Genomic DNA, 511,839 nt, shown 5'->3' on the forward strand with positions numbered 1-511,839 from the left:
AAAAAATAAATCTTAAAAAAAAAAAAAAGACCTAACCTCATTCGGTTTGGCCACACCATAACTGAAAATAGCATCTTTAAGAGGTCCTTTTTACAGTGGGTTCCACAGGAATGTGGATTAAGACTATGATGATTGTATTTTTCCTAAGTTCCATAACTCAATCTACCGCAGTAAGTATTGTTTAATAGGTGGTACATGAACATGGTACAAAATTCAAAGGAAATAAAAGGTAATAAACGATGAAGATTAATTCTCACTACTGTTTCTTTTAGCTGAAATAGAAACACACAAATGGTCACATAATATAAATACTTTTTATCTATTTGAAATATTTTTCCATTATATCCTGAAAGTAATAATAAATCAGGTAATTTACTGTCTCTTTAATGATTGCAGATTATGCTGGGGTATAAATGTATGTTAATTTACTTAATCAGTTCTTTATTGATAGACATTTAAGTTGCTGTTAATCTTTTACTGATTAAGCAAAGGGAATTTTGATATAAGTCGGTTTTGCTTTTCAGGTACAGAGCAATAGGTACAGATTGAACCAATTTCAATCATTCCTAATTGTTACTCAAAAAGAAAATTGGGTTTTTGTTATTTAGATGGTAATATAAAGAAAACTTTTGGTGTGACTTTCACAATGGAAGTGGTTTATTCTGGCTAAAGATTTGTGCTTTTCTTCAGGCCATAAGTGAGAATAGTTACATTTGGAAAGTAGGTCCATTAACATATGCTTTCTGGTTTCTTACTAGAAAATTTGAGGTATTTATAACAGCTATTGATTCATCCCACGTGGATTTTGGATTAGAAAAAGAGCTTACTTGTTTGAGATGTCTAATTCTGTTTTTCTCTAATCCACAAAATTTATTTTCTCTTTCTACTTTAACCTGTAAAATAGACTCTGATTTTTGTTACTAATACTTTTCGAGATCAAACAGGTTTGAGCTGCCCATGAGCCAAGACAAGTTAGCTGGAGGCCTGGTCCAGATTATTCAGGGTCTTTTGGTGCATTCAATTCATTATCTCTTGCTGCCGTTTACCACAAACGGAGCAGATTCCTTTACCTCAGTTTCTGTGGGTCAGGAGTCTGGGTGCTGGTCAGCTGGGGCCAGGGGCCAGGGGTCGGGAGGCCCGCGGTCCTCGCTGCTTCGAGCATTGCAGCAGTGGGACTCAGGGCCCTGCACTTGCCAGCAGCAACCACTAGAGGGCGCCCTCAGGTCCTTGCCACGTGGCTGTTCAAATTTTCCAGGCTAACAGGAGTGTGTCTCACTGAGCTTCACCTTCTTTTAGGTGGTAATCTCCCTTTTCCCCTCCCAGGATCACCCCCCTCTTGATACTATGTTCATTGGTCCTGTCTGCACTCAAGGGGCATGTCCAGCAGGGAGGAGGGATCTTGGGGGTCATCCCAGGATTCTGTCTACCACAGTTGCAGAGAGCTATAATGTTTTTTCTGCATGAAGAATTAGTAATAAGGTAATAATAAATCCCTTTTTATATGAGACTGGACCTCAGTTCCAGCAAACGAGCAATTCTACCTGCCCCTCCTGAGTAGCCATTTGCTGCCATAACACAAATGTTAACCTTGTAGTAGTAAGCTCCCTTATGAACAGAGGCATCTGTTTCTCTCCTTCAACCCTAAAACTGCACGCTTTCCCCCCTACAAGCCAAATATCTCAGTTAATGGTTCTCTAAATTCTGTTGTGGGAAGTGGGTGTGGCTCCAGCAGTTGGGTGCCACCTACTACATGGGAGGTCCTGGGTTCGATTCTCTCGGGTTCGGTTCCCATGCCTCCTAAAGAAGTTGAACAGAGACAGCATGCAACAAGCAGACAGCGAGCCCAAACAGTGGGGTAGGGGGAGAAAGAAAGAAATCTAAAAAAAAAATTCTGTGTCCAACAGTGGGAAGAAAGAGCCTCAGATGCTCCTTTCGCAGACATCAGTGTATAATTATTTGAAACTCTTAACTCTCCCTGATACGGGGGTTAGGAAAACTAGTTTTGAGGGCTAGTGTGGAGGAAGCCCTTGCTGTCCTTAATCTGTGCAGTCCCACCTCTGAACTTGAACGTACAGCTCTGTGTGAGCCAGCACTGCCAAAGGGAAGGGGCACACGGTCACGGTGCTCGAGGGAGGCCTGGGGAAGGTGGTGGTTGTGGAAATTCAGCGTGAGGTGGGGCAGTGCCAGGGAGGAAGGGAAGAAAGCCCCCTTGTCTCTCTCGTCTGACTCAAGATGGAGGAGGGTTTTAGAAGGGGGGTGTTGGAAGATGCAGACAGAAGAAAGTAATAAGCCTCCAAAAATAGTTGTGGAGGCCACGTTTTAAACCTTTTGCCTGTTGGAACACCATTGGAGTCACTCCATACCCCATCCTGCATCTGGTGAAGGGCATTCTGAAGGACAACTTCTGTTCTCAGGGACTAGACACCTGTCCCAGGGGATGGGGTGGCACAGGTGAACTGTGACATCCTGGAGTCTTGGAGATTTTAGCGTGGGGTACCTGGTGGAATGTACTGTGCTGCTTTGTACACACTCGGAACAGACCGGCTTTGGCCTTATTGATTGTCCAGGCAGCTGGCCCCCTGCCTGCTCCCTCCACTGGTAGCCCTCTGTTGTGGGGTTGAAACTCTACTGACTTCTGCCCTAGGGAAGCCCCACGTTCCAGCGCTGGATCCATTAGTCCACCTGGCCGGGCGGCTCAGGAGGTGGAATGGTCCACTTGCGTGTGATTCCAGAGTGACCTTGGGAAAGTGGTGTCTTCTTTCAAATTCCATTCCTATGTTGGTTAGGAAGAGTAAATGAAAAAAAAATGTGAGAAAGAACGTTGGAAACTTACTATGGTACTGCACTTCTTAGATGCATGTTATTTTTCAATATCTCAGAAATCAAAGATGAATAATACTTGTCAATTTTGTTTCTTACTGTAGCATGAAATTGGGGTGCATCTCACAAGTGATGGTGGTGGTTATTAGATCAATGAGCTACCACGTGTTACAGGTCAGGGATTGACAGGAAAACTTTGAACCTCTCCCAAAGATTCCCTTTAGAGTGACATGTGGGAGCCAACCTTGGCCTGTCAAGGCCTTCCTGCTGGACGCCCACCTTTCGTTTTGTCTTGGAGTGAAAGCTTGCTCTGCTTCCTCTCCATCCAAAATAGCAATTCCTTTCAGCCAGAGTCCTGCTTTCCTAGCTTTAAAGAATCTTCAGCCACTGTCGGGCTGGGATGTTGGTATTGGTAGGAAATGAACAGAAGCATCCCTTCTCCATGGCTCCTGCTGCACTGGGAGCTGGGAGCCTGGACTAACGCCATTCTGAGCCTTCTGCCCCAGCTGGCTCTGTCTCAGGACTCTCCCTCCCACCGTCACCCAAGGCTTTCCTTGTGGTTCCGAGGCACAGGAAACCCTGTGCCCAGCCCTCCATGCCTTCCTTCTGTCTTGGGTGAAAGGTGTGGAAAGATCCTTTTGGCCTGAAACAGCCTCACATGACGCTTTTCACATTGCCCTGACACCTGTCTTTGCTGGCAGCTTCTCCCAGCTCCAACCCCTGCTTTCCACAGGGTGAGTTCCCCAGGTGTGGTGTGTGAATCGCTGATGTTCAGTGAGGCGATTTTAAGGGGCACTTGGACACACATTTCCATTGTAATAGTTCATTCGACATCAGACTTTCAGCACAAGCTTTCAACCACCAGCAACAACGGGTAGAAACATCTTTAGTCCCAGTGTGGGTCCCAGGTCCTGGTTCTGGTGAAGCAGAGTATCCCTCGTGTGCATGCCGGGGCATGTATGTCTGGCCCAATCTGTTTGGCCCGAGGGACTTGCCGCCCCAGAGCGTGCCCTGCCTATGGAGTACAACGGGAGAGCAGTCAAGTCGTGGCTTCCTGGGCAAGGGGTGTGTGTGCAGCGCCTGGGACTTGAGGAAACTGTTTCCTAGGATAAAGGAGATACTTCATGGTGTAAACTGGGGAATACCTAGGGCCACACACACAGGGAAGAGAGAAGACAACGCATATGCGCAGATAGGGTCAGTGAACCCCTAGGCTTGGCTGCGATCTATTCTCTAAACTCATCTGGGTAAGGCTGACGGAGAGCACTTGCACAGGTCAGTCTGCCAAGACTTGTTAGCTCCTGGCCTTCAAGCAAACCTGTGCCATAATGCTGCCTGGATAAGCTAAAGAGCAGCAGACATCTGCGAAGCAGCTACCCTATGCTGACCGTGCAGGGTCCAGGCCTGTGCGTAATTACCCAGATAGGCGTGGACGTCTGCTGTAATTGTTTTCAGTTGGAGAAAATTTCAACCTACAGAGAAGTTACAAAATTACAATAAGTTCTCATCTAACTGTCACACACACTGACCCATTACTAACATTTTGTTGTATTTGCTTTATGTGTAATTTTCTCTATAATAAACATTTTTTAAAAGATTTGTTTATCTCCCTTCCCCTCCTCCATCCTGCTATTTTTGCTGTCTTTGTCCATTCACTATGAGATCTTCTGTATCTATTTCTCTTTTTGTCTTCTCATTTTTTTCTCCTCAAGGATTCACCAGGATTTAATCCTGGAGACCTCTGATGTGGAAAGAGGTTCCCTGTCAGCTGCGCCACCTCAGTTCCTGGTCTCTGCTGCACTTCACCTTGACTCTCCCCTTTGTCTCTCTTTGTTGCGTCATCATCTTGCTGCGTGACTTACCTGTGCAGGCACTGGCTCACCATGCGGGCACTGGCTCAAGACGCAGGCATGCTTCCTCTTCTTCTTTTTCACCAGGAGGCCCCAAGGGTTGAAGCTGGGTCCTCCCATATGGTAGGTGGAGACCTTTTCACTTGAGCCACATCTGCTTCCCTATATTATACATTTAATATATAACATCTTTTTTTTTCCTCATTCATTTGAGTGTAAGTTGCAGTATGTTCGTTCCCTTCAGCCCTAAATACTTTCTGTTGTCCCATATCATCCTTTAAAGAGTGATTTCCCCACCCCAAAATCCAGTTCAGTGGCATATTGTGCATTTATTTATGTCTCTGTGGGCTCTTTTATTTTATTTTTAAAAATACTTCATCCTTTTTCACCTCCTGACCCCTTCGTAAGTTCCAAGCATATTCAAAGAGCAGGTTCTTTTTTAAAGATTTATTTCTCTCCCCTTCCTGCCCCACCCCGCCCCTTTATCTGTTCTGTGTCCATTCACTGTGTTTTTTTAATGTTTTTTTAAAAAGATTTATTTATTTATTTCTCTCCCCTTCCCCCCCCACCCTGGTTGTCTGTTCTCTGTGTCTATTTGCTGCATCTTCTTTGTCTGCTTCTGTTGTTGTCAGCAGCACGGGAATCTGTTTCTTTATGTTGTGTCATTTTGTGTCAGCTCACCGTGTGTGCGGCACCATTCCTGGGCAGGCTGCACTTTCTTTCACGCTGGGCGGCTCTCCTTGCGCGGCACACTCCTTGCGTGGCACACTCCTTGCGTGTAGGGCTCCCCTACGCAGGGGACTACCTTGCGTGGCATGGCACTTGCACATGAGCCAGCTCCACATGGGTCAAGGAGGCCCGGGGTTTGAACCGCGGACCTCCCATGTGGTAGATGGACGCCCTAACCACTGGGCCAAGTCCGCTGCTGCACTGTGTGTTCTTATGTCTCCGCTTGCATTCTCGGAAGCACCAGGAATCTGTGTCTCTTCTTTTTGTGTCATCTTGCTGCGTCAGCTCTCCGTGTGTGCAGCACCACTCCTGGGCAGGCTGCACTTTTTTCACACAGGGTGGCTGTCCTTGCGGGGCGCAGTCCTTGTGTGTGGCACAGCACTCCTTGCGTGCAGCAGCCCTGCGTGTGGGCCAGCTCACCACACAGGCCAGCACCCTCTGGGTTTGAACCCTGGACCTCCTATATGGTAGGCGGGCGCTCTACCAGTTCAACCACATCCACTTCCCTAGGAGCAGGTTCTTAGTTGAGGTTCAACTGAAATGTACAAAAAGAAGACTAGAAAAATATTTTTTAGTGTGTGGGGTATGGATTTGTATTGCACTCATGTAGAAAAAATAAGGAGTGGAAGGATGGAGAGAGAAATACATCAAAATGTTAATAGCTAACCTTTGTGGGCTTATTTATTTTTAAAAATGGAATGTGTCACAAATTTGCATGTCATCCTTGCGCAGGGGCCATGCTAATCTATCATTCCAGTTCTAGTGTATGTGCCACCAAAGAGAGCACATTTATTTATTTATTTATTTAAAAAGATTTATTTTTCCCTTTCCCCTCCTACCACCCTGCTGTTTTTGCTGTCTGTGGTGTCTTGTCTTCTCATTTTTTTTCCTCTAGGATTCACCAGGATTCAGTCCTGGAGGCCTCTGATGTGGAAAGAGTTTCCCTGTCAATTGTGCCATTTCAGTTCCTGGTTTCTGTTGCATTTCGCCTTGACTCTTCCCTTGTCTCTCTTTTGATGTGTCATCATCTTTCTGCGTGAATCACTTGTGTGAGCTCTGGCTCACTCCATGGGCACTGGTTCATCACGCAGGCACTCAAGTGGGCACTGGCTCACCACGTGGGCATGCTTTCACTTCTTTTTTACCAGGAGGGCCCAGGGCTTGATCCCGGGTCCTCCCATATAGTAGGCAGAAGCTTTATCACATGAGCCACATTTGCTTCCCACATTTTTTTTAAGACTTCTTTTATTTACCTCCCCCTCTCTATCCATTTGCTGTGTGCCCTCTGTGTCTGCTCATCTATTCTTTAAGAGGCACCAGGAACTGAACCTGGGACCTCCCATGCGGGAGAGAGGTGCACAATTGCTTGAGCCACCTCTGCTCCCTGCTTTGTTGTCTCTCTCTTTGTGTTTCCTCTTTGTGTCTCCTTGTTGCCTCATCTTGTTGCATTGCTTGCCATGCCAGGCCGTTATGCCAGCTTGCTGTCTTGCTCATCTTCTCCAGGAGACATTGAACAAAACCTGGGACCTCCCATGTGGTACATAGCTCAATAGCTTGAGCCATGTCCTCCGCCCTCCTTTATTTATTTATTTATTTATCTATTTCTTTATTTTTTACTTAGCTCTTCCCTCCTCCCATTGCCTGCACTTGCTGTCTGCTCTCTGTGTCCATTTGCTGCACGTTCTTCTGTGTCTGCTTGTCTTCTCTTCAGGAGGCACCAGGAACCAATCTTGGACCTCCAATGTGGGAGAGAGGTACCTAATAACCGTGAGCCACCTCAGCTCCCTGGTTTGTTGTGTCTCTCATTGTCTTTTCCTCTACGTCTCTTTTTGGTTGCGTCATCTTGTTGCATTAGTTCGCCGCAGGCCAGCTCTCAATGGTGCGGGCCAGCTTCGCCTTTACCAGGAGGCCCCCAGAACTGAACCCAGGGTCCGCCATATGGTAGACGGGAGCCCAATTGCTTGAGCCACATCCACTTCCCTTCCTTTATTTTTAAAGAGTGTAAGCCTGTTGTTTTTTATACAATATCCATCCATGTGGGTTTTGCATTTCATTTTCTAGTTCCTTTCCTTTTAGGACAAGAAATGATGGTATTTTCCATGAATGGTCATGGAAAGTTTCCTGTTAAAATAAATTTATTTAAATCTAAAACGAGTCAATTTAAAGGGGTCACAAGGATATGGCAAAAAGCCTGGCCTTGGAGAGTCCAGATCTGCTGCGTCCTGAATGCCATCATTTCTTGGTCCCTGGGGCTGGGGGTCCTGGGCAGGCCACAGCCCAACTCAGGCCTTGGGCTTATGAGTCGAGGATGCTCATGCCACTGGCTTCCACTTGCCTTCCAAGTGTGACACGTTCCTTTTCTTTCCGCCATATCCCCGGAGCGGGGTTTTCCTCTGTTGGCTACTCTTGCCTCAATTCTCCACATTTCCAAGTTGTGTGTAAGTTCTCACTCCCCTTGAAGCCTCACCTCTGCTGAGCGGGCTAATCCTCTAATGCGGAGTGTCTTGAACAGAATCCTGCTTCTTTCCTGATGGCCTTTCTTGAACAGTTTGTGTTCAGTGTTTGGCAATGTGCATGTCTTACTTCTCCAACCAGGCTCCAGGGAGCAGGACAGCAGAAACCTGCTCTCATCCTTCAGTCTCCAAAGCATGGCGCGCCCAGCCTTGCACTCTGACGTCCCTTCCCACTGCCTCTCGGGCCTGCAATGTCACTCGCCTGGGCCACTGCACTGGCCCCTTCGCTGGTCCCCGCACCGGGCTTTCCCTTGACTGCTCTTAGCATCACTTTTCTGTAACTTGATTCAGTCACCCTTCATGCCTACCCGATCCCAAATACACATTTAAAACCTTTCCTTGCCAACAGGGGTTGTTTTCATATTAGGGGCACAGTCCCTTCAGGGTCCTCAAACATGTAGCAAGGTAACTGTGTTCTGTAAGAATCTTTGAATTTTACATTTTGATTTTAATGACAATTGTCAAGCGATTTTTAATGTAAGCTTATATTGGCTTATCTGGAGCATTACTTTATAAATGACCCTGTCATGTGTTTTCAGCATTTGCATTTCTGTTTGGTTTGCTTTGGTGCCAAGGTAACACCCAAAATAACAGGGTTTAAACTGCACACAGTGTTTCTCACTGCCTGTAGGTGTGTGTGTGCCTGCGTGTGTGTTTTCAGCACCGAGAAGAACTAGGCCGTGGATGAATCACACTCCTCCCTCTATGCTCTACCTCATGCTCCCCTCTCCAGCCTCAAGTCCACCCCTCCCTATCCATGTGGACCTGAGCCACGGCTGCCTCACTGCCCCCTCCACCCCACTGGAGCCCTCTCACCCCTCCACTCAGCTCCACGTCCTGTCCTCTAGGCAGCCTTCCCCAGAGATGAGCATCTCTGTAGTTTGTGGAGTGCCCGCAATGACAGCACTTGTCCCCATGATGCCTTGAGGGGCCACCTGTCTCCCCAGTGGACCATGAGCCCCCAAAGGACAGGACTGTGCTCCCCACTTCTTTGTACTGCCAGCACCTAGCACTGCCTGGCCACAGCAGATGCCGTGTGCTCGCTTGGCAGGAGCTGGCGGGTCTGGTGCTCTGAGTGATAGTCTAGCTTCCTGTCATGTACACAGTAGGTGCTCAGTGAACATTTCCTCATTTCTCTGCTCATGACTGTCAAATACGAGTGCAATTTTCTTCCTTGATGGGCAAATGTTTGGCAAAAAAAAAAATCAGAACTGTCACGATAACAAAGAAGTATTACTGGCATTTTATTTTGCAGTTTTCCTTAAGTTTTGCCTCACTGTATATCATCGAAAATATTTGTCAAAATATACTGTGTAAGTTGCTTGCGGGCTATGCTGGACATGTTGAAGCGTTCCTTGAATTATTTTCCCAGTGTAGGCTCCGCTTGGTACCTTTTTTTTGTGCTGTGATTATACTTACTCCACAGTATTTTTCATTAAAAAAACAGCTCAGTGCGCTGTCTCCTGCCAGCCCTGCTCTAGGGCTGCCAAGGGGAACTACCCCTGGGCACTCTTGTGGTTGACTCTCTAGGATGCTTGTGGTCCCTGGGGCTGCGGGGCAAATAAATTGGCTTGAACTTGACCCCTTCCTCTCTCCCCTGTGCTTGTTTGTGTATGATAAACTTTCCGAAGCTGTTTGAAAAGCAAATGTTTGAATTGTGCCTCCTTATTTGATCAACCTTTGGTGCTCGTAGGCACTATTGGACAAGAGGGGGGTGTGGGGAGACCTCGGAGGTTCTCACTTCAGGGGGCGCCCTGGCTTTACGCCGGGACCGTCTCCTGCTACTGCTTCGGCAGAGGCTGTCTTTTCTAGGGAGAAGTTAATTTAATGTGCGTTTTTTCTTTTCGCTGGTAGAACGTCGCGTCGTCTCTACTGAGGATAGCAAAGAAGGGCAGTGTGGCCCTCAGGGATTTTCTTGTCTAAGGTCTCGTGCTTGAATGAGGTGAGAGTGGCAGCCTTTTTGTACAAATAACGGGTTTTACTCTAATGGAAGTCATACATACTCAAGGCAGAAAACTCGGAAGATCCAGAAATCACAAGCCACCCTCAGGTGGCTGCTGGCAGCACTCTCTCGCAGTGCCCTGCACAGGTTTTCTCTGCACATATATGGCTCTTTTACCAGTGCCGGTGACTGTTTCTTTCACTCATCGATTGAGTAGAGCCATCTCACCATGTCAATGTTCATTCTTTTTTTTTTAAAGATTTATTTTTTATTTGTTTCTCTCCCCTCCCCGCCCCAGCTGTCTGTTCTCTGTGTCCATTTGCTGCATGTTCTTTTGTCCGCTTCTGTTGTTGTCAGTGGCATGGGAATCTGTGTTTCTTTTTTTTGTTTGTTTTTTTTTTAAGATTTTATTTATTTATTAATTTAATTCCCCTGCACCACCACCCCCCCTCCCCGGTTGTCTGTTCTCTGTGTCTATTTGCTGCGTCTTGTTTCTTTGTCCACTTCTGTTGTCACCAGCGGCACGGGAAGTGTGGGCGGCGCCATTCCTGGGCAGGCTGCACTTTCTTTCGCGCTGGGCGGCTTTCCTCACGGGCGCACTCCTTGCGCGTGGGGCTCCCCTACGCGGGGGACACCCCTGCGTGGCACAGCACTCCTTGCGCGCATCAGCACTGCACGTGGGCCAGCTCCACACGGGTCAAGGGGGCCCGGGGTTTGAACCGCGAACCTCCCATGTGGTAGATGGATGCCCTAACCACTGGGCCAAGTCCGCTTCCCAACGTTTATTCTTTTGCCATATGGAGATACCACCTTTTTCCTTGTCCAATTTAGATTGGTTCTGGTTTTTAATTGTTATAATTATTCTTAGATAAACATCTTCAATCATGCATCTTTGCTGGCATCTCTTTTATAATTTCCTGAGCCTGAGTTCTGAGAATGCAAATTCCTGGATCAAAAGGAATGTTATTTATTTATTTTAACCAAAATGAGAATGGAATGACTTTAAAATAAATATCATGCAGGTACAAAATTAAAACACAGTCTAAAATTTCACAATCTAGAAGCAACTTGTGTTGGTAGCCAGGTGAGTCTCCTTTAAATTTCAGGATCAGGTTAGGTGTGTTGGGGAGCAGTGGTTAACCCAGGCTCGGCAGTTAGACCGCCTGGGTTCTAATTCCCCCTCCATCGCTTGCCAGGGACTCTCTTTGTCTCGGTTTCCTCATCTTCAAAATGAGAGTAAAAGCACCCACCCCGTAAGATAGTAATAAAGATTAGCCGAATTAATAGGGTAGAGAACTTAAAATAGCTCCTGGCACGTAGCAAGCACCATATAAGTATTTGCTATGGCCATGCTATTATCTTATTTTTCATTTAATAAGTCACTCTATATCAATCAATATGGATCTGATTGTTCACTAATATAATTGAGGTGAAATTCAGATAACAAAATTAATCACTTTAGATTGAACAGTTTAGTGGCATTTAGTACATTCACAGGGTTGTGCAACTACCACTTTTATCTAGGTCCAAGACTTTTCCATCACTCCAAAGGAAAAGCCCTGGCCCATCAAGTAGTTTCTCCCCATTCTTCCTTCCAATTATTCTTTTTAATGGCTGTATAGTATTCCATGGTAAGACTGTGCCTACAGTTCTTGTCTCGTGACTAGTTATGAGTCCAGTTACTTCCTTGTGATAAATTCCCAGAGCTGGGATTGGGATGGACATACTTTTAAAGGCTTTTGGATAGACCTATTACTAAATTGAATCTGCTAAATAGTATTACTAAACAGCATCTTCCTGCTTGGAAGTAAAACAGCTGTTTTACCAGTACTGTGTCTAAAAGATGGTTGTGGTTTGCGGGTGGCATCATCTTGTCACGTGGGCATAAATGGAATTGTGGGACCAACTGGGAACATAGACTTTATTGTTCAACTTAAGTGGCTGAGACCCACCCCCCAGCTGCTACAAGGAGTTGCCCCCATTGAAGGCCAAAATGTGGGTCAGCAACCCAGAATTCCAAAATGGTCTTGTCACAGTCCCCATGTCTGCCGGTCTTTTACTTTTTTTTAATTTTTAAAGATTTATTTTTTATGTATTTCTCTCCCCTTCCCCCAGTTATCTCTTGTGTCCATTTGCTGTGTGTTCTTCTGTGACTGCTTCTATCCTTACCAGTGGCATCGGGAATCTGTGTTTCTTTTTGTTGCGTCATCTTGTTGTGTCAGCTCTCCATGTGCGCGGCACCATTCCTGGCCAGGTTGCACTTTCTTTCACGCTGGGTGGCTCTCCTTATGGGGCGCACTCCTTGCGCGTGGTGCTTCCCTATGCGGGGGACACCCCTGCGTGGCAGGGCACTCCTTGCGCACATCAGCACTGTGCATGGGCCAGCTCCACATGGGGCAAGGAGGTGTGGGGTTTGAACCGCGGACCTCCCATGTGGTAGGTGGATGCCCTATCCATTGGGCCAAGTCCACTTCCCTGCCTGTCGTTTATAGAACATATAATACAGGGGCTTGTTGGGTGCAAAGATGGAAATATTTAGTTTATTGTTTTTTTATTGTTTTGTCTTAATTTTCCCTACCTCTGATGTTTTAATTGACAAAGTAAAGTAATTGATAAAGTAAACTTACAAATGGTAAAAAAGGTTTTGTGTGAATGTCAGTCTCCTACCTCCCCCAGACCTTAATCTTCCTCCCAGAGGTGACCACATTTTTGTATTCTTCTAGAAATGTTCTATGCCTATACAAATATACAGCTATGTCCTTGTTTTTCCAGGAATAAGCGTTTACTCATACACTGTTCTGTACCTTGCATTTTTCACTTAACGACGCAAAGTGGTTCTCACTTTTCTTAACCTGCCAGAACACTCTTTGGCGCTACCAACCCGCAGTTGTGCATGAGTGGGCGACTAAGTGAGTGAACGGAAAGCTTCTCGTGATGTGTCACAGGCAATTATTTTCCGCCCAGCTGCCAAACGTCTCCAGCAAAGTCCTGCAAGCGGGAAAGGAGCACAGTTATTTCTACCCTACTGTCCATCGCTTAATTCAAGCCACACCCGCAGCCAAACTTGGTGGGACTTGGCTTTTCAAAATCGAGTTTGGCAGCTTTTGATGAGCCCCGGATCCCTGAGGTGAGCTATTCTCCTTTCCTGGCCTCCTCTTCTCCACGTTCAGAACGAGAAATTCCTCAGAGGGCGGGACGTGCCCGGTGCTCCCTTGCCGTGCTCCTGTCCCGGCTGCTGATTCTGTCTCCACCACAGGCAGCAGTGTCCTTCACCAAGGAGACCAGGCTCCACCAGAACACGGGGCCCTGACCTCACGGAGTTCACAGGCAGTGACAGGGACCGGGGGAGCCACCGCGGCACAGAGGGAGGGGGAGGGCGAGGGCGGGGGCCCGGCTTCTGGGAGCCGGCCTTCGTGGCCACACTCGTCCTTCTCACCCTGGAACCAACAGGCTTCACGCAGGACAATAGTCTTCCTTGTGAGATGGTGCAGCTCCTGGTTACATGTGCTAGAAACGTTGCCGGGGGCTTCTGAGCCCCTTTCACTTCATCCTCACCATTGCCCTCTGAAGTGGGTATGTTTTCTCATTTCACACCCCTGCCAGCAGAGCTGAGGTTTGAACCCAGGTCTGTGATGCCAAACGCCATTGTTTAGCCCCTGTGCCAAGAGCAGAGAGACCCTGCAAGGGTGGGCCCACTAATCCATTGGTTTTGTGACCCCAGGTAAACCCCTTCTCTTTGGGCCTCAGTTTTCCCATTGGAGCAACTTGGGTAGGATTATGTGATCTCTAAGACTTTCCCAGCTCTGCGTGGTAGAATTCTGGAACATGTGAGCTAGTTTGGTGGATGGTTCTATCTGCTGGAGAAGTGTGGCATATTCAAAGGGCCAGTTACAGAGGTGTGGGACCCCCGAGGATGTGAGGCACTCAGGGGCTAGGAACTGGGAAACTCTTACTGCCCTGGGGCTGGAGGGACACGGAGAGGGAAAGAGGTAACGGGCTCGGTGAGAGCTGTGCCCTGCGTGGAGAGAGGTCGCCTCTGCTGGAACCTCTGGGCTGCCAGTGCCCTCCCACCTGACCCTGCAGCTGTTCCCACATCAGACCACCTAGGAATGGCAGCTGGGCCCTTGGAAACATGGAGTGGGGGACCGGTGAGCAAGGGACCTCTTTCCTCTGGCCCTTTGGAGCCTCCTGCTGGCAGAGTCAAAGGGCAAGGGTGCTGCACGTCGGGCGCACAGAGCAGGGGTTGTGCACAGGCCACTGTGACCCAGCACAGGCTTGCCCGGCTGGAGGCCTGCCCTGGGCAGACGAGCACCCTGGCACCCAGAGGTGCTTGCTGCGCAGTGACCCAGCGTTCAGGCGCCCGCATCCAGGCTGTCCCTTTCTGAACAAGCAGAGGCGCGGGCAGGCTCAGCCCTCCTTTGGATGGTTTGATGTCTCTGAATCACAGTTCAACCTTTCCTGGCCTCCTTTCCTTGGTGATGGATTGGGCCGAATGACTACTGCATCTGGAACTTCCCTAGAAATAAATGTCCTCGCTCATCGAGAATTTACCCGAGGCTCCCAATTCTAGGGAGAAGAGGATTCTGCGCCACGCCAAGCAGAAAAGGTTGGTAGAGGAGGGAAGAGAACTGCTGTGCCGGCATTTTGGCATTGGAGGGACATGGTGCTGGTTTCCCCGAGCTGTCGCTTCCTCGTCCCGACCTGGCCCGCCCGCCTTTCCCCTTCCGCTCACCCTACCCGTGAGCCGGGCCCTGCCTCGTGATCCATCTGGAAGTGGCTCCAGGGCTGCCCCGGCCTCTGCTCTGCATTCACCTCAGAGTGGCAGCTGGACAGTTGGGAAATCAGCATTTTCCTTTGCCTTGTTAGTCAACAACATTCCAGTGTTCCCCAGTGTGCCAGGGGCACCCTGGAAGCCAGCGCAGGAGACTTACCAGGGGTGCCCTCCTGCCTCTGTAGGGCGGGGACAGGTTGTCCAGACTTCCTAGAGGCTTTCAAAACATTCTTCTGCTTTGACCCACAATTTCCACTTGAGGTTCATCTCTTCAGGAAATGAACAATTTGAAATGCAAAAATTTGTCTGCAGATCCTCATCAGTCATAGGATTTGTGAGGGTCAGAAACCCAAGGCAGAAAAAAAAAATAAAAAAAAATTAAAAATCATGTTTGGGACTCGCGTTTGAGAGAGAAAGCTCCCAAGTCCAGCCGGCCGTCAATAAATGATTTTTCCTTCTCAAAATAAAAAAAAAAAAAAAGAAACCCAAGGCAGGGAAACGGACTTGGCCCAGTGGTTAGGGTGTCCTTCTACCACATGGGAGGTCCGCGGTTCAAACCCCGCGCCTCCTTGACCCGTGTGGAGCTGGTACACACGCAGTGCTGATACGCGCAAGGAGTGCCGTGCCACGGAGGGGTGTCCCCACGTAGGGGAGCCCCACGCACAAGGAGTGCGCCCTGTAAGGAGAACCGCCCAGCATGAAAGAAAGTGCAGCCTGTGCAGGAATGGCGCCACACACACTTCCTGTGCCGCTGATGACAACAGAAGCGGACAAAGAAACAAGATGCAGCAAATAGACACAGAGAACAGACAACCGGGGCGGGGGGGGGGGGAGGAGGAATTAAATAAATAAATAAATCTTAAAAAAAAAAGAAACCCAAGGCAAACAGACTCAAGCAAGCAAGCACAGGAATGTATTAATGTATTAGTTCACGTGACCAAAAGCCGGGGAGGATCTGACTTCGGGCACAGATGGATCGAGGCCTCGCGAGCTACTGTTTCCTGTCTTTGTGGTGGCGGCTTTCATCGTAGCTACCAGTAACCCCAGCGGACAAGAGAAGGCGGCTTCTGTGCAGGAGACCCACAGATGGCCTAGAACTGGCTCACGCTCATTCTTGACCCGATCCCGAGGCCAGAGGGACGGAATGAGCCGACTGGCCAGCCCTGGTGCACGGACCTCGCTGTCTGTGAGGCAGGAGGGGCTCCCTGAGGATACTCGGGGTGTTCGAGCCAAAAAAAGAGTGAATGCTGCCAGGCAAAGCCTGCCGGCGCCCATGCCTTCCTCAGGCAGCGCATAAAGTGGAAAGCCAAACACACGGAAGAATAGCTTAAATTGTGGCTTATTTGGTAAGATAAATACTATGCTTACATTGTGGCTCATTCAAAAAGTGGAATATTACTCAGCCATTAAAACACACGGTAGAATTATATTCACTGAGAAAATGTAATGATAGGATTTATGTTAGAATGCTCGGTGGAGAAACAGGTTACAAAAGCACACCTGCAGTCTACTTTTGGCTGCGTAAAATATATTTATGCTTTGTAAAATGCTGTAAGAAAATATACAGAAATATTCACAGTAATTATCTCATAGCTGTATGGGTGAACCTCCTTCTGTAATCTTTTTCCTTTTTAGAAAGTTGAAGTACCCGTTAAACATATGCCTAAGAAGCAAACATTAACTCTTAAAATTGGAGCTGTAAAATGACTTCCACTTGACCAGCATGTGGAAATTGCAGCTGGGGAGTGAGGGGGAGAGCAGAGGGGAGAAGCAAGCCCGGTGTTAAGCCTGAGAACTCTAAGTGAGCCTTGGCCAGTTGGAAACGACCTGTGGGAGGTAGGTTGGTGCAGGGGAGACTCTTAGTTCCCTTGGCAGGCAGCCTCTTAATGGACTTCGCCCATCGTTCAGTTAGTCAGTGGATAGTGTACCCATGTACATCTGGGCATCTGTCTGTCCCTTCCAGGAGCCTGTGAATCCCTGGGAGACTGGAGCCTAGTCCAGCCTCCCCTGCAGTCCCTGGCACCCTGTCTGCACTTGCCAAGTGCTGAGAAAAAACAAAGCAGCCCAACAGGAGTCCAGATCACCCGGAAACAGGCTGGCTTGGTGTCTTAGACCTCTGCTTTCCCCTCTTCGGGATGCAGAAAGAGCAATGGACTTACTAAGCTGTTCAAAGCAGATACTAGGAAGTGGACTTGGGCCAGTGGATAGGGCATCCACCTACCACATGGGAGGTCTGCAGTTAAAACCCCAGGCCTCCTTGACCCATGTGATGAGCTGGTCCATGTGCAGTGCTGATGCGTGCAAGGAGTGCTGTGCCACGCACGGGTGTCCCCGCATAGGGGAGCCCCACGTGCAAGGAGGGCGCCCCGTAAGGAGAGCCGCCCAGCACGAAAGAAATTGCAACCTGCCCAAGAATGGCGCTGCACACAGACACAAGATGATGCAGCAAAAAAGAAACAGCAATTCCTGGTGCCACTGATAAGGATAGAAGCGGTCACAGAAGAACACACAGAGAATGGACACAGAGAGCAGACAACTGGGGGGAAGGGGAAAGGGAGAGAAATTTTTAAAAAAACAAAACACAAAGCAGATACCATAGAACGTGTTGGCTTAAACAATAGGAATTTATTAGCTTATGGTTTGAGGCTGTGAAAATGTCCAAATCAAGGCATCATCAAGGTGGTGCTTTCTTCCCAGAGACCAGCTGCCAGCGATCCTTGGCTCCTCTGCCACGTGGAGGCTTCTGCTGGTCTCTCCCTTCTCTCCTGGGTTTTGCTGATTTCAGCTTCTTGTTGCTGTGGCTTTCTGTCTCTCTCTATTCATTCCATTTATAAAGGACTCCAGTAAGAGACGGAAGACCCACCTGAAAGGAGGTGGGTCACAGCGTACCCTAAGTAGCCTCATCAAAATTCCTACTTACAATGGGTCCATACCCACAGGAATGGGTTAAACTTAAAAAGCATGTCTTTCTGGGGTTCTTACAGCTTTGAGCCACCACATTTGGAGACTGAAAATAAAGGAGGAAATTTAGCAATTTACTTAGAGGATTAGGAACCTGACTCTCAGGGTAACAAAGCAGTGGAGGAAGTGGATTTGGCTCAGCTGATAGAGCATCCACCTACCAAATAGGAGGTCCAGGGTTCAAACCTAGGGCCTTCTGGCCCATGTGATGAGCTGGCCCATGTGCAGTGCTGATGCGCGCAAGGAGTGCTGTGCCACGCAGGGGTGTCATCCCACGTAGGGAGCCCCACGCGCGAGGAGTGCGCCCCGTAAGGAGAGCAGCCCCGCGTGAAAAAAAAAGGTGCAGCCTGCCCAGGAGTGGCCCTGCAACAGGGAGAGCTGACGCAGCAAGATGATGCAACAAAAAAGAGACACAGATTCTCGGTGCCACTGACAAGAATACAGGTGAACACAGAAGAACACACAGCAAATGGACACAGAGAGCAGACAACGGGGGGGTGGGGGGGGTGGGGGGGAGGGAGGGGAGAGAAATAAAAAAAATAAATCTTAAAAAAAACAATAAAGCAGTGTGAATAACTCTTTGGGGCCAGCAGCATCTGGGGCTGTGACAGGCCACTGCTCACTGGGCACTCGCCTTGTACAGTGTGGCTTACTTGTGTGATCTCATCTCTGTTCTCAGACCCATTTTACAAATGAGCAGCCTGATGCACAGCAGGGTCAAGTACCTGGCCAAGGCCACATGGCTGGTCAGTGGACTGCTGCTTTTGGGCACAGATATGCTGGCCTTACAGCCCTTGGTCCTAGCTTCTAGGCTCTCCGGTCTCTCTGAGGGAAGGGAGGAGACTTAGAACCTGTCCCAGCTCAGACCTCCCTGAGAGGAAGGGACCCTCGTCACCAGGCTCTGTTGGCATCTGGCCCTAGGCTCTGTGCAAGACCAGGTCATTTCTAGTTTTGAGGCTTTCCATGTGTTAAAAAGTGACGCTGGGAGTGGAGGTGGCTCAAGTGACGGTGCCTCCCTCCGACATGGGAAGTCCCGGGTTTCGTTCCCAGTGCCTCCTTTAAAAAAAGAAGACAAACAGAAAGCAGATAATGCATGCAAACAACGGAGGGGGGTGGCGCGGTAAATAAAATAAATCTTAAAAAAAAATTGATGCAGCATCAAAACAAATGCCCACCATTGTTATCTATTTAATAGAACAGAGTTAATTAGCTTATGCCTCAACACATACACAACAGTGCAATTTAGCTGTGCCAGGGTAATGAGCATATTTATTTTAAAATATTAATTTATAGGTCACTGACTGAGGCAGTATGATAATGTGACACGTGTGTCAGGGTGGAGACTTTCCATCGTGTTCCTGTGGCTTGTGCACAACAGTATTTGGAGGCAAGGTCAGAGGTACACATCTAGGTTTTTGTCGCAGTGAACCGGAAGAGCGGTCCTACGGGTTCCCCGCACCCTGTGTCGCCACAGTCCGGGCTGGAGAGGGCCCCAGGAGGCCGTGCCAGCAGGGTCACCCTGCACCTGCACGCCACCACCTGTGCGGAGGTCTTGCCAGCCAGGAGACTTCCTGAGAATTTCCAGCCACCAGAAGGGGGCAGACTCTGTCTTCTGAAGCTAGGACACAATGGATCGGGCAGGGCCTGGTGGGGGAGGGGGAAGCAGAGGGCCAGCGGCCGCCCCTTCCCAGGGACAAGCTTGGCCCAGTAGGCTGGGACTGGTTCCCCGAAAGCCTCAGGTGGGGCTCTGGCCCAAAGGAGTCCCAAGTCGTCACCCAGCAGGGTGCAACCAGAACAAGCTTGGGGGCTGCCTGTCTGGCTGGGTGGGTGGGGGCTGGCGGCTTGGCTTTTCCTGGACTGTGTGCTTACTTGGGCGGCTGCAGGGGCTGGTGGGGATGATGGCTGATGCTCTTCCAAGCACCTTGGCTTGGCCTCAGAGAAACCCTTTAGGCCTCAGAACCACACCCCCTCCCCCAAGCCATCCAACTGCCCTGTGGAAAACACAGGTGCAAATGTCTGCAAGGCCCTAGCACATATAAAGAACTTTTACTCCCAGGTGGGAGCATTGGGAGATGGGGTCCCCACAGCCAGCCCGCTGCTCCACTGCCACCACCACCTGTGCAAGGTGGCAGGTGGATGCAAGGGGCCGGGCAATGTGCTGGGAATTTTGCTCGTGGAGGAAGCTCGCTGCCTCCCAGCAGTAGTAGAGGCTCTGTGGGCCCGTCAGCCAGCCTTTGACCCTTTGGTCCTGCTGCATAAACCCAGTCCTTGGTGAGTTCCCTGAGACCAGCTGAGCAGATCCTCGGATGGTTCAAACCAAGAGCTGGGCGTGTGGCCACAAGGGGGTATCTACCCAGATGAAGGCGAGCTCCGGTTTGGGCCTCTGAAGGGCATTTGAGTTCTGGGGATGAAGACGGATTTTCATGGCAGAGTTTTAAAAAGCCTCACCAACTTAGACTCCCCTGCAGCGATGCAGGGATGCACGGATGGGTCTCACTCTGCCATCCGGGCATGGGCAGCTGTGGGGCGGCAGAGGAGCTTCTGAGTTGGCTGGTGTTTTTCACATCCACACTGCACACACTGCCTGAGTGGTGTGAACAGAATCCTGGCCCCAAGTCCTCAGCGAGTGAACAGTCATGCCCATGGACCTCCCTGCCTCCACACTGGCCTCCATTAGCCCAGCCTCCACCTGGCAGCAGAATCCCTGCTGTCACAGTGACGGCCGTGCTTGGAGGGAAATTCATAGCTTTGTGTGTCAATATTAAAAAAGAAGAAAGGTCTCAAATCAATCTAACTTTTACTTCTTGATGATGAAGTAGAGAAATAAAGCAAAGTAAACCGAAACTAGCAGAAGAAAGGAGATAAATGCAAATAGAGAATAGAAAAACAACTGGGAATAAACAAACCAAAATGTTACTTCTTTGAAAAATCAATAACATTGATAAACTTTTAGCTAGACTGGCAAAGAAAAGAAAGAAAAAAGATGCAAATAACTAAGTCAGAAAGGAAAAGGGCGATATCACTACTGACCTTACAGAAATAAAAAGGACTGTAAAGGTGTTATGAACAATTCTATCCCAATAAACTAGATAATCTGGAAGAAATGGGAAAATCCCTAGAAACATGTAAATTACCCAGATTGACTCAAGAAGAAATAGAAAACAACAAACCTATAATAAGTAAAGATTGAATCAATAACCCAAAACCTTACAAGACCAGATAACTTCATTGGTGAATTCTACCAAGAATTTAAAGAATGAATACCAGTCCTTTTCAAACTCTACCAAAAAATTCAAGAGGAGGGTATACTTCCTAACTCATTCAATGAGGTGAACATTACCCTGATACCAAAGCCAGGTAAACACATCAAGAAAAGAAAATAACATGCCAATTCCCTTATGAATATAGATGAAAAAATCCTTTACAAAATACTAGCAAACCGAATCCAATGGCATATTAAAGAGATTGTACACCATGACCAAGTGGGATTCATACGGTGACTTAACATGTGAAAATCAATCGATATAATACAGTAGATAAATAGAAGGAAAACAACCCACATGCTTAAGTCAATAGATGCAGAAAAGACATTTGACAAAATCCAGCACTCTTCCTTGATTTAAGGGAAAAAAAAAAAAAGCAACTCAGAAAGGTAGGAATAGAAGGGAACTTTCCCAACATGATAGAGGCTCACAGCTAACATTATATTCAATGTTGAAAGACTTAAAGCTGTCCCCCTCAGATCAGGAACAAGACAAGGATGCCCGTTTTCACCACTGCTATTCAATTTTGTACTAGAAGTTGTTTCCAGAGCAATTAGGCAAGAAAAAGAAATAAAAGGTATACAAATTGGAAAGGAAGAAATAAAACTATTTGCGGGGAGCCGATGTGGCTCAGTGGTTGAGCACCAGTTTCCCAGAGATGAGGCTCCAGGTTCAAACCCAGCCCCGGTACCTCCAAAAAAACCCAGAAACCAAACCAAACAAAATTATTTGCAGACAACATGATCTTACATGTAGAAAACCCAGGAGTGGCGCCGCACACATGGAGAGCTGACACAAGATGACGCAACAAAAAAAAACATAGATTCCCAGTGCTGCTGATAAGGATAGCAGTGGTCACAGAAGAACACACAGCGAATGGACACAGAGAGCAGACAACGGGGCGGGGTGGGGAAGGTGGGGGGAAGGGGAGAGAAATGAATAAAAAATAAAATTTTTTTTTTAAGGTTTTTATTTATTTATTTTTTTAATTCCCCCCCTCCCCCGGTTGTCTGTTCTGTGTGTCTATTCTCTGTGTCTCTTGTTTCTTTGTCTGCTTCTGTTGTCATCAACAGCACGGGAAGTGTGGGCGGCACCATTCCTGGGCAGGCTGCACTTTCTTTCGCGCTGGGCGGCTCTCCTTATGGGGCGCACTCCTTGCGTGTGGGGCTCCCCTACATGGGGGACACCCCTGCGTGGCAGGCATGCCTTGCACGCATCAGCACTGCGCGTGGGCCAGCTCCACACGGGTCAAGGAGGCCTGGGGTTTGAGCCGTGGACCTCCCATGTGATAGACGGATGCCCTAACCACTGGGCCAAGTCTGCTTCCCCCAGATGATTTTTTACCAGGGTGCTAAGTATGTACAGTAGGGAAAAAATAGTCTCTTCAACAAATGGTATTGGGAAAACTGGATATCCACATGCAGAAGATTATTAGATCCGTTACTCATCATATACAAAAATCCTCTTAAAAGATTAATCTAGGGACTGACTAATACAGTGAACTCAGAGGTGGACGAGAATTTTGGTGAGCAGTACAAATGCAAGAATGTCTTTCTGTGAACTGGAACAGATGTACATCACTATTGCAGGTGGTGGAAGGTGGAGAAGCATGGGAAAAACTGTGGACTATAGTTAACAGCAATACTGTAATATTCTTGCATCAATGCCAACGATGTACTGTGTTAATAATAGGGGGCTATGGAAAAAATATACCAAAAGGACCATAGCTAGTGGTTATAGTCTGATGACATTATCTCATAATCTGTAACAAATGTTCTGCAGCAATGGGCTGTATTGGTGAAGGAGTGTTATATGGGAATTCTACACATGTGCATGATTGTTTTGTAAGTTCACAACTTCTGTAATAAAAATATATGTATTTTTAAAAATCCACTCAAGATGGCTCAGTGGTTGAGCATCTACTTCACATGTATGAGGTCCTGGGTTCAAAACCTGGTACCTCCTTAAAAAAATGCACTCAAAATGGATTAAGGACCTAAATGTAAGAGCTAGAACTATAAAACTCTGAGAAGATAACCTGGCTGCTGATTGAGCTGGACGTCCTGTGCAGAATGCTTGGTCCGATGGCAGGGGCACAGTAGTCGTTGAGTAGGTGACCCCACCTCATACCTCGGTGGAACTGCTGCTGCGCCCCAGGCGTAGTACTGAGCATTCTGCATTACCATATCCCATTCAATCAGCCTTTCCGAGATGAGGAACCTGACCAGTGCAGCCACCAAGCAGAGCTCAGGCTGAATCCCAGCCCCCGTCCCATCCCTCGGCCAGTGTTCCTTGCAGGGGACAAGCTGTGGCACCAGGTCTGGTGGCCCTGGCAGAGCTGGTGAGAGACAGGGCAGCCCTGGCCAGCGCTGCTCAAAGTGCTGCACTTTGTAAGAAGCCTCGCTCTTCACCACTGGCTTTGCATGTGTGAGGAGCAGAGGCTGCAGCAGGTAGTTAGCTACTCCATGGGACCTGAGAATGAAGGGAAACTGAGTCCTGATGATGTCATTTGAGCTCTAAGCTGCCTAGGGCCACTTGGTAGAATCTGATCATGAAACCAGTACAGAGTGGAGTGGAAAAGTGGAGAAAAATGAGCTGTGCATCTGAGCCTTGAATCTGGCAATGCTCAAGGTCAGTTATACTCTGGATGTTTCACATTGGGGCCAATATACTCACTTCAACCCCCCCCCAATAAACCAGCTGGAAATAGGTAAGAAAAAAAAAAGAAGATAACCTAAGGGCATATCTTTATGACTTGGTCTTTGCCAATGGATTCTTAGATATGACACCAAAAGCACAAGTAGCAAAAGAAACAATAGATAAATTTGATTTCATCAAAATCGAAACCTTGTGCTTTGAAGGAAATTATCAAGAAAGTGAAAAAACAACCTACAGAATAGGAGAAAATAGTTGCAAACCATATATTGGATAAGGTTTTAATATCCAGAATATATAAAGAACTTTTACAATGTAGTAACAAAGACAAACAACCCAATTAAAAAATGGACAAAGAACTTGAATAGACATTTCTCTAAAGATATGCAAAAGACTAATAAACATATAAAAGATGTTCACCATCATTAGCCATTAGGGAAATGCAAATTAAAACCATAATGAGATACTACTTCACACCCACAAGAATGGCTATTATTAAAACAAAACAAAACAAAACAAAACCAGAAAATAAGTGTTGGAGAGGATGTGGAGGAATTGGAACTCCAATGCACTATTAGTGGGAATGTAAAATGTGCAGCCACTATGGAAAACAATATGGTGTTTCCTAAAAAAGTTAAATGTAGAATTACCATTTGACCTGGCAATATGACTTCTAGGTTTATATCCAAAGAGTGTGAAAATAGAGTCACAAATGGATACTTGTATACCAAAGTTTATAGCAGCATTATCCACAGTAGCCAAAACCTGGAAACAAGGCAAATGTCCATCAATGAATGAAAGGATAAACAAAATGTTATACATATCCACAATGGAATATTACTGGCCATTAGAAAAAATGAAGTTATGGGACATGCTGCAAATGGAAGAACCTTGAAAATATTATGTCAGTGAATCAAGCAAGACACATAAAGACAAAAATTGTATGTTTTCACTTATAAGAGATGACTAGAAATAACAAATTCACAGAAATTGAAAACAGATTAGAGAATGCTGGGGGAGGGGGAAGGGGATGTGGAGCAAGGGGATTAGGAAGAGTTTATAATTTTTTTTTAAGAGCATATATCCAGAACATAAAGAGAACTCTAAATGTTTTTTGTTAAATCTCAAACAGAAATGCTTACATATGTGCACAAAACAATATATACAAGTATGTTTAGAGTGGCATTATTTAAAACAGCTCCCAAGTTGAAACAGTCCAAATGTCCATTTAAGAAAAGCACAGAAAACAAAAGTTATGATAAAATGGGGTTTCAGGATAAGGGAGGCAGAGAATTGGAGTGCTGTAGAGAAAGGAAAGTGCAGGGAAAGAGAATGGTGACTGCCCACGTTTGGTACTTAACTCCTGATGCCTTGCATTGCATGTGGGTAAGAGCCGACATAAAGAAAGAAATGTGAGATTATGAGAAATGGTCAACAGGAAGGAAACTCCAGACATTTCTCCTCTGAATCATACCTATTCTGAGAGAATCCTCACACGTTAAGTGAAGATAAGGGTTAGGATTCAGTCCCATGTGAGTCAGTTTAAATTCTGAAATGGCCATTTAATAGTTGTGTGATAGTTGTCTGCTTAAACCTATCATGTTTCCATAGCCTCACCTGGTAAGGAGGGGGAAATGCCTATGTTAAATACTTAGGTTTTCTTTCTTTCAGTTTGCTTGTTTTCTTTAAATTATTAAATGGCACAAAATATATATGAGCATTCATTTGAACGATACTGTACAATTTTGCATTTAGCTTGATTAAGACTTCTGCGGATTTCACACTCCATACTTAGAAATATAAGCCAAGTTAAAGAGAAACATGCAACATAATTACAGTGGGGTGTGTGTGATTGTGAACCTAAGGTGCTGATTTTAAAAGTCTCCCTTCCTTGAACTATGTTTGGTTCAATTTTAGGATGGGAAAGATTGGTTTGTAGGTACCAATGACTATTTGGGGATAGAATAAACAAATACACTCGTCAGGAAAAAATAAATTTAACATAGTAATAAGTATAACTAAGTATTCATCTCTTTTATATATATTATCTTGATTATACAAGCGCAATAACCAAAAATAAGGAACACAAAATAAAAAGGAGGAGGGGGGGGAGGGGAGGGGAGGGGAAGGAGAAGCCTCGCTGCCGCCCAGCACAAGTGCTGTCCTCTTAACTCCTGTTTAAAGTCTGTCAGGGCCCTTAGGGTCTCAGGACAAACTCCCAGCCTTCCCCGCACCTCCCGGAGGGCCCCCCCCCACTCTCCCCCACCTAGGAGCCGGGCCCTGACCCTGGGCCTGCCTCTGGGCTCTGCTCTGCTGCTCTGGCCAACCCCTCCTTCAAGGGTCCTCTCACACGTGACTGCACCGCCACGTCCCCCTGCTCTGTGTGGCCACAGATGTCACCGCTCGTGTGGGTCACCACTGGTCTCAGGCTTCCCCACGCATAGTAGGTGCTCCACTCACATGTCTCACTTGATACAGGAAGGAAGCAATGAGGGGCCACGGAGTGTGGCTCCCTCAAAGGGAGGCCTCCTCTGAGGGCGGGGCTTGGCATCTGAGCCGTATCTGAGCCCTCTCCCTCTGCCCCTTCCTTCCCTGGAGAATACCCGACACCCAGGTCACCTTCTTCATACACTGCAGATCTAGGGTCTTCTGCATGGCTTGAGCTCATCTGGCTGCCGGGGCCCACCCAGGCCAGAGCAGACACGGACATAGCCAGGGCTTTGCTTCTCCCGGCCCACCCACCCGACCCTCCTTCACTCCTCCCCCAAGCCCACCTTCCTGCCAAAGTAGAGTCCCCAGCCCCCCCATTCCCATGCACTGCCGCAGCTCCCACTGCTAGCCTCTTCCAGAATGCCCTGGCCAGAGGGAAAGCTGTCCCGTCTCCTGGACAGGGCCGGGGTCCTCTCGTCAGGCAAGACCGTGGTCCCTCTCAAGTGCTCTGGCCCCATACACACTGGTTCTTTTTTTTTTTTTAAAGATTTATTTATTTATTTAATTTCCCCCCCTCCCCTGGTTGTCTGTTCTTGGTGTCTATTTGCTGCGTCTTGTTTCTTTGTCCGCTTCTGTTGTCGTCAGCGGCACGGGAAGTGTGGGCAGCGCCATTCCTGGGCAGGCTGCTCTTTCTTTTCACGCTGGGTGGCTTTCCTCACGGGCGCACTCCTTGCGCGTGGGGCTCCCCCACGCGGGGGACACCCTTGCGTGGCACGGCACTCCTTGCGCGCATCAGCACTGCGCATGGCCAGCTCCACACGGGTCAAGGAGGCCCGGGGTTTGAACCGCGGACCTCCCATATGGTAGACGGACGCCCTAACCACTGGGCCAAAGTCCGTTTCCCCACACTGGTTCTTTGAGCCACTCTGACCCCAGGGACACCAAGAGGAATAAATGTAGTCCCTGCTTCTTGAATCTTGCGCTTAGCCTGGGGTCTTCATCCCTTTCTGTAGTCGAGAAAAACTTTAGAATAGATTAGGTTTTTGCAGCTCATGGGAAGGGATTAAAGGACTTGAAGCATTTCTAAACCAGAAAGACTGTCACTGGGAGTCTACCTTTCTCTTGTCTGTCCAGGGAGGCCTTAGGTGGTAGGACAGAGGGGTGGTAGCCTGGGGTGGCTGCCAGAGCTAACGGGGATCAGTCGCAGAACGCAGCAGGAAGGTGGGTGCTTTGTCCTGGCACCCACCAGCTCCTCTGGGACCCTGCACAAACTCTTAAGTCAGGGTTGCAGATCAAATGGCTACAGGGGTGGTGGCCATGCAGATGAGTCCTGAGCACTGAATGGGGACAGTGGGGCCCTGGGGAGTGAGAACTCCTAATGAAGGTTGGAGGTTCCCACTCCAGCCCAATGGTGCCGGGTAGGAAAATGAGTTGTCAGAATTGCCACATGTAACGATTTTTTTTTCCCCCAAGAAATTTAAAATAAAAATCTGGATTGTTATAGGAAATTGACCAGTTTAAATGTTGCTCAATAATAAACTGTTGGAGCAGATGTGGCTGAAGAAGTTGAGAGCCCATCTATGACATGGGAGGTCCTGGGTTCAGTTTTCATGCCTGCTAAAGAAAAAACAAACCAACAATGAGCAGACAAAGAGCAAAAAACCAAAACCAAACAAACAAAAAAACCCTAGCAGCCAAAGAGTGCAAACAACAATCAAAAACAACAAGCAAACAGACAAGGGAGCCATTGGGGGGGGGGGGGGGGCAGGAATAATAAACTTTTAAACTTGTAAAATAAGATATCCAAATAGGAAAAGAAGTAAAACTCTCACGATTTGTGGATGACTTGATCCTATATTTAGAAAACTATGAGATGTCTATGACAAAGCTACTTGAGTTAATAAATGAGTTCAGCAAAGTGGCAGGATACAAGATCAACATGCAAAAATCAGTAATGGTTCTGTACACTGGTATTGAAATCCGAGGAGGAAATCAGGGGGAAAATTCCATCTATAATAATTCAAATACCTAGGAATCAATTTAACCAAAGAAGTACAGGACCTATGTGCCGAAAACTTCAAAACATTGCTAAAATAAATCAATGAAGACCTAAACAAATGGAAAGACATTCCATGTTCATGGATTTGGAAGACTAAATATGATATGAAGGTGTCAATCCTACCCAAACTGATTTATAGATTCAATGCAATACCAATCAAAATTCCAACAGCCTACTTCACAGAAATAGAAAAGGCAATTACCAAATTCATTTGGAAAGGAAAGAGAGCCTGAATTGCCAAAAGTATTCTAAAAAACAAGAGTGACATGGGAGGAATTTCACTGCCTGACCTTGAATTGTATTACAAAGCTACACTGGTCAAAACAGCGTGGTACTGGCATAAAGATAGACACATTGTTCAGTGGAATAGAATTGAAAATCCAGAAATAACCTCTCACCTCTATGGTCAACTGGTTTTAGACAAACCTACTGAGTCCATGTTAATGGGACAAAACAGTCTCTTCAACAAATGGTGCTGGGAGAACTGGATATCTATAACCAAAAGAATGAAAGAGGACCTCTATCTCACTCCTGATACAAGGATCAACTCAAAATGGATCAAAGACCTAAATATAAAAGCCAGGACCATAAAACTACTAGAAGAAAATGTAATGTAGGGAAATATCTTAAAGACTTTGTGGTAGGTGGTGTTTTCTTGGACCTTACACCCAAAGCACATGCAACAAAAGAAAAAATATATAAATGGGACCTCCTCACAATTAAACACTTTTGCATCTTACAGGACTTTGTCAAAAGGTTGAAATGGCAGCCAACTCAATGGGAGAAAATATTTGGAAATCACATCCAAAAAGGGTTTAATAACCATGATATATAAAAAGATGTTACAACTCAACAATGAAAAGACAAATCACCCAATTAAAAAATGGGCAAAAGACTTAAACAGACAATTGTCCAAAGAAGAAATACAAGTGTCAAAAAAAACCAACAACACATGAAGAAATGTTCAACATCACTAATAACTAGGGAAATGCAAATCAAAACTACAATGAGGGCAGTGGACTTGGCCCAGTGGTTAGGGCGTCCGTCTACCACATGGGAGGTTCGCGGTTCAAACCCCGGGCCTCCTTGACCCGTGTGGAGCTGGCCCATGTGCAGTGCTGATGCACGCAAGGAGTGCCGTGCCACACAGGGGTGTCCCCCGCGTAGGGGAGCCCCACACACAAGGAGTGCGCCCCATAAGGAGAGCCGCCCAGCGCGAAAGAAAGTGCAGCCTGCCCAGGAATGGTGCCGCACACACAGAGAGCTGACACAACAAGATGATGCAACAAAAAGAAAAACAGATTCCCGTGCCGCTGACAACAACAGAAGGAGACAAAGAACACGCAGCAAATAGACACAGAGAACAGACAACTGGGGGGGGGGGGGAGGAGAAATAAATAAATAAATAAATCTTTAAAAACAAAAAACTACAATGAAATATCATTTCACTCCTATCAGAATGGCCACTATTAAAAAGACAGAGAACTTCAAGTGTTGGAAAGAATGTGGAGAGATAGGAACACTTATTCCCTGTGGGTGGGAATGCAGAATGTATAGCCACTGTGGAGGACTGTTTGGCAGTTCCTAAAGAAGTTGAATATAGACTTGCCACATGACCCTGCAATACCACTACTGGGTATAGACCCAGAAGAACTGAGAGCAGTGACATGAACACACATCTGCACATCTATGTTCATAGTGGAGATATTCATGATTGCCAAAAGTTGGAAACAACCCAGGTGTCCATCAACTGATGAATGAATAAACAAACTGTGGTATAGTCACATGATGGAATATTATACAGTTGCAAGTACAAATGAAGCCATAAAGCATATGACAACATGGATGAATCTGGAGGACATGTTGAGTGAAGCAAGCCAGACACAAAATGACAAATACTGTATGACTGCTTTACTATGAACTAAATATTGTGTAACATATTGTATGATTCCATTTATATAAAATGTAAATATAAATCAATTTATAAAGTTGAAATTTGGTTAGTGGTTATGTAGGGCTAGGTAAGACATGCTAAGGGATGTGGAGTTTTTCTATTTCGGAGTAATGAAATAATTCTAATTTTTTTGTGTGATGATGAATGTACAATATTTTGTGATTATACTAAGAACTATTGATTATACACTTGAGATAGATCATATGGTATATGAATATATAATATCTCAATAAAACGGCTTAATAAATAAATAAATAGTTGTGGAGGAATAGCCAGAAATAGCAGCTAGGTACAGCAGGGGAAACATACATTGAGAGGTGAAGACTTTTCTTGTTTGTCTGTTTTTTTTGTTTATTATTATTATTATTGAAATAATGAAAATGCTCTAATAATGATTGAAGTGATAAATGCACAGCTATATGATTATACCAAATACCACTGATTGTATACTTTGGATGAATTGTATGCTTTATTAATATGTATCAATAAAATTTATTATTATTATTTTTTAAAGGCAGATGTGACCTCTCTACACATGCCTCTTCTGTCACTTTTACTGAACCTGTGATTGGCACTGGGGTTGGTGTATGCTCAGGAGACTTGAATCTCTGGACTGTCCATGTGCCAGCTGGGCCCTGAGCCTCAGCAGAGTTGTAACACCTACTCTTCAGTTTATTGGACTTACCCAGGTCAGCCGAGGGGAAGGTGAGAATGGTCAACCACCACACCAGGAAACCGAGAGTGTCTACAACTATAAGCAGGAGAATTGCATCCGTCAGCCATGTGGGATCTAAGTCCCCTCTTGATTTAGAGGTGGAGTGGACCTTGCCGTCCCAGGGTCCATAAAATGGAAGAATAGATGGATTGGAGTGGACTTGCTGCTATTCTACTACAGAACTCTTGTGGCTCTAGCAATGGAAGAAATTGTATCATTGATGTGGAGACGGTGGCCAGAGGAGTTGCTGAGGGCAGGGAGAGGAAGGAAGAGATGTGATATGGGGGCATTTTCGGGACTTGGAATTGTCCTGAATGATATTGCAGGGGTAGATGCAGGACACTGTATATCCTGCCATAACCCTCTGGGTGGACTGGGGGAGAGTGTGAACTACAGTGTAAACTGTGGTCCCTGTGGTGAGGCAGCGCTCCAGGGTGTATTCGCCAAATGCAGTGAATGTGCCTCACTGATGGAAGGGGATGTTGATGTGGGGGAGCGGGGTGGGGTAGGGAGTGGGGCACATGGGAACCTCTTAATGTTTTTTAATGTAACGTTTTGTGTGATCTATTTATCTTTTTAAAGAAAAGACAATAAAAAAAGGAAAAAAAAGGATAAGACAGAAACATTTTAATAAAACTATCAAAGGTAAGCAGATATACATAAATTTTAACAGGATAATAATACATTTCTTTGGGTTTCCCCATCCCCAGTCTCCACACTCGGGTCCTCCGGCGCTCATCTCCTTCTCTGGCCAGCCAGTTTCAAGGGCCCACCCCCCCAGGACAGACGTTTGTTCCTGGTTTGTTCTCTAATGTACCCGTAGTGCCCAGAACAGTGCCTGGCACATAACAGACCCTCCCCAAGTATTTGTTGAAGGAACCAGCGAATTCCTCCCAGAGCCCGTCTCCCTTGGCACCCACAGTCCCTCCCCGTGGACGGCGCTGGGTCCAGGCGGGCGCCGGACAACCAGGAGCGGTCCTAGCATGACCTCGCTGGCTGAGGTGACCTGCGCCTGCAGACCCCGGCTCGGGGGCTGCTGGGTGCGCACCGCGGCTCCTTCCCTCGGGCCTTGGCTCTCCTTCAGCCGCGCGTCTCCTGGAAAAGCTCTGGGCCACGCATCGCCACCCCGCGTCCTGCTGGAATCCAGGGCTGCGCACGATGGCCGGGCAGGGGCGGGAGTAGCAGGCCGGGCCTGTGGCTGATAAAGAGATCACTGAGCAGCCGGCTCGTATCGCGTGTCATCTGAAAGGAAAATCAATTTTAAACATCAGATAAAAGATGACAGGCATTTTAAGAATATATTTTACAAGCAATGCACAGAGCTGGCAGGCGGGCGGAGGACTCTGCTGAGCCGGCTCGGTGAGGTCTGCGTGGACCCTCTTAGCCCCAGATGCCCAGACTTGGGGGCGCCTGCAGGCCAGGCTGCTGGCAGAGGGGAAGGGCCAGAAGGGGCCTCACACGCAGGGAGCCGAGGCGCCGCGCCTGGAAGCCCTTAGTCTGAGAGCAGAGGCCGAGGCTGGAACTGGCCCGGGGGCCCTTGGGCCAGGCACTCAGCTTCTCTGGGATGCCACCTCCTCTTCTCTGCAACCGGGGTGACCCCAGCCACCCACAGGGAGGCTTAAAAGTAGCCGAGGAAGGGAGGGTTGAAACACCTGGAAAACAAATCAATTTATTTTTGAAAATGCTTAAGCATAAGAATTTGCAACATAAAATTCCGCTTTTTAACCACTTCCAAGTATACAATTCGGTTTCACTAGGCTTTTTTTAAAAAAAACACCTCTTTGTTTTAAAATAATTCCAAACTTATAGGACCGTTGCAAAAATAATACAAACCCCACACAGAGAATGGATCTATTTATTTTTTAAACAGTAAAACACTCACGTGAGGAAAATATCTGAACAGTACAAAAGGCTCCAAGATGCAGAGGCAGATCCCCCGCGGCCCTGGCCTCCTGTTTCTCCTTTCCTCTCGCTGGAGCAACCCCTCTCTCCGGGTTCTCGAGCGTGTGCCTCTGGAGGTGTGCCCTGTGCCCACACTTCCGCCTGCCCTCCCTTCTGGACCTTCTCACTTCAGCTCCACCTTGGAAGCATCTCCCTGTCAGAACGTGGAGCGTGCCTCCTCCAGGTGAATGGCTGTCAGCGCGTCTGCATGGCTCAGGCAGCTGTGGTGGTTCCTGGGAGGAAGTTCTTCGGGGAGTGGAAAGCACCCCCTAAATTAAGGTGTTATGCCGGGACCTGCAGAAACAGGGCTCTTAGCCTGGAAAGGCTTTGTTTTTGTCCTTGACGGAGCCAAAATGAAGAGTAGGGGAAAGACAGGGACCCAGAGCCAACAGGCTCTGCTGGCTTTGTTTATGAGTGTTCTTCAGCTGAAACCTTATTCTGCATCTGTCCACGGTGTGAGCTGCACCCCAGAGTGAATTTTACAGACACCCAGCCCAACCTTGAAGGAACATCCATGAGGACTTTGCCATCACCCTGAATGAAGAAACTTCTGGATTCCCAAGGATCCACACGGGAAAGGTTGTGGGGAGGGGCTCCTGGACCCCAAAGGGGTTGCAAAGGATCTTCTTTCCTTTGCAACCTCTAAGATGTCAGAGATACCTGGGGAGCATGCCAGTTCAGAAGAACTCCCCCAGGGGCTCTGACCACCCCCTTCTTCTGGAACAGACACTGCCCCCCAAGCCACAGACCCTACCAACCAGGCCAGGCTGTTCCCGGCTCTTTCTAGAGGCCCTGCCTCTTCTGCAGATGATGGCACTGGAGTGTCCTTCTACCTAAAGGAGACCTGCTCACGCACAGGGGGGTGGCCTTATGCCTGCGCCTTCTTGAACAAACCTCAACAGAGCCCAACTCAAGGTCACAACACAAGAGCCCTCGCCACCGGGGACTGAGGAGAGCTGGAGGAAGAGTCTGACATGGTGTCCAGTTCCCACTAAGGAGCAGTGGAGGTCTCATGAGCTAAGACCAATATTTGACGGGCTTATAGACTATCTAAGTTAGAGTCACATAATCACAATATCCCAATAGATATATTTTCTCATTTCACCCAGGGAAGTTGGTAGAGCAGGTATAATTTCCATTTGGCAGATGGGAATTGAGTCTCCGAGATGCGGTGGATGCTTGTCTCCTAGCCAGCCTGCCCCCCCATACAAACACACACCCTTCAGCAGCCCCCTCGTGCTTGTCCTTCCCTCTCCCAGGGCCTGCTCTTCCCCCCAGGGCAAGCGGACCACTCCACTGCCCAAGGGGTGATTCTTGACTCATCAAGCTATGGTGCTTTCTCCTTCTTACCAGAGATTTGGCATGGAAACAAAATGCAATGCTGTCTGAGAAGTCTGCTGGTGGCTGGTGGGGACGTTTTCCTTACTATGATAAAAGGATCCAAACCAGGAATCTCCATCACCCAGCCACCCCCCCCAACCCCCCCTTTTTTTTTGCTTCTGGTCACTGTTGACCACATATAACTCCAGGAACTGCAGCTGCCATCTTGGAGCTATGAGGAGAATCAACCTAAGGTACAAGCGAACATGCTGAGGATGTGTATCAGTTATCTATTGCCACAATAGTGCTGCATAACAAATAACCTCAAAACTTCAGAGACATTCAGTAAGAAGCATTTATTGTTCACATAACTGGAATCAGATGATCTCAGCTGGCTCAGCATTGCCCCACATGTCTGTCATCTTGCAAGAAATTCTCAGGGCAAAGGCAGAGGTGGAAGGGATAAGGCCAGAGGGCATGCCCATTTCCAGTCTCTGCCTGCATGCATGTGTTAACATCTCATAGGGCTGAGCATGTTGCCTGGATGAGCCCAGTGTCTAGGGGGTGGGCACTGCAAAAGGCATGGGTGGAGGGGTGTGCAAAGAATGGGGCCTTTGTTGAAATCCATCACTGATAGCAGGGCAGAAACAGAAAAGGAATCTGCTCCTTGATGATGTTGTTGAGTTGCTGAATTAACCAAGCCTGGAGCTGCCCTACCTTGGGGTCTCTGGTTATTTAGGAAAGAAAATCTGTTCTCATTGATTAAGCCATTTTGAGTTAGGTCTGTAACTTGCAGCCCAAACCAATAACAAGCTCAAAGTCACACAGCAAGTGTGAGGCTGAGACTCGGGCAGGACCCTCGGAGGTCTGGGCCTTTTCCAAGCCTGGGTGCCGGAGGCCGTTTATGTTTCAGAGGATGGGAGCTGAGCCCCCTGCCCTGGAGCTGCAGGTCCCAGGGAGCTTTGTCATGCACAGGTCCCGCAGGGAACGGAGAGAGAAATGCAGGTTCTAGGAGAGAGAAATGCGGTTCTGTAGCCTAGGCAGGGCAGCCCTTCGGAAGCGTGGCTCACAGCCCCACGCGTGAGAGGAAGGTGGTGGGCCCGTTTCCTCGAGGGGACTGAATGCCACATTAGGAAGGGGTCCACTCAATGGCTTCTGTTCCAGGCTCTGGGGATACTAGATATGTACGTGCTTCCCCCCAGCAATCCTCTTTCCATTCTTAGCAAACCTGGAATGTCAAGAGTCACTTGGTGTTCCTACCAAAGACAGTGGCTTAGCTGGGTCTCCTGTTTACAGAGGACCCAGAAGGGTCCCAGAGGGTCCAAAACCAGCTTTAGTTTCCTTCCCTTCAACCCATTCTGTGGAATTTGCTTGCAAAGGGTAAATCTAATGGGTTGGATTTTTTCCTTCCCTCCCTGGGCTCTGCAAGGTAGAAGCGGTCCTGGGCAGTCACACTGTGGAAGAGGGTATGTAAGCTGGGATTAGGATCAGCTGCATATAACAGAAAACCTCAAAATAATAATGGCTTGAAAAGGTAAAGTTTATTTCTCTCTTGTAAAACAAATCCAGATGTAGACAGCTCAGGGTAGGAGGCCAGCTCTGCCACTATCAGTGACCCAGACTCCTTTTTTCCTGCCCCACCAGCCTCCGCATCTGTTTCTATCCTCGAGGCCCAAGATGGTTGCCAGAGCTCCAGCCACCATGACCAGACCTACAGGAAGGTAGAAAGGCAAAAGAGCAAAAAGCAGCTCCTCCCAGCTGTGTATTTTGTCCTGTATTTGCCAGCCAAAGGGGAGCTAATGCAAAGTACAAGAAATCTGTTGGCTTTTATAAAGGGTATTTATTTGGAGTAAAATTTTTTTTCTTTTTTTTTTAATTGACTTTGTAATAATATTACATTAAAAATATATATGTGAGGTCCCATTCAACCCCACCCCCCCACCCCCCCTCTCCCCCCCCCCCAACAACACTCGTTCCCATCATCATGACACAGCCATTGGATTTGGTAAGTACATCTTTGGGCACCTCTGCACCTCATAGACAATGGTTCACATCATGGCCCATACTCTCCTCCATTCCATCCAGTGGGCCCTGTGAGGATTTACAATGTCCGGTGATTACCTCTGAAGCACCATCCAGGGCAGCTCCATGTCCCAAAGACGCCTCCACCTCTCATCTCTTCCTGCCTTTCCCCATACCCATCGTCCACCATGTCCACTTTTCCCAATCCAATGCCACCTCTTCTATGTGGACATTGGATTGGTTGTGTCCATTGCACCTCTATGTCAAGAGGAGGCTCAGATTCCACATGGATGCTGGATGCAATCCTCCCATTTTCAGTTGTAATCACTCTAGGCTCCATGGTGTGGTGGTTGTCCTTCTTCAACTCCATCTTAGCTGAGTGTGGTAAGTCCAATAGATCAGATTGTAGGTGTTGGAGTCTGTTGAGGCTCAGGACCTGGCTATCACATTGTCAGTCCAGAGATTCAAATCCCCTAAATATATCTTAAACCCCAACATTAACTGCACCTCCAGCACATTAGCATGAATATTTGGAGTAAAATTTTACAGTCACAAGGCCCTAAGGAGTCCAACTCAAGGTTGCTTTCTCACCCCAAGTCATTTGCCAAGTGTTGAGGCAAGATGGCGGGTGATGCCTGCGAGGGTTCAGCCTTCCTCTTTCTCTTAAGACTCCATGGGCCCAGCTTCTTCCAATCTTACCTCTAGACTCTGGAGGGCTCATTTCTTTCTGGCTCAGCTGCTCTGGTCTCTTCACAAGGTCAGCTGTAAAGTATCAGGTGAATGGCTCATCGCTCTCCCTGGGGCTGCAGTATCAAAGCTCTCCCCTCTGTCCTATCTATGGAGCTCTCTTCCTCTGTGTATTTCTTCTGTGCATCTACTTCTGTGTATCTCCTTGATTGAGTGTCCCTTTACATAGCTCACGAAGGGGTCAGGGACTCAAACTTAGTCACCCTAATGATGTGGTTGAATCAAAGCCCTAATCTTAATGTAATTTAATCAAAGGCATCTCAGCTGAACCTAATACAATCAAAGGGTATCACGCCCAGAGGAACAGACAGTTTACAAACATAATTGATATCTCTTTTTGGAATTTGTAAATAGTATCAAACTGCCACAGTTCCCTTTAAACATCCTTCCCAAAAGTCCCACCTAAAAGTTATGTTCACTTCTTGGTTGAGATGTAGTCCTTAGCTGCGAGAGAAGCTGAAAAATGTCTCTTATGCCAGGAAACAATATGATTAGCTAAAAATCAGTGTTTGATAACTTCAAAGTGAAAGGAGGAATGGATGTTGGGCTAGGTAAAGGGGACCATCTGCCACAGGAGGGTCCAACCTGCGTGCTAGGTCCTGCATATTTATTGGGCACCTAGTGTATGCCAGGCACAAGGCTGGGCTGCACAGAGACAAATAAGACAAAGAGCCACCTCTCAGAGAGAGCCGGCAGGCTGAAGTGGACGGCGGTCCCAGATGAGCTCTCTCCTGTGGTTATGGGCTGTTTGGGCGACACCGTGTTTAAAACACATGAGCCAACCTTGGAATTTAGGAGAATTCGCGTGTAATCTGGGCTTTTGGAGGCTCTCAAGACACATGAAGCTCTGGCAATACCAGGCTTGCATTTTTCCTCCTGGAGGCAATTGTCTGGAGACAAGGCCGCCCCTCTGGAAGGACCCTCTCCCGTTCCCCACAGCCCCCCACCATGCTCTGGCCCCTCACACTCCCGGGATTGCCTGCACGGCCACGCAGGGAACTGGGGCTTATGACTCTGCTCTCGAGACAGGACCCTGGTGGCCTGCTGGGCAGGCTCCGATGTCTCTGATTATGCCAAAACCCCCCTCGGAGAAGTGGACTCGCTCGAACTTGTGCCTTCTGGAGGAAAATGACTCTGGTTATAAGAAAGCAAACTGAACCCTTTACATGCCTTTCAGAAGTCCTGCGCTCTTTCCTCATAGAGACACTGAAGATGCAAAAATACATTTTTTCAACTTGTTTCTTTGGGGAAGTGTTTCTGGCAAGTGGAGAGACAGGGAGGGCTGACGGAGGCAGGCGTCTCTCTCCCTAACAGGCGACCCCCGTGTCAGGCCGGAGGCGCCCCCACCCCCCTCACCCGAGCGCCAGCAGCTGTCAGAAGCTCCTCCAAATTCAGCAGGGACCCCAGCTCCCTGCTGGGCTCACCTCAGAGAAGAGGCCCCCTCATTAGCGCTCGGCTGCTTCTTCACATGCTGCCCCCAGAAACCTTTCTCCCCAGCCCAGGGCTGGCGAGAGCTTGCTGGAACCACCTTCCGTCTCGCTTCAGAGTGCCTGCCTGGCTGAGAACCCCAGAGCCCTTGCGGGCGCCCCGCATCGTGACCCATTCTGGGTGGCCTCCCCGCCTGCCCAGCCCAAGGGCGTCTTGCAGCTATAAATTGAGTAAATTGAAAATGTTACTGAGGGTTGGAGATAAAAGAGAGAGCTGGGTGTCTCCATGAATAAAACATGGGAGGGCGGCCGTTTCTTGGAAAAATAGCGAGAATAAATTGCAGCGGATCAATTTTATCTAATTTCTTGGCCCAGCTTCTGACATGCAAATGAATGTGCTCATAATTTATGAGTGCGCCGTGGAGACTCCCAGAGGGAAGGGAGGCCTGGTTTCTGGAGGAGGGAAGGGGGGGCAAGGCCGAGGATTTAGCCAAAGTCCACTGGGCCATTCCTCCTTAAAACCTAAAGATTTAAAAGCCCTCCCAGGGCAGGCAAAAGCCAGGCCAGAGTAAATTCTGGATTCACGGGCCTGTCTTTGGGGCCGTTTCCTCCGGGCACCCACAGCAGACACGCGGCCTTCGCTCAGCCGCTTCTCCTCCCCGACCCCCTCTACAGCTGCCAGGGCCCTCCCTGATATTGGTTTCCCGCCTAAATCGTCCCCATAGGTCTGAACTCACCCTGCCTTCCCACGCGCCGGCCGCTGGCCCGGGCCTGCCGACAGGTGTGTGTTCTCTGGCTCGAGCCATCACTAAGACGCCCAAAGGAGTGCGCCCTTCCTGAGGTCAGAAAACCGAGGCTCAGACGGATTGTCGCTCCCCCACCGGGACCCCACCCTGAACTCCCTGACACATGCCTGGCCCCGGGGGGCCGCTGGGCCTGCGCCTGCCACCAAAGGCCGCATTTCAGGCTCCGACGCCTCTCCCGGCGAATCTGTCCGCGCAGTCGGAGAACTGCTGGCAGGAAAAAAGAGAGAAGACCACGCACGTCCTGTACGGGCAGTCCTCCTCTCCAGGCCACCTCCGCAGGACCCGGGAGTGAGCCCCGTTTCTAAACATTGTCATTATCTTCCGAAGAGCGCGGCCGCACTACATGATCATTTTTGAATGTATGGAAGTGTCTGTCATTTGCTTGATGCCCCACATTTAAAATACACCATACTCTTTGAAACCCAGTTTGGGCATTTCTCCACTGGTTTTATCCTATCTAGAGACTCAAAATTGACAGTGGCAGAAGTCTTGAGGTGCAGCCTCTCCCCTAATCAAACTCCTCTGTGTCCCCCAAGGACTCTCTGGGACCCGGACCAAACGTCCCCTGCTCTGTGCCTCAGTTTTCCTCCCAGCACTAAAGTTCTGGGATTCTCAGATTTTCACTGCTGCCATGGAGATGTACAAAGAGTGATGGAAGGGGGAAACAGATGTGACTCAAGCAGTCGGGTGCCCGCCAACCACACTGGTGGTCTTGGGTTTGGTTCCCAGTGCTGCCTGAAGAAGATGAGCTGATGCGATGGGCTGGCATGGTGGGCTGACACAACGAGCTGATGCAATGAGATGGCTCAAAAAAGAGACACAACAAGGAAACACATCGAGAGACACAAGCAGGGAGCAGAGGTGGCTCAAGCCATTGGGTGCCTCCCTCCCATATGGGAGGTCCCAGGTTCAGTTCCTGGTGCCTCCTAAAAGATGAGCGTATAACAAGCAGACAGTGAGTGCAGACAACCAGGTGGTGGTGGTGAGGAGAAATAAATTTAAAAAATAAAATATATTTTTAAAGAGTGATGAAGGGGGGGTACCTTCTGGAGGCACCCTAGGAAGGGGCTGGGGCTCACCTCAAGCCAGCCCAGCTGATGACACCCCTGCCCCAGCAGTCTCTCTCCCCAGGGTCTTCATCGTCCCTGCACTGGTGGGCGTGCAAGTCATTCTATATATAGATGACCCTGGACCAGCCTGGAGTTCTAAAGTCAGGCTATGCCAGCAGGCGTTTGGGGAGTCTCTGAGCCAACCTCAGGGGACAGCTGTGCCACTGACCCTCCCCTCTGCTGTATCTCACTCTCAGAATCCCCTTCCCGGTGCCCCTCCCCTCTGAGGGCTTCTTTAGGCCAGACACCTGGAAAAGTCACTTTTCATTCATAAATATTTATTGAGCACCTACTATGTGCAGGCACTGGGGGTACAGTGGTGATTGGGTTAGGCTTCGGCCCTCATGGCGCTTACTCCCTAGGGGACCCCAAATCTCCTGCTCTTTCTAGATGACTCTTCTATCCTATATGCTCATCTCTTGGAATGTTTTCAGAATGCTCTGCTAAGAGGACCTATTCCTTGAAAGCAGAAATGGGATTTTTCTTTTCAAATCCATTCCTTGGGGGGGAAGTCTTCAAAGCAAATTCATGTCATTTCCCATCATATTAATAACGTTTTATGTGCAATTACAAACAATGAACTGTGAGCGTTAATTGGACAGACTGGGAGAGTTTCTGTTTTTAAGTCACCAACTATTTTAAAACCCCCAAACCCTCCCAGGTCACAAGAAACTGGCCCGAGGAGATGAGCTTCCTTAGGGTGGCTCCTCACTCCCACAGATGCCCATGCTTCTTCTCGGATTCTCCGCGAAAGGTGGCTGCTCCACCCAGGGGAGCTGTAGGGCCCTGCTCCAGAGACGAGGCAGCAGGCTTCCCGATTCTCCAAGCACGCGTGTGTGTGTGAATAATGGCTTTCCACCCTGTCTACCTGTCTCACACAGAGTACATCTGCATCCAACCATCCAACCATGAGCCAGCAGCTGGCCATCATCCATCCGCCCATCCATCCATCTGACCTTCCGACCAAAGTTTGTTGAGTGCCTACTTTGTGCCAAACTCTGGGGATACAGCAGTGAACAAAAAAGACAAAATCTCGCCCTTCCTGGAGCTGACATTTTAGAGAAAGACAATAAAAACAACAAACAAGAACATGACACAATACATTAGAATGTCATAAGAGCTCTGGAGAGAAGCAGTCAGGGATGGGGGATGGGGCTGAGAGAAGCAAGGTGGGTGCGGGGAGCTGCAAGGTAAGAGCCGGCATCCCTGAGAACGTGGCATTTGAGCAAAGATTCGAAGGAGCTGGAAGCCAGTCATGAGGATGTTTGGAATGAGAATGTCCCAGGCAGAGGGAAGACAGCATGTGCAAAGGCCCTGAGACAGCCTGGCCAGCCCTCTTCCCCATTGTCATCAGTTTGACTTTGACTCTGAGAGAAATAGGAAGCCTTTGAGGGGTTCTGAGCAGAGAAGCGATGAGCTCCAGTCCACTTTTTAAGGACCACTCCGGCCGCTGTGTTGAGAATAGAGCTGCACGTCCAGTGGTGTAGCCCCCAAGCACGCGGAGCTGTAGAGCGCTTGAAATGTGGCTAGTCCACTGAGATAACTGGATGCTGAAAACTTACCATGGAAAAAAGAACCTAAAGAGCAGTTTAAAAACAGTGATTACGTGTTGAAATGATAATATTTTGGGCATATTTGCTTGAATAAAAACATATTCTTAAATTAATTTTTCCTGTTTCTTTTTACTTTAAAAAAACGTGGCCACCGGAAAATTTAGCATTACGCAGGCGGCGTCCGTGCAGTTTCGCTTGGACAGCACTGCCCCGGATGGTTCAGCAGGAGCAGGGGACCAGGTAGGAGCCAGGGGCCGAGGAGGAGCAGGTGCATTCTCGGTGCATCTGTGAAGCCGAGTCCCACAAACCGGGTGCCCTCAACAACTCACAGCTCAAGGCCTCGAGTCTGACGTCCAGGTGTGGGCAGGGCCCTGCTCCCTGTGACAGCTGAGGGCAGAGCCGTCCTGGCCTCTGCCAGCTTCTGGCGCTTGCCACCATCCTCGCAGCAGCGGCGCTCCGGTCTGCCTCTGGCGTCACATGGCCTGCTCCCTGCACTCTGTCTGTGCCTCCTCTCCCCTTCTTAGAAGGACACCGGTGACGCTGGAGTAAGGGCCCACTCTATCCCAGTATGGCCTCATTTTAACTTACTGCTTCCATCCGTGATGACCCTATTTCCAAACAAGGCCTTCAGGTGGAACTGAGCTCTACCTGTGCCCCAGGGTCGAGGTCCGGGGAAGGCGGGGGGTCCACCAGGGGGACAGTGTAAGCCCAGGTCTTGAGGGACAGGTGACTAAATCCTGGGCCTTTAGTTCTTTTTTTTTTTAAGATTTATTTTATTTATTTATCCCCATCCCCGTGTTGTTTGCACTCGCTGTCTACTCTCTGCGTCTCCTCATTGTCTGCTTGTCTTCTTTTTAGGAGGCACTGGGAACCAAACCCAGGACCTCCTATGTGGGAGGAAGGCACTCAATCGCTTGAGCCACCTCTGCTCTCTGCTTGTTGTATCTCTCATGTTTCCTCATTGAGTCTCCTTGTTGTGTCATCTCATTGTGTCATCTTGTTGCATCAGCTCACCGTGCCACCCCATTGTGTCAGCTTGCTGTCTTGCTCGTCTTCTTTAGGAGGCACTGGGAACCGAACCTGGGACCTCCCATGTGGTAGGTGGGTGCCCAACTGCTTGACCCACATTTGCTTCCCCCTCTAGTTCTTCATCCATAAGGAGGCAGTGTGGGAGCAGATGTACCTCACTGGTTGAGTGCCTGCTTCCCATGTACGAGGTCTCGGGTTCAATTCTCAGTACCTCCTAAGACAGAGAGGATGCAGTGGGACCCCAATTGCACAGACCCCAGGCCTGGCTCTGAGTAGGTATGCATTTGACGGGGCCCCTGTCATTATTATAGAGAGGGGGAGGGCAAGCAGGGAGGAGTAGAAGCTGGGCACGCTGGCTGCTTCTCCCTTGTCTGCCCTCTGAAGGGCTCAGACCAGGGTGTCGGCTCAGTCTGCCCAAGGCAGGCGCTGCCCTGGCCTCCAAGGGCCTGCCACGACTGTCGCTGCCATGGTGGGACAGAGATGGTGTGGCAGAGAGGGGAGTCCTGCAGCATCTTCCCACATCGGAGCAGAGGGGACCTCCCAAGACTCAGGGGGAGTAGGACCCAGCCAAGGAGGAAGCCCAGCAGATCATGTGGGGGCTGCAGGCAATGGAGAGGCCGGGGGGGAAGCCACACTGGACTCTGGGCACTGCTTTTTTGGTCTCTGTCCCCTCCTACCCCTTGGCCCACGGTAGATCCTGAAGCAAAATCAGTGGCACTGAACAAGCAAGGCAGCCGTGGGGACTCCGTAGGAAAATACCTATTCAATGCGCAGCAGCAAGAGCACTGGGCCGGCATACTGACCGCGGCTACGGTTGATTGAGTTATGTGTAACTCACGTCTGTCCACTTCTGTCCACCCATCGCTCCCAGGCCCTGGCCTTCATCATCTCCCACCCAGACTCCCGCACTAGCCTCCTCCCTTTCACTCTTGGCCCTTCAGCCCTTTCTTTGCACAGCAGCCAAGGGGAGCTTCTAAAAATGCAAATCCGATTATGCCCGTCACCCTTGCTAAAATCTTCTAAAGGCTTCCCTTGCAACCAGAATAAAATTTTACAAGGCACTGCATGATCTGGCCCCGTGTCCCTTGCCAACTTCGTGTCGTAGCACTTTTGTCCTCTATGCCTTCTTTCTTTTCTTGAAACTCCTCAAGCCAATTTCTGCCTCAGGGCCTTTGCACTTGTAGCCCGTCTAGAATGCTGTTTCCTCAGATCTTTGCCTGGGCGGCTTCTCATCACCTATCTCAGCACAAATGTCTCCTCCTCAAAAAGGACTCCCTCCATCCCCTTAACTGAAGACATCCTAAGTCACAGAAGCAAAGTAAGTTATAGAAATAGAACACATCGCCCTCTCCATTTTTCTTGTTTGTGTGTTTGGGCGCCTGTGTGTGTGTCTCCGCACCGGAGGGGGAGCTTCGTGAGGCGTTGTCCACCGCGTCCCCTGCTCTGTCCGCTGTGTCCACTCCCGGGCCGGGAGGATCGCAGGTCCTCGGTGCAGGTGGCCGCCTGGCGGGAAGGAGCGCTCGTCGCGGGCGCTCGGCCGATCTCCCTGGATCCTCGTAAGACCCGGGCGGACGCGGCCGTCGTCCCCGGCCGTGCTGCACCGCGGTGCTGAGGGTTGGCGGCGGCGCCGCCTGCCTCCTGGGCTCACGATCGCTGTGACGCTGTGGCGCGAGCCGGTTCCTGCCCGGCTTGGACAGGGACGCGCTGCGGGCCGGGGGCGGGCTGCTCCTTGGAGCCCCAGCGGGCCCACGGCGGCGCCGGCCGAGTCCGCCGGGGCGCGCGCTCCACCGGGGCCAGCAGCGCCCCCTGGGGGCGGCTTGCGGCTAGGACCGCCGTCCTGGAGCAGGACCTCCTGAACCGCCCTGCTTGTGACTGCGTCGTAAAAACTCAGCTCTATCTTATACGTTCCTTTAGTTTGCTTCTTAATTCAGGCTAGACATGATCGGTGCACTTCGCTTTAGGGTGGTGAAAGGGGTATTACTGAGTGTGTGCTGTAGAGAGGGGCCTTCTGTCATCTATGGTGGTAGAAGTCAGAACAGGGGTTACCTCGGGAGGGGCCGCGAGAAGCAGCCGCGCGAGGCACCTGCGGGGGCTGGAGCGGTCCCAGGCCCGGGCCTGGGCGGCAGCGCACGCACGTGCGCAAAAAGCCCTCAAGCCGCACGCGGAAGATGAGGCCACGTCACTGTGTGTAAGTCATGCTTCAAGTTTTAAAGAAATTAAGTGAGATAATATGTGTGAAACAAGGAAAGTAAATAACCCAAAAAGAGGACCTTGGGAGGGGAGCCAGCGGGCTGAGGGCCTCCGCCTGAGCCTGGGGGTCCTCATGGACTAGTCGCCGTGGCATGGGGACCTGACTCCTTTAGAAAGGGGACATGCAGCCTCGGAGGGCTCTGGCCCCCGCCAGGGCTCACGGGGAACCGAGACTTGTACTCGGGTCAGTCTGACCCCAGAGCCCTAGCTCTTCAGCCTCGTGTTTCCCAAGTAGAAAGGCGAGGAGGGAGAGAAGACAGCACCTTCATGATCTGCTGACGCTTCCCCACCTTCAAAGGCCGGCTCCACAAAGGTCTGGTCTTCTACTCAGACTTCTTTATTATCCTAGATAGAGATCTGGCCTAACCTTCAGATACCACATTCCCAGAAGATGCTTTCACATGAAAGCAAGAAAGACAGCAGTCAGACCCAAGAAAGCACTTCCTGACAACAGGAGATGAAATACGGTGCAGGAAGTTTAGATGTGGTCGAGCTGGAAAGCAAGGCCTGGACCCAGTGAAGGCGGAGGTCTCTGGGGCCCGGAGTCTGATTCTCCATGAGCTCCCCACTCCTGGGACCCGCCTCGGAAAAAGTGAGACAGGTGGTGGGCTGGCCGGGCCTTCGGCCTCCCAGGACCCTTGTCCCTGTGCTCCTCCGAGCAGCGGCAGGAGCCCAGGAGGCTCAGTGCGCACCTGGGGAGAGAGCGAGCATTGACGAACTTTTCCGAGCAGCTTTTCGGTGGCCTGAGGCTTCCTCTGACGACCCGGCCTGCTGCGTCTCTGGGTACCTCCTCTCGTGGGTGCAGGGCCCTGGGGAGGGGCTGCTGGGTGATTGGAGCCGGGGACTCCCAAGCGAACCACTCGCCCCTCAGGGTACCTTCCCAGGAGGTCCCCTGACCCTGGAGCCTCACTTTCCAGAACCTCCCCCAGGGGTCCATCCCCTCCTGGGCTGGGGCCTTGGCTGCTGAGCCTAGGCCACCAAGGCCCAGGGGACCAGGAGAAGCCTCCAGAAACCCTGGGGATCCGGCGCTCCCAGGGCCCGGTTGCCAGGCCCCCCACTCCGTGACTGCCGCTGAACTCCCTGGGCTCCTGCAGGGTGGGGCCTCCCCTGGGGCCTGTGAGAGGCTTGGGTGGAAAATGAAATATTCGAGTGGTGAAAGGACCAGCATGCAGGTGCCTCCTTAACACCTGCTTCGTCATTTGAATTTCCAGCAGAAGGGAGGCTGCTCTCCCAGGGGACACTGGTGCAAGGGAAGCAGTGCTTAGCCTGTCTCGTCCCCCTCATCTTGGTGGTTGCACTGATTTACGTGCTCAGCACATACTTAACTGAGCACCAGCTCTGTGCCAGGCACGTGTAAGGGGCCGGGGGTACAGTGCTGAAGGAGATAGACGGTGTCTCTGAGCTCAAGTTGCTGACAGCAGGAAACTGATAAATAAACAAGCCAATAAAACATTTTCCAGTCGTGATGGGGGCCGTGGTGACCGGCAAACGGGATGATCTGACAAAGCTTTGGGGCAGGGATCTCAAACAGGGCAACCAGGGAAGGCCTCTCTGAGGAGGGGGCGTTTCTATGGAAGCCTATGGGTGAGAAAGAACCCAGGCAGGGGGATTGCAAGGGCGGCGACCACACTGGTGAGTGGCGGTCAGGAGGCGTCGGGCGGTGAGGCCTGCGGGCTCCGACCTGCTGGGCCCGGCTGGCTGCTGGCGCAGGTTGGCAGGAATTCTGATGGTCAGAAAAGCTACGTTTGGAGAAAGTCGTTCTGCGGGCTCCAAGGGCATCGGATGGGAGGGGAGAGGGGGTTGGGGGAGCCGTGAGGGAGGAGGCAGGTTGGAAGGACGCCCTGGGAACCCTGAGGTCCCTTAGGTGGGTGGCACAAGGCATGGGCTTCCGCTTCAGTCTTTAGGTGATAAAAGGGAGGCATTTGATTTACCATCTGTGGCCTTCTGTAGGTTAGATGGGGGCGAGCTGGTTGGGGAAAAATGGTCTGTCCGCTTTCTGGAACGTGGAGAGTGAGATGGGTCGGGAGCTGTGAGTTACCCCTGGCCGAGAAGGTGAGGAGCAAAGGGGCTCGGGAGGCCGGTTCTCCTCTTGGAAGGGTGCAGTGCAACGAGTGGTGGAAGCCTGCTGCCCCATCGTGAGCCTCGCTGGCCGTGCTCCTCTCTGACAGGCACACTTGGGGGACAGCTTGAGAGCCTCACAGGATGATCGTCTCTCTTTGCCAGTGGGCAAGAAATCCCTGGTTGTGAATTCGAGAGAGAAAATCCCAGGTTAGGTCTGGTGAGAGGCAGAGGAAAGAGGTTTAGAAAAGGTGGAGGTTGGAGTTGTCCTGAATGATACTGCAGGGACAGATGCAGGACATTATGTATCCTGCCATAACCCACTGAATGGACTGGGAGAGAGTGAGAACCACAATGTAAACTATAATCCATGCAGTGTAGCAGTGCTTCAAATGTACTCAACAAATGCAATGAATGTGCCACACTAATGAAAGGAGTTGTCGATGTGGGAGGAGTAGGGGTGTGGGGAGTGGGGTATACGGGAATCACTTATATATATATTTTTTACATCATTTTTTAAAAAGATTTATTTATTTCTCTCCCCTCCCCCACCATTGTCTGCTCTCTGTGTCCATTCGCTGTGTGTTCTTCTGCGTCTGCTTGCATTATCCGGCAGCAATGGGAAACTGCATCTCTTTTTTGTGGCGTCATCTCGCTGCGTCAGGTCTCCATGTGTGCGGCACCACTCCTGGGCGGGCTGCATTTTTTCACGCAGGGTGGCTCTCCTTGCAGGGTGCACACCTTGCATGTGGGGCTCCCCTACACAGGGGCCCTTGTGTGGCATGGCACTCCTTGCGGGCAGTAGCACTGCACGTGGGCCAGCTCACCACGTGGGTCAGGAGGCCCTGGGGATCGAACCCTGGACCCTCTGTATGGCAGATGGACGCTCTATCAGTTGAGCCACGTCTGCTTCCCTTCTTATACTTTTTAATGTAACATTTTGTGTGACCTATGTATCTTTTAAAAAAAAAGAAAAGGTGGAAGACAGGCTGAAGCTTCAAGTTCCCAAAGGCTCCAGAAAAGTAGGGTTAGAAACACGAGAGCGGCTGCGGAGCCCACACATTTGCTTAGAGGTCCTGAGCCTCAGCGGCCTCTTTCACGAGACCTGTTGATTCTCCCGGGCTGGGAATTCCAAGGCAACGTGGAGCCGGGAGCCGGGGGAAGCCGCAGCGTCCTGGCGGGGACCACAGGGCCCAGGGTAGTGTCCGGGAAGAGTGCGGACCAGCCGAGAGCGAGGCTCGCCTGGGCCTGGGTCTCCACGCTGACACGGAAGAACGGTCCAACCTTGAGCAGGTGCCTGAGCTTAGGTCCCCCAGGCCAGGTGTATCTGCAGGTGATCTCAGGAAGCACGGGCAGGTGGGGAGGGGAGGCAGGGATAGGCAAGAGGCCAAGGAAGAGTATGTTGCCATGGGCAACCAGGGCTGGGACAAACTCCCCGAGGGGAGGGGACAGGGGCGCATACACCCTGACCCTCGTCCTCAGGGCTTGAGGCCCTGGTAGGGTGCTGGTCCCGCAGTAAGCGCCCTGCCTGTGACCAGAAAATCCCTCAGGCAAAGGACAGAGGTGCTTGGACGCTGGAGGTGAGGTCCAGGGAGCACCCGCAGTGTCTGCTCCAGCAAGTGGCTTAGCCCGAGCCTCCGTTGCTTCCTCCGTAAAACTGGGGTGATAAAAGGAGCCTGTTTGAAAAAAATAAGCAAGACCCCCTGCTTCATAGGGTGAGCGTGTGGTTTAATCAGATGATGCTTATAAGGCACTTGATTCAGAACTGGGCACAGAGCATGTGCCCCACGTCCGGGCGCGGCATGCGTTGCTTGATGGATATTTATTGGGTGCCTCCGGGTGCCAGGCCTGGGGCCACGGGATAGGGATACAGCGGTGAACCACGGCAGCTTGGCTGGCATCTGCGGATCTTAGAGTCTCCCAAGGAAGACCATTGAATCAGTAATGACAAGTGTGACAGGGTCACAGAAGAACAAGCTGGGGGAGGGAGCATGGAAGTCCCAACAAGGTGTCCACAAAGCCTTAGGAAGGCACCAGGTTGGAGAACCCTGTCTCGCCATCAATCCAACATGGCCAGTTTCTTTGGGTGAGGATTAGGAGATATTTTGGGACTTTGTTTAGGGACCAAGTGGTAAGAAAAATATCCATCATGAGACACTGGATTTCTCCCCAGTGCAGGGAGGTGATTCCACTGTGAGAGAAACAAGGGCCTGAGACCGGCAGAGGGGAGAGGGGCTGGTGCTTCCCAGTTCTGCCCGACTCCTGGAGAATGGCGGTGCGATCAGCCGTGCCACGAACATGCTTACTTCCCTCTCTTTCTTCCTCCACCCGTCAAGTCACAAAGGGCCGGCCTTATGCGTTCCCCGATATAGGGTGGGGGTCCCTGAGTGCTCATCACCGTGAGCACGCCCGCCCCACGGCCTCCGCGGTGAGCACGCCCGCCGCCCGCCCCCAGCCTCTGCCTTGTTGGCCTGAGAGCTTTCTGGCCCTGGCGCCCGCTCTGTCCATGCACCAGGCAGGCCGGCAGCTCCCAGCCAGCCTCGAGCCCCGAAGGTGGACTCACTCTGCAGTGCGGCGCACGCTGCCTCCCAAGCTCCCCGCATCGCTGCGCTCGGGTTGCCCATGAGCGCCCCCGCACGGTAGCACGTTCTTCGAGGACCGTCTCCCTTCGCCGCCTCACTTCTCCCCCCTACTTAGTGGTGCAATCTGCGTCTGGCCCTGGCACCCTCATCTTGGGGTCCCCTTCTGGGGGAGCGGAAACAACTTCTAACTGAGCGCAGAGCAGCCGACTTGGCTTTCCTTCTTGGTCCCGTCTGGCTCCCCTCACCACAGACCCCCACTCCACCAGCCTCTCCAAGACAAGTCAGGTTTGCTCTCCATCTCTGCAAGCCTTTCGGCATGCTGTCCCCCCCGGGAATGCCCGTCCCCCCTGGCTCCTCCTGCCACCTTCATAGGTGCACCCCCAGAAGCCTTGCTGACACCTTGCCCAGTGGCCCGTCACTTTTCCTCTAAGCTTACCTGACGGGTTCCCAAACTCCCTTCGTCACAATTTTTGTCACAGATGTACGCAGGGTGTACTATTACTTACGAGCTGTTTTAATTTAAATCAACTTTTAAATTGGCTCACTTTTTAAACTCAGCTATGTCCTAAGCAATAAGACCCGTGAAAGCAAGTGATGGCTGGTATACTTGGTTTCAAGTTTTAATACCCATTAAAATAACCGTAAAACTCACACAGTAAAATTTAGAGGTGTGTCTGTGGCCTCCTGAAATGACGAGGTACACATGGCACTCGGGGGAATGCAGAGATCACACACTGCACTGCCCTTGCAGGACAAAATCAAGCTTGATCCATCCCTTAGTCTCCAGGCCTAGCCTTACAGATGCTCAAAATTGTTGGCTGAGTGGCCCAAAGGTTTAGATCTGAGGGTCCAGAGATGAGTCCTCCAGCTGGAAAAAGCAGGGCTGTGCTCCTTCGACAATCCAGCCCAACCCAGGAACCAGCACATCCAGATCAACTCCTCGGGGTTCGGCCCGGGGCCGTGGATCCTGCTGTCACTGTCCGTGCTCTGCCCAAGCCCTCAGCCTGCCCTCAGCGCACGCCAGCAAATTTCAACCACCAGCCCCTGCATTCTTGGCCTGAGGGCTTTCTCTGGGCGCTGGAGCCCCTTGGCCATCCCCACAGCAGACTGGAAACAGTCCCTTGAAATAGCTCTTAACCTATGAGGAAGAGACCTGGTCCATAAATACCCCAGCTCCCTCCCTCCTCGGGTGAGAAAGCTCTGGAGTGCGGGTGCCACACTGGCTCCACCGCTGCCCGCAGGGTAGAGCTCCACTTCTCAGTGGAAGCTGGCTAACAACTCACCCTTTACCGGAACCCTGCCCTCCCCTGTCTCACTTCTCTTCCCCCCATTGGCACTTCCCGGGACTGCCCAAGAAAACGACTTGCACTGGAATCCCTGCTTTTAGAGGATCCCAAATGAAGACACTGGAAAACATTAAATTTCAGCTTATTTCCCATTTCCTTTTTTTTAATTGTCTTTTTAAAAAAAAAATACATAGATAACAAAAAATGTTACATTAAAAAATGTAAGAGGGAAGCAGATATGGCTCAACTGATAGAGCATCCGCCTACCACATAGGAGGTCCAGGGTTTGGTACCCAGGGCCTCCTGACCCATGTGGTGAGCTGGCCCACGTGCAGTGCTGCCACGCACAAGGAGTGCCATGCCATGCAAGGAGAGCCGCCCCACATGAAAAACGCAGCCTGCTTAGGAGTGGCACCACACACATGGAGAGATGATGCAGCTAGATGACGCAACCAACAAGAGACACATCCTGGTGCCATCTCACAAGAATGCAAGCGGACACAGAAGAACACACAGCAAAAAGACACAGAGGGGAGAGAAAAAAATAAATAAATCTTAAAAAAAAAAATATATATATATATATATATATATATACCCTCCCCTCCCACTCCTCCCACATCAACAACTTCTTTCATCATTACGGTACATTCATTGCATTTGGTGAATACATTTTGGAACACTGCTGCACAGCATAGATTAGAGTTTACATTGTAGTTTACATTCTCCCCCAATTCATTCAGTAGGTTGTGGGAGGATGTATAATGTCCAGCAGCTGTCCCTGCAGTATCATTTAGACAACTCCAAGTCCTGAAAGTGCCCCCACATCACATCTCTTCTTCCCTCTCCCTGCCCTCAGCAACTACTGTGGCCACTGTCTCCACATCAATGACACAATTTCTTCCATTGCTAGAGTCACGATTGTTCTATAGTACAGTATAAATTGTTCTATAGTAGAGTGGACCAGTAAGTCCATTCTAATCCATATTTTATTCCTCCATCCTGTGGACCCTGGGATGGTGATGTCCACTCCACCCCTAAACTGAGAGGGGCTTAGATCACCCATGGTTGATGGATGCAATTCTCCAATTTCCTCTTGACAGCTTTCAATATAGCAATTTGGGGTGGGGGTCGGGGTGGGGGAAGGAAGGACCAAAAACTGTCTTGCATTGCAAAGGCCTGTTTTCCACAGGGGTTATTCCAATTGGAGAGAGCTTCTCAAAGAAGCATTGTGATTAACATATGAAATCCTTACTTCTGATATTATTAAATTTGTTATGCTTATACAGTGCAGAGTGCATTGAAAAGGCAAATTAAAATGTTATGTGTTAATAAGCTTGGATTAAATGGGGCTTTGAGAAGCTGGGGAAGTGAAGCGGGACCCACATGGATGCGATGTAGGGTTTTTAAGGAGCTTGTCCCTCTCCTTGAAGCTGCCACCACTGAAATTGCCCGAGTAGACAGGGGACCTTGAGAGCAACCCCCAGTCTGAAAGCACAGATTTGTGAGTGTGTCTCTGTCAAGTGGATATTTGGGGGGGTGGTTCCTCTATGTTTCAGTCCCCCTACAGGAGCTTGGCGAGAGAAAGGGGGAAATCAATCAAAGTTTTGAAAGGAACGGGGGTGAGGGGAGCCCGCCCTTGGTGGAATAAGCCCAAGGAGCCGGAGCTGCGGGCACCAGCATCTCCCTCTACCACCAGCTCTCGGCGCTTGTTTTCCCGAGCTTGGAGAACCTGAGCGACTAGTCATGGTCCTGGCTGGAGTTGTGCCCTTCCTGATCCATGAGAAGCGTCACATGGAAACCCTCAGCCAGGGGGACTCTGGGCAGAAGTCGGAAGACCGGGGGGCTGCTCTCCCACCAAGGCCACGCAAGGCCGCCCGGCCACGCCCAGGGCTTCATCTCAGCCCTCGTCCCCTGTCCTTTGCCATTTAAAGCTCTCCTTCTTGTGGGCCCACCCAGACACTGCCTTCTTCCCGGGTCTCTTACCTCTGACGGCTTCTCTTCAGATCCCCCCTCTTTGCACCTCTCCACTTGGCCCCTTCCTCAGCCCTCTACTCTTTTTTATTAAAAAATTTTATTTTCAAATAATTTCAAACTTACATGGAAGTTACAGAAATAATACAAAACCATAATAATATGTAAAACTCTGATATACCACTTATCCAGATACCCAGATTTACCAAGTTTTAACATTTGGCCACATTGTTATATTATCTATCTCCTTGTCTGTTTTCTAAACATTTCAGAGTAGGTTGCACACACCATGCTCCTTGAACACTTAATACTTCCATGTACATTTCCTAAGGACAAGGATGTTCACTTATGTAACCTCATTAAGTACCATTAGGGGAGCCCCACGCGCAAGGCGTGCGCCCTGTAAGGAGAGCCGCCCAGAGCGAAAGAAAGTGCAGCCTGCCCAGGAATGGCGCCGCCCACACGGAGAGCTGACACAGCAAGATGACGCAACAAAAAGAAACGCAGATTCCAGGTGCTGCTGATAAGGATAGAAGCAGTCACAGAAGAACACACAGCGAATGGACACAGAAAGCAGACAACTGGGGGGGAGGGGAGGAAAATAAATAAAAAATAAAATCTTTAGGGAAAAAAAATCTACAAACTCTTCTTGGGTGACTTTTTCTACTCCCGAAGTTTCTTCTTTTCCCTCCTCCTCTGCTGGTAATTCCAGATCTCCCTCCTCCATCTGGGTATTCCTCCCAAACTTTTATGCTCAGTGCAGGGTGCTCACCTCCATCCAGATGTTCTCCAGAATTCCCCAGCTTGGCATTCCCCAAATGGAAATGACCCTTCTTCCCCTATGACAGCTCCCTCACTTTGTTCTCCTTTATCCTAGTATCCCCATTAGGAAACAGGGAACCACCCTTGATGCTGTATTAGTTATCTATTGCTGTGTAACAAATTAGCCTGAAAGTTGGTGGCATTAAGCACAATAAAGGCTTATTTTTTCTCATAGTATCTGTGGGTCAGAAATCCAGGAGTGGCTCAGCTGTGGCTCTGGCTCAGGCTCTCATGAGGTTGTGTCAGGTTTTGTGGGGCTGTGGTCACCTGTGGGCTTGGCGGGGGCTGGAGGACCCACTTCCAAGGTGCCTTAGTCATAAGGCTGCGGGCAGGAGGCCTCAGTTCCTCCCTACGTGGCCCTCTCCAGAAGGCTGCTCGAGTGTCCTCAGGACACAGCAACTGGCTTCCCCAGAGCGAGTGACCCGAGGGAGAGCAAGGAAGAAGTTGTCAGGCCCTTTATGATCTAGATATGCACTGTCATTTCCATCACAGTCTCTCCTTTCAGTGTGAGCCACCGAGTCTAGCCCCCGTTCAAGTGGGAGGGAAATTTACGGACTTATTTTAAAAGCACCAAAGATTCTTTCCTGCTGCATCTGTCCTTCCCACATCTGTCTAGCCTCAAATCCCCTTGGTTCACATGATTTTTTTTTTTTTAGCATTGTTAATTTTGTGTTTTAGCATGATTTAAAAAAAAATTACAGAGGTTATACAAGGTTCATTGTGAAAGTTTAGAAAAGACAGGAAATTAGAAAGCAGGGAAAAATACCTCTAATCCCACTCCCTAGATCATCTATATTACCTTTGGGCTATTTCTATGCAGGCTCTTTTCTTCGCAGAGTTGTATCCACCAGCTGGGAGAAGGAGTGGTGAGGGATGGGCAAGCACTAGGGCAGCGGGAGGGGCCCACCAGGAGCCGGCTGGGGCTTTCAGCTGGGGGCCGGCCCCTGTCAGAGCCACGGGGAGGCAGGGAGGGAGGCGGAGGCCTCTCCCCCCTCCCGCCCTGAGCGCCTCAGGCTCCTCCCGTGGGCTGCCCCTCGGGAAACCGGAGGACCCGGGAGCCCAGGTGGCAGGGGCTGTGGTGATCAGACTCAGGTTTGGAGGGAGGAGACGGGGAAGAGCATATGGAGACAGGCAAAGAGAGAGTACCTAGCACAGTATTTAAGTACATTTTAAATAAACCAGGCTTATATTTTTATATGGCTTTGAATTCTTTTCGTTATTAACCTATAAAATTATGCATATTAGAATTTTTCCAAGTCGCTAAAATTCTTCAAAACCATGCTCCTTAATGGCTGTGGAACATTCCGTGGACTGACGCCACTGACGTTCCCTCTTCCCGACGTCGTGACCCTCATCTTAGCCCTGCTCATCTCTCCCTCTTTGGCTCTGCCCCATCCAATCCATTCTCTCCCACTTTCTGTTTTGAGACCCAAATCTCGTCATGTTTCCTTCCTGCTTAAGACCCCTTGGTGGCTCCCCACCGTTCTTGGAACGCGTTGCAGACTCTTCCACGTGGTCTTCAGGCCTTGGCTGCTCCTCTCCAGATGCACCTCCAGCTCCTCCCCATGGCACTATGTGGTCCCACCGCACCGGTCTCTGCTGACAGGAGGCAGTGTAGGGTGGTGGTTAGTGCCTGGTCCTTGGCACCAGGCTGCCTGGGCTCAAGTCTCAGCTCTCCTACATGCCAGCTCTGTTACTTTCTAAATTCCCCAATCTGGAAAACAGCAGTAATGCTATGCCTTGGGGCAGCAGAGGAGGCTGAGAGAGTAACACATGAGGAGGGTTTGGAATGGAATATGATATTGTTATCACTGTTTCCTGAACACACCATCACATTTCTAAACCAGGGGCCTCCATCAAGAGCCAGCGTCTGTGGCCCCTTCATTTGAATCAGGGTGGCTTGTGACTGCTTCTGCCAACAGAATACACTGGAAAGGCTCTTTCATAGTTTGTAACAAATGTTTCACAACAATGCATGGTGTTGGTGGTGGGGAGATGTATGGGCCACCTGTATGATGATATGAATGTTTATTTTGTAAGTTCACAGCTTCTACTATACACTTGTTGTTTAGGTATGGGCATGTATGTATTATATACTTCAAGTAAAATTTTATTTTTTAAAAAGAGAGAGACTATCTGAGATTATCCTGGAGGGCCTAAAGTAACCGCAAGGGCCTTTCAGGTGGAAGGGGGCGGCAGACGATGAGGTCTGTTGACTGAAGCTGCAAAGTGTGGGAATTTGTTACAGCAGCAATAGGACGCTAACACAGGACCCTTGACCCAGCCTTCCAGTGGAATGTCTGAGCCCTGGGAGGGCAGCCAGGGGCTCTGGCGTGTCCAGGGACAGTTGGGCCCGGCCAAGCCTATCAGAGGATGTGGACCCCTGGACAGAGTGTACCTGTCCCCCCCGGGGCTCAGCCTGGGCTGTGGCTGAGATGTCCCCAAGGTCACAGTGAGGCGGCGGGCCCTGGGCCTCCAAGGCATCTGGGTTGAGCAAACCATCCCCGAATTCTTTTTTGGGTTCAGGGTGGACACAAGAGGCAGGCTTCTCTACCAACAGAGCCTGACGCAAGTCCGAGGATGGATGCCGGGTGCAGGGGCCTGTGGGCCCTGGTCAGCCAGGCAGTGGATGCTCCAGAAATAGAGAAGATCAAAGGCCCTGGGGAGGGGGTGGGGGAGCAGATGTGGCTTAATTGACTGGGCTCCTGCTCCCCACATGGGAGGTCCCCGGTGTGGTTCCTGGTGCCTCCTGGAGAAAGCAAGCTGGTGCGACAGGCAGGCACGGCTGACGCAACAAGATGACGCAACAGAAGGACAAGAAGAAAGGCAAAGGGAGACACAAAGCAGGGAGCTGAGGTGGCTCAGGTGACTGAGCGTATCACCCACGTGGGAGGTCCTAGGTTCAGGTCCTGGTGCCTCCTACAGAGAAGATGAGCAGATGCGCAGAGCAGACAGCAAATGAACACAGAGCGCAGGCAGCAACCGCAAACAACGGGGGGGTGGTAAAAAACAAAACAAAGCACCCACAAAGGCCCTGGGGAAGGAGCGGGCTCTGCGCCCTGGCATTCCAGGCAGACGGCGGCCAGCTCCCAGGCCTGCGGTGAGGAAGGAGGCCGGGCGCCTGCAGGTCAGGAAGGAGCTGGGTGTGGCTGACAGAGGCGACGACGCTGAGGGGAGAAGAGCTCAGGCGATGGGTGAGAGGCCCCCGCTGGTGAAGAACGGGATTGGAGGGGGTCAGGAGAGCACCCAGGAGGCTCTGGGGTAACAGCCGCGGTGGGGGGCACTGGGGTGGGGGGGTAACAGCTGCGGTGGCGGGCACTGGGGTGGTGGCAGCGCAGCTGGGGAGGAGGGACCATCTTTGGGAGAACGGGGGCAGCTGACAGCTAGGAAGCCCCTCTTCCCAGGGTGAGCCCAGGCCCAGGTTGCAGCTTGAGGATTTGCCCCCTGGGAGCTCTAAGGCCCGCACGGTGGCCGGCAGGGCCCCGGGGCAGGGCTCAGCCGCATTCTAGGGCTGGCCAACCCGAGCCAGGTGCCAGGCAGAAAGAAGCCAGATGCTGGAGCCCTGAGTCCCTGCCTGCGCGTAAGGGGCCTCTTCATCCCCGCTCACTGTGTCCTTGAAGGCAGAATTCCTGCACGGGGTGTAAGAAAGCCTTGCTGAGAAAGCAGGCGCCAGAGGAGCGCCCGCTCTCGGTCCCTGCGGCCCGGAGGAGGGGTGAGGGGCGAGCCAGGCAGTCCCTGGCCCAGGCGCCCTCTCTCGCCCTGGAGACGAGGCCTCGGTGGAGGCAGGGGGAGGCCATCCCAGCTGGGCTGGGCCCTGGGCCCCCGCACGAGGGGCTGAGTGTGAAAGGCGGGGAGGGGCAGGGGAGTGTGGCGACTCCCAGGGCGTGGGGGATGGGCTTCTGTCATCCTCAGACGCAGCCTTGCGGCCCGGGCAGGGCTGGGCGAGCTGACAGCGGGCCTGCAGGGCCACAGGGCCCCTGGGCAGTCACAGGTGGTGGCAGGCTTCTGACCCACGCTGCCGCCTCTCCTCCAGCCCATTCCTCTCTGCCCTGCTGTGGCACCAGGCAACCACCATCCGAGAAATACAGCAGCAAACACGTCCTGTGAGCTCCCCTGGGCCAGGCCGGGTCCCTGCATCATCTCTTAATCCTCCTTCACCCTGGAAGGTAGGGGCCAGGGGCCTTACTGCATCAGCCTGGCTCTGCCACCTGCCAGCTGTGTGATCTTGGGTAAATTACCTTGCCTCTCTGGGCCTCAATTTCCTTATCTGTCCACTCAAGCCAGTAGTTCTATCATCCTAGGATGGTTTTAAGAAATGGTTGAAAATACCGAAACGGTTTAGAAGGGTTCCTGGAACACAGTGCTAAATCGTGGCTGGTGTTATTCTTATGTTCCAGGTGTGGAAAGGGAGGTTCTGAGAGGTTCAGTAACTTCCTAAGGTCACACAGCTAACCAGTGGTGGGTGGGATTCAAACCTAGAGCAGGCCGACCCCAGCTCTCTCAAGAGCTCAGCTGCCCCTGCCTTCCTGCGCGCAGCGGGCACCCCTGTGACTCAGCCTGCCGCGGTGCCTGTCCTGCCTCCCCGAGCCTGTCTTTGGAGCTTATCTCTTGGGCTGCGGGGTTCCGGCTCTGAGCCCAGGCCTCCTACACCTTTGGAACGAGGCTCACGTTGCCCTCGGCCTGCGGGGGCGCTGGGCTCTCCCCGCCCTCCCTGTCCTCCGGCTCTCCCTGCGGGCGCTGTACAGTGGGCAGCGCAGGACGGTGAGGTCTAGAGGAAGGCTGGCCTGGTGAACGCAGCAGAAGGAGGCGGTCCCCTTCTCCGACGCCCAGGCCCCCTCCTGTTTGGGCCCGCGCTCCCGGGAGGCGGCCGGAGTCCCTGTGGTCTGCTGTCCCAGCACCCCCAAATGCCACCATGCCACTCCTTCTGCCGTGGCAACTGCCTGGCGCTCTGCCAAGCTCTCTGTGCACTTAGGGACCCCCTTTACCCCCCCATGAAGGGGAGGGCAATGAGGGCAACGTTGGGGGGGGCATGGCCATCCCCAGAGAGACTTGTGTCCAGAAACCCACGAGGTGCTCTTTTTTTTAAATTTTTTTCTCTCCCCTTCTCCCCACCCGTTGTCTGCTCTCTGTGTCCATTTGTTGTGTGTTCTTTTGTGTCCATTTGCATTTTTGTCAGCGGCACTGGGAATCTGTGTCTCTTTTTGTTGCATGCCATCTTGCTGCGTCAGCTCTCCGGGTGTGCAGCGCCATTCCAGGGCAGGCTGCTCCTCTCCTCATGCGGGGCGGCTCTCCTTACGGGGCGCACTCCTTGCGCTTGGGGCTCCCCTACGCGGGGGACACCCCTGGGTGGCACGGCACTCCTTGTGGGCATCAGCACTGCTCATAGGCCAGCTCCACGTGGGTCAAGGAGGCCCGGGGTTTGAACCCTGGACCTCCCATATGGTAGACAGATACTCTGTCTGTTGAGCCAAATCCACTTCCTGCACGAGGTGCTCTTGGTCTCACCTCTCCACCTGGGAAGGGGCCATCCAGCCCAACTTCCTCTGCCTGCCCTAATTCTAACCTGTGCTTCTGAGTAGGCAGCTGAAGGTAGAAGTGAGAAAGTCCAGTGAATCCAGCTTGTTTGGGGGCCCCCTGGTCGACCCTCCACCCGCAAGGCCCACGTGGTGGGCACATGGTTCCCCCGACTGCAGCCCGAGTCGGCTGGCGTGCTCCGGGGTGTGCCACATTGGCCTTGGACACCCCGAGCTGCTAGGCCTTTCTGGTTTGGGAAGGTAGCCAGGGGCCAAAAAAGGCTAAACACTCCCGGCCTGACTTCCTGCCAGTGTCCCACGGGGGTCTCAGTGCCACTAAGCCTGACCCAGCACGGTGGCCTCTTGCCCGGGCAGCTCAGCTGTGACAGCCTCCTCACGGGGCTCGCCTCTTCTCCACTCCGCGGCCTGCCTCTGTTGGTCCTTTCTCCTTAACCTTACTTCTTAACCTGCCCTGCGGCCTGCCCACCTGGTTCCTACCCGTCTACCTACGCCCTATTGACTGCCTCCCAAAACGCGCCGTCCTCTTGTGGCCCTGTAGGCTTTGGCGTATCCTTTCAACCTGAAACCTTTTCCCCATCTCCCTACCCCTTCCCCCATGCCCAGTCTGCTGGGCCCACCTGAGTACCCCAGTGTCTGGGCAGGCTGGACCCCTCGATGACAGATGGCACATGAGACGTCCAAGTTCAGTTCCTAAGGGAGGAGACCCCTGCCTAGTCCTTCATTCTAAGGGGCTGAGAGCATGAGTCTGACTGACTGTCTTCACTTGGGCATCTGTTCCTCTGGGTTTGCCCACACTCCTGCCCCCTAAAGGCTCCTTCTACAAGTGGATTTCCTTCCAGTCCATAATGCATCCACCTGCCATTATCCAGGATATTTAAAGCATCTATGTGAGGGTTGACTCATTGATGGAGCCTCCTGGTGCTTGAGTTATACATTGTCCTCCCACAAGATTCTGGAACCGGAAACTCTGGGCACCTGGCAGTGGGGTGGCATTGGACAGGGGCGGGCCGAGGGCTTGCTGGGAGCGGGGCCTCCAGGGCTGGCATACGGGCACACCACTTCTGCTTCCTTGGGGTAGTTCTCCACATGCAGGCAGGCCTTGTCTTAAAATGATTCCAGCCCCCTGGCACCAAGGGATTACTACCAAGCACCGGGTGGTGATGCAACTGGAAAAAGACCTTGAATAAAAGGGAGAAATCGTCAAGGCAGATGAGTTTATATGGCTAAGAGACTTCAGATTGAGTCGGGAGGTCATCAGAGAGGTAACGCTTATGCGGAGAGGTAACGCTTATGCGCGTCTCAGCAGAATCTCATAGGTAGCCAGATTAGATACTACCTCAAATAGTGGGGCTCCTGAGGGCTACAGAGCACCCAGGTCCTACAGCCATGTAGATAGCCATGTAGATAGCTCCAGAGTTTGGTACCTTGCTTGTGGGCCCTACTTTGTTTTTTTGTTTGTTTTTAAAGATTTTATTTTATTTATTTCTCTCCCCTTCCCCCGCCCACCCCGGTTGTCTGTTCTCTGTGTCCATTTGCTGTATGTTCTTTTTGTCCGCTTCTGCTGTTGTCAGTGGCACGGGAATCTGTGTTTCTTTTTGTTGTGTCATCTTGTTCTGTAGCTCTCCGTGTGTGCAGCGCCATTCCTGGGCAGGCTGCACTTTCTTTCGTGCTGGGCAGCTCTCCTTACGGGGCGCACTCCTTGCACATTGGGCTCCCATACGCGGGGGACACCCCTGCATGGCACGGCACTCCTTGCGCGCATCAGCACTGCGCGTGGGCCAGCTCCACACGGGTCAAGGAGGCCCGGGTTTTGAACCACAGACCTCCTATGTGGTAGATGGATGCCCTAACCCTGGGCCAAGTCCACTTCCCTATGGGCCCTACTTTGTAGTTTGTGCTCCCTAGTGCGACATAGTTGGACTCAGATGTGACTTCTCTACACATGCCTCTTCTTGTATTTATAATATAGGTTCTTTTATTGAACCTATAGTTGGCGCTTGAGTTGATAGGTGTACGCCCAAGAGGCTTGAATCTCTGGGCTGTCCATGTGCCAGCTGGGCCCTGAATCTCAATAGAGTTGCAGCACCTACTCTCCAGTTCATTGACTAACCAAGTCAACTAACAAGGAGATGAGGATGGACAACCACCACACCAAGGAACTGAGAGAGTCTACAACTGCAAGCAGGAGAGTCCCATCCAGCAGCCATGTGGGATCAAAGCTCCCTCTCAATTAGAGGTTGAGTGGGCATCACCATCCCAGAATCCTCAGGACTGGGGAATAAAATATGGACTAGGGTGGACTTACTGTTATTGTACTATAGACTCTTTGTGGTTCTAGTAATGGAAGAAATTATATCATCGATGTAGAGACAGTGGCCACTGGAGTTGTTGAAGGCAGGGAGAGGGAAAAAGAGGTGTGATATGGGGGCATTTCTGGGACTTGGAATTGCCCTGAAGGCCTTTACAAAGACAGATACAGGACATTATATATCCTGCCATAACCTACAGAAGGAATGGGAGAGAATGTAAGCTACCATATAAACTAAAGTCCATGCTTCGTGACAAAGCTTCAATATGTGTTCATCAATTGCAATGAATGTACCACACTAATGAAAGAAGTTGTTAATGTGGAAAAAGTGGGAGGTGTGGGGAGTGGGGCATATGGGAATCCCCTATATATTTTTTAATGTAACATTTTATGTAATCTATGTATCTTTTAGAAATCAATAAAAAATATATATTAAAAAAAAGATTCCATTGCAGCCACGTGGGATCAGGGATCTGCATGGAGCTGGATGCTGGGAGACCTGGGCTCTTTCAAGTCCAGCTTCTGTCCCTTGAACCTGACCTGTGGGTATCTGGCCAAACCTCTGCCCTCTCTGTCCTCAGTGTCCCCATGTGTACAATGAGCAGGGTCATAAAGGGAACATAAGGAAGTGGGATGGAGCAGGGGCCCTGCTGCCGTGTGGCAGCACATTATCTGACTCTCCAAATGTTGAAAAAAAGGTCAGACACCCAGATTTGGGTGTGAAATTTCCTGATTTTATTAACCTGCTAGCTGCAAATTTAAAAATGTATGAAACACTGTAGGGCCCAAAGGCAACATGCCATGAGCCCAGGGACCATTGTGCACAAACTTTGCACTAGAAAATCTCTGACATTTAGTGCTGTGGTTATCATCCTGGCTACACGGTGGAATCACCTGGGGATAAGTAAAAGCGGACACTCTTGGCCCTCCCCAAAGATTCTGATTTAGCTCTTGGGGGTGGAGCATCTTGGTGATAAATGAGGCACCATCTGCAGGTCTGAATGCTGGCTATGCTGTCAGTCGTTGGGCAACTCCAAGAGATCCAAGCAATGGGGCTTATGGGTGTGGCAGGGAGGAATCCCAGTAAAGGGCTCCGCCCATAAAAGGTACTCAGGGAATTAAGGGTGGAAAGCATTTGGCAAGGAGCAGATGTGGCTTAAGCAGTTGAGCACCTGCCTCTCACATGGAAGGTCCCAGGTTCCTGGTGTCTCTTAAAGAAGACAAACAACGACCAGACATTGAGCAGAAACACATAGACAATGAGCAAAAAAACACAAAGAACAAACAACAAGCAGACAATGAGCAAAAAACAAAGGGCAAACAATGAGTAGAAAATGAGCAAAAGAAAAAATGAGGAGGGAGCAGATGTGGCTCCAACAGTTGAGCACCTGCCTCCCACATGGGAAGTCCTGGGTTGGGTTCCTGGTTCTCCTAAAGAAAAAACAAAAACAGACAATGAGAGACAGAGGAGGGGGCCATCTGGGGGGGGTGGGGAGTGGTGAGCAGTTGGCAGCTTGGACTTAGTAGCTTGGAAAACAAGCCCTTTGACTTCCAGGTCTGAGGCGCAGGAAGCACCTGGGCTTGGGGCTAGAGGGCCTGAGTTCAGGTCCCAGCTCTGCCTCTGAGCCTCAGTGGTGCATTCTTTCTTTAGCCATATATTGGCTAGGGCTTTCTTTTCATAGCAAATGCTAAAAATTCACCCCAAATTTTGTTTGTGTGTTTGTGAGGGGGTGTTGACTGACTCCACTCAAAGCTCATGTGCACTGAATAATGACATTGCCGAACGGGTATAAGTGGCCCTGTATGACTGATGAGAAAACTGAGGTTCAGGTAGGGTGATCCCACTCCCGTCCCCACTCCCAGGTTCCCACAGTCTGGGACGAGCAGAGGCAGCTTTGGAGCCCAGCACTCAAGTGTATCTGACTCCCAAGATCAGGGTGGGGGATACCCGCAGGGTCGGGCAGACAGGGCAAGGAGAGCGCAGGGCGAGGTTTGCAGGTGCGGTGTGCGGGGAGTGACAGGGGGCCCTAAAGAGCCCAGGTTCCAGCTAAAGGGACTCACATTTAAAAAAGAATTAGACACAAATATGCTGGCCAATGAGCACCCGTGGGACCCCAGTTTGCGACCCTTTGTAGCCCCAACTAAACCTGCCTGAAGTGTTCCCGTCGAGTTCTCCCACCCCCGCGGGGAGTGAGCAAGGCACTTCCAGGCGGGCGGACTCACCGCCCGGGGCCGGCGCCAGGGGTCGCCCGACCCTGCCGCGCTAACCCTTGATCCCCGGGTTCCCCGCGCCTCCGGCCTCCCTGCGCGGCAAAGGCGCCTCGGGGACAGGTCTCCGGGCAACCCGTCCTGGGAACCACCCTGGACCGCCCTTCCCGCCCCAGGCCGGCCAAGTCGCACCCTGACCTCTCCCCTCCCCCAGCCCCGGCCCCTGCTGGGCCCCTGTCCCCCTCCCGCCTCCCCGCGCTGGCCCCTCGACCCTCTGATCTCACCCAGCCCCCCGCCGCCCGGTCCTCCCCCCGCACCGCCAGCTGGGCGGCTCCTCGGCGGGGGGCCGGGCCTCGGAGCCCCCGCCCCCTTCCCCCCGCGGCCCCCACCCATCCTCGCCCCGGCGCCCTGCTTGCAGCGCGGGGGCTCTCCGCCCACCCCTCCTCTTCCCACCTCTACCTCCCCCACCTCCCTCCCGCTGCGGCGGCTTCCTCCCCCCCCCTTCCCAACCCCGTGGCTCTGGAATTCCTGGTGGAACCAGCTCCCCGGGCCTGGTCTCCAGCCGGGTGTGCAGGGCCGGGGTGCGGCCGAGGGCGCGAGCGCCTGGCGAGCCCGTGGGTGAGCGTGGGAGCTCGCGGGCGGCCGCGGCTGGGCCCGGCGTCTGGGGTGTTTGAACGTACACGTGTGCGTTTCAGCACCCAACTGTGTGTATAAACCGGTGGATAATTTTTTGTGCACACACGCTCAGTGAGCCCTTGGGGAAACTTTTCTGAAAATCTTGGGCTGGCAGTTTAAATAGAAGAAGGCTTTGTTTAATGCCAGAAGCCTATCCCCCACGCTCTGGGAGTTGCAAACACTCACCTGCTTCCACCCCCACCCGGCTTCAAGATCTGGAGGCAGAGGCTTTCTGTGCGGGCTTTGAAGGCGGGGGTGGGGGCGGGTTACTGAGGTTTCCCTTCTCTGGGGAAAAGGCTCTTTTCGGAGTCGGTCCCTCAACTCCCACTGCCTTCGCATCCCTCTACTCACCAAAGGATTTCTCGGGCCCCACAAGCTCCTCAGTTTCTTTCTCTCTCCCTGGGCTGTTTAACTTTGAATCTTTCCCCCTCTCAAGTATCTGGGAGCGTTGAAAAGATGCCAGCATCGTTCTGGCTGCCGGCTGCCGGGTTCAAGTTGAAATGTGGCCAGCCTGTGGGGCGCTGAGGGGCAGGGAGGCGGCAGGGGTGGGTGGGGGAGGGGAGGGACACCGGGGTATCTTCACCTTGAGTTGGCTGCTTTAAATGGGAGTTGTTGTACATTCTGTCTGGCACATAGTAGATGCTAAACAATGAAAGCTGTTCATTATTTTGTTGGGTTTTTGCAGAAGGCAGTATAGAATCCTGTGTGAGAACATACATTTTGGCTTCGGTGTTCAAATTCCGACCCAAGAATTTTCTATTGGTTTAATCTTGGGTAAATTATTTCACCTCTCTCTGTGTATCTCTTCCCTTCTCTCCAAAGTGGGACCAATAGCGGTACACACCTCCCAGAATTATGAAGGTGATTAAGTGAGTTAATTTACATAAGCGCAAGGACAGTATCCGGCACACATAAGGGCTATGGAGGTTTTAGTTTTTATTATCCTTCTAGAACAGGGGTCAGCACTGCTTGTGTTTATATGACCCTCAAGCTGAAAATGGCATATACATTTTAAAGAGGTTTGGAAAAAACACACAAACAAAAAGAAACAGTATTTTGGGACATGTGAACATCATATGAAATGGAAATGTCAGTGTTCATATGTCCATAAAGTTTAATAAGAATACGGTCACGCTTACTTGTTTCTGTCTTATCTGTGGCTGCTTTAGCTCTACAAAGGCAGAGACTGAAAAGCCAAACATGTTTGCTGTCTGTCCCTTTAGAAGAACTTTGCTGAGCCCTGCCTGAGATGGCAGTGCCAAGACTGCATGCTCTTTTGCCTCTTTGGTCTTTAGTGTATCCCCAGAGCCTAGAACAGTGCCTGGAACAAAATAGGCGCCCAGTTACTATTTGTTGCAAGGAGGAGTTTGGTCCCAGGCAGTTAGGGGGTGGGGACTGAGGCTTCAGCGTTCCTGAGCTTGGTATGGAGTCCATAGTGATTCCAGCAGATGTTCCTTTGGAGATGAGAAGGGCAGTCTGCTCCCCCACTTCCGGGGGACCCAGGAATCAGATCAGCTGCCTGAAAGCTGCTGCCATTAGCCAGACACTCACTTGGTTGTGTCGGCTCCTTTCTAAACAGCCACATGAGCAGGCCCCGCAGGAGAGACAACCTGGGGTCATCTTTGGGTGGGGGGGGCTCCATTCCTTCCCTCGCACTCTAGCTGACTCTCAGCAGGAAAGAGTTTGAGAAAGGATCTGGATTTCCCTGGGCAGGCACTCCTCCTTTGGCACAGGGGTTATGGCGGATGGGAAAAGAGGGGAGCAGAGACTCTTGCCTTGATGGGATTCTGCTCGGCTTTGCCAGGGGACCCGTCAGAGACTCTGCTGAAAGGTTCTTGTGACATTTGGCCCGGCGAAATAGACAGATACCTGCAGCGTGAGGGCGTGCATGACACCTCCAGTTGACTGGGTCTGAGGGTGCGGAAGGGAGAGTTCCCAGGTTGGCAGGGCTCCTTCCTTCAGCATTTGTCGAAGTCCCCAGGCTTGGGGCTAGGTGCTGGTGATATGGCTAGGAATAAGCGACGCTCCCTGCCAGCGGAACTCAGAACCTCCTGGAACATAAATAACCATGACAAATTCGAGATAAGTGCGTGGTCAAAGGGCTCCTGTGGATTGACAGTGCCCTCCAAATGCGCTAAGGAGACGACCAGGCATCTCTCACTGCCAAGAAGTCCAGTATGATTGGTGGTCCAGAAAAATGCAAACTAGAGCCACACCAATGCCACTTTATGCCCATCAGACCAGGAAAAAAAAAAAAAGGATGATGTCATTTCTTCCTTCTGGTGGCTATTGGGGGCTTGGAGGGACTCATACATAGTGACAGAATATGAATTGTTATAGCTTTTGGGGGAAAAGGAATTTGGCAATATATCAAACTGTAAAGAAAAAACAACAAACAACCCCTCCCCGCAACAACATATCCTTTGTCCAGCTGCCACACTTGAGATTCCATCTTGAGACCTAAGAATAAATATAAAAGGGTATTTATTAAAATGTTTTTATTTTAAGATTTTATTTTTATTTATTTATTTCTCTTCCCTCCTGCCCCCCCCCCCATCCTGGATGTCTGTTCTCTGTGTCTATTTGCTGCGTCTTCTTTGTCTGCTTCTGTTGTCAGCAGCACGGGAATCTGTGTTTCTTTTTTTTTTTTTTTTGGTTGCTGTCATCTTGTTGCGTCATCTCTCAGTGTGTGCAGCACCATTCCTGGGCAGGCTGCACTTTCTTTCGTGCTGGGCGGCTCTCCTTACGGGGCAGGGCACTCCTTGCGCGCATCAGCACTGCGCATGGGCCAGCTCCACACGGGTCAAGGAGGCCCGGGGTTTGAACCACGGACCTCCCATGTGGTAGACGGATGCCCTAACCACTGGGCCAAGTCCTACACCTAAAATGTTTTTTGAAGTGACTAAAAACTTGTAAAAATTTAAGCCCATTGGTAGATGAAAGGTTAAATTGTAATATATCCACACCTGTGATATTATGTGACCATGAAAAAGAATGAGCTCCTGCTAATCCCGGTGCCCTGGAGCGTTTCCCTGATCCCTGGTCAAGTGAGGAGGATTGGGGGTGGGAGGGGGGACAAAGTTCCAGGGCCTACACCATAATGCACTCTTTAACACTAATTCCAGCCACCCCCTCTCATATACGTACTTTTTGTTTGAAAATGACCATATGGGCACAAAGAATTCTTATGAAAGGCTACACAGCAGGCTGCCAGTCTTGGAAGTGGGTATGGGAAAAGGGCAGATAATTAAGGGGGGAAATAATGTAGTCTAAAAATATATATATAATTCAATGTCTTATGTAGGATACTATTGTAAATCTGTGAAAGCAAAATTTGCACGTAGATAACGGAACGCCAGTGACATGGACAAAGGAAAACATAGCTTGAATCATGGGTGAGTCTACCAGTATTTTCCTTTTTGATTTCTGCAGTTTCAATATAGTGTTTCTTACACCCTGTTTAAAAAACGAGAGAGAGAAAAATCATTATCCCCAACTGCAAAATGGGAAATGAATTCTGCCTGTGGGTGGGACAGGAGGTTCTTGGAAGACAGATAAGATATCATTTATTATTGGGAAATTTTCGCTAAAGTTTGAGCTGGTCAGGGCATGAGATCAACGGCCCTCTCTGCCCCCACCCAGCTCCTATTTCAGGGAGAGTAAAACGAGGACACTGGTACTCCGATTTGCATGTCAGCATCTGTCCTGTTCCAGACTTGCCCTGGACATTGGGGGCAGAGTCGTGAATACGATAGTCAAGGTCCCTGTGAGACTTTAAAAGTCTGGCTTAAACAAAAGAGGTGTGGGTCCAGCTTCAGGCATGAGTGGATCCAGGAACTCAGATGAGGTCACGCCAGGGACATGGTCTCTCCGTCACTCCGCCTTGCTCCCCTGCGCCGCTCATGGCTTCGTGTGACGTTCCGCACAGTGGCAAGATGGCTGCCATTAGCGCCCGCCGAGCCGCCAGGGACCAGGTCGGTGAGCGACAGCCAGCCTGAAACCTCTATCTTGACCACCCTGCTTGGACCAACCTCCACCACGGCCTGTCTGCCAAGAGCTTTTTTGACTCTCACCCCCCTTCCTTGAAGGCTCCCCATTCCTTTCTGCATCCACTGTTCCAAGGAAAGCACCCGAAAAGTAGGAGAAGCAAGGCCAGGGGAGAGGAAGAGGCTGTTTTTGGCCTTGGACATGTCACTTCTTGGGCCTCAGATTGTACTCCTGGAATGAGACTGTTGCTGCCTCCACTGCCTGTTCCAAGTGCTCTTCAGGATCTGGTATTTCAGAGGTGCCAGCACCTAAACACTGGAAGCTTCTGCTCCCAGCCCTGCTGGTCACCCAGGGTGACCCTGCTGCCCTTACAGCAACATTTTAAAGTGGAGGGGCTTAGGTCTAATTGGATGGGGGAGGAAGGACTGCCTAGGAGATCTGGCTTGAAACGACATTTTAGTAAGATTGGGAAGACATCATTTGTCCCTATTAAGAAAAGGCCCTTCTGCCTAAACAAATGTGGTTAAGATTTTAACATCTATTGGGAGCACAGGGGTATGTTATATTATTTTTTAACATATTTTAGATCTTTCCGAACTAAAATTTGAAACGAAAGAATTTAGAGGGTTGATGGAGATTTGGAGGAAGGATACCCACCCCCCCTCAACCTGATAGAATTATCTGCTGGGCTTAGATACCATATGTTATCTTTATCTCTCTCTTTCTGTGTCTACCTAAACATCCATCCCTCTAAAATCAATACATCCACGCAAAGTGCTTCAGGCAAGGTGCAGAAATCTAAATTAACTGGCTGGGAAAGGGGAAATCTCTGACTGCTGGGAGAATGGCCTTGATTTCAATCCTGGCTCCCTCCCTTACAGGCTGTGTGACCTGGGATGAGTGAGGCACCCTCTCTGAGCCTCAGTTTCCTCATCTGTAGAACGAAGCCAGCAACAATCTTGTGGGCATCAGCTCAGACGAAGTGCGAGGAGTGCCCCAGGCTCTGAGGCTGGGCCCCTGGTTGGCGGGCGAGAGGAGGCACTGGGGAGAAGGTGCGCAGAGCGGGCTGCTCCCGCCCCCCAGGCTGAGGAGGGCGTGGTCTGCACCTCGCGTCCCTTTGCCAGTTTGTATTGAAGTCCTTGCGGGGTTCGGAGGGCAACGGCTGGGAAGCTTTGTTTTCCGGCCTGTTGGCTTTTGGAGAGCCGGTCGGCGCCCCAGGGGAGCGTGTCCCCGCGGGCCTCGGGGGGAGAGCCTGGGCGGTGGTCCCGACGGGGCGCGGGGCGCGGCGGAACAAAGAAAACCCGCAAAACACTGCGCGTTGGTCCTCGGACCCAGCCCGCCTACCGCACCCCCGCCCCGATCCCCGTGCCCGCAGGCCCCGCCCCTGGCTCCTTGCCTTTAGGGGTCCCGTCGGGGGGCTGGGGGAAGGGGTGGAGGGACCCCGGGAAAGGGCCCCTGGACAAGGCCTCCCTCTTCGTCAAGCACCACCCTTGCCTTGCTGGCCCCGCGGGCAGCCCACGAGGAACCCGTGGCACTTCAGAGACTGAGGCAGACCTGCCATGCCAGGGGGTCGCCAGCTGGCGGCCCACGGGCCCAACCCCACGTGAAGGCGTAATTAAAACCCTTCAGATCTTATAACGTGGTCAGCATTTGAAGAAACAGGCAAAGAGGGCTGCTGAGTGGCTTCCTGCCTCTCTCTGCACGTGAACAAGCCCCGTGGATCCCCCGGGCATGTCCAGCCTCCTCGCCATTCTGTCTGGTTGCTTTGCTCTGTCGACAGCTTAGTTGGTGACCCCTGCTCTCCTTCTACCAGAACTGAGGAGTCAGGGCACGCTCTGTGTGAAGCGGGCGTAGACACCCCACAGATCAGCTACCTTACTCGCCGTGCCTGGGGGGCCCACCAGGGAAGGGGCCCTTCTACCTCGCTCCAGCTGGACCCCTGCTTCTGGCCCTGTGCCTGTCCCATGGGAGGTACCCAATAAATACTTGTTGGTGGAAAGCAATGAATCCTTACATTACAAATAATAGGACGTAACTTTAAAGTGCACATTATTCCAAAGCTTTTATATATTGGCTCCTTCCATCCTCAGCGACCCATAGGTCTTGCCATAGCCCCATTTTCACAGATGAGGAAACTGAGGCATAGAGAAATGAAATGATCTCCCCAGGGGGAGCAGAGGAGCCGAGAGCACCAAGCAGTCTGCTTTTAGATCACCCAATGTAAGGAACACCATCACCCCTCACCCAGCAACCTCAGGATACTGAGGTCCCTCACCTGTACCCCAATATTTCCTTTTTCCCTGATGTGGGAATTGGGATTGTTGGCTTCAAGGGCTACTTCTGCCATGGGTTGGTGAGGTGACCTTGGGCAAGTCGGGCCCCTTTCTCTCCCCCTTGCCCTTGACATCAGTTTCAAAGTTGGACTAGATCCGCTTTAGGGTCCTTCCAGGTCTAAAATCCCGTTTATTTTCTGCCCTTGACAAACAAGCCCTCCAGGAGTCCATGGCTTGGCCCGGATAGCAGCAGCTCCACTCCCAGGGGCAGGAGGAGATTTGGAGTGCTGGCAGAAACTTCCCAAATCCTCCCCTCCCTCCTGCTGTGGCCTTGGCTCTGGGCTGGGGCTCCAGGGCCTCTCCCAGTGGGTGCCGGAGGCGGGAACCGCCTTTGTCTGCCGCAGGAGGCCAGCCAGGCGGCTGCGGCTATAACCGGCCCCTGCCCAGGCCTGGGAGATGGTTTTTTTTTCTCTCTCTCTCTTCTGTGTATTGCAGCTGGGACCGTTTATAATAGGGGAGAAAAAAAAAGGAGAGAGAGAGAGACAGAGAAAGAGAGAGAGAGAATGACCAGGCCAGCCGGCTGGAAAATAAAGAGACTTAAAAAGAAAAGGGCCAGGCCTGTTCTTCTCCCGTGGAGGCTTTGGTTAGGCCGAAAGTTTTAGTTCCTTTCTGAAAGGCATTTGGGCTTTTGAAGTCCCCTGCGGGAGCTCCCTCTGGCCCCTGGGAAGCCCTGGCATGTCCCAATGTGCATGGCTAGGACGGGCCTGGCCGCTCAGCAAAGGCAGCAGCAGGCCCTGGGAAACACAGCAGGGGCCTGCACCCCACCCCTGCCCACTCCCATCCCAGTGGGCTCAGGCCCCACCACCTCCCTTGGTGGCCTTTTGCCTGAATCTTATCTGTTCCCTCTGGCTTTGAACCCCTCGCCTGGTGCTAGCTGGGCTGGAAGGTGGGAATGAACCCAGACCTACTTTTTTACTTAGAGAACCAGAGAGATTTCACCGGTGGGGAGACTGAGGCAGAGAGGGGGTTTGCCCGAGACCATCCAGGGAACCTAAATTTGTTGAGTGCTTTGCCTCTAAATATTAGCTGTAGCTGTTAACTGAGCACTTATAATACAGAAGGCCCCAGCTGATGAATCCCAGCAAATGGCAGGTAAGAGGCGAGTGTGCCCCAAGGCACCTTCTGGGAAGCTGCCTGACCAGCTTTCTTTTGCTTTAGCGAGTTGGGATCCTTGCAGATGAGCTTGACTCCTTGTCAATGCACCTCTCAGCTGGGCCACAGCCGTTCCGTTAATGAAGAACAATGACCGTCACAGAGCACCTACCAGGTTCTCGGTGCTGTGTGCTAAGCATGCTGCAGCCTTAGCTCGTTAGTCCTGCCCAGAGCATACTGGGGGCGGCGGGGTCTCTGGTGCTTTTCCTGTTGCTCACAACCACCCTACTCCATTGTCATTAGGTTCTTCAATTTATCAGTGAGCTTGGCTTGCTCAAGGCCACGTGGTTGGTACATGGTAAGGCTGGGATTTGACCCTAGGCGTGTCTGATGGGAAAGGCTGAGCCTTTACATGCTCCAGGCCTCTGTGCTTTGTGATGGCCTGGTCTGTCTTCTTCTCCTGGCACCGCCACTCACTGGGCGTGACATCTCCTGTTGCTGACCCCCAAAGTTCTGGGCATATGTGGGGCCCTGGGTGGGGAATGGGGAGCGGTGCAGACTCAGCCGAGGCGAGCCACTTCCCTCCTTCCTGCTCGGTTGGTGCTCGGACTTGGCGTGCTGATGCCCTTCTGGAATTTCTGTGACCTTGGGTACCTCTTAAGTTCTTTCCTTGTTGGGGTGGTGGGTGGTACATGCACAGGAAACAACCCAATATCAGATTTTTTTTTTCTTTTGGCAAAATGATCTCAGCCACTTTGGTCCTGTACACTGTTGAGGCCTTTCTGGTGGATAACAGTGGTCATGAAAGAAGGTTGGCGGTGGGGAGCCGAGGTGGCTCAAGCCGTGGAACACCTCTCTTCCACATGGGAGGACCTGGGTTCAGTTTCCGGTGCCTCCTAAAAACACAATGAACACACAACAGACAGACACAGAGAGCAGACATTTGTGAGCATGAACGATGCGGGGAGAGTTGGGGGGGAAATAAAAATAAATCATTAACAAAAAAGAGGCTGGAGGTGGGTGGAGGTTTGCTGCTCCCTACCAGGTGATAGTGTAGAAAAGGTAAGTCTCTGATTGAGTTCTGCCACCATATTGATAATTATTAAGTAGCAAAGCTGGACCGCCTCAAGGACAAAACAGCTCCTAACCCAGTTCTTTCAGCTCATGAAGTCCCAGCTCTCTGTCCTTTCAGGTTATCTGACCTCCCCCCAGTGTGAAAGGTGCACTGCAGGCAAACCCTGTCACATCCTGGGCTGGGATCTTTGTCCTGACCAGGCAGTCAGAAATCCAAACAGTGGCTGGACACAGGACCCTTTGGGGATCAAACTGGTGGGGTGTGCCCTAATGGTACAGGTTATACCAAACTCAATGGTTTTGGGTTTTTTTTCAGGTACTGGGGCTGGGGATTGAAACTGGGACCCTGTACATGGGAAGCAGGTGCTCAACCACTTGAGCTACATCTGTTCCCCATCACTGGATTTTCATTCCACGTTCATGCAGGATCTCCAGAACATGTTTCCTAAGCCATACTTTGAATGCCTTTAATTTAAACAATGAAAGCCCATTTCTAAATCATCACATTTAAAAAAAAAAATTTATTGAGACATATTCACACACCATACAACCTATCCAAATGACTTTTCGTATAATCACAGAGTTGTGCATTTGTCACCTTCATCACATTTTTTGATATCCAGTTTGCTAATTAGCTAAACCTTGGCGGTCAGTGGTGCCAAGCCATGGCTGAAGGACTTGTGGCCCATTCTGGAGGGAGCCTTTGCCTGATACAGCCGCTGGAGGATGCAGGCTGGGGGCATCTTATCTGACCACTTCCCATTAAAGCTTTAAAACAACTGAGCACAGCATCACATCCATTATCCTGAGTTTTGGATTACAGGTGTCATAAAAGTATTTTAATGGAACAAAGAATAAGTGACCTGGAGTCAGGCTACCCCAGGCTTGAATGTGCTACACAGTGGGGGCAGCCCGAGGTGGCCCTGGTGGAGGTCCTGGGGCCAGGGGCAGGAGTTGCAGGTTTTCGGAGAGTTGGAGTCCACCACGACCCTGCCACCAAGCAGGTTTCCTTGCTGCCTTGTGGGTGTTCCCTGCAAAGATTGCTGACGCTTGAAGAATTAAAAAATTATAATAGCGATAGTAAAACCGAAATGGCTTTCCCAGCTGAGCAGGAACTGGAGAAGATGAGGAGGTTCCCACACCCGACTTATTGTTCTTGGCATCAGGCTCCCACGGCCCCTGAGAGGCAGATGTCTGGGCCCACTGCTGGACTCTTCGAGTTGTAGCTATGGGGGGCAGTGGGGACCTATGGGGGAAGTTCAGGAGCATCTGCACGGATTTCCCTCTGAGAAAGTCCAGGCTGAGTACTGAGAGCAGAGGAAAGGGCTTTCTCTTGCATCTTGCCTTACTCTGTTCTGAATCCTCAGAGGCTCTAAGACCCAGCCCTGGGAGAGGAGCCCTCAGGGCTGCAGATTCAGGTGAAGAGGCGGGGAAGGCCTGGACCCTGCTTCAGTGGGAGGCCACTGGCTACGGCTCCCGGGTTTCAGGCCACGGGGGCTCTTCCCAGTGTCTCCTGACATGTTCAACCAGAGGAGCCTTCCTTCCTTAGCACCCGTCTGGGACAGGGTGCCCAGGGAAACTAGGATTCCGTGAATTGATGTATCATGAACATAAAACAAAAATGCAAAAGAGGAAAAGGAAAAATAAAATTCACGGGCACACAAGTCTTCTCAGTAGACCTAAAGCCGGTAGAAAGTTCTAAAAGGCAGGATCATGTCTGTCAGGTTCAAAGAAAGGTGTAGGGAAGGAAGGACTTGTCATTGGAAGGAGGGTGTTTGCAGTTGGGTGATTTGCATCTCTCTGGGAATATGGTTGACCTTGGCCAGCGGTGAAGGTGAGAGAGGAAGTGAGGAAAGCGAAGGCCTGAGAGCAGCTGTCAGGCCTTGAGGGCGGCAGATGAGTAGCGCTATTAGCATGAAAGTCTCAGGATGATCCCATGAGATCCCGGCTTTCTGCGTTCCCGTTTTGCGGATGAGGAAATGCCGACACAGAATCCCTTGCCCAAGGTTCTCAAGGTAGGCTATGAGGGAGTCTGGACTGGAAGCCAGATGCACTTGGTTCCTCAGCCTGGCTGGGATCGCTTCCTTTGGCTCTTTGCTCTGAGCTGTGACGACTTCCCCTTGGAATCACTCAGCTCCTTTCCACCCCAGGCCCTTTGCATTCACTGTTCACCCTGTCTGCAACTGTTCTGTCCTCTCCCTGTACTCCCTCCTCTTCCACCTTCAGGTTCTCAGCCCGATTACCACTGGGACTCACTGTTTTATGGACTCACTCATGCTATATTTTTCCTTGTCAGATCATTCAAAACCATAATCAATAATTATTTGGGATGCCATTTATTAAGAGTCAGCCTTCTTCACTAGAGAGCAAGTTCCAGCAGGGTGGGACTGAGGTCCTTCTTGCTCATTGTTGGACCTTCAGTGCTTGGCACACAGAAGGCACACAGTCCATACATATGTGTTGGATAAATAAATGAGCAGAAGAACAAACTCGTTTCCTGGGGCTTAATCTTCCCTTCCCCAAATGACTGTTGTTTTTTTTTGAGATTTAATTAATTTCTCCCCACTCCCTCATTGTTTGAATTTGCTGTGTCTGTTGTATGCTGGTCTTTGTTCTTTAGGAGACTCCAGGAATGGAACCTGGGACCTCCCATGAGGGAGGGAGGTGCCTAATCACTTGAGCCACCTCTGCTCCCTGCTTTGTTGTATCACTCATTATGTTTTCCTCCATGTGTCTCTTGTTGCGTCACCTTGTTGTTTCCGCTCACTGTCTTGTCTTTTTTAGGAGGCACCAGGAACTGAACCCAGACCTCCCATGTGGTAGGCAGGAGCTCAGTCACCTGAGCCACATCCTCTTCCCTGACTGCTTCTTATAAGCCAACGCAAACTGTCCCCAGGATAGAGTGTGACTGCTGAATAATAAAACTGTAAACAGAAATCACTAATTCTAGATTGTATATATTCACCTGACTGTTGTCATTTAAAGTGTGTGTGTGTGTATGTGGAGGAGGAGGTCACTTGGCCACTTACTGCAAAGCATGTATTGAACAACTCTTCGATTCTTTTCAGGGCTACCTGTTTGAAAACCCAAAAGGAATCCTACATCATTCAACTTTATCATCTCACTTTCTGTGGCCCACCCCAGATTGTTTTGGAAGATGTCGGCCTCATTCTGGAAGCCCCAGAAAGAAGTCTCAGGGAATATGTCCTTCAGGATCCTTCAGAAACAATTAAGGAGAGGCAGCATTTTGGGGGAGTCATCCCCTCCTCTAGTCACATTATGACTTTGAAGGAAGATGCCCATTTGGGTGAGCAAGGTCTTATTTGTATTAAAAAATACATAGACTTTTAATTCCCCTTGCACTGATGATGCCGGCTCCCTAAGTTCACAAAGGGTTTCCCCACCACTCCTGCCAGCAGGAAGCAGGGCCACAAGCCTGTCTGCTTTGCAGAGTGGCAGACAGGCACCAGGGGAGCTTTCTCACAGAGGACCTGTGCCCACCTCTGGGTCCCCGGTGGCGGGGAGGCAGGTGGAGTATAACATGCCACCTGCAAACGACCTCTTTTTGGTCCAAGGTCGCCAGGCTGGTGAGAGGCAAGGCTCAGGCGCCCTGGCCACCAGCCCCGCCATCACCCATGGGACCCTGGCTGTGCGAGCTCAGCCTGGGGCACTACTGGCTTTTGGCTGCTCTGGAATTTTCCTTAAAACAACATTTTTCTGGAAGGAGTTAAAAATGAATCAAGCTTCAGAGAAAGCGGCCAGGCCGGCTGGCCGAATCGGGGCGAGGTGGAGCTCCCTCTGCACCCGACCGACGGAACGCTGAGCCCAGAGAAGCAGCCCGACCTTGCGGGGGAGGGGCGCGCGCCGCGCCGCGCCACTGCGTGATGCTCCGCGTGGGAACGTGTCCCCGAAAGTTTGCGGGCTTCCCTGGGACCCCGGCTCTTGTGGATTCGTTAGGAATACGCCCTTGCTCGCCCCCCATCCGGTTACCCACTCAGGCCTCCAGGCTTCTGCGGTTTCCTGAGGGTGGGAAAGGCCCCCTCCTTCCCTCCACACACACACCTCCCCACCTCATTCCTTTTGTCCCCCCCCCTCTTTCTCTCTTGGCTCCCGACGGGGCAGAATCCGCAGTCTCCAGCCCCCCAGAGAGCCTGGGCAGGCGAGCCGGGGCTGTCCTCCGCCCCCTCCCCCTAGGAGAGGCAGCCCGCGGCGGGGGCACCCTGGGGCCGAGGCCAATCGCCCCCCTCCCCCAGCGTGTGCCATCTGCCGCCTGTCAGCCTCTCTCAGCGGGCCTCGATCCCAGGCGCCGGCGGGGGTGGGGGGAGCGGCGGCTCCGGCCCCTCCTTCCTGGCTCCTTCCCAGGCGCCTCGCGGCCTCTGCCCTCGCCTTGGCCCTCGCCACCCCCTTTCCACCTGACCCCGGCCATCCCCGGGCTGCGGGAGGCCGCTCTCATTTCCTCCGCGGAGGCCGAGATGCTGGACTCTCTCCGGCGCACAAGCTGCGGAGGGCGGTGACCCGCGGGCGGTGGCGGTGGTGGCAACCCTAACCGGAGCGGGGGGGTGGGGAGGGGGCGGCCCTCGGGGCCCGAGGCCGTTTAGGGAACGTCACTGTCCCGGCTCCGGTCCCTCCAGGGATCCTCACTCTTTGTCTCCTGGAGTCAGGGTGTCGGCCTCGGCGTCGCGTTTTGCGGGTCGCCCGCATCCGGCCGCATAGACGCGCACATGCCCCCCGCCCCGGCCTCGGGTCTTTCTTCGCACCCGCGGGCCCGCGCTCCCTGGGCGCGGGCGCACGGGGGTGGCATCTACCTCGGCAGTCAGCTCAGCACGGGGCCGGAGCCCGGAATCCCCAAGAGGCGAGCAGGGCCCGGCGGGACCGCGAAACGAGCCGAGGGGGGCGCGGGCCCTGCTGGCGTGCGGGCCGGGAACGGCGGGGCGCGGGCGTCCTGCCTGGAGCGGGCGCCGCTGCCCGGCCGGCCCCCGCGCTGCTCTCGGCGGGCAGCGGGTTTTTCCGTGAAAGGTTGCCCTGGGTTACTCGTCTCCGAGGGGATACATCCCTCCCCACTCCAAGTGGCAACTTATCGATCCGCGAGATTGATAACCCCCAGCGCCGCGCCGCGCACCCGCTTCACTCTCCCGGCTCTGGGGCTCGCCTGGCCGAGGTGGCGCCACTCGCCCGGGAGGGGGGCGATGTTGGGGCCTCTCCTCCACCCTAGACCTGGCCGCCTGCAGCTGGCGGAGGAGGGGGAGGCTTCAAAGGAGCGGTGTAGGGGAGACGCCTGGGGAAGACTTTTCCTAAGTCTGAGCCCTTTCTGGGCAGGCTCCAAAACCAACGTCTCAATTGATTGCAGAGCTGCAGGGACGAGAGGCGCCCCCTGGTGGCTGGGGCAAACTTTGTGGAAAGTAGGAACGAGTGTATTTTGACAACCGCGAAGGGAGCGGGTGCTCCAACAGAGTTTTGAGAGTAAGGGTAGTCGTAGCTAGAGAGCGCGCAGCCAGGCGCCGAAACCCAGCAAACGCGGGAGTGAGGACGCACGGGGTTAGCCCAGGGATGGAGTTTGCGGATATAGGGCAGGGATTCAAACGTCACCTTCAAACACGAAACAAGGGGGTCAAGACCAAGAGGGAAAAGCCGGGTTTGGGGGATACTTCTTGTGCGTGGGGCACAAACCGCGGGGGTGGCAGTGCAGGGCAGTTCACCCCAGTTTGCCCCCTCCCTCACTTTTTACAGTTTGTGATGCAAATGCAGTTTGACGAGCTTGAACTCTGCGGGTTGATAGCGCGCGGGGCCCAGTGTTCGTTCATTCCTCCCGCCTACGGTGCCGCCAGCGCCCGAGCCCGGGCCCCGCGTGCGGGTGCGGTGCCCGTGCCCACGCCCGCGCCGTGACTGCCGCCGCCGCCGTCGCCGCCGCGGTCCGGGTTTTGCGGGCGGCCGGAGCTGTATTTCCAGCGCTGTCCATCGCTCGGTGCTGTTGGCCCTCTCTCCGTCTGATCCGAGCCGGAGCAGTGCGGGGCGCCCCACGGGATCAGAGCGCTCCCCCGCCGGGACTCCGCTCCTCACATCCTCCTGCTGGGACCCGGCTACATTTCCAGCCAAGCCTGGCTTTATTATGTGTCTCTGCAGTGCAGCCCCAGCAGCCGGATCGGGAGGAGGAGAGCCAGCGACCACAAAGAAGACAGGAGCGCGAGGGAGGCTGGCGGGCGGGCCGGCGCCGGCTGGAGCGCGGAGGAGCCGGGGCGCAGCCGCCGCCGCCGCCGCCGCCGCCGCTGCCCGGGAGGACGGGAGCCCGGCCGCCACCGCCGCCTGCTCGTCCTCCTCCGCCGCCGCCACCGCCGCGGCCGCCACCTCCCCCCTTCCCGAGTCCCTGGCCCATGGAGGCAGCTAGCGGGGCCGGCGACTTGGCACCGGCCTGGGGATCGGCTGCGCGCTGCGCGCTGAGCACCGCAGCCCGAGGGCAGGCAGCGGCGGCCCGGCTCACGGGCTGAGCGATGCCCCGGGTACGGGCGCGCTTGCCCGCAGCCGCCTGAGCGCCCCCGCGCGCCCCTTCCTCCTCCGGGGGGCCGGCGCCGGACCGAGCCGAGAGCCAGAGAAGGGGGCGTGAGCCAGGGGCCCCGAGCCGCGGCTTCCGAACCACTGCGGCCGTCTCGAGCCCCCCCTCCTCAAGTAGGCTGAGTTGAGGGACCCCCCCCTTCTCCATCCATCATCATCTCCAAACCAGGCGTTTGGGCATTTTTGAGCCATTAATATTTATTATTATTATTTTTTTGTGCGGCAGGGGGTAATTTGAAGGCTTTTTTTTTCCTCCTCGGGGAGTAACTGAGATCCCGCGCTCCCGACCGCCTCCTGGTCTCCTCCCCTCCTGAGACCCCCTCGACTCCAGCCCCGTCCCCCTCCTCAGATGGGTTCATTGTGAGCTCCGCACCGGGCTGCGTGGCCGGACGCCTGCAAACTTTGCACAAAAATCCGGCAAGGGGCGGAGGAGGAGAAGGAGGAGGAGGGCGAGGGTGGCGGTGGGGTGGGGAGGGAGGGAGGGGGCCGCAGGGGCCGGGGGCTGGCGGGGGGTGGGGAGGAGGAGGGGGCGGCTTTTTTTTTTTTTTTTTTTTTGCATAACTCGGCTCGGCCGAGTGGCCTCCGGACTCCCCGCGCCGCTGGGACCGCCGCTGGGACCGGGAGCCCCCGGCTGCCGCATTGCAACAGGCAGGGCCCCGGCGCGCCCCCCGGGCCTCCCCCCGCCCCCGAGTGGCCTCGGCGGGCCCGGGCCGCCCCCCCCAGGGAGCCCGCCCCGGACCTGCGATCAGCTCCCCGCAGCCGCCGACCCGGCTGCAAAAAAAAAAGTTTCCGCGAGGCCGGCGGAGGAGAAGGGGGAGAAGGGCTGCCCGGAGCGGCGGGGGGCGGCGGGGGGAGCCGGCCGCGGAGGGCGACGGAGCGCCCGGAGCCCCGGACATGTCCAGGCGGAAGCAGGCGAAGCCGCGCTCGGTGAAAGGTGAGCGAGGAGGCCCGGCGGAGGCGCGAGCGAGCGAGGAGGGAGGGAGCGAGGGAGGAGGGACCGGCGGGCGGGCGGGCGGCCGGGGACCGGCGCGAGCGAGCCGAGAGGAGGAGGAGGAGGCGGCGGCGGAGGAGGCGGAGGCGGAGGAGGAGGAAGAGCAGGGGGAGGAGGCAGCCGGGAGCAGGCGGCGCCGGGCGCAGGGGCACGCCGCGGACACCCTGCCCACCGACCCTCGCGGAGCCCGGCGCCGCCGCCCGGGGGGACTGGCCCTGGGGGCGCCGCCGAGGGGCCTTCGCCGCTCCCTCCGCGCGGGGCCCCGGCCCGCGTGGCCAATCAAGGGGTGCGGGCCCGACTTGGCGGGGATTGCGAATCTCGGCGGCGGGAGGAAGGAAGAGGCGGCGACGACGGCGCCGGGAGGCCGGCAGCTCCGAGGCCGCCCCTCGCTGGGCCCCGGGCCTCGCCGGCCTGCCCCGGCCCGCGCCTCGGGCGCCCGGGGGTGCCGAGGGCGGCAGGCGCTGGCCGCGCGCGTCCGGGGCGCAGTGCCCCCGCCCCGGCGGCCGGCCGCCCCCTCCCCGCCCCCGGCCCAGGCCGCGCTCCCGGCCCGGGCCCCCGCACTTCCTGCCTCCTCCACCGAGGCCAGCCCGGCCGGAGCCTCCGTCAGGAGTTCATTGTCTGCGCCGCGCCGCCGGGCCGCGGGTCCTCCGGGGAGCGCGGCGACCCGTGCGCGCCCCTCCCCGGAGGGCGCCCCCCTAGCCGACCCGGGGCACCCCCACCCTCGACACCCGGGCCGGCTTCCTGTGCCGGGTCCCCGGGGTGCGCACGTTTGTGGAGAGATGTATACGCACGAACACACCCCCGGTCTCTTGCTTTGCTTCCTATTTCTAGTGTGGGTCCCCAGCTCGAGGGGGCCCCTGGAGAGCAGAGGCCCCGGGGAGAGGCCGCGCGCTGGCGCCTGGGGCCCTCCCCAGCGCTTCTCTCCCCACCGGCTGGCCTCTCCAGGCCGTGCCTGCTGCTTTGTCCCCGTTCCAGCCCCTCGGGTGGGTGGGTGCCCGGTCGCGCTGGGAGATGGATACAGAAGGGACAGGATGAGAGCCGCGGCGTCTCAGGAGCCAAAAGTCCCGAGGCGGTTGTCCTCTCCCAACTCCCCTGATGACCCCTGGCCTGAGCCCAGTTCTGCTCTGAAAAGTTCATTTCCTGAAGGCCTGCGCGGGAAGGCGCTGGGGCCCCGCTCCCTTCCTGCCAGCCTTGCTCCCTGGCTGGAATGGTGGGGACTGAATCCGGCGGGGAGGGCCGACCGGCACCAGCCACTTCTCTCCTTCGGGCGTCTCGGGAGCGCCCGGGGCAGCAGCGAGCCCTCCCTGTCCTACTAGAAGCAGACCAACTCAGCCCAAACTCTCAGCGACCCGGTCGCTCCCGCGCCTTTTTTTTTCACTGGAGAAGCCTGTCTTGTTCCCCTCAGCCTGGCGAGTATCCCAGCCTGGGAGAGCCTGGCCTGCTCCAGGCAGCTGGGGTCCGGAGGGTGCGCTGGTGGAGGGGATCAAGAAACCAGTAGAGAGAAGACCCCGCCAAGGAGACAGGGAAGATGGGTGGATGGTGGCCCTGCTGGATTGGAGGACTCTGGGGCTTGAAATAATATTTGATTTCTTTCCTCTTTGCCTGGCTCACGGCTCACTCCTTCAAGAGCCACTTCAGGCAGCCCAAGAAGAAAATGTGGCATTGGAATCTCTGGTTGGAAAACCATGTTATTTAAGTCGGGGAGTGGATTTTGAGTGAAATCAACTTACAGGAGCAGATTTTTCATAAAGGAAGAGGCCAAGCTTGCCCACCTATACCCCCCACCCACACCCCCACACCACTTGTTTTAGGCGGCGAGGCCCAGAAAGCAAAGGTAGGGCAGTTTGTAGTCAACAGATGCGTGGGCGTTTCACAGTTGCTGGGACTGAGTTCTACAGCCACTCTGCGCAGCTCTGAGAACTACTCCAGGACTGGTCTTCAGCTTTTCGTGAAATGAGCCTTGACGTGGTTTTCAACGCGTGTCTCTCTCTCTCTCTGTGTGTGTGTGTGTCGGCATGACAAGTCCAGCTTATTGATGCGGGAAAGGCAACGAAGGGGGTAGACCTGGGAAGTGAAGGCGCTTTGAGAAGTGGTGTTGGCTATGAACTGCACAAACTCCTTCTGCCCTGGGAGTCCATGACCTCCCCATGGTTACCCCCGCAGCTCTTTGCAATTTCCAAAAGCAGCCACGACTCTTGTCTCTCACCATTTTGCCATTTATTCCGTTTACTGGGGTGAGTAGGGTGGAGACGTGGCCACTTATCAAGCGAGGAATTAAGAGAGCAGATAATTTGAATAGATAAGAGTTACAGCAGGTGATGGATTTATTGCCTTTCAAGAACTCTCCCCTCCCTTCTCCCCAGCAATATTAAAAAGTGTGTGCTTGAGTGTGGACAGCTCCACACCAAGTGTTTAAAACCACCAGGTCTTCACCTTTAAAGATGCTTGAAGGTGCTTCTTAAGGAACAGCCGTGTCTTTCCCGTTTTACTTTATTTCGCCTCCACTGCTGTGTGTCAGGGCTAATGTAGAGGCATTGTGGACTTCCAGGGCCCCGTGCATTCTGCTGTGAAAGTCGCTTGACTAATTCGTAATTGATCTCGGAAATGTGAGAGCCCATAGCAGGAAGGAAAGACAGAAATATAACAGTTTCTAATGGATGCTCAGAAAGTTATTTGAAAGCACAGGCATCTCTGCTTTGAAAATCAAACAGGCCTCCGAGGGGGTCTCACTTCCCACTCATGGACACAGCCTCCCTTCTGGAGTGGGGTCACTTAGCCCCTCGTGATGTTTGTCCTTTAGAAAATCCGGCTCGCAGGGAGGGCCCCCAGCACAGAGGAAAGGCGGCCGGGGCAGTGGGGCACAGGGGAAAATAGCCTCATTGGTTTTCAAAAGCCTTGTGATTTTGTTAAAAAAAAAAAAAAAAGAAAAAGCACCCATCAATTTACAAAAGTCACATTTTCTGACTGATTTTCCCTCCTTACACTCTTCTCCCTTTTTTTGTTTCCTCGTGGTGTGGTGTGGCAGTGGCCGTGATTCGTTCCCTTTGATAATTTTGGCCTCATTCTCCCGGGCTGCTCTTGTCCGGCCTCACTGATGTTGTTTCGGCTGATGCTATCAGGTGGTCTGGTAACGATTACCTTGGTACTTCCGTGCTGCCACACAGCGTTAAGGCGACCTGCCTCCCTTCGCTGACACCACCTTAGAGCCACTCAGCAGCCAGTTAGCTTCTACAGAAAATTAATCCATCCTTTTTCTCAGCCTCGGCGTAAAACTTTTGGAAAATACGTAATGCCGCTGATTTTCTCTATCCAGCCACTGCCTGTTAATTACAGTTCTTAATATTAATTAGCACTCAGACTGTGTCTGTGCACTGCCACCCCAACAGCCGAATGACCCCCGATGACGCCTCCTCTCTCCCTTCCCTATCTTCGTCTTCCACTCCTGTTAGTCTGACGCCCCTCAAATGTCCATCTTAGGAATTTGGTGGTCTAGGGACTTGGGAGCAGTGTAGTTCGCCACTGCTCGTGTTTCCATGGAAATAATTGAGATGTAATAAATAGAGGCGTTCTGAGGTTACAGGTTTCTTGATTCAGCTGAGACCACATACAAGTGTAAATTGTCGAGATTTGTTTGGCTAAATGTACATGATCTTGTAGGAAGGGCAAAACAAATCCTTTTTAGGTTCTTTAGCTTTCTAGGTGGATCTGGGCAGCTAACATTTAATTCTAATACTTAACGCCCCTCCCTAACCCCAGTGAAGTCTCTGATCCCCAGCTTTGGAAGGGCCTTTTCATTCTAGAAAACATCCTTAATGTCTAATAATTGCGGTTTAGATTCTTACACCTGTTTCCTTGCAAAAACTTAATAAGCAATAAAATAAGATAACTATGTGCCGCTGGCAGGAGAATCTGCTAAACGTTTAACCATAAGGTGCCTAGTGTGCATTAATAATGAGAGGTGCAAAATGCCGGTGACTTTACAGTCATAAAGTAATTCAGTAGAACCAGCCAGCCTTGGCAATGTTGTGGCATGCTACAGCGTGTTAACAGAGGGGGAGGAGGGGAAACTAGAAAAGGAGGAAACTGGAGTGCAGCTTCTTTGAGTACAGTGATCCTTGCTGGAGACGAAAGGTTGGGGATCTGGTTCAATCTAATAGAAAGTTGCAATAATTGCTATATCGGTAGCCAACTCTTAAGCTGGTGGCTGTGGAATTCTTCCCCTGATGTAGGATTTAATAGTCTGGCAATTAGATGCATTGATTTCTCTTAACTGTTCATTTGGATGTGTAAACGAAAGGAATCCACGGAGGCTGATGGGGCAGACATGCTTCCTGGCTCTTCGAAAAAGGCTGACTTAGGTGGCGGTGGTGGGAGAAGATGATATTTTCAAGGCAGAATTGGGGCCAGTTCCCCCTTCTTTTAAAACGTGTGTCCATTTTGCAGTGAAATGAGCCATACCTGTTCAAGTACTGTTTAAAAATAAGCCGTGGTGTCCAGTTATGTCTGAAAAGCAACAATGTCCTTTATCTGCTGCAGATGTTTATAGAGCGACATCCCTGTCTTTGAGTGACTGGATGCACTTGCATATTTTTGGCAGATGGTCTGTGGGGCACCAAAGGGACAAGTCATAAAACTCCTTGGGCTCAGACTTCCAGAAGGACCTCCTGCTGGAAGTCCAGTGAGTTCTCTCTCCCTCTTCTTTTCAAAAGTAGTCTGAGGCTTGGGGCTACCTAGTCTGGTATCTTTGTCAAGTCCTGAAACGGCGTAGGGACATGGGATCTTGGGCCCGTGGCACCCAGGACTGTGGTGGCTTGGAAAGTGTGCGGATACTTGGAAAACTCTTGCTTTCCTTTCACCTTCTGCTTCTGGATTCACAGCCTTCTGGCATGCGGGCATCCCGCACTGTTTTGATAGCGAGTAAGCAGAGGCCGGCTGGTTTTCCCGATGGCTCCACCTTGCTGCCAAGGCGGGTGGGTGGGTCTAGTTAGCCCTTTGTTTGGCAGAAGTTAAGATGGACTTGCCTTCTTTGAACTTGGCTGAAACAAGCCCAGCCTTGTCCGTGGTACACTTCGCAAAGAATAGTATCTTCTCTTTGAAAATGTTTGCTGTAGATATCAGGGTTCCTTCAGATCTGTGCATCTAGGGTGATTACAACAGAAGAGTACCTTAAAAGCCGTTTATGGGTTCCCTGTTACCGTGGGTAGCTGGGGAAAATCCCATCTACGTCTTGGTTGGTGCTTTTGACAGTTTCTGCAAATTCCTGTCAGTTTGCTAGGGCATATTATACATAAACATGTTAGTTGATAATCGGGGTAGTATTGCATCCAAAATGGATTAATTAAACCCTGATGGGTTATATTCTGCTTGACGATTTCAAAACTGGCTGCCCATTCCCCACAGCCTCCTGTGGAAGAGGTGAGGATGGAAACTTTTGATTCAAGCCCACCTGCTGGGGTCGGTGGCTGCCAATGATTGGGGTTGTACACTCAGTAAATAAAAATACTTTACCTCTTTCAAGGAGCACCAATTAGCTGATTGCTCCGCGTGGCTGTCTTTAAGGAGAATGCTGTTTTACCTATCTTCTTGTACAAAGGTTTGATTTTTAATGTCTTGTGAAAAGGATTCTCTTTGTCTTGATTGATGTCAGGAATAAAAGCATGATGGTAATATCCCTTTGAAAGCTATTGTATCGTCAGCCCTGGCTGACAGCGGGAGGGCCTCCCAGTGTTATAGATTAGTGCTGTGAAAACACTGACATTTTCTTTGTTACGTTGCTGTTGTTCTACTTGCAAAGTCAATTACACAATGTCGGGAGCGCAGTTACCCGGTTGACTTTGGAAGTAGCGGTGTCTTTCATTCTCCTCTTAAAGGTATAATTTTCCTTTGTTGTGGTTGTGGTTGTTGTTGTTGTTTTAACCTGCCTCTCTCTGGTTTGCGCCTCCCTCTAGCCCCTTCCCCGCCCAAGAGGCTGAACTGTTACCCAGGCAAACACACTCTGGTTTCAATTGTGACAAGTCAAATTCAAAGATTGCCACATCATTATCTTTGAATGCTTCTGTTCCTTCACATTTCCGTGGCTTCTTATTGATAGAGTGTCTACAGCAGCCAAGACATGTAAAAAACCCATCAAAAGCGATTACAGTGTTGATAATCTCTTATCAAGTGCACTGTTTTCTGGATTTGGGGTCTTTGAGATTGGCAAATTCAGTTTTTTTTTTTCCCTTTTCTTTTTTTCTGAGTCTGTACACCGGTGTTGAACCAGGCCGCAGGGCTGCTGGGGGACCCTGGCAAACAAGTTGTTTATTATAGAAGCTTTATGAGCATTTAGATCACAGAGGCTGGGACTGAGTTTTGGACTTAGAATCCTGGATGGCATTTTGTCAGGGCTAGAAAGGGTCTCCTTGTTGGGGCTGCATATCCATCCTTCTCCCACTGCAGGTGGCAAATGGGAATGATGAGGCGATCTTAGACGGATGGCACGTTGCGCTCGGGAGTGACTTGCATTCCCAGGCTGTGCGTGAAGTCCTGCTCTCCCCAAAGGGGAGGACCCTTGAAATGTCCAGTGCCGAAAATGGCCAGCGTGGATGTTTCTGATTTATTTCCAGCACCCTTCCCTATCCCCCTCAGCCTCCATCCCTCCTTCTCCACAAAGAGAAAACCCTAAATTCCTTAGTTCTCTGATCTCGGTCACCGAAATGGCAGTTACCCGAGAGTGGCTGCTCTCTGATGGAACGCAGTGCGAGGATACGCTGCTGCCCCGGCCGTGGCTAACGGGGACCCATCAGGAAACCCTGTCTGAGGCCACTAATTGTAGGCCCCCGACGTTACTATTACGAGCCACCAGACAAGAGCCTGGGTTCGCCAGCAATTTGTCAGGACTAATTTTGTTTTTCTCCAATAATTGAAAATTAATGTCTTGAAGTGAAAGCAGATGTTCATGTCATCTTCTGAATTGGGATATAAAATGGGGCTCTGTAGATGTGCTCACTAATTTAACTACAATTTCCCTCTTGTAGATAATGGGGTATTGGGGCTGATGTCGCTGGAGGACCAGGAGTTAGGGCCTAAGAGAGAGAGAGAGAGGGAGAGAGAGGGAGAGAGACAGAGAGAGACAGAGAGAGAGAGGAAGGGAGAAAGAGAGCAAGGGGAGAAGCCGTGCTCTCTGAAATGGACGTGGCAAAGTACTGGGAATGGGGGGTGATAGGAGAGCTCATTTTGGAGAGAGAACAGGTCAACAAAAGTTTTTGCTTGGGCTCTGAAACTTTGAGGAGAAGTCATTGTTTCAAATACTCACTTGCCCATGAAGTGTTTATTCTGACAAGTCAAGGCACTGCATGGAAATGTCAGGGGAGTCTGGGAAAGGGACAGAGTGGATTGGCATAGATCATTGACAGTCCCCTTTGCTACCGTGGCCCCCTAGGGAACAGCTGCTGAAAACTGCAGATTCTGGGGCCCTGATGCTGGTGATGCTGTGCCAGCCGGCCTGGGCTGGGACTCGGAACGCTTCCTTTTTAATCAGCACCCAGGGGGCGGTGGGTTGGGGGGTCTGTGGTCACCATCCTTGGAAGGGGCCATCCAGTTCACAGCCTCCATTCTCCAGGTAGAAATGAGTCACAGGGGCTCAGAAGGTGGAGTGACCCTCTTCAGGGCTGGTGGTTCTTCTCTCCACCCAAATGACTCTTGCTTTAGGGTGAGTAGTGAGACAGATATGCCCAAGGCCAGGGCAGGGCTGAGAGTGGGGCCCCAGCAGGGCTGGGGCGGGGGGGTGGGGTGGCTGTGGGCAGGGGCAGAAGGAGGGCACAGGAGTTGTGGAGTGACCTGTGTTCCTTCTTGGTGTTAGAGCGGATGTTCTCTCTCCTTGGGACCACTGCCCTTTGGAAGGCTTAGACTGTCTGGACGTGAGTGGGCCCACGGCCCTGGCAGAGCCGGTCCTCTGTGGCCACCACCCCGAGTCCGGCTTGTCTGTGAGGGGGACAGGGGAGGAGCAGCTCTTTTGGAATGGCCACGGGTCATTGTTCTCCTGTCCTGGGCGCTGCCCACCTCTCACCCTGATGCCTGGGCATTGCAAACTCTTACCTTGTTGGCTTCCTCCTTGGAGGTGTCAGACAACTTTTTCTCCCCCGGTTTCCCTGTAATTGAAATTTGCCCTTTCGTTACCTGGGCATGAATTATTTTTTTGCAGCATGGTGGTTCTCCATCCTGCTGTGAGGTTTATTTCTTCTGTTGGTCCTAATTAAATAAAACATACTGCTCACCTAAGTCTTGATGCACTGAATTTCACCTGCCTGGAGGCAGAGGGACGGCCATCTGGGCTTAGTGAGGGAGCAGGGCACGGCGGTGAGGGAGCCGGGGTGCCGTGTGGGGTCTCCGTCTTCTGGGTGGGGGGACCAGCAGGTGTGTACTTCCTTGGCCTGGAGCCACAAGACCCGAGAGCCCCAAGATACAGCGTAGTTCTGCCCCCACCCCCCTGGGGCTGCAGGTTTGAACTTGGGGAGAGGAGGAGCAATCTCCACCTCCAGAGGGTCCCCAGGGAAAGGGTGAGGCTCCCGGGGGTGGGGGAGGATGGAAAGAGGGGGCAGGCGGCTGTCGCCTGGGGTGGAGGCCGCACGCAGCTGCGGTTCCCTGGGGAGCAGCGAGCAGTGCACACGTTCTCGGCACCCAGGTCAGCCTGAGTGGGTGCCCTGTGCCCTGTGCCCCTCGGGTGGCGAGAACTCAGGCCGTTATTACTTTTTGCCTTTGAGCCTCTCCAGTTCCTGAAAACCCCAGCTTATACAGGAACTTTCGAGGTCGCTCTCTTCAGGCTTCTTTGGGGGCGTTTGTGGCCTCTGTGTTTCATCCAGGCTGGACTGGCGCACTTCCACCTTTGGGGTTCAGTGGTAAACCTGTGCATCTTTAGCTTGAATTGCACAAGTTCTTCTTTCTGTTAAGCTGCGGCCTGCCTCCCGTGATTTAGGCGCCTTGGTCCTGGTTTCGCCTCCTGGGGCCGCAGAATAAGTCAAGTGCCCGTCCCCAGGGCAGGCCCGGCTTTCCCTCCTCACTCAGGGAGGGCCTCGTGGCATGGGGTGTGGTGAGCCTTGGGGGCCTCGAGGACCCCCAAGGCTCAGTCATAGCTGACCTTGACCTGGGCTTCGGGGCCCTTGTTCTTGTATTTAAAAAGGATTTTTTAAGTGGATGCATGCATGTGTAGTTGTCGGGTTGGAGGAAATGTGCGCTGTGAGTTTAGGCAAGACACTTCCCTCTTTGGGCCTCAGTATCCCTGTCTGTGAAGTGGGGTGGAACTTTCTAACCCTCTGCATGAGCTACGTGTCTTTGGTGGTCTAGGATTTTCATTCCTGGACCAGAAGAAGGGGGAAAACACAAGAGGTGTTGACTTTAAAATAACACAGGTCTAGAAAGACACTGTTAGGTACTTTCAGTTTACTTCTTTTTTAAAAAAGATTTATTTTTTATTTATTCCTCCCCTCCCCCGCCCCCGCTGTCTGCTTTCTGTGTCCATTTGCTGTATGTTCTGTGACCGCTTCTATCCTTATCAGTGGCACCGGGGATCTGTTTCTTTTGGTTGTGTCATCTTGTTGTGTCCACTCTCCGTGTGTGCAGCGCCATTCCTGGGCAGGCTGCACTTTTTTCACGCTGGGTGGCTTTCCTTACGGGCCACACTCCTTGTGCTTGGGGCTCCCCTACATGGGGGACACCCCTGCGTGGCACGGTACTCCTTGTGCGCATCAGCACTGCGCATGGGCCAGCTCCACACGGGTCAGGATGCCCTGGGTTTGTACCCTGGACCTTTCATGTGGTAGGCGACGCTCTGTCAGTTGAGCCAAATCTGCTTCTCTAATTTACTTCTTAAAGCGACTGATCCAGAGCGTGGAGAAGTCTGAAGGGCAGCTCTAGGGACATCTGCAGCCAGTCAACCAGCAGCTCCCTTCCTCCTCTAGCCCTTTTGAGGGTGGGCCGAGAATCAGATCAGGAAAGTGTCAAGGGCTTGACAGTGACATCTTTTCACCTGTCTGAGGGTCACCCTGCGGGTGCTCTGGGGTGAGCCCGTTATATCCCAAGCTCTTTTGCTGCAGCGCTGTTGGTGCAGTTTCTCTGGGTGCTTCTCTAATCCAGGGACAGTCTGGGCAGAGACTGACGGGCTGTACCCGTGGTGCCTGCCCAGAGCCACCAGAGGGACAGGTCGGATCCCAGGGAGGGCACGTGGAAGGCCGGCCGTGACCAAGCACCTGCCTGTGCCGGGCCCTGCGTTCAGCTCTCCCCATGTGTTGCTGCTTCTCCTTCTCACAGATGCACAAACTGAGGCACATACCTGCCTTGCCCAAGGTCACGCAGCTGGATTTAAGCAGAGGACTCGTCTAGCTCCAGAGTCTGAGCCAAAAACTAGTTCCCTTATTTATCATGGCCAGAAGGGGCCAGGAAAGGTAACAGAGAAATGCCAGGGGGCTGGAAAAGTCTTTCGGACTCTGGCTGGTGGGCTTGGGGGCCAAGAGTAAAGGTCCAGGAACCAGCTCTGTCCTGCTCCCACCCCTCTGTGTAATGCCACCTTTGGGGTGCCCATGCTCCCTGGTGGCACTGCACCCCTTCCCAGCCGCTAACCATGGCTCTCTTTGTCCTCAGATCTTTTCTTTGGTGCATTTACACAAAACATATCTATATATACCCATATGTGTGCATTTTTTAACATAAATAAAATCACATACTGCTTAACTGCGCCTTCCATGATTTGCTGTATTCATGTAGCAGTGGTTTTCCAATCGTGGTTGCACATTAGTATCATTTTAGGCACTTAAAAAAATAACACGGCCTGGGCCCCACCACAGACTCAGTAATCCAGAATCATTGAGGTTGGAGCCCCAGAATCAGGTTCTTTTTTTTTTTTAAGTATGAAAAAGTATATTTTTAAAAAGTTTCAAAAGAAATTTTTAAAGATGAGAATGTGTAGCCAGGGTTGAGAACCACTAGTCCAGGAAATAACGTGATGCAAGTGTTATAGCTCTACCCCACTTTATTTATTTATTATTTTTTTAAGATTTATTTTATTTATTTCTCTCCCCTTCCCCCTGTTGTCTGCTCTCTGTGTCCATTTGCTGTGTGTTCTTCTGTGTCCACTTGCATTCTTGTCATGTGGCATCAGGAAACTGTGCCACTTTTTTTTGTTGTGTCATCTTGCTACATCAGCTCTCCCTGTGTGTGGTGTCACTCCTGAGCAGGCCGCGCTTTTTTCATGCGGGGCTGCTCTCCTTGCGGGGCGCACTTCTTGCGTTTGGGGCACCCCTATGTGGGGGACGCCCCTTGCATAGCATGGCACTCGTGTGCAGGAGCACTGTGCGTGGGCCAGCTCACCACACGGGTCAAGGAGGTCCTGGGTATCGAACCCTGGATCCTCCATATGGTAGGCGGATGCTCTGTCAGTTGAGCAACAACCGCTTCCCTCTACCCCACTTTCATAGCCAGAAGGAGCTCTACAGAATGGATGTGTCAGAGTTTATTTATAATCCCTTACTGTAGACATTTAGTTGCTTCCACTTTTCCTCTGTCATAAACAATGCTGTAATGAACATCCTCCTTTATAAATCCTTATGATACCATAGGGCTTAGGCTAGATTCGTAGGACGTGACTTGTTGGTTCAAAGAGTACTTGCTTGAAAAATCCAATTTTGCCAAATTCCCCTCCATGAAGGCTGTCCAGTTTACCCTTCAAAAATGCCAGGTGAATGTCTTATTGATCTTCAGCCTCACCCACGCTCAAGGTTTTCTTCCTCCCTCTCTCCCTGCCTCCCTCCCTCTTTTCCTTCCTTTCTTCTTGCCAATCTGGCAGGCAAGAACTAGCTCATTGTTTTAATTTGCACTTCCCTGATGACTAGTGATGGTCACCATTTTTCTTAGGTTTATAGATAATTTTTATTTCTTCTTCTGGATTTGGACCTCTGGAGCTGGAGTGTTTCTCTCTTTAGTGAGTCCTTTAGTCATGTCTCTTTTTCTGTGTTCCATCTATCCATCCATCCGGCTCCCTTCCTCCAAATCCTTTTTTTAAAAACTTTATTTTGTACATTTAGTAATGGAAAATATAAACAATTAAAAACTGAAAAGAAAACACAGTTGAATCAAAACATACATACATTTCTCAATGAAATGTACTAAATACCTATTACTTTTTTTGGGAATCATACAATATGTTCACACAATGTAAAAATCCTGAGAGACTCTTAGGCTGGGCCCCAAGTGGGATGCAGAAATGAACTAAGTGGAGGCCATGCCCTAGGAGGGTGGTAAGACCCTGAACACAGGACCAGACAGCAGAGCCCAAAGTAGAGGTGGACGTGAGGCTGGTGGAGGGGTTGGGGGAATTCCTTATGATGGGGGAATCAGACCCAGCCTGGTAGTGGAGGTAGCGTTTGATGTGGGCTCTGAAGGATGGAATCACCACACCCAGAGCTGCAAATGTTTACTGAGCCTTGCTCAGTGCAGGCCCTGACCAGGCGGCAGCTCCTTGAACCTTCACCACAGCCCTTCCTGGTTTACAGGTAAGGAAACCGAAGCAGAAGGGGGCTAGATAACTCTCCTTACCTAACTCTTTAGGGCTAGGAAGGCACGCCAGGGAGAGCAGTCCTGGGACTTGGTGCCAGAAGGAGCAGGTGCGCCGTGGGTCGGCCACCTGGGGAGGGACAAGTATTGGTGAAATTATTCAGAATAATTCAGAATGCAGAGGAGGAGAAAATGCGTGGAAAAAGCTGAGCTTTTAATCTGTCCCCTTCTTGGGGGTCCCTGCCCCTCTGGGAGATGACAGGTTTTGAATGAGGCTTTTCCATCCCTCCTCATGTCCATCCCCCGACCCCTGCCCCAGAGGACAGGTGAGGGGGCTGTGTGGGAGGGTAGAGGCCCCAGAATGGGGGTCTGTGTGCGTGTCTGTGGGGTGTGAGTGTGGGCATCTGTGGGCATGTGTGTGCACATGTGCATGTGTGTACTCGCTGGTGCGTGTGTGTATCTCTGTGTGTTTGTGTCTGCGTGCATGTTGCATGTGTGTGCGTGTGCGAGGGGCCCATGCGCCCAGCCTCCGGGGGGGACCAGACTCCTGTCTTTTGCTTGCCTGGCTTAGACCATCAGTTCAGGGGCAGCGAGTGGCGGTGGGAGACTGCTCGTTAATTCACTTTATCTCCATCCATCTATACCTTTGGAGCACCTACTGTGTGCTGGGCATGCTGCTGGGCCCTGCATGAAGAAAGAAGCCCTTTCTCCTTTCTAGGGTTCATATTACCATTTAGAAAACCACGGTTTTGGGGGTGGGTCATGAATTTATATTGGCGTTTCATAAAATGCATTCCAGGATTTTGCTGGTGTTCCACCAAAAGAATACAAAATGTGTTCTCTTGCCAAGTGTATTTGGCAAAGACTGGGTTAAATAGAATTAAAAGTTTTAAAAACCTTCAGGGCTCCTCAGAGCCTTTGAAATGCTAACGTGGGACTCTCCAGGAGATGTTAATAGTTTGTAGAGATTTCCAAACTTATTTGAGCACTTGTCTTGGAATCTTGCTATCTGGGGCACGGTGTGGGTTAGTAGGCTTTTAAGGCCTCACTGTCATCACCTGATGTTCCTTGGTTCATTTGCTCGTGTAGTCACCACGGTGAACAGGCAGACTGGGCCCTGCCCGTGTGGATGTTTGTTCTGCAGCACGGAGCGGTCACGTCATTTCTGCTGAGGACAGAGGTCCTGGGATGGGCAGGGAGTGGTGGGGAGACCGTCCAGGCAGGACCATCCTGGAGGTGACACTTAAGCCTGGATGGTGAGAGCGTGCCCCTAGGGGGAGGTAGGGCCTTTGGGGTTGGTGGTTTTGAAAGGTTGTGGGGGTGAGGGAGGTGTGGGGGTGTGGGAGTGAGGGAGGTGGGGGGTGAGGGAGGTGGGTGAGCGAGGAGGGGGGTGAGGGAGGAGGGAGGTGAGGGAGGTGGAGTGAGGGTGGTGGGGGGTGAGGGAGGTGGGGGTGGGGAGTGAGGGAGGTGGGTGAGGGAGGTGGGGGTGAGGGAGGTAGAGTGAGGGAGGTGGGGGGTAAGGGAGGTGGGGGGTGGGGAGTGAGGGAGGTGGAGTGAGGGAGGTGGGGGGTGAGGGAGGTAGAGTGAGGGAGGTGGGGGTGAGGGAGGTGGGTGAGGGGGGTGGGGGGTGAGGGAGGTGGGTGAGGGAGGTGGGTGAGGGAGGTGGGAGGTGAGGGAGGCGGGTGAGGGAGGTGGGGGGTGAGGGAGGCGGGTGAGGGAGGTGGGGGGTGAGGGAGGCGGGTGAGGGGGGTGGGGGGTGAGGGAGGTGGGGGGTGAGGGAGGCGGGTGAGGGAGGTGGGGGGTGAGGGAGGTGGGTGAGGGAGGTGGGGGGTGGGGCGTGAGGGAGGTGGGGGACCTTCCCTGGGCCTCTGCTTCCCAGGCTGGGAGAACCCCTCTGGCCAGTCCTCCGTGTCTTTGGCAGTGAGCAGTTTAGAGGGGCTGTCTGGGGCAGGGGCAGCTTCCTGCTCTGGAGCCAGTGACGCCCGCCTCTACCTGCCCCCTACCCTGCCGCCCCCACCTGGGAACTTCGCAGCTCTATCCATGCAGCCCTTTTTTTTTGTTTTGTTTTGTTTGTTTATTTTTTTTTGTCTTTATTCATTTTTTTAATATTACATTCAAAAAATATGAGGTCCCCATATACCCCCCACCCCCTCACCCCACTACACCCCCATAGCAACATTCTCCACCATCATCATGAGACATTCATTGTATTTGGTGAATACCTCTCTGAGCATTGTTGCACCTCATGGTCAATGGTCCACATCATAGCCCACACTCTCCCACATTCCACCCAGTGGGCCATGGGAGGTCCATGCAGCCCTTAACAAAAGATCAGGAAGGTGTCGGCTGCGGTGTCTCCCCAGCCTGTTGTGAGCCCAGCGCCACCAGCGCCACCCCCATCTTATAGATGGGGAAGAAGAGGCCAGGAGGCCCGGCAGCCAGCCAGTTCCCTCAGAGGCCGAGCCCAGAACCCAGCCCTTTCCCAAGCCTGGGCCCTACCCGAGGTGGGTGGGAGGAAGCCCCTGGGAGTGGGGGAGAGCAGAGAGGAGGAGGGAGGTGGGAGTTGAGTCCCTAAGGTCCTTCTGGAGCCTGTCTGCAGAGTCCAGGATGATTTGGGTCCTGGGGGATCAGAGGGGGACCAGGATGGGAGGAGTGGGACCAGGAAATGGTGGGGCAGGGGACAGGCTCAGGGGTGGGAGAGGGGATGAAGCAGGGGAAGGGGGAAAGAGTGGGGGAAAGGGTGAGGGTGGGTAGGCAGTTGGGTGGGAGGCCACGGAGAGAGGGGGCGGGGGAGGAGTGGGGAGGGTCAGGTGCTTGGGAACGTGGCCCCTACCTGGGTCTGGCTCTGGGACCAGCCCGGGGCTCCTTGGTTGTGGCAGTCACTCAGGCCCAGTGTTAGGCACGAAGCGGCTGCAGCGGGGAGCTGGCTGGGAAGGCGCAGGCTTGCGCGGCCCAGTGGCCCGGGCTGCTTCTCACTGTGGGCCACCCCGCCCCTTGGAGTCCGTGGCCCAGTCAGCGTTCCCAGGACGCCGAGTCCCAGGCCCAGGGCTTGGGGAGGGGGCGCGGAGCTGGGTGCCAGCGGTGGGTGTGCTGCCGTCCAGCTGGGTCCAGCTGGCGAGATGTGCGCCTGGTGGGGTGGGGAGAGCCCTCTGGGGACCGGAGAGCTGACTGGCCTTTAGTTTTGCAGCGGGGCTGGGGGAGGGCTGGTGACAGCGCCTTGTAATACTAAAGTAAATGGATGGGGTGCTTCCTCCATGCTGGGGACTGTGAGCCCTTCACATTCATTCATTCAAGCATCACACAACCCTATCAAGAAGGTACTGTGGGTATCCCCTTTTGAGAGGAAGAAACTGAGGCACAGGGAGGTTAAGAAAAGATCCGTTGCCCACGGTTCCACAGCTAGCGCTAGACTAGATTTAGTGTGGCACTTGGACCCAGAGCCCGCTGGCCACAGCCCTCCTTGCTGGGCCCTGAAGTCATCCAGGGGAGCCTGTCTGTGGCAAGTGGACGTGGCACGTGGGCGCCATTCATTGACTGGGTGGACAGAGTGCTTGGGTCAGTGCTGGGTTCCAGTGACAGTGAAACAGTCTGGGTCCCTGCCTTCAGGGAACATCAGTGTAGTTGGCGGTGGAGTAGAGAGACAATAAACAGGAAACAGTTACACGGATATGTAATTTTCATTAAGAAATTGCTCTGGCCTTGTCGGACCGGGCAGGCCGTCGGGGAGGGCATTTGGGAGGAGCTGACGTTTGCACACCCAGAGGCGGGGGCGGTCTCTCTGGTTCTGGACTCCTTCTCCAGGCTGCCTCCCTTGCCTTGGGCCCTGCCCTCTGTGGGGAGGGAGGGGGGGAGGAGCAAGGCCACATCCCTGCCTGAGGACCTGATGGGACAAAATCCTGGGAAATTAGGAGCTTGTATGTCTGGAGGGACAGGAACAAGCAGCGGTGGGGTCTCCTGGGAGGAGCGGCTGAAGGAAGAGGAGGGTAGGCAGTGGAAGAGGTGGTGGGGTGTGGGTGGCCTGCTGGGGTGGACCCCTGGGGCCACAGGGGGTGCCTACTCAGGCCTGGAGCTGAGAAGACTCCTGAGGTGTGCACAGCCTCTGCGCACCCTGTCCTCAGGACTCACTGGCATCTCCGGGTCCCGAGGGAGTAGGGCGGGAGAGCCCCTCGCCTGCCAGGTGAGGCAGGGAGGCTCAGGGACGCCCAGGGCCCCGCCTGGCCCACAGCCTGTTTGTAGCAGAGCTGGTGTCTAGCTGGTGTCATTGCCAAGGTCCCGTGTCCTGTGAACAGGGGCCCTGACCCCGCCTGGAGCTTCCTCCGCAGTGCTGTTAGGGTGAAGCTTGTCACTGTCACCCAAGTCCCTGAACCTGACTTTTTTTTTTCCCCACGTTTTTTATTATTTAAAAGATACTTCGATTACGTAAATGTTACAAATAATATATAGGAGATTCCCATATGTCCTGCTTCCCACATTGCCAACATTTTCCCACATTAGCAACATCTTTCATCAGTGTGGTACATTCACTGCAATTGATAAACACATTTTGGAGCATGGCCACGAAGCATGGATTAGAGTTTACGTTGTAGTTTGCACTCTCTCACGTTTGACTCTGTGGGTTATGGCTGGATATATAATGGCCTGTAATGTCATTCAGATGATTCCCAAGTCCTGAAATTGCCCCCCCATCATACCTGTTTTTCCCTCTCCCTCACCCCAGAATATCCATGGGTCATTGTCTCTACAGCAGTGGTATTTCTTCCATTGCTAGATCCACAAGCCTATAGTAGAGCACTCGTAAGTTTACTTTAGTCCATAGTTCATTCCCCAGTCCTGAGGACTCTGGGATGGTGATGCCCACTCCACCATTAATTGAGGGGGCTTCGAGTCCGTACCGCCGAGGGCTGGGACTCTTGCTTGCAGTTGTAAGCACTCTTGGTTCCGTGCTATGTTGTTTGTCCGTCGTCTCCCCGTTAGTTGTCCTGGGTGAACCTGGCTTTGCAGAACTGGTCCCGTCCTCTGGAGCTCCAGCCAGGCCAGTGAGACAACAGCTGCCCATGTGAGTCTGCTGGGTCCTCAGTTCACTCGGAATTGGGCATCCGAATGGCATTTCTCCTCAATTTGCGGGCTCCTTTGACTCAAATGCCCATCGCTCAGGCTCTCCCCAGGGCGTGTGGAGGCCTGTCACTGGCCTTGAGGCCTGAGCTCCACTCCTGAGTTGCTTCCTTCCTTGGACGTGCTGGGCGAGGAGGGCCTGGCCACGAACCTCTCTGTGCATCACGTCCTGCCTTCCTTTTGTGAGGAGTCTGCTCTTGGGGCAGCTGGAGGGGAGAAGGACATTTATTGATGATATAGGTGAGGTGCACTGTGTGCCGGGTGTGTGCTGAGCGCTTTATAGACATTTTCTCGTGAGTCCCCTTGGCAGCCCCGTGGGGTCCTTTCTGTCGTGCCATCCTGCGGGAGGAACCTGGGAGGGTCAGCCCGAGGCCCACTGTCACCCCCCTTTCCAGGCTGCCTGGCTCCCAGGTGACTGCTAACCGGGCGCCCTGGCCCTGCCCTGCCCGCCCGGCCCCTCCCTGGGAGCTCAGGCCAGGCTGGGAGACAGACCCATAAACAGTTACAAACTCGGACGCTGACCACACCAGTTCCCCCAGAGGACCCAGCCCATGGCCAAGGCCACGTACACCCGCACACGCGCCTGCGCGCACATGCACCCCACCCTGCTCCTCTGGCTCCTTTGGGGGAGAAGCAGCTTGGACAGGGGGAGTTGGGAGGGTGGGTCCACGGACATTCGGGGTGGGTGGGTGGGTGGGCCTGTACCTGCTTCCTGGTTTTTTTGGAAACTGCATACCCAGCAAGGAAGCCAGCCTCTCCATTCGGCTTGGAGTAGGGTGGGAGGTGCTAGCTGCATGAGGGTGGGGAGTCCTCCCTTTGCAGTGCTCCCCCCTAGGGCCCCAGGAGTCCAGCTGGCTCAGCCCAGGAATTCTGGACGTGGCGGTGCGGGGTGGGTGGCCTCAGTGAGGGGTTTAGGGCAGGGCCCTAGTCTCAGACCTCCACCCGAACCGTCCCCCGGGCCCAAGGTTGGGGCTGGGAGGTCGAATCCCCTTCCCCATCGGCTTTGTCCCCAGAGTCGAGCTCTGACCTCTGGGTGCGTGTGGGCCCCGGGTCTCCAGCCTGCCCTGCGCTGGCACCCGCTCTGGCTAGCGAGGCCCAGGGAGTAGCGGTTCCCCTTCCATTCCTCCAGAAATTTCACTCCCCGGGCACTGGACCCTCTGCATTCTCCACCCTCCATCCCCCTCCTTCCCTGGCTTCCTGGAACCCGGGGACCCTGGAGGTTTCTGGACCATATCGAGTTGCCTGGGTGGTTGCTTCCTTTTTTTTTGGGCCATGCCGGGTGGGGGAGCTGGGAGAGCAGCCGATGATTGGGCCAGGGCCAGCCAGGGGTGGAGGCAGGCAGCCGCCTGAGTGGACTTGTGGCCCCCAGCCCCCGGGCTCTAAAGGGCCTGGGGCCTCACCTCCCCTGCCGTTTGGCATTCCTGGACCTCCCCGCCTTTCATTCTGCACCAGCTCCCCAAGATGCATCTGGGATGTGTGGGGCCTGCTCTAGCCACGCTCCCTGGTGACCCGTGGCCCTGTCTGGGGCCTGGCTTGGCTTGGCACTGTCACAGCCCTACTGATCCTGGGCCCAGGCTGGGGGCGGCTGGACTTCTGCTTCCCACCTTCTTCCAAACCCCTGCTGGACATCTGGGCCCCAGCTGGGCCCCCCTCCAGCTCGGAGCCAGAGGGCTGGGGGCTGTCTGAGACTGCTCCAGGCAGCCCCCCTGGCTGGGCCAGAGTGGTCTGGGGGCTCTAGAAGAGGCTGAGGAGCTGCAGGGGGGGAAGGGACCCACAGGCGGGGGAGTGGGAGGAAGGGAAGGACACTCTGGGGACTGGAGCCAGGCTTGGCCTCCCCAGGAGTTAATTCTGGGGTGAATTTGAGGAGCCCCTCAAGTCCTTGGCTGCTTCCTCTGCTATGCCCTGACCCCCTGAGGCCCACCGCACACATGGTTTTGCTTTTCCCTGTCATTGTCCCCTGGTCCCCTCCCCTTGGGCGCCTTCTCTGGCTCCCTGGGCCCCTCCCCCAGCCCTCCTGGGCCCCCTCCTTCCTCCTTGACCCACTTTAGTCCCCTGTTGCTGGGGGAGGGGGATCGCGCAGCCGGCGGCTCTGATCCTGCCTGCCTCCCCCAGCCTCCCATGGGGCGGGCTCTGGATGGAGCCAGCAGGCCGAGCCTGCGGGGCCCCAGGGACTGGCACACGGCGTGCTCGAGTGGCAGCCTCCCTGCCCCCTCCGTGGACAGACAGTTCTGGACAGCTGCCCCTGCCCGGGCCCCTGGGAGGCCCTGCCAGGGCAGGCTCCGGTTTCCCCCAGCCCCAGGGAGCAGTGGCTCCAGAGGTCTGCCCTCCCTCCACTGCCTCCCCCTGATTCCTCTTCCCGGAGGGGCCAGGGGCCGGCCAGGCCCCCACCCATTCTTCCCCTAAATCTCTGCTGGGGAGCCTGGAACTGGGGTCAAGTCCTGTGTCTGCTGTTAACCTCCTGTGTGACTCAGGGAAAGCTGCCAGCCCTCTCTGGGCCTTATCTGTACAACCAGGATTTTGGATCAGATGATACTAGTTAACCTTTGTTGAGTGTTGACTCTGTTCTCAGGAGTTGGCCGAGCACTTCACATGTCTGGGCTCATTGCATTGTCACCACAGTGTGGTGAAGCAGGCCTTTCTAACCTCTAGTTTAAAGGGAGGCCATTGAGGCTCAGAAAGGTGGAACCTCTTGGTTGAGGTCGCGCAGGAGCCCCTCATTGAGCCCAGGGCAGCCTGATGAGATGACAGTCCTGTTAATTTTTCAGGGACCACTCCGTGGCCCTTTGAGGATTGATATCCCCCTCTGGGGGTTCCTGCCTCTGTTTGCTCCTGCTCAGGTGTTGCCTGGGCCCCTAAGCCTGTCCCCTCCACCCTGCTCTAGGACAGGTTGGAAGACCAAGGCCGCAGCTGGCCCCCAGGTCAGGGGAACCCCGGTGGTCCAGGCCCTGGGGTGAGCGCCACTTGGGGCGCAGGAGGGGCCTGGCTTCCAGTGCTGCCCCCTGCCTGCAATTCCGGATGGCCTCCCAGCCTGCCCAGCCCCACTGGACCCCTGCACGTTCTCGCCTTCTCCTCCCCACCCCCAAAACAAACGTAAAAAACAGGCTGGGGTGGCCCTGGGGGGCTGAGCAAATTTGGGAATCCATGCTTCCCTAATCTCCGCCTTTTCTGTCTTTTCCTCCTTTCGTCTTGACATCTGCCTGTCCTCTGGGAGCCTCTTCATTTCTCCATCATTGTCTTGCTGAATAGAGGAGGGGGTGGGAGGTGGTAGGGGGCTCTGGGAGCGAAGTCAGGACATCTTTTCTTATTTGCCTAATTTCCTCACTCAAATGTGTCTTGTGATTAAACATTTTCTTAGCGCGCTTGGTCAGGGCCAGCCGGAGTTTCTTTTCATAAACATTGGCAAGTGAATTTAGCAGCCCTGTTTGTATTAGCTGGAGGTTTCATTTGCATAGTGATTGTTCTTATGAAACAAAATAATCGCCTGCAGTTTATGAAACTGTATCAATGCTGAGGTCTGGAGCCGGCCCTTGCGCAGGCCTTTCCTCTCGCACGTAAATCCATCCTGTTTGGGGAAGAAAGTCAGGCCCCAGGAAGAGCCGGGCTGAGGGTTTGCTCTGCTGGGAGGTGTTCCCCAGTCCTGGGCTGCGGGTGTCGCCTGGTGGGTGGAGCTGTGGGGAGGAGGCACTGCGCCTGCCCGGACCCCGCTCCAGCCTGGCCGAGACCTGAGCTCCTGCATGCTGCTCTTCGGGTCTTTCAGAGGAAGGGTTGCTAGCCTGTGGCCTCAGGGCAGGCGTCGCCCCCAGACTGGGTTGTAATGGGTTTTAAAAAAAATCAAATTGTTTACCATTTTTAAAAAGCTGGAGATGTCACAGAAAAATTCAGGTTTCTTGCTTTTCCTAGCAAACGGGCAGATCGGGGAAGGCCTCCCCATCCCCGTCCATCCCAGTCACTCATTCACGCCCCTGCCCGGCCCCTGAGGATTTGGGGTCCTGCCTGCAGCGGGCCCCTCTGTTCACTTGGGGGCCTGCAGGCTTGAAGCCCAGGGAGCCGCGACACCCCCTGGTCTGCCCCTGTCTGCGCGTCCCCACCCCTTCCCGGTTCCCGGCTCAGGCCCTGCCTGTTGGAGGATCTTCCGCCGGGCCCCCCGAGGCTGTGGGTTCGAAGCTCTCCTGATGTCCGGGTTGGCTGGGGACAGAGGTCTGAAAACTGAGTCACATTGGAAGATCACCCCCTTTATTCCCATGAGCTTGCCTCTGCTCAGAGCATTCCTAGGCTCCTTAGCAGCAACCTTTAGAGCTGCTGCTGCCAGAAGACAGGCGTTTCCTGACCTCAGGTGTCTCCTGGGTTTTCTTTTCCTTTTTTTTTTTTTTAAGATTTATCTATTTATTTATTTATTACTCTCCCCTTCACCCCTCATCCCGGTTGTCTGTTCTCTGTGTCTATTTGCTGCATCTTCTCTTCTTTGTCCCCGTCTGTTGTCAGCGGCACGGGAATCTGTTTTTCTTTTTGTTGTGTCATCTTGCTGTGTCAGCTCTCCGTGTGGGCGGTGCCATTCCTGGGCAGGCTGCACTTTCTTTCGCACTGGGCGGCTCTCCTTATGGGGTGCACTCCTTGTGCGTGGGGCTCCCCTATGCGGGGGACACCCCTGTGTGGCATGGCACTCCTTGCGTGCATCAGCACTGCGCATGGGCCAGCTCCACACGGGTCAAGGAGGCCCGGGGTTTGAACCGCGGACCTCCCATGTGGTAGACGGACTCCCTAACCACTGGGCTAAGTCCGCCGCCTCTCCTGAGTTTTCAAACCCAAGAGCATTGCCCAGCGGGCGTGGCCCCGAATGACTTTTTTTTTCATAAGAATTTTTTTTTAGGAGGATTGGAGCTGGGGCCTTGCACGTGCAAAGCAGGCACTCGGCCACTGAGGCTATACCTGCTCCCGGCCCCGAATGACTTCTTAGCTGATTCTAAAAACGTTTTAGATTTACTCATGTTGTGTGGGCTCCAAATAATAGCGGGACAGGGCTGAGTTGGGTTCTGAGCTGAGCACTGGTCCTGCCCCACACCCTCACACACCCGGCCTCGGCAGCTGGAGCCCTCACAGGTTCCGTGCTTTTCTGGAGACTTCACTTTGTGGGCGGCAAAGTCAGGAGCAACAAAGTAAGCGGGTGCAGCGGCTCTGCACCGGCAGCTCTCCCGCTGCTGGCGCAGGGTCCCCCAGGGTGCTGGTCCTCGTGCCTCCTGGTCTGCAGCCTTCCAGCCCAGGGCTCTGTGCTCACCACAGCCCTCAGGACAGTGAGATCACCCCCATTTCATAGACGAGGAAACTGAGGCTCTGAGGCCCCAGGTCACACAGAATGGAAGAGCTGGGGTGGGAACTCTAGCACCCAGGCTCCTAACCAAGGCTCTAAGCTCTCAGTTGTCCCCCACCCCTGCCATAAAATAGGGAGAACAGCCCCTCTTCCCTGGGGTGTTGCAAAGGTATAACAGCCCCTCTTCCCTGGGGTGTTGCAAAGGTATAACAAAGAAAGCTTCCACCATGGCCTCTGGCTCCTGCTCATTACAGCAGGAATGTAGTTTTCACATTTGAAGTTTCCTTAACTCATTATTACTGGACAGTGTGATTAAGCAGGGCCCCCTTTCCCTTTCTTTCCTCTCCCTGCAGATGGACCATTTCACTGCTTGGGGCAAGATTTCCCCCTAAAGTTCTTAAATTGTGAAGCTCACCTGGGGAGAAGGTTGCATCTTGGACTGGTTGGGGGCTTCTCCTGTCAGGCAGCAGGTCAACAAGAAATCTAAAGCATTTTCTGGGAAGAGGAAGAGCAAGCAGCCAGGCTGGACGTTCAGTTTTGGTGGAATCATCTGGCTGACATGGGATGCTGCAGAAGATAAGATGTGCATACCTAGCTCAAAACTGTTTAATCATAAGGGGATCTATCGCGTAGGTCAAGGAGTCTGGAGGGAGAGCAGCTGCAGGAGAGTTGGTTCAGCAGCCCAGCGCTATCAGCAGGGACCCAGGCACGTTTAGGCTCTGTCCTACTCAGCACATTTGCCCTCTGACGTCTCTCCTCATGGTGGAGAAATTGCTACTGTGGTGCCAAACATCACACCCTCTGCATGTCAGTGTTCAAGATCGGGAGACTCTCTCGCACAGGCCTGTCTTTGGAAGGAAGGCTATCTCGATGCCCCCCACAATCCTCTCCTTGTGTCTCACTGATGGGAATGGCTTCACCCCATGTATCCAAAACCATCACAGGCTGGGATGTGGAACATCCCTCCCTGGGGCTCAGCAGAGTTCCACCTTCCCTTGGAATTAGTGGCTTGGGGGCTATCCAAACAAAATTTGAGTAGAGTCGCCATGTGAGCAGTGGGAGGCACCCGGCTTACATGTTTGGGGACAGGGAGGCTCTTGGAGGCCTGTGGAGGGAGAGTGGTGATGTCTCTGTCCATGTGAGTGACTGGATCTCCTCCTTGGACTCGGGGCATCCATCCCACCCCCCGATCCCACAGTCCCTCTTTTGCTCACCTCATGCCTTAGGACATTGCCTCTCCTTCCTTTGCACAACACTCTTGCCCCTTTCCTTGCCTGGCTGGCTCCTTCACCTCCTTCTGGACTCCGATTCCTTGTCACTTTCAGTGTCAACAGGCCTTTCCTGACCTCCTTTCCCCCACTGTGGGTCCACTGCTGTTAGTGGCTCTATTTTTAAAAAATTTTTATTTAATTTACTCCATGTTATTCTCAGTAGGAATTTTTGAGGTGTTCACTTGCTTATCGACTTCACTCCTCCCTGGACTCTCAGCTCTATGAGGACCGGGTCCAGGTTTGTCGCATCCGCTCCTGTGTCCCCAGGCTTCAGAAGAAGGGCGGAGAAGGAGGGATTCAGAAAGCACCTGCTACTACCCACCAGCCCCTTCCTAAATTCCTGGTCTTCCCTCTGCTTCTCTTTCCCTCTTCCCAGGAACCCCAAATTCTTTCTTGGTGCTCTCTGCTCTTTGAGAAAGAAAACAGAGACAAATGTCTGCATGATCCTAGGAAACTTTTCTATTTCTAGTGGCTGGATTGCTAGATCCAAGGGCCAGTTCTGCAGAAAAATCCTGGGGGGCACCTTCTGTGTCCTGAGGTTGGGCACACCCTGGAGAGCGTGCTGGGGACGGGCCGAGGATGGAAGTCCTGCTTCGGCCTGTCTGGCTGATTGGGCCAGTGGCTGAAGCCAGGGGGCATCAGAACCATGTCTGGACCTGACCTTTGCTCACACGGGGACACCTGAGGACAGTTCTCTTTCACTGGGAGGAAATCCCATCCCCATGGACAGCAAGGTTGGTCCATCTCAGGGGTCTCCAGCCCATGCCACTCCTGGGAAAGCACTCAGTCTTGTTATTGTCAAAGAGTAAGGCTGGCACAGGGGCCAGCTGGTTATTCTAGATAACTCAGAACTGGAGAGACTTGGCTGTGGTTCTTTCAAGTTTAAAAATAAATAATCTGAATAATTTTTGACAAATTCCTTGACCAGAATAGTCAGATTGACCATCGACAGGGGGTCCGGTGAAGTGGATTTGGGGACCATGCCATGTTCCTGGTGTGGCACCGGGGAATGAGAGGAGAGGGCAAGCCCCGGTCGGGCTTGGCAACATTAAGGGCAGTGGGAAGCGGGTAATAGGGCTTTGGGCTGGAAGGCAGGTGGGTCTGATCAGGGAGGATCTTGAAGGCCACAAGGCCCTCCTCCCTCATTTGGGGCCAAGGAGAGCCAAAATCCAGCTCTGAACTGGAGCTCAGCTCAGTTCAGAAGGCTGAGGTCTTTCTGTCAGGGTAGAAAAAGGACCTTGCCGTGTCTGCAGACCTCTTCTCCATAGCTGGTTGCACGACAAATTATGGCTTTTCTGCATGTGCGCGGGCGGGACTGCAGCGTGTATACACGGATTCCACCCAGGCGAGCTCGGAGCACGGCCCCCACCCCAGGGACCCTTTGGCGAGTGAATGTGCTGGCTGCGGTATGAGTCTAATGAGCAAAGTGTTAGGTGTTGGGGCTGTGGGTTCCCCAACAGGGCTCAGGGCTCAGTCTCCCCATCTCCCCCAAAGTGGAGCTATTTAAGCTGGCGGAGGCTTTTCTAGGCCCCTGCTGTTTCTTTTAGGGATCTTGCTTATGTTGCCTTTTCTTCTTCAGTGGGAAGTGTCGGTGTGAGTAATTATATATATTTTCCCAAACTCGAACTATGCTTCATTTAAACTTCTATAAACATTTCTGTATAATTCTAATTAACTGCTCGCATAAAGCCATCAGAAAGTTACACGGGGAAACGCTCATTTGCCAGACTGTTGCCCAAATGCCAAGGAAAATATTATGTTCTTCCAACAAATGGACTATTCATATAGCTGTTACCAAGATAAACAGGAGATATTTGAGGACAAGCAGGACTTTAAGCAGTGATGGCTGAGACTCTTGTAAGTCATGTTCACTGGGGTGTTTGGCAGGGTGGGTGGCTTGATTGAGTGATAAGTGTTCTTCAGGAAAAATGCCCTGGACTTGGAATATGGGGTCAGGGCTGTGAAGATGGCTGGCATTTGTTAATGCCAGCGGGCAGGAGGCCACTCTGAATTAGTGAAAAGTCTCAATCAGAGAACCATCAACGACAAGGCTGGACATGTATTTCTTATATGTTCCTTCAGCATTTTGTATTAGGGTTACTAAGTATGGGAAGAAAGAGACTCTCAGGGTTGCTTTAGGGAAGGGGTAAGAACGATGTAAAGTTCAGTCATCCATTCATCCAGTCATTTCTGAACCCTTGTCATATCCAGAGTAGGGCTCGGGTGCAGCATTGAGTGAACGTCCGCAGTCCCTATTCTTGCAGGCTGATGTTCTGACTGGGAAAGAGACTGTATAGGTAAGTAATGTGTATAGTGTGCCAGGGATAAAGGACTAAGGGAGGCAGTGAATGGCAAGGGGTGTGGAGAGCTGGGGGATGGCGGGGAAGTGGGATTTTAGATTAAATCAAGGAAGGCCTCTGTGAAGAGGTGACATTTGAGTAAAGACGTGATGGAGGGGATGAAGTAAGCCATGTGAGTCTCCAGGGAGAGACCACTCCAGGCAGTGGAGCAGCAAGTGCCAAGGCCCAGAGTGGAAGTACCTGGCATGTTTGGAGAATGGTGAGGAGGCCAGCGTGGCTGGAGCTGAACAGGAGAGGGGAGGGGCGGCTGATGGGGGGGGGGCGGGTTTAAGCAACTCTTCTATTACACGTAAGAAGATGCTTTTGAGCTGTTCGGCAGTTGTGGTCTTTTTTATTTCCTTTTCTGTACAGAAAGACTAGGACTTAAAAATTTTGCAATTCGTTCTTAATTGCAAAAGGTGAGAATAATACGTAAAAATATAGAGAACATAAAAGCACCCCAAACTTGCCCCTGAGAGGACCACTTAGTTACATCTGAGCATCCATCCTTTTATTTTATCTTCTTCCTTAAGCTTTCTTTCTTCCCGTCCTTGTCAAAAGTAATAGAGGAATGCTTAGTCAAGCCTCCCCTTGAGTCAAGACTAATTTTGGGAGCAAAGAAAAGGAGGTTTTGTGGTATCCTTAAAAAACTTGAAGTTGAAGTCCAGGTTGTTTTGTTAAGTTATTGGCAGCTGAAAAAATCTGTTGAAAAGCGAGCCTCTTGAGAGCTGATGTCTTTGTGTAGACGGTACTCATTGTGGTGTGGACAAAATCAGGGTGGTGTGGACAGTGTTCCAGCGGCACAGACAGTGTTCAGGTTCTAGCGGCATAGACAGTATTCCAGGTGGCATGGACAGTATTCAGGTGGTGTAGACCATGTTCAGATGCCTTAGTGTTCCAGGTGGCATAGACAAAGTTCAGGTGGTGTGGACAGCATCCAGGTGGTGTGGACAGCATTCCGGGCGGCGTGGACAGGTCCTGGGTGGTGTAGACAACACCACTGGTGTGGTTCCGGCCGGTGTGGGTCAACATTCCACGCAGTGCGGACCCCCCAGTGTTGTGCGGACCACCTTCAGTGGCAACAGCGAACGTTTACTGAGCCCCTGCTGTGTCCCGGGCTCCGGACCCATGTCGTCCTCCTCCGGTTCTCTCAGCACCCCTTCGCTGCGAGCTGGGTGCTGGTGCGGTTTCCGTGGTTGACCGCACTGAGGTTAGCGGCCTCCTCAATGTCACGCTGACCACAGGGGCCTCCCACATTCAGATCCAGGTCTGGGCAGGGTGGCAGGTTTCAGGCGCCTGGGGCTGTCCAGCCAGACTCATCCCCCTTCCCCTTCATTGGCCGGCCTCTGCTGCTGCGTTGCCCGACTGTTTTGAGGTGCTTCTCTGATGTGCTATTGGGAAAGGTAACGTGGAAGCTTCTCTCTGAGCCCTTGGGCTGGCTCGACAGGAACGGATGTAGTCTCACCCCTGGCATGCGGCAGCCCCTTTTTAATAAGCAGCAGTTATTAGTAGTTCTTCTGAAACCTTGTCACTTAGAAAAGGGACATCTGGAAATTCGGTGTCTCATTCTAACAGGGCTGGGGTGGCCTAGACCTGATGTTAAGGTCTGCTTTTAGTGGCTTCATTCATTCACTCCCTCACTCATTCATACGGAGGTGTGATTTTCCAGGAAGGAGATTCCCCTGGTCTCAAATTTCCGGAGGCACCCGGTACATTCTAGATTCCAATTAGCTTAATTGCTTCATATTAGACTTCTTAGAAAAGATTTTTTTTTCCTTCTGAGAAGCTTCCAGGAATTTCTCCCCCACTGTATTCCTTCTTGCTCCTTTTCCAAGCTTGTCTCCTTCAACTTTCTTCCTCCAGTACTGGCCTACTTCTCGGTCCAGGTGGTCCTGGCACTATTGCATCAGTGCGCAGCTGAGCAGCGAAAGCAAGGTGAAGAAGGCAGCAGGGGAAAAGTGTACATATAAGTGTGTATATATAATTTTTAACGAAAATAACAAATTCCGTAGTGTGTGTTTCAGTGAGGGAACTGGACATGAAATCTACCCACACTGAGTTCTGACCCTGTCCCTCTTCCTTTCGCCATCAGCAGCAGATTTTTTAAAAGTATTTTTCAACAACCAAAGGAAACAGTTACATCCTGATTGACACACAGGATGTGGAGCAGCATTCTTGCTGTTAAGTGATCAGGATTTCAGCCAAGGGAATATAATGAAATCCACATAAAAATTTATTTACCTAATGAAAATCCTGGAGTAATGCATAAGTGGTTCTCTGATAATAAAATGCAAATCTAAAACTATAACCAGGAGGACAATAATCTTCATTAAACGCATTGTCTGGAGGAAGCCCATGACATCTACTTAACAGTGATTTGATTTGTTTAGTAATTTCCACCTAATATTTAAACTTTATTTCGAGCCTTAAAATCCCGCCCACAAGTTTCTCTCCCATCAGAGAAGAGGGCAGTGGGTGGCTGAAGGGGGCCTGCGCGACAGGCTCTCAGGGCACCCGGGGACCGTGTTCTTGCCCAGCTGCCCAGTGGCCATGGGAGAGGTGGGGTGCAGGAAGGGAAGCAAGGGGTCCTGTTTCCCTCTCCACTGGAGATTCAGAGAATCTCTTGGGTTTGACGTCTTGGAAGTGACCTGCCCGGTCTATCCCAGGAGCTGGGGTGCAGCCCAGGTCTCCAGCTCTGCTCCGGTACCCGCCTCCCTGATTTGGGTGACCTCCTCCATCCCTTGGGTGCTGCACCTCCCTCAAGGGGTGATTCTGCCTGTAGGGCTGAGGGGCTGGAAATTCCAAATAAAGCAGCTGACACGCAGTTGGTGTGTGTTTGTGTAAAGTTCTCCCATCAAACATAAGGACGGCCTCAAAAATTTACAATCACCTGCTCACCGTCTTCTCCTCCTTTTTCTTATCTTTTTTTTCTTCTCCCCAATAGTTACAACTTATTTTTTTCCTTTGGAATATTGCAGAACATTTTGAAAATGTATTAAAATGAAAAGATCACAAAAGTCACCCGTCATCTCAATCAAGGATCTCCTTCTGAAGGCAGCAGAGGGCTGTGGTCAGGTTCAGAGGCCGGTCCGTCTGCTCGTGCTCCAACCTCCAGCTCGGTCGCTGTGCACCCTTGGGCAATGGCCTCATTCTCTCTGAGCCTCAGTTTCCTCACCTGGAATGGCACCGACACCCTTTTTTGTTTCTGAGCGGCAGTGAAGATTAAACAAGATAATGGGTGTAAAGTGCTCAGCAGCGCGCCTGGCACCTAGTCAGCCAGACTTTGATGAACGGGTGCTGCTTTGTTGTACGAGAAAAGATGCTTCTGCATGGAGGCTGGTGAAATGGAGACGTCTGCGGTTACCCAGGCTGTCCTGCCAGCTCTGATGCCACGTGTTTCCATCCAAGAGCTGGTTCTGGTTACACCTGGCCCATTAGCTGCACTCTGGTCAGCTCTTGGAGCCTCTCAAGTTCAAGGTCGATCACAGGCTTTGCCCCCACGCAGGTCTCTTGGTTTTGTCCAGAGTCATTAGTCGCCAGGGTGGCCTGATGAGAGAGTGGGGTGATTCAACCCCATTGCCCACTCCCAGGGCCCTGGGTCACAGTCCAGGGCAAGGCCTGGCTGGCCCCTCCAGAGGACTAGAGAATCCGTTTAGGGGTCTGGAAAAGCAGAGTTGAGTCCTGCCTCTGCCACCAGACTCATGGGCAAGTCGTTTAACCCACTTGGGCCTCAGTTTCCTCATCTGTTAAGTGGGCTAGCAGTGTAGCTCATCTCAGCTGATTGCTCTGAGGATGCCCTGAGCCTGAGCTGGCTTGCTGTGCAGTAAGCCATCCTGTTAGGTTTCTCCCAGGAGGGATCCCAGCCTGGAAAAGAAGAAAGGCGTGGATGGGTGAGAAGAGCAGGGAGCAGGGGAGACATTGGGCTGTGGGGTGGGGGCAGAGGAGGTAGGGAGGTGGACGGTGTGGAGGCACTCAGCTCTCACCAACTGCGGGGGTCCCTGCTGACCCAGTGGGGGTGTCTGGCAATGGGACATGCATTTGCAGGAGGGAGGGTCTGGAAGCAGGGTCCTCTTGGCCCAGACTTACTGGCCCTCAAAAATTCCCGAAGGGGGTCATTTAGGCAAACAATCTGACCTTTCGGCCAATGTGCAAACCACGATGTATCAGGAGTTGTGCCCCTCTCCCGTTTCTGACCACGTTCTTGTTGAAATCAATTTATCAGCGAGCCAGCCTGGGGATGCTGGAGCCTGCCCACCTTCCTCTACATCTTTCTGCTTTCCAGGCTCTTCTTCCTGGTAGGACAAGAGATGTGGAGCTGATTGCTTTCCTCCATGGAATCCTCTCTGGGGGAAGGAAAAAAAAAACCATCCAGAGGCCTTTTGGCGGGGGTGCCCGGCAGCCCTGCGGCCTTTGAGCACAGCCTGCGAGGGGCTGGGGCTGGGGGTGGGGGTGGGTTCTAATACCCAGAGGCCTGTGGACCCCGCGTGACCGCCTTCCCTGGGCCCACAAAAGGGTCTGAGTGACAGCCAGACGCTGCCTTCGCACACCCAGGAGCAGGGGCAGGGGGAGGGAAGGAGCGAGAGCACGGCAGGGGCAGGGGAGGGGGCTGCCGGGCAGGGACGAAGGCCGAAACAAAGGAAGAGAGAAAATCCCCTCTTGCTCCAACCTGTGGTTTAAAGAAAAATGTGGTTTGCTACCCCACAATGCCTTGGAGCAATACTCTCAGTTTATCTGATGAAAAAACCAGGCCCTTTCAGGGGGCGGCTGCACCTCCAGCCCAGGTATGCTACCTTGCTCAGTCCGTGCACTCTTCTGGGCTGGCAAGCTGCCCCCACCCAGGCATGGAGTCATTCTGAAACAAGCGGAATCCAAGGCAGTTGTCTGCTGCCAAATTGGGAACAAACATTTTTCTTTCTGAATTTAAATAATTGCATTGCCTCCCCAGCCCTGGTTCTCTTCTAAAAGCGGCCCCAAATGACATTTGGCAGGCTAACGATGGTCTGGTTTTCTCCCGCTCAGCCCTGTGGGGCTTTCTTAGACTATTTTTCTCAATGTCTGGGTAGCTGGCTTTTAAACCAGTTCTTTTTTTTTTTTTTTTTTTTTTGCTCAGGTCTCAAATTTTATTAAATTTAAATTTTATTCCATTTCAGGCTATAAAATCTCCAAAAGTGGCTTTGAAAGTGAACAGGGTTTGGCATGCTGGAAATAGGTTACCTCCAATGCAAATAAAAGAGTCTAGCTTCCGAGGAGAACAAGGCTCCAAGGGTTGAGGAAATGCACCGCGTGGTTAGAGACCGTGGCACAGAAATGGTCAGAGACCAATTTAAAAGCACGTATATTTTAAATGAAACATTGTGTGGACATATGGAACCAATAGCTTTGCCAAAAGCTCAATTCTGTGCATCAGGTCTTAAGACTAAACTTCAGTCTGACTACCCAAGGTGATTTTTAGCAGACAAATGAAAGCTCTTTTTTGCTTTCTGGTCTAAGGGGAATCTTAATACATTTTTAAATTATTTGGCATTTTGAATTAATTTTCTTAGAATGAAACGAGATTCTTAAATTGGGATCTTGTAGGGAAAAGACAGCCAGGTAATTAGCGAGCTGATCTCCTTTTCTGACACACAGATGCGAGGAGGGGAGTTGTATTCCAACCAAGGTGCACACAAAATCTATTTTAGAGCGCAAATTTCAAAGTAAGCAACACCATCTGTTCTTTAATTATTTCTCCTTAAGAAAAAAAGGTCGCTAAATTTATTTGGGTTACTTAGTTGGAAAGAAATGTCTTCAAGACACTAAGAACCAGAGCTATTAAAGGCAGAACTGTTAGCTCTTGATTGCTAGGTATCCAGGAACTCAAAATAATAAAGGTGGTTAGAATTGACTTTTCCAGTGTAGCTTCCTCTCTGTTAAGCATGGCGCAGCCACCCAGCTCCTGGGGGGAGTCCTCTCCTGCTCATATTTGGGGGCAGGGGCTTTATGCTTTAGCAGGACAGTCAAGGGAGGGGAAATTGAAGCTTCATCTTTCTCCATCGTTTGATGGGGTTCTGTATGCTTTGTGGGGTGGCCTTTCATGAAGTGAGAGGGCAGTTTGCTTCTGATATTTGGAATATCTGTAACGTTGAACAGTTGGGCTGGGAGTGGTCTACTTAGGATTGATCCCTACACCTTCCAGAGCCCTTGCCATCCATCCATCCACCCACCCATTCATTCAACAAATATTTATGGAGGCCATCCCTTACTATGAGCTGGTCACAGTATTAGGCTCTGCCCTCATGGAGCTTACAGTCTTATGGAAGAGACAGTGGTCCTCAAATACTCGCACAGATGAGCCTATGATTACTAACAGTGACGTGTACTCCAGTGTCTAAACCAGCACTGTCCAGTAGAACTTGCTGTGAGGATGGAAATGATCCATATTTGTGATGTCCAAAGTGGCAGCCACTAGACACTTGTGGCAACCGAGCCCTTGAAATGTGGCTAGTATGACTGAGGAACTACGTTTGAAGTCTTGCTGAATGTTAATGAGTTTTTAAATAGCTGACTGAGGTTGGTGGCAGTGTATTTGACAGCTCGGAAGCTCTTTGTTCCTTGGCCAGCAGACCTGCCGCAGCACCAACACTTGGGAACTTGTCAGAAAAGCAAATTCTTAGACCCTCGCCCAGACCTCCTGAGTGAGGGTCTCTGTAGGTGGAACAAAGGAATCTTGAGTTGTAACAGCCCCTCCCTGGGATTCTTCTGCAGCCCTGCTCTAGAAGAAAGGGCTCCAGCGTGAGGTGATGGTGGGACTCAGTTTGAGGGCGAGGCATGGAGGACTGAAGGTGTTAGATTTCAAATTCACAGAAGGCTTCTCGGAGAAAGGCTGAGGGTGCTGAAGGATGAGATGGTGGGCCTGGCTTGGGAGTGGGGCATTGGTGGTGGTGGTTGGTGGCTAGCTCAGCACACCCAGTGGTGGGAAGGGGTATGGCACATCTGATGAACTCAAAACAGGACAGTATGGTGGAATAGAGAGAAGGGGGATTTGTGAACTGAGGCTAGACAGGGCAGCTGATGGAAGACCTGGTACTGCCAGCTGTGTCATCCTAGACTCGTGTCTTAACCTCTCTGGGCCTTGTGTTCTTCGTTGATAAATTGGGGATAACCACTCTTTGCTACTCATAGTCAAAGGCCAGAATGAATGAAAACTTCATAGAGGGAAGCGGATGTGGCTCAAGTGATAGGGCTTCTGCTTACCCTATGGGAGGACCCAGGTTCAATCCCTGAGGTCTCCTGGTGAAAAAGAAGAGGAAGCATGTTTGCACGGCGATCCAGTGCCCGCGTGGTGAGCTGAGTGCCCGCGTGGTGAGCCAGTGCCCACGCAAGTGAGTCACGCAGCAAGATGATGATGCAACAAAAGAGAGAGGAAGGGGAAAGAGTCAAGGCGAAGTGCAGCAAAAACCAGAAAGTGAGGTGGTGCAGCTGACAGGGAACCTATCTCCACATCAGAGGTCCCCAGGATTGAATCCCAGTGAATCCTAGAGGAGAAAAAGTGAGAAGAGAAGACCAAAAAGAAATAGATACAGAAGATCACACAGTGAACAGACAGAGACAGCAAAAACAGCAGGGAGAGGGAGGAGGAAAATAAATAAATACATCTTAAAAAGAAACTTAATAGAATGTTAATAAGGGGGATTGTAAATGTGGGGAAATGGTTAGAATTGATGGTAGCACATTACAGTGGGTATAATCAACACTGCTGACTTACAAATGTGATTGTAGCTGAAAGGGGTAGTCTAGGGAGGTTAATGTCAATTGATAGACAGCTAGACGATAATCTAGGGACTGCGTAACAGTGATGCCCCCGCATAGGGGTGCCTCACATGCAAGGAGTCGTCCCTGCGCAAGGAGAGCCTCCCTGCACAAAACCACCCAGGAGTGGCACTGTACACATGGAGAGCTGACACAGCAAGATGATGCAACAAAAAGAAACCCAGATTCCCAGTGCTGCCTGATGAGAATACAAGTGGACACAGAAGAACACACAGTGATTGGACACAGAGAGCAGACAATGCGGGGGTTGGGGAGGAATAAATAAAAAAACAACAACAAAAAGCAGTGCAAATATGAGAATATTCTTTCATGAACTATAACAAATATATAGTACTAATACGTGGTGTTAATAGGCTGTGGGAAAAATACAGGAAATACAAGCTATGGACTATAGATAGCAGTAATATCATGATGTTGTTCTTTCATCATTTGTAACAAATGTGTCACAACAATGTAAGGTGTTGGTGGTGGGGTGATGTATAGGAATCCTGTATGGTATGCAGGACTATTTTGTTCACAGTTTCTCAAATAAAAAGAGAAAATTTAATAGATGGAAAAGAAAAAAACACAATTTTTACATGTAAGTAACTCATCTGTAATAAAGCATCTTATCTAAAAAAACAGTCCTAAGGAAAGCACAGTCACTGGGATGAGTGGGTGGCCTGACACACTTGTTTCTTATCTAGTTTCCTTTGTTCTCTAACTGTCCCTTTCCCATTTCTCCTACCTCCAGGGTTTCTGCACTGCCTGAGAATCCCACTGAGCACCTCTAGCCAGCTCTTCTCATCAGGCAGGGCTATCCTCTCCTGGTGGCTCTGTGGCCTGAGCCTTGGGTGAGGGGCTGGGAGCTGGGTTCCAGTTCCAGCCCTGCACTGACTTCCTGCGAAACCCTCTCCGGGCCTCAGCCTCTCTTTTATTGGGTTCGTAATCACAGAGAACCCTTCCAGGGCCCTTATCTGGAAACCCAGGATGGGCCAAGAGAGTGGACTTCTCCAAGTGTGATTTAAAATCAGATGTAACCAAATGCCTTTTGGGGAAAGGCTTCCTAGTAATTTTAGCAGCATCTTTTCTGTTGTCTAGACATAAGATCAGCATTGTAAGGAAAAGTGTTGAGATAAACCTTCCCCTGTCTTCCTCTGCCCTCCCCTCCCTACCGCCAGGACTCCCTGTATGCCCCCCCCCAGAAGGTCAGGTGGCCAGAGCCTCTGCCGAGCACGAGCTATTTGGCAGCCGGAAACTTTGTCCCTGGAAGATGCCAGACTTATTTTGAGATGGCAAAGGTGGCAGATCTTTCCCTTTGGAATGACACCAAGGGTCTGATCTCAGCCTTGGGTGGTGTTTTGGAGGGACATTAGCAGCTTCTCATCTAAAATAGACGTGGCCCTTTGCTTCACTTCTCAGAAGGCTGTGTTGTCAGCTGTGCCTCCAGTACCTGATTGTGCCTGGAATATAAGTTAGTTATTGCTGCTTTTATCAGGATGATTACTTTCTGATTTTCTAGGACTGAAATGTGGCCCAGGCCTCTCTTCACTAGACAAAAGACATTCACAATAAACTCCTTGAATTCCTCTTGTGTAAAGAACATCCAGGGAGATGTTGGGCTCAAAGGAATGAATCACTAATGGGGGGATTTTCCCCACCTGGGTAACACACAGATTTGTAGAGAAAGATAGCTTCCAAGCACCTCGCACGTCCTTTGGACTCAATACCAAGATGATCTATGCTGAAAGACTGGGACTGGGAGCCCTGTGACTGAATCATTTTCTTTGGTGGTTGTGCAGGATTAAATTTGTTTAGAATTAGAAGGTAACACTTAAGAATCAGGAAATTCCAGATTTCTAGCTCTTCTTAAAGTAATCAGAAGATCTGGCTAGCAGTGGCTCTGGTTCCTGTGCAGCAAGGACTGGCTGATTCTGCCTGTTGACACAAGGGCATGTGTGCTGTAGAGTGCCGTAGTCCCCACTACTCCCTGTTGCTGCCCAACCCCAGCCCTTTTGCATTACCTGACTGGCCCTGGAGGCTGCATACATTGCCAGTATCAAGGATCAAGTAACCTATGGTGATGATTCCTTGTGTGAGAATCTGCCCTGGGGCTCCTGGTCCAATACTGCTTCCTGCTAGCTGTGTGGCTTTGTCCCAGTCACATGGCCTCTCTGTCCCTCAGCTTCCTCATCTATCCATGGGGACATTAGACTGAATCAGTGGTTTCCCACTGTATCCAGATGAACCAGCCAGGGCAAGAGCTGGGGCTCTGGGCCCTGATCTTCCTCTTTTCTTTATGAATTAGGGTTGTGCATAGATTTCTTTGGAAAAGTAAGGGGGCTCTAAGCTTAGCAAAGTGCTGAATAATTCCTGGAGAACTTCCAGTGCTGACCCCATCTCTAGATGTGTCTTTGTTCAGCCTTTGCCTGCCCAGGGGGCTTTTATTTCATTTCAGAGGAGTGGTTGGGAGTATAAAGGAGGGAAGGGCTAGTAATACTCTTACTCTTACTAATATGATGTACAAGCATTTAGCCTCCCACCAAGATAGGTGCTCTTTCCCCCATTATAGATGAAGAGATTGAGGTTCTGAGAGGTTGAGAAAGTTGCCAAAGCTAACCAGTAGGGGAGCCCTGCTGTGAGGCTGGGTTTGTTTGAATCCAGACCCTGAGGTCCTAGCCAGCGTGCTACCCTGCCTGAGGTGCCTGGGGAGGGGGCATCTTGACAGCCACAGGTAGGAAAGGGAACCCGAGGAGGAGGCCAGCGCTCTGTGGTGCTTCTAGGAGCCCCCCCCCCCCACCCCCAGCCCTCTTGCTGGCCATCCACACAGCCAGGCAGTGCCCCCTCCAGGCCCTACTCCCCTGGCCTTGCTCTATCAGAGACCCCTTTTGGCCCAACTCCTGGGGTGCTTGTGGAACTAAGCCCTGCAAGCTGAAAATCTTGGTGGTGGTTTTGTTTTTTTAAATTTAATTAACTTTTATTTTTATTAGAGAAGTTGTGGGTTTACAGAACAATCGTGCCTAAAATACAACGTTCCCATATACCTCCCTTTTAGTAACACCTTGCCTTGGTGTGGAAGATTGGTTACAAATGATAGCACGTTTTAATAATTTTATGATATAATTAATTGTATGATTAACTGTAGCCCATGATTTAACTTAAGGTTTTCTCGGGTGTAGTTCCATGGATTAAAAAACTTTTTTTTTTCTATGATCACATATACAATCCAACATTTCCCCTTTTAATTAATGACAATGGTGGCTTAAAAAACTTTTCACATCAGAGAGATCGTGTAGCCACGCCAGTGAATTTGGTTGGTTGGGGGGAATGTGCAGCTCTCAGGACGGAGCTTCCTGTCTGAGCCCCAGGTAGCCCACCTGAGCCATGGAATGGCATCCCGTCCCCTCGCCTCCCAGATCTAGCGCCTCGTCGGGAAGGGTGGGTGCCCTTCACCCAAGGCTCCGGCTCAGTGAGCGCGCGCGAGCCCTCCTGGCAGCCCCGCGGGAAGGCATTTCCATGCGCCGGTTGTGCAGGTGCAGCTTGGCAAGGTCGTGGGTCGCGGGCCCTGTCTGCAGCCCGGGGCCTTCTCTCTCCCCGGCGCCCGCTCCTCGTGGCACCGGGGCTGGGGGAGCTGGTGGGGGACCCTGCTCTCAGTCGCTGGTGGCTGCAAGCCCAGCCTTGGACGCAGCCTTACGCCTTCCCTCCGGTTGTTGCTTCCTGGGTCCTCTGGTGTTTCCAGGAGGAAGAAATGGGACTTCAGCAAATCCTGCAAATACCCCCGAGTCGATGAGCTGTTTGTTTTCTTCAGTGTCTTCTGGGGAAGGCCATGTGGGTGGCCACCCCCGGACTGAGAACATTTGCGCAGGTGACAGCATACGGATCCCTGGCCCCGCCTAGGGAGCTCCTGGTTTTCAGGGTGCGTTTCGGGGTGGGGGTGGAAGGCAGATGACGCGGGACCATCCCCGTGGCCTCGGCTGTTGTGCTGGTTTCCTGGCAGTCGGGGTTCAAGGGCTGCACCTGACAGAAATGGACCCTGGTCTCCTGAAGTCAAAGGGGACTTTAGTGGGAGGAAAAGAGAGAGCTGAAGGGGGGAAACTGAGGGCCCCGGGTGGCTCTGGAGGCCAGGAGAGCAAGAACAAAGGGATTCTTTTCTCCTGGGAACTGCTGGTGGGGTGAAAGAGCCTCACCTCCTCCATCTCCTGAATTGCTCTGTTCAGGAATCGACCTCTGGGGACTTCAGCATGTAGACTGGGTCAGGATGAGGGCGGGGCGTTTTAATGGGCAGTCCCCCGAGGTCGCCCACAGTCCTTTTTTTTTTTTTTTAAGATTTATTTAATTTATTTCTAACCCCCTCATTGTTTGCACTCACTGTCTGTTCTCTGTGTTCATTGTAAGCTCTCTGTGCCTGCTTGTCTTCTTTTTAAGAGACACCAGGAACCGAATCCAGGATCTCCCATGTGGGAGGGAGGTGCCCAATTGCTTGAGCCACCTCTGCTCCCTGATTGCTATGTCTCTCATTGTGTTTCCTCATTGTGCCTCTTCGTTGCATCATCTCATTGCGTCAGATCACTGTCTTGCTCATCTTCTTTAGGAGGCATCAGGAACCGAACCTGGGACCTCCCATGTGGTAGGTGGGGCACACAACTGCTTGAGCCACATCCACTCCCTGCCCACAGTCCTTTGAGCACAGTCAAAGGTAGGACAGTTAACACCTAGTGGACAGGTACACCTGCCTGATGGTTACGCTGCCCTGCTGGGCTGTCTTCCCATCCCGGAAGAGTTCAGCAGCCCACGGTTGGGTACAGGGTGGACTGGGGGTGAAATGGGCTGTTGCCCAGTAGGCCAGCTTTGGGCTGTGGGGTTGGATTTGCCATGTTGGATTCACGTAGAGCATCAAGGTGGGAAGTGTCCTTGGGGGAGGCGGGTCCAACCTCTTTCCTGTACCTCCAGGGAGATGGGAGCCCAGGGAGGGCACGAGCTCCCCACAGCTCCCCCAGCCTGGCAGGGGCCAGGACCAGGGAATGAACTCCCTGAGCTGGGTCTTCACAGCGGCAGGAGATGACTGGACAACGCCGTGTCCCGTGTGTGGCCTGTGTGCCTCTGCTGGTGCAGCAGGTGGTTTGATGGGGAACACATAAAAATTAAAAAAAAATTGCTCATGAATGTACAAGGTGCAAAATTTAAAATCCCCCCTCCTCCCAGAGGCCACTGCTATTACCCGTTTCTTGTGGCTCTTTCCAGAGAAGTTCTATGTAGGTCCAAACATTTGAAAAACGTATATATTTTCTCTCCCTCCCCACCGACAAATGGATCCACATCATACATTCCCTTTGTGTTTTTTCACTTCCCAAGCTATGTTAGAGAAGATTCCAAGTCAGTTAATTTAGTGCTGCTTCTGTAGTTTTTAAGTTAATTTTTTGTCATTGGAGTTTCGCATAAGTGTGGACGAGTCTGCCAATCACGTGTGTTCAGCTCGGTGAATTTTCCTAAGTGGGACTCAAGAAACCACATGGCCAGGTCTCCAGAGCCTGCCACCCCCTGCGCCCAGCCCAGGGGTAACTGCTGCTCTCACATGGATGTTTTGTATCTGTGTTGGATACCTGTGTGTTTATTTTAATGTGTATTTGGAAAAAAAAAAACCAACAAAAACCATGACCAGCACATCCAACTTGAGATTTCCCGGATCTTGTTGCTCGAGATGAGAAGTGTGTGCTGGGCCCAGGACTTGGGACTTTGGAGGGGCAGATTTGCCTGGGGTTCCTGATTCCAGGAACGATTTTGGGTGAACCTGGGGTTCCCTACGGGAACCTCCTCCTGCTGCTGTCCCCAGTCCCGGGCCCCCCATTTACTGTACACACGCAGCTGCCATGCCTCCGAGACCGTCACATCTGGAGTGAACGCTCCCGTATGACAGGTGGGGAAAGTGGAAGGGACACGGCTCAACCCGCGGTGTCCTCGTGTGTCCTCATCCATACCAGGACCGTTGGCTCTGCCCTCCCACCCTTTCACCCCAACCTGGTCCCTGGGTGCTGTATCCTGGGCCCATGGGGAGCCTGCCTGGGAGCCTGGGACCCTCTGGCCCCATGGCTTGGCGGGTGGGTTTAGGGTCTGGGGGACCGGGTTTGCATCTTGGCTTTGCCGCTTGCTGGCTGTGTGACCATGGTGAGTGTCTTCCCGTCTCTGAGTGTGGGATTCCTCTTTGTGAGGTGGGGGTGCTTACCTGACCCCCCTTCCTGCCTCCGGGTTGCTGAGGCCGCTCTGGCCCCTCTGGGTGTTGAGCCCACCGCCCAGCTTGGGGGTGCATGCTCAGTTAGCAGCCACGGTGGTCGCAGCTTTGATTCCTGTACCACCGAGATCGCCTCTCTGCTCCGGGCAGGACAGGAGGGGCGAGCGGGGACCGAGGCCGGCTGCTCTGCCCCTGTGGCATCCGTCCCAAATGAGCAAATGGCTCTCAGCGGGGCGTGGGGAACAGAATCTCCTGGCTGGCGGTGGCTGGCCTGCCGAGGGCAGCTGCCCGTTCCCAGATCTGGGTTCCAGGCTGGGTGGCTGAGGCGGGCGGGTCAGGCGGCCGGGCAGCTGACAGAGCCTCCCTGGGGGCTCCGCGGCCAGCTGCAGCCCCGGAGTGGAGCAGAGGGCCAGACTTTAACCCGTTCTGCTCCTGCTGGGGAGAGCTGCTCTTCCAGGCCCTTTTCGTTCAATGGCCTCAGTGTGCCCCGAGTCCCTTGTCAAGCCGGGAGCCCCCAGCAGGCAGTGCGAGGACTGTGTCTAGATTGTGAGAAGATGGCCTGGGCCTGCGGAAACATTAGCATGGTGCACAGAAGCATTCAGATTTCTGGCCTCCTTGGAACAAAGGGAAGATCTGGCCCTGCTGGGTAGACTCCTGCGTGGCAGCGTGGGCTGGGCTGGGCGGGGGGAGGTCGTTTCCCCAGCCCGCCAATCGCCCCTCTCTTCCTTTGCTCATTTCGGGTTCCTGCCTGGGTCCCCTGCGGGACATTGAGAGAAGCCAGTCAATGTGCACTCCTCTTACTTCCTCCCCATCTGAACCTTGAAGCATGTCTGGGGTCTCTCAAGCTCTGCTTGTTGCCTTTTTATGATGGGAGCTTCACTACCTCCTGGGCAGACCTTCCCTCATAACTCTGCTGATAGAATCCCATCCGTTCCTGCGAAATCTCCGCATAATGACTTCCCCTCGGTCTCAGTTTCACTCCTTGAGGCCACACAGCAAGCTCAGACCTGCTCAGGGGGCCCCTGAGCGTGCCACTCGGGGCCAGACAGCTTCAGTTCCTTTGCTTTTCCTACGAAGAAGTGGTTTCAAGAACCCCCATTATCCCAGTGCCCCTCCTTGGCCACGCCCAGAGGGACTGTGACCTTGGAGCTGAGCTTCCCGGCGCTGCCCGGCCTGCTCTGGGAGCCTGAGACCATTCGGGCACGCCTGCTGGCCCACTTCTGTTAAAGAAGGAAAACGTGAATGTATGGAGTGTGCTCCGTGAGGCCCACCACCCAGTAATACCCGGCCTGCCCCCAGGTGGGACGTTATGGGTCAGTTTATTTTTCTCTGTGTGCCCATCTCTATTAACGTTTCCCCCCCTCCACAATCAGGGATTTTAAAAAGGCCAAAAGGCAAAGGTTTTTTTGACGAATTCATTAACAGCTGGTGGCAGGTGCCTAGCAGGGAGGAACAGAGGTCCTGCCTCAGGGGTGCTCATAGCCTGGGGCTTCTGGTGTGCACGGGTGACTCCGCTGAGCTGGGCACCCAGGGGGGATGGTGGGAGCCCAGGGATGTGGATGGGGGGACTTGCCCACCCAGAGACCTGAGGAGGCCCCTTGGGTGGCTCGGTCAAGTGGGCCTCCCAAGGGAGTGGGTATAGGTGATGGAGCAGCAGGGGCGTGAGCTGGGCCTGCGGGCGTGGAGCCTCAGGAGGCTGAGCGGGCACCTGGGGAGAGCACCGGGTGGTGGCAGGCCCAGGCCCTGGAGGGTTTAGGTCGTTCTGAAGGGCGAGCAAAGCAGCGAGAGTGACAGTGGTCATCACAGTGTCCGTGTGGGTCAGGAGCCACGTTAATCACACTGTAGCTGTGTGACCTTGGACAAGTCACTGACAGTTCTCAAGTCTCGGTTTTTCTCATCTGTGAAAAAGGATGGGGTGGCCGAGAGGGTTAGAGAGCTAATGCCCAAAGGGTGCTTAGCCCGGGACGGCGAAGGCTGGGGCTGTGGTCTCTCTGATGGGGCCTTCGGTGCGCTCGCTGGGTGCTTTAAGCCTATGAGCTCTCCTCGGGGGCTCACACCCTCCTGGGGAGGGGCGTGCTGTTACATAAGCCCCCATTTCGCAGATGCAGGCACTGAGCCAGAGGTGCGGGACCGAGGTCCAGGCCTGCTGGGCTCCGCGCTGACCACCTGCCTCCCAGAGGGTTGGGGTGGGGGAGCTGTGCCTGGTCCCCAAGCCTTTTTCCTGGGCTTTACTGCATAAGGAAGGGCTGCAGGGCTGGGGGTTGTTAAGCAGGGGGTGGGGGGAGTCCCAGCCCGGGTGGGGTGGACTCCTCCCTGCAGGAACTGGACACAGCCTGGGCAGGTAAGTTGGAGTCCTGCCCTTGGCTTCTGCCGGAGGCTTCCGGGGCTGCAGCGGCTGGTGGGGGCAGTGGGCAGCTGGACTGGCTGCAGAGTGAATTGCTCGTGCTTGGTCTGCAGAGGGGTGGAAGTGGCCGCTGCCCACCTCTACAGCGAGGACATGTCAGCTGCACTGGGCTTCTCGGGCCTGCCTGTGGGAGCACGTGGTCAGGGGTGCCCAGCTTGCCGGGGCATTCACAAGTCTGGGGGGGCCCCGGGGCCTGAGCACAGAGCACTGGATGGGAGTCCGGGCTGGGCTGGATGCCGCCACGTGACCCTGGCAGGCACGTCACCTCCCTGCACCCCCGGGCCTCACTTTTCTCCTCTGTGGTGTGTGGTCCCTGGTGTGGCCCATCCTGACCCCACATGTTTCAGGATTAGAGGAGATTTTTCTGGGTGTGACGGTGGGTCGAGAGTAGCAGAGCTCCACTCAGATGCCAGTGGCTTTGTTTCCTGAGGGCCGTCGTTAGCTGAGACCACCCCTGCCCCCGGTGGGCATCATTTATCCAGCTCTTCCTGGGCACCGGGCGCCATGCTCTGCTTGCCGCGTGGTCTCGTGGCCTCCTCGTGGTGCCTCTGGGGGCCATGTTCCTGTGACCCCATTTGACCTGGGAGAGAACTGAGGCCTGGAGAGGGAATACCTGCTGGTGAGTGGGGAGCCCAGGCCCCTCGATCCTGACCCCTGTGCCTCCGAGGCCTCGAGGGCCAAATCTCATGAACTTTCCTCGCAGAAGCATGGAAAAGAGGGGAAACCGAGGCATGCCTGGCCAGAGATTGGGGTGTGCCTGGGCAGTCCTGGGACCTGGAGCTGAGCTTCGTGGTGCTCTAGGCCCCTCCCTGCCCATCTTCTTTGGGGCAACGAGGTGGCTAAGTGTAGGAAGGTGCATGCCAGAGGCCTCCCCCACTTCCAGACTGTGTCCCCAGCAACCGGGCCCCTGGAACATCCTGCCACGTGGTCCCAAGTTGTGGACTGAGCCTTCGGGGTGCATACCCCAAGGTCGGAGGAGCGGGCAGCGGGTGCTGTTTGCAGGGAGTGGGGCGTGGGCAGAGCTTTTCTATGTGGGTGCCCCACTCGGCGAGAGAAGGAGCTGGGGACGCAGACTGGGGGCCCACAAATGTTGGCCACCGGTCCGGCCGAAGGGGCCGGATCCTGCCAGCCGTCACTTGTCACCCTGGGTGGACACCCGTGTCCCAGCCTCCTGGTGTCCTTGTCCTTAGAGGTGTGCTGCAGATGTCATGAGGCTTGGCGGAGTCACCAAAAATAGTCCAGAGGAGCAGGGAGCATGAATGTTTTTTCCTGGCCGTGTACACCCACCCAGAGGTCTGGGAGGCAGGGAGGCACTGCACAAGGTGAAGAGCAGCACTGCTGGATTTGCAGCTGCAGAACGGAGACTGGGGCCTCGGGAGCCTAGCTTGCAGTCACTCCTTTCCCTGGGGGTTCTGGGGTCAGGAGGGCCTGGGTGTGAATTCTGGTTCTGCTACCCACCAGCTACAAGACCTTGTCACTTACAACCTCTCTGAGGCTGCTCTGCCTGGTCCAGAGGGTTAGACGAGCTTGTGCCCACGAGGGTGTTGGCACAGGCGGATGCCTGGGGCGTGTGCCATGGTGGCAGCGTCTGCTGCTTTGCAACCGTGCACCAAGCAGCCCTTCCGGAGGCCCCGAGCGCCGCCCCTGCCAGCACTGGGCCAGATGTGTTTTCTCGGATGGCGTCGGGGGAACTTTTCTGTGTGGGTGTCCTCGCATGTTGTGTGGGCTGCTCTGTTTTGATCGAGGGGAGCCAAACTGATTTTCCTGGCCCATCTCTCCACCATCCAAAGCAGAAGTTAAGTAAACACAGCCAAGTATTATCACAGGACGCGAGGAAAATCAACTCGGTCCCCACGGGCAGCCCACATCTGGCAACTGTTGGGCCTTCAGGATTCTGGGATGAGAGAGATGTGGTTGGGAGGGGAAGGGCTTGGTGTACCCCCTACCCAGGGATGTGCCTTCTTCCAGGGCTCTGTGCCAGCCTCGGGAAGCTGTGGGGGCTGCAGGCGTCCTGCCTTCGGCTTCATCCCATCTGCCCAGAGCTTTTCAAGAGAGGCCTTGGTTTTGGAGGGGCGTGGCGTTTGCTCTGGAAGTGCAGCCTGTGATTCGGGCTTGTGCTGGGGAGGCCCCAGGGCAGGGCCCTGCTGCAGGAGGCGGCTGGGTGCATTTGGGAAGCAGCTGTGCTCGGCATGATTTCCCGTCCCTTCGCTAAAGGCCACAGTGGGTAGATGAGCCACATCCTGGGGCGCCCTTTGCCTCTTGCAGCTCTGTGGTTGGTGCATCCCCTCCCACCTGGCCGTCCTCTGCCCGGCCCTGTTCTTGGCCTCTGACACTCAGCCCTCACTGAACTGGAATGTCCCAGAGTTCCATCTACAGCAACCAAGGTGCACGTTTTGTTGGGAGGAAGTAAAGAGGTGCGTCCTCCACCTCTCCTCTGCTCCTTCCCCGTTCCTTTGTTTATTAGAGCCTGCTCTGCACATCCCCTGCCCATGCTCCCTGCAAAATGTGCCACTCCGCTGAGGGCCTGTGGCAGTTCAGGTTTGGACAGTCAGTTTTTTTCCCTTAACCTTATCAATTTTACTGTCTCTTAGGAAAAGTTACCTCCTACGTTTATTCTAATATCTACTAGAAAAATTGTTACTAGCACCCCAATGTGTGATGTCACGTGTAGTGCTGCTTAAAAGGAGGCCAGAAGAGAAGGTCTTTGAGTAAAGAGGGAGTTGGTTTAAGGAGGGCTGCGGCTCCTGGCGAGTGCTCCCCGCCCAGCCCCTGGCCGTCCTCCGGTCGCCTGTTGGGGGGCAGCGGAGACACCCTGTCCCCCTGGGCAGCATGGGCCAGGTGGGCTGCCTGCCATCCTCAGAGGTCCCGGGAAGGCTTGGGGGGCGCCTTGGGGTGTTGTCAGGCGGGTGTGGGTGAGGCCTGCCTTGGAGGGGCCTGCTGCCAGCTGGAGCCGCTGGGGGCCCTGGAGGCCGGTCCACCTGCGTCCTGTCCACAGTGGGCGGGAGACGGGGGCCGATGAGAGGGCCCCCTCCCAAATCAGACTTAGTCGGAGGACCTACTTCTTCAAGTATTATGATCGCCCGGGAACAGCCATGTGGAATTGCAGAATGTTGGGGAACGGTCGTCCCGGGGCCTTCCCGTGGCAGGCTTGGGGCTTTTAATATGAAGAAAGAGATGGAGGGCTGGTCTGTGCGTCCAAAACCAGATGAGCACACACCCCAATCAGTTTCCAATAAGAGACCCAGTTTCCTCTTTGCTTGTGTTTAAAATGAACCACATGTATAACACGGCACTGACATTTATTTATAATATGTTAGTGCAGAGGATAAGTTGTTAAGGGGTCATAAAAAATATTAGTTTTTACTTTATGGTGCTTTTCTCCAAATGAAAGTGGAAACAATGGAAAAGAGAGTGGGATTCCGGTCTCCCCACCGTCCTTTCTGCCTGAAGCAGAAAGGAAGCTCTAGGTGGTGGGTGGCGGTGCTGGCCCCTGCTTTCCTGAGCGAGGGGCCCTGCCCCGGGCCCACCCCGGGATGCCTCGCACCTGCACGTGGAGTGCTGCCGTGGTCCCCGTGGGTAGGGGGCTTCTGCGTCGCCCTCGGAGAGCTGGTGCGTGGGAACCCCGCGCTGCCCCTGAAATGGGCCGCAGACCCCCGTTCCTAGACTGCACGTTGCTGGTTAACGAGCCCGTGCAGGGCGAGCGTATGAAATGAAATATCCTCACACGAACGAGGCAGGGTGACCCTGGGGGACAGCCTGGGGGGCCGGGGCCCTGGAAGTGTTAGGGCCAAGGCAGGCGGTTCCCCAGAAAGGGAATTTTCTGGAAACATGCCGACTCTGGGTGGCATTTGCTGAGGCCATCAACACAGGACTCCTCCAGCTCTGCTCCCCGTAGGCAGGACTGTACTTGTTATTTCACTTTTTCTTAAAAAGGAGGGGGTGTTTCATTACCTGGAAACCGCAGAGAGGGAGTATCCTTCCGGGGTCACACAGCAAGCAAGGGGGAGGGTTTGCGATGACCCTGGGCACCCCGACACTGACCTCGACAGGACCGCGCCCTCTGGACAGGTAGGAGAAGAGGGGTCCATGAACCCCGACCTTCGCCATCAGCATGGCTTCTCCAGGAAGGTGCTGCCTGGGACGCTCCGTCGTGGCACCCTTCGTTCAGCCCTGGCCGAGGCACGGGTTGGCGTCACACGAAGTGCCTGAGCTTTGGAGACCCGTAGGCCTGGCTTCCAATCTGGGCTCTACCTCTCATTGCTTGTGTTACTTGGCCCACTTAAAAAAATTCACTTAGGTCCTGGTTTCCACATCTGTAGAGTGGAGACTGTCATGCAACCCCTTTTTATGGCTATTGGGAGGATTAAATGCCAATGTGATGAAGTGTGCGATGTGGGTAGCTGACTGCACTCACGAACGATAAGTGATTGCTGTTACTAGGTGTTACTGACGTGTGCAGTCCTTTGCCGAGTGAGCTGGAAGTTGGGAGAAAGAGGATATCTGGAGTGTCTCCCTCCAGGCACTGAGAGGAGCGTTGGTGGGGGGGGAGGCAACATACTATGCTGTGGGATGATAGTTTCCGTTTGTCAGGCACCTGAGGATTGGGCTCTGAACCAGGTATTTTGTAAACACCGTCTCATTTTATCTTCAGAGTTATACTTTGCAGGGCTGCTATGCACAGAGAGGTTCCTTAACTTGCCCAGGTCATACAGCAAACCTTGGGCTGTTAGGATGAGAGCTTGAGACATCTGGCTTTGACCACGCCCTGCTGCAGGTGTGGGTCGACGTCAGCCCAGGGTTGAGGTGGTCAGGGAGAGCTTCGTGGAGGAGGTGAGCCTGAGCTTGGGAGGGGTGCTTTCGCTCAGCAGAGCTGGAGGGCCCTGCAGAGCAGGGGTGGGGCGGTGGGCAGCCTGGTGCTCGGGTTGACCCCGTGGGCTTGGACGAGCTGCTTTAAGCCCTGGGCCTGTGTCCAGGCTTCCCGCAGGCATTCTGAGATGGGGCTGGGCTGGGTGGGTCTGTATCAGATTTCCCCTGGTTTATATATTTCTCTACTTAGCCAAATGCAATTTGATTTGATTTTCCTGAATTTCATCTTTGAGCAGGAAACATTTTGCTTACTCTCAAAAAGAGCCCTGCAGACTTTTTGGTCTACAGTTGTCCTTCCTAAACTGGGATTGCATGTTAGTGTAAAAGGGCATCAGGCCCTTAACTGTGGTTAAAGTAGAAACTTCTTCCAGCTCCGGGCTGGTTCCCCTACCCCTGAGCCTGACCTTCTCCAGGCCGTGCCTGGGGACACAAGGACCTACCTCTAAGCTCTGGGCTGTGGGTGGTGTCCAGGGGCCTACCTTTCACCTTCCCTAGCTCCCGCCCCGCCTTTACATCTTCACTCTAGGTGCTTACTGTTTCCTCTTGTTTCTGTCTTGCCCTGAGGTTGGGATTCATTTCGCCTCCTCCATCAGACTGTCGTGCATTGATCGAGTGATTCATTCATTTACTCAGCTCCTACCATAGGCCAGCTCCCGAGGGGCACAGCAGTGAATGTTCGGTCCTTGTCATTTGTGAAGTTCACAGTCTAGTGGTTGAAGATCAAAGCCCAAGTCCCTTTTCTCCTCTCTCTCGTAGTACCTAGCCTGGAGTTCTAGGTAACCTGGAGGTGCTCAATCAATGCATATTCATGGAGAAAAAGGGCAAATACACGTTGCAGTATGCTTGAAAGCCTGAAAATGGGCATATTCTTTGTCCAAGCCATCCCACTTCAGACACTAATCCGTAGGAAAATCCTTGAACAGGCTTGTAGCCGAGTATGATGTGTGAGGATGTGTTTGGCAATGTGGTTTCTTGTATAATAGAGAAGAATTGTAAGTAACCTAAGCAACCAGCAGCAGGGGATTGGTTACTTGCATTCTGGCACCCCTACAGCAGGGCACAAGCCACCGTTAATCACGATATGTTCAGTCTAAGCTTTTTATTGTGAAAAGATGTTCACTATATATTGTTGAGTTAGAAAAGTAGGTTCCAGAACAGTATATGCTTCCACCGTTAACTTTTTGGAAAGTTCTAACAATGTATGTACGTATGGAGAAAGCTGGATGGTTAGGCTATGAGAGATTTTAGTTTCTTAAGTTTATATTCACATGTATTTTCCAATTTTCTACATTGCACATGGATTTCTACATTGTATGTGGACGTCATAAACTTTTATAAAGGATGCTTAGTCTAGGAAACAATAAAAAAGGGACAATGGAGTGGATTCTGTTTCTGAGATGCCTGGGACCTGGGGGCAAAGCCTGGGCGTGGGGTGGGGAGAACGGGAGGGGCAGCGAGAGGTGGCGTGTCCGTGGCTTCCAGCAGAGCTCCAGCCCCTCTAGCCCCTGGTGCCCCAGCCTCACGCCCCTCCCCTCGCAGCTCGCCCTGCCCGTGGTGTGGCCGCATCACCCAGGGGTGCGCAGGCGGTGCCGGGCTTCCCAGCGCCTCGTCCAGGGACATCCTGCTTGAGGCTTGAAACCGGCGGTGGTTGGAGTATTTACACTGCAGAAATTGGCAAGGCTACAAACCAGAACCTTTTTTCTCCCTGAGAGCCGCCTGTCCAACATCTGCCAGCACCCCACTGTCCCAGGGGGTTTCCTGTGTCGCCCCGAGGAGCCCCTGTGCTTGCGGAGACCCGAGAGGGTGAATTCCCCTCTTCTTAGGTTCCCCTGGAGCTGGACCAGGGAGGACTCAAGGAACCGCCAGTAAATTTGGATCATTGGAGAGAGAGAGAGAGAGAGAGAGAGAGAGAGAGAGACCAGTGTCGTGATGACCGACCCTGCCCAACCGGGAGCAGAGCTCCTGCTAGCTGGAGGCTGAAACAGAAGGGTTAAGAATTTCAGTCCCAGCGCCACTTGGTCCCTGGCCTTTGGTGGATTCCTTAGCTTCAGCTTCCTATCTGTAGAGTGGGATTAATAATTGGATTGGTCTCGTACGGTTGTTTAGGCCAGGGGTTCTCCAACTTTAGTGTGCCGCAGAATCCCTGGGAGGAGCTTCTGACATCCCTGCCGAGGTTCTGGATTTCCTGTGCCTGGGGTGCGGCCCGAGGCTCTGCGGATCTGACCGGCTCCCTGGTGCTCTGCAGATCTGGGGACCACACTCAGAAAAGCACCGTTTGGGGCAATTGGGCCAGCATGACATGCTGATGCTAGAGCTTGGTGTTGAGGGAGGGCTCTGGAACTCCTAGCTGCGTAATCGTGGGGGGTGCTGTCTCAGAGACTCCAGGGCCTGGGAGCCAGGCTGGCTGGGTTCCAGAGCGCCTTTGTCACCTACTCTGTGCCCCGGGTGAGGCGTTTCCCCATCTGTGAAATGGGCCAGTAAAAGCAGCGGAGGAAACATCTGCAAAAAGCCCTTTGGAAAAGCCTCAGGAATGGCAGGCCCGACACCGGATGATGGAGGCGTGGGGGGGGGCTGGGGAGTTGAAGGAGGACGGGAGGGGCCCCCGGTGCATGGGGTGGCTGCGGTGCGCGCTCGCACCAGTCCCCGGGGGCCGCCGAGTCACCCAGGCTTGGCTCCTCTTCCGACAGAGCTGCACGGGGCTCCGTGCAAAGAAGAAAAAAAATATTGTTTTCCTTCACTGGGGTGCCTGGCCTTTGCCATGTTGTCTTTGTGTCTTCTGAGTTCCTGACTCTTTTTTCCACTGAAGTTGACACATCAGGTGGCTTTGCGCTTGTCAGTTTCCTCCCCCCCCCATGCCCACGGCTGGGCAGGACCCGGGCAGAGCCAGGGTGAGTAGCTGGGCGACCACGGCTGCCCTGCTCCTTCCTTCCTTTATCTCAGAGCCAAAGCCAGGCTTGGAAGCGGCTAGCTCTGGCCTCGTGAGCCCCGGGTTGGCTTCTGGACAAAGGCTGTGGGTCCCCTGGGGCTCCGTTTCCTCATCAGAAAAGTGGGGGTTTTAAGGACGCCTCTGAGGGGGCTGGGGGGACTAAGGGGGATCCGGGAGGTGGGCGACCCAGCACGGGCGCAGCGCTTCCTCGGGCTCAGCGAGGCTGGTTTTCCCCGGGGAAGCTCCTTGCCATGGCCTGGATCTGCTTGACTTGGACACACCCAAGAAGTGTGTGTGCGTTTGTGTGTGTGTTTGTGTGTGCTTGTGCACAGGTGCTTGAAGGGAAGGGACGCTCTGTGGACCAGGGCGGAGGGCTGCCTCCATGCTCAGTGAGAAGTGTGCTGTAATCAACTGGTCATGCCTACCTCGGAGCAGTGGGGGAGCTGGGGCAGGTGTGCCTGGTGGATTCTATCCCTGGCCTAGAGAAAAAATCATTTTTCTGGTATTTAAAAAAACATTATCCTGTTTTACATGTCACCATCATCTTAATTAGGGAAGAGTGGAGGAGAGGAATCAAATTTCTGCAAAGTTGCCCAACACCCGGTTTTTGCTCAGATTGGCTGCTTCTGCAGATGCCTCCCCGTCCTTCTCTTTTGCCTTGTGTTTAGGGAATGTGGGGTGCTGGCGGGCGGATGGAGTGGTGAAAGGGAGAGGAGCTGGCAGAGAAGCCGAGCCTCTTGGCTGTGAACTCTGTGGTGCCCGATTTATGGACAACATCCCTGCAGCGGGGGTGGGGTTGGTGACGGCAAGGCAGTGATGACAAAGGATCTGTGGCCCTGGCTGGGACCCTTTCGGGGTCTGGTGCGAATCTCAACGGGAACCTCGGTTTCACCCAGCCCTCTTGTCTTTACAGGCAGGGCAAAACCTCAGCCGCTAGCTAGGACTGCAGCTGGAGGAGACAGCTGAGGGGGTCATCCTGTGACCCAGCAGCCAGCCAGGAACTGGGCTAGGGGAGACAGCTGAGGTGGGTCATCCGCTAAGTAGGGAAGCAGTTTCCACAGCAGCCTGCGGAGGACTCATCTCAGTAACTTGGGCCCACGTCAGTGGCGTGTTTACCTTGAGCTTTAGGAATATCATCTCTTTTAGTCCTTGCGACGCTATAGTGAGATCGATACTGATGTCACCCCCAATTCATAGATGAGGAGACAGAAGGTCAGAGAGGATCAAGTGTGTTGCCCACAATCAAGGCCTGAGGTGGCAGAGCTGGGGGGTGAATCTGGGCAGCCCTATTTCAGGGTCCAGCTGTTAGCCCCTAACAAATAACTGCTTTTTTCCCAGATACTCTCTGGGTAATTATTTTTTAATTTTTATTTTATCCTCCCCCCGCCCCTCCCCTTTGTTTTTGTGCTCACTGTCTGCTCGCTGTGTCCATTCACTGTGCTCTTCCAGTTCTGCTTGCCTCTTTCTTCTCACCTTTCTCTTTAGGGAACTGATTCTGGGACCTCCTTTGTGGGAGGGAGGCACTCAACTGCTTGAGCTACGTCATCTTCCTGGTCTGCTGTGTCTCTCGCTGTCTCTCCTCTGCGTCTCCCTTTGTTGTGTCATCTTGCTGAGGCAGCTCTATGTGGCATGGGCAGTCAGCTCTCCACGGCACGGGCCAGCTTGCCTTCACCAGGAGGCCCTGGGAATCGATCCCGGGGCCTCCCATGTGGTAGATGGGAGCGCACTTGCTTGAGCCACATCTGCTTCCCAGGATAATTATTTACTGTATAGTTGACCAGCCGAGTTGGGTAACTCCTGGAAGGGTCCCTGTAAGAGTGGAATCAGGTTGCTTTTGGACTTGGTGGATGATTACTGGCCGTCTCTCTGTTCTCCCTATTTTATAGGAGAGCCAGGCAAGGCGAGAAAGGCCCACAATGGCTTTCCGTGCTGCTGCCGGCGGTTGATCAAGGAATAATTTATGAAGAGTTTCCAGTAGCATTGTGTCTTTCTTGGATGCCTGTTGCAAAGTCAGTGTTTAAGGGGAAAGTCAAGTGTTGCCAAAATTGTCCCTGAGTCTCTACCTTGGAGACCACCCACTCACCATCTCTTCGTAAGTCTATACAGCAGGTTGTCCTCCTGCGTTGGAAGATACTGCTGTGTGTGTGTGTGCGCTAATCAGGTAGAAGGCTTCTGGTGAGGGGCCAGCTGGTCTGAAAAATCAGTTTCTTTCACTACTAGCCTCCTCCTCCCCAGGGCAAGGTGCTCAGATAACGGGGGCTGTGGACAGAGGTGGCACAGAGCCGCGGGTTTCTTCTCTGCTCCTCCCAGGCCAGGTGCTGCCAAGGGAAATGGCAGGTGACCCTACCTGGGCTGTTTCGTCGTGATGTTTTTCTCCTTTCAGCAAGTAGGCACATGAATCATGGGAATTATGACCGGTTTTGTGAGACGACCCCGTCACGAGCTCCGGCCCCTGTGAGGGACTGAGCCTGGTCTTGGGGGGAGCAGCTCTGGGGTCAGGGGTGCTTTCAGCTCTCACTGTCGAGAGCCTTTACTTTTCCACACTGACCCCCTCCAGTCCCTTCTGCCTGGAGCCCATCCCCGCCTGCGAGGAGCCTGGGAGGGGTGGCCTGGCGGCGGGGTTTGTTGGTGCCTGGCGCTGGTCATTTTGCCCTGAGGCCTGGTCACGAGGCATGCCATCCTGTATGACACATTGGTGGGAATTAGGAAAAGGTCAGTGGTGTCTTCACGCAAAGGAAAAGGTGCCCCTTCCTGTGGGTGCAGCCTTGGACCAGGACACACTGCTTGGGGGGCAGAATGCGGCTGGATTTCAGTTCCCTCTCACCGCCTCTGCTGGGCTTCTTGTGCAGTGCGCAGCCTGCACAGCCATACACGACCCCCTCCCTGCCACAGGACTAGGTCAGGGGCAGTGAAGCACCATTTCTTCCTTGCCAAGTGGAGTCTCGGCTCTCAGTTTCCTCCTCACCTTCGTTGGCCCTGGCCCGAGGTGACTGAGATGGTTTCCCTGAGGCTGAGCTGAAGAGACGCAGTCACGAGCCCCTTGCCTGGCTCACCACCTTGGCTGGGACGGCGTGGGTCCAGCATGCCCCTGTGGGTAGGACGAGCCCTGTGGCAAAGCCCAAGCCAGCACAGCAGGGGAGGCCCTGCAAGAGCATGGAGATACCAGCCCGAGGCGGGGCTGAGAAAACTCAGCTGAGAGAACTCCCCCAGCGAAAGCTGGCAGCCCAGGGGTTTTTAAACCTTTTTTTGCGTTCTGGATCTTCTTGATAAAAACCATGGATCCTTTTCTGGGAAAATGCCCATCGGCACACGTGCCTGGTGGCTCACGTGCAGGGCAGGCCCTTCTGGGGTCCCTGGGGGCCAGGCTGGGTGGCGGCCCTGGTGTGGTTTTGGGAGGCAAGGGGCCTTGCCTGCTCTGGCCTGGCCTTGCCCACAGCCCCCTCTGGCCCAGGCACTCATTCATTCACTCCTGGCACTGCCTGCCCGAGGACTTGTCTCCGAGCCTCTCTGCTTCTGGCTGGCACCTTGTCTGCAAGCCCAGGTCCTGCCTGACCTTGCCGAGCCCGAGTGGGCCCCAGCCAGCCTCTAGTTCAGCTGCTTGGCTCCTGCCTCCCAGCCCAGCCCCTGGCTCTCCTTTCTGTTCCTCTCCCCAGCTCTGTCTCCTCTGCCCCTTTGAGGCACTGGGGAGTCGCATGGGGAGGGGGACGCTGGGTGCCTGAATTCCAGAGGCCCATTGCACAAGGCTTTGAGTCTCAGTGGGATCTCATCGATGAGGGCAAGGCCCATCCTGGTGCACAGGGGGTGAGTTAAGCCAGGGGTTGGGGTCACTTAGAGGTTGCCACAATTTCGGGAGACGGGATCCGGTGGGGACCACAGCCTTTATACTCCCATGGGGCAATCAGGCTTCTACACAGCTTGCGATCCCAGAGCTGAGAGAGAACCTGCAGCCCTAGTAGAGCCTCAGAAGCCTTCTTAACACACTCCCAGGAACCATGGTTAATACTCAGGCTGATCCTCCAGTCCCTTCCTTTCAATTATGGAGGGGCTGATCCTCCAGTCCCTTCCTTTCAATTATGGAGGGTTCCAGCTTCTGTGTGGTACTAGAGGTACCCAGGACTTCAGAGAAGACCACAACCCTTTCTCCTCGCGACTTGCCCTGGGTGTGCCTTGGTTGCCCATTTTCCAAGGGTTGCCCCTTGCACGTCGCTCCCCAGGTGACACAGCTCGGGGGAAGTCTCTGTGCCTGGGCTTCCTGCCTGCGCCCTGTGCCCTGGCCCACTGTGGGCACACCGCCTGGCCCTGTGGGCGGAGGAGTCTTAACAGGGGACCATGGCCCTGCCCACGGGCATGTCAGCCCAGGCAGGGGCCTTGTGTTTGGCCATTGCGTGGGGGAGAACAACTCCCTGCTCCGCCCCCGTAACTGGATTGCCCGGCCAGCGTTTTTGGCTTAGTGCACACCTGCCCCCAGATGCAAACGGCAGGAGTGGGCAGCCCGTGAGCACAGTTACCTGCCCCTCCAGGAGTTGGCGTGAGTGTAGCAGGTTGAGGCAGTGGGGTGACGGTGGTGTGCAGGGGACGGGCATGTGTCTGTGGCTGCGTCACCCATGGGCAGGCTCCTTGGGCTGTCCTCTTAGAAAGGCTTGCTTTTTGGTTCATAAAAACTTTGCAGGGTGCCAGCTAATGGGTTTGCACTGAGCTAGGCACTAGGCTGCAGCAGGAAAGGAGACAGTGAACAAGATGCTTGACAAGGAGGCAGGGAAAGACCAGGTAATAGGTAGAGAGCTAAGGGCCATGGGTTAAGACCGTGGTGGTCTAAGCTGAGGTGCTGGCTCGCCTCACAGACTCACACCCAGGGGCTGTGGACTGGGGCTTAGGAGGGGCCAGAGCAGCTGCCCGCCTGTGTGACCTTGGGCCGCTTACAGGGCCCCTCTGAGCCTCCCATCGACATGGATGCCCACACAGGTGCTTGGCAGATGGTGCCTGCAGTCCACGGCGGGGCCCCAAGGGCAATCCGGAGTTTGTGGGGCCCGGAGTTCCAGCAATTTGGGGAAAAGAAATATACAATGCCCACAGCCAGTCCAAGGTCACTGAGAGGAGAAGAAGTGGGACGGAAGGGACTTTGGAGTGGAAAGACTGTGGTCTAAGGAGGTAGCAGGTCTTACCTTTGCAAAGATTACCGGGGTCCACACATGTGAGGGGCCCTGAAGTGGGAGCTTCATTACCTGGTGAATCTGCCCATATACCCCCTCCCCACATGGACACGCTCCCCTGTGCCTTCTTCCCATGCAACATGCTCCCCCATGCCCTCTCCCCTTGCAGACACGCTCGCCCTGTGTCCCCTCCCTGTGCCCACATGTGCCCACCCTCCAAAGGAGTGGATGTCTCTGAGTTCCCCAGGAGACTGGCCTCAGTGAGGCCAATTATCTTATAAAAATGTTAGAGGAGGAGTTTGAGGAAGTCCTAGAAAGCCCCTGTCTCTCTTGGTGGGCTAGGCCACCTGTTTTGCATATTATGGCTACTAGCCACTGGGCTGATGGGATTTCTCTGATATGCTCACCTGTGGTGTTCATTGTGCACCTGAAGCAGAATTCTATTTTAGGGATGGCTGGGATGCTCCGCCGTTGGAGGCTTGGACCTCCAGCAAGTGCCTGATCCAGCTGTGGTGAGCCCTCCTGTCTGTGTGCCTGCCATCCCTGTGGTCAGTCCTTTGTTGAAGAGACCTGAGAGCTTCATGATAGTGGTGGTGGTGGTGATGGAGATGGTGGTGGTGATGATGGTGGTGGTGATGATGGTGGTGGTGGTGGTGGTGGTGATGGTAGTAGTGGTGGTGATGGTGATGGTAGTAGTGGTGGTGATGGTGATGGTAGTGCTGATGGTGGTGGCAGTGGTGATGGTAGTGGCGGTGGTGATGGTGGTGGTGGTGATAATGGTGGTAGTGGTGATGATGGTGGTGGTGATGATGCTTGGTGGTGGTGATGGTGATGGTAGTAGTGGTGATGGTGGTGGTGGTGGTGATGGTGATGATGATGGTGGTAGTGGTGATGATGATGGTGGTGATGGTGATGGTGATGGTGGTAGTGGTGATGGTGATGGTGGCGGTGGTGGTGGTGATGATGATGGTGGTGATGGTAATGGTGATAGTGGTGATGATGGTGGTGGTGGTGATGTGATGGTGATGGTGGTGGTGGTGGTGGTGGTGATGATGATCGTGGTGGTGGTGATGGTGATGGTGATAGTGGTGATGATGGTGGTAGTGGTGGTGGTGGTGATGATGATGGTGATGGTGGTGGTGGTGGTGGTGGTGATGATGATGGTGATGGTGGTGGTGGTGGTGGTGGTGATGGTGATGGTGGTGGTGGTGGTGATGATGGTGGTGGTGGTGGTGGTGGTGATGATGGTGGAGGTGGAGGTGGTGGTGATGATGGTGGTAGTGGTGGTGATGATGATGGTGGTGATGGTGATAGTGGTGATGATGGTGGTGGTGGTGATGTGATGGTGATGGTGGTGGTGGTGGTGGTGATGGTGATGGTGGTAGTGGTGATACTGATGATGATGATGGTGGTTGGTGATAGCAGTGGTGATGATTGTGATGGTGGTGAGGGTGGTGGTGGAGGAAGCAGCAGCATTACTTTTTCTCACCCAGAATATATAAAGTTTATGTTTATACCTCCAAAAATGAGGATGTGGTCCAGGGGATGGGGTAACAGTGGAGGGAATGTCAGTGGTCCTTGGGAAAGGCCTTCCTGCTTAAGTCACAGGTGAGCTGGTCCTGGGCCCCACTGTGCTGGGATGTAGCTCCAGGATTTCTGGAGTGATGTTTGCCAGGCAACTGCCTTGACCTGCGCTCCTCCTCTCCCACCTCTGCTGAGCCCAGGGACAGTGTCGAATCTTCCCAAGGGCTCCCAAATGGCCGATGTCTTCACATTCTCCTCCTGTGATGGCTGAGGCCGGATCTTTGCAAGGGAAAGACTTGGCGTCTTGGGGACATCATCAAGTTCAGTGACTTGGGGGGTCACACTTCTCAACCAGATGGCATTGAGTGGGCCCATGTGTGGGGACTGTTTGTCCTGGTGCTGGGTAACATGAAAGACAAAAGGAGAATGAGGGTCACACTGAATGTCCCAGTGCCCATGGCCAGCAAAGTGTCAGGCCACATAGACCTTTCTGAAGGCACCCAACAAAGACAGCAAAGTTCTATAAGAGAAATATGTATAGAAAGTAAGTACAAGATTTAACAGGACAGGTCCTGATTTTCCAGGATTGCGATGATGGCCGTTAATCGCTGCTCCTTGTGTGCACGGCTCGCCTCTGGTGGTTTGAAGCATCATCTGCCTGCGTTTCGGGGGCTCTGGTTGGAATCATCTCAGCGAGTAATGTCAGTTTTGTCTGACTCGAGGTCCTGAATCATATTTACAAAGCTGCGTATTTGAAAACTCACCCCAGCTGTAATGAGCTGCGTAAAACAATAGCTTCGGTCCTAGCTTAAATGTCTCTGCTTTTCATTGTCTTAATTCAGAGCTTGACTCTCAGGAAGCAAACTTGGAAAAGAGAGAGCACTGCTTCAGCATTCCTTGGCCTGCTGCTCACGGATGCGAATGTTCTCTCTTGGGCGCTCTCTTTCTGACGGTTAAAAGAAAACATGTTCCGTGATGCTTGGGGTGGGATGGGGGTGGAGAAGGTTTTGGTGCCTCGTAGAGTGAGACTTGTCTGTTCCTGGAACTGTTCCAGTTGTGCCGCCAAACCCACCTGAGTGCTCAGGCCACCGTCCTAGCAGATGACAACCCGCACTTACCCTGGGGAGGGGGGGACAGGTCACAGTACTGTGTAGACCCAGGCTCCACCCCAGTTAGTCCGCTCAACTGCCGACAGCTCAGGTGCCATCGTTATTACACTTTTTTTTTTATTGTTGTTGTTGCTTCACAATCTTTTTTTTTTTAATATATTTTAAATTTATTTTTTAAAGATACATAGATCACACAAAATGTTACATTAAAAAATATAGGCGGTTCCCTTATGCCGCACTCCCCACACCTCCCACTTTTCCCACATCAACAGCCTCTTTCATTGGTGTGCTACATCCATTGCATTTGATGAGTACATTTTGGAGCACTGCCGTATAGCATAGATTATGGTTTACATTGTAGTTTACACTCTCTCCCAGTCCATTCAGTGGGTTATGGAAGGATATATAATGTCCTGCATCTATCCCTGCAATATAATTCAGGACAACTCCAAGTCCCCAAAATGCCCCCATGTCACATCTCCTTTTCCCACTCCTTGCCGTCAGCAACACCTGTGGTCACTTTCGAGAGGCAAAACCTGAAGCCCAGAGGTCAGATCATTTGCCCAAGGTCACCCAGCTCCTTTGGTCGAGTAGCCGGGGCTGCAACCCAGGTTTTGCCACAAGCCAGCCCGTGGCTTCTCTGGCTGGCTGCCCAGGTGGCTGTGTCCCTACCTGCCGTGGGCGTGGCAGGGTGAGTCACTGCTTTCCAGGATTCTGCCCATCATCCCCAGTTGCCCCGTCCCTGAGGCAGTCTTGGGTTTGGGTCCATATTTCAGGAACTCTTTCCAGGTGTGTGCCCTCACTGAGAGGCCTTTGATAGGATCTAACTCAGTGACGCCCGACAGGTACCTGGCCTGGCCCACTGTGCACCCGGGCAGTGACAGACAGTGCCGTGTCGATAGCTCCAAGAGCGTTGGGGTTCTGTGGTGGCTTCAGTCTGTACACATTTAGCACTTGAGAGCCCGTTAAAGCTGAAAAAATACTGTGTCTGCACATTTTTGGCTTAAACAAAGTTCCATTTTACAAAGTCCCTAACCCAGCTTTAATATTATTACGTGCCCCCGTCTGGGATTAATTCCAGGACAAGGGCTTTATTGTGCAGCATGGCGTTTCTCCCATGTTCTCATAGTGCGTGGCCTCCTCTGGCCTGGGCTCACATGCCAGGGGACCGGGTGATGGGGCACCCCCTCCCCACCCCACCTCGCGCTGCAGGGGGGGAGGGGGGTTGGGTTGCCTGGTGCCACCGACCCATGCAGGGCAGTGCTCAAATCCTCTGCCCATGGGAGAGGGGGCCTCGGCATGTCGAACTTCTCCAACCTTTGAGAGCAGCCTTGTTTGTTTCTTGGAACAACGGAGAACACCTTCACGTCTCTGTGGTGGTCTGTGGGTACTTGGGAGGAAGATGAAGTCTGCAGGATTAAGGCGAGCTCTGAGCCTTCGCTTAGGTCCACAAGTGGCAAAGGGCTTCATCTCAAGTGGAAACTTTGATTATAGGTCGTGGTGGCCTGCAGTGCTGTGTAGAGATAGAGTCTATGCTGTTTCCTGGCTTGGGCCAATGCTGTGATTGATTAGTCATGTCTGCCAGGGGCACAGGGAGGGAGAAACAGAGATAATGGCACGTAATTGCTCTTGATGTTTTAGTCTGATCATTTTACGTCTCTGTGAAACCAAAAGGCCCCTCTGCAGGCTTTTAACCCTTCTCCCCTGAACATGGGTATTAGAAGGACTCTCCCCCAAATGCTCCTCCCTCCCTGTCCTGTGGGCCCCCCTCCCCCAATTATTTATGTGTACAACTTCAAAACTCACAGGTCCCATCTCTGCTCTCTCTTTCAGTCGAAGAGGGGGAGGCCTCGGACTTCTCGCTGGCCTGGGATTCCTCCGTGACAGCATCAGGTAAATGCCTGGGGGCTGGTGGGAGGGTTTCTTGGCATCCTGGGGGGCTGGCCCAGGAACGCTGAAAGCCCCCCAGCTGGTATGGAAACCATAGTCTTCATGTCCCGTTCCTGTCTCCAGGCCAGACTCCTCTGTGCACCATGATTTTTATATCAATTCCATATGGTCGATCGACTCCAGTACGTATGGAGACGAACGTGCCCTGTCTCCTGAGGGCCTTGCTCCCTTCCTGTGGGCTCCTTCACGTGAGCCTCAACTCCCCCCGCTCACGATGGGGAGCTCCTGCAGTGGGCAAGCTGCTCCTTCATTCCCATCTAACTTCCTAAACAGCCACTTCTAATAGGACGTCGAAACTCCAACCTAAATCAGAACTCTTCCGTATTTCCCCCCTGGGAGGGGCTGCATCGTACTCCAAGGCCAGCCGGAGGAGGTAATGGGGAAGCTCAGTCATCTGGGTTGTCTGGGCACTGGGGAACTTGGCTTTCAACTCAGTTCTGCTCTTGCATAAGCTCCTTCTCTTCTCTGTGCCTCTGTTTCCCCCAGATGTAAAAAGAAGTGGATGAATGAAGTTTTCCCAAGTGCAAAGTTGTGTAATTTGGAGCTGCCCATGGAGTTTAGGATTGGGACTGACTTTGGGGTGCCTGGGGGCTCCCGAATGGGGCACAGCTCTCCTGTCGCCCCTCATCCAGGCAGAGCCTCTCTTGGCTGTGGTGCCCCTGGCCGGATGCTTGATTCTGTCAGGCAGTGCAGGGCTCTCCTTTCCTGTCCCCCTCCCCAGCTTTGTGCCAGGCCAGGCCCAGGACCCTCCCAGCTGGCTCTGGATTCATGGTGGGGCTGGAGCCACTCCAGGCCTCTAGAATCTTAAGGCTCCAGCAGAGCTAGGAGGGCCTCAGTCCAATGTGGTTCTAGGCATTACGTATGTGGACAAGAATCATTACAATGGTTATATATGCATGCTAGATAAAAATACAGTCAACACATCTAATTTGTGGTTTTTAAAGGCATTATGATTTGAGATGAGGCTGAATGCATTTGAGTGAGAGAAACAAGGTGTTGGAGGACCTTTAAGGAGTGGTATGTTACTACTTAGACTCAGCAAATATCATGAAGATGGTTCACAACTGACTGAAATGTGGGCAGTGCTGGTGTAGATTGACCAGAAGGTGAGTGGGAGCCGGTATTGGAACCCATGTCCCTGACTCCTGGTCCAGTGCTCTTTCCAGCAGGATCTGGAGGCTCCTTAAAAAGTCAGAAGGAAACTGGTTGACCAGGCGTGGGCACTGTGCTGTCTGCAAGTGCGCTGGCCCTGGTGACAGGGCTTCCTCCACAGACTGGGAGCAGGGCAAATTTGAGGGATTGTCATGGAGGATGGAGGAAGGGGCAACGTGGCCCCTGTCCTCGCTCCCTCTGGTGTGGGGGAGATGTGGTGCTCATGGCTGGGGGGACACGGTGACGATAAAGCTCTCCTTCTCAGAGATCTGAACTTCTCGACAGATGCGGGTGGACATGCTCAGAGAGGAGGTCTGCGCAGAAGCCAGGCAGCTGCCCAGGCTTGCCGCCAGCCTTTGAAGAGGGACCCCCACAATACCTCCAAACCCCTGAGCTGGGAACATGCCCAGCCCAGACCCTGCAGTTTTGGCTGCACAAAGTGGACATCCCAGCTGCTCTCCCAGTGGCGCCGGAGGCAGTGGGGACAGGGAGGGCGCCAGCAGTGGCCGTGGTGGATCGAGAGCCCTGGGCAGGGGGAGCAGGTGCCCGGGACTGTGTACCGCTCAGCTGGTGGTCTGCTGGGGCACCGGGGGAACACCTCCCCAGGCAGGAAGCAGACGCCCATTCTGCAGAAGGCAGGGGCCGTTTCAAAGGCCCAGGGTGCCCCGTCGGTGCTGCTGTTCTGTGATTGCATAGCAGGATGGCCAGACTTGGGGCCTCTCGGCGGCACCTGGAGCGTTGGAGGTCGAGGGATTTGCCCATTTCCAGCCAAGAACCCGCGGCCGGTTGTGCATGGGTTTCAACTGTGGCAGGTTGGAGAAGACCCTGGCATATGCACACACATGTGCAAGAAGTGCATGACTCCCTGTGAGTTCCCCCAGGCCCCCTGTGGTACCAGTCAGCTCTGGCTTACCTGCTTGGAGAAGGAGTGAGGGCAAAGCCTCCCGGGCAGTGGCTGGTCCACAGACAGGCAATGGAGTGTTTCGTTTCCTTTGGCCCATTTCTAATGATTTTTAAGTGTGTGCATGTGATACATTTTCCTTCCCGATTCTGCTTTACTTGTATTCACAGAGCAGGGGGCACGGGAGGTGGCTCAAATCCTGCGGGCAGGATGAAGTCAGCCTGGGGGCAGCCCTGGACGTGGGTGATGGCTACACTTACTGGGCACTTACTTAGCTGTGCCAGGCCAGCAGCACCCATGCTCCCTGTAACCTGTCACTGAAGCCTCAGGACAACCACTCAAGGGGTGCTGTTTCCAGCCACAGCTCCAGAATTCCTCTGTGGGTTGGTTTAGGGGCATCCATCTGACAGACGATGGGGTCCAAGGTCTGGCTGAAGCTGCTTTTGTAGAACCCCTTTCATTAAACTGAGAAAATGTCGTTTGGCCGCATCAGTGCATGGGAGCAAGTGCCAAGAAAGATTATGGGGGACTAGAATCTCTCCTAGCCACTCTTGGCATCGCTTCTGACAATTACTGTCCTCGCTTGGCGGGCGAGGGAAGGAGGCTTGGAGGGGACGGTGGTTTCTCTGTGGTCCCCCCTCTAAGAGCTCTGGAGCAGGGGCTCGAACCTGAGTCCTCCGGATGCCAGAGCCTGTGGTTTATCCACTGCCCTACCTGGAGAGACGGAGAGCTGAGGGGAGAGCTGATGGCGGGGCAATGGGGGGCGTGGGAAGGCAGAATGAAAACGCATTTTGCTCACCAGGACTAAAGGTGGGCCACGGAAGGCTTGTGGCCCACCAGGCTGAGGTGGGCAGAGGGGCGGAGAGCATCTCTCCAGGCCCTGTGGGGAGCTGTAAGGCATGGGGCAGCCCCCTTCTGCGACCGCCTTCCTGTCCCTGGTGCAGGCTGCTCGTTGTCCTCCCCCCGCCCCCACTGGCCCTGGCCCCACGCTGCATGATGGAGGACTCCAATAAAGAGGAAGAACCCGCGGCGTGCTTCGGCGCTCGCCCCTGGCCTCCCCCAGCCTCCTCTGCCGGCGGGACCCCTGTGGCCGCCCCCAGGAACAGCCTGGCCCGCTCCGTCCACGTCCTGGAGCCTGACAATGATGGAGAGCCCAGGCAGGAAGGGGGCAAATGATCAGCTCACAGCAATATTCTCCCGCCTGGCAAGGGGGCACAGGGCGGGGGAGACGGGGCCCACTCTCGCCTCTTGGCTGATAATTGCAGGGCTCCTGAAGGCAGCGCCCGTGGGAGGAGCACCGGATTCGGAGTCAGGATGCAGGGTGCCTAGGAGGCGTGGGAATTGAAACAGGCCACTTCCCATTGGATCTGTTTTTTCTTATCCCTGAGAGGGAGTGGGGTGGGGGTGGGAGGTGACGCATATGTTAGAGTGAGACAGTGCAAGCCAGAGAACCTCTAAACCTGGTTCTAGCCACATTGCCTTTGAGCGTCCCTCAAACACGGGCTGCTTTGCGTGTGGTTTCAGGGGCTGTCATGGCTTAGCCCCAACCCGTCTTCTCGCCACCTTCCTAGGCCGTAGGTATGAACTCCTTATAAATGTGAGGATGTTGCACACGTGAGAGCCCGACCAGGGGTCAGAGCTCCAGGGCCCACCTGAGCCAGGCTGGCGGCACAGCTGTGTCAGGGGGTCGGGGGCTGAGGTACCTGCAGGACCCAGGCCCAGTGGGAGGGCCACTGCCCTCGGCTCCAGGCACCTGCGCCCTGGGGCCCCCTGGACCCAGGATGGCCAGATCTTCTGAGTTTTCACAAGAGGAGCCAGAAAGCTGGATTTCCTTAGGAAATCATTAGATTTCTAAAATAGCAACTCATATTTTTTTAAACAGCTTTATTGAGATATTATTCAGAATTTGCCCGTTTAAGCGTGCAGTTTAATGGGTGTTCGTATATTCCGTTGATGCATTGGTGCAGCCATCACCAGTTCACTTTTAGAACCTCGTCATGACCTCAAAGACAGACCCTGGGCCCTACAGTTTGCACCCCCTCTCCCTCATTTCCTGCCCTAGCCCTAAACTACCACTAATCTACTGTTCAGTCTAGACTTGCCTATCCTGGACTTTTAATATAGCTGGAATCATACAGTGTGTAGTGTTTTGTGTTTGGCTTCTTAGCAAATTGCTTTCAGAGTTCATCTGTGCAGTCGCTTGTGTAAGAACATCGTTCATTTTTATGTACACAGATACTACATTTTGTTTGTCCATTCATCCATCGATAGGCGCTTGGGTTGTTTCTACCTTTTGGCTATTTTGAATAATGCTGCCATGAACACTGGTGTACAAATATCTGCTCAAATTCCTGTTTTCAATTCTTTTGGGTGTATACGTAAGAGCTGAATTGCTGGGTCATATAGTGATTCTTGCTTAACTTATTGAGGAACTGCCAAACTATTTTTCACAGCAGCTGCACTGTTATGTCAAAAAAACTTTATTTTGAAATAATTTCAAACTCACAGGACAATTAAAAAATAATACAAATCCAACTCAGAGAACTCCGATATGACCATCCCCCAGATAGCTTGATCTAACAATTTTTATTGTTTTGCCACATTTGCCTTATTATTCTGTCTATGCACCTATATTTCTATTTTATAAACATTTGAGAGCAAGTTGCATACAGCATGTTCCTTGAACACTTACCACTTCCATGACTGCACCTTTCAAAATTCCTACCGATGATGCATGAGATTTCCAATTTCTCCATATCCTTGCTAGCACTTGTTATTTTCCTTTTCTTTCTTTCTTTCTTTTTTTTTAATATCCTAGTCGTCTTGGTGGGTATGAAGTGGTAATTCATTGTGTTAAAATAACACCATTCGGGCCAAGCAGAGTCCATCTGCCGGCTGTTTTTGGCCTAGCCATCGATGGTGAGGTTGCTAAATGTGACTTTAAATAGCCAGAAATAGCTGCTGTGTACAGCAGGGGAAACAGAGAGAGTGCGAGGTTTGTCTGTCTGTTTTTGTTTATTATTATTTTTGAAATAGTGAAATAATGAAGACGCTCTAATAATGATTGAAGTGATGAATGCACTACTATGTGATTATACCAAATACCATTGATTATACACTTTGGATGAACTGCATGCTTTGTGAATACATATCAATAAAATTGATTTGTTTAAAAAAAGGAGGGGCTTGGTGTCCCCTGGCCCCACCCTCCCTCCCATTGCTCCTCCCTGCCCCACCCCCAGCCTGGTCCCATGAGGGCGCCCACCTCCCCTGCCGTCTTCTGGCCCTTCTCTCAGGCCCTTTGGAATAACAACTCTAGGTGCAGGCGCCTGGAGGCAGGAGCCTGACTCTGAGCTGTCCCAATGTGGCCTTTCCCGAAGCAGCTGCTTCAAGTTGACTGAGCGCGGCCCCCTCCCCTGGTGTGTGTCTGAGCTGCAAGCTGAATGCCTCGCCTTGACTGGCCACCTAGTCACCGGCTCATGGGAATCTCCCGCCTCCCCGAGTCAAGGACAGAGGTTACCCCAGACAGACAGCTCCCTTCCAAGGTGGCTGCCCTGCGAAGAAGAGCTGGGGGCGCACTGACACCGAGGTCGGGAGTGGGGAGCGGGTGCCTGGAGATGCCTGCGTAGATGGTTTGAGAGGAGTCCTTGATAGTCATCAGCTGTGCGATGGCCCAGCAGCCCACAAGCCTCTGACCTCTAGGTGCTGCCCTGGGACCAGAATTTGAGACATCGTCCTCCTCCCTTTTAGGCTTCCCTCTAGGGGCCAGGCTTCCGGCTCCTTGCTTTTTCATGCTGGAGCATTTAAGCAGCAGACAGCTCCGTGGGTGGGTGCTGTTAAGTCCCCTCTGCTACAGACCTAGGTGCAGACATGCCAGTGACTCTCTGAAGTCCCATAGCCCGGAAGTGGCAGAGCCGGAATTTGAACCCAGGCCGCCTGGCTCTGAAGCTCAGGTGTGAATTTAGCACCTGCACTGTGACATGGCAGGCTGGCCTGTGAGGATGTTGTTTAGAGGGGACTCAGAGGCTTGGCAAGGGGTCAGATCCAGGCTCCGTGTCCCTCCCGGGCAGGGTGGACCTGCCTCACTGCAGCCAGCCTTCTGTTTCGCTGTCCGGAAGGAGAGGAGGTGTGTGTTTTGAAGGCCTTGCAAATACTTCTGTCTTCAAAGGCCAGGCTGCCTCATGGCCCTTTTTTATGACCATGCCTGGGTGCTGGGCATGGGGGCAGCTTGGGGGTGCTGGGGGGCTGGGATTAGGGCTGCAGGCTCTGGGGGCTGCTCGGGTGGGAGGTCAGAGCTGGCGTGTGGGCATCTCGTGTTCTGGAGGCCCCTTGGGGACAGCGTGCAGGGAAGCCTTCAGTTTTTCTCTTATTCTGGTTCTGGGTGGGAAGAGGGGTTGAGAGAGGGGTCAGGGTGCAGCCCCCACTCTCCCAGCAGAGGGGACAGCTTCCTCACCCCCTGCAGCCCTTCTCTCCTCAGTTTTGACTAGTGGAGTGGACAGAAATGTCCGGAAGGCTGGATCTTTTGCATTAGGGAGTTTCGCCTCCTCCGAGCTGCCCAGCCTGCGCTCCTGGACTGCTGCCTCTCTCTCTCTCCCCTCCCTACTCGTGCTTGTTCGAGCAAGTATTTATTATTTCAACTACTTCAAAAAGTGCCACCCCCAACCTTGCATTTGTACATCTGGCTCTTCCCATGTCTCTCGGTCCCTGTCCTAGCTCCGTCGTCTGTGTATAAACAAACCTTCCCCATAGGTGGAGGCCCAGCGAAAATATGACAGCGGATTCCGCTGGAGCCCAGAGAGCCTTGAGCTTCGTGTATCTCCACGGCCCGCGGGTCTTTGCACCTCCACGGCTGCCCTCGAGGCTGTCCAGTGGACGGCGCTCATTGTCCTATGGCCCCTGCCTTGGTGGACATTTGACCTGCCTTTCATTTTTGGCTCTTGTAGATAATACCAGGATGAACACCTGCACAGGTGGCCTTTGTCTCCTTTGCGGTTTTTCTTTGGGGCTCCAGCACCTTTTAACTTTTCCTTTTAATCCTTAAATTCTAGGCTGGAGAGAACCCCTTCCTCCGCCCTCTCCCCACAGGATGACCTTGAATTCTTTCCTGAGGGACCGTCCCACACGGGGTCATCAGTGAGGACGGCCGGGCCTCTGTCCCCGTAATTCCGGCGTGGGGTCACGCTGCTGTGACCGGCGATTCAAGTCCCCCAGGCAGCGCCGGCTGGCTCGGCTGGGGCTTTCCACCTTTTGTGCTCGGGCCGCCAACCCAGCCATCTTCTCGATGAGGACCAGGGGACATTTTAAAAGGAGCAGAAAAGTCTCGCTAAATAGATGTAGAATTTCCCAGCATTTTAAAGACGTATGAAATGCATTTTTATGTGGGGCCAGCTGGGGAGTTTCTCATTAGCTCGGCTGGGGAGTCTGCGGGGAGTTGAGCTAAGTGGAGCCAGGCAGGCTGGGTAGGAAGACGTGGTGGTCCGAGCTCACCGGGGGAGCGTGGCAAGCATGCGCCGGCCGGGCTGCTCCCCGACCCTCGCCAGGCCGGCCCGGGCTCTGCCTTTGTTAGAGCTGCTTCTCCCCGGCACAGGAGGCCTTGGAAACCTTCAGGTTTCGACTGAGCTGAGAGGTGCGAGCTGAGAGCCGAGAGGTGGTCGCTCCGTTACCATGGCAAGCAGTGCACGAGGTAGGGCATCCGTGCCCATGGCGCTGCAGCCCTCCCTCAGACCTCGGGGGCCCCGGGGCCTCTGCCCGCCTCTCACCTGGCGGTGCCGCATCCGGGGCCGTGCGGGGGACTGGGACCGCTCTCCGAGGCGGTGTGCTGTGTCCTGCCCGCCCTCTCCCTCTGGCTCTGGACCAGCCTCGGGGACTCCTGCTGGGCTGCCCCCCTTGCTCACGTCCCCTCTGACTCGTCTGCTGGGCACACGTGTGTGCCCCAGCCTGAGCGTGCATGTGTGTGCTCAGTTGCTCCAGCGTGCCCCTGGGTGTGTGTGAATGAACATGTGAGGGGCACCTTCTTCTGATTTCTTTTGTCCTCGCCTGTCAGCGTGACACCCGGCTGATGACTTCTCGTCCCTGGACTTGGGCTTGTCTCACTGACCTTGGGCCCTCTGGGTGGCCTTGGGTGGGGCTCTCCGCGTGCCAGCGTCCCGCCTCCCTGGCCTGATGCTGGTGGGGGCTGCCCGCTGCCCGCAAGGCCGCTGCCCTGCCGCTCGCTGGTGCTGCCGGGCATTTCCGGGGACATCAGCCAGGAGGACTCCGCTACGGGGAGGGGCTGGTCTGCTGTCTCTAAAGCTTGGGTGCTCCCTGAGGACAGCAGGGAGTCGCCTCGGTGGTGTTGGCCCCTCCCTCAGGCCCCGCGACATGGGAACCAGGAGACCTTTTGGTGTCCGTAGCTGGGTGGCTGGGGAGGAGGCCGTGGCCTCCTCGTGCACTTGGGGAGGTCGTTGCCCGCCGTGCTCTCCCCGTGTTGTCCACCTTGGTGCTCCGGGGTGGTCTGCACCACTGCTGCTCAAGAGTCACTGCGGCAAGTTTGGGATCTTGTTAGGAGGCAGATTCTGGCTCAGCAGTTCTGGGTGGGGCCTGTGATTCTGCATTTCTAAGCTCCCGGGTGCTGTGGATGCTGCCCAGCGGCGCTGAGGCCTCCTGCCTGTCCCCCTTGGCCTCTGCTTTTGCTCGGCCCCCTGGCTATGGAGCCCCTTCTTGTGCTCTGGAGCCCACAGGATGCCTCCTCCAGGAAGATCGCCACCGCTGCGTTACAATGTTCCTTCTGTTTGGCTCCAGTTCCCATGCTGCTCCACACACTCCATGGGAGAAGTGACCAGGTCTGATTTCTTGTGTCCCCAGGGCCCAGCCCTGCCCATATGCCAAGCTGGAGAATGTCCCCTCTGCCCCTTCATGTGCATTTGCCCTTGGCAGACCAGGGCCAGAATTTTGTTTACTTTGTTAAGAGCAAGAACTGGGTGGGAGGCCACTTATTAGCTACTTATTAGCTAGCTGTGTGACCATGAGTGAGTTACTGCACCTCTCTGTGCTCCCATTTCCTCAACTGTAAAAGGGGGCAATGAAAGTCGTACTTCCTGGGCCATCGTGATCGCTCCACGCGAGCTACCACATGGAGTGCTTAGCTCCTGGGCGGGGGGGGGGGCACTGTGCACTTTGATTCATGTTATTGATAACTCATCAAGGCCTGATTGGAGCCTAGCTGTGCGCATGGATCTTGGTGGCGACAGAGAAGGTCCAGATGAGCCCCTCCCTATCTTCAAAGCTCCCCTCCTCTCTTCCTTCTTTGACTGGCAAGCTCTGGTCATTGCCAGGGTGGGCAGGGCAATCTCATCTTCACACTGGCGCAGGCCTGGGGTGGAACGGAACCTCAGAGGCCCACCCTCCCTCGTGCAGATGCTAGTTGGTGGATGGGGAAGGGTGAGGTGGGGTGGGACTTGGGGGGAGGGGCAGAGCTGGCTCTGAAGGCAGGGGCCCTGGGGCTGTCATGGGATCAGGCCCCCCTGGGCGGAGCTGGGCGCAGGCTGCCTGGCCCGCCCAGCCATGGTCAGTGCCCGGGAGGAAATGGCCAAGGTGGGTCAGGCTGTGCTGGGTGGCTGGTGCCGCCTTCTTGGGTGGACACTGCAGGCTCCCAGGTTGGGGATGGTCGGTATATCAGCCAGTGTGGCCTCCCACAGGGGTTTGGCTGTCATCATCTCAGCTGACATTATCTTAAAGTTCCTCAGGTTTGTGCATGCACACACACACACACACACACACACACACACACACACACACCATGTGCGTGTTAGGCCGAACCTGGGTCACTGATGCCTGCCTGGCTTCAAAAATCTTTATTTTGCCCATGCTGAGAATTCTTTTTTCCTTTGCTGTGGTTGGTTGCTTTAACTGATGGCTGCTGGCCTTGCTTGGTAGTAGTCAGCCCATTAGAGTGAAACTGGTAAATACAATCTGTTTGGCCATGTTATTCTCTTTCTCAGGACTAAAGGCTTTGCAAGTGCTCAAGCTTTGAGGAAGCAGGGGCAGGGCCTGCTTTGCTCATTGTTGTGTCCTCAGCAATTAGCACGGTAATAAAAATAACAGGAACAGCCACCCACCTCCTAGGGGGCATTCTCTTGGTGCCTGGCTGGGGTGGGGTGAGCACCTCACATGCAGGTTACCTCATTTGACTCTCAGGCACAGGCGGTGGGTGGGATTGCCATTTCCGTTTCACAGACGAGCGGCTTGGGCTCTGAGAGGTTCAGAGGCGGTGCAGTGCTGCACACTAGCTGGGGGCAGAGCGGTGCAGCGATGCGCGCCAGCTGGGGGCAGAGCAGGGATCGGAACCTAGGTGGGCTTGGTCTGCGTCGAGGGCCCCTTTCTTTAGTTGCTAATTCACAGTGCCAGGCACACAGTGGAGCCCTAATGATAAATATGTGTGGAATTAAGTGCACTAGGACGTGCTCAGGGCCCTGACGGGCCCATTACCGTGACACAGCATGCGCCAGAGGCTGGCAGGGGCTGCGTAGGAGTGAGCAGGTCCTGGTGGGCATAGCCCAAGGATGGAGCTCATTGGTGATGTGCAAACTCACAAGTCATTGTGCATGCATATGTGCACGCAACATGTGCACACAAAATAAGCACACATACAGACGTAACACATATACATACAACATACACCCACACACAAGTACCAGCCACACACCACATGTTTACACGTATGTGCACACAGCACAATTCACATATATGTAGCCGCTGCACAATACACATGTGTACACACCCACATACATGTACCTTCTGCACAATGCAGACACATACATAGATGCACACACTCAGGCACTTGCAAATGTACAGATACAACTGCACATAATGCAGATATAAGTATAACATGCGCACATACACACTGCACATGCACACCCATTTGCACCCCTGTGCATATGCAAGCCATGCACACACACGCACACATACACGCCTGCTTCTGCACACCCTGAGGATTGCAAATGGGCAGAAAAGCCAGCTGCATTGCTTCAGGGATGCCTGTCTCCCAGGCTTGGGCAGAGCTCCCCACAGCTAAGCAGGCCTACAGGAGGTCCAGGAAGTCTCCTTGCTCTCCAATTTCTTTTGTCGGTTTCTTTGTCCTTCAGGGCCCGGGACATTCTTTCCAGCTGAAGCTTCACCCCCTGCTGTGCTCCCAGTTGCTGGGTGGACCGAGTGCAGACCTAGAGCCCGTGGCCCCTGCGTCTGTTTGCCTGCCTGGCCTGCTCTGACCCGCATGTGCTCCCACCCCCAACTTGGACATGACTTCATTTTCCACCCCACACCTGCCACTTTAAGAGCCCAGGGGCCTGGTGGGCCTGTCCCCAGGGCCCGGGCTGGGGAAGACTGGACAGCTGCGGGTTCGGGGGAAGCTTTGTTAGCTCCCAGCCGCCTCTTGGAGACAGTGCTGGGGAAACAGAAACAAAGGCCGACAACGGCCTCCTTCCCTCCCCGGGCGGCCCGGAGCAGGGCCTGCAGGGGCGGCCTCTGGGGGCCCCTGTTATTTCCTGTGCTGGCTGCGGGGCTCCCGGCCAGCCGCGCACGGGCAGGAAGCGCGCGGGGCAGGGCATCTCCGCCACGCTTGGCTGGCCCGGCCTTCGGAGGCCAGGGTCGCCACTTCTGCCAGCAAGGACCAGTGGGGTGCCCCTGCTCGGCCAGGGCCCACTGTCCCCGCCGACCCCTCCCTGCCGCAGACCCCACGTCTGTGCCGGAGGGTCCTGGCTTCTGCGGCCCAGCCTCTGCATCTGGTCTCCCCCGGTTGGCCCAACTCTTTGTGGCCTGCCCAGAGCCGAGGACAAGGCCGGGCAGGGAGCATTCAATCACATATTAGTTAATTAACTTGGGAGAGTATTAGAGCTAAGCTGAGATTTAGCATCAAGGTTAGGGTTCGGTTCAGAATTGAAGTTAGGGTTCTGTTTACCAAGCCCTACCGACCTCAAAGACCGGAGTTAAGAGCGCGGGTTTTGAAACAAACAGACCTTTGTTCCAGCCCAGGATTCACCACCAGTCCGTTTATTAGATAATTGTCCAGGTGTCTCTTCTGTGCCATGCCAGGCCAAAGGGATGCAGTGGTGTCCTTGCCCTCCAGGACCAACCTCTAGAGTGGGGAGGCAGGTTGTGAACGGGGGGACGCACATGGCAACACTGATTAGCTCATTAGCTGTGGGAATGGGCTTGACCAAGTTCTTGCCCCTCCCTGATCTGTAAAGGGGGGCCACCAAAGCCCCTCCCTCGTGGCATCAGGAAGGGTAAGTGAGGGAGCTGCCACGGCACAGCACAGCACCTGGCACATGGCTAGCTCCCACTGAATGGATGTGTGATTATCGCAGGATGTCACTGTCCCCGCATCAGTGGGCTGCCATAGTGGGTGAAAGAACTGAATACGTCTGAGCCTAAGATGAGGGTCAGCTGAGCTTCCTGGCAGCCTAGGCCAAAAGAGAAAGTAGAATGATGGGTGGCATTTGATTGAAGTAGTTGGGATGGACAGACATTTTTCTCAGGCCCTAACTGCTGAGGAAATGTGGTGCAGATCCTCATTAATCATTGAGGAAAGACTAGGCGCTATCTCAGTAACAATTTGGCACATGGTACAGAAACGTCTTTCCTAGAGTTCTTTCATCAATCGACCCTGGAAAAACGCTGAGGATGTAAGTGCACACCCCAGGCACGGAGTTAAGCGTGGTGCAGTCTGGAGGGAGCTGGGCCAAGATCAGGGCTGCCTCAACTGGGCTGTGTCCTGGGGGTGGCGGAAGCTGCTCAGATATACTTCCCGCATGCCTGGTTAAATGCAATTAAATGGGTTTCTTTGGAGCAGGATCTGGAAGGGCCCTTGATGTGCCACTGCACACTTGTGAGTCTGGGGAGAGTGCTTCGAATTTACTTGACCTCGGAAATCCTCCCCCCTTTTCCGAGGATCTCTTACCCCGCCTCATGTGTTATCAGAGCACGGTTTTGTCTATATCCTTGTCATGAGCTCAGTGGCTCTGAGGACCCCTTGTTGAGGTGTCTGGCTGTGGCTTGCGCCCACCCCTTGCTCACTTTGTATGGGATAATCGTCTCACTTATTTCTACCGACTGGGTTGATCCAGCTTCTGAGAGGGGTGCAGTTGGGGAAACTGAGGCTTGGAGAAGCTAAGAGGTTCTGAAAGGTTAAGAGGGCTCAGGGCTGGGGCTCCTAATTCAGGGCCTTCTGTAGACAGGCATGCCTAAATGCACACTTACACACACACACACAAACACACTCCCACCTGCCCACTCTTTTCCTACTGACATGAAGAGTCCGTGCCTGACACAGGAAGTCCTGCCAGAACCTCCTTGCCCTCTCGCCACTCCCCTCCTTGTCTCAGGGTCAGCACTGTGGTCCGGGGGGCACCCCCTGCAGTTTCAGGGTGGGTCTTTCCAGTGGGTGGGACTTGACCTGCAGGCTTGAAGGACGGAAGAAATGCCTTCCTGAAATGTGGAGGGAGAAAGAAGACAGGGCCCAGCCTGGGATTCCAGCCAGAGCCCCGGTCTCCTGCCCCCGCAGCCTGGGGGCCGGGCCCCGTCCCTGGAGAAGGCCATGGCCCAGGGGGCTGCAGCCACACGCCATGAGGTTGCTTGGGGCCCCAGGGATTCCGGCCACGTGCCTATATGTATCTGTGCAGAGACGGAGGATTGGCCTCTTGGTAAGGGGAGGGGTCAGGATTTGAACTCTGCTCTCTGTCCCCTGTGCTCGTGTGCTCGCTTCTCTGTCACCTCTTCTCCCTCTGGAGCTCTCTCCACAGGCTCATTGGATCTCGGTGGCTCCTGGAGGTGGCGCTTTGTAGCTGTCACTCTCATTTCCCATATGCAGAAATCCAGCCTCAGGGAGGTGAGGAGTCTTACCCCGTGTCCCTGAGCTAGTTGGTGGCAGAGTTGAGTTGCGGCTCAGGCCATCCAAAGTTCCCTGCCCCAGGACCGTGATGAGGCATATGTGCATATTTGCACATCATTAGCTCATTTAAGGTCTCCAGTTCATGTGTATACATTTGCCAACGTAAAGGCAGTTTGGAGCGCTGGCCCCTGCAGGCAACGCGGGCTGCCCCGTGTGGGTGAGAAGCTGCTGCCGCTGCCTCGGCTGCTGCATCTGTGCGGTCCCGCTGGTGTGGCTTGGGGATTTAAGATGTGTCTTTCCGCCCCATGCATCCTGATGTATGAGCTGGGCGCCTCACAGATGCTATTGCCGCGGACGCACCCAGGCCATGCCAGCTTGGCCGGTGGAGGAATTTTCAGGAGGGACTTTGACTCGCCATTTTTGCCCCACAGTCTGACTTTCAGGCCGGCTGTGGCACCGCCCCCTCCCCCGGCTGGGATCTGCCCCCCCCTCCCCCGGCTGGGACCTGCCCCCCAGGTCTGTGCAGGGTGCCTTGGCCTGGGGTAGGGCGGGGGCGTCCAACGGGAGTCGTTTTGGCCTCCAGTCCCGGCCTGGGCCCTCTGGGAGATGCCTGCTCTGGCCTTGGCGCGGCGTGCCCACACGGTGCATCTGTCGGGGGGGTTTGCTGTCTGCTCCTCTGCGTCGCTGTCCAGAGACGCCCCAGCTGGCCAAGCTCCCGTGCCCCTGGGGGACCTTGGGGGGCTCCGAGGATTCAGGGCTGCCTTGGCCTCCTGCTCCTGCGGGGAGGGGCTCTTTACGCCTTCCAGGGCAGGGTGGGGCGGCTGGGTGTTTGGGGGAATTTGGGGAGTGATCAGGTGCGGGAGTGCTAGAGGGGGCCCAGCTCCTGGCCGTCCAGGGCCGGGCCAGCCTTGGGAGGTCGTGGGGCAGCCCTGCAGGGCTCACGGTGCAAGAGTCCAGACTGGTGTGGGGGCCGCCCAAGGCCCCTGGTGGGCTCCTCCTCCTCCATGCCAAGGCACGGGCTCCCCCGCTCTGGAATACCTCTCCCTGTGGCAAGAGGCGAGGCCAGGGAGAGGACGGAGGGACGTGCACCTAGGTGAGGAGGTGAGCAGGTTTATTCGGGGGTAGATCCAACAGGGTTTGTTGTTGACCGGGACGTTAGGCATGAATGAGAAAAGGCACAGCCCGGCCACTCGCTGAGATGGGAGCATCGAGGAGGAGGATTTGGGCACTGATGGGGTGGGGGCGCAGGGGCCTGGTGGCTTGAGGCGCTGGTTAGATATTGGACTGAGTGTGTGGTCTGGTGTTCTGGGGAGAGGACGGGACCAGAGACGCGTGTGGCCGTTGTGTGTGTGGCGCTGGAGATGTGCATGGGCACCACGCGTGTGGCGGTGGCGACACGTGTGGACATCGCCTGTGTGGCACTGGAGGTGCGAGTGGGCATCACGCGTGTGGCACGGAGATGCGTGCTCGGGCGTCCAGCGAGGTGCTGGAGACATGCGTGGATGTCGCACGGGTAGCACCGATGCCTGAAGCTGGGGACGCCTGCAGCCAGCAGGGCAGCAGGTGCAGGCAGAGACCAGGAGGAGCTGAGGTCGGGACCCAGGGCCACGTCAGCACTGGAGGTCGGGAGGAGCAGGAGAGATCGTGGAGACCGACAGGGTCGGGGAGGCAGGAGGATAGCCGGGCGGGGGAGGGGGGTCCTTCGGGAAGGAGGGGGTCGTGGCGGGCCCGACGCCTTCCAGAGCAGGGCCTGTGCCTCGTGTCGATGTGGCCAGGCCACCCGAGCTTGGCAACGGGGAGGAAGGCCGGCCTGGCGCCGTCACGCTTGGCAGGAGCCGGATCTGCTACAACAGCCTTTGCTCGAAACGAAACCGTTCTGGGGCGAGAAGAGATGGGGTTCAGGGGTTAATGAAATGAACTCGCGTCTATCGACGGGCCCGTCTGGGGGTATCTGCGCCGGGCCCCCCCTTCGCCGCTGCCGCTCGGGAAAGCGCCGCGGCTGGACCGCGGCCCTGTCGGGGGGCGGCAGGCCGTGCGCCGCGGCGTCCAGCTGCGCGCGAGCCCTCAGCGCTGAAATTGCCAGGGCTGGCGCGGTCCTGAGGCCGCCCGCGGAAGTGGGCCAGCCGCACCTCCGTACAGGATTAAAGGGATGTGTAATGGATTAAAGATCAAAAATGTTAATTAAGAAATGGTCTTTTCTAATAAGATGCCTTCAAGGGCACGGGCCTGAGAAGGAGGGGACTTCTCATTTTGGCAACATGGTTTCTGTTGTAATGAAATTGGTTCGCAGACAGCGGGGAGGACCTGACGTAAGCCTCGTTTTAAAGACGTCTCGGTCCAAATTAATTAGCAGGAAGAAGCGGAGGGCTGAGAGTGAGGCTGGCAGGCAGTGTGCGGTGGCCCTGCAGGAAGGCCGCGTGGGGGTGGTGGGGTTCCGTCTGTGTCCTGGCACTGGCTGGGATGCTCTCCTGCATTCTGTTCATCAGCCTCCGTGGGTCTGAGCATGCTTCTGGGGGCCTGTGGAGAGTGGGGAGTGAGGTCTGATTTTCCCAGGGGCTGAGGACTGAGGCCTAACTCGATGGGAGCTTGCTGTGTGACTTTTGGCTGCTCAGTGCCCCTCTCTGATCATTCCTCTAGTTTTCTTTTTCATCCATTGTGAGTGTACGGTGAAACCTTCCTTGCCTGCCTCCCTGGGCTGCTGGATCAAATACAGTCTTAGATGCAAGGGCCTTGAAAGCTCAGAACCCTGCACATGAATGAATGAGGTTGCTTGGGGCTGGTTGGACCTTTGGGGACCTAGTCCAGCCTCTTGGGTGGGAAGAGAGCGGAGGTGCCCTGGCCTGCTCTGCGCCTGCTTTCCCAGGCTTGCCTTGTTCCCCGGCCCCAGTTAGTTCCCCAGATCGTTTAACTGTTTAGTACAGACAGCACAGCCACTGGGTAAGAATGGAGCTCTGGGGTGTGCCAGGTCATGGGTTTGAATCCCAGCTTTGCCTCCTGTCTGTGACCTTAGCTTAGTTACTTGACTTCTCTGAGCCCTAATTTCTGCATCTGTAAAACGGGGCGGTGGACCTTGCTTCTAGCCCTGTTCTGAAGGACGGAGGGAGATAAGGCGCTGAAGAGCACGTGATGGTGGTGGCTTTTTTTTTTCCTTTATCATCTCATTTTTTTAAAACTCTATTTTAAAAGAAGTTTTAGATTCCAGAAAAGTTACCTTGAAAATATAGGGGGTTCCTTTATACCCCACCCCCTCCCCCAGTCACTTTCCCCTATAAACAACACCTTTCATCAATGTGGTCCATTTGTTACACTTGATGAACACATTCTGAAGCAGTGCTGCTGACTGTGGTCTGTAGTTTACATTATGGTTTACACTTTGTCCTGTACAATTTGATCGGTTTTGACGAAATGCGCAATGGCCTGTATCCATCACTGCCGTATCATGCAGAACAGCCCGACGTCCCCCGAATGCCCTGTGTTACCACTCTTCCTACACTGAGATGCCGAGGGACCTGTCCGTTCCAGACGGGTCCACGGTTGGGGGCTGGCTGCCTCCCCTCGCCTCCGGCCTGCCGCCGTTTGAGTTTCCTGGACCCTCCAGGTGCCGAAACCTCCTTTTACAAGAAGCAAGGGAGGGGCAGTCATTCGGAGCCCGGGACTCTGGGGGTCCCAAGGCTTGAAGGAATTCGGATGAGCACGTCCGAAGGAGGCCTCTTGGTGGCTCCAGGATCGGGCTCGCCTTATCTGGCGGAAGCTTGTGTCTTTTCCTGCCCGCCACAAATCTCGGTTTCTCTGGGTGTGACGCTGGGAGCAAGCAGGAGAAGAAAGGAGGGTTTCACCATCGTTTTCCTCTCCGCCTGCAGAGTCCACTCCCTGCTGCCCCTCGCTCCCACCTCAGCCCCCCTGTGACTGGGAAGCTGTTTTAAAGCTCTGTCTGCGGGTGGGATGAGAAGGAATCTGTGGGTCACGGTATGGCAAGAGGCGTGCCGTGCTGGGGCGTGGCTCTCAGGTTCGCCCTATGCTGGCAGAGGCCAGTCCTCCAGCTGTCCCCAGTCCTCCCGCTTTCCCCAGTCCTCCAGCTTTCCCCACGCGCGTTCTTGCTCTGGCCCAAGAGAAGTACAGCCGGTTTCCTTCCTGCCACAGTCGGGTGATCGTTGGCAAGCGGGATCTCTGTGCCTGGTGGAAGTGGGAATGTTTCAAAATGCAAACCAGGGAAGCGGACTTGGCCCAGTGGTTAGGGTGTCCATCTACCACAAGGGAGGTCTGCGGTTCAAACCCCGGGCCTCCTTGACCCATGTGGAGCTGGCCCACGCACAGTGCTGATGTGCACAAGGAGTGCCCTGCCACGCAGGGGTGTCCCTGCATAGGGGAGCTCCACGCGCAAGGAGTGCGCCCATAAAGAGAGCCGCCCAGTGTGAAAGAAAGTGCAGCCTGCCCAGGAATGGTGCTGCACACACGGAGAGCTGACACAACAAGATGACGCAACCAAAAGAAACACAGATTCCCGTGCCGCTGACAACAACAGAAGTGGACAAAGAAAACATGCAGCAAAATAGACACAGAAAACAGACAACCTGGGGCGGGGGTAGGTGAGAGAAATAAATAAATAAATAAATCTTTAAACAAACAAACAAAAAACTCAAACCAGCAACAGGACAAACGATGGGACAGAAAAATGGGCTGAGCTCGTTTGTGGTTTCCTGCCTTTGCTTAGATGGGGTTGGGACAGGGAAGGAGAGGGTTGGAACTGACCTTCAAGAAAGCGAAAGTGAAAAGCAAAGCAAGGTTGTAGCAAAGGAACGACCCCTGTCACACCCTCTGTGAGATGAATCTCGCAGACGCAATGCTGGGTGAGAGAAGCCGCACCCAGGAGAGAACATTCCGTGTGGAGGGCCCATGAGGGCGCCTGTGGGGTCTGGAAACGTCCTGTCTCAATCTGAGCGCACACGTGTATAAAAACTCGCCACCCTGTGCACTTTGGATTTGCACCCTTTTCTGTGTGCAAGTGAAACCTCAGTGAAAAAGGGAAATGAAAAGAAACACTTAAAACATGTTCATTTCAGAGTCGTGGAGGTTGTGGGCTCTTAGCAAAATTTAACCTAAATTATGGGAATAATGTATTCCAAGCCCAACTATTCTGGGTTGCTTCGGCCGGACCAGCTTTTCAGAGATGTGGGCTCGAGGATGAGAAGCCGCCCCCAGGGTCCTGGGAGGACCTGGAGAACGGCCTTTTGACGCCCGGGTGGTCCCCAGTGATGATGGCGTGGGCAGGGGTCTGCTGGGCCTTTGCTCTTCCCTGTCACACTTGGAGAGGAAGACACAGACTTCTTGTGCTGGGAGGTTCTACAATGGGACCCAGGACACGCATCTTTTGTCCTTACCCCTGGCCTGGCCTGCGGGGGCTCGCTTGCCCCCGGGGGCCTCGGTCCCCTCCCCTGGACACAGGGAGGATGATTCCCACCTCCCGGGGTCATGTGGCCTTTGGAGGGACCTGCCCACAGGGCCCCCGTGGGCCTTCCCCAGCCAGGAGTGGAGGGGAGATGCGGGGAGCGGCCCGTGTCGCTCTGGGGCGCCTGGGGGCCTGCTCACCCCTCCCAGGGCGGGCTTTTGAGTCACGAGTGTACCCCAGCAGAACGGGCAGTTGTGAAGGTGGAGCTCCTCCAGATTACCGGGTGTCTCCAAAGCCTGTGGCTCTCAACCCCTGGCGGAGCTGGTTTTCACTGTGAATTTGTTCATTCATTCATTCTCTCATTAAACCTTATTGGAACACGTTGCAGGGTGATCAGAGGCGAATTGTGTTTGAAATTCATCCATCAGTGGACGGGGAGGGAGTTACTGTTTTCTCAGCACCTGCTGTGTGCCGGGCTGGGGCACGGGGTTTTGTTTTGGATGCCTGTCACTGCATTTTATCCTCACCACTACCCTCTCCCACTTTTCAAGTGAGGAACTGGGGCTCAGGTGGGCTTACGGCTTGCTACTCAAAGTCGGTCCCTGGACCAGCTTCCTCCTCCTCTCCTGGGAGCCCGTTGGCCCTGTGGAATCTGAGACCCCTCTCCCCAGACCTGCTGAATCAGAGCCCACGTTGGTGCAAGCTCGCAGGGGGTACGTGTGCACGTGAAAACCTAAGCACCCCCCAGAGGTGAGGCGGGACAGGCTGGGGCACACACTCAGGGTTGCAGTGTGCCCTCGCTGCTCGTCGTTGTGCCAATCAAGCTGGAGGGAAGCCCAGGGGTGTGCCCGGTGCTCATGCTTTCACGTGGAAACCCTCCACATGGGGCGGGCATGGTTGTTATCTGCTCCCTTTCACTGCTGAAGAAACTGAGGCTCAGAGAGGGTAAGTTACTTGTCCCAGGTCACACTGTATTAGGGAGGCTAAGAGCTTTCTCACGTGGGTTTGTGTTGAAGGAGGTGCAACTAGCCTGATGCGGGGAACTTGGGGAGAAAATCCTTGGCAGGAGCAGCAGAGGGTGGATGGGTCTGGAGGGAAATCAGCAGGCTGGGGAGACCCCTGGGCACCTCCTGAGATGTGCTTTCCCACCTCCTGTGGGGAGACTTGTCTTGCTTTTCCTCCAAGAGGCAGCTCCAGGGCCTCTCCCACAGCCCATGGCCCCCTGCAGGCTCGTGTGGCCCCTGCTTACTTTCCTGCATTCTCTCTCATCGCATGGCCCGGCAGTTTCTTGGGGTTTATCTCTCTGCCCCTCACTAGGGGAGCCAGGTCCTTGAAGGCAGCACCTTTGGCTTTTTCATTCGTTCTTTGTAAAACTCTTGGGGGCTTTGAGTGCGCAGGGGCCTGGCTTAGGCACTGGTTGTTCCAGGCTGAGGAAGGCAGGCGCGGCTCCCGATCCCCAGGGCTGCAGTTCAGAGAGGGAAGCTCTGTGAACAGGAGGTTCCGAGGGCGGTGCTCTCGCTCCTTCATTCCTTCATTCATTCATTTGGTACGTGCGAGGCACCAGGCTACAGTATACGAACATCAGAAGTGAGCCTGGCCTCACGGAGCTCCCAGCGCCGTGGGGGGGTCCACAGCTGGAACTCTCTTTACACACCCGGGGCAGCGGAGGACCGGCCAAGGGCAGGGTGCCTCAGAGCCTGGGGCGCGTCCGGGTGACGGAGCCGCCTCCGGGAGGAAGGCCTGACATCGGAAGGCGCTCTCGGAGCTACGGGAAAGCTCGGGACCTGCAGCTCATTCCAGACCAACCACACTTCCAGAGGTGGGGGCTGTCAACCCTCATTGAACGCCGTGGTTAGAAACAAGTTTTGGAGTGTGACAGATGTGTAGGTCTTTGCAGAAGTGCATTTCCGTGCTTTTCAGAAACAACCATCACCCAGTGAAGCATCTTCCTGATCCAGAACCTTCTGGAGCCGTGCGGTGTGGGCAGGCTCCCCTGGGCGCCCCCCCAGGCTGGGCATTGAACCCTCCCCACCTGGTCTGTAGCTCCACTCTGCCCTGCCTTGGGGTCACTCTCCCCACTATATGCTGGCCCTCTGGTTGCTTGATAGGTCACGCTTCCCTTTATTATTTTTTAAGTCACCTTATTGTAAAATGAAATACACGGGAAACCCCACAAACAAATGTACAGCATAGAAAATTCTTATAGTGTGACGCCACTGAAACTGCTCGCATGTCCTAGGGCTTTGCCAGCCACCCCTGACGCCCTGTGCCAGAAGGTCTCTTCCTCCACCCACAAGTAACCACTTTCATGGTGATCACCTCTTGCATCTCTCCAAAGTGATGTCGTCCAAGCGTGCATCCTCGCCGATCGAGTTCAGTCTTTAAGGAGAATGAGGGAGTAGCTGTTCTTGAAAAGGTGATTATTTTAAAGATCCTTTAAAGTAAGTCTCTGATCTGGGGGCCCCCCATGTTCGGGCTGCTGGGTGAACTGCTTTCCACTCTTGGCAGGTGAAGGTGGGGCAAGAAGGCTGTTCTAGTGGCTTCCTGATAGCAGACGCCCACGGGGCTGGATGAGAAGCTGGACAAGTGAGTGTGGGCCTCGCAGTGGACGGGGGAAGGGGAGCAGAGCCTTGGACGTGGGTGATGCCGGTTGGATGGATGGACACTGTGGAGAGGAGAGGCTGGTGGACGGCTCTCAGGGAGGAGTTGGGGGAGAGGGAGGAGCTCAGCCCCATTCTTTCTTTGACAGTGTCATTTATATAATAACTTATTCCTTCTTGGTCCTTTTTGGTAATCTCATACCTGCTGTGGCAGGTAAAACTGAGCTTGCCGGCAGGGCTGTCTAGGGTGTGTGGAGCCCTGGCTTCGAGGCCAGCCTTCTTCGGTGTCGACGGTGAGGGGGCGATTTAGAGGCAGGTGGTCATGGGTCTGGCTTGGTTTGGGTTCCCGAGAGTCCCAGTATACGGGCAGAGATGTCTTGAATGGTAGAAGTTATGGGCAGTCGGGCTCTATAGGAGAGGGCCACGAGGGACTTAAAGTGCTGGGTAATTAAATAGTGATAAACTTCGGCAGGGGCTGTGCAAGCTCCAGTTAGCGGGAGCTTCTCAGGACCTGAAACTTATTTCAGGCCTGTGAGAAAGCCCTCCTCTTAGCAGGAGCTGGTAGCCGGTCTCCTTGCTCACTGCCCAGGCGTTTGTGAAGCCCCGGGGAGCCGACCTTCTCACCTTCTTTGGGGTAGGGACGGTGGCCGTGGCCATATGGATGCATCCCAGTGGGCTCCCTTTGCTAGAAATTTATCAACTCCCAAGGGAGGGAAAATAGAAGGAGAATGCAGGAGATGTTAATGTAGCACATTATTAAGTTGAGTGACTGCGACGCGTCACAAACCTTTGGAACCCCCGACGTAATATTGGAAGTCAAGAAAAAGATGGTTTTTGAGGCAGGAAATTCACGGCCTTAATTATTTGTAAACATTTGGTCAAAGCCCGTTATGTTTTTGGCATTGAGGATACAGATGTCCTGGCCACAGTCCCCTCCTTGAGAGAGGCTACACAGTCTAACGGGAAAGAAAGACAAAGAAACCACCGCCGTTCCTAAGATGAACGAAACACCCAAGCACAAGTTGAGTGCTTTATCGTGTATGGGTAGGGTGGGCTGGGAACGCTCACCTCCTGGCCTCGGGAGCCTAGCACTGCGCAGTGTTTAGGCGGCTGCCATCTTTTCACAGGATGGAAGCTTGTGAAAATACTTTAGAAGAAAACCTGAGTAATGATCCAGCCACAGGACAGTAGGTTCTGGGGCCTCTTACGCCTGCCCCCACCCCCACTGGGAGTTGCCTGATGTTTCCAGTCCCCTCTGCCCCCGCCCCACCTTGCACCTGCCTCCCTACCTGGAAGTGTGCCAGCCCGTCTCCTCTACCTGGTCGGAGCTGGGCTGCACAGGGAGGGCCCTGGAGTCCCTTCTACCTTGAGGCTTCTCTCGCCTGTGCCTACGGGAAGGACAGGGAACCCTTGAGCCAGGCCTGGGTGTGAAGCTGACTCTGGAGGAGGGCGACAGCCCACGGGGGTCCTGCGTGCCACGCCTGCCGCGCCGTGCTTTGGGCAGCCGTGGGCCAAGGGGGAGCTTGTGGATTCTGTATGTCTCATTCCCCAAGGCTGTCTTCAACAGACTTGGCTGCCCTGTTGCCTTGAATCTAAGTGGCATATTTTGGCACAGACCTAACATTTCTGAAATTGGGAAGCATTTTAGTGTCCATGTAGATGCTTAATGAAATGTCCTTTCCTCCACCCCAAAAGCTGTGATTAAGTTGGAGGTGTGCCGTGCATTTGGTGCCTCTTAGACCAGCGTCCGCGGCAGTTGGTGGTGGTCTGGGTGGCGGCTGCAGGTCCCTTCGGGGAACTAGGTCATAAGCACTGGGATTTCTGGGATTGGTGCGATCGTGGAAGCGGCATCTGGGCCTCTTTTCCCGGAGGAGGTGGTCAGTCCTGCCAGCAAGGCCCCTCTGAAATCTTTGGGCATCTGCAACCTTCCAGTTGCCTCTGTGGGCTCTGACCTGCTCTTGCTTTAATGCCACGTTTACCTCTCCTTTCTTGTCACACACCTTCCAGGGCTCCCATTTCTTCTACCTCAAACCCAAACTTGGGCAGGCTTCCAGCCCGACCCTTCTGTCTGAATTTCTGCCCCAGCTGGCCACTCTCCTCACCGGCTCACAGCCACCAGTCCCTTTCTGACCATTGTCATCTCCCCCAAGACAGGGCTGTTTCCCACTCCACTGTGGATCCCTCCGAGTGCAGGGACAGGGCCTGGGTGGCGGCAGGACGTCCGGTCACGCTTGCTGGCCAAGGAGTTGACGGCACTCAGCTCAGAGTTGAAATCTTCCAGGGTTAAGCACTGTTAGAGGAGAGGCCTGAACTCTAAGAATGGCTAATTATTATTGTTATTATTATTTTTAAACCGACTACAATTTGCCGAGGGTGCGTAAGGAAACGAGGCACAAAAGAGCACACCCTATAAACGAGGGTTAATTAGAAGTCTTCCCGATAGCTGGTGCTTCATCAGCACCAGAACAGCATGTAAATAAATCTAATTTCCCTCCAACTCCACTCGTCACAAGCTTAATTACAGCAGCCACAATGTGTGCGCGTGTGTGTTTTTTTCATTAGCGAAAGAGGGTCATTATTAGCCATGTCTGGTAAGAATTATTCTGAAGAGCCTGCTTCCACCCTCGATAGGTGTCCTCAGAGAGCAGAGAGGAACTTTCCGTGTGAACTAAAGAGTTTCCAATTAAGGTGGTTTGGAGGAAGCAGGAAGCGGCAACGCAAATTAGAAAAAGATTACAGAAAGGGAAAAAGCAGGCGAGCGGAAGGGTTCTGGGAGGCTTGGTTAATTACTGTGCAAAGGAAGGTTTCCTTTTGGGGGCTGGGACACCCCCCCCTCCCAAATCTTGGGGCTATAAAGACGTCTTTTGCCTTCTGGCTCCAGAGAGCTGAAAATGAGGCGTGGACTTGGGGGCTGGGAGTGGGGGTGGGGGTCGGGACAGGGTCTGACCACTGCCACCCTCTTTTCCGGTGTTTTTTTGCAGCTCCCTTCCCCACCTGCCTAGGGGAGGGCAGGGGAGCTCTGTCACCCACTGCTGACTGTCCATGCCGTGAGCAGTGAGCTGTCTGAGAGTGAGGGCCATGTATTGTTCTAGAAATAAATAGCTGAAAAGCCCAGTCAGAAATTAGTTAACACAAAGGAAGCCGAACCCTACAGGCCAAGTTCCAATTGTCTGCAGGAAGTGGCGTGCCCAGGGGGCCTTTGAGGGAGGATTTAAGTCCATTCCGCCTGGCACTTACTCGTGAGTCCTGTTGGCCAAAAAGTTTTTCGTTTCCTTCCGCCCCCCTGCGCCCCCGCCCACAGTGGTGGCGTTCTTTAGTAAGCAGTGTCAGAGGCGGCACTTGGGGTGCTAACGCGGCTCCAGGGGGCCAAAAACCCAGGTGACTGCGGGAGCTTGGCGCGCATGCGCTTCAGCTGCACAGACAAGGTCTGTCCTTGTCCGTCCGGCGGCTGCGGCAGAGGCTGGCTGCCGGGGCACTGGGCAGAAGGCAATTCCCGGTGGCCCTCCAAGTCAGAGAGAAGCTGGCGGCTTTGCTTCATCCAGGCCCCTCGCAACGCTTGGACACCTCCAGGGGTGGGAGGCTTCTCTTATCCCAAAGCCGCCTGGGCCCTTGCAGCCACCTTGACCAGCGGCTTTGCTGAGCATGCACTAAGGGCTCGTGATTTCTCCATTAAACCAACAGCACTGAGCGCCTTCTCTGGGCAGATGCTGTGTTGGCATTAGGGATCAACCAACGACCAAGGTCCTCCTCTGCCCTCCTGGCTCTTAGAGGACTCACTGCCCTACTCAGAACTCGCCAGAGGCTTCCTGCTTAGCATGAAACCCGAACTCCACGCCCTGCGTTCGTAAATCCTGACCCTCGACAGGATGGGCTGCTGAGTGGCCACCAGACCCGAGCAGGGTGGGGGAGGACACCAGTGTGGTTCCCTTGGGGTGCCGTGGTTGGGGGGGTGCACGGAAGCCAGGCGGTGCTCAGCCACACTGGCCGGATTCTTGGACTCCTTGGTTAACGCGTTGGAGGTAGGGGAGGCATCGCGGCGTGGGCAGCCCACTCTGTCCAGCCTTCTCCACGAGCTTGATTTGGAGAGGATCGGGCTGACACTCGACCAGGGAGAGCCCCGTGGGGTCCTTCACCGCCTGCCTGGGTGACACTTTAATCCTTCCTTCCAGGCTAAGGCTCAGTGGTTCAGGGGTTCAAAAACGGTGGCTCCAGCGCCGCTGCCTGGAAGGCTCCAGACTCCTTGCCCTGTGCAGTTGTGTGTTGCTGTCGTCCCATGGTTATTTTGGTGATCGTACTTTCTCTCCTGATGCTCGGAATGCCAACATTTAATCTCAGATCAATCAGAGAACTTGCCTGCTCCTGGTAAGGGGCATTTGAACCCAGGTCTGACCTCACAGCCTGGGCCCCAGGCCTGGGCACTTTGCGTGGAGCCGGGCACATCGTGCTAATCGGCGCCATAGTGCTTGATGATGCCAGTAAGATTGTCGTTTTTGCTGCTGTTAGCATTTCCAAGCCTGCGGTCATTTAGTTATTCATGTGTTGGTCGACCAACCTTATTGTTTTTCCTTTTGAAAATTCTTTTCTTGTGGTAGCATATGTAACATAGTATTTCCCATTTACCAGGGTTAAGTCTAGTTCAGCGGTGTTAGTCACATTAGCCGTGTCGTGCGGCCATCACCACCATCCAGGAACCACCTAAACACGACGCTGTGTCCGTTAGGCCATGATGCCCCATGCCCCACCCTGGAACTGGGGCTCCCTCCAGGTGTCCTGAGGCAGGTGGCCCCTCAACCTGCAGTCTGCCTTCTCTTTTTGAATTTCCTTTGCCCATAGGATATTATCAAGATGAATTATATAAAATACGGAGGGTCTCTGTCAATCCTTCATTTATGAATGATCACCTCTGATTGACCTTGAGCCTGGATTTTCCACGTTTGCTTTAAATCAAGATATCTGCACCTACTGCCAGCTCCTTTTGAGGGCGCTGGGCTCTGATCAGGATTTGATAGCGTGTCCTGGGTCTTCTCAGCTCCTCCTCTCCTGGATTGCGCCTCAGCCCATGGACCTTTCCGTTCTCCAAATGGACGGGATTCTCTATCACTGTAGGTTCGTTCGGCTTCGCCTTCCCCGCTCACCCCTTGAGCTCCGTGCTGGCCTCAGGCCGCCTCAGCCAGGCCTTCCTGACCTCCCTGCCAGAAGCTGGCCTCTCCCTGGGCTCTCCCTGTCCCCGTCGCGTCTTCTGCTTTTTTTCCTTGTTCAGAGTGCTGAACCCTCACAGAAACGATTTTACTTCTCTCTTGATGGATCTGCCCAGTAGCAGGTGAGCTCCCTGAGGGAGCCCCCGTTCTCTGCCACATCTGAGCACAGTCCCTGGCCCATCCTGGGGTCTCAGAAATATTTTTTGAACGAATAGATGGAGGCGCAGTGGCGTCTTACCTGCCGCTGCCTCCCTCGTGGAGGAGGCCCGCCCTGGAGGCCTTGCCTGCCTCCTTGTCCAGCACTTGCAGCCTTGGATTCAGCGCGTGCAGCTGGCAGGGAGAGGAAGGGGTCTCCCCCAGGAGCCGCTTCCCAGAAGCATGCAGCTCACTTCCCCCACCTGGCCTCTCCCAAGGACAGAAGAATCCGAGGGCTTCTTGGAAACTCTCCTGCCTTGGCCCCTGGAGGATGGGAGTGTTTCGCAGCTGGTGACAACCAGGAAGCATCCCTATTTTGCGCCCAGGAGGGGAAACCCTCCTTTGCTGTTTGATGGGAGGAGAAAGACGAGAGGAAGTCTCCAGCTGAGAATTCCCAGAATGGGGATTTCCTACACTTTTCCCAGGATGGGTGGATGTGAGGAAGAGGCCCTGACGTGATGGCTGAGTGTGCACGCAATTGTGCACCTGCGAGTGACACCGGAGCCGGGCCTGGAGGGCCACCGCACGCCCCGCTGGGTCATTGGCCGAGGGCACCTTTCTCTTTAAGACTCTCCTGGACATGGGCTTTGTCTTCTGCTGCCCGGATGGGAAGGGCAGGGCAGGGTGGGAAGAGAGGAAGGCCGAGCGCTGGGGAAGCTTTGCCCACCTGCGACCTGACTCCCTGCTGATGCATGAGGCAAGCCCTGCCCTTTTTCTCTGTCACCTGACCCAGGTACTGGGCTTGTTAAAATACAGAATTCCAGGGCCCACCTCCCGGGAGAGCCCGGGGGAGAAGAGGTGGTCGTCTGCGTGTGAACGGTGCTCCCTCCAGGTGTGCGGAGGCAGGTGGTCCTTGGAGAGCACCTCCGGGAACCCAGCCTGGGAGAGTCTCCTCAACCCGGAGACCCCAGGGTGAACCCATTTGCAGAGCCAGGAAACCTTTTCTAAGAGAAAAAAATCCTCCTCCCTCGGTGATTCCTTCCTGGGTGGGGCCTGGGTGATTCCTTCCTGGGTGGGGCCTGGGTGATTCCTTCCTGGGTGGGGCCTGTTCACATTGAACGATGAGCTGCGATTTTCCACCCGGTGAAGCTTTAAAGGCAGATTCTCAAGAGGTCCCTGGAAGAGATGGCCACAGTGCAGGGCTGAGTGGAACCGAGCGCTTTGGCTCGGCACGTGGCCTGGGAGCCCGTGCTTGTCAGCTTAGTCTGTAAATGTAGAAGGGGCCCACGTGCCACTTACTCTTCCCCGGGTCCCAGCGGGCATCTTGGGGTGATGAGTTTTCAGGTGATTTTGCTTTTTCCTTTATACTCTTCTGGATGACTTCTACCTGAGTCTCTGCCATCCTTGTAATCAGAAACAACAGGAGTACAGAAGCAATCGGGGAGAGAGCCGGGTGGGTCGGCAGCTCCAGGCCCGGGGCCAGGGTATACGGGCGCCTGCCGGAAGTACGGGCAAGGCCCCTGCCTGTGCGTGTCTGGGCTGGCCCGGGGCTTTCCTGCAGCTCTGTCCAGGGTCCCTGTGCCCTGCTCGGTGGATGTCCCCGAGGCCCTGTCTATGGCAGGTGCTGGCTGGACGCCTTCTGGGGAGGCACCTTGGCTTGGCCTCCCCTCTGTGGAAGCTCAGGGCTCTCCCTGTGGGAAAACTCTGGCCATGGCTTTGGGGTTTGCCCCTTTCTGCACTGATCAGGTGGTCCCCAGCAAAGCCCAGAGCCTGGCATCCTGTGGAAGCACATCCGCATTCCGAGGCAGCTCCGACCCGCTCCGTGGGGGTCCTCCCTCTCTGGGCCTCAGTTTCTCCATCTGTAATGGAGGCTGGCAATAGTCCCTGTCTCCTAGGGCAGGGGTTGCTGCGGGTGCCCATCAAGATGCCTTCCCTTTCCCTCCTTCCTGCGCAGAAAGGCTTGACTGGAAAGATTTCCCTCGGGTGTTTTGATCCCTGCCTACGCCCACATTTGTCTGTCGCAGTGATAATCTGACATCTCGGGTGCCATTTCTTAGCAGCCACCTCTGTTTGGTCAGCCCGGCCATCAGACGCTGTCCTCTGGAGAGAGGTTGGGTAATTTTTTCCGTTTGATGTGCACTCAGGGAAGAGAGCCAAGGATGAATTTTAGGCAGTACCTGGCTCCTCCTTAAATTAGACTGTTTTCCATTCTCATCTCCCCAAAGGTGGTGTTCCAGACACAGCCGTGACTCACAATCTTGGTTTACCCACAGGAGGGTCAGAAAACTGGTGAGAAGTCGGAGTTGGAGGATTGAGTTTTTTTTTTTAAAGGTATGAAGGTGGAAAATCTGCATTTGCTTGAGAATGAGGCTTAGTGTGGTCCAGCAAGGAGGCCTAGGGGATCTGCTTTCGGGAATGACACGGGCGGCATTAATTCATCTCCGTCTCTCTATAAAGGCTCATTCGTTCATTCCTTCAGCAAACGTGTATTGTGCACCTGCCCTGTGCCAGGCCCGGTGCTTGGAGCTGGGCAGGCTTCAATGCTACTGCTACAGCAGGCACCTCCCCGTCTCCTTTGCTCCTACAGGACAGGGATGGGGAGTGTGTGGTGGTGGGATTGACAGGCGTGAGTTCTAAGCCTGGCTCTGCCGCTAACCTGTCGTGTGGCCTGGGCACAAGGTCTTGGGCCTTAGATGCTGAAAAGCTGTGGACCAGATTGACTGCTTTCCTCGTGTGCCTTCTCTGTCTGAAATCCTACGCTTCCTCCATGATTCTCCAATTCATTCACCATCCGTTCTTTTTAAACCTTTTATCATTTAAAAACTTTCAGTGGCTCAGCACATTTTTTTTTCTTTTTTTTAAAAAATAGGGAATATTCAGATATACAAAAAAGAATAATGCCCACCCAGCATGTGCCCGTCAGCTTAAGGAACACAACCACCCACACCCAGTGCAGCTCCTGGTTGCCCGCATCTCCCTCCTCCCAGGGTTTGGCATTTATCATTTCCTTGTATGTCTTTCTCCCTTGAAATATGTATGAAATACTATTTGTTGGCATTTACATGTTTTAAAACATGTATATATAAGTATTGCCATATTTTTACCTTTAGCAGCTTGCTTTTTTGGGTTTGGAAGATTAATTCATGTTGATATGTGTGGCTCTGGCTCATTAATTTTAATTGAGGCTTGGTGTCCACTGTGTAAATGCACCACAATTTAGCTATTGATCTCCTGTTCACGGAAATTGAGATGCTTTCTAATTTTTTTGGCTGTTGCAAATAGTTCCGTGATGGGTATTCTTGCTGTGAACTCTCATGGCCAAGAATATTCTGCACATAAACCTCAGCGTGGAATGCCCAGGTCAAAGGGTATAGCTTAACCCCCCCCTGGTCCCCTCTCTCCACTCTCCTCTGTCATTTCAGGGCACTTATCAGGAGTGTGTCTTTCCCAGTGGTTCTGGAAAATGTCTCAGGATTGTGTCTTGGTGGCCCCACTTGGGCCAGCAAGCCTGTGCCTGGGTCATGGGTCTTCCCTGGATCTTGGAGTGGGGCCACCCCCCGGTGAGCTTCAAATTGGGGATTGGGCCAGGATGGTGCCGAGGAGGGCCAGGAAGCTGTGGCTGCAGGGGGAGCCTATGCCGGGCACTGCCTGGGGTAGATTGGTCCCCATGGTGGGAGGAAGCAGCTCTTTTGCCCTCTGAGCTTTCTTAGGAAGCCCCCACAGCAGCGGGTGAGTGGATGCTTTTGTAGATTTAGGAGCACAGCCCAAGGCTGGGGTCTTCAGCTTGTCCTCTTTCGAATGGGCCTCTGGGGGTCTAAGCAGATTCCCTGCGGTGTCCGTGGGACCCATTGAACCCAGGAAGATACTCTCCCCTGCCCCACGCTCTCTCCCCGCCCCCGGACGCCAGGCTCCTCCAAGTGCTCCCCAACCGTCCTGCCATTTTACAGACAGCAGGGCCAAGGCTCAGCGCGGGAGGGCGGGCGTTGCCCCTTCTTGGTCTCCAGTCATTCAGCTCATCGAGGGACCTGCGACAGAACCTTGGCGTAGGATGTTGCTACAGATGGGGAAACTGAGACTCAAGCGGGGGATGCGTTGGCTCAGGCTCGTGATCTTTACGGATAGGCATCTCCTGAGACCCCATCAGTGCTACCTCCGCCTAGTCCTCATTTCAGGCATTGCTGGGCCCCAGACGGAGCTGGCGCTGCTGCCCGGACCCCAGGGCTACCTACGGTGTGGTGAGGATCTAGTCCACTGGGTCCCTTCCCCCTCGCTCCATCCTCGCAGGCTCCCCACAGAAAGTCCTTCCCTGTCTTTGATGCAAATTCTTGCACTTTCCTGATAACATTCTGGGCTCTTCTTAACACAAGGGGGTCAGCAGCGAGGCAGCGCGGCAATTTATAATTCTTGAAAATTCTGTTTGGTGACACGAGTTAGCATTTAATAGACACCCCGCCACCTCCTCTCTCCCTATTGTGACAAGCTCCTGGCAGATTCCTTTTGAGACTCGGGGTAATTGCACCACGCTGCGGACGGGGAGACCATGTCGCGCTCGAGTGCGTCTCAGAAACGTCTCCACAATAGACAGTCAGGTGTGAGTTTGCTTGGCTTCAAGGTAATGATTTAAACTTAATTTGACCCTTGATGAGGGAGCGCGTGTTTCGGGTAGGACGCAGCCTTTGAGTTTGGGCTTGCCTGCCATGCCTTCAGTGGTAACACAAATAATTCCTTCATAACAAGTGCCTTTCAGAAGATGTGTGCTGCTGACAGCTAATATAGAATTATTGCCCCTGAATGCATTTCTGTAATTACTTCCCAGAGATCTGTCTTTGTGTTAGAAGACATTTCACACTTTAGTAACATAAGTGTTTGGGGAGAGCACGAGCAATAATTATGAACAGTCTTTCCGTGAAAATAAACCTAAAAAAATTATAAAAGCTAATGCTAAAATTGGTTAGAGTCAGGGAGGAATTTCATTTGAATTTGATTCATGTCTATTTATTCCAAGTATAATAACCCTTCCTGGACGGAACCTTTTTTTTTCTTTTCTTTTTTTTTTTAAACCAAAGCAATAATGATGCAAAGAGCCCGCTTTTTAATTTTTGAGCAATACAGAAACTAAAAACTGATTAAAAGTGACAAGTTGCTTGAGACTGAATAAAGAAGCGTAATCTCGGAGCCCTGATAGGAGACATTTGCGGTAATGGGAAATGAAATGATTCACAGTGTGATCAATAAAAAATTAGCAGCATTTAATAAAAGGTTTCTGCTGCATGTTGACTAAAGAACATCGCGAGCAGTTTGAAATGGGAGTTAAGTGACGGCTGGAGGATGAGCCTGGGCGGCGCGTGCGAGCATATAGATCACACGGTATTGGCCCCACGTGGAGGACGCGGCTGGGCCCTGGGGTGGGCCTGGAACCCGCCTTAGCGGCTGCCCACTTGACCTTTGATCTGTGGTTAATCCCCCAGGCTCTGTCCCAGGCTCCTAATGCATCTCTGCGAGTCCAAGGCCACCTCCGAGGCCACCGAGCAGGCCCCAGTGCTGTGCCCACTTCAGTCCACCCCCCGGGGAGGGCGCTCCCAGGCGGGGGGGGTGCCGCAGTGCCTGGGCTCCTGGCTCTGTTTCTGGAGACATCCTGGAATGCCTCACTGCCCACCCGTGGGACTCCAGACGTCCGCTGGGGCCTGGAGGGAAATCCAGAAAGCCAGCGGACCTAAGCAAGGGACAGGGTTGAGCAGTGGAGACGCACCCGTGGGCTCCCGAAGCCGCGTGCTGCTTGGGTGCGTCCTTGAGGTGGGCTCCCCCCACACTGCCTGCCGGGGGTGCCGGGGCGAGGGATCAACCGGAGCCTGCTTCCAGAGAGCCAAGGGTGTCACCATTCGGCGTCTCCCTCAGTAGAGAAACGTGGTGAAACCGCTCCGTCAGGCACGCTCCCTTTCCTCCAGGCGCCACTTCAGTATTCCCCGGAACGCGGCGCGCACCAGGCTGTCTCCATGCCCAGCAGTTTGTTAATTTTTAAAGGCTTTACACAGCCTCTCCAGTGAGGCTGGCGGGAGAGGGGGCTCTCAGCCCCCCAGGCCCCCGAAGGGGCTGGACCAGGAGAGCTGGGCTTGCAGGGTCAATTGGGGGAGCTGGGGGGACACTGGCCTCTGGGTTCCTGGATGGAGCCTTGGTGGGGGGCTGCTGGGTACCAAGGGTGCCTCCTGGGCCAGCGGGCAGGACCCCGGGGGCTCTCCCTGACTGTGTCCTGGCCACCTCAGCCCTCTCCAGAAACACAGACCCTCCGTGAAAAGATGTCCAAGTATTAGGGCAGGGAGGGCCCTTCTGGGCTGCCTCATTCACCCGTTCATTCACCACATATTTCTAGAGCACCTGCTGTGTGCCAAGCTCTGTGTTGGGTGCTGGGTCCTGGGGAGAGTGGGGCAGAGGTGGGGAAGCAGGGCAAGCACTGCTGCTGGTGACCGTGCCCATGGCCCAGGGGTCATCAGGTTTCCCCACAAGTAAGAGCAAAATACCTGCTTTGATTACAGCTGCAAGAGGAATGCAAAGGAGAGGGGCCCAGCAGTACTGAGAGCGTGTATGGGGGGCCTGGCCCCATGGGGGGATGCTGAACTGAGTTGATCCTGGAAGAAGGAGCCAGTCAGGTAAACTTGTGCAGACTTTTAAAGAGTTACAGGGAAGTGGATATGGCTCAAGTGATTGAGCTCCCGCATATCATATGGGAGGTCCTGGGTTCAGTTCCTGGTGCCTCCTGAAGAAGAAGAGCAAGACAGCAAGCTGATGCGACGGGCTGGTGCAGCAGGCTGATGCAGCAAGCTGATGCAACAAGAGACACAAGGAGGAAAACATAATGAGAGATCAACAAAGCAGAGAGTGGAAGTGGCTCAAGGGATTTAGGTGCTTCTTTCCCACATGGGAGGTCCTAGGTTTAGTTCCTGTTGCTTCTTAAAAAAGAAGACCAGCACACAGCAAACAGACACAGCAAATGCAAACAACAAGGGGTGGGAAGAAATAAATAACTAAAAATAAATCTTTAAAAAAAAAAGAGTTATAGCTGAAGTCTTTCTGCAGAAGCTATATGGGGTGCCGGGGTCTAAAGCAGAAAGAAGCAGCTCATCCTTAGCGTAGAGGTAGCTTGTCCACCGTCCACTTTCAGGCCTGCCCTGGGCACAGCACTGCGTCACTAAGGAGCGCCGTTCTAAATACTGCTGCTGCAGAGTCCACCCCTCAGGTCACAGAGGGAGCAGCCGAGGCCCAGATTTGCCTGGGTCCTCCAGCGAATGGGACGTGGCCCTGGAGCTCTGGGCTCCCCACCTGCACCATCTGTGTTCACCTTTGACCCCGAGCCATGTGCCCTTAGTCTGGCCACTGCTTCTGACTTTGGGGACAGACCCCTCCCCCTGCCCCTTTGCTTCTGCCCAAGGGGCTCCTCTTACATGGCAGTGATTTGCACCCCAACATCCTGGCCTTGAGTTCCGCTTCAGGACCTGGAGTAATTAGGAGCGCCGGGCCAGAGCGCTGGCCACAGATTAGCAGGATTTATCGAGCTCCCCAGGCTGCCCGGCCATCCTCCCGCCCTCGCCTTATGCCGGCCTTGCTCCTCCATCTCCTCCTTCCCAGCAGCCGTCAGAGACAAAGCCCGACAGCGAGGAGAGGGCAGGCTGGTCGCAGCCTCAGGAGGTCACGAGGAGGTAACAGCATACAATTTTCATGGTTCCAGGGTGGTTTTGTCCGACTGTTCTTCATTACCGCACGCGGCGAGATCGGTTTTATTAAGATTGGAAGGCTTGGAGGAGCGACACCGTTAACTACTTGCCGGAAAACATAATTCCTTTTTCTTTTGGGTAGGGGTGTTCGTGATTGCTTTTCCTCCCACTTGCTTCCCGCTCCGCCCCCGCTCCCTGCACCCTCCTTCCCTCCCTGCTCCTTCCCCATCAGGGTGGAGAGCTGCGTCCAGGCAAGCCGTAGATTGGGGGATGCGGCCTCCTCTTTTTGCCTTTTGGGGGAGGGTAGAATCAGTCATTCATTCGTTCCTTTATTCATTTGCTCAATCAGTCATTCATTCAGCAGACTTTAAGGAATGCCCATAAAGGGCAAGGGGCTTGTGACAGAACGTAGCTTCCCCAGGGGGGGAACTTTGTTTTGTCCTTTGCTGCACCTGCAGCACCTAGAATAGTACGCGCTCAGCAAGTGTTGATTGAATGACTGAAGATGGGCTGTCTTTGTGTCAGAGGTGGCTCCAGCCTTTGGGGCATTTACAGCCCATCAGGGCTTAGGGTGGCAGTGACCCTGAGCAAAGTCACATGGGGGGTGGTCCCTGTAGGGGGCTCCCACAACCTGAGCAGGAGGTGATCTCCGTATTTTCCAGGTAAGGAAACGGAGGCACGGAAGTGTCAGTGATGTGCCCAAGCTCACACAGGAATGGACTTGAACCCAGCTCCTCCGTCTCTGTAGAAGAGACACTTTGACCACTGCCCAGCCAACCTCCCTGACCGGCGAGGAAGCAGCGCCTCACCCCGGGCTGGAGGGGGCTGGGCAGCTCGTGCTGGGCAGCCCCCAGCTACACTGATTGGCTCACACTGAGTTTCTTAAAAGTTGAATCAACGTTAAGAAATATAGATATTGCATATAAAAAATGAAATAATAATAATAAGGAAAAAACCAGCTGATCTGGTTGCCCTGGGCCATGCTTTTCTACCACATAAGGGAGTTGATCAGGGCCCGCCCCCTTGGGGGGTTCTCTGCCCCCCACAATCACCTGAAACCCTGTCCAGCCCCTTCCATTCTTTTGTATCATCTGAGGGCATTGGAGGGGTGAGTTTTGGTCGGTTTGTCATCCGAATGACACAGCAGGCTGTTTTATCCGTTCGAGCCTCAGTTTCCCTAAGAGGTCCTAGTCCATGTCAGCAGCCAGGCCAGGTCCACCTGAGGAGCTTGTGTGCTGCAGCCAAGGCCAGGGTCAGTGTGTCTGACTGACATGGCTTTGAAATTCCATCCACGGAGCCATGTCCACTGACAAGAGGCCAACAGCCCCCTCTGTCCCAGACAGCCAGGCGCAAGTTGCTTCTTCACTGAAGAAGCAGAACTCGGACAGCAAATTATGTGTTAAAATATTTGCCGACAGCTCTGCTGCCAAGGGGATCCTTCGGGCTGAGTGTTAAATGTTACCCCGCTGCCATGCACTGCAAATATTTTAAACCCGAAGGTAAATAATGGTCGCCTCATGGAATTCGGGGCCAGCGGCGGATGGCACCGGCGGAGTGCTCAATCGGGGTTGGCGGCCGGCTCCTGGCCCAGCCCCGGCCCAGCCCCTCCTGTCCACCCAGCCCCGACACTTCCCCGTCCCACTAGCCCCGGCATGCGTGAGAGCGCGTTGGTGGAGACGGGTGCCTGTCTGCAGGCAGGGTGGGAGCACACGCCAAGCGGAGGCCGGGGCCGAGTGGAGGGGCTTAGCCTGGGCTCTGCGTGCCTCCTCCTGCTTTTGCCCTTGGGAACGTGCTGCTAGTGAAACCGCTGGTGAGAAACGTTCGGGCTGCTAGGATGGGAGCTATGCTTTCTACTTAGAGAAACCCGCTTTGCTCCAGGCTAAGCACTTTGGGAAGGGTGGGCACCTTTCCTGGAAGCTGTTGTTGTCAGGAGCCCCCCGATACAATCAGGGGGGAGGGCAAAGGGAAAGTGGGCTTGGAAGCCGTGGAGTAAGCATGATTTTATTGTCTCCCGGGAGTTGGCACAGGCCTGGCACCTGGAGAGCGGTCAGAGATCCCGCTGCTGTGCAGAGGAGGTCCGAGGGCTTGTATCTTACTTACCACCACTCAGCCTGGAGGGGAGCGGTCAGACCTGAACTCAGGCCTTCTCTCCGTCTAGGGGTTTTGTGTGCGTGTGCACATTTTTGTGCCTTCCAAGGGGGCACGTGCCTGACATTCCTTGTACTTCCACACCCCCGGGAGCATTCTCGACCTCTTGCTGGAAAAGTCCTTGTGGAGAGGACGCCTCCAACTCTTGTCTGGATCTTGGTGCGGCCCGTTTGGGCTGAGTGATAACGAGGCAACAACAAGACAGTAACGATAGCTACTGTTTTCTCGGGTTTTTTATGGGCCTGCTGTCAAGGTTTGCATGTAATACCTCCTTTGAACAATTTAACTTAATCAAACGAGACTGCGTCGGTAGGTGGCCCGGCCAAGGTCCTCCAGCTGCTCGTGGGGCAGGGTGGACTTGAGCCGGGCAGACAGACTCCACAGCCTGTGGTTCTTTTCTGTTCTTTCTGTCATCCCAACAGTCCCAGTCCCTGGGACGTGAGTCCAGCAGTCGGCTGCTTATTGTGTCATTACTTAATAATCGTCTGTATTTCAACAACTTGGTTCCGCCAGCCCCCCTGGACTCTCCGGCACGGCATCCCCGATGCTTCCTGAATAATTGGGTTCCCTGGTCAAGCCCTGGACGTGCCTGGAATGCATCGTCCGGTGGTTCTGATCTCCGCCGAGGTGGATGGCGTGCTCTCCCGTCCAAGTCTGTCTGGGAGGAGAAATAAGAGCAGAAACTTCCCTGGGCTCCCCGGCCCCCCTGCAGCTGCCGCCGCTGCCTCCCCTGCACCTTCTGTCACACCTGGGCCCATCCCTCCTCTTTTTTTTTTTTTAAAAGATTTATTTATTTATTTAATTTCCCCCCCTCCCCTGGTTGTCTGTTCTCTGTGTCTATTTGCTGCCGTCTTGTTTCTTTGTCCGCTTCTGTGGTCATCAGCGGCACGGGAAGTGTGGGCGGCGCCATTCCTGGGCAGGCTGCACTTTCTCTCGTGCTGGGTGGCTCTCCTTATGGGGTGCACTTCTTGCGCGTGGGGCTCCCCTACGCGGGGGACACCCCTGCATGGCACGGCACACCTTGCGCGCATCAGCACTGCGCGTGGGCCAGCTCCACACGGGTCAAGGAGGCCCAGGGTTTGAACCGCGGACCTCCCATGTGGTAGGCGGATGCCCTAACCACTGGGCCAAGTCCGTTTCCCCACCCCTCCTCTTGCTGCTTGGCCTCCCCTTGGCTTCTCCACCCCACGAGGCTCCTGGATGTCCTCCCATGTATGTGGTACCTAGCCTCCCATCCACAGTCGTCCAGGTAGCCTCACCTCCGCCTCGCCAGGAGGGGCAGGCCGGTGCTTAGTGAGACCCAGGAGCATCAGCGCCCGGGTGGAGAGATGACTTGCTCAAGGTCACTCAAGGGGGCAGGGCACTGGAATCAAGACTGGAACCCTGGTCCCTGCTGTTTCCAGCCATCCCATCCCTTTGCCATCCGTTAGTCCCCCTGTTCGCTCACTCACCTGTCACGTGCCTGTGAATCCTCTTTCCCGATCCAGGCTCGGTGTGGGCTGAGGCCCCTGAAGCACCCCGTGTGCTGTAGCAGGAGTCCTGGGCCTGGTACCTGGTAGACGCTCAGCCAGGGTTGGGGGAACGGATGAGTGGGTGTGATGCTTGGCACCGGGTCCTCTCCCTCAAGCCCATCGAACTCGGCCCTCGTTTCCGGCGGATGGAGGCAGCTCCCGGCCTCTCGCTTCCACCGTGTGGACACTCAGCTCTGGGACCTTCAGAAGCAGGATCCCCCCGTGGTTCCTGGGGGGTTCTCAGGATGTCCAGGGCTCTAGCTGCCTAGCTGCTTCCCAGGTACCTCCCAGGAAGGCGCGATTCTCTCTGCCCTGCGTGCTGGCCGGGGTGTGGGCCGAGGCCGCTCACTGGTGTTCTGAGCCTCTCTTGCTGGCACGGGGGAGGCCCCGGCAGCCCCGACTCACACACTGGAGGAGCCTGGCCCAGGAGGTAGGCGATGTCCTGTTCCCAGACCCAGCAGCCTTGCTCTGGCCCTAGGGCTTCTCCTCTTTCCCTGTTTCCTGGCCCTGGACTCGGCCAGCTGTCCCCTGCCCAGCCCTTTTGTAGATGTCCCCTTTTTCCCCTCCCCCAGTGTCTAAGAGTGGAGTTCGAGAGTTGGAAGACCTAGGTTCGAATCCAGGCTCTGCCCTTCCTCGTGTGACCTCCTGTGAGGCCTCTGAGCCGTGGATCCCCCTCCAACCCACACCTGCAAGGTGGGGTATCCACGGTCCCTGCAGCAGAAGATTCTCCTGAGCATGGAAACGGCCCGGCATGGCTCAGTCTTGCTCAGCATCCCCCAGGTGCAGGGCAGGCCAGCTGCCTCCTCCTTCCTGCCCAGCCTCTGCTGCCCCTGCCTCGAGGAGGCTGGGCCTCCCCTCTTCCCTAGCATTCCCTGCAGCACATTCCTACCTCCAGTCCTGCTGCCCTGCTCCGACTGTCATCTGAATGGAAGCCCCTTCCCAGGGGCAGTGGTACAGCGGGCTGGTGAGGCTGGGGCTGGGGAAATGCACTGCTTTCTAGTGAAAAACAATGAAGGCTTTTGTTACTGACTCTCTCTGCTCACAGCAAGCTCCCTTACACCCATATCTTGGGCTCGGAGATTCTGGGGTACAGTGGGTGTGTTGTAGTGGGGTTTACTGGCGTGGGCGTGTCCTCTGCCTCCTGATTTGGGGAAGACGCTGGAAGATCAGCGTGGCCCCATCATCCCTGAGGTTGACCCATTTGAGATTGCCAGTATTTGACTCCTTTGACCTACAAAACTGGCAGCGTCATATGGTTCAACCTAATACTTATCATCAGACAATGAATGACCTTGGAACCACCCTAAAGGTGTGGATATTCAGAGATCTGCTTCTCTGAAGCCAATTCTTTCATTCATTCATTTATTGAGCCCTATTGTCCCAGGGCCCAGGGAGATGGTACTGAGCAAAACCAAATATGGTCCTTGCCTTCATGAGCTTCCAGTCTGGTGGGGGATGTTCTAGTTCTTATTGCCCAAAGCTTCATGGTGTGCAGCAGCAATGATTATTTTCCATGGTTCCGTGGGCTGACTGGGCTCAGTTGGGATCTCTCATGCAGTTGCGGTCAGATGCTGGTTGGGGCTGTGGCCATCCACAGGCCCACTGGGCTGGATGTCCATGGTGGCTCACTCCCATGGGTGCTGGCCACTGGGAGCTCAGCTGGGGCCAACTCTCCATGTGGCTTGGGCTTCTCGTGGTCCAGTAGTTGGGTTCCAAGGGGGAACGTCCCAAGAGACCAGGAGGTGCAGGTGGAAGCTGAGCCTTCTGACCCAGCCTCTGAAGTCCCAGAACATCATTTCCGCCATATTCTATTGGTCCAGCAAGCCACCAAAGCCAGCCCAGAGGGGAACTGTGGAGGGGAATCGACCCCTCTTCTTGATGGATTTGGAATGTGCAAGGTCTCCATACAGAAAAGCAGGTGGGATGGGAGGGATTGTTACCGCCGTCTTTGGAAAATACATCCTGGCATAGGGGACAGAGAGCAAATAAATGAGGCCACAAAAGCAGGACGCACGCCGTGTTCTCTGAAGGCCAGGGAGGGAGCCAGGGACGAAGGGTGGGGACCCTAAATGCCTCGGGGGCTGAGCCTGCCGGCTGGGCCCTGTGAGGTGGGTGAAGCGTTAAGGGGAACACCTTCCTGGCAGGAGAACAGGGCGGGAAGCCCTTGGGGGCGAAGTTGGCAGTTCATGGAATTGGAAGAAGGTCTGTGTAGCGCTAGAGGTGAGTGAGGTCAGAGAGGGCGGCCAAGGCCGTGCGGACCTTGTGAGTGGCAGCATGGACCCACGTATGCCTTTGAAGGGGTGTACAGATTCCAAGTTGTTTTCATTGAGTCTGTGCTGTGGGGAGACTGGCACACAGTGGTTGAGAACGTTGGAGTCAGCCTTATCTGAGCTTGACGCATGGCCCTGCCTTCTCTGGGTGACCTTTCTTAGGCTTCGTCACCTCTCGCTGTGGGATGGGGGAGTGATGATGCCCCCCATAAGGCTCCCTGGTTGGGAGGTTATGTGTGAGAGGAGGTCAGGAGGTGCCTGGTATACAGCAAGTGCTCAATAAACAGTGCCAACTGCTCTTGCTGGGCGCCTGGGCAAAAGGATGGAAGAGCGGCGATGGGCAAGCAGCTGTGTTGTGAGTTGTCCAGGGCAGAGCATGCAGGTGGCGATGGAGGGAGCTTTTGTCCCTGGACGGAGAGGCCAATCCGGTTGCCCACCCCCAGGCCCGGGCTGCCAGGCAGAGGTCCGAGAGCTGATGTCCTTTCACTTGGAGCTTCAAGCTGCTCCATACACCCCCAGGAGGGCTGGAGAAAGGAGCCAGCAGCCCTATTTTGGGAAGTCCTGGCCAGCCCAGAGGCCTCAGCAGAAGACAGAGCCAGCCCTGCCTCCTCCCCAGCCTGCTGGCTTTGCTCCTCGGGCCCTTCGGTCATTGAGGGCCCTGTGGGTCAGGACAGGTCAGGCCCAGGCCGCACGCCAGTTGCCTGGAGGGGCGCCTGAAACAGGCGTGGGTGCTCCCTCGGGCCACTTCCGCGGGGCCTGGGGTGGGCCCTGGAGAGAGGAGACCCTGGACTGTGCTCCAGGAAGACCGGTGCCCTCCACGCTCTGTTTTCAGAGCTCGACCTCGGGGTCTCGGAGTGCTGAGGGCTTGGGGGTTCCCGGCCAGGCCTGGGGGAGGGGCGTGCTGCTTTTCCCTGCCTGGGTGAGGCCTCGGAGCCTCAGCTTTCCCATCTGCAAGTGGAAAAATAACACCATTTGCTCCAACTTTTAATTGTGAGCCTCAAGTACTGCTGGGGCACGAAAATTCCTCGTACAGTGCAAAGAGCTGCCTGCGACGGAGGGATTCCTGTCCCAGATGTCGTGATTCTATTGAAGCAGCACGGGGGACCTTGGGGACTGGGGATTCGGGGCAGCTCTGCTCCCCAGAACTTCTTTAGGCCACTTGGTCTCTTCTCCTGGCTTCATCTTCCCGCGGGCAGGCTGGCCGGTTTGTGCGGACTCCCACGTGACCCCAGATGGGAAGGCCCGCGCCGCGGCCTGCCCTGAGCTTCCAGCCACGGCCCCTGCCCTCCTGTCCTCCCACCCCCGCCCCTCACCCCTCCTCTCTCTGGACAGCCACCCTGCCTTCCCATTAGTAGACAGCGGCAGGGGAGGTGACAGTTCCTTAAAACAGATTTATACTCTTGGATGACTTTATGGGTTTTTGCCTTATAAAAACCCGAGAGTTGACATTCTGATTTATCTACTCCCGAGTCAACAGGATGTACCAGACTTAAAGAGATCAAATGCACTGTAATGTTTGTGGTTCCAGTTGTGGATTAGATGAGCTATTATGGAAAGTGCTGCCAAGTAAATATGGCAAAAAATAACAGGGGAATAATTTAAATATGTCTATTAAATTGTGTGTTAAGTAAAATAGCACGAGAGTGGTGCTGAAAGTAACTTATTATCTGGAGAGCTGGTATAGTAGATAAAGTTGGAATTACCGTTCTTTCTTCCCTCTAAAGAACATTTTTTTTTTATTAAGGGAAGAGACTGCAACCTGGAATTTCAGAGGAGGGCATGTGACTGTGTAACCGTGGTTGTGTGATGACTTATAATATTGAAGTCTCCAAATGATATTTCTCTTTTCTTTGCTTTCTATCTTGCCCTCGCCACCGAGGCAGATCAGATTTCCTGAGATAAATATGGTGCCTGGCTTTTAATGGGATTTCTGTATTGCTGGGAGTTGGCATGTTCTGATAATAAAAGAACCTAAAAACTGTACATCCCTTAATTGGTAAGAAGAGAGATGTTTTGATGGGCCACAAATGGAAACATTGATTTTTACTGCCTCCGCGCAGCTCCAAGCGGCATGTCATGCGATGTCCCTGTCTCGGAAGGCGGCCGCTGGCTTTCCAATGAGCTGATTTGTGATCCCAGTTTCTTGGTGTCGGGTGCTTGGAAGTGCATGTTCTGTGTGGATGGGAGAAATAGAGCCCTTATAACATTATCTATTTCTAAATTGAAATATTTATAGGACTGTGGTTTCCACCTTGAATCAAATGCATTCTTAGCTTCGTTTCTTTCTTTCTTGCTCTGGTACCAGCCCTTGGGGGTTTGCAGGTTGTATGCTGAAGCCTTTTTCTGTAACTGCAATGTTACATACACACACTTTTGCATATGAATAAATGTTTGCTTAAATGTTTTTAGATGTAACAGAGCTCTCTTTCTTTGATTTTTAAATCAGTGATGCTAGTTTCTGGACTGATAGATCCATTTTCCCAGACAGAATGTGGGAATACACAACATGCACTTTGATTTTCCAGTCCAAGAGTCTCTGTATTTTAATGGACGAGTTTAACCCACTGACATTTATTAGGATTGCTGATATATTCTGTGTATTATATTTACAGTGCTTTTCTTGCACTTTGATTTACAAGTGCTTGATGTGCCCCATTAATCTTTAAGATTGAGGCTGCATTCCATTTCCCACAGATGTGCAGGAAAGCACACGGGACAGGGTGTCAGGATATTGAGTTAAGCATCTGTAGAGTGCTGGGGATGTAGCTCCCCCTGGCTGGATGCCAAGTGCCTTCTCTGCAACATGGGACAAGCTCTGTCCCTTTCTATGAGCAGGGGGGCCAAGACCGCATGCTCTCTTGAGCCCCCTTAGCGCTAGCATGTGTGTGAAAGTGAAATGGGGGCATGGCTGTGTCATCGTGGCTTGGAAGGAGTAAAGAACCCTACCTAGATGCAAGACTTCCCATCATGGTCATTAACTCACTTTTCTGTACAGACTAGGTGCTTGGCACAGTGCTGAGCAGAGTGGAGGTATTTGAAAGAAGCTGGTGGAAGGATTCCAGGGTCCTTTTTCACACTCTGGGCTGATACCGGGTTCAGAGTGAAGGCTCATGTGCTTTTTAAGCTCATGATTTGGCCTTTCACAGACCTTCAAGCACATGTGCTTCCTTTATCCCAGAATCCTGACATCTTTGCGAAGAACCAAGCTGACATCACCACGTCGGGAGTCTTGTGTGGAAGGTGAATGTGACTGAGATCTCCCAGCTCTAAATTCAAAGACTTTGTGGAAAAGCCAATAGTTTTGGTGCATTAGTATCATTGGAAAAACGGATGGAGGCTTGGGAGATACGTGGACCAGAGTTTGGTTTTTAGGAGACTTGGTGCTAAGACATTTCTCCTCCCTCGTGGGCCATGACCCTCAGTGTCCATGCACGGAAGGAAGGTGACAGGAAATCCCCCTCAAAGATTTGCACTGAGAATTAAAGAATCTAGTTGAGAATTATGGCACTGCATGCCGTAAGAAAATATATATTAATATACCAAGAGGTGTCAGGGATAATGGACCCTGGGAGGTAGAGTAATTAAATGTATCTTAACAAATGCTGGGCAGTTCTTTAAAAACCCTTTTCTGAGACCCCATCAGCTGACACGGACTGTATTCTTTCTGTTGGCAGGAGGCCTAGAAGGAGAGCCGGAGTGTGATCGGAAAGCCGGCCGTGCGCTGGAAGACAGGAACAGCGTGACAAGTCAAGAGGAGAGAAATGAGGACGATGAAGACATGGAGGATGAGTCAATTTACACCTGCGATCACTGTCAGCAGGACTTCGAGTCTCTGGCGGACCTGACGGACCACCGGGCCCACCGCTGTCCTGGAGGTAATGCTAAATAGTGCCGGGATATTCTGACAGGTGGTTACACGGATAATTGGACATAGCAACAGCTTGAAGCCTCGAGTGAGATTAAAGAATTAATAATGTAATTTTACAGTTAATGTCATTTTATTGTGGTGTCTTGGGTACCCAGTAGCTGCTTGTTAAATAAAATTAAAGAAATAAAGGCATACGGCTTTCCAACAAGGCAGAGGCTCCCGGTCCTGCCACCCACCTAACGAGCCGTAGTATGTAAGCTGTAGTGGGTGGGCTTGTACCCCGGATTTCTGGAAGGCGTTTTGGAAACCCAGCAATTAAGAGGTTGTTAGCACAAAGTTAAACGCTTAAGTGTGGAAAGATGTGTGAAGGAGTGAGCTCAGAGGCAGGGTTTGTGATGGGACAGGGGAGTTTCAGAGGCCCAAGGAGAGTGCTTGAGTAGGAGGCGAAGAGTGGCTGGGGAGCTGAAGTGCTGGCTAGACTGCCTGTAGCCCTAATCTGCATTTCCTCAGTGTCTCTGAGTGCCTCCTTAAATAGCAGGAGCAATTTAAGACTTCATGAATCATGAGTGTGTCTGGGGTTTGTGGGGCACAGTGGGATGGCTTGGGTGGGCCATGCTTATTTTCTGGGATGTGGCTACCATGCTTGAAAAAGAGGGGTAGATGCATTTCCAGTTCTGAGATTCGTAGACAGGGAGTTCCAAGTTTACACAGCCATCCCAAGACATCCTTCTCCATGATGGTTGTTGATAAAATCCTTTGGATGCTAGTTTGTGGTGAGAGGGACTAAAATTTCAGACCATCGTTTTAAAGGAGACCTGTAATCTGTTAAAGTTAGCTCCTGTTTTGGGGGAAATTTTCTGGAAGGAAGTAGGTTGAGACTCAAAGCTCTCGCTCTTCCTGCCCCTCATGCCCCCTTGGAAGTTAGAAACCTAAGCATTTGTGGGAATGGCTATGACTTTCCCTTTAGTGACATCCATGCCTGACCAGCTCTGGCTAGACCAAGTCTTCTTTCTCGAACTCTGAGGGAGACATCAGAAAGATACCAAGAGGACTTTTCTTGTGGTTTTGAACTATTTGGGACTCAGTGATTAAGATTCTAGTCATTTAGAATTTGTAGTATTAATATTTCAACCAGAGGCAGAGGCCATGGTTCATTTGTAATTCTATAGTTAGAATCAGAAGGATCTCATGGGACAACTTTTCCAGTCCTCTTGTTTCCCAGAGGGAAATACTAAGGCTTCAAGATAGAAAGGTGAGTGGTTGACCCAGTGGTCCCACCACACTTTGGGGCCTGAGCCAGGAAACCTTTTTAGGACAGGGGCAGCTGACCCTCATTCCACTTGGGAGAAGAATAGACACTGGTCTATTTCTTGATTTAGCCAAGAATTGAGGTAGAATCTTAACTGTTAGAGGAAAAAAAAATGTCATTGCTTTAAAAACAAATCAGTAAACTGGGCTTCTTATGAAAAGCTAATCTCTTTATTTTCTCAATGCAAACCATGCCACTCTCGTCTACTTGCTAAAGCAGGGCTGCCCAGGACCTCCGTGCAGTGCTTTGTTGTGTCTCTGAGGCACTTGGAATGCGATCACTTCCCACCGTAACTTGAGCCACCCTTGCCTCCAGATCTTCAGAATCAAGGAGACTTTCATGCCTTTCAGACACACTTTTGAGAATGGTAGCAAAAGTCAATGTTTCTAGGTAGAGAAGGAAAAATGGGAAACGAGATTTCCAAGTTTGGGGACTGCCTGTGGGACTCGGTGTGGGAAATGAGAAACGGTGGCTAACTGTGCTCGGGGCCTGGGTAGGCCTTGTCCAGGGGTGGGCTCTTCTCACCAGCTTGGACGTGGGCTGGAGTTCCAGGCAGCCCCATTTGTGGGGTCTCCGCTATCCTGCTCAAGGCTGATGGTATCCTCCAGGCCTCCTGCCTGGCTTCTAAGAGGACCCCGCTAACGACTTCCATGGGGACAAAGGAGCCGCGAGGACCCCCAAATCCTGGAGCATTGGAAGGGAGCCAGAAATTCCTTGAAAGAGTACAGGCAACAGCCTTGCCTAACTGGCATCCCTGAGAAATTCCTTACCTCCCATAAAGGTGTATCCCGGCCTGGGAGAGTTTTCCTGACATAGGGGAGACTTAGGAGGAGTTCTTTTCTCCCAGGTCTTAGGTTCTGAGGGCTGTCCAGTGGCAGGATGAACTCCTGGGGCTTGTGTACGTATTATTCAAAGCAATCCCATTAGGACCTCTCCACACCCTTCCATGGTGCATTGATTTTCAAACTGTGTCCCAGAGGTGTCTCTTGGACTCTCGTGTGTGTTTGTGTGTTTGTGTGTGAGGATTGGGGCCTGTTAGCCTGAGGGGGCTCAGACGCCCACCCCAACCCGACCTAGTCACCTTAAAAAGTCTGTTTTATACACTGGGCTTTGGCATAGGATGATTGAAAATTGGGGTGTGCTCTAAGACACCGATGCCATGATTTGCTAGCAGGCCCTTCTGTCCAGGTTTTTATGGGTCTGCTTGACAGAAGTCACCAACAGGTAAGAGGCGCTGGGGACGCTGTAGGTGGACACTGCTACCTTCCAGGAACATGCGCTTTGGAGGAAACAATGGCTCCTTGACGGCCACTCAAGGAGCGATTCGGAGAGGGCCCAGGCTAGCTGGGTGGGCTGCGGTGCTTGGCAGGCGTGTTCTAAGGAACACGCGCCTCTGGTGTAGGGGATAGCTTTGCCAGCCGGAGGGGCCCTCCCTGCTGGTGTGAGCGTGTGGCCTGAGGGCAGGGCGTCTTTTCTGCCCCTCCTACTGGCTGTCGCTGCTGGAACGTGGAGGCAGCTCTTCCCTCCCGAAGCAGGTGTGTCCTGGAGAGGTCAGCCCGTCCTGCGCGTGTGGCCCGTCCACATGGGTCGGTGTTTGGAAGGGGCTGTGTGGTGGGGTGTGGTGGGATGCGATCATGTGAGGGATGATCTGGAATGTGGTTCTTCTTGAGAACTGCCTTTGCAGAGTGACCCCTTGGCTCCTTCTGGGTCTTCCTGTGGCACTTGGGGCGGGAAGCATTCCTTGCTCCAGCAGAATCCGGGAGAGCAGTGCCCCAAGTCTGTGAAACTATCCTCAGAGCACACGCCGCCTTCCACTGATATTTCTGCTTAGCGTGTTTGTGCTGTTTTTCTCTGATCTTCTTGAGCTTCCGTGTCACACTTTTGACTTCCATGAACCCAACGAAGTGAGCCTTTCTGGAAACTTGTCAGCGTGAGGACTGGGGACTTTCTGAGGTGGAGGACCTCGTGCCAGGGTGGTGGCAATGGTATTTGCCCTTGTGCCCACCCTGGGATACCAGGGCCTCTCTGCACTGAAGTGGGGGGCTTGGGAAGGCCCCTTCCCCACTGCTTCTCTGCAGGAGTGGCAGTCCTGGGCCCAGGAGAAGCTGCTGAAACACAGACTTGAATAACTCAGATGACCCCATCAAGTCCCGGTCATCTCCCTCCCTCTCATTTGCGACCAATGTCAAACCCACTGGGCATTAAGCTTCGGCATCTGTGTGACACAAAACGAAACAAACAAGAGCCCAGCCAACCCACTCTGTTGATTCTCACGCCCCAGCACCATTTGGTTGGTCTTGGTCTCCCTCCAGCCCCTGTCCAGGGGTAACAAATGACAACTGTCTATGTGCCTGGAGTCGCGAGCATATATTGATTTGTATTCTGTGTTTGCCACTTAGCATTTTCTGAATGGATTCCCATGTTATTGTATGGCTTCCGTTCTCATATTTTTGGAACCCTCCTTCTTTTAAACAGTAGTACTCAAGGGCATAAAAGTTGGGTTGCAGTACTGTGTCCAGATACTATAAAAATAATACATTTATACTTACCTGGCAGGAGAGGTTGGTTTTTCCAGGGCGAGGCTTATCCCTTAGCACTCTGGATGTGCTGACCCCTGCGATTTCCGCAAATATGGGAAACTCTACTGCAATATTTGTGATAGTAGGTACTGCATTTGGACTCTCCCTTAAAAAATTACATTTAGACCAATCTTCCAGTAGAGCAGGATTTTTTCAGTGAGGCAGAGAAGGGCTGGCTTGCCAGGCCTGATGGACCTGTCCATTCCGAACAGAGGCATTTCTTGTAGGCACTAAGTTGGGAAATGGTCAGAGGATAGCTGGTGGCTGCCTGAATTTTTGGTTATAGGTAGAAGTCCCGTTAATTCAGGTCCCACTGACTCAGTAGTGCCAGAACAGGGAAGGAGCGGAAACTTTTGCCTTGACACGATTTGCGAAGTGTTGGCCAAGCCAATTTGGGTTCTGTGAGTGGTCGCAGGGTGTGTTTTCCATCATCTTCTAGGAGTTGGGAGGACCATGCCTACTTTAGAAAATATCTCCAGAAACTGCCTGGGGCCGCATGGAAGCAGGTACAAGAGTTTTGATGAACCAATGGACCACATGAATTTTTGATGTGCTTCCCGAGGTCAGTCACCTGGGGGCCTTTGGTCCAGATTCAGATTTCTGCTTCCTGGTACACAGCCCACCTTTTGCTGCTCTCTGTGATTTAGGCTGACCATGGATGTGGCCAGATGAATGAGGCTGGCTGCTTCCTAACACACTGCTGTGTGTTTTGACCGGTCTCCCCAGCACGCCCCCGTGTGCCAGCGGCGGGCTGTCTGCAGAGCTTATGTGGTGTGGGTGGGTCCAAGGGCTGGAGCCCTGATGGCTTGTGAAGGTCCCTGAGCTCTTCCAGTGTGGCTTGGCTTTTCAGTCTAAGTGGGGGGAGGCAGGTGAGTCCCTGTGGAAAGACTGCGTTTTCCAGCTTGAGCTCTGGCACTTGCTCCGTGGAGGGAAGGTTTTGCCCTCAGGACCCGGGGGGAGCAAGTGTTCATTTCTTCCCTTCGGTAGCCGTTCCCTGGTCTCCAGCTGGGCTCCTCACAGGGTACAGAGGTGCAGAGCGGGACCAGCCGCCCGTGAGGGCGTTGCAGCCTGATGCTGGCCACGGTTGCCAGGCAGGTCCTCCCTTCTCCACGCCGTGGTGTGTGCCGCAGCCCTGGTCCACTTTGTGCATTGAGCTTTGGCTGCGTCTCAGGTGCTCTGGGGTCCTCTGCCCAGAACCCGCCCCTCATGGCCCTCTGCTCCCCCACGGACTCCACGGCGCGCATCAGCTCCTGTAGATTTTCTGGGTATTATTTTTATCATGGCCGTTGTCCACCTGAGCTCCATGAGGTCAAGAGCCACGTTGCTTCCTACATATCCTAGTCCAGTGTGTACTTGTTGATTGAGTGAATGTGCCCCGTTTTAGACATTGGACAACTGAGGCTCAGAGCACTAGGTCACAGAGCTTGCGAGTAAAGCAGCGGAGCCTAGGGGTCCGAACAGTTTGTGCTGAGAAGGTGGTTGGGGCCTGTGAACAATTTCCAACTCAGCTCCAGGCAGGACCAGCTTTTATGAATGCTCAGCCTAAAAAAACAGAGAGAGGGAGATCTGTTCAAATAGCAACAAAAAATGTGTTCCCTGCAGATGAGTTTTGCTATCCACCCTGCCACCACCTCCTTGCACAGATTGGGTCCAAGGAACGTTTCCTTCGGTAAGGCAGACCTTCTTTTTCTGGCAGAGGTGGGAGGCTGCCATGGGAAGAGCCGGGTGGGGAGTTAATTACACCCTGGTTTGTTCAGCTGTGGCTGGAGTGGCCCGTGAGCCCCAGTGACAGGGCCGGGCGGCGTGCAGGTGGCAGCTTGGCCATCCTTACTCTTCCTGCCGCTCACCTTTGTCTGCCAGCTCAGGCCCCTTTCGCACTCGACAGCATGGTGGGGGCCTCCCTGCCTTGTTGGCTTGGGGTGCCCCTTTTGCTGGCTCCAGTTGGGCAATGCAAAGCGGGGCCCTGCCCAGCCACGGGGTGCTGAGCTGCCCATGCACAGGTGCGTGACAGGAGCTCCCTCTGCCCATGTGGGGCACAGCCCTTGTCACCGGGTGCCAAAGGCCTGGAGGCCTGACACAGATAATACCCCCACCAAGGGTTGTCCGGCACGCACACGGCATCCAGATAGGAAACATGGAGCAAGAGATGGCCCCAACTGTGCCAGTCATGGAAGGCGTAAAAACCAGGGAACAAACCCAGGAAGGCGCATGCAAGTGTAGGAGGAAGACAACAGAATAAAATGCTGGAGGACACAGAAGAGAAGAAATATGTGAGGAGGCAGACCTTAGTTTTGGGAGGAAAGATTTATTGTCGGACATTCACCTACTGACCTCGCCAATAAAAGTAACAATAGGACTTGTTTAGAAATGGACAAGGAAAAATAAGCATGCAAGGACAGGAAGGAAAATTCTAAAAATGAGGAATAAGGAGCTGGAGACAGTCACCATAGCAGATTTAAAACATATCCTGAAGCTGCAGGAATTAGAGTGGAGTGGGACTGTGCAGGAAGAGACAGACGGGCCAGTGGAATGGAAAAGATGGACCAGAAACGGACACGTACTGCTGGAAACTTAGGCTAGGAGAAAAGCGTCACTGTACATCGGTGGAGGACAGGTGAATTACTCAGTGACTGGGGTTGAGATGAAGGGGTAACCATAGTGAAAAAAAGGAATTGCATCCCTCCCTCCCACCTAATGTCAAAATAAATCCCAAATGGATCAGAAGTCCAAACATAAAAAGCAAAAACTTAAAAATATGAAAAGAAAACATAGGCGAGTTATTTATTTATTTATTGAGTCATTTCAGAGCGGGGAAGGCCTTTCTAAATATAACCCCAAGTCCAGAAGCCATAAAACAAAAGACTGAAACATTCTACTGCATCCAAGTAAAAAACTTCTGCATTGCAAAAAGCACAATAAATCACGCCCAGAGACACAGAGCACAGACAAAAAGCTGTTTTTCTTAATGTGTGAGAAGCCCTGCAAACACTAAGAAAATGACCAATAAATCAACATAAAAATGCGGCGAAGGCCGGGCTGATGCTTGACCGGGCTGATGCTTGACCGGCCTGCATGAGATGCCTGCCCTGCTCAAGGCCAGGGCCCGCTCTGACTGGCTGGCAGCATGCTGCTCACTCGAGATTTTGAATGTCTCTCATGTGCAAAGAACAGAATGGGACAAGAAAAAAGAATAAAAGTGAGATCTCAAACATATAAGAAGATTGAAACCCCCCTTTTATAATAAGAGTGCTGTCAATTTATGCCACAAGGAGATCCATCGTGCTTAAAAATATTTTATTTTGAAATAATTTCAAAGTTACAGGACAGAGAACTCCAACATATCCTCATGCCCCCAGATAAGTGGATCCATCCACTTTAGTGTTTTGCCACATTTGCCTTATTATTCTGTCAATCCATCTGTCTATTCATTGATTTAACTGTCTGTCCATCAACCTATTTTCTGCACATTTGAGTGTGGGCTGTATATGTCATTTTCTTTCTACACTTAATACTTCCATGTACGTTTCCTAAAAACAAGGATATGTGCTGCCTTCAGTGCAGTTATCAAGTTCAAGAAATTTAACATTGAAATAAAGCTTAGAGTCTATATTCCAATTTTTTTCATATGCTCCAACAATGTCCTTTTTAGCCTTTCCTCCTCACTTATTAGATCCTATCCAGGATCAGGTGTTGCATTTAATTGTCATGCGATACCATTTTTAATCCACCAGGTTGGCAGAGATCAAGAAGTTTGCCAACCCACTGTGCTGGGGGTGGGGGTGTGCATTCCTTGAGGTCAAGGTTTGGGGTCTCATTCCTCCCTCTCTCCCCAGGGCAGTCTTGGCGGTGCCTGTGCCTACGTACAGTAGGTGCTCAATTGTAACATTTGCTGATGTTTTCTCCAAGGAGGCTAGAGCCTCTCTTAAGGGAAAGAGGTGACCACAATAAGGTAGTAAATGTCTTTCAGAGAGACAGCAAAAATAAAAGTTCTGTGCACTGTGCTGGGCACACAGGAGGTTTTCAGTGAAAGTGTGTTGACGTGGAAGGGGTAGTTTAGAGAAGAATGAGACGGTTCATTCATTCAACACTGTTTATGAAGCATATACGACACGCAGGGATCCTTCTGGGCTTGTGGGAGACTGGCACTGTTTACTTAAATGAAAGGTAACTCAGAAGGTGTTCATTGCACAATGGAATGCTTTGACTTGTAAGGTGAAGTCTTGTAGGTGGTGTTTAAATAGTCATTTTCCCTTGTGCATTTAAAATGTCGTCAATTTTCCAGATCTGTCGCTCACAGCAACCTGGGGAAGATGCTGACTGTGTGTGTGTCTGCTTATGGGCTGCCGCTGGCGGCGGGAAGTGGATGAGCAGGGTCGGTGACACCCAGCCCATGTCTGCCTGGCCGAGGCCGGTGTTGACCCCTTCCCTGCAGTGCCTGATCTCTGCCCTCCGTGGTCCCCAGGGGCAGGCACCTGGGAAGCCAGCCTGCTGCGATGAGACCATGGTTCTTGGGTCTGGACTTGGGCCCCTGTGCCCTGGGCTCCTGGCGGTGGTGTGGAGGGAAGTGGTTTTTCAGATGCTGTGCTGTTGTTCACCACCTGTGACGCCTGCAGGCTGCAGAATTTACCCCTTGACTCGATTAGTAGAGCAAACACCGCTGGCACGTATTTGGGCCTGTACGTCTGTCCAAAACTGGGAAACACATCTCACAATATAGAAGGCAGGGATCAGAGTGGGACGAATCCACATTTCTTTCGATTTCCATGGGAAAAATGTGTCTGGCGGCATGGCTTGAGGTTTCTGAGAATGCACCCAAGTGAGGGGAAATTTTTACTTCTTTCCCACCAGCTAGCTCCCAGCTGGATGATTTTCTGAATCAGTGTGCTTCCCAGGTTGACCAGGCATGGGCCAGAGTGGAAGCCAGGTATGGTGCTTGATTTCACTGGTGTCTTCTGCTGCCAGCGCTGCCGGGCTGAGCTCTTGGAGACTGCTCTGGAGAGGAAATGGTTGGGGCGGCTCCCCCAGGCTGGGTCCTGGTTTCTCTTACCTTTCCCGGGAGCGGCCACAGCTCCCATTGGCTTACTGTTTTGGGGACCCTGGAAGCTCATGGAGCAGGACCTCAAGGTCCCAGGAGGGAGATGAAAACCCCGGGTTCTTCTTCAAGCTGGCTGCCCATGTGCTCCTGGTATGTGCTTGGGACATACCAGGAACCTGCTCTCGTCCATTTCAAGTCGGAAGTGAGAGGGCACATGTGACGCCAGCAGGTCTTAATGCCACACCTACTGTGTTCTGGAGCCAGTGTGTTTTAGGGTATTGGGGGTGTGGACGGTGTGTGTTTCCTGTTTTCAGGGAATGTCTAATCTTGTTGGAAGATGAAGCTGCCAACTTGGTTTTGGTTGCCTGACACATAGTAGGTCCTCAGTTAATTTGCTATCTACGTAGAGACTCAGCTCAAATTGGCAAGCTGAAAAAGGGGAGTCATTGGCTCAAGGAATTGAGAGGTGCAGCAATCAGGCTGGCTGCAAGCATGGCTCTCAAGGGCCTCCAAGGACACTGCCCTCAGTCTGTCTCCTTAAAGCCCATCACCACCCGTGCAGCCACTTGTGCAGGGGCAGAGGTATCTCCAGCTCCTCAGGCCTCCCCCCTCCTGACTCAGTGGCACTGAAAACAAGAGCAGCCTCTTTCTGATTCCAAGGAGAGGTCCTGAGGTTGACCCCTAGTAGACCAGCCAGGACCAAGCCCTACCCCAAAGCCATTGACCATGCATATCAGCTAGGCTTGGGGTGGGGGGCACCAGGAGCACCTCCATCTATACCACTAGGACTGAGACTTGGGAAAGGGACTCCCCAAGGTGGTGGCCAAAAAACACAGTGAATATTAAGGTGTAATACAGTTTAATTGAATGCCAGATTGTGGACTGTTGATGATCAGTTTGCTTTTGATGGTCGCTAGTCATCTCATCTTCGAATTTTTGGGGGAGGTGGAGTCCTCAAGTCATCCAGCTCGGGAAGCAGACTTGGCCCAGTGGTTAGGGCATCCATCTACCACATGGGAGGTCCGCAGTTCAAACCCCGGGCTTCCTTGACTCATGTGGAGGTGGCCCATGCGCAGTGCTGATGCATGCAAGGAGTGCCGGGCCACGCAGGGGTGTCCCTGCGTAGGGGAGCGCCCCATAAGGAGAACCGCCCAGCGTGAAAGAAAGTGTAGCCTGCCCAGGAATGGTGCCACATACATGGAGAGCTGACACAACAAAAAGAAACACGGATTCCTGTGCCGCTGACAACAACTGAAGCGGACAAAGAACATGCAGCAAATAGAAACAGAGAACAGACAACTGGGCCGGTGGGGGGAAGGGGAGAGAAATAAATACATAAATCTTAAAAAAAAAAAGTCATCCAGCTCAGTGGTTTCCAACTTGATTCTCAAACTTTTGTTGGCCTGCAGAACCGTTCTTTCAAACACAGCCAGTGCGTAAAGCAGATTAACGAAGAGAGGTTCTGGTAAAAGGGTTTGGGAGAGTCTGGGCTCCAACTTGCCTATGATTCCCTCATCAGTCGTCTGGGGCAGCTCTAGGCAGCTCTGCAGAAGGCCACTTGATCCAAGAGGATCATTCCCCATGAGGGTCGTACAGGGAGAGGGGTTTAACGAGTGTCCCACCTGGAGGGACAGCTGATAATTCCCAGGAGGCAACGAAGCTCCCAGGGTGGGCAGAGGACTGGTGCAGGCTGTCGGGCACCCCTAAATTCCCTGTAGGATGGGGCATCTGAGGTGCTTCTGCCTGGCTCAGTGGTTTTGGCTGGGGTGTCCTATACCTTCGTTTGCCGCCTTCAAGGTCACCAACCTCACAAATCTTGGCCCATTGGAATCGGTCCTTTCTTTGGTTTGCTCCTTATGAAGTAGTGACTTTGACTTTGCACCCCACCTTGGGTGTCCCATAGAAGCTGGTCCGTCTTTCCTCAAACCTCTGCCTCTTGGTTGTCCTGCAGGGCTGGAGCTCTGGGAGGGGAGGTGTCCAGCCGTGGTGGGTATCCACCGGCTGCCTGGCCTTCGAGACTTGTGTCCAGGCCCTGGGCCAGGCTGGCGAGAGGTTGTGTAGCCACTGAGTTAGGGGCCCCAAGGTCCTCATGGCTCGGGTGCTCAGATGGTATTGAAAGGTGGCTTCTGGAATCAGTCTCCTGTGCTGTAACACTCCAGCCACCTTCCTACAAAAACAAAAGCCATTACCAAAAGTCGGGCACATGCAGCTAAAGTATTTCGATTGCAATAACAACATGTATCTCCCTGCTCCCCCAAACTATCAGCGCATAGCTATAAAACCTCAGTGTCGCCAAGCAAACTCAGGGTCAGTCCCGTTGAGCCTGTATCAAGAGCTGCAGCTTTAACTTCCCCATCAGGCTCTATTCGTTCATGAGCCCAGCTTTCTGGTCCCTTCTTGTCCCCTTTATCACCCCTAGTCAGGCAAAACAAAGGCCATGGCCCTTCAGAGAGGGCCTTTTCTCCTGGAGCTGCTGGTGTGATTCTAGGTTCTGTTGGATATAAAGATCTGAAAATTGTGCTCCCTGAGTAATCAATCTCCGCTACTTCCAACTGGAGGTTTGAAATAGCTTTGAGAAATGCCTTTAGGGGAAGACAAGAAAAGCCTCTGGCTGGAATCCTGACCGGGTTTGGGGCAAAAGAGGCAAATAGAGGGAGCTGTTCTACCAAAGTCCTTTATTGTAGCTGAAAAACGATTGATGGCCTATTGTCATGTCCCATTGTCTCCAACTCCAGCCACCCAAAGGAACAAAGCTAACTATAGATCAGAGGAAAATATGTTTCTCAGAACCACAGCATCCCCTGGCATTTCTTCCTTCCATCCTTCGGTCATTCATGCGTGCATGCATGCATTTATAGAATCACTTTTGAAGCACCTGTTCTGTGGTAGGGACTGTTCCAGGCACGGGGGGAGATAATACTGGCTGGTGCTGCCCAGGAAGATGCAGCTGTCTGTTGGACAGGGAGGAGCAGAGGGCCTCCAGCTGACTCCTGTGTAGTTGTGTCGTTCCTCCTGTGCTGGAGCTGAGGACCCGCCAAGGGAGGGAAGACTGAGAGGCCACTCCCTGTCACAAGGGTTAGTGTGCTCTTAGCCTGCGTCAGCCGCAGCAGAATGAAGGAGGCGATTGTCTTGTTCCACATGATGCTGGAGAAACTGCAGCTGGAGAGAGAGGTTCAGGTCAAGAGAGAAGGGAGGCCTCAAAGTCCTGCTTGCACATTGGGAAGTTATGATACTCGGCGGCCAGTGCCAGAACACCAAGTATCCTTAAGTCAAGAAGATTTGTTGGCTTACGTAGCTAGAAGTCCTCCGTCTAGACTAGCTTCAGGCATGGCTTAATCCAGGGACTTGGGTCAAGGCCTCGGGACCCCGACTTCCTGCATCTCCCGGTCCTGCTGCCCTCTGTCTCGACTTCTTGTGTCAGGCCAGGCCAAGGGCTCTGAATGGCAGGCCCTGCGATGTTCCCCGGCCTTCAGAGTGCTGGTGGCAGGCAGGGACAACCCAAAGCGGGACGGAGCAGGGGCCGATCTCCTCAGGAGCAGCAGAGATCCCGGAGGAGACCAACCGAGCCCAGGGACAGGGGAGAGATCAGCGAGATGGTCAGCCGGCCCCACCAGCTGGTTCGGCAGGTGTCTGCTCTGGGGATGGTGATGGCACAGCTCTCGGGGTGGGTCTTTTTACTACTGCCTCTGGAACAGGGGTATTCGTGGAGGGGGAGGCCCAGTGGAAGCTGTGGGTATGGAAGGGCCCAGCCACTGTGGGGACCATGGTGCCAGAGCCGTGGGGGTGGGTTGTGAATACCCCGATCCCTCTCCATTCATCTTGGTACTCCCAGGGGCCGAACTAGGATTCTAAAAGCTCCAGGGAGACCCATCCTTGCTGGACGAGTAAGAAACCAGCTCCCGGTGGTGGTAATCTTTAAAAGCCTGGAGATGGATGATGTGATGGGGTGTGCTATTGGGGGGGGGGGGGTTGGCATGGGTCAATTTTTCAGGTTCCTCCAAGCCTTGAGAGCCTGTGATTGGCATCCCTAAAATGACACCCTAACAGAAAAATAAAGAACATCCCCAAACAAAATGAGAAACCAACCACATTTGTCTCCTGCTGACTGAGGCGTGCGGCTCCAGGAGGGAACCAGCAGGGGCTCAGCCTCACACGCAGGTTCCATCTTCCTGGGGCCCCGAGGCGCGCTGACCCCTGCACACCCCGGCCAGCCTTACAGTTAGGGAGGGAGAGGAGGAAAAGCCACTTGCCGTGCCGCGGCCAAGGCTTGGGCAACGGCGGGGGTTTCAGAACGGGAAAAGAGCAAGGAAATTGGAAATTTAAGCCTGGCACTGGTCTAAAAGAAAGCTCAACTATAGGTTGAGTGGTTTTGTTTTTTTTGGCAGTGTTTTTAAACACTCCATGTGCCAGCTTGGGGAACAATGTCCAGGGGATTAGAAAATGCCTCATTTTGTGTTAAACCGTTCTATGTTGGAGTTGACTGGCTAGGATTTGGCCGCCTTCGGAACTGACATCGTTGTTTTGGGGGCATCATTATTTTTGCCTGAGCCTGGTGGGGGGACGGTGACAGGTTTGGGGAGCAGAGACCCCTCCCCACCTCCACATCCTGAGATGCTGGGGTCTCGGCCTCGCCAAGGGGTTGGCAGAGTATGTTGGCCCTGCCAACGGACAGGGTGACGAGACCAGATCTGCTGGAGTGGGTCAGCCTCTTTGAGGGCAGGTCAGGGCCACATTGGTGGGCGAGGGGCTAGTGGCAGGGAGACTGGGGAGGGGGACAACTGCCATCTGCCTGTGGCCGCCCAGCCCCTTACCAGCCCTGCTGTCGGCCATTCTCTGGGCAGCAGACAGAGAGACCTTTGGACCATTTATACTTGACTGTGGCCATCTCTCACCGCCCTTGGAACAATGTAGCCTCCCAACCGGCCCTGCCTCTCTTGGCCTCTCTTCCTCCTGGACCTTGGACAGGCTATGCTCCTTCCCACCACCGCAGGGCCTTTGCACTTCCTCTCCCCTCCAACTCGATGTTTTTAAGGTTTTGCTTTTGGGTCTCAGCTCTGATAGTCCTCCCTGACCACCCCCTACTCCCAACTAAAGTCACTTTATCCAATCATCCAATTTGATTTCTTTCTTGGCGGTTGTGGATGAGATGATCTTGTCGATTTGCTTTTGTATTACTGTCAGTCTCCACTAGGAGGGGGCCTCTGGGGAGGAGCATCCTGCTCTGCTTTCTCATGTCTGCACCTGTCCTGGCCCATGGCAGCTGCTCAGGAAACATTTACTGAGCCATTTGTTGGAAGTGGCCTGGGCCGCGCTGAGTTTCAGGGTTCCTGGGACTGAGGTTTGAGGGCAACAAAGTCGTGGCAATGAAGAGACCTGGAGCAGGATTTGAGAAATGATCTCAAATGATCAGTCTCGTGGGCTGGCCGTATGTATCTTTTCCTTTGCAAAAATCTGCCAGCGCTGGTTTATTTCCCCATTGGAAGAAGGAGTGGCAATGCCAGAGTGAGGAGAACAGCTTTTGTCCCTGATACCTGCATGGCTGGATGGCAGAGGGCTGGGGTGGGGGTCCCCGATGGTGTCTGTGTGTTACCTGGGGGGAGGGTGGGAGGAGTGGGTTATTAAAAGGCTTTGCTCTTTGAACACCTTCTCTAAATTCCTTTTTCCATCTAACATGGATTTCACTGATCCTGTATTTTGTTCTGCTTCCTCCAATGTCTTTTTTTCATGCCTGAAAGCACTATTTATTTGTCTTTAAAAAAAGAAGATACATAGATCACACGAAATGTTACATTAAACAATGTCTCTTTTATCACAGTGTTAACCACCATCTTGGCAACAGATTTACTTAAAAATTGTTTAAAGAATACCCCCTTAGCCAGGGTCCCAGCGGAAAACAGATGGCACGCTCAAACAGGGTAACTGAGGAACATGTAATAAAGGGTCTACTTCCAGAGGTGGGCAGAGTGGAAGCAGCTTGGGGACATTGAGCAACACCAGAGAGCTGCTGGGGCACGGGGAGAAGCCCTGGCCAGAGGTGCCGCAGCAGAGGGCTGCCCGAGCTAGCTGGGGCCTGTGGGAAGGGTACACAGCAAACCTCTGCCAACCTGCCGGGGAGGGGACCAGAGAAGAAATACCCCACTGTCTCTCTCCTCTCACCTTCCACTTTCTGCCGGTGCCTCCCACTGGGTAAAGCCACCAGGAAGCCAGGAGCTGGGGGCGGCTGTGTGTGAGGGTCCTAAATGCAGGGTGAAGGGTGCACAGGAAATCTGGAGGGGCCAAAGGAAAACGTCCAGGGTTAACGCCCAGGCTCCCTGGGCCAAATGGAGCCCTGCCGAGGCGCTCCTGCTCAGAAATCACAGGGTGGGGTTTACACGGACTTGCGGAAGGGGAAGCAAGGTCCTTTCTCTTGGAGTGTGTGTGGGGGTGCTTTCGGCTTTCCCTTTTCCTGGGACTACACAGCCAGAGATTTGGTCTTGCACGGTAATGCCACAGATTATGGGAAGAGAGGAGTGAGTTTGTTAGGCATGAGGCCTGGCCCCTGGCAGGTATCGATGTTGAAATCACAGCCTATGCTGCCCAAACTTTGCATAAATGGAGAATCGCGTAGGTTATCATTCTGGTGAATGCCATTTACTGCTTAACTACTGGAGAAATTGGCAAGGGAGGGCACTCTGTGGCTATCCCCGCCCTGCCTCCCCCCCAGCGTCTTTTCCATTTACGGCTTCACCGGGATAACGGCAGCGGAGAAGTCAAGGAAAAGCAGGAAGGTCAAGGATGCCTCGGCGGTGCCTCTTTGTTCATTATGAATTTGTATGGCACGTGCTTTCCATTCGCTGATATGCGGCTCCCGGGACCCCCAGAGGCTGAGACGAGGAAACCTGTGCCCTGAGCACCAAAGCTATTTTTATTTGTGCGCCGGGCGAGGTGTGCGGCTGCTGGGGGCCAGGTTCGGCTCTCTTCCCGACACACAGAATTGGATATGAAGGAGGAATTAGACGCTTGAGTCCGAGAAGATCACTTGTGAAGGATGCAATCGCTCAGGATGGCACCAGGACTTTTCCAACTACTCTGCAGTGGGTAGCGAGAGTAGACGAAAGAGCTGTTTTGGGGGACAACCCAAGGCCCCTTAGTAGCCCTGTTATGTCAGTGTGTGAGTAGATTGTGAATTGCTTGTTTCCCCAAATCAGATTCTTTTCCTGCTGTTTCTTTTTTTCCAGTGACACTTTGCCCGCTGGATGCTCCCTAACTGCATCCCCTCCTCTTCAGAAAGCTTTGCAGCATCCTGCCCACTCGGTCCCCTGAGCCCCACCCTGGCTTGTCACCGTGGGAGGTCAGAATTTCTTCTGTGACTCATGCAGCTGGTCCAATGTCATCAGCCTTGCTTCACCTTTAAGTGAGCACCCAATGAGGGGTCGAGTCATTCTCTATTTTTAAAAAATTAGATATGAAATATCACAGCAACATGCACATATATTCTATTTGTGAAAATTGGAAACACTGCAGATAAGGGTAGAGTTAAGGCTCAAGGCACCTTCTTCCTGCTTCCCTCCCCTGGTTAATTGCCTTTACCAGATTGGCTTGCACGTGTAAAGACTTCTCCAGCACCTTTTGTCATACCATATTTCATCAGTTCTAAGATGTGCTAACATCTCTGAAGTCGAGATGCATCTTACAATTAGTGGCTTGTCATGGTTTCATTGACAGTGTTTGTTTTCTTTTTTAGTGGTACATAAAATAACGGTGTGCTTTACAATCCATGGTGTCTTAGATTTGATGAGGTATGGTATATGTGTATCCATAGAAACAATGTATTGATTTTTGATTAAAAAATAAGTGATACCATATTGGATCTATCATTCTGCAGCTTGCTTTTTTTTTCACTCAATACTATGCCTTGGAGAGTTTTCCATGTTGGTAGATAGATCTTCTTTATTCTTTATTATCTGCTGCATGGCGTTGCATAGCATGGATGTATGGTTGATGCAGCTGTCCCCTGGTAATGGACATTTAGGTCATTTCCAGTTGTTTGCTGTAGTAAACATTCTTATACATATCTCTCTAGAAGCACTTTTTTATGGTTGATGTGGAGAAGGGGCATTGCTGGGCCCAGCCTTTCTTCCATCCCCCCCTTTTTTTTTTTAAGTTTCTCTATGATTTATTTATATATTTTTGGATTTATTTATTTATTTATTTCTCTCCCTCTTGCCCCCCCCACCGCCCCAGTTGTTTGTTCTCTATTTGCTGCGTGTTCTTTTTTGTCCGCTTCTGTTGTCAGCGGCAGGGGAATGTGAGTCTCTTTTTGTTGCGTCATCTTGTTGTGTCAGCTCTCTGTGTGTGCGGTGCCGTTCTTGGGCAGGGTGAACTTCTTTTGTGCTGGGGGGCTCGCCTTACAGGGCGCACTCCTTGCGCGTGGGGCTCCCCTATGCGGGGGACACCACTGTGTGTCAGGGCACTTCTTGCGTGCATTAGCACTGCGTGTGGGCCAGCTCCACATGGGTCAAGGAGGCCCGGGGTTTGAACCGGAGACCTCCCAGGTGGTAGATGGATGCCCTAAACACTGGGCCAAGTCTGCTTCCCTCTTCCATCCCTTTCTGTTCCATTCCATTCCATTTTATTCCACCCCATCCACCCACATCCATTTCATCCCATCCCATCCCATCCCATCCCATCCCATCCCATCCCATCCCATCCCATCCCATCCCTTCTCATCCAATCTCCTCCCATCCCATCCACCACCAACCAACTCATCCTATCTCTTCCCTTCCCTTCCTGTTCCATTCCATCCACTCCCATCCATCTCATTCCATCCCATCCCATTCCATCTCATCCCATCCAATCCATCTCCATCTATCCCATCCATCTCATCCCATCCCATCCATCCCCATCTAGCCCATCCATCTCATCCCATCCCATCCCACTCTCCTCATCCCACATCCCGCCCATGTCATGTCATCCCATCTCTTGTCATGTCATGCTATAGCATCTAATTCTACTCCATCCTGTCCATTCACATCCCATTACATTCCATCCCATTGCATCCCACCCACTTTATCCCACTCCGCTCCATAGCTGTTCTCCCAGTTCTTACTTTGTACCAGATACTGTGCCTGGATCAGTTTGGGTGTCTTGAATGAGCCATAAAAGGTCAGTGCCTTCTTCCCTAGAAGCTTGTGATCTAGCTGGAAGAGAAGAAATGAAGTGAGACTTAAAACCACAGAGAGCCGCCCCCAAGTAGAGCCTGGGGGTGGGATAGCTTTGGTGCTGTTCCAAGGATAGTGTTTCAGTCCTCATTTCTTACTCATTCCCAACCCAGGGACCTTTGAGGCTTACATTTGTCTCCTAACTGTGTCCAAATTTTCTCTGCTTATAGGGACTCCAGTCGTTTTGGATTAAGGCCCACCTGGATTCAGTTTGCCCTGCCTCAACTAATAGTATCTTTGAAGATCCTATTTACAAAGGAGTTCACAACCACAGGAGTGGGTAGGAACATGTTTTTGGAAGGGATGTGATTCAATCCATTACAAAGTTTGGTGGGAGCTGGGGTTTTCTAGGGGCAAAGCTGGATCATCTGACATCTCGCTTCTTAAGATAATGCATTATTTGCTTTACACTTTTGGCTTACTGTTGCCCAGCAGACACATGCTACTCAAGGCAGAATGGGCTGGTCCGTTTTCAGCTGACAGATTTATGCTAGAGTTTTCGACAGTGGGGTGGCATTTAGAGTAGGATCATTCTTTATTCTGAGGGAATGTCCCTTGCTTTTCAGGGCATTTAGCAGCCCTGGCCTTGCCCACTAGATGCCAGTAGCAACCTCCCTGATCATTGTAGCACCTGAGAAAACACCCCTTGAAGGTTAAGAACCAGTGAGCTGGATACAGCCCTGGTTGAGGGCTGGGACCATAGCCTGGTCTCCATATGCCCAGGGGCTGGCACAGAGTAGGACCTTGACAAATGTGTGCTGCATGAAAGAAGGGAGCTTTGGTAGGCACAAAGTGGGGTGCAATTACAAATGACCCTCTTTGAAGGAACAGTCCTGTCTGTCCCTGTGGCCCCCAGCATGGCGACACCTGCCTGGTACAGCATCACCCTGACTTCGAGGGATCTTTGGGGAGTTGTGGGGGAGACAAGACACAGGAAGTGATGGAGCCTTCCGAAGCCTGGCTCCTCTGCCTCCTCAGCTTTCCCCCAGCCCCCATAGAATGCTACCAAGCATTTGGGTTTTTTGGATGTCTGTCTTTTCTGGATTGAGCTGCTGGAGGATAAGGCCTATCTTGTTCACCTTTGCATCTTCAGGGTCTGCCATGTACTAGGTGTCTTGTAAATGTTTGCTTAAAAGAAGTATTCACATTCACAAGGGGGTTCTTTTTGGTTCATTGAAGAGTGGGTTTGTAATGTGAACTGCTCCCCCCAACCCCCAACTCGTTCATGCAGTTATTAGTCCATTCATTCATTCAGCAGGTATTTCTTGAGCACCTGCTATGTCCCAGGCCCTATGCTAAGGCAAGGCAGGCTGGTGAGCAAGGCAGACATTGTCCCCACAGGAGAGGTCTGGTGTGCTGCGGGAGCAGACTCGAACCCAAGAATCACGCAAACTACGAGAACATTCCAGGGAGGGAGAAGTGCTGAGAGGGGCCCCTGCCACTCAGGGAGGGCTTCTTGGAGGTGGTGAAGTTGGAGCTGAGATCTGAACCCTATTGCATCCAAGTGAGTACTTAGTGTACCAGCAAAGCTGGGGTATTCCCACTTGAGAAAGGATTTCTTTGGCAAGAATTTAATTTTTGGTCTTTTTTTTTTTTTTAAGCATGAGGGACTGCCTATGAGAAACTTTTTGTTGTTGTTAAGGCTTCTTTACCCTTCTAGTTGAGTGTTTTTTCCATTTTGAATTATGTGAGCATGGGGCATACACTTCTGTGGGTGTAGGGTCTCTGGAAGTCTTATGTGGGCCCTGGATCTGGAATGAGTGTCAGGAGATAAGTAGACGAAGGCCCTGGAGAAGAGGAAAGAGCATGTGCGAAGGTCCTGGGGAAGCGGAGGTGGTATGGCATGTTGAACGCCAGCAGGTCAGTGTGGTGAGCTGAGGGCATGGGAGCAGGACAAGTGGCCTTTTGGGGTCAGATCATACAACCCTTGAGTGCTGTTGGAGGGAGTGGGAGATGGGAGCCATGGGAAGGGTTGAGCTGAGATGTGTGTTTTGAGAGAAGATCACTCTGGCTGCTGTGTGAAAAATAGATTTGCCTGTGGGGATTATTCTGGGGGGTTGTATATGGGATTTTCTTCGGGGGCCTGCACTCTTGTGGCCAGGTGCTCCCTGCCCTGTGCGGCTGAAGGTGTCCTGTGTCATTGGTGCCCGAGGCTGTGACCCCACTCTGGTCCAAATGTCTGAATGTTCATCCTTTTCTGGGCCAGGCAGACCTAGCCTTCAGGAGGCAGATGGACTCAGAGACCTTCGGGTGATGTTTAGATTCCTGAGTCACTGCACATCTCACCGGAGTGACCTATTTTTATTCCACCTTGCTTTTGTATTTTTTATGAATGGAGATAAAAAATGTGGCTGGGCCATTTGCTTTAATTTCCTTCTGACACCTGGACTCTGGGTTTGGTGGCAGCTGTCCCGCCGGCGGCTAGAAGTTGTCCTCCAGGCGGAAGAGTGGCCCCGTCTCCATCCACACCTGGCTCTGTTGGGAGCGACGGGGCAGCTGAGGCCACGTGCTCTGGCCCTAAGGGAGCCAGCCCCTTTCTTTGTCCCACTAATGTCCTTTTGGGCCTTTGGGCCTCCATTATTAGATCCTGTCCAGAATCACGTATTGTATTTTATTGTCATTGCCTCTTTATTCTTTTTTTAAAAATTGTGGATCTCATGTATAACATAAACTTTCCCATCTCAACCACTCGCAAGCATACTGTTCAGTGGGGTTAATCACATTTATGATGCTGTGCTATGCTCATCACCAACCATTTAGCAGAAGTTTCTCATCCCACCAAACAGAAACCCTGCACACATTATGCATTAATTCCCCATTCCCCCTGTCCCCACCCTCCCACCCCTGGTAACCTGTACTTCACTTTCTGTCTGTGTGTATTTACATATTCTAGCTATTTCACACAAGTGGAATCATACAAAATCTTGAGTCTGATTTATTTCACTCACATGAGGTCTTCAGATTTTATCCACGTTGCATGCACCCGAACTTCATTCCTTTTCAAGGCCAAGTAATATTCCATTGTATGCACAGGACCACATTTTGTTTATCCATTCATCTACTTATTGGTAACTTGGGTGGTTTCCACTTTTTGGCTACTGTGAATAATGCTGTGATGAACACTGGCATACAAGAATCCGAATCCTGCTTTCAATCTCTTTGGAAGTGGGATTGCTGGGTCATATGGCAGCTCCATGTTTAACTTTCTGAGGAGCTGCCAATCAGTTTTCCCACAGTGGCTGCACCATTTTACATTCCCACCAACAATATACTAAGATTCCTATTTCTCTGCATCCTTACCAGCATTTCTTTTCTTTTTATTTATTTTTATTATTGTCTTTTTAAAAAAAAGATTAGATCACACAAAATGTTACATTAAACAACATAAGAGGTTCCCATATACCCCACTCCATACCCCACCCCTGCTCCTCCCACATCAACATCCCCTTTCATCAGTAAGGCACACTCATTGCATTTGGTGAATATACCCTGGAGCACTGCCACACTGCATGGACCATAGTTTACATTTTAATTCACTCTCCCCCAGTCCATCCAGTGGGTTATGGCAGGATATACAGTGTCCTGCATCTGTCCCTGCAGTATCATTCAGGACAACTCCGAGTCCTGAAAATGCCCCATATCACATCTCTTCCTCCCTCTCCCTGCCCTCAGCAACTCTCTTGGCCACTGTCTCCACAACAATGATACAATTACTTCCACTGCTAGGTCACAATATTTCTATAGCAGAATACCAGCAAGTATACTCCAATCCTCCATCTTGTGGGCCCTGGGATGGCGATGTTCACTCCACCTCTGAATCGAGAAGGGGCTTAGATCCCACATGGCTGATGGATGGGATTCTCATGCTTGCAGTTGTAGACACTCTTGGTTCCCTGGTGTGGTGGTTGACCATTTTCACCTCCCCATCAGCTGACCTGAGTAAGTCCAATGAACCGGAGAGTAGGTGTTGCAACACTGCTGAGGCTCAGGGCCCAGTTGGCACATGGACAGTCCAAAGATTCAAGTCTCCTGAGCATACACAAAACCCCAGCACCAACCACAGGTTCAGTAAAAGTGACAGAAGAGGCATGTGTAGAGAGGTCACATCTGAGTCCAACTTCATCACATTAAAGAGCACAAATTACAAAATAGGGTCCACTGGCAAGGCACTGAACTCTAGAGCCATCTGTCATGACCATAGAACCTGTGTGTCTCCATAGCCCTCAGGAGCACATTACCTGGGGTTGTATCTACTTTGGCTGTCTCTGGGGTCCTGCTGAGACATGTGTAAGTGTGACCCCTCTGATGATCTCCTGACTCATTTTGAAGTCTCTTAGCCATATAAACTCATTGGTCTTGACCATTTCCCTCTTTTATTCAAGGTCTTTTTCTAGTTGCATCACCAGCTGGTGATGGTAGTAATTCCTTGGTGCCAGGGAGGCTCATCCCTGGGAGTCATGTCCCACCCTGGTGGGTAGGTAATGCATTTACATGCTGAGTTTGGCTTAGAGAGTGACCACATTTGAGCAACATGGAGGCTCTCAGGAGGTAACACTTAGGCACCCTGCAGCTCTAGACCTAGTTGAAATTTATTTTTTAATAATAGCCATTCTAGTGGGTGTGAGATGGTATCTCATAGTGAGTCCCTTTAGAACGTGGGATGGGAGGTTCAGGGCCCATATTCAGGGTTGGTTTCAGTGTGTCCGTCTGCTTGGCCAGGCACTTGTGGAATTGCCTGGCATGGAGGTATCACCTAGAAGGTTCCATCTCATCTGGGACTCCAGCCCCGCCTGGTTTATTAAGGGTGCTCTTGTTAGATGCAACCAGTTCTTCCAAAGCAAATCAGGGACTCACATTTGATGGGGCTGGTGACAGGTCAGATCCTCTAAGGGCCATCAACCTCCAATTCCTGAGACCAAAACCCACTCTTTACCTTGGCTCCCCTAGGGCCATTTTTTGTCAGGTCTGGCCTTAGTTTCCAGCTGTCTTGCCATTCCCACTATCCTAGAAGCTGCCTGCCGTGTGTTTGCCCATGCCGTTCCCTCTGCCAGGAATGCCACCTCCAGGTTGCTTTGCTGGCAAAGCCATGCTCATTCCTCCAGGCCCCCGAAGCTCTTTTTCTGGGGCTCCCAGGAGCACTTTGTTCACTCCCCTGGTTTTCAAGGTACATTTTTCTTGTTTTGTACTTGTTACCTAAATTCACTGTAGAAGATCTATTAAATAAAGACAAGCCAAAAGAAGAAAATAAAACCCAGCCATAATCTCACTCTCCAGACTGTACCAATGCAATCATTTTGGTGTTGGCCTTCTAGATTCTTGTTTTGCAGTCTACTTTTTTTCCCCCCACTTACCTATAGATTATAAGCAGCTTGTCTTAGTGTTAAATATTGTTCTCAAGACTAATATTAATTGGCTGTATATTTATGGTATTCCATTGTATGGCTGTGTTTGGTTTTTATTACAATCTACGATAGACTGGACCTCATCCCCGGACACACAAGAGTTCACCCACGGTGGACCTTTTGAAGGGTTGGGACTTTGACCTTCTCTCTTGGTTGCCTAGGACCTGGCATTTGTACTGGAGGACCCATGGGAAGTGTCTGCTGCCTGAATGTCTCCACCTACATTTTCATCTCTCTCCTCAGTAGCAAGAGCTGGGCCTCTAGCGTCTTCTTCCCCTCCAAGTCCCCTCCCACTGACTCCTAGAAAGGAGACTCCTCCAGCCCATTCTATGATGGTTTGACCTTTAGAAGTCAAATCCAAAGGCGTGGGCAGCAAGGAGCCTGGAGGGGTTGGGTGGGAAGGCCAGCAGGGAACTGGGTGGTGCTGGGTGGCCAAGGGGCTGCTGCTGGTGAACAGGAGAACCTCCAGTGGGGAGTCTTTGCGTCTGACTCCAGGCTCTGGTGACCATGGTTGAAGACCTGTAGGTCAGCCCAGGCCACGCTGTTGCCTTTGGGTGCCTGGTGTGTCTGCTCTGACTGTTTCCGTGGGCCGTGGACTCATGTGCTGTGTGTGATGAGACACAAACCTTGGTCCTTCTCCCTTCTGACCTATTGGAACATAGGGGAAGCCTTACTTTATGCATGGGTACATGCTTTAAATGAAGGGGTATCCCACACCTGTTGTGTGTCAGGCTCTGCCCTCATGGAGCTCATATTTTGGGGGTGAGGATATAGGGTGACCAGTCGTCCCAGTTTGCCTGGGCCTGAAGGCAGTCCTGGAATGTGGGGTTTTCAGTTTTCAGTTTTGACTGGGTGAGCTGGTCATCCTCTGTCATTCTGCCATCCAAAAGGAGACAAGGGCCAGGGGCCAGAACCCTGAAGGCAGGGCTGATGGGCACAGGGGAGTGGGGTGGGGGGGCAGGGACACTGCAGGATCTCACACTACATGCCTGGCACACTTAGTGGGAGCTTTACTTGGGATTGTGTCATTCCAGATGGGGCGAGACCCTGGAAAGGGCTTTTACCAAAGAAGACCCCCCTCCCTTCCTTCTCAGTTCTTTGCCCTCCTCACTCCCCCCATCCCACCTCCCCCCATGACCTCCCTCCCAGCATAGCACAGCCAGGGAGCGGGGGCAAGGGTAGCCTTCTGAAAAGCGCACCCCTAGGGTCTGGGTCCAGAAGCCAGAAGCCTAGAGTTTCACCCTCTAGGAGGAAAGCCTCCTCTTTGTAGAAGAGGGTTCTCCAAAGTCCACCTTGAAGGGGAGACTCCCCTTTCATACTTGGCCTGAGGTTGCTTTGATTCCAACCTAACTCTTGTGCCCATGGCCATGGGCTTACCGTTCCTCCATTTCTCCATTCACTTCTTCACTCAACACCTGGTTACTGACCGTATGCTACATGCCAGGTGCTGTGCTGGGTCCCAACAGGCAATGCTTTGAGCACAGGGGCTGGCAGATGGAGACCCCTTGCCGACGGGCTCCTGGGCTTCAGAGCTTTCCCGCCCAGGGCTGCAGATGGGAAGGAAGCCATTAAGTCAGCAGAGACTTGGTCCTTCCTTCCTGGCCTCCCCCAGGGCTGACACCTCTGGGGACGCCCCTGCTGGCCACCTCTCTGGGCCTTTGTCTGCCCAGGTCTGGGAGGGGCCCTGGGAGAATGGAATCTTGCACCCTTCTTTTGGAAAAGCCGTTTGTCCATTGAAATGCGGTTTACTACTAGAAGGAGGAAAAGGTCACCGGGGTGATGATGGGTTTCTGGGACATGCAGTCTAGCTCCAAAGTCAATTTCCAGTGTGGAGAGAAAGTCCTCGGGAAACGTAGGGCTGGACTGGCCACGCTGTCCCCGCCCTGCCGACCTCCGCCCCCTCCCCTCTAAATGCTGTTGTACCTCTGTAGAAATGATTTTGATTCCTTCAAGTGCTTTAAAAACATTCAATAAAAGAAAACCCAAGCTGACAACGTAATAGATAGTGCAGTTCAAAGCAAATAAATCCAAAGAGGAAGATGGGGTTCCTTGGGTAGATTTCTTTGTGTGTTGCAGCGGCCATGACATGGTGAGGCAGATCACCCTCTCATCCTGGGGGACACGCGGGGAAGTCCTTCAGGCAAAGGCAGAGGCGCCGTGTTGGCGTGTGCGTGTGCATGTGTGTATGTGTGTTCCTATCAACACGTGTACACATTTGTCAAATTACATCTGCTTTTACCGTTAAAATTTTATGAACATGGGCATATGGTGCATTATCCTGCCCAGAATGTGTGCGAGCGTGTGCGCACATACGCACAGGCAGACCTGCTTGGCACTCCTTCGTGCACACACCAGTCTTTAGCCCACGGACTGCGACACAGAGGAGTGCCTCGGGGCGCGCGGGGCTCTGCGTGAGCCTGGCCTCCCCAGGGCCCCCCGGCTGGCCCTTGGCCCACCAGGCCACGAATGCATTTCCATCCGTCTCCAGCCCCCATCACCTAGGCAGCTAATTCCTCTGAGCCCCTCTGCCTTATTAAAGTCACAGATCACTTTCCCCAGCCGCACGCTGTCAGGCCCAGGGTGCCTGAGTTCACACCCTCTCCCCGCCCTCCGGCCTCTCCTTCGGGCCAGGGGTGGAGGTGAGGGTCATGCCCCCCCCCACCCCGCCGCCGCCCTGCCCCCTCCTGGGTTGGATGGGCGCGCCGCCTCGCCATGATCAGCGAGGTGGCCTCGAGATGCCTCCAGAAAAGCCCTTGGCAGGGAGACGAGGGCCGTCAAGCTGCGCCGCGCAGACCAGCCTCCGAGGCGAGGACCGGGCCGGCCCACTCGGCGCGGCTCCTCGGCGGAGGGGTGCCAGGCTGGGTTCGGGTGCGGAGAACACTCGTGGCGTCCCCGGCCGCGTCGGCCTCCCCTCTTCTGAAATATGGATGGCGCCGGTTGCAGCGTTCGGAGACTCGCTGGCAGCGCCGGGCGTCTCCAAAGGCCCGCCTTGTGCATGCACCTAAACACTTCACTGAGCAATCTGTCAACATGTCAGCAACACATGTTTTGTAAAAAGCTTCCAGTGGGAGTAATGACTCCCACCAGGACTTCCAAAATGCTTTGAATTCAGCAGATTTCTATTGCGGGCATCCCCTGGGGTGCCTTTTACAATGCCTACATTTCAGAAATTTGAGCCACAGACCCCTGGGGGTTTCCTTTCATAATGCCTCAAAATGTAGGGTTATATTGTTGGAAGTCCCCATGGGGTCTTTATTAATACCTGAATTCTGAGGAACTGGAAATTACACAGGGCACTGCAGGGGCCCAGATCCACACCAGGAAGAAGAGAAAAACTCTGTGGGGAGATTTTTTTTCTTCATGCAAGAGTGAAAGAGAAGAATTTGCTAAAGGACAAAATTGAGTGTGTTTGAGCTTCCTTCATTTAATCTGCCTTCTAGAACGCTACAGTAAAATCTGCAATGGGGAAGGGGGGAAATGACTTTTCTATTTTTAAATCTCGCTTTGATATTTTAGGGGCCCAGAGTAGGTTCTCTTTAAACACCCAGGTTGAGGGGTATTGTTTAAAAATAAATTTGCTTTTTGGTAATTGAAAACACCTCTGCCGTGCCCCTCTCCCGGGTCTCCCCTCATCCTGAGAGCTGCTAAACTCCTGTAGCATGCTCCTGGCTCATTATCATTAACCGTTTAGGGGGGTTGGAGATCCTGGCCCGCTTGCTCCCTCCCATCTCCTCTGTGCACTGAAGATGAGAAAATCAACCTTGGAGATTGTCCAATCCCCCGTGCCAACTGGTTTCAAACCCCTGCTCTCAGTCGGGGCCATCAGAGTAGGAAATACCAAGCTTGCCTACTACTTTTCCTGCAAGCATTTTGCTATTAAAGACTTGCAAAGTCAGAAGGGGGTGTCCTCCTGTCCCTTGCCACACGTGTGTGCACGCACACCCCCCCTTGTGACTTGCTCCAGCCTCCGTCATCTGCACGCTCACCTTGGAGCCTATTGTTTTTTTAAGTTACAGGACTTGAACATGTTAAGCCTTAGGGTTAATTTAGCTGCCTTTCTTCCCTTCCAAATCTGGCACTCGCCGGCTTGCTGAAAAGAGGTCTCTCCTTCTCTCCGTTTGTATTAGTCTCATAGCCTGGGACAAGAAAATAACATTGAAAGATCCAACTCGCAGCAGCCAAGGCCCAGAAATTCTAAGTTGCTGATAAGACCCTCCCTTCCCGCTCCTCCCGCCCCCTCCCTTCTCTTTCCTCCCTCCTCCTCCTTTCTGCCAGAGTGACTGGATCCCACAGGGGACGCGGGAACTCACATTCGCCCCCCTTCGGTAAAACTCCCAGACGGTGCTCAACCATCTGTGGTCCCGGGGGCCCAGCTGAGGGGGGCCGAGGAGGAGGGGGTTTGCCCATCAGGAGCTGGTTGGGTCAGATACTCCAAGAGGCACTCTGCACCCACCCTGAGCGGGCTGATTAATTAAGCGATTGCATCATTGATTCAAGGTTTGCGATTTGGTGCCAGGGCGCTAGCTGTCGCATTCCTGAGCTCAGCTTCCCTCCCCTGGGCCGGCAGTTGTGGGAGCCCTTTCTTTCTTGGATCCGTGTTTTCCTCTTCAGTGCCAACCTGGATACTCCGTGAGGAGCAGAATTGCCCCCCACCCGAGCCCCCGCCCCTCCCCCAGGCAGCCAGGAAACCCTGGTGGCTCTGTCCTGCCTGCGTGGGGCAGTGGCCTGGGCCCACAGTCAGGAGAAGGCCCCAGGGGATGTTTCTTCTCCCAGCAGGCCCCCTGGGCTTCAGCAGGGGCTCAGGATTGAGAAGGCAGGGAGCCCTGTGGTGCTGATTTGACATTTTTAGCTGAAGACCTTTGTTCAGACCAATTTCCAAGTAGCTTTGGGTTGGAATGCTTTCTGCTTTTTTTCTTTTTTTCCCTCTTTCTTTTTCTTCTTTTTAAAATCCTGGGCCTGATTTTCCTTTTTCTTTCAAAGCAGTGAGATAGAATCTGAACCTGGGAATCCCATTCTTGCCACCTCTTTCCCCAAGCCACCCTCTCCCGCTTGGCCGGGGGCGGGCGAAGAATTTCCCAGCAGCCTCGGGGCTCAGACCAGACCATCCTCAGCCTTGACACCCTGTCCCCCTCGGTCCTCCGAGGGCTGCTGACTCCCCAGGCCTGCTGCCTGGTCTGTGAGCTGCTGCGGGGTGGTGGGAGCTGCTATTTTCCTGCCCGCTTCCACGGCCCTCATTTGGGAGAAGAGGCCAAGTCCGCCTGGTTTCTCTATCTACCAAAGCCTCTGACCTCAGGGCCGAGAGTGGTGAAGGAAGAAAATTAAACCCACTTCCCAAGAATATAGACTTTCCAGGGGAGAGCTGAGCCATGTGGCAAGAACCTCCGAAAATTGCATTTAATGCGGTTCCCCCCCAAATATAAAAACAACCAAGCGTCAAACAATAGAAATTCCTTCTCGTGAGGCTCAAAGTAAACAGTGCAGATACTACCTTTGGGAGAGAGATGACAAACTTAGAGTCTTTAGAAAATAGATCCTATTTGCCAAAATAGATGGCGAACCTCCTTCCAGCACTAAAATCCATGTGGTTCCAGAAAGGAAAGGGAGGGGCTAGGAGAGTAGTTTTTGAGCCCCGAACAGATGTCCAGGGAGAGGAGGCCAGACGCCCTCCTCGGCGTGGCGATTTTATTTTTTCCCCCAGATCTATCTGCTTTAGCCACATTTATTTATTTATTTCCAAAGGGCTATTTTTGGTGTCTGCCTGGACTCCTTTGTAGCAAAGCCCCCTTTTCTAGAATTTCCTTTCCTTTATTAGAGTTACAGCTCAGCTTTGTGCGGCCCCCCGGGGGAGCCGGCCAGCCGCTGGCAATTTCTCTCAGACACCCAATTACCCCCTGACGTCAGCGCCGCCTCGCCCGCTCCCCTGGGTGCCCGCATTTTTTCCTTTGTAACACTAATAGCTGACTAGCTAAGTGCCTGTCGGTTCCTTGGCAGAGGAGTTGATTGTGTTTTCGGCTGGATACTAAATCCAAAAACTATGTAAAAATGTCAATAGGTGAGCGCACATTGATTTTGGTTAGTCACAGTGATATTTGAGCCCCTTTGGGGACTCTGTCTGGGGAAGTATTTTACAAGAAAGATAATATAACAGAAAATTACTGGAGCTCCGTGGGTCTCTGGTGGGTTTCTTAGGGGCCTGCTAAATTGCTGTAGAATCAACAAATGCTTTATTAATCTAAATTTGTGGTTTTGTTCTTTATTCCTTTCAGAAGGTTGGGGTTTTAATGATGCAGGCGGCTCCGGGGGCGAGGCCGGGCGGCGCGGCCCGGACTTTGGCTGACGAGCCGGGGTACCCTGGCTGGGTAATGAACTCCCGGAGGATGCTGGGAGCAGGGCGGCTGTGTTCCCAGCCGGCTTCCTGGGGAATGTGGAGCAGGTGCCGGGCCCACCGCTTGCCAGGCCGAGGTCTGTGTGAGCAGATAAAGTGAAGGGCTGAGGGCCCGGAACAGCTGTGCCGGGCCAGGCTGACTGGGAGAGGCTGATAAGGGCCCAGGAGGAGCCCAGCGGACGGCGTGGCACCGCCAGAAATCTGACGGGGTATCATGACTGGCAAAGAAAGTTAAACACCGCTGGTTCCGGGGGATGGTTGGGGGACCTGCGGAGAAAGATAATGGTAATTGATGGAATCAAAGTCGCAGCACAGCCGTTATTTTTTTCTTGGCAATTAATTCCCCCTCTCCCCGATTTCTAGCCCCCTGGCATTCTTAGAGCCCAGGATGGCTCACGGGCAGCCTGCGTGCTCAGATAATCAGCCCGGGCCCTCCTTGCTTTGTGTGGGGGCGCGGTAACGTGGGGGGTGGAGGGGATGCATCCAAGGAAAGACACAATTAGAGACCAGGTTTTAAAAAAATATATTACAAACAAACAAGTCGGAGAAGAAAACCCCACTGAAAAGTTAAGGATGTGTCACTCCGGGAGCTCATCTGATCTGGCTCTGGAAGGGAAGGAGGAAAAATCGATGTCTTTGTAAGAGGGCCGGGCGCTGCGTTTCCTGGCGGGGCAGGACAATGTGGAGCCGGGCCAGGCCGGGCACGCGCGCACCCCCCACGCCAAGCACGCTGCTGGGGAGACAGCGCCGATCGTGGGGCCGCAGTTTACAGCGTGTGCAGATGCCCCTGGCTCTACTGCGAGTGCTCCCCAGCCCCCTCTCCCTTTTGTCCCTTGAAAGGCGTCCCTTCCAACAATGGGCCGGCCAGGCCTGTCCCTGGCCCTGCGGGCTCCTGCCGCCCGCCCGCTCCATAGGTGAGGCTTTCAGCCGGCCTTTTGTTGAGTCGGGGACAATGTGCACACGCTGGGACACACCTGCTTGCCGGAACTCGCGCGAACGCGTCACTTCTGCACACGCACCCACTCTCGCCGCCTGGTGCCCGCCCGCTGGTGCCTGAGTGGACCGCCTTGTGCCCCGGAGTGCCCCCCTCCCGTGCCAGCACCAGGATTTGTAGCAAATAAAACACTCCAAAAAATTTCCCCTGAGTCTTTTGAAATTAAAATCAGTGCACAGTAAAACCGCGTGTCAGTCCGTCGTGCGAGGAGCAGGCCTCCAGGTAGCGGGGAAGCAAGTAGAGGAAGCCGTGGGGAGCAGCCTTCTGGCTGGTTCTACCTGGGGCCCCGGGTACTTCTGGATCCTGCTTGGCAGGTGGAATTGGTATTTAGGAAAGGCGTCCTCCTATTGAAAGGGGGTGCTAGCTGGGATCAGCCCGGGATTCATGCCTCTTTTCTAAGTGCTCGGCCCCCTCCCACACACTTCCTGGCCTTCCCTCTCTCCGGGAGCCCCTCGGTTCCCAGCTCGATTCTGGGTAGGTGAGATCAAGCCTGGTGACAGAGGGACCCCGGCACTGAACTGAGCAGCTTCTGATTTTATTCTGACCGCCTGTTGTGTCCACGCCACCCCGCCCGGGTGAGGAGCTGAGATCAGCCTTCCTGGGCGTGGAAAACGCGCCAAGGCTGGAGGGCAGAGCGGACCCCTCCCGGTCCTGCCTCCTCCGCCACGACGGACTGTACATTCCTGTAGCAGCGTGCGGGCCGGCTCCTCCTCGGCTTTGTCCCCTCAGCCAGGGTGGGAGGGAGGCGAGTTTGGGAAAGAGCCCCCCCAGGGCTTCTGAGCCATCAAAGCTGGGCCGGCCCGCCCACCAGCCCCCCAGTCCCCCTCCTGAATGGGTCCGCAGGCCGGCAGCTGTTTTGGGGGCCTGGAGAGGAGGAAGGGGCTGGTCCTTTGTCCCTCCAGGAGGCTTCCCAGAGGCCTGGGCCTGCGTGGCGGGCAGCCACATTAACCTTCCACCCTGGGGGGCGAGTCCTGGCCTGAGGTCAGCCACATAATGAGGCCGGGTCTCCCACCACAAAGGCCCAGTCAGGCTGCACAATGGGGGTGGGGGGCGGCCGGTGGGGGCGGGTAGGTGCCCCCACAGCCGGGCCTCTGCGACCCAGGGTTTCCTCCCAGTCTGCCCCATGCTGGGCACTTCAAAGGGGCCAGGCCAGCCAGGCAGGCCTGGGCCTCCTGCTCCAAAGACGCCGGGTGGAAAAGCACCTTGAGCCCATGGCCGGCAGAGTCAGGGGTTTGGAATCTGGCGCCATGGGGAGCCCCTGGTACGGGCCTTTCTCTGGCAGCCTTGCTTCACTTTCTTTGTTTGGAGCTAGAGCTTAGTATGGCCCAATTATTTAAATAAGAGCCTTCTAGCTCTTTGTACCAATGATGGCGATGATGATGATGATGATGATGATAACATCCCTGGTATGAGGACGTGTGTCCCCCAAATCAGAGCGTGTTCTAAGCCTAGTCTCAATGTTTCAGTGACTTTTCTACCTGCCCAGCAGGCTGGCAAGCAAGTTCGAGGGGCAGGAGGGAGGGAAGAAGCAGCTTCTGGGGCACAGAGCCGCTCTTCTCTCTTCATTGTCTCCCTAAATTCTCGCAGTGACAGTAAGGGGTGGGCGTTCTGTTCCCATTTTACAGATGAGGCCACTGGGACGCCGAGATGGGGTCACATGATTTCTAAGGGCCATCTCCTCCAGCCCCATCGTGTGCAGACTCATAACTCTCTTCACGTTGCCGAATGTCCCTGTGCCTCAGTTTCCTCGTCTGTACAATGGACGATGGTGCTGTTGGGAAGACGCACTGAAATAACACGTGGCGCATGCCCGGCATGCAATACGCGACGGCTTTGTCCTTCTTTACTACTGTTGTCTGGGCTGGACTCCAGCCCGGCTCCTCCAGGCTCCAAAGCCAGTGTCCTTTCTGCTTCATGGCCAAGAAAATAATCGGAAAGAGAGCAGAGGGATGAGCGTCCCACTTGCGTGTTGTAGAGCTGGGGAGCGGAGACCAGGGAGGCAAGGGTGGTGGGCGGTGGATCTGGGCAGAGCTGCCTCTGAGGACCCCCTCTCCTGTCTTTGGAGGTGGAGGGTATGCAGGTGGTGGGTGTATATTGCTGGCCTGTGTTGAATGCAGACTCATTCTCTTCACTTGAACCATATATATATATTTTTAAAGATTTTATTTATTTATTTCTCCCCCCTCCCTCCCTTGTCTGTTTTCTGTGTCCATTTGCTGTGTGTTTTTCTGTGTCTGCTTGTATTCTCATTAGATGGCTCTGGGAACCAATCCTGGGACCTTCCGGAGTGGGGGAGAGGAGATCATTCTCTTGCACCACCTCAGCTCCCTGATCTGCTGCATCTCATTATCTCTCCTCTGTGTCTCTTTCTGTTGTGTCATCTTGCTGTGCCGGCTCTCTGCGTGGGCCAGCACTCCTCCGCAGGGCAGCATTCCTGCATGGGGCAGCACTCTGCGTGGGCCAGCTCACCACACAGGCCGGCTCGCTTTCACCAGGAGGCCCTGGGTATTGAACCCTGGACCTCTTATATGGTAGACAGAAGACCAATTGCTTGAGCCACATCTGCTTCCCCGTGAACCATATTTCGTATCTTAGAAATGCTCCTGAGATTTTCCAGGGCCCTACCTGCCCTAAGAAGCTCTTAGGAGAAACCAAATTTGGCTGCCTGTCCCCCGTGCCCTCACTGTGGGTCCCTGGCTTGGGTGAAGGAGGGCAGGGCCCGCTGGGGTGCTGTGTGTGGAGGGTCTGCTGCAGGAAAGGAGAGTGCAGATGTCAAGAGAGGGAATGAAAAGGCATGCCCCCATGGTGCCTTGGTGCCCTGGCAGCTCCATTCACCATCCCTGCTCACAGGAGAGCAGAGGCGGGATGTTTTTACAATGTGAATAAAAAAAGCTTGCAGTGCTTTGAGAAGTGACCGGAAGTACGAAATCGTGTGTAGTTTTCCGAATCAAATCCCTCTGAAACTTCCCCTGGCTATTAGGATTTCATGGAGCCTTCTCCATAATCATTTAGTGAAATGAAGATTCATGTTTTATTTGGCTTGTTCATTCGTTCTTGCACTCATCAGGAATTTTTTTGGGAACCTGCTCTGTGCCACGCCCTGTGCTCTGGACTTGGTGATACTGAATTGAGGAAGGAACAGTCTCTGACTGCCAGGAGCTTAGGTCTCCCTTCCTCCCTTCTTACCCCTGCTTTCTTTCCATTCACCAAAATGTATTAAGCAGGGGAGCAGATGCGGCTCAAGCAGCTGAGTGCCTGCCTCCCACATGGGAGGTCCTGGGTTTGGTTCCTGTTGCCTCCTAAAGAAGACAAACAAACAGTGGGCAGACAATGAGCAGACATCATGCAAAAATAACGAGCAGATAATGAGCAAACAACAAGCAAAAGCAAACCAGCAGGGAGCCGAGATGGCTCAAGCAGCTGAGTGCCCAGTTCCCATATGGGAGGTCCTGGGTTTGGTTCTTGGTGCCTCCTAAAGAAAAAACAGACAACAAGCAGACAATGAACAACAACAACAAAAAACATATTAAGCGTGCTCCGAGGGGCCCATAGAAATGAACAAGGTATGGGGGACACCGTGTAAGACAAAGACTGAGGAGGAGTGGTGAGGATGCTGGCACAGGAGTTTTCCTGAGACCCTGGCTTTTGCCAATTGTGTGAACCTGACCAAATCACTGGCCAGCTCTGAGTCCTCATTTACAGAATGATGGTGTTGACCTGAACTGTGACATTGGCTAACAAACTTTCAGTTGCAAAGGATAGGGGCGCAACTGAAACTGGCTTTTGCAGTAAAGCCTCAGGCGTGGCTGGATCCAGGGTCTCAAATAAAGTTGTCAGGGGTCCAGCTTCCATATTCTTTTGTCTCTGTTTTTCCTCTGTGTTGGTTTCCTTCTCAGCCAGGCTCTTCCTAAGAGCCCAATGTCCTCCTCCCTTAAAGAGCCTCTCTTTCTTGCAGTGCAGTAAGGCCTCAGGATTTCCTCTGATTAGCACAGATTGGTCTTGTCTCCTCCCTGAACGAATCACTGTGGCTGGGGGCTGCAGTGCTGTTAGGCCGGGCCTGAAGCAGGTGCTACCCTTGGGTCCTGGGGTAGCTGAATGGCATGGTCTGAGAGTGGGGAAGCGGACAGGCTGCGGTTACAGAGGTGGGGATGGATGCCAGATAGGCTAAAAGGCCTGGCACATTCTGCCGGTCTTCTGTGGTCATCCTCAAACCTCCCTTGTGACTAGCACAGGCTCTGCAGCCCAGCTGCCAGGGTTCTGCCTCTTACTGTGTGGTGATGGGCAAGTTACTTAATCCTCTGTGCCTCAGTTTTCACATCTGTGAAATGGGTTACTGGGAACAGTAAATAGGTTAATTCACATCAAGTGCTGAGAGCAGGCTTGGCATAACTTAGCATTTAAATAAAGGTGAGCTATTATTGCTACTGTTATTATTTTCATTAGTTCACTCATTTATTCAACGACTCTTACTCAGACAAACTAGCGAATACAATGTTGCCTGCCCTTATGGAACTCACACGGGGATTCGGCAATTACTTTTTCACCTGCAATGGGTCAGGCATGGGGCTAGGATAAGCTCAGGACTTAGCGTGTGTAAAGCAGCCATGGTCCTGCCTTCCTGGATGTAGACAAGGTACCTTTACTGATGTTTCTTACCAAAACAGCGGGACAATATTATAGGAAGGTGGCATAGAAAGAATAGATGCAGAAGTGTTTTAAGGGCCTAGACGTGGCTTTTTTATCTGGTACGTCCGTTAGCTGGTGGGTTAGCCTCCCGGCCAGGAGCTGTCCACCCCAGGAGTTCAGCCTTCCCCGGACCCCTCCCGGTGTCCCCTCTCGAGTCTTCCCTGCCTGTGTCTGGACCCCTTGGCTGCTGTGGGGCTCGGCTGCGTCTGCCCTGGGGTGGGGGTGGGGTGCTGGTCGTGCTTGGGGCTAGTGCTGGCCCTTGGCGATGCTGGTTCCACCCCCTGCTCTTCTGCAGCTTCTGGCAGTAGGACAGATAGCCTATACTGGGCCAAGATTCACCAGGAGGCTACTGATCTGCCCACACAATGCCATCCCTTCTTATCTCTTCCTTTATTACTTCCAAGGGCTCTCATAGGAATGCCCTTTAGGGCTCCTTTATTTTTACATATGAGGAAACTGAGGCCCAGGGATGTTGAGTGACTTGTCCAAAGTTACCTGGCTGGGCAGTGGCAGGGCCTGGAGGCAAACAGGTTCTTGGCCACTAAGATGACCTGACCTGGAGCGCATATGTTTGCGGAGACTCAGGTGCCCACCCATGGGAGTGGCATAGAAGGTGGCTGGTTTTCTTTCCAGAAATGAGACATCTCCAAGCCAGACATTGCCAAGAGGGCAGGGGTGCTGGTAGACCAGATGCCTCTGCATTTGTGTCCCTGAGTGTATCTTTGCGGGTGGACCTGACCCCTTTCTGAAGGGCCCAACCTGACTTGCCCCAGCCTGGCCGCATCACATACCCCCTTCCCATGAAGGAAGAGTGCCCCCCTCCTGGCAACCCGAGGCCCCGAGTCAGTAGTCTGGGGCCTGCGAGGTGCTCGTGACTCAAGTCGAGCCACTGGCTGTGGAAGGAGCTCGCCCCCTCCTCTTCTCACATGCTCGCCAGGGCCTGGCCAGACAGGAGTCGGCTCGCAGGACTTCTTTAAGTGCTGGCAGGCCTCCTGGCCCCGCGCTGGAGCTCTGGCCTCCTCCCCTTACTTGCGCCTGTTCCACCCCCAGCCTGCTGTCTGGAGCACTGAGACGTCCTCTGCTACGGGAGGAAGGAACCAGGGCCAGCCTCTGGCCTCCTTGCCTCACTGCCTCCATCGCCCGCCCGACTCCCCGGAACCCCCTTGGTGGCTGGCAGGGCTTCCTTCGGGCTGTGCTCCCTGAGCCCCTTCTGGGGCGTGGCGAGGCTTCTAGCAGACGCTGTCTGCAGCTCTGTTTTGGGCAGGAATAAATTCATTTACTTAGGACATGGAATTAAAACCTGACAGTACCTCATTGCTGCCTCCTCCAGAGCCTCTCTGGTCTGCCCCCTTTCCCCAAAGGTACTTATTATTGTTGTTGTTGTTTTTGCTATGATGATTGATCAGGACAGAAGATTTAAGGAATCTTTGGGGGATGATGGCTATGTGTTAAAAAAAAGCTGATGATTTGGTTCTTTTTTTTCTTTAAGATTTATTTATTTATTCCCCCAACCCCCTGCTGCTTGTGCTCACTGTCTGCTCTCTGTGACCATTTGCTGCACATTTTTCTATGTCCGCTTGTCTTCTCTTCTTGTCTTCTCTTTAGGAGGTGCCAGGAACTGATCCTGGGACCTTCTGACGTGGGAGAGAGGCACTCAATTGCTTGAGCCACCTCAGCTCCCTGGTTTGTTGTGGCTCTCATTGTCCTTTTCCTCTGTGTCTCTTTTTCCCTTGTGTCATCTTGTTGTGTTAGCATTCTACGTGGGCCAGCTCTCTGCATGGTCCAGCTTGCCTTGACCAGGAGGCCCCGGAAATTGAACCCGGTACCCCCCATATGGTAGATGGGAGCCCAATCGCTTGAGCCACATCTGCTTCCCTGATTTGGTTCTTGACAGTCGGTTTTCAAATTCTTTCTCTGCCCATAGTGTGTGACCTACTTGTGAACCTCAGTTTCCCCTTTGTCCATGGAGCTACCAATGCCTCCCTTAGATGGTGATTGGGGATTAGGGGGGGACTGAGTGTGAAGGGCCAGCACACAGTCTTATGCCCTGGGGTGGTTCTCTCTGGCCTGGTGTTGGGGTGGTGGGGGCATGAGAGGGGACCCTCCCAGGTGCGTGGGGGGGCAGATGCTGCTGAGCTGTCGTGAGGCAGAGTTGGGGCCCCTCTGGGGCTCGTGGGGTCCATGAACAGGGTGGTGCTGGGTTTTCATGTCTGGGAAGGAACAGCCCTCCCAGCCACTCCTCAGAGCCTGGCCGCCTCTGGCGCCGCCCCAGCCCATCACTGCCCCTTGTCAAGTTGGGTGGAGGATGTGGCCGTGGGACGCTGGCCCCTGGGACCCACATGCCCCAGTGGAGGCTGCTCGTGGTAGCTGTCGGCTCGTCCTGGGGATTCTGGAGTGGAGCGAGGGGGGCGACGTCTGCTTGTCCATCTCAGGGCACTGGAGGGACCCCTGAAAACCACAGGGCCCTCTTCCTGGGCAGGTGGGCAGTGGGCTTTGACTACTGCTGGGAAAGTTCTCGGGAAAGCTCCTTGTCCTTGCCCATGAACAGATCTCCATCGTCCTGTACCCACACCTCCAGGTGCTCACCTGGTGCCTGTGCCCACAGCCAGGGCTGCTCGAGGTCTCTGGGGACTGGCTCCGGAGGCCAGATAGGTGGAGAGCTGGGGGTCATTTCCTGATTCACCCTACAACTTCCGCCTTGTGTTCGGCGCCTGACCATCCACACTGCTGCCGCCACTGGCTAAGAATTTGTAAGGTTTCTTCCTTTAGTCATGAATCAGTCACTTATCATTTGAATAACACAAGTATACCCCATTTTTTGTGTATACGTTGTAAGAGCAGTGGTGTTTTAAATACATAGAATTTTGAATGCACTTCTCTTTTGGTCACCTTGTCTTGTCATTTTTTCCTTTATAAAACATTCCTGGAGTCTTATATATCAGGCAGGCTCGAGCCTCCTTCTTCCTTTGGGGGGGGTCCCTCCCAGCCCACCTGTAACCTTCCCCAACCTTGCCGGACTTCTCCCAGGTGTCTTTTTCTTGAAATGATCTTCCTGGCTCCTCCCCTCGATACAAAAGGCCCAAGGACGTGTCCAGAGTAAGTTATTTGTAATGCATTTTTTAAATCCATATTGCGATATTAGCCATGACTGCTGTGTAGCAGAAGGGGGAGTTTGTGTTTGAAGTTTAATCCAGCTTCTACTTAAGCTCAGTCCCTGGGCAACCCTTTTTTCTGCCGCTGAGTGCAAACAGCCGGTCCTCAGGTTTGATCTGCTGCCCCACGGAGCCCTGCCCAATGTGAATTTGAAGAGTTTTCTCTCCCCGCTCCATCCCCCCAACTAGGGAGACTTGTTAAAAAAAAAGTCGCATGGTCTGCCGCGTTCTCTTCCACAGTGGGCCCCGGGTCGCTGTCGCTCGCGGGATGGGGGCCGGCGCAGAACCCCCCAGGCTCCAGCCTTTCGAGGGGGCGCCGCGTCCGTTCCGTGGGGTCTCCGAGGAGCCCCTTTCAGCTCTGTCTGCCGGTGGAAGGCAAGCCCTGGGGAGTCCGGGAGTCCTATCTGGCACGCGGGAGGCAGAAAAAAAGGAGGGAAAAAAGGGAGGGAAATGAAAGGCGTGAGTTTGTCGGGAACTGGTGCTGGCGGTGGAAACAGGAGACGCAGCAGGATGGAACCCGGTGGCCTTCAAAACTTTTCTTCTCCCCTTGCGCCACATGACTCGGAGGAGGCAGGCAGTAATTAAAGGCCCCCCTGGCTCCTCATTTTCTGTGCCCAGGCCTTTGATCTGGCTCATGTTGGGCGGCTATTTTCATTGTTCCTGCCTTTCTTTCATTCTTTTTTTGTTGGCAGAAATGATGATCTTTGATTCCAGAGTCGGAGGTGGGCAGGAGAGTGTTACCGGCCTTACATAATGCATCTTTCACATCTTATTTTTAAACGCAGACAGGATTCGGGGTGGGCAGAGGCTGGGCTTGATTTGAACCCAGGCGCGGGAGGAGGCGGGCCCTGGGGGGCTGGCTTGGGGGTGGGTGGGGACAGGGTAGTCCCGGGCAACTGAATGAAAATTACTAGAGGAGGCTTTCTCGCCCGTCCACCCCTTTCTAAATATAACCTGGAGGGAGCTTTTCCTAATTGTTCCCTTCTGGCGAAAAATGTGCTGCGAGTGAGCAGGCCAGGCGGGGCTCAGCCTGCTGGGCCAGGCTTCTCTGGGCGCCCTGGGAAGCTGGCCACTGTTTATTAGTGGATGTTAATAAACTCTTGGGACAAGGCCCAGGAGGTGCTGGAGGAAGCGGTTGCTCAGGTAGCCGGGACAGAACGGAGGCGCCTGGCCCGACAGGGAAGCAGGGGGCAGGGGTGGTCGACAACCCATCCCCTTCTCCTCTCCCCCATAGTGTCCTCGTCCCCTCTCCCCCATGTGTCTCTGCCCTGCAAACTCGGGCTGCCTCCCAGCAGTGGACCCTGGGTGGGTGGGGGTGTCCAGGGATGAGCAGGCGGGCTCCACGAGGCATGTGTGTGGCTAATGCAGGGAGTGCCAACCCGGACGCTGGTGGGCCACGGCGAGGCTGCGCCCAGCCCAGAGCACGTGCCCTGCCCAAGGCCCGGCAGCTTCTCAGTTCCAGTTGAGGGGCGCCTTGCTGGAAGCTGGACCCAATGTGGCCCAAGCTTCCAGATTTTCAAGAGGAGCCAGAATTTGGGATCTTTATGTGAAGTCTCTCAGAGGAGAAGAGAAGGAAGAAGGGGCTTTCTTGGTCAAGAAGACGGAGGTGGTATAGGCAGGGAGGTGGGGAACCCTCAGCCTGGCGCTGGTGGCTAGCTCCTTGTGACTGCCGGGCCGGAGGGGTGGGGGGCCTCTGTGCGGGGCAGGCTTAGGAGGTCTGCGGTTTGAGAGTGGCCAGCTTGTGGGTCACTGCAGAACTCTGGGCTGGAAGGAGTCTGCCCATGATGGCTTAGCCGTGTGCCACCTCTGCCGTAATGGCTTAGCTGCGTGCCGCCTCTGCCCAGATGGCTTAGCCGCGTGCCATCTCTGCCATGACGGCTTAGCCGTGTGCCGCCTCTGCCGTGACGGCTTAGCCGTGTGCCGCCTCTGCCGTGACGGCTTAGCCGTGTGCCACCTCTGCCGTGACGGCTTAACTGCGTGCCTCCTCTGCCGTGATGGCTTAGCCTCGTGCCACCTCTGCGGAGTGCCTGGTGCTCATGAGGGCGGGAACCCATCCTGCCACCTTGGTGACAAGGGTGCCCTTAAGAACTGCCTTGCCCTTTGGGCCGGCTAATGGTGCCCTTCTGGGAGGGTTGGGGGTCCTGCCCACATACCCCAGGCTCAAGTACCAGGGTTTTCAGGCACTGAATTCTTCTGCAGATGTTTATTGAGCACCTACTGCATGCCAGGCTCTTTGCTGGGAGTGTCATGGTGAGCCAGGCAGGCCTGGACTCTGGCCTCATAGAGCAGCAATCATCACATAACCATGAATATCATCACAGGAGGTAGGTGTTCCGAAGGAAACGTGTGCGGCACGAGAGTAGCAAAGCCCTCGTTGAAGAACTGGGGTGGAAAATCAGAGTTGTATGGCGACTAGGAATAATGGGATGATTGGGGGCTGAGAAGGGTTCAGAGAACCCAGGAGGGTGTTTGGGCAGTTGGAGACTGTCAGCAGGCAGTGTTGGGTGCGCAGCGAGTAGGGGTACACCATGGAGAGCAGCGGGGCCAGCCCTACTTAGGGGGCCCCATGGAGCATTTGGTCTGTTCCAGAGCACTGGGGGCCACTGGGAGAAGAGCTCACACCGGCCCCTTGAGGAGGATGGCCAGGCAGGGGTGCTGAGGTGACAGTGCGGGTGGCGTTGGTGGAGATGGTGGACAGAGGCTCCCTTCGAGAGCCGTGAGGGATGGCAAAATGGGCAGGACTGATGGGTTGAGCACTGGCAAGGGAGTGTTGGTGTGAGGATGGCTGCTTGGACATTGGGTATTCAGAAAGGTCATTCCTGAAGTGGGGAGGCCTAGGGGAGGGGCAGGCTTTTGGGGATGGAGAGAGCCTTCCCCTTTTTCTACAATATGGGACCGGGGGGCCTGGGATGAGTTGGTGAGGACAGTCGGCCCAAGTCTAAGGAGCTAAAACCTGGTTGCTGCTCGGCCCTCCCTAGACTATGCAGCAGGAGGGCAGGGAGCTGTCCTGCTTTGTCCCCAGATGAACCCACCTAGCCTGTGCCTGGCACACAGTAGGTGCCCAATTCGGGTCTGTTGAGGGGCCCTGCTCCGTGAGGTTGCAGAGCAGCTAGTCATATTGGGGTGGGGGCTGCTTACCCTTGGAACATTTGCCCTGGACCTAGTGCTTCTCCAGCTCTATGGGCCTGGCTGTCCCTGGAGGGAGGCCTGCCTGCTGGCCCTCGAGCTGGTGGGCCTGGCTGGGCCACCTGCTGCCCTCTGGCTGCAGCACCAGGTGGAGGTGGCCTGATTCGTGTTCTCTGCTTCCTTGTAAATCCTCATGGCTGGCCTGGCTGGGCCCTCTGAGCCTAGGAATGGCCGGTGGACAGCACTGATGCTTCCTGGACCCCTGCCTTTCCGGACTGTGTAGGGGAGTGGAATGTTTATCCCGACTGCACACAAGTCTGCTCAGTCTGGCCACCTCATTGTCTGTCAGGTGCCCTTCATTCATGACCTATCACTAGCCCTTTCTGCAGGAGAGAATGCAAAGCCCTGGGGTGAGGTTCACTCTTCAAGACCTTGGCATCTCGTACCTTAAATACCACGATGTAAAGTTAGTACCTTAAGTTAGATAATAAAGGGATAACAGAGAGAAGAAAAGAAAGGTATTTGTTTTGTAGATGTATACCCACAAACCTTCATAACAAAGTAACCGAGAAATGCTGGAAACCATCACAGCCCTTGTTCCACCACTGATCCTGAGGTCGTAGCTGGAAGTTACAACTAGCATCTTCTACATGCTTTCCCAATTTCCTTTCTCCTCAGCACGCAGCTCAGCTGATCGTGGTTCTTCGCCTGGTGGGGTGACCCAAACCTTCCTTCCTGAAGGGTCTGGGCATTTAGAATCCTTGCCGGGATTGGTTGCTGCCTTTTTCCATAGACTTTCATAGCAGGGCATGGTTCTGAGATGTTCTATGTCCCTCTAGCCCAGGGATGCTCACATACCTGCTTCTTGTCATCACAGCCTGATTTGCCCATTTGTCCTGGGTACACCTTGGGCTGATGGGAGACGCTTAGCAGGGTTCAGGGTCTGGCTGGGGGGACCTCTGTGTCCCACCCGAGTCTCCTGGGAAGATGGTGGCTCCCAGATGGGTTCAGTGCTCTTCCTAAGACTGATTTCCACTCACGGGTCAGTGCATCTCCCCTATATTTGCACTTTAGAGTCAAGGAGGCTGACGTCCTGGGGACACTCTTGTTTCCATCAGCTCCTCCCGTGGGGGTGGGGAGAACCCAGGTCACCCTTCCTTCATCCTCATCCTGAGGTCAGGCTCTCAAGGGAGACCTGCCTAGGTCTGGGCTAGCAGTGGGGAGGCATATGCAGCACTCGCAGGGTTGGCATTCTGGCCTGCAGCCCGGGGTCTTTTCATCCCTGTCCTATGTCTCCCACCACCCAGACCTTTGGGTGAATTCATGGCCTGAGCGTTCTTGTGATGGTTTATAAATATCCCTTTAACTTGCCCCAGGCCCGTTAGAGGATCTAAAAATTGCAGATATCTGTTATCGTTTTATCGCCTGTTAATGTAGTAGCTGAATTTTAAGGAAAACAACTTCATAACCTGAACACCCTAGTTTCGTCTTTATACCTTTTCTTTCATTCTTGGCACACATGTGGGTTTGCAGGATATAATCAGAGGGTATCTGACGTGGGCACTTTTTTGCCCAATGAGTTTGGGCCTTGACCTTCCCACCCGGTCCATGGTCCCTACTGCTGCTCTTACTGACCGCGGGAGGTCCAGCAAGGGAGATGGTCCTAGTATAACGAGCCCGGCGCGTTGGAGTTTCTCTAGACACCGCTCTTGTTCTCGGTTTCTTTTTGGACCCCAGGGCTCCCACAGGGGCTGCTCTCAAAGTGCCTTGTGGCAGAGCAGAAAGCAAAAATAGCACAGAATTGGGAGTCTGGAGAACTGAGTTCTAGCCCGGGGTCTCCACTTAAGTGTCTGTGAATGAACTTGGCCTTTTATCCTGAGGCATCAGTTTCTGTGTCTACAAGATGCAGTTGATCTCATCTATGACTGGGATTCCAAAAGATGCAGTTGATCTCATCTATGACTGGGATTCCAAAATTGCCCCAGCAGGGATTTTGCACTTATTCGGTGTCATTTTCTGAGTCTCACCTGTGTCTGCCCCGAGATGGAAGCCCCATGAGGGGGTGCGCGTGCCTTGGCCTCAGCCAGCACTGATGCCCAGTGCCAGGCCCTAGGGGGGCTCGGTAATCACTCTCACGTGAAGGTCAGACTGCAGAGTTAGCGGCAGATGCCACACAGCACTGTCCCGCCCACAGCTTCGGTTTGTTTGGGGCTCTCAGATCCCCAGGGGGACCGTGCACCTCCTCGGGCCTGCAGGCTGAGACCCGGTCCGACCCTGTGGAAAAGCTGCCGGGTATTCCCTTAGCCCTGAGGCTCTGCTGCTCGGGCTCGGATGCCCAGGTGAGAGTGGGGTGCTCAGAGTGGGTGGGGGGTGAGGGAGGTGGCGGCACTCCTAGGTGCACGCTGTGCTGAGGTCTGGCACCCGCTCAGCCCTGCCCACACAGGTGCGTCACAGGTGTAATAACTGTCACCGCGGCATAACAACCGCGGTTTCTGCGGAGTGTGCCAAGGGCAGTATCCCAGTCCCACACCACAACCGCCCTGCAGGCGGATACCGCTGTTCACGTTTGACAGGCAAGGAAATTGAGGCGCAGGCAGGTTAGGTACCTTTGCCAAGGACCCCCAGCCAGGAAGTGACGGGACTAGGATTTGAACCTGGGCAGCCACCCTCAGAGCTCCTGGACCCCAGGCTGACCCTAAGGTGCCCCACAAGTTGTCCTCCCTCCTCTCCTCCATCTCTCTCTCGCTCTCCTGCCCGGCTGTTAGAGGCTCCATTCCGGCCAGGCACAAGGCTCCCTGGAGCCCCGGACTGGGGCCGTGGCTACAAAGGGAGGTGAATTCTCAGGCCCCTCCTTGTTGCTCTAGACCCTAGAGTTGCAAATATGGGCTGGGGGCGGGGTGGGGGTGGAGCGGGCCGCCTTTGGGTCTCCCACTGGGTCTGAGCCTGCTGTGAACACCTTGAGGCCCCCCGGCACCCCCCAGAGGTGGGGTGGGATTCCATAGGTAGCTCCCTAAGCTCACAGCAAGCCACAGCACCCTCACCCACTCCTTTCTCTGGGTGGTTGAAAGAGGGGCCCAAAGGAGTGGAGTGGAAAAGGGGGGTTGAGAGAAAAAGGGACAGGGTGAGTGAAATGACAGAAGAGCCGCTCTGAAGGGGAAGGGAGAAGGAGATGGGGTGAAGGGAAGGCAGAGAGGTCGATGGAAGAGAGAAAAAGGGACAGGGTGAGTGAAATGACAGAAGAGCCACTCTGAAGGGGAAGGGAGAAGGAGATGGGGTGAAGGGAAGGCAGAGAGGTCGATGGAAGAGAAGCAGAGAAAAGATGGAGAAGGGGGAGAAGGGGTGGTGACTGGAGGAAGAGAGGAAGGTGGATACGGGGAGGCTGAGACAGGAAAGGAGGGCAAAGAGGCAGCGATGGGCAAGGGGGGGCGGTGCTAGGTACAGGAAGGGTTTTGATTGTGTTAGAACAAGTAAGGGGCAGAGATGGGCGAATGAAGGGTTTTGGTCCCTGCAGCTCCCGGAGCCCCCGGCAGGCAGGGGAGCTGCGGTGGGGAGTGGGGTCAGGCATGCCGTGGGCTTCCCTCACTGGCCGTAACTTTGAAGTCCCTGACATTTGTGGTGAAATGATCCGGCCTGAGGTCTCTTTGCCTCTGCTCTGTCGCAGGCACCTGTCATTTCATCTCCCAGCCCCGTACTTCCAGAGCCAAGGTTTGTAAATCTGCCCCATGTGCCTCGTGAAGTCTATTCCTGGCGTGAACTTGACAGTGTTAATACACATGAGTTTTTTTCTCCCCTGTCCCCATCCCCAAAGCACTTGATTACCCAAGCTTTCCTGCTCAGGGGGCAAGAAAGCTGCCAAAAAGAGAACCTGTGTTTCATTTTCCATTATACTTGAGAACGTCTCAGTCTGGATGCTGGTGGTTTTTATTTCTGCCACATTCTAGCAGCTCAGGATAAAGGGAGCGCTTTACCTTCGTCATGTTCCCCAACTCCCCCATCCCCGCCCGCCCTTTCTCTCTTCCCCTCCTCTTGAGACCAGTTCCCCAAGCGGTTCTTGGCCTTTGCTCACCTGAGGCCTGCATTCCTGACCCTCAAATTCAGGGAAATTTTTTGTCTCTTCACCGTTGTCCCAATTTGGGGATTCCACAGAGCCGAGGGACGCAGGATGAGCCAAGCACATTTCTCTTCCCGCTGGCTGTCATCAACACGGGCACGTCTGGCATCCAGGGTGGGCCTGGTGGCTCCTGACCATGGACCGCTGTGAGCACTGGGCCCAGACAGAGACTGGTTGGACTCTAGTCTGGGGCTGGTATTCAAACCACCTGTAGGTGTCACCGAACATTTTTATGGGAATTGCTTTTTGTGTCTCACACTAGATCATCTTAATGCTTCTTTTCCTTCCTCCCTCCCTCCCTCCCTTCCTTCCTTCCTTCCTTCTTTCATTTACTCACTTATCCATTCATTTATTCAATAAATAGAGATTGCAGTCCTCAAACTGTGTGCCAAGGCACCCTGTAGAACCACAGTTAACTTGCAGGGACTCTGTGGGATGCTTTACATCTTCTAGAGAAAGACAGCAGTAGACAACATCTGTGAGACACACATGAACCACTAACTGCAGGTGGTTCACATTTTCAACATTAGATCACTCTATATTCCTTTTTTTAATTTTTAATTTTTTATTTGACATAACTTCAAACCTATAGGACAGTTGCAAAAATATACAGAACCCATAGAGAACTCCAAAATACCCCTCACCCAGATCCTCAGATCCCCCAACTTTTAATGTTTTGCCACATTTGCCATATCATTCTAAATATCTATCTATCTATCTATCTATCTATCTATCTATCTATCTATCTATCTATCTATCTATCTACCTATCTATCTAATCTAAGTATTTGAGAATAGGTTGTATACATTATGCTCCTTGATCACTTAGTATTTCCGTGTACATTTCCTAAGAACCAGGATAACCACTTTATATATAAAGATCAAGAACTTTACATTAATATAAAACTTACAGACTATATTTCAATATTTTTATACGTTCGAATAATGTCCTCTTGAGTCTTTTCTCTGTCATTATTTGATCTAGCCCAGGACCATATATTGTCTCTTTAATCACTTTTTTAAAAAAATTGTGGAAACATATAATACAACAAATGTCTCTTCTCAAACACTTCCGAGCAGACCATTCAGGGGGAATTATTCACATTTCTGATACTGCAGTACCCTCACCACCATCCTACCAGAATGTTCCCATCACCCCCAAACAGAAGCCCTACATCCGTTATGCATTATTGCCCCATTCTTTCTCCATGCCCCCACCCCTTGTAACCTGTACTCATTCAGTCCCTATGAATGTGCATATTCTAGCTATTTCACAAAAGTGGAATCATACAAACCTGTCCCTTTGTGTCTTATTTCACTCAGAATGATGTTTCAAGGTTCATTCAGGTAGCAGCATGTATCAGAAGTTCATTACCTTTTAAAACTGAGTAACATCCATTGTATGTATAAACTGCATTTTGTTTACCCACCATTTGTGAATAATGTTGTTATGAACATTGGCGTCAAATAGCTGTTTGAGTTCCTGCTTTCAGTTCTTTTGGATAAATACCTAGAAGTGGAATTGCCAGGTCATATGGTAGTTCTATGATTAACTTTTTTGAAGAATTATCAAACTGTTTTCTAAAGTGGCTGCACCAGTTTTACATTCCCTCCAACAATGTTCCCATTTCTCCACATACTCACAAGCACATATTTTCTTTTTCTTTCTTTCTTTTTTTTTTTTTTAAAAAACAATAGCTATTTCTAGAGGGTGTGAGGTGGTAGCTAGTGGCAATCTATTTGCGTTTCCCTAATGACTAATGATATTAAGCATCTTTTCATGTGCTTATTGGTCACTGCATGTCTTCTTGGGAAGATATTCAGTCCTTTGCCCATTTTAATATTGGGTTATTTGTTTTTTGCTCTTGAGTTGTAGGAGTTCTTTATATATTCTGGATATTAAAAATCCTTATCAGATATGTGGTTTCCAAATATTTTCTCCCATTATATCAGTTGCCTTTTCACTCTTGATGATGGCCTTTGATGCACAAAAGTTTTAAATTTTGATTAAGTCTAATTTAGCTATGTTTTTTCTTTTGTTGCTGGCACTTTTGGCATAAATTCTAAGACTCCATTGCTTCATTCAAGGTTCTGAAGATATTTCACTCTGTTTTATTGAAAGAATTATATAGGTTTAGTTCTTGTAGTTAGGTCATTGACCCACTTTGAGTTAATTTTTGTCTGTGGTGTGAGGTAGGTGAATATTTTCATTCTTTTCATCTGTATATCCAGTTTTCCCACCAGCATTTGTTGAAGATGCTTTTCTCCACCATTATGGACTAAGCTCCCTTGTCAGAAATCACTTGGCCATAGATGTGTGGGGTTATTTCTGTGCTCTCAATTCTATTCCATTGGTCCATGCTTTAGTTTCCCAACTCCTAAAACAATTGCCCTACAATGCATTGGCTTAAACAATGGGAATTTAATGGGGTGTGTATGTGTGGAAGTTCTGGGTTCAGCAATTGTGACAAATATACCACATTACTGAAGGATGTTGCTGATGTGGGAAAATGTGGGAGGGCTAAGGAGCAGGGCATAGTGGAAATCCCTGTATTTTTTGTGTAACATTTATGTAATCTAAGTTTCTTTAAAAAAAAAAGTATATTTTAAAAAAGAAGTTCTGGGGACTATCTGCTGAATTTGCAACCCCATCCCATCCCTAACTAGCTGGGTAACAATCGACACATTTTTTAACCTTTTTCTGCCATGGTTAAGAAGTGGAGGTAATAATACTATCTACTTCTTAGGGTTGTTGTGAGGATTAAATGAGTTCATATATGTAAAAACATTGCCTGCCATATAGCAAGCATTTACAAAATGTTTTATTGTGATTTAACCTGCAAAGATTAGGTGACTTACATTTCTTTCTTTCTTTACTAGTCAAGTTTCTAACATTGCCCCTATTTTGATATTTTGGCTTTTAATCTTCTTTTGAAGAGGTAGTTTTGTACCATGTTCTAAAGCTTAGAATCTGTAGTCCAATACATCTGGAGTCAACTCCGTAAGTTACTAGTTCTGTGATTTAGGACAATTTTTGCATCTCATAGACCTCAGAGTTTCCATTTGTAAAACGGAGTTCAGGAGCAGTAGCATCTTCCTCCTTGGGATGTGGTGGGTTTAGGATTATTGTAAAACTGTCTTTTTGCTTTGCAGAGGGTTATACCAATATTAACTCTCAAAAGCAATATTGGAGAATGCTGTTTTCATTAAATTTATAGGCAAAAAATAGATTTTCCCTTTATTTTAAATTTAAATTTAGTGAAGGTTTTTAAAAAAAGCACTTGATCTAGGTTCCTTGCTGCTAAAACAAATACTGTACAGTGGGTTGGCTTGAACAATGGGATTTCTTGGCTCTCAGTTTGGAGGCTTGGAGAAATCCAAAGGTGAGGCATCTGTAAGGCACTGCTTTCTCCCTGCAGGCCGTGCATACTGGGGCTGGCTGCAGGTGGTGGTTGGTCCTTGGATCTTCTGTCACATGGCAGTGCACATGGCGTTGTCTTCTCCTTTCTCTTCTGAGTTCTGTTGGTTTCCAGCTTCTGGCTGCTCCCAGCAACTTCTCTCTGGTGGCCTTCTCTCTAAGGAGTCCAGTAACAGGATTAAGACCCACCCTGATTCATCTGGGCCACACCTGAACTGAAGTAACCTCCTCAAAAGGGCCTGTCTATAGAGGTGCAATGGACACAACCAATCCAATGTCCACATAGAAGAGGTGGCATTGGATTGGGAAAAGTGGACATGGTGGCTGATGGGTATGGGGAAAGGCAGGCAGAGATGAGAGGTGGAGGCGTCTTTGGGACATGGAGCTGCCCTGGATGGTGCTTCAGAGGCAATCACCGGACATTGTAAATCCTCACAGGGCCCACTGGATGGAATGGAGGAGAGTATGGGCCATGATGTGGACGATTGACTATGAGGTGCAGAGGTGCCCAAAGATGTACTTACCAAATCCAATGGATGTGTCATGATGATGGGAACGAGTGTTGCTGGGGGGGGGGGGGGGGGAGAGGTGGGGTGGGGGGGTGGGGTTGAATGGGACCTCACATATATATTTTTAATGTAATATTATTACAAAGTCAATTAAAAAAAAAAAAAAAAGGGCCTGTCTAAAATGGGTCCCTTCCCTTAGGAAGGGATTAAGATTAAGATTTTGTTTCTCTGGGGTTACATAGCGTCAAGCCATCATAGCCTACATGTCTGTCCTTGTGCCAGTACTGTGTTGTTTTGATTACTGTAGCTGTGTAGTAAGTTTTGCAAATGGGAAGTGTGAATCCTCTGACCTTGTTCTTTTTCAAGTTGGTTTTGGCTATTTGGGATCCATTGCCCTTCCATTTGAATTGGTTTATTAGCTTTTCCTTTCTGTGAAGAAGACTGTTGGAATTTTGATTGGGATTTTGTTAAATCTATAAATCATTTTTTTTTTAAAGATATATTTATTTATTTCTCTCCCCTCCTCCCCCACCCTGGTTGTTTGTTCTCTGTGTCTATTTGCTGCGTCTTCTTTGTCCGCTTCTGTTGTCAGCGGCATGGGAATCTGTGTTTCTTTTTGTTGCGTCATCTTGTTGTGTCAGCTCTCCGTGTGTGCCGAACCGTTCCTGGGCAGGCTGCACTTTCTTTTGCGCTGGGCAGCTCTCCTTACGGGGCGCACTCCTTGCACGTGGGGCTCCCCTATGGGGGAACATCCCCATGTGGCAGGGCACTCCTTGCGCGCATCAGCGCTGCTCAGGGGCCAGCTCCACACGGGTCAAGAAAGGCTGGGGGTTTGAACCACGGACCTCCCATGTGGTAGACGGACGCCCTAACCACTGGGCCAAGTCCGCCACCCCTATAAATCACTTTGGGTAATGATACTAAGTCTTCCAATCCAAGAACACAGAATATCTTTCCCTTTGTTTAGGTGATTTTTTTTTTTTTGAATTTCTTTCAGTAGTGATTTGTAGCTTCCTGTGTATAAGTCCTTTACATATTTGGTTAAGTTTATTCCTAGATATTTTATTCTCTTAGTTGCTATTGTAAATGGAGTTGTCTTCTTGATTACCTTTTTGGATTGTTCATTGCCAGTGTATAGAAACACTACTGTTTTTTGTGTGTTGCTCTTGTACCCTGTCACTTTGATGAATTCATTGATTAGGTTTAATAGCTTTCTTGTAGATTTTTCTGGATTTTGTAGACTGTCATCTGCTGATAAGTTTTATTTCTTCCCTTCCAATGTGAGTGCCTTTTATTTCTTTTTCTTGCCTAGTTGTTGTGGCTAGCTCTTTCAGTACAGTGTTGAATAATAATGGTGACAATGGGCATCCTTGTCTTGTTTCTAATCTTAGTAAGAAAGCTTTCAGTCTTTTCACCATTGAGGATGATGTTTAGCTATGGGTTTTTCATATATGCCCTTCATCATGTTGAGGAAGTTCCCTTCTATTCCTATTTTTCTGAGTGTTTTTAATCAAGAAATTATGCTGGATATTGCCATATGCCTTTTCTGCATCAATTGAGGTGGTCATGTTTCTTTCTCTTTCACTCTGTTAGTATGGTGTGTTACGTTGTTTGATTTCCTTCTGGTGAGCCACTCTTGCAAGCCTGGAATAGATCCTGCTTGACCATGGTGTATAATCCTTTTGATGTGCAGTTGGATGCTATATTCCTATTGATGATATCATAACCTTACAAAATTGGGCTTTTGGTGGTTGTGGTGGATGCAAAGCAAGCACTATAAGCAAATCAGTATGGGGAAAGAAATGAGGGTGGCGCTGTCCAGTCTGGTCCTAAGACTTGAGAAATGCAGGCGAGACATCAGTAAGTAATTGTGGTCATTTAAGAACGAAATTGAAATACTACTTTTTCTTTGAATTTATGTATTTTATGTTTTCAAGCAGCCACTAATTTGCTATGGTATCATCACTTATAACTTGTTTGAGCCTAACTACTTAATCCCTGGAACTGCTAGGTACTTCTTTTGGGCGCCCTGCTCTGGGTGAAGGGGAGGCAGTAGGAGGAAGATAAAGCCCCGGTCCTCTTGGAGCTGACAGTCTGCTTGGGAGCTAGGCAATAAGTAGGTGCAAGAGTAATTCTATGACGTGGAAGGTGGCCAGGAAAGAGGGAAAACAGAGCAGGGTGAGGGATGTCTTGGCTCTCTTTTGTGCTGAGCCCACGTTCCCTCTCCGTGTTCCCTGTGTCATCAGGCCCCAATGCCAGAAACCTGATGGTCATCCTTTCTCCTTCTTGCTCTCCTCCTCACCCTTCAGCTGGCTAGCGAGGCCTGTCCATTTTGCTGTCTGCCGGGTCTCAAGGTGGTCTGCTGCCCCCACCTCCCAGCTTCCGCTGAGTCCAAGCCCCTGGGTGTGTCTGTACCCCGGAATGACCTCCTAACATGTCCCCCACACCCACCCCTCTGGGGACAGGCGGCTTGACAAATGCTTCAGTTGTCATTATCACCCAGAAATGCTAACGTGCAGGGTCAGCAAAGCCCCTGGACCCCTGGCCGAGGTGGGCCGGGCCCACGGGCAAAGGTTTTGCCTGGACGCTGCCTGGAGGCAGGGGTTTCTGTCGTGACGTGGACGGGGCCGAGGGTTCTGCCTCTTAGCAGGAGCAGTCCTGGGTCTTGCAGAGCCACAGGTGTGGTCAGGGCTGCCGCCCACCCACTCCCGCATCCCACCTGTGTCCGCAGTGGCCAAGTTGCCGGACTTCCTGTTTGAAGGGGGGTGTGAGTCCCCTTTCCTTAGGCCGCCTCCTGCATTTCCCACTCCTGGTGACTGGAGCTGACCTCGACCACCTGCAGGTGCTCTGAAATGAGGGTCGGCAGGCTGAAGGTGGACGTGCGGAGGACCTGAGAGGCAGCCTCGTGCGGCCAGCTTGGGAGCTGGCCTCGCAGGGCTGACCACTTGTCCCAGGTCAAACCACTCGTCGGACCCCTGCACCCTGGGCTCCAAGCCCAGGTGCACCCCTGCGGCCCCCGGCCCTTCCCACCACCCTTGCCGCTGCCACCACATCCCCGCGCCGGGCTATCCTGCTTCGTGTATACACGAAGATCAGAGACCCTGCGGATCTGGAGAAAAGGCAGATCCTGATGCAGCAGGGCCGGCCTGGGATTCCTAACGAAGTCCGAGGTGGCGCGAGGGTTGCTGGGCCAGGGCCACACTTTAGAGGCCCTCTAAGTCCGCCTTCTCCATCCTTTGCTTTTTCTAAACACCCGGTCCCACGCCTTTGGCTTCCTGCAGAGTCTCACCAGTCCCGCCCTGTGAGCTAGCTCCCCCTATCTCCCCAAATGAAAACCCTTGCCCTCCATCCAGGGCTTGAAGCAGCTGACATTCTCGGATGAGAATGCACACGTTCATGGTTTCTACCAGAAGGTGGTCTCGGTGGACCTGAAGGGCGTGGGACACGCTGGCCGGGAGCAGGCTGCCCCGAAGGCACTTTTATCGACTGGTGTCGCCGTCTGGGGGAAGGCCAGGTGTCTGTCTTAGGCCCAGGATGTCTGGGCCTTGGTCGACTGCTGGACACCTCTCGGCCTCCCTTCTGGGAGCCTGAGCCCAGGAGAGCGATTGCTTTCCATGCAAGCACAGCCGTCTCGTGCCAGCTTCTTGTTCTTGTGGATTTCCTGATTTGGGAATGTGAGTTTTCTGGTCACATGCACATGCGTATACCTCATGTGCACACGTGTGCATGTTTACCTATCTCAGTCAGTGCTGGCCAGAGCTCTGCAGAGTAGGTGCGGGGCAGGAGGACATCCCCGTGGCGCTCCCAGCCCACCTGAGCTCCCTCTTCCCTGGGGAGTTCAGTTTGTTCTGTTGATTACACAAAATTGGGTTTGTGTGCCAGGGCTTTTTGTTTCTTCGCTGCCTCATTGATCTATTGATTCATTCGCTTAGTCATTCAGTCCCTCATGCAGCAAGTGGTTATTTACTAAGCATGGCTTATGTTCTGAGCTGGGGGGCCCAAGTAGCCAGAGAGACTTCCGGGAGGAGGAGCACCGTGGCTGGAGCGCACGCACGTGCGTGCATATGGTGCCTGGGCGAAGGCGTGTGTGTGAATGTATGTGCCTGTGTGAGCATGCATGCCTCGTGTGTGCGTGTGGGTACGTGTACTGGTGCACAGGTGTGTGTGCACGTGGGGTCACGCAAGCCAGGCCTGGGTGCCTGGACCAGCTTGGGAAGCCTCACCGGCTGGTGTTGCTCCCCACTTGGGGAAGAGAAGCTGCCGTTTGGTCGAGCAGATTTTGTAGCTTGGCTCCACGTGCCTGTGAGCACTTGGTTGTGTTTTAATTAACTAGAACATTTGCCTGGAAATGAGCAGCGGCAGCAGCAGGCACAGAGGCAGCTGGAGGTGGCGGGGTGAGGGTAGGGTGCTGAGTTCCAAGGTGCCCAGTCCCGGCTGGTGACTTCTGGGATGGTGGGGTGGCAGGCAGTCCCCGGTGCTGCCCGTTGCCCCAGCGGGGAGGGAAAGGGGCTGAATTCTCTGGAATTCTCAGGGCTCCTCCCCACCTACTCAAAGATGGAGAGGTTAATGGTTCCAGCCCGTGGGTGGGCCGTGCCACTTCTGAAGGCCATCCAGGATGGACTTTGGATGGCCCCTGTGCTGCTTCCATCCTCCCCGCTCGCCAGGGAGAGGCTTCCATCAGCAGAAGAGACCAGAAGTCAGTTCTGATGTCTGGGAGGTTTAGGGTGGGTCCTGCCTGCAGGTAGAGGTGGGGCTGAGATGACCTTTGGATTTGGGGTGAGCTCTGGGAGGGGCTGGCCAGTCGAGGGACATAGCTGGCTCATGCCCCCTCGCCAGTCCTGAGCTCTGAGCAGACTTCCCTGGTGATCGCAGGGCGTGGAGGGGCTTTGGTGTCCATTCCCTGGTTTTACAGATGGGGCGGGGCACATGAGACCCGGGGCGGGGGGCCTGCCCGGTGTCTCACTGCAAACTGAGAAAGGAACCCCCGTTCTGCCTGTCCAGGAGCCTTCCCCTGAGACAAGTGGTGAGCCCAAGCCTGGCCAAATCACTTCGTCATGGGCACCATGGCTCACCTCTCCCTTCCTGTACAGATGGCCCTTAGTTCCTTTAGGTCCATTCATTCTCCTATCTCACCTGAGTCACATCCGATGCTGAAGCATGAGCCATGCAGGACTGACTGTCCTCTCTCTTTCCCCAGCTTAGCATGTGTCACCCAAATGGGGGCCTCCCTACATGTTTGTTGCTTGAATGAATCAGTGGATGAGGAAACAGGCACAGAGAGGTTAAATGCTGTCTCCGGGGTCACACAGCATGTTAGTAGACCAGTTGGAAATGCTGAGTTAGTTTCCAACACACTTCACAACTCTGGTGATACTGGTGTGTTGGAATGTACCACATCCTATCAGGGGCACATGAACACACACATACCCACTCACCTTCCGCCTTGATCAGTCTAATTTTCTACTTACTGTCTGGAGAGATGGGGCGAGGCGTTGGTAGTAAGTGGGAGGGAAGGGGCTAGAACGGAGTCCTCTCACCTTCCTAAGACGAACTGGCCACCGGGAGCCTGCAGGTGCTGAGGTTGCTGGAGAAAATCCCACTCCAGCGCTAGGCTTTCCTGCAGCTCTCCCCGGCCCCGTCCAGCCTGTTCCAAGGTGTCGAGCCCTCCCACTGCGCCCACCGCAGCCCACCCCTCAGCACCTCCAGGGCAGGGAGGGGTGCAGGAGCAACCCCACCGGGCCTTTGGCCTCTCCTCTTTGTCTCACATCACCCCAAATAACCCTGCCTGATGGCTCCTCCTCAATCGCAGCTTTGCGGAGTCTCCCTCCCATCTGGTTGGTGGTCAAGGGCAAGGGGCTTGGGGCCGACCTGCCTGCGTGCATGTCCAGACTCTGCCCCTCACGGGGGTCCTTTTGGGACTCCAGCAGAGGGACGGCTCCTGGCCCAGCAGCCCTCGCATACCTGGGACTTCACCTCTCAGAACTTCCCTTTCCTTACCTGTGAGTGAAGTAAGGCACAGCGGCTGCAACGTCCTCCACCTCGGGCCTGGAAGAGCGACTCTTGTTGAAGACGGAGGCTCGGCTGCCACTCGCCTAGCATGCGCTGTGGCTCCTGCACGCAGGCCGGGGCGCTGGCGTGCGGAGGGGCCGATGGGAGCGTGAACAGCTGGGCGGCCCAGCCGTCCTGTGCTCATCTCACACCCTTCCTGGGTTGGCGTGAGAGTGGGGGAATCCCGGGCACCATTCTTGGGGCTATTTCTCTGCCTTTCTGCTAAACACACAGCTACGTTCACATCCATCGAAGGTACACATGGTGGAGCTCCCATCGTATCTCTATTATCCACCCCTACCTGGAGCCGTCTGTGTGTCTACCCATCCACTGGACTCATTGCCATTCTCATGATGCCATCTGCCTTTCCATGCCTTTGCCCTTACGGTTTCCTCTGCCCAGAATGCCCGCTCTATATCTCTCCTCCCTGGCCATTTTAATTCTTTCCAGAAATAAAGACCCAGCCCAAGGCCCCCCTTACCTTTGGTGGTACCTCTTACCACCCAGCCAGAACTGAACTCTCTGGGCCTGGCTGGGGTCCTTTGGGACCTCAGCCTCCTCAGGGAGGCAGCAGGCTCCTGGGGGCAAGGCCTTGGGATTCTCCCTCTTGGGCCTGTGTAGCACCCAGCACCCCGGAAGCCCACTTTGGATTGAGTGTGGATTTAGCGCATGACTGGATTCAGACCTGCGGCCCAGGTCGGAAGGAAAGTTTGTGTGCTTGTGCATGTGTTTGTACATGGGTGCACGGACCTGCCCCTGCGTGTGTATCTGCGCACCCATGGGTATGTGCACTCACTGGTGTGTTTTGTCACATCAGCCTGGTGCTCCCGTCTAATTGGGTTTGCAAAGAAAGGCGCCTGGCTTTAACTTTTAATTAGAGATCCGGGCAGTGAAAGAGCGGGCCAGCTGCAGCTGGAGGTTCTGCTCAATGCTGGAGATCTTCTTAACAAGCACCTGCCGTCCAGGGCAGCCTCTGCGAGAGCTGGACACTGCCTCTTGTGCTGGTGGGAGTGTCTTAATGCCTCTGAAATTATCGTGTAATTATTTGGGAATGGAGCATCAGGATCTTGCCTATCCAGCAATCTTTCCCAATGCTTGAAAAAAAATTGCTGTTGAAGAGAAGCTGTAGATGGCCTGGGGTGTACCCAAGGACCTGGGAGCCAATGTCCTTTAGAAGGGCTGGGGTCCCTGCTGTTCAAGGGCCCTTTCAAAGGCTTCTGGGAGTCCCACTGGAAGCTTTGGCCTCTGTCAACGGGATTACCTGTAGCTGTTTTGCCGGGGCTGGAGATGTGCTTAGCATATTTGTTGTAGGTAATCTGTGCAGTCTGTGTCAGGTGCAGAGTAATTACCTGGACACCAAGGTGGGGTGGGGAGCCTCACGTGCCGGTGGAAACCTGCCCTGGGACTCCTGGGCTCCTGCAAGGGCCTGGGCAGGGGTGGGGATGCTCTAAGGTCTGATACCACCTCCAGGCGCCTCGTGGTGGGTGCCCTGGCAGAGCGGGCTGCAGCTGGTCACAGGCACGTTGGCAGATGCCTCTGTCTTTTTTGTTTTTGGGGTAGCTTTCAAATTGCTGCTTACTGCTTGGGCCAATACAGGAATCCTCTCATGGGGGTGAGAGTGCAGACTCTTGAGCCGGCTGCCACGATCCCTTTCCCGGCTCCACCAAACAGGCCCTGAGACTGCGGGGAAATGGCTTCTTAACTTCTTTGTGCCTCCGTTTCCTCCTCTGGAAAGTGGAACTAGAAACGGTACTTACCCCATTGGGTCCCTGGGAGGCAAAAGAGATATTTCAGACCCGTAATTCTCAATTTCTGAATTTCTGACAGCCTGAAGCCTGGAAAGATTTTTGTTTTTGTTTTTGGTAACTCATTTGACAACAAAACTTGAGCTGAGCCAATGTGAAGCTACTTTTAGTCTTTACTCACTCACTTGGGTAGAAACCTCTTTCACTACAGCAATATCAATATCCTTAATGGTCCCTGGGATGTCCCCAAATACTCGGGTAAGGCCCTGTTGTTACCTTTTTAAAACCCAAAAAGTTCTGAATTCTGGAGCCCATCGGGCTGCAGGGTTTGGGTGAGGGGCTGTGGACCAGCTCGTGTCAGGCGCGTCTTCCCCAGAATTAATGCCCCGGCGCCGCTCGGTGGCCCTGGCACTAACCCACCGAGCCGGGCACTGTGGCCGATTCCTTCGTCCTTGCTCTCACTCTCGGCCTTCTGGGAAGGGGCCTCGCTCACCTTTATGCCATCCTGGCACGACCACCTGCCCGGGTGCCTGCACACTGGGGCCGTTTCTCCTTGGTGGGACAGGAGACCCCTGTCACAGGTTGACCTGCATGGGGGACTGTGAGGAAGGACCAAGGCTTGGCCTGGCCCTGGGGTCAGCCACAGTATCCCACGCCCTTGGTTTGTTGCCGTCTCGGCCTGCCTGCTACCAGGACCAGAGGGACCCCCCTCACACCCTGTCCCCAGTTGTCGCACCTGCTCTCCGGGAGCTGCCCATCTCGAGTTGGAGGGACGATGGCCGGGTGCACGCTGGTGCCGCTTCCCCATGCCCCCTGCGCGGCCGGGCGCAGTTAACGAGGGAGGCTCAGGCTTCCGAGTTGTGGGGGTCCCATTGGGGTGTGCATCCGCATCTGCTGGGAAAGAAGGACCCTCCCTTTATTCATAAATTTATTTTTACTCCTGGATAAGACATCTCTTGAGATGCTTGCTCCCCAGTGTTTCTGACATGACTCCCTGAGGAACCAGCATTTCTCATTGGGGGCAGTGTCTCTGCGGTGTCCTCAAGGCACAATGCCACTCACAAGCTTTTTTGTTGTTGTTTTTAAATATATTTTTAAAAGACACATAGATTAAATAAAATACTACATAAAAAATTTAGGGGATTCCCATATGCCCCACTCCCCACACCTCCCACTTTTTCCACATTAACAGCTTCTTTCATTAGTGTGGTACATTCATTGCAATTGCTGAACACATTTTGGAATATTTCCACCCAGCATGCATTATGGTCTACACTGCAGTTTACACTCTCTCCCACTCCATTCTGTAGGTTATGGCAGGATATATAATGTCCTATATCTGTCTTTGCAGTGTCATTCAGGACAATTCCAAGTCCCAAAAATGCCCCTTATTATATCCCTTTTCCCTCTCCCTGCCTTCAGCAACTCCAGTGGTCACTGTCTCCACTTCAATGATATAATTTCTTCCATTCCTAGAATCACAATAAGCCTATCGTAGAATTCTAGTAAGTCCACTCTAGTTCATATTTTATTCCCCAATCCTGAGGATTCTGGGATGGCGATGCCCACTCCACCTCTAATTGAGAAGGGTCTTTGATCCCACATGGCTGATGGATGGGACTCTCCTGCTTGCAGTTGTAGACTCTCTTGGTTTCTTGGTGTGGTGGTTGTCCATCCTCACCTCCTTGTTAGTTGTCCTGGGTGAGTCCCATCAACTAGAGAGTAGATGCTGCAACTCTGCTGAGGCTCAGGTCCCAGCTGGCACATGGACAGCCCAGAGATTCAAGTCTCTTGGACATATGCCAACTCCAGTGCCAACCATAGGTCCAATAAAAGGGACAGAAGAGACATGTGTAGAGAGGTCACATCTGAGTCCAACTCTGTCACACTCAGGAAAACAAACTCCAAGTAGGGCCCGTTGGCAAGCCACCAAACTCTGGAGGTATCTGCCATGACCCTAGGACCTGGGTGTCTCCATAGCCCTCGGGAGCCCCACTATTTGAGGTCATATCTACTTTGACTGTGAGATCCGGCTGAGCCGTGCCTAAACGTTACCTCTCTGATGACCTCCAACTCATTTTGAAGTCTCTTAGCCATGTAAACTCATTTGTCTTGACCATTTTCCCCTTTTATTCAAGGTCTTTTTCCAGTTGCATTACCAGCCAGTGCTTGATAATAATACCTTGGTGCCAGGGAGGCTCATCCCTCGCTCTAGCAAGCTTTTTAAAATTTTATTTATTTATTTATTTTTTCTTGGAGAAGTGAGCTTACAAAAAAAAAATCATGCATAATGTGCAGAGTTCCCATGAATCACCCCTCCACGAACACCTTACTTTGTTGTGGAACATTCATTGCAGGTTATGAAAGGACAGGATCAAGACTATTGCCATTAACTATGGTCCATAGTGTACACTTGGTATATTTTTTCTGCACCCCCTGTTATTAACACTGTGTAGGGAAGCAGACTTGGCTCGATGGATAGAGCGTTTGCCTACCACATGGGAGGTCCAGGGTTCAAACCCAGGGCCTACTTGACCTGTGTGGAGTTGGCCCACGCACAGGGCTGATGCACGCAAGGAGTGCCGTGCCACGCGGGGGTGTCCCCCTCATAGGAGAGCCCCACGCACAAGGAGTGCACCCCATAAGGAGAGCCGCCCAGCGTGAAAGAAAGTCCAGCCTGCTCAGGAGTGGTGCCGCCCACACGGAGAGCTGATGCAGCAAGATGACGCAACGAAAAAGAGACACAGATTCCCGGTGCTGCTAAGAATAGAAGCGGACACAGAAGAACACAGAGCGAATGGACACAGAGAACAGACAACTGAGGTGGGGAGGGGAAGGGGAGAGAAATAAATAAAAATAAATCTTTAAAAAAACCAAAAAAACAAAAAACACCATGTGTTAGTATGTGCATTTGTTCTAGTTCATGAGAGTATTCTCACATTTGCACTGTTAAGCACAGTCCACCTTCCACCACGTGGTTCACTGCTATACAGTCCCATGCCTGCACTCCAAACTTTTTAAGGACTCGCCCCGGCCCCGCTCCAAAGAGGATGCTTTAAACACCTTCCCTCAAGCTGGTGATGTCTGCTAGCTGAACTTTATCTCTCTGTTTGGGTTGTAAAACCCAACAATTAAGAAAATCCCTGCTTCAGAAAATCCCTGCTTATCCTGCATTGGCTCAGAATGAGGTGGTGCATGTTTTGCTGAGGGTTCACAGCTTTTTTTTGTGTGGGGTAGCTGGAACACTTGGGGAAACTGAGTCTTAGACAAGGTGTACCCTCGTTGGAGATCACGGGGCAGGGGAGGGAGCCAGGATGGAATGCTGGGCTCCTTGTCCTCGGCATACCTGGGCTCTGGGGCCATCTCCTGTTGCCGAGTCAGCCGGGCGTGGGGAGACCCCAGTACCTGGGAGAGGAGCAGACCCACCCCCTCCCCTTCCTGGGCTGTGGCCCTGAGGGGTCTGGCTGCCTGGGCTTGGGCCGCCGAGATGCACTTCACTGTCTTTGGAAGGACCCATGCTTTTTCTGGCTGTCACCGCTGGGGTCTGTGCTGATCTCCTGCAGAAATAAGTTGCCTGTGGGTGGGGCAATGCCACATTCACCTAGTGATGACACCTGCCATGTGGCCAGGCCCTCCATGCGGTGGAGGAAGGGGACTGAGCTGTCTGCGGCTCCCTGTTGAGCTTCACTGAACGGGACAGTGTGGCCGGAGCAGCCACCGCCTGCCTTTGGGGACTCCGGGGGCGCGTCCAGCTCCCAGCCCGAGCCTCTCGCAGCTTGGCTGGGGCAGTGCCTGCCTCGGCTGCCTTCTCCTCGTGTGGCCACTGTCCCGACTCTGGGAACGGGCCAGTTGTGCCTGTCCTAGGCTTCTCCTCCCCTTCCCGTTCCAGGTGTCCCCCGGTAAATCCCACATGTGGTAGCGGCACTCTACAGTTTACAACGCATTTTCACAGCCATTCTTCTCCTCTGAACGCCACTGCGGCCCTCGGGGGTCAGCAGAGCCAAATGACTGGAAACGGGCTCAGAGCAAGCAGGAGGGAGACTTGCTCAGGAACCCCAGGCAGGGAGAAGGGTGGCTAGACCCACCCCCAGCCGGTGTTGGCTTCCGTGTGGGGGCACGGGAGCAGGGGGCGCACCGTCAGCTCTTGAGTGTTTGTGTGTGTGTGTGTGGTTCTCTTCTGAACCCTGACGGTTAAAGGGTGACCCTGGGGCCCTCCCAGCGTTCCTGGTTCGACTGTTTCCAGACCCCGTTAGATGGGGTCTGTACCCCGCCGGGGTCTGCCTGGCCAGCCAGCGTGCTCTGGGCTGCCCTGCCGGGCTCCGCCCAGGATTGGCGAGGGGAGTCTGAGGGGGTACCTGTCCTGCTGCTCTGAAAGGAGAAGAGCACCCCCGAAGATGGGGCAGATGGGAGGCCAGTCTTTGCTCCCCCCACCCCATTCCCTTTATTAAGGGATCCCTTTTCTTTTTTCTTTTTTTTTCATGCAGGCACTGAGCCAAACGCTTCCCAGACATTATCGCCTTCAGTCCTCGAGCCACGGAGGGAGGCATCCATGGTTACCATCTCGATTTTACAGTTGAGATTTGTGGCTCAGAGAGGGGAGGTCCCTCCCCCAAGGTCACACAGCATGTATGTGGCTGTGCTAAGATTCAGACCTAAGGCAACGCTTTTCACCTCCACTGCCCATCTTCTTTCCTTTCTGTGTAGCATCTCAGCCCCCTGGGGGACCTGGTGCTCGATGGGCTGGTGGAGCCTGCGGGATGGGGGACGGGGTTCCGCGGCCTCGGAGGGTCAGCAGAGGACCTCTTTCTCCAGGACCAGCTGCCCAGACTGAGGCTGCCTCACGTGGCTCTGGCCTTCCTGCCACTTGCCTGTGCCTTGGCCTCCATGGGCGCTGGGGATCCATCAGGGCCCTGCCAAGCAAATGGAGAGGTGGCCAGCGGGGCTGCTGGCCAGAACCTGGACCCTGCCTGGGTCAGGCGTACGTCCACCCAGCAGGTCTCAGGAGGAGCTGCCGGGCGAGGGCAGGGCGAGGAGGGTGGGCGTCCCCTCCACGGGCTGGTCTTTGAACACTCGTCTCCCCCCGGAGCTAGCCCCCGCCACTTCTGGACTTGAGTTTCCAAGCCTGCGAGGTGAGAAGAGGGCCCTTCCCTCCCCTCCTGGCAGGAGGACGTGGAATGGCAAGGACTTGGGGCCTCTGGGTGGGAGCCTGTTCTCTGGCTCCGGTTGGGAGGGCCGAGGCTCCGGGAAGTTCTCTTCTGCCCCCCACCCCCCACCCCGGGAGCAGAACTTCTCCTTTTCCGAAGGCAAGTTGCAGTTTGGAGAGGAGGCCTGGCAGAACCCCGCTGCCTGGGGAGGGCAGCCCCTGCAGCCTGGAGCCTCTGCCACCGGCCCCCCTTACTGCCAGGGGCTCCCGCTTCCTTTTCCGTGCTGTGGGGATGACCGCTGTGCTCACCCCAGAGTGTTGCTGTGAAAATCCACATCGGGGATGCGGAGGGCTTGCCCAGTGTGGTCCAGCCCCGGGCGGGAAGCCTTCTGAGGTTCCCACCGTTCTGGTCGGCTAATCTTCACACTCTGTTTAATTTATTTTATTGCTTTCTTTCCCCTTCCCTTTCTCTGGGGATTAGAGCAGGGTAAGAAATTGAAAAGTGTAAAACAGACTTGGTTGTGTCACGAACTACTGTTTGTCCTCTCTTTGGGCCTCCACATCCACATGTCCAAAGATAAACAGCGGCAAACGTTTGTGCAGGTGATTCTGTGTTGGGGGCAGCTCTGGGTGTGCTCTAAGTTAACCAGGACGATTGTTGTTTCCCATTTAGCAAATGAGGCAGTGGAGGCTCAGAGCAAGTAGGTGGAGGAGCTGGATTTGAACCCAGGCCGCCTGACTCCAGGTTTCACACGCTTCTTTTCCCGGGGGACCCCGATGCTAGCTAGCTCTGGGCTGAAACGCACAGCTGCAGGCTTGCTGGTTTGGAGGCCGAGCTCACCCGGCCCGGGGACAGGCCCTGGCTCGGGCTGCCTCAGAACACCCTGCTCCCCCACCCTGACCTTTCCTTCGCCTGCCTCCCAAACCCCCTCTCCTGGCCGCGCGCTCCCTCTCCTTGATTGCCCTAATGTCTTAGCCCAGGTGGCAAGTTGCATGGAGAAGCTACTCCTGGGAAATAAGAGTCCTTGCTAGCAGCCTGGGCCTCAGGTGTGTGCACAGCGGTCCCCCCGGGGGGCCGGTGAGCTGGGCCCCCCACCCCCAGCTCTTCGGCAGGAACCGGAGGAGCCGTGGGCAGCGTGTTCGCGCGGACCTGTGTGTGGTTTGTGTGTAACTGTGTGTGCACCTGTCTATGTAAGCTGTGTGTGACTTCGTCGTACGTGACTGAGACCATGACTGTGTGTGCGCACCTGGGTGCGTCACCGTGGTTTGTGTCTGTGTGTCTGTCTCCACATGTGTTGGTGGTGATGGGGAAGGGGAGGTGTCAGCAGGCAAACGGCGGAGGCGTGGAGCTTGGGAGCGGGGCCCCAGGCCCGTAGGGTGGGGGCTCGAGGCAGCTCCTTTGCTGGTTCAAACCCTCTTTGTAGAACGGAGTTACCCGCCTGTTTAGATAATTAGAACAAAGGCCAAAAGAACAATTCCTTTCAAAGCGACAAAACTGGGAGGCAGGGGCCCCCAGGATGGGGGGGGGGTGTTCTGTCTCCCCAGCCCTCTGTGGCCTTCGCTGCGTTTTGATCGTGCTATTTAGAAAATCCCTTTGTTGTAGGATAAACTGACATTGGCCTGCCCATTTCTGCTGTGAAGTTTGCTGTGTTCCAGGGCCCACTCGGGACAGCCCGGCCATTAGGAGCTGATTAAATGAGCTAATTTTAATTTGTTCCGTGGTTACAGATGCAAAGACCTTTCCGTGCCCTTTTCTTGAGGCTTTATTTATTTATTAAAAATTTTTTTTTCTTTCTAAAAAGAAAAAGACCTTCGGGTCTCCCTTCTCCCTTCCCATCCCCCCTTCAAAATAAACATGTGAGAACAGTTTTTAACAAGAACTTCAGCCGGGAGGAGTCCCTGCCGGGCCGCTGGTGGCTCTCTGCCCCTGAGCTGCAGGCGGAGTGGCCAGTCCTGGGCCACCCACGTGGCCGGGCGGCAGGAGCCAGACGGGACTCGATGGGACGGCGGCGATTTCAAGCTCACCTCCACTCGTGCCCCTGCTCCGTCCGTCCCTGCCGCCCTCCCTGGCTCCCTGCCAATCCCCCTGCCGCTCTCAGCCCAGGGCCCACTCCTCACAGGGTGCCTCCTTGCGCCCCACCCCAGCCTTGTTCTCCCTCGCCCTCACGGACTTACTTACAGCGCCTGGGACGTCTGTCTCCCTCGCTGGGCTGTGAGCTCCCGAGGGCCAGGAGTGTGTCCTTTGTTCGCCTCCCACCCCCAGTGGCAAAGTCCCTGCAGCACTAAGCATGTCACAAATCTTTCTCCAACAACCGAATGAATGAATGAATGAATGAACGGGTGGTGACTCCACTACCCACTGAGTTCTTGATGTCAGGACACTGGGGTTCCCCAGTCCCGGGCCGTCGGTGCTGCTGTGTGGTCCTGGGCATAGCCCCCTCCCGTCTCTGGGCCGTGCTTCCTCTCCTGGGAAATGGGGTCTCAGGATTGCCTTGTGGGTGTGGGGTGTGGGTTCAGCCTGGAGGGTCAGCCTTCCAGGACAAACGTCCCAGGGGCGCGGAGCCCTGCTTGCCCGGCCTGGCCTGGCCCCCAGGATGCCACACCGGCCTAGTTCTGCTGGGATCAGAGGGAGGAAAATTGTGCGGTTAGTTGGCTTTTTACAGCACTTACGGGCAAGCTGGCCTGGGGAATCTAACGGGCCCCCAAGGAAGGGTGCTCGGAGCACAGGAAAGGAGGATTGTGTGGTTGCAGCCCATTTCCATCCTCTCGCTGCCTGGCCCCCTCCCTGCTGGTCTCCCCTATCATCCTGACACCTTTTTTCTCTCCCTTTTGGGCCCGGAGGCTTTGGGAGCAGCGGGGCCAGCGGGGTCCCCCCACCCCCCAGCTGTGCGGCCGCTGTGGCCGGCCGGTTTCCGAGGCCTGGTTTCCATTTGCCGAGTGCCTTTCCTCAGACGGCACCCCACCCACCCCACCCAGGAGCCTCGGAGGGCCTGTCCCCCGCCCTGTCCTGGCAGGGGGACCACGCTCTCTCTGTGGTCCTTGCGCCACCCCCTGACCTCAGGGACAGGCCTTGGAGCCGCGCCTGCCCCAGGCACGGCGCCCCAGAGCTCGGGGTCAACATCTGGCCGCGGGGCTCCCGCTGTGGCCTCCCCCCCGTCCTCTCCCTCCCCAATCGCTCCTTTTCCCACCCCTTTCCCCCCCACCCCAGGCGCTTCCTCTCCCCACTAGCCGGATTCCCGCCAGGCAGCGGCGGAGCAGCGCGGCCTGCCCATCCTTTCCCGGCGGAGGAGAGGGTGGGGATGCGCCCCGTGGCTGAGGTCACCCGTGGGGCAGTGGGAGGCACCTCTGCAGCCCGCAGCCTGCCCTGCCACTGGGCATCGCGGCCCGGGGCTCGGGCTCCAGTCCCCGTCGGGCCTGCAGACCTGCCTTGGGACCCCCGGGCGAGCAGGGGGCAGAGGTAAGCTGAGAGGCGGGCTGGCGACCAGGGGGTGAGCCCGCTGCCTTGGCCAGGCTGGGGAGGGGGAAATGACTAAAACAGGCCGGTGCCTGCACGGGGCGCCAGCGCTCGGGGAGGCTCCCTGCTTGTGCTGGGGCAGTGTTTGCGCGGCGCAGAGCCCAATCAGGACGGGAGCTTTTCCTGGAGTGGGGAGGAAGAGCAAGGGGTGCAGTCGAGAGAGGCCCTCGGAGGTGGGTTCTCCGAGCTGCCCTGGGCCCTGCAGGGTGGGTCCGGGGGCTCTTCGGGGAGCACCCCGATTTCTGGGCCTGGCACTGCTTTCTTGCCCTGCCCTTCACTCAGCACCCCGTCCTGCTCCGCCTCCCGTGGGGAGGCCCAGCTTGCCCCGCGATGGGCTAAGCATCCTCCCAGCTGGGGCCCCCACCCCGAGTGCTCTCTCACTCGCCCCCGGGTCCCTTGGCTCCCACCTGTCCTGCTGTCGGTCCCATTTCCTGCACGTGGTTTCTGCTGCTGGCTGGGAGGCCCTGCGCCCTGGCTTCTGGGACCGACTTTGCCCCCCATAAAGCCTGCATGGCCTCGAGAGGTCCCGTCCCCTGGACTGTCACCTCCAGATGACGATATTCCCCGAGCAGCTCCTCGGGGCCCCGCGGGGGTGGGGGTGGGGCGGGGTGGGGTGCGTTGGCGCTTCAGGGGTTTCTCGTGGCTGGCCACCGGGTCTCCTCGGGAAGGGACTGGGGAGTTTCTTTCTGTTTATGTCGTAACCAGGCTACCGAGATAGCAAACTTCGGTTTGCAATTACACAGCAATTCAGAAGCAAATTGATAGGATAACGTGTTATTATTGGCTACTGGGCTAATAGCTATTTTGGCAGGAGTACCAATCCCGCGTGGCGTTGCTGGCGCGGGGGTGAGAATGGTGCGACGGGGGTAGAGAGGAAGGGCGGGTGTGTCCTGCACAGAGTGGCAGGCCCGGGGGGACCCCAGCGGGTCTCCCTCCCCTGGCAGTGCCTGCTTGGAGGATGCCCAGTCGGGATTAGCAGTCGCTGAAACTGAGACCAGAGAGGGTGAGAGATCAGCCTCAGGTCACACAGTAAGTTGATGCTGGGGTTTTGATTTTCCATCCCTGTGGGAATACAGCTGCTTCTGTGATCTCTGAAGGATGGGGGCAAATGCCTTCACCCTCTGAGCAGCACGCTGGCATGTCAGCAAAATGGAGATTTGGAATGCACCCAAGTCACCAGCTCCAGCTTCTGGCTTTTGCACCTCCGCTCTGCCTGCCTGGAGAGCTCCTCTTCCAGGCCCCTCCTTGCCTTGCCCCTCGCTTGCTTCAGGTCTCTGCTCAAGCATCACCTGCCACCCCTCCAGAGAGCAGCACCCACCCTCCCAGTCCTTTCCCTCCACCCCTTACCTGGCTCCACGTTTCTTCACTGCAGCCCCGGCATCCTACTTCTTTGTCCATTGGTTTAGAGTGTAAGCCATCTGAGGGCAAGGGCTTTGTTTTCTTCTCTCCATAACCCCAGAACCTAGAGCAGGGCTGGCGCAGTTGATGGCCAGAAGGAATCTAAGTGGATATGTCATTTTCCAAAACGGCTGCCAGGTAGAGGTGCCTGGATAGGTCCGTCTCCTCTTGGAGGCTGATTGGAGTCGGGGGTCCTGTGAGTCCCACCCACGTAGGGCTCCCGGTGACATCCTTCCCCCTTGCATGATGAAGTGCTTGGTGTGTGGGGGCGGTTTAAGCACTGGTGGGCGTTGGACTGGTCCCCTAAAGGCCCTTCCACATTTAGGCTCTGTTACAAGATGGTATGGTCGGCTTTCTTATCTCACACGTTGGTGGTTCCTACTGCAGACCCCAGAATGGTGTATAGAGCTGGTGAATCGAGGATGTGCACGAGAGGGGGACATGTGGGGTGGGGGCATGGGTCAGCACGGGCAGGAGGCCTGCAGCGAACCCGGGGTCTCCCCAGCAGCCTCTGCTTTCGCCACCACTGATCTGGAAACAACAGTGAGATGTTCATTGAGCATTTCCCGTGTGCCAGGCGCTGGGCTCGGGAGCTTGACATGGATTATCTGATTTAATCATCTGATTTAATCCTCACCGCAGCCCTAGGAAGGCGGATAGTTCTCCCCGCTTGCTGAGGCTTAGAGGGGTTAAGTCACATAGCCAAGGTCACACAGTGGGCCAGGGGTGCAGCCAAAATTGGAACTTGGGCTCCCCAATGCCAGAGCCTTCCTGGACACCGTCCTGCCATGCCTGGAACCCAGGCTCCGTGGGACAGGGCTTTGCCGTGTGTGCCCACCGCCCCGACACGTGGAGCAGAGCGGGCATGGAGGAGGTGCTCAGGAAATATTCAGAGAATGAAAGAATGGGTGCAAGGCGCTTCCCAGGTGAATGGGAAGGACTGACTTTTTCTTGTTGGCTGGGAGGGAGAAACCCAGGGCAGTGGTGCCCGGGAGGGGTGGTGCCCATGTGTACTTGGCTGGACTTGGTCCCACCTCCGATCTCCTCCCTTACAAACGGCAGCTTGATGTGTCACGGGGAGACCACACCTGCTTGTGGGTGTTGGTTCATTTGTACGGGGGCTTCTGGTGAGGTTTGGGAGCCCCTGGTGGGAAGACGTGTGCTCCCCCCACATGCATGCATACATGCCCTCATGTACGTGCATACTCACCCTCTCACCCTCTGGGGTGTTCTGTGGAGATAGGCAGATGGTTGAGGTGCTCTACCAGACAAAAATGCAGTTCCCTGCACCCCTCCAAAAAATGACATTCCTGAGTCTGTACCTTTAAGAGCTTGGAATCTCAGCTTATTATCTTATTAAATCTGTCCATTCGTTCTGCTCTGGTCTGAATAAATAGAAGCCCCCCACCCCCACCCCTTCTCTCCCCTCCCAGTGCCTCCTTTGTTTTAATGCCATTTCTCCAAAGGTTCAGGCTGAGGTTGGGTAGCTGAGCTGTTCCGTCTGCCACCACCCCTGCGCTTGTGTCCCCCACCCCAAATACCCTTGCTCTCTCCCTGGATCCGTGAGGTCCTTTCACATGAAAGAATGACAAATGCAGGCCGCACCAAAGGCTGGGCTAATTGCGTTCTGTCATAATGTGCGGGGGCCCCAGGGACCTCAGCGACACTGGCCAGGCTCTGTGGGGTGGCTCAGGGGGTCAGGCAAGTGGTCAAGCTCATTAGCTCCCCCGCTTCCAGCTGCACCCTCTACCCGACCCAGCTCTGGGCCTCTACCTCATGGGGGTCTCCCTCAAGAGGCTCCTTGCTCCTTCTTTTTGGTGGGGTTTGTCATTCATTTATTCACTGATTCTCTCATACAGGTTTTTATTCATATCATAATTATCAAGTGTTTTCTTCAGACCAAGACTGGATGAAGGTATCTCATTCATTCATTCATTCATTCATTCATTCATTCATATCATATCATAATTACCAAGTGCCTTCTTTAGGTCAGGTCCCAGAATATCAGTGTTTCTTCCATCCATCCATCCATCCATCCATCCATCCATCCATCCATCCATCCATCCATCCATCCATCCATCTTTCCATTTATTCATTTATTCATGCAATGTAAGTGCCTTTTCTAGTCTAGGACCTGAAATGCATCCTTTTTTGTTTCCATTTATTCGTGCAGTCATCAAACAGATAATTATTAACCATTTGCTCTGTGCCAGGGGCCTTGGGTGGGCTCCCAGGGATCCAGAAATTCGGGGCCTACTAAGCTGTCTCCAGGCAAGTTCCCTGTAGGGTAACCCTAGTAACGTTCTCAGGTAGAGATGGAAAAGTACAAGCCAAGTGCAGGATGCGGTGCCGAACGAGGGAGCGAGGAAGATGCAGTTCCTTCGTAGCCCTGCACCCCGAGCGGACAGAGGTCCTGCCTGGGACACTCATGTGTCAATCCCTGCAGGAAAAGCTGAAGGCCTGCTCTGTGCCAGGTGCTCAGATCAGCCTGGAACCAGCCAGCCGGGGGCTGTGGAGCTGCTGTGACAAGCCCTGGGCCAGCAGCAGCGTCGGGGAGGCCCCTGGCCTCCATGCTTGTCTCCCCTTCCCAGATGCCCCTGGGAGCTGGAGAACAGCCCCCACGGGGGTGGGTAAGTGGGAGAAGGAGAGTCCCCGTCACGTGCAGGGTCCTGGATGAGTGGCGTCCTATTGTGATGGGTCTCTTGCAGCTGACATCTATTCATTCTGTCAGTTGACCCAGCCTCCTCCGGGGCTGGGGTCTGTAGGCGTGACGGTGGCGAGGGTCTCCCCTAAAGCAAAGGTGCTGGCATTTCCTGCGCTGGACACGTTGCCAGAGCAGGTCCTCCTCCTGGCTCTGCTGGATCCTGCTCTGGGGCAAGGCCGGGGCCTTGGCGTCCCCCATACAGGCCACGGGTGGATGGTGCATGGATTGGGTCTCCCCGAAGGTCTTTTTCAGCCCTCTGAGCCTCAGTTTCCTCCTCTGCAAAATGTTGTCTAATGAAAGGATGATATGTGGGCTAAATGCATGAGTTCACACTGACCCCTAAGGCCAAGGTCAAGGGATAGAGCGCTGATGAGGGGGAGCATTTTCAAATCCATCTGCAGGTGCAGGTGTAGAGCTGCGAGAGATGAGGCCCGTTACAGTGTGAGGAGGTGAGAAAGTGGAGGCAGGCGGGGGGTCCCTGAGGGAAGGTCACCGGACCTCATGCCCCCGTCTCCATGTCTGTGTCCTCAGCTGCATGCCCCGCACTTGGACTGCCCACCGTCACCTCCAGAGGCCAGACATGCCCATCCAACTGTGTGATGTCCCTCCCTCTCGCCGCCGCGGTCCTGGCCCAGTGGGGCCGCCTCCTCTTGCAGCTGCCCCCGCACTCCCGAGCCTTCCTGGGGCTGGACCTACTGCTTTAATCTCCTCTCCACTACAGGAGGCTCGACAGCTCAGCCACAAAGCCCACGATGGCCATGAAAACGCACTGAAATTGGTGCTGCCGAGGTGTAGATTTGGTTGAGTCTAAGGGGCGCGTGGGCCCTGCCGGGTGGCTGTGGCGCTGCGTGGCACGGGGGCAAGGACCCCGGGGGCCTTCCTCTCTGTGCCTCCCCAGGCTCCCAGCTCCCCGTGGGGCCCAGCCCCCTCTTCTCCCCTGCCAGGCCCGGGGGGGGGGGGCCCAGCAGCTGCTAAGCTATCCACCGCCCCCCACTGTCTGGAGGGGAGAGGGGCAAACCAAGACCCCACGTGTCACGCAGGCCTGAGCGGGGACTCCATGCGGCCTGAGTTTAGGCAGTTTATGGATGAACAGTTTTCTTTTTCTTAATAATTTTATGTATTTATTTTAATAGGTATGGCATACACATTGCTGTCACCAGAACATTGTAGCCAGAGTTTCATGCCTATAATTATTTAGGATTATGCTCAGAGAGGTGGCGTTGATGACCGAAGACAATCTGGTGTGCTGATTGGGCTCAGGCTTGGCAGGCGGTCTCTCGGTGACCCAGCTGTGGCAAGTCCTGGCTGGGGGCAGAGAGTGGCCTTCGGAGTGTGACAGCCTTGACTTCCAAACCGGTTCCGCTGAGCTGAGTGCTGTGGGTGGGTCCCCAGGCAAGGCCTTGGGTGCGGTTATCTGCTGGGGAGGTGCTCCCAGGTGGCAGGAGCTGGGAGGGGGCAGGAGGGAAGGCTCTGGGGGGTGCGGCATGGGGCTCACGACTTCTGCCGGCATCCGAAGGCGGGGAGCCCAGGGCATTGGCCCACTGGCTTCATGCCCCCACCTGGTGAGGGCTGCCCCTGGGGCGTGTGACTCTCTCTGCCCAAGCCCACCCGGAGGTGAGCACGTGATGTGGGGCTCAGCACTGGCCCCCCACTGTGGCTGGAGTCCGAGGGGGCTGTGGTGTGGCCGCCAGAAGCCACAGCAAGTCCTTGGTCTCGCCACCCACCCCTCGCACCTCTTCTGTAGAGTGGAACCAAGACTGTGCATGCCCAGAGCAGGGAGAGATGAGATAAAGCCAGCTCTCGGCCCACTGCAGGGGCTAACAGCGAGTGTTTGGGGGTGTGCCTGCCTCAGTCTCCCCAGATGCCAGGGGTGACTGATCTGGGCCTTGGAGGGGATTTGATTGAGTCGAAAGGGTGACTGGTCTGTGACTCGAGGTCAGACCCTCTGGCCCGAGGAGCGTCCCCCTGGCAGGTGGCCTGGGCTGACAAGGTGGGCAGGACCCTGCCGCGGCCCCGGGCTGCCCCTGGTTGGCTCCCAGGTGTGGCCGTAAGGGAAGCCGGCCCTTTGGGGATGTTCTCAGCTCCCTCGGTCTCGTGCCCTCAGATACGGTGCGTTCACGCAGAGGCACCCCACAGCGGGCGGCAGCACAGCCTCTCCACCTGTCCTACCTGCCGGACCCTGGACATGTTCTTTATCCTTTGTAAGCCTCTGTTTTCTCACCTGTGAAACAGGGCTAGGAATACTCCCTCCCAAGACGGTGGTGAGTATTAAATGCGACCGTACATGTGGCGTGGAGCAACCACACAGCAGCGTGTAGCACATGTCAGTGACTTTGGTGTACATATATCATGTGCACATGCGGCATCTGTGGGCGCAACACCATATGGGGAATCTGCAAGACGAAATGTGCAGAGTTGCCCTTCCTCACTGCCTCCTCCGACCTCAGTTAGCCTGGGTTAGAGGCGCCACACTGTGTTCACTGGTGTTTGGTTTCGTGAGAGTTAGAATATGGATTTGCCCATCGACAGGTTCGCTGGCTCGTTCTTGACCTCGTTGACCACCTGCCGTGTCTGTCCTACCAGCTGCATTTTGCAGGTGAGGCGAGGAGCGCTGAGGGCTGTCCCTCCCACCTACTGCTCGGGGTGAAGCAGCCCAGAACCAAGGGCTCTGGCCTCGTGGTCCGGGGCCGGCGCAGCCTGGAGTGGGGGGACGGGGCGCCAGGCCCGGAGGGGCAGGAGGCAGCTCCATGTTGACGAGTCTGGCGCCCCGGGCGTCCCTCGGGAGCCTTGAGCTGTGAGACCTCCCAAGCCCTGGCTCAGGCCCCACCCCGATGCCCTGCCCGTGACCCTGCCCTGGCACCCGCCCTCAGCTGCTCTGAGCTCCGAGAGCTGGGAGTGGTCCCTGGGGCCTGAGGCAGGGCCTGAGGGGTGGGGGCTGCCGAGGGGACCCGGGTGGCAGCGGGCTCTTAGGACAGGTGTTTCCCAGCTGCACCTCTCGGGCCCTAACTGGCACGTTCTCACGTCTGCTCCCCCTGGAGGAGCCGGGGCTGCGCTCGCCAAGACAGCCCTGTCCCGCCTGCCCCCTCCTGGGGCCCCGGGGACCACACCCTGGGGTCTGGGCATGGGGCTTTCAGAGGGGTGGGGAGTGTGCCAGGACCGGGGGCCCAGCCTGGGCTGTTTGTGTCCCCGCAGAACCTTGGAACCCCCCTGGAATGGGCACAATGGCGGGTGGACGAGGGTGGGCGCTGATTCCCCACACCTAGCCTGACAGGTTTTGGTTGGTCTGGTATCAAGAAGGGTTTGCAGTGTAGACAGAAGGTGGGATTGAGCCAGCCCTTTGATCCAGGTCCCCGGCTCACTGGCTGGTGGAGGTGGAGGACAGTCCACGCGTGGAGGCTCGCCCTGGATCCGACGGGCCGACGTCCCCCGGGGTGACCTCGTCTCCCATTTGCATTCAGGCTTCAGTGGTCAGGGCTCTGCAGAGCAAGGCCGTGTAGTTTGGGGAAGAGAAGGAATCGATGTGTTGGGGATCGGGGAGCAAAGCCCGGGAGCGGCCATGGGGTGGAGACCTCGGTCCATGCGTGGTCTCTGCGTCCTCACGCCCCCTGCGCGTGAGACGACAGCCTTCCTTGTCATCCCCGGGGGTTCAGGATGTGACTCTGGGAACAGCACAGGCTGACTGGCACGTCGCTCGTGATTTCGTCCGAGGCTGGAGGAAAGGCTCCGTGTTGGACTCCTTGAGCCATGCCAGGGCCGTCTCCACAGGTGTCCTGAGGGGTTGGGGGAGCCTGGCCGCCTGCACCCCTGCCGTCCAAGGTGAGTTGGGCATCAGCCCCCGCCTGGGATGAGGTGCCGTGCTAATTGGGCAGGAGGCTGCCCTCTGCGGACGGCAGGTCTTGCCTCTTTGGATTTCTGGGCGGTGGGTGCCTGGCACAGGGGTCCTTGAAATGGGTCTTGCTGCCTGACGGGTGAGGGTCTATTTCTGGGGTATCTGTTATTAGGACTGGAGCGACGGGAGGCCTGGAAAGGGCCCCGGACTGGGTCTGCGGGTCCAGCTCACGGGGCGCCGTGCGTGGATCTTGGGACCTGGGCAGTGAAGTGTTGGGGTTCTTTTGCTTGGCCTTCAAGGTCTTGATGATGGGCTCACACTGCACCCTGGAAGCTTCCCCTCCTCCTGGCTGGCCACTTGCTGCTGCTGAAGCTTCTCTCCCAGCTTGGTGGCCCCGTTCCTTCTGCTGTGAGGGTCTCTGTCCTCTGTCTGGACTGGTGCATCCCCATCCCTTGTCACCTGCACGCCTCTGCCATGCTTTTTGCAACATGTGTTTGTCACCAGTGCTATGATATGATTTTCCTGGTATTTTTCTTTAAAGCAGTTCTCTTTTTGTACTTAAGTTTACTCATTTAATTAATTCTGTAAATGGAAAACCAGTATGATTTTGCTATATGGAAACAGTAATCTTCAAAGTCAATTACAAACCAAACCAAACCAGATACAAGCAAACACCCGTAGGAAAAAACCCATGGTCGTGTCATTCCAACCAGAGGCTGTTGCATTCTGAAAATGCTTGGCCTGGCTGGGTCTGCTTTCTTTGTTAAAGTGCTGGAGAGGAATTATAGATGAGCAGCTCCCACCTGAAGGCTGAAAGGAGAACCAAGGGGCACTGCCGTTCGCACGAGGTGCACCGGCGTTATTTAGTAACTGGCTCCCCCTTGTAGTCATCAAGGTACAAGTGTCCATTTTGGAGACACAGGTCAGTGGAGCTCCTACTCCTTCTTCAAAGCCCTGCCTTGCCAGGTGGCGCCTCCTCTGTGCTCACCCCATCCTGATTCTGCCCGGGATTGGAGCTGTCTGGACATCCACTGGCCTTCTCCGTGGAAAACTCCCTACAGCCCACGCTGCTGCCCCCAAGGCCTGCACACTGCGGACCCCTTGGATGCACTGGGGACCGGGCTCCATCTCCTGCTGACCCAGACAGGCACCAGGATGGAAGGACTGGACTCATGGCTGTGCGGGCCGCCTCCTGGGGTGGCCCGGGAAGCGGCAGAGCTGGGTCCTGAGGAGCAGGTGGGGTCTGGGTAGGCAGTGGCCAGGTGGAGGGCCCACCTGGGTGAGCCCACAGCAGGAACAGAGGCTCAGAGGTGGGACTGGAAGGCGGGGGCTCAGTGTGCGCCCAGGAACAGTGGGCCATCCTGATGGCCCTCTGCAAAAATACGGGTTCGTTCCAGCATTCTTCCACCTACTTGCCACGGACTCCGTGTCCTTTTGGAGCCTTGGGTGCCTGGTCTGTAAAAGGGGGAAATGATGATGAGGATTTAATGAGGGAAAGCTTATGGAGAGTGTGGCACTGGGCCTGGCACACAGAAGGTGGCGGCTGCTGCGCGACTGGACTGAGGGTCAGTTGGGAGGTGGTGCAAGTGTCCAGGTCAAAAAGGGGCTCATTGTGAGCATGTCCCAGACCCCAAGCGTGGAGATGACAGGCAGTGATTCCAAGAACCCCAGGTCTGGATGAGAAATGGGCCTCGGCAGGGCTCCGAGGCTGGTGGAGGGAGTCAGAGCAGACTTCCCGGAGGCAGCGTCTAGCCAGGGCAGACTGGTTTTGACATGCCACTGCAGGCCTCCAAGGAGTGGCCCCCTCCCTCCCCACCAAGAAAGAAACACCCTTTCCCCCAAAGCCTTTTCTGCCAAGGCTCCCAGATCAGGGTGCATCTGTGCATGCCACGTGCCCTTTCCTCAAAGGCTGGCCCAGAAGATGCCCTAGGCAGCCCTGGCGCGGCTCGGGCGCTCCCGAGGCCGCTCTAGACTGTACTCCAGCTTTTGCAGTTAAAACGTATGGATGTGAAAAAATACTATCCAAACAAGCCTAATCCCGATCAGAGGATTATTTTCTCACAGAGAAGCTCCACCTATACTTAATAGTTTTAAATTGTTCCGCGTACCAATTAGACTTTTAATTTTGCTGTTCCCTCCGGCGGCTGGAGGAAGTGTGTGGTTTGCGTTTAATCAGAGTCCTTTTTTTTTTTTTTTTTTTTAATTTTTGGTGGTGGTTCCAGGGAGAGGAGGAGGAGACTCTGCCAGGGTTTCCTTCTCCCAGGGCCTGTGCCTGGGTTCTCGCTGGGGGAGCAGTGGACGTCTCCAGTGTGTGGAGCAAGAGTCCTCTCCCGCCTGCCCCAGGACGGGCGGCAAGTTCCGCTGCAGCCATCCTGCCTGGAGACCCCAACGCCGAGTTAAATATATGGATTATCCAAAAATTTCTGCAGCAATAGGGTGAGTTATTATTGATTCACAGAGCACGACAAAACATCGCTGCATGAATTAGCAAACAGCTGTTTCTAATTTGAGTTTAGAACAGTACACAGAGGAACTTGTTTCTCTGTTCACTCCTTTCATTTATAATGAATTTTAATCACCGCTACAGGTGAGAAAAATGTAGAAACAAGCTTGTATCTTGTGGAAGAAACAAAGGAGAGACAGATGCTAACAGATTTCCAGTCTGTGATAAAAGGGATGTTTTGGTATACTTTACATGTAATTAGAGCGCAGCTGTTTCCAGTCCCAAGTCCACGAACGCGGCCGAATGTGGGCTCTGCTGATCTCCAAAGGGAGTAAAGGAAAACAGTGATTCAACCCCGAAAGCATTTTGCTTTCTCTCGAGCCGGGCAGAGAGCCCTTTGCTCCGGCCCTCCGTGGCGTGGTTTCATGGAAGCTGATGGAGATGACTTCACCAGACGTGTTCTCCTCGCGCCGTCTGTCAGAGGCGGGCAGGGCTCTTGCAGGGTGCCTGGGAGCGCCCAGCCAGGGGGCCACGGGAAGGACCTTCCAGCACCCCATCTTTGGGGAGCCCTTCCTGGGGGGGGGGAGGTTGGGGCCTTTCTTTGCTGCCAGGAGTTGAATGTGATGTTGCCCTTTAGCAACTTTGATCACAGCCAAGCTCTCTGGTGAGTTGACAAGTGCTGGTTTCCTTTTTTTTCATCCCGGTCTGTTTAATTTCAGCAATAAAACTCTAGCTCAATTGCATTTTCAATATCGGTGCTAAGTAAATTTGTCTAAGGGATGGAAGGGGACGGGCAGACTGTGTGTTCTGGGAGGTCGGAGGCTTCAAGGGGAAAGGTGGGTGCTTCCTTCCCGGCCCGAGTTTCCAGAAGCCCCTGGAGGTGCTGGGTGCTGGGGCGAGGGTGTTCTGGGGGGTCAGACTCATCCCCTGCCCCCTCCACCATGAGCCTGGAGATCCAAGACCAAGACTGGCATTGTTGCAGATGGCTGAGGGACTCCGGCCAGTCCCTTTCCCCCTGAGCCTCAGTTTCTCCTTTTATTACTGTATTAGGTGAGTACTGGCTGGCTGGTCTTGAAGTTTCCTTTCAGCTCTGTTGCCCTGGGAAGTAAATGACTGACAAGCGTCCTCTGGGGTTGAGTTCCCCTGGCTTTTGTAAACCATCTTCTGCAGGGAGTACCTGCTGGTCCTTCGCACAGGCCCTTTTGTTATCAGTCGAGGCTCAGGGTCCACTTAGACCATCAAGCCATGGCCTGCCGCTCTCCTTTTCTCTAATCCCTGTCCTTATGGTGAGCTGGAGACCAGAAGCTCATGACTGTACTTTTGTTTTATCCATCAGAGAGCTTTTCTCCTATGCACATATGAACTCATTTCGTTTGAATAACCACCTATAGTTAGGGATTGTTATTATTCCCATTTGACAGATGAGGAAACTGAGGCAGAGCTCATCTGTAGAACCGAGGGTCTCATGTCACACAGCTTGTGTGGCGAGCTGGGATTCAAAGCCCGGCTGTTTGTCTCTTAGCCACCAAGCAAATGTGGTGGCCCTCAGGGTCTAAGTGGCACATGCCTGCCCCAAGTGGGAGCTGCATCGCAGCTCTGTCATCCGGTGCAGCTGGGGCCCAGCCACGTTGAGCTGTTCTTTTTCAAGAAGAACCAGAGATGAATATGGAATTATAAAAAAACATTGGTCCAAGAGTTCCTGATTTGTAGATGTTGGTCTTTTTTTACAAAACAAGGGACATGTGACACCTGTGTGGACCCTGGACAGTGCATTCACCTGTGAGCCACCGCACCGGCCGTTTCTGCTCAGTGCAGCTGGCTGGGAGCCCAGAGCGGGTGGTCCAGCCTCAGCTGCCCGTTCACCCCGTCACAATGCCACCACACCCCTCTGTTCCCAGAGTCCTCATCCATGGTGCGAGCACGTGGCTGCCTGCGGAAACTGGGTGTCTTAGTTTGCAGGAACCGCTATGACAAGTCCCACACGATGGGTCTCATGGGTCTGGAGGCCAGAGGACCAGCGCCAAGGTGCCGGCCAGGGTCTGCAGCATCCTGGTGACGGCCGTCCTCTGTCCCCGAGACGTTCTCCCATGTCTGCTCTTCTGCCTTCTGGCTCCTTCTGGCTGTGTCTGATCTCCTCTCTTTATAAGGTCTCCAGTCCCATAGCCTCAGACCCACCTGAGTAGGTGGGCTTCACCCGACACCACAAGAACTTCAAGAGGCCCTCCTTACAACTGGGTTCACATGCGCAGGAGCGCCAGTTAAGATTGGAACGTGTCTTTTGTGGGATCCAATCTCAACATCTGGCTCCTTCTGAGTGTGAAAGAGGAACACCAACTGGCCAGGGTGCTGGCTCAGCAGGTAAATAGGGACCCCTCCAGGATACCAAGAGGTGGGCACCTTGTTCGCCTCTAATATGGGGCTAACAATAACCCCAACAATAATTTTAACAACTGCCTCCACTACCCCCCCCACCACTGCCACTGCCTTACTCCAAATGTCAAATGGGCTAACGGGTATTACGGTGCCGTGTCAAGTGTCAAATCCCATACTGAGGTGGGGACTTACGATGACTACAGTAGTGTAAGTTACACCAGTCACTGCGTTCATTTGCTTCAGCCAACATTGTGGCATGCTTGGCAGCACATGCACATTGCCTGTTTCATGAGGTGGGCACTCTTAGACTCCCCATACTAAGATGAGGCAATGGAGGCTCAGAGAGGTGCAGCGTCTTGCCCACAGTCACACAGCTAACGAGAGGCAGCTCAGTTTGCACCCTCAGCGAGCCCATGCTCTTATCCACGGCTCCACTGTCCCTTGGGGGCTGGTGTCTCCCTACCATTGGGTGAGTCTCCCTAAAGATTACACAGACAGTTTGGGCCCTCTGGAAGGTTTAGTAACAGTCTTGATGGAGGCTCTTTGATGCTGTGTGGCATTTCAGTGGCTTCCAGGGCAGGCTGGATAACGGTGTGCCTGACCATGGCTTTCAGTCTTCGGTGGGGGGCGGGGGGGACGTGTCTGGGGGTCCTCGGAGACTTTGTGCCAAGTGCTCCCCTGAGGATGGGATCCCACTCCTTCTCCTCCAGGGCCAGTTGGAGAAGCAGCCTCCAAGAGCAGGGGCCGCCTCCATTCTCAGGCGTGCACACGCCAACCTCCGTGCGAGGCCGCTGAGCCCTGAGCCCCCTCCGCCCCCTTCCCCTCCGGCTGAAGCAGTCATCCTGCCTCCCCTCTCTGCGGCCTCACTGAGGATGATGAGTCACATTTGCAGGGTGCTCCGTGCTGCCTGGGGGAAGCATGGACGAATACAAGCTGCTGCTATTTCTGCTAATAGCGTACTCTGAAGTCAAGATTTCAGGTGCAGCCACGGCAGCCTCTGGTGGGCCCCGTGGCCGATGGCTGAGTCTCCTTGGCCTGGCTCCGAGGAAGGACCTTGTCCTTTAGTCTGTACACCACCGTTGCCTCACCCTCCTCATCCAGTCCTTTAGGACAGGGGCTCTTAACCTTTTTTGTTCCATGGACCCCTTTGCCAGTCAGTTGAAAACCATGGACCCCTGACTAAGTCCACACTGTACTGTGTGTTATTTAATAAATACATCGCACCTGCACCAACACGTCTCCAAAAGAACAAATTTTTTTATTTTTATTTTCAGTTCAAGCACAGGGACCCCCTGAAATCTTTCCACGGACCCCCAGGGGGTCCATGGCCCCCTGGTTAAGAACCCCTGCTTTAGGAGAGTCAGCTATCGAGATGCAGGGCTGATTACTGCCATTGTAAAAGGTTTTTTTTTTTTTTGTTTCATTTTTCTCTTTTTTAAAGTGCTTTAAAGTGTCAAAAGTTTGGTTTAGAGTTTAAACTTTAGATAGCGATTAATTGGCAGAAGGGTAGGACAGACAAGAATAGGGAAACCTTAGATGCCAGGTGCCTTCTGCAGCCATTCCAGAACCAGACACACAGATAGGCTCAACAAATACTTGCTGAGTAAAACAATCAGCTAAATCTGGAGCTAGCAAAAGCTGGGATGCCTGCGCTTCATATTCCTCATTCCTGTACCCAGGGTAGACATCACTAATGGATCGCAGACTCTTCGAGTGCCAGAGATTCTTAGAGACCAATTCATCTGATTCTCTCAAGAGGTAGGGAAATGAAAGCACAAAGAGGGAATGTACTTGCCTGTACTCATGCAGAACAGATTCTAGCAGAATCACAGATTCTAGCAGAGTCAGAGTCTGAATGCAGACCAGTAACCATTTCAATCACTTTGGCTCACAGACCAGTGCTCTGGGCTCGAAGCTCCACCCTCTGGCTGTGACTCCACCCACTGGGTTTAAGGCCGTATCCTCTGCGGCGGGCTTTCGTTTTCATGAAAGAGAGTACATGTTTGTAGCTGATAGTTTTACAGGCCTTTTTCTTGCCTTTAGAGCTTTGGGTCGCTGGCAGCCTTCTTACGTTTTGTGCCTTTTCTGTCCTTTTGGGTCCAAGCTGGCAGCATTTCTGCTGGTGTAAAATTCTCAAGAACCTTATGGGTCACCGGTGTTTGTCCAGGAGATTCACCCCATTAGTCAGGGGGCTCCCCCACAGATATTGCCCAGGTAGTCCTCTCCGTACTTGAGCCTTCTGCTGAGGCGGCTATGGGACAGTACCCCCGGATTCCTACGTGCTCTTTCATTTGATCCAGGGCATCTGTAAGTCATACCTTTAATTTCTTCAGAGCCCTTGTGTGATGGACTCCTCTGACCTTTTGAGTTTTCTGATCTTAGCAAAAGATTGTTCAGTCACACCCTCAGCCTTTTCTCTATAAATGCTTTCCTGACAGTGAATCTCTTGCAATCTGCATAGGCTGAGGATTTCCAAAATCTATCCATTCATGGGTTCTTTTTGTTTAAAAACCCTTTTCTCAATTTCTTTCTTTCCTCTTGCATTTTTTTTTTTTTCATAAGCAGTAAGAAAGCAGGCCATACCTTCATCCTTTGCTTGGAAATCTCAGCTAAATATCTGAATTTATCCATTAAAAGTTTTGCTTTCATAATGATTGTTGGACACAACCAAGAATACACCCAGTGACCCCTCTGAGCTGAATTTGCATTACTTCATGTCTGGAAAGTCCCCTGTTGAGGTTTTTGCTGCCTCTGTGGGAAGCATCAGTCTGTGGTGTGCCCTGAGCATGCTCATGTCTTCTAGCTCTTGTTACTTTGGGCTCTGGGGAACATTGACCTGTTCTCCTGGGGTCCCTCAGGATGCCAGGATGCTTTGTGCCCACTCTGGGTGGACTTCACCATCAGCTGGGATTGGCGCTGTCCTTTTCTCTGGCTGGAGCCCTGACCAGCTCTACTGTATCTGCTACGTCTTATCTCTGCTTGAGCAATAGGATTTTGGAGACTCTGCCCCAAAGCTTCCCTTTTCAGAGAGGATGGGCACTTCCTTTCTTGGAAGGGAAAATCTGGTGGTTAGTAGTTCCTTCTCTAACAGCGGGAGTCAGGAGACCCCTCCCTCAATTTGCTCAGGGCCCTTTGAAGTGCACGCCCACATTCTGCTGCTCATGGCAGACATCACCAATTGCTTTCAGCACTCGTTTCCTCTGCGTCCAGAAACGGCCTCAGACTCTTTCTCAGCACATTACTTTAGGCTACCCCATCCCTGAGAGTTACTTTCTCCCTCTGGGCCTCAGCTTCTCCTTCTCTATCATGTGGAATTGGTATAGATGGTTCCTGAGCCTGTGGTCCTGGTTCTCTTGAGCTTGGGAAAGGGCCACAGCTATTGCTATTCCATTCCTGGCCCTCTGGATAGGGCCAGTAGGGAGGCTTTGTCCAGAGCACCACAGAGCTCTGTCCTGTGGGAAACTAGTCTCCTTGGCAATTTTCTTTTTTTTCCAAAGAAATAGGTGGGTGACGAGGAGACTTGATGGGGCTGCATGAATTGTCAGGTCTTTTGGGGGTTTTTGTAGGGGCAGGGAGAGACTCTGCATGGCTGCAGAATGACCTGAGATGACCAATTATGATCATCTGGAAGGAATTTGGAGACCGAGATTTCCAAATTTCCATTTTACCACCGAGGCACCTGAAGCGCAGGTCTCCCGACTGACTCCTTGTCCCGTGCTCTCCTCTGCCCCCAGTGCATGCTCCCACAGGTTCCTTGCTTGCTTGAAGTCAGCCTTCTCCCTTACATGGTCTGGCGTTTCCATGGGGCAGGACCCAGGAGGGATGTGCTTGGGTGACCCCCATCCCTGGCCCCCAGCAAAGACTTGGATGAAAACTTCAGTCCTGGGACTGGCTCAGTGCTTGTGCCTCTGGAGCTGATGGAGCTCCCAGCCCCGAATGTCCTTGAAACCTGGAGCTACCTGGGCCTCGGCTCCCTTCTTCCTTCCTCCCACTGCAGGGACCCCTCCTCCATGTCCTTTTCGAGACCATTTACCCCCTTGCCTAGCTTCGGTGATGGAGGCTCTCTTCTCCACAGCCGTCGCTCCCCTTGCGGGAAGGTCCACCCTCAGCTTGCCTTCTGTGGTCTGTGGGTTAGCCACGCCCCTCCCTGGCCAGGCAGCCCCTCTGGGCCACCACCTGAGTCTCTGTGAGAGGAGGAGCCCTGGAGACCCTGCCGCTGCGGCTCCTGGTGAGCGTGGGCCCGTGGGAGGCCGCCCCGTCTGCACCTGGCGAAGTTTGTCCCAGGCTGCCTTGTGACTGCTGCGGCCTCCAGGTCCTGCTCCGTGGACGCCCCCGGCGTGGCCACGCGAGGTGTGTTCTCAAGCCCAGTGAATGTCCCTTTTACCACTTAATTGCCTTTTTATTGAAATGTCTCCCTCTTTTATGCTCATTTCAGTTCTCTTCCTGCCGTAGACAGCAAAAGCCTCATCTAGCCCTTTTCCTACCAGGCCTCTTTAAAAATGACTTGAATCTCCGTTCTGAAAATGATTTTTCTACTCACTTTGTTACCTTTTTTGGATTTTTAAACACCTTCCTGTTCCAGGGACAGGGGGAAGCCGAGGGTCCCGCATTGGATGGCCCCTCCTGCCAACAGAGGGAGGCAGAGGGACATAGGTGGGGAAAGAACTAACTCTGAACCAGGCTAACTGGGTTTGAATCCTAGCTCTATTGCCTGCAAGCTGTGTGGTATTAGGCAAGTTACCCAGCCTCTCTGTGTCTTGGTTTTCTCATCTGTAAATGGAAATAATAATCCTTCTATTTTGTGTTGTTGAGATGATGATATAGTTAATGCACATGTGACTTTTAGCAGAATGCCTGGCCCATAGCAAAATCTGTGTAAACATATACTTGAAAATGAAAAAGGTAGCTGGTTGAGTGGACTTTTCCTGAACATACCTTCTCCCTGGGTTCTGCAATGCTCAAGTTAAAGGCGACCCGGGGATTGTCTGTTTTCACATCCCTTTTGTACATCTGCCAGAGCACGTGAGTTTTAACATTGGTCCACGGGTGTTGTCTAATAGTCAGCCTGAGAAGAGTGTTATCGCTATAAGAAAAGAAAACCCTCTCCCGCTGCTGACATCCCTGCAAATACGACCTGGGCTTTGGCCGTGGCTCATCCCTCCAGCCTGCTTCTCAAGCACCAAGCTAAGTGCCCCCCGCCCCCAAAGCAAAATGCATTTGGAGGGGGAGAGGCAGCGGCAGCCAAGGTTGAATGTTATTTGAATAAAAGGCTTTATACAGGACAATCGGAGTTTGGGGCTTTATATGTCAACATGCCCATTTTCCCTGATTGGGCCTTTTCAATTTAAGGGGCCTTATTTTCATTTCAATTCAGATGATTATAATCTCAGCAGTTGCTCAGGTTTTCACTCCTAGAATAATAAGCTTTGCTTTAGTTTTGAAACTTGTTTGCAGAGAAATAAAGCCAACCAGCCAACCCCACAATGATTCTCTGGCCCTGGGCAGATTAAGAGTCTCCTTCTTGAAGGCTAGCGGGTGAAGAGTGGGTATGGGGCCTGGGTGGGTAGGTCCCGCACTACTGGGGGATGCGGCGAGACTCTGAGCCGCCGGTGCTCTGGCCAGACAAGGCTGAGCATCTGGCTGGGAGAACAGGGGCAAGTTACACCCTGGAGCCTCAGTGTCCTCATCTCTAAAATGGGACGTCCCTGCTAACCAGCAGATCTGGTGTTTGTGAAGCTGATAAGAAACTCACTGCCGTCATAGATGCTCTAGAGCACAGTGCTGGCATGTGCTCGATAAATTTCTTCTGAGATTAGCACTAGTGATATTCGTTAGTGTTATTAGTTATTACTCTTAGTTTTTAGTATTTGTATTGGTCAAATAGTGGTTTTGTTTAACAGCTTTATGAAAGTATTATTTACATACCATAATATTCACTTGTTTTAATTGTGCAATTGAGTAATTTTTAGTGAATTTCCAGTCGTGCAGCCTAATTCACTGTCTAGTGTTAGAACACTAGATCCCTGTTGCCCTTTTGCTGTCACTCTTTGCTCCCACCTCCAGTCCCTGGCACTGGTTAATGTGCTTCCTGCCTCTAAAGATGTGCCTTTGTTGGGCTTTTCATGTAAGTGGAATAACAGAGCTTTTCACCTTAAATTTTTTCACCCACGCCTCAGTGATGAGTCCCTTTTTCAGATAGAGAAACAGCCTGAGAAGGTCAGAGGAACGTTGGCTGGGTGGAGGGGGGCTTCGGGCGGGACCCTCTGCCCTCGGGCCCTCAGGCAGCCTGAAGGGCTCGGGCGCTGGTGACCCCAGGTGGGCGTCCCTGCACGGTGGACACCTGAGGCGGCCATTGCTGGGGGGGCTGCCCCAGAAGCTGCCCCGGCGGTGGGCTTGCTTCCCTTTCTTTCTTTACAGTGTCGTTCTGCAGGCCCCGAGGATGTGCACGTCTGTGCAGATGGGCGAGCATTTCTTTAGGATCATGCCTGTTCGTAGGTTTGCTGGTCATCGGGTAACCATTTACACTTTTGGTAGATTTCATGAAAGTGCCCTGCAAGAGAAAAGCACCAATCTAGCTTCCCTCCAGTTTGGAATAAGTTTATGTCTGTTTTCCCATTCTATGACACAGGGGATCCTCCATCTTTTTTTCATTTTTGGTTTTCCAGTGGGTCTAAAATGGCACTCTACTATTGTTATTAAAGCAGTGCATTTTCCTGATAACTAATGAGAGTAAATATTTTTTCATGTGGTTACCAGCAGAGGGAAAAAAAAGAAGGAAAAGCCAAAAGAGCAATGCTTGTCCAGCCTTGGTCACGTGACCAGGGCGTCTGTTGTGTTTCCGTCACCCCATTTTCGAGGGCCTTGGGACCCCAGGTTCGAGCCCGTGCCCTGTGCTCAGGGGCCCTGTGAGCTCAGGGTGCTTCGCCTCCTGGCCCTTTCCTGGGAAGGAATCAGTGGGTGGCCCCGGTTGTCCCCATCCATGGGAACTCAAAGGCTGTCCAGACTGTCACTGCATCCAAAGTGTCACATGTGCTGGCGTTGCCTCTTGATTTCTCACCTACACGCTGTGTTCTGTTTGTCCTGAGGAAGCTCTTCCAGACCCTCGTCATGGTGAAGGGAACTGGGTGTGCTGGGGTCAGCCCTGGAGCAGTCGTTTCCGCAGGCGAGTCACTCAGGCTGTGCCTCAGTTTCCTCATCTGTACATTGGGAGTGGCCAGGGGCCCGTCTCCTCCGTGGTCGTGAAAAGTTGCAGAGTGCCAGAGACAGAGCTTGAGTGAGTCTGAGCTAAGACATGAAAAAAAGAGCCAGTGGAGCCTGGCCAGGGGACCAGGGCTGAGCAGGCCCCTCAGCCACCCTAGCTCCAGCCATCTCCTCCTTTTTGGGCCCCTTTTGTCTGCACCCTGCAGAGCCCAGCTGGCAAGAGCTGGGAATTAGCAGGCAGCGGCTGCGGGCGCCTCCCGCCGCGTCTAATCCGTGGAACTGGCAGCCGCTGCGTCCTTCCCGTCCAAAGGGCCCTGTAACGTGAGGCCCCCCAGGGGAGCTGGCGTCCTCATCCAGGAGGGGCTCTGGGAGGCGCCCCGATGGGCTGGGTGGCCAGGCTTCGTTGGCGGGAGGCTGCTGGGAGACGCGGGACTTGGAGGTGGGAGCTCTAGAGCTGCGTCCATCCAAGCGGAGCTTTGCCAGTGGTGCCAGCTGCGTCAGGCAGATCTCCACACGGTCAGGACCAGGGGGCCAGGGTGGGCACCGGGTAGTGGGTGTAAGCATCCCCCCAAGACCCAGGGCCAGGCTTTGCTAGGTCTTTTAAGTCTTGGGGTCAGCCAGCTACTGGATGCCTTGGGGTAGGGGAACCTAGGGTACATTTTTTGTCTCTGTGATTTTGAGTGTATGTATGTGTGTGCATGTGTGTGATTGTGATAGTGTGTGTTTAAGTTTGTGTGGGAGTGTATTGTGCAGGTGTACGTGTGTTTGTGCATGAGTGTAAATGCATGCTCAGTATGTCTGAGTTTTGGGAGCGATGTGTAAGGTGTGTGCATGTGAGCGTGTGTGTATGTGTTTATGTGTGCAAGCATATATGTCCGTGTTGGTGAATGCCTCTGCCCCTTCCCTTCCCTTCCTTTCCAGAAGCCAAGGCCTGGCTGCCCCTGGGCCAGAACTTTCTGGCTTGGGTCAGGGCAGGCTTTGCTGCAGCTACGCGGGGCAGGTGGGGCTGGCGAGCTGGGGCAGCGGTTGATTTCCTCAGGGTCACCAAGGAAGGTTGGTGCCTTGGAAGCTGAGCTTTTGTTTGTGTCTCCCCTGCCCGCAGCAGCCTGTGGTCCATTTCATTCATTATTAAGTTTTAAATCCACCCGACCTGAAACACGAGCCGCGGAACTCGCTCTCGCTCGCTCTGGCGCTGCCGCCCCGCAGCGACGCGGGAACTTTCCCGGCGTTATCCGCGGAGTCCTGCGTGCCTTTGTTTTCCCAGGCCCTGCCACCACCAGCGTTGGCTTGATCGTCCTCGAAGTGGGTGGGAGGGTGCCCCGTCCAGGGAGTCTGCGCAGGAAGGGCCACCCTCGCCCACTGCGGGGGGTCCCAGGGCCGCCGGGCTCTGAGCTCTGTGGCCCGCTGGGGCCCTGATCCTCCCTCTCTTCACCGTCGCCGTTGGGCCGTCTCCTGGCCTCCCGGCTGGATCAGGCATAAATCCAGGGGGTGGACGGAAACAAAGCAAATGAGCCCCCTTAGGATGGTTTGGGCTGGGAAACTACAGTCCCTGCTCAAGAGCCCGTTGCTGACCGCCCGGGTGACGGAAGCCACGAGTCTGTGGCTGCACCGTGATGCCTCTGTGTCCTTCCTCCAGCAGCAGCGTTGGCTCCGTCAGCCCCCACCCCCAGAGAGTGCAGCTCGGCCCACTGCGTTCAAGTGCATCTGCTGCTGCTTTTTTATTTTCATTTGTTCCCTTGCCAATGTTTGTCTGTCCCCCAAGGATCGGTCAGATTTTCCAGCAGAATGAGAGTCGCAGGGCCCGTCGACTGCCAGGTCCTGATCAGGTGATGGGCCTTGTCTTCCTTTTGGCCCCTGGGACTGATGTCTGTGAGGTCATTTCCAGTGACTTTGTCCAGCCCCCCACCGCCCACCCCGGCCTCCCTCTCTCAGCAGGGGAGTGGCCGGGAACCTGCCTCCCTGTGGGGAGAATGCACAAGGGAGAGGGCCCCGGGCAGGTGCTGCTACGGGAGGAGGCATCTCCCTGTGTGTCCTGTCGGCTTCCCCGTGCCACGTCGTCCGCAGACTGGAGACCTCGTGTCCCCTGGCTTCCGGCCCCCCCGGGCGCTCCCGACCCCTCCGCCGGCCGCCAGCTGCACACCCCAGCCCCAGAGCTCTCGAGAAGCCGGATCTGTCCTTGTATCTCCGCGGCCCTGGGAATTGCCTCTAATCTCCTCTCCGCCTTCCCCCTGCAGATGGTGACGACGACCCGCAGCTCTCCTGGGTGGCCTCGTCTCCCTCCAGCAAGGATGTTGCGTCACCCACGCAGATGATCGGTGATGGGTGTGACCTCGGGCTCGGCGAGGAGGAAGGGGGCACGGGCCTGCCGTACCCTTGCCAGTTCTGCGACAAGTCCTTCATCCGCCTTAGCTACTTGAAGAGGCACGAGCAGATCCACAGCGACAAGCTGCCGTTCAAGTGCACCTACTGCAGCCGCCTCTTCAAGCACAAGCGCAGCCGCGATCGGCACATCAAGCTGCACACGGGCGACAAGAAGTACCACTGCCACGAGTGCGAGGCGGCCTTCTCCCGCAGCGACCACCTCAAGATCCACCTGAAGACTCACAGCTCCAGCAAACCCTTCAAGTGCTCCGTCTGCAAGCGCGGCTTCTCCTCCACGAGCTCGCTGCAGAGCCACATGCAGGCGCACAAGAAGAACAAGGAGCACCTGGCCAAGTCGGAGAAGGAGGCCAAAAAGGACGACTTCATGTGTGACTACTGCGAGGACACCTTCAGCCAGACGGAGGAGCTGGAGAAGCACGTGCTCACGCGTCACCCCCAGCTCTCGGAGAAGGCAGACCTGCAGTGCATCCACTGCCCCGAGGTCTTTGGCGACGAGAACACGCTGCTGGCCCACATCCACCAGGCCCACGCCAACAAGAAGCACAAGTGCCCCATGTGCCCCGAGCAGTTCTCCTCAGTGGAGGACGTCTACTGCCACCTGGACAGCCACCGGCAGCCTGATTCCAGCAACCACAGCATCAGCCCTGACCCCGTGCTGGGCAGCGTGGCCTCCATGAGCAGTGCCACGCCTGACTCCAGTGCCTCCGTGGAGCGCGGCTCCACGCCGGACTCCACCCTGAAGCCACTGCGGGGGCCGAAGAAGCTGCGGGACGATGGGCAGGGCTGGTCCAAGGTTGTCTACAGCTGCCCTTACTGCTCCAAGCGGGACTTTCACAGCCTGGCTGTGCTGGAGATCCACCTGAAGACCATCCACGCGGACAAACCCCAGCAGAGCCACACGTGCCAGGTCTGCCTGGATGCCCTGCCCACCCTCTACAACCTCCACGAGCATGTGCGCAAGCTGCACAAGAGCCACGCCTACCCCGTCATGCAGTTCGGCAACGTCTCTGCCTTCCACTGCAACTACTGCCCCGAGATGTTCGCCGACATCAACAGCCTGCAGGAACACATCCGCCTCTCCCACTGTGGCCCCAACGCCAACCCGCCTGACGGCAGCAACGCCTTCTTCTGCAACCAGTGCTCCATGGGCTTCCTCACCGAGTCCTCCCTCACCGAGCACATCCAGCAGGCCCACTGTGGCGTCGGCAGTGCCAAGCTTGAGTCCCCGGCCGTGCAGCCCACGCAGTCCTTCATGGAGGTCTACTCCTGCCCCTACTGCACCAACTCGCCCATCTTCGGCTCCATCCTGAAACTCACCAAGCACATCAAGGAGAACCACAAGAACATCCCCCTGGCCCACAGCAAGAAGTCCAAGGCAGAGCAGAGCCCCGTCTCGTCCGACGTGGAGGTGTCCTCCCCGAAGCGGCAGCGGCTCTCGGCCAGTGCCAACTCCATCTCCAACGGCGAGTACCCCTGCAATCAGTGCGACCTCAAGTTCTCCAACTTCGAGAGCTTCCAGACCCACCTGAAGCTGCACCTGGAGCTGCTCCTGCGGAAGCAGGCGTGCCCGCAGTGCAAGGAGGACTTCGACTCGCAGGAGTCCCTGCTGCAGCACCTGACAGTGCACTACATGACCACGTCGACCCACTACGTGTGCGAGAGCTGCGACAAGCAGTTCTCGTCGGTGGACGACCTGCAGAAGCACCTGCTAGACATGCACACCTTTGTGCTGTACCACTGCACGCTGTGCCAGGAGGTTTTCGACTCCAAGGTGTCCATTCAGGTGCACCTGGCTGTGAAGCACAGCAATGAGAAGAAGATGTACCGCTGCACGGCCTGCAACTGGGACTTCCGCAAGGAGGCCGACCTGCAGGCGCACGTCAAGCACAGCCACCTGGGCAACCCGGCTAAGGCGCACAAGTGCATCTTCTGCGGGGAGACCTTCAGCACCGAGGTGGAGTTGCAGTGCCACATCACCACGCACAGCAAGAAGTACAACTGCAAGTTCTGCAGCAAGGCCTTCCACGCCATCATCCTGCTGGAGAAGCACCTGCGTGAGAAGCACTGTGTCTTTGACGCCTCCGCCGAGAACGGCACAGCCAACGGGGTGCCACCCGCCGCCCCCAAGAAGGCCGAGGCGGCCGAGCTGCAGGGCATGCTGCTGAAGAACCCCGAGGCACCCAACAGCCACGAGGCCAGCGAGGACGACGTGGACGCCTCGGAGCCCATGTACGGCTGCGACATCTGCGGGGCGGCCTACACCATGGAGGTGCTGCTGCAGAACCACCGGCTGCGGGACCACAACATCCGGCCGGGCGAGGACGACGGCTCGCGCAAGAAGGCTGAGTTCATCAAGGGCAGCCACAAGTGCAATGTGTGCTCGCGGACTTTCTTCTCCGAGAACGGGCTCCGGGAGCACCTGCAGACGCACCGGGGCCCCGCCAAGCACTACATGTGCCCTATCTGCGGTGAGCGCTTCCCCTCGCTGCTGACGCTCACCGAGCACAAGGTGACCCACAGCAAGAGCCTGGACACGGGCACCTGCCGCATCTGCAAGATGCCCCTGCAGAGCGAGGAGGAGTTCATCGAGCACTGCCAGATGCACCCTGACCTGCGCAACTCGCTCACGGGCTTCCGCTGCGTGGTGTGCATGCAGACCGTCACCTCCACGCTCGAGCTCAAGATCCACGGCACCTTCCACATGCAGAAGCTGGCGGGCAGCTCGGCCGCCTCCTCCCCCAACGGCCAAGGCCTGCAGAAGCTCTACAAGTGCGCCCTGTGCCTCAAGGAGTTCCGTAGCAAGCAGGACCTGGTGAAGCTCGACGTCAACGGGCTCCCCTACGGCCTCTGCGCCGGCTGCGTGGCCCGCAGCGCCAATGGACAGGTGGGCGGCCTGGCCCCGCCCGAGCCCGCCGACCGGCCCTGCGCCGGCCTCCGCTGCCCCGAGTGCAGTGTCAAGTTCGAGAGCGCCGAGGACCTGGAGAGCCACGTGCAGGTGGACCACCGCGACCTCACACCGGAGAGCGGGGGGCCCCGGAAAGGCGCCCAGACGTCACCGGTGCCCCGGGTAAGTGCGGCCCACCGGAGGAGCCGCCGCGCCTGGTGGCCTTCCCTTTCCTGGTGCCGGGAGCGATGCTGTGGGGTGGGGGCTGGGCACCTGGCTCCGCAGTGGACTCCCCGGGTTGCCTCTCCCTTTGGCCGATGTCGTTTTTCTCTCTGCCCTCGGGTATGAAGGCTCATCTGGGCTCTGGGGGTGGCAGTTGTCTCTGTCTTGCTGAATCGTTGGTCTGGTCTGGTGGCCGGCACCCAGCTGTGGCTGTCCTCTTTGTTATTGGTCTGGGGTGGCCTTATTCACTTGCTTGCTGATCTCCTTGGGCGCGTTGTTTAGTGCCTCTGGGTTTTAACTCCAGAGTCTTCTGACAGTTCAGTCCATATACAGGTAGACTTTCGAGGGTCAGAGCCTTGGTCGTGCCAGCTGTAACCACCAGCTGCTGCTGTCATCACCAGCGTCATCGTTATGGCTAGTGCAGCCTCACTGATGGGTGCAGGCGTTCGTCACGTTTGTCTTGAACACCCATTATGGTTGGGGGTGCCTGGGAGCAGCCAAGGAGAACCAGTCATGGATTCTGCTGGGGGCTCATGGACGGGGGAGCCGCAAGACCAAACCAGTGGGTTTCTGTGAGGCAGGGGAAGGGTGGGGATAGGCACGGGGGGTTCCCGGGTGGTGGGCCTGGGACCTGCCAGCCTCCTCCTGGCGGGGCCTTGGGTGACAGACAGGCCGGGCCTGGGGATTCCCGGGTTTGCGTCATCTGTTTCCAGACCGGGAAGGTGCTGAGTGGTTCTCGGGGGCTTCTTTCCCTGGAGGCCGCTGTTGGCGCCCCTGGCAGGGAGGTGGGGTTTGGGGAAAGGCCACCTGCCACAGGTGCTTGCCGGAAGACAGGGCGTTTGCTGAGGGGCCGGGCTCGGGTGGGCTTGGAGCTGGGCCTGGAACCCCGGGATGTCCAGGGAAGAGGGAGAAGGAAGAGTGAGGGAAGGGGGAGTCCTCAGTGGAAGGCCTTGGCAACCTCTGGCCTGGCCCCCCTCGGTTTTACAGACGGGTACCCCTGTTTACAGACAGGAAGCCTCTGGGTGAGCTGCGGGTCTGTCTGGGGACCCGAGGCCTCTCTTGAAGGAGCTCCTTTGAGGGGCTGGAGCAGCCCCGGCCTCAGGCCTCCTGGCCGAGCCAGGCCCCAACACCAGAGCCCGGTGCATGCCCTGGTCACGGCTGCCAGCCTGGCCTGGCTGCTCCCCGCCTGGCTGGGCACGGGACTGCACCCGGGGAGCGTGTGGGTGCTGGGGTCAGGTGGCCCGGGCGAGGATCTCGGCTCTTCCAGGAGCCAGCTGGAGCTGGGCCTCCTGGGCCCTGTGCTCACCTGGGAGGAGGGTGGGATAGCACCTCCCTCCAGATCGGGCGCCCCGCGGAGGCCCCAGGGTGCTTTCTGGATCCTTCCCCCCAGCATCTGCTCTGATTGGTCATCAGTCATTAGGCGTTGTGAATATTCTCCCTGCTGACCTCTGTGTTTTGCTCTGAGGATAAAGTGAGTAAAACTGGTGCTGGGCTGAGCTGTGCACTATGATGACAACTCACCCTGACGGGGGCCTGCTGTGCCAATGCTGTGTGTCTGTTTCATCCTCACAGCACTTGTTCACAGATGGGGAAGTGGAGGCAGAGGGCAGGCGGGTGGTTTGCCCCAAGCCCTCCACTTTTAAGGAGTAGAGAGGGCATCTGAGCCCAGGTGGTGTCCCCTCAGTGGCCTTGGGGCTAAAGCCTGTCCTGACTGCCGAGGGCTTGGGAGGGTGCATGTGGGGGTGGGTCCCAGGGTGGTCATCCCCATGAGCCCGGCTGCAGGCAGCATGGCTGGGCTGGACCCTTGGACCCCTTCTCCCCGGAGAACCCCACAGGTACCCAGCCCCTCCTGCACTGGGGGCCCTGCTGGCCCCAGAGCTGTGCCCACAGCCTTAGACCACACGCAGCCTCTGCCCCGGTTTGGCAGCAGGTACCCCTCCTTAAAGTCCCTACTGCGCGGGTGGCGCTCTCCTGGGCAGCGGCTCTTGTGTCATCTCCGTGGCAACAACCCAGGAGCCGTGTTGTGACCTCTGCAGTCTGGGGAAGGTGAAGCCATAGACCCACGGACCCATAGCCGTGCAGAACCGGCTTTCCGGGGGCCTGGCAGGTCTTCTCCCTGCCTCGGCCTCGAGAGAAGAGGGGGTGAGCCGAGAGCCCCAGCAACGTCTGCCCGGAGGCCTGGGCAGATGGCCGTTTGCAGAAAGGAGCCAGACAAAGCCCAGGTGCCTCCCCAGCGAAGGCAACTGCCCCCGGGGCCTTGCCCCTGCCTGGGCACGCCTTGGGGCAGGGGCCCAGCTGTCGTTAGCCCGCCTGGTCCCTCCCCCAGGACTCACTCATGTCAGAGCAGACTCAGGGGGCCGCGCAGGGGCTTGGGAGCTGGCAGGCTGGGACCCTCGGGAGAGTAGCCATAGCAACCAGCTCTCAGAGGACTGGGCTCCCATGGGGCCGAGGCGGCTGTCGGCTGGAGCGTGACGCGTCTAGGTTTCCCCCTCCCCCTCTGTTGATGGGTAATAACAGGCTCACCCCACCTTGCCACCAGCGTGGCAGACCCCGGCCCCCCAGCGTCTCGTGAGACCCTCGGGCGCCCTCCCCTGCCGGTGGGACTGACTGGGTGCACTCACGGCCCATCCTACAGCTGGGGAAACAGACATCCCGTTCAGGCTTTATGTCCAGCCGCCCCAGCTCTCTGCCACCTAGACCAGGGTTGTGCAGAGAGGTCTGGGGCATTGGGTCAACAGGGCAGCTCGGGCAAGGGTCCCCAGGGTGGCCCGCCTGGCCTGGAACCCCAGCTCCAGCACCCACCAGCTATGGGGCCTGGGCAAGCATGTTCACCTCTTGAAACTTCACTTCCTTCTTCCTTAACATGGAGCTGGCGGGGTAACAGTGATTGCCAGTGCAGAGAGTGCTGGCACGTAGTAGGTGCTCAATAAGAGCGGACTGTGCCTCTAGTCATGGCAGTTCCACACCCATGGCTGCTGTCTCCCCTCTCTCCACCCCCTCTTCCCGCCCTCCCTCTCCCGTCTTCGCTGTTCTCTGGTGTTTTAGTTTCCTGGGCTGGCTGCTTAAAGCAATACCATGAAATGGTTTGGTTTAAGCAAGGGGAATTTATTTGCTTACAGTAAGAGTCTGGGAAAATGTCCAAATCAAGGCGTATCAAGGCAGTGCTTTCTTCCCGAAGACCAGCTGCTGGCGATCCTTGACTCTTCTGCCACACGGCAAGGCGTGTGGCGGCGTTGGCTGGTCGCTCCCTCCGCGTCCAGGTTGCGCTGAGTTCAGCTTCTTGAGACTGTGGCTTTCTCTCTCTCTGTCTGAACTTCAATCTCTCATAAAGAACTACAGCAATAGCATCAAGACCCCTCCTGCCTGAGTGGGCCGTACCTGACCTGAAGTAGCCGTCAGAGAGTCCTACCCCTCAGGAGTGGATTCGATTTAAGAACATGTCTTCCTGGGGGCACACGCGGCTTCAGGCCACCACATCCGGGGGGGCCCTCCTTCTGTCTTGGGCCCGTCTTGGACGTTTCTCGGAGCAGCGCTGGGAGGCAGCCGTGGCCGCAGGCCTTGGGGTACAGTTTCGGGACACCTGGGCTGGCCCCAGGCAAGGGGCTCACGGCTGACAGGGGCTTCGAGTGCGTTCTAGTGGGGGCTGACGTTCCAGACGAGCAGGGGCCTGGGGAGCAGGGTAAGGGGGCACACCAGGGGCAGCCGAGGGCTGGGGCGTGGCCAAGGTTGGAGTAGGAGGGAGGAGGGACATGAGAGACAGGAGGGCGCCTCCTGGCCTCGTGGTCCAGCGACCCGCCCCTCGCTCAGGTGCCCTGGGCACCCTGGTTCCCATGCAAGGTTGGGAGGGCTGCTCTAGTGGGGGTGCCTGAGGGGATACCTGCCTTCGTGGGTGTTGGTGCTACTGAGCCTTGTGTGAATCTGTGCTTGCGTGTGAGTGTGTGCCTGTGTATGTGTGTGTCTGAGTGTGTGCCTGTGAGTAGGTGAGTGGGTGTGCCTGCACGCGGGTGGGTGCCTCTGTATGCCTGTGAGTGTGTATGTCTGAGTGTGTGCTTGTACGTGTGTGTTCCTGTGCATGCATGTGTGAGTGTATATGAGTATGTGTGCCTTTGTATGCTTGTGTGACTGTGTGTACATGTGTGTGTATGTGTCTGTGTGAGTGTGTGCTTGTGTGGGAGTGCACACATGCACACTTGTACATGGGGGTTTGTATCGGGGGCTCTGTGCACACACATGTACCAGAAGCTGCTTGTACAACTGGGGCATGGTTGGGAGTGCCGGGTGTGGGGGCCAGGGCTTCAGGGAGAGTCAAAGTGGGTGTGTCTGGGGTGAGCGTGGATGTGCCACGCTGTGTGAGCGGGGGACCATGAGGGGCTTCCCTGAGGTGCTGATCTGTGTGTCTGTGTCGCAGGGATCAGTTGCTGTGTGTGTGAGTGTGTTGGTGCGGAAGGGTCTTGAGTGTCGATTGTGACCGGGGGGAGTGAGTGCACGTAGGCAAGCCTGCCTGCCTGTGTGTGTGCGCACGTGTGCGTCCATGCCCGTGTGTGTGTGTGAACCCAGTCTCCTTCCAAGCAGCAGTTCCTATGGTCCCTCCCTTGGGAGCCCCCTGGGGCCCGTCCCTGTAGCTGGAAGGCCTGATTATCCGGCCGTGCCATCCCTTCACCAGGGGTGACCACGTGGCAGAGGGTGCTTGCAGAAGCTGCTCATCGCGCCCAGGCCTGGGTGGTTAGATTCCAGGCACGGGGAGCCCACTTCCCTCACTGCCGCTGGGAGGAGCAAACCACATCCCTTCAGTCATGGGCCCTTCCCCCACTGCTCTGGACTGGCCGTGGCTGTGGCCTCCAGAGACTTCCACACAGCACATCCATGGGGGGTAGTGCAGCCTTCCCCTCTCTCCCCCACCCCCGCCACTGCTGGAGCCACCTACAGGGCCTGGGCTGTCCTCGGATGGAAACTGCAGCGAGCATGATTCTTGCATTCATCCATCCATCCATTTGAATATTCAAACATCAAGGGCACTTTTACCTGCTTGGTGGAGTGGGGGTGGGGAGGTGCACTAGAGGGAATGAATGACTTAGACGTGGAGCCGTTCTGCTGGCCATTCCTCCCAATGACCAGGGACCTGGAGTGGAGCCGAGGTGGGGGCTGTTTTCTTGTGGCCTGAACAACCCCCTCTGCCCATGGTGATGCTGGACCCTCTAGCCCAATCCCCTCCGCACCCCCAACTCAACCTCTTTCTCCAGCTTTAGGGACTGGAATCTTCTGACATTCTCTTCTCCGATGGTTTCTTCCTGAGTTCAGTCATTCATTCAAGCAGCCTTTTCTTAGCACTCATAATAATCATAATGAGAGTTAAATGAGTCTACAGCACTCACGCTGGCCCAGACCCTGTGCTAGGTGGTGGATCCAAGTCCAAAGTTGTCTTTGGTTCTCTTTGTTCCTCCTGCCTTAATAGAGCATTTGGTATATATTATGTAGCAATTCTGTGCATTTATTCAACAAACACTTTCTGAGCACTTGCTCTGTTCTTGTTGTGGGACCCCAAAGGTGGACAAAACACATTCCTGGACCTTCAGGTGCTCCTGGTGCAATGGGGGAGCAGACAAGTCAACCAGTGAAGATGGATGGGTGGGCGAATGGGTAGGTCGGTGGGCAGACAGATGGGTGGGTGGGCAGAAGGTGGGTAGATGGAGGTGAGCTCACTGCAAGCAGGCCAGCCTCCCTCACTCCTGTGTGTGCTTCTGGCATGAGCCCACCTCTGGATGGGGCTGTTTTCCCAGGTGGCGCAGAGACCTGATGCTCGTCCTCCAGGCTGGTAGAACTGCATTCAGAGGGAGGTGGGAGAGGACGCTTGGAGAGACCTGGAAGGGGCCTAGAGCCCTCCTGGGAATCCTGGCCTCAGCTGCCCAGAGACTTTGGCTTTCTACTGTTTTCTACTCCCGACTCTCTGATTCCTTTCCTTTTCGTTCCCAAACAGAAAAAGACATACCAGTGCATCAAGTGCCAGATGACCTTCGAGAACGAGAGAGAGATCCAAATCCACGTTGCCAACCACATGATCGGTAAGAGACCATTTCCTCCCGGCCACGCTGGGGCCGCGGGGAGGGGGCCAGAACTGGTGGCTCCAATCATCATTCCAATGGCTCTGAGGGCAACAGCCGGAGTCGCCGCTGCAGTTTCTGCGACATCTCAAATGGGAGTGAAAACGCCCGTGCCAGAGCGTGGGCTCCATCCGAGCCTTCTTGTCGCAGCTCCTCTCACATTATAATCAGACTTTTGACAATCTCTTCCATTTCCGAGCATAAATTTCCCTCCGTTTCTGAAAAGAAGCACTTTCCAGTTGTCAAGCACTCAGGGGCAATTATGCCTCAATTTTGTATGTCATGACATTGAATAGATTTAACTGCTCACATTTCCCCACTAAACGTGATGAATTCCTCAGAGTTATTTTGGCACTTTTTCTATTCCTCTTCAAGTGGTATTGGACTTTGGGAAATTCAGCTTTTCTAGAAGGGGAGCTTTTCAGAGTGTCCACACTTGGCTGCAGGTAGCCAGGGCAGTGGTGGAGTTTTCCTTACCTTGCGTGGACAGGTGTGGCCCGCTGGCAGCTGGGGCTGCCCCCGTGGTCAGGGTGCATACAGCGGGCTTCCGAGGGGCAGGGACTGGTGCGAGGGGTGGTGGGTTTGGCTGTGAGGGCCTTGGAGAGCTCCTGGTATCTGGGCAGCCTGGGGCTTTGGTGGAAGTGTGACCATCTTCACCCCCTGTGTATTCTGAGCTGTGAGAACCCTTACTTACCCCCCCCCCAATTCTCCTTTTCTTAGAGCCATGCCAACAGGGTATTGTGCAGAATCCTTTCTTGCATGCATTTAGAAAAATTCACAGCTCCATGGATTCTCATGAACCAAACGCACCTGGGCAACCAAGACCCAGATCAAGTTACCAACCTTTCCAGCATCCGGAAGCTCTTGGCCCCCTTCCAGGTGCTCCTCACGCCACCCTGGTGTGGACCAGTTTAGGTTGTCGTGGACTTTATAGCATCAGAACCAGGCAGTTTCTGCTCATTTGTGGCTGGCGACTTTCCTCATTCAACGGCCTGCCTGGAGTTGGGGTTTGTTCACTCTTGTTCTGTATAATATTCCATTGTGGGAATCTGCCGCCGTTTGTCGGTTCTGCTCTTGATTTCCACTTTGGATTTGTTTCAGTGGCACTGCCATGAACTTTCTTGTACTTGCCTTTTGGTGAACATACATACGGGAATTTAATGGGAACCTTCCCAGGAGTGGACTGTCTGGGTCTAGGATATGCACTTGTTCCGTGTTTGTTTCCCGAGGGAGCTGGGTACCATTATGCTCCCACCAGCAGTGTGAGAGTTTTGCTTGCTCCACATCTTTGCCGTCATCGTTTTACATAAACCGTTTGCACTACAGCAGGGGACCCTCTTAGTGAAGATGTGCTCAGGGCCGGAGCGGGTCTGCTGGTCCCACCTAGCCATGGCGACGACAGGCTCAGAGGGCTTGGGGCCCACTGGCCCAGCTCCCCTGCACTTGGGCAGTCTTTCCTTCTGGTGATGCGGAGTGGGTTCCTGGGAGGTGCTGACCCTGATGGGGTCGGTGGTGGGGTTCACTCAGCAGCGAGGGGAGGGGGGATCTGAGAGGACAGGCCGGGCCCTAAGAGTCCCATCTGGCGGGGAACTTGGTGGCTTTTAAAATTCTTCTGTTTGAAAGGCCCCTGCTGGAGTATAGGAAGGAAATCTGCCATCAGTCACTGGCTGCTGAGAGCGCTTTCAAGGGAGTGTCAAGGAGGTGACGATGAAGATATCTAAAACTGTTTGCAGTTGTAGCAGGTGTTCGGCGTGCTCCTGTTTGTAAGCATGGAGGGCAGGAGCCGGCTAATTGGACTGCAGTGGTTTCAAGGTGTTTCCCACACCCCTGCCCCAGCCCCCCCACCTTTCCTTCTGTGTGGAAGCCGTGGTGTCCTCAGGCAGAGGGTGAGGAGGTTGCTCTTAACTAGAGTGGAGGGAAATGGAACGAGGGTTTGGCTGCGGGTTGGGCCTGCGCTGGAAGATGCCCTGTCTGGTGGCTGGACGGGGCCGTTGTCCGAGCCTGCTCTGCAGTGCTGCGGGCTGGCCTGGTTCCCAGGACACGTGGGAGTTGGAGGCCCGGGAGAAGGCAGCAAGGAGCCTGAGATTTCAGTCCAGGCGAGACGTTTATGCAACTGCAAGAAGTCTCCCACACAGGCCTTTGGCACCCGGCCACGGGCATGGATGGGGACTCCAGTGTGGACAGGCGTCCTCTCACTCTAACCTGCCCCACGAACCTCACCTGTCATTGACTGAGCACCTGCTATATGCAGAGACCTCTGCTGGTCCCACAAAGCTTGCAGCATTCCACAGAGATGACAGTGCCATGCCCATAGCACTGAGGGGAGGTCATGTTTGATAAGGATGCTGGTGAATGCCCTGCGTCCCTACCACCTGCCAGGTGCTTTCCATAGGTGCTATTTCCCCATCTTACGGATGAGCAGCCAGAGGCTAAGAGGTTATTTGACTTATCAATTCCTATATCCAGGAACAAGCAGTGCCAGGCTCTGAACAAAAGCCAGGCTAAGTCCACTGTGTTTGGAGCCTCTGCCAGGGCTTATGGTGGCCGAGACCTAGGCCTGCCCTCGGGTTCCTCATCCATAGGGAAGGTAGAGGGACATCCAGGTAAGTGCAGTGCAGTGAGGTCGATGCTCTGGGAGCTGGGACCACTGGGCTCGATGTGTCCTTCAGAATGGCCTGGGTCTTGAAGGATGAAGAGGAGTTTTCTCTGTGGCAGGGCCATTCCTGGCAAAGAAAGGCAGCGCCTGGAGAGCAAGGCCTCTCTCAGGGCTCAGTGCCGAGTGGAGGGCTTCAGACTTGGTACTGGATCCCGGATCTGGGGGCCTCTGGCAGGTTTTCCTGCAGATGTTTTATTTGGCTTCTCGATTAACCTGAAGAGGTGATCTCCAGGGGCCCAGGCTCCCTGGTGTGTACCTGGCTGGAGCTCGGCAGGAACTGCTCCCTCTCGACTGGACATGGACTCCCAGGCACCAGTCTCCACCTCCACCACCAGGTCCCTTTGAATTTGGCAGGGAGGGGAGGGCTGCTTGGCTCATTTGTGCCCCCTGCCTGGTCCCTGTGGGTGCCTGAGTGTGCAGCCTTGGACTTGAACAATAGGGTGCCTTTGAAGATCTTAGAGCAGGGTGGGGCCTGGACAGAGCTGAGTGCTTTAGGAAAATTAATCTGGGGCCACAGTGTTAGGGGCAAAAAGGTGGGATGAGAATGGTTCAGGGGTGAGGGGCTGGGGCAGGGGGAGAAGAGAAGAGGGCGTTGACATCACCCATTTTGACTTTGTAAGGGAGAATAGAGGGGGTGTGGGGTGTAGACAGGAGAGAATGGGCACAGGAGCCCTGCTCTGGGGCCGGCTCAGCAGGCTCAGCCACAACTCTTGGGGCTCAGGATCCCTGTGGACAGTGTCCCTTGCTAAATGGTCTGAGCCCAGACTGGCCGTCTGGAACCGGCAGGGGTGAAAGTTTCCCTTAGTGGCACCAGGGGACCTGGCGGATAGAAGCAGCACTGTTAAGCTTGGCAGCCTTCTCATAAACTCGGGGCACAGGGGTTCTGAGGCAGGCCCCCCCAGGGACCTGAACTGCTGGAGACGGCCCCCAGGGGACGGCGGAGCGGGCTTTCTGTAGCGGGGGCCCTCTGCGAGGCTCTGCCTCCCGAAGACCCTGGCTGATAGGATGACTCAGGGATGTCTCCTTGGAAACATTTTCCCAGCACCCTTCTCCCTGCTGCTGCTGGGGCGGGAGGGATTTGGAGCCAATAGCAAAGCACGGGTCTTTTGAAATCTTTTCAGCAGCAGGGGCTCCTTTGAGTCCTCTCTGCCGCCCCCCCCCCCCCCCCCGACACAAGCACAGAGAATGAGGGCCCCTCCCTCTCTGGGCCTCCCCCAGCTTTTGAACTGGTTTTAGATAGCCCCTCAAAAACTTGGCACAGCCCCACAGCTCTGGCTGCGGCCTCCTGCCGGGGGGGGGGGGGGGACCTGGCCCGGCCTGGCTGCCCCTTCCCCACGTCCCTCTGCTCCCCTGCCCCCCAGATTCTGGGAGGATGGCTCCCCCCTCTTCCCCTTCAGAAAATGGCTCTGCAGGAGGCCCCAGCCACAGGCTCCTCGGGGCCCTGCTGAGGGAGGGCTGAAGGGAGGCGCGTGGGGGGCCCGGCCCAGAGGCTGCCCCCTCCCCGCCAACATGGCAGGCGGCTGAGCGGGGAGGGGTCGTTTTCGGTCACCCCCGATGTGTGCACCGCCCTCCCCAGGCACTCCACCCAACGCTCCAAGGCCGAGCCTAATCGGGAGACCCGCAGCGTGCAGGTTTCCCAGGGCGGCCTGCCCTGCCCCAGCTGCCTGTGGGCGTCCCTCCTCTCGGCTCCCATTAGATGGGGATGGGCTGGACGAGTGGTCTGAGAACTTGTCCTTGAAATCACGAACTTGCTGCAACCCAGGTTGGGCCCCCAGGGAGTGACTCAGCCTCCAGGCCCCTGGCCACCCTTACTCAGGGCCTCCCGGGCCCTGCGGGGGCTGCGGAGGGTCACGCTGGGAGGGGCCAGTCCTCGGGGAGTCTCGTCAGGAACGCTCGCCCTCGGTGTCCTTGGAAAGGACAGCCAGGCCAGAGCAGGCCTGTCCCCGTGGAGCCCCGGCCACTCTGGGGCAGGTCGGCGCCTTCCCTGGGTGCTCCGGAGCGCTGGTCTTTGCCGTGGGGTGGAGGGGGCTTTGGAGGGTGAGCCTCTCCTACCTCCTGCCCGGACCTTGAAATGCCCCAGTGCTGGGCTCCTTGTTCTTCTCTGCCCTTGGCAGGTTGCGTCCTGCCCCCCAGCCCCGGGGGGTGGGTTGTGAGGCCTCTTTTCTGAGCTTCCATGGGAGGGGAAGGTTCTGCACAGGGAGTGTGTGTGTGTGAGACATGCACACGGAGAGAACAAGATGCACCTTCTCGCCTTTAGGAAGCACATCCCGGGAGGTGTTTGCAGGCTGCTTTGCAGGCCCAGAGTCTCCCCCCTCCTCTGCTGCTGGACCCAGGACCCTTGCTGAAGGCCTGAGCATTTCAGAGGGGGAGGCATCCCTGGTCCGAGGGGGAGAGTCTGTCCTACTCTCATACCAGGGAGATACAGACACCCTCAAATACAGCTGAAGAGCACATCTGGTGAGAAGGAAAAGAAAAGGAGGCTGCTGTTTACTTTCTGCTAAGAACACATGGTGGTGAATGGGGCTGGGTTGGGCTCTTAAAGAATGGTGCTTTTAATTCAGGTAACACAAGACCCCAAGCATCTGCCTAACCTAATATGTGATAAAAATGTCTCCTTCCCCCCTGGAGATTGCGTTTCAAGTTCTGGAACTGTTCTGTAAGAATAACAAGCCTGTACGGAGAGCCTGTAATCCAATCCCTTTTTTAAAAAATTTTTGCAAAACCCGAAAACTAGGGCATAGTCGTTTCCCCCTCAACAGGCCCCATGGGTCAGGGAACCAGCCCAATGGACTCAGTTTCCCTGACTTTGAATCCAGTTGGTCGAGCACTTTGGTCTATGGAGAATCCACCGGTTATCAATTTTAAGGTAGGGGAAATTTTATTGTTTTCTCAATTTCTTATGTGTGTGTGTGTCTGTGTGTGAAGAGAAGGAAAGGCCTGTGTGGGTAGGGTTTCCTCTAATGGTAACCTCATACTGTCAGTTCAGTAAGCGTTACTGAGATCTTTTGTGGGCTCTTTGGGGAAACTCTAGCCCAGTGAGGTGACGGTAACCTAAAAGGATAATTTCCACAAATTGCAAATCTAAGAGATGGGCACTCAGGGGACAGGCCTCTTACCCAACCTGAGCATTACAGGAAGGCTTCCTGGAGGAGGAGACACCCAATCAAGGTCTTAGAGAATGAGAAGTCAGGTGGGAAGGGCATCCCAGGCTCAGAGAACAGCACAAGCCAGATCAAAGAGAAGCTATGAATATGGAGAAAGTAAAGATGAATTCAGTCTCACTACAGAATAAATTGTGAATCAGGAGACAGGTGGATCCAGAAAAGATGGAGCGATAGAGTAATTAAGAGAAGATGAAGATGTTGATTAGGAGATCGTGGGTTGGAGAAAGACATGTAAAGGCCAGACCAGCAGGATTTGGCAATTGAGTGGCTGTGGGAGGAGTGATGACTCTGAGGTGTCGAGTTTTGGGTGACAAGTGGATGATGATATCTCACTAGAAGAAGAGCTGTTGGAGGCTGGCAAGGAAGATGCTGCTGCTAATGATGGGAAACATCTATGCGGCTTCCTAAGTACCAGGCCCTGCTATCCACTCAACCCACACACAACCCCAGAAGGAGGAGCTGATATCTCCGTTTTGTACCTGGGGAAATTGAGGTTTCTTGTCAAATGTCAGTAAGCAGCAGAGTGGGGGTTTGGACTCAGGCAGTGTGACTCCAAGTCTGTGCTCTTAACCCTGACACCTGAAGGCTCGTCAGCCTGGAGCTGAATATGTTGACAACTCAGCCTTGCACAGGCTGCCTTTGGGACACCCCTGGGCCACTGGGGTGTTGGTGTCTAGCTGGCCGCTGGACGTACGGGCAGGGAGCTCAGGAGAAAGGCCTGGGCTGGAGGAGCAGGTTCAGGGCTCGGCGTAGATGAGGAAGGAGACCAGGAGGATGAGGATGCATCGTGCCCGGGGAGCCAAGTGCCTCTCGGGATCGCTGTTGGGCAGCAGCAAGAAAAGCCCGGAGAGGCCCCTGAGAGGGAGGACGAAGAGGGTCTGCTGGACTCACACAAGAGGCGGTCGGCATCCCGGGGGTAAGCCGTCAGTGGAGCGGGGGGAGCAGTGAGTTGAGGGCGGGCGCAGCGACCCGTGGTGTAGACTCATCTTTCTCAGACTGGGGAAGGAAGGAGGGTAAAAAGCAGGAGTGGGAGGGGTCAGAGGGTCACAGGAGGGAGAGACCTTGGGTCTGAGGGGAGAATCAGCGGAGGGGGAGGAGGAAGGATGAAAGTGGGAGAGGAGAGGGGATACTGATGGAGGGGTCCCGGGTGGTACGGAATGGAACGAATCCCTGACACTGTCTTGCTTGGACCAGCCCACAAGCGTGTCCTTCTTCTCTTGGGCTCACGTTGCCATGGGCTTGGCAACCGGGATCGGTGAATCCCGTTTGTCTGATGCACTTTGTGGTCATGGAGCAGCTGGTCTACGACCGTTTCCCTTGCGTCTGTGTCTGGAGATGAGAAGCCCCTGTGGTGGGTGCTGTAGCCAGCGTGCCCCGGGGCCCGGCCTCCTCTGCTCGGAGCGCCCAGGAGGAGAGCTCCACAGTAGGCTTCTGACGCCCCGCGCAGGACGCCCTTCCTCTGCTGCCCGCCGGCTCTCGGGTTCTGGGGACCCTTCTGATGGCAGAGCACGCCCCTGGAAGAGTGGGGAACTCTCACTGGCTGGCCTAGACCATTCTCATGGGTGGCCTGCCTGTGCAATTCCCAGCTCCTCTAGCTGGGGAAACTGAGGCTGGGAGAGAAGGGAAGCGATTTCTGAAGATACACAGTGAGTCATGAGCCTGAGAGAGTGAGAATCCAAGGTCACTGATGGGCGCAGTTTCTCAGCAGAATCTTCTAGGAAGTTACTGATTTTCACTTTATCCAATAGATCTTTATTAAGCACGCAAGTTTGCTCAGTCTGCTTATAGACCATGGATGTGAATATTAATGAAAAATAGAGTACATGGCTCTATCACCTCATGGCTAAGTCATCGCTTCACCTTGGTATGCTTCACCTCCTCCTCTATAAAATGCCCCCATCTTAACAATACATGCTCGTTTAGGCAAGGGCTCTTTTGATGGAAACTTAGGAATCCAACTCACACTATCTGAAGCATTCTTGGCTCGGGTAATTGAAGAGTCCTGGGCTACATGGGGTATGGCTGGCTTCAGGTAGGGCTGGATCCAGGGCTTCCAGCAAGGTCCTCATCCATCTCTCTCCTGCCTCTCAGCTGTGCTTTCCTCTTCATTGCCTTCATTCCTGACGGGCTCCCCCTGCCACAAGATGACTGCTGATGGCCCTTGGCACAGCAGCCCCAGAGGAGAGGGCCATGTGCTTCCTCAGCAGCAGCAAAGGCTCGCTGGCCTCGGGAGGGTTGTGGAGCTGCCCACGCAGCAGTTATTATAGCCAGGGAGGTGGAGCGTGTTGATGGGAGAGACCCCCCCGCCCACCCAGGGAGCTGGGATGGGGCAGCACCAGCGCCTCCCCCAACAACGGGCCTGGTGAGTGTATTCTTAAAAAGAAAGAGGACTTCTATTTCCACAAGAAGGGGGCAGGCATGAGCAGAGAGGGGCACCACACCTACCATGTTGGAGGTTGTTTGGAGGAGTAAATGAGTTAAAATACATGAAAAATGCCCAGTACCCTGCCTGGCTCACATATGTGCTCAGGAAACAGTAGCTATAATTAGTAACATGATTAATGTAGCCTCTGTGTCAGGAACTAATTAAAGATAATGATAAAATGATGACAATGATAATGGAGTCCTTATTGAGAGAGGACAAACTGGTCTCACTGTGGCCATGCTAAGCCTTCTCCCCAGGTGCCAGCTTACGGCAGCTCAGAGGTGGCTGCTGAGGGCTTCCTGGAGGAGGAAGACTGGCCTCTGCCTTTGTCAAGCCTCAAAAGGGCTGCAGACCCCAAGGAGTAGCTCCAATCAGATGAGTGATTTGTTCATTGACTCTCTCATCAGGCAACATTTCTTTTCCTTCTTGAACACTTACTATGTGCCAGGCTAAGTGTGGATGCTCCAGCAAACAAAACAAAGTACTCACGACCCTGGAGCCTGGAGTCCAGTGGGGGAGGAGATGAGTGATAAACAGGGAGACAAATTAAACAAATAAGAAATCCAGGTCCTTTCAAATAGGGAGGTGTGCGTGCAGAAAGTGAGGGAGGGCCATGGGTGTGTGTGTGGCAGCACGAACCCTAGCCGGCTGGCGGCGGCCTCCTTGGGGTTGGTTTTCAAGGGCGAGAAGGTTTCTGTGGATGGTAAGACAGTGACGGCCCACTGACCTTAGTGCTCGAGTCCATGGCTCTGCATGTCCCTACCCTGTCAGAAGGGGGTTCCTGCAGGGTGAGGGTGGGGCGGCCTGGGGTTCTTGGAGGCTGCAGTGCCTCGAGTTCCCCCGTGGATGATGGCCAGGCCCTCTGCCCCAGGAGCAGCACCTTGAGATTCAAGCATTCTCTTTTTTTTTCTCTTTATTATTTTTTTAATGTTACATTAAAAAAATACAAGAGGTCCTCATATACCCCCCACCCCCTCACCCCACTCCTCCCACATCAACAACGTCTTTCTTCATCGTAGGACATTCATTGCATTTGGTGAATACATTTTGGAGCACTGCTGCACCACATGGTAGTGGTTTACGCTTTAGTTTACACTCTCCCCCAGTCCACCCAGTGGGCCATGGCAGGACATACAAGGTCCAGCATCTGTCCCTGCAGTACCACCCAGGACAACTCCAAGTCCTGAAAATGCTTCCACATCATATCTCTTCTTCCCTCTGTCTACCCTCAGCAGCTACCATGGCCACTTTCTCCACCTCGATACAATTTCTTCTATTACTAGTCACAATAGTTTTATAGTAGAATATCAGTCAGTCCACTCTAATTCATATTTTATTCCTCCATCCTGTGGACCCTGCGATGGCGATGTCCACTCCACCTCTGTATCGAGAGGAGGCTTAGATTCCATATGGCTGATGGATGTGATTCTCCTGCTTGCAGCTGTAGGCACTTCACACATCCTCTTTTGATCTTTCTCTAGGTTCTGCCCAGATCACCCCACCCTGGGCTGTTTTTACCAGCAGATATCCAGAACACCCAGCAGCACGGGGACTGGAGGCCTCCCCAGCTCGCGTGTGCCCTCGCCCTGCCCCTGCCCCATGCACGGCACTCTCCACTCCAAGGTGTCCTTGTGCTCCTCTGACGTCACTTTGTGGCCACTCTGACCTTTTTCCTGAAACCCTTCTTTTATTTTCCCTGTGTCCACCCTGCCTCTTTCCCCAGCATGACTTCCCCGGGGACCTAAGCTGTCTGCGTGCCAAAATTCCCAGGTGGGAGGGCAGCTGGGCCTCAGTCCCTGTCCCCGCTTCGGCTTCAGGCTCCTTCTGTTCTGTCCTCCCCACTTAGGGTTTCTAGATTTAGCAAATCAAAACACAGGATGCCCAGCTAAATTTGAATTTCAGATCAACAGCAATGAATAGTTTTTGAGCATAAGTATGTCCCGTGCTATTGGAGACACACTTATACTATTTATTTGTTGTCTACCTGAAATTGGAAATCGGGGCCTCCTGTATTTTATATGGCAACTGTCCCCCTCCCTGCCGTCGGCATGCCTCCACCCATTTCACTTGGGGAAGAACAGGGCGCACCCTCGTCTTTTAAAAAGCTCTACAGGGTGTTTTTATACAATTTTAAATAGTTTCCGAAACTTAACGTTTTTATTTTGACATAATTGGAGATTCACATGCAGATTCACAGATAGACCCACGGCCCCTTTACCCAGCACAAGTGTAGTAGGATGTCCCAGCCAGGATATGACAGTGGTTTAGGATACAGAGAATTCCCCTCCCCGCAGGGGTCCTTCCTGCTGCTCTCCCCCCTCCTAGCCACCCCAGTCTGTTTTCTTTTCTATAATCTTATCATTTCAGGGATGTCATCTAAATGGAGTCATACATCAGTTTTCATTTCTTTGGGATAAATGCCCAGAAGCACAATAGCTGGGCCGTATAGTACTTTTCATGTTTGGTTTTATAAGGAATGGCCAAACTTTTTTCCAGAGTGGCTGTACCAGTTTCCAGCCCCAGCAACAACACACAAGTGATCCATCGCTCTCTTCATGCCCTTACCAGCATTTGGTGTTGTCACTATTTTTTATTTCAGCTCATCTGATAGGGGTGAGGTGGTGTCTTACTCGGGTTTTAATTTGACATTTTTTCATGGGCCTATGTGCCATCTGTTTATCCTCTTGGGTAAAATGTCTCTTCATATCTTTTGCCCTTTTGTAATTGTTTTTTTTTTTTTTTAACTGTGTATTGGCCAACTTCTTTATGTATTCTAGATATTATTCCTTTGTCAGATATGTGGTTTGTAAATATTTTCTCCCAGCCTGTAGCTTGTCTTTTCATCTGCTATCTGCTTCACAGGGTCTTTTGCAGAGTAAAAGTTTTTTAGATTTGATGAAGCCCAATTTATGTATTTTTCCTTTCATGGATCATGTTTTTGGTGCCTAGCCTTACATCTCAGAGTTTTGTTTTTCTCCTAGAGCTTTATATTTTACTTTTCACGTTCAAGTCCATGATCCATTTTGAGTTAAGTTTTGTATAAGGTGTGAGGCTTGGTCATTTTTTTGCTTATGGATGTCCAATTGTTCCAGAACCATTTGTTGAAAAAGTTTTCCCTTCCTCCATTGAATTCCTGCTGCAATTTTGTCACAATCACATGGGCATATTTGCATGAATCTGCTTCTGGGTTCCATTGATCTGTGTGTCTGTCCTTCTTCCAATACCATACAGTCTTTATTATGGTAGCTGTGTAATAAGTCTTGAAATTGGGTAAACAGATTTACTTTTTAAAAAAGATTTATTTTATTTATGCCCTGCCGCCCCCCCCCCCCCCCCCCCGCCGTTGTCTGCTCTCTGTGTCCATTCGCTGTGTGTTCTTCTGTGTCTGTTTGTATTCTCATTAGGCGACTCCGGAACCGATCCTGGGACCTTCCAGAGTGGCAGAGAGGTGATCATTCTCCTCTCTGATCTGCTGCATCTCTAATTGTCTCTCCTCTCTGTCTCTTTTCATTGCATCATCTTGCTGCACCAACTCTCCAAGTGGGCCAGCACTTCTGTGTGGGGCAGAACTCCACACTGGCCAGCACTCCGCCTGGGCCAACTCACCATACGGGCCAGCTTGCCTTCACCAGGAGACCCTGAGCATCAAATTCTGGATCTCCTATATGGTAGACAGGAGCCCAATTGCTTGAGCCACATCCTTTTCCCCAGATTCTCCTTTTTAATTGTTCTTTTTCTTTTCTTTCTTTTTTTTTTAGATTTTTTTTCTCTTTATTTTTTTAATGTTACATTAAAAAAATATGAGGTCCCCATATACCCCCCACCCCCCTCACCCCACTCCTACCCCCATAACAACAACTTCCTCCATCATCATGAGACATTCATCGCATTTGGTGAATGCACCTCTGAGCACTGCTGCACCTCATGGTCAATGGTCCACACCATAGCCCATTCTCTCCCACAGTCCACCCAGTGGGCCATGGGAGGACATACAATGTCTGGTAACTGTCCCTGCAGCACCACCCAGGACAACTCCAACCCCTGCAAAATCCCCCACATCACATCTCTTCCTCCCACTCCCTCCCCCCAGCGGCCACCATGGCCACTTTCTCCACTCAATGCCGCATTTTCTTCGATTACTAATCACAATAGTTAATGAATAGAATATCAGTAAGTCCACTCTAATCCATTCTCTATTCCTCCATCCTGTGGACCCTAGAATGACCATGTCCACTCCACATCTATATCAAGATGGGGCTTAGATTCCACATGGATGCTGGATGCAATTCTCCTGCTTTCAGTTGTAGGCACTCTTGGCTCCCTGGTGTGGTGGTTGACCTTCTTCACCTCCATGTTAGCTGAGTGGGGTAAGTCCAGTAAACCAGAGTGTAGGAGCTGCAAGTCTGTTGAGACCCAGGGCCTGGCTATCACATGGTCAGTCCAGAGATTCACGTCCCCTGGGTATACATTAAACCCCAGCACCAACTACAGTTCTGGTAAAAGTAACAGGAGAAGCTTGTGGACAAAGATCACACCTGAGTCCAGCTCCATCACACAGAAACACAAACTCCAAAGTAGGGCCAACTGAGATGGCACTGAACTCCATCTGCCATGACCATAGAACTTGTGGGTCTCTGCAGCCCTCAGAAGAACCAATACCTGGGGTTGCATCTACTTTTATCTGTCTCTGGGACTCTGCTGAGGTGTGCATAAGGGCAACCCCTTTGATAACCTCCCAGCTCTTTTTGGAAACTCATAGCCATATAAACTCATTTGTCCTTTCCATTTCCCCCTTTTATTCAGGTCAAAAAGCATTTTTAACTCCTGGTATTATATGTAGACTGAGATATTCTGCTGGTCCAAGTTGACCCTTTTATTCAAGGTCATTTTCTAGTTACATCATCAGCTGGTGCTTGGTAGTAATCCCTCAGCGCCAGGGAGGCTCATACCCGGGAGTCATGTCCCACACTGGGGGGAAGGCAACACATTTACATGCTGAGTTTGGCTTCGAGAGTGGCCACATTTGAGCAACACGGAGGCTCTCAGGAGGTAACTCTTAGGCACCCTGCAGCTCTAGGCCTTGTTCTTATTTCAGGTGCACAGGCTTGTAAGCATAGTCATTAGTATCAAGGGCTCATTGTTGGACCTTCCTTTTTTTTGGTCTTTGCCGTTGTACATGGGGGATTATTGCTGTTCCTTTAGGGACTGTGATAGAGCTCCCCTGGCTAGGAACTCAGCACTCCCTCAGTTGTTGTTTTTAATTGTAACCACTATGAAAATATCCAAATATTTTTATGTACCCTGGATATATGCCCTGGAGAACTCCCTGCCAACCATGTGTCCCCTGTGAATAACATCCCACACCAGTATTCCTCCCCTGCCCTCTCTGTGATCCAAAACTTCTTCAAAAATGAAGCTCAATATATTGCCAGGTTCCATTAATAGTAAAATGGAATATAGTGATGAGTTTAAAGGTTAGATATAGAACACATATTAATTTAGAAAAATTAAGGTAAAAATAAATTGGGGTATCAAAAAATTTAAAAATGCAAAAGCTTTGTTTTTGATGTTTTGCCTTCCATTACTGCAATAAATGTTGCCCTGTATACAAATTGGCAAGGCAACTTCTGTCTTTTCCTCAGTGTCTACGTCCTTTCTTTTTCTTTTTTTCCCCTAATTATTAACCTTATCTTCACAGAAGTTTTAGATCACAGTAATTTATATATACAATATACAGTACTCCCACATATCCAACATAAAACCCTTTTCCCTTCCACAGCAATAATCGTTTTACATGTTCATACTATATTTACTGAAACTGATGTACAGATATTGAGATAATAGCTTTCAAATAAGGTAATATTTGGGTTTACATTGTGGTTTATATTTTAGACTATACAATTTTCTAAATTTTTAGTTATCTTATATTTTACATTATGATTTACATTTTAGCCTATCAGCTCCTATACATTTTTGGAGTAATTTAACATATCTTATATCCATCCTTGCGTAATCTTGTGGAACATTTCTATTGCCCACAGAGTTACATTGATTCCATCTATTCAATACCTCTTTCCCCCTCCCCTCAGGGCCCACAGTGACAGTCAATCTTCATTGCTTGAAGGGCCATGTTCAGAGATACTTGCAACAGTGTTGAGGGCTTGACATGCTCAACTGCCCTAATGCATTGGGAGCTGCCATTTCTCTTGAGAGATACAATTCCCTCTTTTTGAGAACATCAGTGCTCCCCAGAATGTGGGTATACCTTCACTATCATTATATGGTTCTCTGTCCAATGGTATAATCCACTATGGCAAAATGAGCACTCACACACTCCCAAGAAGCCTGTCCTGCGTCAGATTATCCCCTTTAAGCGTCTTAAACAGGTAACCTTCCTTATTATATTTTTGAAAAAGTTTTCTCAGCATTATACTCTCAACCAAATACCTGACAATCTCCTATGATCGTGTGTTCCCCCACCCTTCCCCCAATTTCTTGGGCAATATTACCCTTCCTCCCATCCCTAGCCCCCCTCAAGCCTGCAAAGCCCCACCCAAAGGTAACCCTATGCCCCCATTTTATCCCTTCCTTGTACAAATACTTACCTCCAGCTTATCATAGATTTCACCCATGTAGGTGTCGGCTTGCATCCTTCCTCTACCCCCCAATTTCCTTTAAGCCTATCACCCAGTCTCTAGCTCTCTGAGGCAGCTTGTTTTACTTATTTCATATCATTGAGGTCATGTAGTATTTGTCCTTCAATGCCTGGGCTGCTTCACTCAACATAAGGTTCTTAAGATTCATCCATGCCATCACATGTGTTTGTAGTGTGTTCATTCTTAAAGCTAAGTAGTATACCATTGTATGTATTGTTTTTTTTTTCAAAATTACTTTAGCTATTCTAGTTTCTTTGCTTTACTATACAAATTTTAGAGTAATCTTGTCTACGTCTTCAAAGATTTTTGCTGGAATTTTTATAGGAATTGAGTTAAATCTATATATAGATTTGTGAAGAACTGACATTTTTACTATGCTGAATCTTCCAATCTTGAACATGATATTTCTTTCCATTTATTTAGATCTTTGATTTCTTTCATTAGTATTTTGTAGTTTTCAGTGTACGAGTCCTATACGTGTTCTGTTAGATTTAATCTAAATATTTCATTTTTGAGCAATTATAAATGGCATTAGATTTAAAATTTTGTTATCCATATGTTCCTTTTTGTATGTAGAAATACAGTTGGTTTTTTAATGTTGATCTTGTATCCCTCGACCTTCCTCAATTCACTTATCAGTTCCAAGTGTTTTTTTTTTTTTTCTTTTTCTTTTGAATTTGCTTGGAATTTTCTATATAGACAGTCTTGCCATCTGAAAATAGGGACAATTTTATCTTTTCCTTTCCAATATCTTTCTCTCTATGTATATGTATATTATTTCCTTTTCTTGCCTTAGTGCACTGGCTATAACTTCCAGTATTATATTGATCAAGAGGGGCGAAAGCATACATCCTTGTCATATTCCTAATCTTAGAGGAAAAACAGTTTGTCTTTCACAATTAAATATAGCTTTTAGTTTTTTGGCATGCTTTTTATCAAGTTAAGGAACTTCTCTACTCATGTTTCTGAGTTTTTTTTTTAAAATCACAAATAGGAGTTCAATTTTGTTAAATGTTTTTTCTGCATCTATGATAGGATCATGTGATTATTTTCTTTAGCCTGATAATATGATGAATTATATTGATTTTCAAATATTGAACTAGCATTACATCCCTAAAATCCCACTTGGGCATGACATATGAATCTTTTTGCTAATATTTTGTTAAGGGTGTGAGGATATTGGCCTGTAGCTTTTTTGTTTTGTGTTGTTTTGTTTTGTACTATATGTCTTATTTTAGTGTCAGGGCAATAATAGTCTCACAAAATGAATTGGGAAATGTTCCCTCCTCTTCTAGTTTCTGAAGGGTTTAGTAGAATTAATGTTAATTACAAATACAATATCCTTAATAATTATGGGGCTATTTAAATTATCTCTTTCATTTTGGGTATATTTAGACCACTTATACTTTTTGTTGTTGTTCTCTCTGTTTTCATTTCTATTTTCTTTTTCCTGCCTACCTGTGGATTACTTGAACTTTTTTTTAATATTTCATTTTGGTTTACTTACAGTGTTTTTGAGGTTATCTCTTTGCACAGCTCTTTTAGTGGTTGCGTGAGGTATCATATTATATATACATGGCTTATCTAAGTCTACTTAGTTTTTATCAGTTTGAGTGAAATACGGAAACCTTATTTCTCTTTTCATTTTTTACCTTCCCCCATTTATAATTGTTAAAATATTTCCTTAATATACATTTAGAACCATATCAGACTGTGTTGAAATTTTTGTTTCAAATGTCAAACCCAAGTTAGAAGAAAGTCTCTTGTATTTGCCCATATTTTTGCTCACTATCTTCTTTCTTACTTCCTGATGTTCTGAAGTTCCTTCTTTTATTGTTACCTTTCTGTTTATAGAAATTCCTTTAATGATTCTTTTAGGGTAGATCTCAATTTCCCCTTCATTCATAAAGAATATTTTTACTGGATATAGGATTCTGGATGGACAACTCTTTTCTTCAGCACTTGAAAAATGTGCCACTTCCTACTGGCCTCCATGGTTTCTGAAGAGAAATCTGCTGTCATTTTAATTTTTTTACCCATCTAGGTAAAGTGTCATTGCCTTTGTCTTTAGTTTTCAGAAGTTTGAACATGATGTGTCTTGGTGTGGATTTCCTTGGGTTTATTGTTTTGGGGGTTCATTCAACTTCTTAAATATATTGTTTATGTAATTTGCCAAATTTGGGGATTTTTCAACTATTCATCTTCTGAGTACTTTTTCATCTCTGCCCACTTTCTCTTCTCTTTCTAGGCCTCTGATGACACAAAATTAGATCTTTTGTTATAGTCCAGCAGGTCCCTGAGGCTCAGTTCATTCCTTATTTTCAGCCTATTTGCTCTCCTGTTCAGATTGGATTGTTCTTATTTCCTTTGTCTCCTCCCTGTGCTGTTGAGCCCATCCATTGAGGTGGTTTTTTCATTATTATTGTATTTTTCATTTTCTAAAATTTCCCTTTGTTCTTCTTTATATCTTCTATTTCTTTGCCGAGACTTTCTATTTTTCCACTGGTTTGAAGTGTGTTCATGATTGGTCATGGAAGCATTTTTATAACGGCTCCTTTAAAATCCTTATCAGTTAGTTCGAGCACCTCTGTCATCTCAATGTTGACTTCTAGTGATTGTTATTTTTCATTCAGTTTGAGTTCTTCCTGGTTCTTGGTATGACATGTATTTTTGATTGAAAACTTTACATTTTGTGTGTTCTGTAATGAGACCCTGAATCTTACTTAAATGCTTTGCTTTTACTGGTTTTCTCTGACATCACTCTAGCAGAGAAAGGGGTGTGTGTGTCTTGTTACTGCTAGGTGTGGATAAAATTCTAGGTTTGTCTCCCAACTGGGTTTTCACTGATACTTCTCTGTTGGGAGGGATAGGAGTGTCTTGCTTCTGCTCCCACATGGCCTGCACTGACACCAGGGGCGTGGGTGTGGGTGCCTTCCTGCTGCTGGGTGGAGGTGGACGCACAGGTTCCCAGGTGGTCTCCACTGACATCATGGGGAGAAGACTCATTACTGTGCATTGGGGGTGGAAATCTTGGCTCCCTGTTGGGCTTTCTCTGACATCACAACTACAGGGACTGGGAAGGACGACTGGGTATCTTGCAGGGCTGGAAGTCTATGCTTCCCTCTCGGCCTCTGCTGGTGGGAATGGGGATGGGCCAAGGATTATTTCCAATCTGTTTGGCTGGTGTAGACTAGTTATTGTGTAAACCTTTTCTCTTGCCAGGCTGTCTCATTCCTGGTCCTTTTGCTAGAGAGAGCAGGCTTTTGTTGGGGCTTTTTTTTTTTTTTTTTGTCTGTACTGGTTGGCATTTCTAGGTTCCCAGTTTCTTTAGCACCAAGGCTGGGATACATGAGGCAAACAAAAAACCCAGGGGAACTCACCACAGTGTTTCTTGGGTCTCAAGGTCCCTAGCTAACATCTTCTTTTCTCTATTTTTCAGAATCTTCACATATAAAATGTCCAGTGTTGTTAGTTGGACTTAGCAGGAGGAATAGGGAAAAATATGTCTAGGGAAGAAGCTTGGAAACGGGATAGGAACCAGAAGTTTCAGAGACATCTAGAAAATATTGCTTTATTGCATTTCAACTTCTATGGCTGGTTTGGTGGGTCCAAGGGCTTGTGGGGAAATGTGGAACTTAGGACTTTGAAGGTTTGAAGGTTGGACCTGGGACCGGGGCTGTTTCTGTGGCCCTCCTTCTGCCCTCCCCTCTTCTTTCTTAGCAAGGGGCGGGGGAGCAGTGGGCTGGGGGAGGCTGGGGAGGCCTCTGACCCACCTGGCTGTGGCAGGTGTAAATCAAGTCTGGCAGTACCAGCGTGAAAGAAGATACCAGTGGTACCTGGCCCTTGCTTCTGGCATGGCTCCCCTGCCCCTTAATGAACCTCAGACTAACTTTATCTTCCTAGGAGCTGGTGAGCTAGACAAGCCGGCCTTACCCCTGCTAGGCAGAGGTGGTCAGAGGCGGCCGTGATTGTGTCCTGGGGCCAGAGTGAGACATGGTGAGGCAGGTCAGTGGAGCAGCAGGCCGGCAGCTATCGTGGGCGTCGGAGGCCCTCTGGGTTTACCCCTTCAAAGGGGGACAGCTCTTGTCACCTCCTTTTTCTCACCTGGGCCTTCTGAGCCCCTCCCTCATTCCCACTGCCAGGGTCTCAGAAAGCTGGGGTGGATCTGTAACCCTTGGACTGGTATTGGAAAGCGGTGATGTTTCTGAGGTGGCAAAGCAAATACAAACACGACAGATTGTTTTCGAAGCATCAAATGCAAATTGTCAACGCGAACATACTTCTGCACCTAACAGTTGAATGTGTGAATTAATTATGGACTATTAGGAAACAGAATAATCCTTACTTTCAGATGACTAAAACGACCTTGCTGCGTGACCTTCCACTCTGGGAAGAGGATTCCACAGATTACTCTTTTAAAGTTTTCTGGGCTGGTGTAGAGATGCAGGAAACTCTGCAGCACAAACCTGGCCTCCTGCAGCCACTTTGTGTGTGGTCATCTGCCCCCAGAATCTTGGTTAGGGTTGGATTCCCATCAAACATAAACACGAACAGTGAAGAACCTGCAGCCTTAGGAAAAACTGTTTCTACTGGTAACTTGAATACTTAAAAGATGCTGAAGTTGAGCTCCTCAGTCCAGCCTGGGCCCAGTTTACCTTTCTTTGGCTCTATTCCTTAAATTCTGTGGTCTGGTTACGTGTGTGGGAGCTGTAGAAACACTTCCCCAAGTGAGGTTTGCATGCAGAATTTCTAATAAAAATATAGATTTTTTTTTTGAAGGAACTCAGCTATCATCTGCATGAAGGGATTCAACTGTCTCAGCATGTTCCTTCAAGATCTGTTTTACCAGGAAAAAAAAAAGATTTAACATCTCACTGTAAAACATCATGGGGCTTTTATCTGCAGCTTAGGGACTGGAATCAGGTTTCTCCTCTCGGGCTCTATCTTCAGCTCCTTGGGCCAGTTTCCCTCTTTTTCCTGGTGACCTGCGGGTGACCTTTGCTCCCTGCGAAAGTTGCCAGGATGCCCGCTGTTTGGGTCCGAATGGCCTGAATGTATTTTGCACAATTTTGGCTTCTCTACTTTGAGACTTGAGAAATCTCATATCTGGAATAGCCTGGAGAATTACTCAGAAAGAAAATGTATAAATAAAAACCTCGTTAAAAAGCACCCCCCTTCCCCTGTGCTCCCCCATCCTCACCTGGCTCAGAGCCCCTTGATCAGGCATCAGAGGTTGTCTGGGCACCTGTGTCAGGGTGTTTGCTAGGGGCCCACGTGTAGGTGGACAGCTGGATGGCCTGTTACGTGCTGAAGTCCTTCCTACCTGGCCGAGCCTCCTGCCTGCAGATCCACCCCCTGTGGTCCTGATTGCCTTGGGGCCCTCTTCTGACAAGTGGGGGCACAGGTGCACTGGCTCTCAGGACCTTTTGCTTATCAACCCTGCTTGTTACTGTGCTTTTTACTCATTCTCTGCCTCTATCCACAGCAAGTGCGTGCCGCGTTCTGACCATGTGCTTAACACGATGCCCGTTCTCCATCTTAAGCTGCTTCTCTTGCTTTGGTCTGATTTCTTCATGTCAGGCCCCTTCTAGGCCCATTGAACTTCTTGTTTTAGGTGGCATGGATGAGCACTGCAGTTGCCTTCCTTGCTGTGCAAGAGAGAACCCTTTCGAGGATTGGATGTTGCTTTCATTCTGGTCCCATCAGGATGGGCCTCTCCTGTAGGAAGTTTGTTCCTTTTTATCCTTTTGCATTTTCCATTCCGTTTACAACTTTGGATGGTAGTGGCTTGGCTTTCCCTGACAATTTTATCGCTGCTATGACAACAGAGCTGGCGTGCTGGCTGCACACATCCTCAGCTGTGATCACAGCCCCTTCGTTCTCCCCCCTTCCGACTGGCCCGGCCACCCCGTGGCAACACCCCCTCCCCCTCGTAGTGACACGTGGCCCGGCATTTTGCTGGCATTTTTCGGAGTCCTCCCATTCCTGCATAGAGGTTGAGGAAACACCTTTTGGGAAACCCGCTCCTCGTGTTTTCGGCATGAAGCCGTTTTGGAAGTCTTGTCATTAGCACGTCTTTCTTGCATTTCACAGTCTGGCGGCCTCTGTTAAGCAGCGAGCCGAAAACTGACACTTGTCAGTCAACCCCGCGTGCGGCTTCTGCTGCCTGTCAGCGGCGTCTTCTCCCGGAGCCCGTGCTGGCCTTGGCGGCCCCTGCTTTTCAGCTTGGCAATGGATCAGCAAGGGAGGTGTGGCGGAGAGGCTCTCCTCCCCAGCCCCGGAGGCCCCTGAGGTTAGGGCTGTTCCCCTGTTTCAGAGAGGGCTCGAGGGGCTGCCTTCCCCGGTGCCTGAGGGTCTGCTCTGGGGAAAGGATGGAGCTGGGACAGGCTCAGCTCTGCTTTAGTGCCCTCTTGCCAGCAACGTCTAGGAGGGCGTGGCTGCTTTGCCAAAGCCAAGGAGATCAGTTCCGGAAGCTCCACTTGTCTGTTTTCCTTAGCTGAGAGCTGTGGCTCAGAGAGGGTCTGACACTGGCCCAGGGTCACACAGAGAGGGAGCAGCTGTGGCGGGTGCAGAGACCCCTCCTGCCGCCCACGTTCCACCTCTCTACCCCGTCATTAAACAGCCAGCTTGCACCTGACATGCATCATTTCACCCATTTGTGCAACGAATGAAGGTCCCCGACTGGCTCCCTGAATGTGCGTTCCCAGGGGAGGGGGCCTGGTGGTCTGTGTAGTTGACAGCCTTTCCCCCATCCCTGGGATTTGTCGTCAGGGAGGTTTAGGAAATGCTGGGCTGTAATGCACCTACTGGGGGTTGGCCCAGGAGCTTGGGGAGGGTGGGATGTCCTGCTAGAGCTGGGACTTGGGAGCCTGTGGCTTGGACCCAGGGCCAGGACTGTTTCTGGACCCCCTCACCCCCTTGACAAGGGGAGAGAGGAGAGAGTATGTGGCACCAGAGCCCATAGGCCAAGTCCACCTCCAGGCTGAAAGCTGATGCTGATTACCCCTCCTCTCTGCTTCTGGTGGGGTGGATTTTTGTTTTCAGTTGTTCTTTTATATTCCTTTGTCCTCCCAGGAACTGGTGAGGGGCACAAGCTGGGGGGTGCAGAGGAGGGGAAGAGGTCCTGCCTTCCTCAAAGCAGTCAGTGCAATGGCTGTGGGACCCCGGCAGATGTGGGGCACATTGGGCATTGGTTGGTCAGGCAGAGGGACAAGCCATGCAGCATCTGGAGTCCAGTGCTGGAGAACCATCTTCAACGAAAGCTCCAGAGGGCCGGACTTGAAGTCAGGAAAGAAAGAGAGGGGCCATGATTCAGCTGGCCATGCTTGCATGTCCCTCAAGGGAGCCGAGCCCTCGCACAGACCCCTGGATACTGAAATGGAGTGAGACTTAGGCCCCTCCGAGCAAAAAGCAGTTCTCGAGTGCTGTGGCATCAGAGCCGTGGCTCCCTGCCTTTCCAGCTGTGATGTGAGCAGCCTGAGCATGGCGGGCAGGTGCCTGGGGACTGCATGGGTTGGGGGATTGCCCAGAGGCAGGGAGTAGGGTGGAGAGCAGCTCATCTCTTCTCTGTTTGTAAGTTGGGGTTTTTAAATAAAATTTCATCCAAGAAGTCTGAAGACTCCACCCTGGACCACTCTGTTCTCCCCCACCTGGTATGGGTGATGCTGGGCCGCCTTCAGATCTTTGGGAGCCCCCGCTGGTCTGCCAGGTGGGTGGTGCTGTGTCCCAGCTTGTGGGGAGACCTGACGGGGTGTCTGTGACCTTCTGTGCTTCCAGAGGCCTGGGTTGAGGGTCAGTGGTGAGGGGACCAGTGCCCAGACCACAGGGTCCCGACGGCTGCCCTGTTTCCTTCCTGCCAGCATAATCCGTGTTCTCTGACCTGCTTTTTGTTGCTCACCCACTGCCAAAATCCAGGAGATTTTCTTGCAGCTTCGACATCGGACTAACACAAGAAAACCCAAGGGCCTATGGTTTCAAAGGGGTTACTTGCTATCAAAGGCTTCTTCCTGCATTTGGGCCCCCAAATGCCAGAGATTTCCGGCACTTTCATTCCCTGGCTCATTGCCAGAGGCTGCTCTTGCGCTGGCCCCACTCCTGGCAAGCCACAGAGGGAGGCTGTATCTCGAGGACTTGGAGGATGGGGAAGAATGGAGCCGGGCATGTTCTCACTTTCTCATATCAGTTATCCAGCGATGAAGCCCTGGATAATTGCTTGTCCTTTCTGTATCCACGCCACTACTGGTTCTGTCAAACACGAAGGAAGGACCAGCTACAGAACTTGTAGGGCCTGGTGTAAAAATGAAAATTCAGGGCCCCAGGTTAAAAAATTATTAGGAATTTCAAGATGGGAGCAGCGGAGCATGAAACCCAGTGCGGGGCTCTGTGCGACTGCAGAGGCCTTGCCCCACGGAGCCTGTAAGACTCTTGGAGTGGCTGGAACCCCACAGGACTCAGGGCTGCAGGGTATGGTTGTGCAGGTTGTATACTGCATAAGTCTAGGGGGCACCATTCACATCACAGCGGTCCTGCCAGAGGTCATTCCAGCCAGCCCCTGCCTCCCTTCCAAAGTGCTGCCTATGGAGGCCACCTGGCGGTAGACCGGGGTCCTCACACCAGGGCTCCGGAACCACCCCCTTCCATCCTCCCTTTCTCCTTGGCATTTCAGGGACACGTTTTTCCACGAATCGGAGGTGCCCGGGCTCCACGTGGGCGCTGCTGGGGAAGCTTCCGCTCCTCCGTGCTGCTCACCCGCCGGCGGCTCTACTGTTAACCTTTGGGGTTTGCTCACAAAATAGAAACTCTCTTTGTAGGTCAGTTTGTCAGTAATTTTGGCAGCCGTGGGGCCACCGAGGGAATGAGGCTTGGTTCCCACTTGTCTCTCCTGCTCGGTTTGGAGACTTTTGCGAAGCCCTTCCCCGGGAGGAACGCTCACCCCTGCCGGAAACGAGATACGGTTTTCTCTGACCTGGTTTTGAATCGGCAGGAGCGATTCCTGTATGCTGGGAATGTGTGGCTGCCGGGAAGGAATTTGGTCCAAACCCGGCTCGTGAGCCTGGGCCCACTGCAGGAGCTTCTGCTCGAGCCTTTCTTTTTCTGGGCAGGCGGCACTTAGGTGGGACTGCCTCGTTGGTTCCTTCCCCTGTGCCAGGTGAAGAGGGGGCTTCTGGCTGAAACGGCCCCCGCCTGGACCTCACCAGGCTCGCCGTGCTCTGCACCGTGGCCTGCCAGCCGACGCATCTGACCCTGCGCAACCCCTCCTGGTTTCTGGCCCCTTCCTCACTCTGGGTCGCCGAGGTTCTGGGCACCTCCCGTCGTGATGACTGCCTGGTACTGGGATCTGTACTCCACGCTGCCGTGGAGGCGGGAGGACGAGCAAGGCCTTGTCAGACCCTGCCTTGCCAGGACTGGCAGTGGGGTGGGGTGCGAGCAGTCGGGTCCCGTGTGGTCGGTTGTACTAGAGAACAGTGCATGGGGAGTGCAGAACAGCTCAAGCGGTGGCCCCGACCAGGCAGGGAGGACGTCCTGGCAGAAGCAGTGATGGGATTGGACTCTGGCCTCTCTCTCTAGTATTTTTGGGGACCTCTAGGGAGGAAGGTTGGGAGCAGACCATCTCTGGTCCAGGACAGGGAGCCAGGAGAGCCGGGGCTGGGATTGGAGCGATGGCCCGGAAGCGCCATCCCACCGAAACTGTCACTGAGCACCAACGACGCGTACGACCACGGTCTAGCTGGGCTGATTCACAGCCACAGCCAGACTCCAGAGCAGCCAGAGAGGGGGCTGAGTGCCAGGGGAGGGGGCCCCGAGGAGGGCAAGAGGAGAGGCCAGGGCCTTGGGGGTGCCCCGAGGAGTCTCAAGTAAAGGAGACCCCACCTGAGGCTGCCCATCCTGTTTCTGTGCTGGGAAGGCAGGCCGGGGGATGTGCTCGAGACGCCTGCTCTTGCCCGCAGGCCACAGAGCCTAGAGCCTTCCATGGGGCTCGGAGGCCCTGCCCCACTCAGGCCTGCGCGCAGCTTTCCTGGACAGACCCCCGTTTCACCCATGCCGCACGTTTAGAGAGAGGGTTGTCGTTTGAGGCCTTGCTGTGAGTGCCTTTTATGGGAGACGGAGCCTGCCCTTTCCCATGTGCTCTGTGACCTTGAGAAGGTCATTTATCCTCTGGGCCCCATGTTCCAACTACATCACGACCGGATCGGAGCGGATGAGCGCTGCCCCCTGTGAACCGGTTCTCCTTCCCAGTCGGCAGGACCGGGGAGCAGGGCCATCACTTCCACGCCAGGCCCTGCCGCATGGACTGTCCCACTGAATTCTCACGTCAGTCCCCACCTCCCAGGTGGGGGCATTGAGGAGCACAGGGGCCAGGACACCTGCCCTGGGTCACGCAGCCAGCAGTGTCACCTGGGGTTAGAACCCAGGCCCTCTGGCCCCTGACGCCATGCGCCTCGCCACCCTGCCTGCCGCCCCTCATTCGATGGTGGAACCCCCTGATTCGTGGAGCTTCTGCCAGGAGGGAGCAGCGTTTCCGGGAATACCTTTTCAGGCTTTTGTCCAGCTGCGTCCAGTGGCCTCTGGCTTGCCAGTTCTGGGCCTTTGAGTTCCCGAGGGAATCTTGGATGGATGTTTTGCTTCAATATCCAAATCTCCACCAACATGGAGTGCCGTGGAGTTGCAATTAATAGTCCCCCGTTTTTCTTCTTCCCTTTCTTTGTCAACGCCCCATTAGAGAAATTCACGGATGATGCCCGAGAAACCCCTCGCCTAGGCGGCTGAGTGTTCAGGGGAGATCCGTGCCGTGAAGTCTGGAGGCCGGCCGGCCCGGCCCGTGCCCCTTCTGAGCGGTGCTTTGTTTCAGCAGCGTGGTGGTTGATTAGTATGGTTGGTGTGGGACCGCAGCCCTCCAGCCAGGGGCCGGGACCGGCGGAGCCTGCGGGGCCATTACGAGCTAAAAACGGCTCTGTGCAGGCGAAGGAGCTGCCGGCGGGTGATAAATGTCGCCAGCTCCCTTCCTGCTCCCGGCCAGAGAGGGGCGGCCTCTATCCACAGTTTCCTGCTGGGCCCCAGAACAGCCTGGCCTGGTCTCCCCGGCCTTGGGGGCCCCTCACCTCACTTTTTGGCTTGGAAAATGGGCTGGGAAGTTGCCCGGGATTTTGTCCCTTTGACCTGGATTTGGGAAGCCAGAGGTTGGTTTGGGGCTCTTGGTGCGGCTGGCTTGGCTGTCGGGGAGGCTTCCTGCAGGGCTGTGAGCCTGTTCTGCAAGAGCTACTGCAAGTGTGGGGTCCGTGCCACCTCCTGGACCTGGAAGGATGGCTGCCTTGCACCCTCTCTACTGAGTCCAGCTCACATGCGGTTACGGGCACAGTTTACGCTGTAGTGTGATGCACTTTTACGGGTGTGCACTCTTCTGTAACCAGCTCCAGGTCAAGAAATGGACCAATGGACCGTGCCCCTACCCCCAGCAGCGTCCCTCACAGCTCCCCCTACCCCACTTGGCACCCCCAAAGGGCAGCCACTCTTCTGGCCCCATCCCATGGATTAGCCTTGCCTCCTCCCCAGCGTCATGTGGCTGCAATCACACCGTCTGTGCTCGTCAGGTCTGGCTCCTCTGGCTCCACGTGCCGTTGGCGAGGTTCGTCCCGGCTGTCCGTGTGCCGGTAGTTGGTGCCTTTGGATTGCGGTGTTGTGTTCCACGGCACAGATATGCCACCGTTTGTCTGCTGTTCTGCTGTTGCCGGATGGCTGGGCCGCTCCTGGGTCTTGACTGCCGTGATCGGTTCTGCGGCGGCCGTGGTGGCAGTGTCGCCGTCGTCCTTGGCGCCTGTGTCTCATGCTTGGAGGAGTAGGCTCGCTGGCTCCCAGGGCAGGCGTCTGCTCAGCCTGCTGAGGCCCAGCCACGCCGTTGTCCAGGATGCTGCCGCCACCCCCCCCCCCCCTTGCGGGTCTGCAAGGCCTCCCCCCACCTCCCCCTTCCCACCCTGCTCCACCCACGCTCCTTCCTGTTCCTGAATGCTGCAAGGGTTTTGCCCAGCTCTTCCTTCTTTCTGGAAAGTTCTTCCTCCAGCTCTCCGCACAGCTGTCTTCTTCTCATTCACCTTCAGGCAGGCTGATGCCCTCCCCCCATTCATACACCTTGTCGCTCTAGTCCATCTTCCCGTCTTATTTTTTTCCTTCAGTAGTTTTATTTATTTTTGTCTTTATTTTTTTAATGTTGCATTAAAAAAATATGAGGTCCGCATATACTCCCCACCCCCCTCACCCCACTCTCCCCCCATAACAACAGCCTCCTCTATCATCATGAGACATTCATTGCACTTGGTGAATACATCTCTGAGCACCACTGCACCTCATGGTCAATGGTCCACGTCATAGCCCACACTCACCCACAGTGGGCTACCTGGAATCATCTTATTCCCTCATTTGTTTATCTGTGTAGTATTTGTCTTTTCCCCTGGGGTGTCACTAGGGACCGTGTCTGTCTTGTCCTCTCGGCATTCCCAGGGCCTGGCCCATGGCAGGTCACACTATTAAAATATGGAAGAATGAATGACCTTCAACTCCTCAAACCCAGATCTCATATTAACTTGTCTTACCATCCCTGCTGCGTTCTTGGGAGGTGGGTAAGGTCAAGACTCTGAGCTCCATTTAACAGGCAAAGAAAGGGAGGCATAAAAGCCTGATGTATCCAGAACAGGGCTGGAGACTCCAGCCGTGAGCCCAGTGTTCCACCTGTCTGTCATGTTGTGTACGCATCCTGGCTCTGGGGTCTCAGAGTCTGGGTTCAGGTCTGGCTCTGCTACTCATTTGCTTTGTGACTTTGTGCAGGTTCCCCAACCTCTCTGAGTCTCAGTTTCCTCTCATCTTAGAAATGAAAGGATTAAACTGTTTACCGTCCAGTGCTTGGCATGGTCCCAGGACATGCTCAGGGATTGGAGCCTGTTCTTTTACCAGTTGGTTTTGCCTGAACATGCACTTTTTTTTCCTGTTTAGGCAGTACCAGGTATTGAGCCCATGACCTTGTATGTGGGAAGAAGGTGCTTAACCACTGAGCCATATCCACTCCCCAATGAGAGTAGGTTTTTTCATTTGTTTGTTTTTAGGAGGTATCAGGGATTGAACTTGGGACCTCACACATGAGAAGCAGGCACTCGAACTGTCGAGCTACATCCGCTGTCCTGGACATGGACTTTTGTGCACTGGCTGCAGGGGGCATGGCATGTAGGGGACATTCTTCCTGGATCTTTAAGGACTGCCTGGTGACCCTCAGCCTTTTTCTCCAGATTATCAGAAATCTGCCATTGCACAGGGAGGCCAGGGCTAGTGGGTCGGTCTCCTGCTCCCGTCCCTTTGTTCTTGGTTGCCTTGTGCCCAGTCTATAAGGGATTTTAAAGGCAAATGAGCACATGTGTCTGTATGTGTGTGACCATGTGTGTGCACATTTGGGAGGGGCTTCCTCTTAGCCCACAGGACCCAGGGTAAATTATGAACCCCAATTCATGGTTTTCAAAACTGGGGTTTCCTTAAAAACAAAGCAGCCCCGGCATTTGAGGAAGGGGCCACCTCGAATTCCCGTATTAAAACTATTGGGTTGAGCATCCAGTTGTTTTGACCAGTGAAAACAGTAGTTTCATATGGTTCAACCTAATATTTCAGTCTCTTTAGACATAAACATTTACAGTAAACAGTTGCTGCAGTAATGATAAATCATTTCCAACACCCCCTGCCTGCCCGCCCCTTTTGGGTGTTTCCTGGGCAATACCTGTCCAGAAGTGCCTGGAAGTACAGCAGTGAGTTTCCCAGCCTGGCCTCAGACTTCCTGAGCACAGCTGCAAGGCCTGGGTGTCTGGACTGCCCCCGGCTGCTTGTGGCCAGCTCTGGCCCGCTGTGGGGAGCTCACCAGCCTTGGCCTGCTGGAAGCGAGGTACTGTACAGGTGCTCCCGGTGTCCCCCCTTCTCCTCCCCACAGGGCTTCCCTTCAGCTCTGCCCCCAGCCCCACTTCGCCATGTCTGCCTCCAGGATGTAGGTCCAAGCCTCCGGGGACCTGGGCTTGTCCGGTCCTTTGGGTCACAGGGCAGCTCCATGATGACAAAGGATAGTGACAGTAGAACATAAGAGTAGCTACTGTGTATGGAGTGTGCACTCTGTCTCGGCATTTTAGATGCATTATTTTAATTTCCCCCTAAAAATCTTGTGAAATAGGCATTATTGTTCTCATCAGACATTAGGAAACTGAGGCAAGGAGAGGATAATAGCGCCCTTACCCTCTCCCAGGTGGGAAGAGGCACGGGCTGGGGTTAGAGCCAGCCTACTTAACCCTGGGTCCCTGGGCCCCTGGCTTCCTGGCAGCCGTCTCCTCACACCCCAATTCAAGGAGCGGTGGAGGAACAGTTTTCAGGAGAACAGGCAGGGGGAGGCTGAGTGATTGACAAGCACCCCCATCCAGCCGGGGGAGTCGGGGCGGGGGGGGGAGCTCCAGTGGGGCTGGAGGGGGCCCTGAGCTGTGTGTGGGCTCGCGAGGGGGTGGGAGAGGAGGCTGCGATCCCTGTGACTCCCTCCCCCTGATGACCTGCCTTCCTCCCGACTGGCATCGCAAGGCTCTGACACGTGACGGCCAGCAATGGTTAGGGGTCCTGTTAGCATCTTTGAGCTTCCTTAGAACTGTGGACGCAGGGAGTCCCAGGGCCGCAGACTCGGAGCACTCTGGAGCTCTCACGTCCTGGCGCCGGGGTCTGTAGGAACGCGATGAGGCTGGCTTGTCCACGAAAAGCTGGCGCAGCCGCTAGAGCAGACTCAAGGAAAGGAGGAGGGGAGGCCCCCGAGCCAGCTCAACTCATCGCCTCGGCAGGTGAAGACAAGGGAAGGGCAACAGGTGGAATTCATTTCAACAATATTCTTGTTTAACCCAAGATAGCCCCCATTTTTTTTAACATTCTTTTTTGGCCACGTGAAGTCTTCAACATCCTCTGTGTGTGTGCTTTAATGATATATATTTTTTAATTTTTAAAAGATAGATTACAGAAAACAGGGATTCCCATAGGCCCCACTCCCCACACCTCCCACGTAAACAACGTCCTTCATCAGTGTGGCGCATTCATTGCAATTGATAAACGCATCCTGGGGCGTTGCCACCGAGCACGGACCATAGTTCACATTGTGTTTTGCGCTTCCTGCACATCCGCAAGCTGACCAGCCGCCTTTCAAGGTCACAGTGTGGGGCGGGTACCCATCGTGCCTGATGGTGCCAGTCTAGCCAGGAGGGGCCAGGTGCCTGTGTGCTGCGAGGCCCCGGGGAGGAGGGCCGAGGAGGGAGTGGGAGCATCCCCGCCGGGAGGCGCAGGCTCTCAGGAGAACGGTGGGAGAGGCCTTACTCTCCCCTTGGAGTTTGGAAAAAGACGCTCCCAACTTGGAGTGCGCTGGCCGCGTCACCTGCCCGTGGTGTTTGCCAGAGCTGCCCCTGGGAATGGTCAGACGGCCCGAAGCCCGGGTGGGAGGACCCGCGTGGCCAGAGCCCCCCGGGCTTCTGCCTGGCCTCTGCCCCTTGTCATGCCCGGTTCCACCCCCCACCGGGAAGGGGTGAGGACCGTGGGGTGTGCCTCCCTGCTTCTCCTCCTGCAGCCGCGGGGAGATAAAAGCTGGGGCTGTGGGGTTGGCAAAGAGGGAGCCAAATTATATTTATAATATTAAAGTGAGTGCATTTGTGGCTTGCTGTTCTCCAGGGTTTTTCATAAGGAGAAAAACACAAATTAGCATTTTCCATTTCCATATATTGACTAGAAAAATCGCCTGCTCTCAATTAAGACCTATAGCTTTTGGGTTGTATGCAACAATTTTATAAAATATTTACAGCGAGATTTGCATTTTACATGGCATTACAGTTTTTCTTGTATTTAGGAGAAAGGGCTGAGGCCTGAGTGAGGAAATAGATTCTCAGGGTTGAGGGGGAAGAAAGCTGCGGGGCTGTGGTTTCTTTCTGGCCTTCTGTACCCTGACACCCACCGTCCAGGGCTGACGTTGTCTCTGGTAATTAATTACCTAAGGCTGATCCACCCATGCGCGCTTGTGAGTCCCCTTTTCAAAGCCCTGGCTCTTTCGACAAATCTATTCCTTTTCCTTTAAAACTTGTTTTAAAGGAACGGAGCTGTTTGCGGCTTTGTGCGAGAAGGAGGAGAACATTTTTTTTTTCAGAATGTAAAAGCATGCCGTAAAGAACCTAGCTATTTCCTGGATAATTTGCAGTTGTATATTTTATGTTAATTTCACCGAAAATACTGCACCCCTGCCAGGTTTAGTAGCGGCTCACTGTGATATGAATAATTTCTAGTGAATCAATTTTTTTTCTTCATTTAAGATTTGGCACCTTTTTAAGATTTTAATAATAGCAACAAGGAGGAAGATTTAGAACAAGTGAAACATTAGTGCCAAAGAAATTCACGTTGAGCGCTAATGTAAAATAGCAAGAATAATTACATGGAAAGCAGTTTCCACAGATGTTTTTCCTTGTAATGTAATAACTATTTACTAAACTGTTTATTTTAGGCCCTTGGTTGATAATAAAATATTTATACATTCTCTGCTGTAATAAAAAAATATTGACAAAATACTATAGAGGTTTAAAAAGACAATTGATATTTTTATTTTCCAGGAAGCAAGTGTGGCAAGTTTGGTGCTATTCTGATGGCCAATTCAAGATTAGCGAAACGAATTTCGAATTCTGAGTTCATCCCCTAGTTGACTGGTTGAGGAATGACTGGGTGTAAATATTAGTATTTGGTTGGCCAATTGTTGGATAAGGACCTTGTTGGATATTTTGTGTTGGATATTTTGTGTTTTAAATTCTTACCTGTGAATCCTGCCTGTGGAGTGATAAACATTAAACGGCCCCTCTCCCTGGACATAAGATCAGCTAAGCAGGTCTGTGGCTAGGGCCATCATGAAGATACTTCTGCAACACTGTTTGGAGGCTGTTCGGAGGCTGGTTTGGAGGCTGTTTGGAGGCTGGTTTAGCCCTGGGGTTTCTCTGCAGATTTGATCTGGGCTCTCAGCCTCTGTCTGCAGCTGGTTTCAGGGCATGCCTTGACAACCAGGGCCCCAGTGCTGGTTTTCCACCCATCTCCCATTATGCCCCGCACTCCAGCTATTCCCCGAGGTGGGGTGGCTGCCTGTCGGGGTCTCCTGTAGACTGTTCTAGAAGCGAATGGGGCCGGGGAGACACCAAGGAGTTGGGGAGGAGCCCCTGTGGGCTTCTGCCTCCTGCCTGGAGCAGCTGAGCGGGGTCCAGTATTGTAATAACCAGCCTTTCCCCATCCTGTTCACCCCAGGAGGCTGAGGGGAGCCTGGTCTCAGTGTCTGTGGCCTTGGGACTAGGTGTCTGTGCACTCTAAAAACAAGTTTTTAGAGTTTGTGTGTCATTTGTATCATATCTGTGACTGCATTTGCATGCTTGTGAATATGTTTCTGAATCTTTTATTTATGTGTTTGGGTGTCTGTGCCCACGTGTGTTTTATAGGTCTGTGGATGTGATGTTGGTGGGCTTGTTTCTGTGTGTTGTGTGTGCACGTTTGGGTGGGTTTGGGGTCCTGCATGTTTGATTCTATAGATTTGAATCAGTGGACTGGTTTCTCTGTGTTTTTGTGCATGTCTGTGTAGGCATGTCTGTGGGTTAGTGTGTGTATGTGTGTGTAAGTGTGTATCAGGCACCCCCCTTTGCAGGGTGCCCATGTGTCTGCATACGTATCTGTGTGTGGGTGAGACAAACATCCCCTCTGTTGTGGAACCAGCCCTTTCCGTGGGGGCTTCCCAGCAGGGGCTTGCTGGCTGGATGAGTGCAGGTTGGTGGTGAGTTCTTTCCAGTGAACTTCCAGATGAAAGGGGAGGAGAGAGGAGGCAGGGAGGAGGTGGCCAAGGGGCAAGAGCATGCAAGGGAAATGTGGAATTTTTAATAAAAGACACACTGGGGCCTGGGTCTCAAAACACTCTGTACAATCTCTGAGGGGAAGTTAGCTGCCCTTGGTTCTTTTTTATTTTCCAAGATTTATTTATTTATTTCTCTCCCCTTCTCTCCATCCTCCCCATCCCGGTTGTCTGTTCTCTATGTCTATTTGCTGCGTCTTCTTCTTTGTCCGCTTCTGTTGTTGTCAGTGGCACAGGAATCTGTGTCTCTTTTTGTTGCGTCATCTTGCTGTGTCAGCTCTCCTTGTGGACGGCGCCATTCCTGGGCAGGGTGCACTTTCTTTCACACTGGGCGGCTCTCCTTACGGGGCGCACTGTTTGCGCGTGGGGCTCCCCTATGCGGGGGACACCCCTGTGTGGCAGGACACTCCTTGCGCACATCAGCACTGCATGTGGGCCAGCTCCACATGGATTAAGGAAGCCCGGGGTTTGAACCGCGGACCTCCCATGTGGTAGACGGACGCCCTAACCGCTGGGCCAAGTCAGTTTCCCTGCCCTTGGTTCTTAATCAAGAAAATGCCCATTTAAAATTTTTTTTTCTGCTGGGACCTGTGCCAGGGTCTCTGAGTAGAGGGGGCCTAGAGCTGGTGGGGTGTGGGGGGAGGAGCTGGGGGGGCGTTGCCCTGGCCATTTTGGTTTTGAGTTCCAGCCTGGCTTGGCCCATCCCCAATAATTCAGGAGATCGTGTCATACCAACAGGCTGCCGGGTTGGGACCCGGCACAGTGGGAGGCCCGCCTGGCCAGGGGCTGGGGTTAGCTCCTCACCGCCCCAAACAGGGAAGGACCTTGCTGTCTTCTGTGTTCCTGGCAAAGTTCTGGTCTCCCCTCCAGTAGGCAGTACTTTCTTTCCTTGTGTTTTCCAAATAACCTCTGCGCTCTTTCCAAAAGACATGGTCTCCACAGGTCCCAGCCGCTGCTGGCCTGGGACTCAAACTCAGATTTTCCAATTTACAGAGGGAGAAACTGAGGCACAGAGCGGCAAGGCTGAGGACACCCAGTCAGTCAGGGCAGAGGCTGGGAGCTCACCTGTGGGCGGTGCTACCACCCCACCAAAGGGAACCTCAGGGAGGGCGGGTGGTCCTGGGGGTGCCTGGAGGGATGGGGGTAGGGGGTCGAGAGACCTCCCAGGGGCAAGAGGGTGCGGTTTGTTAATGGCAGAGCTTTTGGTGTGCTGACTGGGAATGAGTCTGGCCAGAGCTGGGTTGCTGGGACCTGTGTAGAGGCTGCAGCCGCCACCAGGGGTCCCCCTTCTTGCTCCCCACAGCCCTCCCCCCCTGCTGAGCATCCCTCTCTACCAGGTGTTGAAAGGACGTTGGATTGGGAGGGGGCACTTGATTAGTCTGCCGGATGGTGGCTTGTGTCACCCCCCAGCCCCCTTGATTGTCTCTACTCTGATTTCTTGCTGACCTTCTCACGAGTTTTTGAACATTGATGGGAAATTGGATCCCCAAAGTAGAGAATAGAGGAGTTCCGATGGATCTGTTGGAAAAGAGCGGTGGGGGTGGGGACGGCCCCGGGGGTGGGTGGGCTCTGCTGGGCCCTGCTCTGTCTTTCGTCTGACTGCCCGCTGGTCCCATGCGGCCCCTGACCGGTAGTGACACCCGGCGCTGCTGGGTTCCCATTGTGGCTCACAGGGCTCGTGTGCCCAGGGGAACTGTTGACTTTGGTGGAGGATTTCTGTCTCTATTTTTTTCTGGAAGAGCCCCTGTAAGAAGGCTTGGGGGTTGAACTGGGTCCCAAACTTCATTTTAGTTTTTTATGGATTAAGCAGATGATGATGATGGGGTGGTGGTTATTATTAATTGCTAACTTGTTTTGTTCCTTTTAATTTAGGTGAAAATGTCCCCCTCTTTTTCTGAAAAGTGTGAAAAAAGTTAAGGAATATATTTTCCTTACAAGAAAAACAATGCTGGTGAATAGCAAGAAAAGATAAAAATCCCCCTTAAGCTCACCTCCCGGGGAAAGCTGCTGTTAACAATTTGGTGTTTACCTTTCCCAATGCTGTGTGTTCACGCACATAAATACATTTTTAGGAGACATTTTGCTGAAGTGTAATATGTACACAGAAAAATACACAAATCAATAAATAGAGACTTTAACTCTTTTTTGATGTATAGCATGCACAGAAACGCCCACCTCTCATGGTGTATAGCTCATTGCATCTTCACCTTCTGGACTTCTCCATGTGGCCAGCACCCGATTTGGAAACAGCACAGCTGACCACCCCCCAGAAGATCACCTGTGTCTGTCCCCTTCTGGTGTAGGCACCGCCTCCCCCCAGGAACCGCTCTCCTGCCTTCTAACAGCAAAGACAGTTGGGCTTGTTTTTGTGACTTTAGACACATATGCTCTTCTGTACCCATGCATTGAGTTGTAAATGGAACTAGAGCATACAGACTGTAACCTTTCCCCCCATCGGTTCCTGGTGATAACTTTCTGTTCCAGGAAACACAATTCTAACCATCATTTCTAGTGGCTCCTTGGTGTTTGGCCATAGGAAATGCCACAGTCTACTCAACAAATCCCCCATTGGAGCTTTTAGGTTTTCCTTATTATAAACCACCCCTTATTGAGCATCCACGCCAGCTAGTTGTGTGACTTTGGGCTGCTTCTCCGGGGATGGGGTGGCCGGAATGGCTGCAGAGGGAGGGGCTGGGCACGAGGAGCCCAGGTTGTGCGGTGGAGGCTGCTGGCATGGCTTCAGTTTGCCAGCTGGACCTCATCAAGTGCGGGTGTTAATTACTGGGAGGCCCCCATTCTGTGAGCAGGGAGGGACGCTGGGGCTAACTCGCGAAACAGGGTCACCTTGAAACAGACGTTCCAAGGGAAGCGAGAGCAAGGACAGGGCCGCAGGGAAGGGCAGGGCTGGCTCCGGCTCCGGCTCCTGCCAGTCTCCTCTAAGTCACCCCAGTGCCCGGGGTGCTGCACGGGACGCCCTGGGAGCCCTCTGGCACCTGATGACGTGTGTGTCTCATGCCTGGCTTTAAGTGGGGTGAGCTGGGAGCAAGAGTACCCATACCTGGGGCTCACTCACCTTTTTCCAGAAGAGCCTTGGACTCTGAGGCCATCCTCACATGTCCTAATAATGTGGCTTGTGTGCGGGCCGTGGCCCAGGCACAGAGCTGGGCATTGGGATGGGGGGACCGTGCCTGGCGGTGCCCGATGGGCACCTGATAGCACAGCCTCCCCAGGTCAGGAGGCGCCACCTGTGGCCCCAGCCAGGTAAGCGCAGGGCTGCAGGCACGGCAGGGCCAGGTTGGAGGAGAATTAGGTTATTGCATTTCCTCTGTAATTCTTCATCAGGGCTGCTGCCTGATTCTGCTGCGGGAAAAATCAATGTGTTCTGACTCCATAATTTCCCAGGTTGCCTTACTCCAAGTCCATTGTGCAGGGAAAGGTGACATCTCTGGTCACGTCCGTGTGGACCAAATGCATACGCACGCACACATGTGCACACACACGCGTGTGTACGCACACATGCACTCTTTCCTCCCTTCCCCTTCACCCCCCACCCCACCCCGTCTCCACCTCCCAGCCCAGGATTCATTGGAATTTCACAACCTTTGCATGCTTTTGTGAAAACACTCATTTGTGTTTGCGCCAGGCCGCTAATGGCGGACGCCAAGGTCTGCGGAGCCTACCTCTGTTCAGCTCTCGTTATGGCGAGGAATGTGCCGTTAATAATGCATCTATGGAACTCAGCTGTGTGGGAGCCAAGTAATTATCCCACTGTAGCGTTCCCGGCTTCAGTGTCATCACAACTGGGGCTTCATTAAAAGTCCTAACAGAGACGGTGTTGTGTGGTGCAGCCTGTATATATATTTTTTCATTTAAATTATCAGCCTTGCTATGGCTCAGAGGTAATTTGACTTTTTGAAACCGCTGAGCCCCTGTGAATTCCCCTCCCCTTCTCCCTCTCGCTGCTCTACCAGCTGATCAGCCCCAGAAGAACAAAAGGTTTATCTGAAGCTATGAAGCATATATTCACCAGCTTCTGGCGTCTAGATAAAAAAAAAAAATCAAAGTACTCCATTGAACATGTTAATACTGAGCAAAATGCACACAGCTAGACACTAAACCTTTACAGGGATTTGGGCATTTGAAAAGTGATATCCAGCTCAGGCCTTGAGTTAGGTTTCTTAGCCCAGAGTAAAGCAGGTAGCAAAGGAGGAAGAAATGAAGTTCATAAGCTAATACGAAAAACAGCCAACGAACCACTTAAGCGATCCCCACCTTCTGCTTCATTTGTCTGATTTGGGTTGGGTGGGTTGTCGGAAACTTGGGGCATAAGGTGGAGGTGGGTTTCCCCCCTCTCTGCTGCATCTGGTCTTTGAGCGCTGAACCAGAATGTTGAGTGGGAAGAGGGCAGCCGTGAGTCTTGGCAGAAATGCGGAGAAACGGGGTGCTGGCTCTCGGCTTTGTTTCTTCTCCTCGGCAGCATCTTTAGCTTTCGTCAGAGGAGGGCTGGGGGAAGCTGCAGGCGGGGGCTGCATCCAGCACCTTGCCCTTCAGAGTTGCGTGCCTCCTCCTTGGGGCGCTTCACAGAATGTTCCATTTCTGATGAAGAACAGCCACCAGAAAAGACTTAGAGGAAACATTGAGTGATATAAATGTAGTGTGGAGACGGCTGATAGGTGCTTGGCTGGCAATGTCTGCCACGGGCGGCATGGTGGCACCTTCCCTGTGTGTGTCAACAAATAGACTTCCGAGCTCCTGTGCTTGGCTCTGGGTCAAGGAAGATATTGGGGAGGTATAGGATTCATTTTTGCCCTCAAGAAACTTTCAACATTTGGGGGAGGCAGAGCTACAGAAAACATCTCATAAGACAGTATGTAATTAAATGATAGGTACACATTTTCATCAGGGAAGAGAAAGAATCTGGAGGCCTGGAGCGGTCAGAAAAGGCATCGAGAAGATCTGACACATTTGGGCACTGATGAGACCAGCTTAGGTAGAGTTTAGGGTACTCGCAAAGCCAAGAAGCGTGCAGCTTATACCCAGAGAGAAGGATGGGAAGGAGAATCCTATGTTCACTTTGCATGGCCCACATGGGACCCTAAGGGAGCTCTGTCCTTGGGAATGGGGCTTAGCCTCCATGCGTGATAATGAGGAGCCGGCTGCCACCCAGCTGGGCGGAGGCCTCAGGTGTGCCCAGGCAAAGCAGGGGTTGCTCCCAGGGCACTGCGCGCCAAAGGCTGGATTCCCGGGGCCAGCTAATAACTGGCCCCTTCCATCTCAACCCCTTGAGGCGGGAAGATCCAGGGGGCCTCAGACTCTTTACCCCAGGCTTGGGATGTACTTCCTCTCCGGCCTCCTAGTCTTTGCCTGCCAATTCCATGCCCAGTTTTGCCCTGAGTGCTGGGAACTCTGAGCTAAGACAGCACCCATACCTCAGAGGAAGAGCCCCTCTGATGGGAGAATCAGACACATGGTTGTGCAAATTTCTAAGTCATCTGAATAAGCCAGGGAATGGTCACCTGTATGAGGTATGTGTGTGTTTGTTGGGGGAGAGGAAATGGTCAGAGAAAGTTTGAAAGAGGAGGTGGCATTTGAGATGGGTCTCTGAAGGATGAGTAGGAGTTCACCAGAGTGAGTAGAGAAAGATTATTTTCAGTGGTGGGCAAAGCAAAATCTCAGAGGCATTGAGGAGAGCATGACACCGGAGACAACTGCTTGCAGAAGTTGATGACTTTTGGGGTTCTCCCAGGATGCTCTCGTCCCCTGCATGTCTGACAACCCCTGAGTCTATGGTCAGTCTCCACGCTGGCTTCCATCTCTCTCATGTTCCACCCACACAGCCTGCTGTCTGCTGACCATCTAATTCAATATGTCTGAAAACATCCTCTCCTGTACCCGACTGTCCAAGTCCCTCGTGTCTGCTTCTGCCTCACCAGCATCTCCTGGATCAGCCCCTCCCGCCTCTCCCCATGGCCCCTGCCCACCCGGTGCTGGACTCCCACTGTTGACAACCTGGCTTCTTCCAGCCAGCCCAGCTCTGGTCCAGGCCTGCAGCGCCTCAGGGCTCTGCTTGCCAAAGAGGCTGCATCCTGGATGCCTGGCACATTTGCCAAACGGGAGGTCGGTGGTGCTCCGTTCACTTTCCTTTTGTTTGTCTAAAGCCTAGGGCCCGTTTCCAGGGCCTGTCACAGTCAGGGTCTCCGGGGCCCGGCGGAGGGAGGGGGATTCAGACTTAAAGGAACATGACGGAAACTGAACATTGACCCCTAAGATGTACACGCGCTTCGGCTCTGCCTCACAGAGTCAGAAGTCCCTACCCATTTCTGGGAAAACAGGTCTGTATACCTCCCTTGGGGACCGTGAGCTTGCAGCTGTGCCAATAGTTTTGGTTTTTAAGTCTATGAGGGCCCCTGGTCCCCCATCCAAAGCCAAAGACACTCTAGCTGGCGAAGTTACACTCACCAGGAATGAGGTCGCCCCTCCTCCAGGGCGGCTGGGGGCTGGGGCTTCACAAAACAAAGTGCCTTGGTGCAGTCCTCACCGTGAAGGACTCGGAGGCGAGCAAGAAAAAATCAGCCAAGCACGTTTTGGCATCTGGGGACCAGCCTGACGAGCCCAGGTCCCGGTTCTCTCTGGTTCCGAGCTGGAAAGAAAGAGGCGGAAGAAGTGTTTGAATACTGTGCTGTGAAGGGAACAGTCCTGCAGTGAGGCAGTTGTGATATTAGAGCAGACCTCCTAAGAGATCCCCTGGCTCAGAGCTGTGATCCACACGCCACACTCGCAGACAGCTGGTCGCCCAGCGTGGGCTGCGCCTGCCGCTCGGAGCTGGCACACTGGCGGGGACCAGGTAATGCTCTAATTTCCCTCGTGCAGATGCGGCCAGGAATATCTTAATTTATTGGTGTGCTGGCATGCAAGAGGGAATGCGACTGGTGCAGCCTTGCATATCTATTAGCAAAAAAAATGGAGCTGATCGGGGCTTGACTTTTCCTAAAGTGGGTTTGAAATAATCATCGCCTTTTGTTGTGTTTGGAAGGGCTTGAACAATTCTTAATTATTTAATTATAGATATGCCAGTAATACACTGGGAATGGCCCTGCCATTCCAGGGATACCGAGTAGAGGAGAATGTTTAGTTACCGGAGGGGGGAAAAAAAAGGTAGTAATTAAATCGCAGCGTCGTTTGTATCGCACCCGCTCCTCCGTCAGGGATGTGGGCGAAGAGGGGTCTGCCCGGCCTCGGCTCGGAAATTCTCGCGTAATGAGAATAGCCGCGGCCTCCAGGCCTTCCGCTGGACGCAGCCTGTGGAGTTAGCCAAGCTCTTCCTCCGTCATTTGCTTGTGTGGTGCCAGGTGAGGGCTCTGGGAGGCAAATAGCTGTCGTTCCTATTTTACAGATGAGGTAATGGAGTCCCACGCACCTGCCCGAATTCTTGCTTCGCTCAGGACCCGAAGCCACGACTTCTGGTTTTGGATGCCGGCGGGGCCCGCTGTGCCTGCCCTGTCCCGGGCGGGGGCTGCGCTCTGCTCCGCTCCCCCCGTGACTTGCCTCTCTCCTCACAGCCTAGGCCAGCCTCGACAACTTTGGTGCCTGTTTGCCTGAATTGTGTGTCTGACTCCGTGGCACGCTTCTCGTGACGGACACCTTGTAATTATCCCATATAAGCCCTCATTGTATTCATATCATTAATTTTGTTTGGGCTATTACATTTGATAGATACATTAAGCATTATATAGTTCTCTTTATACGTGAAATTGAACTGCCTTTGAACAGTCAGCCGGCTAATTGCCGGTAATTTGTGTTGCTAACGAGAGGCAGAATAGTGGTATAACATTAGACTCAACAGTCAGTTAACAAATTTGCCGATTCAGATTGCAAAACATGCCCTCTGTGGCAAAGTCAGGCTGCATCTCACACGTGAACAGATTTTTAAAAACACAGACAATTAAAAAAAATATCCTGCCCTCCTCAAGGGCCATGCAACGATGCTGCCTGAGTAGGAGTGGTGGGGTGATGGCTGGGTCTGGCCACCCATCAGTAGCAATGGGGTGATGGTGGGTGGGTGGGTCTGACCGCCTGTCAGTAGCAATGGGGTTCAGTGGGTGGGTGGGTGGGTCTGACTACCCTACAGTAAATGTGGAATTGGGGTAGGAGGAAGCCTGGGAGTGAGAGAGGAGGTTTTGGCTGCTCCTTGGGTGTTCGAAGCTACATTTTTGCCTATATCCTGAGCAATCTCCCACCCCCACCACTTGTCTGTGGTCTGGGGGCACCCCTGGCTCTTATCTTCCAGTCATAATTAGATTGCTTCTATGCTGGACCTTCCATTCATTTCAGGCCTTGGAACCCCAAAGGGCTCTTGGGAGGAGATTGGATGGAATTACCTTCAGATCTCTTCTGCCACAGCCAAAACGTAATTTGGAAAATGTGTTGGGGCATGGTGGTGAGGGGGGAGGTGGTCATAGCAAGTGTCACCTTTCCCTGGAATTCCATGAGGAGGTCTGGTCCGTCTGCCCTGAGGGTGGCTGGCAGCACTGGGAGAATCCTGGGAAGGTGCTCACAGCTCATGAAGTGAGGGTAAGGGGCCTGGGCCTGACCCAGCCAGGGCAGACGCGCCGTCTTCCATCTGGAAGCACAGAGACCCAGAGGGAACGCGTCCTAGGAGATCCATCAGAATGGGTTTGGGGGTGTGGGCTTGTTAGAAAAGTCCCAGAACACCAAAGATCAGCAGCCCCACTTCAAGCTTGAAAAGTAAAGTTTTAGGACAAAGAAAAGCACTCCCAGGCCTAGACTGTAGATAGCTGCCACTCAGCACCCCATCCCACAAAAGAGGCCCAGGCCCTAGAAGGCACTGCTGGGCCTTGTATCACACATCCTAGTCGGTCATGAGAGACCCGGGAGCTCCTGGAGATGGAGACATCCCAGCATATTTCTAAGTCTTTACCTGCTTAGCAAGCAAGCCAGATCTGTGACTGGCAGTCCTTAGCCCTCAGGCTGCAACTTCTTCCTGCCTATCATTCCCATAATTTAAAGGAAGTCATCATTACTTTCAACTGAGAAAGCAAAGTAATGGGAATCATGTGGAGTCTCAACTTCTGGACAAATCATTGATATTTCCATGGCAGCTGGACTTGGGTTTGGATCAAATGTGATCAATAAGTATGGTTATTGATTGTCCATTGGTGCCGTGTTACGCTGTGCTAGCACCTTAGGGTTACCGGGTCTAGATTTGAGGCAGTCTCCATCCTTGAGTAGCTTACTCTCTGGGTAATGGATTTTTATCAATGCATATAAGACTTGGGCTATTATTTTATAGTAGGGTGCCAATGGGCTATTGAGTTATGTGTGTGTATATATTATATATATAATATATATATATAGTTCACGTACAGTATGTTGAGTCCTTTTGCAGGTGACTAGTGTATTTGTAAAGAAATTTACATCATTAGAATAAAGTTGATAAAAAATAACAAAAAAAAAAGAATAAAATTGATGGGCTTAATGTTTCTGCACCTCAATTTGTTTTCAAATAGTTTTAAATGCATTGACATTTGATGTTGGCCATGCACGGGCTGCCATTGTGACCACCGACCCCCACTTACGATGTAATTAGCATAATCATAAGATACTCTTCTAATGTCAAATGGCATTTTTTATCTGGAGAACCAAGCATCAGCCCCACGTTGGCATCCCAGCTCACAGTGTTTTAACCATTCTCTCATCTGAGGGTGGAAACAGGCAGGAAATGAGAAAACCTACCGTTCGAAGTTGACCCCAGTGCCTAAAAGACATGGGCATCTGTCAGGCCCTTGCAGAGCCTCTGCTGTTTCTTCTTGGCTGCCTTTCCCACTGTTTACCAGTTTTGAGTGGGCACTAAGAGAATCTCACCTCTAGAGGGTTTCCAACATATGATAAAGTCCTCTTTGTAATGTTGGGAAGATGGTCACATGCAGAGAAAGAGTGCATGTCTGTGGATTGTTGAGAAGGATCCGTGAACTGATTGTACGTTAGTGATGACAGTGTCATATGACAGGAGTCACTCCAATGTGTTAGACGTAGAAATTCAAAATGGCACTAGTACATTTGTTCCATCAACATATGTGAATTTCTTAATATTTTTTCATCAGAAAAGTAATGCATGTTCACAGAAAAATGATTCAAATAATAGAGAAAAGTGTAAATTCTCCTTTCTTTACCCACTTTTGACTCCTCCCCCAATTTCCACTCACCCACCACTTTTCTGTTTTTATGTGTCCTCTAAAAATTTTCCATGGCATAAACATTATTCAAATGGGATCAATTACATTTGTTTTTCTTCAGCTTGCTTCCCTTTTAGCATTATACCATGGACATCTTCCCATGTCAACCCATTTGGTTTTACTCCATTTTGTAAAAAGTTGTTTTAAAACCTGGTGTGTTTTTTGTTTGTTTTTTAGTGTTTTTTGTTTGTTTGTTTGTTTTGTATGGGTGCCCCATCATTTCTTTAGTCACGCCTTTCTGGATGGAGTAAATGCATTTGCAAAGTTCCCTGGGTATAGGATGGGAAAAAGGATAAGAGAGACTCTGCGGATTGGGGGAGGGAATAGGGCAGGATCTCATTCCCCTCCCTGCCCAGAGGAGCAAGTCCTGAAGGTGGAGAACCGGCCAGCTTCCTTGTTCCCAGTGTGAGCTTGAGGATGGCGTGGAGGTGGCAGTTGGGTCCAGGGGGCCTCAGGAGCCTGGGGCTGCCGCAGGAAGGTGGACCGCGTCTGAATGAGCAAACCTTGGAGCAGGGACCCCTGGGTGTCAGTGGGAGGGAAAAAAGAAACGGGAGAGGACGAAAACCACTCAGCTGGCGGATCAGCCTGGTTATTGCTCGGGAAATGTATGGAACCGACGCCCGGTGACATGTCAACTTGTGACAGAAACTGGGGTTGGCAGGCCCCGTTTTTTAAGCTGAGTACCGGCCCGCCTGCCAGATCGCATTTGGATTGAGTGGCTGGCATTCCGCAAGCCTTGCTTAATAGGATTGAAAGAAAAGAAATGTTACTTTTCATCACACAAGACAACAAAGAGAAACGGGGAAAACGAAAATATTATTTCGTTTGAACAAATTACAGGGAGGCTCTCTGGGGCACTTTCGGGGAGTTAGATGAGGAAAAGCACTTAAATATCATTCCATCAAACTAAATTTTTAACTACAATTTTTTACAGATAAAATGTGTTGGGAGGATTCAAAGAAGATTAGAGCTCACCTAAGAAATGGTATTCAAATTTTACCAGCTAATGGAGGCCTGGCAAAAACTGTTAATGCCTATAACTTGCCTCCAAGGGACGGAGATTTCGGTTTTCTTATAAAAACACATTGAACTGATTTCATTTCGGTGTCTCTGCAGACTTCATTCGTGTAATTTCAGTAAGTGTTATAAATGTTATTTTAAGTATTATAATGATAATCCCTCCTGACAAGAGGGCTGCGAGTCTCAGCTTCCACCACTCAGGTAATGTTTACCTCGGATAGCACATAATTGTTTGCTTCTTTTTTTTTTTTATGGTAAACTCTCTGCTCCCAACTGCTTAATCAGCCGTGGAAAAAGAGGGGAGACTTGAGAAATGTTTAATGTGCCTCTGATTATGTTAGAGTGATGGGTCAGCCCACAGCAGTGGGCGGGAAGAACAGGCCGCCTCCCTCCCCTCCCCCACCCCTTCCCCCCCTTTTTTTGGGGGGGGGATGTGTTTTTTTGTGCCCAGTGCTTAAGGAGGACTGCTGTGGGCTGTGGCAGGTGCATTTATTGTTATAAAGATCACGGCTGAAGCTCAGCCCGGCACCTCAGCCTTCTCTCTCTTGGACCGTCCTCCCGGTGGGTCCAGGGGCCTCCCGTATTCCCGTCCCAGCCTGCGCTGCCACGTTCGTTCTCAGGATCCACGGTGCCCGCAGGCTTTCCGGCCGTGTTTTTCGGTGCCCGCTGGGTGGAAGCAAGATTTTATTAGGCTTTGTGAGAGTAAAACTCTCCTACCTAGGAAGCCTGAACCTTGGGGGCTTTCTTGGCGCATTGTATAAAATTTGCCTCTTTGGTTCCTTAAATATCTGGATCCAAATGTGATCAGGAATTATGATGGAGCAGGGAAGGTTGATATTCACGGCAGGTGGGAAGAGAATTCACTTCTACCTACTTTGAGTGTTCGGAGCCCTCCTTTCTCCATCCCTGGCTATGGGGAAGGTCTTCTTTGAGCTGACTGGCATGGCACTTGGTCTTTCATTCATTCAACAAACCTTGATGGAGAGACTGCTCTGTACCAGGGACTGCGCTGGGCTCTGGCATCTGCCAGTGTACAAATACACGTGTTTCCTTGCCTCCTGGCTTACTGTCTAGATGGGAAAGGCACAGTAAACAAGCACATCTGTAATTATAGACAGAGAGACATGCTCTCAGTGCAGGGATGGAGAGAACCAGGGAGGGTGGCCGGACGTTTGAAGGATGAGAAGGAGCCAGCCTGGGCAGAGTGCTGAGGCTGGAAACCCTGTGGCATGTTCTGGGACCTGAGAGCTGGTGAGGAGCTGGAGTGGGGCGAGCGACCAGGAGCATGGGCTCGAATGCAGTGAGGGAGGCCGGCGGAGGCCAGGCAGTGTCCGGCCTTGCAGCCCATGGTCAAGAACTTGGACTTCATTCTCTGCAATAGGAAACCACTGCGGGGCTTTCAGCCATGAGTGCTACCTTCCTATTCAGAAAAAGAATGCTCTAGCTGCTAGGAGGAGAGGACCGCGGGGCACAAGAGTGGATGCTGGGAGTCCAGCTGGGCAGCCATTGTTGTAGTCCTGGCTTGAGGGCCTGGGCATGGCGGTGGGCATGGGGGCCGATTCAAGATGCATTTTGATGGCAGAAGGGCACACTCGCTGGTCCACTGCCTGCCAGGCACATAATGATGCAGCGCCTCTTGGTCAGCCCTACTCATGTCCACCTGTGTCCTTCTGTGGGTGTGCGGGGGGGTGGGCAGGGGAGTCCTTATCCTTCCCAGGGAAAAACTTACCGCATGGGGGCCATCTCCTCCCCACCCAGACTCTTTGAAACACTTTATGGTGGTCCCCAGTGGAAGGATGGAGTAGGGGCTGGCTGGATTCTCGGCCTCCCCCTCTCCCCCCACGGAGTATGTCACTTGCTCTGGAGCCTCGGTTTCCCCAGCTCCTCTCAGCATGCTGAAGAGCGCTCAGGACGCTGGGACCCTTCCTTCTCCCTCCCCCCTCTCCCACCAACAGCCCTTCCTCCAGCCACCACTCCCAAGCTCCCCAAGGTCTGCAGGATAATTTAACTCGAGCCTTTAGTTAAAGACCAGGGCCAGTAGGTAGCTGATTTTCCAAGTCCTCAGGGTGGACGCTTGACAGGTTTCCATGATAGGGACTTAGGAGCGAAGGGAAAGGGAAGTGGAGTGACTGATAATTACAGCATCCTGAGGGCCCCAGCCTGGTCCGGTTGGCCTGAGAGGGGCCCTCCTCGGTGGGGACCTGCTCAAGGGGGCATTGGTCCACCTGGAAGGTGTCAGGCTTGCGCTGAGCTGGAGGTGGGGCAGTAGCATCTGGGGCAGGCAGGGATTAAATGCTTGGACCGAATATTCCCAGCGCCCGGCTCTGAGTTGAATTAACTTCCAGGAAAACATCTAATATCTTTCCCCCTCTCCCTTGGAGAGGCAACAACTCGTTGAATCCATCCATCTGTGTCTCTCCCACTCTCTGCATTCTGTGCAGCCATCGAGGAATCGAAGAAAAAAACTTGCCAAAATTCAAGGTGGAACATGAGCCTCCCAGGTGTGCTCGGAAGCAGAGGAAGAGGGAAAACCATGTTTTTATTTCTCCGAAACACGCGCACACATACAATTTCAGTCCCCACAAAAACCAGATGAATATTTTAACACCAGAGCATTTTGTTCCAGCCAGGCATACCCTGCATTCCTGGCAATGCCAGAGAATGACCTGAAAACCTGAATATTTCAGGGAACAAAAGGTCCTGGGGTCTGCTTTCTGGAGAAGGGCCTCCGTCCAGGGTTATTTGAAGGCTACGTGGTCCCGGGGTGTGGGAGGCAGCGGGGAGGGCTCTGCCGCGTCTCGCCTCCCCGCCAGGTCTGCGTGCCGTGGGAGCCTGGGCCTTGCCCTTGGCACCGGGCGGCAGCGGCGCCGAGCCACGAGGCCCCAGCCCCCAGTCCCCCGCGGCGAGCCAGGCAGAAAGGTGCGAGCGAGCGGGAGGAGGGGGAGAGGGCGAGGCGAGGGGGCTGGGAAATAGAGAAATATTTTCTGCTCGTTTGGGGCGAGAGGGCTCCCGTGGCCCACAAGCACGCGGAGTGAAGCAATTTCAGGCAGGGATGAGTGTCTGTTTTTCCCTGGAGCGGAGGCTAAAAAAACCCCGAAAGCCCTCGGTTTCTCTTCCCTTAATATCCTGTTTTGGAAAGTGCAGTTGTGAGAAGGTGAAGGAAATGAAAGCGAGCGTTGACAACTGGAAGGAGCTCCTGCCCAGCTTGAACCGCAGGGAGGGAGGGGACAGGCAAGCCTTGTTCGAGCTGCCACAGGAAGATGGAGAGAGACCCCCTCCGGGGCAGAGAGAGGGAACTTGTCGCTGAACGGACCCCAGGCTGAACGGACCCCAGGCGGGCTATCGTTTGTGGACCGAGATTCCAATTCCTGTCCTGTCTCAGGGATGTTTGCTGGGACTGGTGTCACCGGGGAAGTTCCGGAGGTCCTGGGCAGTGACTCCCTGGCCTGAGAGGCGAGGAGAGGCAAGGCGAGGAGAGGCGAGGCGAGCATGGGGCAGTTCTGCTGCACTGTGCCTGCAATTCCTGCCTTCCCGAGGCTCCCTGAGCTGGTGCCTTTCCTGCAAATGCAGACACTGAGCACCCACGGCCCCCTGCTCTCTTCCACCTCGGCATGGGTGCCTGGCACATGCCTATGTCAAGGCAGACGGGGACCTTTGTTATAGCGTAAGAGCAGAGTTTCGGAACTCTGGTCCAAGGCAGCTGGCAGCTGGGTCTCTATTGTGGCAAATATAAATTAGAGATGTTGTTCCGACTTAGAGGAGCCTCCCGTGCCGCAAGGCAGAGAACAGGAGCTGCTCGAGAGAGGGGGAGCCTCCCGCTTGGGCCAGCTAGCTGGGAGTGCCTGTCCCCAGCTAATGCCCAGGGGTGGTGTGATGGCTCCCCTCTTATTGGTGATGAGTTTAGCTGCATTCAGGCTAATATGAAGGGGACTTGACTTCCCCAGGGCTCAGGATGACTGGTAGTGCCCAGCCCAACTTCTGCTTCTGTTGGTGTCTCTCATACACACACACACACACACACACGTATATGCAAACCACACATACACACACACACCATGAACCCACCTGGAATCAGGAGCTACCTTAGATGGCAGGAGTTCTTCCTTGGCCATGAGTTGGGGGCGGGAGACAGGTACCACCTTCTCTTAACTGCCACATGTACCCACCTTGACACTCAGTAGGTGCTTAATGGAGGCAGGCAGGAATATGATGAGAGTCAAGGGGAGTTTGCCTGGTTCTGGCGATTTCCTCTAGAGTGAAGACAACTTAGCCTGCTCCATGGGTCCTGGAGTTTGGAAAAGCAAATGCCAAGGACAGGGTGAGAAAGTTGACCTTGGAGATAGCCCCTTCCCCCCATCTCTTTTCTGAGAGTTGGGGGTACTTCTTGGGGGATGGTGGGAGGACCACCACCCCAGGCTGAGCACCCCCACTTGGTCTGTGGTCTAACTCTGCTGGGGGCTGGCCCAGGCCTTCTTCACTTTGAGGGTCTTCTCCAAGTGGGTGTTAGAAACAATCCCAGGCCCACCTCGGTCCTGCTGAGCTAGAATCTGCATTTTCAAAGGACTTGGGGTGACTCATGTACTTTGAGAAGAGCCGGCCCAGAAGACCATTTTCCGGGGGCAAATGCCAGGACTGTAGGTTCCTATCCTGGCTAAAAACCTTCCAGTGCTTGCTGAGCACTGGGGGGTGCGGTGGGATGGGGTGGGAGACCTCTCCTGGCTTCAATTTTCTCCTCCTTCGAACAGGGATCCGAGAAACAGTTGGGCCTTCCTCCTTGGGCTGCTGAACTGGGATTAGATGTAATAACATATAACATATGTTCTATTCTTAGCACGGGCCAGCCATAGTGAGTGCTGGATAAATGTAACATTAGCCAGCTTTAAGAACTGAGCGGAGCCAGTGAAGGGGCTGCAGCGAGTGGGAGGGGAAAACGCTGTGATTTGTGAAGCTCCTTTTGCTTTGGACTTGTTTAGTGGAGCTTAACTCAGAAGCTAAATACCAGCTAGGACTCCCCGTAGAATTATTACACAGAGAAGCAGGGAAGGGGGAGCAAAAGTTAATGCTTGTGATAGCAATTTTTTTAAATATTAAAAAAAAAAAATGTGTTAAAAGCAAGTCCAAGCCCCTGGTGATCACAAATGAATTGCCTGAGTTCTCTTAGCATATCTGCACCCAGAGTGATGATTGCATCCATGTGAGTCAATGGCTTTTCTTTTCGGAGAAGTGACGCTTCCACCATGCCTCCTGGCTCTGCCAAGCCAGGCCATGTCCCCTCTCAGTCCGTGCGGGGAAGCCACAGCCTTCAGGATGGCAGGGGGGCTCCGTGGATGGGGCGGGCATCAGGGCCTCTGATTAGCAAGTCGGGTGGGAAGAGGTGCTAAAAAGAATCCTTCCTGCCTCCTCCGCCGGCATGTTTGGAAGGGAGTTCGGTTATGAGACTATTAAAATGTTATTTTGATAATTAAGCCCACAGCTGTTCCGAGGGCAGCAGGGCAGGCGGTGTGCAGGCAGCAGAAGGCCTGGTGCTCTCACAGGCTCGGGGAGAGAGAAAGCGGGGTGGGGTGTGTGTGTGTGGGGGGAGGATGGGCACAGGGTGGCAGCCTTTCCTCGCCATAGTCCCCTCAACACACAGGGGACAGGGGTTTCCCACCTGGGGAAGGAGAACAACAGGGCCAGTCGCCCTGCCACACCAAGGTTTCAGCATAAACTCAGAAAAGTAGCTGATGGGAACCCCTAGATCAATGGTTTTTGAGGACCAGCGGCGTCACCTGGGAACTTGCTAGAAGTGCAGCTTCTTGGCTTCACCCCTTGCTGAATCAGAACTCTCATCTGTGTTTTATCAAATCTTGCATTTGCTTCTGATGTGCATGGATGTTGGAAAACCTCCTCTGGCCATTGGGATTCGGTTTGCATATTAACCCTTACAGATTGGTAAGGCTGAGTTAGGGTGTCAGGTGAGGGCGAGGGGAAGACTTGTCACATATTGGCCTCTTTGATCTAGCCCTCTATGTGGGGAAAGGAGAGCCTGGAGAGGGGCAGGTGGGCTTACCTAAGGTCACAGAGCAAATCAGAGCCAAATTGGAATTAGAAATCAGCTTGCCTAATTCCAGCTTTTTCTGTTGGACCCTCTTGCTGAATGCTGAGGGTGGGGCTGAGAGAAAAGAGTATTCAATTGGAAGTGATGAAGTTAGCCAAGAAGTGGCCCATGGCTTATTGACCTAGAATATATGTACCAGCCTGGACTCTCCCAAGCATTCTCCAGCTGTGCTGTGCTGGGAGTTCTTGCCAGCACATCCATCCATCAACCCACCGACAGCCCACTGGTGCATCCACCTGCTGATCTGTCATTCACATGTCAAACTGTCTCTCTGGCTTGTTGACCCATCAACCTGCCCATGCCTGCATCCATCCGCCTTTCTCTCCGTGTGTCCATCCATCCATCCATCCATCCATCCATCCATCCATCCATCCATCCATCACCCTTCTACCCATCTCCTAGCTAACGAAACCTCCTTCCTCTTCCCTCTCTCTCTCTCCCTTATGCTTACTATGTACCAGGCACTTTATATCATTCTCAACTGATAGGAACTTAAGCCAACTCTGGTCATGGGAGCTGACCATTTTCTGTAAGACACTGTCAAGCTCAGACTATGTTAGCAATCTAGTTTGCCCCAGCTCTGACTAGGGCCTCCTCTTTCAGTCCTCCTATTTCCAGTCTCCCTCTGCAGTGTGCATTGTAAGGAGGCCCGACTATCCCTTCCTTTCCCACTGCCACCACCTGCATCCACACCTTCACACTGTCCGTCTGAGCCAAGGTTGTGGCAGATCAACTGGTCTCCCTTCAACCAGGCTCTCTAATTCATGTTCCAGAACTGTTGTACTTGTCACTTCTCCACTCAGACCCCATTGGCTCCTCATTGTCTACAGAACAAAGTCCACAATTTTGTTCTGCCATTTGATGCTCTCCATGCTTGTCCCCAGTCTATTTATAAACCTTATTATCCTCCGCTTCCCAGCCTGTGCACCCGGCAGAGTGGGTGACTTGCCATCTCCAGACCTTTCTGTACATTCTTTAGTTTCCATGCTTTAGTTGCACATGCTATCTTCCCTGCCTAAAATGACTTCAGCCAACACACTATACCCCTCCCTGATAGAATTCTCCCCGTGTCCCAAGATGTTGCTGTGATGCATCCTCTTCTTACTCATGAGACCCTGCCTGGGATGGGATGGTCCTCTCTGCAGAACCCAGTGTCACCTCTTGTCCCATTTGCCACCTGCCTGGCTTTTTTGGTAAGCTCATGCTCACAATGGACTGCCTCCACCACTGCTCACTGCACAGTGGCTGACACATGGTAGGTGTTACTACTGCAGTGGTGAGGTTTGGGCTGTGGATGCATGTGTCTAAGGTGCATGTCAAGAGTGACAGGCCTACAAAGGCATTTTGGGATCTGATTGTGGGGCTGAAAGGCCTTAAAAACTGATACACATGAGACCAGATAAAAGCAGGTACCCAGTGTTTTTTTTGAATGAAAGAAAAAAATGAAAGAATTCACCCTCCCCTTTAATGTCGTTTGTAATTTAAAAATAACTGTGGGGTTTTGGGATACTGGTCAACCAGGATTGCAACTGCTTGCTCACTTGTCTGTGTCCTTGGAGTGACTGGTGGATTCTAGTGGACAGGGGCCATGTCTTATTTATTTCTGAATCCCCAGTGCCTGGCACAGAGTTGGGTGGTCTCGCTGCTCTTCTGGAAACTCTTCTGCTCCCCACCCCCAATCTATTCTCTGTTGGACTTGGTGTGGCCTTCTGAAGGTGTCCCCTCCAATCCAAGCTTTTCAATGGCTCCCCACTGCCATTAAGTAGAGCCTTTCGATGTGGCCTCTGAGGTCCTGCATGGTCAGCATGTTCCCTACCCCCATCCCCAGCTTTGTCTCTACTAGTTCTTCTTCATCTCTCTGCATTTCAGCCACCCTGGTCTTTTCTCCCCTCTCAGCCCCAGACCTTGGCAATGCTGCTCTTTTTGCCTTGGATGCTTTCTCCATACTCAATTCTTGTTCTTCACATCCATATTTCAGTTTGCATTTAGGTAGTAAGTCATGTCCAATTGGTGAACATCTTCCTCCCAGCAGACTGAGTTTTAATTGGGTAGGGACCATGACCATCTGGTTTACCACCAAGACCTGGTGCTTTGCATGCAGGAGCTTTTCAATGCATGTTTCTTGAATGAATAAATGGATAAAAAGAAATATATGGTAGGTACTTAGTAAATGTTTAATGAATGAATAAATGAATGGCACATAGTAGGTGCTTAGCAAACATTTGTTAAACAAAAACAAATGAGTGAAAAGAGAAGGATACTCAGGGCCTTCTTGGAAAAGCTCTGGCCAGTGACTCTTCCAGTTAGGTTCCCTGCAGACCAGGGTGACTGTCTGTGTGTCCGTCCCTCCCCTCAGCCCACCTACTCTTACCCCATTAACTCCAGGTGGCTCTGCATAGCCCCTGACCCTACCAGATGTCTGTGCTCTAGCATTCCAACCAGGAGCTGTGGGAGGGGGTGGGGAGGGGGCCCTGGAAGCCAGCTGCTGACACGTTATGTGTGGGGTGGGGTGGGATGGGATGGGGGAGACCTTGGGGTGGGGTGGGGAAGGGCGGGGTAGGGAGCCTGCTGCAGCCTCCGGCCTCTGGTGTCAGAACTGTCTTTGCACTTGTATCATCCTTTCAACTCCACAACCATTCAGTTCAGCCCTGATCTGGAAACATCTTCTAGAACATCTGTTTTTCTCCTCAATCAATATGCTCCCCAAAGAGGATCAACTTGTAAAATATTATATATAACATCAAACACACTATCTGAATTCAATTAAGTGATTTGGTTGGGGAAGAGTTTCTGGTAATTAAGCCTACTGTTTTGGAGCAAATTGTAGCAAAGTATTTCATTCTTCATTAACAGGCACTTCTCTTGACTTCTCATGAGCTTTTAAAAAAAGGAGAGAGAGGAAGAAGAAAAAAATTAAATATTTACTCCCCCCACTCAGTTTTCAGTGAAGATACATGATTTAATGGAAACATTAAGGTTTTGATTTGCTGCTCTGCTGATGCTGTGTGACCATGATAAAGTCACTTAACCCCTCTGAGCCTCACCTTTCTCAACTGTAAAATGGGAATGATAATACCGATCTCACAAGGTTGCAGTAAGGATTAAATGACGTGCTGAATGAATGAGCTGGGCACAGTTGATAGCACACAGTGGGCCTGCATTGACAGGTTGCCATGGCATGGAGGTGTTGCATTGAGGCTGGATGACTTATCTTCCATTGTGCCAGGGCCAGATTCAATCTCCTTCTACTACTGAGGCATGGCCCAGAAGCACATCTCAGAGGGTTTCTTCCTTCTAGCATATTTGTAAGGCCCTGAGTGCAGGTATGAGGAGTATTTTTTTTTATTTTTTTAATTACCCCCAGCCCATGGAACAGGGTAAGCTCAGTGGGAGAGGACAGCATGCAGTGTGATGGGTGTGGCTTTGGGATCCCACTTGACCTGGCTTCATATCATGTCCTGCAGCTCAGCAACACTGGGAGCTCTTGGGCAAGTTGCTTAAGCTTTCACTGCTTTGGTTTCTCCCTCTGCAAAATGGGAATAATAATTATGACTGACCTCAGAGGATTGTTGCAAGGGTTAAATGAGGTTAAAAAATGGAAGCAGTTAGAACAACACCTGACACCTAGTAAGCTCCCAACACCTGCCCAGTTTTATTATGAATTTATTTATGTGTTTAATTTGGAATGGCCCATTTTAGCTAGCAGTTGTTTTCTTTGGGCACCTCTGCACTCAGGCTGGTGACGCACACACCACCACCAATATAACAGCAGTTGCCATTTATCAAGTGCCTGCTGTGTCACTGGGAGGCACAGAGGAGGTTCTTCTTATCTACCTGCTGTTAGTGTCATCTTCTGGATGAGGAAACTGAGGCTCTCAGAATAATCTAGCAAGAGCGAGATGGGCACCTGGGAAGGCTTAGGGCAGGGATTTGGAGACAGAGAGAACTCCATTTTCGCTCTGCCACATTCCCTGCCTGGGTAAAACAAACCCTGCAACTTTCCCTTACTGGGTCTCTGTGTAGTTCACTTTCAAATGTGCAAACTCATTGGATTTCCCCCGAGTGCGGGAGGGTCGAGATGATGATCAGTGATTCTCAGCCACTCCCTTTTCCAAGGAGTTCTCATACAAGGCTTCTTGTGTGTGAGCGAGGTGGTGGGACAGGCAAACTGTCCCTGGGAGATGGGAAACTGGCTAGGAGGCTGTTGTCACCCAAAAAGAAAGGATGGTGCCCTGAAGAAGGGGCTGGAGGTGTGCAGGAGTGGGTGATATCGGAGAAAATGTGATTCATCACCAATGCAGGTGCCAAGTAGGTGCTAGAGGAGCTCCTTGGAGGAAGGGGTTTTAGTGGTTCTGGGAGAACTTCCTACAAGGAGCTGCTAGGCCTTATTCTAACTCTCAAAGGAAGATAGACCTTTGTAGATGTGGGACGGTAGGGGTGAGCGAAGGTCTGGAGGTGGGTACACCCTGTGCCCAGCTGTGGGGATGGAGGTTTAGGAATGACACATTTCTCAGGCCTTTTTGAGCTGCAAGCATGGAAAACCTGCCACAGGCTGGCTTAAGGAACAGAAGGAAGGGATTCACTGCTCCTAGAACTGGACGTTTTCATGGCACAGGTGGACCCAGGTCTCTCTAGGGCCTGCTTTCCTCTATTAGCCTCCTCCTCAGCTCAAACTGTTTGCAAGTAATAGTCCCCAAGCTCGCTTCCCACTAGCTTAGCAGTCCGGGAGCAAATGAGTCTAAGATCCCCAATAATGCTGGAAAACTCCAAAGACTGGCTCTAATTGGCTGAGCCTGGGTCACATGTTCATCCCTGAGCCAATCGCTTCATCTAGAGGCATGACACACACTGATTGGCCAGGTCTGAGTCCCATGCTTGCCTGTGGGTGGAGTCAGCCCCTGGTGGACATCTGGGCCCTGGATCCTGGGAGAGAGGAGGGGAGGCGGGGAGGAGGGGCGGCTGGAAGCAGACCCCAACTCCACTTCCGGCCTAGTAGAGACTGATTCTGCTTTGCGGGACCTGAGTAATTTGAACTGGGTCTAAAATCTCAGCCAAGATGGGCGGGTGGCCGCCGGTGGGGGTGGGACAGGGGAGAGATGCCAGCATTTAAGGGTCTTTGGTCAAGAAATGAGGATTCCACAGAAGCGGTGAGGGCTAAGGAGCCCTTTCCTACCTTCTGCACTTCCTTGCCTGGCACCTGGACCGGATGTCCATCCTTTGGATCCTCCCCAGCTGGGACCAGTCTTCACAGTCCCCCACCCCCTGGCGAGTCCACCCCAGGTGGCAGTGGCCACTCTCCTCCAGGCCACGTGGTCTGACTCCAGGCTGGCTTCTGGGAGCTGCTCTTGACTTGCTCTGGCCGAGAGACTTTTTTCTTTTGAACCCTCCCAGGGTTTGCCCAGTCTGGCTCTCCTGGGCAGTGAGATGTGCCTGGATAGAAACCCCAGGCTCGGCCCTGTTCCTGTTTTGTGGAACTGTTTGTCAGGATTGGGAGCGATCAGCCTGGAAGCTTCGTAGGTCCTCCTAGTTCCAAGAGGGGAGAGGTTGGTTTGGGTAGTGAGAGGATCGGCTTGTGCCATCCTGGGCCTCATCAGAGCCAGCTGAGCCAGGCGAGCTGTCTCACAGCTTCAGAGGCCTGAAGTGTCCTCATCTGTCCATGCAGGAACATGGGTGAGACCACCACCTTCAGCACTGCTCCCCCATGTCTGTCCCCCAAACCTACAAGGTACTTTGAGAGTCCCCTGTCAGCTGCCTCTGTCTCCCCCCTGGGGCCCTCCTAGGGTGCAGCCTCATTTTGGCCTGGGCTCCTCTCCCCTGCTGGGTGACTGTAGCATGGTCGCCCCTGTCAGGATTGCTGCCAACCCCCCCCAACCAAGCCTGCCCCCCTGGCCTTCCCTGCCTTCTGAGGTGAAGCTTGGCTGCTGCCACCTCCTCCCGGCGCCGGCCGCTGAGCCATTAGCCTCACTTCTCACTGGCTGCACATCAGCAAAGTAATCATTTTCAGATTTACAAGCATTAAATATTTTAATTTAATGCCTTGGCTCTCTTGTAATTCATGCACTTAATTATATGATAATTACTCAAATGAAAGAGATACAGCTGCTGCCGTATGCGTTCTGAGGGAAGAATGGGTTTGGAGTTGGGCTGCCTTAGAGAAGGGGGTGCCCCTCCACCCCAGTCCCCCAGCCCTTTCTCTTCTCTGGACTGTGCTGGCACCAGCAGCCCCTCCTCCCCCACCCAGTGCCGAGGCTGAGCTGGGACTGCTTCACGGGCACCCGCTGCACCGGGAACAGGGTGTGGGGCCCACCTTGGCCGGGTGGCCCAGACCACTGCAGGTGGGTGCTGCTCTGCCGACAGAGAGCTCGAAGCGGCCGATGGCCAGGGAGGGAGTGGTCTTGGGCCGTCCTTGGGTGGAAGAGGGTGAGGTCTCTCTGGGCCTGTCCTGGGGAGCAGAGGAGGCCCTGCCATGAATGGAGGCCTCGGGAGCCTGTTTCTTCCCTGAGTGGTGGCTGTCTGGGGGCCGGGGACTGGATTCCTCCTCTGAACAGCTCCCTGGGAACCAGGTGAGAGCTGGCCTCCTCCCACTGAGCTCCCAGGGACTTGCAAAGACAGAGGAGGGAGGGAGTGTTCTGATAGAAGCACCTTCCCTGTTCCTGGCGCCCCTCTTCTCTTTCCCCTTCCTTCCCCTCTCAGCCCTTCTCTCCTTCATTCCATCCCTTTCCTCTTTATCTTTTTTCTTCCCTCTTTCTCTTTCCCTGTTGACATCCAAATTGCTATCAAATGCCTGAAGGATACTGGCTATTTTGTAAGAACTGTAACTATTCGTATTTGGGAAGAATTTCCCTCTCCCCTGCTCCTGCGCCCTGGTGGGTCGTCGCTGCTGAGCAGATCGACTGGAGACCCTTGGCAGCTGACTGCGCCAGCAGATTCCAGAATCAGGTGGTGGTGCCATGGGCCAGGCTCTCCCTGGGTCTGGGGGTTGTTTGGTGCTTGGGAGCCCCCCACCCTGCACACCTGGGTCTGCTGCCCTGCGGAAAAGAGCCTCCCCCATTCCCAAAGAATCCGAGAGAAGCCTGGTTAGGGGTCCTGAGGCAAAAATGGGTTGGCCCAGCCTTGCGAAGAAGCCTTTTAGCTCCCCGTGGGGCAAGAAGTTGAATCTGGAGGGTGACATCCCCAAACCAATAACCCATCTGGGCTTCTGGAAGAGTTTCCCGGGTTTTCTGGTTGGAACTACCTGGGGTGGTGGGAAGACCATCCGGGCCCGCGCGTTGCTTCCTGGGCGTGGGAGAGGTGGGTGGCGCGTTTCTGCTGAACGCACGTTTGCTCTGAAAAGGGTTACAAACGGTCCGCCCCGTCTGCAGACAATTTTCAGCTAGCTTACAGCAGCTGCGGCGCCGTGCTGATAGATTAAAAGCAGCAACCAGCCCCGGAATGAAGTGTATTAGAACTCCTGCTGGGTCGAGCTGGGGAGAGGCCCACACAGCTGTCATCTAGGCCAAGTTTCCAACTGAAACCTCAAGAACAGGATGGAACTCTGAGAAAAGTTAGCTTTCTAAATGAGGTGGCCGGCTGTTAATCAGGAGGGGGGGAGAGGGCCTGGGGGATGCTGGGGAGGTAGAAGGTCAGGAGGAGAGTTGTGGGGGCGTCCAGCCCACCCCAGGACCTTTGCACAGAACCGGGCCCTGGGGGACCAAGAGGCTGCAGCAGACCTGGCTGTGACTGAGCCTGGCGTCCCAGCTTCTCACTGTGGCTTGCCCCAGACAGCTGGCTTGGAATTGGGTGAACAAGAGCATCTGGGTGTTTCCACATTTTTTCCAAAGAGTTCCGAGAGCTCAGAGTCACTGCACCGTCCCCAGAGGCTCCCTGGCTAAAATGGCAGGGTGGCTCTTGGATTTGGGGAGCTGCCCAGGTCTGCCTTTGCCCAGGAGGAAATTTGCTGGCAGAGCTGCCTGTCCCCGGCAGGCTTTCGTTTCCTCCTTGGCCAAGGCATGGCAGCCCAGACTTTGGGGCCTCACTTTTGAAGCCCTTAAGATGTGTCTCCTCCTGTGCTGAGAAAGGCTTTTGGCCAGAATCTGGTCATGGCTCTCCAGGGTGACTCGAGGCCAGAGAAGGAGGTGCTTTCTAGGATGACAGATGCTACCTGAGAGCCCCTCTAGGCCACCCCCGAGAAGATCCAAACACCAAGGGAGAGAAATCTGGCTATGGGCTTATTTTTGCATAAAGCAAAGTTCTCCTCACTCGAGGGGCCAGGTGAGTCTTCACTGAAACAATTAAGGCCTAAATCCAACTAAACTGTTCCTGCCATTAGGACTATAAATAGAACAGCATATGCCTCTAATTCACTCGCCATTGTGTATGTGGTTCATCTATAGTGAATTAATTTATCATTTATTCATCCATTTAGCAAACATTTATCGCATCCTTACCCAGCCAGGCCACCAGACTGTGTGCGTGGTGGTGGGTGTAAGTATTGGGTGCATTTGATTGTGGAAGAGACACGAACCCAGGCTAAGAGCCTGTGAGTGAACAGTGCTGCTGGCACGCGTCGACCGAGAGGGCCTTTATGATGGGGAGAAGCTTGGTTTCCAAAGCATTTCCGCGCACCCTCGGACGTCGGGTGTTGGGGGTGAGCTCAGTCTGTTTGATGGCAGGATTGGGGGAGTGAGAGCGGATGAGGCGAGGGGGTTTTCTTTCCTAAAGTGCCGCCAGGTTTCAGGTTTCTGCTGGGATTTCTGAGCTGGCTCTGCCAATGGAATGGGTGGGATCAAGGGTGTGGGAGACAGTCCAGAGGCAGAAGGGACAGCTCAGGGGTGGGGTGGGTGCAGACTGCCTGGGCTTCAGTTCTGGCTCTGCTCCTTGCTGTAGTGCCTGGAGCAGGTTGTTTAACCTCTCGGTGCCCCAGTCCCCACCTCTATAAAATGCAGATAATGATTGTCCTGACAAGTAAAGGAGATAACATGGAAGGTGCTCACAGCTCTGTTGGGTGTGAGTACCCAGTGAAGGCGAACAATTGGGTCCAGTTCCTCTTCAATCTAGAAGAGTTCGACAAGAATCCTTGAACCTCGAGTCATCTGGTCTGACCCTGGAACCCATTCCGGACTCTTCTACAATTGTCCGGTTTTCCTTGAATGCCTCTTAGGATGGGGAACTCACCCCAGGGCTGCCATGGCAATCACAGGCAGCTTATTTAGACCCAGTTTCCAAACTATTTTGTTGACAGTTCTCACTGATACACATGCTTTCCTGACTCCCTCTTGAGTGTAGAGGCCCAAGCACCCCCTCCGCCGTGGGGTGCTTCCCAGGGATTTGCAAGCATTAGCTCTTCTACCCTCTCAAGCCCTAAGGGGTAAGAATTATTTTTAGCTCCATTTGACACATGAGGAAACAGAGGGTCAGAGAGTCGACTTGTCTGAGGGTCTCCCAGTCTAGGTGGTGACTGGGACGGAACCCTGGTTTATCTGACATCAGAATCCCTGTTCTTAACCATGATCCTGTTTAAACAAATGCAAAAGGAACCAGCTAGTCTTTGGCCTTCTTTCCCCCTTCTTCCCTCCCAACCCCAGTCAGCCCACCCTCCCACGGCGGTTTCTTCCTTTCGACGTTTTAGTTGTGTGATTTGGGGAGCGTGTGTAGGAGGTGTCACCTTTAGTGAGGTGTTACATATTTGGTTTCTCATGGCACCATTAAACTGGTAGGATAAATTCTGTCCATGGGAGATAGAAACCACTCATCAATGTTGTGCAGACTCTTAAATTAATAAAAGTAATAATCTGATGAAACTGGTTATTGTAATTTATCTGCATAAAGCAGAGCATGTGCCTGGATTGTCAATTGGGCCTCAAACCAGTAGAAAATAGCCAGCAATTAATGGAAAGCTCAGTGAGCAGGGCAGCTGCAATCCTGTGGCCTTCAAACTAGGAGAGATAATGGATACATTCGGAACTCATCCATTTTCAGCAAGTGCTGCATGGATTATAAAATTTATTATCAATAAAATTATTCATTTGTGCCCTATACCGCACTTAATGCACCTGAAGTGAGAAATTAGAAGTGTGTTTAATTCTGGGGCTGGAAGAAAATACAAGTGCAGCAAATTTGCAGTAATAGGAGAAAGTTAATGCCTGGCAAAAAGGAATCAATTTAGCTCTGGCTTTTATATTCTGAGAGCAGGTTGTTTTTCTTTATTATAAAAGCATACTGATTCACTTGGATCCCTGGTTCTTGGATTGTTTTCAAACAACATTCGAAGAGAAGTAATGAGTTGGGGGGAACATGCAAATAGTGTGTATATATATAACCTCTCTATATATGATATATATACACATGTACACATACATATGTGTGTGTGTATCCATTCATCCATTCACATATATATACAGTGGTGTGCTGGTAAATATTTAACAACTGGCTCTCAGAAAAAAAAATTTTTTTAATCCTGATTTGTAGCATTTGCCGACTTCCACAGTATAAGTACCCCTACCATAGCTGATTTTAAGCTAACAACATAACTTCACTGTACATGGAGTTGCTAAGAGAAGTGCACAATCAGTTGTCTGGAGCCAGTCTGAGCTGGCTTCAGCACACCACTATTTTAGATAATACAGGTACCTGCGTACATACCTAGACACATGATACATCATTTAAGAAAAAAAAGAAGAATGAAGACATAAATTGCATGCATCGGTTTGAGCCCTGAACGTCATTTGTGTGTTTTCCCCAAATGTCCATCTCGGGTGACAGTGCGTGTATTTTGCGCAAGTGAAGAGCAGGCCACCTCCCTCCGAAACCTGAAGACTTTATTTTCTTTGAGATCCAAATGCAAAAGGGAAAAAAAAGGAAGAGGGAAGAGAAGGACCCAGGCTTGGTTTCCCCGCGCATTTTAGCAGGACTGGTTTGTCTTCCGTGTACCTGGTGGACTTGCCTCGGATTTTATCCAGCCATTGTTCTTTTTCACACTGCGTTTGCACACTGTGGCGCATCTGGGGAATTTCAGCAGTTGGAATATACATGAAAAGAGTTCCGCTCCACTTTCATAAGGTCCCTGGACGGCTCGGACGAGGCCTCCAGGCCCCATGGAGGAGGCTGCGCTGCATTCGTATTCCTTCCCATCGCCGCACACATGATAGCGCGGTGTGCAGACCAATCGGAAGCTTGACAGTAAGCCTTTTGATTTTGCGGGGAAACCTTCATCACGCTGCGAGAGGGAAGGGAATATAGCCCAAACTGGACTTCATACTGTGGCAAGCTTGAAATCCCAGCCCCACCGCAGAGCCGGCTGATTGGAAGAGTTGGAAACTGTGTCCAGGAATTCGGCTGTAAGAACTTGGCTCACAGCAACTTCTGCCTTCTGGAAAGAAAAACTGTCAACCGGGAGAGCCACTTGGGGCCTGGGTTTAATCTGTCCAGGCAGTGAAGATTCACGGAAACAACTGGCAGAGTGTCCCTAAAATTTTCAGAGCATGGGCTGACGTGGGGACTCCGGTCGGGGGGGTGGGGGCGGCCTTGATGGCCCCAGGGATGGCTCTCGCCACTGTCTCGAAGATGGCAGTTGCCATGGGCTTCAGTGCGATTGCTGTTTTGCTAATCGCCAACCTGCTGCTCATGAGATCGCAGATCCGAGGTGCAAACAAAGCCAGGAGGCGCCTGCACCTGATGGTGTACCCCTGGTCCCGGCTGTGGTGGTGGGGTGACAGTTTCCAGGCACACCTTCTACCCCACAAAGTCACTATGACATTGACGTGGCCAAAAACCAAAGAGAAGCTAGGATTTAAGTCAGGAGTGGACACTGCTTGCCAATTCACAAGACATGCTGCTGTTACAGACCTCGGCTGGCAGTATCCGCGGGCTCACTTAACTGGAGGAGGGCCTTGATTCCACTCATCCTTATTGGAAAACGGTAGTGAATGAGGGACCGTGCCAGGAAATTCCCTGAAATTCAGGGACCTCGGTTGTCATTTGCTAGCCATACTCTGGTGATTCTGATGCAACTAGGACACTTTGGGTCAAACGACGAATGGTGAGGCTTGGCAGAAGTCGACAGAGCTGGGGAGAAACCGTGTCGTGTTAGCCGTGTCATTTCTTGGGAGAGAGAAGTCCCTGGTGTGGAGATCTCTTTGGGTCTAGTTGCTTGTTCTGGGACAGGGGCTGTTGGGGTCATTTCTTTAGGGAGAGAGAGCGCCTGGGTGAGGAAGCTCGCTGGGGTCGTCTGGTAAACTGGGGGCCCACTGCAGCCATCCCAGGCTGGGCGGGTGCTGCGTCCAGGGAACCCCACACCGGCCTCTCCTTGCCCCTCCCTGCCCTTCCCCTCCCCCCTCTCCTCTCTCATTTTTAAAATTTCCCATTCTCTGCCCTATCCTCTGACCCTGCCACCCCCCCCCCCATTCAGAGGATCCCTCCCCATCTAGCCTCTTTCCTCGGTAACCCAACACTAAGGGCAGCTGTTTGTGCTGAGAAGGGAAGGAGGCAGGCCGAAGAATAGCTCTGGGGTCAGGCCCAGGCTTTGCCCCTTCTGCGTGACAAGCGGCTCTCTGGGCCTCAGTTTCCCTCTCTATGAGGTGGAGCACTGCTCCACCCCAAGCACACGTAGCCTTCTCTCAGAGCGGCTTGTAGGAGCCGAGGCACATGGGAGGATGGGGAGGTGGAAGGGGCTGTCTTCCGGGTGGGGCAGCTGACCCAGGCCAGCCCCGTGGTCAGCCTGGGCCACGAGAGGGTCCCTGAGGCTGGGGCCCCTGTGGCTCCCCAGGGGCTCTGGGCTCGGCCCCTTTGCCTGTCCCCTCCTCTGAGGCCCAGTTCCAAGTGGTCATGGCAGCCATTGCCCGGCCTCTTGGAGTGGGTCCCCTTCCTTGCTCCCAGATACACCTTGGTGCTTCCCGATGCCAAGACTATTCAGGAACCTAGTAATTTCTCAGCTGGAGAGCGTTGTAAAAATAAATGTCTTCTGGAGGTTGAAAGGTTGTCAAATACACACTGAGCCTAATTGGTTCCTTGAAATGTGCAATTCCTGCTGATTTTCATGGAAGATGCAATGTAGGGTGTATGTGCTTGTGTGTGTGTGTGTGCATGCACGCATGAGAGAGAGAAGATAGAGAGAGAGGGAGAGACAGAGACAGAGAGAGGGAGAGACAGACAGAGAGAGGGAGAGGGAGAGCGTGTCCTGAGCGCCGCGCCTGAGCTGTGTGGTTAGGGGTACACGTGATGTGCCCGGATCTGCCGTGGGCCCGCGCTGAGCACATCAGGCCCCTTCTGGGCCTGCCCCTCTTTCTCCAGACCACCTTCAAGCTGGGGCGCGGCCCAGGGAGAGGCCCTCTGCCCAGCCAGCCGGCAGCCGGAGCCTCAGCACGGCCATTCCCCGCTTTTGTACCTTGAAACTTTCTCTCCCTAAGATCGAACAGCCTGATGTTGGTTAAAGCTGCCTGAGTGCTCATGGGCCAGGCCCAGTTTGAAGCGCTCTGCAGATGTTAAATTATTTAAATCACTCCTTAGCCCTGCGCAGAGGTTGGGAGGGCCCATGCAGCACACCCGGGGAGCTCTCCCGCTGGCCAAGGGCTGTCATGGGCCCATGTCAGAAACCCCTGCCCTGGAGAGTTGGCCACGGGACTCAGAACTGATCTTGAAAACTGCCCTAGCCCCCCATCTCTTGAAGGCCAGAAGGTCCACTGCGGGACACCTCTCTGTAACTCCAGTCCTGGCCTGTCCGCTTGCGCCCCTCCGGGACCCGCCCCCATGCACCTCCTCTCTGGGCTATTTGCCCATGGTTCCATGGCTCTGCAGCCCCCAGGGTCCCAGGCCTGGGAGCCTTCCCGCAAACCTTCCCTCTAGCTCCTGGTTTATCATTAATGGAGGGTGTCCCGCGGTGATGACGGGCTACATTTGAGGGGGTGCTTCTGGGGGCACCTTCTCTCTAACAGCCCTCTCCTGGACCCACTGCTTGCCAGCCTCCCTTCACCGGATTGCTGGGGAGGGGCCCTTCTGACACCCGTGTGCCCTTTGGGGAAGGACGAGGCTCTGCACCCCAGTGAATCCAGGGTCCACCCGAGCTGCCCCATCACCCTGGAGCTCCTCCCAGCCTTGGGAGCCCTCCCTGGAGGTCGCCCCCAGGCTGATGAGCATTTCCTCCCCTTCCCTGCTCCAGCCTCCTCGCTCTCCCACCGCGCCTTCCTTTGCCACACACGGGCTTGTGTGCTCACCGCCGGGCAGTGGGGTGCGCGCACTGCTCCCTGCGTCACCCCGAGCATCCCCCCAGTGCGGTTACCCACCCCCACCCCCAGGGTTCTTCCGTCTCCTTCCCCCTCCCGCCAGTCAAGCCTGGCCCATTATTTGTTCAGCTCAGCCAGCCAACCCGGGGAGGAGGCGCGGGGAGCTCGGGCGCTGGGCTGCAGCCCGTCCCTCCTGCCAGGCGCTCATTTGTATGCAGAAGGGATTAGGCGGAATTTACCAGGGCCTCGCCCGGGGAGCTGCTCGCGCCCTAGGAATACTCTCCGTGCAGTCGGGAAGATTAGAACAGGCCCTTCTGCCGCCGTGCACGCCCTGGTCACTCTCCAGGCCGCCAGCATCGAAATCATTTTCATTTATAACCTTTTTGATCATCCAGCCTCAAAGAGGGCCTGCCTTGTGTGACAGCGGGCACCAAAATGGCCCAATTATTTGGAAGAGGAGGGAGCAGCTGAAAACAGTCAGATGTGAGAGACAGGGCACTTGATCTGGGCTCATGGCTTTTTTTCCCCTGCCTTCTCCCACCAATATTTTTACAGCTGTTGACATATATTGAGTTACATGTGCCTGGGCTAGATCCCCGTGGTACCGTTTCAAAGGTCTGTTCCCCATAAAGTGTGCTGTTCTCAAGTAAATGACTGACTTCAAGAAAGCACAGTAGTTTAAATGTTACTATAAATACAGGAGCTAAGACATTTTAATTATAATTTTTGAGTTATACAGTGTTCTGTAAGTATACCGGGCATTTACAAAAGAATTTGTTTGAGCTTCAAGACACTGTGCTCTCTTGTGGATGAAGAGGTAACTGCAGGTGGCTCCTTTGCAGCCTGGTGGCTGGACTTGGCGTGGCTTATGGCGGGTCGGGGAGTGGGGAAGGCTGTGGATCCACAGAAGCCTCCGTTTGGGATGCTGAAGCAAGTCCACACGTCTTTACTGAGGCCCCTCTGTGTGCAGAGCACAGAGCTGGGGTGGTCGGAGCCTCAGAGGTGATGGGGCAGAACCCCCACTGGTGGTTGTCATGCCACGGGAGAAAACACCTAACAGATCAGTGCAAGAGCTGCTCAAATAGCAAAATACGTGGGAGAGCATCTGTGTCTAGGGGGGAGGGGAGCTGGGAATTCTGCCCCAACTTGAAGGGTGATAAGAGCCACAGGGAACATTGGAGATGAACAGAACCTGAGTCTTTGTTCAGCATGAGAGCAGGTATTCCGAGCAAGCTGCATGGATGGCCCTGCTGTGCTCCCTGATGCCCTCTAAATTCTCTCCACCTACCTGGAAAGGCCCAAATGGCAAGAAGACACCCATGGTCTGGAGGGCTTGGAAGCTCAGTGCAAATAAGATGAGGGAGAAGCCAGGCTGAGGCTCTCCTGTAACTGTAGGCCCTCATCTAAGTTAAGCACCACTAAGGCACTGGCTTGAGGGAGCGGAGGCAGATGTGAGCTGGGGCTTTGACTATTCCCTACCTGGCATGCACCCACATAAAATCCATCTATTTATCCATTTATCCACCATTCCAGTCACCCACCCATTCATCTGCCTATCCTTCTATCCATCTGTTCACCCTCTTTCACCATCTCCCTCTACCTCCCAGCCACTACCCATCCATCTGCCCACCCATCCATCCACCTTTCCATAGTCACCTGCCCATTCATATTCCTAGTCATCTGACTGTCACCATCCAATTTGCCATCTACCCTTCCATCCATTTATCTATTTACACATGCACCCATCCACCCACACATTCATCCATCTATCAACTACCTATCCATACATCCGCCTGTCTACCCACCAACTATCCATCCATCTCTCCCTCTACCCATCCATTCACAATCCATGAGGCATTAGAGTGTAAGGATTAAATGTAAGGCATGTTTCCTAATTCATATTCCACCTCCATCACTTACTAGCAGTATGTCCTTGGGCAAACTACTTAATCCATGTGTTAACCTTCGTCATCTGTAAAACGGGAGAAGATAACTAAAGCTAGGTATAAAAATCAAATGAGATTCTACATGTGAAGTGCTTACCGCAATGCCTAACACACAGCAAAGGCTCACGAAAGGTTGGTTCTGTTTTCTGAGTGACACCCCTGTGTTGGGTGATGCCCCTTACAGTCTGAACTCCTCTGTCAGGCCTAGGCTGGGAGGGTCTTCCTGGGAACAGGGCTTCTTCCCTGTGGCAAGGATTGGGATGGGGCGGGAGGGACCAAGGCATGTGGGCAGTAAGGACCAGTGGCGGTGGGCAGTTGTATTTTATTTTTGTTGTTGCTTTTGGCAAAAATTCCCATCTCCTTTATCACCCCATGCCATGTTTTTATTGTAGGTGTGTCCTGTGTCTGTGAGGTCTCTCTGAAAAATTTTAAATATTTAATTATGAAATTAATATACACAATACCAAAGAAAAAGACGTTCCTTAAGGAGGTATCTGAGATTCCAATTTCCATCTCAACACAGACCTTAATTTTAAGGTGCTGTTTTTCAATATAGACTCAAGGCCATTTGCAATTTACTGCATTCATTCATTCAATTGCCCTCTCATGTATTTCAACAAACTACATGTGTTAAGTGCCAGCTGTGTACCATGCCTGGTGCCTTTGTCCTTAGGATCTCCTGTAACTTCATGTACAATTTTATGTCTCTGGAGGGAAATAGATGAAAATCTTAAAGGTGGGTTTCTGTGAGAGGTGGAATCGAAGGTTATTCTTTTTTTTTTTTAAGATTTATTTTTATTTATTTATTTCCCCCTCCCCCAACCCCGGTTGTCTGTTCTCTGTGTCTATTTGCTGCGTCTTCTTTGCTTCTGTTGTCAGCGGCACGGGAATCTGTGTTTCTTTTTGTTTGTCATCTTGTTGTGTCAGCTCTCCCTGTGTGTGGCACCATTCCTGGGCAGGCTGCACTTTCTTTTGTGCTGGACGGCTCTCCTTATGGGGCGCACGCCTTGCGCGTGGGGCTCCCCTACACGGGGGACACCCCTGCGTGGCAGGGCACTCCTTGCGTGCATCAGCATTGTGCGTGGGCCAGCTCCACACGGGTCAAGGAGGCCTGGGGTTTGAACCGCGGACCTCCCATGTGGTAGACGGACACCCTAACAACTGGGCCAAGTCCGCTGCCCCTCGAGGGTTATTCTTGATCTGTTTCTGTATTTTGTAAATTTCCTGCAATAATCATACCATGCTTTCAAATAATCAGAAAAGCCAACTAAAAACAGTCCAGCATGATCAGAGCCCTTGCCCTCACAGAGCTTATCATCAAGCAGAAAATCAGCTGTTTACAATGACCAAATACCATAGGGTCGTGTGGGTGTAATGCTAATCTCTGAAAATAAGTGCAGAGCACTGAGTTGCCCTCTTCTGGTGTCCTTGGGACACCTGAGCACCCACCATTTGCTGCCTAGTAGATTCTTGGCACTTAAAGTGCCCCATTCAAATGGTTTAGACATGACCTGCTGGGGAGGGTGTTCAGCCAACAGTCTGGAATGTGCGTGGGGCCCCGGGAGCCCCGAACTCAGTTGTCCTTTGGGGGACGTTGAGCAAGCACGGTCATCGAGGCAGGCCGTGGAGGGTGGAGGGGGAGGCCCTGCCCGGCTGTGCACGCTTTTCCCCTCGAGTGAGGGGTCTAAGGTTGAGAAGGAAGGAGGCAGGCAGGCAAGCCTTTGAAGTCCTTGTCCATTTCCTTGAAAGTGAGGAGCAGGGGAGCTGCGGTGACGAATTCCCACCCTCTCAGAGCCTCTGTTGGGGGGGGGGCTGCAGAGCTGGGAGCCAGATATGATTCTCTTTGGGGGCTCTCCCTCTTTGGATGTGCTGTACTTTCAGCCCTTAGAGTGTCCCTGTTAGGGGAGGGGAGGGGAGGGGTCATTCTTTTTGGGGGGCACTGGAGGGAAAGTTGGTAGAGGCTGGCGTGCCCTTGCTGGCTTGCTGGGAGTGTGCTGGGATGGGGCACAGCTGTTCTCTACTGCTGCTTCAGTACCTGTCTTTGGTCCAGTCACATCATATTTGGGGTGGGAGGGGGGGCCTTCCATTTCCTTGTGTCAGACTCCCCCCCCTCCAGCTCCTGGGAGGGCTCCTCAAGATAAAAGTGATGAAAGTGTTTTGTAAGCTGGGAAGCCTTGTACAATGGAAGGCAGCAGTTCATGAAAAGACTTAAAAAATATCCAGTGATCCGCTCAGAGTGATTGCTGTTAAGATAGACATATAAAATTATATTAAATATATTAGGTTTTATAATAGATCAGCCTTGTATTTGTTGATATTTTAAATAAGGACCGTACTATTGAAACTGCTGTCATTGAGGAGAATTTGCAATACACCACACCCTGGGCAGGTACCACCTCGAGTCCTCACAGCATCCCTACAAGGCGAGGGAAGCGTTCTGACTTCATTTCCCGGGGGCGGGGGGAAGCCAGGGTGGGCAGCCAGATCCTTCTGCCTTCAGAGCCTCTGTCCTTGCTGGGTCTTGATGCCTTCTACAACGTGCTTGATTTCCAAAAATGAACCTTTGACCCTCGCAGCAATCCCAGGAGAAAGGTGGGGCCACGGACAACATGCCCATTTTACAGATGGGTGCAGGCGTGACAGCCCCTCGGCCCGATACCTCCTACCTGCCCTCACTTGCTCTGGGCTGAGGGGTCCAGGAGCAGCCCCTGTCTCTGCTGCATCCCCGGCACCTCCTGGAGGGGTCAGAGGCAGCCCATCGGGGCGGCCCTGGTTGCTCTGCTTGCCTGGGCGGGGGGGGGGGGGGGGGGTCCTGCTGAGGCTCCCTGTGAAAGCCCCTGGGTCCCTCCTGTCACCCGGAACCTGCGCGTGGTTTTTGCTTTTTTGCTTCCTGCCCTTCCTGAAAGACACACATGCGCTTGTCCCCTCGGTTTTGCTGGAAACCGAAAGTGTGTCTTCTCAAATGCAGACCGACGTGCTTCCTTTGTAAATTCTTAGGCATTACTATTGATTTTTGACTGAGGATTTTGAAATCCTATCTGTAAGACTCTTGAGATTTCCCTGCTGCAGTCATAATGCATTGTCATTCTTAATATCTCAAATCTCTGACACAATATTCATATCAAGCTGCCGGGGAGTGGCGTCAGCACAGCCTCGGGGCTGGCGCCTGGGCCCCGCGGGGGCTGGCTGGAGGGCTGGGCGGAAGTGGGCACCTTGGCCTGGGAAAACCACATCTGGGCGCCCCTCCGAGGAGGCCTGCGGGCACGTCCCAGAGCACGGGCAGTGCGAACCGTGTATTTCCAGCCCCCCCTTCACCGTTCCTTTTTCACTGAGGCCCAGACAGGGCCAGGGCTTGCCCGAGGCCACAGTGAATTAGTGGCGGGGAAACTGGAACCTGAGTTACCTTTGCTTTCTTTTAATCTGGTGGCTGAAGGGTGGGTAACTCCGTACCGAAGGGGCCAGGCATTAACACAAGCCTGCGTGTGGGAGGGGCTACTATGCCCCAGGAGAGGGCACGTCCCCTATGTTCTCTCCAAGGGGAACTGTCCCTCCGGGAGCCCAGGTGTGATTTTTCAAGAAAAATCAAAAGTCTGGATTCTAATATAAAATTGCTTGTTTTTTTTTTTTTTAAAAAAAACTAGCAGATGATTAAAAAGCAACAAAACAGGACCCAGCCTGGCTCCCAGGCAGAACCTCGGTGGTGTCGGCTGGGCACCGGTCCCTGCCGCGGGAGGCGGCCTCTTCCCTGAGCCCCGAGTCCGAACACTTGCCGCCTGTCCAGGTCAGGTGCTTCCTTGTGCCGCCGCTTTTCCCAGGCCCAGACTGAGGGCCTGTCCCTTTTCCCTCCCGGGGCTTTGTCTGCCAGTGTCCGGCTGCTGGGCCCTGGCCATCCTGCTCCTGCCCGGCCCAGGTGCACCCCGAGCAGGCCTGGCCTTGCCCCTTCAGGCCCGTCTTGTCCTTTGTCCTGGGGCTGCTGAGAGGACAGAGCTACTGGTTTGGCCTCTAGGACCTTCCGGGTGTGTCACCGGCGAGGTTCCCACGGAGGAATTGCCCTCCTAGTTCCTGGAACTGATGTTGCTTTGACCATGGACGTAAAAAGACCAGGGCACCCCAATACCTAGACGGTGTCTGCACGAGTGCACTGATGTATGGGGGGTGGAGGGGCTTGTGCTGAGATGCCGCATGGGACAGGGAGGGACCCATGTCGCCGGAGCGGAAGGAGAGGCTTTGTGAAACGTTAGTGGGGAAGAGCTGATGGCTGTGCGTTTGAACCGAGAAGGCCAAAAATCTGTGGAAATGGTTGAAACGGAGAAGCGCTGTTTTCTTAGTTGCGACATCATTTGGTCCAGGCGACGGGAAGTGGTGAGCAGGAAGGGGGGTGGTGGGAACTTTGCCCACCCGCAGGATCCCAGCCTGGGGGTAGGGGTCGGGATTGCCATTGGCTTTGGCACATGACGAGGCCAAGGAAGAGGGCAGGTGCTGAGCCACGGGGCAGCTGTGTTGATTCTGCCCGTGGCCCCACGAGGCCCCTGCCCCCTCCTGGGCCTGCGTCTGCAGCGGTGCCGCCAGCTTCTAGGAGCCCCTGGAAGGAGGCAAACCCTCAAGGAGGTCACCGACGTGCCAGGGGTTATCATGTGTACCCTTCCCAGCAGGCTGCGGGGCAGCTGGGTAGCAGCTGTCAGAGGTGGACTTGCTGGGTCGGCCCCAACCCCCAAATCACTGACTGAATGAGAGAGAGCCCTGGCTTCCTCCTTCTGCCCCTTACTGGCCTGGTCTTTTTGTTCTCCCATGTACTCTTCTCTGTGCCAGGCTAAGGCAGGGGCTGAGCCCTAAAGGGCCAGAGACCTGGTGGGCCCCGGCGTGGTCAGCAGTGAGCACTGGAAGCTCTGGCCGGACCACCAATGGAGTGGACTTGGCCAAGCAGCTGCCCTCTCCCAGCCTCGGCTTTCCTCCCATGAAAGAAGGGAGTTGAAACAGCCAGTGTTTTTCAAATTGCAACCTATTAGCACTGAATTGGTCACCAACAAAATGAAAAAGGCGAGAGTAGGGCAGAGCAGAGCAGAGCATGGAGTGAAGTGGAAGGGGGGTGGGGAGTGGGATGGAATGGAAGGCAGTAGAAAGGAAGGAAGGGAGAAGGGATGGGATCGAATGAAGGGAAGAAAATATCAGAGTCCAGCAGACGTAGTAAGCTTAAGTGTAGTTCTGTGAAAGTTTTGCTTTGGTTTTTCATGCGTGCGCAACTGGGTCATTTTATATATGTGAAATAAATATTATCTATTCCTAGCTGTAGGCTGCAGTCTAGAAGTTTGAAAAACAGGCTAGATGGCCTATGAACGTTCTTATGGTACAGAAGAGAGGCTCACTAGCTGGGTGACCTTGGGCGGCGTTATAGCAACTCTGTGACTTGGTTTCCTTATCTGTAAGCTGGGAATGACGGCAATGTGATCCTAAAGGGTTGTTCGGGGGAGGATGAGGTAAGTGTGTCCGTGTAAAGCGTCCAGCCATAAGCACACAACACGTGCTCTGTGCCAGCGGCTGCTCTGTGAAAGCAGTCAATGGGCTTTGCTTCATAGAGAAGGAGGTGGGAGCTGGGTCTGTCCCCTCCCCAGCACCCTTGGAAATGAAGAGAGGAAACGGGGTCTGCAGTTCTTCAGATCTCTGGAGCCCGAGGGCAGTGCCAGGGAGCTGCCACTGCCATAGGCTGGATGATGGAGCGCCTTGCCCGAGGATCCTGCGCCCGCCTGGTAGAGAGTTCTCCTGCACCCTCTGGCGGGGGGCGCGGTGGGCTCTTTGCCACTTTGGGAGTCATGGGCGGGAGCGAGTGGGACCAAAGCTGCGGTGGGTCCCTCGGCATTTCCTGCCCTACGGCGCCGTCCTGGCTGCCTGGTGCTCCCTGGGCAGAGCCGACAACTGTCGTGGAAGTCGCCGCCCACCAGAAGAGCTGAGCCTTGCCACTGCCTGGGCTTTTCCGCCTCTTTTGGTAGTTTGAGCCTTTGTGCCTGTGGCTCCATTTTGTACTCCAGGAAGTGGGCACACGCCTATGCCATCACCACGTTTCAACCCATCCCCCCCTTTTCTAACATTGGGTCTGCGAAGAAAAAGGAACCAGAAATGGAAAAGAGAAGTCAAGGGAGCTTCCTGGTCAGCCTGGCGCTAAGGTTGGCACGTCACCTCTAGGACTGTGGGATGAGAGACGGCTTCCGCAAAGGGCAGTGGAAGGAAAGAGGATGGCTTAGCCTGTGCGCGGGGCTGGACCTGGCCGCCGGGGCAGCGGAGAAGGGCCACTCTGCCCTTGGGCAACTTTTTCTGATTTGCATGCAGGTTTGCCTGATCGTGAGGAGCAAGGTCACTGGTTCAGTGCCCGGGGAAAGCTTTGTGCTTCTCCCCCTCTCCCGTCTCTGCTCCGCCCTCACATCTCTCTCCCCTTCTCGTCCTCCCGAGGTGCAGATGGCCACATTTGCAGGTTAACTGGAACAGCTGGAGATGCATTATTAGTTTCCTGCTGCTCCTTCATATTTGCTTGGATTTTTTTTTTTTAACGGCAACATAATTTACAACTAGTACACTGGTGTCAGAGCTGGCATGTTCTAAATCCGCATCAGATTTATGTAATGCCATTGCTTATCAGTGAATGAAGTCATAATTATTGCTTTGTACCATTAAATAGCATAAATATATAAACTGTTATACAAATTGCAGCAAACGTTTCCTCTGGGGAGCTCTAGACCAAATTTTAATGTCGTGCATTTGTCTGGGATGGCAGTTTCTATGGTATATAATAATGTTGATAAATTTTACTGTAGCAAGTGACATTTTAAAGCATTAATTTTGGTGCTTAAAAAAAAAAACATTCTGAGAAATGCTCACACCAAACTGGGAGGTGCTGGGAGAACCAGCTGGGTGAGGTCAGGTGAGGTGGGTTTTTAAATTTTTTCCTCAAGAGCACAACGGGTGACATGTGTCACCTCCCAGAGCTCATCTCCACCTGAGATCACCCCCTCTTCTCGCGACTCCCCAAGGAAGGGAGCAGATACGTTTTCCGTGGCAATGATCGTAATTAATTTCAAAAAAATTCAAATCGATTCATTTCTCCCTTAAATCTGAAGTGTGCAAGGGAAAGTGGAAGGAGGGCATGGAAAATGCACAATTGGCAGGGAGGGTCCTCCCGGTAACCTCCTTCCCAATTATGCAAATTCTGTGTGGGGTGAGAAAAATCCCCATCCTAATTAGAGATGCAACACCTGGCCTCAGACGCTGTTCCGACACCAGGCGTAGAGACGCACAGCCTCCTAAAGCCCTTCTCGTCAAGAGCGACTTTTGCGGAAGGCCCCTGGACACAGCGTGGCATTTGCCTGGTGCGCTCTTCGGAGGACCAGGTGGCCACGGTGGAGGGCTGGGAGGAGAGGCGCGGGGCCTCGGGGAGCCTGCGGCGGGGCCGCGTGCGCCAGAGCCCCCCCAGAGGGAAGGCGGGTGCGACTTGAGCTGCCTGCCCCTCCAAATCCTGGGCCTCTGCCAGGTGGAACGTTCTCTGGGAGACTTTGTCACCACCGCACGTTGTCCAGCGGCGTTCTCTTTCTTACGTTCCTGCCTCCAGTCTGGAGGTGATGCTGCGAGCTCTCTGGTGAGCGTGGCTGTCCTTCCTTCGCATCGGCCGGGGCCCCGTGGCCCATGCTGGCCAGTGAGCTGTGAGTGGAAGAGCCCGTGGGCCTCTCTGCCAGGGCGAGACCCCCAGCTTTCTCCCCTCTCCTCCCACACAGCGACTGCCAGTCATCTTAGAGATGAAGGCTGCTCCGACGGCCTCGGGGCCCCAGCGATTTCAGTGACAGCCCCCTGCAAATGGACTTGGAGGATGAGTGGGAAACTCCCTTGAGGGCTGGGGATCGTTTGTTATCACAGCTTAGCCTGGCCTGTCTTGACTATTACAGGTCTGTTTTGGTTCCCCTGAACTTTTAGTGATTTTCCACAAGGTGCTGGGAATATCAGGAAGCAGAATCATTTTTTTTTCCTGGAAAGAATATCAAGTAGATAGAGATTCGTTACCACTGTTGGCAGTGAGGAAACTGAGGCTCAGAGAAGTGAGATGCCTTTTCTGAGGTCACACAGCTTACAGGCCATCAGACATCCCTGCCTCCAGTTAGAAATGTCATGCTGTCTCCCCGCTCCTACATTGCCTGAAGGAATTGTCTTTAACAAGAATCACAAACTCATTTGCCTTTGAGGGTCAGGCAGATAAGGGGAGGGCCTGCACGAAATATTCCAAAAGCATTAAAATTCAGATTTTGTCCACAGCCGACCAGCTTAGGCATTTAGTTCTGTGCCTCCTAATGACATCTCCAGCTTCCAGAGAAGCATTTTTTTAAGCTCCTGCTGTGCTCACTCTGAGTGCGTCTTTCTGATGTCTTGCCCTGAAGTTGAAGTCTTGAACTATCTAATGAGATTGTCACATACTTATTCCTTTCTGTCCTCCAACTGTCTGATAAACTCCCATACAGTTGGCATGGGGATGTGCCCTTAACATCACAGCACCTGGACTTTGAAGGACCTTGCATATGAGCTCATGTGACCGCCTCCCTCCACAGATGAGAAGTTTGAGCTCCGAGAGGCCAAGTGACCTACCCAGGGACACACAGCTCTTAAAGAGTTACTCTTTGGAAGAGGAGGAAGTCACTCAAAAGTGGATGTGGGGGTTGAAATGGGATGGGAAATCATAGGCAAGGTGGAATGAAAAGATGCAGATGCAGGGCAAGGTATTTGATCATTAAAAAAAACTCTTAGCAAAGGGCAGCCTTTATTTTTGGGTGTAATCATTTGAAACTTCTTGCAGACTGAGTTTAGATCTCATTCACATTTGTGCTCCGAACAGTCGATCCTGTGCCTCGCTCATAACAGAGATTAAGAATTGAATTAAATTGCCTTTATCCCTCCACTATCAATAGTAATTGTTAGTAATAGTAAGGAAGGTAGTCCAACATGGGGGGTGACTAACAGTGCCTGGGACTCATCCCTCACTGTGAAATGAGGACAAGACGGCTACGGCCTCTTAGAGCTTTTACGAGCTCGTCCCAGATGTAGTGTTTAACATTTACTAAGCGTTCCTATTCATTAGCTCTTACTAGCTCAGGGCCGCAGTAGCCGGCCCCGGCACGGCCAGCGGGTGGAGCTAGAGGGGCAGTGGGAGCAGGAGGCCTAGGAACAGACCTGTGCCACTTGGGTTGGGACACAGAGCTGCGGCTCAGCACAGCCAGATTCGTTCTGCCCACTCCCCATGTGCTGTGGAAAAGAATTTTTCTCCCTGAGCTGCAAAATCGCCATTTAAAGCGGTAATGCCTGCTGAGAGGCAACATTGGGGAATGATTTCCACGAGCTGTGGCTCCAGCCTACAGTTGGTTTCGGGGCTGGAGGCAGCTCTGAAGGGGGGTGTTCTGGCTAGTGGAGAGTGGGCAGGGCTGGGCACGATGCTCCCATAGTTCACGGGCTCAGAGCTTGGGTGGCAGGGTGGCACGGCCACGTGGGAGCTGGGGGCCCAGCTTGTACACTCAGCCTGTGCAGGGGTTGCCCTTTCCAAGCCTGTCTGGTCCCTCCTCTCCTTGACTTCACTTTCCTGCCCCAAAGCATCAGACATGGGGAAGAGCCCTGGACAAGGGAGGTGCACCCCTGGGGTCCTCTCCTGCTGTCACTTGTCACCTTAGAGTCTTAGGGTTTCCATCTGTAAAAGGGACTGAGCATGGTGCCTCCGTGGTGCTTATGCCTGGGGCTGTGAATGGGACATGGGAGGAAATGTGTTTTGTTGAGGCCACGGGCCAGGACAGACTTCGGCTCCACGGCCACCACCCAGCCGCAATGCGGAGATAATGAGCTGTGCCCCGGTGCTGGTCCAGCCACGCTGGTGAGCAGTGTGACTTTGGATGGCTGCCTTTACTTCATTCGGTGTCTAGTTTCTCGTCTGTGCTGTGGGAGTGATACCAGCACCAGGCTAGGCATATCACTGCGATGGCTGAGCGACAACTCCGCAGGAAGCTGCCCTATCTTCAGGTGTGACACGTGACCACTGAATAAGAAGACTACACTCTGTGTGTGGGGCCGTGGGGTCTTGCTCGCTTGCGTGTCTCAGCACCCAACATTTGTTGGTGCCCAGGCAGTGTCTGTAGAATGGGTGCAGAATGTGATGCCCCTGCAGCGACTCCCTGGATGGCTGACTTCCTGAGACAGTGAGCTGAGCAAGGACACAGGCCCCCTGCCCCCTGGGTCACTGCCCCGTGCCCGTGCCCTGCCCAGCCTGGCCCGCGGCAGGCGCCAGGGAGCCTCAATCGACTGGATCGTCTGGACCCTTTGCCTGAGAGAACCCCCCAGTACACCCTCTTCCTAGGCTACCTCCTCTAGGAAGTCATTCATTCACTCACTCATTCATTCAGCAGGATCTCATGAGCACCCGCTATGTGCCAGACACCTGCTAAACTGACCCTTGCCTCTTGTGGAAGGAATTTCTTCCACAGTGTTGTCTTGACCCCCATCCCACGCGTCTTATCCATCCCCGTGTCACTCTGAGCCCTTCCTGCCCAGAGTTAGGGGTTTTGTACCTACCTGGCTGATCACCCTGCCTTGACCAAAAGGTTTGAAAAAACATTTTATGAAGTAGAACATGCATCGTGAGAAATGCACAAATCATAAGCATCCTAAGCTTATGATGAATTTTCACAAATGGAGCTCACCCAGATGCAGAAGCAGAGCAGAGCAGAGCAGGGGAGACCTTTAACAGCTCCCTTGTGTTCCCTTCCAGCTACTACCCCCCTCCAGGGGATGTGCTTGTCTCACCTCTGGACCATAATGCAATGTGTCACTGGAGGCATTTGAAAGTGGGGTCTGTGTCTCATTCATCCCTCTGTCTCCTGGACACAAACGCACAGTGCCTGGCATTTGTTGAATAAATGGATGGATGGATGGATGGATGGATGGACAGGTAGATGGATGGATACATGGATGGATGGATGGCAGGATGGAGCAAATGTTGCAGGGATAAGAATAATGATGATATTAATATAATAATGGCTGACAGCTGTCACATCCTATCAGCCTCTTCAAATCAGTGCTTTACAGACTGCTTCAGCTTCTGCCCACACAGCCTGGTGGGCTGGTAGCTCTATTTTTACAGATCAGAAAACTGAGATTCCCTGAGGTCAGCAGCTCACCCAAGGTCAGCGGCTCACCTAAGGTCAGCCAGCTGGGGAGTGGCGGCCACTGTGACCTGGTCTGCCTGGCTTGGTGCTGGCACTCTGCACCTCCCCTCCCACTGGTTTCCAGCCCCGGGGCTGTCGTTCCTCAGCTGGGCCGGCTGGACAGAGGCTCAGCAGGTGCCGGAGCAGAGCTGCCGTGGGTGGACAAGCTGCCGCTTCCCCGCCGCCCCCACCAGGAGCCCCGTTCCTTCCGGCCGGTGCCGAGCCTTCTGTGTGCCTCTCCGAAGGATGGGGCATATTTCTTCCCAACCCTCTTAAGACCCAGCCCGCACTGGAGGGCTTCATCATTATGCAAATTAGCTGGATTGGCTCCGCTCCGCAGAGGGCTCCAGGGGCAGCAGAAGGACGGAGCTGCCTCCGGAGCGCGGGATTGAGCCTCAGATTAGGCCAGCGATGGGTGAGGGCACGGGTGGGGTGGGTGCAGAGACGGGACTGCTGCCAATGATTTGCCACCTCAGGGGGGCTGCCGGGAGTGGGAGACTTGGGGACAGGGGCCCGGGGCGAGCCGACAGGGCCTGGCTCCCGGCATCGGAGGGGATGGGATGGAAGAAAGGCATTCTTTTTGGCTTTGCTCTTTGTGTATTGAGCCCTTTTATGATTCATCAGTAAGTAAATATAAGCTGAGGGAGTGATTTGTTTCTAACAAGCTTATAAAATACTGGCGTCATTTGCTGGTTTATTGGAGTGCTGATTATAAACACTCCCCCATGCCCACTCCTCTCTGTCAAATTAACATTCAAAATACAAATATTGGGTCTTTGGATCACTGTCTACCGTGTCTTTGGAAGCTGGTGGGGTGGCAAGGGGCAGGGACAGGACCCCAGCCTCGGAGGAGGGGCATTTAGCACGCAGGGAGGACTGGAGGGCTTGAGGGGAGGCCCCCTGCTGGGTTCTCCAAAGGGTGGGGGCCCTGGGGGCCCCTGAGCCCAGCTGCTCCCCTTCCCCTTTCCACCGCCGCGGCCCCTCCCGCCCGGCTCCCGTGGTCCCCGGAGCCTGTCATCTTCAATCTGGCGGAGGCACAGCTCCGGGCGGGCCGCAGCTGGCTGGGGGAGCCTTTTGCGCCGTCCCCATCCCCAGGGGGCCGGGGGCCCAGCCTAGACCCAGCCAGAGGCAGGGGTTGCTCAGGGCTGAACTGGTTGCAGGGGCCGCCCCGTGCCAGCCCCCTCACGAGGGGCCGTGGGCCTCGTGGCACCTCTCGCCATGGGACCTCGTGCCCTCCTCTTGCCTCGGCTCCGAGGTCCCACGTGCACGCATCAGGGTCGCCCCCCTTGCCTCCGGTGCATGAGCCTGCATAAACACCCACCCCCTCCTGGGCTTTAGGCTGGGCCCGTGAGAAACCAGGTCCCGCGTGGAAATGGGAAGTGAGCCACGTTCTCAAAGCACCGTCACAGCTGTGCCTATGAGATAACGCTCACCCCGGGTGAACCAAGAGCGCGCCAAGTTCTATGAATGCACCATGTTGCCATAGCCCTATGCACGAGGCACATGCATGTCCCCACTTTACAGAGTGGAGACTGAGGCACAGGGAAGTGGCCTTCCCACCCCTCCAAACTGAGTCATGGCGAGAGGAACCACTGGGCCCCACGGAGGCAGAGGCCCGGCAGGGTCAGAGGGCAGGGCCAGCAGGAGGCGGCCTGAGCAGTAGTGTCACTGTCATCCGAGTCTCCAGTTGGAAGAACCACAGAGAGCAGGGCTGTGTGGGGCTGGGGGGTCTCTGCTTAGGCCAAGGAGGGAACATTGTCATTATCACTTTTGTCACACACGTTGACCAGGGGACTGAAACTTTTTAATTACAAAAGCTTTTATTGTTTTCTGTTTCATTAAAAAAAGCTATACTCATGTTTAATTGCAGGGAAACTAAATAACAGAGCCAAGCAAAAATAAGAAACACCCATCCTGCCTTCTGGAGGTGACTTTGTCGACAACACCTTCTGTGTGTCCATCCTGAAACTTTTTCCAAGAGCGTGCCCACAAATATGATTATTCCTTCTCCTCCCCTCCCCTCCCCTCCCCATCTCTTCCTTTTGAATATGTTGACCACTTGGTTTTTTTCTCTGCACTTAATTGTGTGTGAGGTGGGAGATTGCCAGGCTAAAGCAACACTAACCTTTAGGTTTTTCTAGTCTGTGAGGCTGAGGATAAGGACTAGATATTGTTTTTCTCTAAGGAACTCCCTTCCATGAAGCAGTTTGTTATTAAGCCAACCTTTATTGAGTGCCCACTGGGTGCCGGGGGCTTTGCTAGGCTCTGGATAATGCACTGGCCAGGCCCTGGGGGACCCCTAGGCAGCTGGTGAGCAGTGGCTGAGTGTTGCTGATGAGGGAGGGTAGGCTCTTGGGGTGCAGAGAGCAGGGGTCCCTCCGACTGGAGGTGGGGGCACAGTGGGCAGGAAGAGGTCCTGTGCCAGCAGGTGTCTGAGCCGGGTGCTGGACACTCTTCACCCTTGGCAAAAAGGCAAGGAGGCATTCCTGGGAGAAGAGGCCTGGGGATGTTCCCTGGGGTGGCCTGGGCAGAAGGCCTCCTGACCCCCATTTTCCTGCTGGCCCCTGGCCCCACCACCGCTCACAAGGCCGACCACCAGGAGTACGGGCTGCCTGCTTTCCTGTGCTCTGGACAAGGAGAAGGGGCTGTCCAGATGGAGGCCAGGAGAGCACAGCCCACGTCCCCGCAAGCCGTGGGTTGGAGACACGCTCTTGATTTGGGACCCAGAAGCCAAAGTTCTTCACTAGAATCTGGCTTCCTGGGTTGAAATGGTCGTTAAGGTCAGGCAGGCCCTTGTGTGTCTGGGTTGTGATGAAAACATTAGGTGAGTGCAAAGAAGTTGGCTTTGCATTTCCTTTTCCTTTTTCAACGGGATGTGTCAGGGTAACATCGTGAATGGGATTGGGGTGCAGCCTTCACTATCACTGGAGGTCCTGTATAGAGAAACTCCCCTTCAGTGCGGGACCTTGAAATGGGTTCTGGAGGGTTGGCTGTCAGCCCGGTCCGGACCTGAGGCGGCTGCGGGCCTAGAGCCTGTGTGTGTCGGGCATGCACACGTGCGTGTCCATCTCCTGGGTGTGTGTGCTGGCTTGGGCTGTCATCCTGCCTGACCAGCCCTTCAGGGACCCCTGCTGCCCACGCTGGGCGTCAGCTTCTCTGCCCCGCCCTCTCTTGAGGGCCCCCATGGTCCGGGCCCTGGGGGGTGAGGCTGCAGTGTGGTGGGGGCGGGGGATGTCCCAGGACTCTGGTCCCGGTCCGGCTGGGCAGCTGGACACCCGGAACTCCTGCCGGCTCGAGCGTCTGTGGAGGCCTCCAGCCGTCCTCTTCCCCCAGGACCCCAGAGGGCCCAGTTTGGGGGTGTTTCAGGGGCCTCCCACGTGGCTTGTTCCTAGCTGGGCTCCCCAGACCCCTCACTCCTGAGCGGCTTTCCCGGGGACGACAAGCAGTGATCAGCAATTGGTGAGATGCCGATCACAAGAAAGACGGATGCTCTTGCACCTGTGAGCCCAGGCCCCATTTCACGGGGGGTGGGGACCGTGGCTCGGGAGCTTGGGGCACTCGTGCAGGTAGGCAGCAGGAGCTGGCGTTTGGACCCGAGCCATCAGCCTCCGAGGCTGTCCTGCTGCTCCGGGTGCTGTGGGCTCTACTCGCCTCTGGGAAGCGCCAGCTAAAGGCAGCACATGGCCGAATGAGGACGTGTGGCCATCCCTTGAGGGCAGCATTTTGGTTTTGGGGGTGGGAGGTACTCACAGGGGAGTCTCAGTCCTGCCTGAGCACTACCCCAGGGACGGCCAGGGATCCAGCCTGCCAGGGGAGCTCGCGGTGCGAGCCTGGCTCCCGGGCACGTGTGCAGTGTTTGCAGACCCCAGAGCCCTGTGCCTGAGCCCCTGCACCTGAGGCAGCACTGAGCCCGGGAACCCCAGGCCTGAATGCCACGGCCCCGGGGGTGAGGGTGAGTGGGGAGACGAATCCATTAATCCTCCAAGTATTAGCATTTACTGAGCACCTAGTGTTGGTCCAACCCTATCGGAAATACCAGAAAAGTGGAAGCACTGCTCTTGTCTTTAGAGAATTTATTGGCCAGGGCTGTTCTGGTTGTAGGGACTGAAATGTGATGTATGTTAGCTTAAGCTGAGGGAAACTTTTTGTCACAGATACCTTTTTATTTCATGGATCTATGGATAGGTTCAGGTGCAACTGGAACAAGAAACTTGAACGCTCCTGGTACTCTCAGAAAATCATGGCTGCTGTGACAGAGGCAACTCCTAGAGAACCGCTTAAACGAAAGTGCTGAGTCAGGAATGAGCCAGGTCCTGAGAAGGTGGCAGGGTGCCTGGGGCGCAAGGAGCGATGTATGGGTGAAAGAAAGGCTGTTGGTCAGGTGGGGCCTGTGTCATCTGGCATAAGAGCAAATTGGGAGAAAGGGAGCTCCTGCAGGTTCTTGAGCAAGAGCATGACATGATGGCCATCGTGCCTAGGGAGGATGATGCAGTCATTGTGTGCTGGGGGAACCGAAGGAGAGAGATGGGAGCAGGGAGACTCTACCAGCATGGCAAGGTGGGGCCGGCAGGGCAGAGAGCTATGGGTGAGCTGCTAAGTTCCAGATGTGTTTCAGTATAAGGTATCTATGAAGACATCTTCCTGAAAAGGAAGACAGCAAGTCGCCAGCCAACGCTGTAGGGAGGGAGTCTTCCTGCCGTGGCACGTGCCATCAACTCCGCTCGCATCTCATCACAGCTAATGGCAGCTGTTCTGAGCCGGCGTGGAGGGCTGGGGGCGGCGGGGCCAGCTCTGTCCCTGCTGCCCGCCTTTTGACAGTCAGCTCAGAGCCCTCCTCCCCGCGGTCAGTCCAGCACCCTCCTCCCTCTGGTCAGTCCAGCACCCTCTTCCCCACAGTCAGCCCAGCGCCCCCCTCCCCGCTGTCCAGCGCCCTCCTCCCTGTGGTCAGTCCGGCACCCTTCTCCCCGTGGTCAGCCCAGTGCTCTCCTCCCCATGGTCAGCCCGGCGCCCTCCTCCCTACGGTCAGCCCGGCGCCCACCTCCCCACGGTCAGCCCACTGCTCTCCTCCCCGTGGTAGCCCGGCGCCCACCTCTCCACAGTCAGTCCAGTGCCCTTCTCCCTGTTGTCAGCCCAGTGCCCTCCTCCCAGTGGTCAGCCCAGCACCCTTCTCCCTGCGGTCAGCCCAGCGCTCTCCTCCCCGCTGTCAGCCCAGCGCCCTCCTCCCGGCGGTCAGTGCCCTCCTCCCTGCAGTCAGCCCGGTGCCCTCCTCCCTGCGGTCAGCCCAGCGACCTCCTCCCCGCTGGTCAGTGCCCTCCTCCCGGCGGTCAGCCCGGCGCCCTCCTCCCCGTGGTCAGCCCAGCCCCCTCCTCCCTGTGGTCAGCCCAGAACCCTCCTCCGGCCCAGCAGCCTGTCTCTGCTTCTTGGAGGCTGGGGCTGTCAGCTGCTCTTGGTTAGCACAGACTCTTTGGGCAGGGATGGGGGCAGCTCAGACCTCAGGCTTCGGGGCCTGTTGGGGGTGGTGCAGGCTCTTCCAGGAGGTGGCAGGAGAGCTGGCCGCAGGCAGAGGCAGCCGGCTGGCCTCGCAGAGCTGGGCTACCCAGAGACGGCAGGCCCCCCATCTGGTCTCTGGGTGCTGGACCAGACCCAGATAACTGCCGCGGAGGGCTCAGCGCTGGAGCCAAACAGATCAACACGCCCACGGCAGAGGCAAGCTGGGGAGGTGCAGGAGGCCTTGTGAACTCTCAACCCTGGGTCTGTTGGAGCAGGAAATAAAAGCAGGAGCACTCTGCTTGCTCCCCACAAGGTGAGATTTTGGTGGGGATTAGGGAGAGCGGAGGGGAGGAAGAATGGACGAGAGGAAAGTTCAACTGGAGAAAATGCTTCAGGGGAGACTGTACAGGCTGCCTTGGAGCCTGTCTTACTCTCTCGCTCGGCCTTTCAGTTGAACTGGAGAGCCGCTCCCCCAGGGAAGGCTCAGTGCCCATAGTGCCGGGGGAATGACGTGACCGCTTTGAAGGGGCATCCTTGATTTGAAAGTATTCATTTATTCCGTTGCGTTTGGATTTCCAGTTTTAGTTCCCATTTTAATTTGACTCTTGGTTCTTGGAGATGTTGCCTGCGGAAGCAGACTAGGAAGCCGCACTAAACATTGAGGGAAGCCTTGCAAATCCAAGCCGTCCTTTCCTTGGCAAGCTGGGCCTTGACCTCCTGCAGGTGTGCCCTGCTTGCTGACAGTCCGGTGTTTCGGGGAGATGGGATGCCCCATGAGAAGCGGCTCGGTGGTGGTGCAGCCAGCTGGGCCAGTTAGAGACCCAGGTCTTGATGCTCAGCCTCTCACCCAAAGCCACGATTAAGCGCCACCCTTTAGACACTCGTTACTCTTGAGTGTTCCTGCACTCATCATATTGCCAGGTCTGGGCGCAGTGATCAGGGTAGAGGTTGAAGTCGACGGCCAGGTAAGTTCGCATCTCAGCAGCTTCCCCATGCAGGGCAATTGCAAGTGGTAACACGCAAATGGGATGAAGCATCCTTTCCAATATTTTGAAACACATATACCACAAGGCAATAAATATTTATTAAGCACCTGCTGGGTCCCAGACACGGTGGAGGTTCAGGGCTTATAGTATCAAACAAGACAGGAGAAGCTGCCCTGTAGAACTTCCCACAATGGTAGAAATATTCTGTGCTCTCCAGTTAGCCATTAGGCACATTCACACTTGAGCACTTGGAATTTTAAATTTTTTGAATTAAAAAATTTAAATAGCCACATGTTACCAGTCACTTCCTCATTGGACAGGGTGGTCCTAGCAGAGTCATACTCTTAAGCTTTTCAGTAGCAATCGGTCATTACGTCTCCGTCTCGTCACGGGTTTTTGCCTAGGGAGCTGAAGAGGGGTGGGGATGCCCCGTGTCGGTCACGTGGTCGGAGGGACCCGCCGTCCCAGGCTGGCTGTAGGACGTGAAGCTGTCCGAGTTCCTTCATGCAAGGGGGCAGCGCTGTTCACCCCGGAGGGAGAACTTTGGGACGTCTTCCCTCCTTGCCTTCCACTGTGTGTGTTGTGTCTGCCTATGTGCTCGTGGGTAGGTTTCTGGCTTTTTGATGCATTGCTGTTGATTGCTTTTTAAAGAAAGTGTTCTTGGTAGGGGGAAAACTGCTGCCGGTGGTGGAGAAAACCCTTGTCGCGGAATCCGGGGTAATTCAGACATTCCTCGGCAGGGTCGGTGACAATAAGGGTTTTGTGGCCTGCCTGTCATGCTAATTGTATATTATTAGAGGCCATTAATCTGAGGATTATTAACACGGATGGATTTTTAGACAACTGTCTTGTTGTGGAAAACTTTAATCTGAAGATCAGTGATATTCACCGGGAGGTGTTGGATGTGTTAAGGGAGAACAGCTCCTTGTTTTTCCCAGTGGAGCCTCAGGGGATGCCGCGGAATCTCCCTTCTCTTAGGTGGCCGGGCCCTCTGCCTTCCGCAGGTGGAAGAGGGGGTGTGCGATCAAGAGGACTCTTGGTGTCCTCCTTGGCGGTCCTCCTCTCACGTTCTTAAAGTTTGGAGGCAAAGAAGACCTTAGTCCTTGTAGAACTGCCTGAGTTCTTTTCTGGGAGACCTCAGGGAAGGCTGCTCTCTTCCCCCACTTTCTTGTTATTTGATCAGTCCTTCATTTATTATCTCTTTCTGTTTAAGTAGCTGAGCTAGTTCCTCCAGTCTCTTGGTTTGGTGGCCTGGGTCTTGCTGGTGAGTTTTCATTTGCCAGCGATGGCCAGTCACCGCGTCCCGAAGGTCACCAAGCCTCTGCTCAGGGAGCGGAAGGTCGCTGTCTGTTGACCATCCTAAGAGGCTGGCAGGTGGGCCCCGGGAACGAGCGCGTGTCTCCTTCACTTTAACCGTCCAGTGCCGCCAGCTCCTCCCAGCTGGGCTCCCCGGCAGTTGCTGGCCCTTGGGAAGCAGAGCGGGAAGAGCCTCCGTCAAGCATCCCATCCCGGCCTGGCCGAGCCTTTATCTGAAGTTCTGAGGGCCTTTCAGGTTAGGGTTTTACCTCTGCAGGCCCAGCCCTGCGGCAGGACCGGCCAAGGTGTGAATCTAAGTCATGCCTGCATCTCAGACCCCGAGTTTGACCTCGGAGAGAGGAGCAAGAGGAACCACCGTGAAACATGGAGCTCCTGGGAGCGTGGATGGGCAGGCAGGCAGCCTGCAGGGCTGGCAGCAAGTCGCCGCTGTGAGCCACGGCCGAACAAAAGGGTTTAAAATTGGGCCACAAGCTTTGCTGTCCTGAATACGGGAAGTCAGATGGGGGTGGAGGAGGAGGAGGAAAGCTGACAAGAGGTGCATCAAAGGTGGAAATGGCATCGATGCTGCCCCCGTGGCCTACCAGGTGCAGAAGGGCTCTTCGGACGTTTCCTGGACGCCGGGTGGGCACAGTGCCCCTGGCCATGTGCCCTGGAGCATGCTGCAAGCCAGCCCCTGGGCAGCACCGGATGATGGTTTTGGGAGTGGGAACAGAGGAGCGCCACTGTGGCCAGGCGTCCTCTCACTCCCTCACGTGCTCTCTATAGGTCCTCAGAGAGACTTTCTCCCCATTTTCCATATGGGGAGACTGAGGCAGGGGCATAAAGTGTCATCCCATGGGTCTGAGATAGAGCCAGGAGCATGCCCCAGGTTGCCTAACTCTCAATCATGGTTCTTCCCCCACTCCTGAAAGGATCCAATCTTGATAAAGAGGATGAGTGGGGGCAGTCAGCGGAGCTGTCCTGTTTGCCGTGATGGGAAATCTCAAGGGGAGTTTACCCAGAATCCTGCTCAAGCTTAACTGACCCCTAGCTAAGATCCATCTGCCACGGCTCTTGGGAGCAGTCGGTCAATGGAACCATCTGGAGTCTTCAGATTTGCGTTTCGGAAGAGGCAGGAGAAAGCGAAGTACTCTTAACTTGGATAGCTAGGGGCGTCCTGGAGACGGGCCTCGCCGGGGCGGGGAGGCTCGCCGTGGTTGTCCCTCTCAGCCTGCCTTCTCCAGACACCATCTTGACACCTGTCTCAGGTGTGGAGAGCGGTGCACGTCTGCCGGGCACCTCCACGGAGCCTCTTGTCTGGGAACACGCCTCTGGCTGAGGGGAGACTTGGCAGACTCTGGAGCAAAACAAAACAGCCCGGGTGATCAAGCCAGGCTGAAATGGCACGCTTGGATATTAAGCGAGAGGAGATATCCGAGTCCAGTCCCTTTGGTGGCCTTGAACTGAGCGCTGGAAGGCAAGAGTGTCTGATGCTGTCCACCAAGAATGATGTGAGGGGTAGGAGAGGGTGTCATCTTTCCACCCTCATACACTCACGCACATGTGGCACTCACCACCTTCTGCCACGAAATGGGGAATTCAGCACCCCCTCGCCCCGCCAGCCGGCACCCTCCATTTGGACGGGTGAGGTAGGTGTCTACAGCACCCTCCTCGTCGAAGGGGAATGTCGGTGGGTACCTGGGTAAATAAGTATAAATAGTTTTCTTTCTGATATGTGACCGGATTATTTTCCAGTTGATTTCAAGCCTTGGCCCCAAGTGGCCCACAGATCAAAAAAAGATAAGGGTCAGTTACAAGGTTGAGCTCATTCTCCGTTGCCATGGCAACTGACCTCCGGCAACCCTCAGAGGACTACACCCAGCTCCCCAGGTGATACTTTTGCTGTCCACGCCATCAATCCCAAGCCTTTCAAAACTCAGACGGCCTAATTGTCAGGGCTCTGTTTGGAAGAGGCTCTGGGTGCCCCGTGAGGCCCCGGTCCGGGCTGCCAGAGCTCATTTATAAGCCCTTCTCAAACACGGGGGACCCGAGATGGGTCCCTCCTGGCCAGAAAGGCCTGGCGAGGTTCCCCCGGGGGGAGGACAAAGGGCACAGCCCCTCCTCCAGGATTAATTAGGAATACGTGAGCCCGAAGTGGGGGCGGCGAAGGGGGGCATGCCTGCAAGCAGAGGCTGGGCAGTCTTGAGCAATGAGGACCCCAAGCGGCTCGTAGCCGCCCGGCATAGGGCGTCTAGGGCAGCCGTGATGCCAAGATGCCTTGAGGGAGTGCGCGCCACCCCCCCCAGAGTCTCCAGTGCCTTCCAAGGCTCCCCACCTCGTCTTCATGCCCATTGAAATAGTAGCGCTTTATTCTGCTGTGAGTTGATTATTTTTTAAGGGCGGGAGAAAAGCAACTTCAGTAAACTTCTCGCTTTTCGAGAGGTCCAGCACGTTCGGTTTGGGTGAAAGCAGTGTGCTGGCTGTGCACACATGGTCTCATGACAACAGGATTTCCAGCAAGGTCCCTTTTGTAGGGACGGGTGCCTCTCACCTTTGATGTGCATCCGTGTCACGTCACCGGGAACTTGTCAAGATGCAGATTCTGGTTCTGCAGGTCTGGGGAGGGGCCTGCGGCGCTGCACTTCTCCCAGGCTCTAGGGACCGCCTCCGCGGCTGGCCCGAGGCCTGTGCTCTGGGTGGCAGGGATGGATGCTGGACGGCTGCCAGCGGCTGGGAGGCCAGGGAGCCCAAGGTCAGCCCGCCCCACGCCCAGCCGCTCCCGGTTCTTACCTGGCCTCTGAGGAAGGACCTTTCCTCACCCCTTTTGGACCCCCAGCCCAAATGTCATCTGCTCCTGCCCCCTACCCCCTGCCCCAACCTGGCTTGATTAATTTCCCATGGTATTGAATGACAAATCAATAGATAAACAGAACAGGCAGCCCAGCTATTATACCTGCCCTCCTCTCCTCTGCCCCAAAGGCCTTTGTTCCTTACAGGGAACAAAGAGCTGAGCTCCCATCAGGCCATGTCCAGCGCCTTCTGCAGTTATCTGCTGGGATGGCATCGGGGGTCCCCTCCTGAGGTCATGCCCCTCGCACGTGCCCCCGTCACCTCCTTGTTGGCTCTTCCAGCTCCCTCTGGGTGGAGTGGAGTGCCACCCTTGCCATGTGGTGCTGGAGCTGGGGCCCTGGAGCTCTAGGGTCTTTGGGTCGGGCCGGGCCGTGGAATTGACGTCGGCTGCAGTTCCTCACGAGCCCAGGCAGCCTGCGCGTGCCCCGACCGCTCGCTCCTGCAGAAAGGCTGGGGCCACCCCACGCTGCCGGGGCCGCCTCCTCCCCTCAGTGGGGCACTGGGCTCCAGCACGGAGGAGCGGAGCGGAGGGCGAGTCTGCCCTCCCTCCTTCTCCCCCACGGTTTTTGGAGGATCAAGCAGCAGAGGGAGGTCCCAGGTCTCTAGTCCCATGAAGACTGGGGACCCCTTTTCTAAGCCAGAGAGAGCTCGGGGGGGGGGGGGAGAGGGGGTGTGGCAAGCATGGCTCTACCTATCCCTGGTAGAGCCAGCCTTTCTAAGCACTCATCACCCCTGCTGCAGCCGAGGGATTACCTACGGACCCACCCTTGGACAGAGGCCAGGCTTATCAGCCATCGGTTGTGCAGCAGGTGATTGGGCGTGACCCCTGGTGTGCAGTAACCAGCATTTACTAGTACTCTCCTCTGCTCCAAGCATTGCTCCACATGCCTTAACTCAACCGCCCATTTCTGATGTATGAGTGCATGTTGCGTGCTGCGTGCCCGGCCCCGTTCTAGGCACTGATACAGCAACGGGCAGTCCTGGCGCTTCAGTCACTGTGTGCGCAAGGGACTAGTTAAATAAGCAATCAGCTCTGTCATAGTCCAGGTGGGGGCAAGTGCGCTGAAGGAAAATGACAGTGGGTAAGGCACGAGAAAGGATGGGGGGTGGGTGGGGTGCTGTTTTCCCTGGGGTAAGTCCCCTCTAAGAGGACAACTGAATGGGGGGATCTGGTAGGACGTGTCTCAGGGGAAGGGGCAGGAAGCCTAGATGTCCTGGGGCAGAGGAAGCCCCCTTGGCTGCCTTGCAGACCTTTCCAGTAGAAGACCCTGAAGCTCAGAGAGGTTAAGTAACATACCCAAGACACACAGCCCCTGAGTGAGGGAGCTGGGGCCCTATTGATCGCTGCCCAGATAGAGGTGGCTAATTCTGCACCCCATCAGCCTAAGGGGTAGGTGCTGTGCCCGCTGGAGGTGTGATTGCCTTTATAATGCCACCTCCCAGCCACGGCCCCGAGTGGGGTCCCTCCTAGAAAGCACCCAGCAAAGGCCTTCGCGGTGGCGGGAGCGGGTCAGTCCCGGCGCCGTGGAGCTGTGGAACAATGCCTTGCCCACTCCCGCCGTAGCCTGCTGCTCCTCCCGCCCAGGCAGCAAATTAAGGCCTCGGAATGTGTGCCCAGGCCTGCCTTTGACATCGGCGGGGCCCACCTGAGCTTCACCTTCAGGATTCTGATAATCAGCTCTCTCTCTTCCTGGCTTCCCCGAAGACCCGTATGGAAATAAGTATGTGTCTGCCAGGGATCAAATGCTTTTGGAGACAAAAGTCGGTGCCGGGGACATTACAGGGAGCTATCATCTCCGCACGATGCGCTTCCACAAAGCCCTCTGCCCCTCTCCTGGGCTGACACACTTTCAGCCTGAAAGGTTCCAGCAGGCTGACTTGGTTTTAACCAAAAGCACATCCTATTATTTTTTTGAGAAATGAAGTGTAAAATTAACACTTATTATTCCTGAGCACGGGGGGAGAGGAAAAAAAAAAAAGACGCGGGACCCTGGGATTTTCGCGCGAGCTGGGATGTTTGTTTGGCAGTTCGGGTTTTTATTTATTTTTATGTTTTTAAATCATCCTAAATCAATAGATTCCCTGGGCCAGTCCCGACTTCTGGGAACCGGGAAGCAAGAGGTGGTGCAGTGTGCAGGGGCAATCTGCATTTCACTTTACAGAGGAGCAGGGCTGCATAATTCACTTGAGTTACGGGGGTCTCACTTATGGATGGCTGTCATATGCTATAAAAAAAAAGAATAGAGATGAGGGGACGCGATTGCGCATCTTAACTCGCAAAGATCCGCCAAACACCCACGCCTGGGTGCAGGGGCAGACGGGTCTCCCAGGCAGCTTTGTCATTCTGCTCCAAGGTGCCAAGCCAGGCGCGGAGCGATCTCCTATAATTCAGGAAAGTTATTCTCGGAGGGTGCTGCTGTCGGCGGACCCTGCGCCTTGGGACGGAACGAGCGGTTGTCAGTGCCCGCGGTGGAGAGTGATGGTGGTAGCGCGTTCTAGCAATATCCATGGGCGCGCATCGGGTCACGGCCAGCAAAGGAGTGTTTGTCACACTAACTAGGGCAGCCCCTCCCCACCCTCCCGCCTCCCCGCTCCTCCCCCTTTCCCGGACGGTTTTATAGGCTGAGGTGCACATAATGGACCCCCCAGGGAGCACCTCTGAAACCCCCTGCAGTGGGGGAGACAGCCTCGTCCTTCAGAGAGAAGATTTGCAAATCAAAAGGTCTTGCAAGGAGTGGGAGAGATTCCCAGATCTGCAGGAACCCCTCAGGCTTTATTATCTTTTCACCCCACTTTCACTTCTTGCTTGTTTAATTTTCCCTCTCCCCCTTTCCATGAATCTGACTCTTTCACACATTAGGGGGGTAGGAAAGGGACCAGTAGTGACATAGAGAAAGTGACACTGCCGGGTTAAGCCGGAACCTTAAACTGACACCGGTCTGGGGCTGGGATTTGCTTCAGTGGCAGCCGTTTAGGCCCTGGAACAGCGCGCGTTTCCAGGGCTGCCTGGCTGTGCACATATTTATGGACGTGGGTGCTGGGCGTAGCTGCGTCTATGAATCAGGGGGGGCCAGCTGATGAATGGCTCAGCACTCAGAGAATGGAAAGTGACTGTCAGACACGATTTCTCTGATTTATCAGTTGCAGGAGCCTTCTTTGTCCTCTCTGTGTTTGTGTATCAGACGTGCACGGCTCTGCTCCCAGCCAAGTGGGTAAAGGCCCTTGCTTGGCAGAGAGCGGTAAATCCTGCTTTGCCATCTCAGTTCGGAGAGCTGGCTCTGGCTGGGCCTCGGGAGAGGGCTGGGCCAGATGCTTGGGGGACCATAGGAGAAAGACAACCCATCTGGGCCCACTGCCCAGTGGCCACGGTCAGAAAGACTCGCAGGAAGGAGCAAGGGCCAGCGGGGGGGGGGGGGGGGGGAAGTGTGCATAGAACAGCCGGGGAGGCTTCCTGGAGGCGGTGTTCACACAGGACTGATTTGTATGCTGCTCAGGGCACCTCCCCTGCCTGGCCAATAACCTTGGGAAGTGTCCGAACTTCTCTTCCCAGCAAACAGGGTTATTTCAAGGTTCAAGTATGTTATAAACTGTTATAGAAACATCTGCCCAGTTGTTCGTTGCTGCCTTGTTGATGGCCACGGGGTACCCACGTTCTTCAGGGAGGCCACCTGTGGGACGCCGTTTCATTCATTTTTTCCTTCAGTCATTCATGGAGCCCATACTCTGTGCCAGGCATGGCTTGGAGGGGGCTGTTGGGGGGTCTTTGGGGGCAGCCCCCACACCGGAGGCCATCCTCCCCCAAGGGGAGAGGAGGATGTGCGTGGGCCCGTGAGGCGAGTGTGCTGGGCCCCCAGGTGTCCCCAAACTTGTCAATGAGCTCCTTTTCTCTTAGTTTAAATGCCTGCATCTCTCTGTCGGGTGCAGTGGCCTAGTTGCCGGGGCTCCAGGGGCACGGCAAGCACCCGGAAGATTCCAGCCAGTGGGCTATGTGGGGCAGGCCCACCCGTGCACGCACGCGTGGCTGCGTGCCTCCGCGGCCTGCTGCCCGGGGCGGGGCGGGACGGGCCCGCTGGGCCAGGGAGATGCCTGCTGTCCCCGCCAGCCCCGGCCAGGGCCTGGGGACTCGGACACTCTCCAGGAGCCTCAGCCCATCTGTGTTCGTGTCTTGCCACCAGCGGAGCCCCTCTGCTGCCTAATTTTTGCCTTTGGGGGTGAATCGGAACACCTGGCACCTTTGGTGAGGCCGGTTTCTGGAGGAGTCTGAGGGGGGCAGCCCATGTCCTTAGCTGCCCCAGATAATACCAGCATGACTGGCAGTAAACATTTATTGAGCCCTTGCTGTGTACCAGGGACACTTCAAAACCTCACTTAAGTCTCATATATATATATATTTTTTCTTTTTTAATGTTATATTAAAAAAATATGAGGTTCCCATATGCCCCCCGACTGCCCTCACCCCACTCCTCCCACATCATATTAACTACAGGAAAAGGGCAGCTATGGAGTGCTTTTTAAAAGAGGACACGGAAGCACAGAGAGGTTATGTAACTTGTCCAAGATCACACAGTAGGCGACCGAACTGGGATTCCAACCCCAGCTCACGCCAGGACAATCCTTCACCCGCACCCCCTACTGACCACTGGGCCACACGACTCTTGGGCGCCAGCCCCTGCCGTCCTCTCGCAGCCCCATGAGGCTAGGACTCAGGTGTCCTTGTTTTATGGGGAGGAGGAACCTGATGCCCAGGATGCTCGGGGTGGGGAAGGAGGGGTCTGATTGGAACCAGGACTGCCCGAGCCCCCACTTCCCGGCCTTCGGAGGACGAGCTGTTCCCTGCTGCCTCTGAGGAAAGGTCTGGGCTCATGGGTGCTCCCAGCGGGCAGGATGGAGCAGCGCCTGATCTGCAAGCAGGCGACGGGGAGTTTGTCCGTGGTCTGGAACGCAGTGGCCAGGCCATCCGTGTTCACGGAAAGAAGGGTATTTTTCTCTTCACTGTGTTTTTTGCAGTGTTTCCCAGGGCTGCCCATCACACTTAGACTAAGCGCCCCGAGTCCTCCGGGGGCTGGCAAGTCCCTGGCCGCAGCGCCGCGTCCTCTCTGCCCGTCACTGCCCTGGCCTCGCCCCTCTGCTCCAGGCACCAGCCCACTCAGGCACTTGCCCCGCCTCCTCCAGAGGCGCCCACGCAACCCACCCGCCCCCCAGCAGTGTCCTGTGTGTGGATCATGTTTATTTACTTTGTCCCCCCCACCCCTCCCTGACTAGAACGGTGCGTGGGCATCATCTGTTTCCCTGCAGAATTCTCAGCTCATAGCAAACTGCCTGGCACGCAGCACAGGCTCCCTAAATCCTTGATGGACTTTGAAAACTCCTGCTTGGGCTCCCTGGGCCGTCCAGGACCAGTGACATGGGCCCAGAATTCAAACTGTTTATGCAGTTGTGCTTCCTGTTGCTTGACCAGCAGGAGTGACAGCAGGTGACGCCTTCAGGAGCACCAGCCTCCCACCCACCCAGGGCGGATGCACCCAGGGGCTGGGCCACCCACCGTGAGGGGGAGGGACCCTGGTGTCTCAGCCCCCAGCCCAGCCCTGGTTCTTGGGGTGTTGGGTGCTACTGGTGGGCTCCGGCCGGGGGACACGGCCAGGGGTCCCTGATGGTTGTGGTTTCCTTTGCAGAGGAAGGCATCAACCACGAATGTAAGCTGTGCAACCAGATGTTCGACTCCCCGGCCAAGCTCCTCTGTCACCTCATCGAGCACAGCTTCGAGGGCATGGGCGGCACCTTCAAGTGCCCTGTGTGCTTTACAGGTAGGTGTCCCGGAGAGGGCAGGGGCCCCGCGACCCAGCCCTCTACTTAATGCCTGGACCCTGCCAGGGCCCGGACTAGGAGGCCCCCTTCCCCGGCTCAGGCAGAGCCGGCTCCCCAGACGCCCTCCTCCATGTGGGCGCACCCCCTCCTGGGCTTCTCTCATCTGCACCCCACTGCCGGAGGCCCTCGTTCCCATGCTGCGCCCCTCGCTCGCACTTTGCCCTTCCCACAGTGGGAAGGGCTTTGCCGCCTCAGCTGGGACCTCGGGCCAGCCCCATGGAGGCTCCTACCCTGCGCGGCTGCCCCCGTCACCGCCCGCCCTCCATCCTCCATCTCCGCTCTGGGCAGCAGGGGGGCAGGGGCAGCTCTGCAGCCCAGGCCCCAGCCCCAGCCCCCAGGCTGGCTGCCGGCCCAGGCGCGCGGTGGCCCCGGCCGAGGCGAGTCTCAGGGGCTCTGCCGGCCTCCTCCTGCTGCCCAGATGGCAGCTGGTGCGCATGGGGCGCCCGGCCTGCCCCTGCTTCCCCCGACATCTGCCGTCTGCCACGGCGGGGGACCCACCCTGGGGAGGGCGCCGGGTGGGAGGGGCTCTGTGCTTGCTCACCTCCCAGACACACAGCTGCTTCAGGGCCACCTCCTGCGTGCCCCGGGGCCTGGGCCACCGCGTGGGCTCCTACCACCACTAAGCCAGGGCCGTGACCTCCTCCGTGATGACCCCAAAGGGAGGGCTCTGCGGAGGGCCCCCCACCCACACAGCTGGGGCTCCCGGGGTCTGGCACACCGCAGGGCCTTCTTCCCCCACTGGCTCAGAGCCCCTGCCCATCTGTCACCATCTACCTACGCTGCAGGCTGGGTAGGGGGCTGACGCTGAGGGCCCCGCTGCCAGGTCAGCCCGTAGAGGACACGGGCCCCCGGCGTGGGGCCGGAGGACACTGATGACAGCTTCTGCAACGAGCAGAGACAGCGGTGCTTATCGGGCCCATTCTTGGACCAGGTGCTGGGCTAAGCTTATTTATTTCAAATCTCGGCTCTGCCATCTGGGACAGTTTTCTTAACTGCCATGCCTGTTTTACAGTCCTGTGCTGTATGCAAGGAGCTCACTCACAGAAGGTCTCTGGCAAGATGAAGATGAGGATGAGGATGATAATGGCAACTTACATTCATTGGGCTAACTAGGTGCCAGGCTATCCTTTAAGCACTGTACAAGAATTAGCCCATTTGATCCTCCCCTTCACCCACGGGTATATATTTTAATGATCCCCATTTTCTGGGTGAGGAAACTGGAGCACAGAGAGGTTAAGGTACTTGCCTGATGCTGCCCAGCTGCCCAGGGACCGAGCTGAGCTTCTCTGGCTCCACAGCCCTCCTCTAGTATGTGCTAATAAGGCTCCCAGTAGCTCATTGCTTGCCCCCGCCTCGGTGATCCCTGTTTGTGGGTGGGGTAGGGGCACCTGCCATAGGCGGCTGGTCTGGGCATCCCCCGAGCCTGGCCCCTGATGGCCCTGTCCGTGTCCAGTCTTCGTCCAGGCCAACAAGTTGCAGCAGCACATCTTTGCCGTGCACGGACAGGAGGATAAGATCTACGACTGCTCGCAGTGCCCACAGAAGTTCTTCTTTCAGACCGAGCTGCAGGTGAGTGCCCCCGTGGGCTGCGTATGGGTCCCCGTTGGCACTGAGGGTTTCCGCCTCCAGCCAAGCGGGTGGACTCTTTCAAAAACACTGGGTGGCTGGGCTGGTGCCAGGGGCCGGAGCAGGACCTCGCTCCCCCGGCTGGCCTGGCGTCCTCAGGAGAGCCGGGCTGTCACAGGAGCCGGAGGCCCTGCTGTGTATTTTCCACGGCCGGTGCCATCTCCTCTGGGGGAGTCTGTGTCTCCACCTACACTGGGTGTTGAGGTTCCACTGAGATTAGTTCTGTAGCACGTTGGGCCCCGTGGCCCATGGGGCCACGTCCTGGGACTCTGGGGGACTGGGCCAGGGCCTCGGAGCCCCCAGCACTGCCCAGGAAAGCCGAAGAGTGAGAGAAATCATGGTTGGTTGGCCCCTACTCAGAGAAAGGGCCGCCCGGTCATAGGTCCTGATGCAGCCCTTGCGTGGGGGCCCTGTGGCCTTGACCACCTTCCTCTTATGCTCAGTCTGGGTCTGCAGCAGCTGAGAGGACCCCTGGGCAGTAAAGCCCCCCACGCCCCAGGCACCTGCAGCAAACCCCTTGGCAGCCGAGGGTCCCTTCTTACCTGTTGGTGTTTTTCAGAGGATAACTGCCTTTCTTCCCCACTGGTTTTTGCAAGAGAGTCTTGTAACCCCAGAGACGTCCCATCCCCACCCAGAAATGCCACACATGCACACAGAAGAATCACATAAGCTGTGTGACCAGTGACACACAGAAAGGAAAGTTCCTCCTACTCTGGTTCTGAACACACAGAGACACACAGAAACCCCCTTACAAAGGGGAACGCTGCACGCATGCCACAGGGGACCACACACAGAGCCCAGTGCCACCCCCCGGAATGAGGTACCATGGGTCCTCGGAAATGCTACACGTCACACATCAGATGCACCGAAATCCCACAGACCAAGACTACCCCATTGTCAGTCAGGACACGGGAGGGTGAGCTGCAGTGACAAACATCCTCTAGATCTCTGCATCTTCAAACCACCGGGCTCTAATTGTTGCTTTTGTCACATATCCAGGCAGGTGGCAAGGACTCTGCTCGTGATACTCAGTGGCCTGGGCCAGGGCAAGTCTGTCTTGGGCCATGTTTCCATGGTCACCCAGGCAGGGGGAGAGGGACATGGTGGAGTGTGCCCAGCGTGTCAGACCTCACGTGGTGGGACACGCGTCCGCTTCCCAACGCTGGTTGGCCAAAGCAAGTCACGCGGCCATGCCCAGTTTCAAAAGGGCAAGGCGGGTAGCCCCACCCTGTGCCTGGAAGGAGAGGAGGGCTGGCATTGGTCAAACACCCAGAGACACGCCGGCCCCAGGACCCTGCGGCCGAGGCTGAGAGCCAGCCCTGCGCCCAGCCACCACCGTCCCCCGCTTCCTCGGGGAGCGTGACTGGGCCAGGGCGTCCCAGGCGGAGTCCTCGAGTCCTTTGACACTTGGGGGCGATGTTGGCGCCTCCCTGCTGAGGTTGGAGAGGGCGGTAGCCTGGGGCACATTGCCCATATCGCCAGGCCTGGGCCTGTCCTGGGGGCACAGCGTGGAGGCCATTGCCCGGAGGAAGTGGTAACTGGCTCACGGAGGGTGCAGGGCTGAGCCGTGAGAGGGTCAGGGCCCTCCCGCGGGCAGGCCCGGGCCGGGCAGGCCGAGCTGGCTCAGACCTGCCTTCTGGCTTCCAAGAGTCTCCAGGTGGTCGCTGGTGAGCCTGTGTCTCCGCACCTTGGGGCGGCCGCTCCGCGTTCCCGGAAGTCCTCGGGCTTATTGTCGCTCACGTGACCTTCATCCCGTCGTCTCAAAGTGGGACAGAGCGACGGGCCTGTTCTATGGATCCAGGCCCAGAGGGGGTTCTGCTGTCACCAGGCTGAGAGGGAGAGAGGCTCGGAGCCCCCGGTCCATGCGCCGAAGCCTGCCTGTGTGCCAAGGCCACGGGACGAGACAGCTCGCCGCCCCCCATTTGGCTGAAGGGGCAGGTGCCAGGGACCCATCCACGGGCTCCCCAGGAGGCCCCCTGAGTGTGGCTGGGCAGCCCGCCCTGCCTGCCTTACCTGCCTGGGCCAGCTACCAAATAGGCCTCCTGTCCCTGATGATGAAGCTCTGTGTAGCCCGACGCTTGCGCGCCTCCTTTAAGCCCATTGGCACGTAGACACCACGACTGACACACGCTCTGGACTCGTAGCCCCCGCCGGGTCTCCCCGTGTCGTCCCAGCCACAGGGAGGGATGGCTGATCTCTTGGCTGGCTGTGAGGTGCCAGGCAGGGCTGCGTGGCAGGTCCGCCTCGTCCTGCAGAGGTGTGCAGGGGACCCGGCGGGCTGGGGGCGGCAGCCCCACTTGCGCTTTGGCCCCACCCACTCGGGGCTGCAGGCCGTGCCAGACACCAGAGTGGTTCACGGGAGGCCCTGGTTTCCGGGTCACCCCGTTAACCTTAAGTCAGATCCTCAAATGCTGCAAATCTTGCTTAATTATAGCCCTAACGAGCCACTATTTGCTGCAATTAATGCTTTTAATTACAGACCATTTAAATGTGGAAGTGTTGTAGCAACGCCAGATCTATGCAAATAATGGCCTTCGTTAAGTAACTTGCATAGCAATTTTCTGGTTTTTTGAGAGGAGGGTGTTTGCTGGCATTGAAGTTTTCGTAGTCATTATGCTGAAGCTGGGGCAGAGAGGCCCTGTTTGGGTGGAAAAGGCAAGTGTGATATTTATGGATATGACATGTGGGGGGTTTGGGCGGGGCACTGGGAGACAGCACCCAGTCAGGATTTCTACTCTTGCTGGGGCCTTGACTGGCTCTTGCCTCCATATGTCATTTGAGGTCACGTGAGGGGACTCTGGGACGAGAGGGTCTTGATGCAAGGCTTAGGCTCGCTCTCACCCAGGACCAGGGGCTCCAGCTGTGGGGTAGAGGCTGTGGAGGTGGGATTGGACAGCAGTTACGTGTCTGCTTCTAAAGGGAACGCTTTCCTGGGATACATCAACAGAAGCATCTTGCCAGGATGAGGGAGGTGCAAGTCCTGTTTGATTCTGAGCAGAGCTGGCTCAGCTTAAAGGGCTGAGATCGTTTAAAGGATTTTGGAAGAACTGGGCCACATCCCTAACAGAGTGAACAAGAGTCTGAGAGGGAACTAAAATTGCTGTTAGCCCTCATGGGTTAGAGACACACTTTCCAATAGTGTGACAGGAAGAGGGTAAAAGTAGGCAGTGGGCTAGCTAGAGTGCGATCAGGTGGGGTGGGCACTCCTTGCTGAGTGTGGTCAGGGAGGGCCTCCCTGAGGAGGTGGCATTTGAGCTGAGGCCTGGATGGTGAGAGGGAAAGAGTATGTGGAAGAAATCGTGAATGCGAAGGCCCTGTGGTAAGCAGGAACTTGGTGTATTACTGGAACGACAGAGGCCAAGCAGAACTGAAGCACAGTGAGTGCAGGGGGAGCGATGGAGCGGGGGCTGCTGGGGTGGCAGGTGGGCAGATGGAGCCCAGGTCCTGGCAGGATTTGTAGGACAGAGGAGGAGTTTGGATTTTTTTCCTCTCTGGTGACGAGAAACCAAACAAGGGAGAGGTATTATCTGATTTACATCCTGAACTGAAATTTAGGATGTTTGCTCTTGAAAGACACTGTTAAGAGAAGGAAAAGTCACAGACTGGCAGAAATATTTGCGAATCACATTTCTAATAAAGGACTTGCATCCAGAATATATAAGGGACTCTTCAAAGTTCAATAATGAGGAATGAAAACATTAAAAAAACAAGCAAAAGATTTGAACAGACACCTCACCAAAGAAGATCTATCGATGCCCAGCATCATTAGTTCCAAGGGACATTCAGATGAAAACTACTACGTGCCCGTTGAGTTGATGAAAACAAAACAAAATCAAAAAGTTGAAATTCCCAGGATGTGGAGCAACTGAAACACTCACGCCTTGCTGGTAGAAGTGCAAAATGGTGCAGCCACATTGCAAAACAAGTTGTCAGTTTCTCTTACCATTAAACACACACTTCTTATATGCACAGCAATCACACTCCTAGGCGTATGTTCAAGAGAAGTGAAAACCTATGCTCACATAAAACCAAAAATGTCCCTCAACTGGAAAATGGATAAACTGGTGTCCATACAATGGAATACTACTCAGCAATGAAAAGGAACAAGCTACTGATGCATGCCACTACATGCTGAATCTAAAATGCCAAGGGAAAGAAGCCATACTCAAAAGACTCTGTAATGCATGATTCTATTTACATGATGCTCTGGACAGAGGCAAAAAATACAGGAAGAGAAAACAGGAGTTTCCAGTGGCTGGATGTGGGGGGAAGAAATAGAGAATAAAAAGGGTTGTCTAAGCACACCCACTGCATGCACCACCACACCTCACCCTGCGGACTTGGCCAGTGTGCAGTGCTGGGTTCTCTCCTGGGTCTGTTTAACCAGGAGAAGTCTTGAAGGGATTGCAGTTGAAAGGCAGAGATAGTTGTCTTCAAGCATTTTAAGCTCTGTTGGGTGGAGGACGTTCTTAAGATACTTCTGGAGGCCCCAAGACTTTTGCTAATAGGCAGACACTCACATTTTGGTGTGTGGTCATCAAGGTGCAGGCGTCATTTCTGAAGCCAGCTCAAGCTGGAAGGGAAACTCCTTGTGAAAACAGGGTGGCTTTTGTATGCCAAGAGCGAGACGTGGCCTTGGGTCTTCAGAAGCCTTGTTCCCAGGAGCTATATGTCACTTCAACCAAGCCAGTGGCTCTCCTGCCTTCTCCGAGACTCCCAGGCCCTTTCCTTCCTCTTCGCTCAGCTTCGTATTGGGTTGCTTTCTCCCTGCAGCCTGACTTTCTGGAATCTTCTATTAAAGGTAGAAGGCGGCCCACCATGGCTCCCATCAGTACTGCTCAGATGGACACCTGGAGTGTTTTGACAGAGGGGCTTTAACATGGGGATTAGATTACCAGGGAGCTGGATGGAGCACTCAGGTGACCCCAAGATCACACCTGCAAACGGCAGCCACCCCAGAGGAGGGCGTCTGACTGTCCAGCGAACTGAGCCGGGAGGTGGGAACCCACAGTGCAAACCAGCAGGTAGAGGGCTCTGCTCAGGAGCGGAGCCGAGGCTGGGTGGACTCCACAAGCGTCTACTACACAGGAAAGCCGTCTAGTGTTGGAAGGTGCCGCCTGGGAGGTGCTGAGGGCCCTGTTGGTGGAAATGGGCAGGCAGAGCTCTGTCTGGACTGCCACAGAGGGGGTCATGCACCGTCTGAGCCGGCTCTGCATTGAATCCCTGCTCTGCGATGTACCAACTGTGAGCCTATTTCCTGGTCTGTGATATGGGGTATTCGTAGCTCTGACCTCATAGTCAAACCCTTGGCCCAGGAGCTGACAGATGGGAGGGGCGTGGTAAATGCTCGCCGTTATTATAAGCATGCACTTTGTCGGCAATTTGAGGATCAGATGGGGACTGGAGTAGATGACTTCTTAGGGTCCCCTCCATTCTGAGTTTGCTGTGATTTTATGATTTCTGGCCGGGGTTTGGTGGCGATACCCCAAGCCCTGCCCTCTGCAGCATCAAGGCCATGGGCCCTGGAGGCCCCACAGTGGGGCGTCAGGAAGAGCTGTGTGCCCAGGGCAGCGAGGCCAGTGGGACGGGAGGCAGTGGGGGTAGCAGACCAGGGCTGCAGGTGCCTCTTCCTGCACCCCACCCATGAGCGCCCTGGCCCAGGCCCTTCTCTCCCGCCCTGATTTCCCCAGCCGTGCAGCCAGCTCGGTGGAGGGTTGTGTGCAGATTTGACCAGGGTGGGAGAGAACTCTGTAAACCCGCAAATGTCAGGGCTTTGGGCCTGGCGTTTCCAGCCTTGGGCCTCAGCAGATGGCAGCCCGGGGCCCTGTCGGCCCCTTGCCAGGGGAAGCCGACCGGAGCGGAGGGGCAGGCTCAGCCAGGGCCAGCCTGTCTGTCTCTGGATCCCTGTGGGCCCCTGTGTGCCCTCAGATCTGGGCACAGATGCCGGCTCCTTCTTTCCTCCTCAGGGAGCCTCATTGCTCCCCATTCTTCTACATCACTGGGGCCCGTGGTCTGTGGATTTGAGGAATATGGGGGGAGCATGCTGAATACCCACCATGGGGCAGGACTTTGACCTGGTGGACAAACTCCCCCCACCCCAAAAGAGTTTCTCCCTCTGTCCTCAGCACAATGTAGAGACCTGGTGGAGGCTGGAACAGCCCGGGGCCCTGGGCGCTGCCCGTGGGCCGGGTCCTGTCCTAAGCCCCCTGCGTGGATTGTCTCAACGCAGGCCTGTGAAGTACGTGCTCTCACTCCACCCCTTCACACAGAGGGACTGTGTGGCTCGGAGAGGTTACGTGACTTGCCCAGGGTCGTTAGCAGGTGGCAGAGCCAGACGCAAAGCCCGGTTGCCTTCGCCACCAAGCAAGCAGAAACCCTCCAAAGTTTAAATAAATTGCCATGTGCCTGAGCTAATAGATTTAAATGAGGCCTGCAGTGCTGAACTATAAAAAGCCTTCACTGTCAGGGGACCCAGAAACTATTTTAGTAGTTGGGCCAAGCAGGTAACACAAGGAGCTGGAACAGGGGATGCAGAAAACCTGCTCCTAGGCGAGCTGAGGTGGGAATCGGGGCCCGGCCGGGCGCCGGCGAGGCGGGGAGCTGGAGGCCAGCGGCACCGTCAGCGTGCTTTGTGTTTGCTCAGACTGGGGCCGGGGCGAGGAAGGATGCTTGCAGGCCTTGGAGACAGCGGCCTCGCGAGAACTCACGCTTTCTGCTGCTGCCGCCTTCCTCGTGTCCCGCAAGCTGGGGCGCACGTGGTGCCGTCACAGGGGAAGGAGGCTGGAGCATCCTGGAGCTGGCAGGGGCGGCGCGGCCTGGGACTTCCTTCACCGCACACGGGCCTCTCGCTGACGGGTCAGGCTGGAATCTCTGCTCCCTCCCCGACAAAGCAAGGGGCTGCAGGAAGCGTTCTAGGAGCCGGGGCCCGCGGTGGCAAAGCGGCCAGCCCGGCATTGAGCGGGCACATTTAAAGGATTAGCTCATGCTGTTTGCTTGTGTGTGCCCGATCACGCCGCTTCCAGCTAAATGATTACAATTGATTAAAAGCGGAGCTAGGTATTTTAACAAGCAACCTGGAGCCCTTCCAACGGGGCAAGCAGGGTCCTGCCAGGCTGCGTCCTTGTACCCAGCCCAGGGGGAGGCCGCTGGGGGCCGGAGGCGGCATCTGAGCTCTGCACTGGGACCCTGCCTTTCCCCGCCCTTGAGAACTTTTGACTTGACCCTTCCCCTCATTCCACGATTCATTTAACAAACATTTGCTGGGCACCTACTGTATGCCTGGCACCGTTTGGGGGGCATGGGGTAGAGCCGTGAACAGGCAGGTCAGGACCCTCTCTTCATGAAGCTGACATTCGGTGGGAGGGGCTGACCATCAATCACTCAGTCAATAAATGAACCAGGTAACTTTGACTGTGAAATTCGGAACATAGTAAAACACTGTTGTGAAGGAGCACGACTGCGTCGTGTGTGATGGGCGGGTGGGGTAGCAGGGCAGGCTTCTCTGAAGAGGTGGTATTTAGCCGGGTCCTGGAAATTGAGAAGGAGCCCGCTAGCAGATCTTCCAGGAAGGGGAGCGTCAGTGCGAAAGCCCTGAGCAGGTATGGACTTGGGGTGCTCAAGGAACAGAAGGCAGGGCGTTGGCCCTGGAGACGATTGGCAGTTGCCTTCTTGCTTCGTTCTTTTGGGCTGTTCTCGTCTCACCCACTTAGTGGGATGGATTCTTCTGGGAGGTGTGTGCACTTGCTGATCTTTCTGCTAGAATGCCTTCCCTTCTCCCAGCTGCATGGTCCCTTCTCTGAGCAGGTCTCCCCAGCTCTCCCTCCTTTGGCTTCTCAGCCCTTGGTTTAACCCCCTGACCTCTATGCTGATCTGGATTGTAGGCGACTATGTCTACACCTGACTTCCCACGCAAATGTGAGTTTTTGGAGAGTGAAGACTCCCTCTGCCAGACACCCATCCTTCCACCTATCCACCTGTCCACCCGTCCATCCATCCATCTGTAACACATGGATGCACACAATAGTAGAAACCTGGAACCAACCTAAATTTTCAACAGTTTCAATAAAGGAATGATTAAATCAATTATGGCACATCTACACTGTGAAATATCATGTTGCTGCTATACAGAATTTATACAGATCTATATGTACTGTCATGAAAGTGTCATGAAAAAAGAAAATCAATATTAATATGGAGAGTATTTATTGCACTTTTTAAAGAAAAAATCCTTATATTCATATAATTGTATGTGCACAGAAAAGGGGCTAATTCATTTCTTTGGAGTGGACCTGTCCACCCATCCATCCATCCATTCATCCGCCCACCCATCCATCCACCCACCCATCCATCCACTCATTTAGTCATTACCATATTATTTTTTAGTTCCTCAGATGTAGGAAAATAAGGAAAGAAAAGGAACAAACCAGGAAAGGAGAGAAAGAAGAGGAGCTGCAATTCCGCAGATTCTGGGAGCCCAGTTTTCAAATTCTCAGTCCTTAGAAGATAGGTAATGGAGGAGCCAATTTCCTTGCCTCTTTGTGCTGCTGCTATCAGATCCAGCCAGATAATTATAACTAATAATAATTAAAAATTTAAAGTGCTCTAGGCACATACTTAGCATTTGACTCTTTGGCTGAGCTTTCCGTAAGTAGCAGCGTCTTCCTCCTTCCGGCTTTTAAGACATCCCAGTTCCTGACACCAGCTGCAGCTGGGCCTGGGGTGGGGATGGGGAAGCACCTGGGAAGGTCTAGCAGTGCTTCTGGGGAGTGGGACTTGGAGCAGGGGACGGCTGAGGGCCTTACTGACTGCAGGCCCCCTAGGATACCTGCTCCCCATTAGTCTCTGTTACAGACACTTGAGCAGCAGAGCCTGGAGACTGACATTAGGGTCACTGGGGCCAGAAGGCCGGGCCCAAAACCAGCTGTACTTCTCTGGCCTCAGTCTCTCCATCAGTCAAATGGGGTAAGATCTCAGGTCATTGTGAAGATCAATAGCTCCTGTGTATAAAGCCCCGAGACAGCACTTAGAATATAAAGACTCCTGAGTGTCTCCTGCTTTTCCCACCAGACAGGAAACCAGAACCGAGCACAGACATGAATTTTATCCTGTGTGCCAATGTCATGTGGCAATGCTGGGCCCACACTGAGGAGCCAACAGCCAGGCTCCAAGTCCCAGCCCCACAACCGAGCAGCTCTGGGACCTCCAGTTAGTCCCTGATCCTTGCCGAGCCTTGCTAACCTGGGAACAATGACAGCCCCTTCCCCGTGGGGCATTGGGTGCACTGAAAAGCCCTCAGCCCAGGCCTGGCCCCAAGCCAAGGCTCGTGAAGGTCCGGGTGCCACTGACCCTCAGGCCACCCCTTTGGTGGTTCGTCCATTCATTGGGTTCAGTCCAGCCCCTGGTGTTCACTGAGCACCCGCACCCGGCCAGGTGTGTGCAGGCGGTGGGGACACAATGTAGCATCGCCTGCAACATGATAGCCTGCTGGGCAGAACAGGGCCACAGCTGGGCCCCCACGGGACATGGCAGGAGGCCCCACAGGGCTGGGCGCTCGGGGCCCCACTCCCTGCGTTACTGGACACAGCCCCTCTGTCGCTCTGAGCCTCGACTGCTCACCTGCCACCTGGGACAAGGCCTCTCCCACCTCCTTTGTGTGTTGTTACTGTTAGGATGAGGGTTGTTACTGCTGCTATCGCTTGGAGTGGCAGAGCCTCCCGAGGTCCTGGCGTTCGGCTGTGCCGGGTCTGCCTTCGGACAAGACCGAATGGTGGACACCAAGTCCTTAGGAGGCCCCAGCGCCTCGTCTCAAGGCAGGAGACATCCGGCAGTGTGCATCCTGGGAGCCTGCCCTCAAGCCCTTCCCGGGCACCCTCTCATGAGACCTCACTGTGAAGCACACATTACCAGTGGGTAAACTGAGTCTCTGACAGGGGAAGAAACTCACCACATTGCCATAGGGGCCAGAGGGGCAAAGCTGGGCTCTCGGGGCCGAGTCCTTCTGTCCTTGGCCGGGGCCGTGCGTTGGCGGATGAGCCTCAGAGCCCTTGGAAGCCCCATGGCAGGCCCCTGGGCACTGCAGGCAGGCGGGTGTCATCTCCCAGGAGGGTGTGGCTTTAGGAGGGTGACTTGGAAGCCCCACCCAGTTGCCGGGGCATGAGGCTGCTCTGGGGAGCCCAGGTCAGCAGTGACTGCCCGTGGTCCCCACAGAGAAGGAGAGGGCCGGCAGCCGGGGACGGGGTGGCGTCGGGGCAGAAGCCTGGGGCTGGCTGTGCTCAGGCCGCCCCACGAGCCCGGGGCGTGCCTGCCCGAGTGGTGAGGCTGTGCGGGCCCTGCCCCTAAGGCCCTGCTCTGGGCAGAGATGTCCCTGGGAGGCGGCCTCAGGCTGCCCGTCTGCCCATCGCAGCCTGTCATTCCTGCCTGAGGGTGAGGGCCGACGGAGTCTGGAGGAGCACCAGACCATCACGCCAGATGGGCACGGGGGGCCGCCAGGAGCTGCCAGCAGCCTCCAGCCGGCGGCTGTTCGCGTGTGTGCCGTGAGCACAGCCTGTCTCCGGAGCTGTCCCGACTGGGACCAAATGCCTTCAGTTTCTTAGCACAGTGATAACACTAAAAACCGTGGCTCTGTGTGGGCCCGGCGCTCACAGGGTTGCCCTGCGTGGAGCCCTCTTCCCCTGCACTGATTTAGCTTGAGCTGAACACCGCGTCGGGGCAGGACACAGAGGCGGCCCCAGGCGGGGCAGGACACGAGAGCTGCTTCTTGCTGGGCACGAGCCCTCCCCTCCCTGAGCCTCACCCTCCCCGTCTGGACTGTGGCCGGCGATGCCACTCTCGTGGGTTGTTACGGGGATGTGATGCGGATGCACAGACACGATGTATGGGAAACATCAAGGAGGTACAATGCGTGGAAACATCGAGGCAGGTCTGGGGTGGCCGTGTTGGTGGCATCGGAGGTAGGATTCGGCAGAGTTGATGTTGCTGTCCCACGTTGACAGATGGAGAAACAGGCTCAGAGAGGTTAAGCCCTTCACTTGCTGTCACCAGCTAGTAAGTGGCAGAGCTGAGCCTGTGAGGAGGTGAGGAAGAGCAGTGACGAGAGCGGCCAGGTATCGAGTGAAGCCCTCTGTGTTGATTATCCTGCCTTATCCTCCGAAGAATCCTAGGCAGCCGACGCTGTTGTTACTCCTGTTTTGCAGGTGGGGAGACTGAGGCCCCGGCCTACGTCCCACGGCTAGGCAGTGGCCGCGAGATGTGCAGCCAGGCAGCTGCTCCGGAGCCCGCTCACTGCCCACTGCCCAGCTCTGCGGGCAGGCCTTTTCCGTGGCGGAGCCCCGTGCATGTTCAAAGGGAGGCCTGCTTTGTCTCTTCTTTCTTTTTTTCACCTCTGTAATTTTAATATGAATTTTTTAAAAAATCCAGGTAATCAAAAAACATAAAGATACAGAAGCAATAAATGAGGAGGTGATTATTCACATTGTAAAGGGATCCTCCACAAGGTTCCTTTAAATACTGCTCTCCCCTAGGACTGTTCACTTGGGACTGATTTCAAGGTAGCTTCTGAGGGATGCGTTGCTTGTGTAAAGAGAGGTCCACGTATACATCCAGGCACCTCCTCCACGGTCCAGCCTCTGGTTTCCATTCACAGAGCAGGAAACCGTCGGCGTTCAGGAACAGCTACCTCGACCCCTCCCCGCCTTTCTCAGGTCCTGAGCTTCTGGGATCCAACCAACAGAGAGAAGGGCCCACTCATGGCCAGTCCTTCTGCTTTCAGGCAACAAGGCTCCTTCTAAAACCAGGGGCTCCCTTCAGGTCGGCTCAGAAACCAGGGAAGGGCCAGTCAGGAGCGGTAGGAGCTTTGGAGGCACTGGCCACGAAAATGGCCCGTTGCAGACGAGGATGATCAGAGCAACACACTCCACAGCTTCTTGGAGTTAAGCCGCTTCTTCGCGTCTGTGCACTTGTCTTGGTGAGGAAGGGCCCTTCCCGACCCCTGGACACCGAGAGCCATCGGCAGAGGCCAGGGTGCTGGCCCCAGCAGCCAAGGCGGGAGGCGCGGCTGCTCTCGGTGGAGGCCTGGATTGCACTCTTTGGTCAAGCAGGAACAATTACTAATGACATTTGGAAAGAAATTAATGATGAGAAATGCAAGTTGGCATTTCAGGAGCACCACTCAGCAGCCGCCGTCAGCCCTCGCAGGAGAGGCAGGGTGGGGGAAGGCAGGGGGTGGACATGGAGGAGGAGGAGGAGGAGATGGCAGAAAATTAATTTTGCTGTGTCAATAATGGATATGGCCCTACTTGCTCTGCTTCTGAAGTTTAGAAAAAAATGGAACATGGACTGGCTGGGGCTTGTCCAGGGCTGCAGTGAAATTTACCGTGTGACTGTGCTATGGGCAAGGGCAGGAGATGGCTTCAGTTTGGGGTCTCCTCTCTAGCACCGGGAAACATTGCTTGGGGGAGGGCAGGAGAGGGAAAGAGGGAGTGGTCATTTGGGTTCAAATGCCAACATCACCTCTTAGCAACAGGATGACTGCAAGCTGCCTTGCCTTTCTGAGCCTCAGTTTCTTCATCAGTAAAATGGGGACAATTGGGGAAAATAAAGGTTGTATATGTAGAGCACCTAGCCCAGTTTCTGGCACATAGTGATAGCACAATATGTGGTAGCCATTACTGTATTTCACCGGCACTTTCTAAGATGCACAGCTTTGCCAATTATAACATCTCTTGAGTTGGAATGCATCACTAGTGTGTTACGTTTTGATTGACTGCATTTTTCCGTTCCTTGTGGTATGTGACATACTGGAGCTTCTTCTGATTGTTAGATAGACTATGACATAGGTAGGAAGCATGGTGGAGAGTGAAGAAGCAACAAGGTGCTGGAATTCTCTGGGATAAGGGAGCATGCCTTTCCGGCACTCCAGGATGATGGGGAAGGAGCTTCCAGTCTCCCTGCACATGGGGAAGAGAGGACATGCATGGCGAAAGTCACTGTTGCAATGACCTTGAACATTTTTATAAGGTAGAGGGCAAAAATTCAAAGCCCATGGCCCAGGGATTTTTAGGACCTTTAAAGGATTGCCTAGATTTCAAAGATGGCAAATTCCCAGGTAATTGGCTAATATTTACATAATGTGTATGATGTGCCAGGCATTGCTCTTTACACTTAAATCCATTAAAACAGTACTTCTGCTATTAAGATATGGATACTGAGGCACAGAGAGGTTGACTAACTCCCCAAGGCCACACAGCTGGTGAGTGCCGGACCCAGGCCACCAGCCCCAGAGTCTGTGCTCTTTAACACCACACTGAAAAGGCTGGATTTCTTGACTTTCCTCCAAATCAGACCCACAGCCCTGGGTGGCAACAATCACTTGCCTCCTTTTGGCAGGGAATGTGCTCCCTGGTTTGACACAAGGCCCCCACCTGGCCACCTCACCTGGTTTGTTACCTACCTGGACTCTGGGTTTATAGCCCCTGCCACAACACTTCACAGTTTGCAAATATGATGTCACTGATGCCTCAACGACTGGGACCCCTGGAAGTGCTTTTGACTCTCCCATTTTGCAGATCTGGAAACTGGGGCTGAGTGCTGCGTGACAAAGGGGGAGACTGGCAGGGAGAGGGGGGGCCCACGGTGGCTGGGGGTATTCCACCCCTTTGGAGTTGAATATCTGAGCAAGGAGGCAAACGGCTTGCTTTCTGCTCTGGGGGCCAGTGACCAACCTTGCTGAAATGGGACCTTGACGCCTCCTCCCTGTTCTGAGGCAGCATTTTGTCCCCACCTCCATCCTTGCTAACGACTGCCACATCAGAAATTTGGGTTATGCCTGCTTTTGAGTTGGCCATGAGAGCCAAGTCTTATAGTTAGTATTAATTATATGTTATCTAATTGGAAGCTCATAACAAGGCTTTGTGGTAGATACTATTAGTCCCAATTTTCATTTGTGTAATCAGATACTTAGAGAAGTGAAATGACTTCTAAGTCCTCATAGATAGGAAGTAGCTGAGGCAGGACTTGAACTCCAAAGCCCACCGTCTTTCCAGTAACTCAACAACCTTCCTACCACTCATTCCACTATCAACCCATCCTCCATCCAGCCACTCTTCTATACATTCATACCTATCCATGCATTCCCCCACTCATATACTTACCATCCATGTTCTATCTACCCATCTCTCCTTCCATCCACCCAACTACCGCACTACCTATCCAGCCAGTCAGCCAGCCAGCCAGTTACCCACACATCCATCATCTAATCATCCATCCTTCATCCATCCATCGTCCATCATCCATCCACCCACCCACCCAGCTATCCATCCATCCGTCTACTCCTCTACCCCTCCACCCATTTAATCATCTTACCATCCATCTCTCCATCCACCCACTCACTCATCCATCAGTTTTAAGTGCTAGGTAAGTATCAGAAACTACAAAGCTTTCACAATGCCTTCCTCTTAGGTTCTTAATTCCATGCTTAACTGCTATCCACCCCACCACCCACCCTAAAACTGGCACTCACACACATGCATACGCTTCTGATGAGTTGAGTGCAGCAGGAGGATGGGAGGATATAGATGATTTTTGGTTTGCTTCGTGGGAGCTGGTAAGTGCTGCCTGGTGTTGGAAGGGAAGCCACAGTGCAGATCCATGTGCCCCAGGTGGGGCAGGTATATGGGCACTGAAGATGTGCTGGCATTTTGGTTGGAAGCTGAGTGTGTACGAGAGGGCAGTGGGGCATTTTAGGGTGGGCCACCGTGTTCTTCAACCCTGTCCATGGAACCAGCCTTGGAAGGGCAGGCAGCCTGTGGGGCCCTGTTTTTCTGGGTGGTGGGGATCACCCTTCACGCTTCACCCTGTGCTTTGTGCCAGACTGGACTCCCTCTCCGGATGGGCAAGGGTGTACACCTAAGTGTTTTCTCAAGAACCATCGCGATCATTAAATATAATCGGTCTCAGCTGCAGTTTTGATCACTGGAGCATGCACACAATTCATCACAGCAAATTAGTCTATCTTTGGAACCCCTGGCCCTGCAGCCTGGGGGTCTGTCAGTGAGGGGGGCTGGGCTGGGTGGGCTCCAGAAGCTATTTTGGTGGGTGGGGAGCTATGTTTTCTGAAGGGCTCAGAATTTCTGCCGACACAGCTTTCTCTCTGTGGAAGCTAATTTTCCAGAAATGTGGAGGAGGTGGGAAAGTTTTCCTTTTGGCAGAAATTTGGGGGAAGGTAGGAATGTATAGGATCAAAGGTTTAAAGATATCGTTCATAAATCTATGAGTGCCAGGTTAGTTGAGGGAGCTGCACGTATGTGTGCTGTATAATTAGTGACCGTGTGACCTAGATTTTCCTGTACAGCCCTGATTTCAAATACCGTGTCCCAACTCTGGGCTATTTGTCCTGATTCTGGGTTTGTGAAAAATGATGACTCTCTATGGAGCTTGGTTTGCTCATCAAATTATAATCAACAAATATTTAAGTTGTAAAGACCTAGAAAGAGTCAGAAAGATCTAGGGAACAGTTCCCTTCCAGGTTTTTTCTCCCCTACATGGTAAAAGATTTCCTGTCCCTGGTGCATCTCACTCACACATTCCTTCTGATTTGGTAGCCTTGCCGAACTGGCGCTTCTGTTCGTCAGGGTGCAAACACTGTGGTGGCCGTGGATCTCTTGACTTGGCAATGATCTCGGGACCACTGGCCTGCAGGTAGACTGGAAGCTTCCATCCTCCAGGTAGCTCTAAGAGAGCTGTCTCAGGTGAGGGAACCAGCTGGCCCTCTCCCAACCATTCAGAGGTACACCCGGTTGGCCCTCTTTCCCCCGTTCGAGAGCCTTCACTTTGGTCCCCACACACCACCTCTCTTTGACCTTTGGAGAGTCCCTCCCATTCACCCTCCACCGTGTCTCCTGGGGGAAGGGGAGAGCCGGGCACGGGGGCGGCCTCTGCGGGCAGCGTCTTGCTGCAGCTTCCGACCCCAGAACCAAAGGCGTGAGGGTAGTGGCCTGGGAACAGCCCTGGTGCCTCAACCGCTGGGTGGGAACGCCAGCTTTCTCCCTCCTGCTCCCTGGATGACTCCCTTTAATAGGATAAAAAGCTATGACGTGTCCTGGGTGAGGGCCTCATCCTGCCAAAGAAGACTGGGTTTTGCTATAGTAGCTCGCAGGCTGCCGTTTTGGAAATATTCTCCGGGTTTTCACCAAGTACAGGGCCCTGCACGAGCACGAGGGCTACAGCAGAGAATCTAGATGAGGTCTGTGTGCGCCTTACAGTTTGGTGAGGCGCAGACCACGGGGGCTGAGCAGCCAGCTCCTGGCAAGCTGGGACTGTGCTGGAAGGAAGCGTCTGTGGGCAAAGGACCACCCCTTATGGGCAGCCACTCAGACGTGGAGTCAGGAAGGCCCTCCCTCCCAGGTGTGGTGCTAGACAGTGAGGCACTCTGAGAAAATGGGGTGCAGGGGAGCCTTCCAGGCACCTGGAACGGAGTGCCCCAGTGAAGGCCTGTCCAGGGAGCTGGAAGGAGGTGGCTGAGGCTGCAGGGCCAGCAGGGGCCAGGTCTCAGTGGGCTTTCAGGCCCACAGTCAGGGGTCGGGATTTGTTCTCTATGAGATCGGAGCCCACCGGGGATTTCATCAGGGCTCCCGCCACGTCCACCCCCTTGAGGAGACAGAGCTTCTCAGGGGCACCTTACATTCTCAGCTTCTTTTTGCTAGGATGAGGGAGGCTCAGAGGGGTCCAGTGTCCCAGGCCCTTGGCGAGAGAGGACTGTCAGAGAAGTCCCAGGTGTTGTGTGAGTGGGGGGGTGGTGTGAGCGTGAGGTGGTGTGAGCGTGGGGTGGTGTGAGCATGGGGTGGTGTGAGCGTGGGGTGGTGTGAGCGTGGGGTGGTGTGAGGTGGTGTGAGCATGAGGTAGTGTGAGTGCGAGGTGGTGTGAGCGTGGGGTGGTGTGAGGTGGTGTGAGCGCAAGGTAGTATGAGTATGAGGTGGTGTGAGCGTGGGGTGGTGTGAGGTGGTGTGAGCGTGAGGTAGTATGAGTATGAGGTGGTGTGAGCATGGGGTGGTGTGAGCATGGGGTGGTGTGAGCGTGGGGTGGTGTGAGCATGGGGTGGTGTGAGCGTGAGGTGGTGTGAGCGTGGCGTGGTGTGAGCGTGGGGTGGTGTGAGGTGGTGTGAGCGCGAGGTAGTGTGAGTGTGAGGTGGTGTGAGCGTGGGGTGGTGTGAGGTGGTGTGAGCGTGAGGTAGTATGAGTATGAGGTGGTGTGAGCATGGGGTGGTGTGAGCGTGGGGTGGTGTGAGCGTGGGGTGGTGTGAGCGTGGGGTGGTGTGAGTATGAGGTAGTATGAGTATGAGGTGGTGTGAGCATGGGGTGGTGTGAGCGTGGGGTGGTGTGAGTGTGGGGTGGTGTGAGCGTGGGGTGGTGTGAGCGTGGGGTGGTGTGAGTATGAGGTAGTATGAGTATGAGGTGGTGTGAGCATGGGGTGGTGTGAGCGTGGGGTGGTGTGAGGTGGTGTGAGTGCGAGGTAGTGTGAGTGTGAGGTGGTGTGAGCGTGGGGTGGTGTGAGGTGGTGTGAGCGTGAGGTAGTATGAGTATGAGGTGGTGTGAGCATGGGGTGGTGTGAGCGTGGGGTGGTGTGAGCGTGGGGTGGTGTGAGCGTGGGGTGGTGTGAGTATGAGGTAGTATGAGTATGAGGTGGTGTGAGCGTGGGGTGGTGTGAGCGTGGGGTGGTGTGAGCGTGAGGTAGTATGAGTATGAGGTGGTGTGAGCATGGGGTGGTGTGAGCGTGGGGTGGTGTGAGCATGAGGTAGTGTGAGCCTCGGGTGGGTTAACCACTCAGACTTGGGGCCTGGAGGCATTGTGTGGAGAGACAAAACCCCCAAATGACAATAAACACCCACTGGACCATGTTGTGGCAGGTTGTCAGCTTCAGGGCTGTGTGTGTGTACATGGGACTGCGGTGTCCTTGAGTGTGTGTGGTGGGGTTGGTTGTGGATGTGGAGGATTGTGTGGGAAGGAAGAGGAGCTCCTCCCCTATGCTGCTCCCATAAGCACCCTAAGGGGCAGTCCCCCCACAATGCCTGGCATCTCCCGCATGAGACACAGTGGGGGATGGGTGGGAGGGATTCTCCGAAGCTCTTTGAAGGAGTGGAGGGTGTGTGGGGAGGACTCTTGAGGGGGGAGATGGCGAACTGGGGGCAGCCATTTCGGAGCTGCCACGTGGCTCCCGGGAAGCAGGGTGGTTCTGGGTCCCCTGCTTGGCCCTGGTCTCCCCAGGTTTGCAGCTCCTGGCCCCCTCGAAGCCCTCGGGCAGGCTGGGTACGACCAAGGCATGCCCACGAGGCAGCAGTACCCCGGACATGAGCCACAGTTCTGATTTCTGCCCAACTTCATTTTCTGCCCTCCATCCTTCTCTTCAGTACCTAACCTTACCGTGGCCCACGTCCCTTCCCTGAGTGACGATGGCCCGATGCTCTCTGAGGGTCCGGCTCTCGGGGTCCTTGCCCCACCTCCACTCACCTAGGTGACGGGAGCCCAGTTTGTGGACTTGCTCCTTAAAGAGTGGCTTCAGCGGCAGAACCTCAGGCAGACGGGTCTGGAAGAGGTCTGGGGCCCCTCACAGGACACCAGAGAACTCAGACCGGCAGCCCAGGGGCCGGAGCTGACCTGCAGATGTGGCCTGCCTGGCCTGTGCAGCGCTCTAAAGCACGAGGGTATTTTCTGTAGAATTCTGTGTGGAAGCTCTGGCAGTGCCAGGCCTGCATTCCTTCGGGGCTGGAGTTCTGTGAGTCCTCGCAATGCCGACCCCAGGCCCCACCCCCCTGCACCTATTGCTGCTGTACACCTGGTGGGCCACACCTGGCTGGGCTGCTCTCACACCACGGCTCGAGGCCTTTGGCCAGGGCTCGTGCCCACTGATAACCATGTCCCAGAATTCATTCTCTTCTTTCCATTAAGTAACCATTCCCCATGAGTTTGGCACTCCAACCTCCCTTCCCAATAGATTGCTCTTGTCTTCCCTAAGTGTTTTGTGTGAATTACCTCTTTTGACCCCTAAAAACAGCAGGTGTGTTGGAGGTGGGAAGAGAGGCCCTGTTCTTCATCTGGGGACCCTTCCTCCCCACACCATTTCTAATGGAGTTTTAACTTCACTACCTGGGCTCTCCTGAAGGCTGGCAGGCAACACCCTGTGCTTGCTGGGATTCTGGTCCCTTGCTGCATCAAGTTGGGGGTGTAATCTTTTTCAGGTCTGTGGTGGCTTGGAGCTAGGTACCTCTTAATTTTAATCCACTCCTGTGGGTGTAACCCATTATAAACAGGACTTTTGGATGAGGCTACTTTGGTTAAGGTGTGGCCCTCCTGACTCGGGATGGGCCTTAATTCTCTTCCTGGAAGCTTTATAAAAGAGGCCCCAGAGAGAGAAGCCAGGGGGACCCAGAAGCTGGAAGTCAACAGAACTTGGAAGAGAAAGGAGAAAACACTGTCATGTGCACTGCCATGTGACAGAAAAACCAAGGAACCCCAAAGACTGCTTGCCAGCTAGCAGATACTGACCCTAGAAGGCATCAAGCTTTCTAGCTGCTGAAACTGTGAGCCAGTAAATTCCTGTTGTTAACCCAACGCGTGGTATTAGTGGCTAGGAAAGTGGAGCAGGGTCTGACTCGGTTCTTGAGGGCGGGAGCCATCTCTCAATTCCTCTGTGAGGTGAACTCTCCCCCAGGGGCCTGGGTTCCAAGTGGACACTTGGCTGATGCGGGAAGAATGCACTTACAAGTGACACCAGCAGGTGGACAGGGCCGGGGCAGCGTCCCCACCGAGCAGGGGACCTGAGTCCATGGAAGTGAACGTGTGGGCACCTGGTACACCACTGCTGGAACCCTTAACTCTTTGTCCTTAGTCGTGAGTTTGTTGGATACCCTGTCCCCGAGGGCCTGGTCACAGGGGACCCCACCCCCTTTGGAGAAACAGCCGTGGAGGCAGCAGCCAAATGAACTCAGGACTCAAGGTCATGCATGTGTAGACTTTGTTGATGGGAGGGGCAAATCCTTCAGTAGTCTTGGAGATATTTCATCTTCCTCTGCTCGCGGCAAGAGCGGTAAAACTCCCATTTCCCCTTGCACGGCTGCTGTCATCTGTGGCTTCCTGCCCTGCAATTCTCTGCTCAAACACACCGACTGGGCCCATTTGCGATCTGAAGAGCGGGTCCCCCGAGGCTGTTGCGATCCCTCTGGGCAAGTATTCTTAGTTCCCTTGTTTTGTTGGGTGACTCTGAAAGGGAGGGAGGTGTTTACGGGCCGGCCGGCTTCCTAATAGAAGGCTTCGACTCCCTCCCAGTCATCTGTTCTCTTGGGGGTTTTATTTCCAAAGCACAGTCGTACAGAGCCTGCCCCCTTGGGAGTTTATTGGTGGTTTTTTTTTCCACAACATCATTTTCTCCCACGTTTTCATTCGAGGGAGAGGTTTCCTGCTCGTGGGACTGACGGTTGGTCAGGCCTCCTGCTTTCGTCTTTTGTGTCCTGGATGCTGCAGGGCGCTGGGGAGAAGGGGTTCAAGGAGGGACACCCTTCCTGCCTGGGCTCCTGAGAGCAGCAAGGAGAACAAGGGAAACAGGGCCAGGCAGCCTCTTTGGAGAAACCTCCAGGGAAGGGTCAGAAGCCGCTGGCTCCCCTGAGTCTGCACCCCTCTTGGTTCTGCGGGAAAGCAGCAGAGCCCCACCAGACAGCCCCTTGGCTCCCTGGAAGCTGGGAGCTCTGGATGAATGGAGGTGCTCACACGCTCACCCCAGAGACAGGCTTCCTGGCTGGGCGGGGGCTCCGCTCACTTCCTGCTGCTCTGGAGTGGCAGACGACAGGCAGCCTGTCTCGCCGTCTGGGAGGCAGGGATCAGGGATGGGGGAGCCTCTCCTCCCGAGGAGTTGCTGCCGTCCCCCTTTATTTGTATGATATGTCAGGGCTTTGTTCCATGCCCGTGGGTCACCAGCTCCATCAAGGGCCGAGGCACGCAGGCATGGTATCGTGGCCAGGTGGGAAACCCTCTCCCTCTCTGCAGGGGGCAGACACCCAGCTTGGCGGGCGGGGGCCACGGGGGGATGTAGGGGACACACGTGTCACAGCCTGGACCCCTGGGGAACAGCTGCGTCACCAGGCAGGCGTTTGGAGGAACCTTGGCCATCACTCACTCCTAATTTTAATGACGTGCATTAGCTAAATTGTGTTCTGAGTATTCATTCAGCTCTGTTTATGGCGTGCTCTCGAGTGCGCTTACCGTTTGTCAGAAGTGCAAACTAGCGAACATACGAGCCTTTAAGACAGGCCATCTGTTCGTCTTAGACCCTTGGACGATTGTCAAACGCTTCTAAAAATAAGTGCTCACAAGCAGAGAGGGGCTGCCCAGGTGATAACGCAGCAGAAAGGGTAGCAGGGCTGCCTCTGCGTGTGCCCTCCCCAAAGGAAAAGATGTAAGTGCGTGTCTCGGGTAGGAGGTTTTGGGGGGTAGCTGGGAGTGGGGACAGAGGAAGATGGGAAGCAGACCGAGGCCTGTGATACACCTTTTTGGCTGGGGGTGTGAGCTTCTCCCTGTTCCTTTCCTCCCGTGTAACGCCACAGCTCAAATACCGTCGATGGCTCCCCATGGCCCAGATTTCAGGGCAAGCTGCCTCGTCTGGCATCCAGGAGCCTCATCAATAAGGCCCCCACCTTCCTTTCCAGGCTTGTCTCCACGGCACATACCCTGTGCTTCTGCCAAGCTGAATTATTCATTGTTCCCCCAACATATGCTGCACTTTTCACATTTCACAGGCAGAAAGTGCCGTGGTTAAGAGCGGGCTCTGCGGACCGACCGCACGGGAGTCAATCCGGCGCTGCCATTTGCAGCTGCGGGACCTCAGGCTGGTGACTCCCCCTCTCTGGGGCTCTGTTTCCTCATCTGTAGAACAGGGATACACTAGTCCTTAGCCCACAGGGCAGTGGGTTCATATGGGTGAAGGGTGAAGAAGGGGTGCCTGGCACCCCTCCAGGCCGCTGCCCAGGGGCCCCTGCTCCCTGGCAAGCCTTCTCTGCACCGCCAGCCCCAAGCGGGCAGGTCCGGCCCAGGCTGGAGGGACAGCCTCTTCCTGAAGCCCCTCCCAGCAGAGGCCTCGGCCCCAGGCCTCTTCCTGTGAAGTCCACCTCCTCCTTCAGCCCCGAGCCTGATAAGGGCAGGATGTGCCCCCCTCACTTCCCAGCCTCCTCCCACCCCCCGGGCCACTCCCTGGTGGTTCTGGCTGCAGTGGCAGCCTGGAGAGCCCAGCTCTCCGGAGCTGAGGCAGGCTCCGGACTGGGCCTTGGTCCTGGGGAGAGCCCTTGCCTGCCAGAGTGGCCTCGCGGTGGGGCAGTGGGGGGAAGGGAGAGGGGGTCTGCCCGCGCAGCCTCTCTCCTAACCAGGAGCCAGGGGGAGGGGACCGGTGGGGCCAGGGCAAGCCGGGCGGAAGGCTCCGGGACGGGGGCTAAGCGTTCGTGGGCTCCTCATCTGGACTCGAGGGATGGAGCCAGGGCTTGGCCCCCAGGTCTTGGTCTTCCTGTCTGCCTCATGCGGGTGGGGGTCTGCATCTAGCTCTCCCCACTTCTGCTGTGGATTCAGCTCCTCGAGGGAGGGGGTGGGGCCTCCCCACCTCGGTGCAGCCAGCGTCCAGCTGGGGCCTGGCTCACACCCACTCAGTGGCCATCAGTGCAATGAGGGAGGGCGGGAATACTGAACGCCCACCTCTGCCCCAAGGCTCCTCCCACCTCACCAGCTTCCCTGGCAGGGCAGGGATTCCTGGGTGTGGAGGTTCTATTGAAGGGGCTGGTGGGGAGTGGTCTGCACCTGAGGCCTGCTCCAGGGACAAGGACCCCCTCCCCCCATTGTCAGCCGGCTGGAGGGACACAGACCATCAGTCCCCCAAATCCCTAGGAGGCTCCCGCTGCAAGGCGCTGGCGGGGGCTCCCAGCAGGGAGCAGAGCCCGGAGACTCCAGAGGAGCTTCCACAGATGTTTGTTGAGGCTCACTGAGACTTACTCTTTGCCAGGCCCGGGATGAGGCCATGCACTTTGTCTCCCAAATCCTCACGGCCCCTCTGGAAGGGGTTCTGCCCTTAACAGCCCCCTCCCCCACATTCGTGCATCCCAGATCCCAGGGGATGTGCTCGAGGCCACGGGCCTGTAAGGGGCAGGACTGGGACTCCAACCCAGGCCTCAGGGCAGCCCCGGGGTGAGGCTCCCTGCAGGGGGGAGCGCTCCCCAGGTGGGTGCTTCCCAGGCATTCTGTCATCAGAGCCACCAAAGCACCAGGAGGGTGGCTACTCAGGATGCCTGGGAGGGGCCTGCAGGGCAGAAGCCCCCCACCCCAGCTCATGCCCCTGCATCTTGGGGTGCATGGGGAATTCTCTTGTAGCTTCATATGGACAGCATTCTCCATGCCACCCAGCAGCCAGCATGTTTTAGCACCTCAGGTCTCCCCAACGTGCACTGGGAGTGGGTGGGTGTCGGGGAGAGACCAAGCAGCGCCCTAGCCCTGGAGGATGGGGTGTCCATCCAGGCCAAGGGACAGCAAATGGAGTTAAGGGCCCAAGAGGAAATCCCGGGGTGCAGACTGGGGAGGGGTCACAGGTGCTTGTGTGTCAGCAGGAGCCTGAGGAGGCGGGTGGGACAGGAACACCTCCAGGGTTGGTGAGACCAGAGTGTGACCTCCGGGTGGCCCCACCCAGTGCACGGGCCCTTTGAGAGGGCCGTGCGACACCCAGGCTCTGCACCCCTGGCCCCGCCCCTAGGCCTGCATGGGGTTGGGCATGGGGTGGCTTTGTTGGGGAGTTCCCAGCAGTGGGCACGGTGGCCCCCAGCGGGGCTCGGTAAAGGTCTGTTGAATGAATGCCGGGGGAACCCAGCTCCTGAGCGCTCTGCCCACCCCAGCCGGGGAGGGAGGGCTCCTGTGGACTCTCCAGGAACCCAGACAGGGCTGCGTCCCCCATCCCCCACCCCCCACTGAAAGCATGCGGCTTTCTGTGCCCACTCGCAGCCCTCCTGTCACCCACTCCCAATTTGTGTCCCTGGGCAGAAGGCCCAGTCTCCAGGCAGAGGTGCTTGCCACAGGCCCTGCCTCTCCTGGATGGACGCGTACCACGCACAGCCGCAATGGCTCGGCCACAAACCATGGGCTCCACCCCCCTCCCCGTGCTCCCGTTTTATTTTTTTCACGTGCTTCTCTGCCCCACACCTGTGTCTCCCTGGCAGGCAGCGTGGACTGCGTGGATGCCAGGCCTCCCCTCTGGGCCCCTTCCTGGTGTCCCCCCCCAACCCCCCTTTATGGTGCTGGGAAGCGTCCATCTGCAGGGTCGGTAGCGTCTTTAAAAAACGATTTTCTTTCTTCTCCGAAGGGGCTAAATATAGCACAGGCATAAACAGAGAAAGAGACATTAAGCCAAAATGCCCTTGTGAGAAGCTTGCTGGGCGGAGGGGACTCTGGAAGGAGGCTTGATGGAGCTCCCGGCCCTGGGGGCACAGCCCTGAGCGGCTCGCGCAGGTCCTTTCCGCGGAGGTGCTGCCAGGAGCCGCCAGGCATGCAGGTGCTGGGCGACTGGCGAGGCCTGGCCCCCTCCCAGGTCTGTACCCACCTCGGGCCAGCACCTGAATCCCCTGGCAGCCCCCCTCCCCCCAAGCCCCTATCATGTGGCCTTTGGCTGGACTGCCATCTGCACCCTGAATCCCACATGAACGACTGGGCGGCCTGTCTGTCCTGCCCACACCAGGCCGCAGCAAGGCGAGGTCGTGGGCCAGCTGGAAACTTCCCTGCCCCTCTGGACCTGGGCCCCTTGGGGCATCACGTTTTGACATTTCCATCTGCTGTGACATCCGGATTGGAGCTTTTGTTCCTGGGGAATTTCAGGGAAGGGAGCGCACCTTACCCTCTCCACCCTCCTTTGAGGAAGTGCTTTTGGCTCTAACCTAAGAACCACCTGCTCCCGCCCCATAGGAAAGAAGGCCCCGTGAAGCGGCATTTATTCCCGTATGTTCCTCACCAGTGGCTCTATGGTAGGTTTCCACCTGGGGATGTCTACGGCCGGCTGCCCCGGGGGGAGCTGGTGAGGCTGTGCCTTACGCTCGCCGCCCTGTCCCTGGTGTCCTGGCAAGAGTCTTCATCAAACAGAGACCCTAATCCTCGCATTGAGGGTGGGTGGGCCTGGAGGATTAAGCCTCTACCTTCTTCACTTCCCTTCTCTTCCTACTGCCCAACCCCCACAGATAAAGAAGGACCTGACCGCACACAGAAAGCAGGGGCTCGTGAGTGGCCCCTTGGCACTGTTAACTGGCCAGCAACTGGCAGGCGCATGATGTGGCCCTCGCAGCGTCCCTGCCCTGCCGCACCTGCCGGGCCAGTGCTGGGCATGGGAGGCTGGGCCCGGGGCCTGGTCCGACAGGCCCTGCCTGGGCCAAGGGGCGACACTGCCCTGCCCACAGCTCAGCAGGGGAGACCCGCCTTGGACATGGGGTGTGTTCGCCATCCGTGCAACTGTGTGGAGGATGGGCCAGAGGTGCTGTGAGGGGCTGTGCAGAAAGGCCGTGGGTGTGCCCGGAGGACTTAAAAGACTGGTTTGTGCGGGAGGAAGGAGAAAGGAGGTGAGCCCAGAGCCAGCCAAGGCTTGGAAGGTCCCGGGAGGACTCTCCACCTACCGGAAACAGGCTGGCTGTCCCTGCGCAAGTGCCGGGCAGGGTGTCTTGGCTGGCAGGAGGCGGTGTCTGTGGAAACTGCTGCATTCCATCTGTGGCCTCAGACCATGCCTTGGCCTCTGGATCCAGGACACACCTACCAAGGTACCAGGCCCTACTGACAGAGCTTGCGCCATGTCTGCGGCTAGGTAGAGATGAGCACAGCCTTGGGGTCCAGGGAACTCGGAGGCCTGCCTTCTTTCTGAAGCCCCTGGCTCTCTTGGATTCCAAATGCCCGGGGTCATTGGGCCAGTGGTTTAGCCTCTCCGAGCCTCAGTTTCCTCATCTGCAGGTGGTGGTGATGTCTGGAGGAGATGAATGCCGCCATGGCATTCGGCATGTATGCTTGCTAAACACCAGCTGTAGGGCCTGTCCCAGGCCCCCAAGGAGTGCTCCGTGCTGCGGGGCGCTTAACGGAAGGAGCGGTGTCTGTGGGGCCCTGTGTTGCCGGCACCAGGCCTCTCCTGCTGGCCCAGCCCAGCCCCGGAACCCAGCGCTGACGCCAGCGCCGCGCCTGACCCCTGGTGGTCATGGGCGGAGCTGCACGCAGCCAGAGAGGCGCCTCTGCGGAGCTTCCTTAGAAGCTGCTCCAGTGATGCAAGGCCCCTGGCTGTCTCCAAGCAAGGCCCAGGCTGCTCCTCGTGGCTTTTGCTCCCCTCTCTCCAGGTGTCAGGAATCTGAGTCGTCCCTGAGGCCTTGAGACTGGCCTGAATTTGGAGCACGGGTTACTGGAAAGGAATAAAAGGCTGTAGGCACTTAGAGGCCAAACCCCACCCCCAGCCCCTGCCCGTCAGGCGGGAGGGAGGAAACAAGGGCTGTGGCAAGGGGGAAGCATTTGGCCAGGACCCCCGGGCCCTGGATTCCCAGGCGGACGGGACCAAAGTGCAGATGGTTCCTCTGTCTTTTGGCCCCAGCACTGTCACGCGGCCGGAGGGGCAGAGGCTCTCAGCGCCCTCCCTGCTGGCGACATCCCCTGCCCCAGCCACAGGCCCTGCGGCTGCCCGCCACCCTGGCACGCCCGTGCCCACTTGAGTGTTTCTTGGCTTGAGAGGGGCCGGGCACATCTGCTGTCCCTCTCTGCAGGCCCAGAACAGCCTCGGGGAAGGGGAGGGTCGTGGGACCCACCGAGAGGGTGAGACGGGGAGGCCTGCAGGCGATGGGAGAGAGAATTTCTTCCCGTTAGAGCACACGGGGGCCGAGAGCGGAATCAGGGATGTTTGCGATTCCTGCCGCCTCCCAGCATGTCCCTTTTCCCTCTACATCGCCAGCCCCCATGGTAAGACCTGAATAGCCTTAAAAAAAAAAAAAAAATCAGCAGCCCAGGTTGGCAGGAACAGGAAGTGATCCCCAAGCCCCAAATCAACGTGGCGTCTTGGCAGCTGCGTCCCCGGAGCACTTTTCCTGGTTGCATTCTGTTTTGTAATAATCGAGCCACTTTTCCGCGGCCCTCGGCGTCAATGCGCCGGGTGGGAGGGGACGGGCATGCTCGCCATTCTTCTGCCCTCATGCGTGTCTCCTTTCTCCGCCTTTGCAGAACCACACGATGAGCCAGCACGCACAGTGAGGGACCGCGCGACAGGACACCTCTCCGCAGAAGGCTTGCCGGAGACGCCGTGGGGAGGGCCATTTGAACATTACATCCAATCAAAGTGTCATTTGCAACCCAGATGTAAAACTCTAATGATTTGGCCATGAGGCGCTGCTATTATAAGCAGCTGGAAATGAATATTAATGGCAGAGATTAAAAGTATTCCATGCTCAGTATTTTTTATTGTCCTGCTACAGCTAGTGTGCTTTTAGAGTTTCCACCGCAGACTACGTTTCTAGAGTTAGAGAAACCCGCTTTTTGAGGCTATTGTCCTTTGTTCCTTCATGTATTATATTGATAGTTTTTTTAAAAAAGAATTAGTGTGGTTTTTTTCCTTTGCTTCTTTTTTTTTCTTGTTTTTATTTCCCCCCTTCGGTTAACTACTTTTTAATTGCAATTCTAGGTAATTGTGCATCGTGATGTGATTGCTTGGCTATTGTCTGAATATTTCCTTTTAATTTTTTAATTAAAGACTAATGCTTTGATTGGATTTGCCAGTTCACCGGACAGTGATTAAAACTATGTAATGAATATAATTGGTTTCAGTGCAACTGGATGGTCTGCTTTTAAATGTGACTTAATCTGACTGCAGTAACTAGTACAGTTCAATAAAGGGGTTCCATGCAATTAGCAGCTGGCTGCTTGGTTCTATCCTCCCCAGCCCGGGGCTATGTGGGGGGCTATGGGAACCTACGGGGTGTGGATTTGCGGGCATCGCCCATTGGGGACTTGCCACAATGGGCCCCGCTTCCCTCGGGAAAGAAGAAAGATAGTAGCTTAACACACGCAGACCGGTGAGCCTGGCAGTGGTCACAGAAGTCAGAGTGGAATGAATCCTTACTGATGAAATACTCTGATCGCCTCATTTCTGGATGGGGAGACTGAGACCCAAGGGTAATTTTGTGGCTTTCCCAAAGCTATCTAGGAGGCTGGTGACTCAGGCTCACCCCATGATGTTTCCTTGCTTCTTTGTCTCCTGTCCCATGGGCTGGATGCAGGTGGTCAAGTAGGAAACCCTCGCCCCACCAGCTGGCGCTTGGGTTCTGGCTGTGGCCAGGCATGGGGATGTAGCAGGGGCTAGGGATGGCTCCCAGGCCCAGGACGCCCAGGACCGGGCAGAGGAGAGCCAGCGGGGAGCAGCAGGTTCCCCCGCCACAGAGAAGGGTGGGTGGCAAGTGCTGGGGCCGGTCGCCAGGGCCAGGACTGGAGGGAGGCCAGTGAGGGCCTGAGGGTGCAGACCGCCAGGGCGCCCATCCGTGCTTGCCGGCCTCCTGACCTTCTGCCCCCTTGGCGCCTTGCTCGCTGCACCCACTGCTGGTGTTGGGGCACCATAGGGCCCGCCGCGCAGCCTTCGCAGCCCGCCCGTCCTTCATCTCGCTTCCCCACGGTCATCCTCCCACCCAGCTATCGGGCTGGTGCTTGGCTGACTTGCCAATCAGAGGCCAGGGCTTCAGAACCTGCACGGGGAAGCCCTTCACCGCTAACTTTTCACAAGGGGCAAGAAAATTGGTTATTACCCTCTGCAGAGCGGAAATGAAACAGGCAGACAGATTGCACCTAATTATAATGTAATACCAAGTCACGGGCCCGGAATCTGGAGCAATTATACCCAGCATTTTCTGCCTCCCGTATCGAGGGGCTTCTGATGGCCTGTAAGAGTTCCCCTTTCTGCCACCTCATGTGACGTTCTCACTCCGGCTGGGGCTTTTAGCTTTCCGAAAGCCATTTTACACCTGCAAATCGCAGAGCGGACTCCTGCCGATGACAGAATGGAACGGAAGCTTTCGAATGCAGGCTCTCACCTTCTGGAAGCCAAAGGCAGTGAATTCCAAGTTTTAGATCCCTGGAGATTTGGACATTTTGGGGCGAAGCCCTTAGGGTTGGCATCAGTGGTGCCCAAAGCGCGTCCGGTCGCGGGCTGGGGCCGGCGAGACTGCACGGTGTCCGCTGCCCCGTCTGCTTTTTGGGAAGTGCCGAGACCATCCGCGAGACCTTGCCAGATCGCTGTCTCTGGGCCCTCCCCAGCTCCGGATTTATCCCGAACCCCGTGGAGCCCAGGTGAGCGCTCAGTAAGTACCAATAGAAGATTTGATTTGACGGTTGGTGGCGTAGGGCTAAATTAGTCACTGCCCCCATTAAAAATACAGCGGGGGGTTTAAGAGCTTTTCACGCCGTGTGGGAATCAGCAGCGAAGCCGGCTGATGCCTTGGGTAAGGAGAGAGGCGGCCTAGGGGAGCACGAGGTAATGAGGTTTATGGCGATGACGAGGCAGCCGGGGAGCCCCACTGACGCCCCCTCGCCCCAGCCCCATTGTTCTCCGCTGGCTCTGTCCCTGTCGCTTCAGCTGAGAGTCCCCCGTGACTTCAGGTAGAGAGGGGCTGGGAGGGGACACGGGTAGCCTCACTGGGACATGTGCCCTTCACCATCCGTCCATATTTGGGAAGAGGAAGCAGTGCAGCCATAAGCCTGGGTTTCGGGGTCCCCGCGCTGTTGTCCAGGGGAATGATTTGGAGCTGGGTGAGCTGCTTTGACCTCTGGGCATCTGAGCGCCGGCTGATTCTGGCGGTCATTTGGAAGCGCCTGTGAAATGCTGGCTTTAAGAGGGCTGATAACAGAGACCGTCCTATCTCTGTCCTATCTCTGGCCTGGTTGTTATTCGGAGGATGGAGCTGTGTCACCGACACTGGAGGCCCCTCTGGGCCCGGGGAGGGCTGGATGCTCCTGGAGGGGTGGGTGAGCCTCGGGCTCATCCTTGTGTTTGGGGATGTGCAAATCGTCAGTTTCTAGAGGCTTCAGGGAAGGAGAAATTTTTTCCCAGCCTATGACATGAACCAGGACCGCTGGACCACAAACCCCTGTCATGGGGTACCTGCCCAGAACTTGTGGAAACAGGCAGGTGAAGATTTAAGTCTCAGGTGAGACTATGCCATAGAACTCCGTGAAGTTGCCCTGGCCATAGATTGGGAGCTTCTGAACTCAAAGTGTGTTTAATTTACCTTTCCACCTGGTTTTCTTCCCTCCATTCCATAATGTGCCTTCTTAGAGGTGGACCTGCCCCTGCAAGTGCTCAGTAAATAGAAAAGGGACTGTAATCCCCTCGTTCATCCACTCAGCAGGTGTGGACTGAGCTGCTCCTGTGTGCAGACGTCACACAAGCACGGGGTACATGGAGGTGAGCAAGGCAGATGTGATCCCTGTTCTCACAGTGCCGTCATGTGATGGCCCACAGGGCCGTGGGTGCTGGGTGGGAAAGAACCAGAAGCTGGGGGATTAAGGGGCAGGACCCAGGCTGGAGGCAGGGGCACACCAAGGAAAGCCTTGCTCAGGAACTGACTTCTGAGTTGAGACCTGAAGAATGACAGGTGCGAGGCAGGGGAGGGGAACCCAGGTGTAAAAGCCCTGGGCTGGGCAGAGCCGGCAGTAACTACAGGGAGCTCTGGTCATTCTGGGTCTCTGTTCTGTTTTGTTTAAACTTTTCAAATCATTTCAAACATCCTGGACGGTTGCAAAAATAACACAAAACCCATACAGAGAACACCAACATATCCCCCCACCTGCCGCCTCAGACACCCAGATCCACCCATTTTAACTTTTTGCTACACTTGCTATATCTGGGTTTCAGTGTTATATGGTTGAAGATGAGCCCAGAGAACTTCAGAGCCGTGCCCAAGGTCACACAGCTCAGGATGGATTTGGGATATAATCTGGGTGTCCTGCCTTCCAGCCTGGGGTGATTTCTGACTCCCCTCTGTGACCATCTAAAGTCAAATTGATTTAATAATAATTATTATTATTTTGAATAAAGCAACATTATACACTTTAGGAAAAGTTGCTAGTTCTCCTTTTCCTTGATAAAGTAACTTTGATGCTTAGCTGAGCATATGTTACTGGGGGGAAGCAGAACTATCCTATCCTGTCTCTTTCTAGAAGCTAGGTGTGGTCATATTACTAGGTCCCACCATTGGGATATAAATAGACATGGTGTGTGCAAACTCCAGGAATTGTCCTTAAAGAGAAGTGAGTTCACTCCTCTGTTTTTTTTGTTGGCTGGAATGAGGATACAATAGCTGGTGCTCCAGCAGCATTTTTGAATCATGAGGTGCCCTGCTAATGGAAGCTGCACATAGGTTGATCAACAATATATTAATAGAAGGAGTGAAGGTCTCTGACTGTGTCAAATGCATACCAACTCAGTCCTGCTTCTCAACAGACTACTTAAGCTTGAGAGAGAAATAAAATTCTATTATATTTAAGCCATTATTATTTTATTTTTCAGTTATAGTTGAACCAAATCTTAACTAATGCAAATTAATGAAGATTATCTATCTATATATCCTATCATCTCTCTGTAATCTATATTTCTATATCAATTGCTCAATCAGTAGTAGAAATATGTATATAATTTCTTTCTTTTTATTAATAAGTAAGACTTCCAAGTTCTATTAACTGAAGAACAAAAGTTAGGTGTTCAATGAAAGAGTGTGAGATGTGAAGGCTGAGAGCTGTGTCTCAGTGACATACTGCAATCAATATCTACTTGACTTTAAGAAAATGGGTTTGACTGAGCTGGGCTGTGGTGCCTGGGTGCCTCAGCTCGGCTCTGTGTTTCACTCTCCAGCAGTCTAGCGCAGGCTTGTTCTCATGGCATTGGCCAATTGTGTAAGTATAGTTTCTTCTGTTTGTGTACCATGCTTGTTAACATTCCATTAGCCAAAGAAAATCACCTGACTGAATTTAGAATCAAGGGGCAGGAAATATACTCTACCTTCCAGGAATGGGAAGAACCACAAAAATCAAACGGCTGGATTCAGGAAGGGATGGAGAATTGGGGTCACAAATACAACTCATCTTCCTCAGAGCTGAAAGTGCTTTTTCTCTCATCCCAGGGCAAATCCTGGTGATTAATAGGGGTAATCATTGGTCACAGTTTGGGAAATGGGCAAATCATGGTGGTGCAGCTTAATCTTGATGGGTTGGAACTTGCCTTTGGAGAAAAGAGAGTTGGCCTCAAAGGATATGTCTCCCAAATTCTTTTTACATGCCAAAGCAGATTCACGGAGTTACTATTTTACTTAGCAATTTATGATAAGTTTGGTTCACTCGGCTTGCCAGGAGAGTGGCCAGGGATTATATAGCCTGTGTGGCGCTCTCCTTTTCAGAGCCTAAGCATGCAAGAAAATACGCAGCACTCAGAGGTGGATATGCACAATTCTTTCTTGCTTGGTTCATATTCCCCTCTATACACCTGGCTGTTTCTTCCCTCCATACCTTTCCTCACCCTGATTGCTCTTGCTGGAATGTGCTTTCCTTCTGTTTTACATGGGCTACTCTTCCTTTTAGACTCAGCTCAGGTGTCTAATGCTCAGGGCCAGGACTTTGGGGCCAGTGAGACACACTGCTTTCAGTGCAAAATTTAAGGGAGCACCAAAAACTTGAGTAATCACTATAAATACATTTTTAACAGTTTTTGCTGCTTATTTTACTGTTTCTTTTGCTGTTTATTTTAACATAGATCAGTTCCTCTTTCTTTTCCTCCCAGGAATTTAATCTTTTTTTCCCCTTCAATGTTTTATTTTGAAATAATTTCAAACTTTCAGGACAGTTGCAAAAAAAATATAGGGGAGCAGATGAGGCTCAAGCAGTTGAATGCCTGCTTTTCACATGGGAGGTCCTGGGTTCAGTCCCAGTGCCTCCTAAAAACAACAACAAACAACAAGCAAACAAATGGAAAAAAACAACAATTCGGGGGAGAGCCAGTGTGACTCAGTGGTTGAGCATCAGTTTCCTGCATACAAGGTTCAAGGTTCAATCTCCTGACCTGGTACCTCAAAAGAAAAAGAAAAAAAAAGAATATAAATCCCATCCAGAGAACTCCAACATAACACCTGCTCCCATACTCAGATCCACCAACTTTAACATTTTGGCACATTTGCTGTATCATTGTATCTACCTATCTATCCATCCATCTATCTGTCTATCTATCCCTCTATCAATTTTCTAAACCTCTGAGAGTAAGATGTATACATCATGCTCCTTGAATATATAATGCTTGCATGTACATTTCCTATAAACAAGGATAGTCATTTATGTAACCACTTTATTTTTTTTTAAAGATTTATTTTTATTTATTTATTTCCCCTCCCCCATCCCAGTTGTCTGTTCTCTGTGTCCATTTGCTGCGTGTTCTTTTTGTCCGCTTCTGTTGTTGTCAGCAGCATGGGAATCTGTGTCTCTTTTTTGTTGTGTCATCTTGCTGCGTCAACTCTCCATGTGTGCGGCGCCATTCCTGGGCAGGCTGCACTTCCTTTCACGTTGGGTGTCTCTCCTTACAGGGCGCACTCCTTGCGCGTGGGGCTCCCCCACACAAGGACACCCCTGCATGGGGCGGCGCTCCTTGCGAGCATCAGCACTGCGCATGGGCCAGCTCCACACGGGTCAAGGAGGCCCGGGGTTTGAACCGTGGACCTCCCATGTGGTAGACGGATGCCCTAACCACTGGGCCAAGTCCGCTTCCCTATGTAACCACTTTAAGTACAGTTATTAAGTTCAAGAACTTTTAACATTGATATAAAGCTTTCAGTCTTTATTCCAATTTTAAAATATGTCCCAAAAATGTTCTTTTGGGCCTTTTTTTTCTTCCAATATTAGAGCCAGCTCAAGATCACATATTTCATTTTAATCACCATTATCTCTTTAGTTGTTCTGTTTTTCTTTAATTCTGGAATCATATACAACATAAACTTTCCCATCTCAACCAAGCCTAGCATGCAATAGGATGAATCGCATTCCTGACATTGTGCCACCCCCGTGACCATTCACTACCAGAACTTTCCCATCACTTCAAACAAAAACCTATATACCCTTTATGCATTAACTCCCCATTTCTCTTCCCCACCAATACCCTGGTAAACTGCATTTTCTGTCTCTTTAAGTTTGCATACTCTAGTTCATATAAGTGGAATCCTACAATATTTGTCCCTTTGTGTCTGACTTATTTCACTCAGTGTGATGTCTTCAAGGTTCATCCATTTAGTGGCATGTGCCAAGTCTTCACTCCTTTTAAAGGCTAATGTTCCATTTTATGTATATACCACATTTTGTTCATCCATTCATCTGCTGATGGACGTTGCTTCTACCTTTTGGCTATTGTGAATAACACTGCTATGAACATTGAAGATAAATAATGTTTTAATGTAATATTTAAAAAAAATCAAATTGACAAACTACACAACCCGAAGCCGGGCTCCCTAATTTTGTAATAAAATTTTATAGGAAGCAGAGCTAGGATTATGGTTAGGTGAGTGAAGCAGGGTTGTGTAAATGCAAGGTCCAAGACTGTCTTTATTTAAAATTTTGCTATTTTGTTCACCACTGATACTTTTGCATTAATCTCCATTTTGAAAAACATGAATTAAAATGTTATTTAGCTTGATTACTGAGGTTTTTTTTTTCTTGAACCCAATTAAATTTTGTGCCCAAGGCTTGTGCCTCACTCATCTTCCTAGTCCTAATTCTGTGTATCCTCCAGGCAACCTGCTCTGACACCCACAGTTTGAGTAAAATGCTCTGATAATAAGAAATGATAACAGCTGCTACCTAAGTCTATCGCTGGTACCTACACACTTGTATAACTGTCTGTCTCTGGGACTATGTATCAGTCAGGCCAAGCTATCATATGTCACAGTAACAAAAATGCCCCCAAATCCCAATGGCTTAACCCAACACAGATTACTTCTCACTCATAGTGCATGGCCATCCTGGATCTCCAGGGGTGCTTCTTCATTATAGCCACTTGGGAGTCAGCCTCAGGGGACAGCCACCTCCTTAAATGTGGTCAGTAACCAAGCCAGAGGAAAAGAGAGAACCTGAAAAGGTCTCCCACTGGCAATTAAGTGCTCTTACCTGGAGTCACACCCATGTGTGCACACACACCACGTCAATTCACAACTCATTGGCCAGCACGGTCACGTGACTACGGGGGCCAGAAAATGCAATCCTGCCGTGTGCTGGAAGAAGTGGGAGCGGACAAGTCTTCCCAAGCTAGACATGTTTCTCCCACTGATAATAAGGGCAGCCGCGAGCCTTGGTGGTAGTAAATCTGGGACTCCCCAGCACCTGGCACAGGACTGGAACAGATAACCATTTACTGAGTGAATGGAGGAATTGAATAAGGATGTGAGTAAATGATCATTTAAAAGGCCTAGGGGAAGACAAGCATGAAGATGAAGGCAGTTTGTGGCCTGTGCCTGGGACCTCAAGCGAGGTAGTTAACTTCTCCGGACCTCGGGGTTTTCATTGGTATATTCCGGGGAGTAATAGTGCTTCCCTCACAAGACGCATGTGCAGTTGAAATGAGGTAATGCTGCTGCTGTGAAATAACATGACCCAAGCATTCACTAGGTGCCTGTTGTTATTCTAAGCACCACACATGTCTTTATTCCTTTAACACATGCAACAACATTATCACATTGGTATCGCTTTGTTACTGATGAGGAGACCAAGGCAGAGAAATGCTAGGTTTCCTGCCCAGCGCCTCGATTCCAACCCCAGCAGTCTGCTTCCAGACCCTATAAGCACATGAGCACAGCGACAATAAACGGCAGCTCTTGATCTTCTCATCCATGGGGCTGAATCCTGCCGCAGGTCGGCTGACGTCTGCCTTGGCCTGAAGACACCTGGGGCCAGTGGAGCCCGGACCAGGCTGAGCCCGGACAGTCAAGGGGTGCGCTCCCAGCCCAGCCCCGGCACCTGGGGCCCGCAGGCGGCCGGCTCGGCCCGCCCCCTCTCTCCCGGGCCCTGATTGGCCCGTCCCGGCGCCGGCCCCGCCCACCGCCGCCTGCCGCCTGTCGCCGGCTGAGCACGCGCCAGCCGCGTGGTGTTAACTTATTTGCGGAGTTATTAATTACTGAAGGGCGCAAACCGTGCTTCTGTGCATAAAAATATGTTTGAGCAGTTTCTACTTAAACTTTAAAGAGAACGTTAATCAATTTTATTTCAACAAAATGACCTTAAGCAGGGGGAAAAAAATTGGTGTTATTTGCCCAAACAGGCAAATTAATTTCTCTCTCTTGAGAAATCTGAGAAGTTCCAGAAATAGCTATGCATAATTTACACCTGCCCTGGCCGCTCCTAGTTTAACACCGCGCCGGGTCATGGGCCCCCACCCAGCCCCAGGTCCAGAAAGAACTGAAAGAGAGAGGGGGTCCTTGCAAAGCACCCCCACCCCACCCCACCCCAAGTCACTCCTCCTGCTGACCCCGCTCCACGACCTTCAGAAGAAGATGCTGACGGGAAGGGGTAAAGTGGTTTCTGAAGGTCAGCCCAGCTTGTGTCAAGGTCGCTGGCAAGGAGAGGGGTGCTTGCACAGGACTGTAGCACCTGGGAATTCTCTGGTGGCCCGGAGAGAGGGTCAGCAGCAGCTCACCAGCTCTCGGCCTGCGGGATCCTGCTTACCCCCACCCCCACCCTCATTCCTCCAAGAGAGATTCCCAGGACAGTGGAGGTGATGCCACCTGCCCAAACCCCTGCCTCTCTGGATCCCAGGCCCCACACCCAGACCCAGCTGCTTCCTTCCCTCCCACGTAGTTTGCCTTGAATTTGGCGCTTATAGGCAGGGCCTGGGAGCTACCTTTCCCCCTCTGCCTTTAAGTAGTGGTGTGACATTTGGCTAGCCATGCGACCTCCCTGTACCTGGGGTTCCCCGTCTGAGTATGGGGATTGAGTTACTTCTGACCACCCCCCCCCCATAAGGATCCCGTGAGGGTGGGATGAGACAATCCTGGGAGAACGTCAGCTCCAAGGGGCAGAGAGTTTCGTCTCTTTATCTGTGCTGGATCCCCAGCACCTAGAACAGCCCCAGAAGAGAGGAGCCCCCTGCCTTGGGTTCGTGGCCTGGGGGTGGCGGTGGCAGGCATATCCCTGCTTCTCTTTTCATCAGTGAGATTGTCTCATGTTTTATTTCTGACCTCATAGGCCGAGCTGGGTTCTCCTGCAAATTACTTGACCTCTCTGTGCCTCAAACTCCTCATTGTAAAACAGGGATAGGACTCCTGCTCCCCAGAGGGCCGTTGTGAGGATTTGAGGAGGCTGCATGAGGACCCAGGGTACAGTGCCTGGCTGGCAGGGAGCAGGGGTGTCACCCCATTCCTGCAGGACTGAGGCTCACTAGAGGCACCAAGAAGGCTTCCCCAGGAAGAGAGGAGCCCAGTGGAGACCCGATCCTGGCCCTGAACTGAGAGATGATCCCTGCTCCTGATTCTAACAGACAGCCCTTGACACACTCAGAGGGGCTTTCTGAGCCCAGGGGCTTCCTTGGGAGCTGGGGACCTGGAGCAGGCCCCCAGGATGGCTTCTCACCTGTAAAGTGGGGACAAGAAAGTCTGCACCAGAGACTGTGGAGAGGGCCTGAAGAGATGCTGTGCTTGGCTGTGCTTTGTGACATGCCAAGCACACAGGGGACAGTTTCACTAACTGCTGGTTTTAAAGCCCCAGAGAATGCAGGGAAGAAAATCTGAACCCACTCTGAGAATCAGAAGAGGAAATGACCTGACCCAGCCATCTGATCCACCCCTTTGTGGACAGGGCCCTGCACGGCAGCTGAGAGCTCCTGGGCGCTTCTGGCTCCTGCTCCCTGGCTGCCTGGTTCCCCACACCTGAGATCTGCCTCCTGGCACCCCTGTCTCTGTGATCTCCCTCTCTCCTGTGTCCAAACAGATCCTACAGCTCCTTCGGGGTTCAGCTTGAATCCTATCACCTCCAGAGAGCCTTCCCTGACCTCCTCAGGCAGCTGCTGGGTTTGTCTTTGCTCCTAGATCCTACACAGTGAGGCACTCAGGTGCTGCTTGCTACATATAGAGTCCTCACTGAGCCAGAAAATCTTGTTGTGTTCAGTTGCATTTTACAGTAAGAGAATCTGGGGCTCAGGTCTACCTACTAGTGGGTGTTAAACTAGGTGATTGTCTGGAAAGCTTGTTCTTTCTTTAACTTTAGTTAAACTTTAACTCTGCACTGAGGAGCAAGGAAAGTCATAGATACCTAAAAGGAAATGTGGTTAATGACAGAAGCACTTAGTTATTAAACAATAAAAGAAAAAAGTTTAAACTCTCCATGAAGATATATAGTTAAAAGTAGAAATTGTAGGGCAGCAGACTTGGCCCAGTGGTTAGGGCATCCGTCTACCACATGGGAGGTCCGCGGTTCAAACCCCGGGCCTCCTTGACCTGTGTGGAGCTGGCCCATGCACAGTGCTGATGCGCACAAGGAGTGCCGTGCCACGCAGGGGTGTCCCTGCGTAGGGGAGCCCCACACGCAAGGAGTGCGCCCCGAAAGGAGAGCCGCCCAGCATGAAAGAAAGTGCAGCCTGCCCAGGAATGGCGCTGCACACATGAAGAGATGACACAACAAGATGATGGAGCAAAAAGAAACACAGATTCCTGTGCTGCTGACAACAACAGAAGCAGACATAGAAGACACAGCAAATGGACACTGAGAACAGACAACTGAGAGGGGTGGGGGGTGGGAGGGAAGGGGAGAGAAATAAATAAATCTTTGAAAAAAAAAAGTAGAAATTGTAAAAAAAAATCCAGTCTCTCCTCCACACATTCATTTTTCTAGCTTCAGTGCTTCTGGGAATATTCTGTGCTCATGTGAGCATAAATTTGTATATATTTCTATTCTTTCTTCCACAAAAATAAGTTTTTCTATATGTAGTCCTGCAACTTGATTTTCATTCCCTTACTCAAAATGCTGTTGCTATCTCTCCATGTCAGCAAACATAGGCCTCATTCTTTTGGAGGTAGGAGATGGGGGGTTTCAATTATGAATTCAATTCCCTAAATGGGTGTAAGGCTATTCAAATAATCTATTTCATATTCTTCAATCTACTCATATAGGAGAATTGGTTCAATTCATCTAAGTTTTCAAATTTATGGGTAGAATTATTCATAGTATTCTCATTATCCTTTTTATGTCTATAGGGTCTGTAGTGATAGCCTTTATTTCCTTGCTGATATTGGTAGTTTGTGTCTTCTCTCTTTTTTTTCCTTTGTCAGTCTTGCTAGAGGTTTATCAATTTTATTGTTCTTTTCAAAAAACCATTGTCTTAGTTTCCTGGCTGCTAAGACAAATGCCACACAATGGGAATTTATTGTCTCATGGTTCTGGAAGCTGGAAGGCTTTCTTCTGCCTGGGGTTGGTAGTGTTCTGATAGGCTAATACTTGGGGTTCCTTGAATTTGTCATCACATAGAGATATCTTCTTATTCCTCTTATAGGTTCCCTCTGACTTCTGACTTCTCTCTGTGGCCTTCTCCATAGGCCTCTAGTAATAGGATTAAGACCCATTCTGATTCAGTTGGGTCACCCCTTGATGAAAAATAACATCTTCCAAAGGTCCTATTTACAATGGGTTCACACCCACAGGAATGCAGTTAAAATAAAGGACATGCTATTTCTGGAATACACAATTTAACATCACCACCATTTATTTGTTTTATTGGTTTTCTCTTTTAAATTCCACTGATTTCTGCTCTTTATTATTTCCTTCCTTCTGCTTGTTTTGGGTATATTTTGCTCTTTCTCTGGGTCATTGAGGTGGGAGCTTAGATGATTCATTTGAAACTTTTCCTCTTTTCTAATGTATGCACCTAGTGCTAGAAATTTCCCTCTCAGAGTTGCCTCAGCTGTGCTCCAAAATATTTTATTTGTTTCATTTTTCATTCAATTCAATGTACTTTTAAATTTTCCTTGAGACTTTCTCTTTGACCCGTAGATTATTTAGAATTGTGTTCTGTAGTTACCAAGTGTTTGGAGATTTTCCTGTTATCTTTTTGTTATTGATATGTAGTTTGATTTTATTGTGGTTGGAGACACACTATTGTATGATTCCAATTACTTTAAATTTGTTGAGTTTTGTTTATGGCCCTCCTGGGGGCCATACTTAGTATATGATCCATGGGTAATTGGAGAATATTTACTTAGCTGTTGTTGGGTGGAGTGTTCTAGAAATGTTGATTAGATCTTGTTGGTTTATGATATTGTTGACTTCTATATCCTTGCTGATTTTCTGTCTAGTTCTATCAAATGTTGAAGAAGTGGTGTTGAAGCTTCCAACTATGATTGGGGATGTGTCTACTTCTCCTTTCAATTCTATTAATTTTTGTTTCATTTATTTGCAGCTCTGTTGTTTGGTGAATACACATTTAAGATTGCTATCTCTTCTTGGATTAAACTTTTATCATTATGTAATGTCCCTCTCTATCTATGATCATTTTCTTTGCACTGAAATCCATTTTAACTGTTACTGTAGCCTCATCTGCTTTCTTTTGAGATATATCATTTCCCATTTTTTTTAACTTTCAACCTGTCTATATCATGTTTGAGGTACATTTCTTAAAGAATACATTTAATTGGGTCATGTTTTTTCCCCTCTCTGCCAACCTGTCTTTTCATTGGTGTATTTAGATTATTTACATTTGATGTGTTACTAATACATTAGAACATACATAGGTTATTTGATTTTTTGTTCTCTGTTTGTTCTCTGTTTTCATATCTCTGTTTTCTTTTCCTGCCTTCCTGTGGCCTACTGGAACATTTGCCTAAGTTTTTTTTTTATTTACCTATGGTATTTTTTGATGTATTTCTTTGAGCAGCTTTTAATTGGTTGTTCTAGTATATATATATATGACTTATCAAAGTCTACTGGTATTATCATTTTACCAGTTTTGTTGAAGTATGGAAATCTATCTTCATTCCGTCCCTTTATCCTTCTGTATTTATAATATAATTGAGTTAAAAATATTTCTTCTACAGACAATTAGAACATCAGACAGTATTAACTCTTAACTTCAACCATTAAACATAATTTAGAAAATACAAGAAGGGAAAGAAGGGAAGGAAAGTCTATTGTATTCATCCATTTTTAAAGAAATAACATGCTCTTCCTTCGTAAGAGCCCAAGATTCTGTTGTTCATCATTTATTTTCTGTTTCAAGAACTTTCTGTAGCCATTCTTTTAGGGTGGGTATGTCTGCTGGTGACAAATTCTGTTAGTTTCTTTCATCTGAAAAATGTCTTGATTTTCCCTTCATTCCTGAAGAGTATTTTACCTAGACATAGGATTCTGCATTGACAGTTCTTTTCTTTCAGCACTTGAAAAATGCTGTGGCACTTCCTTCTGGCCTACATGGTTTCTGATGAGAAATCTTCTGTCATTTGAACTGTTTTTTTCCCTAAGTAAGTAAGGGGTCTCCCTTGCAGCTTTAAGATTTTTCCTCTGTATTTAATTTTCAGAAGTCTGACTATGATGTGTCTTGGTGTAAATCTCTTTGGGTTTATCTTTTCTGAGTTTCACTCAGTTCCTTGACTCTTTAGATTTATGTCTTTTGACCAATTCAGGATATTTTCTGTCATTCTTCCAAGTACTTTCCCAACCCTGTCATATTTTACCTCTCATTCTGGAGCTCTGATCTTGGATGACACAAATGGTAGGTATTTTGTTAGTCTCACATGAGGCTCTGTTCTTTTTTTCTCAGTCTCTTTTGTTTCTTTTGTTCAGATTGAGTATTATCTATTGTTATATCTTCCAACTCACTGATTTGTTCCCCTTTCCCCTTCATTCTGCTGTTGAGCCCAGCCAACGAATTTTAAAATTTCATTTATTGCATTTTTCATTTCTAAAATTTCCATTTGGTTCTTCTTTATAGCTTCTATTTCTTTGCTGAGATTTTCTACTTTTCATCTGTTCCAGGCATGTTCATAAGTGCTTATTGAAGCATTTTTATGGTAGCTACTTTAAAATCCTTGTCAGATAATACTAACATCTCTACCTTTTCCATGTTTACTGTCATTTTTTATTCAATTTGAGATCTTCCTAGTGCTTGGAATGACAGGAAATTTTTAATTGAAATTTGCACCTATGGGGTATTATGTTGTGAAACACTGGATCTTATTTAAACCTTCTATTTTAGCTGAATTTCTCTGGCACTGCTCTGGCAGGGGAAGTGGGGATACCATCTCCTTACTGCCAGGCAAGGGTAGAATTCCAGGTTCCCCACTTGACCTTTGTTGACACTCACGGGGGGGTACCTTGTTACTGCTGGGTGGGGATGGGGGTTCCAGCTGGTTCTGGTCTCCACCAATATCTCCCTGACTGGGAGGGATAGGAGTGCCTCATTACTGCTCCTCATGTGGCCTCCTCTGCTACATGGGCATTGTGATCTCATTACTACTGGAGGTGGTGAAAGGTCTGACTCTCCACTGGACCTTCTCTGATGCAATCCTTGTGGCAAGTGGGAGGAGTCCCTCACTACTTCCACATGAGGAGTAGAAATCCAGGCTCTCCTGGCATGGTGGGGGACATCCTCATTACTGCCCAGCATGGATGAAGGTCCGGGCTCCTCACATGGCCTTCTCTGACCCACACTCCAATGAGGAGGGAGTTAGAAAGCCTCATTACAGTCTGGTGAGGATGGAACTCTGGGGTCCCCAGACTGTGGGGTGGGACCATAGTTTTTCCATGGTGTTTGACTGTCGTAGAACAGTTATTGTGTAAACATTTTCTCTCTTGCCAGGCTACCCCTTTCCTGATCTTTTGGCTAGGAATAGCAGGATTTTGGTGGGGATTTTTGTAATCTGTCCTCATTGCCAGCATCCTTAGCTTAAAATCTGAAATATATGAGGCAAAAAGAGATGTCATTCTGGGTCCCAAGATCCCATAGCTGGCCTGCCTTTTTTTTACCTTTTGGAGTTTAAAAAAATTATATAATGCCCAGAGATTTTATTTGTACTTAGCAGAGGAATAGAGAAATTTTCAGTCACTCCATCTTGTTGGCAGTGGAAGTCCCTCTGGGTTTCATTCTTTTTTAATGGCTGCAATGCTTCCTATTGGAGCAACAAATCCTAAGTAGAGAACCTATCCCCTATTATTGGGCATTTATGTTGTTTCCAGGCTTTGTGTTATAAACGCTACAGTGAACATCTTTGTATGCAGGCCTTTGGACCTTGTGTGAGAATATCTCAGTTTTGGAATTTGTTGATTGAGCAGATTGGATTTTAATTGGTGACATAGTTCTTGAAGGTGGAAAGTCTTGGTGAGGAAGGGGAAAGGCCAATGGGTCAGTCTACACTGGGAGTGGCCAGGGAACGTGTGTTGGAGGTGTTGCTTGGCTCTCTGAAAAATCCTTGGCTGGCCTTAGCCCAGTTTGGTCTCACTGTTCAGGAGGTGCTGCCCTCTGGCTGCAGTTTTTAGACGCTTATTCCTTGAGGTCATAAAGGTGCCATTTTCCTTTGGAGTTTGCTACCACCTGGGAAAGCAAAGTGACTTGCCCAAGATCACACAGAGAGGGGAAAGTGCAGAACTCAGCCCTGGGGGACTGCTGCCTCCAGAGCCCAGAGATCAGTGGCGGAATGCAGGGTCCAAAGTGTCATTCTGGGAAGGGACACAGAAAAAAATGACCAGAAAGAGGGTCCACTTTGGTTTAGGACTGGGCTGAGGGAGGAAGGTGGAGAGAAGGGGAGGGTGGAGAGGGAAGGGAAGGAGAGGGGAGGAGGCACCTGCTCATGCTGGGTTACCTGCAAAGGCCTGTGCCGGAAGGTGGAACCAGAAGGAAATACAAGGGGCAAAGCAGTCCTGAAAGAGACCCTGCAATACAAATACTGGAGGCCTGAAAAAGATATTTATTACTAGAGGCAAGATTGCTTTTAGCCATGACAAAGGCAGGCAGGTTCACACAGAGATGTGCAGAAAGACACACACAGTCTAGACACAGCTGACACACACACGCGCGCGCGCACAATTGCCCAGAGCTGCACCAGACGTGCGTACGCGCACACACACCACACACACAGTGCTGCAAGCACACATCCGTGCGTTTACCCCCCCACGGGCACACACAGGCAGATGTGTGTGACTGTCCCCTCAGGCACACACGCATACACACGCACACATGCACACACGCAGACTGGCCCCCACGGACGCGCGCATGCGCACACGTGCCCGTACCCGCGCACACCCACACAGCGGCATATGGAGCAACCCTGCCTTCCCCCATGGTTTCCAGGAGGCTCCACGGGGGGTGCGAGCGCCACATCTGACTTTCCTTGTGTTCGTTAGATTCTCGGTGTAATTAAATGTTACATTGAATAATCCAGCGCTGGCTCAGTGGTGGCAGAGGCGGCTGGGGCGGGCTGGGGGAGAGAGGGGCTGGGTGCTCATCTCAGTCCCTCCCTCTGCCCCACTTCCCTTGCCCCAACTCTGCAGAGGCACAGACGAGGAACCCTTGGCCACAGGTCACCGAGAGGAGAGAAGCCCTCACAGCCACCCCTTCTCTCAGGCTGGATGGGGGCCTGGCCAGGCCTCGAGGGAGGAAGGGGTGGGATGGTGGTCCGGGAGACCCCCGGGCTGTCTGACCTTAGGAGTCACATGTCTCCCACTCTCGCTTGCAGTGAAATGTCCGGCTGCGCCCTGAGGGCGGAGGAGCAACATCTGGGTGCTGGGTTGCCCTCCATTGGCGACTGGATACCTCACTCACCTTTCCCAGGAGGTGGAGGCAAGATGTGGCCCCCTCTGGTCACGGGGAGAGGTGGGGGGGGCAGCCGCCTGGAGCTTATAAGCCACGGCCTGCGTTAGTGTCGGACTCTGCTGCTCATTAACGATGTGACTTTGGGCAAACAACTTCATCTCCCTGCACCTCCGTGTCCTCAGGGCTAAAATAGGGACAATAATAGTACTTACCTCGTGGGATTGTTGGGGGATTAATGAGCCTTCAAACGGGCCTGGCATGTAAGCGCGAGCAGCTCCCTGGCCTCGCAGTTTCAACCACCCTCCAGCGCACAAGTTCTTCCCCCAGAGCCGACTCGGGCTGTGTCCGCCCGCTGTGCAAGCTGGCCCCCCTTTCCGAGCCTCACCTCCTCCTCTTGGACTGGGGGTGACCTCACTCTGAACTGGCAGGGAGGCAGAGATGGAAGGGGCTATGGCATGGCCAAGAACTTGATAGATCGCAGGCTGCTGTGCGCAGGTTGCAGCGAGGCCTCTTCGCAGTCCCTCTTTTTCAGCCCTCCCTCGTGTCGCCTGGGTCCTCACCCCCTCCCCTCTGCAGGTTCAGGGCAGAGCTCACCTGGACCCAGTTGGCCCTGGAGCACCCATGTCCTTTGCCTGGCGGGCAGGTTCCCAGCCCTGGCAGGGATGCTCCCGTGTAGGAAACCCCAGAGCCCCCCACCAGGACCCACTTGGCCCTGGGGCCCCCAAAGTGATTGCCCTGTGGCCCGCCCCTTCCCACTGTGGATTCTGAAACGGGTGCCAGCCCCTGATGCAGGCCGGCTGGGCAGCGTGGGCAGGGGGCGGATGACAAGCCCGCAGGGAGGTGGCATGGCCTCTCCACTCCAGCTGGGCTCACCCTGAGGCTACAGCAGTGGCAGAAGAGCGCTTGGTCGAAACTCCCCCCCAGGAGCTGGCTCCTGTCTGCTCCTGTCTGGGGCCTGGGTCCCAGAGGCTGCTGGGCGCAGGTTTACGCAGAGCCAGGGAAGAGGCCAGGGTGGGGCTGACTCCTTTTGCGCAGACACGTGCCTGTGTAGGGCCCACACACACCTCCTTGGGAGGCCAGTAGACACACAGTTGGGCAAGCCCCAAGACATGCCATTCGGTCTTCCCAGATCTCAAACCCAGACAGGCCCGGCCGGGGACATGGTCAAGTACACGCATCAGCGCAGGAACACGGATAGATCCAAACTCACACATGGTTCACATGCACCCTAGACACACCCAACTATGTGCACATCTACTGCTGCTGCTGGGCCCCGTCCATGCTCCAGAGAGGCATGCCACCGCACCCCTTGTCCAGCTGATTCCCACGTCTGCCCCTGCTTTATGGGCCGCTCAGAGCGGCTAAGGGGCCTGCCCACAGCCACCCAGCTCCTGGATAGCCTCTCCAGGGCGGAATCCCCATCCCTTTCCTCTCAGCCCAGTGCTAGTCCTAGAGGACACCTCCTGGTCTCCCCCCACCCCCGATGCCCCGCTGGGGCAGGCTGGCCAAGGGGTGTCCCCTTCGAAGAATGCTTTAAACGCAGAGCGTGCCCCACTGCATCCCCGTCACCCAGGACTCCAGGAGATGCAAAACCAGCTTCTGAATATTCAGGAGCCTACGGACATTCCCCTCTCTGCTGCTTCTCTGCTCTTCGTTTTGTGCTGAGTCTTAAGTAAAATTGATCCCTCTCTTGCTCTCATTGCTCTCTCTTTTAAGGAAAAAGAAAGCTGTCTTTTGTTCCCCTGCTCCCCGAGGGGTCCCTCGGAAGAGGAGCCCCCCGCTCGGTCTGAGGGGCGTGCCTTTGAACCAATCGCTGCCTGGCACGGTTCCCCTGGCGCCGTCTTGGGCGCGGAGCCATGCGAGCAGATGGCTGCGATAGCTGGCAACCCCGGGACCCTGCAGGAGAGTCGCGTGGGGGTGTTCATAGCATCCCGGCCGCCCAGAGCATCAAAATGGCAGGCCGAGCAGCGCCCGCCCGCAGTTCTGGGAAAGGAGAACTAGCTCCCTTCCCCTGAGGAGGGCCCTGCCCACGACCCATGCCCCTGCTCAGTGCCCAGCTTCTAGTACCCACAACCAGCCTCCACGCCCAGTGCCCTGCCCGGCATCCAGTGCCCGCAGCCAGGGGCCACACCAAGGTTCAGTTGCCACACCCACAGTCCATGTCCACTGTCCACGCCCAGCACCCAGTGCCCATGCCCAGCATCCAATGTCCATGCCCAGGCCCATGCCCAGCTCCTAAGCTCATGCCCAGCATGCAGCATGGTGTCACCTTGCTGGCCAGCCCCCACCCCTGCTCTTCCCCGTCCTCCACTTTCTCCTTTGTGAGCCATTCCTGCAGGTGCCAGGGTGTCACTCTCCTCTGAGCTGGTGCATCCCCTGAGAGCTTGGCATCCGTTCACTCACTCACTTGGGAAAACAGGTATGTGCCTTACTATGTGCTCAGAAAAGCAGGCACAAGGCACAGGCCCTCAAAGCCTCTTTCCTTTCCTTCAAAGCCCTCATCGTCTTAGATTCGTTCGGGTTTGTTGAACAAATGTCTGCCTCTATCACTAGAGGGGGAGCCCCCCAGGGCACGGTCCTGGCACATAGTAGGTACTCAAGATATACTTGTCGAATGAGCTCAGGGGGACACTGTTGCCTCACAGTTCAGTGGAAACTGTCTTTCCTGCTGTGACATATACCTTATCTGTTTCCTAATTACATGAAAGACACCTGAGGGCAGGGGCCATGCCCTCTGCATGCCCCAAGAGGCTGGTCACTTAGCAGCTGTTCATTGTGCAAACCATGAGGCTAATCTGGGCATGGAGCACCTTCAAGGACTCCAAAGACCTCACAAAGAATGTGATGCCCAGTGATCTCCAGGAAAGCAAATCTGTCCCCACTTCTCTCCTTCCTCCCCCCAGGCTCCTTGGCCCTCAGAGTGACATCCTATTCCTCAGTATGACATTCTTCTAGTCTGGTGCCTGCCTCACTGCCCACCTTTCTTCCTTTTCATTCACTCATTCACTCACTCATTTCATTCATTCAAAACTACTGCAAATATGGCAAAATGTTAGCACTGGGGATCTGGCTATCTGGGAATGTGGGAGGTCTGTGTAAGGGGTTTGTATTATTCTTACAACTTCCCTGCACATTTGAAAATATTTGAAAGCAAAAAGTTAAAAAAATATTTATCAAGTGCCTACTGTATGCCAAGTCGTAGCCAAGTTATCATTCCCCTGGAGCTGAGGTTCTGTGGAGCGGGGTGGAGAAAAAGGTCAGATGAACAGCTCAGTGTGCTGGATGTGAGGAGAAAGTAAAATCAGGAAGAACGGCAAAGCAGGGGTGGGCACGGGAGAAACCGTGGAGGTGGGCAGGGAAGGCTTTGTGGGGAACTCAGCAGAGACGGGGACGGAGTGAGAACGCATGGGTGCCATCTGGGGGAAGAGCAGTCTAGTTGCAGGGAACGGCAAGTCCTAAGGCTCTGAGGTGGGAAGGAGTTGGCCCCCCTGAACGCCAGCCACTGTGACAGTGCCCGGAGGTCATGAATGCCAACACCCATGGCTCTAGGCCATGGTAGTGAGAGGTGATCCAGGTGCAACTGTGATGCTAAATGCAGCTGACACTCGATTCTGCACACAGGAGGTGAAAGGGAGTAGTGGGGACTGGGGCAAATGGCTGAGCACGTGCTGGTCTGAGGCAGTAGACCTGGAGTGGCCAGAGCTTCTAACATTTCAGGCCAAGCTCAAATCCCAATTTTTGTTTTAAATGTGAAGTCTTCCAGCTTTAAAATGTTTGGAAGCTAATCTGAAAATATTTTTTAAAACTCTGCTCAGGCCAAAACCCAAAACCCAAAACCAAACCCCTCCATTACAGGCTAGATCCAGCCTGCCAGCCACCAGGGGGCAGCTGTAGGTTTAGCTGCAGGGCATGCTCTGAACCCTTGTCCCAGCCCAGTGGGCACACTGAGGTCATCAAGGTGGGAGTCTGCTAGGGCCGAGGGGTTCTCTGGCTGGGTCCCAGGAGCCTCGAGGACTGCTCCAAGCCCCTGACTCTGGAGCCTCCCATCCACGGGCCCCTCCAGCCAGTGTGGAGGGAGGAGAGGGACGGGCAGAGGCCGGGCCCCGCTCCCAGACAGGACCTCAGCCTCTCCCACTGACCCACTTTTTCCTGTCTCTGGCAGGGTCATCAGGCAGCCGGTTGCAGCCTTACCTAAGAGGCAGGGAATGGCTATTCTAGGCCATTCCACTCGTTCTGCCTCCCAGTCTGTGGTCCCAGAATACTTGGCCAACATTATCCATCCAGTGGCTTGGCTCTGTCTGCACCCTTCATGCTCCCTGAAAGCCTGGCAGCACCACCCATCCTTCTGGGGAAAGAGGGTCCCCTCTTTACCCTTGTTGCTGCCTTCAGAGCCTCGGCTGGGTCCAGGTCTGCACACAGGCACAAAGACAGACAGGACCACTATGCTCTCACATGTGTGTGAGCACACAAGCACCTGCCCCCAAACGCATACCCAGGGCCACCTCTGCCACTCTGTTTGGAGATCCCTTCCTCCAGGGAGCCCTCCCTGACTACACCCTTTCCCCCATATAATAGGTTGGTGTCTCCCTTCTCCAGCCTCCACAGCCCTGCACTGACCTGTGACATCCCCTGCCCTTGGGGAGTGAGCACTGGAGAGGAAGGACTGTCCACTCCTCATCTTTGTGCCCCCCAGCACAGCCCTGGCACAGAGCAGGTCCCTGTCAAGTGTTTGCTGAGCACATGAGAGACCCCAGGAACTGGACCACCTGGGCTCCCATCCCAGCACTGCCCCCACTAGTTATATGACTTGGGTAAGTTGCTTAAAAACAAAACAAAACAAAACAACAAAAAAAAATCCCCTGTACCTTAGTTTCCCCATGTGTGAAATGGGGATGATAATAGTGCCTACTTCACTTGAGTGGGTGTAGCAGCACTCCTGGAACGTAACTGTCTGTAGGAGCGTCTGCCCTCTTCATTGAGCCGGTTCCAGCTGGGTGTGGTAGGGTTTTAGCACAGTCACAGAATGTTCCCCGTGGCCTGTGCTGAGAGACGCTCCAGCGGTGGGACGAGAGGGCAGCCTCCCGAGGGCACTTCCGGTCGGCCGGTTCCCCCGGACTCCGTATTGACCCCGCCTGTCCCTGGGCACGTGGCCTCTTCCCTGGAGAGCGCTGCTCCGCGGTGGGGATGGGAGGCCCCGCAGGCCAGATTGATTTGAAATCTTGTCTCTTACACAGGGAAAGGTCATGTTTGCAGGAGGCCGTCCCGAGGCCTCTTTCCAGCAGGGCGCCCTGGCCGAGCCACAGGACTTCCATTAGCATTAACGGGGTGGGGTGGCAGCCCTGGCCGAGGGCTCAGGCCGGAGGGGTTGGGAGGCCCCCGTGTGCGTCAGACAATATGAAAATCATTCCTGATGATGCCGATCACTGAGAGCCGGCGGCAGGTGGGCGAGGGGCTGCCCCAGCCTCTCCTTGCCTGAGTTTGCCAAGAGCCGCTGGGACTGTGAAAGGGCCGGCCTGGGCAGGGATCCCCGGGGTTGCATTCAGTATGGGGGTGCCTGCACCAGCAGGAGAGAAGGCTCCTTGCTAGCCAATGGCTCCCCATTCGGGCCACCCTTCACCCAGGCTTTTAGGACATTGGGGCCCCCTGTGGGTCCCACAGCTCATTTCCTCTCCCAACTCTCCTGCCTCCCCGGCCCCATGCCAGGAGAGCTGGGTGCGCTGAGCTCTCCCAGCCCTCAGGAAAGCCCCAATCGTCTCCGTGAGAAATTGTCTTAAATGAGAACATGGAGGTGCAAGTGTCCTAGAGGCTGCAAAGGGTTAAAGCCGGGTGGGGGGTAGGCAAGGGCAAGGACCCCCGTTCCCCAGACACCTGCTGGGCTCCGATTGCTTCAATTCCACAGAACACCAGCGAGCTCACTCCGCAACCATGAGCCACTGAAACAAAAATAAGGCCACCTCGCCATCATTACTGAACAAAGACCAAAGTGTAAGCCCAATGAAAAAACTAACCCAAACATGTCCTATCCTGGTTGCAATGTTTCTTTTCTAATGGCAGCTTTATCTTTACTTCCTACCTCCTGCCTTCTAGGTAAGAATCACTAATATACCCCAGCAGAGAATTACCCCCGACTTCCTTTGCTTCCAATCCAGGGCAAGAGCCCTGATTTCTTGAACCCTCCGTCAAATCATTTAACATCAGCCAAATCCTATCGTGAGTCCTTTGAACCTCCTCTTCCAGGGACACCCATGTTTCACCACAGTGTGCGTTCTCCCTGGTTACAACAAGCCAATAAACCTGACTTTGACTCCAGGTGTGTTCCCGATGGTCTTTGACTGGAGGACATTGGCACAACCCTGCAAAGAGATGTTAAGAGAAGGCAATGGAGGAAGAGAAAAGTTCAGAAGTTGCTGAAGGTCACACAACAGAGAGGTGGGGAAATTTTCCATGAAAGTCTGCTTACATTTGCTCTTTCTTTATTAATATTGGGGTATGCATAGGTACACATGTGTGTTTCGTAGTAATTAGTGCTGTTTGAGATGCAAATGGCAGGAGCTCAGCTTGAACCAGCTCAAACACAAACACATTTGGCCCAAGGATCCAGAAGCAGGAGTGGCTGTCAAGAATCCTGTTGGGACTCTCCATCTCCTCTCCTTTCTTCTCTCTGTCCCTCTATATTTTTGTGTGTGTCTCCCTCCCCACTCTCTTTCGCTCTCATTCTGCATCTCCATCCTTCTCTCCCTCCCCCATTCCTGCCCCCTCCAGCTTTTTCTGTTTCTTAGTTGATGCAGCAGAAAATGCTTGCTTCCATCAGCCCCCAGTTCTGATCCACTCTACTCCTAGGCCAAATCACCTCCCCAGGAAGGACTCTGAGGTCTCCATTTGGGGGGTGCACTGAGGTTAGGGGCTGGGACCCCGGTCAGCGTGAGCTCTTGGGGTAACTGCGCATCAGATGGAGCCTGGTCCTCCTCCTGCACCTGTGCCCACTTCCTGACAGCCTTGTCCTTCTGTCCCCTGCTGCCACCCTCTCAGCATCCCTGCTCTCAAGTGCAGCCTCTTCTCAGTCTCTTTGCCTGAGTCTGGAATCTCCAGGGCCCTCCTGTGCAGGCACAGCTCTTCCTGCCATCCCAGCTGCCACCCTGACCATGCAAACCTCTTGTGCACACCTTTACTCACTCATTTGTGACGGTGTCATCGGCCGAGTCTCCCAAGGCCCCTAAATGCTTCTTACAGCTTTTCCACAGTACTGTATTATGATTGTTTCCCTCCTTTATGAGCACCCTATGTGCCACCACAACGGACTAGCACGTGTCTGTGTCCCTCGCGTATTTGTCAGGGCATGTTGGAGGGTTCTGTATGTCCCAGTATCTGAGTGTGTCTCTGTGAGTGTGTCCCTATGTTCCTGTGTGTGTGTCCTGTGAGTGTGTCCCTGTGTTCCTGTGTGTGTGTGTGGGTCTCTGTGAGTGTGTTCCTGTGTCTCTGAGTGTGTTCACATGTATGTCCTTGTGTGTACCACCATGTGTCTGGAGTTGTCACCGTGTGTGTGGTGAGTGCGCGCTCTTCTGTGTATTTGCTCATCAAGTGCTTGCTTTCTTCTTACTCCCCTTCAGATGTCTCAGCCCCACTTCCCCCACCCCAAGATTTTTGCTTACAGGTGGGGTGAAGTGTCGGGATCCTGAGAATTTAACGGAGGTGATCTTACCTTGCATTTTGATGGCTCGCTCACACTTCCAAGACTTCTGTTACCTCAGAATAGCCCTGTGGACCAGCTGAGATGGATGATCCATCTTTGCTTGGCTCAGAGATTGCAAGTGACTTGGTTCGTGTCACCCACAGTGAGCTCCACCTTGAACTAGACAGGGTGAGAAGGGACCTCAACCCTTTGTTCCTTTGTCCCAAAACAGAACTCCCATCCATCCTATTGTCATGGCCCCTGCAATACCACATCATTTTTTTTCTGTTTTTAGATGGACCATCTAAAATATATCAGGTCAAATCATATGAAATCATCAATATTTGGCCATTTTTGATCCCCAAGAAAATCAGTTTCATATGGTTCAACCTGACATTCATTTTTTTTCTCTATTTTTTAAAAAGTGTTACATTCAAAAAATATGAGGTCCCCATATACCCCCCACCCCCCTCACCCCACTCTCCCCACATCAACAACCTCTTTCATCATCGTGGCACATGCATTGTATTTGGTGAATACATTTTGGAGCACTGCTGTACCACATGGATAGTGGTTTACATTGTAGTTTACATTGTCCCCCAGTCCACCCAGTGGGCCATGGCAGGACATACAATGTCCAGCATCTGTCCCTGCAGTACCACCCAGGACAACTCCAAGTCCTGAAAATGCCTCCACATCATATCTCTTCTTCCCTCTTCCTACCCTCAGCAGCTACAATGGCCACTTTCTCCACATCAATGCTACAATTTCTTCCATTACTAATCACAATAGTTACATAGTAGAATATCAGTAAATCCACTCTAATCCATACTCTATTCCTCCAGCCTGTGGACACTGGGATGATTATGTCCACTGTCCCTCTATATCAAGAGGGGGCTTAGATTCCACATGGATGATGGATACAATTCTCCTGCTTGCAGTTGTAGGCACTCTTGGCTCCCTGGTGTGGTGGTTGACCTTCTTCAACTCCCTGTTAGCTGGTCAGGGTAAGTCCAATAAACCAGAGGGTAGGAGTTGCAAGTCTGCTGAAGCTCAGGGCCTGGCTGTCACATGGACAGTCCAGAGACTCAGGTCTCCTGAGTATACACCAACCCTAGCGCCAACCACAGGTCCAGTAAAATAACAAAAGAGGCATGTGTAGAAAGGTCACGTCTGAGTCCAACTCCATCACACGCAGGAACACAAACTCCAAAGTAGGGCCAACTGACATGGCACTGAACTCCAGAGCCTTCTGCCATGACCACAGAACCAGTGGGTCTCTGTAGCCCTCAGGAGAACCAGTACCTGGGCTTGTATCTACTTTGGCTGTCCCTGGGACCCTGCTGAGGTGTGCATAAGCACGATCCCTCTGGTGACTTCCTGACTCTTTTTATGGAGACTGATAGCCACATAAACTCATTTGTCCTTTTCATTTCCCCCTTTTATTTAAGGTCAAAAAGCAGTTTTTAATACCTGATATTACATGTAGGCTGAGATGTTCTGCTGGTCTGAGTTGGCCCTTTTATTCAAGGTCTTTTTCTAGTTACATCATCAGCTGGTGCTTGGTAGTAGTCCCTCAGTGCCAGGGAGGCTCATCCCTGGGAGTAATGTCCCATGCTGGGGGGAAGGTATTCCATTTACATGCTGAGTTTGGCTTAGAGAGTGGCCACATTTGAGCAACATGGAAGCTCTCATGAGGTAACTCTTAGGCACCCTGCAGTTCTAGGCCTAGTTAATATTTCAGATGCACAGGCTCATAAGCATAGTCATCAGTATCAAGGGCTCATTGTTGGACCATCCTTCTTTATAGGTCTTTGCCATTGTACTTGGAGGCTTGTTGCTGTTCCATTCTGGCATTCATTTTTAATTCTATTATACTTGCAACTCTCCATCCAGCACCAGAACTAGAGTGTTACCATGACTTACCTCTACTTCTACCCCCCTCCCCCAGTCTACAGATGGAAAAACAGAGGCATGGGGAGGTAAGGGCCTTCCCAGGCTGCAGGGTCAGTGGCAGAGGGCTGGGGGCTCCTTGCCTGGGAACCTCTGCCTTCTAAACCCTTTCTCCTTCCTACAGAGAAGCACAGCCCAGCTTCTCTGTTAACAGGATTGACTCATAATTCCATGCAACACACACACAAACACATACACACTTTGCAACAGTACCTTAGCTCTAGCAGGCACAGGCAGACAAGGCTGAGAAGAACAGAAAGGGCTCCCCTTTACGCACAGTCAGGAGAGCAGAGGACGAAGTAAACAATTATTTTTTTTTAGAAAACCTCATTCTAATTACATTTTAATGATTCAAGATAGTATTTTGATAGAACTAATGTATGAAAATTGACAGTATTTATAAATGGTAATGGGGGAAGACCAGGTCATATTTCATAGTTTGGAGAACTCCCTGGAATCCAAAAAATAAGAGGGACCCTGAAGCCAACTCATTCCGAGGCAAGTTCCATCTCTGCACATTTGATCAGAGCTGGGTATAAACGAGCCTCCTCCAAGAGAGCGGTCAGGGAAGGCTTCTCTGAGGAGGTGACATTTGAGCCACCATCTCTCTGCAGGTCCTTCTCCCAGGCCTATGCTTTTTGTTTGCTTTAATCTTATACTTTTGAGCCAACCTGCCATCTTCCCCCTTGCCTCAGTCATGGGTCCAGGGAGGACTTTTTTTTTTTAATCATTGGGTTAAAAATCCTCTTGTAACTGAAGCACTGAAATCCCTGTCCAGAAGTTATGTGTCATGTTCGGCAACACTCTCCACCCCATCCATTAAGGTGGGATTTTTTCTCTCTGGTTCTGGAGAGGTTGGAGTAGTGGAGTGCCATGGGCTGGGCTGATGCTGCCCCAAAGAGGGGCATCTGTCCCAGGGAGAAGGGGTGGCAGATGGGACCCCTGTGGAGGGTTGTTGTTCCGGGTGTCTCTGCTGGCAGCGAGGGACATGCTGGCGTGTCTGAGCTCATGAGAACCCGACAAAGGGGTCATTTTATCATCCCCATCTCACAAGGAAGGAAACTGAAGCTCAGGGATGTGCCAAGTCTGACCCCAGAGCCTGTGCTCTTGGATGCCTCCAAAGAGGCTCACTGGGCCCCAGGGCTGAGTCCAGGGTTCTGTGTCTCCCTGGCCTGTAGGGGCACTACAGGAAAACAGATGGAAAGACAGATGGACAGGCACCCAGCGCATGTGGGGGGGGGGCTCCCCCAGACCTTTTTCTCCGCATGTGTGTGTGGGGTGGGGTGGCATGGCTCAGCACAACCTCTTCACAACCATCTCTGTCTGTCTGCTTCTCTCTCTGTTGTTTTGGGTCTCCATCTCCTTCCTCTGCTGTGTCTTTCTGTAGGCACTTCCTTTCGTCTCCATAGGTCTGGCTCTCACAGTCGTTTTCTCTTTTATTCTCCAGCTGGCTGTATCCCTCCATCCCCCGCTCACTCTCCTCTCCCTTTCTCCTTCTGTCTCTCTGCCTTTCAGGGTCTCTCCCTCTGTCTCTTTCCCTCCCTTTGTCTTTGTCTCTGATCCTCTCTCTGTCTCTTGGTCACTCTTACTGTTTCCCTGCTGTCTCCTTTTTTCCTCTCCCTCCCTCTGACCCTCGGTGGCTGTCTCCCTCCTTCTCCCTCCCTCTGTACCCTTTGTCTCCCCCACACACACTCTCTCTCCCTCTCTTCCTCTCTCCATCTCTTTCTGCCCTCTTATTTACTGCCATCTCTCTCTCTCCTTCCCTCTAGCGTGTGTCATTTGTGGTCCCTCTCCCAGACGCTGCAGACCGCAGACGTGGCCGTCTGACCCTCACACCATAGCGAGCAGCAGGCCGGCAGGGGCCTGGCATGCCCCAGCTGGAAGCGCTGAGGTGGGGAGGTGGCCGGGCAGCGTGGGGGCCTGTCTGTGAAAGTGGCCCCTGCACCCCTATGCCCACAGCCAGGCTTGCCTGGGGGGTCCTGACCTGGACCCCAGCCCAGGGGTCCTACGACTGTCCCACGTCAGTACAGAAGGCCTCACCACCTCTCCGCTGTGTCCCCTGGTCCTCCTCCCCACCCCCACTCTACAACACCGGCCCCAGGAGGTGGTGTGGGCTACAGTGAACTGGGGGCGGGGCTCCTCCTTCCAGGAGAGGCTAAGCGTGGCTCGGAAGTCCAGCTGGTGCCTGCTTCCTCCCAGCCCAGGCCCACATCTCCCCCTATGCTGCGTGACATGGCAAAATCACTTTTAAGAAACGTTTTTCACCGGATCAGTCTAGCATGGTGCTTTGAGTCAGAACAGCGCTAGGCTTGTCTTGCCGTCTGCACCTCAGGCATCCGAGGGCAAACAGGAGCCTTCTGAAGCCCCCTCCTGGGGGCAGATCACGTGACTCCACCCTGAGGTGCTCGCCAGGCCAGCTCTGGGCGGCCCTGGGTGAAGACCTAACTTCCTCTTGGGGCAGGACAGTGCAGCCCCTCCCTCTGTCCATCTGCATCCCTGCCATTCTCTGGGCCTTGAAAGGACTCCAAGTTTTCTGAGTTTAAAGGGAAAGAAATGAGTTTCAAGTGGAAAAACTTAATGGGTGTCCAGTGTCTCCATGCCGTCCGCCAGCTTCACGGCCTTGTTGGGGGCACATGAAAGGTGCTCACGGGGGCGGAGGGGCTGCCTGCCCAAGCCCAGGCTGGGGACAGCCCCGCCCTCGTCTGCTTTAGAAGCCCCCGTGGAAGCCCCCAGGTAAACCCCCTGCTCCCTTCCTTTATCCCCAGCCTCGTTTTTGAGGTTTGACTGCATTTTTGATCTTAACAAGTTTTCTTTTCTTTCTTTCTTTTTTTTTTTTTGTCATCTTTGCCAGGGCTTTTTACAATGTGATTTCCTTTTATTTTAAAACGGTGGCTTTCAAGCCTCGTCTCATCTGTGATTGTTTCATGTTTGCAGGTTTCTGGAAGGTTTGGAGCCGGTCCCTGGGTGGGCGACTTCCCAGAAGCTCCTTGCTCTGTTGTGTACTTGGAAGGGGATGGGGCCCTGGAGCCGTGGCCTCTTTTTTTGGTTTCCCTCCCCTGGGCCAGTGCTGATGGGAAAAAGTACAGGGCCCTCATCCACCTGGCTCCCCCAAACTCCCCGCTCTCCACGAGGCAGGGTACCTGGTGGTTGGAGGTAGATCACCTGAGCTCCAGCCTCTAGCCACATGCCATGGGGCAGGTGATTGCACCCTCTAAGCCTCAGTTGCCCCATCTGTACGTACATGGGGATAATAATAGTACCTACCTCATGTTGGATCAAATAAGATGATGCTTGGCACAGAGTGAAGGCTTCCTAAATGGCACCGACTATGATAGTGCAAACCCTGGGCCTCTGTGAACGGGCCGTTATCTCTGTTCCTGTTTCATCAGCCACTCTGCCCATCCACTCCCCACAAAGCGCCAGCCCTGTACTGCGGTCACCCCTCGGGCTGAAGTATGGTTTGCTGGCCTGGCGAGGGGAGCGGCCGCGGTAGGCCTAATTCCGCTGCCCCCATAATAGGGTGGTTAGTCGGGCCCACCGCCACCCCTGAAGGAAGCTCGGCATGGGCGCAGAGTGCCCTCGGATCTCCCCTTCACGGCAGCCATGCTTCCGCGGCCGCCCCTCCTCCTGGATGGCGCCACACGATGCCTGTGGGGCGGCACCCTTCTTCTTCTTTCTCCCTGCGCAGGCGCAGGGTGGAAAATTCCAGTCTGCCCTTTTCCCCTCCCCCGACAGCAGCAACAGCCAGGCGTGGTCGGAAAAATCCAGTCTGCCCTTTTCCCTTCCCCCGACAGCAGCAACAGCCAGGCGTGGGCGGGAAACTCAAGTCTGCCCTCCACCCCAGCAACAGCAGCCACCAATCCCTAAACCCTGCCCCTTCCCCCAGCAACAGCGACAGCCAATCCCTAACCACCACCCCTCCCCCGTCCAGTACCGCCCACTGACCTTTCGCCGGCAACCAATCAGAACAGGGCGTGGCTTCGACCAATCAGCCTTCCCCAGCCCCTATAAAACTGTTGCCTCTCCCTCAATAAAGTGGACTTGCGTGTTTACCTTGTCTCCGCGGTAGGTCTTCTGCCGTGCGCCCTCCAGTCCTGAGAGCCCCCGACAAGGGCCTGGCCTCCCTTGTCCCCAGTTCGTCGCCTGCTTCTCCGGGTGACCCCTTCGTCGCCGGCTTCGCCGGGCAATCCCGTCAACCAAACCGCGCAACCCCTGTGAGACCGACCCCTCGTCTGCTGCCGGACCGACCGCTCGTCCCAAGTGGGACCGACCCCTCGTCCTAAGCTGGACCGACCCCTCGTCCGCAGCCAGACCCCACCTCTACCAACCGAGCAAGCCGTCGCAGTTGGCGCCCAACGTGGGGCTGAGCAACCCCACCTCTACCGACCGAGCAAGCCGCCGCACTGTACAATGACTTATCCTGCGCCTTCCCAACACTGGCTCTTTGGTGACCCTGTTCCCTCTTCCTGGTTTGGCCATCCATACTTCTTCCATCCTTGGAAGCCTCTTCCATCCTTCAAGGATGTGAGGGTCAGCTCAATGCCTCCTGCTCTGGGACATCTGTCTCAACATCTCCCAACTGAAGTTAAGAGTTAATCACAGCTTCTGTCATTGAATTTGGTTTTTACTTTACTCAGTGAGGCAGCAAGTGCTGGCTTGATCTGGCTTTGGAATCAGAGAGATTGGGTATAAATCTAATTTTTATTTGTAGGTACTAGCTTTCCCATTTCCATTCTGTGCAACCATCAGTTCCTTAATGCCTCTGAGCCTCAGTTTCCTTTTATGTAGGTGGAGAGGCTTATGCCCTCTATAATATAAGCTCCGTAAGAGTCTGGATTTCTATTTCTTAAGCCCTATTATATTTCAAGCATGAGAACCTAGTGGATGCTCAAGAAATAACTTATCATAAAGGAATGTTCTTTGAGGTTCCATTTGTCATATAAATACTGCTCAATCAATGGTAACCCTCCTTAGCATGTCCATTACTATTTAGAAATTCATTCCTTTAAAAATGCAAGATTGAGTAACTACTGTATGCAGGACACTGGGTGTATGCAGAAGAGGAGGTGACAACTCTGCCCTTGCAGCGGTCCACCAATGAGATGGTTCTATAGGCAGCATGACGATGTCCTAGACACTGTGGCCCTCGCCCAAGGTTGAGGCCCTGTGAAGTTTCTCTTGTCCATCTACTCTGTAGGATACAGCTCATGGTCCTGTGCACACAAGGTGCCTGTTAAATATCCCTGAACTGAATTAAGAGTAAGCCTTAGAAGCCCATTCCTTGCAAGCTGCCTCAGTTCAGGTGAGCCCTCAACTCAGCTAGTTCCCAGGACCCTGGAAACTGGAGGCAGTTCTCTGCTCTGTCCAGAGCTTTCCTTGTGGTCTCTGCTGCCTCAGAAAATCCAAGGGAGATGTGAATTTGGGGGACCCACAGCTCCTGCCATCAGAGGATCTGTCTACTTCTTCGTCCTCTTTTCTCTTTCGCTGACCTTTATTTGCTCCAAGGAGAAAAACAAGGCTTACACATCCTTTCAAAGTTCCTCAGAGCAAAGATTTTCTGATGCTTCTTCCACCAACCAGCTTAGGTCCTACAACACCATACACACCATTAGGGCACCCAGGAGCACCTCAAGCCATGTGCCCAGTAGGGCTACACCCTGAGACCTATGGACCTGGGGTTGGGAACACTCTTCTGCAATCAGACAACTTCTTGGGCCCTACCTCAGTACAAGTGGCTCATTTCCCACCCCCAGCCCTTGGTCTGCTTTGCTAATGGAACTTTAGAAACTTCTCCATCCTTCTCATTGTTTACAGGGGACATCTCCTATTGCCTATGCAACCTCCATTCCCTTAATTGGGTCAAACACACTCTTTTAGCTTATTTTCTCTTGGGGAGCCACACTCTCCTTCAGTCTCAGTCCCTGGACATCAGGTGGGTGGACTCTACTTGTGACTCCAAGCTGGAACACGTGACCCAGGCTGATGAATCAGAGTGTAAATCCCTCTGACCCTACAATTGGATCATAGGTGCCCTCATGGCCAAAGGACCAATCACTGCCAATCCATGGACTGGAAAAGAGACCCTCCTTCCATTTGGATATGGAGTGGGAGGGAAGAAACTGTGGCTGGAAGGGGCACCATTTGGAGACGACCTGACTGTGAGATACAGAGGAAAATGGGAAAAGAGAAGGGTCTTTGTTCAAGGCCCTGGGTCCTTCCAGTTCTAGTCCAAGGTCATGGATGTTTCAGTTACCTGAGCCAATAAATTAAGCACACATACATACATACACTTTTTTATTTTCTTAAGCCACCTGGAATTGAAATATCAATTCCAATATTGAAATGTCTAAGCATTTGCTGGAATCTCTGGTGGATCTAAATTCCAAGTCCTGGAAGCAGAACAATAGGTAAAATGGCCCCTTACAGCCCCTTCCACGGCTGGGTTCAAGTCCAGCTGCCCTTTCTGCAAAGCACCCTCTGCCCTTCTCTTGGCCTTGCCTGTTAAAGGAGACCTATCTCTTCCTTATTAGAGCTAAGAGTGGACACCTCAGGATGAAGAAGCACAAATCACCTTCCCTTCTACCTGGTGAGTGGGGCGGGGAGCACTCTCTTTGGGTTTTTGTTTTCTTTTACCTTTTATTTTTTTCCTGATTTACCTTCCTAATTAGGTTTTGCTCAGGCAAATATATTAGGATTAGTCTGTAATCCTTGAGCTCACAGAAAGTAAGGGTGGATGGCCCAGGAGCCAGCTGGGAGCAGGAGGAGGTGTTTGCTGTGAAAACCCACGGAATGGGGAGGCACGAGGATAACGAGGTGAGCCCACGCAGTCCATGGGCTTCAGACTTATCATTTGTTCGTTTGTTTAATAAACAGTTATGACTGAATGATGGCCTAGGTGATGGGGATACAAAGGTGAAGAAGACAAAGTACCTGTCTTCAGGGGACCCCAGGAGAGGGAAGTGGTAACAGGTGGCCCAGGCTTCTGGGCCACTGTGGTGCTGTGCAAGATGGGACCCCCCATGCTGGGAAGCCCCTCCCGGTCCAGCCCCCTGCAGGGTCCCTTCACAGAAGGGGTCTCTCGCTTGCCCCTTGTGTGTGACCTGCCCTCACCCCATTACAGCTCTTGAGCTTGTGCTCTCGTGCCCAGCTCCCAAAGCCCAGGCAGCCAAGAGGCTGGGTCAGGAGGAGGCCCTGGACCAGGCCAGGAGCCATATCTCCCCCCTCCACTCATCTAGACAAGGAAAAGCCAAGCTCACCAGTGTGGACTTGCCCTCTCTTGGGGTGAGCACTCCTCTCAGGGTCCTCAGGGTCCCTCCCAGCCAGGGGTAGCAGTCAGGACCTGCCAATTCACAAAGGCAGGGAAGAGGGCACATGCCAGTTCTCCTCTTTGAGGCTCCTTGGCTCCAGGGCCAATGTGTCACTGGAGGGGTGGCCTGGATCGGGTCTCCAGGGGAGTGGCCACTTCTCCCTTGGGACATGGTGCCCAACTACCTGACATTTGCCCTCCTAGGAGGGACCTCTTGAAGGTGCTTTGGGGAGCAGAGGAGACCTGCTTCCCCTAAACAGAGCGGTCTCTCGGCCCCTTGCACATGGCTCCTTTCTACAGCTCTGCCCATGTGCCTTCTAGCTGCTCGCTGCCCACAGGTCAAGGGCTCCCTGGTCTTGCTCCTCTAGGGCACTGGATGCCGACATCCCTGCCTTGGGACTAGATGGCATCCTGGGCTGCAGGGCCTGGGACCTCTGCAGAGCACCTGGGAGGAAGCGGGGCAGGGCATGGGGACACTCAGACCTTCAGCAGGTGGAGGGAGCATTTGGCTGAGGGGGTGCCTCCCACGCGGAGAGCATCGGTGCTGCCTGCCTTCTGTTTTGCCTCTAATCATCTCCTACAAATGGCCAGTCCCAGACCCCGAGCTCTCCAGAAGGTCGTCTGCCCTGAAATAAAAGCCCAGCTTCCTTGGAGTGGGTCAGAAGAGGGCTGTTTACGGCCCATCGCTCTCTCACTGAGGGGAGTTTACATCTGTTAGTAAATTTAAACGAGGAGTTAAATGGGGTTCAGATGGCACCATGAGAAGCATGTCCTCTGCCGAATGGCTGTGCAGGCTCATTATTGGTTTCCGAGCTTGTGCACAGGTGCTTTGCGGAGTGACTCCTGCCTCCTGGCTGGGGGACGTCCCTCTGCCCTCCCCCCAGCACCCGTGGCCCCCAGGGCCAGGCCCTGGAGAAGGCTCAGCCTTGTCAGTGATGGGGGAGGGGAGTGGTCTGTGACAGAGGCCAGCAGGAGCTGGCCGCTCCCCACCTCCTTCTTTCCTTCTCTGGCCAGGGAGCAGGCAGCCGTGGGCACCAGGAGTCCTCGGTCCCAGCTCAGCTGGGGAGCTCGTGCTCACCAGCCCTCCACAAGGCAGAGCCGGAAGTTCTGGGGAAGTCCCTGGGTCCTTTCTCCTCATGCTAGAGCTGGAGAAACTGAGTGTGCCAAGAGGTGGGGTTCTGCCCCTCTTCCTGTGTAGGTGGGCACAGCATACCATGATGGAGGGCTCCTCGAGCCTGGCCCGCGTCGGCCTCTTCTGGGGTGGGGGTGGGGGGCTTTTAACAGACAGGGAGTCTGGGCCCTGTCCCGAGAGATCTTGATTTAGTTGGTCGGGCCTGGGGCTTGGCCTGGATATCTTTTACCAGCCCCAGGTGGCCCCAGTGTGCACGAGGGTTGAGAACCAGCAGGAGGTGAAAGAGGGTAGCTTTGGTTTGAATTCACGTTGCTGCTGCTGGGACCCGTTTCTGCCAGGCCCCACCAGCTTAGGGCCACACACAGGCACCGGCAGCCGTGATACAGATTCATGTGGTTCTTGCTCTCACCTCCTATTGCGTGACCCCCGGAAACTCCCTCAGACTGTCACCCAGCTATTTTGGGGAGGCTGCAGGCTTGTCTCATGTAGGCATGTAAATAGACCTGTCAGCTACCAGGTGCCTGTGTTCCACCTTTCTCTGCTGCTTTGGCACCCGGTGAACATGTCTGCTGACTGCAAAGTTGTTTGGAGGCACCTTGACTCCGCCTCTGGAGGCTGCAGTAGGGTGGGCGGCTGCTAGCCAGGTTTCCTGCCTGCCACTCCCTTGCTTTTCTAGCCCTTCCTGCCAGCCCCACTTGTCCTGTAGGCACCACTGTGTCAGCCGGACATACCTCAGACCCTCTGGGGTGTGTGATCACCTCAACTGAGCTGTCTTTTCTGCTGGCCCCGCAGCCTCCTCTGGGCACTGGGCCTCACCTCCTTGAGCTGTGTCTCCCCACACCTGGGAGGCCTCTGCCCTAAGGGGAGGACTCCCCTCTCCCCCAATCCTTGCTGCTGTCTGTCGTGGGGACCCGTAGCAGTGCTATGTGGTCCTGATGTCTTTTGAATTTCAATGAAAACCCTACTTTCAATTTTGTTGACAGCTTTTCTCTCTTGTGGTCTCAACATGAGTCTAAGGGACTTTATCAGAAGACAAATATATGTGGCAGATACTGGAATCCTCCCTCCCCCATGCTCAAACCTTTGTTATAAGCTGAGGGTGTCTGGCTGGCTATCTCTTTAGATGGAATTCCATTAGGGGGCTCCTCAAACCTTCCAGAAGGTAGCCTCCTGCTGACCCTGCCCCACCAGCGCTCAGGCGTGTCTTGTTTCCATGAGCTCAGGAGCCCCACCATCCTGGCTGTGGCATTTTCCACTGTTGGAAGTGTCCTTGTATACTATATTGGTGGACAGTTTGCAGTTAAGAGTAGGCTATGGGCATCCAGCTTGCATTGTTCTTTCCCTCCCTAACTTCTGAGGTTCTTTCCATCTCTCCATCCTGCTGTTACCCTCAGACTGGCTGTGAAGACTCACAGGTAGAGATGACAACACCTCAGAGACGAGAATGGGCCATTGCCTACCAGCACAGCTTCTCCTCCCATCTCATTGGCTAGAATTGGGTAACATGCCCACTCTTAAACCAATCACTGTTGAGGGTCATGGGCATTCATGATTGGCCCATCCCCAGAGGCTGGGAAGGGGCCAGCCCCCACCATAGCATACAATTCTGGTAATGAGGGTTGGTAGTCACCAAAATTCTCCTCCCACCTTTACACGGGTGTATTCACTTTCAGATGCTGCCATAACAAATTACCATAAACCTGTTGCCTTTAAACACCAGACATTTATTCACTCATTTCTCTGGAAGCCAGAGGTCTGAAATCAAGGTGTCAGCAGGGAGTGCTCCTTTGGAGGGCTCTAGCAGACAATCTGTTTCTTGCATCTTCCAGCTTCTGGTGGCCCCAGGTGTTCCTTGGCTTGTGGCCACAGCTCTCTAATCTTTGCTTCCACAGCAAGAGAGGGGCTCCTTCTCTTCTCTGTGTGTCACTCCTAAGGACACATGTCAGTGGATTTGGGGCCCACTCAGATAGTACAGGATGATGTCCTTATCTCAAGAGCCTTAATTCAATTCCAACTGTAGAGATCCTTATTTCCAAAGAAGTCAACCATCACAGGTTCCAAGGATTAGGGAGTGGTCCTAACTTTTGGGGGCTACCCTAAACCCACTACAATATTCTTGACCTCTGTCAGCAAAGACAAGGATGGTGGGGAGACTGCTTTAGGTAGACAAACAGCATGGTGCCCAAGTAGCTAACCAAGGGGGACCCATGTGAGCATCTGCTCAGTGCCTAATTTGGCCACACTTGGCTTACTTGGAGGGATTGGCTCTGCTTCTGGGTAAATTTCTCTCTGCCCCATTTTCCCTATGGTCCCATTTCGTCTTGAATATGAATTTTTCTGTGATCCCAGAATTCTCTCATTGTGCCTTGCCCAACATCTGAAAGCAGCAAGTGGCCAGCCTGCTGTTGAAAAGGAAAAAGTTTCTGGAGGACCCACCTGGGGCTAGAAGCCTTGAAGTTGCGGTGGGTCTGGGGCTTGTGAAGGGAAACCAAGATGAGGGAGGGCTGGGTGGAGGCAGGGGACTTGCTCCGAAGACCAGAGATGGTCTCCCGAGTGCCAGGACCCTGGCCCCTGTGTGGGTGGTGGTGGTGGGGAAGTGCATCCCCAGGGCACCTGGGGTCTTCTCAGGGCCCCAACTGGGTAGCCCACATCGCTGCTTTCCCTAAGCCCCCGGGCCTGAAAGCTAGAGGCCCAGGGAGAATAAAAGGGCCTGGGCAAAAAGGCTCCGAGGCAGTTCAAAGACAGGGAGAGACTGAGGATGAAGTTTTCAAGCCACATCCAAGGGGAGGTCTTTTCATCTGCCAGCCTTTGAATCAGAATCAAGGCAGGCAAAGTTACTACCAGGTTAAAGTTTAAATGGCACAGAAAGGGGAGATGGGAAGATGAAAGCACGGCCGTCTGGCCAAGGGAACAAAGCCCGCAGCCCAGCCCGGGTACCTGGCCTCCACGGCACTAAGTTACGGCAGTCCCAGCGAGGAGGGGCTGCCTTGCTGCCATTGTTCAGCTTAAGAACCGAAGTAATTGAAAGGAAAGGTGAGGCAAGGAGAGGCAGCAAGCCCGTGTGACTGCCTGGATCGTTAGAAAAATAATTTAAAGGGAACAGGCCTATGAAGCAGTTTCTCTTATGGAAATGCCATCACTGAAAAGAAAGGACAGGGAGGGTGGGGGAAGCCTTTTCATTCTTTGAAACAGAGTGAGCTTTTTTTTCCCCTCACCAAGTACCGACTTGAATGTCATTTGGAATCCAGTCATTTCGCAAACTTGTTGAACTCCCTAACTGCCTGGGCTGGGGGCCTTCTCCAGAAACTTGGGGGCTTGGGGGAGGCAGAGAATTGGGGGGACCCTCAGGACTGCATCTCCACAGGTTTTGCATTCTTGACATCAAGCTGCCTGGGTCCTTGGGAAGCTCACCCCTTCTTTTAAGCTTCTTGCTGGTTCCACCTGCTGCTCTTTACATCCAAATTGTCCCCAGAGCTCTGCTGCTTGATCAGCATCCTACTGTGCATTCTGGGGTCTTGCAGGTAAGAACAGGTGATTTATCAGCACCTTACATGTATACCTTTCTAGATGAACTTTCCTTATCCCTAGTACCTGACTGGAAATCACTAATAACATTGTTTCAGTCATCTGAAGTTAAAACATGTTCAAAGTTGTCAGCCTTCATTAAGCAGCTCTTACATGCCAGGTAGAGTCTGGTGAGCAAGACATGGGCCCAGCCCTTTAGGAGCCTACACTTTTGCTGCGGAGATGGATGAGTAAAGAAGCAATAACAGTGAAAACTGACAAGAACTATGATAGAGGAGGTACTGTGGCTGGGAGGCCCGTGGCAGGAACATCTAACCTGGTCTAGGGACCATCAGGGAAGGCTGCGTGAAGGAGGTGATATTTGAGCTAAGTTATAACAAATTCATTAGTCATTAGTGAGAGAGCTTCCACCTCTAGTCAAGATGGAGTAACATGGACCAGATTTACCTTCTTGCCTGAAACAACCAAAAAATGGGATCAAATATAGACATGATAGTTTGCAAGACAATGGACATTAAGAAACAAAGAACTGTGTCCCATAAGAGATAGGACACAAACAAATGAGCCCCATAATTGTACCAGCTTACTGTCTTAACCATGGCACAAGGAAGGGGAACCCAGAGAGAGACTGACAGATTCCCTGAGTTGAGGAGCTGGATCCAAGAGTTCAGAGACCAAGGTGACCAGACTTTGCAGGAGAGAGGACCAGATTGGAGAGAACTGCACAGAGGGAGCCTTCTGGAGATCTTTAGAAGGTTCCTCTTAGGGAGCAGTAGAATACTGATCAGTGAATGCATGTGAGGAAACTACCTGTGGCCAGGGAAAGAATCATCCCGAGGATCAGAGTGAAGTGTCCAGAGCTCACACAGGACTGGGGATAGTGTCCATTCTGACCAGCAGCAGAAAAAGCCCAAGAAGTCACGGGGCATAGAGTAGAGTGCCCAGGAGGTCTTGCCTCAGCCCTGGGAAATAATTATTCCTAGACTGAGCACTGTTCTCACCCTCCATAACAAATCTTAAAAATAAGATCCCAAGGATCAAACTGTTTCTAACTATCTTAACTTCATCCAGAACAAAACTCAAATATTCTTGGGAATACAAAAATATCTGAAACCCAGAAAGATAGACTTCGTTATGCCTATTATCCATTTACAAATTACCAGGCAAGCAAAGAAACAGGAAAATATGACCCATGATCAGGAGAAAAATCACTCAGCTGATACAGATGTTAAAATGAGTAGATGAGGACATGAAAGCAGTTATTATGACTCTATTCCATATGTTAGAAAGTTAATTAGAGATATGAAAGATATAAAAAAGACCCAAATCACACAACTAGAAATGAAGACTACAATGTCTGAGACTGAAAAATATACCACATAGTATTAATAGGAGATTTACATATTGCAGAAGAAAAAAATTAATGAACTCAATGACATAGCAATAGAAACTATCCAAAATAAAATATCAGAGAAAAAAAGAATAAAAAGAATGAAAATAAAAAGCAAAGTAAGTACCATGGGTCAACATTCAGTGGAGTTCCTGAAGAAGAGGGTAGGACAGAAAATATATTTGAAGAAATAATGGCCCTGAATTTTCCAAATTTGTGGAAACTATAAACCCAGATCTAAAAAGCTCAATGAATTCCAGGCATATAAACACAAAGAAATTGCACCAAGGTACATCATAATCAAATTGCTTAAAACCAGTGGTAAAGAAAAAAATTTAAAAGAGGCCAGAGGAAATAAATACACATTACGTACAGAAAAATAAAGATAATGATGATAGATTTCTCAAAGGAAAAATGCAAATGAGAAGTCAATGAAACAACATCTTTAAAGTATTCAAAGAAGAAACTGCCAAACCAGAATTCTATATCTAACAAAAATGTTTTTCAAAAATAAAATATTTTTTCAATGTGCAAAAGCTGAAGTGTGCTGTTTTAAATACAAAAACACAAATAGGATAAAAGTAAAAAGATTGGAGGAATGTGGAAAATGGTGGAGTAGGATCTCCCAAGACTCAGTCCTTCCACAAGAATATCTATTAAATAGGCAGAAACTGTCATAAACAACTATTTTGAAACTCCAAGGCCAGTTGAACATAGTGAAGTGTCCAAGGAAGAGCAGAAGGAAGAGGCTGGTAAATTATGGTAAAGGTCAATAAATTGCTCACACTGTGTGGCAGTTATCAGTGCCCATCCCCCACTCTTGTGGCAGGCCACCATGAGGTCCAGCCTCTAGCTAGTTTGCTGATGACAGAAAGGGATATAAAAATTGTCTTCTCCAAGACCAGGGATGGGTACGGCTGATCCTTGATCATGGCTTTTGATTAGCTACTTTTGATCACTGGGGATCTGGCTCTGAGGGAGGTCATAGTTCCGACCACTTGGGACAAAGGCAGTGATGAAGAGATTTAAAGATGTTATGCTTCCTCAGGGATCCCTCAGTTAGTTGAAGGGCTGCATTTCCTGGACAGGTCAAGAAAGCTCCACTTTGGGTTGCGATGGAAAATGTTGCTGGCACCCTTTCTGATCTTCTCCCCAAGCACTTTCAAGCAAGTTCTTTGGCCCCTTCATGAGTTCCTAGCCCTGTTTTGACTGGGAAAGACTGACTTGGGAAAGTACTCTCTGGTGTGTCCCTCCTACTAGAATTTGTCCCCCAGTCTTGAGACAATGAAAGGAGTGTAAGTCACTGTAGAGGCAGCCTGTCTGGGGCAAAGGCTTGGGCTTTAAAAACCCAGGAGTGGGAGATCTGTCTCGTGGGAAATAGAAGGAGCATCTAAACTTCTGTAATCAGGGCAACTCCAAAAGTGCTAACAAGCACAAGCCCAGAAAAAGACACAGGCTGAGGAAAGACAGGGAAAGCCTGACACAGTGCCTTTGCCTTGGTCCTCATAGAGGGGCTGAAGCTCAAGAAAATCTCTGTATTATAATCAACTGGTTACAAAATCAAGAAACAGACACCTTAGGGAATAAACTGCACAGTACTAAAATGCACACCAGGTTAAAAAAAAAAGAGTATAAGCAAAGAAACAGGAAATGATGGCCATTTTACAGGAAGAGGATAAAAATTTTTAAAACACCATTGAAGACCAGAATGTGCACATACCAAACAAAGATTTTAAAAAATGATCTTAAAAATGCCCAAGGAGATGAAGCAAAATACAGAGAAAGAACTAAAGGATATCATGAAACCATTGAATGATCAAAATGAGAATCTTAGTAAAGAGATAGACATTATAAAAAGGAACCAAACAGAACTCCTGGAGTTGATGATCACAATAACTGAAATGAAAAACTTCCAGGAGGGTTTCAAGAACAGATTATAGCTGGCAAAAGAAAAAATCAGTGACCTTGAAGACAAGATATTTGAAATCAGGCTGAGGAGCAGGAAAAAAAAAGTATTATGAAAAGTGAAAATAGTCTAGGACACCTCTGGAACACCATTAAGCATACCAATATACACATTTGTAGAAGAAAGAAAGAGTCAGGTGGAATATTCAAAGAAATAATGACAGAGAACTTCCCAAACTTAGCAAAGGCATGAATATGCACATTCAAGAAGCCCAGAGGGGAAGTGGATTTGGCTCAACTGATAGAGTGTCCACCTACCACATGGGAGGTCCAGGGTTCAAACCCAGGGCCTCCTGACCTGTGTGGTGAGCCAGCCAATGCGCAGTACTGATGCACGCAAGGAGTGCCGTGCCATGCAGGGATGTCCCCCTTGTAGGGAAGCCCCATGTGCAAGGAGTGTGCCCCATAAGGAGAGCCACCCCATGCGCAAAAAGGGCAGCCTACCCAGGAGTGGTGCCACACACACACTGAGCTGATGAAGCAAGATGATGCAACCAAAAAGAGATGCAGTTTCCTGGTGCTGCTGACGAGAATCCAGGGGGATGCAGAAGAACACACACAGTGAATGGACACAGAAAGCAGACAAAGGCGGGGAAGGGGAGAGGAGTAAATAAAAAATAAATCTTAAAAAAAAAAAAAGAGGTCCAGAGAACATCAAATAGGGTAAATGTGAAGAAAAATACACCTCATCATATACTGACCACAGTAGAGAATGCAAAGTACAAGGAGAGAGTTCTGAAAGCTGAAACAGAAAAGCAATGTGTTATGTACAAGGGAGTCCCAATTATATTGAGTGCCAATTTCTCTTCAGAAACTATGGAAGAAAGAAGGCAGAAGATTGAAATACTTAAAATGTTGAAATAAATCATTGTCACCCAAGAATTTTATCCAGCAAGATTTTCTTTCAAAAAAGAGGGAGATAATTAATAGCACAATTATTAAAATATCCTATCATCAATTGTAACATATGTCCCTCATAAATGCAAGATGTTGATGGTTGGGTGGTGTATGGGAATCCTGTTTTTTATGCATGATTGTTCTGTAAACCTGAAAATTCTCTAATAAAAAATTGAAAAAAAATTGAGGGAGAGATTAAGACATGCCAAGATAAACAAAAACAGAGAATTAATCACCACTAGACCAACCCTACAACTAATTCCAAAGGGAGTTCTTCAGATTGAAAAGAAAGGACACTAGACAGTGGTTCAAAGAGGCATTAAGAAATAAAGACCTCCAGGAAAAGTAACCATATTGTATTGTATTATTTCCAGTATTATTGTACTGTAGTGTTTGCTATGCAACCTGACTTCTTACTTCCTACATGTGCTTTAATGCAAATGCATCAGAAGTAATGATAAATTCATTGATTTGAACATATTATGTACAAAAATGTAAGTGGTAACAAGTACATAAAAAGGTGGGGAAACAGAGGTGTAGGAAAATTACGTAGGTATACCATTGAAGTCAAGTTTCTATCAAACCAAATAGGTTTGTTATATATTTAGAATGCTAAATTTTAACTCCATTGTAGCCACAAGGAAAATATATAAAAAATATATCTGGATAGAGACAAGAAATCATTCAATATGGTACAACACAAAAATTCAAATTTATATAAAAGTGGGCATTAAGGGAAGTATTGAGAGACCAAAAAAGTATGACTTACACAGGCTAAATGGTAAAATGGCAAAAGAAAGTCCTGAATTATCAATAGTGACTTTAAATATAAATGGATTAACTCCATCACACTCAGGAACAAAAATTCCAAAGTGAGGCCCACTGACAAGACACTGAACTCCAGAGCCAACTGCCATGACCATAGAACCTGTGTGTCTCCATAGTCCTCAGGAGCACCAGTACCTGGGGTTGTATCTAATTTGGCTGTCTCTGGGATCCAGCAGAGGTGTGCATAAGTGTGACCCCTCTGATGACCTCCTGACTCTTTTTTGAAGACTCTTAGCCATATAAACTCATTTGTCTTTGCCATTTCCCCCTTTTATTCAAGGTCTTTTTCTAGTTGCATCTCCAGTTAGTGATTGGTAGTAATCCCTTGGCACCAGAAAGGTCATCCCTAGGAGTCACGTCCCATGGTGGGGGGAAGGTAATGGGTTTACATGCTGAGTTTAGCTTAGAGACTGACCACATTTGAGCAACATGGAGGCTCTTAGGAGGTAACTCTTAGGCACTCTGCAGCTCTAGGCCTAGTTCAAATTTCAGGCGCACAGACTCATAAGCATAGTCATCAGTATCAAGGGCTCATCATTGAAGCATCCTTCTTTATTGGTCTTTGCCCTTGCATTTGGGGGATTGTTGCTGTTCCATTGGGGAATGTGACAGAACTCCCCTGTCTAGGAACTCAGCACTCCCTCAGTTGTTGTTTGTAACATAACTATTATGAAAATACCCAACATATATCCAAACATTTTTATGTACCCTATATACATGCCCTGGAGAACTCCCTCCAATCATGTGTCCCCCATCAATAACACCCCACACCAGTGTTCCTCCCCTGCCATAGTTGAACCCCTCTGTGGTCCAAAACTTCTTAAAAAATGAAGGCTAATATATTGCCAAATTCAATTAATAGGAAAATGAAATAGTAGTGATAAGTTTAAAGATTAGAAATAGAATAATACTAATTTAGAAACACTAAAATAAAGTAAAAATAAATTGAGATATTAAAAAATGAAAAATATCATAAAACCATTGTTTTTGACATTTTGCCTTTCATCACTGTAATAGGTGTTGCCCTGAATGTACAGTGGCAAGGCAATCTCTTCCATTCCTTCCTCTGTGTCTACACCCTTTCTTATTTTTTTCCTAATTTTAAATTTTGTCTTCAAAAAAGTATTGGATCACAGTAAAGTCACATATACAATATCAGGGACTCCCATATATCCAACATTAAACCCTTTCCCCCCTTACCCAGCAATGATCTTTTTACATGTTCATGTTATATTTGCTGCAGCTGATGTATAGATATTGAAATATAGCTATCAAACATGGTTCCATTTTGGTTTACATTATGGTTTATATTTTAGACTGTACAAATTTCTAAACTTTTAGTTACCTTATGTTTTACATTATGGCTTACATTTTAGGCTATAGACTTTTATACATTTTTGGTGTAATTTAACATGTCCTGTATCCATCATTGTGTGATCTTGTGGAGCACTTCCATTGTCCCCAGTTACCGTGCTTCCATCTATTCTATTCCTCTCTCCCCTTCCCCTCAGGGCCCACAGTGACAACCAATCTTCACTGCTTGAAGGACCAGATTCACAGATAGTTGTAACAATGCTGAGGGCTTGACGTACTAGACTGTATTTCCCTATTGGGAGGCACCAATTCCTTGAGAGACACAATTCCTTCTATTTCAGAACATCAGGCCTACGCAGGATGTGGGTACACCTTCCCACTCATTTTGTGGGTCTTCACCCAATAATATACTACGACAAGATGAGCACTCACACACTCCCTAGAAGCCTGCCCTGTGCCAGATGCCCCCCCCCCCAAGCACCTTAAACAGGTAATCCATCCTTATTATATTTTCTAAAGAGTTTCTTTAACATTATAGTTTCAACCACAAGATGTGACCTTTCTACACATGCCTCTTCTGTCACTTTTACTGAACCTGTGGTTGGTGCTGGGGTTAGTCTATACCCAGGAGACTTCAATCTCTGGACTGGCCATGTGCCAGCTGGGCCCTGAGCCTCTGCAGAGTTGCAACTCCTACTCTCTGGTTTGCTGGACTTACACAGTTCAGCTAACAGGGAGGTGAAGATGGTCAACCACAACACCAGGGAACCGAGAGTGCCTACAACTCCAAGCAGGACAATTGCATCCATCAACCATGTGGGATCAAACCCCTCTTGATATAGAGGTCAAATGGACATTACCAACCCAGGGTCCACAGGATGAAGGAATAAAATGTGGATTAGAGTGAACTTACTAGTATTCTACTATAGAAATATTGTTGAAGAGTAATGGAAGAAACTGTAGCATTGATCTGGAGAAAGTGGACACAGTAGTTGCTGAGGGCAGGAAGAGGGAAGAACAGGAAGAGATGTGGGGGCATTTTTGGGACTTGGAGTTGTCCTAAATGATACTGCAGGAACAGATTCTTGACATTATATAACCTGCTAGAACCCACTGACTGTACTGGGGGAGAGTATAAACTACAGTGTAAACTATAATCCAAGCAGTGCAGTAGTGCTCAAAATGTATTTATCAAATGCAATGAATGTGTCACACTGATGAAAGATGTTGTTGATGTGGGAGGAGTGGGAGGGTGGGGTGTGGGTTATGTGGGAACCTCTTATATTTTTTAATGTAACACTTTTTGTGATCTACGTATCTTTAAAAAAAAAGACAATTTAAAAAAATATAAAAAGAAATAAACATAAATGGGTTAGATTCCCAGTCAAAAGGCAGAGATTTACAGAATGGATTAAAAAACATAACCCAACTATATGCTGTCTGTAAGAGGCTCACTTCAAATTCAAAGGTAAAAGTAGGTTGAAAGTGAAAGGATGGAAAAAATATACCATGTAAGTAGTAACAAAAGAGAGCTGGGATAGCTAAACTAATAAAGCAGACTTTAACTCAAAAATAGTTACAAGGACCAAAGACAGTCATTATACATTGATATTGATAAAGCAGTCAATTCAATGAAAAGATGTAACAATATAAATGTATATGCACCTAAAAACAGAGCCCCAAAATATATGAAGAAAATACTGACAGATTTGAAGGGAGAAATTGACAGTTCTACATTAAGAATGGTTAATACACCATTTTCGATAATGAATAAAACATCTAGCCGGAATATCAACAAGGAAATGTGAGACTAGAATGATACTCTAAACCAACTAGACCTAAGAGATATACATAGAAAACTTGACCCAACAATATAATACACATTTTTCTTGAATGCACATGGATCAATCCCCAGGAGAGACCATATGTTAGGTCACAAAACAAGTCTCACTTTATTAAAAACATTGAAATCATACAATGTATCTTCTCTAGCCACAATGGAATGAAGCTAGAAGTCAATAACAGAAGGAGAAATGGAAAATTCACAAACATGTGGAAATTAAATAACATACTCTTAAACACCCAATGGGTTAACAAGAAAATCATGAGGGAAATGAGGAAAACATTGAGGCAAATGAAAATCAAAATAAAACATACCAAAACTTATGGGATACAGCAAAGGCAGTGCTGAGAGTCAAATTTATAACTGTAAAGTCTTACATTAAAAAAGAGGAGCAGGGGGGATGTAACTCAGTTGTTGAGTGCCTGCTTCACATGTATGAGGTCCTGGGTTCAATCCCTGGGGCCTTCTTAAAAAAAGAGGAGGGGAGCAGTTGTGGCTCAAATTGCTGAGTGCCTACTTCCCACATGGGAGGTTCTGGACTTGGTCCCCAGTGCCTCCTAAAGATAAACAATAACAACAAAAAAAGCAAAAAACAGGAAAATAAATGAGAGTGCCAGCTCAGGAGGGCCGATGTGGATCGGTGGTTGAGCACTGGCTTTCCACATATGAGGTCCTGGGTTCAATCCCCAGCCCCAGTACCTCAAAAAGTAAAAATAAATAAATAAATTTTTAAATGAAGAAAGACTTCATATCAGTGGCTAACCTCAAAACTTGAAGAACTAGAAAAATAGGAGCAAACTAAACCCAAAGTGAGCAGAAGGAAGGAAGTAACAAAGATTAGAACAAATAAAAATTAATTGGGAATAAAAAACAATAGAGAATAAACAAAATCAAAGTGCTTCTTGGAAAAGGTCAATAAAATTGACAAATCTTTACTTAGACTAACAAAGAAAAAAGAGAAAAGATACAAATAACAAATATCAGAAAAGAAAAGGGAGACATTACTACTGATGCCACTGAAATAAATAGGGCTGTATGTCAAGAAATTAAATAACTTATATGAAATGGATACATTCTTAGGAATACACAAACTACCTACACTGACTGAAGAAGAAGTAAAAGAGCTCAGCAAACCAATTATTTGTAAAGAGATTGAATTAGCCATCAAAAACCTCCCAAGAAAAAGAGCCCAGGAGTAAAAGCCTTCACAAGGGAATTTTACCAAATATTCCAAGAAGATGTAACTCCTATTTTGTTCAAACACTTTCAAAAATTAAAGAGAATGGAATGCTCCATAATTCATTCTGTGAGGCCAACATCAACCTCATACGAAAGTCAGATAATGATACCAGAAGAAAAGAAAATTACAGACAAGTATATTTTATGAATATAGATGCAAAAATCCTCAACAAAATACTGGCAAACTGAATCCAACAGCACATTAAGAGAATTATACACTATGATCAAGTGGGATTTATACCTGGTATACAAGGGTGATTCAATGTAATATACCCTATTAACAGAATGAAGGAGAAAAAAACCATGATCACCTCAATTGATGCAGAAAAGGCACTTAACAAAATCAAACAAACTTCTTGATAAAAGCACTTAGATAGCTAGGAGTAGAAGGAAAATTCCTCAGCATAATAAAGGACCTGTATAAAAATCCCACAACTAGCGCCACACCTAATGGTAAAAGACAGAGCTTTCCCTCTAAGATCCGGAACAAGACAATGATGCTCAGTGTCATCCCTGTTATTCAACATTGTGCTGGAAGTTCTTGCTAGAGCAAAGGCAAGAAAAGGGGGAAAAGTCCATGCAAATTGGAAAGGAAGAAGTAAAATTTTCACAATTTGCAGATAACATGATATGATATAGAGAAAATCCTGAAAAATCCATAATAATGTTCCTAGAGATGATAATCAATGAATTCAGCAAAGTGGCAGGGTAGAAGAGCAATACCACAAAACCACTTGTATTTCTGTACCTAAGCAATGAACAATCAGAAGAGGAAATCAAGAAACAAATTCCATTCACAATAACAACTAAAAGAATCAAATATCTAGAAATAAATCTAACCCAGGATATTAAGGACTTATACATGGAAAACTATAAAACATTGCTAAAGTAAATAAAAGACCAAAAAAATGGATTGAATTCTGTGTTCATGGATTGGAAGACTAAATATTGTTAAAATGTCAATCCTACCAAAAGTGAGTATTAGATTCAATGTAATCCCAATCAAAATTCCATAAGTGACTTCTTTGCAGAAATGGAAAAGCCAAATCATCAAATTTATATGGAAGGATAAGGGAGCATAAATAGCCAAAGCAATCTTGCAGAAGAATGAAGTCAGAGGATTAACATTTCTCAATCTTAAACCTTTTTACAAAGCCACAGAAATCAAAACAGCATGATGCTGGCACAAGGACAGACATGTAGATCAATCAAATTGAATTGAGATCTCAGAAATTATCCCTCACATTGATGACTGTAGCAGTTTGAGATTATTTATGAATTCCAAAAAGAGAGATTATGTTTGTGAACTGGTCTGTTCCTCTGGGCATGATCCCCTTTTATTGTATTAGATTCAGCTGAGATATCTTTGATTCAATTATGTTAGGCTTAGGGCTTTGATTTGATCACATCAGTATGGTGTAACTCAGGATTAATCCCCTGCCCCCTTGGTGGGCTATGTAAATGGACACTCACTCAAGAAGACACACAGAAAAGATACACGTAGGAAGAGAGAAGCTCTGTAGATACCAGAGGAAAGAACTTTGTCAGCTTTCATCCTGTGGCCCTGGGAAAAGAGATGAGTCATTTGCCCAATAGTTTACAGCTGACCTTATGAAGGGAACAGAGCAGCTGAGACCAGAGAGAGACAAGCCCTGTATCAGCCTACAGCTGAGACTGGAAGAAGCTGGGCCCATGGAGCCTTAAGAGGAAGAAGGAAGGAGAGACCAGGCAGAGGTTGCCTGCCATCTTGCTTTGACACATAGCAACAGACTTTGGTGAGGAAATAACCTTGAATTGGACTCTTTAGGTCCTTGTAACTGTAAACTTTTATCCCAAATAAATACTCTTTATAAAAGCCAACAGATTTCTGGTACTTTGATCATTACCCTTTTGGCTGACTAATACAATGACCAACTGATTTTTGACAAGAGACAAAGACCACTCAATTGGAAAAGACAAAGACTAGTCTTTTCAACAAATGGGACTGGGAAAATTGGATTTTCATTTTCAGAAATAAAAGGAGGATCCCTACTTCACAATTTTACAAAAATGAATACAAAATGAATCAAAGACCTAAATATAAAAGCCAGAACTATCAAACTCCTAGAAGAAAATATAGGTAATTATTTTCAGGACCCTGTGTTAGGTAATGATTTCTTAGATTTTACACACAAAGCACAAGCAACAAAAATAAAAACAGTTAAATGGGACCTCATAAAAGTTTAAAACTTTTGTGCTTCAAAGGACATTATCATGACAGGAGAACTTTAATCTACACAATGGGAGAAAATATTTGGAAACCACATGTCTGATAATGGTTTAATATCCAGAATATATAAAGAAGTCCTTCAACTTAACAACATAGAGACAAGCAACCTAAATAAAAAATGGTCAAAAGACTGGAATAGACATTTCTCCAAAGAAGATATAGGAATGGCCAAAAAGTACATGAAAGAAACTCAACATCACTAGCCATCAGAGAAATGCAAACCAGAACCACAATGAAATATCATTTCACACCCATTATAATGGCTGCCACTAAAAAATAAAAATGAAAATTTACAAGTGTTGGAAACATTGCAGAGAAATAGGAACACTCATTCATTTATGGTGGCAATGTAAAATGGTATAGCCACTGTAGAAGACAAGTTGGTGATTCCTCAGAAAGTTACATATAGAATTACCATATAACCCGGCAGCCCCTCTGCTAAGTATATACCTAAAATAATTGAAATCAGGGCTTCAAAAGATATTTGCATACTGACGTTCATAGTGACATTATTCACAATTGCTAAAAGATAGACGCAATCTAAGAGTCCATCAACTAAAGAATGTATAAATGAAATGTGGTATATATATATATACAATGGAATATTATTCAGTCATAAGAAATGAAGTTCTGATACATGTGACAACATGGATGAACCTTCAAGACATAATATTGAATGAAATAAGCCAGACACAAAAGGGAAAATAGTGTATGATCTCATTGATATGAAATAATTAGAATAATTAAATTCAAATTACTCTGGTCAGAATCTAGAATATAGGTTGCCAGGGGTGGGGTGGAGATATGGAAGGGGAAATTGACACTTAAAATGTACAGAAATCCTATTTGGAACGATGGAAATGTTTTGTTAATGGATGGTGGTGATGGTAGCACAACATTGTGAACATAATAGCACTGAAATATACATTATATCTGAATTTGGTTAAAAGGGGAAGTATTAGGGTATATATATATTGTAACAGAATAAAACATTTTTTAAAAAAGTACAAAATCTACTCTGCACTACATAAACAGTGAACCCTAGATTAAACCATTGACTATCATTAATAGTACAATTATAAAAGTGTGTTATCATAAGTTGTAATAAACGTCGCACACCAATGCAAGGTGTTAATAATAGTGTGGTAAGTGAGAATCCTGTATTTTATGTATAATTGTTCTGTAAACAATCATAACTTCTCCAATAAAGAAAAAAAGAAAAAAAAGCCTGAAAAAATTAAAAGACTATAAAAAATATACCATGCCAACAACAATTGAAAGAAAGTAGAAAAGGTATATTTCAGACCAAAGAATATTACCAGGATAAAGAAGTTCATTTTAAAATAAAAAATGGTCAGTCCATCCAAGGGACTCAACAAATCTAAATTTTTATACATTTATTGCCATAGCTTCAAACCACGTGGAGCAAACCTGAGAAATAGACAAAGCCACTATTAAAATTAGATATCTCAATACCCCCCTCTCAACAGTTGATAGAACACCTACACAGAAAATTAGCAAGTGTATAGAAAACTTGAATAACACTGTCAATAAACTTGACCTAATTGACACTTACAGTACTCTCACCCAATAACAGCAGACTAAATATTGTTTTCAAGTACACATGGAACATTTGCTAAGATAGATCATATTCTGGTCCATAGGATAATCTCAGTGATTTTAAAAAAGATTCAAGGGAAACAGATCTGGCTCAAGCAATTGGGCACCCATCTACCATATAGGAGGTCCAGGGTTCGATTCCTGGGGCCTCTTGGTGAAAGGCATGCTGGCCCGCACAGTGAGCTGGCCTGAGGGGAGTGCTGGCCCACACAGAGTACTGGCTCATGTGGAGTGCTGGAGCAGCAAGATGATGCAATGAAAAGAGACACAGAAGGGCGACAATAAGAGACATAGCAGACCAGGGAGCTGAGGTGGCACAAAGATTGAGTACCTCTCTCCCACTCTGGAAGATCCTAGGATTGGTTCCTGGAGCCACCTAAAGAGAAGATAAGCAGACACAGAAGAACACACAGAGCGCAGACAGTGAGCACAAAACAATGAGGCGTGGGGGGAGAAATAAATAAAACAAATTAAAAAAAAGATTCAAGTTACACAGTGTGTTCTCTGGCTACGATGGAATGAAGTTAGAAATGAATAATGGAAAGATCTTTGTAAAATCCTCAAATATTTGGAAACAAAATAATACAGTGCTAAGTAACCCATTAGTCAAAGAAGAAATCAAAATTGAAAACCAAAAATGTTTTTAACTGAATGAAAATGATAATACACTATATTAAAATTAGTGGAATATTGCTAAAGGAGTACATAATTTGTGGGATGCACTAAGGCAGTATTTACACGGAAATTCATAGCACTAAACATTTATATTGCAAAAGAAGAATTTTCTCAAATCAATGACCTCATTTTTCACCTAAAAAACTAGAAACAGAAGAGCAAATTAAACTCAAAGTAAGCAGAATAAGGAAATAATAAAAATCAGAGTGGAAATTAATGAAATAGAAACAGAAAAATAGAGAAAACCAATGAAACCAAAAGCTGGTTCTTTAATAAGATCAATATAATTCGTAAATGTCAAGTTATATCAATGAAGGAAAAAGAGCTGCAACAGATTCTTGATGACAGCCAGACAAAGTGTAGCTTTCAATATAAATCTCCAGACCTCACTGCAGCTGTGGGGGATGACATTCCCAGCACAGGGGCTGGGGCAGAAACTCTATACCATAAAACACATGGGCTTCCTATGACTAGGAAGACACAGCTTGGTCTTGATTTTGTTGCCATCTAGAACTGGACTCTTCGACCCTGGTGGCCATGTATTCTTGGAGGGGCCTTGCAGTGGCTACCTGTGGCTTCCTGAGCTTGCTTAATCTTCTTCAACCTCTGGGAAGGCCGGAGTGAGATGATTTGACTATAAGCTACACTTTAGACCTCATACCATGGAATCTGGCTCCTGCGTTATTTTCATATTTCATGTTTTAATTTCAGTGTGTTTATAGGTTTGAAGCCAGGCTAGAACACACAAAACAGGTTTGGGGAAAAGAATAGTCTTACCCTGATGCAAAAGGAAAAATGAAACCATGCCAGTATGTTTGAAATTCCTAAAGCATGACTGATAATGACTGTGAGAGAGCCTTGGCACTATTGAAACTAACTCAGTGCTCACCATGGAAAGCAGTTCCACCTGAAGACAGTGGGGCATGTGGTGTGGAACCTGCAGCCTTGCGGTTAGGCAAGTACTTTGTCTTTCTCTTGGACGGTCTGGAAGAATGGGAACTTGCGGTAAGTGGTCCTGAAGCACTCACTTTGTTACCCCAATGTGAGATGTTCCTTCAGAGGCCAGGCTCTGTAGGTTTGAACACTTTGAAGTCTTTTCTTCTTCCTCTTCCTCGTCCTATTTCTTTTTGAGGGCATCCAGTCCAAACTCTGGGCTTACTAGTTAGCGACAGGGGTTCTTCAATGGGGGGGGTTTGGAAGGACAGAGTCTGTCCTTTTCTGAGCCAATACAGGGGAAGCCACTTGCTCCGAGGCTACTTGGGGGGTTCTCTGAGACCTATGACTTCTAGCTTGGATTTTTCTGAAGGGAAATAGGCCAATTTTTGTCCAATTTGGGGGTGTTTCTTTGGAGTATTTTCTAGTTGTATATGAATACATGATCCAAGGAAAAGGCTAGGGAAAAAACACAGTTGGCTTTAAAAGTCATGATAGTTTTAGGTCAGCTGCTAGCTAAGGCAAAAATAAGTCTTCTTTTCATAAATTCTTGCTTTTTCTGAAAAAACATAGTTCCTGAGTTACCAATATTCTTGATCAGTGTTTAGAGAAAATATTCTATCTTTTTTTCCCTTGGGCAACTTCACTTCTTGGAGTCTCAGTGTTTTCAATTATAAGATGTGGATAACAACAGGACCTACTGCCCCCTTTATATGAACCTAAAATTAGCACTATCACCATTAAAAATAAGTATCAGAGACTTAAATCTTGGGTTGATTCATATGCAGGTTGAGCCCTGTATCTCAATAGAGTTGCAAAATCTACTTTCTAGTTCATCAGACTTGCCTAGGATAACTAACAAAATGATGAAGATGGATGCAGTAGTTTGATATGGTTATGAATTCCAAAAATAGATATTGGATTATGTTTGTAATCTGGTCTGTGCCTGAGTGTGATTTAGTTATGATTGGGGCTTTGATTGGGCCACGCCATTAGGGCATTGAGTCCCCGCCCCTTGGTGGGTGGGGGTCACAGATAAAAGGCATGGCAAAGGACAGAGTTGAGGGCTCTTAATGTTGGAGTTTTGATGTTGGAGTTTGGTGCCGAAGCCTTAAGCTGGAGCTCCAGGGAAAGACAACAGAGCTGTTTGCCTGATAGTCTACAGCTGACCTTGTGGAGAGAGGCAAAGCCTAGAGAGCCTCATAGTCTACAGCTGACCTTGTGGAGAAAACAGAGGTGCTGAGCCCAGAGGAACCCAGGAAGCCTGAATCCTCACAGACATTGGCAGCCATCTTGCTCCAACATGTGAAAATAGACTGGCGAGGGAAGTAACTTATGCTTTATGGCCTGGTGTCTGTATCCCAGATAAATACCCTCCTGTCCCAAAGAAATACCCTTTATAAAAACCAACCAATTTCTGGTATTTTGCATCAGCACCCCTTTGATTGACTAATACAATGGACAATAAAGGATCTTCCTTCCCCATGGATTTTTAAAGAGGATTTAATCATAAAATTATCATAAAGAGCCTAGTGGTGTCTGATACATAATATGCTTTCAGTTTAAGTTAGCTGTTGTTAGTATTTCAGTCAGATGATCATGTTTGTATAGATGGTAAGTCAGTTTGCTTCTCTAGATTTTCGGAGTGGTAACTGATATTGGGATCAGTCTATGAAAATAAATCAAGTAGCTTCCTCAAAAATAAATAATTGAACTTGTAATTAAAAACCTTAAAACCACTGGAGTCATGAAAATTGATTGTGGTGATGAATGCACAACTCTGTGATTATATTAAAAGCCATCGATTGTGTACTTTTGATGGATTGTATGGTATGTGAATGCATCTCAATAAAACTGCTTAAAAACAAACAAACAAAAACTTCCTGTAAAGAAAACTATAGGCCTAGGTGGTTTTCCCTTGTGAATATTATCAAACGTTTAAGGAAGAAATAATACTAATTCTATACAAACACTTCCAGAAAATTGAAGAGAAAGCAATATTTCCACTCCATTCTATGAGGGCAGCATTACCTAGATATCAAAACCAGACAAAGACATTACAAGTAAAGGAAGCTCAGACCAATATCCCTCATGAACATAGATGCAAAAATTCTGAACAAGATTTTAAGAAATCAAATCGCATAACATATAAAGAGGATGATATATGATAACCAAGGGGTGCCAGTTTGGGTTAGCATCTGAAAAGTAATCAAAGCAATTTGCCATACTCACAAACTAAGCAAAACCATATTATCACTTCAATAGACACAGAAAAGCATATAACAAGACTCAATATCCATTACTGATAAAAAAATTCTTAACAAATTATGAATAGAAGGGAATTTCTTCAATCTAAAAAACTTACAGCAAACATCATACTTAATGATAAAAGCCTGAATGCATTTTTCCAAGAGGTCAACACAAGGATGTTTACTTTCACTGTTTTATCAATATTGTACAAAAAGTGTTAGCTAGTGGAATAAAATGAGAAAAACAAATAACATGTATCTATATTAGAGAAAAAGTAAAAATAACTTTATTTGCAAGTGATGGGATTCTCTATGTAGAAAATAGAATCTATAGAATACTCTAGAACAAATAACTGTGTTTAGCAAGGTTGCAGGATACACGAACAATACACAATCAGGAACTGAAATGAAAAATACCAAAGCCAGGCCCAGACATTCCAAGATAAGAAAACTACAGACTAATTTCACTTGGGAATCTGGATGCAAAAATCCTCACCAAGACACTAGCAAAGCAAATACAACAGCACTTTAAGAGAATTATATATCATGTTCAAGTGGGGCTTATCCCAGGAATCCATGAGTGGTTCAACAGAAGAAAATCAACAATGTAATATATCACATTGAAAGAAAGAAGGAAAAAATTACATGATCATCTCAGTTGGAACAGAAAAACAAAACTCAGTACCCTTTCATGATAGAAACACAGAAAAATAGTAATAGAAGATAACTTCTTCAACATGATAAAAGGCATATATGAAACATGCACAACTAACATTATACTCAGTGTTGAAAGACTGAATGCTTTCCCTCCAAGAGCAGGAAGAAGACAAGAAGACCTGCTTTCATCACTGCTGTTCAGCATTGTACTGGATCTATCAAGAGCACTTAGGCAAGAAAAAGAAAGAAAAGGCATCCAAATTGGAAAGGAATAAGTAATACTATCTCTCTTCACAGACAACATGATCCTTTAAAATATAAAATCCCCAAATATCCATAAGAAAACTATTAGAACTAATTGACAAATTCAAGCAAAGTCACAGTGTATAAGATTAACATGCAGAAATCAGTGGTGTTTTTATACACCAGCAATGAACAAATTAAAATGGGAATTAAGAAAAAATTCCGTTTACAAATAAAAAAATAAGGTATCTAGGAATAAATTTAACAAGGTGGTAAAAGACTTGTACACTAAAAACCACAAACCCTTACATTGAAAAAGACTTAAATGAATAGCTAGACAAACTCTGTTCATGGATTGGGAGACTTAGTATTGTTAAGATGTCAGGGGAAACGGACTTTGGCCCAGTGGTTAGGGCGTCCGTCTACCATATGGGAGGTCCGCGGTTCAAACCCCGGGCCTCCTTGACCCGTGTGGAGCTGGCCATGCGCAGTGCTGATGCGCGCAAAGGAGTGCCTTGCCACCCAAGGGTGTCCCCCGCGTGCGGGAGCCCCACACGCAAGGAGTGCGCCCGTGAGGAAAGCCGCCCAGCGTGAAAAAGAAAGAGCAGCCTGCCCAGGAATGGTGCCGCCCACACTTCCCATGCCGCTGAGAACAACAGAAGCGGACAAAGAAACAAGACGCAGCAAATAGACACCGAGAACAGACAACCAGGGGAGGGGGGGAAATTAAATAAATAAATAAATCTTTAAAAAAAAAAAAAAAAAAGATGTCAGTACTACCCAAAGTGATCTACATATTCAATGCAATCCCTAACGAAATTCTAGCAGCAGTTTTGCTGAAATGGAAAATCTGACCCTCAAATTAATAGAGAGGGAATAGAGAACAGCATAGGGATTTGGCAATGAATTCTTAGATATGACACCAAAAGCATATACAATAGAAAAAACAATAGATAAATTTGACTTCATCAAAATTAAAGACTTTTGTGCATCAAAGGACATTATCAAGACAAATTACACCATGGAAGAAAATAGCCACAAACTATCAGAAAAAGGCTTAATAGCCAGAATATAAAAAGAACTTTTACAATGCAAAAACAAAAAGAAAAACATTCTGATTTAAAAATGGGCAAAGGACTTGAACATTTTTAAAGAGAATATGCAAAGGACCAAAAATCACATGAAAAGAGTTTCAACATCATTAGCCACTAGGGAAATCCAAATCATAACCACAGTGAGATACCACTTTGTACCCAGAAGGATGGCTATTATTTAAAAGCTCAGAAAATAACATGTTCTCAAGAGGATGCAGAGAAATTGGAAATCTAATGTACTGCTAGTGGGAATATAAAATGGTGTAGCCACTGAGGAAGGCAACATGGCTGTTCCTTAATAAATTAGATATAGTATTACCATATAATCTGGCAATTCCATTCTGGTTATATACCCAAAGAAAGTGAAAACAGGGTCTCAACAGATACCTGTACACCAGTATTCATGGCAGCAGTATTCACAATAGCCAAAATTTAGACACAACCCAAGTGTCCATTGACTGATTAAAGAATAAATGAAGTGTGGTATATACACACCTTGGAATATTATTTATCCATAAAAGGGAATGAAATTCTCATACATGTGACCACATGGGTGAACCTTGAAGAAATCCGGTTGAGTGAAATAAGTTAGACACAAAGGGACAGATATTTTCTGATTCTACCTATATGAGTTACCTACACTAGGAAAATTCAGAGCCATAAAACTAAATAGTGGTTACCAAGGACTAGAGGAGGGGAGAATGTGACGTTAATGGGTACAAAGTTTCTGTTTAGAAAAAAATGTAGATGTTCTGGAAATAGTGGTAATGGTTCACAACATTGGCACTGAATTGTACATTTAAAAATAGTTAAAATGGCTTTGTGTTACACATCTTTTACGCCAATAAAAATGCAAAAGCAGGCAAATAAATTCATGGCAATAAATTTATTTGCAATACTTTAAAATATACCACTTATAGTAGTACAAAAAATATGAAATACTTAGGGATAAATCTGACAAAAGATAAGCAAGATCTGTATACAAAAATTACAAAATATTAATAAGAAAAATTAAAGAACCCTAAATAAATAGAGATGTCTTGTTCATGGATCAGAAAACTCAATTTTTTTTTTAAGGAGGTACTGGGGATTGAACCTGGGACTTCATATGTGGGGGGCAGGTGCTCAGCCATTAAGCTACATGTACTCCTGAGACTCAATATTTTTAAGATGTAAATTCTTCCCAAATTTGTCTACAGATTCAAAGCAACCCCAATCAAAATACCTGTGAGCTTTGTTGCTGAAATTGAAAAGCTGATTCTAAAATTCATTTGGAAGTGCAAAAGAAGTAGAAAAGCCAAAGTTGGAGATTAATGTTACCTGTTCTCAAGACTTATTATACAGGAACCATAATCAAGGCAGTGTGGTGCTGGTGTAAAGAGAGAGTAAGAGATGAATGGAACAGAATAGAGAGTCCAGAAATAGACCCGCACAGAGGTAGACAACTTATTTTCAACAATAGTGCAAAGGAATGAAGTAACATCAAAAGCATAATCCTCAGATTAAAAAATTGATAAATTGGACTTCATCAAAATTAAAAACTTCTGCTCTCTGAAAGACACCATTAGAAGAGTGAAATGACAAACCACAGACTGGGAGAAAATGTTAATCTGATAAAGAACTTGTTTTTAGAATATATAGAGAACATTCAAAGCCCCGTAATAAAAACAACAACAACAACAACAACAACAACAAATTAACCAATAAAATATGGCTAAACATTTGAATAGACACTTCATCAATGAAGCTATATGGATGACAGATAAGCACCTGAGAAGATGTTCAATGTCATTAGTCATTAAGGAAAAGCAAATCTACACCACGATGAGCACAGTGATGCACAATGAGCCACTGCTACACATCTATTAGAATAGTTAAAACTAACAAGACTGAACATGGTGTTGGTGAAGATGTGGAAAAACTAGAACTCTTTTGCACTGCTGATTTGAAAAAGTTGTATGATTTCTTAAAAATTTCAGTACATTCTTGTCATACAATCTGACCATTCCATCTTAGATATTAATCAAGGGAAATGAAAGCATGTGTTCATGAAAAAATCTAGTACATGAATGCTCACAGCAGTTTAATTTTTTATAGCTACAAACTGGCAGCAAATCAAATGTCCACCAACAGATCAATGGATAAACAAATTGTGGTACATCCATACAGAGGAATATTACTTATCAATAGAAGCAGTGAGCTACTGAAACACACACAACATGGGTGAAACTCAATTATGCTTAGTTTAAGAAGACAGACCTTAAAATATATCATATGATCACATGCATATAAAACTCTAGAAACTGCAAACTAATCTTGGGAGACAGAAAGCATAGGAGTGTTTGCCTGGGGACTGGGAGCAAAGGACAGGAGGAAGGGATTTCTAAGGTCAGGGGGACACTTTGGGGAGTGATGGATAGGTTCATTACCTTGACTGTGATAATGGTTACATGGGTCAAAATTTATGAGATTGTATACTATGAATGTGTTCAATTTCATATGTGTAAATGATACTTCAATAAAGCTGTTTCAACAAAAAAGAAGGCGGTGGAAAATAAAGGAGAAGAGTGCTCCACGCAGGCAGAGATAACAGTAGGTTCTGAGTTCGTTTCCTCTCTCCACCCCGTCTCTCTGGGTCAGTCATGCAAGACCTTGCAGGTCTTGGGAGGTCTGCCTGTGCTGTGTGACCCCCACAGCCGCCTATGGATGGATGTGGTGAGGCTGCATGGAACTCCCGGAGGCGTGGGAGCTCGGCCCACCTAGGAGGCCCCATGAGGGCAGGGAGCACTCCTCAGACTCCAGCTCGAGGGCCTTATGGTGGCAAGAATTTTGAAATCAAAGAAAAATGATCCTTTCCTGATTTTAAAAATTTCTAGTGGGTCCCTTGTTGGGTGTCGCAGAAGGTGGCAGAAGAGACCTGAGTAGGTGTGCGCCTGGGACACTCTCAGGTATCTCAAGTTCTCTCTTTCTCCCTCTTCCCTCCTCCTCTTTTTCACTTTTCCTTTCCTCATTTCTGAGACATACATCAACCGCATGCATAGAGAAAGTCTCCTTTCTCAGCAGACACGTGTATACACATCCATATACATATAGAGCGTGGTTTCCCTTTCCATTTTTTAAGATCAAAGTAATACCCCAAGAGATGAGTGAAAATGTGAAAATTTTTTGAGAAGTTGGCTATAATGGGGAAAAAAGGAAATTAACTCCCTGTGTCCCTACTCAAGGTGGTGACTGGGCCGGGGAGGGGTCACTGATGAGTGTTCCCACTAAACACAGGCTCCAGTAGCCTTTATCTTTGGGAGAGCGGCCGATGACGTACTGCCATCAGCATCCACTTGCACACCGGAGAGGCTTGGCTCAGGAGCAGGATGAACCAGTACTGTCAGCAGTTTCCTTCTCCCAAAAGGGTGGAGAAGAAGGTAGCAGGAAGTTAAAGCCCCGAGAGCAATCCAAAGGTCCTTAGCAGCAGCAGCTCTGCATGTGAGCCTTCTGCCCCATAGAAAGGGAGCAGACAAGTGGCTCTCCTCTTCAAAAGTCCCAATGCAAAACAAGTTTACACAAACAAACTAAAGAGCAAACAAGCAGAACTGTGAAAGGAAGAGGTGTCAAGCATGGTTTTGCTAATGTTTCTGATTCTCCTCTCTTAGTGCAAAAATGCAAGCTGCCTTTTCTGGCAGAAGCCTGGGGCACCTTTGCGTGCGTTTTTAAAGGACAGTGGTTACAAGGAGCATGCCTGTGAGGAGAAAGGGGGGAGCCACAGTCTGAAAGGCTGCCTGTTGGGAACTTTCCTGAAGATCTCCCATGATAAGAAACTATCTGCCAAGCACTGTGCTAGGTGTTAGCAGAGGATATAAAAACACATAAAACATGGATGCTGTCCCCAAGGAACTTACAGTCTCGTGGAATAGATCAACAAATAAATAGATAAGCACTAACCAGGACTCTACGAGACATGCTGTAGCAGAGGGGTGCTTAACACAGCATGGAGGTGGGGTGGGAATCAAGGAAGGCTTCCTGAGGGAGGTCATGTCTAAGCTGAGTCTTAAAGAACACATGGGTTTAGGCAAATAATTGGGAGAAGGGCATGCCTGGGGCGGAAGTAGAAGGAGCAGACTCAGGGGTGCATAAAACACTTAGTATACGTGCAGGGGAGAAACCACAAGCAGTTTGATATTCCTAGAGTACAAAATGTGAGTTGGGGAGTAATTGGAAATGAGTTGGGATCTTGGCGAGTGTGGAACACCATGCCAGGGATCTTGAGCGCATCACCCTTAGGTGACAGCAGCTGGGCGACTAGTTAGGGAATAATTGTAACCAAGTTTACATAAGAAATAATAAAGCAGTGGGCATAGGAATGATTTGAGAACTATTTAGGATGTAGAATGAGTAGGTCTTTGTAATTGATGCAAGTGGAAGGTAAAGGACAGGAGCAAGTCAGGAAGACCAGCAGATTTCTGGCGTGAGCAATTGCAGAAGCGGTGGTTCATCCCCGAGCTAGGACGCAAAGGAAATGGAGCCAATTCGAGAAGAAAGATGGATGAGTTCACTTTGGGAAATGTTGAATTCCAGCTGCCTTTGGGATATTCAAGATGCACCAGGGAGAGGATGTAACTAGAGATATTAGATATGGGAGAAATCAGGTTACAATGAGACTCTCAATTCAAACTTGATCAATGAAACTTAAGGGCACAAATTGTAGGAGTCAGAAGAAAAGAAACATCCAAACAGAGTCTGTCACAAAGGCAGATACCCCGAGGAGTACGTGACAGTATTGGTGAGTCGCGGCAGAGGACCCTGAGCCCTGCTCTGTCCAGGTTCTTCTTACAAAGGGATAGGGAGGAAGTGCCTACTGCAGTCACTGTTTACTTGTAGGTAGTGTGCGAGGTCTTTTTTATTCGTTAGCACAGATGGTGTACAGTATCTTTCTCCTTCACCAGCTGCAATGTAGAGACTCCACTATATTATCTCTCATAAATATGTCTGATGTTATGTTCTTTTTTATAGTTTTCAAAGCAACTTATTTGGAAATAATTTCAAGCAAAGAAAAGTGACAAGAATAGTTCAAAGAAAATCCATATGCCCTTTACCTAAATTTAACTATTGTTAACATTTTGCCCCACTTGTTTAATCACTTGCTCATTCAATCTTCTCTCTCTCCCTTCCTTCCATTCATCCTTCCAAGTTTTCCTCAATCAGGTGAGACTAAGCTGTCCTCAGAATTGCCCTTTGCCCCTAGATACTTAAGTATCTATTTTCTAAGACTAAGGATGTTCCTTAATATAATCCTATATAATCTCGGTGCAGTTATGAACTTCAATACATTAAAAATGATACAGTACTTTAATCTATTACACCATCTAGTTGACCACACAATGGCCTTTCTAGGCTCTCTTTCCCCTCCCATACAGGATGCAATCTAAGACAAGGTATTGCACTTAGCTGCCGTGTCTCTTTAGTTCCCATTACTCTGGAACGTGTCCTCAGCCCTTTTTTCTCTTATGACACTGATAGTTTTGAAGGCTATGGTCCTGCTTTTGGGGTTTGTCTTCTGTTTCCTCATGGTTAAGGTTAGCTATTCTGGGCTGGAACTCTTCTCCAGGTCTCACATCTGGGAGCTCAGGGCCTCCAGTTGGTGGCTAGTGTGTCAAGGAGTGTGGTTCCCACTGAATCGTTACTATTTTTAATAACCTGTAGGGAGGCACTTTGAGACCATATAAATCAATATCCTTTCCCCTATCAGAATATCCCCTCCAGATTTAGCATCCATGGCTAGTTCTGCCTGTACCCGTCTTGACTGTTACAAAGGCAAAATGATAATTTTCCACCTCCAGCACTGCTCCCACATTTACCAGGAAGCACTCAGCATTCGACTCTATGTGACAGCCCACTCTTCTCTCCCATTTACTGATTTATTTATCTATTTATTATCAATATGCTTGTAGGGATCTCCCCCCCCAATGTTATAAAACTGCAAGCTAACAAATTGAACCTGTTTCCCTAATACCCCAAGACTGCCCTTCCTTGGAGAGCAGCTTGAAGACAGAATGGCTCTCCCCCAGGGATGGAAGTACAGGGTGCCCAGCCCCAGCTGTCTTAAGGGAGCCCCAGGTGCTGTGCCTGTCCCTACCAGGCCAGAGGCTGACTGGATGAAGGCCAGGGCCAGGGAACCTGCTCAGGCTGGCATTGCAAGGTGCCAGGCACACCTGAGCAGACAGGCAGGTGTGACAGATGCCCTGGATGGCCTGGGGCTGGCTGTGCCTTGTGCACACACAACCGTTCTGCCCCCCCCTAACTCCCCCTGCCAAACCGCCCCTGCTTCCTGGCTAGCTCAGGTGTGCTGCACCTGTGGCCTGTTGGCAGCTCTCTTGCCCGCAGTGCTGGGGAGCTGTCAGGTTAAAAGCTGGCTAGCTCGAGCTGATCCCACACGCGAGCTGTTTTATTTCCCTCTCTCGCTTACATGGCTTCGGTGTGCTTTTATAAATATTTCACTAGCCTTGCTAAAGTCTATTTCATCTCTCTCTTAAATTTATTAAATATAAATGCAGCAACAACTCTACCATAAGTCTCTCTTTGCTGTCAAAATCTCAGGCTCCTGTGGAAGTAAATATAATTTGCTTTGTTTACCATGGCTGACTCACAGCCCTATCTGCTGGATCAACACCTCCCATGCCCCCAAATCTCCCTCTTTTCATTAGCAGGGGTCCGCCACATCATTGTGCAGGGCACAGGGGGCACTGTTTCCACTTTGAAAGTGGCATGAAAGAGAACCAGGCAGGGCGGTTCCCCACGACTTGCAGGCAGGGAACCCCTTGGTCTGTTGGTCTCTCCCTGGCATCCTCAGTGAGCAAAGGGTGGTCTGTACTCGTCCCCCAGACCTGAGCAGGTCCTGAGGCTCCTTGGAGCCTAGCTTTGCTCCTCGGATCTCTTTTGGACAAAAGAGTCCATCTGCACAGCTCATGACTTGGCCAGAGGAGACAGCCTGCTGTGAATGACCGAGGGCCCCGAGCCCCCCTCCTGGCAGCCCCAGCGCCAACAGAACCAGGGATATGGCAGGAATTCTGGTCCCCAAAAGCAAGCCATGAGCTCCACCTCCAAGCCCCCTGCCACTTCCTTTGTTCTTTGTTAATTGCAAAATAAACACAAACCTTCCCACTGACTGTGGGAAGAGCTTTAAGCCAACCAGGGCAAAGGTCAGGCAGTGGGCAGGGTCCACCATGGTGCTGGCTGGCACCAGCCCCCAGGGACCACGGGTAGCTGGGAATCGCAAGGTCGGAGGTGGAGGGGACCTGGTTTAGGGCCTGCCGGGGCAGGAGCCACAGGGGCCTGGCAGGTAAGGAAAACTCATAAAAAGGGGTGCCTGATAGGGCTGGCCTCTATTTGCACTGGAAATCAGTGAGGATGTTCTGCTCTTCCACAAAGAACCGAGCCACTTTCACAAGGAAACGCGCCTTCCTCTGTTTTTATGTCTTACTAAAAAGGGTCCTCTTCATCTATCTGGTTATTCTCTCCCTTCGGGCAGTGACATCAGTGCAAAAACGACTGCATTTTCTTTGTCTATAAGGAGGATGTCTGGCAAGGCTCGGTCCAAAACCCCTGCCCCTAACTCCTACCTAGAGCTTTCCATTCACCTTGCCGAGATGAACGCAGATGATTACACGGGCTCTGTGGACTTGGGTTGGGTGGGGTGTTAGAAGTTCAGAATTAACCGCTGGATGCCCCTGTGAGCTGAGATTTGTGCTAAGCCCTGCAGGTACCGGTGGACGGCTTCCAGGCTGGGTGTGTTTGGAGCCCCTGGGTCCCTCCTGCAGAGCCAAGGAGCAGAGTGCTGCAGGGCTTGCACGTTTTTCTGCCTGGCTGTACCATTTAGACACAGCCAGAGAAGAGAATCTTTATCCCCAGGAGGTGAAAGAAGCATGTCTGTAGGGCCAGTTTAAGACCCCGTTAGGCCCCACATTACATCAATACATTAAACTCTCCTCGGCTTACTGTGAATAACATAATTATTTTGTAGAATTATTCTGCTTAAAAATACTAAAAACCGTTTCTGGACCTTGCTTTTGAAATTATTATGGTTTTACTGTTTGCCCTCCTAGTTTACGCTCAATATGCTTTAATCTACAGATTAAAACTCTGTAGAGCCCACTGCTGAAAGGGTAACCTGGGCCTTTAGCTTGGGAATGGAAGAGCCAAAGCGGGGAGATTCAGGGTGGCAGGGGGAAGAAGCCACCTGCCCGCTCTACTCTGCCTGCCTCGGCACGTCCACCAGGAGCAGGGCCCCTGGCCAGACTCCTGAGCTGTGTGGGGCTGAATGTCCGGAGGGGAGATGACACAGCGGGGGGGGGGGGGGCGGGCGGTGGCAGTACCCTGTGTCAACTGCCTGACGTTCAGTCGTGGGGCCTGGTGGCTTGCCACCTCGCCGCTGGGAGCGCGGCTATTTCGGGATCTCGCTGCTTCCCTGGGGTCCAGGGAGAGAGGGGCCTGCAGGGCCGGCCCTGGAGGGAGGCGGAGGTGGTGGGAGGCTTCCGCCAGGTGTGCAGAGGCAAACTTCTTTTCTCCCCGTTTCTGCTGCCCACTACTGGTGGAAGGGCTCGTGGAATTACTCTAACTTTTCTTTGAGACGCTTCATATTCACTGTCTTGGAGTGAAAAAAGGGCCCGGTCACATCCTCCTGTAGTAAAATCTACCTTGAAAATCTGTACAGTGTTAGGACCTGCTGGGTCCTGAGAACTTAACTTGGTTTGTTTCTTGGGCATTTTAGCTGGGGCTCTCCTTTCCCCGAGGAGATGGGGACAAAGGAAGAGTGACGGGGCAAATAAAGGCCCATCTGTCAGTCCGTCTCACTTTTGCTGAAGTTTGTACGATTCCACTCCTTCAGACTTTCTTTCACTTTTGTCAAAATGCTCTCACACCCTCCAAACCATTGCTTTAACACTTTCTCTGGGAGGGCGGTAGGAACTGAACTGGCGTCTCCACGTTTCATGCGAGGACTCGGAGCTGGGAGAAGGGAAGCCGTTTGCCCAGGCTGGGGGCTGACGCAGTGTCTCTCCCCTTGAGTGGGATCTTCCCACTGCCTCATGCCTTCCTTTGTCTGGCCCGGCTTTTCCAGTGCCCTGTGGACGAGGCCTGGGCAAGGCCTCTGGTCAACGTTCAGGCCCTCCCAGCGGTGCTCAAGGGACTTTAACGAGTTAGGGCAATGGCTCTCATCTGGAGCAATTTTGCTGCCCAGGGAACATTTTTCAATGCCTGGAAATATTTTTGGTTGGCACAACAAGTGGGTCGAGGCCAGAGACGCTGCTAAACCCGCTATGGCATGCAAGTCAGCCCCCGTGAGCAAGGATTATCTGGCCCAGAAAGTCCAGAGACCACGGTGGAGAAACTCTGGCTCAGGGGGATGGATTCCATGGGGTTAGGAGCAGCAGCCACTGTTTATTGTCCCCTCCTATGCACTCATCCCATGCTGTATAGTAAACATTTATTGGGCACCTGCTGTGTGCATGATGCCGTCCTAGCAGTGCCGCTTCCCATGACTCATCTCATTTAATCCTCACAAGACAAAAGAAGGGGGCTGCTCATCTCCATGGGACAGACGAGAAAAAGAAGGTTTAAGGGGGTGTCACTGTTGGGTTTTCTGGAAGGGGAGCTCCAGACAGAACCAGCTTGTCGGGGGTGAGGGGAGCAGCGCTGCGCAGGGGGAAGCTGGGCTGTGGTGCCGTCACAGCAGCACAGCAGAGGCCTCGGCTTAGCCGGCAAAGAGCCCTGCGTCTGCAACGGCCCCATCAGAGAGTTTCCAAGTTGGGGTGAGGGACGCAGGACTTATTTACCCTTCCCCCACACCACATCAACCAGCCTGTCCATTTGGGTTCCCCCAGGGAGGGGGTGTCTGGGGCGAAGGGTCTCATTCCCTCCAGGTGGACCCACTCCGGGCCTGGCCCCTGGCTGCTGTGCTGGGAGCAGAGCCCCACCTCCTCCCTAATTCTGGCTGAGATCTCCTAACCCAGGGCCTTAAATCTCCCCAGGATATCGATTTGCATTTCCGTATCTCATCTGTCACACAGTGGCTGTGCCCAGACGTTTTGTGCAGACGCTAGAGCCCTAAATAGGTAAAAATTATTCGCCACCATTTTAAAATAGGGAGATTTCCCAGCAAGTTCTGAATTTCACACCAAGTTCTGAAACAGTGGAAGCGCTTAAAAGCAGGGCCCTCATTCCTGCCGTGCAGTGGCGCCTCTTTTGGACACGCGGGCGGTCCCTCAGCCTTTATCGCCTGATGGGACGGCAACCCTCGCTTACTCACGCCTGGCTCGCAACTATCCACGGGGGCTCCTGGTGCCGCTCGCTTCTTCTGGGCTGGGTCTTGGCTGCTTTTCTGCTCTACCCCACCTCCCTGGCAGACCTAGCCCTGGGCTTAGCCTGTTCTGTGGCCTCAGAGTCCTTTCCTTCACCCGGTTTCCCAAGGTGGCTTGTAAAGAAAACCTCAGACATCAGAGGAAGCTGCTCTCTGAAATCCGGCCTTTGTTCGGGACAGTCCCGCCTTCTGGCTGGCTCGCAGGCTGCGGGCAGCAGAGCCCCGCTCCCCTTGTTCACACTTCTCCCTGGCTTAAGTGGCTTTGGTTTTAGGGGGCGAATCCATTGTGAGGCGGCAGCCCTAGGATGGGGCGAGGACGGTTGACAGGTTTCTGAGCGCGTTTCTGATAGCGCGAGGTAACAGCTTCATTACTGGGTGATGAGTGACCCATATTTCCTAACATGATTTCCCTGCTGTAACTCAAATTGAGTTCATGTTATTCTAATGATATCAGTTGACCTTGAGAATTAGACCAAGAAGCCTGGGGTTATTCTTCCAACTTCCACTGCAGATTCTTGGGATGTGTTTGGAAACACAATCTGCTCCTCATTGCCCTGAAGTGGGCAGGGGGAAAATAGGAAACAAAGATCCCGACCTGCTCTGATTTTTAAAAAATGCCTCTGGGCAATTTCAGACCGCGGGGACTCCTTCCCGGTTCCGCACCTGCCGCAGAGCGCGCTTTGGCGCGCTCCGCACCCACGCTCTGCAAGCTAAAGACCTTCGCTGGGTACCCTCCGGCCTCACATCTCCCCCTGCCAGCAAGAGTCCTTGTCCAGGTCCTTGGGGGCCTCCTAGCCCAGCTCTCCCTGCCTAGCTGATCTCCCCAAAGCAGGCGTGCTGCTCCTGTCACTTCTCTAGCTCCTTCCCCAAGGCCCCGCTGCCACTGCATAAGTCGAAGCTCCTTCGCCTAGGGTTCAAGGCCCCTAATTCCAGCTCATCTCTTTCTCCTTCTGGCCAGTGCTGCCCTTGGAGCCTGGAATGACTAGGTTTCGGGGACATGCTAAGCTCTTCTGCCTCTATGCCTTTGCTCCACTGCTCTATCCTCTTGAAATGCTCCTGACCACCCAGACCCCGGCCTTCTTTCATTTCCCTGTTTACCCACTCTTTCCAAAGCGCCAGTTCTGTTTTGGGAGCTGGGATTATGGCTGTGAGTGAGACAGTTCAGGTCTCCAAGCTCCAGGGGCTTCCATTCCAGGGGAGGAAGCAGAGACAATGACCAGGAATACAGGTAAAAAATGGCACTGAGGTCCCGAGTTGATAAGCCTTGGAGGAAATCAGCAGTGTGCTTCCTCAGGGAACAAGGGGGAGTGGCTCCTGTCCTGGGGGTGGGGCACGGAGGGCCTCCCCGAGGATGGCATTTGAGCCTTGATGGAACTGGCCCCTGGCCCAGTTGTGGGTCGAGCAGCCCTCCTCCAAGGGGAGGGAAAGGGCTGGGCTGTTCTAGGACTCCCAAGGAAGTCACCTCCGTGTCTGCTGAGCAGGGAGGGCTCTGCTGGAGAACGTATGGCCCTGAAGGAGGGCTGGAGTGCCAGCTGGGGCGGGGCATGGCAGGGCTCAGCGTCGAGAGGGCCAGAGCACTGAGTGACTGTGGCTCAGAGCCTCAATCTCCTCATCTGTAAAACGGGATGCTTCCTATCCTCCCCTCCCAGGGCGGGTCTAAGGGGTCAATGAGTTCACTTGGTACAAGCCTTAGAGCAGAGCTGCCTGAAGACTGAAGAGCCCTGTGTGGCCCTCAGGAAATCTGAGCCGACTCGACTCGCCCTTCCTGAGTCCAGGCTCACTCCAGGGGGTAAGGGGGGGAGGCTCGTGCCCTGTTGGGTGGTCTGGAATTTCCCGACCTTCTGCTCCACGGGAGGAGCAAAAGCAACTGGAAAGACCCCTGGAATGGGCTCCCTTTCTTGGAAACAGTGAGCGCCCATTTGGAGAGGAGAGGAGAGCAATTTTGCCAGGGCGGGTGGAAGTGTGTGGTAAGCCAGGGCGCAATGTGACTTGGTCCTTGATGAGCGGGAATGTGAAACTACCATTCAGGCCTGAACACCCCACCTCCCCGGAGCATTCAGCTGCTTGGGAAGACCGCACCTCTCCTAGCACAAAGGAGAAAGCAGAAGGGAGGGAAAGGAAAGGCTTCCTGGGAGGGAGGAAGAGATGAGCTTGTTAGAGGGCCATGAGAGGGGACACGAAGGGAGGGGGAGAGCAGGAGAGGAGGGGAGAGGGGGAGACACAGACACTGGGACCGAGACAGGAAACAGTGACCACAAGGGGTGGAGAGAGCCAGTGAGAAACAGGGAGAGACGGGGACGTTGAGAGAGATGAGACAGCCAGACAAAGGAACTGGGAATGAGACTCGAAGACCTGGAAAGAAGAGTCAGACGGTCAGAGAGCCAAGGCCAGCGGGGCAAGGTCCTGGTCCGATCCCTTCGTCTGACATAAAGCACACACCGCCGCCCACGGCGTGCTTGGAAGAAGTTTCCCTCCCGTGCTGCTGCGTCCAGCACACACTCCCCCAGGCCCCCCGCCCTAGCACGCACGTGTGCCTATGTCTGTCACACGCACACGATCCTTGCCCCCTGGGTTTAATGTCTTCTTTTTTCCCCATCTGTGTTTGAGTCTGGAGAGCATATGTAAGGCTTTCATTTTTAACTTTGATTTTAACTAACAAGAACATGGGTCCTGGATTCTCTCTGTTAGCCTCCTGCACCCCCTTCTCTCTGTGCGTGACCTCCTCTCTGAGAACCTCCCCCGCAGCAGGGTCCTGTCGGGGCTGGTTCCGCTGCTGCTGCCAGCATGTGTCTCCACTGCCAGCTCCTGCTTCCACGGGGAGGCCAGGCCTGGAGCAGGGGAGGGTCTCAATGAGCTCAAGACTTGCACTCAGCCCTTTTCTCCAGCCCGGGCCCCTCTCTGATCTCTCTCTCACTGCCAGCCTGCGCCCTGACTTTGCTGTCACACCGAGATGCAAGAGGCTGGAGGGTGCTTGGGCAGCTCTGTTCTGGCCTCTGCCGGGCTCAGAAATGTCTGAAGATCTGGGGTAAATGGGGTCACCATGGCAATTGCCAGTATGGCCAAGTCCTTACTGCCTGCTCAGTGCTCCGTACACCCCGTTTTATTTCATCCTCACCCCAGCCCCGCAAAGTGGGTGCTATTACTATCTCCAGTTTATAGATGCAGTTTATAGGTTCACACAGGTGGGGTCCTTGGCCCGAAGTCCCACACTCTGATTTGAAGCCCTTTGCCTCTACCAGCCTGTGCTATGACTACTTTTGTCTCCGTTGTGGGTTTCTCTCCTTGATGAGTACTTGCAGGGAGACTCAGGAGTCCCCAAGTCACAACCAGATAGCAGAGCTTCTCTGTTTCCCTCGTTCCAATTGCTGGGTGGTTTTTAGAAAAATGTGCATTTTCAAAGTAGGTCAGGAGGCTCTGCCCATTGGGAGGACGGGGAGACTGAGGCCAGCCTCCAAGTAGAAGGAAAAACTAGAGAAAGAGCTCCTGTGTCCAGACCACAGGGAGGGCCCCAGGTCTGTGCGATGGTCTGTGCTGTGGGCTTTCCTGCCCCCGCACCCCTTTTTAATGGAATGCATTTCTGAGACTCTCAGTTGGATCATGCTGAAGCCAGACCTGACCCCCAGGCCAGCCGTGTGGGTGGCGGCATCTGTGTTTGGGCTGAACTTGAATCATTTCCTCCCCTGGTGGACTGCAGGTGCCATGAGGGCAAGGGCCATGCCCATCTGTGGTCACCCGTCCCTCCCCACCCTTCCTGCCTCGTCTAGGTCACTCGCATCTCATGCCGCGGCCCAAGAGGAGGCCTAACAGAGACAGGGCCCCTGGAGCGAGCGTCCCTGTCGCCCCGGTAGAGTTCCTTCACACTCTTGTGGGCTTTTAATACACACTGCATGATCATTTCTTTAGTGTCCAGCCCACCTACAAAAGTGTAGCCCTGGAGGTTGGGGTCCATGGCCATGTCCTTGTCGCGGAACCTCCTGCCCGGGCCTGCCACAAGAAAGGACCTGATGCCGAAACTAGAGTCCCTCTTCCAGAACCGAGCAACTGATGGGCAGCAGGGAGGGGCCAGGTATCAAGACAGGACCATGTCCCATGGGCACCGTGAGTGCAGGGGCACCTGCATCTCAAGAAAGGCATGGCCACAGATTTCTAGCTGTTACACCATTCTTAAGGGAGAAAATGAAGATAACTGTAATCATTCAATCTGCCATTATGCGGGCCACACTCAACCCCTGTCCAGATCCAGATGTTCAAGTTTGTACACCCCCTTGGTGAAAGACACCCTCTAATCCTGTCCAGTGCCTTCTGGAATAAAACCCAGCATCTCCCCCTGCTTGCAAGGCCCTCTGTGATCCCCTCCTGCCCCCACCCCACAGACCCCATCCTGTTGCCCTGTCCCCACTTCACTCCAGCCAAACAAGCTCACTTTCTGCTCCTCATATAGGCAAAACTTATTCCTGCCTCAGGGCCTTTGTACTTGCTGTTCCTCCGACCGGGACCTTTGCTTGACTGCTCCTCCTTACTGAGGTCTCACTCCCATATCACCTCCTCAAAGGGGCCTTCTCTGACCACCCACAGCATCTCTCTCTCCCAGCCTTCTCTCCCAGCACATGCATCTCCTGGTGGTCTCCCTGTTGGCTGTTCAGGCACTTGCTCCTCGCTGGGCCATCTCAACTTGTTCCCTTACGTCCTTGTGGGTTGCCCGGCCCTTACTCACAAGAATGTAAACCCCATTCTGTGAGGGCTCTCTGTGCTGCCTGCTGCTGCACTCCAGAAACTAGAACAATGCCTGGCACATAGTAGGTGCTCCAAGAACATTTCTAGGGTTAGAAGAAGTAAGTGAAAGACCTGGTTCTGAGCAGGTCGGGTAGGATATTGAAGTGGGCTTTGGCCTCAGGCAGGCAGGATGCGCTCCCAGGCGCATTTCCTCGCCACCCCTGCTGGCTCCCCGAGGACCATGGCTCAGGGGTCAGGCGCACAGTGAGTGGATGACCATAGTCTGGGTCAGAGCCCAGGCTGGATGGGGGGTCTCCGTGACAGGAGCGCTTTGGGAGCCCCAGGGCTCAGCAGCCTGCCAGCAGGCCCCTCACCGGGGTAACCCACGTGACCTACGCAGGGGAGGCTCCTTTGCAAGGGCCCTGGAGCCCCACATGGGCAGTGGGCCTGGGCTTGTGAAGACTCAACAATGAGAGCACAGATCACTGAAAACACCCACCCAATGGGCCATGAGCATCCCCTGGAGGACACGTCCTGTGGGGGTGCAAAGATAGGGGAGATGTGACATCTGCCCTGAAGGAGCAGTTAAAAAATTGCATGACAAAAGCAACACACAGGCACATGTGCTCACAAAAACTGGAAAAGAGACATCCAAATGCTCCCAGGGGTTTCCTCTGGCTGAGAGGTGATTTTCTGTTTGGCTGGTTCTGCTTATCTATATGTTATGAAGTTGACGTGTGCTGCTTAGGCTACCTGTAAAGGGTTTTTATTTATTTGTTTGCTTGCTTGTTTGTTTTAATAATAGTACAGCCTGTGGTACCAGACTCTGTATGTGTCCTGCTGGAAGACTGAGCAAACCAAGTGAGCAGTGAGCCCTGAGTTCAGAGGACATGAGAGTTGGGGTGGCAGGGCCCAGGAAGGCTTCCAGGAGGAGGTGAGCTTGAGTTGGGCTTTGAAGGAGGAGGAGGATTTACATAGAGTGGAGTAGGAAGCTCCAAAAAGGAGAAAGCCAAGCCGCGGAGTGTGCCTCTGTGCCTGGGGCAGTGTAGATGGCAAGGCTGGCCAGCGCCAAGCTGGCACCAGGCGAGGACAGGCGGGAACTTGGGTACTGGCTGAGCTGCGTCCTTTCTGTCATCCAATTTTTAATTTGTTAGTGTCTCCTGCTAAACGGTGAGTCCCTCTGAGAAAGAACCTGGTTTTATCTGACATTGACTCCTTCACGCAAGGCACTGAGTAGAGCTGATAAAATATCTTGCATGGACACATGAAAAATCACAAGAAATATAGCTGAGTTCAGCTGACCAACTGGTCAGCACCTGGCCACCAGTTCAGTTCAATGGTGCCAACCATCTCCTGACCCACTTCGTGCATGGCACAGCAGCGCCAACACCTGGTTTTGATGGGACTGATTGGATACTTTGGCATCCAGTCTGGGTTGCCACCATGATGCCAAAGCAATGAATCGTTGTAGCTGAAAAAAAGAAAATGACCAAGTCAATTTATGTGCTGCATAGACAGAACCACCGGTTCATAAGTTCCTCTTTTTGCCTTTTGACTGGTTGTGTTGGGTGTCACGTAGCCCTCCCAAGTGAGGTGAGAGCACGGCCACTGCCTTTTCCAGTGGAAGAGAAAGCGGAGGGCCCCCTGCCAGGAGAAGCTAGGGTGGGAGGCATGGTGCCTCGTCTCCCTGGGAGTCCCACCCCAGCCTATGGAAGGCCAACCCATCACATGGGGAGGAGCTGGGCTTAGGGGTGGTGGGTGTTGCTGAGGCTTGGGGCCAGTTCCTTCCCTGGAAGCCCCAAGCTCCCTCTATCACATCCCCTGCCTCAGGATGCCAAACCAATAAAGAAGAAGAATCCAGACAGGTATCAAGCTAGAATGATGGTGGCAGTTAAATCTACATAACCAGGCAATCCATCCCGACTCAGTCCTCCAACATGTTCTGTGTTCGTCCACGTGCAGTGGGAACAGCTCAGTGCTAAAGAAGCTGGATAACCTGGGAAAATGTCTTTACTGCCGGGTGCTTTTGTTTCCTGCTCTGTAAAGGGGGCCGAAGAGTAGCTTACGCAATGGCTGGTTGTTGGGATAAAGTGAGATGAGCCAGGCGGGGTCCGCCTGCTGAAACCTGGGGTGAACGTCACTCTGTGTTGGAGCTGGGCGCCTGCCTGTGCTGCAGCACCAAGGGCACCTGTGCGGGAGGAAGCTGTCATGAGGAGGAGGGAGACCTATGCAAAAGGCCAGCCCTGGACATGGTGCGTCCAGTAACAGGTGCTGGTGCCGCCATGGCCGTGAGGGTGCTGGGAAGTATTCTATTATGTGATTTTCATGAGATTTAGGATGCTGTGACTAGCTTACAACCTGAAGCTAGACTTTTGGTGGCCCAAAACCTGGACAGAGCCACAGGTAGAGTTGTAGCCCTGGATTCATGGATCAGTTCATCAGACGTTGTAAAACATGGTTATCAGTGTTCTTATTCACTCACTCTCACGCTCACTGAGGCACACATTTGATGAGCACCATGCATTAGTCACCATGAGGCAGACCCATTGCAAATGCCACAGTATCCAGGGCACCCATTATTGGAAGGGAGAGAGGACCTTAAACAGTTCAATACATTTCAGGGGAATGAGTGCAGGGATAGAGATTTGCATGGGGAACTTAGAGGGCAGATGCTTAATCCAGTGTGTGCGGGTGTGGAGGCAAGGGAAGGCTTCCTGGAGGAGCTGATAGCTGGGCTGTGTTAAGAAGCAAGTAGGACTTACCAGGGCACAGTGGGGAGGGTGGGGGTGAAGAATAGTCCAGATGGTGTGCTGGCAGCATCAAAGGCACAATGAACAAGGGTTTTGGCACGGGTGGGGGTGTATGTGTTAGAGGGAGTGAGGGAATGGGGATAAAAGGACCAGGTAGGTTAGTAGGGGCCCTACTTGTGGGGCTTGATCTTGAGGAGTTTGGACTGTGATTTTCGGCAATGGGGAGCCACAGCATGTATAGGCAGGATAGTAGCCTGGGTGTATCTGTATTTTAATAGTCAGTTCCCCCACCATGTCAGAAGGAGCTATGGTGTGGGCTGGGTGGCACAGGGTAGGAGTGGAGAGACAAGATGGAAACAACAGCAAAGAGAATCATAGTCTGTGGACATCATTAAGATAACTTGTTGGTGGCTAGAACCAAGGAAGTGGTAGCAAAAGGAAATAGGAGGGGTGGAGGAGATGGATTTAGGACATCAGACTGACTGAATATGATGCTCAATTGCTTAGGTGCTGCTAAAGTCAAGGACAATGTAGTGACTTCACTGGAAATCTAGAGTACAGGAGAGGGGTAAGTTTAGGGGGTGCCTGTAAAACACCCATGGGAATACATCCAGCAAACAACTGAACCTAGATGGAAGCTTGGGGGTAGATCAGGGTTGACGATATGGACCGGAGTCATCGGAGAGAGAGTATAACCAGGAGGCATGAAGACAACCAGTAAATCAAATAGTCAGTCAAACACAGAACACTGCAGAAGGCCAGCATTTTCAGGATGGACAGAAGAAGAGGGCAGAAGAGCCCAAGAAGGAGGAGCAACAAGAATGGGAGGTAGGGAGCATATGTGACTCAAGCAGTTGAGCATCCACCTCCCACATGGGAGGTCCCAGGTTTGGTTCCTGGTGCCTCCTAAAGAGAAAACAGATAAGGAGCAGGGAGCAGACAATGAGCAGACAACGAGCAAAAACAACGAGCAAATAAACAAAAGTAAACAGATGAGGGAGCCATCTTGGGGGGTGGGGAAGAGTAGATAGGTGGGAAATAGAAAGAGCATGGCACTTTGGAAGCCACCAGAATTCAGTATTAGTCAGGATATGCTATATAGTGCTGCTGTAACAAACAAGCCCCAAATCTCAGTGGATTACAAAAAAGGTTGATAGCTCAGGCAATGTCACCATTTTAGGTGAGCTACTGCTTTGTGCCAGAAACTAGGTGAATGGGACAGCCTCTCTTGGGATATCACTGGTCTCATGGCAGGGGTCAGAGGGGACATAGTAATCACACCCTGGTTCTTGAAACTCCCACTCCAAAGTGACAGATGTCACCTCTGCTTACATTTCATTGACCAAAGCAAGGCAAAGGCCAGGCCTGAGGTTAACAGGGCAGGGGAGCAGAATCCTCCCGAGGATGGGGACAGTTAGTCCTAGATATAGAGATTACAGAGGAAAGGAGAGATTAACGGTCTCCAGCGCAGCCAGGATAGCCAGGGTGATGAAGACTGAAAAGCCTCCTCTGGACTGGAAATCAGCAGGTCTCCTCTGTCCTCCCCGAGAACAGGCTGGGTGGAGCCGTTTTCCCACCACAGTGGGGAGAGGGCAAAGGCAGCCAGTGTCACCTGCTCTACAGAGACATCTGTAATATGGAAAAGGAGGGTCAGGTAGGGCAGCAGCTGGAAAGCCAGGCTGAACAGAGGAGAGCAATTTCAACGATGCGCCAGCTCCTGGGGTTTCTCCCAAAGCAGAGACGTCTGTGGCAGGTGACAGAAATGACCACAGATTTTTCCCCATCCTGTAACCATGCCTTTTCAAAGGGCATTGCCGCTCCTGCCACCAAGAGGTAGAGCCTTCTTCTATCTCTTAAAGCCAGGCTGGCCTGATGACTTGCTTCCATCAGTGGTCATTGGCCAGCACCAAACTTGATACAAGTTCTTGAACAGTGTTCATGCATTGGGCTTGTCCTCTTGCTGCTTCTGGAACCCTGAGACCGCCCATGGATAATTCTGGCTAACCTGCTGGAGAATGAAAGGTGTGTGGTCTGGCTGCCCCATCCCCACTTCCCTTTGCCAACTTCCGCAAGCACAGCTGGCCTGCTGAGCTGTCACAGACTACAGACGTGGGAGGGGACCCAGCCACGGCCAGGAGACCTGCCCGCCTGAGTCCAGCCCAAGGTGCCAGCCCATAGAATCATGAGCTAAATAAGCAGTGGTTGTTTCAAGCCATGGCCTTTTCGAGAAAGCTAGGTGATACACTAAGATGTCATTTGGGTGTTCGGAGGGGAGCAGGAGATCTGTGGGTTTGTGCTAGTGGCCTGAGTTCCTGAGATTTTCTTTTTTGGGTGCTTGTGATCATAGCTACTTTAGGATAGAAAGGGTGTTTTATTGCTTTCTCTTGCCTCAACCCCTGACAAAGTGTGTGGCATGGAATAGGTGCTTGGTGAGTGTTTGCAGAAAGGCTGAGCGAGTGAGTTCCGCTGATAACACACGAAGAGCTCTCGGCTGAACTTTGGGAGCTGGTGGGGGAAATGTGGTGTGAGGCTCCACCATGTTTGTGGACCAAGGTAGGACCTGGTTGCCCTCCAACCCCCCCATCCCCATATTTGACTTTTGTCGAACCCTCTCTGCAAGTGGTCCAAGGTGGCCTGCAGACACATTGAAGAGATGACAGATATGAATATTTCATCTTCTCTCCCTTCTTGTCAAAACCCGCAATATTGCTTTCTGTAAATCAATTTCACTTGAGCACTCAGTTCGGGGTGAGGCATGCCTTTCCGCATTTAGTCTTTGATTTGGTCTCTGGCCTGCCTTTATGAACAGCCTGACTCTCAGCGACCCTTCAGAGCAGGGACGTTTCTGACAGCAAGCGGGTGGCTTCTTAGCTTGGACAACTTCTCATCAACGTCGGGGCTTTTACATTAAAATAATCATTTCAGCCGGGGAGGGGGGTGCTGGGGCCTGAATGTTAGCTGTTAATTGCACCCATCTTTTCACTCTCTTCTTGGAGATTAATCCCGAGGTTTTCTTAACATAATGCAAGCCGGGGTCTGTGAAAGCAAAAAGCAGTGGCCCTCTTAACCAGAGCTGCAGAGCCAATTGATGCGTTTCTCCTGTTAAATTTACCGGCTTTATTGAAAGGCCTTTGGGGAGTTGCTTGCTCATTAAATACACCAAATACAAAATCTCTCTTAATACAGTATTATCTTGGTAATATAGAAGACTTCCCCGATGTGAGCTTGGAGAGATGGAATTGTCAAAGCTTTTAGGAAGCCGCATTGGTGGGGCTGGCGTCTTCCCCCATAAGCCACAATTCCCGCATCTCTGCAGTTTGGAGTGTCCTACTCTATCTAGTACTAGAGTCCAGTGCACCACCCTCAAATGGCCTCACCCCTCAAGGGCCGGGTCAAAGTGCGGCAGAGAAAATGGCAGCTGCCAGAACTGGAGAGAATATAGTGTCAGGTGACTTCAATGGCTTTCAGACTTGCAGTGTGGGGAGTGATTGAGAAACACCAAGTCCTTTAGGCAGGTGTGAGTTCTGCTTTCCTAGAGAGGCAGTAGGATTAATTTGGGGATAGGACTGGGTAAAGGGACAGTGACTGGCTCTTCCCACTCGGACACTTTGGGACCCAACCTTAGGGAGTGAGACCTGGGGCCATGCTAGCCTGAGTTAGACACTGGCTGCTCTCGCCGAATTCTGCCTCCAGTGGGCAAGGTGGGCAGGGGCCAGGGCCCTTCCCTGGGGGGAGCGGCTGAAGGAGCACAGTGTGAGGAGCCCCAAACGGGCCCTTCCCTGATGGGAGACGTTGACCACGTCATTTTACAAGTTCTACCGTCACGAGTGAAATAAGGTTAAAAACGCCTTTCCCTCTTGACAAATTTGGTTTAAAAAAAAAGTTGCATCACTTTCCTAAAAGGATGTGGGTCAGCGAACAGCACTGCCAGGCTCGGATAATTTTAACAGAACAGAAATAGAAGGGAAACCCAGAGCAAAGGGGAGGACAGGCAGCCCACGCCTGCTTAGTCAGAGGAAGAGCAGCTAGCACCCTGGGATGTCCTGAGGACGGTGGGGAAATGCTGGCTCGACAGGCGGGCGTGACTCAGCTGCCAGGGTGGACGCCCTGCCTGCCCAGCCCCCACATCCTTTTTCGCCGCCTGCCTTCCTCCCCATTCCTCCTCTTCTCTTCCCCTCCCTCCCTGCCTCCCTTCCTCCCTTCTTTATGCTAAGAGTAAGGACAGTGGTGAAGAGCTGGAAGTAGAATTGGGGTGTGGCGAGATATAAAGTTTTTAAAAACACTAAGGGGAAGCGGATGTGGCTCAACTGATAGAGCATCCATCTACCATATGGAGGGTCCAGGGTTCAAACCCAGGGCCTCCTGAGCCGGACGGTGAGCTGGCCCACGCACAGAGCTGCCACACACAAGGAGTGCCGTGCCACGCAGGGGTGTCCCCACGTAGGGGAGCCCCATGGGCAAGGAGCGCACCCTGCAAGGAGAGGTGCCCCGTGTGAAAAAAAGTGCAGCATGCCCAGGAGTGGTGCCGCACACGTGGAGAACGGATGCAGCAAGATGACATAACAAAAAAGAGATGCAGTTTCCTGGTGCCGCCAGATAATGCAAGCGGATGCAGAAGAACACACAGTGAATGGACATAGAGAGCAGACAACGGGGCGAGGAAGGGGAGAGAAATAAATAAAATATAAAAAACAACTCACTAAGGCTGCAGAGTAGAGAATAGGCTGGGGATGGGGCATGGGGGTGGAGGTAGAATAGAAGCAGAGGGGCCAGGTGGGCATGCAGGGGGGCCCAGGGGACATTCTCGGGGCTTGGGCTCTCTGGGTCTCAGCGCCGAGGGCTGGCTTGCCCTAGGGTGAAGTGGGGAATTGTGGAGACTAACGCAGCCTTCTGGGCACTCAAGGAGCTAACAAGGCATCCTTGGCGCCTTTGGGAAACGCATCTGGAGAGAGGAGCAGCTTCCTGGAGCTCAAGGAAGAACACCCGGGTGCACATCCATCCCGATGACCAGGCCTGCCAGTCCAGGAGCCCCTCACCCCCGCTGAGTGGGCTCCCTGGCCGCAGCCTCCCACCTGCCTCCCTGGATTGTCACCAGCCCACAGAGCACAGCAGGTACAGTGAGTGCCTGGCTCCACCACATCCTTGCTGTATGAACACTCAGAGCCTCCTTCTTCGTTCCTGAAATGGGCTCATGATGCACATTCCTCGAGGGCTGTGTGACTCACCCTTGATTGCTCATCTGAATGTCGCATAGAGTCTGAAATGTAACCTGCCCCAAATGAAGCTCTTGAGATACCCACCTTGCCTCCATCCCTTCTCCATTCAAAACTTCCAGTGGATTCCAATCTCGCTCAGCTCCCACCACAGCTGATAAGACCTTCCATGATCTGGCCCTCTCTATTCTACCCCCTGCTCTCATGTCCCTCCCTCCAGCCACTTTGTCCGGGAGCTCACTGAACTCATTCCTGCACAGGGCCTTTGCACCTGCTGTGCCCTCCGCTTGGAGCACCTTCCTCGAGTGTGGCTCACACTAAGCCCCTTCTCAGCAATTAGAGCTGGGTTCAATCCTCTCAGGTAAAGCCACCCCAAAGGGTTTCCTCCTCTCTCTATACTCTATCCCACTTCATTTTTTTGTCATGGTCCTTATCACTCTCTGAAATGATGGCATTTATTTATTTACTTGGATGTGCTCTGCCTCCCAGACTATTCTGTGCACCCCACGATGGCAGGGATCTGTCCTGTGCTCACTGTGCTGCCCCATGCTTGCCCCTGCACCTTATATGCAGTGTCTGAAAACATTCCTCGACCATAAAAAGGCATTTTGGAAAGAATCAAGAAGAATTGAGCAAGAACTGGGTAGCAGATGATAAGAAATTATTTTTAGTTTTACTGAATGTGACAGAAGTCCTGGGGTTAGGGTGAAAAATAAAGAGGCCTTACCTGCTAGATGCATGCTGAAGTATTTATGGGTAAAATGGCAGGTTTGGGATTTGCTTTTAATGCCAACTCCAGTTTAAGAAAAAGTGTGTGTGTGGGACAGGAGGACATGAATCAAGGATGGGCAAATTTGATAAGCTTCGCAGTTAGGAAATGGGTCCATTTGGGTTCATTATATTATTCTTTTCCTTTTGGGTGTGTTTGAACATTTCCATGATGAAGAGTTAAAACATGTATTGGTTGAATGATGAGTAAGTAAATTAACTGCACTTAGTGCAGAGCCTAGCCCTGAAATCACACTTCCTAACGTTATCTCTTAATGCTGTCATTGGAAGAAACTGCCTTGGAGCCTAGAGCATGCTGGCCTTGCGGTGGGTTTATGTATAGTGCTGTAGGTATCCTCAAAAAGCCCCCATTTGAAGCCCACTGCTCTCACAAGAGCCTGGGCAGGGATGACCCTGCCCTGTGCCTGTCACCAGCTGACCCTCCACATCCCTAGAAGGAGTCTGATCACCCTGCTACTGGAGAATAGAAAGGCTTGGAGAGTAGAAAATTCAGGAAGTGGAGGCCTGTCCAGCTGGTGAGAGCTTCAGCCCACATCTACCCACAAGTGGCCCTGTGACTCTCAGTGGCCTGAGGGCAGTGGGCTCCAGATGCTGCTGCACCAAATGGGCCCTGCTCTGGGCAGAGGGCAGCCTTGGAGGCCCACGTCCCTGCAGTGCCCAGCAGAGGGGGCCCGGGGGCTGGTGCAATCCCCGGCTCTCTCTGCCCCCCAAGGATGCCTGGCACTGTTGGGGGCCAAACCATGTCCCCCCATAAAGACATGTTCATGTCCTAACCTCTGGTCCTGTAGGTGCAAACCCATTTATAAATAAGACCTTTGAAGATAGTTTTAGTTAATATGAGGCCAAACTGAGGCAGAGTGGGCCTTAATCCCATAAGTCCTTAGAAGCAGAGGAAAATCAGGTGCAGTTAGAAGCCAGATAAGGAGAGAAAGAGTGCCTTGTGATGGAAGCCGAGATGCCAAGGAAAGCCAAGGATTGTGGCAAACCAACTCCAGAATGCTACAGACTCTGGGAGAAAGCATGGCCCTGCCCACACCTCCAAACTGTGGGCCGATCAATTACTGTTGGAGCCAACCTGTGAGCAGTGTTTGTCACAGCAGCTTGGAAAGCTCAGACAGGTGCCCCGATGAGCGTGCAGTTTGCCTGTGGTCAGGCAGGCAGAGGGAGCGCCAGCAGGTTCTCGGTGGCCCAGAGATAGGAAGGAGCGAGGGCAGGGCCCAGGCTCCTGGGGTTTCCTGCCGCTCAGGGCCTCGGCCTGTGTTCACAACTCCAGGGAACAGGGCTCATGAGGCGACTGGTGCTCCTGGAGGTGGGTAGGGGTTGGCTGGCGGCTGTACCCTGCCAAGCTCAAGGCCCTCTCGTTTTGATGGCAGTGAAGCACTGATGGGTACAAGCTGGGTTTGGAGATCAGCTCAGTGGGAGGGAGATATGCCATCTGGTAGCTCTGCCACCTGGGGCAAGGCACTTTACTCTCTGAGCCTCAGTTTCCTAAAGTGGAAACTGGGACTAATGGCCAGGGCTCCTATCCACTTAAGAGGGTCTCATGTGGCTTAAGCGAGGTGGAGTCTGTCCACACTGAGCTCAGTGCCTGGCTCATCCGTGGGGGCTCAGCGGCCCGTTATCATTCCTTACCCTTTGCGGTATTTGTTAAAGGAGCGGATTTGTTTGGCTTAGGGCTCTGCGCCCCCTAGGGCCACGGGGGCTGGTTCCTACTGGAAGAACTGGGGTGCTGTTACAGGAGAAAGATGAGGGCCATGGAGGCCGTCGCCCCCAGCTGAGTCATCGCCCTGCCCTGTCCAGCCTGCCTGGCCTCCAGCCGCCCTTGGCCTGAAGGCCAGCGACTGCCCTGCTGAGAGCCCTGGGAGAGGTAATCTTCTGATATCGTACTACGGTTTGAGGGCTTCATCTGTGCCAGGCACGGGGCTGAGCACTTTAGACGCAGGACCTTATTGAATTCTCCTGACAGTGCTATAAACTAGGCATTTATCATCCCCATTTTCAAAATGGGGAACTGAGGCTACTGGAGGTTAAACACCTTTTCCTGGTAGAACCTAGCATCTGAGCTGTTAACCACGGGCTCTCTAGCATCTGGGCTAAGTTCCAGGGAGACTCTGAGCTATGGAGGTTTGGAAGGGTGAAAGCCTGAAAGCCATGAGCTCTGGCCGCTGACACCAAGCTGTGTCCTTGGAAGTGGAAGGAGGACCCCTTGAGACACGTAAAAGGATGCCCTGCCCAACCCCACAAAGAATCATGTTCTTTTAAGTTGAAGTGGCCCCAGCTGAAAGCATAAACTGGTTTGGGATTAAACATCAGGTGACCTCCTTCCTTGGTCCCCTCATAAGAGAAGTCAGGCTTGGTTAGGGGTGTGTGGCATCTCAGGGCCATCCACTTCCAGTTCTGACTCTCAGAAGCTTCCACTGCCCAGGCCAGTGATTGGTCCAGAGGGGGTCTTGTCATCCAAGCCAAGCCAGTCAGACCCAATCAAGGGAAGGCTGCTTGAGTGATCAGGAAGTGGCCTTCAGTCTTCTGGGTATGAAGCTGGGAGGAGGTAAATTTGGAGAGGCCATAGCTAATTTGCCGTCTTGACAGGAGTGCCTGTCAGACAACAAAAGCCACAAAGGAAGGAGAAACATGCGGTTGGAAGAGATCAGTTGGGTCCTGACGATGCCATTAAGCTCCTGGATCAAGCTGTATCTGAAGGCAGACCTGCCTTGGACTTGTCAGTTAACAAGAGCTAACATTTTACCCTTTTGGCTTGGCCACTTGGGGATGTGGTATTTGTCACATGCATCCAAAGGAGTGCTAGCTGCTACAACATATCCAACTCTTGGAAATTTAAAAGCCCATTTTTAGGGGCCATGAGTAGCTACAAAACGTTTTTGAGCTGAGGAATGGCAAGCACTGAGTGTCATTCCAGATGTCTCTAGGGGTGCATCCAGTTTAAAGCCTGCTTCTCAGAAGACGGGAGAGCAAGCGGGCTGCACTCACTCGGCTTGGCTCTGCTCTTCCGGCTTTGCCTGCTGCCTCCATCGGCCAAGGAGGGAGACACTGAGCACCTACCCCTCCTGCCTGATGAGTTTCAGCCTTAAAGGCGCTTTGTCCTTCCCTGTACGACACACCACCCCTTCTCAGTCTCTCCCAGGATGGCAGACCCACCAGGCTCCTCCCGAGCTGCCATGGAGAAGCTGCCCAGCTTCGGTGACCAAAAAAAAGAAAACCCTGGCTTCATGGCTTCGTTCACAGGCACCTTGGGGAAAGAAAGAACTTCACATCAAAGTGGTGGCGGCATTCCTTAAACAAAATAGTCTTTCCCCTCCTCACTGCCTCACAAAGGCAAGAAACCTCATTTAGCCACCTGCCAGCCCCTTTCACGGTCCCATGTCATTATGGGAATGCTTTGATGGGGGCCAGGCATGGGGGGAGATGCACTCCACCATTATAATTAACTTGTTAGGGACAACGACGCCCAGCAAGGGCCCCTGTTTGCTGGTGGGGAGAGGGGGAGTATGATTAAAACTGGGGCCCGTGAGGGGGCCTCTCGGGCACGGACCGCCTGAACGGGCACCCCCTCCTCACTGGCGCTCAGACACGGCCACGGGTCTCAGGATGCGCAGGGCCTGGCCGCCCCCCGCCTGCCCTGAACGCTAGCTGTTCGTTCTACTGTGGCTTCCTTAGAAAGAAGCTGAGAGCTGAGCCTTTGACATCAGGCAGTGTCATTGCTACGGACTGTTGTTGTCAACTCGTGTCATTGCTGAGGCTTCTTCCTTTTCGGTAAAATGGGCATGATGGTATTATGGACTAGACGGGAATGGCCCTAAAGGGGTAGCAGCGTGTCTGGCCCCTCGTGCCAGCCATTCCCATCCTCATTAATGAGGTTCTGCAGGTGCAAGGCTGCCCCTGAAGGGTCCTTGTCCCTAGGAAAAGCTCAGCCAGATGGGAGGGCCTGGGGCTGTGTGGGCTCCTTGCCTGTGCCGGGCTGTCCCCACTGGCGCCCGAGGAGGAGCTGCTTCCCCACAGCGAGCATGCCGTCCCAACGCTGCCCCTGCCTCGGATCCTTGAACCAGGGGCTCAGCCGAGCCTTGGGACTTCAGCCTGGCAGGGGCGGGGGGGTGGGCGGTCAGCCAGCTCCCTTGACGCACCCCAGCCAGTGTGGTCTCCTGGCTCACTCACTCTTGCCTTGAACTTGCAGGTTTGAGCCCTGGTGGTTCTGGAACATTTAGGCAGGGTGAGGGCCCTTTAGGCTTGGGTGGCTCCAGAAGCCTTGCTCTCTCCTCTCCATTTCCCCTTCCCCCGCAGGCCCCCGAGGGCGGGTGAGGCCCCAGTCTGCCCGTAGTGTCCCTGCAGGGTCTGCTCTCGGTCTGTTTCTGTCTCTCACTGACAGGAAGACTCGGGTATGCCGAGCGGGGGTGGGTCTGGAGGTCCTGTCCAGCCCGGACTCAGGCCCTGTGTCGCTGCTCGCGCATGTGGCTTTCTTGGGTACCTCGTAGGGTGGGAGGGGCAGTTGGCAGGGATGGGTGTGGTTGTTCCTGTGTCTATGGCTTTAATAGTATCAAGATCGTTCTCATCACCCACTGCTCTCCTCTCCTCTACCTCCACTTTGTCCTCCTGTCTTGTCTCCTGTTCCCAGGCTTGTTTCTCTCCCCACAGCAGCCCTGGTGAGCTTCAAAGGTGCCCAGCAGACCCAGCCACTCCTCTGTTGAAAGCCACTCGATGACTGCATGCCCAGCCCTCAGGCCCTGCTAGCCTGGCTCCTGTCCAGTCTCCCTCGCCTGCCCTGCACGGCAGCCCCTCTAAGCCCGCAGGGCCTTTGCACATGCCATTTCCTCTGCCTGCGGCTTGCTTCCCCTCCCTCTATCTCCTCGGGTCGCTCAGGCTAAACATCTCTCGCTCAGAGCCCTGCCCGGCTCCCCCACCCCCAATCAATCCAGGGCAGAATTCCCCCTGGGATGTAATTCTGTCGAGAGGTCTGTGGTTTTCTCCCCTGTGCTCCCCACTTGCTGGACTGTACTCCCACGAGGGCAGGGCTGGGTCTGCCTCGCTCCCTCTTGCATCCCTGGCTCCCAGGACAGAACCTGCATGGCGAGGCCCTCCCGAGGGTGGGCAGGGGAGGGACTGCCCTGCACACAGGCCAGCCGAATAATTCCCTCTCCGATTAGACCCACAATAGAGGCTGACTCTGGTCCCCTCTGTAGGGGCTGCCCGTGAAGGCGTCCGTCCTGAGACCCGCGCAGCCTTGGCCACAGCCCACTCCCCCCACCGGGCTCCGCTGCCCCTCACAGCCTGGGTAAGCCCCGGGAGGAATGTCCTGGGCTCCAGCCCTGCTGCCCAGGGCCTGCTGGCTGCTGTCGGGCCGGGCAGCAGATGCTTCTCCGTGAGGCCAGGACGTGTCTGGGAAGCCACTGGGAAAAGGAGCGGCGCGCAGAGGGCCTCCCTCATTATGGAGACACTCCAATTGGCCAGGCCCACGGAAGCCTTCAGGTTTCCTGACGTTGAGACTTAATTGCCTTATGGACGTGGAAAGGATGGAGGTGCTTCTCCAGGGAGTGGCCCCTCTCCTCGCGTGCGCGCTGCCACCCGCCGGATAACGACAGAGCCGGTGACTGATTAAAGGGGGAGTCGGTCTCCCCGCTTGGGGACGGACGACAGGTTCGACCTTCCTCGAAAGCAGGGCCCTCCGCGGTTCCAGCCCCCTCCCCCTGCCTTCACAGAGGTGAGTTTTAATTGCGTGCTCCAGGTGGGGGTGAGGCGGGCCGCGGCGGAGGGGGGCGTTCTCTCCCAGCGCAGTCCCGGCCGCTTGTCCCAGCCTCCTCGCTCTTCCCCGGCCTTGAATTCTCAGTCGCTGTGCGGACAAGGTGAGCGGGAAGAATAAACGTGAAAGCAGACGTTCAGCCTCTTGGTCCCGGCCCTGAGGCCTTCTGGGGTCTGCTTCTGTGTGTCCCCTGCCCTCGCCATCCCCCCTCTGGCCGCTCTGGCCTTCGTGGGGCCTGCTCCGGCCCTCGCTTCGGGGCCTGCGCCCTGGGCGGGGTAAACTTGAACCCCAGGGATTTGCATGGTTTGTGCCTCCTGGTCATCGCGGGCCTGGAAGGCCCGCCCGCCCCAGGTGGCTGTCCATCATCTCATGCCCGAGCTCTCAAAATATGTATATGTCTATTTATCGACCGTCGGTCCCCTCCCTGAAACGCAGGCTCCACAAAGGACATCCTGCTCCCCGTGGGCTCCCTGGTGCCTCTCCCAGGGCCTGGTACAGGAATATTTGTGGATAAATAGAACGGACGTTCCCCGAGTTGACCCGCAGATGCCTCTGAGCGCCGTGGGCCCGGCGGAAGGCCTCCTTCTCCCAGGACTTGGCCGTTGGTAATGGTGCCTTCTTGAAGTCACCTCCATTTCCAAGCCGGCCCGGTGGGGCCAGGATAACGAAGCGGCTTTAACATAAATAATTTGCTTCTGAGGTGTAAGAAATAGGGAATATTTTTAGAAGGCCTGCCCTCCTAGGGGACGTAAATCACTTATGAAAACGGGATTTTTTTCAAAGTGGCCTTCAAGAGAAAAGGGAGCTGTGTGTGATGGCCAAAATGGAATTCTATGAATTAGTGCGACTCATTATTCCAGCCGTACGCACACATACGCGCACACACAGACACGCTCCCTCGCTCCCTCACTTTTCCTCCTGCCTTCCATTTCATGGTCTTAACTCGACTCTGAAATAAAACCGCCGCAGCCCTCCTCCCCTGGCCCTCAGCGGCGGCCTGTCTGATTGGATGCCTCCCACAGCCCTGAAGACCAGAGCTTCAAGGAGGAAGCAGCCGGGGACACGCTGAGTCCTCGCTTCTTAAAGTGCGCGCCGTAAGTTACCTTGAAATGGTATTTTTTTTTTTTTTTACAAAAAGTATTTTAGGTTCAACAGACACTTGGGTTCCTGTTAACAACTCATTTAAGGAGAAAGTGGGGGGAAGCCATTCAGATCAAGGCTTCTTTGACAACGTGAACCTCCTTACTTTGAATCCTTACAATGTCGATGGGATGAAAGATTTCATGGATACGCAGATGGGTAAATTCACAGGTGAGAGAGGACAGATGTTAGCGACAACGAAGACCCAGGGATCTTGGGATGGGCTTTGTCTGGCCAATAATGGAGAATAGATGTTGGAGGGGGGTGAGGAGACCCAGAAAACCAAGACACAAAAACCACTTTTGTGGCCATTGTGTTTCCACTGGAGTCTTGATCTAGGGAAGACGTGCTGTTTGGAGGACTAATAAGGCAACCAGCTCCTTTGATGAGGCCCATTCTGAAAACCCAGGTCTATAGGAGCCGTCCACGGCTGGCTCCTGGGCTCTTTCTCCCCTTGTCTACAAAATCCTCCAAGGGAGCATGGCTCTGTCTCCCACCCATCCAGCCTGAAGCCCCAAAAGACCAACTCAGGCTCCTTGTCTTGAAGGGCCTTGGTGGTTTCCATTTCCCACTGGCTCAACTTTAAACACCAAGGCTAGAAACAAAGGCCCACCAAGAATTGGCTCCAGTGTTCTTTTCTCCTCAGCCCCCTTGCCCACCCAAGACCCCTACCACCACCTGACCAACCTTTTCCTATGTCCCTTTGTTTTCCCCTCTCTCAAGAAGACTGTCAGCTCCCTAGGAACAAGGTTTGTGGCTTGGAGGTAACAGCACATGGCATAGGACCAACAGATGGGTCACAGTAAGAAGCAACGACATCTTCCAACGGGGAGAAGTGTACAGGCTGCAGACTGGAGAACTCAGAGCATGTGGATTCACTACCTTCTCCTGGGAACTTCCATTTTTGAGGCTGGGGAGCAAAACTCAGGAGGAAGTGCCACCATGTTGTTGTCACCCTGCACCAACCATCCTATAGCCTGGAGGGCCAGTGGTCCCTGGCACAAGCAAAACTTTCACGTTTTCAGTGTTGTCCCAACTTCTACTTTTCTAGAATTGAATTATTCATTTAATAATTAATTGCTGAGTGACCCACTGTGTACCCTGGGGATGTGGTGGTGAATAAGCCAGACACAGTCCCCATTCTCTTGGGGCTTACAGACGATGAATCAAGAGCCACAGAAATGACTGATTACAGTCGTGAGGATGCAGTGAATGTAAGTACAGGCTGCTGTAAGAGGATTTAGACAGACCTCACATTTGGCTTCTCAAGGATGTTGTCTTATGTCTGGTGGAGTTTAAGTGGGGCTGCTATGCCTTGGGGCAGTGGGGAGCCCTGAGCCGCTTTCGTGGAGCACACAATTGGATGTTGTGCATAAGGGAGGCTGATGGCAGAAGGTCAGTTCTAACTGTGGGTCCAAGGTGAGGCTGGTGCTCAAGGTCAAGGTGGAGAGGAGTCTCCAGGCCCAGAAATTTGCCTGAATTTGTTTTGAATGGGGAAGGGATCTGAGGAGAAACCAGATGTCCCTCCAACTCAGAATGCAGGCAGAGATGTTCCAACATCGTCTGATGCTAAGTGCCTTCCCCTCTTTAAATTGAGGGGTTCCTTTTCAGCAAGCACCCAAGTCCTCTGTCAAGGGTCCTTCGAGACCCCGCTAACGTCTCTGCTTCACTGTGATTACCCCAGTGGGAACCAGTTGCTCCTTCACTGTTTCATTTCCTTAACTTTTCTATTCAAGAGGTCAGTGTGCTGCCTTGTGTCATGGTTGCTTCTGCAATTGTCCATCCACTCCACCTCCCAGTGAATTCCTGGAGAATTAAAATTATGTCTAGTTCTTCTTTGGTTAGCAAGGATCCCAGCTGAGAGTGTAAATCAGAGAATATAAGTATCTGCACGCATGACAACACTTTCTAAGCCAGTGCAGATGGCAGACATTATTAATCGATCTTGGCACTGGTTTGGTTGTTCCTGGACATGATTTGGAAGTGCCTTCTCAGAAGGGTCTTCCTTGATTACCCTCTGAGCCAGGTCACCCCTCCCCCCAGATGTTTCCCCTCGCTAAGCCTGTTCTTTTCTTCACAGTGCTCTTCCCCTTTTGTCATTATGTATCTTTTAAAACTTATTTAAGGCCAGTTTTCCCAACTATCCTGTCATTTCCATGACCTGGGATCATACCTGTTTTTGTTTATCACAGAATCCCTGGGACTGAGGGAGCACAGCTCCTCTCACACAGGAAGCGCTCAATAAATATTTGCTGCAAGTTCACTGAATCCTTGAGTAAATGAGTGATTTCAGGCCAGGCCTCCTTGTCAAAATCCCTAGTTCAAGTCCTGGCTCTGCAACAACCTGGCTCTGTGGGCTTGGGCAAGGCACTCTCCTTCTCTGGGCCTCAGTTTCCCCTTCTGGAAAATGAGGACGATACTACTTACTTTGCAGGGTTACTATGGGCATTTGATGGTTTGGAATAAGTGAGAATATTCTGTGAAACCAGCCCCAAATACTGGCGATGGTTGTGATATTCTGTGTTTTCTTTCCCCTTTCCCTACCTCAGTGCTGGGAGCTGCTCAAGCAGGAGTTTTGCTCTCCTTCCCCAGGGGGATTAGGAGGTCCTGGAGCAAAGCCTGACCCTCCTGAGCTGCCTGCTCCTGTCTGGGCTCCGAGTGGCAACATCCACAACCCCCCAGACCCTGTGTGGGAGGTGGCGCTGTGCTTCCCGACGGGCACTGGGCTTTGCCAGCGGGAGGTGGAATTGACCCCGGCCTTTGACTTTCAAGGACGCTGCTGGTGGCGTCGCTGCGGGCATCTCCATTTCCTTCCACCTCTTCCTCCTCCTCTTCCCACCACAGGGAGGAGAGAGAAGGCCCCTTTGTTTTTCCTGCAGCTATGCCCAGACGGCCCTCCCCTCTGGGGATTTCAGGGCCCCCCAGAGCCTGCTCCTCCGCAGGCTCGCCCACTCTGGCCAGCGAAGCCTGCCTAATGCGCCCTGGGGGAAGCCGACGCCTTAGGCAAAGCAGCTTGCTCTGGCCCTGCTGATGCTGGCTCCCGGTGGCCTGGAACTGGTGGGAATTTGTGCATGGGGAGGGGTGGGGTTGGCTTGGTGGTGGCCACGTGGGGTGCTCAGGGCCCTGACTAGCTGCAGCCAATCCCAGAAATAGGGCATGGGCCGGGGTTGCTGGCGGGGCCCCTGGGGCCCCTCCCTAGGCTCTCAGCTGAGGCTGAAGCGGAGGGCCCAGCTAGAGTCTGGCCTTTCTCCTGGAAGGGCAGGGCTGCGACTTGTTCTCCCAGGGGCCAGTTGGTGGGGGATGTGGGTCCTCCCAACAGAAAAAACAAGCCACTTTCCCCTGCAGCCGGAGGCCTCGATGCTGGAGGCAGGAAGCCAGCGAGAAGCCCCTTCAAAGGACTCGGTGACACCAGGACTGGACTGGGTCCCACCTCCCTGCCTTTGCCTGGGGGTCCTCCCATCGTCTCTGCCCAGGGAACTTCTATTTACCCTCAAGGTCCGACCCAAATGGCACCCCCCCGTGAGGCACCTCCTGTGGCTCCAGGCCTGGTGCCCCTTCTGGGTTCCTACCCCCCTTGCTCCTTTCTCAGTGACTCTGTGAGTCCTCAGCGGAACGATAACATTCATGTCTGCTGTCTTCCTCTAGACCGCGCTGAACATCTGGAGCTTCTGTCTGCTTTCCCGCCACGTCCCTGTCTTCCTGTCATGATCCTGTGGTCTCCAAGATGGCCCCTGTGACCCTTGACCCCTGGTGCTCTCACCCTCGTCTTGTCTGTCCTCCACAGATCAGGGCCAATCTGTGCAACCCATAGGACATGCAGAAGGGAGGGGGGTGACTGCTATAGCGAAGGCTTGCTTCCTCTGGGATTGCTCGCTGGGAGGAAGTGCTCTGCCACGTCAGGAGGCCGCTCAACGGCCCTGCGGGGAGGCTCACGTGGTGAGGAGCTGAAGCCTCAAGCCGACAGCCATCATGTGACTGCGCCACCTTGGAAGGAAGTTCCCCAGTCCCCGTCAAGCCTGCAGATGACCGCAGCCTTCCCTGGCTGGCCCCTTGGCTGCATTCTCACGAGAGACCGCAAGCCAGAACCACCCAGCCAGGCTGCTCCTGAATTCCCGACCCACAGAAACTGTGTGAGATGATAAATGTTTGTGGTTGCGTGGGAGTCATTTGTTACCCAGCAACAGAGAACGAATCAGCACCTCAGTTCCCGCTAGGAAACTGCTCTCTCCCACTGCGTGTGGCCTTGGTAAGACTGTCACGCAAGGTGTGTGGGCTCCTGATCCAGGTTAGGACACTCATCCCCGAGTTTGTATCTTGAGAGATAATAGGCCAGGAAGAGGTTGGGCTGATTCTGGAAGCTACTTGACATTAAACATATGCACAAACACACACACGCACATACACACGTATATATACGCACACGCACACACACACAATGCGCGCACACATACATGTATGCACATATGTGCATACATTCACATGTGTACACACATACACACGTGTATGTATATGCACGTGCACATATATTTTTTCCTTTTAGCCAAAGCTAGCAAGAGTTGAATGCTGCTGGCAGCCAAACAACTTGAATCGACACGGACTTCACTCTCCCCATCTTTCAGCACCCTCAACAATCACACCCCTCATTGAAGGCCCACTGCGTGCCTACAGGAGTGCACAGCACTCAGTAGGTGCTCAGAAATCTAGAAATAGGAGTGATGTCAGGCCAGGCATTTTGATTTGTGTTTAGTCTGTGCTCTTAGAGAAAAATTTCAAAGCCTGAGCGTTCATTATGCTCCCTGTTCTGAATTTCCCCTCCCATAACCACCTTCCCAGAGGAAAGTGGCTTTGTGCACCCCTGCACAGGGATGTTTCTGTGGCAAAGCTCAGAAATGAGGGTGTCTGCACACAGCTTCCTGTCTTGGTGCAGGAACCCAGGTTCTTTGAGGCAAATATTGGGGTGAGAGGCAAGGAGAGGCTGCCAGGACAAATGGGGAGGCCAGCAGAACTGGCTGGAGATGGCGTTTTTGTGGTTGGTGGCAGTGCCCTGGAGGTGGCGGGCCAGCTGGTCAAGACCTCTGAGCCAGGGAAAACGGACTTTGGCCCAGTGGTTAGGGCATCTGTCTACCACAAGGGAGGTCTGCGGTTCAAGCCCCGGGCCTCCTTGACCCGTGTGGAGCTGGCCCATGCGCAGTGCTGATGCGCGCAAGGAGTGCCGTGCCACACAGGGGTGTCCCCCGCGTAGGGGAGCCCCACACGCAGGGAGTGCACCCATAAGGAGAGCCGCCCAGCGCGAAGGAGGGAGCAGCCTGCCGAGGAATGGCGCCGCCCACACTTCCCGTGCCGCTGACGACAACAGAAGCGGACAAAGAAACAAGACGCAGCAAAAAGACACAGAAAACAGACAACCGGGGGAGGGGAGGGGAATTAAATAAAAATAAATAAATAAATAAATAACTCTTTAAAAAAAAAAAAGACCTCTGAGCCAGCTTGGTGTGGACCCAGCAAAGCCTGCCCTCTTCAGAGGACTTTCTGGGTGTTGTGGGCCATGAGCTCCAGCGCTTCGGTAGTCACCTGTGTCACCTGACGCCAGATGCAGGAACCCCGGTGGGATGCTGTACGCCCCTGGGGGAGGTCCGAGGGCCTTGGGATGCAAGAGAGGGCCCCACTTGTGACCAACATTGCATCTCTACCTGTCCAGTGTGATGGGGCACTCAACTGGATTTATAGTAATTTGATGGAGAAAATGTGACATTGTTTTGACACTGAAGGTTCAAAGCTGCTAGAACGTGAGCTCCATGACAGCCAGAAGTCTTCTTGGACTGTTTTGCTTATTATTGTATTACAGAGCCTGACACATAGTAGGCACTCAACAAATATTAATTAATGAAAGTATAAGTGGAAAATAATAATTTGCCAAGGGCTTACCAAGTGCTAGAGACTCTATGGAAATTTCCCTTCGATTTTACATTCACAACAACCTTAGAGACTTGGTCTTCTCATTCACATTTTATTTCCCCTCCCTCTTCCCTTCCCCTCTCATTCTCTCCCTCCATTTCTCCTTCCCTTTCTGCATCCTTCCTAATCCCTTTTCTATTCTAATGTGTTCGTAGATGCTCCTGTAACAGGTGTATTATTTGTCTGTGTGCTTCCAGTTTGTTTGAAGGGTAGTGTGTTATGTCTCGCCCTGCTTCCCCTCTTTTTCACCCACCGCATTTTGCCACCCACCTTCCCAGGTGTGGGCGGCCTCCAGCACCCTGCCACCCTTGTCAACACTGGGGTGAGAATCCTCAAGCCATCCGCTGTGACAGACCTTCTTTGGAATTGCTCGTTGCCGCGATGTCTGTGTGTAACCTCACCGAGAGGAGCCGCAACAGTCTATGAAACCACCAGCGAGGACTGAAAGCGGCTTCATTTCTGTATCTGGGCCAACATGGGCATTTCCCAGCTTTCTCATATTTTCCAGTCTAATGGGTATAAAGTGATACCTCATTGTTACTTTAAATTGCATTTCTTGCCCCCATTTTGGGGAAAGAATGGGAGCTTGGAGAAGCGAAGTGCCTGGGGGCTCTCAGCTGGTTTATGGGTAGCTGGGCTTGTGCTCACCCACTCCGAGCTCAGGCTGGGGCTGCTGGCACCCAGCTGCCCCTCAGATGGGCGGACGGCTCTGACCGCAGCCAGGTCCCACCTGGGTGGGAAGCCCGAGCCATCTTCCGCTGGGATCGAGCGCCACCTGGTGGCGCTGCGCAGGAACTAATGCGGGGGACAGGAAGGGAAGGGATGCAGTATCTTTCCCCACCTGCTCAGGCCTGGCAGGGGAGAGGCTGCGAAAGCCCACCTCCTGGTTCCCTGGGTCCACCAGGGAGGCTAGACCCTGAGGACCTTTATGGGCTCAGACCCAAGGGAGTTAGGTTTCATCACTGCCTCTCGGAGGCTCCTATTGTTTTCTTGTTAAGAAATGAAACCAAAACTTTGTTATAAAAACATTTTATCCTTCTTTTAAAATAATATTTTAATTAACATATGATACAGCTCATAAAAGAACACAAATCATTAATGTACAGCTAATGCAATTTCACAGAGTGAAGCCTGCACCGCCCCCTGCCCACCAACCACCAGCGCTCAGAGGTTCCCGGAGCACCCTCCCTCTGTGAGGAACTCACCCTCCCTCCAGGGAGACCACCATCCTGACTTCCAAGACAGTCTATATGTTTTGTTCTCTTTTGTATCATGATATTTTGGCACATTCTTGTTTAATTTTTCCATTTGCTCTCTCATTTATATGCATCAGTACATCCTATCACAATTTATTTATTATTTCTACTATTGATAGATATTTGGGTTGATCCCAGTTTGGGGCTATGTTGAACTGAGCTTCTATGAACATGGTAGGGCATATTTTTTGGTGAACATTTACATCCCTTTCTGTTAAAGTATATATCTAGGAATGGAAATACTGGGCCATAGGGTGGCTGTATATTCAACTTGAGCAGTTAATGCCAGTTTTCTAAAGGGTTTGTACCAGTTGCCAATCCCACCAGCATGTGTGAGAGTTGCTCCATGTTCTCACCAACACTTGGCATTGTCTTTGTAGTCTTTCTGGTGGGTATAGTGGCACTGCATTGTTATATTCATTTGTATTTCTTCCTAATGGAATTTGTGTGTAGACCCCTTGGCTGACTTCTTTTGTGAAGTGGCTATATATGGCTTTACCCATTTTTCTATTAAGTTATCTGTCTTTTACTTAAGAGAGTAAAATATTACTCTGGATATGGGGTTTTTGTCAGATATATTGCAAATATCTTTTCCCATGAGGGTCTCTTAACTTCACTCTCTTTGTGGTATCTTTTTTTAAATATGCTTTTTATTTTTTTTTAAAGATACCTAGATTACACAAAATGTTACACACAAAAAATAAGGGATTCCCATATGCCTTACTCCCCAAACCTCCCACCCTTCCCCACATTAACAACTTCTTTCATTAGTGTGGTACATTCATTACAATTGATGAACACATTTGGAACATTGCCCCTAAGCATGGATTATAGTTTACATTGTAGTTAACACTCTCTCCCACTCAATTCTGTAGGTTATGGCGGGATATATAATGGCATATATCTGTCATTGCATTGACATTTAGGACAATTCCAAATTCTGAAAATGCCCCCATTTTACATCTTTTTCCCTCTCCCTGAATTTAGCACCTCCAGTGGCCACTGTTTCCATATCAATGATATAATTCCTTCCATTGCTAGAATACCAATGAGTCTATAGTAGAATACCAGTCCACTCTAGTCCATATTTTATTCCCCAATCCTGAAGATTCTGGAATGGTGATGCCCACTCTACCTCTAACTGAGAGGGAACCTCAGTCCCATATGGCTGATGTATAGGACTCTCTTGCTTGCAGTTGTAGACTCTCTCAGTTCCTTGGTGTGGCGGTTGTCCATCCTCATCTCCTTGTTAGTTGTCCTGGGTAAGTCCAATGAACTGGAGAGTAGGTGTTGCAACTCCACTGAGGCTCAAGGCCCAGCCTCTTGGACATCCAAGCCTCTTGGACATACACCTACCAACTCCAGCACCAACTATAGGTTCAAATAGAAGGGACAGAAGAGGCACGAGTAGAGAAGTCATAACTGAGTCCAACTCTGACACACTCAGGAGCACATAATGTAGGACCCACTGGCAAGGCACCAAACTTCAGAGCTACCTGCCATGACCATAGGACCTGGCTGTCTCCAGAGCCCTGGGGAGCCCCACTATTTGGGATGGTATCTACTTTGGCAGTCTATGATGTCCTGCTGAGATGTACATAAGCGTTACTTCTGGGATGACCTCCCAACTCACTTTGAAGTCTTTTAGTCATATAAACTCATTTGTCTTTACCCTTTCCCCCTTTCATTCAAGGTCTTTTTCCCACTTGCATTCTAGGTTGTGCTTGGCAGTAATCCATTGGTGCCAGGGAGGCTCATCCCTGGGAGTCATGTCCCATGCTGGGGGGACAGTAATGCATTTATATGCTGAGTTTGGTTTAGAGAGAAGCCACATTTGAGTAACATGGAGGCTCTCAGGAGGTAACTCTTAGGCACCTTACAGCACTAGGCTAAGTTGCAATTTCAAGAGCAAAGGCTCATGAACATAATTGTCAATATCAAGGGCCCATCATTGGATTGTCCTTCTTCCCTAGTCATTACCCTGCACTTGGCGGATTGTTCTTGTTCCATTAGATATTGTGGCAGAGCTCCCCAGGATGGGAATTCAATATTCCTTTGGCTTTTGTGTGAATCTTCACCCACTGTGACAATGGCCCATGAACATTTGAGCACATTTATATACCTTATATGTATGTCCAGGAGAACTTCCTCCCTTGTATCCCCCATCACTGACATCCCACACCAATGGTCCTCCCCTGCCACAGTTGTAACCCTTCTGTGTTCCAAAACTTCTTTAAAATGAAGCCAAGAATATCGCCAAATACAATTAATAGGAAAATGAAGTAACGATGGTTTAAACATAAGAAATAAAATACATAATTTAGAAAAACTGAAAGTAAAATAAAATTTTAAATTTGGGATATTAAAAATATAAAGAAAAAATTTTTTTGATGTTTTGCCTTTCATCACTGTAATAACTGTTGTCCTGTATGTACACTGACATTTTCTTCCATTTCTTCCTCAGTGTCTTTTTTTCATTTTGTCTTCAAAGAAGTTTAGGTCACAGTAAAGTCACATAGAGAACAAAGGGGACTCCCATATATCCAACATCTCCCCCTTTACCCCCTTCCTATATCAATATCCTTTCTATATGTGGATGGTACATTTGTTACAACTGATGTACAAATATTGAAATATAGCCACTAACCATGGTCAATGGTTTACATTATGGTCTACACTCTAGACCATATACTTTTATAAATTTTTGATGAAATTCAACATGGCCTGTATCCATCATTGCAAGATCATGCAGAACACTTCCATTGCCCCCTAAATACTCCCTCTTCCATCTACTTTATTCCTCCCTTCCCCTCCTCTTGGGGCCCACGGCAACTGTCACTTGTCACCCCTTGAATGACAAGATTCATAGTTACTTGCAACAACACTGAGGGCTTGACACACTGGTCTGTCCTCCCCTATTAGGAACTGCCCATGCTCTCGAGAGACATCCACCCCTCTGTTTGAGAACATATTGAGTCATTCCCAGGGTGGAAGTCCAACTCCTTCCCACTCATTATGTGGGTCTCTACCCACTGAGCAACCTACTATGACAAAATGATCACTTGCACATTCTCTAGAAGACTGCCCCAGGTGTGCCCTGTTCTGAATGCCCAACCCCCACCCAACACCCTAAACCGGTAGCCCTTCCTTGTCATATTGCCAAAAGAGCTTTCCCAGCATTGTGGTTTTAACCACATACACACCAATCCCCAGTGTTCACCTGCTCCCTCCCCCAACCATCTCCCAGTTCCATGGACTGTCCAACCCATCCTCCCTACCCTACCCCTCTGTCAAACTTGCACCACCCAACCCAATAGTATCACTACATCCATCATATCCCTTTACTTCACAAGTACTCTCTTTTTTTAGTGGTGTCTGGATGAACAAAGGTTCCTAGTTTCAATGTAAAACCGTTTATTAATCTATTCTTTTATGATTAGGTTTGTGTTCTATTTTAGACACTTTTTCCTATTCCAAGGTCACAGACCTTATCATCTATGTTTCTTCTAAAAGCTTTCCCAATCTGCATCCATCTGGAATTGATTTTTGCATATGGCAGGAGGTGGAGGGTCACTATTTTTCCATATGGATATTTAATTGACTAGCCTGATTTATTGAAAGGATCATCTTTTCCCAACTACACAGCAGTGTCACCTTTGTCATAAAACAGGGGGTTATATATGTGTGGATCTGTTTCTGGTACATGTGTTGGTCTGTTTCTGTATCTGGTGATAACTCTTTTTAAAAATGCAACATAATTGTACTATCCACCAGGTAATTTCAGAGTTTATAAAATACTAGTTTATCATGCACAGCAGGTGGTGCTGTCTGGCAAAGGACTCTGACATTAGGTTGGCTAATGAATGCTCCTTCCTTGATGCTGTTTGTGGCTCTCTGGGCTCACTAGGGCACATTTGTCCAGAGCATCAGAAGGCTGAATCAGAGGCGCCTGTCTCCATGTGAAAGGCCTCTGGCTTGCCGGTGAGCATTCTGTGTAGCCCCAGCAGCTGGGCTGGAGGCAATGTCTCTATCTTTCATTTTCCTTTCTTTTCGCAGTCTATGCTGAACCCCAGGGAAGCCCACCACCCAGCTCTGCAGGCAAATATGAGGTCTGAGAGCACTAAGCTTCTCTCCTTTGAGAATGTGGCATTCAGCTCAGTGGGGGCTGGGGCACATCCTCTTGCTAAAATTACTTTGTTCAAAGGGGTTGCATGTTGATGAGCAAGTCCAGGAACTGGGGCCTCCAGAGCACAAGGGACAATCTCCCCCAGAGGCCCTGACCTTCTGAATGTACCAGCAGAAGGCACAGTGCAGGAATCTGCCTCCTTCAGCCATCAGACTGGGGTGCAAGCTCTGGCAGTTTCACTGAGCTGAGAAGCAGTGTGGACAGCAAGTTGGCCTGGGAAGCCCAGTGGCTGTGGTTTCCTGTATCAACTCTGCTATGAAAGCAGGTTGAGCTTGGGAACTCTGCCCCTTTGGGCCTCTGAATCCCCATCAGTGGCCTCCTTATCTCAGGCTTGCCCCTCCAATCTGTCCTTCACATGTCACTTCCCCACCAACAACTGGAACTGTATCATGGATACTGATGGTTTCTACCACCTGCCCAGCCCCCAGATTCTTGGCTCCTGCTTTTCCACCTCATTTCATGGCATCCCAAACACTTGGTCACTCAGGCTAAAACCCAAAGGTCATTCTTGGGTGGTCTCTTTCTAGTCCATACCCACTCCTGTGACAGATTCTATTAGCTCTTTTTCCAGTATATATTCCCATGTGCTTGCACCATGATCTCCCTATTTTAAGGTTCCAACTTCTTGAACTACACAATAACCTCTTGTGATAGATGGACTGCAAAATGGCTAAATCCCTTACTTGCCCATGCATCCAGTTCCTTTGTAATGTGACTTTGAAGTTCCTTCCTTCAGTTTATTTCGCCACCCTTGAATCTTAGCTGTCCTTAGGATTTGTTTGGTCACTATAGAATAGAATAAGGTGGCAATACCACTTTGAAGCCATGGCTTTAAGAAGTCCTGCATACCTCTTTCTGTTGGAGCTCTGCCACATGTAGCCTGCTGGAGGATGATATGTATGGCCCAGAAACTGACCATCCCAGTCAAAGCCATCCTAGACTAGCTAACTCACCAGCTGACCACCATAAACACATGGATTCAGGCTGGATCAGCTGAGCCTTGCCCAGAACAGAAGTATTCAGCTGGCCTATGGACTCATGAGAAATGTTTTCAACTATGTTTTGGGGATATTTTGTTACACAGTCATGGCTAACAGATACACCTCCTTTACTGGTCTTCAGACTTCACCTTTTCTTCTGTGGTAGATTGAATTATGTGCCTCAATTTACACATGTTAATTTTAATCCATATTCCCATGGGTCTAAACCTTTCAAAGGACATTCTGAAGACGTTAGTTAAGGTGTGGCCCAGCCGAATGAGGGTGGACCTTAAACCAGATTACTGGAGTCCTTATAAAGGAACCCAGAAAGTCACAGAAGTGAGAAAGGAGAGGCCATCCCCATGTGATGGGAGGCAGAGATGCAAGTCAAGGGGCCCCAAGGATTGCCAGCAGCCAGCATCAGAATGCTGGTCTTTGGGGGAAAAGCAAGCCCTGCCAATATCTTGATTTTGGACTTCTAGCCTCAAAACCATAAGCCGATAAAATCTTGTTGTTTAAGCCCAAACCACTTGGAAGCATTTGAGATAGTAGCTCAGATAAACTAAGACAGCTTCTCACCTCAGGTTTTCTCCTCTCAGAAGCTAGAGTGATTTCTCTACTTATCCCCTCCAGTGGTTTCCTATTGTAAATTAGTATAAACTCCAGATTCTAGACCACAGCCTTCAAGGCTCGACTGACCCTCCTGACTCTAACCACACTGAATTTCTGTTCCATCCCATGAATACACCTGTGCTTTTGTGATGGCCTCTACTGGCAGCCTCTCCCACATCTGGGATGGCTGCCTCCTCCTTCAAGGGTTAGCTTGAATATGTCCTCAGAGAAACCTCATTTACCACCCTGGCTAAAGTCACCCTCTCCTACCCTTTGCTCAGTCATTTTTATTTCATCCCACCCTGTTTGGTTGTCTCCATTTTACTCACTTGCTGAAATTCTTTTTGAAGTATTATCTGTCTCCTCCACTGGAAGCTCCATGGAAGAAAGAATAGTCTGTTTTTGTTCAATGCCTAGAACTGTTACATAGTTCCTGCCTGGCACATAGGCGGTGCTCAATAAATATGTTAAACGAATAACTTTAAAGGGAAAAAAATAACCTTTGTGGCATAGGTTACAACCCTTTTGTGTGTATTATCTCTTGTCATTGCCCTCCAGTCAATTCTCCACTCTAGCCAGTCTCATCAGGTCCCAATGTACCACACTGTCCACACACAGTTCCCTCTACCACCCTTACCTGCCCCCTGCCTGAAATCCTGGCAATTCCTACTCATCTCTTTAACTTTTGTTAGAAGTCTCTTCCATGAAGAAGCCTTCCCCTCCCTGCCCACTCCCAGCACAATTTAAGGATCCACCTCCCTTGGCGCCCCCATGCCACTTTCCCATCATATTCTTGTCATGCTGTGTTTATATTAACTGGATAAATCCTTTGGACTGTAAGCTCCATGCAGGCAGGACCAGATCTTTCTCACTTCTGTGTCCCTGGCAGTACTGTAGGGCCTGGCACCTGCTGGGAGTTCAGTAAATATGCAATGGGTGATCAGACGCAAATGGACGACATGACCTCAAGATCCACTCTCTCCCTGTCTGTTGGTGGCTCTAAACCTTTGAAACCTCTGGGAGAAGGTGGACTACAGGAAGATCTAGGGAGGCTGTAGGTAGAGTGCAGGGGAGATAATGGAGTACTGGGATCACAAACATCCCTTTGCTACCCATCACCCCAAATTCTCCACCAGGTGAGGAAAGCTCCAGATTCAAAGCCAGGATACTAGTATCTCTTGGGGCTGCCCTGTGATGTCTGAAGGGCTGCACTTCCCCTTCCCTAAACACATTTCTGCTCTTAATGAGTCTTGGAAGAAGAGCTGATATGACCTCAGTCCTGCAGGAAAGAACTCACAGGTCTTGGTGGACCACAAGGGGATTACATGGTGGAGAGAAAGAAAATGAATGAATAAAGTCCTATCTCACCATGAAGTTAGTTCCTATTGAAAAGGAATTAGGTCTTATTGATCACTGGCCAAATGCCTTATTATAGAGCTGGACCAGGTCCATTTTAGGTCATTGCCTTTTAAAGACGAAAATGTTAAAAATACTGGAGACAAAATCAACTTGAATTTTATGAGAGGAAACTGTGAAAAAAACTCAGATCTGAAGATGAAAAGGCTAAATGGTCATTGTCATTACATGATTATTGTTAACAATATATCTGACATTTAACTTTTGGGAGTCATTTTGTCTGTTATTTATTCTTCATCCTCCCTGAATATGAATATGTACTAGGAAAAATAAGACTGACTTCTTCTTCCCTTTTACAATAGCTTGAAGGAAAAGAAACAGGATGAAACTGCAGCAAGGAAGAGATAGATTAGACATGCAGGTAGACTTCTTGAAGGAAGGACAATTAAAGCAGGGCAGAGGTTGGCAGGACATTATCCTGCCTGTGAGTCTGACAGGCTGAAGAGAACGTCTTCAAAGGTGACTTTATTTATTTTATTTTATTTTTATTATTTTTTTTTATTGACTTTGTAATAATATTACATTAAAAATATATATGTGAGGTCCCATTCAACCCCACCCCCCCACCCCCCCTCTCCCCCCCCAACAACACTCGTTCCCATCATCATGACACATCCATTGGATTTGGTAAGTACATCTTTGGGCACCTCTGCACCTCATAGACAATGGTCCACATCATGGCCCATACTCTCCTCCATTCCATCCAGTGGGCCCTGTGAGGATCCACGATGTCCGGTGATCACCCTCAAAGGTGACTTTAAAGCTTGAATTGAACGAGGTGATATCGATAAAGCTCCTAATGCTTGGTAATGTTAGGAAAATACGTTTCCTTCTCCTTTCTATAGAACTGGCTCCCAAGGAGCGGGTATTTACCAGAGAGAGGGCATATCATTTCATTTGCAGCCAACTTTTTGGGGAGGAACCCAGAGAAATCCTTATGTTGTTGGACTAACAGTGCTTCTGTTCACACCACAGGGGCTGCTGGGCTCTGGTGCATGCACCTCTCTTCTGCCCCCTCCCCGTAGCCCTCAGCTTTCCCGTCCATGGTGATTGCATCTCCAGAGGTGGCTGGGGCTGCAGTGGGCTTGGCAGCCTGAAGGTCTTGAACCTCGAGGGAGATGACTCTCAGTGGAGAGAGGCTCCTCTCTCCAAGGGGCCCCTTTAGAGCCCTGAAGTGGGGAGTGGCCATTTAAAAAGCATCTGGAAGGAGAATCCCTACCATTTCAGCATAAGGGAGGTTGAAAATAAGGCTGACCAGCTGGATTCACCTAGAACAATGGTTGCACTAGCTCTTGGGAGCTCAGAGACCATTAGACTTGGGATTTATCTTGAAACTTGATTTGGTATCAGCAGCTTTACCACAGGGTTTCACAATACTGATGTGCCCAATTTTGAGGATCCTTTCTGGGAAAGCAGGAACTGGGAAGTCGGTTCTCTGTCCACCCCAGGGATGGAGGAAACAGCACACATTTTTACCGAGCTCTTGTGTGTCAGTAACTGTGCTTTGTGCTTCACATGCAAGCTCTGATTTCTGTTCACCACACCCCTGCCCAACAAGGACTGTTATTAGCTCCATTTTACAAATGATGAAATGAAGGCACAGAGAGGTACAGTAACTTACCTAAATTCACACAGCTAGTAAGTAGGGAAGTTAGGATTTTAACTAGAAAGGGACTAGAAAGACATGAGTTTGCAACCTCAACTGGTAGTTGTAAAAGAATAGGGAGATGGTGTTCTGGACAGTCCTGTGGAATTTGCTAGTCTCAGACAAGAGGGTGGAGAGGGAGACTAAGGCAAACACCTTGGCCTAGTTCTGCCATTCCTCATCTGTGTGACTCTGAGCAAGTCCTTTGCCCTCTGCGGCTTCTTTTGTTTCAGAGAATAATAAGTCCTGGACTCCCTGACACTGAGGCACTTACCAGCTCTGAAGAGCTCCAGCTCCCGGTGGCTGTAAGCACTCAAAGGCCCCTCTCCTTGTTCTGACATGTTGACAGAGGCGCTTGTTCTCCCCCTGATCACCAACCCATCCTACTCCAAA

The 511,839-nt window shown here is 52.5% G+C and overlaps 1 protein-coding gene, 1 long non-coding RNA gene and 2 pseudogenes across 5 annotated transcripts; 3 read left to right on the top strand and 1 right to left on the bottom strand.

The window, feature by feature from the left end:
• Positions 1 to 6,086: 6,086 nt before the first annotated feature.
• Positions 6,087 to 6,186, bottom strand: LOC111760569 (U6 spliceosomal RNA; annotated as a pseudogene).
• Positions 6,187 to 79,930: 73,744 nt separating this feature from the next.
• Positions 79,931 to 407,008, top strand: ZNF423 (zinc finger protein 423). Of its 4 annotated transcripts, XM_058280049.2 has the most exons (8): positions 79,931 to 80,276; positions 140,709 to 140,768; positions 185,373 to 185,573; positions 274,103 to 277,317; positions 283,331 to 283,415; positions 377,276 to 377,407; positions 378,922 to 379,037; positions 406,325 to 407,008. In XM_058280049.2, the coding sequence occupies exons 1-8, from the start codon at positions 80,237 to 80,239 to the stop codon at positions 406,352 to 406,354; spliced, it is 3,879 nt and encodes a 1,292-aa protein (XP_058136032.1). In that variant the 5' UTR covers positions 79,931 to 80,236; the 3' UTR covers positions 406,355 to 407,008. The 4 variants fall into 4 exon arrangements, with proteins under 4 accessions (XP_058136032.1, XP_058136033.1, XP_012376515.1 ...); XM_058280050.1 differs by lacking the exons at positions 79,931 to 80,276; positions 140,709 to 140,768 and adding an exon at positions 162,636 to 162,716; XM_012521061.4 differs by lacking the exons at positions 79,931 to 80,276; positions 140,709 to 140,768; positions 185,373 to 185,573 and adding an exon at positions 251,771 to 251,864.
• On the top strand, positions 189,417 to 189,564 carry LOC111761633 (U1 spliceosomal RNA; annotated as a pseudogene).
• Positions 407,009 to 428,282: 21,274 nt separating the features above from the next.
• Positions 428,283 to 430,346, top strand: LOC131274251 (uncharacterized). The gene is made up of 2 exons (XR_009181461.1): positions 428,283 to 428,707; positions 430,207 to 430,346. It is a non-coding gene; the product is annotated as an uncharacterized lncRNA (long non-coding RNA).
• Positions 430,347 to 511,839: the final 81,493 nt, after the last annotated feature.

The sequence above is a fragment of the Dasypus novemcinctus genome, chromosome 18, assembly GCF_030445035.2.
Source record: "Dasypus novemcinctus isolate mDasNov1 chromosome 18, mDasNov1.1.hap2, whole genome shotgun sequence".
NCBI lineage: Eukaryota > Metazoa > Chordata > Mammalia > Cingulata > Dasypodidae > Dasypus > Dasypus novemcinctus.

Excerpts from the sequence above, each read along its gene's own strand:
- ZNF423 (XM_058280049.2), top strand. The coding sequence starts at position 80,237 with ATGTCCAGGCGGAAGCAGGCGAAGCCGCGCTCGGTGAAAG. Across the intron at positions 80,277-140,708 it reads GAAGCCGCGCTCGGTGAAAG|TCGAAGAGGGGGAGGCCTCG; the intron begins GTGAGCGAGGAG and ends TCTCTCTTTCAG. Across the intron at positions 377,408-378,921 it reads GTGCCCTGTGTGCTTTACAG|TCTTCGTCCAGGCCAACAAG; the intron begins GTAGGTGTCCCG and ends GTCCGTGTCCAG.